The following is a 498,875-nucleotide window of genomic DNA, read 5'->3' as shown; positions in this document are numbered from 1 at the left end:
AGTGCAACGTCAAACATATCAATCAGCTTCACCCTAACCCTGCCCTAGCCACTAACCTTAAAGGAAAAGATTCCAGTTTTTCCATACTGAGATATGTTCTTACCTGAGCTTAGACGAGTTGATGCGTACCTGTCTGGTCTTTGCGCGTGTGCTCAGTCTCGCAAAACGACCACAGATCCATCCATCCATTTTCTTCCACTTTTCCATTTCTGGGTCGTGGGGGCAGCTGTCTGAGCGGCCCAAATCACATTGCACCAGCCCTTATGGCTCCTCCTGCAGGCGGTGGGTCCACAGAAGGACGGCCTCACGCCTCAGACCAGGCCTGTTGGTCTCTCATAAGGGGCTCCTGACCCGCTCTTTGTCTGACCCGTCACCTCGGACCTGTTTGCCCTGGGAGACCCTACAGAGGCACGAAGCCCCCGTCTACAGAGCTCCCAGGATCAACGACCAAAGCTGCACAGGCTCTATCTCAGGGATCTTGTGTCATCTTGTTATGGTTGACAATGCTAGATCTGAATATTTCCATCAACTGGTAAAGGAGGTCCGAGGCACAACCGCCTTCTGTTGTAAACATGACAAAATGTGCAAAAGTTCAAGGTGTATTAGTACTTTCGAGAGGCACTGTAAATTGAAAAATATACAAAAAGTAATGCTGATTCGGGATCACAGTGAACTGGGTGCGTGTGATGAACTCCGGTAAAGGATCATTTCCAAGTCAAACTCAGACCGTTTTTATAGCAGCATCTTTATATAAACACAGTCTGGACCAAGATCAAAACAGGACTGAGGGACTGAAGCAGAGTTCAGTGTCTAGACGACAAGACTGAGCGATCTAAGCCAGGTGAGTGTCATTATAAAACCACAAATGAACTTTATCTTCAGTTTCACGTTGGTTCTGTCCTGGTTCAGCGCTGGATCAGACCCGATTTATTATATATTTGCATTTACATGAAAGTGATGGGTTTTGTTTTTGTTGTAGTATCTAGTTCAGTCTGTTCTCGCTGAAAGGAACGACTGACTGAATCCGCTCTTTGAAGTGAACCTTTTGCATGAGAGATGACTTGCTCAGGCGGGTGTCGCCTCTTTTCGACTCCTGCAGGTGGACTGCTGTCGTGTCCTTGGGCCAGACACTTGACCCAACTGGCCTCCAGTGTCATCCACTGTGTGTGAGACGTTCCTTGATGCTGATGGAAAAGTGCTGTACGTGCAAATAGTGACCATTCACCAAAGGCACTGTGCTGGTTTAACCTCTTAACCCCCGCCTTAACTCCAGTTCAGCTTTACCCAAATCCACAGGGTCACAGCCTTTAGGCCAGAATAACATTTGAAAACCAAGAGCCACAAAACTCATCTAAATGGATCTTTTTCCATGCATTGTCGTCACTTTTCTGACATTTTTTCCCCCATCCCTTTTTGTCATTTTTTTGGTTTCATTTTTGTCACTTCTCTGGTGCTCTTTTTTTTGGCTCTTTTGTTGCGTTTTCCTCACACATGTCACTTTTTCCTCACTTTTTTGTCACGTTGTTGTCGTTCTTTTATTGAAAACAAGCATTTTCATCCTCGTTTTCATCGAGGATTTTCGAGCTTTTTTTTCAACTGGATATGTCGACTTTAAGGGTCACGTTTCAGGGTCTTGGTCACAATAACTCCCCAGGTAACCAGGTAATATTCCAGTACCAGTAAAAATATCAGGCACACATTGTAAAGGGTAGAATACATTTGTAGTCATTTAAATGAAAAGGTTGAACCTCTGAGTGTCACACAGGAACGTCTCGTTTCAAGTGATTTAAAGTGATAGTCTGTAAGTTTAATATTGAATGTAACCGATTGCATATGATTGTACTCATGGGCCTAATTTGACGTAAGGTTAATAATATCAAATCATTGTGTGGGTTTTGCTAAAGTCCCTCAGACACTAATCAGAATCCCTGTGGCCAGAACTTTGACCAATGAGATGAGGTTTCCTGTGTCAGGTCCAATCAGGAGGAGGGGGAGGGTGTGCTTGGTTATTTCCTTTTAAATCTCTCTCTCTCCTCGTTGTCTATGCAAAGCTGTGATAATGATATCACTCGTTTTGAATTTAATAATCAGAAACAACATTAAATTGGTGTTGGAACCTACCTGAAAGACCTACAGTGTAAACCTGTGATTGACCTTTTTTATGGTGGCACAGCGGTTAGCCCTCGTGCCTCACAGCTAGGAGGTCCAGGGTTCGATTCCCACATGCACTGGGCCTTCCTGTGTGGAGTTTGCATGTTCTCCCCGTGTCTGCGTTTCCTCCGGGTGCTACGGTTTCCCCTACCACTAAAAACATGTACAATAGGCCAGAATTAATGGGCTGTGGGAGTGGGCGGTTGGTGGTGGTCGGAGGGGCCGATGGCACAGACTGGTTGCCTCGCTTTCGTCAGTCTACCCCAGGGCAGCTATGGCTACATTAGTAGCTTACCACCACCGAGCATGGAGTGTATGAATAACGACTTTGAGAAACAGGCTTGTAAAGCGCAATACAAGTGTAAGGCATTACTATGTCACTTCCTGTCAGTGTTCAATAAGGAAGTGAAACCATAAACATCATAAATATAACATCTAAAATATAATTGTGTTAACTATGCTTTAGCAAAAATTCTGTCTTATAAAAGGCAACAATAATAATGTTTAATACCGTTGTGTTTTGGCCAACTGTACAGATTTTAAAGTTCTTTATATAGTTGTTGGTGGTATGGTATGGTTTTCTTCATTTGTGTAAAATCCCTGTTCAAATTGATATGACTAATATTTATCCATAAATGTGAAACTGTCTCTTCAGTTGGGTCAGTCTTTATGGCTGGGCTACATAGCAGAATTGCCAACACTATCAGTGCTATATAGTCTGCTATAGTGCGGGCGTATAGAGGGAATGAGAAGACATTCAGACACACCCTGACTTTAATCACTTTGAATAAACGGATCCCAAAGACTCCCATTGAAGAGCCATAAACCCCGTCCTGACTAAAGAGGGCAGATATTTTCCTGTTTACTGGTGTATCTGAGCTGTTGGTGTTTTAGTAAATCCTCTAAAAGTCTGATGAGGGCAGGGCAGATCAGCCTCAGGGGAATCCAGGATTTCTCAGTCAAATGTGCCATCGCTGAGTTTGAATCTTTATTTCCATATGACGTCAGGCCCGGGAGAGCAGGGGGGGTGACACACGCACACATGGCTAAGTTCAGGTCTGTGTTTCCAGGCGATGATGACGCTGCTCGTCCTGGTGGTGGCGCTGTGCTGTGGGGCACAGTCCTCCAGGTTCACGCGCAGCCTGTGGCACGAGACTCAGCCCAAAACCTGGGACGAGGCTCAGGACGAGTGCAGGAGGTAAAGACTCAACGATCATGTCAGTTTCAAACTTAGAAGTAATAAAAATGTAGTTTTCTGCCAATGAATATAAGGCTATTTACAGTATGTGTAAAAATGCCCCAGTGCACACATTGTACATGGAATTTGTTATGGAAAATATATGTAACCAGGTCTAAACAGTATAGTTTTATTTTGTGGCATCTTAGTTACAAAGATTTAGGGATTTGGGATCTGGTTTAGTTTTTGAATAAACTAGTAACTATGGAAAACATCTGTAAAAAAAAATCAAGGGTTGCCTTGTTTTTTTGGGGGGGTCTAAAATCCAAGTCAATCCCTCTCGAAAAACCTTCCAAATGTTGTTGAGTCCAAGCCTGGGAAGTTTGGAGGTAAGTTAATCAATCATTGTCTGTATTGGCAAATAATAATTCAATATATCTGCAAAGGCTGAAATAAAAAGATAATATCTTTAATCAACAGGTTGTTTTTGGGTTAACATTAATAACTTTTGCATTTCGTTAGACAAATAATTATAGGGCTTTATTTATTTACTTGGCAGTTTTAGTCCTCCATATTTGAGATGTACAGTGGGGAAAAAAAGTATTTGTCCAAAATCCAATAGAATGTCTATGTGAAACTGACCAAATACTTTTTTTCCCCACTGTAAACTGACGCCTAGACCACTACCAGTAAGAAAATAGTCCTCCATAATGAAAGTTATCCATACGATTCTTCTGGATAAACTCTCATTTCTGGGTTTCAAAAATAAGTCACTGCAGTGGCTAAAGCACATTTACCTAAAGCACAAACACAATTTAATGCCTGATTTGGCTCTAATTCTCAGCTGCACCGAGTCTTTCTGAGTCTGCCTAGTCGAAGGCAGTCGCACACAGTCGTGTCTCGGAGCGGGGGTGGACTGGCAGAAAATATCGGCCTGGGACTTTTGAGTCAAGATCGGCCCTCTAAAAAACACCATGCGCCGATTTACAGTGGGCTGCATGAGGATCGTGCACACCCAGAAGCCACATGGAGCCTTCTGGCAAACAGAAAACGCTTTCTTGTGGTTTTCTTTCAAAAATGCCACTCTTCCATAAAAGCCAGATTTATGCAGTATACGACTAATAAATGTTTTATGCAGTATACGACTAATAAATGTTTTATGCAGTATACGACTAATAAATGTAATGCAGCCGAGGGGTAAAATATTAGATTTAGCTAAAGTGGCTACAGGCGGGCGTAGATATTAAAACCCAATGCAGTGAGAGCAACTGACCCATTAAAGAAAAGTTTATATTAAAATATAAGGCAAGCACAGTAATGTTGAAACTGGGTGACCATAAAATACCGATACAAAATATTGTCCAATATGAGGGTACAAGGAAGTCCGGGCGCGGTGCGTCAAAGTCCTGGGCTCACCCACTTTCAGGGATTCCTCGGGACGTGATTACACTTACAGACAAGGCTGTAGTTCCACGTAGGGTACTATATCCGTCTCACTCCGCTTGTGCCTTTTGGAGGAGGCAGCGTTTCCTCTGCCCCGGCGTGCATTAGGCCTCGTGGTGTTCGCTCCGGTAACTCGCAGGGTCTGCTGCGTAGTCCTAGACACAATGAAAGCCACACCAGCTCCAGCCCGGAGAATCTATGCACAAGACCTGACCGTGCGGGATGGAAGCTGGGTTTCTGAAACACATGAACAGCCTGATGTGACATCACCAAAATGGTTGCAATGGAATGACAACACGTTAACCGGGCATTCGAGCGTCTCCCAGGGAGCACTGAGGACATGCTAAAAGTTTACAATAAACAATCAGTATGACAGAAACACTCACCGAATGAAGACAGACACATGTCGGATTTGGAGAAATAGCAGAAAGTGGCGTTCATTAAAAAGATGATAAAATTATTTAAAAAAGGCTAAAGAACTAAATATAGCAAAAAGCACGAGCTTAAAATAGAAGGTGCTGCCCCCAGAAAACCACCAAGACCAGTGTTGGTGCCATTTCACCATGTACTTGGTGCTGTGGACGTACCTATGGTGATCCACCATGCTGGCAGACTGTACAGGAGTGCAGAAGGAGATAACAGACAACAGAACTGTTCAAAAATGTGTAATCTCAAGAAATATGTTTGCATTGAATATTCCCTTTACATAGTATAATGAAGCTTGAGTCAATGCAAAACTAAAATGTTATGTTCATATTGGTCTGTGTACATACTGTAAATATACATTTTTTGTCATTGTAAACCTAATAAACTAAAATGTAGAACATGAAGATGATCACTCAATGCACTTCCTTTGTAGAGACACCCTGACATTTTGGGGAAAAAAGTTCTGAAATTAAAAAAAAAAATCCAATTTTTTTGGACAGCTTTTTAGAAAAGCAAAGAAAAAAGTATGGATGACTTGGTCAGTGATGAATAGTGTGTTCTTTCACCAACTGCTATTTTCCATTTAACATAATTTAGTAATTGAGTAATTAAAAGTGTTGTGTAATCTCTATCTGCTGTGATTAGTGTTGCTGTGGTTTGTACTTCCAAAATTCAAGAATTTAAGGGGTGTCAACAGTGTTTGGCACTTTTTGCCTCAGAAGGCCTTTCCTTGATTTCTCGAAAACATGGCATGATTCAAGCAGAGAACTTCTTCCCCATAGTTCTGAAGATATTGGAGATTAGAAAACCACAATGAACAAGTAGTTCCAAGGTGGTGGAACGAAATCACTTTTCTCGGCTGAATATCGGCTTCAGCCTGTGGCCTATCAGTAATGTTCAGCAAAAGTTTCAAATTGATACCTCTATATTATTTTGTCCCCTATTCACTTGCAGCATCTCGCCTTAATGAACAATACTAAACACAAATCTTAACATTGGCACCTGTTCAACTGAGTTTTGTTTGATTGAAGATCTGTGATTTCAGCTCATTACTGCGAGCAGAAATGAGGCACTGTTTGACGATGTTTCTCCCAAAGCCAAGGCGCTGAACTGGCCTCACTGCTGTCCCCGGCTGATCTGCAGCAGATGGAGCTGCAGGACTTCTACGCCTGGTTTGGACTGAAGAAAAAAGGAGCAACGTGGTACTGGATCGACGGAAAAAACACAGAATCCACGCACAGTGATCCGAACCAGGTCTTCATCCAGGGCCTGCCAGGGGGGGAGGAGAAGTGTGGCATGGTCCGCTTCAACCACAACAGGTGAGCTTCAGACTCTTCAGTGGAGTTCACAGATTTTAGGGGTCAGATACTGATGACCAAATGCTACGACCGGGCGGGACACAACGTATTTAGGAAGGACACGGACAAAATGATTCAACATTCATTATCATTCAGATAGTACTTCTTTTTGTTCTTCTTTGATTTTTTCATTCAAATATATAGACAGTAGGATGTCTGTGTAGGTTCTCAGTCGTACAGAAGTTGTCTAGCTTCAATGAAGGTTCTTGGGTCATCTTCTGTACTCTGTAGTGGAAATGTCGAACGTTTCACCTCTCATCCAAAAGGCTTCTTCAGCACACTAAGGTTCAAGAAGAGGAATGCAAAGAGCAAGTGTCACAGAAAAGGCATTATAAATCTAAAGTTACTCATTTAGCCATGTAAGGATAAGCACATACATCCCATAAGGCTCACAGATCCGTATACTGAAACAGCAGAGACAAATAACATTTCCATTTATTTACTTGTAATAATTTAAAGTCCAAACAGAAGCAAATTGTGTGGCTCAGGCTAAGCCCGTACAGCTGAAAAGTAGGGACACATGTCGGTTTTGGGGCATTTTGGGTCATTCACAGATCATCAAAGTGCAAGCTTTCCAGCGATGTGTAACACATGGAAATCTGATCATATTTGGACCATTTTGTAGACGCTTGAATTTAGGCCTTGAACGAAGGTTGACGTGAGGAAACGGCTTTCAGAGAATGAGCAGTTCTCACCTCTCTCTGTGTCGGATTTTCACAAAACAAGCAGCGTTTTTCAGCTTGTGATCCAATGTCTCCTAGTGTCTCTGAGTTTGCGTTACGCCTTTACAAACGCACACCACATCACAAGAGAAAAGAAGCAAGCCGAAAAATGAATAAAACTCCAATCCAAATCAAAAGAAAATTAAAAACAGGACAGCCAGGCCAAAATGGAACAAAGAGCTAAGGCTAACAAAAAGAGCACTTCACCTGAGACATCTTTGACTCACACGTGACTATGGAAAGTTTCTGCAATCATAATATTTCCCAGACCTGTTTTTATCCCGGTTCCCCTCTCCTCAGGGCGTCCGGCGAGCACTGCTCTGAGCGGCATTTCGTCTTCTGTGAGATCTACAATAATGGCATGAAACTCTACCCATTTTTCCCTGAGGCGAAGTCCTGGTCTGAGGGTCGGGACCTCTGCCTCAGTAAGGGCCTGACCTACATGGACTTTATTTACGATGGAGAGTTCGACCGGATGGACCTGCCCATCTACGAGGCGCAGGACTTCCCCCTGTGGATCGGACTGCGCCACGACAGTAAGAACACAAACACACACACACTCGCACAAACATCACCACAAGTTCTGGGTCTGAGCCCAATCCGTCAGGTGCTTGTCTCATGTAAAGTGCATGAGTTTGTTCTTATTTGGTCCGGACACCTACGGGCTTCGCTATGGGAAAAACTGAGGCGAAAGGCTGTAGGGAAAAATGTACTCCCAGCTGGAAAGGCTCACACAATTGGCGCGGGAAAAAAGAACAAAGCAGCGCGTACTCCAGGCAGAAGCCACAAGCCCCCACTCATGATGCTCAAACGACCACCACCGAGGCATTAGGAGCAGGTCCACACCCTGACCCACAGCAGACTGGGTCAGCCAGTATGAAAAGGAGGACTAAAAAGCCCTATTGTCCCCTGGTTTAGGCGATGGGACCCATGTCTCTGCCTAATACCGAGACGGCCACTGAGTCAGTGCACAAAGTGGATGCTGAGGACCAAGAGGCAGCCTGACAGATGTCACTCAAAGTGACTCCTCGACACAAAGCTACCGACGTGGAGATCCCACGCGTAGAGTGGGCCCAAACCACAGCAGGTGGAGGGCAGCCACGTGCCTCATATGCCACAACAATGTCGCCCTGAACCCAGTGGGCAAGCCGTTGGTTCCCGTGTCCTCTGGCCCCAAAACTGACACACAGCTGGTCCGTTTTGCAAAACCATGCCTTGCAGTCAATGTAGCAGTGCAAGGCCCTGACAGGGCACAGAAGTGGCTGCCGCACATCCTCCTCCAACGCATCTTAATCCGAATCACTCTGGAACGAAAATCCGAGGTAATCACTTTAGGATGGAAGGCTGGATTGGGCCAAAGATGAACCAGTCCCCCGTCCTGGCTGAACGACATACAGGAGGGGTGAACCGAAAGAGCGCAGAGGTCCCCCACACTCTTGGTGGAGGACATTGCCAAGAGGAGGGCAGTCCTATCTGTTTGTTCCATAGGCTCAAATGGAGGTCCCACCAGGCCATCCAGCACTGTCTGGAGATCGCATGGAGGAACCACCTACCGAGGGGGTGGACTGTCTGTGCACGCGCCCCGAAGGAAGCACTTAACCTGTGGGCGACTGCGTGCTGAGTAACGCCCAAAACCCTGGTGCCCTGTCGTAATGGCTGAAGCAAACACCCCCAGGGTGGACGCAGCCCGGCCACTAGGGATGCACCGATACCACTTTTTCTAAAACCGATACGAGTACGAGTACTTTGATTTAAGTACTCGCCGATACCGAATACCGATGCGAGTACAAGGCATTTTCTTCAACATTGTTACTTTTTTCACAGCAGACTGGTTTGTAATTAGTTAATTTACTCATGTACATTTCCTTAGGTAAAGTAGGCGACACATTTAAGAGCAGTTATATTAGAATTGTGCTGATGCCATTTATTTATTTATTTTATTTTCATTCAATATAATTTTTCATTTTTATTGCACTGTCAATAAAAATGTCCCAATGCCTGTGCTTTATTCATTTATGTATTTTTATTGAACAATAGTATTGAGATGTTACTTAAATGGTCTCTTTTCGTCTTTACTTCAGCTCCGTGTAGGTTTTCTCGTGTGTTTGTTGTAACTTAGCAAGAAGCTACAGCGTTTTCATTGTTCTGCTGCAGCTCATTTTCGCTCAATATAAACATGCTGTATGTCTTTAATTTGGATTTTCTGAGGACTTTTTAGTCGCTGGGTTCGTTTTTCTGCTGAATAAAACCCTGGGCATAAAACGGCGTCAGAATGGCCAAAACTGCTAGCCGCGAGTTAGCAATGTTAGCCTGTGTCTTGTAAACACTGCAGACACTGCACTAACAACATTAAGCTCTGGTTAAATCCAGCACAGACTCAGATTTAGAGAGTGCATTCTGTAATAAAGTCAGCTCTATGTGGATTATTGTATTTCCACTAAAGAATTCTCCAGTTTGATGCCATTTTCTCTCCTCAGCTGAGAGGTGCGCCTCGTAGGAGCGCTGGCCACACGTCAAATGGTATCGGTTTCTGGTATCAGGACCTCATGAATGAGTACGAGTATGAGTACAAGCATGTGGTGTCGGCCCAATACCCGATACTGATATCAGTATCGGTGCATCCCTACCGGCCACTATCCAAGATGTCCTTGCAGGAACTCGAGGACTCCACTGAATGAACAGGAGCCGGGGTCCAGTCTCTCTCTCGGCACCAAGCGGTGAAGAGCCACCAGCGGGACCGGTAAGCTTTCACCGTGGAAGGAACCCTGGCCTGCTGGATAGTGGAAACCACTGCCAGGGGAGTCCTAGCTCAGTCAGTTTCCTCCTCTCAGCATCCAGACCATGAGCCTCCTGCCCAGAATCGGGCTGGAGCACAGGGTGTGTGACGGTGCATCGGGGGGGCGTCGGGGAAGGGCCAAGGATCCCTGACCGCCATTTGCACCAAGTCCGGAAATGTGAAGGCCTTGCAACCTCACCCTGCGGAGGAGAGGGGAGAGGAGACGAAGTGGTGGGAAGGCATACAGGAGGCCTGTCGGCCATAGCCTGTGAGCCATGGCGTCTACCCTGACGACATAAGCGAGAACCAGAGTGGGCATTGTGTGTACTCTGCACTGGCGAAAAGGTCGGCCACGGGGTGACCGAACCTGTGCCAGATCTGGGGCACAATCTCGGGTGATAGGCTCCACTCGTGGGCTTCCTCGAGACATTCTGTCTGCTCCGACATTGAGAACCCAGGGCAAATGGCGTGCTCTCAGGTAGGCCAGGCGGGTGTCTGCCCACAGCAGAATCTCCGCCGCCTTCCGGTGCAGGGGAGGCGATCTGGACCCCCCCTGCCTGTTGTCTGACCTGACCAGCATATGTTTTCCCTTTTTTAGACCAGGAAGGAAGTGTAGCAATACATTCTGCACTGTTATCATCTCCATGAGGTTGCTGGCCAGGCCCCGGCCACAGTGGATTGGCCAAGAGTCCCGCCCCAACCGGCGAGCGAGGTTGGGGCGGTGCATGACACAGCCCATGCGCCCATGCGCACTCCCCGTTGGTGGAGTCGACTGAGGGCAAGCCAGAACTCGAGGTCGAAATGTGCTGAAGGACCATCAGCTGTGGGCTCCCTGGCCTCCTGCTGAGAGGACGTGAGCACTAACCAGTTGTCGTTGTGGGTCAGGATATGGAGACCCTGGCGACGGAGAGGCTCCAGAGCTACCTCTTCGCATTTGGAAAAGGTGCGTGAGGCGAGGGGGAACCGATAGGAGACGGTTGGTGGAATGGACCAAAATTCCTGCCAACTATTGTGAGAAGCTCGTGGGAGGAAATCCAAAACGTTTGATTAAAGTTATACAGTTTCAAGGCAATGCTACCAAATATTAATGAAGTGTATGTAAACCTTTGGTTTTGTAAAAAGTGTAGAAATTCAATCTCTCATTCTTCTGGAATTTGACAAATAGAAATATTTTTTTAAATTCTAGTTGACCTTCTGGTTTCATGTCAGACAGTGGGGAAAAAAATGCAAATGTGCCTTTCTATGAAGTGTATGTAAACATATGGTTCCCGCTGTACATGCTCAACGCTGCACCATTTAGCATGCTGCACCATCCTGCCGCCCTTCTTTTGTTATTTAAAGATATACTACTTTACAAACTTCTTTTTTTATCAACTAAGAGTAGAAATACTTCATTAGAATATTACTCAAGTAGAAGTAAAAAGCACCATATGTAAAACTACTCACTCAAGTACATGCACTGTTAAAAAGTAGCTACCTGTAGTGTTACCTGACTTGATCTTTATCTGGGCCTTAGGTTCAGGGCAGATATTTCATGAAATGTTTTTTTGGTGTGAAAAGAACCACTGAAGAATAGGTGAATCCTCCAGCCGGGTAATTCTGACCATCAGCCTGGCTCCACATCTGGAGATGAGCCCTCGGGTGCTGCACTGCAGTCGCCCGCTGCTCCTGACAGGTTGACACTGCAGCATTGAAGGATGGGTCAAACGCAGAGGGCAAACTTCCCTATGGGGAGCTTTATCTGAACCTCACTGACCCTGACATACATGAACTCATCCCCTTGGCCTCGGATTTGGAGGTTCTGATTTTCCCTTCACACTCAGCCAAAGCTCCCCAGTGCAGCTGAAGGTTCTGTCTGTGTTGCAGGTGTCTCCTGGAGCTGGAGTGATGGAAGTGTGTCTGCGTACAGGTCCTGGGCGTCAGGTGAGTGCAGCAGCCCCTCAGGACGGCCCGCTCCATCATCTCTGTGGCTCTGACCTGGTTCTGGGTGCAGGTTCCGACCCGGGTCTCGGTTCCGGCTCGTGTGTGGCCGTGTCCTCTCAGTCCAGGCTCATGTCGGTGCACAGCTGCTCCGACGCCTTCCCCTTTCTCTGCTCCAAACGAAACTACAGCCTGACTCTCCTGCTGGAGGAGCTGAGCTGGGAGCAGGCTGTGGAGCGCTGCAGGGCCCTCAGCTCCTCCAATAGGCTGCTGAGCGTAGAGGAGAGCGAACTCCTGTATGTCCTCACCTACACCACTGAAGCCACCACCAGCAAGGTACTCCCTCAGCCTCTCCCTTTGTCATCACATTTGGATAAGATTAACTTGAGATTTAGTTCAATTATTATTATTATCATCAGCTCATATCATGTGTGCTCAGGTGTGGGTGGGCCTGCGACTCCTGGCTGGTTCTTGGTTCTGGTCCGATGGTGCTCCTGTGTCTCTGTCTCTCCAGCCGTGCCCTGATGTTCGCTGTGGAGCTCTGGTCGTCAACACCAGCTCCATCGAACTCTCCGACTGCAGCGAAAAGCTGAATGCGCTCTGCTACACGGAGCTGTAGGACTTCAGTCTGAAACTCACACTGTGGTTAGAGCGGCCCCACTGTGGCCCCGGCCAATGGGGCAGCAGCAAAGTCACTGCTATTTTTTACATTGAGGTTAATTTTGAGATTTGGGTCTGTGTTTTTTCCATAGCATCTTTGTGTTAACGTCAGAATAAAATGAATTTACACCAAACAATGTTTAATTGATGACATTCTTTGACAAATGTCTCCACTTTAGTAGCTCCTACAGACTCCAAACTTTGCAGTCTTGGACTTAAAAAGATTGAGTTTTTTTCTCAGGTAGATCTTTCTCTTGAAACACCAAATAAATGAGACAAAAACTGTGAGCAGTATCACTTTTAGGGTTCATTTTGTCAGACACGAGGGATAGAGACGTTGAAAATCTTTTACATTTACATATTGCATGTTTACATGTTTCAGCCGCCAAATGCAGGCCGTCATCAGAAGTATCACCGGCGTGCGGTGACGTGTCACTTATCAGCTGTTCTTACTTCTGAGGCGTGACCAGTCTGACAGTCCCAACAGGTCCCACAGACTAGTCACGCCCCCTGCCGCCCTGTGGATTCATTGCGACAGGGGGCGTAATGGAGGAGGGTGTCCCAGGTGTGGGACAGGAGGAACGCTTCTTCGTCATGGCTGATGGTGTCGGTGCTCTGTTTCCTGATTTCTATAGCTTCTTTTATTCAGTGCTTGAATTTGTTTGGGTTCAGATCCACTGACCCAGGCCTCGTCCCAGTCCAAACCAAAAACACTTCTTCAAGGTACCTTTTGCCTATTGTTAACCATTTTAACCTTGACAGGAGCAATAGTATCCAAAACATTTAAGACCCTTGATGTGTAAGAATCCAACAGATTATCAACATTAGAACATCGGGCATTTTCAAATCTGATCATTTCCACAAGCTGTGTCCTTGTTGTATCATTTATGTGTCTTCTTTGAATAACTCCAGGCCCAACCACTGGTTTGGGTGTAACACACAGGTCAAAGAAGACACAAAAATGATCAGATAAAGCAACATCAACAACATTCACATTTAAGGCTGCAACGACGCGTCGACGTCGTCGACGTCGTCGATTACGTAAATACGTCGACGCCGTTTTTGTGCGTCGACGCGTCGCTTGTTTACATTTTACTTCCAGCGTGGCTGCGCGTAATGCAAACGCTGCGACCGAGGGGGGAAAAGCACGGCAAAAGTCGTCAAAAGTGTGGGAGTATTTCCAGAAACGGCCTAATAATGTTGTTGTATGCACACTGTGTCGAGCGGAAATGTCATATCACAGCAGCACAACTAACCTGGCTAACGCCAGACTGCTGTGTGCGCTCCAATCATTTCGAACTGCAATATCACTTGTGGTTTCAGTCTGGCGTTAGCCAGGCTACAGCACAACGGCTATGAACAAACATGTGAAACGAAAACACCCGCGGCTGCAAGGGCCCCTATCTCAGTCAAACTACGGTGTTGTTTCACTGATTAATCAACGCGTTGTTACGGGGACAGGCTCTTCCAGCGCGCACTCACTCTCCGCCTGCTTTGCCGCATATAAAACCAAAACGGAGCAGTCTGCAAGTGAATGAGCAGGAGAGACCGACCGCCCTCCCCGTCTCTCCCAACACGCGAGTAGGCTACTTCTCCGCTCGTGCCCCGCTCGGCTGTCTGTCTCCCGGTGCTCGCTTCGCCTCATGCTGCCCTCATGCGCGGCTGCATCATGTCACCCGTGTCCCGGGCGCTGTTCTCATGTTTTGTCTGCGCGGACTCGGGGCATCGGCCACACACTCATTTAAACTCTCTTGTTGTTGTGTCTAGCGGAGAATCAGGACAGTAGTTTGATGGATAGACGAGAGTGAAGCCGTGTCCGTGGCCTTTTTGTCTCAAAGAGGAGTTGAATCCACATGGTTCTCACGAGCACAGTAACTTACAGTAACTCTGGTTCTCTGAATGTGCGCAGTCTATAACGAATTGGGCGACTCACAGGCTAATTCTCAGTGGTCAGACAGAAATAACCGTCAGGTTCAGGTTTCAGTTAGTTTTAAATCAGTGATTCCCAAACTGTGGGTCAGGGTCAGAAGTGAGAGAATGGGCCCATTTGCCATTTACTATTTTAAAAAGTGGGGAAAATAGACTAGTAGTAAATAAATATATAAAAGCCATGCCATTTGGACACATCAATGTTTTTTTCTTCATTTTAAATGAAAAAATAATCGGTAACATGAAAAATAATCGATAGATTAATCGAAAAAATAATCGATAGATTAATCGATTAATCGAAAAAATAATCGATAGATTAATCGATAGAAAAATAATCGTTAGTTGCAGCCTTATTCACATTTGATATATTAACACCTTTTGTAACAAGTGTGTGGCCTTTATTGTGAGTCGCCTCACTCACGTGCCTGTCGATGGTCACATCCACATGCACATTAAAATCACCTGAAATTACTAAACAATCAAAATCAATACATATAAAAAAAAAAGGTTTATTGAACTTTTCTCAGACTCTCTGTTTCTTATCTCCACAGCACCAACATGTAGGACAAGTTTATTCATCCCAGGGTTATTTATGATTTCCTTTAGAACATCTATGATGGCCTTGACACTTGCCACAGTTTTTTGGTCCATCCTTGTTTTGACTTCTCTGTTTGTCTCTGATTTTCTCTGTTTGTTACACTCATCCTCTGAGAGAGGTGAAAATCTGTTTGTTAACTTTATTCCAGGTTCATTTTTACCAGCATGTTGTCTTTGCTTTGGCCTGGCACCAAGTTTTGGGAACGTTACACTATCATTTAGCTTTAGGTTGCAAGTATCAGTTTTTCCAGTCTTCTTACCGTGTTCCACAGGGAGCGTGTCATTAAGTCCTTTATCCATCTCAAAGGCGAGAATCCTGTCCCGTAGTAAGCAAATTTCTTGTTGATAAATCCGACAGCTTTCAAGAAGATGTTTGCATTTCTCCCTCAGCCATGTTGATAAGACTGTCGTCGCTGGTTCATCAGATGACTTGTAAAAAAAAAAAAAAAAAAGCATAAAATGATTAAAAAGTCTTGGCTCACTTAGAAGAAGAGGATAAAATGATTAAATAGCGAATAAAGAGGCAAGCAGTAGCAGCAAGCAGAGACAGGTCTGCACACGTGAAAAGCAGGAAGCACTCATCCTTATTATATCTATGGACCAAATCAAAGGAAGTGCACTGAGGAACTGTTTATATATATATATATATATATATATATATATATATATATATATATATATATATATATATATATATAGTGAAGTCCAGCGCCCCCAGTGGACAGGTGGAGAACTACTCTACTAAGACACCAACTGTCACACATAACATGTGAATGAGCCTTTACTGCATCTGGGAAACGAACCCAGCAACTAAAAAGTACTCAGATAATGCAAAGTACATGCTGTATTTTTGCATTTTCTGAATACTTTTTGCAAAATTGAGCTGCAGCAAAAATAAGTTAAATACTGCAGGCTGCTGACTAAGATGCTACTCGCAAACATACGGGAAAATCCACATTTACTTGTAGAAAGGTCAATGCAAAAAGAGGCCAATTAGTAGCAGTAATAAGTAACCATCTCAATATTAATATTACATTAAAAAAATGAACTTTCTGAAAATGAGTGAGACCCAAAAAACAAATCACATCATGAATTAGAAAAAATGATAATGGAATTATATGCAATAAAAAATAAAAATAATATTTAAAATATATATATAAAATAGCATAGTGTTCGATCCAGTCTGCAGCAAAAGTCGGTTGCCGTCTATATACTTAAGTATGTTGAAGAAAATGCCTTGTACTCATATCAGTATCTGGTATTTTTGTGGAATCAGTGCATAATGATCTAATTTATGCCCATAAGATATTTAAACTTATTTTAGGTGCAAAAATACTTGCTTTATTTGCTGATGATTGTACTACTATCCTCAAATTAAGGTGAAATATTATTTTTTCTAGAAAATGCTGCTTGTTTTAAATATTTGTTTGCAGTGAGAATACGTCTTAAGGATTTTAAAATGGACAAATGTGTACTTTTTACTATTGAGCCTTTATAGAAATGTAGTGAAGAACAAATGATATACTGTATTTATCTTTCAAATCCAGTGGCGTTAAAGTACAATTTACTTTGTTATTGACCACCTCTGTCTGTAAACCATTTTCTTATTTATTTATTTACTGTGCTTAAAGGAACAGGCCACCGTTTTTCCATACTGAGATATGTTCTTACCTGAGCTAAGACGAGTTGATACGTAGCTGTCTGATCTTTGTCCCTGGAAGAGCTTTGTCGCTTCTGACTTCCCCCCGTTTGGAGCTATAGGAACACATTGGGAGAGGCCAAATGCTAACAAGGTCACACACAAAGACCAGACAGGTACGCATCAATTTGCATCAATTCGTCAAGAACATATCTCAGTGTGAAAAAATGGTGGCCTGTTCCTTTAAACTTAGATTGTCGTGATGTGGAGACATCACAGGGCTCTTTCTGTTCCGGAAGAGCACACCTCTGATGTAAATAAAGGATTATCGTGCTAGTCAAATGTTGAGTTCTTTCCTGGAGCAGCTCTCTGAAGTGTGTCGCCCTGGGCACGCCAGACTGCTGGGCTCAGAGCGCTGCCATCTCTCCTGCTCTTCGTTTTGCTCTGGCCTCTGTTGATTCTTCATTGGTTCTTGCTGTTGGTTCTTTGTTGGCTTTCTGTTGGTTCGTTGTTGGATTGCTGTTGGTTCTTTGTTGGATTGCTGTTGGTTCTTTGTTGGCTTTCTGTTGGTTCGTTGTTGGATTGCTGTTGGTTCTTTGTTGGATTGCTGTTGGTTCTTTGTTGACTTTCTGTTGGTTCTTTGTTGGCTTGCTGTTGGTTCTTTGTTGGCTTTCTGTCGGTTCTTTGTTGGCTTTCTGTTGGTTCGTTGTTGGATTGCTGTTGGTTCTTTGTTGGCTTTCTGTTGGTTCTTTGTTGGCTTTCTGTTGGTTCGTTGTTGGATTGCTGTTGGTTCTTTGTTGGATTGCTGTTGGTTCTTTGTTGGATTTCTGTTGGTTATTTGTTGGCTTGCTGTTGGTTCTTTGTTGACTTTCTGTTGGTTCTTTGTTGGCTTGCTGTTGGTTCTTTGTTGGCTTTCTGTCGGTTCTTTGTTGGCTTTCTGTTGGTTCTTTGTTGGCTTTCTGTTGGTTCTTTGTTGACTTTCTGTTGGTTCTTTGTTGACTTTCTGTTGGTTCTTCGTTGGCTTTCTGTTGGTTCTTTGTTGGCTTTCTGTTGGTTCTTAGTCGGCTCTGTGTTTACTCTTGTTTTCTGTGATTTCGCTGTTTGCTCTTTGTCGGCTCGTTCTCTGCTCTTCGTTGGCTTCTTCGTCTGCTCTTCGTTGGGCCTGTGTCTGTCGGCAATGAAGACCCTGCTCCTCCTCCTCCTCTGCTGCTGTGGACTGGCACAGCTCTCTGTGATTCGGACTAAAACTTTCTACAATTCTTGGCCTTGGACCTGGAGCGACGCGAGGAAAATCTGCCAATGGTAGGTCCTCAACGGGCTCTATATATGGAGAAATCTAAATAACATAACAATAACATTTATTTATGCAGAAAAAAGATAATGCTGTGACTCTGGGGTTCCATTGGAGGAGGTGACTGCGTGTTTATTCTTCTCATCAGGAGCAGAGCTGATATGCTGATTGTTCAGAGTGCTGCAGATGTAAACGTCAACACACAGAGGTATCGGGGCTGGTGTGGCCTCCACAGACCCAGTCCCTTCGTCTACAACTCTGAATTTACGTCCCCGTACTGGCAGTGGGTAAACGGCGACCATGCCAGTGTTCCCGACTTTTATCATGAACCAAGCAATGACGCCACAAACTGTGCTACAGCATCGTCTGGAGAGAAGTGAGTACACACTGCTGTGTTCAGACTGTAGGGGGCGCTCTGTGGGTGACCATATTACGGGTCTGAGAATAAGTGACGGAACATATAAGCGTGCATGAGTGTTGATGCGCATGTCACGGATCGGCAAAATGTGCCAAACTTCATAGTTCTTTCACAACATTTCATTCTTTTGTAGCTCTCTCAGCCAACAGGCCATATCCACACTAAGGCAAAACGGATGGTGCTGTAATGCTACCACAGATAATACGGTAACACGCCGTGAAAATGAAACTGCTTCATGGATTGACGATCTCTCGAAGAGCCGAGGAAGGGAATTTGTTCTTCAGACTTGCGGGACTGAACCAGAAATACTGCCAGTGACGGTCCAAAAACACAGGCTGGATCGAGACTAGCTCCGCTGTGGTTTGTCCATCTCTGTGTCACCTGTGGCTTGTGGTGGAGAATAGAGGAGCGGATTAAAACTCATTCTAAAGGTCAGAGAAGATGATTTGAAGTCTACGTGGATCAAGGAATTCTTACTTTTAAGACAGACAGAAGTACGAGCGGACTTGGATTTTCTCTGCACAGATCATTCATCGTACTGTTTTTGGGATTAAGCTGTGCCAACAAACCAGGGGCCTCATTTATCAAGCTTGCTGCGCACAAAATGAGGCCAAAACTTTGCGTAGCTGCTCCTCTGCGCCAAAGTTGGTATTTATAGAAAACAAACTGAACGTGAAACATTGCGCTCCTCCACACAAACTAAAGAGCTCCCGTACGAGGTGCGCACTTTTCAGAAACACTGCCGAGAGACAGGAGAGCAGAGACAGGACTGGTTTAAGGAAGTCAGGTTTGGTTTGGTTTGGTTTGAAATGGTTTGAATTTACTTTCTTCAGCAATGACAAAGATTAGAATGAAATAAGCAACTTATCATGATGTTTGTGAATATTGGTGCGCACATACGTGCACGCTCGGGAAGCAGGAATGATCCTGCTGTCCTGTGCTTTGAGTCATCTCTGGACATAAGTCTGACCAACTGGGTTTAGGTCCAGAGCTCGGGTCACATGACCTTCAGACGAGGCCGTCTTTACGCAGTGCGCACCGGCACCGCGGCTCCACTGCCCATGCCCTCCTGAGACACCACCACTGACCTCTCCTCACTCACACCACCCGGACACTGACCTCTCCTCACTCACTCCACCCGGACACTGACCTCTCCTCACTCACTCCACCCGGACACTGACCTCTCCTCACTCACTCCACCCGGACACTGACCTCACCACACTCACTCATTCCACCCGGACACTGACCTCTCCTCACTTACTCCACCCGGACACTGACCTCTCCTCACTCACTCCACCCGGACACTGACCTCTCCTCACTCACACCACCCGGACACTGACCTCTCATCACTCACTCCTCCCGGACACTGACCTCTCCTCACTCACTCCACCCGGACACTGACCTCTCCTCACTCACTCCACCCGGACACTGACCTCTCCTCACTTACTCCACCTGGACACTGACCTCACCACACTCACACCACCCGGACACTGACCTCTCCTCACTCACTCCACCCGGACACTGACCTCTCCTCACTCACTCCACCCGGACACTGACCTCTCCTCACTTACTCCACCTGGACACTGACCTCACCACACTCACACCACCCGGACACTGACCTCTCCTCACTCACTCCACCCGGACCGAACCGCTGCTTCATCCTACACAGAACATGACCTAATGTACAGCCTGTGCAATCTGGAGTTTGACTGAAATGCCCCACAGTTTATCGTGTTTTTTAGGCAACTCCAAATCTTGCTATTGACAAATCTAGCCGACACTTAAAGGAACAGGCCACCGTTTTTCCATACTGAGATATGTTCTTACCTCAGCTTTGACGAGTTCTTTAGGACCTGTCTGATCTTCCCCTGTGCCTTCAGTCACGTAAACACAGCGCAGACGGCGTTAGCATTTAGCCTCTCCCTCTCTCTTCTATAGCTCCAAAACAGGTCAAGATAGAAGCTACCAAGCTCTTCCACGTTTTCCCTATTTAAATATGGTTACGTAAAGTGTTCCACTACAAAGTATAATACACAAAATTAAACAATGTGGATTTTCTAAGAGGATAAAAGGGGGAACTATAATGTTAGGCGTAATAATACCAGGAGTAGTTTGGCATCCGCACAGTAAAGTGAAGATTACTGCGCAGTAAAGTGAAGATTACTGCGCGGATTTCAAGTCACGCAGCTTCTATTGACGGAAGTGAGCGGGGGAAGTCTTTAGGAGTTACTGCGCGGACGTCACAATATAGTCCCCCTTTTTATCTGCTTATAAAATCGACATGTTACATTTCTGTGTAAACATACTTCGCATGAAAACACTTCACGTAACTTTATTTAAATAGGGAACACGTGGAAGAGCTTGGTAGCTTCTATCGTGAGCTTTTTTGGAGCTATATGACATGTGGGAGAGGCTGCGTATGTGCTCCGTTTGCCTGACAGAGCGCACGGACAAAGACCAGACGGGGATATATTAACTCGACTAAGGTTAGGTAAGGACATATCTTAGTATATAAAAACGGTGGCCTATTCCTTTAATGGTTTACAGCTTTTCCTGTCAGTCACAGTCTTTGTTCAGCAGAGGAGTCAGGTTTGAAGACAGGGCGGGGGGTTATCCAGCGCTCTCCCACACACAATGACACAAGCGTTCAGTGTGTCATTGCAGCAAAAGCTGCTGCTGATCTGATGTCAGAACTCCATCTGAGTACCATTTTGAAGACGGTTTGAGCTGGGTTTGGAATTCCAGACACTAGAATTGGCCTTTGTCAGGGAGAACCAGTAAAGTCAGTCTTACTGGGTCCTGTTTGTCTCCTCAGGGTGTCGGTCTACAAGTGCCACTTTCATCACTTCTCCTTCTGCCAGGACTCCACCGGAGCCTTCACCTTCGTCAACAAGAGTATGAGCTGGTGGAGAGCGCGAGACCACTGCGAATCCCTCGGCCAAACTCTGGCCACGTTCGACCCAAAGTCCAATGACTCCCCGGCTAAAGTCAGCAGGGACTACAACGTGTGGACCGGACTACGCCACAGCGGTGAGGACTCGTGTGTGGCTATCTCCTCCAAGTCCCGGCGCCTGTCACTGCAGAGCTGCTCCGAGGCCTTCCCTGTGCTGTGCGACAGGTCAGTGTTTAACTCTGAGCGACTCCCAAACAACAACATGAGACTAAAACTGTTTTCACACATGTTGGAGCGCCTTGTAGGTCGCCTCGAGACTGCCTTAGCTCCAACTGTATTTACTTCAAAGTTAGTTAATTCTGTGTTCACACGCACTCGCACAAAACATCGCAACATCAGCCACGTAACAATGATCAGCCACGTAACAACGATCAGCTGTTCAACAAACTTATTCCCATGACAACGGGCATCAACCTGTCAATGTGCCGACACCATAGAAATATATACATGGAAGAGGCATTCTGTCCCAGCTCCTATCTCTTTACATAGGGGTGCTCAGTGGCGCATGACTCCAGTTTCGTCCGCCATAACGGCCCAAAGTACCCGTATGACGCGTCATCTGTATCTCCGCTCCCTACGGCCCAAGTGGGTGAAAGCAGCGGGAGAGCGCACGGCTGCCGACAAAGCCTCAGAGCGCAGCGGACGCCATTACGCAAAAAGTCAAATCTCTTAATATCATTGTTCTTTAAATACAAAATGTTTTTTTAAGGCCATTTCAGGCGAATAAGCTACCATGCTACGATGACTTTGGGGGTTAGTTTGTCAGTGCGGGGCTTAAAAAGCTCGTTTAGCCGCTCTTGGAACAACCGGGCGCTTAGCGGCCCTTCAGACGTACGTAGCCGCGCACATGAACTTCCGCTCGGTCACTTTTCTGGGAAGTTTCGTAAGTGCTGGAAGTCTTGATATTGTGATAAAATTGATAAAAATCGAGTTGTTACTTCACTGTATTTGCTAGTATAACATCACAACTAGAATTGTTTGGCTGAAATACAAAGAATGAGCACTGCAAAAGTGTTTTATATTACATTTTCATTGGTAAAATGTGAGAAATTGTTTTTTATATAGCATTTATCTGTACTGTACTGTACTGTACTGGATCCAGGACAGATGCGGAAATCATGCATTTTTTTGTGTTTCATTCTACTTACACAAATAATGGTATAAGTACATAAGTACATTAAATGCTGCTAGTATTTTTTTAATTAATAAAACAGTTACAGGTTATTAGTGCCATTATTTAATTTTCAGAAATGAGTTTAATAACATGTAGGCTAGTTGTTTCTTTTTAACCATAATCCACTGCTATAAACACATGCTATATTCATCATACAAACGTATTTAGTTTTTGGCTAAAGACTTAGATCAACATAAACTTACTTGAGATGTTTGTTAGTTGTCGTTTATCCTTGTTTTTAGTCCAGTCCGTTCATTTGTTTTGCTCAGACTTCAGCCGCTAAATCACACGAGGGAGAATCTGCTCGTTCATGAGTCATCACGCACACGCTCGCGCACGTCTACGGCCCTGGTGACGTCACGTCATTAGAACACTTTTAAAAATGTATTTTTGATGCTTTACAATTTTTTTTACTAAGAAAAAAAGTCCATGTCCTAAAAATAGTAATTTTAAAGAAATATATTTGCCATAGTCTGAAACTCCAGATGCCCTGTGGACCATTTTACAGGCTGCTCCTTTTACATGAGTGTCTATGACAAAAAGGGCTTTTTGGGCTGCTGGCTGCAATACCACGGCCTGCCACTAGCACGGACTGGAGACGGGTGTAAAAGGGCTCCACTGGCCGACACCGACACGCGTGCACGTACAGGCACACGCCCCCGGTGTTTCGCGGTGGTCGCTCCTCCTCGTGGTTAAATACAGTGAGGGTGATATATACGTGGAGCGTGGAGAAATTAATCCGCACACAGAGAGGAAAGTTTCACCGCAGGAGGAAGGGAAAGATGGGAGAGAGAGGCGTCCCTGATGATTTAAAGTTGATCCATTTTGCCTCGTCAGAGCAGGAGGCTAGTCCTCAGGCAGAGCGTAGTCATTCTTTCTTCGTGCAAAAAAAACGCATCAAAGTGAGAATGGTTCACCAGACGTCGGCCACATTCACATCACACCCGCTCCGCCGCAGAGGACGGCTCCGAGACCACCTGTTTCAGCCGCAGTCGGAGTGGCTGTTTCCTAGTCTCAGATTCACACTGACCCTAAAGCGCAGCAATCGGGCCGAAAGTCCCTTAAAGTCGACCTAACTGCCGCCTGTGTGAAAACACCCAAACACTGGTACTGTGACTGAAACTGTGGCTAAGATCTGCAGATAGTTTGGTTGGATCCCAAAACGTAAATCAAAATGAAAGGGACTAAAAGCATGTGAACTTCAGCAACACAGTATAGAGCCTTTTATCATTGCTAAATCTACTGCCAAAGGAACTAGCATGAAGCACACAATATCATCAAATATGTTTGTATACAATCATAAGTTGTGTTTGTGTAACAAAAGTTAACTCACTTGTGTTTCCATAAAAGAGTTTTTGTGAATGAAGGCGGTGGTTTCCTGGTTGCAGCCATAGACTGTAACAAATAACGTCTTCTGCTCACTCCTTCCCTTTTACCATAATGACCACGGTCGAGGGGGAATTCATGGAGGATTTACAGACCCAGCTCTGACAAAGCATGTTCCTATAATATATATATAAAGGACATACAGGCGGGATCGTCACTGTAGGCTCAGCCCTTACGTGACGTGTAGCTCACGCTGCTCCAATGCTAATAGTCCGACCCTCATTAAGTACGAGATTTCAAAAATTCTTCTTACGAAAACCCAGCGTTATCACAGGAGGAATATCTAGCCTAGTCTAGTGTTGGAAAAATTTAAACCAGGCGTTAAAGTTGTTTTTAAGGTGTCCAAACTCCAATGCTTTTCAATGGGGGCCTAGTGGCGATATGGAGGTACTACAGCAATGGTGGAGCAATGGTGGCCCCCAGTGTCGTGGGCATAAAGCAGAGCAGCCAGCGCCCATTGGTTGCAGCTGTGGAATGGTGCAATTGCAGTACTTACCCAGCAGAGGGCGCACTGTGCGTTTTTGATTTCACTCGGGGAGTGAGCTTTTTCTGCTCTTGTTTTGTACATTCTTTTTGCCATCTTCCTTTGTAAAAATATATATTTGCTTTCTACTACTTTCTACTTGAGCGACGTAACTTACGCAACGCGTCTCAACAACAGGAGGTGGAGAGAAAGCAGCGTTTTCTCACTGGAAATGCTAAATAGTCACTATATGAGTTTGTATCAGAGAAAGATGACAATATTAAGGTTCGCTTTTAATTCTGTGCTAACAAAAAAAGTGTCATCGAGCTTCAAAGTCACTACATCACATTCAGAAACATTTACAGTTGCAGAATGGTGCACAGTCAGACTTACACAGAGTCCACCTGGTGATGGGAGCAGAAGCTGATGCAGGAGGAGGAGGTTATTGTCACCCCCGGCTCACATTCACTACGGTCCGGGTTCGGTCCTGATCCAGTCCGGGTTTGCCCCAAACTACCACTCACAGTGAGTCCGGCTGACACTGTGGCTCCGCCGGCTCCGACGCCAGACGCTGCACCAGGCACAGAAACGGCACTCCCAACAACAGAAGTGCACGGGTTGCCCGCTTGGTGCAAGTTTACGTGATGATTAGCCCTGTATATACGTAGTTTTTGTAAACAAAAGCTCTCCCCAGTGAAGTGGAGGCTTTGCAACACACTAGTGCCTAGTGCCCCCGTGTCACTGGTAATGGAGAAATGTTTACATTTATGACGTTACACGCGTGTATGTCGCAGTTTGAAACTCGTTCTGAGCCCGGGCCACACAACACAACACGAATGAAAGTTTTAGAAAGTTTATTCTCATAAAAGTCTTTTGGATAAAATTGTTCTGATGAAAATAATTGTTCAGATAAAATGTTCGTTAAAAACTCTAAGGTTAAAACGATTTCCGGGGAATGACAATCCGTGGTATGAGTCACCAGCCTGGGGCCGTCCCGGCAGACTAATCGGGTAGGCGCTGCGCCTCTGCTGCGTGGAGCTCCGCGGCGTAGGCTATCACCGTGGTTCAATCCCCTCGCAGGTCCGTGACACCCCTCCGTGCGACCAGGCGAAGCACAGCTGGAAACAGCGACACAGTAGCCGTCAGTGAAACCGCTCGTCAAAACCCGTCAACACACACACACGCCTACGGCGATAATCATGGGTTTGTCCCTTCACTTAGCTCTTGTAGGGCGTATCATATGCTGTCTGCTGCTGCTGCTGCTGGCCTTGGATCCACGGTCCTGCTGCGATAGGGCGGCGTCGAGTTGTCCCTCGGTCCCCACGTCCACCGGTGACTCTCTGCTCTTCCAGTCCCACTTCCTCGTTTAAAAACACTGTCCACTGATTACGCCGTTTGGGGGAACAGTCTGATTGGCTGGGCGGGAGGATCAATCCATTTCGGCAGGGGTGCGTTAAACTAAAAACACTTCAAATCCCGTAAGGAAAACAAAACATGCAGAAACAACGCATATACAAAATCAAAGTTAAAACTACCCCGCGCGATGTGTCCTCTCCTCCTGACATGTACAGGTGATAAACAAGACCAAATAAGTAGTGAGCAGACAGATTTTACTTTGAAATACACCGGATCTTCTTTCCTCATGAGACCTGACTTCCTGCTTGGCTGTGTTATTCAGACACGGCTGTAATCTTCCTGAAAATACATTGACTTAACCACAGCACGAGGTGAACAGCAGCGCACTGAAGTGAATCAGACTCCATCAATAGCAGTAATGTAGTGCCCTCTAGTGGTCACATATACAAACTACAGTAGAGTAATCTCACTATAGTAAACCATAAACTAATGTTGTGTTCGTGCTTGTAAGGATGGAGGAGGCTTGCAGTTACACAAGATGAGCATTTATTGTACAGCCGTGCGCAGTCAGTGTCAACATTAAACTGGCGTTCTCACTCTACTGAGAGCATTATATTGAACAGTGCTACATTTAACAACAGCGACGCCTGGTGGTAAACACTGGTCATAACAACTAACACTAAACAAAACACTAAACTAAACTCTACAAAGTAATGAGTAATCTAACTTAGTTACTTTACTGATTACTTTGTTTTGGCAGTAACTAAATTACTTTTTAGAGGAGTAATTAGTTGCAAGTAGTCAGATTACTTTTTATTAACGCTTATTATGAAGAATGAAAAAACACTCGAACCACCTTGCGCGGGCGGGTCGACTCTTTACATGAATGAAGCTTCTAAATTCCATCATTTGTTGGTCCATCACAGACATAACCTGGTGCTGCAGCAGGAGGAGCTGAGCTGGGACCAGGCTCTGGAACACTGCAGGAACCTCAGCTCCAAATCCTCTACCTTCAGGCTCCTCAGTGTGGACCCGGGCCACATGCAGTACGTCCTGAACCACGCCCTCAGAGCCAACACCAGCAAGGTACGCCCTCCCTCTGCTGCAGGGGGCGCTCTCACGTGCGTCCTCTGCTGTGGAGCATAAAGTTGAAAGAGTGTGAAGGGCGGGAGACCCAGTGGCGCTCCTGGCCCCTTTGGTGTCCCGGGAAAATAACTTTCGAAATACAAAAGGAGGATCATTTGGATGAGAATTAATTAACAGGTCAAATCTGGCATCATCATAAATCCACACATGTAGTTTTACATTTAATTCAGCATTTTTGTCTAAACTTTTTTTTCAGGGCTGTCAACTCTCACGCTTTCGCCGTGAGACACGTGCATTTGAGTGGCTTCATATCTCACGCTCAACAAAAAAATATTCCTGACTTTTAGCAGACGCTTTAATTTCATGTTTGTGTGTCTCAGGGGCGTAGCCAGGGGGGGGGCAAGGGGGTCCAGTTATATTACTGGAGTGGCACTTCAAAAAGACGATAAAAAGAATCCACTGCCGTCCACAGTAATATTGACCGACCAAAAAGTATTGGGAAGTATTGGTGTCTGAGAGTAAAACGCACACTTCGAACAGTCTATGCAGCGTCTTCCCCGCGGACTGCAGCTAGTTTTAGGAAAATACAGAGTCCTACCAGCCCACACCTGTCACTGCCTTTGCCCAAAGTCGCTCTTTGGCCTCTTGCAAAGGAACGGAGATATGGGCATCAGGGGGCCGACATCGTGCACTCTCAGAGCGGGGGGAGAGTAGGGAAAGTGGTGCTGACAGGATAGAGTAATTTTAACCATTTTGCATTTAAAAGACCTTATATTTGAGCAGCATCAGCTTCGTGGTTGTATGAGCTACGTGGCGGCGGAGTGATCTGCTAGAAAATAGTCCCTCAAAATGCGATTATTCAAATGATGCAGGTCAGTTATATTCCAAACATGACTCTATCGACACAGACATTTATATGGTTAGTGCACTGTGGAGCGGGTCACACTGTTTTTAATGCAAGCTAGCTGATACCATAGAAATGTGCTAGCCTAGCACAAGCCAAACGCCACGTAACTCTTCAAATATAAGAACTACATGAACTACAAAAAAAAATATCTCCTAAAATCAGCAACACTCTGGATAACTAGGAAATTAGGCCCTATGTCAAAAATCCTGAAATATCCCTTTAACTGGCTCTTCTAAACGCCTCATAACTGTGGACTATATGAAAATATATAGTTTATAACCAACGTTAATTTTACAAACCAGACATAAAACAACATCAAAATCTGATGATTTAATATTGTACACAATGATTTACTTTTTTGTGTTTCCTGTTGAGTCTGGCCAAAAGTCCTGACTCCTGTGTGTGCTCTTTATGCATATTGTACACAGTTTAGCATAGTTTTATTGCCTTTTTCTAGTTAACAATGCCCTTTTAGTTTATATATCTTTCTTTATGTGACTCTCATAGCCATTAAATGAATATTAATATTTAAAGTTTAATCATCAAACATGCTCTAAAATACTCCAGAAGACAGGAAATCACATTTTCAGATTCTAAACTGTATGCTGCTTGCTTTTTGTTGGTAGTAAGAATTAGAATGACTGACATTAGGCAGAGAAACAGGAGGGACATGACTGAAAACACTCGAATAGAAGCCTAATGCCTAACATGTGGTTTTAAAAAGTGATTCCAGGGCCAGTTTAAATGACATTTTTATGAACATAAAATTCATAAATTATCATAGCATGAAGCATGTTTCTGACCTGCCTGTCACTGACCGCCCTCTTTGCACAATGCTTTGTTTCATCGTACCTTTTGGCAGGGCCGTAATGTTGAAGGGGGCTAACTGGGCAATTGCTGAGAGGCCCCAAATTGAAGGGGCTCCAGTAACACCAGTAAACAGACCAGCTTGAAGTATTGTTTATGATATAAAATGCTCCAGGTTGCGGGAAATCACATCCGAATGAGAAAAAAAAAATCTTGGGGGAGGACCTCCAATCCCCCCTTTAAAGTGTGCTCCCAACCGAACCTTTAAACTGCTTCTGATGGACATGTGGGGTGGTGCCGTAGCCCCCTCTGACAGATCCATTCACATACTTTGTGGTGTAAGGCTTTTGTCTCTGCAGCTCCTGAGGTCTTCAGCCACCTAAAGCATAAACTTGATTTAGGTTTATGATTTCAAACAATTACGAGACAATATAGCCAAGCAAACGGCCCCCCAGCTCAGGACCGACCGATGTCTCACTCCAAAGTTTGGTAAAAATTAAAACATTTAAAACATTGGTAAAGGCTGTTGTAAAATTGATTATTAAATCAACAGGACTTAAAGCTCAAGTGTTGATTTCAGAGAAGCAGAACTCGCAGATTTCTCCAGATGAAACTGCCAACTTACAGTGAGGAAAAGGGAGTAAATTCCACCATGTGGAATTTCTTACGTTTCTGCCTAAATTGGTGATAAACTAATCTAAAACTTTGTGTTAATAAGTCCGCAGAATATTTTTTCCAGTAGTTCTGTGGAGCATCCAAGTGCTCTTTAGCAAACCAAAGTGGATTAGTTTGGGAGAAAAAATGGAACAGCCCCAACATTAAAACCCTCTCCTCACTGTATATGGAGCAGCAGCATCATGGTGTGGGCTGTTTTTTTTCTTTGTCTCAGGGCCTGGACAACGTGCTATCATTAATAGAAGAAGAAGATGAAGAAGATCTGTATTTATAGAGCGCCTTTCACAGACATACATTTAGGCAGAAATGTGAGAAATTCCAATGGGGATACCGCACTTACTTTTTCCTCCCACTGTATTTGACTAGAGTCTGGATCAAACAGTGGCGAGCTGTGCTCGGCTTAGTGCTGCTCTCTGTTGTCAAGGCGCAGAGGAGGGACAGCAGTGAACTGGTGTATGGGCTGATTTACTTATTCTTAATGGTTAAGTTAAACTGTTCCCGTAGGTAAATTTGACCCATCCTTCGAGGCCGCTGGGGCGACCTGTCAGGAGCCGTGGCTGAATCCAGGGCCACGCCCTGGGACACAACTCTTGATGTTGATGAGGGAAACCGGAGCACCCTAAGCGTACAGTCACTATTATGATTCGTTGATGTTGAGTACGGTCAACCTAAATTGTCAATATGCGACGAAAAGGGGTTTTGTCAGATTTTGACTGAAAAGATTTTCCATCAAAATACCTGTTAGTCAAAATCTGAGAAAAAGAAGGTATTGTGCCTCTTTTACTTTTAGTATTTGAGTAGTATTTGACCAGTAGTATCTGTACTTTTACTCAAGTAATGAAACAAAGTACTTTTCCTCCCTCTGACAGTAGCTCATATCTGTGTGCTCAGGTGTGGGTGGGCCTGCGCTTCCTGGCTGGGTCTTGGTTCTGGTCCGATGGGGCTCCTGTGTCCCTGTCTCTCCCGTCGTGTCCTGAGTTTCACTGTGGAGCTCTGGTCGTCAACACCAGCTCCATCCAACCCTCCGCCTGCAGCCAGAAGCTCAGCGCGCTCTGCTACAAAGAGCCCTAGGACTGTGGTCTGAAGCTCCTGACGAGGCCTCTGTTCCATCTTTCTTTTGTTTCTGAATCTGTGAATACCCGACCGTTTTTTACCTCAAAATTGTCATTGTTCTAATACAAATTCAGCATTATCCAGTTTCCTTCTGGTTTTAAAAACTGGGCTGAAAAAGGCCTTATTGTGCTGGGTCAAATGGTGGAGAGTGGACGTCTGATGTCCTTTCAGCATCTCCCACAAAAATATGATCTTACAAGATTTTTACAAATACCTACAATTGCGGGATTACTTGCAGAAAAATAATAATTTGATCTCCTTACAGGTCCCACCCTCCAAAATAGATTTTCTTTTTTTTTTTCATTATTGCCATTAATAGCAGATATGTATCTTATGCTCACACAACACTCCAACAGAAAGACACAGAGAACACCTTAGACATTAAAAGGGAAAATAGGAATCAGCAATGAACATAATTATCATGGATGAGGACTGGGAACAGACGTTGGGAGGGACATAAAAAAAGAATTAGTCGAGTCCTTCGAGAGTGCGAGTGGAAAACTAAACTTTGATTTTTTTAGAACTCTTTTTAAGTTTAGAGGAACTTCAATTTTTTCTTAAAACACATCTTTTTTTCACTTGCCTTTGAAAATGTTTGATTTTATTCATATTTGTTTTTGTATAACAATGTGTGTGTTTCTTTTGTTCAAGCACTTTGGCTAAGCTGTGAAGTTTTTTTTAAAGTGCTTCATTAATAAAGTTGGTATAGTTTGCAAAAACTGAACAGTTCGTCTCCAAACTCAGTAAGTGCTGCTAAACTCTGTTTGCGGTGGAAATTTAGCTTGAAAAGGTGGTTGAGGTGAACTTTTGGTGATATAAAGTGGTGCTGTTTCGTGTGGGGCTGTGGCCATGATATGAGTGTTGAGTTGCCGCTGTTTTAACAGAGAAATGAAAAGGGAGCATTCTGTGTGTCGCTTTGGGGACAAATCACCCATGTTTCTCCTGTGCGACCAAATCGGGCTTAAAAATCAAACATGTTTGATTTCCTACGACTGGAGTCTTGTCTGGAATCCTTCAGCTGCTCACACTACACCAGAGGTGCTCAAAGTGGCTCAAATTTGTCCCGCGGGCCCATGACTACGGCGTTGCGGCCGGTACACGAGGCCCTGCTCACCGCCCCGCCATGATGATCACGGTGTTGCAACGACCAAAACAGGAGGCCGGCCGCAGAATTCCGCCCTTGAAAACATCACCGGGCAGTTTCAGCAGTTGTGTATCACCGAAGCAGCATCGGCCGCGGAATTTCACTCGCGAAGGACTACACCGCCGCCGCTGTTTTTCGACCGCTGCAGATGACACGGACAGCCCGTGTCAATCATCCATATCGGAGGAATGTCACAGGCCACCATTGAAGACGCAAACATGTCAGTGCACCGGCGGCGAGACACATGCCACACGTTCGATCGTAGACCTGGACGCCAAATTGGATACCTATAACACCCAAGTTCCCTTGCACACCATGTGAAACAACCAAACACAAACCAACCTCGTTGTTCCTGGACATTTAGAATCATGTGGTGGTGTTGTCGGTGTCGTTGTGGTTGTTGTTGTAATAAGACATTTTATTCGTACAGTGCTTTTCTACACTGCCTCATTCCCCCCTCCCTCCTCTTCCTCCTCCTCCCCCCACCCCCAACCCTTGGGAGTCAAATAAAAATCATCCACATTTGACCAAAACAGTGATCCGACTCAAGCTCTGTACTCACGAGGCTCATGGAAACTGGTAGTTACAGGTGAATTACTGTACACTCTCACTGCATCTCTTGTTATCTACGGAAGGACTGTTTCTAATCATATTGCGTGTGCTCTGACAGATCCACAGGAGGGCGAGAGCTCTACTGCACCAGGACGAATTCGAACTCAAATCCAGCCGACGGAAACCACAAAGTACACCACCGATAACATGGCCGATTCTGTAGTCGCTACACCTTTCACAAAAAACCTAACCCTACATAGTCTAGCTGCACTCCAGAAGCTCATGGAACTGATGGCTCCAGGTAAAAGGAAAAAACAAACGATGTTCTCTGTCAGATCAAAAGCAACGGCATGTCGACAACTCTACTACACCGGGACAAGCTCAGTCTTACTACCGGCAACTCCTAACTCCGAGGTTCTCGCTCAATAACATGGACAAATCTGTGCTTGCTTCACCGTGGATACAAGACCCCGACAACTACAATCTATTTGTACTCAGTGGGCTCTTCTCATTAGGAGCGCTCTTGGTAATATCCATAATACTTCAAGTTGTGGTGATTCAAAAGGTATAAATGTTTGTGTTCACGTGCATTTACTGTAAAGACCATTAACCCATGTATGACAATGTACTGATGGTGTTCTGTTTCAAATATAGACGAAGCATTCATCTGCCAAGAGTGACACAAGGCGCTACACTGTTCTCCACAGACATCACGACATGCCCCTTTGGAGATGGGTAAAGGGGACACGATGACTGTGGAACATTTTTTAAGAAAGGAACAAGTGTATAAGGAGATGAAACCTCATCTTACTACCGCATTGTCATGTGTCATGAAATAAACAGCTTCAACTCCGATTTCTGTTGTCCTGTGTGATTATGTAGACCATTGATGCTATTTCACTGTCCCATTATGTCATAATATGTAATACAGTGTCATTATCTGTAGTAAGTAAGGGCACATTTGTACACTTACACACCGGTGTTTTACTATAAAGACTGTCTCTCTGTTAGAGTAGAATTCCTCTTAAACGCGGCCAACTGACCATCGGATCTTAAGAACAACGCTCGGGTCCATCATTGCCAGACATAATTTATCATTCCATCTTTATGCCGACGATGTCCAGATCTATTTACCAGCACTCCCTAACACTGCCTCTGCTCTTGACTCCCTCCATAGCTGCCTTTCGGACATTAAACAATGGCTCGCGCCTCCACCTCAATGAAACTAAATCTGAATTTATTATTTTTGGTTCCAAGGATGTTCCTCAGATTCAGTCCAGGGTCGTGGCTCCAGTCCGTGATGCCGTCAGGAACCTGGGAGTCGTCTTTGACCGAGAACTAAACTTCAAACAACAGATAAATGCTGTGGTCAAGGCTAGCTTTTTCCAGCTGCGCCCTTTGACCAAGGTGAAGCCTTTTCTCTCACGCCAAGACCTTGAGAAGGCGACCCACGCATTTATCAGTTCTCGGTTGGACTATTGCAACGCTCTCTACTCTGGCCTCCCACACTCGTCACTCCACCGGTTACAGTTAGTGCAGAAGCAGCAGCCTCTCATCGGTTCATCCAGACACAGCCACATCACTCCCGTCCTCTCCTCCTTGCACTGCCTCCCGGTCCGTTTTCGGGTTGATTTTAAAATGTTGACGCTTGTTTTTAAAGCCCTCCATGGTCTCTCTCCGTTTTATCTGACTGAGTTGTTGACCGTACATCGCCCCAGCAGAGCTCTCCGGTCTGCCGATCAGATGGTTCTGGACGTGCCCAGGTCCCGGTGCAAACAGTGGGGCGATCGTGGAACAGCTGCCCCTCAGTCTACGTGTTCTCACGGACCTGTCCCTTTTTAAATCCAGATGAAAGACTCATCTCTTCAAACTTGCTTTTAATACTTAGAGCACTGAATTGTGTCTAGGTTGTAATTATTTGGTGTTTTTAAATGTGTTTTATCTTTCTGTGAAGCACTTTGGTCCTCCTGGTGTTGCTGTAAAGTGCTATATAAATAAACTTTGATTGATTGATTGATTGAACAAGACATGAACCACTCGGCCATCCTAGCGCTGCTCTGGGCCCTTGCTGTCGGTTTGGTTGGGAAACACGCCCGGGCTCTGTGTTGGGTCCTGGCGACCCTGTTTACTGAGGATGACACAAAGGTTAAGCTGAGACCAAAGGCTGCAAGTATTTAGGCCACACCATGTGATTTAAAAACACCAACAAAAACCCGGTGTCCATTGAGTTCTGTTTTGTGTAAAGCTGCTAACCCTGTAGTTTGCAGCTTTACAAACATGTTTCCAAGACACGAGGCATGACTGGGCGACGCGTCTGCGGAGGCGAAGAAATCCTGCAGTTTCCTCTGAGTGTTGCCAACACCCCCCCACCTGTCACCACCACAACTTCACTGTCAAGGCAAGTTAGCTTTGGGCTAGTTCACTCTGTTAGCATGTGCCTTCACCTGGAAGCCAAGACATTTATGCAACAAACACGTACAATAGGGTCCTCTTTTGGGCCAGGACTCCTCTAAAAAGTCAGTCTCCAGAGGCAGGTCAACCTGGCTCTAAGGACACTGTTAAAGAAAGAGAAGAGAAAAGAAGAAAACAAAGATTGTGCGGCTTTTATTTCTACTTGTGTTAAGTTTTAAAAGTAAATCTTTTGGATGTGGGGTCAGTTCCATACTCACAAATACTGACTATGGAATATAGAAGTATAAAATAAAAGCATTGACTTACAGAATGAACTATATCAGGTTTATTTAGATTGTCTGTGTAGGCTCTCAGTCACACAGGAGGCGTCCATCTTCAATAAAGGTTCTTGAGTCATCATCTGCACTCTGTAGTTGAAGTGTCAAATGTTTCGCCTCTCATCCAAAAGCCTTCGTCAGTGCACTAAAGTATTTCATTTCAACAATATCAGCACCATGGACAGAGGAAGGCTTCTTCTTAGCCTGACACGCCAGACTACTCTCCTCTGTTTATTGCAAACAGTTTACTCTGAAGAGAAAGACGTGTATATGACTGGCCAGGCTACAAACGTCTAGTATGTACAGTGGCTTAGTTAATTTAATAAAGATATAAATTATAATATAATCATAGATACGGTGGCCTATTCCTTTAAATAGTGTCTCCACATTCATCTGTCGGCAATTTAAAAGTACTTTAACAAACACTTGTTTCATATTTTGCCAGGTTTGTGAAAACGTCTGTCGGCGCTGACCCTGGCCCCGCCCCCGGTCACCCTCCGCCTTCTTCGGGTTTTTCTCTTTCGGAGAACTATTTCTCCCATGCTTATGTCAACCCCTTACTCTGCCTTGTCTTTAGTTCACGAGGACATCATCCCCTTTCCTCTCCCCACCTTTTCTGAGTCCTCTCCGGACCTCATCCTGTCTTCTCTTTCGCCCCTTCTTCCTGTCTCTCCTCCTGCCTCTCCTCTTGCTTCCCCTCCCTCTTCTTCCCGGGAGGAGCTTCCAGACCTTTACTTCCATCAGAGGAGACGGCTCTTCCACCCCCAGCTGTTCCGAAGGTAGAGTCTCCTCCTCCCCCTGCCCCCACCACACCTCCAACCTGCTCCCCTTCTGACTTTGTCGGGTGAACAGGTTTCTAAGGTTTTTAGTTCAGTCTTTGACTTAATCAGGTTCCACATGTTCTGGTTTAGATGGAAATGTGGCGTTTGCAGAAGCTACTTTCAGTGTTTATGAACTGAAAAAGTATCTTCATCTTTTGAAACGCTTGTAGCCGAGTCCTATGTGGAAAAAATACAGCATTTCACAGATTCAGAGTTTCTTCTGGGTTTGAATCTTATATCTTGTTTAGATCATGGCTTGTTTATTCGGGGTAATGGTGGGTCCTGATCCCAGAACAGTTCAGAACCGTGTTATTTGGGATTTAGCTCAGGACACTTTCACAAAGCTAATTATTTCATCTAATAAAACCCAAAGGTTTTTACATTTAGACAGAAGTTTAACCAAACTGAACAAACTAATATAATACACGTGTGAAACTGTGATGGCCAGGTTATTTTTTTATTTTTATTTTTAACTAAAAGTCACTTTTTAATCGATGTAAATTAAGTTTACCTTATAGGTAATAAGTAAGGGATAATATATAGAACGCTGGTCATTATCGAGAAAATAAGTACAGACAGGGCGAACCGGACTTGTGTCGCCCTGAAGGAAATACCAGGGGCTCAGAGAAGAGCTGGAGAAAACCTGGTGGGTGAAGGCATCAGTGGTGCCCGTGGTCGTTGGGGCACTCGGGGCAGTGACCCCCAAACTGGAGGAGTGGCTCCAGCAGATCCCAGGAAATACATCAGACATCTCGGTCCAGAAAAGTGCAGTTCTAGGAACTGCAAAGATACTGCGCAGAACCCTCAAGCTCCCAGGCCGACGGAAGAGAACCCGAGCTTGGAGGAAAAAGAGAAAAAAAACTCTTCCTCACCCTCCGCGGGCGGTCTCTTTCTCCTCCTGCTCGGGCTCCGGTTTCCGGTCGGGTGTTTGGAGAGTGCGTGCGTACGGAGCGGTTTTTTAACTTTTTTTGGGTGGATATACGTGTTGTTTTTTCCGTTTCTGCGAGTGGACTTTTACCTGTCCAGGTGCGTGCTGGCCGGTGCGGGTGACTTTGAACAGCTGACACGCCGGCATGCTGTGAAGCTAATTCCACCGGCTAGCTGCGCCGTGGAGGAGGCCATGCTTGCCGTGGGCAAAGAAGTTGGTTACGTTAATGTGAAGTCTGCTTCCCGCATGAATGGATCAATCGTCATTTTTTTGTCCACCACGGAGAAAGTTGCTGAAGCGGTGGAGAAAGGGGCTGTGATCCAGGGCACGTACACAATTGTTCTTCCACTGGTGAGTCCTGCAAAGCGAATCACCATCTCCAATGCGCCGCCGTTTATCAGAAATGAAACTTTGCTTAAGGAACTGTCACGCTTTGGTCAGGTTGTGTCTCCGATTAAAATGATGTCGCTGGGAAGTAAATCTCCTCTACTGAAGCACGTCATCTGTCATCGCAGACAAGTGCTGATGGTACTAAGAGACAGTGAGTCGGATCTAAATGTCTCCTTCAGCTTTAAGATTGATGGCTTTAATTACATGGTTTTCGCTACATCGGAAACAATGAAATGTTTTGGATGTGGTGCTGAGGGACATTTAATCAGGGCTTGTCCAGGGCGAGTGGATGCCGCTGTACTAGCACTGCGTAATGACGCACAGACGGCTCCAGCGCCAGGCACCGTTAACACTGAGGCTGGTCCTGGGACGGATTTGGAGAGCGTCGCGTCACAGGCGCCGGCTAAGGCTTCGGCTCACATCGCGGAGCCCACCGCTGTCGCTGCAGACCCCCCGCTCCCGGCTCCCGCAATCGACATCCCCACTGTACAACCCCCCCGCCGACCCCCCTGCTCTTTCCCTGAGTATTCCTGATGAGGCGCAGCGCCCGGTGGAAGTTAATGTGGAAGGTGCTGTGCTTATGTCCAGTGAGGAGCAGGTGTGTGCTGACCCTGGCCCTGTGTCCCAGAGCCAGGGAGAGCTGAGAGACAGTGCAGATGAAAACAGTGAATGGCTGGATGAGGACATGTCTGAAGAGGATTTTTTGGGTGGTTCGCAGAAGAGGAGGAGTATTGACAATTCACAGGGCAGTGAAAAGTCAGCTAAAGTAGTGCGCGGTAAAAAAGCCTCACACTGCCCACCAACAGACACTTTTTTTTCTGCCTTAGGAGTTGAGCAGTACTCAGCTGCTGGTATTAAACAGTTTCTGCAGGACACGAAGGGAATGAGGTCTGTGAAGGTTGGAGAGTTTTTTCCGGACCTCAAACGGTTTGCAGAGGTGGCACGCCCCCTCACACGCAGCGCAGAGCAGGATGTTCTCACTGATCAGGAGGTGTACCGGTTGAAGAAACTGCTCCTTAAAGTTAGAGGTCAATGAAGAGGTATTTTGTGATAAAAGGGATATCCATGGTATGTTTTGTATTGTTTTTTTCTCAATATTTTTTACTATGTGTGATTTTAAGTGTGGTACTTTAAATCTCAATGGTGCTAGAGACAGGGGAAAGAGGGCGGCTCTATTCCAGTTGGTTCAGATGAAGAAGCTGGATATGGTGCTGTTACAAGAGACCCACAGCACTCCTGAGCTGGAGGTGGAGTGGAGTAGAGAGTGGAGTGGTCAGGTAGTTCTCAGTCATGGCTCCTCCTGTAGTGCAGGGGTGGTGAAGGTGCGTGCCGTTTTTGAAAACACTGCAGTAGTGTTCATATGTGTGTACATGCCAAACACAGGAGCACAGAGGCTAGCGGTCCTGGATACTGTGTGTCAAGCGATAAAAAGCTGCAGAGACACAGGGGATTTTCTTTTTGTGGCTGGAGACTGGAACTGTACCGCTGAACCACAGCTAGATAGGAATCACCGCGAGCCTCACCCTGCTTCCTCGGCCCGGCTGCAGAGGCTGCTAGAGGCTCACAGTTTGGTAGATGTGTGGAGGAATATACACCCTGTAGACAGACAGTTCACTTGGGCTCACTGTAAAGACAATGTGTTGTCCCTGGCACGTTTGGATCGGGTATATTGCCTGAGACACCAGCTCAGCGCCTATACATCCGCCCACATCAGCCCTGTGGGTTTTTCGGACCATAGTCTTGTCATGTGTAATGTTTTTATTTCTAATGTGAAAGTCACCAGTGCATACTGGCATTTTAACACCTCGTTGCTCCAAGATGAAGCATTTAAGTCTGCATTTACACTGTTGTGGTTGTCACACAAAAATTGTAAAGCACATTTCATTAGTTTGCAAAGATGGTGGGATTTTGGTAAAGCGCAGATCAAACAGCTGTGTCAGCAGTATACTCGTGGTGTCACAGGGGACAGGGCCCGGCGTGTTCGTGACCTGGAGATGCAAGTAGTAGAACTGCAATCTTTGGCAGAGTCTACTGGAGAACGAGGGTGTTTACAGTCCCTCAAATCAAAAAGGTCTGTCTTGACCAACCTGCTGGGCACCTCTGTACAGGGGGCTCTGGTCCGCTCCCTTGCCTCAAGTCGGTTCTGAGGAGAACCACAAATTAGCGGCTCCTCTGACGTTGGCTGAGCTGACAGCGGCTGTGGGGAGCCTACACACAGGCAGAGCTCCTGGTATTGATGGACTCCCGGCTGATTTCTACAAGGCTTTCTGGGACATTGTTGGAGAGGACTTATTAGAGGTCGTTAGAGACAGCCTCCAGACAGGACGTTTGCCGTTGAGTTGTCGGAGGGCCGTGCTTACCCTGCTGCCAAAGAAGGGCGACCTGCAGATGCTGAGGAACTGGAGACCGGTGTCACTGCTCTGTACGGACTATAAGATTCTGTCCAAGGTCCTGGCGTCTCGGCTCCGCCAAGTCATGCCATCAGTGATTCACATGGACCAGACCTACTGTGTGCCCGGCAGGCTTATCAGTGACAATGTCACTTTAATTCGTGAGGTTTTGGAAGTCTCCAGCTCATTGGGCATCAACCTGGGTCTGATTTCTATAGACCAGGAAAAGGCTTTTGACCGGGTTGAACACCAGTACCTCTGGCAGACGATGGTGCTTTTGGGTTCAGCCCTGGTTTCATAGCCCACATGCAGACCCTGTACTGTGACATCACGAGTTTACTGTAAATCAATGGGAAGCTCTGTGCTCCCATCAGTGTGGGGAGGGGCATCAGGCAGGGCTGCTCCTTGTCAGGGATGCTCTACTCTCTGGCGATAGAGCCGTTTTTGCAAAGGCTCAGGTCAGACCTGAGCGGGGTGCAGTTCCCTGAGTGTCCTGGGCTGAAGGTGTCTGCCTATGCGGATGATGTCATGGTGTTTGTGGACACCCAAAGGGATATCGACATTCTTGCCCATGTGGCCCAGCAGTTTGGGGAGGTGTCAAGTGCAAGGATCAACTGGGCAAAGAGCGAGGCCATCTTGGTAGGAGAGGAGCTATGCAGGCTCAGGTTGCCAGGGGGCCTCAGCTGGAGAAGGGGAAGTTTCAAATACCTGGGTGTTTTCCTGGGCTCTGACCACCTTAAAAAGAACTGGGACCAGACAGTAGAGCAGGTTAAAGGGCGCCTGAGTAAGTGGAGGTGGTTACTGCCCAAAATGTCCTACAGGGGGAGGGTATTAATCATTAACAATCTGGTCTCCTCTGCTCTGTGGCACAAACTACGGTGCGTGGACCCTCCTCCCTCTCTACTGTCCACAGTGCAGAGGATCTTGGTGGATTTCCTCTGGGACGGACTGCACTGGGTGCTGAAGGCGGTGCTGTTCCTTCCCAGGGAGCAAGGAGGACAGGGACTGATTCATCTGGCCAGTCGAGGGGCTGCATTCAGGCTGCAGTTCCTCCAACGGCTGGTGGCAGGTCCGGAGGAGCTGGTGTGGAGGCCATTTGCGGTTTCCATCCTGGAGCGAGCTGGGGGCAGGGGACTGTCTCTCTTCCTCACGAATCGAAAACTGGATGCTCTCCCGCTTTTCTACCATGGTCTGATGACAGTGTGGAGCAAAGTGAGGAAGCAGAGGGAGCCTTCCACCTCGCTGTACTGGCTGCTGAGGGAGCCCCTGCTGTCTGGCCGCCTGGACTGTCCTGCCTGGGCGGGGACGGCACTGGGAGATCGCTTCATGGGTGCGGGGGTCGACACACTGGAGCAGTTGTTGGAGCAGGCAGGACCTCAGCTGGATATGGCCCCAGCTCTGGCTGCTCACCTGGGCCTGAGGTCAGTGCGAACACTTGAACGTCTTCTAACCCATTGGAGACAGAGACTGACAGGACATGACTGGGCGCTTTTGAAGAGGTTCAGTTCCGGTGAGCTGTTCCCTGACTCTGCAGATCCCTTCCCCAGTATCATTCTTAGCCCTGACCTGGAAAGTTCCTCAGGCCCCTTCTTGTCCAGCCCTGTTTCCACCTCACTGGAGGGTTCCCCAGGAAAAACTTTTTACAGGCTGATGGTGCAGGCCCTGAACCACCAAAGACTCTCCGGCCGCACAAATACTGTGTGGAGGACTCATCTGGGCTTGAACACTGAGGACAGTCCGGCCTGGGGTCACCTGTACAAACCACCACAGACCATGAGGCAGGGAGATCTACAGTGGAGACTGCTCCATGGAGCTATAGCTGTCAATGCCTTTGTCTGCAGAGTAGACCGCACTGTGGGGGAGGGGTGTCCTTTCTGTGGGGTCAGGGAGTCAGTTTTTCACGGTTTCTGGGAGTGTGGGAGGCTGACACGGCTGTTTGATCTGCTCAGGGCACTGTTTAGGAGGTGCGGATATGATTTAGATGCTTTGACTTATGTTTGGGGGGTCTGGGCTAGTGGCAAAGCCAAGAGGAAGGTGCAGGGGCAGAGTCAGGTCAGTGCAGAGGTGCTGTTTGTAAAGATGGTGCAGGCTCGGCTCCTGCTGGAGTTTGGGGTCGCCCAAATGTCCATGAGGCTGGAGGAGTTCGGGGACAGTTGGGGGCTGGGGGGTGTTCTAGCCTCAGTCAGGGCAGGACAGCTTTGTTTTGGACCTTTTTTTAAATAACTTTGTGTGCACTCTGTATTTGTTGTAAATTTTTGTAATTAGCACGAGGTGGGAATGTGAACATGGAAGCTGTTAACAAAGGTTTGGTTAAAAATCAAAATCTCTTCTCTCTCTGTCGGTCTCTCTTTCTCTTTCTCTCTCTCTCTCTCTCCTCTCTCTGTTGGTCTCTCTTTGTCTTTCTCTCTCCCTCTTCTCTCTCTGTCGGTCTCTCTTTGTCTTTCTCTCTCTCTCTTCTCTCTCTGTTGGTCTCGCTTTGTCTTTCTCTCTCTCTCTTCTCTCTCTGTTGGTCTCTCTTTGTCTTTCTCTCTCTCTCTTCTCTCTCTGTCGGTCTCTCTTTGTCTTTCTCTCTCCCTCTTCTCTCTCTGTCGGTCTCTCTTTGTCTTTCTCTCTCCCTCTTCTCTCTCTGTCGGTCTCTCTTTGTCTTTCTCTCTCTCTCTTCTCTCTCTGTTGGTCTCTCTTTGTCTTTCTCTCTCTCTCTTCTCTCTCTGTCGGTCTCTCTTTGTCTTTCTCTCTCTCTCTTCTCTCTCTGTTGGTCTCTCTTTGTCTTTCTCTCTCTTTGTCTTTCTCTCTCTCTCTCTCTTCTTGCCCATTTCAGGTTATCACTTCTAATAAAGTGCAGCAAAAGCATTTGTGTGTCAATACAGGAATTACAAAAGTGCTCTATGCCCGCAATTACAATGTGTATGTATTTAATTTATTAACTTATTTATTCATTAATCTGTGTATGAATTCATTCATGCCATTGTCATTATTAGTAGCTATTTATCCAAATTTCCTAGCCTCATCGCACTAAGACGCCACTCAAAACAAAACGCATTCTCGTCCCAAACACTTACACTACCACCGTTACTGTTTACTTCCACAATTTTCACCGGATGTTTTGGTGAATGGTCGGCAACAGCTGATGCATCCAGGCCTCTAACTCGGTTTTATAAAATGATAGATCTGTTACAGCACAAGAGAAGCAATTCTCTGTTTATGGACATTGCTTTTGCCGATCAAAGGGTTTTAATAAAACCATTTTTAAAACATTTTTATCAAATATGAAAACGAAAAATACCTACCACGGCCAACGGTATTACCCACGCGAATTCAGAGACGGCACTTACGGCAGCGGCCATCTTTGTAGTTCCCAACCACACAAAAACGCAGAATAAAACAGACAGTCATGGTGGTTACTTCATAATGATGATGATGATGACTTCGATAGTCAGGGGTGGTAGCATAGAGGATTGTCTTATGGCCTAAACTATAACCCCTAAAAAAAAAAGAAATCCTGTGGCGGCCATCTTTGTAGTTCCGAATGTGGTAAAACGGGCTTTGGAGGTCTGTGTTTGGGTGCGCTCTTACCTGTCGCCTCGTCGCGCCGGCTTGGTGGACTATATAAGCGCTCCCATTCTCGTTTGCTCCTCTTTGCCCCACATGCTCTTCCGGGTTATCTGTGTTGGCCTTGTCCTCCAGCTCCAGGTAGATTCCAATTTTTGTCCAAATTCCTAAAATAACGCTTTAACGAAAAATCCGTTCATTAAGCAGCCGCTTTGTATTACTTTGTAGTGCCGCTGTTGGCCGTGACGCCTTGATAAAGGTAACTATCACCTCAGCCCATTCACTTGTCTGTGCGGACTTCCAACAGTCTTAAGAGTCACTACTAACCAGCGCTTTGGTTATAGCCACGCTGCAGGCCTGGCCGACGGATTGGCACTCTGCTCTCCACGTCAACCAGCCGTGGTCCGTGCGCACCCACGCATCTTCATCTTGTAGCTCCTGTTTTCACTTAGGTTTAATTTAGTTTAGTAATCCAAATTCATTTTTTGTAGGTGTCCTCAGTGGTCTGCAGTGGCACTGGCACGTTGCCTCCGCTGTTTTTGTTTTGTTTTGTTCTCTTTTTGCTTTGTTTTGATTGGTTCTGTTCTGTGTTGCGCTCGTTTGCGCTGGTGTCTTAAAAACGGACACGTCCTCTCTGGTGTGCCTGGGGATTGGCACCGCACTCCAGACCGCTAAAGTGCGTCCACGGCCTATGCCACGGCCTATGCCCTGGGTTCAGGCAGGCAGTAGGTTTTAAATACCTGAACCTTTTTATTTTAATAATGTGAGCTCCTTTTAAACAAAGGTTATTTTATTAATAAACAATTGTAAATACATTGAACACAACTGAAATTAAATGAAATGTTTTCTACTAATGCAAAATAACACGAAGGTTAAGGCTGTTCAATTGGACAAAACACATGGACAAATGTACACTTTTTACTATAGAGCCTTTATAGAAATGTAGTGGAATTAAAGCAGACAGTTTTCAACAAAACTACTACTACTCACATACAGTACAATTGACTTTGTCGTGACCACCTCTGCCTGTAAACCATTTACTTTCAGCTTATTTGCTTAAATATAGATTGTCGTCATGTGGAGACGTCACAGCACTCTTTCTGTTCCGAAAGAGCTTACCTCTGATGTAAATAAAGGATTATTAATGTTGAATTCTTTCCTGGAGCAGCTCTCTGAAGTGTGTCGCCCTGGGCACGCCAGACTGCTGGGCTCAGAGCGCTGCCATCTCTCCTGCTCTTCGTTTTGCTCCGGTCTCTGTTGATTCTTCATTGGCTCTTTGCTAGCTTTCTGTTGGTTCTTTGTTGAATTGCTGTTGGTTATTTGTTGACTTTCTGTTGGTTCTTTGTTGAATTGCTGTTGGTTATTTGTTGGCTTTCTGTTGGTTCTCTGTTGGTTATTTGTTGGCTTTCTGTTGGTTCTCTGTTGGTTCTTCGTCGGCTCTGCGTTTGCTCTTTGTTTCTGTGATTTCGCTGTTCGTTTGCTCTTGGTTGGCTCTTTATCTGCTCTTTGTCAGATCTTCGTCTGCACTTTGTCAGATCTTCGTCTGCTCTTTGTTGGCTTCTTCGTCTGCTCTTCGTTGGGCCTGTGTCTGAAGATGAAGACCCTGCTCCTCCTCCTCCTCTGCTGTTGTGGACTGGCACAGCTCTCTGTGATTCGGACTAAAACTTTCTACAATTCTTGGCCTTCGACCTGGAGCGGCGCGAGGAGTGTCTGCCAAGGGTAGGTCCTCAACGGGCTCTATATATGGAGAAAATTTATCGATTTATTAATGCAGAAAAAAAAGTTAATGCTGTAATTCTGCGTGACTCTTGGGTTCCATTGGAGGATGTGACTGCGTGTTTATTCTTCCCATCAGGCACCACAAAGCTGATCTGCTGATTGTTCAGAGCGCTGCTGATGTAAACGTCGACACAAACTGGTATCGGGCCTGGTATGGCCTCCACAGACCCAGTCCTGACACCCACAACTCTGAGTTTACGTCCCCGGACTGGCAGTGGGTGAACGGCGTCCGCACCATTCTTCCAGACTCTTACAATCAACCAAACAATTACGAGAACTGTGTGGCAGCATTTCCTGGAGAGAAGTGAGTACACACAGTTGTGTTCAGACTGTAGGGGGCGCTCTGTGAGTGACCATATGACGAGCTGAAATGTGTGACGGAACATATAAGCGTACATGAGTGTTGATGCGCATGTCACGGATCGGCACAGATGTTCAGTAATCAGGCAAAATGTGCCAAACTTCATAGTTCTTTAATTTTAGCATCACAATATTTCATTCTTTTGTAACTCTCTCAGCCAACAGGCCATATCCACACTAATGGCTGGTGTTCACTGTGCGATTTTTTGTCTCATAAGATTTTTAGATGTCTCACTGCACGACGTGGGGACGGTAAAATCGTGAGCTGCACTCGTCTCCACTGTGACTGTTCAAAGAGACAATTGTAGCTACGATCAAAGTTTTGTAGTTTCAGGCTTCAGGAGGCGTGTGTTTAGCTCAGGCGAGCGCAACATGCCTTCAGTGTTTATTTTCCACAGAAAAGTCCAGAGAAAGTCCTGTGAAATGCAGAGTCGGACCCGCTCAGGCCTGGCCTCTGTTGCCTGTGACTCTGGCAGTGTGCGCTGACAGAGATCCTCTCTGCAGCGAGAACATGGCTCACTCTACAACTAGTGTTCCAAAATATCAGACACTGCCTGATGTCGGTCGTAGCTCGTCTTTGGTCGTACGACGGTTCTATTTTAAATCTTTGTCCCTGTCTCACTGTACGACCTAAGACCTACAGTTTTCAGCTACGACCTACGATTTTTCTCATGATGATCAGGGACGTGCACAGATAGAGCCCAGGTGGTGCTCAAGCACCTGCCCCTCTGTCCTGTGCCCTTCTCAAGACCTGTTTTTTTTTTTTTTTAAGTATTATTTATTTTATTGTTCTTAGATATTTGCTTAAGCCAACATGTGCTGAAAATACAGTTTTAATGTTCAAAACTTCAAATCACGCTTCATTCCTCCTCTGCATCTGAGCCGCGGCGGCGCTGACGCTCCTGATCCCAGAAGGGTAGCTGTGCTGTCCCCGTGTTTCCCCCTGTGAGAGAAGATGGTACAGCCCAGCTCTGTGAGACGCGGGAGTAAAGTAAACTGTAAATTCGCTAACTTTATGAATGAGCCAGCGTGACATGACTGGATTATTAAGACTTTTTGGAGCTTTTAGCCATGTTGTTATGCTATTTCCTTATCAAAAACACCCCCAGAGTGGTTTGTGGCTTCATTCACGCAGCTCTCAGTAATCCTCCTGAATCCTGCTCTCTGAGCAGCTGCTCCGCCCTCTCCTGGTGAATGACTGAGTGTTCAGTTGTGTCGTCACCAGTGGGGGGGTCCGCCCCTTTACACCCGTCTCCAGTACGTGCTAGTGGCAGGCCGTGATATTGCAGCCAGCAGCCCAAAAAGCCCTTTTTGTCATAGACACTCATGTAAAAGGAGCAGCCTGTAAAATGGTCCTCAGGGCATCTGGAGTTTCAGACTGAGGCAAATATATTTCTTTAAAATGACTATTTTTAGGACATGGACTTTTTTTCTTAGTAAAAAAAATTGTAAAGCATCAAAAATACATTTTTAAAAGTTTTCTAATGACGTGACGTCACCAGGGCCGTAGACGTGCGCGAGCGTGTGCGTGATGACTCATGAACGAGCAGAGTTCTCCCTCGTGTGATTTAGGGGCTGAAGTCTGAGCAAAACAAATGAACGGACTGGACTAAAAACAAGGATAAACGACAACTAACAAACATCTCAAGTAAGTTTATGTTTCTCTAAGTCTTTAGCCAAAAACGAAATGCGAAATACGAAATGCATGATGAATATAGCATGTGTTTATCGCATTGGATTATGGTTAATAAGAAACAACTAGTCTACATGTTATTAAACTCATTTCTGAAAATTAAATAATGGCACTAATAACCTGTAACTGTTTTATTAATTTAAAAAATACTAGCAGCATTTAATGTACTTATGTACTTATACCATTATTTGTGTAAGTAGAATGAAACACAAAAAAATGCATGATTTCCGCATCTGTCCTGGATCCAGTACAGTACAGTACAGTACAGATAAATGCTATATAAAAAACAATATCTCACATTTTACCAATGAAAATGTAATATAAAACACTTTTGCAGTGCTCATTCTTTGTATTTCAGCCAAACAAATATAGTTGTGATGTTATACTAGCAAATACAGTGAAGTAACAACTCGATTTTTATCAATTCTATCACAATATCAAGACTTCCAGCACTTACGAAACTTCCCAGAAAAGTGACCGAGCGGAAGTTCATGAGCGCGGTTACGTACGTTCGAAGGGCCGCTAAGCGCCCGGTTGTTCCAAGAGCGGCTAAACTAGCTTTTTAAGCCCCGCACTGACAAACTAACCCCCAAAGTCATCGTAGCATGGTAGCTTATTCGCCTGAAATGGCCTTAAAAAGACATTTTGTATTTAAAGAACGATGATATTAAGAGATTTGACTTTTTGCGTAATGGCGTCCGCTCCGCTCTGAAGCTTCGTCGGCAACCGTGCGCGCTCACGCTGCTTTCACCCACTTGGGCCGTGGGAGCAGAGATACAGATGACGTGTCATACGGGCACTTTGGGCCGTTATGGCGGACGAAACTGGAGTCATGCGCCACTGAGCACCCCTATGTAAAGAGATAGGAGCTGGGACAGAATGCCTCTTCCATGTATATATTTCTATGGTCGTCACAGCGGAACGGAAGTGCTCGACGTCTGTAATGTAATGTCTTAATTCTATGCTTACGGCCTGATTTTAATTTGTAAAACAGCTTTTTCATTATTTCTGTCGTAAGAGAGAAACAAAGAGAAAAAAAAAATTAAACAGGATGTGCCCGAGGTGCTTCCAGGTCAGCTGTGGCCAAAACAAACACATCCCTGAGCGTCTGAACAGATCAGTCATGTTTGCGCTGCAGCTGAAGATGGAGCTCATTACCTACTCTGGACACACCTGTTCTTGATTTTTAACTAACGATAATGTCACGGAGAAAAAGAAGCGCGTTTGGCTACGGAGTTTGGTTACGGAGTTTATTCAACCTTTTTCAGGAAGAGGCCACTCAGCTGTTTTTTTCTCCGGGATTCGGCGACTATCAGCCAAAATATTGTTTTTCTGTGACTGTCTCTGATGGATGTTTGGGGAACCTTCGCCAGAATCAAAGTGGATTAACTTTTATAACCAACGCGAGTCCCATAATGTAAACAGCGATGGACCAGAGCGGTGAGTCAGTCCAAACGCGTGTTAGCTTGTGTGTTAGCATATTAGCTTGTGTGTTAGCCATTTATGAAGCTGTGTTGCAGATGTCAATTCCTTATAACTGCATCATGAAGCAATTTCACTTATTGCTGTTTATTTATATTACGGTAAAGTATGTGCGGAGAGAGGGGGCGGAGTTAACTGAATCGAAGCGTTGTGTCTTCCGGGTTTGAAAAATACCTCCAGAAAACACTTATATTTATCACAAAAATGAGTGCTCCATAATGGTAGAGGTACAATATATCATATACATGCCTATACTTAACTTTGGAATGGCTAAAATAGCATGATATAGGACCTTTAAAAGACTCAAAAGAAAATGTGGATGTGGCCCAAAGGGGTCCCCAATTCCTCACACTTGTAGAAATGTGTGTCATCAAGTGCACATTAAAAGTCATGTTTCCTTTTCCTTACAACTTTTCAAATCCTCTCACACATTTTTCTCAATGCACTTTCAGCCTGATTCATCTGAATATGATGAACCTTTTCTTGGAGAAGAGTTTAAATCCCAAACACAAGAAGAAAAAAATGATTCCAGTATTTCTTTGAGAGAAGACCACTGAGTACAGGTAAAGCATAAAACAACAAAAAAGACCTCCACTCGGACGCTTTCCAGAATGTTCTGTCTTTGACTGAGCGCGGAACCCTGACCAGTTCTGTGGGAGGCTTAATAGCAGGTAAGTTCTTGTCGATGATTTCTGTTTTGGTTCCGACGTACCACGGTTTTTCATGATTGGTAGAATCTAGCCACAAGGTCATTAACTGCCTAGTTACCCCAAGGCACACACTGTGCTGGTATTCAGGTACAAACCCATTAATCTGAAACTGGCTGAGCTTCATTAAAGGGGAAGCTCCTTTAACGCCCATGACAGGGTGAGAAGGAGAAGCAGCCATAGCATGTTGGTAATGTTCAGATTCAACTCTCAGCAGTGGCTCAGGATTGATGAAAGAGTAAGTTCCACCCCCTTTGTGGTAACAGGAATCACAGCCATATTCACCGTTAAACTGTTTTGTGTTTCGAATTTGTGGCCGTGCAATAGAGTCTGAGCTACAGATCAGGGCAAAGACTTTGGAGCAATGTGTCTGGTTCTGTGCATCAGTCCATTTTACGCCAGAGTTCTCCAAAACTTGAAGTTCTTCCACAAAAGGTGTCAAGAGAGTCATGATGTTTGGTTTCTTTTCACCAAACCAAATACAGGGTATGCAAATATTTTTTTATAGAGACCTGTGGGTTTTCAAGTACATCTTTTAACTGTGTTGACAAGATGACCCATTTTTTAAACCAGTATCTGTATCAAATGGTGTCTCACAAACTGAGCACTCAGTAAATCCATCACCCTTACCAATGTAATGTGTGCACTCTGAGCAGTAGAAATGTGTTGCATATTGTTCATACTTGCCATATGCTTTATGGAACAAGTAAGATGTTGCTGGCAGAGATCCTGGGAACAGTTCGTTAAACATTTTGAGGAGGTGTTCAAGTGCTGTCCCATCAGGCTGTGTCTCAAAATGTAGGCCATCAATAGAAGTAGACTTTGTCCTTTGGTAATTGGAGCACCTGGGTACAGCGTGTCATCTCCCATCTATACAGCAACAAAAAAGACAAAAAAAACAACAACCACATATTAATTATGCAAATTCTTATTCCTTATTCCAATTACGGCAACAAAAGTAATTATAATCACAACAAAATGTGCTGAATTAAGAATAAGAATACCTCGGATGGTTGTGCTGGGGTTGTTTCAGTCTGGTTATTGGGAGCGTCAACATATTGCTGTTTTTCACATACCTACACCATATACACACACATTATTTCATCAGCCATTATTTCATCAGCCATTATTTCATCAGCCAGTAACGATCTAAATCAGTGTCTCTCAAACATCACATCAAGTGCATATACTGTACATCCACAAGATCGTAACCAATATTTCTGGATCAATAAATAATGGAGTGTAAAAGACAAGAGATCTTTCTGTGTGGAGTTTGCATGTTCTCCCCGTGTCTGCGTAGGTTTCCTCCGGGTACTCCAGTTTCCCCTACCACTAAAAACATGTGCAATAGGTGAATCCTCCAGCCAGGTGATTCTGACCATCAGCCTGGCTCCACATCATGGAGATGGGTCCCCGGGCACGGCACTGCCGTCGACCACTGCTCCTTACGGGTCGCCCCAGCGGCATCGAAGGATGGGTTAAATGCAGAGGACAAATTTCCCTATGGGGACAATAAAGTATCAAACAAACAAACAAACATCTGCACAACTGATGTGCTCATAATATTATTTTTAATTGAAATGGTGAGCCCTTCAGTTATGTGGATCTCTTCTCTCTTTCACTGCTTGTAGAAACCTACCAAGTGAGAAGAAACTGGATCACCTACTCCATCATGATCATTGTGCTCTTCATCCATCAGAGTCTAAACAAACAATACTGACTGGTCAAAGGATATACACAAATATATACCGGGTTTATATTTGAACACATTTCACAATTGAAAAAAAATGTAGTAGGAATTAAGTTTTGACCAACAACTAGATAAATATCTATGTAGTTGCAGTATCTTACCTCTTCTGATGGAACTGCATCACTGGGTTCATCACTGTGTTCACCATTCATCAAAGTTTGGACAAAACATATTGGCTAGTTAAAAACACATAAAAGATATTTGCTATAAAATTGCAGTTATTTTTAACATGCTATGGTATTTCCCAATTTCTGTTTATACCTGTAAATTTGATGATTTTGTATAATTCTTGGGTTCACATGGCACAGTACTGGTCCCAAAGTAAAGGGGAGTAGGAAAAAAGTAGATTCCATTTGAAAGGCACCTGTTCTTCTGGAGTTGTTTCTCTTAATCTTTTCAATGGCTATTGGAATTTTGGGTTAGTATTTTCAACTTCATTTCTGCATTGGTCAACGGACTGCTGTGGACAAAATACCACGCTATCAAATATAGTTTACATTGAAATGTATTACATTAAACAAAGTTAATATGTATTTTATACCAGTATTCTTTTTCTGTAGCTACTTGTCTGGGGCACCTCTACGTGGCCTTCCACAAACTTTTTGTTGAATTTTCTAGTGGAATTCTGGAAAGACAAAGCAAAATAAACATATTTACACCAGTAAATAGTCTTTCTTAGAAAAATGAAAGAGTAAAACGTTTCAATTAATTATGCTTGCCTCCTTGTTTGAAGAATTTATGTTGTCATGTCGATGGATAGTACTTCTGGGAACCTCTTCACCTGAAGCCTCATGGTAGGTCTTGTATTTCTTCATTTGGTTCAATCATCTATGATTGAACTTATCATGCCTCTGTGTTTTAAATATTTCATTAAATATAATGTATTGCTGGCTTACAGGTGACATCACAGCATTCTAAAGGCCTATACTATTATATAGAAGTAACATTTTATGTAATATTTTGGTCTTGTAAAGACAGATCATGGATCCAGTGACTGATAGTAATGATCATTTTTGTAATTCAGAAATTTTCCTTTTACATACGACTAGTGAGATTGTAATGCAATTAATAGAAAAAAAGTGGCTCCAGCTCCCAAAGGGTCCTGTGACATCACCACATTCTAGGCCTGAAAACAACCAATTCTTTATTGTATCTGTCTAGATGTCTACCGTGACCTTGTGTTGAAGAAAGAGGCCTTCAAAAAAGGAGACTGGTCCCCTGGTCAAAGTTCTTCCAGCAAGGTATTTCATTCTAACATTTCTTTTTGCAACCATTTCCTACATTATTGTAGTTATTGTTATGTTCTGCTTTCAGATCAGTCAAGCTGCCCCCAAGAAAGCTGCTCCCAAAAAGGCAGCTGCTAAAAGAGCTGCAAATGTGATGACCGAAAATTTGAAGAGAAGTCTCCTGGCGAGGAAACAGCCAACAGCAGCCCCACATTTCAACACTGAAGATTCTGATGAAACTGATATTGATGCAGACATTGATTTATTCGATAATTCGCAGAGATGGCCCAGAAAAAGAAAAGTAAGCAATTATTAAAGAGGCGATTTTAGTAAAAAACTCACGTTAAGGGATCTTCGACACAAAAATGTGCTTGAACATTTAGAGAGCTATAACTCAATGAAGGAACAATATTTTTTAAATGTTTTTTTTCATTGTGGAGGCTGACCTCTCCTCTTGTCATACATATAAAAATAATCCAACTTTTAAAATATTAGAACCCTTTCATAGCCAACTTTCAATCGTAAAGTCACAAAAAATGTATTGCCATTGTCGCCCCATTCATTTGCATGGTCTATAGACTTACATTGTAATCACGATTTTTCAAAACGCTTCTAAAAAACAGATTAAAAATGTAATTTTAAACTTCTGCATATTTTCTGAACCTTGAGGCTTCAAACTAACACCCTGACATATTTTTTTCACCATGAGGTCATTTTTGCCTAGTGTGGCAAGAGGAAGAATATGCCTGTTATTTCCAATATTAGTACAGTCGTAAATGACAGACACACCTGCATTACTTCATTGTTACTGAAGTTTTCCCTGTATTTTGTGACTTTCTGCATCAGAGTTAGTCTGTGGAAGTGTTTAGGAAGAGGCAAGACAGAGTTAGAGGTTTTTGAACTGGTATTTGGACAAAAAATATTGGAATTCTACAGTCGTCTCCACCCCCCCCTGTAAACAGCTGGTCATCAAGTCTGACAGTCATTATTTGCCTCTGTAAATGTTCCTTGTTTTTGTACAAATACCAGTTCAAAAACCTCTAACTCTGTCTTGCCCCTTTCCTAAACACTTCCACAGACTCACTCAGATGCAGAAAGTCACAAAATAAAGGGAAAAATTCAGCAACAATGAAGAAATGCAGTTGTTAATGATATTTATGACCGTTTACTAAAATTGGAAATAACAGCCATTTTCTTTCTCCCTTCAAACTAGGTAAAAATGACCTCATGGTGAAAAAACTGTCAGGCCATAAGTTTGAAGCCTCAAGGTTCAGGCCTCAAGTTTGAAATTACATTTTTAATATGTTTTATAGAAGCGTTTTGAAAAAATTGTGATTATGATGTAAGTCTATGGGAGTCAAAGGGCTCACAATGGAAATCCATTTTAGTGACTTTGCGACAGAAAGTTGGCAGTGAAAGGGTTCTAATATTGTAAAAGTTTGATTATTTTTATATGTATGACAAGAGGAGAAGTCAACCTCCAAATTATAACCAAAAGTTTTAAAAAATATTGTTCCTTCATTTTTTTTATAGCTCTCTACAGTGAAAAGCACATTTTTGTGTGGAAGCTCCCACAACGCAACATGTTATACTAAAATTGCCGCTACATAAACAAATTTCAACTTAGAAACAAATCCTTCAGGTCATTTCACACAGACATCAGGCCACATCAGCCAGACCAGAAATTCCCCATTTTGGATTTGAAATTTTTTAAAAATATTTAATTTTTTGTGTTTTTGGAGCATGCACTGTAGCAACTTTGGGTCAGAAAGTTGGCAATGAAAGGGTTAAAACATTCTGAAAGTTATATTCTTTTTATGTGTATGGAAAGAGGAGAGTCAGACCTTCAAAATAAAAAAAAAGGAAAAAGAAATATTGGTCCTTCATGGAGTTATAGCTCTCTAAAGTTTCAAGCACATTTTTGTGTCGAAGCTCCCTTAACGTGAGTATTTTATTTATGAGTGTTTACAATGGGGTAAAAATCCAAATGACATCAAATTATTTTAGATCACAAAAAAATACACCACCTGGGGAAGTTTCACCCAACTGGCTTTAAAAATGTAGGAGTTATGCTAAAAACAAAAGTCCAAAAGCACAAAAATGTGCTTGGGTGTAAATAAAGGTTAATTTGCTTTGATTACAAGTTTACATGATGTAAAAATTGTTAACATATTATATTTTCTTTAAGTGCATCACTGCCTGTTGAGGTTAACGGCAAAATTGCATCTTCCTTTTGCCTGACAATGATGACTTTCGACCTCTTTTGTTTTGTTTTTTGTCAACAGATAGATCCACTGGGTGGATCAGATGTAAAAGTCTCAAAAAAGCTTTATTCCAGGCTCAATGCAACAAGAGTTTCCCTCTTTGTCCAAGACCTGGCTACTCTTGTCTGGGGGGAAAACTTTGGCAGGAAAGACTGGAAAAGACATGTTAGATCCACAAAAGGTGAATGCAGTCACAGGTAAGTGTTGAACAGTGTATTATTATTTTTTTAAGAAAATGAATAAATTCAAAACAAAAACAACAGTTTTATGTTTTCAGACACGTCCCAGGAACATCAGTCTCAGAGATCAGGAGTCTCCTCCGTCACAAGTGTAACAGCGAGAGTTTCTACTCCAAAAAACAAGTGAATAGAAAGTTTATTAGTTTTAAGGACTCCAGTTTTAGACTCATGTTTTGAGGCATTTCTGTTTAGCACAGCTTTTATTTCAGAAAAAATAAAGCTTCCTAATAACAATCTGTGTTTTTGTTCTACTATTAGTATGCTTCCTAATTTGTATTCACACTATGTCAAAGTGCTATTTAAGGTGTTTAAAAAGTGTATTAATAATAACTTTATTGTATATTTTTATTACATATTAAATAGAGCAAAAGCATACTGCTAATATGCCTTTATTATACTTTCAAATGTCATTGTAATACACTTTAAATATACAATAAAGTGCATTTTTTTTGCTAGGGCATCTTAAGTATACTAAAAATCTACTATAGTTGTTCCATATTAACACAACTTTAACACTATTCAATACATAAAAAGTATACAAAAGTTGATCTTGAGATCATATAAAATGCAACTTAATGTGTAATTAGTTGTTCCACAGTAATACATTTACAATATATTAAGTATGGTGCATATAAAGTATATTTAATACTACAAAAAAAGTACAACTTAAGAATATTTTTTTTCGACCTTGGGTCCCATACACCGTGAAAAACCTATGTTATACACAAGGCTTTATGGACAGGCCTGAGCTGGTCTACTTTCTTTTTGTGTAACCCGATTGAGTCAGGGGAGAGCACGGCGGAGCAAGACGTCTCTGCTCTGCCCCGAACCGGGAGTGCGCGGCCCGCGGTCTGTCCAAACGCCTTCCTGCACTGGTCATGACTCCTGCAGTGCAAACGTCCCCATGTTGCATATTGCGGGATTTTTGTGGGCAGGAGCGGGACAAAACAACGCAGATGCGGGCGGGAAAAAAAAAAAAATTGCAATCCTTTGTGGGAAGCGGGCGGGAGCGGTACTGCACCATGCGGGGGCGGGACTGAAAAATCTGTACCGCACAGACCTCTATGCATATGACAAAATGGATGGCGCTGGAACGACACCACAGATGATAGAACACGACTGTAGATGTTGCATGCGCAATAAACTTATTGGAAACTTATTGGAAAGTAACACACCGTGAAAATGAAACTGCTTCATGGATTTACGATCTCTCGAAGAGCTGAGGAGGGGAATTTATTCTTCAGATGGTACTAAAGCAGAAATACTGCCAGTGCCTGGACTTACACTGTCAGTCCAAAAACACAGACTGGATCAAGACTAACTCCGCCGTGTTTTGGCTCTGTGTCACCTGTGGCTTGTGGTGGAGTGTAGAGAAGCGGATTAAAACTCATTATTATACGGCTCTTCACAACGTAAGTAGAACGCTCCGTTGATTTGAATGGGATTTCCCAACGTTCTACCGGTCATTATTTTCTGATAAAGGACCTCTGAGAAAAATAATGACCGCTGCCAATGGCAACGGAGTTCGTGCTTTCATATCACTCCGCGCGTACGTAGTAGCGACACTATCTCTGTCCCCGTCACTGCGAGAGAAGTCGGGGAATCGCTCGTGAAGTTAGCGTGAGTCTGACTTTCAACTTACCCAGAGATTCACCACCATTTCTCCACTCCAACTGCGCCTTCAACTAAGTAGCTACGCTAGCTACTAGCCTTGCTGTTTCTAGCCTAGCAAAACGTTGCCTAGCAACGCGCAAACTTTTGGGAACTATTTGTCGCGGAAGTCATTAAATAAACCTTTCGACCTTCATAAAAGTGTACAAAGTTTATGTTGTGTGTTCAGTTGGCAAATGGCCGTATAATAAGCGGGATAATGTATAGAACGCTGGTCATTATCGGGAAAATAAGCACCTTCAGGGCGAAACAAGACCCCTCCGCTTCGCGTCGGGGTCCGGTTCGCCCTGTCGGTGCTTATTTTCCCGATAATGACCAGCGTTCTATACATTATCCCTTACTTCTAAGGTCAGAGAAGATGATTTCAAGTCGGATCAAAGAATTCTTGCTTTTAAGATAGACGGATGTCCCGGCTGTGAGCGGACTTGGAGTTTCTCTGTCACTGCGCAAATCATTATTTTATTTTTACTTGTTTGGTCAGGACAGTGCATGTTAACGAACATACATGGGACTCATGAATGTAAACACTCCACGCTGGACTGTTGCCTTGGGCTAATTTGTATTTGCACACATTCTCATTCATCCTGGCCTATTGTACATGTTTTTATTAGTAGAGGAAACCGGACGGAGAACACACAAACTCAACCCAGAAATGCACCGACCGGGGACCTTCTAACTGCTGTGCCGCCGAGCCACCCTCTGCCTTCATAGTTTACACGCCTCCTGTCTGTCACAGTTTGTGTTCTGCAGAGGAGTCTGTTTTCAGCTTCAGTCCAGGATAAAACCGGTTTGAAGACAGGGCGGGGGGTTATCCAGCGCTCTCCCATCCACCATGACACAGGCATTCAGCGTGCCAGTCTTTAATCAGACAAAAGCTGCTGCCGATCTGGTGTTAGAGCACCATCTGAGAACCATTTTGAAGACGGTTTGAGCTGGGTTTAGGATCGAAGACAAACGTCCTTTCCAGATGCTGGAATTGGCCTTTCAGTCAGGGAGAACCTGCAGAGTCCGTCTTACTAGGTCCTGTTTGTCTCCTCAGGGTGGCGGTCTACAAGTGCCACTATCATCTCTTCTCCTTCTGCCAGAACTCCACCGGAGCCTTCACCTTCGTCAACAAGAGTATGAGCTGGTGGAGAGCGCGAGACCACTGTGAATCCCTTGGCCAAACTCTGGCCACGTTCGACCCGAAGTCCAGTAACTCCCCGGCTAAAGTCAGGAGGGACTTCAACGTGTGGACCGGACTACGCCACAGCGGTGAGGACTCGTGTGTGGCTATCTCCTCCAAGTCCCGGCGCCTGTCACTGCAGAGCTGCTCCGAGGCCTTCCCTGTGCTGTGCGACAGGTCAGTGTTTAACTCTGAGCTACTCCCAAACAACAACATGAGACTAAAATTGGTGCTGAGACTGAAACTGTGACTAAGATCTGCAGATAGTTTGGTTGGATCCTAAAAACTAAATCAAAATGAAAGGGACTAAAAGCATGTGAACTTCAGTGACACAGTTTGAAAGAGCCTCATATCATTTAAAATTTAAATGTCAAATCTGCCAAAGGAACTAGCATGAAGCACACACAATATCATCAAATATGTTTCTATACACTCATAAGTTGTGTTTGTGTAACAAAAGTTAACTTACATGTGTTTCCATAAAAGAGTTTGTGTGAATGAAGGCGGTGGTTTCCTGGTTACAGCAGTGGAATGGTGCAATTCACCTCAACTTTGTGAGGATTTTATGGGGTTTTTCAATGAAAAAATTAATTCCATCAGGGCCGGTCTTGTTTCATCTGCCCTAAACAATCATGTCCCACAAACATGTCATGCTACATTTGACACTTTTGAGCCTGTGTCTTTATCCTTTTTAACAAAGACTGTTCACAAAGTGCGCTCATCATTTTGTCCCATGGACAACATTCCTCCAGGTCCCCTCAAGGAGGTTTATGAATCCATTAGTCCGTGCATAGTTGATTTGATCAATTCTTCCTTAAAATCTGGATGTGTCCCAGTTGATTTTAAGCATGCTGTGGTGCAGCCTCTTTTAAAAAAGCCTAATCTGGACCCCTCTACTTTGGCTAACTTCAGGCCTATATCTAAGCTGCCCTTCCTATCCAAAGTTCTGGAGAAGGCTGTTTATGAGCAGCTACAATCTTACATGGATCAAAACACCATTGCAGAAAAGTTCCAATCTGGTTTTAAACCCTGTCATAGCACAGAGACTGCCCTTTTAAGAGTTTTTAATGATTTGTTTTTAACTGCTCCGAATCCGTGATTCATACACTGCGTTCCAAATTATTATGCAAATTGCATTTTTGTGTCAAAAAGGTAAAAAAAAAAGCAATAATAATGAAACTCATGGATGGTATCGTGTCTCGGGGCTCTATGAATCACTGACATGAATCTCAGAGACCTGGGATGATCAGTTTTCAGGTTAAGCCCAGTTAAGGAAAAAACTACTGAAAAAGGATGTTCCACTTTATTATGCAGATCATCATTTTCAAGCAATATGCTAAAGAAAAAGGATCTCTCTGCTGATGAAAAGCGTGAAATAGTTGAATGCCTTGGTCTAGGTATGAAAACCTTCGATATTTCATGAAAGATTAAGTGTAATCATCGTACTGATAAGAGATTTGTGGATGATTCAGAGCACACTCGGTTTTGTGCCGATAAAGGCACAATATGGACGGTTTCTGCCAGACAAACACATCAGATTAGGAGAACAGATGCTACAAAGCAGCATACAGGTATTTGAAGATGCTGGTGCCTCTGGAGTCTCCCAAACATGAAGGTGTAGGACCCTCCAGAGGCTGCAGTTGTGCATAAACCTTCTATCCGGCCTCCCCTAAACTGTAAATTGAATGTTCATGAATAGAAACGGCTGCAGTGGCTCAGAAATACATGAAGACTCATTTTCAAACAGTCTTGTTCACTGATGAGGCCGTGTGACCCTGGATGGTCAAATCAATGGAGTAGTGGATAGTTGGTGAATGACCACAATGTCCCAACAAGGCTGTGACGTCAGTAAAGAGGTGGCGGTGTCAGGTTTTGGGCCAGAATCATGGTGAGAGAGCTGGTCGGCCCCTTTAGGCCCTTTTAGGCTCCCTGATGGTGTGAAAATGACCTTTGAAAAATATGTGGAGTTTCTGACTGACCACTGTCTTTTATGCTACAAAAAGAAGAGCCGTGTTTTCCCTAACAAAGTCCTCTTCATCATGACAACGCACCATGTCCTGCTGTAAAGAATACCTCTGCATCACTGGCTGCTATGGGCAAAAAAAGAGAGAAACTCATGATGTGTCCCCCTCCTCCCCTGACCTCAACCCTGTTGAGAACATTTGGAGCCTCAACAAAAAACACTTCTATGAGGGTGGGCAGTTTTCATCCAAACAGCAGCTCTGGGAGGCTATTCTAACATCCTGCAAAGAAATCCAAGCAAAAACTGTCCATAAAACTCACAAGTTTAATGGATTTAAGAATTTTGAAGCTGCTATCACACAAGGGCTCCTTTGGTAAAATCTAACTTGACCTGTTAATATTTTTTTGATTGAAATAGCTTTTGATTTCAGTAAATATGACCTCCTAATGCTGCAAATACAACAAATGACCATTTTCAGTTAATTACAAGCTTTAAAATGTATTGAAACGATGAGTTGCATAATAATTTGGAACAGTGGATTTTGAGGTTTTACTATATTTATTTTTGAAAAAAATACTGTTATCACTAGGATTTTTTTTCCACCACATTTAAATGATCCAGTTAAAGACTTGAAAATTATGCTGACTCTCATTTGAGTTGACAATTTAGAAAATCTTGTCAAAATGTCATTTGCATAATAATTTGGAACGCAGTGTATATATATATATTTTTTCTTCTGTACTGTAGACCTTTTGTGAAGCACTTTGGTCAACAACAGTTGTTTTAAATGTGCTATATAAATACATTTGATTTGAATTGCAGTACTTACCCAGCAGAGGGCGCACAGTGCGTTTTTGATTTCACTCAGGAGTGAGCTTTTTCTGCTCTTGTTTTGTACTTGTAGGAATTACTTGCTTGTTTTTACTTGTAACGCCATGAATAAAAGGTAATTTAAGCGACTTACACACTAAAGTAAGTATGTTTTTAACCACTCTAAAGTCTTGCAAGAACTATCCCAGAGTGTGTATTCTACGTTTTCTACGTTAAATCGGTCCATAGTTGCGATGCACTGTTGTTAGCATGAAGGCTAAGTAGAAAGTACAGAGACATCTGAGCTCCTCCTTTGCGGCCATCTGATGGTTTACTTTTCTTCTTCTCTTCTGTCCTCTCTAGTCAAAAGGTTGGCTCCGCCCACAGTCACGTAAGGAGTAATCTAACACATTACTATTTCCTAACCTGTAATCAGATTAAAGTTACTTTTCCAAGTCACAGTGCATTACTGTTTTGCCATCTTCCTTTGTAAAAATATATATTTGCTTTCTACTACTTTCTCCTTGAGCGACGTAACTTAAGCAACACGTCTCAACAACAGGAGGTGGAGAGAAAGCTGCGTATTCTCACTGGAAATGCTAAATAGTCACTATATGAGTTTGCATCAGAGAAAGATGACAATATTAAGGTTCGCTTTTAATTCTGTGCTGACAAAAAAAGTGTCAACGAGCTTCAAAGACACGACATCACATTCAGAAACATTTACAGTTGCAGAATGGTGCACAGTCAGACTTACAGAGAGTCCACCTGGTGATGGGAGCAGAAGCTGATGCAGGAGGAGGAGGTTATTGTCAGTGCCAGGATCTGAGGTCAGACACGGCTGTAATCTTCCAGAAAATACATGGATTTAACCACAGCACGAGGTGAACAGCAGAGCATTGAAGTGAATCAGACTCCATCAATAGCAGTAATGTAGTGCCCTCTAGTGGTCACATATACAAACTGCAGTAGAGTAATCTCACTATAGTAAACACTAAACTAAACTCTATAAAGTAACAAGTAATCTAACTTAGTTACTTTACTTTGTTTTGGCAGTAACTAAGTGACTTTTTAGAGGAGTAATTAGTTGCAAGTAGTCGATTACTTTTTATTAACGCTTATTATGAAGAATGAAAAACCACTCGAACCACTTTGCGCGGGCGGGTCGACTCTTTACGTGAATGAAGCTTCTAAATGCAAAATTGAGTGTTTCCATCATTTGTTGGTCCATCACAGACATAACCTGGTGCTGCAGCAGGAGGAGCTGAGCTGGGACCAGGCTCTGGAACACTGCAGGAACCTCAGCTCCAACTCCTCTACCTTCAGGCTCCTCAGTGTGGACCCGGGCCACATGCAGTACGTCCTGAACCACGCCCTCAGAGCCAACACCAGCAAGGTACGGCCTCCCTCTGCTGCAGGGGGCGCTCTCACGTGCGTCCTCTGCTGTGGAGTATAAAGTTAAAAGAGTGTGAAGTGCGGGAGACCCAGTGGCGCTCCTGGCCCCTTTGGTGTCCCGGGAAAAGAACTTTCGAAATACAAAAGGAGGATCATTTTGATGAGAATTAATTAAATTAATTAAATTGGCCTCTTTTTCTGAATCATTATATTTACAATCCCTGTCCGCACATAACCTACTTAACAGGTCAAATCTGGCATCATCATACATCCACGCATGTAGTTTTACATTTAATTTAGCATTTTTGTCCAAACGTTCTTTCAGAGCTGTCAACTCTCACGCTTTCGCCGTGAGACACGTGCATTTGAGTGGCTTCATATCTCACGCTCAACCAAAAAATATTCCTGACTTTTAGCAGACGCTTTAATTTCATGTTTGTGTGTCTGTCCGCCGCTCCCCTGCTCCTCGTCAGCATGTGTGTGTACACTGTGTTCCAAATGATTATGCAAATGACCTGTTTTGTATATTGTGTTTTGTTTCTTATTATTATATACAGTACAGTGCGTTCCAAATTATTATGCAAATGACCTTTTTCTAAGATTTTCTAAATTGTCAACTCAAATGAGAGTCAGCATAATTTTCAAGTCTTTAACTGGTAGAGGATCATTTAAATGTGGTTGGAAAAAAAATCGCCCAGTGAAAACAGTATTTTTTTCAAAAATAAATATCGTAAAAACCTCAAAATCCACTGTTCCAAATTATTATGCAACTCATCGTTTCAATACATTCTAAAGCTTGTAATTAATTGAAAATGGTAATTTGTTGAATTTGTAGCATTAGGAGGTCATACTTACTGAAATGAAAAGCTATTTCAACCAAAAAAAATCTTTACAGCTTCAAAATTCTTCAATCCATTAAACTTGTGAGTTTTTGGACAGTTTCTGCTTGGATTTCTTGGATGCTAGAATAGCCTCCCAGAGCTGCTGTTTGGATGAAAACTGCCTCCCACCCTCAAAGATTCTTTTCTTGTTGAGGCTCCAAAGGTTCTCAATAGGGTTGAGGTCAGGGGAGGAGGGGGTCCACATCATGAGTTTCTCTCCTTTTATGCCCATAGCAGCCAGTGATGCAGAGGTTTTCTTTACAGCAGGACATGGTGCGTTGTCATGATGAAGAGGATTTTGTTCGGGAAAACACAGCTCTTCTTTTTGTAGCATACAAACATATTTTTCAAAGGTCATTTTCACACCGTGAGGGAGCCTAAAAGGGCCTAAAGGGGCCGACCAGCTCTCTCACCATGATTCTGGCCCAAAACATGACTCCGCCCCCTCCTTACTGACGTCATAGCCTTGTTGGGACATTGTGGCCATTCACCAACCATCCACTACTCCATTGATTTGACCATCCAGGGTTACACGGCCTCATCAGTGAACAAGACAGTTTGAAAATGAGTCCTCATGTATATCTGAGCCACTGCAGCCGTTTCTGTTCTTCAGCTTCAATTAACCGTTTAGAGGAGGCCGGATAGAAGGTTTATGCACAACTGCAGCCTCTGGAGGGTCCGACACCTTCATGTTTGGGGGACTCCAGAGGCACCAGCAGCTTCAAATACCTGTATGCTGCTTTGTAGCATCTGTTCTCTTAATCTGATGTGTTTGTCTGGCTGAAACGTCCATATTGTGCCTTTATCTGCACAAACCCGAGTGTGCTCTGAATCATCCACAAATCTCTTATCTGTATGATGATTATGCTAAATCTTTCATGAAATATCAAAGGTTTTCATACCTAGACCAACTATTTCACGCTTTTCATCAGCAGAGAGATCCTTTTTCTTTCCCATATTGCTTGAAAATGATGATCTGCATAATAAAGTGGAACACCCTTTTTCAGTAGTTTTTCCCTTAACTGGGCTTAACCTGAAAACTAATCATCCCAGACTGAGATTATTGTCAGTGATTCATAGAGCCCCGAGACACGATACCATCCATGAGTTTCATTAAAATTTTTTTTTTTTTTTACCTTTTTGACACAAAAATACAATTTGCATAATCATTTGGAACGCAGTGTATGTGTGAGAGCTCCTCTTGCGCTATTGGTTGGCCCGTCTGTCGGTCTGGCGATCTCTCACCTCTGATTGGACATTGTACCACTGAGCCCTGTGTTCAGCTCGCGTGTGATTGGCTCTGCGTTCGGTCACTGAGTTTTGTACACATGGCAGACAACAAACAGCATGAGACATTCACTCCGAATTACAAAACTAAACTAGGATGAGCCGCTGTTGGATACAGGTACCGTGAGCTGTGCGGGTGGAGCGGACTGCAGACGCCTTCAAATAGGGATGTGGACATTTTTGCAGCAGATGTAAGTTCTGCTGAGTGTTGAGTTGGCTAGCTAACATGCTCCTAGCATTATCACAATGAAAAAGGGTGTGATGTTATCTGACAGGTGAGAAACATTGTAGAGAATCAACAAAAAGCAAAGCCCCGCCCCTTGTAGATGAGAAACAAGTAGCACTAGCCCCAGTCTTTAAAGGGATATTTCAAATGTCTGTGTCGATAGAGTAATTTTAACCATTTTGCATTTAAAAGACCTTATATTTGAGCAGCATCAGCTTAGTGGTTGTATAAGCTACGCAGCGGCGGAGTGATCTGCTAGAAAATAGTCTCTCAAAATGCGATCATTCATGTGATGCAGGTCAGTTATATTCCAAACATTACTCTATCGACACAGACATTTATATGGTTAGTCTGGTGTTATAAGTGATTTGCATCAGGTGCTCTGTGGAGCGGGTCAGACTTTTTTTACTGCAAGCTAGCTGGTACCATAGAAATGTGCTAGCCTAGCACAAGCCTAGCACCACGAAACTCTTCAAATATAAGAACTGCATGAATTACAAAAAAAAAAAATCTCCAGATATCAGCAACACTCTGGATAACGAGGAAATGATGTCACATGTCAAAATGTCCTATGTCAAAAATTCTGAAATATCCCTTTAACTGGCTCTTCTAAACGCCTCATAACTGTGGACTATATGAAAATGTATAGTTTATAACCAACGTTAATTTTACAAACCAGACATAAAACAACATCAAAATCTAATGATTTAATACTGTACACAATGATTTACTTTTTTGTGTTTCCTGTTGAATCTGGCCAAAAGTCCTGACTCCTGTGTGTGCTCTTTATGCATATTGTACACAGTTTAGCATAGTTTTATTGCCTTTTTCTAGTTTACAATGCCCTTTTAGTTTATATATATTTTTCTTTATGTGACTCTGATAGCCATTAAATGAATATTAATATTTAAAGATTAATCATCAAACATGCTCTAAAATACTCCAGAGGACAGGAAATCACATTTTCAGATTCTAAACTGTATGCTACTTGCTTTTTGTTGGTAGTAAGAATTAGAATGACTGACATTAGGCAGAGAAACAGGAGGGACATGACTGAAAACACTCGAATAGAAGCCTAATGCCTAACATGTGGTTTTCAAAAGTGATTCCAGGGCCAGTTTAAATGACATTTTTATGGACATAAAATTCATAAATTATCATAGCATGAAGCATGTCACTGTCTTTGCACAATGCTTTGTTTTATCGTACCTTTTGGCAGGGCCGTAATGTTGAAGGGGGCTAACTGGGCAATTGCTGAGAGGCCCCAAATTGAAGGGGGCCCCAGTAACACCAGTAAACAGACCAGCTTGACGTATTGTTTATGATAGAATATGTTTTCCAGTAGTGCTGTGGAGCATCCAAGTGCTCTTTAGCAAACCAAAGTGGATTAGTTTGGGAGAAAAAATGGAACAGCACCAACATTAAAACCCTCTCCTCACTGTATATGGAGCAGCAGCATCATGGTGTGGGCTGTTTTTTTTCTTTGTCTCAGGGCCTGGACAACGTGCTATCATTAATAGAAGAAGAAGATCTGTATTTATAGAGAGCCTTTCACAGACATAATCACAAAGCACTTTACATGAGAATTCTCCATACTCGGTGCTGTAAACTACGTTTGTAGCTTCAGTTTCCCTGGGGGAGACTCACAGAAGCGCTGTCGCGACTTATAGAAAAAATAATTCAAGAAAGTTCATCAAGATATTTTGCAGAAAAACCTGAGGCCTTCACAACCGTGTGGAATAAGTAAGTGAACCCTTGTATAAATATCTGCTGATCCTTGTTTTGCAGCAATGACTGGTTTTCTGTAGTTACAGATCAGACGCTCACAACGATCAGGATAAATCTTGGACCATTCCTCTTTAAAAAACTGATGCAGTTCAGTGAGATCCAGGGGGTGTACTCACTTATACCTCCCTCTCCTGTGAATGTTATGGCCAATAAAAATATGATCAAATGTAAATGTTTGGGTGGTATTAGTTTAAGCAGACACTGTTTAATCATTCTTGTGATTTTAATAAAGATCAGACCAATTTAGGCAGAAATGTGAGAAATTCCAATGGGGATACCGCACTTACTTTTTCCTCCCACTGTATTTGACTAGAGTCTGGATCAAACAGTGGCGAGCTGTGCTCGGCTTAGTGCTGTTCTCTGTTGTCAAGGCGCAGAGGAGGGACAGCAGTGAACTGGTGTATGGGCTGATTTACTTATGCTTAATGGTTAAGGCAAGTTAAACTGTCTCCGTAGGGAAATTTGACCCATCCTTCGAGGCCGCTGGGGCGACCCGTCAGGAGCAGTAGGCAAATGCAGGGCCACGCCCTGGGACACACCTCTAGATGTGGGGCCAGGCTGACGGTCAGAATCACCTGGCTGGAGGATTCGCCTGTTGTACATGTTTTTGGTTGATGAGGGAAACTGGAGCACCCTACGCGTACAGTCACTATTATGATTCGTTGATGTTGAGGACGGTCAACCTAAATTGTCAATATGCGACGAAAAGGGGTTTTGTCAGATTTTGACTGAAAAGATTTTCCATCAAAATACCTGTTAGTCAAAATCTGAGAAAAAGAAGGTATTGTGCCTCTTTTACTTTTATTGGAGTAGTGTTTGACCGGTAGTTTCTGTACTTTTACTAAAGTACTGGAACAAAGTACTTTTGCTCCCTCTGACAGTAGCTCATATCTGTGTGCTCAGGTGTGGGTGGGCCTGCGCTTCCTGGCTGGGTCTTGGTTCTGGTCCGATGGGGCTCCTGTGTCCCTGTCTCTCCCGTCGTGTCCTGAGTTTCACTGTGGAGCTCTGGTCGTCAACACCAGCTCCATCCAACCCTCCGCCTGCAGCCAGAAGCTCTGCGCGCTCTGCTACAAAGAGCCCTAGGACTGTGGTCTGAAGCTCCTGACGAGGCCTCTGTTCCATCTTTCTTTTGTCTCTGAATCTGTGAATACCCGACCGTTTTTTACCTCAAAATTGTCATTGTTCTAATACAAATTCAGCATAATCCAGAGTTTCCTTCTGGTTTTAAAAACTGGGCTGAAAAAGGCCTTATTGTGCTGGGTCAAATGGAGGAGAGTGGAAGTCTGATGTAGGGGTGTACTCAAAATATCGATTCTTAGATATATACCGATATAATTAAAAAAGATACAGTATCGATATTCTAGCCCTTAGTATCGATACTCCGCCCAGCCATTAGGGGGCGCAGCGGCGCCCGCGTCTAAAGACGCTAAGAGAAGAAGAAGAAAAAAATACTTGTGGAAAATGTCGAAGATTTTAGAAGCACCGTTGTCTTTGAAGGCAGACGTTTGGACACATTTTGGTTTTAAAGCAAAGGAAGGAAACCAAGGGATCGATAAAACAAATGCCATCTGCAAGCACTGCCAGGCTGCTATACGCTACACCGGTAATACAACTAACCTGCGCGCCCACCTGCAAAGACACCACGCTGACCAGCTAGCTTCGCCGCAGCCCAAAAAAACACGGGACCCCACGCAAACTACTCTGGACAACGCAACATCCAAGCTTCCATCTAACTCAGTCCGTGCACAGAAGATTACGGATTCTGTGGTGCATTATATTTGCAAAGGTTTATGTCCCTACAGTGTTGTCGAGAACACAGGCTTTCGCTTTATGATAAACACGTTAGATCCCCGTTATGTGATCCCTACCCGCAGCTACATGACCGACAAAGCAGTACCGAGGATGTATGACAAAGTCAAAGACAATGTTAAGTCGGCCCTGAGTTCTGCCTCACGAGTGGCGCTGACGTGTGACGGGTGGACATCGCGAGCCACGGAAGCGTTTGTTACAATAACTTGCCATTACGTTAACGAGGAGTGGGAACTGATGTCGCACGTTTTACAAACACGAGCCATGCACGAGAGCCATACGGGCTCAAACATTGCGGAGTTACTGAAAGCGGCGCTGGAGGAGTGGGACCTCGTATCCAAAGACCCGGCTATTGTCACTGACAACGCCGCAAATATGAGCGTTGCAGCGGAGCTTGCTGGTATGTTACATTTCAGATGCTTCGCTCACACTTTAAACTTGGCCTCGCAGCGTGCACTGAAGCTTCCTGCTGTCGCTCGTCTTTTGGGGCGTGTTAGACGCATATCCACCTTCTTCAAGCGCAGCACCACAGCCAGCCACGTACTTCGACAGAAGCAGAAGTTGCTCGAGCTACCTGAACATAAACTGATCAATGACGTTGTGACGCGCTGGAATAGTGCACATGATATGCTGGAGCGCTTTCTTGAGCAGCAACCTGCTGTCTCCGCTGCTCTTCTGTCCAACGAGCTGAGAAAAACCGAGAAAGAGGTTTGCACCCTATGCGAGTCGGACATTACATCTGCGGAGGAGATTGTGGATGCAATGAAGCCCATGAAGATTGCTACTCTTGTAATGTCAAAAGAAAGCTCTCCAACACTGTCTGTTGTGGCCCCTCTTCATGCTCAGCTCATCCAGGATTTCCAAGAGTGCAGAGCAGATAGTGAAATAGTGAGAGAAATCAAAGCAGCTATTTGCCAAGATTTGAGCAAGAGGTACATGGATCAGCAGAAAGAGACCATGTATGTATGTTCAGCACTGGATCCAAGATTCAAAGCTTTGCCCTTCCTACCTGATGATGAACGAGAGGAAATATACTTGAGAATTACTGCAGAAGCTAGAAGAATTCAAGAACTATTTCAGGTAAGCCCTTTCACTGTATAAATAACATTAGCATAATGTGTTAGCATTACTTGGTTAAAAAACATTTTTAAAAAAACATATAGGCCTATACACCAAATGTAATAAAATGAAATATTTTGTTCATAATTTCAAATTCATAATATGTTAGAGCTTAAAAAACCCAAAATGGTTTCTATAATATACTTCAAGTAAAGCACTATACTAGTAAAACAATATATTTATAAAGGTTTGTCAGTTCATTGCATTAAATAAAAGGCTAATTAATTTATGTTCTTGAATATGCTCATTATAGAATTAACTATGGGTTTATTGATAACAAATCTGTATTTTGCATTAAAGGAAGAGGCTGAAGGGATGCCAGGAGAGGAGCACAATCATGTGGAAGACAAGGATGACATTCCTGCCAGCCCACCACCCAAGAAGAAAAAGGACTTGTGCTGTTTGGCTGATCTGCTTGGTTCAACTTACAGTGCAGGCCCTGCTGTGAGACACAAAACCACACAGGCCCAGGCAGAAGAAGAGATGTCAAGGTACAAGGAGGCAGCACCCCTGTCTCTTGCTGAGGGAAGTCCACTCAGTTGGTGGAAAGAGCACCAGAATGAATATCCACTAATGTCACACCTTGCCAAAGTGTACCTGTGCATTCCAGGGACTAGTGTCTCCTCGGAGCGGGTTTTCTCTACGGCAGGCGATATTGTAACAGCACAGAGAAGTGTACTAAGCTCAAACCATGTTGACCAACTTCTGTTTCTGAACAAAAATCTCAGGTCATAGGATAAAGCTAGCATTACCAAGAGTATCCTCGAGTTATATATTTATTGTTGCAGTAGTTTGTGTTCAACCTGCCTTTTTGAGGACAAACCTGGTTTTAGCCTTTTGATTTTAAAATCCATTCCGTTATGAGGTGGATTTATTGTTGTGCCAAATGGTAAAGCAAGATGTCGCATTTTGAGTGATTTAATAGTGAATATTTTATGGCAGTACATTGTATCACAAAAAAGAATTGAATCACCAAGATTTTGTGATTGTTTGAGATCAGACTGTACCCTTGGAAAGTTAAATGTTGACTTGTGGTAATTTTCAGATTAATATTGATCTGTCTACAATGTCTACAATTAATCTGAGCACTCAAAGTTGCAAACATTTAAGCAAAATGCACTTTTTTGTAATGCACTTTTGTCTTCAATAAATTGAAGAAAAATGCAGAGTTCTGTTTGTTGAGTCAATGTGTTCAGAATTAACTAATTAGCTCTGGCCCATGTATTTTTACTGAATCGTATCGAATCGTATCACATTGTATCAAATCGTATCGAGACAGCTCCATATCGAGGTACATATCGAATCGTGACCTGTGTATCGAGGTATGTATCGTATCGCCAGGTTCTCCAAGGTATACAGCCCTAGTCTGATGTCCTTTCAGCTTCTCCAACAAAAATATGATCTTCCAAGATTTTTACAAATACCTACAATTGCGGGATTACTTGCAGAAAAATAATAATTTGATCTCCTTACAGGTCCCACCCTCCAACATAGAACTTTTTTTTTTTCATAAATGCAATTAATAGCAGATATGTATCTTATGCTCACACAATACTCCGACAGAAAGACACAGAGAACACCTTAGACATTAAAAGGGAAAATAGGAATTGGCAATGAACATAATTATCATGGATGAGAACAAGGAACAGATGTTGGAAGGGACATAAAATAAGAATTAGTCGAGTCCTTCGAGAGTGCGAGTGGAAAACTAAACTTAGATTTTTTTAGAACTCTTTTTAAGTTTAGAGGAACTTCAATTTTTTCTTAAAACACATCTTTTTTTCACTTGCCTTTGAAAATGTTTGATTTTACTCACTTTTGATTTTGTATAACAATATGTGTGTTTTTGTGTTCAAACACTTTGGCTAAGCTGTGAAGTTTTTTTTTAAGTGCTTCATTAATAAAGTTGGTATAGTTTGAACAGTTTGTCTCCAAACTCAGTAAGTGCTGCTAAACTCTTTTTGCGGTTGAAATTTAGCTTGAAAAGGTGGTTGTCGTAAACTTTTGGTGATATAAAGTTGTGCTGTTTCGTGTGGGGCTGTGGCCATGAAATGAGTGTTGAGTTGCCGCTGTTTTAAATGGAGATAAGTATTTATATTTATCGAGGTTCGAGAGCCGGACCACACCTCCTATACGCCTCCTCCGCCCGCCAGCCTATTTAAGCCCCCCGACTACTAACCTCGTCCTCTCGTTCGGAGTTTCCGGCCGTCTAGCTTCCGTCCCGTATCTGTTCCGTTTCCGGTTTGTGTCCCAGGTGCTGTCCTCTCCGCACGGTATGGATCAACTCTCCCTCAACCCGTCGGACGACGAATTCTTGCAGCCAGTCCCGGATACACAGTTTTCCCCCGTGGGGGGCGCCGCTCCGGACTCGGTCCCGCCAACACCGGTTACCGGCACGCGTCGGTCTGTCTGGAGGCTCCGGTCAGTCGTTTCTGTCCTTTCTCCGCCTCGGCGTGGCTCTTCTCGCCCCGCCACGCCGCTTTCCGTTCGTCCCAGGTCTCCCGCACTTTCCCCCCGAGGCACTCATCCAGGCCAGCATGACGGCTCCCCTCCTTCTAGCGCGAGCTCCAGGGCTAGCTCCAGGGCTAGCCGCCAGCCTAGCCGCCGCTCCCCGTCGACTCGGAGCTCTCCTCGCACTCGGTCAAAAGCGCCCAGGCGCCGAGACCACTCCCCCAGGATGTCGGAGTGGACGGTGGCAGGATTGCAGAGAGAACTGCGGACCGCCGGCATTCGTTTCCATCGTTCTGATCCGAAAATGGCGTTGTTTAGGTTGTTGTTTGGCTCCAGCGAACAGCCTCCTCATGCTCACCGCTCCCGTGCTTCTTCTTCCGGGTTGACCCCTCGGGACTCCGCTTCCAGGTCACGGCCGGCTCTCTCCGGGAGCAACGTCAACAGCGCCCCCGACGCTGCAGCTACTGGCCGCGTGTTGCCATCTATCTCTCCACCTATCCCTTTCACCACGGATATGCCTTAGGCTGCCCCGGGTTGCCAGATACCTTGGCTAATTTCCAGCCTGCTTTTCCGACAGGCCGCGGGACATCAACAAGGGCAGGAGCAACGCCCTGTCTATCATGCCGTTCTTGCGTCGCTTAGTTTGGCACTCCATATCTAATCAGTTTATCCTTAGAGCCAAGCACGTTCCGGGTCACCACAACAGCATAGCCGACTCCCTCTCTCGTTTTACATTTCAGACCTTCAGGATGCTGGCCCCCTATGCAGAGCCTCTTCCGACTCCAGTGCCACCATTCTCGGCTACGATCCTCGTCTTGTGAGACCAGCCCTAGCCGACCTTCTGAGGATTTCCCAGTCCGCCATCCTCGATAGTCTGGCACCCCGGACTCAGGCAGCTTATCGAACCGCCTGGGGTAAATTTCGCTCCTTCCACGAGCACTATGGGTTGCCGTTCCCCTCCTTAGACGTCCTCACTCTAACAAGTTTCGTCTCCCACGCTTTTTCATATCAATCACTCTCCATTGGCACGATTAAGGCAAACCTTAGTGGAATCTTTTTTTTCGCTAAAGCACTAACCGGTATGCCTCTTTCTGCACCTATCCTCTACCAGGTGAGTCAGGTCCTTAAAGGCTTACAGCGGCAAGCTCCACAAGCTACCCGCCGCCAACTCCCTCTCACGTCGGACCTGCTTGGGCGATGCTTGGCTTCTATCCGCTCTAACGTGCTGCCCCCGCACATATCACGCACGCTCGAGTCCATGTTCTTGCTGGCTTTCTTCGGCTTTCTTCGTTGTTCCGAGTTTGCCCCGCCTTCCCTCGTGCACAGCTCGGCTAGGCTTCCTCACGTGGGTGATCTCCAGGTTGTTTCCGACAATTGCTTGGTTTTCCACCTCAAACAAAGCAAGACCAACAGGAGCGGCATTTCCGTCCCTATTTTCCTTTTCAAGCTTAATTCTTACCTAAGCCCGTTCGAGCCCCTCGTGAACTACGTCCAATACCGGGTGCTGAGCGGCGCTTCTCCACAGGATCCACTTTTCATAACCGAATTAGGCCTTCCTGCAAATAGATCGTGGTTCATCCCCTTATTTAGGTTCATACTGCAAAAATCTAACATATGTCCTAAATTTTTCTCGGGGCACTCATTTCGAGTCGGAGCTGCAACGTCCGCTGCCAGCCGAGGCGTGCCCGACCGCCTAATCAAGATCTTAGGCCGTTGGTCATCCACAGCATACGAGGTCTACACACGCCACAACCTTCGCGATCTACAGGAAGCTCATTCCACGCTTCTCTCCTAGACTTCTTTGGGGACGAGAGCCCGTGAGCTTCCCCATCTGAAGCCCCAAAACGACTACGCTACGTTCTAAAATAAACATATTTTTCATCACATCATACCTGAGGTTGTGGTTCTTGTGAGCGAAATGGAGATAAGTATTTATATTTATCGAGGTTCGAGAGCCGGACCACACCTCCTATACGCCTCTTCCGCCCGCCGGCCTATTTAAGCCCCCCGACTACTAACCTCGTCCTCTCGTTCGGAGTTTCCGGCCCCACCCTCCCTCCCTTCTAATATTTTTCTGCTATTTCTACAGGTAGGGGACGAGAACCCGTGAGCTTCCCCATCTGAAGCCCCAAAACGACTACGCTACGTTCTAAAATAAACATATTTTTCATCACATCATACCTGAGGTTGTGGTTCTTGTGAGCGAACAGAGAAATGAAAAGGGAGCATTCTGTGTGTCGCTTTGGGGACAAGTCACCCACGTTTCTCCTGTGTGTCCAAAATTGGGCTTAAAAATCAAACATGTTTGATTTCCTACGACTGGAGTCTTGTCGCGTCTTTCTGCTGCCCACACTACACGATTCGAACGTGAGTCCAGTCGTGACCCCCCCACACTACGAGACAAGACTCTGTGTGACTGCCTTCGATTAGACATCGAAAAGTCGAAAAGACTCGGCGCTGACCTTAGTAGAACAGCAAACTTCCAGAACAAATGTCATTTTTCAGGTGTTACCAGAGTGTTAAGAACAGTTTAGTGTAACATCTTGACCATGACCCCTTTTCCTTCCATGTACACGTGGGGACGTTTGAATCGTGTCCACAGCCTTCAGCTTCAGGGCAAGTTGTGGTGAAATGCGGCACAAGAGGTTGACGACATCCTGCCTTATATTTTCACCTTCTCTTTCCCTGAGCCCGTTCATCTGGCGGTTTCACCGTCTTTTATATCTTTCCTTTGACTCTTTCACGCAGCTCGTTGTTTTCCCAGGTTAACTCTGCCATTGCACTTTTCACCTTGGCCATTTCTTTTTTGCACGCCTCTATCTCCATCATGTTGTGTTCTTTGATAGTAGTGGTCATGTCATCAAGCTTCTTGTCTTGTTTGTCAAAAGGCTCAATGAGAGTTTGCAGAGAGGCTTGGACAGCCATCAACAGAGTAGTATTTGAAAGTTCTGACTCAGAATTCATCTCACCAGTTTTCAATTTCTTTGTCTCGTTGAGTCGTTTGGCGATGGTTTCCTTTCCTGCGTTTTTCAATGATTATACCACCAATGAAAATAGTGTTTGTTGGTTGATGATGAAGGTTTGAGGGTATTTGTTTTTTCTGTAAACCCTGAAAATCCAATCATATTTGTGAAAGTTTGTGTCCACTAACTGTAGAGCGTCCACTCAGACCGCCATCTTGGTCCCTCTGCTACAGCACGACAGCGGACATTTGTAGTCAATTTGTAGTCCACAACTCCTTGCGTACGTTTCACCTGCTCTGCAGCGACATCACTGACCACGGGCCGGAGTGGAGCCATTTAATAGAAATTATGGAAGAGATCGTTTGCATCTAAAATGTTTTAAGCTATTGTTGCGGCTAGCTAAGCTAACTAATAACAGGTGTTAATGTCGTAATAAACAATAGCTTCCAAACGTCTGCGCATTGAGCTTTTCGACTGTAGGGTATGAGGGTTTATTAATCAATGAATTTGTTTATTAATGAATGAATAGGTTGTAGATTAAAATTAAAAATTTAAAGGGGCACCAGTTCGAAAAAGCAAACAAAATAAAATTAAGAATAGAAGGCTAAACTACAGATTTATCTGAAGGAAGTGAGATCTTTGAACGATATACATTGACCCTTAGTCTGAAATAATGAACACAGACATTACCAAAGCAAACTGGTTTATGGAGGTTTAATAATAATCAGAATCAATTAACAGTCGGCATTAAATGTTCAAGTGCAAACAGGATAACCTAGAAAAAAAATTGTATCTGAAAGTCAGTAAGGTGGTTTGTGTAGAAGTTATGTGAGTCTTATTGAGCCTGGTCTGTGAGATGCGCTTACGACCGTGAGAGAAAGGTTTTCCACGCCAACAAAGCGACAAAAGTCTCCCTGACTTAACTGAGTGTGGAGTTGGTCCAAAGGCTTTAAATTTAGTCTAGGAGGAGGAGATTGAGCGGCCATTAAGTTTCACACAGGACCTTTACATTTGACCTTTACAATGAATGGGGCTGAAATGGGACCCACTCATCCCTAATTATTATACCTATGGACCAAATCAAAGGAAGTGCAAGGGTAGAGGAAGTGCACTGAGAAACAGGTTTTTTTATATACATACAAGTCCAGCACCCCCAGTGAACGGGTGGAGAACTACTCTACTAATGTCGTGAACAAAGAGCTGGCAGACCCAAAATGCAGAAGTGAACGATCTTTTATTTGTGACAACACAAGTGGAAAGGGGGGGGGAATCCGGGACAGCGAGGAAGGTAAGTGGAAAGGGGGGAATCCGGGACGGCAAGGCAGGTAAGTGGAAGGGGGGATCCTGGGCGGCAGCGGAGGGGAAATAGGTGGTTGGTGAGGAATCCAGACAGGTGCAAAGACAGAGGACGGATGGCGATGGTGGTGAAACAGGACTGGCTCCAAAAACTAAACAGGACACGAAAAAATGGCAGGTTAGTCTCAAAAATCACAAAAAGGTACGATAACAGTCAAAATAGCCTGAGAGGTGATCACCGCATGAGTGACGGAACAATCTGGCAATGGAGTGGAGGTCTGGTGGCATTTTCTGTAGAGTTGATTGCATGATGAGACACAGGTGGGAAGCACAGCAGGTAACTGATGAAGGAACCGCCCAGGAACTGACAAACAAGGTAAACACACTAGGGGAGGGGGAGAAGGAAGGAAGGGAGGAGTGGCTGGACCACAACAACTAAGACACCAACTGTCACACATAGCACATTAATGAGCCTTTACTGCATCTGGGAAACTAAACCAGTGACTTGAATTAAAAATTAAATTAAAATGCAAAATTGAGCTGCAGCAACAATAAGTTAAATACTGTAGGCTACTGGCTAAGATGCTACACGCAAACACACGGGAAAATCCACATTGACTTGTGGAAAGGTCAATGCAAAAAGCGGCCAATTAGTAATAAGTAACCATGTCAATACTAATATTAATCGATATTAATATTAACTATAAAAAAATAATGAATACATTAAGTAGCTTTTGGGCATGGGCTGTTCTGTCTCTATTTAACACCTTTATAAATACACATAGTGAGACCCAAGAAACAAATGACATCATTAATCCTCGGAAAATAATGATAATGGAATTATATGCAATAAAATATGAAAGTGATTTAAAATTAAAAATAAATAAAATAAAACAGCATATGATCTATCCAATCTGCTGCAAAAGTCGGTTTAAAAGCAGTCTATACACTTTAGGTGTGTTGAAGAATATGCCTTGTATTCGTATCGGTATCTGTTATTGGCAAATACTCAATACTCAAAGTACTTGGTTTTTGAAAAAGTGGAATCAGTGCATAATGATCTAATTTATGCCCACAAGATATTTAAACGTATTCTAGGTGCAAAAATACTTGCTTTATTGGCTGATAATTGTACTACCATCTTCAAATTAAGGTCAAATATTATTTTGTCTAGAAAATGTCACTTGTTTTAAATTAATTTTTGCAGTGAGAATACGGATTAAGGCTGTTAAATTGGACAAAACACATGGACAAATGTACACTTTTACTGTTGAGCCTTTATAGAAATGTAGCAGAGTTAAAATAGACAGTTTTCTACTAAACTACTACTACTCACGCATGGTACAATTTACTTTGAAGTGACCACCTCTGCCTGTAAACTATTTCATTTTATTTATTTATTTCATTCAAAAGTGATGTTATGCAATCAAAATAAAACCGCCAAGCCAACACAATATGAATGAAACGGAGCAGAGGAGAAGAACAAGTCTTATAATATCCCCCCTTTTGTTACTTCACACTGTTGTCCTTTGGAAACTGGTATGTATTTATGTCTACATACATATATTTACAGTCTTATGTATATATATATATATATATATTTACAGTATTAACAGATGTTTTTGTATTCTATATTCAGTTTTTCAATATATAAAATACAGAACCTTCGTATTCTTGAATGTTTACAAATGGTCAAAAAGAAACAAACCGTCGTATTCATGTTTGTTCAAATATCCCACATTATTCATGTCCACGTACTTCATACTTTTTTAACATTGTAGCTTTTATGTGTATTTTAAACTCCAGGAGAGTTTCTGACTTTTTCACTTCTTTCTGGAGTTTGTTCCGTAAACTGATTCCTGTCACTGTAACAGTTCGTTCCATTGCTTTAGAATTGAACCTGGGTTTGTTAAAGATGTCTGTTCCTTTCAGATTATAGTGACTTTCTCTTTTCTCAAACATTTCTTAGATGTTCACTGGCAATACTTTTCTATTTGCTTTATACAAAACCTGGAGGACTTTCAACTTATTTGCTTAAACTTAGATTGTCGTGATGTGGAGACGTCACAGCGCTCTTTCTGTTCAGGAAGAGCTTACCTCTGATGTAAATAAAGAATAATTGTGCTAGTCAAATGTTGAGTTCTTTCCTGGAGCAGCTCTCTGAAGTGAGTCGCCCTGGGCACGCCAGACTGCTGGGCTCAGAGCGCTGCCATCTCTCCTGCTCTTTGTTTTGCTCCGGCCTCTGTTGATTCTTCATTGGCTCTTAGTTGACTTTCTGTTGTTTTTCTGTTGGATTGCTGTTGGTTCTTTGTTGGCTTTCTGCTTGTTCTTTGTTGGCTTTCTGTTGGTTCTTCGTCAGCTCTTTGTTTGCTCTTGGTTTCTGTGCTTTCGCTGTTCGTTTGCTCTTGGTTGGCTCTTTATCTGCTCTTTGTCAGATCTTCGTCTGCTCTTCGTTGGGCCTGTGTCTGAAGATGAAGACCCTGCTCCTCCTCCTCCTCTGCTGTTGTGGACTGGCACAGCTCTCTGTGATTCAGACTAAAACTTTCTACAATTCTTGGCCTCGGACCTGGAGCGGCGCGAGGAGATTCTGCCAACGGTAGGTCCTCAACTGGTTCTGTATATGGGAAAAATTTAACTCAATTTATTAATGCAGAAAAAAGGTTAATGCTGTAATTCTGCGTGACTCTGGGGTTCCATTGGAGGAGGTGACTGCGTGTTTATTCTTCAGGCACCACAAAGCTGATCTGCTGATTGTTCAGAGCGCTGCTGATGTAAACGTCGACACAAACTGGTATAAGGCCTGGTATGGCCTCCACAGACCCAGTCCTGACACCCACAACTCTGAGTTTACATCCCCGGACTGGCAGTGGGTGAACGGCGTCCATGCCAGTCTTCCAGACTCTTACAATCAACCAAACAAATCCGAGAACTGTGCGGCAACATTGCCTGGAGAGAAGTGAGTACACACAGTTGTGTTCAGACTGTAGGGGGCGCTCTGTGGATGATCATATGACGAGCTGAAATGTGTGACGGAACATATAAGCGTGAGTGCATGAGTGTTGATGGTAAATGGTCTCAACTTATATAGCGCTTTTACACCTAAATTAGGCACTCAAAGCGCTTTACAGAAAGGATCCACTCACCAATTGTTATACTCTCATTCATACACCAATGTACGCAGACACTGCACTGATGCGCATGTCTCGGTTCGGCACAGATGTTCAGTAATCAGGCATAATGTGCCAAACTTCATAGTTCTTTAATTTTAGCATCACAATATTTCATTCTTTTGTAACTCTCTCAGCCAACAGGCCATATCCACACTAATGGCTGGTGTTCACTGTGTGATTTTTTGTCTCATAAGATTTTTAGATGTCTCACTGCACGACGTGGGGACGGTAAAATCGTGAGCTGCACTCGTCTCCACTGTGACTGTTCAAAGAGACAATTTTAGCTACGAACAAAGTTTTGTAGTTTCAGGCTTCAGGAGGCGTGTGTTTAGCTCAGGCGAGCGCAACATGCCTTCAGTGTTTATTTTCCACAGAAAAGTCCAGAGAAAGTCTCACTCAGGCCTGGCCTCTGTTGCCTGTGACTCTGGCAGTGTGCGCTGACAGAGATCCTCTCTGCAGCGAGAGGATGGCTCACTCTACGACTAGTGTTCCAAAATATCAGACACTGCCTGATGTCGGTCGTAGCTCGTCTTTGGTCGTACAACGGTTCTATTTTAAATCTTTGTCCCTGTCTCACTGTACGACCTAAGACCTACAGTTTTCAGCTATGACCTACGATTTTTCTCATGATGAATGATCGTACGTCATAGATGGACAACATTGTGCAGTGCACACCCACCATATGACAAAATGGATGGCGCTGGAACGATACCACAGATGATAGAACACGACTGCAGATGTTGCGCAGTAAACTTATTGGAAACTTATTGGAAAGTAACACGCCATGAAAATGAAACTGCTTCATGGATTTACGATCTCTCGAAGAGCTGAGGAGGGGAATTTATTCTTCAGATGGTACTAAAGCAGAAATACTGCCAGTCCAAAAACACAGACTGGATCAAGACTAACTCTGCCGTGTTTTGGCTCTGTGTCACCTGTGGCTTGTGTCCAGAGAAGCGGATTAAAACTCATTCTAAGGTCAGAGAAGATGATTTCAAGTCGGATCAAAGAATTCTTGCTTTTAAGACAGACGAAAGTCCCGGCTATGAGCGGACTTGGAGTTTCTCTGCCACTGCGCAAATCATTATTTTATTTTTACTTGTTTGGTCAGGACAGTGCATGTTAACGAACATACATGGGACTCATGAATGTAAACACTCCATGCTGGACTGTTGCCTTGGGCTACTTGGTATTTGCACACATTCTCATTCATCATGTCCTATTGTACATGTTTTTAGTAGTAGAGGAAACCAGACGGAGAACACACAAACTCAACCCAGAAATGCACCGACCGGGGACCTTGTTGCTGTGGAGCACGAGTGCTAACTGCTGTGCCGCCGAGCCACCCTCTGCCTTCATAGTTTACAGCGCCTCCTGTCTGTCACAGTTTGTGTTCTGCAGAGGAGTCTGTTTTCAGCTTCAGTCCAGGATAAAACCGGTTTGAAGACAGGGCGGGGGGTTATCCAGAAGTCTCCCATCCACCATGACACCATGACACACCATGGCCGGTCTTTAATCAGGCAAAAGCTGCTGCCTCTCTGGTGTTAGAGCACCATCTGAGAACCATTTTGAAGACGGTTTGAGCTGGGTTTAGGATCAAAGACAAACGTCCTTTCCAGATGCTGGAATTGGCCTTTCAGTCAGGGAGAACCTGCAGAGTCAGTCTTACTAGGTCCTGTTTGTCTCCTCAGGGTGTGGTTCCACAGGTGCCACTATCGTCTCTTCTCCTTCTGCCAGGACTCCACCGGAGCCTTCACCTTCGTCAACAAGAGTATGAGCTGGTGGAGAGCGCGAGACCACTGTGAATCCCTCGGCCAAACTCTGGCCACGTTCGACCCGAAGTCCAGTAACTCCCCGGCTAAAGTCAGGAGGGACTTCAACGTGTGGACCGGACTACGCCACAGCGGTGAGGACTCGTGCGTGGCTATCTCCTCCAAGTCCCGGCGCCTGTCACTGCAGAGCTGCTCCGAGGCCTTCCCTGTGCTGTGCGACAGGTCAGTGTTTAACTCTGAGCTACTCCCAAACAACAACATGAGACTAAAACTGGTGCTGAGACTGAAACTGTGACTAAGATCTGCAGATAGTTTGGTTGGATCCTAAAAACTAAAGGGACTTAAAGCATGTGAACTTCAGTGACACAGTTTGAAAGAGCCTCATATAATTTAAAATTTAAATGTCAAATCTGCCAAAGGACCTAGCATGAAGCACACAATATCATCAAATGTGTTTCTATACCATCAAAAGTTATGTTTGTGTAACAAAAGTTAACTTACATGTGTTTCCATAAAAGAGTTTGTGTGAATGAAGGCGGTGGTTTCCTGGTTACAGCAGTGGAATGGTGCAATTGCAGTACTTACCCAGCGGAGGGCACACTGTGCGGAGGAGTGAGCTTTTTCTGCTCGTTTTGTACTTGTAGGAATTACTTGCTTGTTTTTACTTGTAACGCCATGAATAAAAGGTAATTTAAGCGACTTACACACTAAAGTAAGTACGTTTTTAACTACTCTAAAGTCTCGCAAAAACTATCCCAGAGTGTGTATTCTACGTTTTCTACATTAACTCCATAGTAGATGTCTGAGCTCCTCCTTTGCGGGCATTTGATGGTTTACTTTTCTTCTTCTCTTCTGTCCTCTCCAGTCAAAAGGTTGGCTCCGCCCACAGTCAAGTAAGGACTAATCTAGCACATTACTATTTCCTAACAAAAAATGCTAAATCGTCTTTTTCGAGCTTTACATCATGTTATTATGTCATTCCCTCATTAAAAACATGCCTGAAGTGTTGCCTTGGCACATTCACGTATTATTGAGTAATCTGTAAAAACTCTGATGGCAGCCATTTTAGGGATAGGTTTGCCTGAGTCCTCCTAGGAACGCCCCCACCTCCTGGAGACGCCTCCGAGCTTTCGTCACCAGCCGAGTAACCAACCACTGTTCCTCAGCAGAACCCCCTCCCCGCAGTGTCCAGCCCGAAGATTAGGGACGGGCGATACCACATTTTTTGGAAATGATATGATACCGATGCTTTTGGGATAATTTCTGTCGATACCAAGACTGGCCATTTCATATGGGTGAATGTATTTCAATCAATATACACATCTAAAACTGTCCATGTTATGTAATTAATTGGTGAACTAAAATTATCTTTCTTTAACTGGTTAATTAAACTATGCTAATGTGAAATTAAGCGTCCGGTGTGGAAGGTTCGTTGTTGTGATGATGCCACAGACGGCGTGTTGAGGGGGGGGCATGTTGGAAAGGGTCAGGGGGCGTCTTAAAGAGACAGAGGCCTATTTCAAGACATTCAGCACAGCCATTTTGAGGGAAACATTTACAGTTGCAGAATGGTGCACAGTCAGACTTACAGAGAGTCCACCTGGTGATGGGAGCAGAAGCTGATGCAGGAGGAGGAGGTTATTGTCAGTGTCAGGATCTGAGGTCAGACACGGCTGTAATCTTCCAGAAAATACATGGATTTAACCACAGCACGAGGTGAACAGCAGCGCATTGAAGTGAATCAGACTCCATCAATAGCAGTAATGTAGTGCCCTCTAGTGGTCACATACACAAACTGCAGTAGAGTAATCTCACTATAGTAAACACTAAACTAAACTCTATAAAGTAATGAGTAACCTAACTTAGTTACTTTACTGATTACTTTGTTTTGGCAGTAACTAAGTGACTTTTTAGAGGAGTAATTAGGTGCAAGAAGTCAGATTACTTTTTATCAACGTTTATTATGAAGAATGAAAAACCACTCGAACCACCTTGCGGGTCGACTCTTTACGTGAATGAAGCTTCTAAATGCAAAATTGAGTGTTTCCATCATTTGTTGGTCCATCACAGACATAACCTGGTGCTGCAGCAGGAGGCGCTGAGCTGGGACCAGGCTCTGGAACACTGCAGGAACCTCAGCTCCAACTCCTCTACCTTCAGGCTCCTCAGTGTGGACCCGGGCCACATGCAGTACGTCCTGAACCACGCCCTCAGAGCCAACACCGGCAAGGTACGCCCTCCCTCTGCTGCAGGGGGCGCTCTCACGTGCGTCCTCTGCTGTGGAGTATAAAGTTAAAAGAGTGTGAAGTGCGGGAGACCCAGTGGCGCTCCTGGCCCCTTTGGTGTCCCGGGAAAAGAACTTTCGAAATACAAAAGGAGAGTGAGGAGAATTAATTAAATTAATTAAATTGGCCTCTTTTTCCGAATATTTACAATCCCTGTCCGCACATAACCTACTTAACAGGTCAAATCTGGCATCATCATACATCCACGCATGTAGTTTTGCATTTAATTTAGCATTTTTGTCCAAACTTTCTTTCATTTAAAACATTGGTTAAGTCTGTTGCAAAATTTATTATTAAATCAACAGGATTTAAAATGTTGATTTCAGTGAAGCAGAAGACACAGTAATTTCTCCAAATGAAACAGCCAACTTACAGTGGAAGGAAAAACTTTGGGTTAATCAGTCCCTGAATTTGTTTTCCCTGTAGTGCTGTGGAGCATCCAAGTGCTCTTGAATAGTTTGGGCGGAACACCCAACGTCATGTGTTGAGGAAAAATGGAACAGCACCAACATCAAAACCCTGTCCTCACTGTGAAGTATGGTTCAGGGAAAATCATGGTGTGGGCCGTTTTTTTTTTGCCTCAGAGCCTGGACAACGTGCTATCATCCATAGAAAAATGAATTAAATAAAGTTTATCGAGATGTTTTGCAGAAAAACCTGTGACGTACACAACAGCGTAGGATAAGTAGGTGAACCCCTGTATTAAACAGGTGGCTGATCTTTCTTTAGGCAGAAATGGGAGAAATTACACTGGGTTTACTTACATTTTCTCCCACTGTGTCCCGCTGTGCTCGGCTCAGTGCTGTTCTCTGTTGTCAAGGCGCAGAGGAGGGACAGCAGTGAACTGGTGTATGGGCTGATTTACTTATTCTTAATGGTTAAGGCAAGTTAAACTGTCTCCGTAGGGAAATTTGACCCATCCTTCGAGGCCGCTGGGGCGACCTGTCAGGAGCAGTAGGCAAATGCAGGGCCACGCCCTGGGACACACCTCTAGATGTGGAGCCAGGCTGATGGTCAGAATCACCTGGCTGGAGGATTCGCCTGTTGTACATGTTTTTGGTTGATGAGGGAAACCGGGGCACCCTAAGCGTACAGTCACTATTATGATTCGTTGATGTTGAGTACGGTCAACCTAAATTGTCAATATGCGACGAAAAGGGGTTTTGTCAGATTTTGACTAAATAGATTTTCCATCAAAATACCTGTTAGTCAAAATCTGAGAAAAAGAAGGTATTGTGCCTCTTTTACTTTTATTGGAGTAGTGTTTGACCGGTAGTTTCTGTACTTTTACTAAAGTACTGGAACAAAGTACTTTTCCTCCCTCTGACAGTAGCTCATATCTGTGTGCTCAGGTGTGGGTGGGCCTGCGCTTCCTGGCTGGGTCTTGGTTCTGGTCCGATGGGGCTCCTGTGTCCCTGTCTCTCCCGTCGTGTCCTGAGTTTCACTGTGGAGCTCTGGTCGTCAACACCAGCTCCATCCAACCCTCCGCCTGCAGCCAGAAGCTCAGCGCGCTCTGCTACAAAGAGCCCTAGGACTGTGGTCTGAAGCTCCTGACGAGGCCTCTGTTCCATCTTTCTTTTGTTTCTGAATCTGTGAATACCCGACTGTTTTTTACCTCAAAATTGTCATTGTTGTAATACAAATTCAGCATAATCCAGAGTTTCCTTCTGGTTTTAAAAACTGGGCTGAAAAAGGCCTTATTGTGCTGGGTCAAATGGAGGAGAGTGGACGTCTGATGTCCTTTCAGCTTCTCCAACAAAAATGTGATCTTCCAAGATTTTTACAAATACCTACAATTGCGGGATTACTTGCAGAAAAATAATAATTTGATCTCCTTACAGGTCCCACCCTCCAAAATAGAACTTTTTTTTTTCATTTCAGTAATTAAAAGAGCCATTTATAGCAGATATGTATCTTATGCTCCCACAGTACTCCAGCAGAACGACACAGAGAACACCTTAGACATTAAAATGAGTCGAGTCCTTGGAGAGCGTGAGTGGACAAGTGACTTTCGTCTGAACACTGGGGGGGCTAAGATTTCATAATCATGTTATGTTTCTCTTTGACAGAATACCTGGGGGTTCTGGGAGGTTACCCCCCCCCCCCCAGGAAACTTCGAGCCAAATACAAGCAGTTTCCTGCATTCTGGAGAGTGATACTCTTTAATTAAAGAGACTGTTGGACAAAAACCTTAAATCAAGCCATTTTGGTCCCAAACAGTAAAAGAGCCGTAAATTACGCCTATGCGAGTGGAAAACTAAACTTACATTTTTTTAGAACTCCCTTTGTTTCAAATTTTTGCTTCAAGATTTTAAAAGAATTTTATTTACCCTTAAATGTTTAAACGTCTCTGACCGGATTAAGCCCTATGTTCCCTCTCGTGCCCTCAGGTCGGCAGATCAGCTGCAGCTTATTGTCCCTAAGACCCAGTGTGCCTTTTCCGCCTCAGTCTCTGCCTGTTTTTAAGTCACTTCGTAAAACACATCTTTTTTCACTTGTCTTTGAAAATGTTTGATTTTATTCATTTTTCTTTTTTGTATAACAAACTGTGTTTTTGTGTTCAAGCACCTTAGCTAAGCTGTGAAGTTTTTTTAAAGTGCTTTATTAATAAAGTTGGTATAGTGTGAAAACATATTATATGTTTATTTAAATAAGGCAGAGTTTCGCTCCTGAGACCTTCATCGGGGGCCAGTATGCAAAAGCAAATGTGGCATTATTAGTTTTATTTTATGTATTTTAAATATTGAAACAGTCAGCAGATGGCGCCAGCGCCCATTTAGTATGAAAGCCCAGCCTGGTTCCTCCTCCTTCATACTGGGGACTTCGGCCTGGCTGGGCTGTGCTCAGGGTGTGTGTGGTGTTCTACGGGTCCAGGTGGCATCTTACTCACTTTCCTCATTCTTATATGTTGGTTTAGCCGCTAACACATGTTTAATTTTAGTGACAGCCTCGACGTGCACCACACCATGGCGTCCATTGCTCTCTCTGTGTGTTGTGGTCCAGGGTCTGCTGGTCCTCGTGTGGTGTAACCGGGGTTTATCGAAGCACCGGGCCGGCCGAGGGTGGGCGTGCGATCGTAGGATTCATCTTGCCTCGTGGTTAAAGTAAAGTCTGTAGTAGCATAACTCTGAAACTAACCTCTTTATTTATATGGTTGCTGCTGTTTTGCTTTTCTGTTTTGATTACAGTGGTCCCTCGTTTATCGCGGGGGTTACTTCCTAAAAATAACCCGCAATAAATGAAATCCGCAAAGTAGTCAGCTTTATTTTAAACAATGATTATATATGTTTTAAGGCTGTAAAACCCCTCACCACACACTACACACTTTCGTCACTAGTTGACACGGGTTCTTCCTTATGCCTCGTGAACACTGTGCGTTTTTTTTGTCTGATAAGGTTTTTAGATTCACATTACAAACGTGGGAATGGTTAACATCATGAGCTGCTCTCGTCTCCACTGTGCGATTGTTCAAACTGAGAGACAATCGAAGCTACGACCAAAGTTTTATCGTAGCAGTTTCAGCTTCAGAAGGTGTTTAGCTGAGGCACCACATGCCAGCGGTGTCTGAAAAAGTTCAGAGAAAGTAACCGCGGAATCGGAGTCGGACCCACTCACGCCCGGCCTGTGATTAGCCAATCAGGACGCAGAACACAATGTATGGCGTTCATGCGCTGTAAAAAAGCATTGTACAAAAAATAAATCCGCAAAAGGTGAACTTTTTTTTACAACTGTTGAACTGTGTTCAAATTAAAAGCTAATGTGAACTAACTAATGTGCATGAACTGTGAGCCAACTGAAAGTTAAGTAAGGATTAAACATCTCGGAGCCGTGCATTAGACGGTCACAGAGTATTTGCACTGACATTAGATTATGTGATCATTCAGAAATCATCAGGCAACTTCTGAAGGCAATTGTTTGCACTAAAAGGAAAGGTACTTTAAAAATATGAAACTAGACACTCTATACACCTCATGTGTGATTTTGGTAGCTCTGTGATGAACAGAAGTGAAATACATGACGGTCAAGAAGTTGCGAAAGTGAAAATCTGGACATTTCATATATATTAATGCGTTTCTTTTCTTTTTTTTTAGTCCAAGAGGGCGTGGTGTTGCTCTTTGGAGCGTGTTTGACAAAGCAGAGCGGCTTCCCATGAAACGATCGAAACAGTTGAGATTTTAACTAGGAATGCACCGATACCGATACCAGTATCGGGCCGATACCACATGCTTGTAGTCATACTCATTCATGAGGTCCCGATACCAGAAACCGATACCATTTGACGTGCGGCCAGCGCACCTACGAGGCGCAGCTACGAGGCGCAGCTACGAGGCGCAGCTCTCAGCTGAGGAGAGAGTTTTAGTGTAAATGCAATAATCCACATAGAGCTGACTTTATTACAGACTGTGCTCTTTAAATCAGAGTCTGAGCTGGATTTAACCAGAGCTAAATGTTGTTAGTGCTGCAGCGTCTGCAGTGTTTACAAGATACAGGCTAATGTTGCTAACTCGCGGCTAACAGTTTTGGCCATTCTGACGCCGTTTTATGCCCAGGGGTTTATTCATCTGAAAGACTAACTCAGTGACTAAAAAGTCCTCAGAAAATCCCAAATAAAGACAAACAGCGAACACGGAGGCAAGGCAACTTTATTTGTAGAGCACAATTCATACACAAGGCAATTCAAAGTGCTTCACAGTTGCATAAATATAAGAAAACAAATACAATCAATAAAAACATCAACAATTAATCAATTACAGTAAGAGGCAAGAGTGTAGATAAAATACCTTCAGCTGCATTTTTAAGTCTTGTTTAGATTCGCTCTGTCTTGAGAACTATTTTAAGTCTTGTTTGGACTCGCTCTGTCTTGAGCACTATTTCGCTCTGAAGTAAAGGCGAAAAGAGACCATTTAAGTAACATCTCAATACTATTGTTAAATAAAAATACATAAATGAATAAAGCACAGGCATTGGGAGCTTTTCTGTCTATGATGGACAGAGCAAAAAAAATGAAAAATTAAATTGAATGAAAATAAAATAAATGGCATCAGCACATTTCTAATATAACTGCTCTTAAATGTGTCGCCTACTTTACTTAAGGAAATGTACATGAGTAAATTAACTAATCACAAACCAATCTGCGGTGAAAAAAGTAAGAATATTGAAGAAAATGCCTTGTACTCGTATCGGTATTCGGTGTCGGCGAGTACTTAAATCCAAGTACTCGTACTCGTATCGGTTTTGGAAAAAGCGGTATCGGTGCATCCCTAATTTTAACGTTTCTCTGAGTTTTTAAATGGTCAAAATCGGTCCAAGGACGACTGAGAAACATCCTGTTAAAGTCTTCAATCCGAGAACCAGGCTGTTTAAATGCAGAGGTTAGACACAGCACACATGCAGACACAGGGGTTAGACACACAGCACACATGCAGACACAGAGGTTAGACACAGCACACATGCAGACACAGGGGTTAGACACACAGCACACATGCAGACACAGAGGTTAGACACAGCACACATGCAGACACAGGGGTTAGACACACAGCACACATGCAGACACAGGGGTTAGACACACAGCACACATGCAGACACAGGGGTTAGACACACAGCACACATGCAGACACAGGGGTTAGACACACAGCACACATGCAGACACAGAGGTTAGACACACAGCACACATGCAGACACATGGGTTAGACACAGCACACATGCAGACACAGGGGTTAGACACAGCACACATGCAGACACAGGGGTTAGACACAGCACACATGCAGACACAGGGGTTAGACACAAAGCACACATGCAGACACAGGGGTTAGACACAGCACACATGCAGACACAGGGGTTAGACACAAAGCACACATGCAGACACAGGGGTTAGACACAGCACACATGCAGACACAGGGGTTAGACACAGCACACACATGCAGACACAGAGGTTAGACACAGCACACATGCAGACACAGGGGTTAGACACACAGCACACATGCAGACACAGGGGTTAGACACAGCACACATGCAGACACAGGGGTTAGACACACAGCACACATGCAGACACAGGGGTTAGACACAAAGCACACATGCAGACACAGGGGTTAGACACACAGCACACATGCAGACACAGGGGTTAGACACACAGCACACATGCAGACACAGGGGTTAGACACACAACACACATGCAGACACAGGGGTTAGACACAGCACACATGCAGACACAGGGGTTAGACACACAGCACACATGCAGACACAGGGGTTAGACACAGCACACATGCAGACACAGGGGTTAGACACAGCACACATGCAGACACAGGGGTTAGACACACAACACACATGCAGACACAGAGGTTAGACACAGCACACATGCAGACACAGGGGTTAGACACAGCACACATGCAGACACAGGGGTTAGACACAAAGCACACATGCAGACACAGGGGTTAGACACAAAGCACACATGCAGACACAGGGGTTAGACACACAGCACACATGCAGACACAGGGGTTAGACACAGCACACATGCAGACACAGGGGTTAGACACACAACACACATGCAGACACAGGGGTTAGACACAGCACACATGCAGACACAGGGGTTAGACACACAGCACACATGCCGTGTCTGTGAGATTAATGTCAGTGATTCATAGAGCCCCAAGACACGACACCATCCATGAGTTTCATTATTAGTATAATTTTTTTTTTTTTACCTTTTTGACAAAAATACAATTTGCATAATAATTTGGAACACAGTGCAGAATGAAGCGGCGTGCAGAGAACGCATCAAAGGTAGGTCTAAAGCAAGACACTGCTGATCACAAAAGAAGCAGGTTATGGTTTACAGATTCAGGGATTTCATCTGCACACTTCAACCTGTCATTTACTGGCTTTTAAATGCAATGTAGCCGATCATGACTTTACAAGGAGTATGTTGTGTATTGATGATTGCACTGGATGCATAATCACAATTGCATGTGCTACTGAAGTTTCCAGGCATATCACAGGTAATCTGAGTCAAATGCTTTGAGATCAAGTACATTTCTCATTATTACAAGGCAAAAAGAACAATAAACAAGGTGGATAAAGCGTTTAGACCTCAGTGCGATCAATTTCCCCTGAGGAAACTGACTCACAATTTCCTATATTAATCTGTTAGAGTAAAAAAATAAATTCTGGTGTTTGATTAGTGTTATTTAAATTATCCCGTTTTAGTTGTTAAGGGAGTTAGCCGGCTGAAGTACATGTTCCATCCATGCATCCATCTTCTTCCACCTTTCCGTTGCCGGGTTGTGGGGGCAGCTGTTGGAGGTGCCCAGATCACATTTCACCAGCCCCCATGGCTCCTCCTGCAGGTGGTGGGTCCACAGAAGGACGGCCTCATGATTCTAACCGGGCCTGTTGGTCTCTCATAAGGGGCATCTGAACCGCTCTTTGTCTGACCCGTCACTTATAGGACCTGTTTGATCTGGGAGACCCTACCAGGGGCACGAAGCCCCCGACAACAGAGCCCCCAGGATCATTGGGGTGCTCAAACCCCTCCACCACGTTAAGGTGGCGGTTCCAGGAAGGGGGTGAAGTACAGTTTTATGAGCCAATTAAATTAAGAGTCCAATGTCTCCATTTGAATGCAATGAACAGGGCCTTTAAAACCATTATTGTTTAAAAAAAAAAAAAAAGTTGTTGTTTGAATTGTTCTAAAAAAAAAGTTATGTTCACTTAGATGGAGAACTGTACTGGTGCAGAAGACGCAAACTCAAAAGCCATTTTGCAAAGGTGGTGAAATCCACTGACAAAATCAATGAAATATTCCGTGTGATCCACGCGTCTGCCATCGGGGGGTCATTATAATAATAATAATAACCCCATTTTACCGGCTTGGTTTGCAAATGGATATTAGAAAATGGGTGAGTAGCCATCTCTTAAATGCCTTATGAACAAACAAGATCCGAAGCACTCTAGCTGTAAAAATCCTTTAGCATGTCCCGTTCACAAAAAAGGAGCGCCTCGGATCTTGTTTGTTCTTTACACTCGTTGACCTCTGATCCTTGAAGAGCACTGGCTACTTTTTTGACCCTTGGATGCACTCACCTCCGTCTGCGCAGTCGTCTGCTCTACAGCCTGCGCCATGAACCACAAGAGCTGGCCCCTTGAATTATAACACCTTACAATATAGTTCCCCTTTTATCCGCTTAGAAAAAAAGTTTAATTAATAACCTTATTTAAAAAGTGAAAACATGGAAGAGCTCGGTAGCTTCTATCTTGACCTTGTTTGGAGCTATAGAGGAGAGAGGGAGAGGCTAAATGCTAACGCCGTCTGTGTTGTGTTTACCTGACTGAAGGAACGGGTAAAGACCAGACAGGTACAAATGAACTCGTCTAAGCTCAGGTAAGAACATATCTCAGTATGTAAAAACGGTGGCCTGTCCCTTTAATACTTGTTCTGCACTTTGTTTTTCACTTCCGGCTATTTCAAGTTATAAAACTTGATACACATGAAATAGTTTCAGAACGTTTTGTACAAAAGCCTGAACAAAGAATTAAAATGTCTTGTCATTCCTGCGTTGAGCTCTCAAAATGTATCTTTGGTTTAACAGTGTGTTCTCGGGAAAAAAACAGATTTCAAGAGAAAAATTAAAAGTCAAGGACACGAGCTTTTGATGTAAACTAATCTGGATCTGAGCAAAGACCAAAGCCTCCGTTTGGAAAAGTGTCAACGTGAATAAGCAAAACTGATTAGATTGTACTTTGCGCCAAACATTTCTGCGTAGGGCAGCAAAATGGCAGTGAGCAGCCCTGACCTGAGCACTGGACTCGTTGAAAAAGCCTGTTACAGTTGCTGGAGACAATCACATTTATTAGTCTCTAAGTTTGGTTTAGAGACTATACAGTAACTTTGACTTTATGTTTCTCAGGTGATAAAAGGTTGTTAAGAATGGCCTGTGGCACCTTCACACTGTCCTGGGACACCTTGAAATGACGGATCTATTTGATGCAGTAAAAGGGACTCTTTGTTCACCTTCTGTCAGTGGCACAAAGCTGGGGGTCATATGCACACAGTAGTTGTGGTAGGACTCACTGTTGCCGTGTATTAACTGTCCCAGAGGGAGCATGTATAGATTGGACAAGAGTCCCAGAATCGACCCCTGAGGGACTCCACAGGTCACGGCCATCTGGTCTGATACACAGTTACCACAAATCGTTCCCATTGAAACGTGGGAGGATGAGGCGTCTTATTAAAGGACACAGAGGACTGCTACTGCAAACTGGGTCTTCACAGACGGTGACAGTGCTGTTCTAGTTATTATAGTCTGTTGCTTAATGCTTTAATCTAGGTTAAATTCATAGAAAACAGCGGCCCTTGAGATCTTGAGTATCATTCTTAGTAGCGTTTGTGTGTCTTTGATCTGGGTCCAAAAGGCCACGCCCCCTGCCCCTGTCCTTTTGTATCAAAGTTTCACCACCGATAATCACAGTTGAACCTTCTGCAGTTCAATACGAGGTAAGACCTTCAGACCTTCTTCTGATTAAAATGTGATATTTTTTTTTACTGCACATTGAGCATCTGTAAGACAATTACTATAGGTTTTGTCAGGGGTGAAAATATATACTTTTTGCTTGCCGGTACTTCACACAAGTGTCATCTGGTAACAAATATCCAAAACAATTTTGTTAAACATTCTGAGCAGAGATAGGTGAGCATTTGCATCTACAGAATATGAATCAACTCAATCAAAGAATATGAATGAAAGCACAAACTATTTTTTTTTTTTCACTCATGGTCAGTAATGTTGTGAAGCCATTTATTGTTACCAAAATGACCTTGCTGAAAGGTTTACACGCCCTAGTTCCTAATGCTGTGTATGGCCTCATTGGCTCGGAGTCTTTTGTGGTAGTTGTTGAGAATGTTCTGTATACAATCTTATGGTAAAGCGTTCCAGTCTTCTTGGCAAAAAGCCTCCAGTTCTTGTAAATTCCTGGTCTGTTTTGCATGAACAGCGTGTTTGAGATCTCCCCACAGCTGTTTAATGACATCGAGGTCAGGAGACTGAGATGGCCACTCCAGAACCTTCACTTTATTCTGCTGGAGCCAGTGTCAGGTTGACTTGGCCTTGTGTTTTGGATCATTGTCTTGGAACATCCAAGTGCGACCCACATGCGCAGCTTTCGGGCTGATGTGCGCAAATACTCCACCAGTATTTTTCTGACAGGCTGCTGCATTCATCTTGCCATTCATTTTGACCAGGTTTCCAGTGCCTTGGTAACTCACACATCCCCAACACATCAGTGATCCACCTCCGCGTTTCACTGTAGGAATGGTGCACTTCTCATCATAGGCCATGTTGACTCCTCCACAAATGTCATGGTTGTGGCCAAACAGCCCCATTTAGATTTCATCACTCCAAATAGTTTTGTTTCAGAAATGTTGAGGCTTGTCTCTGTGCTGTTTTGGCATATTGTCAGCAAGATGCTTTTTGGCATTTGCGTAGTACTGGCTTTCTTCTGGCTTTTCTTCTGCCTTGTAGCCCATTTTCTCCTGTGCCTGCTTATTGTGCTTCTTTACATTTCAACCCGTTAACTGTGTTATTAAGTCTGTGCGGGGCATTTGATCAATATCTCTACTACCTAGATAGTGTCTTAAAGGAATAGGCCACCGTTTTTACATACTGAGATATGTTCTTACCTGAGCTTTGACGAGTTCTTTAGGACCTGTCTGATCTTCCCCCGTGCCTTCAGTCACGTAAACACAGCGCAGACGGCGTTAGCATTTAGCCTCTCCCTCTCTCCACTATAGCTCCAAAACAGGTCAAGATAGAAGCTACCAAGCTCTTCCACGTTTTCCCTATTTAAATATGGTTACTTGAAGTGTTACACTACAAAGTATAATTACACAAAATTAAACAATGTGGATTTTCTAAGCGGATAAAAGGGGGGACTATATTGTAAGGCGTAATAATACCAGGAGTAGTTAGAAATCTGCGCAGTAATCTTCACTTTACTGTGCGGATGCCAAAGAAAAAACACGTCTACAAGTAATAGACAGGAGCAAAAAGTAAGAAACAGGGGACGGAGCTGAAGTAGTTAGCAGCTCAGCCGGGGTTGGCGCAGAAGAAAAAAAAAAAACAGGTTTAATGGAAGAATCACTCCCGCTAATTATTATGTTTATTGGTTTATTTTTTCTTATTTATTAGTGAACAAGACTCGCTGGATTGTAGTCTTGGGCTCATTTACATTCATTGTCCCACACTCGCACTCTCAAACACACTCTCGTTCATCCTGGCCTATTGTACATGTTTTTAGTGGTAGGGGAATCCGGAGTACCCGGAGGAAACCTACGCAGACACGGGGAGAACATGCAAACTCCACACAGAAAGGCCCCGTCCAGGTGGGAATCGAACCCAGACCTTCTATCTGTGAGGCACGAGTGCTCACCCCTGCGCTACCGGGGATGGCCTGGTGGCTTTAACAAGGTTTGGTGGACCTTTGGAAGCAAAAAATAAAGAAAATAAAACATTTGTTTATTAGAAATCCATTGTTGGTCTTTAGCCACATCTAGTAGTTCTTAGTTCTAACAATTCTATTTTCATATTGTCCTTTGGGTCTGAAGAAGGCATAGAATAATAGTCTGTGTTAGATAACTGAGCCTCTGTTTTGTTCTTTTCTTTGCCCCATATGTCACAGGTGGGTTTGAGTTTTATGGAGGAGTTTGAATATGACGATGACCAAAGGAGGATCAGGTTATGGCAAAAATAACAAAGTTGCAGTGGGAGCTGTATGTGGTGTAACCAATAAGAAAGTGGCTGTTAAAAAGGTATTAAATTACATTTAATGAAGAAGGCCTATATTAAAACAAATAAACTAAAATTTGGTTAGGTAAAATCCAGGATGGACGCAAGCCATCTCCTGTGAGGCTCCACTACGTCCTGACACGAGGGCGTGCCAGCAGGTCCTCGACGCTGCGTCTCCGGGCCTCCAGGAGCGCTCACACGGTTGGTTCGTCCTCCAGTGCGCCTCAACCGATCCCCCATTGCGGGAGGCGTCCACCTCCGGGTACCTGGGCAGATGGACAGAAGACAGCAGAGTACACGCGCCACAAGACCCCATCGCCATAGGCCAACTTTAGAAGCACCACGAGCCTGATAAAAGTACAGAGTACCCACCGCGCAGGTGGAGCTCCTCACTCCTCTTTCCCGGGTCGTTCCTGCGCCTCCTCCTCCGCTGTGCTCCTGCCCTGCCGTTCACTCCCGTTACCAGCCGCCTGCTGGTCCAGCCTCGACCGCGGTGCGCAGCCCTGCATTTCCCTCCATTCCTCCGTCCGCCAGTCTGTCCGTCCGTCCGTCCTGACCGATTCCCAGGTCCCTTGGACACCTCTCCATACGTCTCCTTTCCACGCCGTGGGAGGTGGCCGCAACTAACCATATGGCCGTGTGGCTTCTCTTCCGACCCCCGACTCTCTGTACGCTCTCCTTTTATGTCACCCATGCCTCCCTGGCCACAGGTGTCCTGATTCCATCCCACTCAGGATCAGGTCAGGTCTTACAGCATGGTTGGGGTCTCGGGCAATTGTTTGTGTGTGTACATGACCTCAACAAAACATGTGCTTTTGTGACCCAAATCAGCGTAGCTTCCAGTGCAGTAATGTTGCAGCATCCAGCTTGTTGGTTGGTGTTAATGTCATGAATGTTGAATTTCACTGTGCTTCTGTCTGTCCGGTGACTCTCAGGATTGTCGGATTTGGTGCAGAAACATGCTCCGCTTACTGCTCCTTCTCTCCTCCCTCGGCGTCGTCACAGGTAAAGCCTTTTCAGTGTCTCTGTTTCTCTTTGTACAGTGTTCTCCTTTATTTAGAAAAACGTGTGCTTGAATTGCGATCAGCATACATTTATACAAATCTAAGTGATAAAATACTTTTAGCACTTATATAACCAAAACTATTTTTTAAAGTAAAAACTCAACACTTGTATTTCAGCTCTCAGTGTATGGAAGACATATGATGTAAGCGCCTGCCCCATGACCTTCTATGGAGTGACATCTGACGAAGTCCTAGTGAGTACCAAAAACCCAATGAGGCTGTCACTTGAATCCCCAATAAGCAAAAAAAAAAAAAAAAAAACGCATCTGTCCCTGTTGTAGTCCGGCTCGTTCGAGATGAGCCAGATGGGTTCGGTTCTGATGCACGGTGCATGATTGATGCCTTTGTGATTCACACCCTCTCAGTGTAAATGTGAATCATTCTCTTCAGAGTTACACTTCAGGTCCGACGCTAACATGACACTTAATATAATGCTCTCTTTGTTTTCAGTAATGAAGGCTACTGTGTTGTGTGTGGGTGACGATGGACAAGGGAATAAGACTTTGTATGTGCCTCTTCTGTGACTATGTTACAGGACTATGTTTCTCCAAAGACAAACTAAATCGATCATTGTCCTGTCCACCTCTGTCATGGTCCTCCATGACTCAGAGGAACTGGGACAATCATGACTTACACCAGATGTAGTTTATTATAAAAACAACTATAAAAAGATTAGCATTGCTTGAACTTGTTACTAAAAAAACAACAACATTTAATTTCCTTTCCTTTAATGTCTTTTATTCTTATATCCAGTAGAAGTCTGACGTTAGTTAAGCAGAATCTCCATGACTTCCTTCTTCACCTGTCGGTCTGTGACAGACTGAAGAGCAGTGAGGCCTCAGCCTTACTGCAAACAAAGAGCACAGTGTATAGTGTCATGTTACTGTCACTCATGTTGTCTGACCTAAAGTGTAACTCTGAAGAAAGTAATTCACATTTACACTGAGAAGGTGTGATTCATGTAGATGCTAAACAGTGTCAAATAAACACTGGAGCATTTTCTGTGTGGATCAGCCAGCGGATACATGGCCTCGTGCATGATGGGAAACGCTCAGGTGATTGGATATGAGTCTGCTGTGATCAGAAACGTGCTCCTTAATTCTCCTCCTCGTTCAACAGTGCTACACTTAACATCTGAACAAACAGGCTTCTTTAACAGACTGACACTAATCAGGTTGTCCATTTGACCTAAACAGACCTAATCATTGATGTTTTTTGGAACTAACTCAAGATTTAGAGGAAATATTTAATCTGACAAATTTGAAGAAGAGATTACAGCTACAACTTGAATTACAGCTATACCTTGGCTCCCAGTTCGCGGGGCCCAGAGCTCTCAGACAGTGACCGGCTAAAAGCCCACATAAAATAGTCCCTGCAGTTTGGCATGTTTAGGCCAGTATAGTAAATGAAAAAAACATTTGTTATAAAATGTTACTTTTGTGGGATCATGGTATAAGTGGATTAAACAACTCGGAGCAAACATAAGAAAAAAACGGAAATATGAGGAGAAGATAGCTATACATGAAATATTCTAAATAGCTTATTGTGCCAGTTTTACACAGTGTTTCATGAGGTGTTACAAACAGGAACATGGACGGATACTTGGAAAAATGCTATTATAACAGTTATAGCTGAAGAAGGGAAAGACCCAAAACAATATCCATCATATAGGCCAATCGTATACATGCCTTTCAGTCATGTGACCTTTGTTGTTATGGTGGCCATTTTGAATACCGAAGTAGCATTATCTAGTGCTACCACATGTAACAATATCTCTACTCTACTATGAAAATAAAACACAACTGATTGGCAGTGACATTTGTATGTACTTGTAGTCATTGCTCAAGAAGGCAACAGTAAAAACATGGCCCCAGAGACGCACGTTTATGTGAAGAAACCAGTGAGTCAGTATTTAAGATGTTAGCATTCTACCGGTTAGCATTTAGCTTCAACAGCTCAGTTCCAACCTCTCCAAGAGAAAGCTTTGAACCACACTCCAAACCTTTGCTACAGCTTGTGCCAGAGGTTAGAGCTGAGCTGTTCTCCAGTGTTCATAGATGTGAGCCACACGTGTGTTTATCTGTGGCACAGTGGCACAGTGGTTAGTGTGTGCTAAGGGGAGGATGGCGCCAGCAGTGTGCATGGCGAAGCGTCTCCCAGTAGCCCTAGGCCTGTTTTTTCTCATCCTGCAGTTTATTCTGAATGAAAATGTCTCAGCTCTGATTGTGTACGATCGACAGTCGCTTCTGAACTTTCGCAATCATTATGAATCGCTCTCGAAATTAACAATTGGTGAGGATCCGTCTTCTATTCCTCCCTTCCTCGCGGATGTGCCGGCTTACCTGCGGCGCGCACCAGTCCCTCCCCGAAGAAGGAGACGCCGGGGTAGACGTGGTGGTGTTGTCGTGAGAGTGCGGGCTAATCTGCGGTCCCTCCGTGGACAGCATTCGGGATCTAATCGCGTTCCTTCGAGCCCCACATGTACTACAGCAGCGCGGTGGATTCTCCCCATCGGCCCTGGTACTGCTTCGCTGGCCCAGCTGAGCGCGCCTGTTGAAGTCTACTTTCCTCACGCACCTCGAAATGCTGGGCGCGGTGTGGTCTTTGGGAATCTTCGTTCACTACCCTGGGCACAATCGCCACAGATGTCCCAGGATACTACACTACATTTGGCGCTGATAAATGCACGATCGGTGGGAAATAAGACTTTTGTGCTGAATGACTTTTTCACGGCCAAATATCTGGATTTTATGCTGCTGACTGAGACATGGATTCCACTCGGTGAGTCTTTAGCCTTTTCAGAGCTTGTTCCTCCAGCTTGCTCTTTCTACAGCACTCCGCGGAAATCAGGCAAGGGTGGAGGACTAGCGACTGTTTTTAAAACAAACTTTAAGTGCCGTATGGTTCCGACAAAAACTTATGAGAGCTTTGAATTACAACTTCTTGAAATCATACTGGATCCGCCCGTGCTCTGTGCGCTTGTATATCGTCCTCCCAAATTCAACAAGGACTTTATTCGTGATTTCTCGGAGTTTGTGGCTGAAATAACTGTGAAATGCGGCAACTTTCTAGTTGTTGGTGATTTTAATATACACGTGTGCTGTCCCTCGAAACCTTTGGTCCATGACTTCTTAAACATTCTGGATTCGTTTGGCCTTTCACAGCTGGTGAATATCCCTACCCATGAAAAGGGTCATATATTGGACCTTGTACTGTATTGTGGCTTGAACGTGAATCTTAAAGAGATCTGTGATGCAGGCATATCGGATCATTTCCCTGTGCTTTTTACTCTCTCGTTGTCCTGCTCCACAAACAAACCGCTTCTCCCAGCGCGTAAAATACGTGCTTTAAACGCATCCACACCGCCAATGTTTTCCACTGCTTTTGATGCGGCCAATATAAACGACAAAATCCTCTCGGCCGAAAATATGGATATTACTGGACTGGTTATCATGTTTGACACTTTGTGCACAGACATTCTTGATTCTGTTGCTCCACTTAGGCCCACAAACAGGCGCGGGAAACCTGCGGAGCGTTGGCTGAATGACACCACTCGTGCGCTTAGACGTGACTGTCGTAAAGCTGAGAGACAATATAAGAAAGACAATCTTCATGTCTCCCTTGGCATTCTGAGAGACTGCCTTTCTAAATATCAGAGTGCTGTGAAGACTGCAAAAGCTCAGCATCTGTCGAACATTGTGTCTAACAACAGTCACAAACCCCAGGTTCTTTTTAAAGTTTTGAATGGGATTATTAATCCTTTGGAACCCACTGGTGTTGTCCCATGTGCGACTTTGTGTGAAGATTTCTGTAAGTTTTTCACTGACAAAATTTTAAACCTTCGGTCAACTTTGTCTTCTCCAGCCACAGATCCTAGTGTTACAGCTCTGTGCTCTGCAGTCCTTTGTGATTTTGATTGTGTTCTTCTGTCCGATCTGTCTAAAATTGTTGACAGTTTAAAATCCTCAGTTTGTCCCCTAGATTGTATTCCAGCTGGACTTCTAAAAGCTACTTTTGATTCTGTTGGGACTTGTATTGCACATTTGATAAATGTCTCTCTGATGTCAGGCTGTGTGCCCGCTGCCTTTAAACAAGCTGTAGTACAACCACTTTTGAAAAATCGCAACTTAGATCCTTCTGTTTTATCTAATTACAGGCCTATCTCAAAGCTGCCATTTTTATCTAAAATCTTAGAAAAAGTGGTGTATGCTCAATTACAGTTGCACCTTCAATTGTTTGATATTGGTGAAAAATTCCAATCTGGTTTCAAATCGTTGCACAGCACTGAAACGGCTCTTTTAAAAGTTTTTAACGACCTTCTTTTAATAACAGACTCCGGCAGCTCAGCTGTTCTTGTGCTGTTAGATTTAACTGCAGCCTTCGACACTGTCGACCACAAGATTTTGATTTCCCGTCTTGAGTCTTGTGTGGGATTGCGAGGTACAGTGCTCAACTGGTTTAAATCATATTTGACAGATCGGTCTTTCATTGTAAATATTGATTCTTTTAGTTCTAAAAGGGCCCCCTTGTCTTGCGGTGTGCCTCAAGGCTCAATTCTAGGACCCATTCTTTTTGCATTGTATTTGCTGCCTTTGGGTTCCATATTTAAAAAATATGGCATTCAATTTCATTGCTTTGCAGATGACATACAAATGTATCTTCCCCTCAAGGTGAACTCACCAAACATTTTGCATCAATGTCTTCAAGAAGTGAAGGACTGGATGTCCCTTAATTTTCTAAATTTGAACGAGGACAAAACAGAGATTATTGTTTTTGGAGACCTTAATCTCTGCAAAAATGCTCTTGGCCCACTTGAGTCTCGTTCTCAGACCTGTGGCAAAGCTCTTGGTGTTTTTATTGATAGCTCTTTTAAGCTGGAAAAGCAGCTGAGCACAGTGGTTAGAGCGGGCTTTTTTCATCTTAGGCTTCTTGGGAAGGTGAAGCGCTACTTGCCCCCTAACCAATTCGAAACGGTAGTCCTTGCCCTTGTAACCAGTCGCCTGGACGACTGTAATTCACTTTATTTTGGCCTGAGCCAATCCTCGATCCAGCGCCTCCAGATGGTACAAAATGCAGCTGCACGACTGCTCTCAGGAGCATCACGATATGATCACATCACTCCTGTGCTTGCATCTCTTCATTGGCTCCCTGTTGGATTTAGAATAAATTTTAAAATCCTCTTGTTTGTTTTTAAATGTCTAAATGGTTTAGCTCCACCTTATTTGTCAGAGTTGATATCTTTGCATAGTCCTGTCCGAGCTCTGAGGTCCGCTGATCAATATCTTTTAGACCATCCCAGGTCTAAGCGGAAGAGCAGAGGGGACCGAGCCTTCGCTGTAGCCGGCCCTAAATTGTGGAATTCTCTCCCTTTACATATTAGAACTGTAACATCTTTGGAGAGTTTCAAGTGCTCGCTGAAGACTCACTTTTTTGCACTGGCCTTCGGCACGAGCTGAGCTGAGCATTTTTCTCATGTTGATTTTATTATTCTATTTGTATTAAATGTTGATGTTTTATTTTATGTATCTGTACAGCACTTTGGGGCAGTGGCTGCTGTTTGTAAATGTGCTCTATAAATTAATTTGACCTTGACCTTGACCTTTATCATGTTGAAGCCATTGGCCATTGATTGAATCAGCTGCCACTACCGGTAGCATGCCGTCTCTAGCAGCTTAAACACTGACTCAGACTGAGACTCTGTTGACATGACAAACGGTAAAAATCACAGAAAAAGGTTTTCTGTTTCCATTTGATGAGTTAGTTTAGCCTGCATAATGCTACTTTGGTACACTGTAATAAGTGTTTCCTTGAATAAAAGCAATAAAATTGAGTTAAAGGTCCTATATCATGCAATATCGACTTTTTGGAGATTTTTGCCATGTTGTTTTGCTATTTCCTTATCAAAAACACCCCCAGAGTGGTTTTTGGCTTCATTCACGCAGTTCTCAGCAATCCTCCTGAATCCTGCTCTCTGAGCAGCTGCTCCGCCCTCTGCTGGAAAACCACTGAGTTTTTTACAACATAGTGTCAAACCGGAAGAGCACAACTTCTGTAATGTAGTGCCTTACAGCCTGATTTTAATTTATAAAACAGCTTAAAAATAAATAAAATGGAAGCACTTCCAGGTCAGGGCTGAAATGTGGATTAACTTTTAGAACCAATGCGAGTCCCCAATGTGATGGAGAGGCCAGGACAGAGCGGTGGTGAGTCAAAACGCGCGTTAGCTTGTGTGTTAGCGTGTGTGTTAGCCATTTATGAAGCTCTGTTGCAGATGTCAACACCTTATAACTGTATTGTGAAGTAACTTCACTTATTGCTGTGATATTTATATTTATTTTACTGCTAATATTGCATGGGCAGATCCGCTCGGAGAAAGGGGTTAGTTAGTAGTTAGCAGTTAACTGAATCGAAGCGTCTTGTCTTCCGCGTTTGGAAAATACCCCCAGAAAATACTTATATTTCTCACAAAAAATAGTGCTCCATAGCGGAAGAGGTACAACATATCATATAAATGCCTATACTTTACTTTGGGATGGCTAAAATAGCATGATACAGATCCTTTAAGTGGTTGCATTTGCCTTTTTGTTTTCACACAACTTATTTTTCAACCTCTTCAGGGCACTAGTTTTGTCCGGGCATTTGGACGCAATTGGACACAAGGGGGCGCCCCTCCAACCTTCTCAGTGTAAATGTGAATTGACTTTCTTCAGAGCTAGACTTTAGGTCAGACACCATGAGTGACAGTAACATGACGCTAAATACAGTGAGCTCTTTGTTTGCGGTAAAAAGTCTGAGGCCTCATTGCTCTTCAGTCACAGACTGAGAAGTGAAGAAGGAAGTCATGGAGCCTCTGCTGGATATAAGAGTTACATCATATTCTGAAACTCAAATATGTAGTAAAATAAAATATACGGAAAATTATTATTACAACTACAAATAGTCAAATGTGAACATCCTGTATAATTAAAATATTAGATTGATTACTCTAATTCTAAAAAACAAACCCTAACCATTTGTATCTGCTGTAAAGTCATGTTTGTCCCGGTTCCTCTAAGTCGTGGTGGGTCATGGTGGACCACGACAGATATGGACAGGACTGTAGTAGATCTACTTTTACTTTGGAGAAAATAGTTACTATAGTAACTGTTGAAGAAATGAACCTCATGAGCTTCTTCTGTCCACATCTGTCCTGCTGCACCACGACTCAGAGGAACTGGGACAAACATGACTCTACAGCAGATACAAATGACAAGGGTTTGTTTTTATATTAAACTAATTTAATCACAAACAAGGTTTATCACACTTATTAAGAAGGAAAACTTAAATCTCTATCTTATTCTACATGCAGCAGAAGTCTGGAGTTCTGTCTAAAGCAGAAGCTCCATGACTTCCTTCTTCACGTCTCAGTCTGTGACTGAAGAGCAATGAGGCCTCAGACTTTTTACTGGAAACAAAGAGCTCACTGTATTTAGCGTTATGTTACTTTCACTCATGGTGTCTGACCTGAAGTCTCACTCTGAAGAAAGTCAATTCACATTTACACTGAGAAGGTTGGGGGGGCGCCCCCTTGTGTCCAATTGCGTCCAAATGCCCGGACCAAAACTAGTGCCCTGAAGAGGTTGAAAAATAAGTTGTGTGAAAGCTTCGCGTCGGGGTCCGGTTCGCCCTGTCGGTGCTTATTTTCCCGATAATGACCAGCGTTCTATACATCATCCCTTACTTATTATACGGCTCTTCACAACGTAAGTAGAAGCTCCGTTGATTTGAATGGGATTTCCCAACGTTCTACCGGTCATTATTTTCTTCTAAAGGACCTCTGGAAAAAATAATGACCGCTGCCAATGGCAACGGAGTTCGTGCTTTCATATCACTCTGTGCGTACATAGTAGCGACACTATCTCTGTCCCCGTCACTGCGAGAGAAGTTGGGGTAATCGCTCGTGAAATTAGCGTGAGTCTGACTTTCAACTTACCCAGAGATTCACCACTATTCCTCCAATTGCGCCTTCAACTAAGTAGCTAGGCTAGCTACTAGCCTTGCTGCTTCTAGCCTAGTCAAATGTTGCCAAGCAACGCGCAAACTTTTGGGAACTATTTGTCGCGGAAGTCATTAAGTTAACCTTTCGGCCTTCATAAAAGTGTACGAAGTTTATGTTGTGTGTGTTCAATTGGCAAATGGCCGTATAATAAGCGGTAAAATGTATAGAACGCTGGTCATTATCTGGTCATTAGACTTTTGCAGCCATGTTATTTATTTACTGAACTGTGTTTCACTGTATTTCAGTAGGCACTTTAAAGCATGTTTTGCAAATGTTGTTTTTTTGTAAAGTATGTAATTGTAGTCTTTTAAAGGACCCAGGAAGACTAGCTGCCATTAAACGGGCAGCTAATGGGGATCCTAATAAAACAATAAAACATGCTTTATGTCAAAGGACTCACTCTTCTGGTGGGTCATTAGCCCACGCCCATCGCCGCATCATTTACGTATTAAAATACAGCTTTGGGCACGAAAACTGGCATAAAGAGCTTTACATTTGACTTGCTGTGTGCACCGGCGTCAGTGAGGTGCAGCCCATGCACCTCAGGGGAGAGCCGCAGTCATAATGCACATGAACTGTCTGCATTTAAACGTTAACAGTGCTACGCTCACAGTGCTGTGTCATGCTCCTGCTCACGTGCTTTAAATTGGTGTTATGATTGGTTAAAGAATTGCACAGACACCGCGCCTGCAGGATCAATACGTTAGCATCCCGCCTGCTGTCTTGTACTCGTTCTCCCGGACAGTGGAAAAGCGAAACTTTGACGGTAAACTGCCGCTGTTTAATGGCAGGACGCATCAGGTCAGAGGAGCAAGAAGCAGGCACGCAACGAGCACGCTCCTCAAGACATGTGTATTGTGAAACAGCGCTGTGAATCAGATCAGTGACTGTCACTAAATTCACTATTCAATGCAAAATAACTCTTTGCAACTATCATTATTGCATAGTTTTGTTGAAAATCCAAAGATTGTGTCAGCCTGTCAGGCTCTTTCAGCTGCAGTTTTGGTGAAAGTTGTCCTAATTTTTGCTCAAAGATTGTTCTTTGTGCCCAATTTGCTTTTGGGAGAATCTTTCAAAAAGGAATTATGGACAGAATATTTGTGAGTGTGGTATTAAAATACAGCTTTGGGCACGAAAACTGGCATAAAGAGCTTTACATTTGACTTGCTGTTGCCTGCAGAAAACAATCTGTTTTTGACCTTGTTTTCTCACTCATATGTTCTCGTAATTGATTCTCTCTACCCCATGGCTATTTTAATCAACACGTGTCCTCTTTTAGCTTAAATAAGTTATTTATTTAACTAAGAGGTGTAAACGCAAACCACGCCAGTTGGAGAAAATGACACATCGTTGCAATTTTGGTCCTCAATCAAACCGAGTCTCAGGGTAAATGTAAAAAATAATAATTCTATTTATTTTACATAGTTCTAATAAAGTACAAATTGGACATTTAACATGTGACCAACATTGTAGCAACAACTAACACTTTGTGATGTGTTTTTAGGTTGATCTCAATTTCAATATGATCACTCTGACAAACTATCCCCACGGTGCTGTACCGTACGACCGCTTTCAATCAGAAGGACCAAATGAACACCTAGATGATGTGACTATTGAAATGAATGTGACTCTCCCGGACCACATGACGGAGAAGTTGACGGATCTCACTCAGTTCAACACAGTCCAGTGCACCTGGAAAGTGACCATATGGGCTCAAGGCAAAACAAATGTAAGTGCATTTTTTACTGAAAACAAAAAACACACTTAGGGCCAGATCTTGTGGTTCATGGCGCAGGCTGTAAAGCAGACGACTGCGCAGACGGGTGGCGCTCCTTACAATCTTCAGTGTCATACCTGGTGCAAAAAGTTGGCAGGTCAGGAGGGGGGACAGACTCGCATTGCGATGTTGTGGTGCCACCCCCTCCCCATGCTTTCCCCAGACCTGCGGAAGGCGGCGGGTTGCGAGGGGGGGTTCTCCTGTACACGCGTAACATGCATGATGCAGCGCGCAATGTTTAATAAAGATTAAATAAATAAAAGTGTTCCTCCGCTGCTGCAGATCCAAGGTGAGCGGGCGGGACAGAGAGGCAGCAGCCTCGCGCTGGACACCGTTCGAATGCGCAAAGTTACGAAATGTACAGGATTTAATCGATCAGAAACTGTCATATCGGCTGCGGAGGAGTTGCAGAGTTATGCAGCAGTTACAAGAAAACTGCATCGTATTGGAACATTTGCGCTACAGCTGCAGGATACTTGGAGTGGCTGAATTGGAAAAATAAATAAAAAGTTGCTCTGCCCCCTGTAAAATGCGCTTCTTACTTTTGGACTGAGCCACAAGAAGCATCATCAGGAGGTAAAGACTGACACAATGGAAATGTCTCCTAAAAACGCAGATTAGACCTGGTGTTGTCGCACTTGATGGCATGTGTGGTTTATTTGTGGAAAACTGTTGTTTTGGTGTTGGGGGTGAGCGCGTTGATCTACTGTATCAAAGTAAGCCCGTGCGTAACCAACGCTCAAACAGACTTTTCAAGGCAATTTCACTTTTGTTTTCAATTTGACGTCGACCTCTTTTTCTTAAAGGAATAGGCCACCGTTTTTACATACTGAGATATGTTCTTACCTTAGCTTTGACGAGTTCTTTAGGACCTGTCTGGTCTTCCCCCGTGCCTTCAGTCACGTAAACACAGCACAGACGGCGTTAGCATTTAGCCTCTCCCTCTCTCCACTATAGCTCCAAAACAGGTCAAGATAGAAGCTACCAAGCTCTTCCACGTTTTCCCTATTTAAATATTGTTACGTGAAGTGTTCCACTACAAAGTATAATGACACAAAATTAAAAAATGTGGATTTTCTAAGCGGATAAAAGGGGGAACTATATTGTAAGGCGTAATAATACCAGGAGTACTTTGAAATCCACGCAGTAATCTTCACTTTACTGTGCGGATGCCAAACTACTCCTGGTATTATTACGCCTTACAATATAGTTCCCCCTTTTATCCGCTTAGAAAATCCACATTTTTTAATTTTGTGTAATTATACTTTGTAGTGTAACACTTCACGTAACAATATTTAAATAGGGAAAACGTGGAAGAGCTTGGTAGCTTCTATCTTCACCTGTTTTGGAGCTATAGAGGAGAGAGGGAGAGGCTAAATGCTAACGCCGTCTGCGCTGTGTTTACGTGATTGAAGGCACGGGGGAAGACCAGACAGGTCCTAAAGAACTCGTCAAAGCTAAGGTAAGAACATATCTCAGTATGTAAAAACGGTGGCCTATTCCTTTAAATAACGCCCTCTCCCTCGTGGCGCAGCCTTTAGCGCAAAACCTGCGCCACATGCAAGATCGCGCGTTACCACGTTGCGTTTAGAGTTGCGCACGGACTGCGCCAGTTACAAGATCTGGCCCTTTGTGTCATGTGACTGAGTCTCATCTCAAGTTAATTCTGGAGAGAGTCACTTCACACGCTTTCTTCTTCACCCGTCTGTGACAGACTGAGGAGCAATGAGGCCTCCGCCTATTCACTGAAATGAAAGAGCACATTGTAGTTAGTGTCATGTTCTTGTCACTCCTGAAGTGTAACTCTCTAGAGAGTTAATTCACATTAGAGTGGACTCTGTTTAAACACACAGGGTGTTAAAATGTCCAGCTGTGCAACGTTGAAGAAGCTATGACTATTCAGACAGACTGAATTGAGGTGTCTCTCTCTTTACAGGCTGAATTATACTACGCAAACATTGGCAGTCACTCAGTCCTGTATGTAGATGGAAACTTTGGAAAACATCCTGCTGGTGTAAGTATGTAGTATAACAGTATACATGCTCAGTATACATCGTATCGTCTATACACCATTACAGAGATTGTAACTATACGCATATCCTATCGATATGATGATACGCAAATATACAGGTGAAAATTACAATATTGTTCAAATTCAAAATCTCAGGAGATTTATTTGTTTAACAATTTATTGAATTATTACAAGAATCTATTTTTTAATATATATTTTAAACAGAGAAATATGGGCCCTGTGACAACTATAATCATGCATACTGTATGTACTTTGGTTTGGGCCCCTTTTACTTGAATTACTGCATTGTTAATGCCTCTCATCTTTCTTTGGGCAATGCCCCACAGATTCACTATGGGGTTCAGGTCAGGTGAGTTTGCTGACCAAGCTCAGTAATCTGATGGTCATTAAGTTCTGGTACTTTAGGCAGTGTGTTCAGGTGCCAAGTCCTGCTGGAAAATGAAGTCAGCATCTCCATAAAGCTTATCTGCTGAAGGAAGCCTGAAGTACTCTAAAACCTCCTGTAGACGTTACGCTGACTCTGGACTTAATAAAGCGGAGTGGACCATCACCAGCAGAAGACATGGCTCCTCAAATCACCACAGACTGTGGAAGCTTCACACTGGACTTCAAGCATCTTGTGCGCTTCTCATTCTTCCTCAAGACTCTAGGACCTTAGTTTCCAAATGAGATGCAAAATTTGAATTGTGAACCACTGAGCAACAGACCAGTTCTTTCTTTCTTTAGCCCACATGCTTCTGACGTTGTCTGTAGTTCAGGAGAGGCTTCAACCAGAAGAATCTGACATCTGAAGCCCATGTCCAGGATCTGTGTGTGAGTGGAGGCTCTTGATGCTCTGACTCCAGCCTCAGTCACTCCTTGTGAAGGTCCAACACACTTTTGAATGGCCTTTTCCTGACAGTCCTCTCCACACTGTGCTCATCCCTGTGACTTATGCACATTTTTCTTCCACACTTTTCCTTCCACTGAACTTTCTCTGAATGTGCTTTGATCCAGCACTTTGTCAGCAGTTTTCCTCATGATGGTGAATTCTACTGAACCACTGAGACCATTTAAAGTCTCAGGAACCCTTTACAGGTGTTTTGGATTCATTATCTGAAGAAAGGAGACTCTTTGAGCTACAAAACAGTCCCTTTCACATTATTGTAATCTTCTGAGATTTTTCATTTGGGGTTTTTACAAGGTGAGCCATAACTATCAAAATGAGAACAAATAAAGGCTATACACATCTCACCGTGCATGTAATGAGTCTATCATTTATTAGTGTCACAGTTGAAGTTGAATAGCAGAAATGAATGCACTTTTGAACGATATTCTAATTTTCCAAATTTCTTTTGTATAGAGAGCGTGAATCCCACAAAAGCACACAAGAGCTGCACTGGACAGTAAACTCCAGGAGAGTTGTGAAAGTCTGTTTAAAACAGTGTGTTTCATGATGGGAACATTGCTCAGCGTACAGCCAGCTTCCGGGTGCCCCCAGACAAAAAGATAAATAAAACCAAATCAAATCGGGCTGAGATGCATCTGTGATTTCATCATGTAGAAAACTTAAAATTCAATCCATTTTGAATGATTTAGTTTAATTACTGTGTTGTTTTGCATTTTAATTTGAAAATCTATAAAACAATGTATACATGAACACTTTCATACTGAAACATGGAAACAAAAAAATGTATTACACTTCTCTTTTACAGTGGGTGGAAACTGTTTTCTTGATGAGGAAATTCAGGACAAAGTATTTTGAGGCCTCACTTCCACCTCCACATAGACATCTTTTTGATCTGACTGGCTGCAAACGAAGACCAAGTACAGTAACACTCACATGCTCGGAGCTTTGGTGGTGTGTGCCTTGATTCTTGGTGAATAATCTGAATACCTCCTTCAGATACAGCGTTTAATGCGGTGTCCCCTAAGGAATTGACAGATAACTGCAAGAAATTCAAGGGCTGTAAACCGGACAAGTCTTTTATCCTTGAGAACATGTGTGACGAATTAAGCCAGTGCGACAACCAAGGAAGGTTTGTATCCATGATCTGTATCCGGTAATTGTGATGGATTTGACACGCTTGAGCAATTAGATTAAAAAATCAAACAATATATAAGATGAACTTCATTGTCCCGCAAGGGGAAATTTGCTGCCGGCATGTGGTGTATAGGTGCTGCTGCATAACATCTGCATCAGAACATTAGAAAAACACAACAAAATAGTGCAAATGTCAAACATCTCAGAAGTTAATTTGATATATTGCATACACTGGATGATTGAGAGCTTGTAGGACATGGTGCCTACTGCCTACACCTAGTCCTTAAAGGAATAGGCCACCGTTTTTCCATACTGAGATGTTCTTACCTTCTTTTGTACCTGTCTGGTCTTTACGCCTGCCTTCAGTCACGTAAACTCAGCGGTGTACAGACTGTTATTATGGTATTATGATGGGTACAAAAGAACTCGTCTAAGCTAAGGTAAGAACATATGGAAAAACGGTGACCTATTCCTTTAACAGGACTTTTATGGGGATTTCAACAGGCACACTGTTAATCCTGGTGTTTCCTTCAGTTTACTTGTATATTTATTGTCTGCCATTAACAGCCACATTGATGTCCATATTTCTGGAGCGACATAATGTGTGCCCCGCCCACCAACAAGGCTTTGCTAATTGACTGATTGAAAAAGTCATCATTGTATCCCAATAATGATCAACATAGATGACTGGCTGGTGCCTGCATCCTCTCACACAGCCCAAGTGTTTTCGACCTACGAGACGGGTGCGGGTCAATTGTTAGCTACAGATTAAAAAAAAAACATGTAAATTGTTCTCGATGTAGAGTCATTTGTGAGTTCCTCTGAGTCATGGTTGGACTGGCGACAGATCAATGGGCGAGAAATGCGCTTCTCTTTGGTCCTCATGGCGGGGAGCTGACATTGCTGTAATACCACCCTCTGGTGGCCAGTGGCGACACTTGGTAAACAGGATTCTAATGGTGACTTTACACCCACCTAGCACTGCTTAAAAGCCTGGCCTTTTTCTAAAAAATGCTATGACCCATGTGACCATGCTGGGCTGGGTGACATCTTTTTAACCATGCTGGTTTTTGTACACCAGCTCTGAAAAGTGAGAGCCTAAATCTATGATTGACAGGCTCTGGAGCTCTGCCGGTCCGCCTGACCTTCCTTTTTGCCCTTTTAAGGAACAGGCTTCGTAGGAGGGGATTGAGCAGCCATGTTCATTTCACAGACTACTCGGAATCATTACTATGAATGGGGCTGAATAGTTAATCATCGATCTCTTGTATACTTTATCAATGAGACAGATCCATGTTACAGAAGCTCATGGTTCATTTCTTCAACACCAGTTTAACTATAGTAACTATAGTAACTATTTTCTTTTCTTTTTTCCACATTTATATATTTTAGATCTGTGTAATTCATTATTGTTTTCTTTGCCTGCAATACTTGATATAAATGAACACTTTCAGTGTCAGTATTTAATTCATCGAGCAGAAGTCTGTAGTTCGGTCTAATACAGACGATAGTGTGGTACAGCTAAAACATTCGGCAGATTGTTCTTGACACACATCACAGATTACAGGACACAACTATTCCTGGACAACATTTGTGGCCGTGCGTGATAATTCGTGCCACTAATCGTAACAGTTTGTTACGCAGCGTGAAGCGTCTGCCCCGAAACATCCAATTCCTTCCACATTCGTGATCCTCGGTCACAGATGTGGGTTTGTGGCTTGTCGATGTTCTGTGTAAACCTGTCATTACGGACAGGACTTGGTGCAGTATTTGACCAGAGCATTGAGCTGTAGCAGCAGAGGTGAACATGAATGAGTGATCAGTCTGTGTGTGTTATTATAATAATAATGCCTTACACTTGCATTGCGCTTTATAAGCCTGCATTACCAAGTTTCTCAAAGCGCTACACTGTCATCATTATTTATGCACGCCATACTTGGTCGTGGTAAGCCACAGCTGCCCTGGTGTAGACTGATGGAAATGAGGCAACCAGTCTGTGCCATCAGCCTCTCCGACCACTACTAACCACTCACTCACTGTTCACCCAGGCTTCCTGCTGGTCCCAAACGGTCTCCCATCCAAGTACCAGCCAGGCCCTTCCCTGCTTAGCTTCCGAAATCTGACGGGATCCGGCAGAGCAAAGGCTTGATGGCTTGAAAGAGTTGTTTAGGATATAGTGCATTAGCCTGATCTTAGCCATCTGTAAACTGCGGTCAATTATAATTTCCCTGCATGTACGTCGGGGCTTGATCTCAGTGGCCAAGTTACATCGGTTGACGTTCTACCTGCCATTCAGCGAGCGGGGGAGGCGGGGCTTATAGGTGACGTCAAGCATTTGCGCCGTTTTGCGGGTTGAATTTTGGCAATGGCGGCGGATACGAAAGAAGTGGAAGCTCCTCAAGCCGTTCTGGCTCGGCTCCCAAATATCCAGAAATTAAAACTGAAGCCTTGGAATGTGCAAGGAATGTCCCCAAGAGCTATGATAGAGCTATGATAGAGCTATGATAGTGTTATGATAGTGTTATGATAGTGTTATGATAGAGTTATGATAGAGTCATGATAGTGTTATGATAGTGTTATGATAGTGTTATGATAGAGTTATGATAGAGTCATGATAGAGTTATGATAGAGTTATGATAGAGTCATGATAGTGTTATGATAGTGTTATGATAGTGTTATGATAGAGTTATGATAGAGTCATGATAGTGTTATGATAGTGTTATGATAGTGTTATGATAGAGTTATGATAGAGTCATGATAGAGTTATGATAGAGTTATGATAGAGTCATGATAGTGTTATGATAGTGTTATGATAGTGTTATGATAGAGTTATGATAGAGTTATGATAGAGTCATGATAGAGTTATGATAGAGCTATGATAGAGCTATGATAGTGTTATGATAGTGTTATGATAGTGTTATGATAGTGTTATGATAGCTGCTTCACTCACTCGGGAGCATTACATACGTCACGACCAAATGCTAGCGAAAGTCAGATCCTATGGTATCAAAGGAGTTCACCCCCCACCTGATAACGGAGCTCAATTGAGAAGGTCCAGACCCTTGTACGAAACGAAGTAAGTACGAGGGTCTGGTAAAACCAGGCTAATAGTGCATATACTGTAATATAGTCCATTGTGTGGTTGATGTAGTTTTTATGTATCAGTTGGTGGCGATGTCACTTCCTGGTTGTTCTCTCCACTGAGTTAGAAGGTTCATATTGTCTTTATGTGCACAAGGAGCAGCTGAAGACAGGTGCGGGGAAAAAAGAAAGGTGATCAATGTACGTAATCAATCATCCAACCTTTGACGAATACAACTCCGAGGACATGTGGGTTGGTCTAAATCATGAATTCCTGAATTGCTTGTTGCAGTCAAAACCCTGGCTACGTAAGCACTGGCACACCGCTCACAAGACGCACTGTCTTCTGTGCTAACGCTGTTGTTGCGCCAGGCGAAAGATGGGGCCCATGGTGTCTGACCTGAAGTGTAACTCTGAAGAGAGTAAATTCACAGTGACTCAGAGTGAGTGGACTTACCCTGTGCACAAGTGTAGTCTATCACCGTCATCATTATCATGCTTCAGGTTCATTATCTAACCCTGTAGGTGGGCTCGCACTCACTCAGATAACTGTGTAATAATAATCATTTTGCAGCTGCGTGAGAAGACAGTCCTTGAGCTGCACTGCTGTCGCTTCATTGGTGATGGACACGACCAAAAATGTGCGACATCTTAGCGACCGCTGTTCGTACACGCTGCTGTCCAACAGAGAGCTCCACCTTTTGGGAAAGTTTAACTACCGTCGAAGCACTCATACCCCTTTCCTGGACAGCCTGCACCTCACTGTGGGGTCCAACACGTTCCAGCTGCTCCAGGGCGGGAGAGTCAAAGTAAGAACTTGAATATTTCACCAAGAGTCATTTTCTTTCTCATAAACTGAACACATCATACTAATGGAAAATAAAAAAAAACATCATTTTTGATGACTGAGCATTGATATTTTACGGTTTACAATATGAAATGATGTTTCTGTAAGAATTTAATTCTAATTCTAATTACCGGTACAATGTTGGATAACAGGCTTTAAAGGAATAGGCCACCGTTTTTACATACTGAGATATGCTCTTACCTCACTTTAGTCGAGTTAATATATCCCCGTCTGGTCTTTGTCCGTGCGCTCTGCCAGGCAAACGGAGCACATACGCAGCCTCTCCCACATGTCACATAGCTCCAAAAAAGCTCACGATAGAAGCTACCAAGCTCTTCCACGTGTTCCCTATTTAAATAAAGTTACGTGAAGTGTTTTCATGCGAAGTATATTTACACAGAAATGTAGCATGTCGATTTTTTAAGCAGATAAAAAGGGGGACTATATTGTGAGGCGTAATGATACGAGGAGCAAAACGTCCGCGCACGTGGAAGAGCTTGGTAGCTTCTATCGTGAGCTTTTTTGGAGCTATGTGACATGTGGGAGAGGCTGCGTATGTGCTCCGTGTGCGTGACAGAGCGCACGGACAAAGACCAGACGGGGATATATTAACTCGGCTAAAGTGAGGTAAGAGCATATCTCAGTATGTAAAAACGGTGGCCTATTCCTTTAACAAAAAAAAGCTATTTTAGGCAATAGTTTGTTAACATAGTTAAAAATCATTAAATAAAGTGCACTTATTTCATGTCGGTGAAGGTCCACTGAACACTCTGTGATTAGCTGAAGAAGCTATTCATGTTTTCGAGTAAAGGCCGTGTGTAAAACGTGAGCTGCCGGTGTTGTTGTGCATGTGCAGTGTGTTTGTGACGGGTTTTCTCTTGTTGCAGGTGAATGAGGCCAGTGTCAACCTGAAGAGTTCAGTGCAGCTCTTTAACAGTGCGGAGCTGTCCAAGGACGAGAACGGAGTCCATCTCACTCTGTCTCTCTCCGACGGCAACGTGTCCATCTCCTTTGACGGAACTGTGGCACACATCTCAGCTCCAGGTCAGGAAGTCATTTAAAGGGAGAATATTATGCATGATCGACATTACAGAGCCTATAACCATGTCCCAGTGCTTTTCCCTCATCCAAAACCTGCTCAGACGTGTGTTTTGAGACCGAGCTCAGACGTCCTGATGCATTAGGTCAAGTTATATTTTAACATTTCACCCTTCTTTGATCGCAGCTTCAACATTCTTAAACTGGGACAAACATGACCAGATACAAATGACCTGTTTTTTTTTTGAATTATAGTAAATAAATAAAAAAATTTTTTTTATTAGATTCATGATTTTCAAATATTTTTCTTTTGTAATTGTAATAATAATTTTCCGTATATTATTTTTTACTACATATTTGAGTTTCAGAATATGATATGACTCTTACATGCAGCAGAAGTCTGAAGTTCTTCCTTCTTCACTTCTCAGTCTGTGACTGAAGAGCAATGAGGTCTGAGCCTTTTTACTGGAAACAAAGAGCTCACTGTATTTAGCCTCATGTTACTGTCACTCATGGTGTCTGACCTAAAGTCTCACTCTGAAGAAAGTCAACTCACATTTACCAACACATTTACACTGAGAAGGTTGGAAGGGCGCCCCCTTGTGTCACCTTGCATTCAAATGCCCAGAACATGACAGTGGTCAAAATGACCCGCGAAGGCAACACAAGGGTTTGAGGAAGAATGTCCTTATGTGTGTGGTCTGTGCACTTTGTATGACGTGAAAAATAAGAAAAGATTTTTAAATCCTTTCATGTCCCAGACTTATAACATGAACATCCAGTGACACAGTTTGAAAGACCCTTGTATTATTTAAATTCACGGCTAAAGGACCAGGTCTATGCTCTGACCATGTGGGTAGAATCCCCATGAAGCCCAACATAAGAAAACAAATGTAAAGTTGACTTTTGGTGGGTTCAAGAAGGGAGGACACATTATTATTTTTAGATCAATATGGCATTTTCTAACCAGCAAGCTGTAATCTGTGATATTCATCCATCCATTTTTCCCGCTTTGTCCGGGGCTGGGTCACAGAGGCGTTGTTCTGTGCTGTTCTCGGGGGATCCTGAGGAGTTCCCAGTCAAGCACAGACATCTCTCCACCGTCTGCTGGGTCTTTGCACCTCCCAAGTGAGGCGACCAGGAGGCATCTGAATCAGATGCCCGAGCCACCTAGCCTGGCAAAAGCCGGACTGACTTTATTTATGTACAGTATTTATAAATACATGTAAAGACAGTCTGGAATTGTGGTAATAGGACGCAATTTCCAAATCGAACTGGAGGCGGGGCTAACGATGGTGGTTTGAATGAGAGCGAACCAATCAAACACAAAGTGACTTACGCTTTGCGTTCACGTCCTCCGCCATGATTGTTTGTATCCACACGTGCAGTCGAGTAAATGCTCCGGTGAAAGCCCTCAGAGCAGCTTCTTGCTGTGGCTTTAACGGCAAGTCCAGCTCATTTAAAACAGAAGAAAGGGCCCTGGTAAAAGATCGCTGTGTTGTGGCCGCCGCCATCTTCACTGTTTTGATTGCGGGAGGAGCGCAGGTGTTTATGGGAAATCGTGGCGCGGAAGATGACGCAACTCCCGCCTCCCGCGCTATGTTTGGCTCTGCCTGGTTTTGCCGGAGTCCGCGAGATTGAAATCACACAATTCCAGACTGTATCCCCATGTATCTCTTAACATGGAGGATCAGTCTGGCTCGTGCCAGGTTACAAGCCACCTCAGTTGGCTAATCTTAACATGTTTGAACTCCTCCCAGGGGACTGAGCACCTCAACTATCTCTGAGGGTGCGCCCAGCTACCCTACGAAGGAAACTCATTTGGACCATAATCTTGTCCTTTTGGCCATGATCTTATGGGATGGACGTGTGTTTGAAATTGTTACCAAATGCTAGAAAAATGCATAATAGTCCTTGACTTTGAAAGAGGCTCAGTACATGAGGCGGTGATGCTGTGTGTGTTCCGCAGAGGTAAATGTAAATGTGTTTGTCCAGGTGATTCAAAGAACAAGGGGCTGTGCCTCAAAAGTTCCAAAGTAAAGAAGAACCGCCGCATGGACCTGAGCGATGACAGGTCAGACCTACAGCCTCCAACACACACAGCCTAGTGGCAGAGGTTGGTACTGCAGCTCTGTCTGACTTCAGTCTGTCTGTCTCCCCGTAGCTGTCGGGAGGAATTCAATGATGAGAAACGCGTATCAACTGATTGTGCTGCAGTGAAAAAGCAGTAAGTTACACTTTTACAAACCTGCACGACTGCAAACCATTTACTGAGGCTATTAATATTGAGGCAGAGAACTGGTCAGTTTCTTTGTGCCTGCTAACCATGACAATGCAGATGTTTTGACCTGCTTTAGGTCTGTGGCCCTTCATGGCATATAAGGCGAGAAAAGTATAGTACTTTCAAGACGGTTTACATTGCATTATTCATTCACTCCACACTTGGTGATGGTAATTTACTATTGTAGCCACAGTTGCCCTGGTAGATAGATGGAAGCAAGGCTGCCAATCTACGCCATCTGACCATCACCGCTCACTCACACACTACATTCACACATGCTTCCTGGTGTTCCCCAGTGGTCTCCCATCCAAGTACCAGCCAGGCCCTTCCTGCTTAGCTATTACTAAAAAGCTATTACTAAAAAACGATTTAAACTTTAAAATGTGAAAGTTCCCACATAAAGATTTGTCTGCAGTGCCCCCTTTCATAAAATTATGTAAAAAATAAAGAGTATTTTTCCTCAATAACCTGTTTGTAGCGACTTCAATTTGATCTGTTGCTGATCGTTGTGAGAAAATGAAAGCATGTCCAAAGGTGTTTCAACACTTCTGCTCATAAATCCAGTAAAAACTGTCTTGAGACACTTCTCTGGGGATAAAGTATTTAACATTACCGCGTTTATTTCCATGTGCTCTCTCCCGCCTCGGTGCTCGATAAGGAGGGAGGAAGGAGGAGGCTCGCGGTGATCCATGTGCTCAAAGCCAAATGGATTGTGGGAAATATAGCTGGCGGAGGCACAGGTCTCCTCTGATGCATCCTCAGTAAAACGAGCGAAGCAAGTTCTCATTCGGGGATTTCCAGTGGACTTGCTGGGAAGTGGACTGTGAATTGGAACTTGGGCCACGTGTGATGATGTTCCACGAGTCTATAGGTCACAAGTCCTCACAAGTACACAGATTGAGAAACGGGCTTGGCCTGAATCAGGACTAAAGTTCACAATGTTGTAATGATGTTCCTGTGGTAATTCTTTAGCTGTACATCCATGTTCGCCAACGACTCAACCGGAATCTTCACCAAAGCATGCAAAGACCTCCTTTGTGACTACGGGGACATGGACGGTCTGTCCTGCCACCTCCAGGCCGCCTACACTCTCATGACTGGGATCAGCCTCAACGACCAGAGCTGTGGTATGTCTCCTCTGAAGTTTCTCGACTGATAAGACTTATGGACGTGTCAGCTGTGTATTCATTCACTTCAGTTGTATCACATTTGAACTAGAAATAGTCTTTAAGATGGAGACGTTCAGACACTCATTCTCTTTGTCTTTTGCTGTTGTTTAAACCACTGTGAGCCTTCCGTACTGTTCTTATTCATCATGTGTCTGGATGATGTTCTTCCTGTCTCCTCAGAGGGTTCTCCCTGTTTGAACCACCACTGTGCTTCTCATGAGTTCTGTTGTCAGGAGAATGACGAAGCCAAGTGTGTCTGCCGTGAAAGTTTCATTTATCCATTAAGAAAGAGCGGCAAATACGGTGAGTCAATGCTGACCAGGGAAAAGGTCTGTTTAGGGCTGTAGGGGTGTGTAAACAAAACACTTTTTGAGCCCGATCTTCCACCTGGCGCAAGGACACCCTTGGTCAAGGCAAGGCTGCGATTCTGCGCACATACACGGGTGTGCTAGTGCTTTAGCCAGTAGCCTGAGGGCATCACTGAGGCAAAAAAAGTGGGTGGGCAGAGGTATTTACAACAAGCAGCACTAACTTCAATGAGCGCTTGCTGCATTCCCTTTGCTCAGTCTCCTCTAGGGTGACTTTCACTTGGACGAGCTCTTTGGTACAGACTGCAAGTTCCAAGCTATGTCCGAATATCAGCGATGTTGTAGATGGCAGGAGCATGGACTTTATGCAGTTCAAAAATTAAAGCGCAAGGAGGACGCCTGGGTCGCCTATGCCCATGGCTGGTGCTGGCACAGACCGCCACCCAAATGCACAAACTAAAGTCTACAGTCTGCATTTTTAAACACAAGATTGGGCCCTGTTTGGTCTGCCAAAGCTCCTCAGCTCACAACAACAGCCTCGAAGGGGACAGAGATCTGCACAGACACGCTCCCAGTCGATCGCAAAATGTCAATAAATTATACTCACACAGTGACATGTGCTGCTGAGGAGGAGCTATTGGCTAATCAAGTTCATGTTTGATGGCTGCAGCCTCATCATGCAGAGATTAATGCCTATTCATACTCCACAAGACGCGAGAACTTTGTTCTTGTTCTTGGGGCAAAAAGAACGAGAACAATATTCGTCTGGGCTCTGACATTTTATACTCCACAAGACATGTTGCTGCCGAACTGCCACGCCCCCTTTTCCCGCAGCCAAAACAAACAAGGAATGACCGAAATAAACAAGCTATTTGACTTCAAACTATTACCGAACAGGAGCTGCGAGAACAAAATGACATCATTTTGTTCTCGCAGCTCTGGGTGAACAAAGTTCTCGCATCTTGTGGAGTATGAATAGGCCTTTAGTCTGGGCCTGATTCAAACATACTCAGTTTATTCACCTTTATTAAACCTAACAAATTAATAAAGTTCTTATCTATCCATACCTTTCATTATAAATGTATTTTCATTTATAAAACAGCATAAATACACCCAACACTATGAGAGGATTGACTTGATGCTGGTGATCGCTTCGATAAATGGCTCCTCTTTGTCAGGAAGTGGATTTTGGGTTTGGCTCTTGTTGAAGGGCCAAGTAAAACTGCCACAAATCTGACCAAAGCTCTGTGTCATTGTCCAGGGGAGAAGACCATGTGTACGGTGGACACAGCCTCAGTGGAGCTGCCCATTTGTCTGGTGGAAGACAAAGGTTTTGATGTGTCAGAGCTCCACCTGCTGGACACAAACTGCAAAGGTCACGTCAATGATGAGGAGCGCATGATCACCTTCAAGTTCACCCACAGCAAAGTCTGCGGCGCCACAATCACGGTAACTTTCACCAAACTAGTGATGGCAAGATGAAGCCCCATGAAGCATTGAACATGGTTCGAAGCATCAAGGTGCTTTATTTGCTCTTATTACAAGAAATGTATTACATGCTGAGTGCTTACAATAAATGGTTGGGGCTGAAAGACTAAATTTGAGAATTTAGAGAGTTGTGATGTACAATGTGCTTGTGTTACTTTGTTTATGTCTAAACCAAATACACAAAATGTGAAAATCATTTCCTGCATCAGTCACGTGGTACGACCACTTCCCGAGGTCGCTTCGAACGTCACCACACACGTGATCAACACACGCATCGATACGCGCTTCAATAAACACTCCTCTAGATTACTCGGCACATCACTACACCAAACGATTTATGAAATGTTCATTTAAGTGATGGTCACCTTCAGCTCAGTGTTTGAAATGTTACTTAAAAGAAGACACTGCAGGTGAATTGTTTTGTCCATCAGAGGTCTGACGTTCTGTCTGAAGCTGAATCTCCATGACTTCCTTCTTCACCTGTCCATCTGTGACAGACTGCAGTGCAAAAAGGCCTCAGCCTTTTAACTAAAAACAGAGAGTACATTGGATTTAGCGTCATGTTACTGTCACTCATGGTGTCTGACCTGAACTGTAATTCAGAAGAAAGTTGATTCACATTTAGGTGTGATTTATATAGACACCAAACAGTGTCAAATTAACAGGAACATTTTCTGTGCACGATTGAAGCTATTTCATTTATTTAAAATATACAAGCAGTATAAATGTCACCAGGTGCAAGACTACAGTGAAGAGTGAAAAACCAGAGACTAGTTCAATAAAACATGAGAGTCTGGATCAGAGAAGCCATCGAGATCAGGAAACGTGCACCAACATCTATGAACCGGGACGAGGGAGCGTACACCTTATCACACACTTGGGACGCCGTCCTGGAGAAGGCGCCAGTCAGTAGGGGGCGTAAGCTCTCCCTACTGACTGGAAAATCCATGTAAGCTGCCTACGACACGACACCTCCACCACCAGGTGTCGCTTCTGAGGAAGATCACAGGAAGTGATCGAAACTAGTCAAGCAGGTAAACTAAACCTTTCTGTCTTACTATAAGAAACAAAACTACAATAGCCTTAACCTAAGAAGACAGTATGAACCTTCTACAAAGAAACATGAGAGTCGTCAAAATGGATTCTGGATTTCAATCCAAAATGGCCGACTTCCTGTGTGTTGGGGCGTGGCGCTCCCATTCAGTTTTTGGTTTGTCTTGATGTCCCCTGTCACTGTACTGAACGTTTTGGCCGACACAGAAAAACGTTAAATAAAACACACCCAAAAACAGTCACTTTTCATTAATTACAACTCATACATAGAGACACGTTAAAGAAAGTGCTTGATGCCAAAATCTTGATTAAGGCTACAAAAGTAAAGTATAAGTCAGGATGCTCTCTACAGTCCCTCTGTAGAAGAACCTCACAGTGATGGAGCTGGTCAGGATGCTCTCTACAGTCCTGAGAGCATCTGTCAGATGATCACTGACGGCTCATGGCAGAGTCAGTGCATCATTTATTGGACATATTTGATCAATAGAAATCCTCTGTGTGTGTGATTTCAGGCCAACCAGAGCCACATCATTTACAAAAACACCGTCTTGATCTTCAACCCGGAGGACGACACAATCACGAGTGATAACATGATCTACCTGAACTTCTCCTGCAGCTACGAGCAGCCAGAGTCCAGCCCCATTACCATCAAAGTCGTGGACGGGTGCGGCACACACAGACTTCCCCCTGACACTTTGGTCTAGATCTGTGCGATTAATCAAAACGTATTTACGATGTTGATCATTACATTACACAATTACAGGAATAACATAATCAAGGAAAGACAATTATAAGGACGCCGTCCCGCTTGTCCAATAGGCGTGGACAGTAATTGAGCAGCACTATATCAGCCTGTGTGAGGGCGTCCCAAAGGCTAGCTGAGAGTCACTTTTCAATGGAAATCTGCTTAGTGGTTAGGTCAGATTCACATATTACTGACCAATAGGCCGCTGCACTCACACTGATGCTCAGCTTTAAAGGGTCTGGACATCTTTGGTGCTAATGGCCTCCAACAACAAACTTACACTATTCCTTCCAGCTAGACTAGTATTTCCAAAGTGGGTCACTGCCACTCAAACAGATTCTGCCACTTGTTCAGAATGTCATGACATCATGTGCATACCCGCTATAGCTTATTTAGGATGAACTTTAAATTCAGTGCACCATGATGCTGACATAAAACGAGTCTTCAAAAGATTGGTCTTAGTCACTGCAAAGACACTAAAACATGGTTTCGAAGTCCATTGATTCCAAATCAAAACCACTCTATTCACTGGCTATTACTCACTGTTTTATAGTGGATCTTTGTAGATAATTAGTGGATTCTGAAGCTCCACAAGTATCGACCCACAGAGCTCCAGGATATTTACTTACACCCGTTCAGCGGAGATAAAAGATCCTACGACACAGTCAGACCTGTGTGTTGTGTCCACTTTGTGCTCAGTAATGTAAGCGTGTGTCTGTCAGCTCTGTGATCCAGGTCTTCATGATGGGTCTGTATAAGTACTCCATGGTATACAAAGCGTGCAGTGACCACATGTGCGACAAGGTGCTGAAGCCGGGAGACGAACTGAGACTGGGACAGACCATATGGATTCACATGGACATGGAGAAGCTGGACACCAGGGTGGCTCTGATCATCGACTCCTGTTGGGGGAGTGTCCAGGCGAGCGGTGAAGGCGAGCTCTGGCACAAACTCATCACCGATGGGTCAGTCCTGAGTCACAACAAATGAAATATACCGTGAATAACACAAGTCATTAAGACGCATGTTCCATTTTTCAGATGTGCAGATCGTCGCGACCACACGGTGAAGGTAACAGAGAACGGAGACGGAGACCACTGCTCCTTCTCCTTCAAAGTCTTCAGGTTCATCAAAGACCCCGGAGTGGTGCACATGCACTGCACAGTGGGCCTGTGCCTGAAGGGCGGGAACAACCGCTGCCGCCCGGTAAGACAGCAACGTCATATACACCCATCTGCAATAACAGAGGGTAACAAATGCCCTAGTTTACCCGGGACAGTACCAGTTTACCCAGGACAGTCCCAGTTTACCCGGGACAGCCCAAGTTTACCAGGGAGGGTCTCAGTTTACCCGGGACAGTCCCAGTTTACCCGGGACAGTACCAGTTTACCCAGGACAGCCCCAGTTTACCCGGGACAGCCCAAGTTTACCAGGGAGGGTCTCAGTCTACCCGGGACAGTCCTAGTTTTTACCTGAGACAGCCCGAGTACTGAGCCCTTTGTTTTGTGTCCTGTAGATATCTCGTTTTTCTTTTTGCTGGGAATCCTAAACCTCCTCCCAGACTGCAGTAGCTCGTGGCTTTGATTTTACAGTGTGGACTGCTCAAAAATGTTACTGCATGGGGGTCGGTGTGGACATTTGTTGCCCAGTTTAGCCTTGGCTCTCTGTGCTCATTTAGTTTACTAGGGGTTAACTTCAGTACGAGGATGTCAGTGTGAAGCAAAAAAAAACGTAGAGCTGAAATCTTTAAATATGAGTCTAGCATATGCACATTGTTCTTCTAAATGTTTTTCAAATGTGCCACTGTGGATTTTGCTATTTAGTTTTGTAGATTCCTCTTTCATTGTTTGACAAAAATAAAGAAGACATTTGACCGTATTTTCCAGACTATAAGTCGCACTTTTTTTCATAGTTTGGCATCCAAGATGTGATTTTTTTAAATTCAAATATATACTTTTCCCACTAGAGGGCACTGCAGGCTAATCGAGCAGCAGAAAGAAAGTTAGGAGTGAGCGAGAAGTGGAGGTTAGGGATGGGCGACACTACACTTTTTGGAATCGATACGATACCGATGCTTTTGGGGTCTTTTTTGTCGATACCGATACCGATACTGGTCATTTCATATGAGTGAATGTATTTCAATCAATATACATTTCTAAAACTGGTTGTTTTATATAATTAATTGGTCAATTAAAATTATATTACTTAAACTGGTTAATTAAACAATACTAATGTGAAATTAAATACATAAACAACATTTAAAATTAATATTTAAATGACAAACAGAACCTAAACCACAATGATAGGACTGGCTCTGTTCAATCCTTTGCTGTTGTGAACTGTTTTGGCTCAGAACAAAGAAATTAGTATCAATGCTTTTTGCCCAATATCGATACTTAAAATGTAGCCGTTTGGTATCGATGTATCGATACTTTGGTATCGATCCGCCCATCCCTAGCGGAGGTTGCTTTTAGAAGAAAACAAAGCAAAGCTGATCACGGGCTAAAAGCTAGATAGCAGCTGGAGGAACGACTTTGCAAATGAGAGATTGAAAAACATGCTGGTGTAAGAGGTTTGTCACCGGTGCAGTGGTTTGTTCCTTATGCTTTGGTGTTTATGTGACGTTAATATAACAGACACCTATTTAGTTTGTCGTGTGATGTGTCACGTTAGCAAACCGTACGCCTATTCAGCCTGTAGCTTTTCTCTCATTAGGCATTTATGGCTAGTGCGTCTTATACTCTGGAGCGACTTATCGTCCGGAAAATATGGTACATTATTCTAACTACATTTTGATCAAAATATTTTTTTGATTTTGCTAAAAGGCTGTTGCAACAACTATGTTTGAATCAATAGGATTTTATGCTTGATTATTTATTTCAGAGGAGCAGGAGACACAGAGTTAGCTGAATAAAACGCTCCAAAGGCAGGATTAAATACTATGAGTTGCATAATAATTTGGAACAGTACATTTTAAGTTGTTTATTATATTTATTTATCTTTCGTACCCATTTGGCTTTTCAGTAGTCAACCGTGTACCCCCTACCTCAAGGGCGTTACAGTTTATTTAGAAAGTGATTACTTAAAAGTGGTATTTGTAAGAAAAAGGACAATGTTGCAGTCAAAATAAACCAAAAACTCTCCCAAAGCAACACATTTTACTGAAAAATATCCCGGTCCCGGTCCCCGTACCCCTGGTTGGGAAACACTGCTCTAACAGTTACAGACAATTATGCTGACTGTCATTTGAGTTGACAATTTAGAAAATGTTTTCATAATCACTCTGTGGGTGGGAGAGGTCATTTGTAACGGTCACTAATTACATTTTGAAAGTAAAATTACCAACACTGGCAGGCGCCCAGGGACCCACCTCAAGAAGTGGAGCCAGGCTAATGCTCAGAAACACCTGGTTTGAGGATTGATCTATTGTACATGTTTTTAGTGGAAGGGGAGGGCTGCACAGACACAAGGAGAACATGCAAACTACACAGAAAGGCCCGGTCCGGGTATCGAAACCCCGGACCTTCTCGCTGTGAGGCATGAGCGCTAACTGCTGCACAATAAATGTGAAATAAAGACTTTTCTGCTGTGCAGCACTGGAAAAAACTGTGTTTGTGGGAGTCTTTCATTGGGCAAGAGTTTTAATGTTGCATCTGATCAATGTAAAACACTTAGAGCTGAAGTGAAACCTGTGGCACTGTTCTGTTTCTCAGCAATGCAAGGGGGAAGAGGTCCTTCCATTGCGTCTCTCTCGCCGCTCTGTGGCCCGTTTGGGGACTGCAACCTTCACTTCTCTGAGCTGGATCGATCAGGTGACACGCCCTTTCAAAATAGAACACAGTTTGTGAAAATAAAACACAGCAGTATTGAAATGTTATTCCTGACACTGTCCACAGGGGGTCCAGTGAAGGACGACTGAAGGAGCTGTCGCTCTGAAACTATAGCCTCTGACTGTGACCCGGTCCAGAGGAGGCACAGCCTCACTGATTTAAAATCATGAATCTGTTGTGAATTCGATGGATCTGTATCTGTCTGTGATTGATAAACTCAGCATCAACAACTCCGGTCTGCTGTCCTGCTTTTAAAATCTGAAAAAGAAGAAGAAAATATGTGACAGAAACCAATCTTTACACAGTGTCTATATGAATCACACCGTCTCAGTGTAAATGTGAATGACTCTCTTCAGAGTTACACTTTAGGTCAGACAACATGAGTGACAGTAACATGACACTATACACTGTGCTCTTTGTTTGCAGTAAAAAGGCTGAGGCCTCACTGCTCTTCAGTCTGTCACAGACCGACAGGTGAAGAAGGAAGTCATGGAGATTCTGCTTTAGACAGAACTTCAGTCTTCTACTCAGGGTATCCGCGGGTCTTAAAAAGTCTTAAAGTCTAAAATTCAAGAATCCAAATTTAAGGCCTTAAAAAGTCTAAAATTCTTAAATGGTAAACTGGTCTTAAAAACTAGCGTTCAACGACCCAATTATTTGCACACAATTTAGCTTAAAGGTATACAGGAGGATTTTCCCAAATTGTAGGAAAGAACCGCCCTCTCCACTTTTTAAAAAAAGCTCTACCTGCCTCCGAGGAGGAAGAATCTCCCAAAAACACTCTGGTCTTGTTTCTCTCTTCTGAAGCCTTTCTCTTCTTCTCATTTTCTCTTGCGACCCTCTGCCATTTTCAAATGACTCGGTGCGTTCTGCGAGCAGCAATGAGTGGCTAACAGCGTAACTCACATAGGCTTGAAAGTGACGCATGCGCAGAAATTAACAAGGGGCGAGTGTGCATGACGGCCTTACGTAAGCATATCACCAGAATGATTGACAATTAGGAGGACCAATCGTCTTGATGATCCACCCGGAAATAGAACCTCCTCCGCTATACCTTTAAAAAGTAGACAAATAAATGCGCAGAAGCACCGATGAGGAGCCGCCGGTGCCGCTTATGGTCCGAGAGGGCGAAGCGACACCTCCTTTTTTCACACTGACACACTGGCCGCTGCCACAAACAACGCGTAAACTCACCGATAGTCGAGCGAGGCAGAAGGACTCTCCTTCGCAGCTTTATCCGCCCAAAAAAACGATTGAAGTCAGCAGTGTTTAGGAATCCAAAACATGACCACGGTGTTGTTGTCGCTGATGGATCCTTGGTGCTGCTGTCGGTGGAAAGTTGCAGCAAAATGCGCTGATACGTCCAATATGAAACAATCCTTCGCTGTAAATATCCAACTCAAGGTAATGAACGGCATCATTCCCAATAAAGTTTGTCCAAATGTTGGGAAACACAAAGCGAACGCTGCTCTGCTCAGGGACAGAAGGAAAGAGAAAGTCCTGTTACTTTAGAAACACGTTTCTCACTTTGTTCATCAAAACATCTGACAAACAAGTTTAGAAAACATCAAACCTAGACTAGATTCTGGCCTAATAATAAAATCATTAAAATAATTATGATAATTAATGAGTCGTAAAGTTGACAGTGTTTTGTTTAATGCAAACGAGTGGAAAAGCTGCTTTTATTTTTAGAAACAGTGAATGTTTACCAGCTCAAGTATTACAAAGCATTTTTAATACAAAACTAAATATCTGTTGTTTTCTTTCATTCAGTCGATAATTGTGAGTAATTATTCAATCTCAATATTCTTATGGGATAAGGTTGTTAAAACTTGAATGGTTGTTAAAATGCCTAATGTGAAAAGTTCTTACATTTGTACATCCCACTGTGAAATCAGAAACAACAGTTTGACTCTTGGATTTTTGTGACAGTGATTTTCTTTACAGTCCATTTATAGATTGCGCGTTCAAAAACAGGTCTTATTTTTGAGATTTTGTGGTCTTAAAAAGGTCTTAAAAAGTCTTAAATTTGACTTGTCCAACTCTGCAGACACCCTGTCTACTGGATATAAGCATTTAAGAGACTAGATGCAAGTTGGTCATTTTATGCTCACTGCTGCCACCTCAGGTCTAATGCGTAACTGCAGTTCTATATTAAGCTTGTGCTTGACGGCACTTCGGACCCGAAGTAACAACTTTTTGAGTGACAGCTTGCTTTGACTGATATTTTTTGTGTGAGCATAGGAATGAATGAATATTTGATTTGTTCAGTTTGTTCATTGCATTTATCTATGCAGATAAAAGGATGAGGAGTCTGACCTGTTTCATTTCAGACCTACACAGTCAAATATTCTAGAAGCAGCAAAGGTCTATTCATATTTAGTAGTATTTTTTGTCCTGTTTTTGTCATTTTTTGTTGCTTTTGTCATCACTTTTTCTCCTTGCTTTTTGTCGCTTCTTAGTTGTATTTAGTCATTTTTTATTTGTTATTGTTGCTTTTCTGGCACATTTTTGTTGCTTCATGAGAGCAACCAATAAATGTTATTGCTTTTAGTATTTCCATTTTCGTTTCAGTCGCTGTTTTGACACTTATTTTAAGAAGCTTTTAGATTTGGGCAATGCCAAACTGGAGAAAGTGCGCTCGGTTCAGGTGGGAGTTAAGAGATCATCTCCCTTTTCGTTATTTTATACTGTGAAGCACGTTGTGTACAAATGACACTCTATAAATAAACCTGTGTGGGTTTAGTTCGGGTTCAGTCAGAGGTTTGTCCCTGTCAGGGCCTCAGTCCAAAGTCTTTCACAGTAAACAGAGTTCAGCTGCTGAGAAATAGTTTCACTTTTGTTTGGAGCGGTGCCAACAGCAGTGAGAGCCTCCTCTCTGCCCCGTCAGGCTGTGTCAGAGTCCACAGCAGTGAGAGCCTCCTCTCTGCCCCGTCAGGCTGTATCTGAGTCCACAGCAGTGAGAGCCTCCTCTCTGCCCCGTCAGGCTGTGTCAGAGTCCACAGCAGTGAGAGCCTCCTCTCTGCCCCGTCAGGCTGTATCTGAGTCCACAGCAGTGAGAGCCTCCTCTCTGCCCCGTCAGGCTGTATCTGAGTCCACAGCAGTGAGAGCCTCCTCTCTGCCCCGTCAGGCTGTGTCAGAGTCCACAGCAGTGAGAGCCTCCTCTCTGCCCCGTCAGGCTGTGTCAGAGTCCACAGCAGTGAGAGCCTCCTCTCTTCCCCGTCAGGCTGTGTCTGAGTCCACAGCAGTGAGAGCCTCCTCTCTGCCCCGTCAGGCTGTGTCAGAGTCCACAGCAGTGAGAGCCTCCTCTCTGCCCCGTCAGGCTGTGTCAGAGTCCACAGCAGTGAGAGCCTCCTCTCTGCCCCGTCAGGCTGTATCTGAGTCCACAGCAGTGAGAGCCTCCTCTCTGCCCCGTCAGGCTGTGTCAGAGTCCACAGCAGTGAGAGCCTCCTCTCTGCCCCGTCAGGCTGTGTCAGAGTCCACAGACGGCAGCGGCCACAGCGACAGCAGCTCTGCCTCAACGCGTAAGGAAAGACTTTTCAATACTTTTACTTCCGTAGAAGGACATGCAGTAGTTCGAGTTGTAGTTTTGCACTAGTTAAGTCCTGTAGCTGAACTTTAGTGCTTGGTTTTATGGGATTTTGTTCAGCACTGTCTTCATGTTTTTTTCTGTTTAGTCTCTGTTTTGTTCTTATCCGTCTGCACTGGCCCGCATTTGGCCCACGAGAACCACAGGCCTGGCATAATTTTAACTTAAGTAGATCGTATGTGGCTTCGTTTTGCATTAGACAGAATTTCAGCAAACACAATTTAAATGGTAATGATTTAAGGTCTGTTAAGTAACGGGGGAACCGATGCTACAGTGAAAGTAGTCCGAAGCATGGATGACTTGGACACATATGTATAAGATCAGCACCGCCCAGGTAAACGCAAAACGCGCTCGAACCATAATGCAGATGATCACTCAGGATATAGACCGTACGATTGATAACATGTTTGTCCATATGCAAAAATGTCACATTGTCAGAAAAATTAAATTAAGTTTAAGGATCTTGAAAAGAAAACATGGAACAGGAAGACAAAATATATGACATTGATACAGGAGTAGATGAAAATACATTTAATGTAACACAAGACTGTGACTACTATAATGAAGAAACATTCAATAATGAGGGAAACGTTGAAGATACTCTATCCATTATCCACTTAAATAGTCGAAGCATGTACAATAAATTTCCAAAAATAAAAGACTATCTACATGAATTCAGAAAGAAATTCAGTATTATTGCTATTACAGAAACATGGCTAAAAGATGACTTAATGAGTGAATTTCAAATGGAAGGATATGACCTATATTCATTAAACAGAAAGCACAAGAGAGGAGGTGGAGTCGCCTTGTACATAAATTCAAATCTGAAATGTAAAATGATTAATGAGATGACTGTGATAGAAAATAATGTAATTGAAATAATAACTGTGGAAATAATAGCAACAACAACAAAAAATATATTGGTTAGTTGTATTTATAAACCACCGGAGTCTTGTGTGGAATTTTTCACTGAAAGACTAACCGAAATATTCGAGAAGGCAAATGATAAGAAGCAAATAATATGTGGAGATTTGAATGTCAATTTAGAAACTGTAAATGAACAGAAAACAACTGAATTCTTAAACTCAATGAACAGCATGGGCTTATTCCATTTAATAACAAAACCAACCAGAATCACATCTCAAAGTGCCACTGTGATAGACAATATATTCACGAATATGAACGACGAAATTGTTATGAGAGGGATATTGATGACAGACATTAGTGATCATCTACCCATTTTCTCAGTATTTAGATACAATCAAAAAATAAAGCAAAATATTACTACAAAAGCAAGTAGAAATAGATCATTAAAAGCCCTACAGGCACTAAATGATGACCTACAAAAGCAGAAGTGGGATACAGTTTATGGAAATGATGTCAACAAAGCATATAATTCTTTCACAGAAATTGTAATAAAGTTGTATAACAAAAATTGTAAAATCATATATTACAACAAAAAAAAGGAAGATAAACCATGGATCACAAGAGGGATTAAAAATGCTTGTAAAAAGAAGGACCATCTCTATCGCTGTTTTCTAAAAGCTCGAACAAAAGAAGCAGAAAACCGATACAAGAAGTACAAAAATAAATTACTGTGGATCATCAGGAAAAGGAAAAAGGAATACTACAGTGAAAAACTAAATGAGAACAAAAATAACATAAAGGCTACATGGGGTATAATTAACAGTGTTGTAGGAAACAAAATCAAAAGTGCATACCCAAATTACTTTGTTAAAGAAAATATTGAAATATCCGAGGAGAAAAAAATTACAAACGAGTTCTGTAAATATTTTGCAAATGTAGGATCTACAATTGCAGAAAAAATACCCCAAATAATACACCAAACAGAAAATACAATCATAGATAATGTAAACAGTATATTTATTGACCATGTGGAAATAGATGAAATAAGAAAAGTTGTAAAAAACTGTGGAAACAAGAAATCAACTGACTGTGAAGGTTTAGACATGATGATCATAAAAAACATATTGAATCTATTATTGAGCCATTCACTTATATCTGTAATCTGTCTTTAACGACAGGAACTTTTCCTGAGAAAATGAAAAAAGCCAAAATTGTACCTATATACAAAAGCGGAGACAAGCATGACTTTTCAAACTACAGACCAGTGTCTTTATTGCCACAATTTTCAAAAATTTTAGAAAAAGTGTTTGCAGCAAGAATGCACAAATTCATAAAAACAGAGAATATTCTAATCAATGGTCAGTATGGATTCAGGAAAAATCACTCCACAGCAATGGCTATAATGGAATTAACTGAGAAAATAGCAAGAGAAATAAACAGCAAAAACTATTGTGTAGGTATTTTCATTGACTTACAAAAGGCATTCGATGTAATTAATCACTCAAGACTACTTTGGAAACTAGAAAAATATGGAATCAGAGGTATCGCTCATAAATGGATCACAAGTTACTTAGAAAATAGAAAGCAATATGTACAGATAAATGATACAGCATCAGACCTGCGTGACATCAACTGCGGGGTTCCCCAAGGCTCGATACTTGGGCCATTACTGTTCATATTATACATGAATGACTTTGTAAAAGCATCGGACAAACTGCAGAGTATTTTATTTGCCGATGATACAACATTATTTTACTCAGGGAAAGATATACAGGAGATAGCAGAAGTAGTCAATGAAGAACTCAAAAAAATAAAATATTGGTTTGATCTAAATAAAGTGTCTCTCAATGTTAAAAAAACAAACTTCATAATATTCAATGACAAAAGAAAGACAGTTGATGTATCAATAGAAATTGAAGGTATGGAAATTCAAAGGCTTCAAGAAACAAAATTTTTAGGAGTCATCATTGATGAAGACCTCAAGTGGAAGTCACATATAAACTACACAAGAGGAAAAATAGCCAAATCCATTGCGGTGTTACATAAAGTCAAATACTCTCTAAATCAATCCGCTTTACTCACTTTATACAACACAATGATAATACCATACTTAACTTACTGTGTGGAAATTTGGGGCTCAACCTGTAAAACGTATATACAGCCGCTGTTCATTCTACAAAAACGGGCTCTGAAAACAATACATAATGTTAGATATAGAGATCCATCGAATCCACTTTTTATTAAATGTAATTTTCTAAAATTTGAGGATATAGTAGACTTTAATATCCTCCAGGTTTTGTATAAAGCAAATAGAAAAATATTGCCAGTGAACATCCAAGAAATGTTTGAGAAAAGAGAAAGTCAGTATAATCTGAAAGGAACAGATATCTTTAACAAGCCCAGGTTCAACTCTAAAGCAATGGAACGAACTGTTACAGTGACAGGAATCAGTTTATGGAATAAACTCCAGAAAGAAGTGAAAAAGTCAGAAACTCTCCTGGAGTTTAAAAAACACATAAAAGCCACAATGTTAAAAAAGTATGAAGTACTTGGACATGAATAATGTGGGATATTTGATTTGAACAAACATGAATATGACGGTTTGTTTCTTTTTGACCATTTGTAAACATTCAAGAATACGAAGGTTCTGTATTTTATATATTGAAAAACTGAATATAGAATATAAAACATCTGTTAATACTGTGAATATACATATGTATATACATAAGACTGTAAATATATGTATGTAGACATACCACAACAATGTGAAGTGTAAAGTGTGAAGTAACAAAAGGGGCAGATATTATAAGACTTGTTCTTCTCCTCTGCTCCGTTTCATTCATACTGTGTTGGCTTGGCGGTTTTATTGTGATTGTGAACATCACTTTTGAATGAAATAAATAAATAAAATGAAAAAAATGAAATGAAGTATTTATTTCAAATACATACACTGAAATTGGAGTGTTAAAGGCATCTGTAGATTTATTTTGCTCAAATAATAACATTTAAGACCTGATCCTCTGACCAGGCAAAGCTCTGGAAAACACATGACTCTCCATCATATAGTTATTATGTTATTATTAGTATATAGGTTTTTATTCCTTTTCTTAAATCTAAAAGTGATTCATACTTACTTGAATTTCAGTATTTCATTTGTACTTCATGCTGAAGGCCTAATAAGTAGGTTTGTCTCATGACATTAACGTTCCTCTTCACCTGTCGGTCTGTGACAGATTTTATTGGAAATAAAGAACACATCATGTTACTGTTGCTCATGGTGTCTGATTGTCTTAAGTTTCACTCTGAAGAGAGTAAACTCACAGTAACTCTGTAAAGATTAGGACCATATACAATCTGAACAGAGTCAAATGTACATTTATCTCATCCAAAACTTCTTCGTCAGCGACATTAGAGTTTCCAGCACAGCTCAGGCTAAATAAAGACCACTGTGCTCCCCTCCATTAAAGGCTGCTCACCTGTGCTCAGACTCCCATTTCTGTTCATGGAAGGATTTTGTTTCTTTGGCCCCTCTTTCTTTTTTTTTGTTGCTTTTTCACTTTATTTTTCTGTTGCTTTTTTTGACACTTTTTTGTTACGTGTACGTCAGTTTTTCATTGCATTTTTGTCAAGTTTTTGTCGCTCTTTTGTTGCTTTTTCATTGCCCTTTAGTCGTGTTTTTGACGCTGCTTTTAATTGTCATATTGTTGTGTCTTTTTGTTGCTTTTGAGGCACCTTTTGTCGCTCTTTTGTCACTTTTATCATCCTTGTTTCTGTTGCTTTTTTGACGCTTATTTCAAGAAGCTTTTAGATTTGGGTAAAGCCAAACAGGAGAAAATGTCCTGGGTTCAGGTGGGCTTTAAGAGGTTAACAAGAATAAAAGAACGTTCTCAATACAACTATTGCTCACGTAAAGGACAGATCCTGAAAACCTCCATTTACTGTACGTGTCGTACAGTGTTGTAATACATTCACTTCAGACCAAAGCAGTTTCTGCTTAAAGGGGTTGTTGAGTCCTTGGTCAAGGTTTTTTAGCATTAAATAGCCGACATCGTAAAATACCCAAATGTCGGTCCGATATACACTGCTCACAAAAACTTAGGGCACACTCAAAAAACACATCCTAGATGTTAATCAAATCGATTTTTCAGATGAAAATCTTTATTCATAGTGTAGGGCAATGTGTTGAGAACAAAATAACATAAGAATGATAAATGGAAATCAAACTCTCAGCCCCTGGAGGTCTGGATCCAAAATTAAAATCAAAGCGACAAATCAGGTCACTGGTTGATCCAAATTCTGTAGAAATTTCTCCAAATGAGTCTGTATCATCCTCAGTCGTGTGTGTGGCCTCCACGTGCCTGAATGCACTCCCTACAACGCCTGGGCATGATCCTGATGAGACCACGGATGTCCTCCTGAGGGATCTCCTCCCAGACCTGGATTAGAGCATCAGTCAGCTCCTGGACAGTCTGTGGTGCGACGTGGCGTTGATGGATGGACCGAGACATGATGTCCCAGATGTGCTCTATTGGATTTAAGTCTGAGGAACGGGCAGGCCAGTCCAGAACATCAATACCTTCATCATGCAGGACCTGCTGACACACTCTTGCCACATGTGGCCTGGCATTATCAGGCATCAGAAGGAACCCAGGGCCCACAGCACCAGCATATGGTCTTACAATAGGTCTGAGGATCTCATCCCGGTCCCCAATGCCAGTCAGGGAACCTCTGGCTCGCACATGGAGAGCTGTGCGGCCCTCCAATGAAATGCCTCCCCAGACCATCACTGACCCACCACCAAACCGGTCATGCTGGATGATGTTGCAGCAGCAGAACGTTCTCCAGGGCGTCTCCAGACTCTGTCACGTCTGTCACATGTGCTCAGGGTGAACCTGCTCTCATCCGTGAAGAGCACAGGGCACCATTGGCCAATCTGCCAATCGCTGTGTTCTCAGGCAAATGCCAATCGGGCTGCACGGTGTTGGGCAGTAAGCACCGGCCCAACGCCCTCATACCACCCTCATGGAGTCGGTTTCTGACCGTTTGAGGACCAACATGCACATTTGTGGCCCTCTGGAGGTCATTTTGTAGGGCTCGGGCAGTGCTTCTCCTGTTTCTCCGTGCACAAATGAGCAGATAGCGGTCCTGCTGCTGGGTTGTTGACCTCGGTCGCCCCCCCCCCAGGTCTCCTGGTGGACTGGCCTGTCTCCTGGTATCTCCTCCAAGCTCTGGACACTGCGCTGGGAGACACAGCAAACCTTCTTGCCACAGCACGAATGGACGTGCCATTTTGGATGAGCATCACTCCCTGAGCAGCTTCTGTGGGTTGTAGATGCTCCTCATGATGCCTCTAGTGGTGAGAACACTGGACAAATGCAAAAGTGTTAAAAAAATACGGTCCAAAGGATGAAGACAGGGAAATGGTCTGTGGTCACCACCTGCAAAACCATTCCTCTTTTGGAGTGATCTTGCTAATTGCCGCTCATTTCCACCTGTGTCTGTTTAATTTCCACAACACCAAGTGAAATTGATTCACAATAAGCGTGGCTTCTTAACTGGACAGTCTGATATCCCAGAAATTTGACTGACTTGGAGTTACATTGTGTTTTATGAGTGTGTCCTAAGTTTTTGTGAGCAGTGTAGTACAAGTAGGGATGCACCGATACCGCATGGTTGTACTCATACTCGTACTCATTCATGAGGTCCCGATACCAGAAACCAATACCATTTGACGTGTGGCCAGCGCACCTACGAGGCGCAGCTCTCAGCTGAGGAGAGAAAATAGCAACAAACTGGAGAATTGTTCAGTGTAAATCCAATAATCCACATAGAGCTGACTTTATTACAGACTGCGCTCTCTAAATCAGAGTCTGTGCTGGATTTAACCAGAGCTAAACGTTGCTAACTAGCGGCTAGCAGTTTTGGCCATTCTGACGCCGTTTTATGCCCAAGGACTTATTCTTCTGAAAAAAACTAACCCAACGACTAAAAAGTCCTCAGAAAATCCAAATTAAAGAGATACAGCATGTTTATATTGAGGGAAGATGAGCTGCAGCAGAACCATCAAAATGCTGAAGCTACTGGATAAGTTGCTACAAACACATGAGAAAATCTACACAGAGCTGAAGCAAAGGAAAAAAGAGACCATTTAAGTAACATCTCAATACTATTGTTGAATAAAAATAGATTTAAGAATAATTACCTTGTACTCATATCGACATTCGGTATTGGCAAGTACTTAAAGGATTTTTGACATAGGGCCTCATTTCCTAGTTATCCACAGTGTTGCTGATTTCTGGTGATATTTTTTTTTTTGCTAGGCTAATGCTAGGCTAGCGCATTTCTACGATATCAGCTAGCCCATTAAAAACAGTGTGACCCGCTCCACAGAGCACCCGAGGCAAATCACTTATAACACCAGACTAACCATATAAATGTCTGTGTTGATAGAATAATTTTAACCATTTTGCATTTAAAATACCTTATATTTGAGCAGCATCAGCTTCGTGGTTGTATAAGCTATGCAGCGGCGGAGTGATCTGCTAGAAAATAGTCCCTCAAAATGCGATCATTCATGTGATGCAAGGTCAGTTATATTCCAGTCTGGTGCCTCAGGTGCTCTGTGGAGCGGGTCAGACTGTTTTTAGTGCAGTGTAGCTGATACCATAGAAATGCGCTAGCCTAGCACAAGCCTAGCGCCACGAAACTCTTCAAATATAAGAACTGCATGAATTACAGAAAAAAATATCTCCAGAAATCACCAACAATCTGGATAACTAGGAAATTAGGCCCTATGTCAAAAATCATGAAATATCCCTTTAAATGCAAGTACTCGTACTTGTATCGGTTTTAGAAAAAGTGGTATCGGTGCATCAACCTGTCTCTGCACAGGCCACATATCCTTCATCATAGTGTACATTACATAGTACATTTACTCCAGTTCGCTCTTGGGCTTGTAGTTTTATTCAGAGTTAGTATCACCAAAACTAGTCGCAGAAAATACACAAACTAACCTATCATCTGGTGTCCTGCTGCGCCTTTAAACAATCTGCTAGAGAGCGCCGGCTTCTTGCATCACACCACAGGCCTTTCCTGGCTGTCTCCCATGGATTTGCATATACACACCAAGCTCTGTCCTGCTGTGTTGTCTTTACCTATATAGCTTTGGTGAGGGGCTGGCTGGTTAGAACTTACCATGGACTGGCGCTGTGTGTAACCTCTCCGCAATGCACTCGTAATAAACCTCACATTCTGACAACATATCTCAAGCTTTATTAAGTAAGAAAATCCACCACAGGTCCCAGTGCATTTGTTGACCTGTTTTATATGTGCGTTTCTTTTGCTGCTTTGTTGAATCTCAAGCGGCCAGGAAGCTGCACCGCACTGCACGCTGACATTAATCTGGTGTGGTTTTCCAAGTGCAGCAGTGAGTATTTAAAGAGGTTCTGTCAGCGCTGCATGAGTCACGGTTCCATCCAGGGTCAGGCCTCTCACTCTGCCGGACTCAAGTGGCTGCTGCGCCGTCACGTGGCCCGTTCCTCCCCTGCTTAACTTCTGCTGCTGCTGATGAAATAAAATGATTCAAAACATGTCAGACTTTCCACCGTGCACCATATTCTTTCCGCACTGATAGGGTTAAAGGGCGTTTCACTTCTACTGAAAACTGCAGAGATAGCATGTGTATTCCACATCTTTTAGAAGAGTTTTAAGAGTTTGTGTCTGACTCTGTAGTCCAGGAAAAGATGGATTTGTGTTGCCATCTGCTGGTGGATGCCGGTTGCACTGTTTCTTCGTGAAGGCCATATACAATTTCTCCTTGATTAAAACAAAACATTGTGAGCGCCCAGTGCAGTGTGAATTTGGTCCATACAAAGAAAATGGTATGCAGTGTTCAGGGAAACATGTGCTTAACACTGTGTCCCAAATTATTATGCAAATTGTATTTCAGTGTCATAAAGGTAAAACAAAAACAAAAAGTTTTCAATGAAACTCATGGATGGTATATTGTCTCATATTCTGCAAATTCAACAAATGACCATTTTCAGGTCTGTAATCTGAGAAAAATATCATTTGCATGTTGACTGCGAAGTGTGCCAGGAACAGAAACAATGTAATTAACTGAGAAAAAAACTTGAATATAGGAGCCATTTTGGCACGGCCTCATTGATTTTTCTTCCGTCCACTATAGGTCTGACTTGAGCTAATACTGGCACATTACATTTAATGGTGTTGGTCCATTACAGTTCTTCAGTCAAACTATTACTGCAGAGAGACAACATAGAATAAGCAAAAATACCACTGAAATGTTCTATGGCCGCTGGGTCGACCTTTAATGATGCTTTCACACCTGTCAGTCCAGTAGAGTGGTTCAATTGGGCCCAAAAGTTGTTACAATGTTGCAATTCTCCTCTCGTTCGGTTCACATTCACACCAGTGTTTTTGCAAACGAACCAACCACTCCGCTCCAGACCAAATAGTGTGGGAGTGAAAGCACAACAAGTGTGATTCTGGTTTTGTCTTCCGGTTGTAGGATGGACAGTGTGTGTTTTCTCTTTTGCAGGTCCAGATTGGAGCGACGATGAGAAGGGCCGCAGACCGCTTGCTGAAGCTCATGTATGAGTGGGTGGAGGAGGCGGAGGAGTGCAGTTCTAACCTGAGGGGCCTGGCTCGGGAGCTGGAGTCTCTGAGGGAGGACTGTAACACCTGGGAGACCATAGGGAACACTGCAGCAGTGGTTGGGTCAGTGTTGTCCATCTGTGCGGCGCCCTTCACCGGAGGAGCGTCTGTGGCGGCGGCCGGAGCCGTGGCTGCAGGCATTGGAACAGGAGTCAGCCTGATCACCAAGATCACTGAGCATTTTAAGTCCAGCAGCAAACTGGAGCGAGTCAAGGAGATAGACGAGAGATGCAACGAGATCGCAGACGAAATACAAGAGCTGTTTGAAGAACTGAGAGACCAGTGTCCATCCAGAAGCACAGAGGAGCGGGACAAACATGTCGTAAATGAGTTTCTGAAGGCCATGACACGACGGGGCGGACTGGACAGTGACACTGACATCAAAGATCTGGATGATTTAATCAAAAAACTGATGGACAACACCCTGGTGAAAACCATCACCAAACGCCTGGCCTCCTCCCTCATCACTGAGGTCATCGGCGTCCTGACTGTGTTCTCCCTGGAGCTGGAGGGGAAACTGGTTTCTGCTGCCGTCGCAGCAGGAGGGAAGCAGATTGGAAAAGCTGCGGCCATTAAAGGAGCGTCCCGGGTCACTATTTTTTTGTTTTCTTCCATTACAGTCGTCTATTTTCCAGTGTTTCGTTTCTCTCTAAGTTACGCTCTTTTTGAATATAGTTTTTAGGTGGAGTGGTGGGACTGGCCTTTTCTCTTCCTGAAGCCATTGACAACTGGACAAAGGCCATAAAAGATGAACATGAGACAGAAGCAAGCAAATCCCTGAGAGACACTGCCAAGAAGATCGATGAGGCCATGGAGAATCTGACTGAAAAACTTTCACTGATCGAGTAAGTCCGGCTTAGTTTGCTGCTTTTACCAAACACCTCACATTCGGTAAACTCTGTCTGGACACAGCCTTAAAGGGTGAGAACCCTTAGTCATGGGGCTCAGAGTAGAGACCTCCAGGAGAGCTGCAGGTACAGTCACAAATTATTACACTTTTTTATTGTCAATAACATCTCAACGCTCACGTGTGGGCCAAATCGAACGGGTTGAAAGGCTACATTTTGGGCATCCTTGATATAAGCTTTCAAATATATAACATACTAACATATAAAATGTCCAGATTTGATGTTGTTGGCCAGATTGGAAAACTGTTTGCCAATATCGTCCGATTCACACTCTTAACACCGTTCTTTGTCTCTGTAGGAAATTGGTAAAGGAAGCTGTAGACAAGTCCAGATCACGGCCCTCACCTGATCCTTCGAGTGATGACGAAAGCAGCAGTGACTCGAGCAGCAGCAGTGACTCGAGCAGCAGCAGTGACTCGAGCAGCAGCAATGACTTGAGCAGCAGTGAGAGCAGTGATGAAGAGGAGCGGGAGCTGAAGATGGCGCTGATCAACGCTCGCTCGGTTAATAAATTAATCCGCGAAAACGACAGGGCACTTATAGACCTGATTCTGAACAACGAATTGGACGTGCTCCTCATCACAGAGACCTGGCTGGACGTGGATTACTTAAACAATGGCGTTTTCAGAAGGATCCTGCCTCCCAACTACAACTTCCTCAACTTTCCACGCTTCGGTCGAGGAGGCGGCGTAGCTATAGTCTTCAACGAGGCTCTCATTGTGAGTCATGTCCCTTATCACTGTGACACGGGCTTCGAATATGTGGCTGCTTCTTTGCAACGCCAAAAAACGGACGAGCCTGTTCTCATCTTGAACATCTACCGCCCAAAAGCATATAAAGGGTTTTTTGACGAGCTGCGTGCGCTTTTGTCCTGGGCTTTTTCCACCTTCAGACTGGTCATAATCGGGGGAGACTTTAATATTCATGTGGACAACCCAGGTTCTAAAGAGGCGCGTGATTTCCAGGCGCTCCTGGATGACTTTGGCCTGGTTCAGCGCGTGTCCGGGCCGACCCACAGAGGAGGCCACACCTTAGACCTGGTCATCGCTCGCCCCGAGGTTACGGTCAGTGATCTGTCTGTGGAAAGAAACAACTTTTCTGACCATAGAACCGTCTTGTTCACAGCCAACGTATCGGTCAGACGCCTCGACCCAATGGACATAATCAAAGGCATTTGCAACTTGGTGTCTTTTGTGATAAAGAAAAGGAAAAAGAAAAGCAAAGGAAGGAAAAAGAGGAAGACAAGATCAAAATTGAAAAAGTAGTGATGTGACGGTCATGACCGAGTGGCTCTTTTGAACGGCTCTTTCAGGTGGACAGATGGAACTGGATATAAATTGTGAAAAGAGCCAGATATTTCTATTTCAGTCGATATAACCCAGAACTCCACCGAACGAACACAAGAATCAGCCCAACAACGGGACAGGCCACACAAGTGAAAGCTTTTTGCACTAAAGTCAAAGCTAATTGCACTAAAAATGACAGCTGCAGACTCTTTTTATAAGTTGCGGTGCAAGATTGGATTCACAAACACGTTCTTCAAAGCATATAAAGCAGTCCCTTTGTAATCTAAGATTATTTAAAACAAGAAAACTTGCCTTTCCTCGATCTTGTCTTAGATAGTGTTTAGTTATTAAAAATCTATATTAATACGAGTCAGTCTTTCCAACGGAACGGATCCCAAAGACTCGCCCCTCAGTAAAGAGCCGTGAAAACCATTGAAAAAGCAAAAGGCTCTTACTTCAAGAAAGGCAACAATGGAACGAAAGGAAGGAGAACTTAAAGCCTGGAGATGTTGTTGTGATAATGGACCCTACTGCCCCACAGTGTTCCTGGCTATTAGGACGAGTGTTGGAGGTCTTCTCTGATAGAAATTGATTGGTTCGTTCCGTCCGACTACAGACCAAAACAAGTGAAGGTCAATTACAAAGATTTGCCTGCTAATTGAAGCTGATTAGTGCATGGCTCCCTTAAGATAGTGAAGAAAACTGTTCTGCAAAGGTATGAACAATTATGGGGAGGGCGTGTATAGGAGCCAGTAGTCTCCAAGTAAATGTCCGCTTGGGGTCACTGCGGGACAAGGGCGCACAGGATATAGGCGGTGACCTTTGCCACCTGTATAGAGTTGCTAGACGGACGGGCTCATACGTTTCCTGTTGAATATGAATCTAATTGCATTGCATGGACTGATTTTAGACTATGTGTTGTAATAAAGGAATGCTTTTAACGATAATCAAGCCTCGGAGACGTCTTTAATACGCGAAGAATGAATGAAGCAGTGAGCTAGCGTGTCAGCTAACATGTTCGTCACCAACAGAAGCGGCTCAGGTTAGTACCGGCTGCTACAATGCTATTTTGTTGCCGCTTAGCGATAGCCCATGTTTCCTTAAAGTAACTTCAAGTTAGCAGTTGTCCATCTTCTAAAAACAGCGCGACTCATCTCTGTATCCTCAACCTGAGCTTCACTATGGAGGACCGTGGCTGCCAAAACAATTAATATATCTATAAATAAATCTATAAATAAATAAATAAAATAAAGATCAAATTTGCAAAGAAATGCATGCATTTATTATAATAAGTGCATGTATTTATTTATTTCTGTATTTATTTCTGTATTTATTTCTGTATTTCTCTTAGTGTATGCAAATCAGGGGGTGGGTCTTGAGGCCGCCGCTGTAAGCTCATTGGTTAATCTTTCTTCATGCACACAGACTGATTTCAGACGCCTTGTCCAGCACAGACACTGCCAAACATGAGCTCTGCTTCAGTCTGACAGTAGCACAGATAGTAGAGCGGGTCTTGTGACCGGAGGTTCGAATCCTGCTGGGGCACACTGTCGTTGTGTCCTTGGGCAAGACACTTCACCTGCCTTGCCCCCAGTGTCTGTGTACATTGGTGTATGAATGAGTGTGTGAATGGGTGAGCGGATCCTTGCTGGAAAGATCTTTGAGTGCCTAGTGAAGGTGGAAAAAAAGCTAAATCAGAGTTCATGCTTGGCAGTGTCTGTGCTCGAGTCTGTGCTCGACCTTCTGATCATGAGACTTCCCGCTCGACCCACTGCACCACTGACGCCTTTGTTCACTCAAAGAACTTACGACTAACGACGGGATTCGACCCGCCGATCCTCCGGTCACAAGACCCGCTCTACTATCTGTGCCACTGTCAGACTGAAGCAGAGCTCATGTTTGGCAGTGTCTGTGCTGGACAAGGCGTCTGAAATCAGTCTGTGTGCATGAAGAAAGATTAACCAATGAGCTTACAGCAGCGGCCTCAAGACCCACCCCCTGATTTGCATACATTAAGAGAAATACAGAAATAAATACAGAAGAAAAAAAAAATGAATACAGAAATAAATAAAGGAATACAAAATTTTAAAAAAAAATACAGAAAAAATCAATATAAAAATCAATAAATATATAAATACAGAAATATATATATTTATATAAATATAGCTCCTCCCGGGTAACTGAGCTCCTCATCCGATCTCCAGCCACCCTGCGAAGGAAACTCATTTCAGCCGCTTGTATTCGCGATCTTGTCCTTGCGGCCCATGTATGTAAGAAAAAACAAATCTTTATGCATTTCATTGGTCCACAATATAGTTCAGGCCAATTTAGCGAATGAGGAGTTAGGGACTAGAGAGGACATTCAGACACAGCCTGACTTTAAATCACTTTGAATAAACGGATCCCAAACACTCCCATTAAAGAGCCATAAATCCTGAGTAAAGTGGGCAGATATTTTCCTGTTTCCTGGTGTATCTGAGCTGTTTTAGACGAGGACAGGGCGGGTCCGCCTCAGGTGAATCCAAGCCTGACTGATGGAAGTGACAGTCAAATGTGCCAGCGCTATGTTTGAATCTTTGTTTGAATCTTTGTTTGAATCTTTGTTTGAATCTTTGTTTGAATCTTTGTTTGAATCTTTGTTTGAATCTTTGTGTGAATCTTTGTTTGACTCTTTGTGTGAATCTTTGTTTGAATCTTTGTTTGAATCTTTGTTTTAATCTTTGTGTGAATCTTTGTTTGACTCTTTGTGTGAATCTTTGTTTGAATCTTTGTTTGAATCTTTGTTTGAATCTTTGTGTGAAAATGGCCAAAACTGATATGTTCCTCGACAAAAACTAAATAATGGATGCAGCCAGGTTTAAATGTGTGGTATTACAAAGTAAACTATAGGCATTTATATGATATATTGTACCTCTACCACTATGGAGTACTCATTTTTCTGGAGGTATTTTTCCAACCTGGAAGACAAGACGCTTGGATTCAGTTAACTCCACCCCCTCTCTCAGATGCTGATGCCGCACATGCATCATTAGCAGAAGTAGAAATATAAATATCAGCAATAAGTGAAGTTACTGCACATTGCAGTTACAAGGAGTTGACATCTGCAGCACAGCTTCATGAATGGCTAACACACATGTTAACACACACATGCGTGTTAGCCGCTCTGTCACCGCTCTGGTTGCTTCATCAGGTGTTTCTCTTGTGGGAATCGCGCTGGTTATAAGAGTTAATCCACTTGGCCGAGGATTGTCAAGCCTCCATCAGTGAAGTGACAAACACATTCTGGCTGGTGATTCGCTGATCCCGAAGACAAATTCCAAACTCCTGGCGAGTAGACTTCTCTTTAGTAAGGGTGAATAAACTGAACCAACTTCTTCAGAACTTTTGCACAAAAACAACTTTATTTGGATGCTCAGGGGGTGTGTTTGTTTACTCTGCGAGGACTCGTCAGGCTCTTCCGTTTTTTCAACAGAAATAATGAAAAAGCTGTTTTGCAACTTAAAATCAGGCCGTCGGGCACACATGCTTATGTTCTGCATTACAGACGTTGGGCATTTCCTGGATGGGGGACGTTTTAAACAAAAAGAGGCTGCAGTGTAAGACAGGATTTTAGAGGCAGTTGTGGTGAACAGGTCTGAGCTCATTCTACATTAGGACATGGCTGGAACATGTCATTTTAACATTTTTAAACTCCTTATAGTCCCTTTAAAGACATACAGAAGTCCTAACTATTAGCGGATTTGGAATTTCTCTGCCGCTGTGTGGATCATGTGTCTGCCTTCACAGTTTATAGCGCCCCCTGTCAGTCACAGTCTGTGTTCTGCAGATGAGTCAGGAGCTGTTTTCAGCCAAAGCTGCATCCAAATAATACAGGTTTGAACACAGGGGCTGCCAGTGCTCCTCTACTCAGACCCCGCTCTAAATCAGGGCTGGGGATCGGTTAGGATTTCCCAAATCGATTTGATTCACTTCAGGGCCCAATTCGAATCACGATTCAATTTGATTGATTTTTGATTCAGTTAAAGGGATATTTCAAGATTTTTGACATAGGGCCTCATTTCCTAGTTATCCAGAGTGTTGCTAATTTTGGAGATATTTTTTTTGTAATTCATGCAGTTCTTATATTTGAAGAGTTTTGTGGCACTAGGCTAGTGCAAGGCTAGTGCATTTCTATGGTATCAGCTAGCCTGTATTAAAAACAGTCTGACCCGCTCCACAGAGCACCTGAGGCAAATCACTTATAACACCAGACTAACCATATAAATGTCTGTGTCCATAGAATAATTTTAACCATTTTGCATTTAAAATAACTTATATTTTAGCAGCATCAGTTTCGTGGTTGTATAAGCTACACAGCGGCGGAGTGATCTGCTAGAAAATAGTCCCTCCAAATGCGATCATTTTCAGTTATATTCCAAAAATTACTCTATGGACACAGACATTTATATGGTTAGTCTGGTGTTATAAGTGATTTGCCTCAGGTGCTCTGTGGAGCGGGTCAGACTGTTTTTAATGCAGGCTAGCTGATACCATAGAAATGTGCTAGCCTTGCATTAGCCTAGCGCCACGAAACTCTTCAAATATAAGAACTGCATGAATTACAAAATCTTAAAATTAAAAAAAATATCTCCAGAAATCAGCAACACCCATAACTAGGAAATGAGGCCCTATGTCAAAAATCCTGAAATATCCCTTTAAGGATGTCATGCAGCACCAATTTGACTTGGATATGGAAGACAATCTCAGAAGAACTAATGCTGCAAATAGTAGAAACTCACTCTAACTTTGTAAATGAGTAAAAATATGAATATTTACAATAAGAATTGAAAACCATTTTTTTTGCCATGTGCATAATGATGCATTGACACAGCCTATAAGACTGGCTATTGGCTATTCTTAATTTCAGTGGGACCATGCTGTACTTTTGCTCCCTGGAGGGACAACTTAGCACTCAATGGAACGCGCCGGACGCAGTACAAAAAGAAGTATATGTTTCTAGTTGCAGAGATATTGACGAGCTGGGTTTAGAATCTACGTCTTCTCCAGACGCTGGAAATCGCTTTTCAGTCAGGGAGAACCTGCAGAGTCAGTCCTGTTTGTCTCCTCAGGGTGTGGCTCTACAAGTGCCACTATCATCTCTTCTCCTTCTGCCAGGACTCCACCGGAGCCTTCACCTTCGTCAACAAGACTCTGAGCTGGTGGGGAGCGCGAGACCACTGTGAATCCCTCGGCCAAACTCTGGCCATGTTTGACCCGAAGTCCAGTAACTCCCCGGCTAAAGTCAGGAGGGACAACAACCTGTGGACCGGACTACGCCACAGCGGTGAGGACTCGTGTGTGGCTATCTCCTCCAAGTCCCGGCGCCTGTCGCTGCAGAGCTGCTCCGAGGCCTTCCCTGTGCTGTGCGACAGGTCAGTGTTTAACTCTGAGCTGGACTAAGCTGGACTTAGGGCGCGCGTAAAAGCGACCAAGCTCTTCCACGTAGGGGGTACTATTTTGTAAGGTGTAATAATACCTTCGGCGCTCCTAAGGTGTTATTACGTAGAAGCTTGGTCGCTTTTAACTTCACCCCCATTTGGCCCCATAGAGGAGAGGAGGAGAGGTCAAATGCTAACAACATCTTTGGTCTTTTTGCGTGACGGAGGGCACGCACATAGACCAGACAGTTACGCATCAACTCGTCTAAGCTAAAGTAAGAACATGTCAGTATGGAAAAACAGTGGTCTGTTCCTTTAACTGAAAAATCACAGATATTAATTCAAAATAATAATGAAGAAATCACTTTCCAGGATTTGTTAAAGGCTAAAAAAGAATACAGTATTTATTTTTCTGGTCTGATGAGACCAAGTTAAGAGCCTCTGTCTGGGAAATAGTCACTTTAAAATGTAACTTTATACTGTGGGTTATTTTGGATTATAGGTCATTGGTGTTTGTATAATTACTCTGGAAAATAAAACAGGTTCACAGGTCAAACTATACAGCCTCACTGTGATACACTGCCTTCCTTTAGAAATGACGTAGGAGATATTCAGGAAACAAGAACAATCATTGAACTTCATGATCGGTGTTACAGCCCCACGGTAAATGAATGGAGGCGTCTGATGCAAAGTTTTTTTTTTATTACCAAAACACTGTCAGAAACAAAAACCAGACTTCAAATCCAGGCTGAAAACAGTTTGTACGACACTCACCATGTTTTAACTCTTTGTTTTTAGTTTCATTTTGTGCTGATTCTCATTTAAACCTTTTGTTTCTTTCATTGTAAGTCTTTCCTGCTTAAAAACAACGTTTGTCCTTGTCTTGTTTGACCTCTCGAGGGGACGTCTAGTCTGATGTAAATGTCATGTAAATCTCTTAGTCAAATGTCTTCAGATATTGAAAGGAAAAAAGTTTTGAATATTCTATAATCCATAAGTCTGCACCTGAAGCTGCTCATCGGGGCATTGGTTTCTTCAGCAGTGATGGAGCTGAAGGTTCTCCTCCTGTTCCTCTGGTCCTGCTCCGGTCCAGTTCAGGCGTCTGTGATCAGGAGGTACTTCTGGTACCGTCCCCAGCCCAGAACATGGCAGAGCGCTCAGCAGATCTGCAGAAGGTACAGACTCTCCCTAAATGTGTTTCTCTGTTCATGTGGAGGTTCTTGCAGTTATTTTTATGGAGTGCTTTTTCTGTTTTGGACTATTCCCACTGGAGAATCTCACTGAAGGCGTTCATTTATGAATGAACTCAGATGGAATTATGTTTTAAACAAAAAAAGGTGAAATCAATTCTCTTCTAATGGTACTTTGGGCTTCACAATGTAGTCACCAAAAATGGTTTACACTTCACAGACTGTTAAAAATAACCTAATGACGCTCATTGAGGAAATGCCAAGAATACATTTACAGAGTTTTATGAAACATATTGAGTGATAAAAAATCAGGAAAGGTGAGTGTATCAAAGAGCGAGCTGTGGACACACGGGCGTGTCCATTTGTTCATAAAGAGCACTTTTAACTGTAAGTCAGAGGGATTCAGATCCTCTTTTCCCTGAGTTATTTCATCCTCTTGTGTTTCTATAATGTAAAGAGTGTTGAAAAAAAGAGAAAAGTGAATCCATAAAAAACGGTGCTGTATAAACATGAAGACTCTGAATGAATGAGCCCAGGTTAGTAAGTGAGTGTGGAGGAGTTACACGATGTCGACTGAACTGTTAGCCCCCCGTGTCTGCGTAGGTTTCCTCCGGTTTCCCCGCCTACTAAAAACATGTACAATAGGCCACGATGAATGAGAGTGTGTTTGAGAGTGCGAGTGTGGGACAATGGAAGCAAATGAGCCACAATCGGGTGAACCATCAAAACACACTTCTCGTCGCTGCGCATGTGCAGAACTATCCAGTCATTCTACGTTCAGCCGTCCACTTCTGCTTTTTCGGCAAATAACATGATTTCATTTAACTCTCCAATTAGGCTGTCTATTCTACATGTAGTTAGCACATGACGTTGCTGCTAAAACAATTTACCTTTAAATATCTGTCTGTTGAAAACATAGGTTGTAAAAACTAAAACAAGTACAAGTTTTGTCAATAATAATCATAAAGAAAGAGCGTTTAAATATCATAAAAGTTACTGACGAAAGATTCTTCTGCTCTTTAGTTACGTAATATTATGCAAGACAAGGTTTCCCAGCTCATTTTTAATGAGAAACACTGACGTGTGCACATGCACAGACACTGTCAGTGCAGCTGGACGTTACACCGGTGTGGTGTGTTCATTAACATGCACTGTGGAAACTGAAGCTACAAACGTAGTTTAAACCACCCAGTGTGGAGTCAATGTACAAATGTCTGTAAAGCTCTTTGTGACTATGTCTGTGAAAGGCACTATATAAATAAAGAACTTCTTCTTCTGTCCCTATACACTAATAAATAAGTATAAATCATATGATATCCCTATGATCACCATCATCATCAGAAAAATCACTTGTTTTAATGCAGTGTATTGTATTCATTTATTTGGTTTGAAGAGGACTGGTGAGGCCTCCTCCTCCACCGCACGTCACTGGTCATTCTAGAATGTCGTCAACGCAACCTTTTCAGTAAAATTAACTCATCAAGGGATGATTTAAAAATCCAAATGATTTCCCATGACTGTTTTGTACCAATGTTCTTGATTCTCAGTCTGGAAAGGCCCTTGGTGCAGTTCAGAGCATGAATGATGATGATAAACTCCTCAGTTTGTCCCCCTGATGAAGGCCTTTTAGGCTGAAGCAGGTTCTGTTTGTCCATGTAGACAAGCCATGATAATAAACGCATTTTAACTTCACTGGAGAGTGCATTAGTTTCTCTATTTTTTGCATATTTTTAACATTTATAAAAGCATCAACATTACGTATATGAGAAGGGATAATGTTTGAAAATTCAGATTACAACATTATCCCAGTTCCGCAGTTAATATTTATCCAATTAACAGTGGTGATGACGAAAAAGGTTTTGTCTTACAGCCCTGAGACCAGCTGGTGGCACAGTACGACAGATGTGACAATATACACTAATAGTACTGAAGAAGGATTTAGCAGCGTGTGTATTCAAACTCTGATATACTTGAAATGTGCAATCTTTAGTTTAACCGGCTTTCCTTACATGCTTTTAAAAGTAAATTGTCAATCTATAATTATTCCCAGGTATTTAGTCTCAGTTGCAACACTGATCTTCTCTCCTACAATAAACATTTAAATACATTTATCGGAAACAAAAGAATGATCAGGGTCTGACAGCAGTTGTATTTACAGTATATGTACTGTTTTAGGTGTGAAATCGTCTTGGAAAATGGCATCCATATTGATGACTTTTAGTATCGAACATGCATCCACAGCTCCACTGTCCTGGGTCTGGGTCAGACGACACAAGTTGTTTTTGGTCTTCGTTTCAGGAGCTACGGAGGAGACCTGGCCACAGTGGTCACCGACGCTGACCTGAAGGACATGGATCTGAACAGGTTCCACGCCTGGTTTGGGCTGAAGAAGGAGAGTGGCCTCTGGCTGTGGAAGACCACAACTGCTGTCATCACCAGCAACATGGCTGTGTTTGCTTCTGGTGAACCAGACGACGGAGAGGCCTGTGGAAAAGTGAAATCCTGGGCTTCTAAGTATGCACCTCATCATAATCCTCCTCTATTTGCCATTTTCCACCAACTGGTTCTGGTTCTAGAGCAGTTCCAATTTCTGAACTGGTTGTTTCATTTTTCACTGAAAGAATGCTGGCTCTTAGTTTCAAAAACTGAGGAAAACCCAGTGCTCTGTGGAGGAAACTAAGGGTCAGTGCGCTGAGCTCTTTACCCGAGATAAGGCGAAAAAAATGTTTTGTCTCGGCCTCACTCGTGCTCCTTCAGCTCTGATCTCTGCCTGTAAATGCCTGACCTGGATTTTATCTGATTGGTACAAAAAAACATGATTGTGTGGATGCTCTGATGTCCTTGCGCTCCACAGCGTTGTTATGGCAACACATAGGGACAAACTTCATCAAACATGCTTCAATCTTTTTCTTCATTTTTTTTACACATTTTACTTATATTTTAACATGAATCTATCCTAATGTTCACGAAAACAAGTTTTTAAAGTGTAAAATCTTGACCAAACAGAGAAAACACAAAGTACATTTGACACTTTCTGTGGTAGGTTAATTGTGAGGATTGTAGGACCCACGGTGAAGCGCTGCCATGGCTCATGAGCCGTAGCGGAAAATAAAATATGTTTTCCTCTATATAATAGTATAGGCCTTTAGAATGCTGTGATGTCACCTGCAACCCAGCAATATATGCCCGCACTGTAGCAGTGTATAGTCACTGATTCTGTTGGTCAGCGTAAAAAAACAATAATAATAAATAAATCTATTATAGAAAACGCTATTTCAATGGCCGCCGCCTGGGCGCCGCCATGTTTATTTCCCATACCGACTCTGAAGCTAAGCAGGGAAGGGCCTGGTTAGGACTGGGATGGGAGACCGTTTGGGAACAGTGAGTGTGTGCGTGGTTGGTGGTGGGGGCTGATGTGCGCAGTGGACTGAATGAATATTGCAACACATTGTACACCGACGAGCGTCTGGAAAAGCGCTATATAAGACTTGCCATGTACATTTCCCAAAAATCCGCGGCCGGCCCTCACGTGACCGTCCCACCGGCCGCGGGCATTGACCACGGGTCCATATGGACCGCGGTGCTGCTGTCCGAGGACAACCCGCCGTCACAACAACGCGAGTGCACGAGATCTATCTGCCGTGCGTGTGTGCGCTTCCAAACAGGGCGATGTGTCATCATCACTCACCGCTACACTGGAGCTGTAGACGCTCCGCACAGGTACAGGTACATCCTCCAAAACACATCTGCGCGTCTTTGTTTAAGTTTCTCCTGCAGTGACCGAGGCTGTGGTTCATTACAGATCCAGTGCTGTCATGTCAGAAGCTCAGACACATGCGTAAGACCCAATCCTGGTCATATTCCGTCTCCAAAGTTTTGTCTCCGAAAAAAAGTACACGCAGAAACACGAGCTTCAAATGAAACGCGCTGCTCCGAGAGCTTCAGCCTCCGTGTGCGGAAAGCGAAAGTGAAACTGCCACTTCACGAGCGCATGGCCTGCACTGTAGCTTTTTTTTTTAATTTCTGTATTTTTTACCTTTGCTGCTGTACCATTTCTTTTCTATTTCTTCTTTACATTCTATAAAGCGGCTTTGAAAGCGTTGCCAATTGTATTCTAAGGATATAAATACTGTCTAATAAAAAACAACTTATTCTTTTTTAGATTGCACTTACACCGTGATGCACCAAACCACGGGTCCTGCACCGTGAACCGAACCGTGAGAGCTGAACCCCTAATATTTATCCATAGGCCTACATGTTCCACTGTCTCTTGAATTCTACTCCCTGAGTTTATCGAACATATTGTGGTTGTAGTATATACGAAAGGAGTACGGGTGCATCAAACACTCCAATTGCAGTTTGTTTGAAATTATTTTTAGTATTCATTATTTTACACATTTGTAGTTGCCATAGTTTTAGGAATGGGTTGGGAACCACTGGTCTACTTACTGCAGGTCTACAGCTATAGCGAGTGACGGGTTATAGGGACTATACTGGACATTTCTTTGTAATAACTCATAATCTCTGAATATCAAATGTGGAGACTAGCGAGGGCCGGCCGAAGGCCGGGTCTCAGCTAGTAAATAAATAAATAGAGAGAGCCCGGTGTCCAGAATGCTGCAGAATGAGTTCACCACAGCTACTGTAAGTTTGCTTAACTCTGGGAATAATATATTTCTGCGGTAAAGACTGACCAAATACAAGAGACAGTGGAATATTTACGGATAAATATGAGTCAGAAACGTTTTATTTCACATTTACATGACCTTTTTGCTATCAGTCATGTAACAGCTCGAGCCAACGTTAGCCACTTTTCACCGTAACCATTTATATTCAAGTCGTTTATTCATGAAAAATACCCGACACGTGAATAAAACAGCTGTTTTCACTCATTGGGTTGTGCTAAGTTCAAAGACCTGGCGCTGTCAGTGCATTGTGGTCTATAAATATTGACCCGTCTAGACTACTTTTCAGAATGCATTGTGGGAAATGTTGAGTGCACTGCTTTTTTCTAAGATAACACAGGCTGATTAAAAGAACCCAGAAAATAAATATGAAAATAAACATAAAATCGAAATATTTTCCCTCAAAAACAATCGTGATTCCAAAATGTAAAATCACGACGTCCCTCGTAGTGACACAACCTCCTCTGACCTCAGCCTCCTCTCTCTCCTCAGAGCGCATGCCGATAAGTGTGAGAAGAAACATTTCATTTTCTGTGAAGGATTCCAAGGATCAGATTACCACTTCATCCCGGAGACGATGAGCTGGACTGAGGGGCTGCAGCGCTGTTTACAGAAGAACCTGCGGTACATGGATCTGGATTCGTGGCCTTTAAATGAACCCAGAGACTTCCCTGTGTGGATCGGCCTGCAGGACGACGGTAAGCTCACTTTAGTCACACCAATGGGGCCCACTCACTCTGACCTGCTGTGCTTCAGGAGACGACTGGAGCTGGAGCGACGGGACACACTCTGACTACAGGAACTGGACCTCAGGTGAGGAAGGGCTGCCTGGGGTGAGGGAGGCTGGTGGACCTAAAGTGTGGCTGTTTCAGGTCCTGGTTCTGGTTCTGGATCTTGTGTGGCCGTCTCCTCTCAGTCCAAAGCTATGTTTAACCAGTCGTGCTCCAAGGCCTTTCCGTTCCTCTGTTACCGACACAACGTGGTGCTGGTGCAGGAAGAGCTGAGCTGGGAGGATGCCATGGGGACCTGCGGGAACCTGAGGAACTACTACAACCACACGTAGGTCCACATCTTCTACATCCACACGTAGGTCCACAACTTCTACAACCACACATATGCGTCCACACCTTCTACATCCACACATACATCCACATCTTCTACATCCACACGTAGGTCCACACCTTCTACATCCACACATACGTCCACACCTTCTACAACCACACATACATCCACATCTTCTACATCCACACGTAGGTCCACACCTTCTACAACCACACGTACGTCCACACCTTCTACATCCACATGTACATCCACACCTTCTACATCCACACGTAGGTCCACACCTTCTACAACCACACATACGTCCACACCTTCTACAACCACACATACATCCACATCTTCTACATCCACACGTAGGTCCACACCTTCTACAACCACACGTACGTCCACACCTTCTACATCCACACGTACATCCACACCTTCTACATCCACACGTACATCCACACCTTCTACAACCACACATACATCCACATCTACTACATCCACACGTAGGTCCACACCTGCTACAACCACACATACGTCCACACCCTCTACAACCACACATACATCCACATCTTCTACATCCACACGTAGGTCCACACCTTCTACATCCACATGTACGTCCACATCTTCTACAACCACACGTACATCCACACCTTCTAAAACCACACGTACGTCCACATCCTCTACAACCACACGTACATCCACACCTTCTACAACCACACGTAGGTCCACCTCTTCTACAACCACACATATGTCCACATCTTCTACAACCACACGTAGGTCCACACCTCTACAACCACACATACGTCCACACCTCTACATCCACACGTACGTCCACATCAGCTACATCCACATGTACGTCCACACCTGCTACATCCACACGTACGTCCACATCTTCTACATCCACACGTACGTCCACATCTTCTACATCCACACGTACGTCCACACCTCTACATCCACACGAACGTCCACATCTTCTACATCCACATGTACGTCCACACCTGCTACATCCACACGTACGTCCACATCTTCTACATCCACACGTACGTCCACATCTTCTACATCCACACGTACGTCCACACCTTCTACATCCACACGTAGGTCCACACCTTCTACAACCACACGTACGTCCACACCTTCTGCAACCACACGTACGTCCACATCTTCTAAATCCACACGTAGGTCCACACCTTCTACAACCACACGTACGTCCACACCTTCTGCAACCACACGTACGTCCACACCTTCTACAACCACACGTAGGTCCACACCTTCTACAACCACACATACGTCCACACCTTCTGCAACCACACGTACGTCCACACCTTCTACAACCACACGTAGGTTCACACCTTCTACATCCACACGAACGTCCACATCTCCTACATCCACACGTACGTCCACACCTGTTACATCCACACGTAGGTCCACACCTTCTACATCCACACGTACGTCCACACCTTCTACATCCACATGTACGTCCACATCTACTACAACCACACGTACATCCACACCTTCTACAACCACACGTACGTCCACACCTTCTACAACCACACGTACGTCCACACCTTCTACAACCACACGTACGTCCACATCTTCTACAACCACACGTACATCCACACCTTCTACAACCACACGTAGGTCCACATCTTCTACAACCACACATATGTCCACATCTTCTACAACCACACATACGTCCACATCTTCTACATCCACACGTACGTCCACACCTTCTACAACCAGACGTAGGTCCACATCTTCTACAACCACACGTACGTTCACACCTTCTACAACCACACGTACGTCCACATCTTCTACATCCACATGTACGTCCACATCTTCTACATCCACACGAACGTCCACATCCTCTACATCCACACGTACGTCCACACCTTCTACAACCACACGTACGTCCACATCTTCTACATCCACATGTACGTCCACACCTGCTACATCCACACGTACGTCCACATCTTCTACATCCACACGTACGTCCACATCTTCTACATCCACACGTACGTCCACACCTTCTACATCCACATGTACGTCCACATCTTCTACATCCACACGTACGTCCACATCTTCTACATCCACACGTACGTCCACATCTTCTACATCCACACGAACGTCCACACCTTCTACATCCACACGTAGGTCCACACCTTCTACAACCACACGTACGTCCACACCTTCTGCAACCACACGTAGGTCCACATCTTCTAAAACCACACGTAGGTCCACACCTTCTACAACCACACGTACGTCCACACCTTCTGCAACCACACGTACGTCCACACCTTCTACAACCACACGTAGGTCCACACCTTCTACAACCACACATACGTCCACACCTTCTGCAACCACACGTACGTCCACACCTTCTACAACTACACGTAGGTTCACACCTTCTACATCCACACGAACGTCCACATCTCCTACATCCACACGTACGTCCACACCTGTTACATCCACACGTTGGTCCACACCTTCTACAACCACACGTACGTCCACACCTTCTGCAACCACACGTACGTCCACATCTTCTACAACCACACGTAGGTCCACACCTTCTACATCCACACGTACGTCCACACCTTCTACAACCACACGTAGGTCCACACCTTCTACAACCACACATACGTCCACACCTTCTGCAACCACACGTACGTCCACACCTTCTACAACCACACGTAGGTCCACACCTTCTACATCCACACGTACGTCCACACCTTCTACAACCACACGTAGGTCCACATCTGCTACAACCACACATACGTCCACATCTTCTACAACCACACGTACGTCCACATCTTCTACATCCACACGTACGTCCACACCTCTACATCCACACGAACGTCCACACCTTCTACATCCACACGTAGGTCCACACCTTCTACAACCACACGTACGTCCACACCTTCTGCAACCACACGTACGTCCACATCTTCTAAAACCACACGTAGGTCCACACCTTCTACAACCACACGTACGTCCACACCTTCTGCAACCACACGTACGTCCACACCTTCTACAACCACACGTAGGTCCACACCTTCTACAACCACACATACGTCCACACCTTCTGCAACCACACGTACGTCCACACCTTCTACAACCACACGTAGGTTCACACCTTCTACATCCACACGAACGTCCACATCTCCTACATCCACACGTACCTCCACACCTGTTACATCCACACGTAGGTCCACACCTTCTACAACCACACGTACGTCCACATCTTCTACAACCACACGTAGGTCCACACCTTCTACATCCACACGTACGTCCACACCTTCTACAACCACACGTAGGTCCACACCTTCTACAACCACACATACGTCCACACCTTCTGCAACCACACGTACGTCCACACCTTCTACAACCACACGTAGGTCCACACCTTCTACATCCACACGTACGTCCACACCTTCTACAACCACACGTACGTCCACATCTTCTACAACCACACGTAGGTCCACATCTGCTACAACCACACATACATCCACATCTTCTACATCCACACGTACGTCCACATCTTCTACAACCACACGTACGTCCACATCTCCTACAACCACACGTAGGTCCACACCTTCTGCAACCACACGTACGTCCACACTTTCTACAACCACACGTAGGTCCACACCTTCTACAACCACACATACGTCCACACCTTCTACAACCACACATACATCCACATCTTCTACAACCACACGTACGTCCACATCTTCTACAACCACACATACGTCCACACCTTCTACATCCACACGTACATCCACACCTTCTACAACCACACGTACGTCCACACCTTCTACATCCACACGTAGGTCCACACCTTCTACAACCACACGTACGTCCACACCTTCTGCAACCACACGTACGCCCACACCTTCTACATCCACACGCAGGTCCACACCTTCTACAACCAAATGTACTGTATGTGACAGAGCAACTTTCACTTGTATTAGAGTAATATTTGACGATAAGCGTCTCTACCTTTACTGAAGTATTGGAATCAAGTGCTTTGACCAACATTGTTGACAAATGAATCATATGATCACACAGATAGACACAGTGCCAAGTGCACTAGTGGAAAACTGCTGATTTAACAAAGTTTTTCACCTGCAGCTCCTTCAGTCTGCTCAGTGTGGAGGAGAGTGAGCTGGAGTACGCCCTGAGCCACGCCAAAGGAGCCAACACCAGCAAGGTACTGCCGATCTTCTCCTACAGGGGGCGCTCCCAGGTGTGTCCTCAGGTGGATTGTAGGTCATATTCCAAAAAAATACAACATTGGATAAAAGTGTTTTCTGTCCGAAACTCACTTCAAAAAGTGAAACACATGTGTTCGTGGTTTAAATACACTGAGTGAAGCAGTCAAGCTTGAAAATGATGCTGTATGTGTGTGCTCAGGTGTGGGTGGGCCTGCGGTTCCTGGCTGGATCTTGGTTCTGGTCCGACGGTACTCCTGTGTCTCTGTCTCTCCTGCCGTGTCCTAAAGCTTACTGTGGAGCTCTGGTCTTCAACACCAGCTCCATAGAACCAACCGACTGCAGCCAGAAGCTCAACCTTCTCTGCTCTGGCTCTGAGCCTCAGTGGAGCTGAGCTGTTGCTTTGTTTCACAATATCAAGTGGGTCAAGACTAAAAAAGGGCTTTTACCAAGAATTGCTGTCAATAATCTCATTTTTCTTCTATGTTGGCAACATGTTGTACATCAACACAACTATAAGGGGAATTTTATTTTAATAATATAAATAACAAACAGCAGAATGTGTGCAAATAGTTACTCAAATAGAAGTGATATTAAGAGTACAACTTGTGTTTTAAGTTATAGTATGCCGTTATTTCTGCAGCTGTTTATTTATTTTCTGATGTGGGTTGTGGGTGAATTTCTTCTAAATGTTGCCTTTCCTAAACTGTGGTTTGGAGTGTGCAACAAATGCAGGTTACACAAATGTGACTCCATTTTTTTAATTTTTAATTTATTTGGTTGGGACAGTGCATGTTAATGAACACATATGAGCACTACTATCATTTCCCCTAGTCTCAAATACACTGTCATTCATCCTGGCCAAGTGCACATGTTACCAGTGGTAGGGGAAATTAGAAGAAACCTCCACGGCACGGGGAAGAACATGCAAACTGTATCTCACCAGCAGTGGGCGACTGAGGAGGGAGGATGGACCGCTGTGCAGAAGGCCTAGACTTAATGTATGCGCCCTTATATATAAATTTTCAAGTTTTTCCAAGTTTATTATTTATTGAAGTTATATGTTTTATGTTTCATATTTGCACTACTGAATAAAAAAAACAACATGGCAATGGCAATAAAAAACAATTCTGATTCTTTTCATTAGTGGAAAACGGAAAACGCAGAATTCAGTTTAAACTTTCTTTAATGATCAATCATAAAACATCAGGCCACATCATTCAGCTTTTTCATAGAAAAAAATAATCTATAGCTCAAAACCATCTGCTTCATCTCAAATATTCCAATCATAAACTGACTAGTGACCTAAACGCCTGAACTTTAGACCACACATAATGAACCAGGGCCAAATGCTGCGCTAAACGTCCTTACTGATAGATACAGACGGCACTTGTCATGTGGGGGGTGGGGGAGTCTGTTGTGGAAATCTCTACTTTTTCACTGTTTTTAGTTTTAGTTTAGCTTTCTGGCGGACTATAAGCATATTTGGCACACACAGGTAAGGTCGAGTCAAAATCGTGTCCATATGAATGTTTTGACACCGCAGATCGTCCACTAGAAGTGAAAAACCTGCACTCAAAGCTAGCTGTTAGCATATAGAATAAAGATAGCGTTAGCATTCCCTGCTATGCGTCTACATTTGGGCCGTTGAACCACTTTGCTCCTCTCGGTTTCTGTTGGTAGAAAATACATCTTAATTTGGCTTGTCTTAAACATGTGGAGCAGTGGATGAAATAGTTTGAAGATGCCGTCTGTATCTATGCTTTTTCTCCAACTGTTTTACACTTTCTTCACTGAACAGATTTTCTGCCTCTTTTTACGAGTCAACATGTTGTTTCGTCTCTTCATCTGAATCCATTTTTACAGTCAGGACTTGGATCAAGGAAGAAGAATCAACTTCGGAGACGCTTCATTTTCAATCTCCACAATGGTCGAGTTTTCAAGTGTTTGGACTCTCTTGTTTCACTTTCTTCAGAACCTTCAAAACCCAAGTCCGGTTTCCTCTTCTGCTTCTCACAGACAACCGACACAGCAAGGTTTCTTTCATATTTATCAGACTTTTCTTCTTCTTTTTTCTCTTTATCATGGCTTCAATTTTTCATTATTGGTGAACAGTTTCAGATAAAAGTACAGTGAACAGTTTTCAAAAATGCTGAAATAAAAGTAGCCTATCAGATGAAAAGTAAATAAAAGAATGCAGATTCATTTTTACCAACAGGGAAAAGGTAAAAGTATTTCACAAAATGTTATCAGGGAGTGTTTAAACTGGATTATCCGCTGGGGTTTTGTGATGTTTCTGATGAGACTTTACTGCAGATTTAGATTCAGCTTCTGCAGGTCCAGGAGAAAACCCAAAAAGAACAAATAGTTTTCAACCAAAACTGGAAATACTTTTACTTTTAATCTGTTAAAATGTAGTGGAGTAGGAAGTGCAGATACTACAATTGACTACAATTGACTTCCAAAATTGAAGTTTTTGAAGTTTTCAGACCTTAGGCAGTTTCAATTGAGGACACATGGTCTACAGAAACAATGCAATGCCGATTAATTTTGTCAAACTTTTATTGGATACAGTTACTGCTGCTGGTGGTGATTTAATGATGTTCTCATTATTTGTCGACATGTTGCTCATATTAGGACCATTATGTGTTGCCCTGACGCTACATCACTGCCCTTTAACTTATAGACACCATATTCATAAAAAACTACTCCTCAGCGAGTACTGAGTATCAGTGTTAGCACTAAAAGAGGGGTTCACAAAGTGGGGGTCACAATGGGATTTCAAGACAATATATAAATACATTTTTATTTAAAACTAAGTTTGATGTGTTTTAATGGAAACTATATTTTAGTGAAGTTAGACCAAATATAGAATATAAACAAACATTGATATGCAAGATGTTTTGAGCCTGAAACTATTATAAAAGCTCATTAAATTTAAACAGTTGGGGGCCCCAAATTGTTGATTTTGGGGATTGAGACCCAAAAAACATTGGGAACCCTAACTAAGATATTATATTTGCTGTCAGGTCAGGCTCATGGAACCAGCAACACGTGAGACACTCTTCATGAGGCTCAGCCAGGAGTCAGAGGTGCGCCTTTCTACCTTCCAACCCAGTTACACCATGATCCAGCCCCCCACATTGTTCTAACCCTACCAGATCCCTTTTCATAACTCTCACCTTGACCATAACCCTGTCCCTACCTGTTTAAAGTCTGGACTTTAAACTTAATCCTAACTTTAACCCTTAACCCTAATATGAATTTAACAAAGCTGCGTTTGGCGTGTCATCCACTAAGAATTTGTGGCGCGTGGCTTATGGCTGAACTTTATTGGAAATCGAAATAAGGCATCAGAGGCTGGTTCAGTCCTACTCTGAGTTTAGTCCATATTTTTAGTGCTAGATCTAAACCTGGTCTTTGCCCTAATTTAAACACACTTTTTCAGGTTTGAGTCCCGGTCTGATCCTGCCTACAGCCTGAAGCCCTGGGGCCTCCGGTTGAAGTCCTTCTTGGGGTCCTCGGGGGCCTTGCGTCGGATCAGCGCTCGTCCAAAGGCGGTGGACAGTTTACTGATGGGTTTCTCTGCCGCCTCCTTCAGTTTGCGGGCATCAAAGCGTGGACTGTAGAGCAGCAGTGGCAGGCGGCTTGCAAATGACGGTTCCTGGTCTGGGTCTTTCTGGGACCTGATCAGAGACTTTTCCTGGGACTTGGTCTGATCTTCCTTCTGGCTCTGGTTGATCTCCAGTTGCTTCATGATGCGTTCTTTTGTGGAGAACATATGGAAGAGCAGAGCATCCCACATCTTAAGAGCTTTGGGCGCAGGCTCTGCCTTGGTTTGAGCCAGGTCAAGATCTGAGCACAGATCCAGATCAGGTCCGGATTCTGGAATAGACTGAGGACTCGGTCTGGACTCTCGCTCAGGGTCTGTTTCAGGGAACTGCGGCTCCTCTGAGTCCACAACCATGTGCTTCTTCAAACGAGTCCAGCCGCTGACTTTGGACCCTAGACCCTTGGACTTGAGCTTTAGGGAGTTCTTGGACTTCTTCTCGGGATCTGGACTGGACTGGTCTTGGCTTGGACCTGGTTTGGACTTGCTCTCAGATGGATTCAGAGACTCGTCCTGGTCTTCACTTTTGGACTTTTTGAACAAACCCAACAAAGAATTTTTATTTTTGTCTGAACCAGATTTGGATCGTGGTGTAAACTTCCCAGGGTCTTTGCCTGGACTTACTATGGATTCTGGATCTTTTTCATGTACTTGGCTTGGACTGGGTTTTGGTGTTTCTTTGTCTTCAGCTGAATCTAATACAATGTCTACTTCTTGATAGGTAGACTGGTGCAGGTCTTGTGCAGGACGTAGTTTGGACCCAGGGCCTTCTCCTGGACCTATTCTGAGCTCAGCGACATTGTCCTGGACTGGGCTTGAACTTGGTTGTGGTATTACTTTGTCCTCAGCTGAATCTAAAATTATGTCTTGCTCTTGACCCAGACTGGTAGTCCTGTTCTGCTCTTGTGGACCTAGTCTGGACTCTGGGTCTCGGTCTGGACTTTGGCTTTCCTCTTGGACCTGGGGCTGGTCAAAGTTTTGATTTAGACCTGATTGACGCATTTCTTTAAGAGGATCTAAACTTGATCCCCACATTTCAGTTGCATCTTCGTCTGGATCTTTGGAAGGTTCTGGTCTGGACTCAGGATCTTTGGAAAGTTCTGGTATGGACTTTGGATCTTTGGAAGGTTTAGGTATGGACTTTGGATCTTTGGAAAGTTCTGGTTTGGACTCTGGTTCTGAACCTAGTCTGGTGTCCAGATCTTGGCCCATTCTCCCAATCTTTATCTCGGCCTTGTCTGCAGCTAAACTTCTCTTTGTGAACTGCTCCTGTGTTTTGTTTTTTGTGGCTCTGGTCTGTCGGTTGAAGTTCTCTGGTTCTACAGTCCTCCGGACCCGGTCTGTATCTGCTAAGATCTGATCCGGTTCTAGGATCTTTCTGGTGGATTTTGTCCTGATTCTCGTCTCCAGACTCTCGCACTCGGCCCTGGCCTTTTCCAGTAAAAGCATCAGCTTCTCCGTCTTCTTTCCTCTGCGTTTCGGAACCTTTCCTTCGGTTGAAACTTGGACTTTAGCCTGGTCTAGGACAGGTTCTGGTTTTGGTTCCGAGCTGGTCATGGTCTGGTTTTCAGCTGACCCAGAGTTCTGTGCTTCTTCCGAGTCTACAGTTTGTACAGATTCATCTGCTGAATCTTCAGCTGAAGATGCAGGTGATATCACTGACTTCCCAGAGAACTGGGGCGTCCTGGTCTGGACCTGGGTCTGGACTTGGGTCTGGATCAGGGTCAGGGCTTGGGCCTGGACTATGTTCGGGACTTCGGTCTGAGTTTGTAACGTGTCTTCCAGGTCCATGATGTCCCAGTTTTCCATTACCTGTGATGAAAGCACTTTTGTCATCTTCAGGTCCTGTAAACCCTGGTCTGAATCCTGAACAGTTCCATCTGGTGCTGGTCTTTTGATCTTTGTCCCGGTGTGACTCTTGGTCGTCTGTGGTTTTAAAGTTTCTTCCAATTCCTTCAAGTCCATTGATTTTAGTGAATGTGAATTTATGACTTTCAGGTCCTGTGTGTCTTGGGTTTGTAAATGATTTTCCATGTCCATCTTGTTCTGATCTTCCATTGACTCTGGTGAAACAGAGCTTGATTGTGTGATTTTCTGGTCCTGGTTTAACTTCCAAAGAGTCAAATCTAGTGCTGTTCCAGTCGGGGTCTCGCTCTGAATTTTGGTCCAAGGATCGAACATCCAAGGATCTTCCAAGGCCTTCATGTCCCAGTTTTCCACTAACTCTGATGAAACTACATTTACTTGTGTGTCCATCTGTAAGTCCTTGTTCAAGTCCTGAATAGTTCTGTCTGGCCCTGGTCTGTTCTCTGTCTTTGTTCTGGTCTGGACTATGATTTGGGTTTGTAGATCTTCCTCCAAGTTCCTCATGTCCCAATTTTCCATCAACTCTGAACTTTGACTCGGGAGTACATTTGTCTCTATCTTGTCCTGTAAGTTCTGATCTGAATTCTGGAGAGTCCAGTCCAGTTCTGGTCTGGTGTGAGTCTTGGTCTGGACTTTGTTCTGGGTTTGTAAAGTCTCTTCCAGGTCCTTCATGTCCCAGTTTTCCATGGACTCTGATGAACGCACTTTTGTCACCTTCAGGTCCTGTAAATCTTGATTTGAATTCTGAATCATTTGAAGTTCTGAAGTCTCCAAGTCCTGAGTTATCATTGATTTTAGTGGTAGTGAATTTATGACTTTCAGGTACTTTAAGTCCTGGTCTGCATCCTGAAAAGTTCTGCCTTGGTCTGGTCCTGGACTGGTCCAAGTCCTTGTCTGAGTCTTGGTCTGTCCTGGACCTGTCTGGATCTCGGTCTGAATCATTTGAAGTTCTAAAGTCTCCAAGTCCTTCAAGTCCTGATTTATCATTGCTTTCAGTGAATGTGAATTTAAGACTTTTGGGTGCTTTAAGTCCTGGTCTGGATCCTGAAAAGTTCTGTCTGGTTCTGGTCCTGGACTGGTCCACGTCCTTGTCTGAGTCTTGGTCTGTCCTGGACCTGTCTGGATCTCGGTCTGAATCATTTGAAGTTCTAAAGTCTCCAAGTCCTTCAAGTCCTGATTTATCATTGATTTCAGTGAATGTGAATTTATGACTTTCGGGTACTTTAAGTCCTGGTCTGGATCCTGAAAAGTTCTGTCTGGTTCTGGTCCTGGTCTGGTCCAAGTCCTTGTCTGAGTCTTGGTCTGTCCTGGACCTGTCTGGATCTCGGTCTGAATCATTTGAAGTTCTAAAGTCTCCAAGTCCTTCAAGTCCTGATTTATCATTGATTTCAGTGAATGTGAATTTATGGCTTTCGGGTACTTTAAGTCCTGGTCTGGATCCTGAAAAGTTCTGTCTGGTTCTGGTCCTTGTCTGGTCCAAGTCCTGGTCTGAGTCTTGGTCTGGGCATCGGTCAAGACTTGGGTCTGAATTTGTAAATGATATTCCAGGTCCTTTTTGTCCTGATCTTCTGAATCCGGAAGAGTCCAGTCTTGTTCTGGTCTGGTGAGAGTCTCGGTCTGGATTTTGGTCTTGGTTTGTAATGTCTCTTTCAGGTCCTTCATGTCCCAGTATTCCATTGACTCCAATGAAACTATATTTACTCGAGTGTCCTTGCTCAAGTCCTGAATAGTGCCGTACGCTTCCAGTCCTGGTCCAGTTTGGATCTTGGTCTGAATCATTTGAAGTTCCAAAGTCTCCGAGTCCTTCAAGTGATCCATCATTGATTTTAGCGAAAGTGAATTTAACCCTTTTGGGTACTTTAAGTCCTGGTCTGGATCCTGAAAGGCTCTGTCTAGTTCCAGTCCTGGTCTGGTCAAAGTCCTGGTCTGGTTGTTGGTCTGGTCTTGGGTCTGAATTTGTAAATGATATTCCAGGTCCTTTTTGTCCTGATCTTCGGTTAATTCTGGTGAAACTGGACTGGATTGTGTGATGTCCTGGTCTTGGTTTAACTCCCACAGAGTCAAATCTAGTACTGGTCCAGTCGTTATCTCGCTCTGTGTTTTTGTCCAATGATCTTCCAAGTCCTTCTTGTCCATGTTTTCCATTGACGCTGATGAAACTACATTTACTGGCGAGTTGATCTGTGAGTCCATGTTCAAGTCCTGAATAGTTCCCTCTGGTCCTGGCCCAGTCTGTGTCTCGGTCTGTGTTCTGGAATTCTGGAGAGTCCAGTCTGGTTTGGGTCTGGTTTGAGTCTTGGTTTGAGTTTTGGACTGGACTTCGGTCTGAGTATGTAAAGTGTCCAGGTCCCTCAAATCCCAGTTCTCCACTGACTCTGGTAACTCTACATTCACTTGTGTGTCCATCTGTAAATCCTTTTTCAAGTCCCAAATAGTTCTGTCTGGTCCTGGTACAGTCTCTGTCTTTTTCCTGGTCTGCTTTTTTGTCACAGCCTGGTTTGTGATCAGGTTCTGTAAAACCTCTTCCAGGTCCTTCATGTCCCAGTTTTCCATTGATTCTGATGAAACTACATTTGTCACCATCTTGTCCTGTGGGTTCTGAACTGAATCCAGAAGAGTCCAGTCTGGTTCTGGTCTGGTCTGAGTCTTGGTCTGAGTCTCGGTCTGGGCTTTGTTCTGGGTTTGTACAGTCTCTTTCAGGTCCTTCATGTCCCAGTTTTCCATTGACTCCAATGAAACTACATTCACTAGAGTGTTGTTCAGTAAGTCCTTGCTCAAGCCCTGAATAGCTCCGTACAGTTCTCGTCCTGGTCCAGTCTGGATCTCGGTCTGGTTGCAGGTCTGGACTTTGCCAGTCTGTAATTCTGTGACGCTGTCCTTCATTTCCTGATCGTCCATTGATTTGAAAACAACGTCGTCCATCAAGTCTAGGTTGAAGTCCTGGTCGAAGTGTGTTTGAGATCCATCTGGTCCTGGTCCGGTCTGAGTCCCAATCTGAACTTGAGTCTGGGGGTCCAGACTCTGTGGTGGCTCTGGTTCTTCCAAAGCCCTCTTTGTTTTCATTATCTTCTGGTTCTGAGAGTTGAATGCAGAGTCCGGTCGATAGCCAGATTTCTCCCTGGAGTTGGTCTGGGTCCAGTCCCGATTCAAGTATGGTCCTGAGTTGGTCTTTGTGGTGTCTTTCAGTGTTGTCCCAGTCCGGTAGCACGCCAGTTTCGGTGACATTTGTGTGTGAGATTTGTTGGTTCCATTCGTCGTTTCTGTCCATAGTGAGTCCCGAGGTCCAGACCAGGTCCCTGTCCGGGTCTCGGTTGAGTCCACAGTCCGGGTTTTCCTCTTGAATCGTTTCTTGTCCAGGATCTGGTCCAGTTTGTCCATGGTCTCCCTCAGAGTCTCCTTTAGCCTCAGCCGGGTGTTCATAGACCTGGTCCGGGCTTTGGCCTGGTCTTGGTCGAAGTTGTCTAGGACTAGAGCAGGACCTTCCATCAAGGTCTCCGTCGAGGTCTTCGGAGGGATCTGGGTTGGGTTTTGGGGAGGGTCTAGTCCAGTTTGTGATGATCGTGACGTTTCTGGCTCCTGAGGCAGAGAACCAGAGTCAATCACTGAACCAGGTCCCAGTCCGGTCTTTGGTCCAGTCTCAGTCCCGAGTCCCTCTGGCTCCGGTTCTGGACCAGTTTCAGAAGTCTCAAGTCCTGGGTCAGAGTCCGGTCCAGTCCAAAGTCCTGAACAATTCTCTACAGATGCCGTGTCTAAAGCCCAGACTAGTACAGACACAGACTCTGCTGTTTCAGACTCTGCTACATCGTCCCGTGGCCTAAGTCTGGAATCGAGTCCTAAATCAAGTCCTGTGTCCATTCCAGGTCCTAAACTAAGTTCAGGTCTGGTCTTTGAAGTCTCTGGTCCTGGTCCGGTGTCTAGTCCAGGTCCTAAACTAAGTTCAGGCCCGGTCTCTGAAGTCTCTGGTCCTGGTCCGGTCTCCAGTCCAGGTCCTAAACTAAGTTCAGGCCCGGTCTCTGAAGTCTCTGGTCCTGGTCCGGTCTCCAGTCCAGGTCCTAAACTAAGTTCAGGCCCGGTCTCTGAAGTCTCTGGTCCTGGTCCAGTCTCTAAAGCCCCTGTCACCTCATGGTCCTGGTCTGGAGATAGTCGAATTTTTAGTCCCAGTTCCGAAGCAGTATCTGAATAAAGGCCGGTCACTGAGGGTCCAGAGTCCAAATCTACCAAATCCAGAACAAGTCCTGGACCAGAGTCGAGACCCGACTCAAAGTCCAGAGTTTGTTCTGGGTTGATGGAACTGTGGAACTCTTTGGTTTGTTCATATTTTTTGGTTTGTTCTGGTTCACTAAAGTCTGTTTTGGAGTTGTTTTGAAACTCAACAAAGTCTGTTTTATGTTCAGTCTGGGGGTTGAAGTCCAGACCACTTTCCAGACTTTGTAAGTTGTTAACCTGAGTCGAGTTGTGTTCCAAAGAGTCCTCAGTCCTGCCCCGAGTCCAGTCCAGACCTAGTCCAGTCTGAGGATGTCGGTCAAACAAGTCCAGACCTAGTTCCAGACCGTCACAGACCTGAGTCTGAGTCCAGTCCTGGTTTGGACTTGGTCTCTCACCTGTAGGTCTGGTTCTGGGTTCTGACTGTGTCTCAGTGCGGTCTTCATTAAGTCCTAGTCCTGAGTCCAGACCAGGTCCAGGTCCATTTCTGGTCTGGATCCCCCTGAAGGCCTGGTATTGGATCGGGGTGAGTCCATAGTAAGATTTGGGTCTGGTCTGGGTCTTCATCTGGGACTCCAGGATCCAGGACAGGGACTTTCGGGCCTCCAACACTGAGTCTGGACCTAAGACTGGGCCCGGACTGAGAGTGGGAGCACTCAGAGTCCGCAGCTCTGGTCTGGACCTGGTCTGGGCCTCGCTTTTCTGGTTTAGAATCGGAGACTTTATAAATTGATTCTGTTTTTTATCTGCAGCAGGTTCCCCAGATCCAAGAGTTCGCGTCAGGTCAAAGTTCATCTGAACTGGCCTCATACCTGGTTCTAGCGGGACCTGAATGGTCCGGTTCATGGACTGGTTCCTCGGTGGAGAGCTGGACTTGGTTCTGAGTGTAATTTCAGCTGGACTTTGGAGGGACATCAGCGGCTCTTCCAGGTCCTCGGTCTCTGCTCCGTTTGACATTAAACCTTTCATTGAATCTTTGTTAGGATGGATCTTCTGGGCAGGCTGGGTCTTGTACTCGGTCCTAGACTCTACGTTGGACCTGAAGTGAAACTCCTGAAGCTGGACTGGACTGGTCTCTACCAGCTGAGGTCTGAGGACAGTGAGGTTCCTATTAAAGTCCAGACCAGGCGCTGGTCTCTCCGGACTGTGGACCAGGACCGGGGACTTCTGAAGACCTGGACTATGGAGGACTTTGAGGTCTGGTTTAGGCCCAGACTTGTTGCTTGTCTTCGTCAAGCTTGGACTTGTCCAGACCAGAGTTTCTCTAGAAGTCTCAGCTGTAAATGCTGACACTCCAGGTTTTTTGGGGCCAGGTCTTGGATCTTGAACTTGGGTTTCAGCCTTGGACTTCCCTGGATCTGGACCAGATCTTGGGTCCTGGTTTAGTCCAGATTTGCTCTTGGTTAGGTCCTGAAGCGAAACTGAAAATGTGGCTTTGGAGGTAAAGGTCCTGGACTCTGTCTGGACTGGGTCTTGAACTTTGTTGGGGCCGTTGTGACTGGGACCAGAAAGTCCAGAGTCTAGACTTGGTCTGGGACCAGTCTGAGTTTGGAGCACAGGAAGTCCTGGGTTCAGGGCTGAAAGTCGGTTCACTTCCCGAGGTCTTTCCAGGGCCGTGTCTCGAGTCTGGATTTGAATGGAGAACCTGGCTCGGTCCAGTCCTGGTCCTTGGGGAATCTCAGAGTCTGGGCCAGGTCTGGTCTGGTTCAGAATGGGACAAGAGTTCGGACCTGGAGGAAAGATCTGGAAACCTTCTGGGATTCTGGTCTGGACTTGAGTCTGGACTGTGGTCTGGCTTGGAGCAGGACTTGCCGGTGCACAGACCAGGTTCTTGGGATAGACCTGGTTCTGGGGATAGACCTGGCTCTGGTTCTCGGGGTAGACCTGATTCTGGGGGTAGACCTGGTTCTGGGGGTAGACTTGGTTCTGGGGGTAGAACTGGTTCTGGGGATAGTGCTGGATCTCAGGGTAGACCTGGTTCTGGGGATAGACCTGGTTTTGTTGGTAGTTCTGGTTCTCGGGGTAGACCTGGTTTTGGGGGTAGGTCATGTTGTTGGGGTAGACCTGGTTTTGGGTGTAGGTCTGGTTCTGGGCATAAACCTGGCTCTGGTTCTGGGAATAGACTTGGGATGGGGGGTAGACTTGGTTCTGGCTCTGGGAGTAGACCTGGCTCTGGTTCTGGGGGTAGTATATTTGGTTCTGGGTCAGGTCTTCGTCGAACATAAACCCAGAGCATTCAAACAGTGGCGCCACCTTCTGTTCAGACCTGATCAAGGCCGGGTTTAGACCTGGTCCTGACCCGGGGCTAAAGTGCGTCTGATATCCAGTGTCCGTGTTAAACCAGGGCTCGGGCCCCGGGTAAGTCTGTAATACTCTGTGTGGCGTGTGAAGCACTGACTGGTTCAGTGTCTGGTTCCTCCTGAAGCTTGAGTCTGCATTCAGTTCGTGACCAGAATCAGACACTGTCCAGACCTGATTCAGACCAGGTCCAGAGTGGTTTGTTAATTCAGGTCTGAAGTCCTGGTCCCAGATAAGTCTTGAATCCGGGTTTTGCAGGCTGGACTGGTTCTCCCTCTGGTGCGGTCTATGGTCTGGTCTGGGGGGGCTGGGACTTCTTGGGTCCAGGTCCAGTTCTAGGTCGGTCTGGACTTCATTGACTGGAGACAAACAGGACCTGAGCCACAAGAGACAGCAGTGTCAGGGGTTTATCCTCTATTAAAGCACATAAGCATAAATAATCACATAAGTAAATATGAGTAAGATGACTACACTGCCTGACCAAAAACTTGTTAAATATTGAATTGGACGCCTTTAATAAGCTTCTGCAATGTCAAAAGATCCAGTGTTGGAGGGCAGTGGCCAATACAATTATATGAGAGTGAAACTTTTTAAAAACTTTGAAAAAGAAATGTCCAAACAAATGTTTACATTGATAATTATTTGGAAGTGATTGGATTCCGAAGTTCAAGGTCAAGTTTCTTTCTATAGCACATACAGTGGTATGCATAAGTATCAGCCCCCCTTTAACTTTGACATTTTGCCATACTATGGACCATAAACATACAGTGCCTCTCGAAAGTATTCATACACCTTGAACTTTTGCACATTTTGTCATGTTTACAACCCTAAACATAAAGATTTTATTTTGATTTTTTTATTGAACGTTCACACACAAGTAACAGACAACTGTGAAGTGAAAGCAAAATGATGCATGATTCTGTTAATTTTCAAAAAATAGAAAAGTGAAAAGTGGGGCGTGCATAAGTATTCATACAGCATGAATGAATACTTTGTGGCACCCCCTTTTACTGCAGTAACAGCACAAGTCTTCTGGGGTTTGACTCTACAAGATTTGCACATGTAGAGACTGACATTTTAGCCCATTCCTCTTGACAAAACAACTCAAGCTCTGTCAGATTATATCTAACACTGGCGATGGAGCACTCAGGACGATTAGCAGTGTTAGGTTTGCTCCAAACGCAACGTTTTGCATTTGGGCCAAAAAGTTCAATTTTTGTCTCATCTGACCAAAGCTCCTTCTTCCACATGGAGCTGTGTCCTCCATATGACTTCTAGCAAACTTCAAACGGGATTTCTTATGGCCTCCTTTCAATAATGGCTTTCTTCTTCCACTCGTCCATGAAGGCCAGATTTGTGTAGATACGACTTATAGTTGTCCCATGTACAGTTTCCCCCAGCTCAGCGGCAGGACTTCACAGCTCCTCCAGAGTTATCTTGGGACACTTGGTTGCATTTCTCACCAGTGCTCTCCTTGTTCAGTTTGTTAGTTTACGTGAACAGCCGTGTCTCGGTAAGTGGTGCTTTACTCTTTCCATTTCTGAATGATGGATTGAACAGTTGCTGCGGGAGATGTTTAAATCTTGGGGAAATCTTTGTATAACTTAATGCTGCTTTAAACTTCTCCACAGCTTGACCTCTCTGGTGCTCCTTGACCTTCATGATGTTGTTTGGTGACCAATACACTCCGACCACAGCTCTGAGGGCCTAAAAGAACAGCTGAAATTATACTGAGAGTAGATTACACACAGGTGGCCTCTATTTAACCGTTAGGCCAAGGTGTGAACATTCTGGAGTCATTAGGAATGTTTTAAAGGCAATTTAATGCACTCAGAAAATGCTGTATGAATACTTATGCACGCCCCACTTTTCACTTTTCTATTTTTTGAAAAATAACGGAGTCATGTATCATTTTGCTTTCACTTCACAGTTGTCTCTTACTTGTGTGTGAACGTTCAGTAAAAAAATCAAATTAAAATCTTTATGTTTAGGGTTGTAAACATGACAAAATGTGCAAAAGTTCAAGGTGTATAAATACTTACGAGAGGCACTGTAAATATATTTAATTAAACCTTTATGTGAAAGAGCATCATGAAGTCCTAGTACACACCAGACAGGTCCGGGATAAAAAGTTATTGAGAAGTATAAAGCTGGGTTTGGTCATAAAAAGATTTCCAAAGCTTTGAATATATCTCAAAATACAGTTAAATACACCATCCAGAAATGGAAAGAGTATAGCATCACTGCAAACCTACCAAGACCCGGCCATTCTCCTAAACCTACAGACTGAACAAGGACAGCAGTTGCACTCTGCACAAATATGGCCCTTATGGCAGAGTGACATTTTAGTCCCGTTTGCTGTTACTTCTTATGGCTTTCTTTAAAAAATGGCTTGTTCTAGACACTCTGCCATAAAGGCCATATTTGTGCAGTATATCACTAAGAGTTGTTCTGTGGACAGTTTCCCCCACCTGAGCCATCCGCTGTTTCATGTGGATTGCCTCAGCAATTACAGCAATATTAGCCCACAACTAAGACAACAAATTCTAGCCTGCAAAACAAAATTATAGGCTGTTAAGAATGTTGTGATGTCATGTGATAGCAACCTATTGATTATGGGAGAGTGTGACCACTGCACATCATGCTCCCTGAACCTGCACAGCAGATGCTCCAGTGTTAATTTAACACTGTTTGGTATCTTCATGATTCACTCCTTTCAGTGTAAATGAAGTGAATTACTCTCGTTAACTTCAGGTCAGACACTATGAGTGACAGCAACATGACACTAAATACAATATGCTCTTCATTTTCAATTAAAAAAAAGGCTGCTCTTCCGAACCGACAGGTGAAGCCTGGTGAAGGCGACAGGTCAGCCTTTTTACTGAAAAGAAAGAGCACATTGTATTTAGTGTCATGTCACACACATTTACACTGAGAAGGTGCAAACCATACACACACCAAACAAATGAACACTGGGACATTTGCTGTGTGACATTATTGTCATAATGGAATGTGCCTGTGCCATTAGCATGGAGGGTCACAGATCGGTGGACAATGTGCCATTCCACACCTTTATTTAGGCCTAGTTACTTAAACTTCTGATTGTGCCTCTGACACTGGATATAAATGGGAGATTATTGTTTTCATTGCTTGGTAATTTAGTTTGTTGACGATCGTGCTTCCTCCTTGGAGTATACACAGTATTTCCAGTCAATATTCCTGACCTGATTGATCATATAAGCTATAATCTTATTTATCTATAATCCATATTCCTGACCTGAAGGGCACCGGTGTCTGGCTCAGGCCCGGTTTCTTCTTGTTGCGTTTCTTCTTGAGTTTCTGGAGCCTGGCGTTGTCTTTGGACGGTTTAGGAAGGACCGGGGGCGGAGCCAGGTCCGAGTCCAGGTCCACAGAGTCCAGAAGGTCCAAGTCCATCCTGTCCTGCAACAGACCACAGACAAGGGATATTATTACAAACACTCCCTGCAGTCATGCCATGTGCCGCTGCAGTTTGCCTACAGAGCCAACAGGTCTGTGGACGATGCAGTCAATCTGGCCCTCCAATTCATCCTCGGGCATCTGGACTCCTCAGGAACCTGTTTGTGGACTTAAGCTCTGCCTTCAACACCATCCTCCCTGGACTGCTACGAGACCAATGGCCGCTGGCTGCCCTGCTTTTTGACCACAAACGTGGGGGCCGCCATTGCTCCGCCGTTGCTGCAGTACCTCCATATCGCCGCTAGGCCCCCATTGAAAAGCATTGGAGTTTAGACACGTTAAAAACTACTTTAAAGCCTGGTTTCAATTGTTTCAACGCTAGACTAGGCCAGATCTTCCTCCTGAGATAACGCTGGGTTAATAACAATATATGAAACCAGGCTGGTTTTCATAATATGAATTTTTGAAATCTCGTACTTAATGAGAGTCGGACTGTTAGCATTGGAGCAGCGCGAGCTACACGTCACGCAAGGGCCGAGTCTACGGTGAAAATCCCGCCCGTATGTCCTTTTTAGGAACATGCTTCGTCAGAGCTGGGGAGGGGGAGCCTGTAAATCCGCCATGAATTGCCCCACGGCCGTGGTCAATCTGGTAAACGGGGAGGAGTGAGCATAAGACGTCCATTTTTTTTTACAGTCTATGTACGAGACAAGCTCTACCAGCTCAGCGCGCCCGACTCCCTCTGCAGGTGGATCACTGACTTCCTGACAGACCGGAGACAGCACGTGCGGCTGGGGAAGATTGTCTCGGACACTCGGACTACTCTGGAGGCGTGTGGGTCAGATCACAGCTGACCCTTCTCACCCTGGACACGGACTATTCACCCCTCTCCCCTCAGGCAGGAGGCTACGGTCTATCCAGACCCATAGATCGCGCCACTTGAACAGTTTTTTCCCCTCTGCCATCAGACTCATGAACAAAAACAAGACCCAATAGCTTAGTTACAGACTCATGGATGTAATCAGCTCTGTTGCTCTGTGTGGTGTGTCCACACTTAGATCTGCTGCTATCACTTTATCGCTTTATATACAAATCCTAATCCTGCGGTTGTTCTACGTCAATAGTTGTCATTTTACCATATTTTACTTTTTTTTTTTTTTATTCTTCATGCATGCCCCTATGCATACTTAAAGTTTTATAGCTTATTTTAATCCCTCTCAACTGGCCTGCTCTACACCTGGCTTTTTAAAGCACCACTCGACGTAGAGGTTACATCATACACTGTACATAATAAAATATATATGAATAATTATAAAACATTGGGCATCTCTGCTGAGACTGCTGCCCCCGCGACCCGGCCCCGGATAAAGCGGAAGAAAATGGATGGATGGATGGATGGATAATTATAATACAATAAAAATGCACATAGATTAACATTGTGTTGAGCCTGGTAATGACAATTGGAGCAAAAAGAGCACGGAGTATAATATGTGTATTAATGTGCCCTTATGTCATAAAAACAAGAGAGGATGGGTGATATTTGGCATTGGTTAACATGTGAAAGAAATATATGAATGGTCGCTTTTTTTACTTGCTTTGTAGGGATCTTACAGGAAACAGGACCGTTCTTGTAATAGTGTTGTTTTTTTGTTAATATGTGAACAGTTCAAACAGTGGTTGTGAGTTTGGTTTGCGTCAGTAAGCAGTAAGCTGAAAGGTAACAAGTTCTTCATCTTTTTTGCTTGTTCCTTGTTGTAGTTTTGTTTACATTGATTGTACTGTGTGAAATGAAATGTTTTATCATTTTGAGTTGGGGGCAGGCGCTCATAAGCTTCTTTCTTCAGCCTACTCCTTTTGAGCAAAATGTATGCTCAAATAAATAAATAAATCTAAATATCTGCTATATGTTTTATGTTGTACGTCAGCACCGAGAAAAAATCCTAGTTTGTGAACCCGTTCTCAAACAATGACAATAAAAACTACTCTGATTCTTAAAATTACTCATATTTAGTCCTTATACTTTATAATATTGACCCAACTGTTCTAAGATTGTGTTCAGCATGTTCACAACAAACGGAAAATTAAAATGTATCTCATATTTGAGTCATCAAGCATATGTAGAGATGTAGAAAGTGTTTATGTGTGTATGTATATATATATATATATATATATATATATATATATATATATATATATATATATATATATATATGTATATATATATATATATATATATTTTACATCAACTCTATACGTACTCCATAGCTACGTACAGTAGCCTTAGTTTCCCCTGAGGGAGACTGACAGAAGTACGACTGCACACAGTCATTCACACAGACCCACAGACACACACACACACACACACACAATCTTGTACTGCTATCTTAGTGAGAACACTTATAGACATAATGTATTACCCAGACCCTACCCCTGAACCCTAAGCCCCTAACTCTAACCTTAATCTGAACCCGATTCTAACCCTAACCCTAAAACCACACCTCTGACCCCCAAACAGTCCTTCAAATAAGTGAGGACCACCCAAAATGTCCTCACTTTACAAAAATGTCCTCACTCTGTTGGTTAAAAACTCAAACTGGTCCTCACAAGGTCATAATTACAAGAACACACACATACACACACACTTCATCATTCATCCTGACCTAATGAACATGTTTTTTGTGGTAGAGGAAACTGGTGTACCTGGAGGAAAAATATACAGACACGGGGAGAACATGCAGACTCCACACAGAAAGGCCCCGTCCAGGTGGGAATTGAACCATTGCTATTTTTTTTATTATTCTAATTTTTTTCCCATATTATGAAGCTGGCTGCAAAAAGTCTGTCAAACTGCAGCGTGAACAAGCTTTAGCTGTGCTGAACGTTTTCGGGGAAGCTATTATCGTTATTCTATATACGGCTGAAACGAGGGTCAGTTTTAGCGAGAAGCAATCTCAAAAAAGCAACTTCAACGAATGACATCAGCGGATTCATGACAGCCTTGGGAATCTGCTGTTGTGCATCTGCTGTCGTGAATCTGCTGTTGTGAATCTGTTGGCGTGAATCTGCTGTTGTGAATCTGCTGTTGTGAATCTGTTGGCGTGAATCTGCTGTTGTGAATCTGTTGGCGTGAATCTGCTGTCGTAAATCTGTTGGCGTGAATCTGCTGTCATGAATCTGCTGTTGTGAATCTGCTGTCGTGAATCTGCTGTCGTGAATCTGTTGCCGTGAATCTGCTGTCATGAATCTGCTGTTGTGAATCTGCTGTCGTGAATCTGTTGCCGTGAATCTGCTGTCATGAATCTGTTGGCGTGAATCTGTTGGCGTGAATCTGCCGTCGTGAATCTGCAGTTGTGAATCTGTTGGAGTGAATCTGTTGACGTGAATCTGCTGTTGTGAATCTGCTGTCGTGAATCTGTTGCCGTGAATCTGCTGTCGTGAATCTGTTGCCGTGAATCTGCTGTCGTAAATCTGCTGTCGTGAATCTGTTGCCGTGAATCTGCTGTCGTGAATCTGCTGTCGTGAATCTGCTGTCGTGAATCTGTTGGCGTGAATCTGCTGGCGTGAAACTGCTGTTGTGAATCTGCTGGCGTGAATCTGCTGTTGTGAATCTGCTGTTGTGAATCTGCTGTCGTGAATCTGCTGTTGTGAATCTGCTGTCCTGAATCTGCTGTCGTGAATCTGCTGTTGTGAATCTGCTGTCGTGAATCTGCCGTCGTGAATCTGCTGTCGTGAATCTGCTGTCGTGAATCTGCTGTCGTGAATCTGCTGTCGTGAATCTGTTGGCGTGAATCTGCTACCGTCAATGTGCAGCGGCTCCTCTGGTCTGCAGAGATCGTGAATCTCGAGCTGAGCTTTCCAGGGGCCGAGGTCCAGACAGAAGGGGCTTCCCAAAGTGCCTGAGCAGCTCTAAGTTTAGGCCGAAACATGATCCAAATCTGGGCCATCTGCTGCGCTCGGTCCACTTCTGTCCACGCCTCCCCCGAGCGCTACAGGGACTGACCTGAGACTGAGCTGAAAGCGTAGCCGTCCTTGAGGATCTGTACCTCACTTAAGTAGTGTTTTCGTTGAGAATGTATTACTTTCTACTCCAGCACATTTCTATAAAAGGCTCCAAAGTAAAAAGTAAAAGTAGCAGTAGGTGGCGCTGTGCAGATGTTTCTGTCAATGTCATGATTCAAAACAAAGAAGAAGGTTTGTCCCCATCCTGTTGCCGTACAGAGGTTAATTCAGGTCGTTTTTAAAGCAGCAAAGTCACTCTTCACAACACTTAAGACTTTCTACACCACAGTTGTCTCGGGTTCGAGTCCCGGACCAGACGGGGGGGCCTTTCTGTGTGAAGTTTGCATGTTCTCCCCGTGTCTGCATAGGTTTCCTTCATGCATGCCGTTTTTTTTTTCCAATTTTCCCAATTTGTTAGACTTTCTTTTTCTTATTTTTGCCCCCATTTGTTCTAATTTGACCAATTTTCCTCCTCATTTCCTCTCATTTTTTATTCACCATTTCATTGTCTTTCCTATTTTTGTCCCATTTGTTTTTCTCAAAATAATAATAATAATAACTAGAAATGCAATGGCTGCGCCATTGCGATTGACTGCGGAATTGCGGGAAGCGAATGCAGAAATTGCATAAACTGTTCAAATTGCATAAATTGCTTAATGTGCATAATCTAATTTGCATAAAATGGTAAAATGCATCAAATGTCATGTTGCATGAACTGTATAAACTGCATAAAGTGGTAAAATGCATGAATAGGTTTAATTTGCATAAATTATGTAAATTGCATAAACTCTTTAAAATGCATAAATCCTAAATGGCATAAACTCTTAAGTTGCATAAACGCTTTAAAATGCTTTAAAATGCATTAACTGGTCCCATAAAATCCCATAAAATGGTTAATTTGCATAAATTATTAATGTTGCATAAACTTTTATATTCCATAAACTGGTCAAACTGTTGAAAGTGCTTGATTGGCAGAAGCTGCACAAATGGCTGAAAGGCCTGGAGTCTCCCCATTGGCTGGATTCCCCCATACACACCAATGCAAAAATTTCAAACTCTCGTATAAAAAAACTGGAAAACTGCAGAAGGCCAATTTTTTCTCAAAACCCACAAGTTGCAGAAGCTGAACATGCACAAAGTGCAGAAATTGCATAAAATGCAGAAAAAAGTGCAGAAAAGCATGGATTTGCGGCAGCCCCATTATAAGTCAATGGGAAAAATCTCCGACATTTTGGCCGATTGCGGAAAAAACGTAAGTTGCAGAAGTCCCAAAAGTAATAGCACCCTTCTCCTCAACATGCGGAATGTTTTGATGCATAACTTGCATAAATTGCACAAAGCATGAAGGTGCTGAAAGCTCTAGAAAATCGGGAAAAAGATGGAAGAGGAATAATAACTAGAAATGCAATGGCTGCGCCATTGCGATTGACTGCGGAAATGCGGGAAGCGAATGCAGAAATTGCATAAACTCTTCAAATTGCATAATAAAATTTGCATAAACTGGTAAAATGCATAAAATGTCATGTTGCATAAACTGTATAAACTGCATAAAGTGGTAAAATACATAAATGGGTTAATTTGCATAAATTATGTAAATTGCATAAGCTCTTTAAAATGCATAAATCCTAAATGGCATAAACTCTTAAGTTGCATAAACGCTTTAAAATACATTAACTGGTTAAATCCCATAAAGTCGTTACTTTGAAATTGTTAATATTGCATAAACTTTTTAAAGTCCATAAACTGGTCAAACTGTTGAAATGGCCTCAGTGCTTGATTGGCAGAAGCTGCACAAATGGCTGAAAGGCGGAGTCTCCCGATTGGCTGGATTCCCCCATACACACTAATGACAAAATTTCAAACTCTCGTATAAAAAAACTGGAAAACTGCAGAAGGCCAATTTTTTCTCAAAACCCACAAGTTGCAGAAGCTGAACATGCACAAAGTGCAGAAATTGCATAAAATGCAGAAAAAAGTGCAGAAAAGCATGGATTTGCGGCAGCCCCATTATAAGTCAATGGGAAAAATCTCCGACATTTTGGCCGATTGCGGAAAAAACGTAAGTTGCAGAAGTCCCAAAAGTAATAGCACCCTTCTCCTCAACATGCGGAATGTTTTGATGCATAACTTGCATAAATTGCACAAAGCATGAAGGTGCTGAAAGCTCTAGAAAATCGGGAAAAAGATGGAAGAGGAATAATAATAAAGAACATGAAAACCAATAATTGACTGCGGAAGAATTCCGCAGTCAATCAATAATAATGCGTTGGTTTTATGCTTTTCTGGACATTCAAAGACACGTTACATGACACTATTCATTCACTCCATACTTGGTGATAGTAAGCTACTATTGTAGCCACAGCTGCCCTGGGGTAGACTGACGGTAGCGAGGCAACCAGTCTGCGCCATCAGCCCCTCCGACCACCACCAACCACTCACTCACTCACTCCGCACACTAGGCTTCCTGGTGTTCCCAAACGGTCACCCATCCAAGACCAGGTCCTTCCTGCTTAGCTTCCAAGGTCTGACGGGATTGGGCCTGGCAAAGGCGGTATGTTTTTTATTTTTTTACACAATTTGTCCTTATTTTCCCACCATTTTCTCCTAAATTATTCCCCATTTTTCACATGTTTCTTCAACCCAGTGTTGTAAATGTGCAGATCTTCCACACACTATTGTTCTGCTTTCTACCACTACCGCACACACCGCTGAACATCCAGGGGGAGGACATTGAGGAGGTGGACAGTTTCAAGTACCTGGGTGTTCACCTCAACAATAAACTGGACTGGTCCCACAACACCAACAAGAAGGGCCAAAGTCGCCTTCACCTTCTGAGGAGACTGAGGTCGTTCGGAGTGAGCAGGCCTCTGCTCAGGACTTTTTATGACTCTGTGGTCGCCTCTGCTCTCCACTACGCTGCCATGTGCAGGGCCCCAGGCAGCACAGAGCGGGACAAGAACAGACTGAACAAGCTGGTCAGGAGGGCCAGCTCCGTCCTGGGCTGCCCCCTGGACTCTGTGGAGGAGGTGAGGGACAGGAGGGTGTTAGCCAAGCTCACCTCCATCATGGACAACACCTCCCACCCACTGCACGGGACTGTAGAGGAGCTGAGCAACTCTTTCAGTGGCAGACTGAGACACCCTCAGTGCAGGACGGAGCGCTACCGCAAAGCCTTCATCCCCACTGCTGTCAGACTGTACAATAAGACTGTGAAGTAACGCCGACTGTAACAAGTGAATTTCTCCTTTGTGAGATCAATAAAGGTTTATCTTATCTTATCTTCTGGTTCTAGACGACAAATACTTAGTAAGTAGTGTAAGTATCGGAGAGAGCATCGTTCAGGTATTGGTATCTTGAATCAAGTATTGTTAAAATACTGGTATTGTTGCCCAACCCTACTCATATATCAGTACTTTCACTCAAAGGTGCTTTATGGAACATTTTATGAGCAAAAATAAACTTGATATTTGTGGCCCAATGGCTGAATGCGTGGCTTGAATGGCACCTTTTCTTTTCATCACAGTGCCCTCGATAACGCTCCAGTGGGGAGCGCTGGAATTGATAGGACGTCATAGAGGCCGCTGGGAGGGAAAGTAAAGGCCCCATGCTGACCACTGGGTCACTAAAACATCAAATATGCGCAGATAAAACTTTTTTTGAGAAACCTTTAATGGAGTAATATTCAGAGGCCAGTAGGTTGCTCTAACATACTGCAGAAGACTAAAAATTGGAATTGTAAAGTAATAATTGTAATGACTGACGCAGAGAACCAGGAGAGACATGACTAAAAACACTCAAATAGAAGCCAAACAACATGAATGTTTTTTAAAAGTGATGCCAGGGTAGGTTTGAATATATATTTTTTTGATGGCCTAATGTAAAATGAATACATTTTGCTAACAGGAGTCAAACTTTATAACTGACTTCATTGCAGGGGGAAGTTTTAAATGTGTTTTTGAGCTGCATTGCTTTGTGTCATTGTACCTTTTGGCAGGGCCGTAACAATGAAGGGGGCTTACTGGGCATTTGCTCAGAGGCCCCAATTTCAAAGGGGCCCCAGAAAATTAATTCTTTAACACCAGTCAATAGACCAGCTAAAAGTATTATTTATGATCTAAAATGCACTAGATCGCAGGAAAGCATATCTGAATTATAAAAATGATTCTTGGAGTTCTGGTTCTGATGGTCATGTGGGGTGGTGCCAAACCTCCTCTGACGGATCCATTATCCAACTCCTGATGTGCTCAGTCATGTAAGTCATCCTTTTTTTTGGCTTATAATTTAATACGATTACAAGACACTATCACCATGAAGAAGGCCCCCCAGCTCAGGGCCGACCGGTCTCACTCCAGAGTTTGGTGAAAAGTTGGCAGCCCTGGAGAAGCTGAAATATTTAATAGTAAGTTTACAGGGTTTACACAGACAGAAGTGAAATTTAGTGCTATTTAATGCCATTTTAATACCCAAATACTATATTGTATTGCCACGAACGCAGAATATAATTACTACATATTTAATTTCTTAATATTTGCAAACAGAGGAATTAGACAAAACAGAAATCTTTTGAATTTATTGCTTTTTAATGACATTTAAGGCCTTGGTTTTTGGCACAATTCATTTAATGACTTGTAATGCTTTCTAGGGCCCAGCGTGAAACCCTGCTTTGCTTTTAAATCATTTTACTCAATTTGAAGTAAAAACTCGTGACCAGAATATTTCATCGACTGAAGAAGTACCTGGGGAAATGCAACTGAGCGTGACATTAATGATGAGAAACAAAAAAATGAAATTATGTTTTAGTTAAATCCTCGTATTTCCAAAAGAAACCGCAGAAAAATACGCAAATTTTTTCTGAAGAATTAAATCCATGAAACACAAACTACATCTTAAATATTTACTCTCTGTGGAACGAGTTTTCTTTTACTCCAGTAAGAGTACAGTTACTTCATGAGAATATTACTCAAGTAGAAGTAAAAAGTACCACATGGCAAAACTACAGTTACTTCAAAAAGGTGGTCAAGTACATGAACTAGGTTACCTACGGCTACTCTGGTTTCCCCTACCACTAAAAACATGTACAATAGGCCGGGATGAATGGTGTTCTAAAAGTAACTGAAATCTACGTTTATCTTAGAGCAGACTGGACCTGACGGCCTTCGGTTGAGCTCACTGCTGATTGGATGATTGTTCCCTTTGCCCCGCCTCTCTCTCTCCTCAGTCACCTGACGCTGGGCGGCCATGTTTGTAGTCCGTTTAGGTTTTTGTTCTCTCCGGGGTCAGCCCCTCAACACCAGCAGACTCACCTTCAGTAGCTCCAGCAGGCCAGGCTCAGACCGGGTTTAATCCAGGCTCGGACCGGGTTTAGACCTAGTTCAGACCTTGCTTAATCCAGGTGTAGGCCAGTCTTCAGGTCTTCTTCTCTAGAGCCAGGTTCAGACCTTGCTTAGTCCGGGTTCAGACCAGGTTAGGTCCTGTCTTAGAGCACCGTGTGGACGTGCTAATCCCTCCAGAGACCAGAGCAGGACTAAGGCTGGTCTAGACCTGGTCTAAGTCCGGACCGTGTCGCAGTCCCAGTCTAAAATAAGTGATAACCTGACACCGCTCGGACTGAGCATGTGCAGAGCTCCGTGCTCAGCGTGAAATATAGTTTGTTTGGGTTCACGAGGAGAATGTTCCGTGTCAAAATGCATGCCGATCATAAAGAACTGCAGTGGTCCAGGAATAGGTAGGAGGCGCTATAGAGTGGAGTCCTACAGCTGGTTATGTAATTAGGGCCACACAGGGAACATGTGGGACGACTATGAATCAGATCAGTCCGACTTTATACGTGCATTTGGTGGGAAATAAAGCGCCCAGAAAACACCAGAGGGCTAAACCACGACGCTGGATTAGAGGGTTTACCGCGGTCACCTGGTTTTTACTGTACTACAAAGATGGATCACTTTGTAGCAGGGTAGATCTCTAGTGTTTGTCTGTGTCGAATTTAGTACAGTGTTCATGTTCAGTGTCTACCTGTAGATGTGTGTCTTCACTCTTAAAGGAATAGGCCACCGTTTTTACATACTGAGATATGTTCTTACCTTAGCTTTGATGAGTTCTTTAGGACCTGTCTGATCTTCCCCCGTGCCTTCAGTCACGTAAACACAGCACAGACGGCGTTAGCATTTAGCCTCTCCCTCTCTCCTCTATAGCTCCAAAACAGGTCAAGATAGAAGCTACCAAGCTCTTCCACGTTTTCCCTATTTCAATATGGTTACGTGAAGTGTTCCACTACAAAGTATAATTACACAAAATTAAACAATGTGCCAAATTACTCCTGGTATTATTACGCCTTACAATATAGTCCCCCCTTTTATCCGCTTAGAAAATCCACATTGTAATTATACTTTGTAGTGGAACACTCTTTTCATTTTCCTTTTTTCTTTTTTAACAGTGTGGAGGAAACAAAAGTGAGACTCCACGTCTTTAACCCCTTAACCTCGCCTTAACAAAGTGTATTTTCTCCAGTTTATTTTTACCCAAAATTCACAGTTGTAGCACCGCGTTGTAGTCACTTTTTTTGACATTTCTTTTCGTTGCATTTTTGTCACATTTTTGTCACTACTGCTATTCTTTGGTAGCCTATTTGTTGCGTTTTTGTCACATTTTTGTCGATCTTTTGTTGCATTTTCATCCTCGTTTTCGTCTCATTTTTTGCTTAGAATTTTAGAATTGTTTAGAATTTAAATTTGAGGTGAGGGTTAAGAGGTTAAACGAACATAAGAGTCAGAATGGGCTGAGTCGAATTTAGGAACGAACTGGCGCCATCTCCTGGGCAGGTTTGCAAATTGCACTTCCAAAACTCAGGACAATATTATTTGGATTGAAAAGATGACGACGATTCAATTGATATCCGTTGGCCAGAGGAATAAATGGCGGACAAAATATAATCGCAAATAACGCGTAGAAAGAAGTATTTTTGCAGATCCGGGGGCTCTCTTTATTATTGTTGTAGTCTTGGTTCTGTCCAGTCGGTGGCGCTGCTGCTGCGTCCGTGATTCTGAAGAAGAAGTGACGCATGCGCAGTGGGCCTTGTTGACATTAGCTTTTCCGCAGTTAAAATTGTAACAATTTCCTGCGAATTTCACCTTCAAAATCACCAAAACAGCGGCCCAGACACGTACGTATATTTATCAAACATTAATAGGTGCAATTCTATTTACATTTACGACAGTTTGAAGGCTTTATTCGCTCGGTTTCGTCGGTTTAGCGAGAGTTAGCCGCTGCTTTTGTTGGCCGCACATGAGGTTTCCCTGCGTTACTTCCTACGATCTTCTCAACACCAGGATGGACATATTTGAATCAGATCTATTACTGCAGCGGTGGTGTGAATCATTTGGTCGCTACTGTGATTTTTAAGCGTATATTTACTTTGAGGTGGAAGATATTTTAGATGTATTTCTATCACTGGCTTTTATTTGAACGTATCCTCCCAGATTAATTACGGATACAAACTCTTTTGCCGTCTCCTCGCGATAATGCGAAAAAAGACGTCCAGTGACCAAGGGTTCACACCACTTTTGTTTTGTCTGAAACAGCTACATTTTATGCTCTTCGTATTGGTTTGAGAGATACAATAAATGGTCAGTTATCAGACAAAATTGATTTAACATTGCCACGTACCTAATCTAAATAATTTTCCTAATCTTAAAGGGATATTTCAGGATTTCTGACATAGGGCCTCATTTGAGTTAGGGCTGCTCGATTATTTAAAATAATAATAATCACGATTGTTTTTGTCGTAATTGAAATCACGATTATTCAAACTATTATTTGCCGCCTTAAAAAAAAAAGTATCTTTATTTTATTTATTTATTAATCAAAACACTATGATGATATTTTATGTTTTCTGGACAGTCTTAAAAGTACAAATGATTTCAAGTACGCCTTGATTAAAGAGAGGTCCCTGTTTCACACCTGCCCCCTGCTGGCCAGCCCTCACACCTGCGCAAGTAAACTGAGCAGCGCGGCCTGATGACATCACAGCGCTATTTGTTTTTATGTCAGACAAAAGCATGAGCCACGGCACGTGAAAAGGGAAGGGAAAATAATCCCAGCGGCCTGAAATAACGCAAGTCGGCTTTGCAAAAAAAAAAAAATGGGAAAAAAAAAATACAAAAAAATGGAGAGAAAATAAATAAATTATAATCGATTTTTTTGAGATTATGCAAATTTTGTAATCGTTTACTGTTGTAATCGAAATCGTAATCGAATTTCGATTAATTGCACAGCCCTAATTTGAGTGTTGTTGATTTCTGGAGATGTATATTTTTTTTCAATTCATGCAGTCGTTATATTTGAAGAGTTTAGTGGTGCTAGGCTAGTGCTATAGGCTAGTGCATGCCTATGGTAACTAGTAGCCTGCATTAAAAACAGTCTGTCCCAAGCACAGAGCACCTGAGGCAAATCACTTATAACACAAGACTGCTGATGTAAATGTCTGTGTTGACATAATTTTTGAAATATAACCATTTTGCATTTGAAAGAATATATAGATATAGATATTTGAGCAGCATCAGCTTCCTGGTTGTAGCTACGCAGCGGCGGAGTGATCTGCTAAGTTACCGGATCTACAGTAGTTTGTTTACCTGCGGCCGCATTACTACACGTGGAATTCACAAAGGAGTTACCATAGACATGCACTAGCCTAGCACTAGCCAAGCACCACTAAACATTTCAAATACTGCATGAATTAAAAAACATAAATATCTCCAGAAATCAACAACACAATTGACGCTCTATGTCAAAAATCCTGAAACATCCCTTTAACCTCTTAACTCCCATGTAGACTGTGCCCATTTGACCCAAATCTAAAAGACAAAAACGCAGCTAGCAAAACAACAAAAATTAGATGAACGAAAAAGTGACAAAAAAGTGACACAAAAACGTGGAGAAAACACAGCAAAAGCAACAAAAAAGAGACAGAAACACGGCAAAAAACGCTTAAACGCAGCGACGTGACAAAAAGTTACAATCACTTTTGTAGGTCTTAGCTTTCAAATGAGGTGTTTTGCTCTCCAGTCGAGAAGCCGTTAGATTTGGGGGAACGGGAAAAAATGTGCCCGGTTCAGGCGGGGGTAAGAGGTCAACCTTAATTGTTTTCCTGTTTCTAAACGTAGGTGTTTTCCAACCCATTTCAAACATATGTGACGGCAGAATAACCGAGAACCGTCTGACGGCATCGGAGACACTTCGCAAAATTATTCTTATGGAAAGGCTGAATTAAAATAACTTCATTTGTTTAAGCTCTAGGGCTGTCAAAATAATTACTATATCGACTTATCATCCAATAAATGAAAGATAAACTCAACTTTTTTGGCTTAAATGTTTGTCGTTTATTTTACATTTTTTAACCCTATTTTTATAGTATTTGAACAATTTCACTGTAGTACATTGCGCTTCATTGAGTTTGAATGTTCTCGTCGTGTGTTGTTAAAGGTACTGTATGTTAATTTAAAAACAACTTTTAGAACAAGAGAACACTTTTTTTTCCCAGTTTGTCTCAGTGTCATCGAGTGGTGCTCAATAATATCGTTTATTATGATATTTTTCTACCTCAATATTTTGAACTTCAAATGTTCTAATGGTGACAGGCCAAAGCTCTGGTGAATTATATTTACTTGGTGTTTTCCTAGCCTGTGTCCCCGGATTTGAGGTAAATAAACTTGGTCAAATCAAGTATTAAACAGGAAGTAGTGGTCATGTATTAGTTTTACTTATAGCAACTGCGATTTTAGTTTAATTCACATTTTAAATCTGCAAAGGTGTTTACATTTTGTATGTTTTTGAGAACCCCTTGGTTCTTTTGCACCGCTACCCATTGTCACACTTTAAGGCAGGGGTGTCCAAACTTTTTTCCCCGGGGGCCATATACTAACATGTATAAGGCATGGAGGGCCACAGATTCAGGTCAATGCATTCAAACGTTCAACTGGGTATATTTAAGAGAGGTTTAAACCATTCCACACACTTAGAACCATAATGCCAGCTCAGTCCCACAATAAATGTTCATTTTTTAAGTTTTAATTGCATGGAATTATTCAAATTGGAGTAAAATGACCATCTCTGACAATGTGTGGCAATAAAACAAGAAGGCTGTGGGCCACCAAAAATTGGTATGAGGGCCGCAGTTGGCCCTCGGGCCGCACTTTGGACACCCCTGCTTTAAGGCAACTCGGCTTTTCAGTATGATTTTTGTGCCATTTATAACTGAGTGCATTCTTTGTATATTATGAAATATTACTATTATAATAAACGTATAAAAACCGCCCTCCTTCTGGACAACAATAAAACAAAACTTTTTCAGCATTTTGTTGACACGGGGTGGGAACCTTTTGGATACCTCACGCTTCGATTCGCTTTGCAGGGGGTACTTGAAACTATTTCAGATTGAAAAAGAAGGTGAAACTGAACGTTTGTTTGAAAGGACAGTCAGGAGCATTTTAGGTTTATTGTTGTAAATAGTGCTTTTAAGTGATTGCTTTGTCCTCGTCCTCAGATGGACGTCATGGAGCAGTGGACCGTCTCCTCCCTGATGTCTCTTCTGCCGAGAGGCCTGGCTGTAGGACCCTCCCTGTCCTGCGGGGGCGCTCTTGGCCTGTGGTGGGTGGGGCTTCCCCTGGAGGCGGGGTCTGAGCTGCCAGGAGGTCGGGGGACGCACCAGGACTCCACCAATCACACGGTGAGACTTTAGTTTGTGGTTTGACTTGACCGACATAAAGTAAGTATTTAACTGCTAGACCTTTCTTTTGCCGGACACTTTGGCCGACTGGGTCGTAAAATGTCGCACATTCACAAGAATTACCGGGCCTTGAAAAATATATAATGAATGTGTTATTATGTATATTAATATCCATCACAATGCACCTATGTATTTATAGACAGAACACTACATGAGTGCTTTAGTAGGGCCAAAACATGACTAAAGAAAGAATGATGTCAGGAAATGCAGCTCAAATCGCGGCAAGCGTCATGCAGATATACTCATCTGCACTTTAACTCCGACAGAAGGTAAACCCAAACGCTGTCCTTATCCAGATCTGACCGCATCAGCTGCACAGCAAGGGTTGGGCTGTAAGATGCCCTTCCACGCTTGGCTTCAGGTGTAAAATGAACCATTAAGTCTTTCACCGCTGAAATATTATGGAGGAGCAAATCGGCAGTGCCAAAGTCATCAACGGTCAGGCACGAGCGATTCACCACGGACCCCGCTTCTTCCACATTTTTACTGTTGGCCTACTTGGTCGATGGAAATTATTTTTACCTTTGGTAAGTCACCTGCTTTTCTAACTGGCTACAGCCGGCGAACGGAAACTATGCTCTTATTATCCAAATCTAAAAGCTTATTCAAAAAAGCATCAATAGCCACACAAAACAAGACTAAAAAGCCACAAAAAATTTGAAAAGAAAGCGATGTAAAAAGTGTCAAAAATACAACACAAAAAGCCACAAAAGAGCAACAAAAAAGTGATAAAAAAATAAATAAAAATGTGGCGGCAACAACGCAAGGAAAAATATCTGTTTAGATCAATTTTGTTGGTCATAGCTTTCAAATGAGATGTTACACTGGCCTATAGCTCTTCAGTTAAGAAACCTCTAGATTTGGGTAAAGCCAAACATCATCGACAAGTGGTCGTCTGGTGGATTTAGGATTATCTTCTAACACGATGACCCCCATTATTAAAAAAACGTGCCGATAAATTAATTGTTGCAATTTTTAATTGTGATTAACAAAATTATTGTTTGTTGTCCCATCTCTAGATTTGAATTGAAACATTTAGAATATCCATTTTCCTGTGAGGTCATCAGTCCGATCTCTGGTATGTTGTTTTGCAGAAGGGAAAAGCCAAAGAGAAATCTACAACTCCACCTCCTCTGTTCCTTCGGTAAGTTTCCAGCTTCTCCACAGACACTTGCAGCTCAATGTCCAATCCCACAGATGTTTTCCTGATCATTTATATCCACGACAGGCTGCATTATCAGCTCTACGTGTCTTTCCATGTTGATGTTTATGCGTCTTCATGTCTGTGCCCTCAGTTTTGCCTGTCAGGCTCAGCGCAGCTCCCGGCACAACCTCTCAGTCCAAACTCAGGGTCAAAGAGTCCGAGCCACGAGGACCATTCAGACCGGGGCAGAACTCCTGCTGGGACCCGCCACAAAACCAGGTACTGCCCATGTTAGGACGAGACGCTGCAGGTGAAAACATGGATCCTCTAAAGGGGCGGTGGTGAGGCCCCTGTTGAAGAAGAGCAATTTGGACTGTAGTGATTTAAAAAAAATTCAGACCAGCATCCATTTTTAAGCAAAATCTTAACAGAAACTTGTCTTTATCCATCTTAATGATTTTAATAGACCGCCCTCTTAAAGATTATGAATGACTTTAGATTAAATTGTGACTCACAGAAGGTCACAGTGTTGGTTCTCCTGGATCTGAGCGCTGCCTTTGATACAGTCGACCACACTATTCTTTTAACTCGTCTGAAACACATCGGCCTCTCTGGTGCTGTACACAAATGGTTTACTTCCTACCTCACAGACAGGATGTTCATGGTAAGTGTGGATACTTCTTCTCCTCTAAGGTCCATGAAATTACATTACGTGGTGTGCCCCAGGCTTCAATTTTAGGCCCAGTGCTTTTTAACCTGCATATGCTCCCTCTTCGTCATCAAGAAACATGGAGTCAACTTTCACAGTTATGCTGATGATACACAGTTATACATCTCCATGTCTCCTGATGACACCAGACCAATCATGGATGGAAACAGAAAACTTTCTCCAGCTTAACCAGGACAAAACTGAAATGAGGCCCAGAGAGAGAAACGTTTACCCAAACTACAGTCATGTCTTTAATCCATCCTCACAGGTGAAAAACCTGGGTGTGATCTTTGACTCTGAGCTGGCATTTATTCCACACATTAAGAATATCACAAAGATAGGTTTTTACCATCTAAAGAACATAGCCAGAGTCCGCCCCATTCTCTCTCGGGCCAACACGGAGACGCTCATGCATGCTTTTATCACCAGTCGTATCCACTACTGTAATGCCCTGCTTTCTGGTCTTCCCAAAAAGAGGATCTGAGGTCTACAACTTTTACAAAATTCAGCAGCTCGTGTCCTGACGAAGACCAGGAGGCGGGACCACATTACACCGGTTTTAGAATCGCTGCATTGGCCCCGTTTGTTTCAGGATAAACTTTAAAGTTCTTTTAATGTTTTAATGGTCTTGGTCCTTCTTATCTTTCAGAACTGCTTTTACCTTACAGACCTTCACGGCCCCTTCGCTCCTCCGGCAGGGGTCTCATAGTTATTCCTAAAGTCAACAAAAAGACTCACGGCGAGGCGTCTTTCCAATATTATGGCCCTCGCCTCTGGAACCACCTGAGGAGGAGCTCAGGGCTGCAGAGAACGTTCATGTTTTAAAGAGCAGGCTCAAGACCCACCTTTTTAGCTTAGCTTATAACTGACATGATATGTAAAGTGTAAAGATTTGAATGTGAAAGTAAAAAATAGAGCAAACTCTCTTAATGTTTATTGTAGGATATGGGATTTTGTCTAAAATAACTCCGAAATGGCTCTGCCGTCTTTCCCTCGCGTGTCCATTCACAAATACTGACATGTTTGATGTCCATGCGACACACAAAATCCCCCCAACAGCACTCTGTCAGATTCTGTGTGAACCGAGAGCATTACCCAAATCTAAAAGCTTCTTATAAAAAGAGTCAAAATAGCAGTATAAACGAGTATGAAAAAGCAACAAAAACACAACAAAAATGTGAAAAACGTGACAAAAGAGTTACAAAAACACAACAGAAAAGGCTACAAAACATGACAAAAATGTGACTAAAACGTGACAAAGAAAGCATTGAAAAAGCGACAAAAAGTACCTGTACTTACATGTGTAATTACTTTCTTGTTACCTGTACCTAACCATGGATCTTGCGGGCTGAATCTGAAGTGTTACCGAAATGTCTTTCTCACAGATCCAGTCACACTCGGACACTCTGAGAGAGAACATGAGGCTGAAACATTATCACCTCCTGTGGAGAAACTGTACGAACAAACCCCAGAGGCAGACGACAGAGACAAGATGGCCGCTGGAGCACAGCTGGAACACAGTTTGTCTGCAGCAGTCACGCCTCCTCTCCGTAAACCGACTGCGAGCGTGAGAAAGCGAGTTAGACGAGACCCGAGGAGGGGCGTTACCGCGGAGATGGCGGGGGGCCGACAAGTTAAGGTGAGTCCACAGACAAACCGCATTTTAGTGATTTGGAGTTATTACTTCACATTAATGCAGAATCTATTCGAAAGGTTTTTAGTCCATTTTAATGCCAGCGCCTTTACTAAACTAGCTCATTTTCTACTTTTAGATTTTCTATAAATAATTCAAGCTTGAATTATGCAAAATTCATGCTTTTTTTTTTTATTCTCAATGTTTTTGTGTCATCGGGAAAAGTGTTTTATTTACCAAGATTGTGTAGCCTGGCTAACACCAGACTAAAATCACAAGTGATATTTAGTCTGGGGACCACCAATTCATTTTCTCGTAGGAGAGGTGTGGTTTACGATCGTCCATACTCGTTTATTGGGCGATACGAAAAAAAAAAAAAAAAGTCTCATGCGTCTGCACGTAGCCATGGCCAATCATATCATCGTATGAGATGACGTATGACGTACCCGCTGTAAACTTTTGAGCTAAATTATTTAGAACAAGGTCTAAAGCTTGATCAAAAAATACCATCGTGTCTGCTGCTGTCATGTTGGATCCGTAAATAAACTTTTTTTTAAATTATCCGTAAATAAACTACAAGCTTCCATATATCGAATAGCGCGTCATCGTCTTGCCGTCCCTCCTCGCTCTGTGATTGGTTCCCAAATCCACCGGAGATTTGGCCATGGTCCCCAGGCTGTTGTGCAGTTCGAAATAATTCGAGCCCACACAGCAGCCTGGTGTTAGCCAGGTTAAAGATTGTGAGTATTTGCTTAATGAAATCTAGCAAATGCTTTTTGAGTGTTTTATGTGAGACACATTACAATTATTAGAGAAAAATGATGAGAATTTCACAAGTGTGATTAATCACAGTTTAAAAAAATTAGCGATTGGCAGCACTGCTTAAAAGCAAATTAGACACACTTTTGAGTCAATGATTGTGTGCTGTTTCAACCAAAACCTTAGCTGAATGAGTTTTGAACCAGAATTGTATTTTTGACGAACTAATGCTGTAAAAACTGTCAAGTAATGTCATTATTTTAGATGTAATAGCAATTTAAAGTTTGACAGCTTAATTGTGCTTAATTGACACCTTAATTCATTCAATTGTGCTGTTAAGCACAATTGAATGAATTAAGGTGTAATGCTTTTCCATTCCCCACAGAAACCCTATGTCCATTAAGACATTTGAAAACAAGCTTCAAGATCTTAGTCAGTCCCTGAGCTCCATGTTCCTGTCAGTGAGCGCGCAGCAGCATTCTGGACTTGTTGTAGGCGGTTAAGTGAGGATTTGTCCAGCCCACAATAGAGCGTATTACAATAATCAATGTGTGACGATATAAACATATGAATAACTCATTCAAAATCGCTGTGTGGAAGATAAGCTTTCTAAGTTGAAAGAAGCTGGCTTTTATGGCAGAATTTATATTTTTGTTGAACCTGAAGGTGCTATCAAAAACTACCCCAAGGTTTGTGGCAGAGGCTCGAAGGTGAGGAGCCAAGAGCTAAGAACATCATGCGGGTCATCCACATTTTTGTTGTTGTTCTTCTGTCTTTTTCTCATTAAGACTGCAACGTTTTTACTTTTTGCAGACACTTTGAGAGGGATTCAATGTTGTTTTTACTGGAAACAATATCAGAAAAACAATGAAAAGAGAAGTGGGCAGGGCCCAGAACGGAGCCTTTAGGAACTCCACGCTCGACTTGTGAGAGCTGTCCCTTTGAGGCCCGCATACTTTTTTCAAGAAAGTATTGGTATTAGCAATTAGACGTGCCTCGTGCTGGAGGCAGTTTGAGTGTTGAAATGAGCAGCCCGAGTCCAGTGGAGCTGTCTGCGCTTCAAAGAGCAGTGTCACCTCACAATATCAGCAGTTGGAGTGTTTTGAGAAGGAGATGAACTGATTTTAACGCAGGTGGAAAGATCGACCAAGTCATGCTCTGTGCTCTGTAATCCTGCTCAGGCGGTTACCGTGGAGACGAAAGGTGGGCGGGAGCGGCGGCACACCTGTGAAACGTGCGGGAAGAAGTTTCTCCAGAAAAGTCACTTGGACACACACAAATTCACCCACCTCAGCAAGAAACCCTTCACGTGCGACCAGTGTGGGAAGGGCTACTCGTCCAAAGAGAGCTTCCGGGCGCACCAGGTACTGACCCTGACCTGAACTCTGACCAGAACCAGGATGGTCATTTTGTCACAACTTAAAGGTGTGTTATGCAACTTTCATTTCAAAAGAAAAAGTTGATATTACTGCGTATTTGAGCTTTCAGTGACCCAGTGGCTGTAGTGGTTAATATAGTGCCTTTACTTACCATCCTGCTGTAGAACGCTCCAGGACCAATTATTTTTTAGGGTCTCCGGTAGGTTTGTGGAAGAAAAACATGAATAAATGGAGGTTTATTTGGTTATATGCACATGAAGCAACTAATACAGTGAGAGAAAAAATATGTGAATGCTTTGGAAAACACCACGATACTCCTTGCACCATTCTTCACAGTGCGGATAGGGTTTTGATGTTGGTGCTGTTCCATTTTCCATTCGCACATGACGTTATGTGTTCCTCCCAAAACTATTCATCTTCTGTTTGTGAAAGAGCACTTGGATGCTCTACAGCACTACTGGAAACATTTTCAGTGGCTTGTTGGACCCAAAGTCGAATAGTTTGGGAGGAACACACAACATCATGTGTGGAGGAAAAATGGAACAGCACCAACATCAAAACCCTATCCTCATTGTGAAGTATGGAGGTGTATTCCTCCCTCTCCTGTCAATGTTTACATGTTGTGGCCAATAAAAATATGATCAAATGTAAATGTTTGGGTGGTATTAGTATAAGCAGACACTGTTTAATCATTCTTGTGATTTTGATGAAGATCAGACCACATTTTATGACCAATTTAGGCCTAAATGTGAGAAATTCCAAAGTGTTCACATACTTTTTCCTCTCACAGTGTATACAGTATAATCAATACAATCAAAGAGGGTAAGGTGTATGCTGAAGCCGCAGCTTATTATGCCTATCCTTACAGCACAGCATTTACCCATCAAAATGAAAGGAAATTTCCATGAAAATAAACTTAGAGCTACATTTTACTGTGTTGATGTTGATACAAATATGTTTTTAAGGATTGAAATGTTTAACTTTTATTTTTTCTTAAATGATAAATGAAACATATGTAAAATAAATAGACTCCTCTTGAGATAATCAGCAAGACATTCCACAAGTTCACCCCTTTTAACAGAAATAGTATACAAATAACATTTGTGTTTAACAATATTCTAGAATTACATGACTATAACTGGACTAATACTGAATTACATATTCCTTAAAGGATTACCCTAAGCTAAATTATAATATGTTGTCAAAATAAACACTGCCCAAGACGTTTCCGATAATACTTAGGAACTGATTGTTCAGTTATTGGCACTTGAATGCACATGTGCATTTCTGTGACATTGACACTGAAGAAAGCGGGTGCTTCGTACATCAAATTCATACCAGGTGCGTAGGAGAAGTCGTGCGTGAAGCTCGTAACATGTGAACAAATGTAACTCTCGCACACTGGGAAACTTGCAAAAAGTGGGTTTTATTGCAACGGTTTTCAGCTCTAGGCCTTCTTCAGGCAAATGGCTAGAGAGTGGTAAAGAGTCACCTTAAAAGGGGGGTGGCCGATGACGCAAAAAATGACCGCGCTCTCCGATTCTGTGGGATTTAATGTGTCCCCCCGCCTCCGAGAGGGGGCGATCACGATAAACTCTTAAAACAACGCGAGGCCTACTGGATTTTTACCCTTCAGACTTTGGCTCCGAAGGGTCTGAATGATGAATTCAACCTGAATGTTTATCTATGATAAATAATGCATGGTGATGTTTTAGCCACTGATACAGTTGTTCTGTCTGAGGTGAACATAGTGATATGAATATACACAGTCAGTTTTTCCCTCTTCAGACTAACTGTGATATTTGTTTCCCATATGTGTACTACATCTGATTTAGATTAAGTATATAGTGTGTGTATATAGTGGAATATGTATATATTGTATGTGCACTGATATGGTTTGGGTGTCTATGTTATATGGCCTGTGTACCTTTTTATTTTGGACGCGGTCATTTTTTGCGTCATCGGCCACCCCCCTTTTAAGGTGGCTCTTTACCGCTCTATAGCCATTTGCCTGAAGAAGGCCTAGAGCCGAAACGTTGCAATAAAACCCACCTTTTGCAAGTTTCCCTGTGTGCGAGAGTTACATTTGTTCACATGTGACATTGACACTGAAAGGTGACCCTGCAAGTTATGAAATGTGCCTTTAAACTCGTCCTTGTGAAGAATGGAGATGCTACAATATGTTAGTTGTGTCCAAACTTATGTCTAACTTTCCTAACATTTTAACTTGGTGGCCTCCGCTTTCATTGTTTGTAATAAATTTATTGCCCAGTTGACGTCCCAGAGTTGATTCGAGGTGTCGGGGGCAGTGTTCATGGACTGTAAATTTGACAATCATTTACATGAATTAATATCTTTCCCTGTCTTTAAAAAATGTAAGGTGGCACAAAGCAAAGAGTGATGACAGAAATGGCTCTTTACTGGGAGCCGGGTCTTTGGGATTTGTTCATTTCACGAGAGCCATTCAAAAGACAGCCATCTTAAAAGTCTAAATTCACTCATTTTTAATATATTCAAATATCACTGCAATATGTACTTTTGTTTTTTTCTTGAACCTTTAGGCAGACAAAAAAATAAAATAATGATAGGTCTTTATCGGTTTTAACTCAAAAATTACAAAAATGAAAAAATCTGTATATAGTTTTTTTTACCTCCGCGTACATTGATAATTATCTGTCACTATGGACATTTATTTTATTTATTTATTTGAAGTCCTTTGGAGCTCCATAAAATCTGTATAAAATTTCATAAAAAAGGATCAGTCATGAACGTCACATCACTACAAAGAGGACGGGTCCAAGGATCGATCCCTGGGGGACACCACAGTGACGTGTGTTTTGTTTCTAACCTCACAGTTGTTCCACCAAGGGAAGCGGCCGTTCCAGTGCCCCCAGTGCCCGAAGGCCTACGGTCTGAAGAGGGACCTGAAGGACCACCTCGTCCTGCACTCGGGACTGAGACCCTTCATGTGCCTGGACTGTGGGCGGGGCTTCACACGGCGACCGTCTCTGAGAGTGCACCAGCTACTCCACTGTGAGAAACGGGACACCACTGCAAAACTGAGCCCCACGGTACATGACTGGCACTGACGCAGGGTTCTGTTCAAATGCCCACACTGTTTTCTGTAGTGCAAAATTTCATGATCACGCCATTTGGGCTGATGCCCCAATGTCCAGAGAAACAAGTAGTAGAAGTAGTAGGTCTAAATTTCCCACAATATAGTAGCATTGATGGTTATTAGACAATATAGACCAGCAGTTCTCAAATGGTGGGCTGGGACTCGGGACCCTAAAGGGGTTGTGGAGAAAGTAATGAGCTAAATTGTGAGAGCACTTCTTTTTTCTCTCTGAGCATCCAGACATCTTTTGTGACCACGAGACATTGCACTACGGATAGGAAAGAGTACGCCCTGGACTCAAACTCTCTGTGATCAGGGGCAGGTGCCGGTGCCGGTGCAGTGCTCGGTCTGCAGCATGTTCCTGGCGAACTCTGGATCTCTGAAGAACCACATGAAGGTCCACACGGGAGAAAAGCCTCACGTCTGTCAGCACTGTGGCAAGGGATTCAGCCAGAAAGGTACTAGCCCAGGACTAAACTGGGGCCATATTTTACGAAGCTGATTTCAAAGTAACCTGGGCGTTGACTGTGTTTTAGTGGTTCTATGAAGCTACATAATTTCCTTATTAGAGTAGATCCCTATGCCATGCAGTGAGCACTAGGGCCGCACAGTATTGAAAACGCTTGCGTTATGGGTGTGCAATATTGGGATAACAAACCGCTTCAACCCGGTCTGTGCCATTCAATTCTAACACAAGTCGTAAGTAAGGTTTTCCCTGTCCATAAATTGAGTACTTGCTTTTTCTTTAGAACAGTGGTAAAGTAATTAAGTAAATCAACAAGGTCAAAAATTTGGTGAATTAGGAAAATTAAGGGCCTGTCTCACCAGACACGTCCAGTCGCTGCAACATGACAGCTAAAGGACTGTTCATACTTCATAAAAGACTGTTCATACTTCATTAAGGCCTATTCAAAGTATTCATACTTCATGAAGGACTATTCATACTTCATGAAGGACTATTCATACCTCATTAAGGCCTATTCATACTTCATTGAGGCCTATACATACTTCAGAAAGGACTATTCATACTTCATTAAGGCCTATACATACTTCATAAAGGACTATTCATACTTCATAAAGGACTATTCATACTTCAGTAAGGCCTATTCATACTTCATTGAGGCCTATACATACTTCAGAAAGGACTATTCATACTTCATTAAGGCCTATTCATACTTCATTAAGGCCTATTCATACTTCATTGAGGACTATACATACTTCAGAAAAGACTATTCATACTTCATTAAGGCCTATTCATACTTCATTGAGGACTATACATACTTCAGAAAGGACTATTCATACTTCATTAAGGCCTATTCATACTTCATTGAGGCCTATACATACTTCAGAAAGGACTATTCATACTTCATAAAGGACTATTCATACTTCATTAAGGCCTATTCATACTTCATTGAGGCCTATACATACTTCAGAAAGGACTATTCATACTTCATAAAGGACTATTCATACTTCATAAAGGACTATTCATACTTCATTAAGGCCTATTCATACTTCATTAAGGCCTATACATACTTCATAAAGGACTATTCATACTTCATAAAGGACTATACATACTTCATTAAGGCCTATTCATACTTCATAAAGGCCTATACATACTTCAGAAAGGACTATTCATACTTCATAAAGGACTATTCATACCTCATTAAGGCCTATTCATACTTCAGCAAGGCCTATTCATACTTCATAAAGGACTATTCATACTTCAGTAGGGCCTATTCATACTTCATAAAGGACTATTCATACCTCATTAAGGCCTATTCATACTTCATTGAGGCCTATACATACTTCATAAAGGACTATTCATACTTCATAAAGGACTATTCATGCTTCATCCATCCATCCATCCATCCATTTTCTTCCGCTTTATCCGGGGCCGGGTCGCGGGGGCAGCAGTCTCAGCAGAGATGCCCAAACTTCCCGATCCACACACACCTCCTCCAGCTGTTCTGGGGGGACCCCGAGGCGACACCAGGCCAGCTCGGAGACATAGTCCCACCACCGTGTCCTGGGTCTTCCACGAGGCCTTGTCCCACTAGGACAGGCCTGGAACACCTCCCGCGGGAGGCGACCAGGAGGCATCCGAAACAGATGCCTCAGCTGGCTCCTTTCGACGTGAAGGAGCAGCGACTCTACTCCGAGCTCCTCCCGGGTAACTGAGCTCCTCACCCGATCTCGGAGGGTGCGCCCAGCCACCCTGCGAAGGAAACTCATTTCGGCCGCTTGTATTCGCGATCTTGTCCTTTCGGTCATTACCCAAATCTCATGACCATAGGTGAGGGTGGGAACGTAGATCGATCGGTAAATCGAGAGCTTTGCCCTCCGACTCAGCTCCCTCTTCACCACGACAGACCGATACAGCGACCGCATCACTGCTGACGCCGCACCGATCCGTCTGTCGATCTCACGCTCCATCCGTCCCTCACTCGTGAACAAGACCCCGAGATACTTGAACTCCTCCACTTGAGGTAAGGACTCCCCACCGACCTGGAGAGGGGAAACCACCTTTTTCCGGTGGAGAACCATGGCCTCGGATTTGGAGGTGCTGATCCTCATCCCGGCCGCTACACACTCGGCTGCAAACCGCCCCAGTGCGTGCTGAAGGTCCTGGTTTGTTGAAGCCAACAGAACAACATCATCTGCAAACAGCAGAGATGAGACTCTGAGGCTCCCAAACCGGACACCCTCCGGCCCCTGGCTGCGCCGAGAAATTCTGTCCATAAAAGTAATGAACAGAACCGGTGACAAAGGGCAGCCCTGGCGGAGACCAACACGCACCGGGAACAGGTCTGACTTACTGCCGGCAATGCGAACCAAGCTCCTGCTGCGGTCATACAGGGAACGGACAGCCCTTAGCAGAGGGCCCCGGACCCCATACTCCCGGAGCACCCCCCACAGGGCACCACGAGGGACGCGGTCGAACGCTTTCTCCAAGTCCACAAAACACATGTGGACTGGTTGGGCGAACTCCCACGAACCCTCGAGCACCCGACGGAGGGTATAGAGCTGGTCCAGTGTGCCACGACCAGGACGAAAACCGCATTGTTCCTCCTGAATCTGAGGTTCAACTATCGGCCGGATCCTCCTCTCCAGCACCCTGGAGTAGACCTTACCGGGGAGGCTAAGGAGGGTGATTCCTCTGTAATTGGAACACACCCTCCGATCCCCCTTCTTAAAGAGAGGGACCACCACCCCGGTCTGCCAATCCAGGGGCACTGTCCCCGACCGCCACGCGATGTTGCAGAGACGTGTCAGCCAAGACAGTCCTACAACATCCAGAGACTTAAGGTACTCAGGGCGAATCTCATCCACCCCCGGAGCCTTGCCACCGAGGAGCTTTCTCACCACCTCGGTGACTTCAGCCCCGGTGATGGGCGAGCCCATCTCCAAGTCCCCAGCCTCTGCTTCCTCATCGGAAGACGTGACGGCGGGATTGAGGAGGTCCTCGAAGTACTCCTTCCACCGTCCGACGACATCCCCAGTTGAGGTCAGCAGCCCCCCACCCGCACTGTAAACAGTGTTGGTGAAGCACTGCTTCCCCCTCCTGAGGCGCCGGATGGTTTGCCAGAATTTCTTCGAGGCCGACCGATAGTCTTCCTCCATGGCCTCCCCGAACTCCTCCCAGACACGAGTTTTTGCCTCTGCGACCGCACGAGCTGCAGCACGCTTGGCCTGCCGGTACCTCTCAGCTGCCTCAGGAGTCCTACAAGCCAACAAGGCCAGATAGGACTCCTTCTTCAGCTTGACGGCATCCCTTACTTCCGGGCGCCACCACCGGGTTCGGGGATTGCCGCCGCGACAGGCAACAGAGACCTTACGGCCACAACTACGAGCAGCCGCATCAACAATGGAGGAGGAGAACAGAGTCCACTCAGACTCCATGTCCCCCCCCTCCCCCGGAATCTGGGTGAAGCTCTTCCGGAGGTGAGAGTTGAAGACCCCACTGACAGAGGGATCCGCCAGTCGTTCCCAGCAGACCCTCACAACACGCTTGGGCCTGCCAGGTCTGACCGGCTTCCTCCCCTGCCAGCGGATCCAGCTCACCACCAGGTGGTGATCGGTTGACAGCTCCGCCCCTCTCTTCACCCGAGTGTCCGAGACACGCGGCCGGAGGTCAGATGACACAACTACAAAGTCGATCATCGACCTCCTGCCTAGGGTGTCCTGGTGCCACGTGCACTTATGGACACCCTTGTGCTCGAACATGGTGTTCGTTATGGACAAACCGTGACTAGCACAGAAGTCCAATAACAGAACACCACTCGGGTTCAGATCGGGGATGCCGTTCCTCCCAATCACTCCCTCCCAGGTCTCACTGTCGTTACCCACGTGGGCGTTGAAGTCCCCCAGTAGAACAATGGAGTCCCCAGTCGGAGCACTATCTAGTACCCCTCCCAGGGACTCCAAGAAGGCCGGGTACTCTGCACCGATGTTGGGCCCGTAGGCCGAGACAACGGTGAGAGACCTGTCCCCGACCCGAAGGCGTAGGGACGCGACCCTCTCGTCCACCGGGGTGAACTCCAACACGTGACGGCTGAGCTGGGGGGATATGAGCAAACCCACCCCAGCCCGCCGCCTCTCCCCGCGGGCAACTCCAGAAAAATGGAGAGTCCAGCCTCTCTCCAGGAGTTGGGATCCGGAACCCAAGCTGTGCGTGGAGGTGAGCCCGACTATATCTAGTCGGTATCTCTCAACCTCCCGCACAAGCTCAGGCTCCTTCCCCCCCAGCGAGGTGACGTTCCATGTCCCGAACGCCAGAAGCTGTGCATGTGGACCAGGTCGTCGAGGCACCCGGCCTCGACTGCCACCCAGTCCTCTTAGCACCCGACCCCTACGGATCCCTCTGCGGGTGGTGAGTCCACAGGAGGGCGGGCCCACGTCGTCCCTTCGGGCTGTGCCCGGCCGGGCCCCGTGGGCAGAGGCCCGGCCACCAGATGCTCGCGTTCGGGCCCCAACCCCAGGTCTGGCTCCAGGGTGGGGCCCCGGCTGCGCCATGCCGGGCGACGTCTCGGTCCTTGATTGGTGTACGTCCATAGAAGTCTTGTGAGCTGCTCTTCGTCTGACCCGTCACCTCGGACCTGTTTGCCATGGGAGACCCTACCAGGGGCATAAAGCCCCGGACAACATAGCTCCTCGGATCATTCGGGTACTCAAACAACCCCACCACGTTAAGGTGGCAGCTCATGGGGGTTGCTTCATAAAGGACTATTCATACTTCATAAAGGACTATTCATACTTCATAAAGGACTATTCATGCTTCATAAAGGACTATTCATACTTCATAAAGGACTATTCATACTTCATTAAGGCCTATTCATACTTCATAAAGGACTATTCATGCTTCATAAAGGACTATTCATACTTCATAAAGGACTATTCATACTTCAGTAGGGACTATTCATACTTCATAAAGGACTATTCATACCTCATTAAGGCCTATTCATACTTCATTGAGGCCTATACATACTTCATAAAGGACTATTCATACTTCATTAAGGCCTATTCATACTTCATAAAGGACTATTCATGCTTCATAAAGGCCTATTTATACTTCATAAAGGACTATTCATACTTCATTAAGGCCTATTCATGCTTCATTAAGGCCTATACATACTTCATTAAGGCCTATACATACTTCATAAGATGCAAGAACTTTGTTCTTGCACCCAGAGGTGCAAAATGATGTCATTTTGTTCTTGCTGCTCCTGTTCTGCATTTCTTGCAGGTTGTTCTTCACAGCTGAGCAGATCTTTTGAGCAGGACTGCCAGAACATTTCCAAAAGCTGTGTTGACTGTCCACACATGCCTCCTATTGTGTCTAACTAAAATCGTATCATGTCATATCCTGGGCTTTACCGTACATGGAGGGAGCCAATCCATCGCCAACCCACTCACATGCTCCCCACCACACATGAACCATACATAAAGATACAGTACATTATCCAGCTCTTTCAGGAGTGATTCCCTTGGAGGGTCCTTGTACCACTAAGCACTTAAAGGGCCCGATCTTGTGCATCAAAACGGAGACGCTAGCGTGACATTTTGCGCTCAGTAGGAGCACTTTGTGATCTTGCCACTCCAGACTTAGCGCATTTAAGTGGGTGGAGACACACATTTTCCTCCAACCAGATCGACTCCGCGTCCAGGAGAGTGGTTGTGTGGGAGTGGGGGTGAACATGTGCTTTTGTTTTGCTTCGCGTTCACGCCAAGCGCGGGCCGATCCGCGCCACAGCGGACGCTGTAGCTCTTTTTCTCTCGAGATGTGAACATCGTTTAGCTCACGATGGGGTAAATAAAGTTTTTAGTTTGACCTGTGAGAGCCTAAGGCTTAAGAAAGAACGCAAGACAGTGCAATGTAAACAAGGAAGTGAATGTCAGCCGTGTTTCCATCAGTGCAGTCACCTCCTCTTGTGACGCCCCCTCACAGGTGGCGGAGGCGAATGGCACATATAGCGCCGCCACTCGGAAAATAATTCGCCAAGAGCCTGCGCCGCCACAAGAACTGGCCCAAAAAGTTTTGCAAAAGGACACTGATTATCATTGGTTTTTTTTAAAGTTGAAATGCTACTTTCTAATAAAATGTCTAGATCTGGACAGAACATATTGATCATTCTCTCTTGATCAGTCTTTCTCTGATCTGTTTTGGCAGGAAACCTCGTGGCCCACATCCGCATTCACAGCGGGGAGCGGCCCTTCACCTGCGCCGTTTGTGAACAGAGCTTCTGCCAGTGGCATGAGCTGCAGCGCCACCAGCAGGAGCACGGTGGTTCTGCTTTCCTCTGCAGCACCTGTGGGAAAGTCTTCAAAGACACCCGCTCGCTAAGGGAGCATGAGGCTCTGCACTCACCGACCCGCGCCTACCCCTGCCCCCACTGTCCCAAAAGTGAGTATCACAACCTACCCCTAGCCCCACTGTCCCAAAAGTGAGTATCACAACCTACCCCTGCCCCCACTGTCCCAAAAGTGAGTATCACAACCTACTCCTGTCCCCACTGTTCCAAAAGTGAATATCAGAACCTACCCCTGTCCCCACTGTCCCAAAAGTGAGTATCAGAACCTACCCCTGCCCCCACTGTCCCAAAAGTGAGTATCACAACCTACTCCTGCCCCCACTGTCCCAAAAGTGAGTATCAGAACCTACCCCTGCCCCCACTGTCCAAAAGTGAGCATCAGAACCTACCCCTTTCCCCACTGTCCCAAAAGTGAGTATCAGAACCTACCCCTGCCCCCACTGTCCAAAAGTGAGCATCAGAACCTACCCCTGCCCCCACTGTCCCAAAAGTGAGTATCAGAACCTACCCCTGTCCCCACTGTCCCAAAAGTGAGTATCAGAACCTACTCCTGTCCCCACTGTCCCAAAAGTGAGTATCAGAACCTACCCCTGCCCCCACTGTCCCAAAAGTGAGTATCAGAACCTACCCCTGTCCCCACTGTCCCAAAAGTGAGTATCAGAACCTACCCCCAAAAGTGAGTATCAGAACCTACCCCTGCCCCCACTGTTCCATAAGTGAGTATCAGAACCTACCACTGCCCCCACTGTCCCAAAAGTGAGTATCAGAACCTACCCCTGCCCCCACTGTCCCAAAAGTGAGTATCACAACCTACTCCTGTCCCCACTGTCCCAAAAGTGAGTATCACAACCTACCCCTGCCCCCACTGTCCCAAAAGAGAGTATCAGAACCTACCCCTGTCCCCACTGTCCCAAAAGTGAGTATCAGAACCTACCCCTGTCCCCAATGTCCCAAAAGTGAGTATCAGAACCTACCCCTGCCCCCACTGTCCCAAAAGTGAGTATCAGAACCTACCCCTGTCCCCACTGTCCCAAAAGTGAGTATCAGAACCTACCCCTGCCCCCACTGTCCCAAAAGTGAGTATCACAACCTACTCCTGTCCCCACTGTCCCAAAAGTGAGTATCACAACCTACCCCTGCCCCCACTGTCCCAAAAGTGAGTATCAGAACCTACCCCTGTCCCCACTGTCCCAAAAGTGAGTATCAGAACCTACCCCTGCCCCCACTGTCCCAAAAGTGAGTATCACAACCTACTCCTGTCCCCACTGTCCCAAAAGTGAGTATCACAACCTACCCCTGCCCCCACTGTCCCAAAAGAGAGTATCAGAACCTACCCCTGCCCCCACTGTCCCAAAAGTGAGTATCAGAACCTACCCCTGTCCCCACTGTCCCAAAAGTGAGTATCAGAACCTTGAGCTGATTCTTGAGTTTGCTCCTGATAAATTCGTGTCATATTCGCCTTAAAGGGCCATCACTTTCGAAGCTGCTCGTCCTCTCTCGCGGCCGGGACTGACCCGTGGGCTGTGTGTCGTGTGTTGCAGGCTACGTCAAGAGTTCAAAGCTGCAGTGTCACCTGCTCAGCGCTCACTCCACAGAGAAGCCCTTCACCTGCCACTGCGGCGCCACCTACCGCATGCGCCAGAGTCTGACCAGGCACCAGGCTCTGCAGCACTGTGTCCAGACCACGGGAGGGGCGGGGCTTCAACGCCACAGGCCACAGGAGGAAGGAGTGGACCCAGAGGGACATAAGGAGGAAGGAGTGGAACCAGAGGGACATAAGGAGGAAGGAGTGGACCCAGAGGGACATAAGGAGGAAGGAGTGGAACCAGAGGGACATAAGGAGGAAGGAGTGGAACCAGAGGGACATAAGGAGGAAGGAGTGGACCCAGAGGGACATAAGGAGGAAGGAGTGGAACCAGAGGGACATAAGGAGGAGGGAGTGGACCTAGAGGAGGAAGGAGTGGACCCAGAGGGACATAAGGAGGAAGGAGTGGAACCAGAGGGACATAAGGAGGAAGGAGTGGAACCAGAGGGACATAAGGAGGAAGGAGTGGAACCAGAGGGACATAAGGAGGAAGGAGTGGACCCAGAGGGACATATGGAGGAAGGCACAGACCCAGAGAAAACCGAGCCGCAGATCGTCCAGGAGGTGGCTGAGATAAACATTGTCTTAGTTTGACCTATTTATTGTTTTCATATATATATGGAATATTTAGTAGATTTTCTGTTTTGAGATTTCCTCCCAAAACTGATTGTAATTCAGGCGTTCTGCTCTCCCAAAATTTCATCCGATGGGCGGGGGAATTATGGGTAGCAATATTCTTCGCAAGTTCCGTTTCTGCCGGAGCGTTTTCGCTCGCTCTGCTTGCTTCATCTTCTGCTGAGAGAGGAAGGAGGAGGACCAAGTCTGCACAGTGTATCAAACGCCCGGTATGGACAAAATTCAAGTAAGCAAACGGACAATTTTGTGTAATTATACCATTATTACTTACGAATGGGTTGCACTCGTACCTCCCGCCTCTCCTCTTGCCTTGAGCGGACACTTTTAGCCACGCACTGCCCCGCTGTACGGCCTCCCGCCCGGCCCGGAGCCTCGAAGGCCGGGCAGGATAGCTAAGCGTTGCCCCTGGGGTAGGGTGCTTCTAAAAAATGAAAGTTTCAGGGCAGTGTTCTCCAACCCTCCATTACATGATGCTTGTCATAGATAAGCTATACAAAAAGTTTTGGCTGAAAATATTGATATTTAGGACTTGCTCAACTCTATTGAACTTTTTACCTCTCGAAAGTCACATAGCGCCAATCCAAGGTTCAGAGATTTTTATTACTTTCAATTAAATCCAAACAAGCTCAACTTTATATCGTCTAGGCCAACTTTAAGAATCTGTTAACAGAAGTTTTCTACTTAATGTGTGTGCAAAGTTACAGACTAATACAGTGCTAATACTGTATCACTTCCCATTTTATCAGTTAACCACTAATAATAGCGTCAATACAGCTGTAACTATATAAATCGGGCCGACAGTGGCGCAGATGGTAGAGTGGGTCGTCTCATGATCGGAAGGTTGGGGGTTCGAATCCCACCTCCAGAAGGTGGGCAAGACACTTCACCCACATTGCCCCCAGTGTCTGCGTACATTGGTGTATGAATGAGAGTATGAATGGGTGACTGGATCCTTACTGTAAAAGCGCTTTGAGTGCCTAGAGTAGGTGGAAAAGCGCTATATAAGTTGAGACCATTTACCATTTACCATAAAGCAGCCTTTGAGATGATCACACACTGAGCCGGGCTTGATGCATTTGTGGTTTATTGTGGACTTTTCATCAACAATGAGCTGTAGGCGATTGTAGCAAGCTAACGGGGCTAACCTGGAATAATCATTTTCCACTGGCACAAATAATAGTCCTTTATTCGGACGTATGGGCTGGATATGTGCTTAAATACTAGAGAGATCCTTGCATAGATCGTGTGTATAGCTATAGTTGAAGATCCATAGGACTTGGCAGTAACAAAGAGGGACTAGTTAGAACCAAAACAGCAGTTCTTTTTTAGTCAAGAGCTCCTTCCTACGCTTAAGAACACATTCAAAATCACTCGCCCCTGACGTCTAAATCAATCAGTGGTTTTGTAAAGCCCAATATCACAACAGGAGTCGCCTCACAGGGCTGCGCAAACCATTAAGGCAACAAAACAGAACAAAATCAACCGGGAGTGAGATCAACGAACGGAGTGTTTCTTCATCGCTCCCCCCGACCATTGGATGACATTTTGGCAGAGCAGAACGCCCAAATTTGACCGTCATTAAATCCTTGACCACAAACGAGTCCTTTTCTGTGAATCAGAAATCCATTACTCCTCTGACGATCACTGTACCTGTTTTCAAACCTCCAGATTTCAATGACCGATGACGGTGAAATGACCTTTGTAGCTAATGAATGCGAGCTCCACATCAGTGAGGTAAAAAAAATACCATAATGCGTTTAATTGCGGTCGTATGTGCAATCTTTTTATTGAATATGAAGCATTTGAAAAATGAGACTGACAAATATATGTTGGATATGTTGCTTTAATAAACATTGTTGTGTAATACACATGATTAAGTGTTTTTCTACTTTTAAATACTCTTCATCAGCTTCACACAGGTCAAAGGTTCATGTCCAGATTTGGTCCAGGCTTTATATCGACGACATGTTTGCGGTGATTTTACTTTTCAGATGCAGTGGATGATTTTTCTGTCAAGCTCAATCTTAAAATTATGTAAAATGTCAGAGCAATAATTTTGACTGAACAATATCCTTCTTTGCAAGTACATCAGCTTCAGTCGATGAAAAACATGATCCAGTACAAGTCTTTTTTCTTTAATTGACTGGACAAAAACATTCATACAACACATAGGCAGAGGAGGAACACATGAGGTTACAAATAAAAGGTAGAAGGAATAGGATGTACAAACCGTTGTGTGTTTTGTGTGTGAAATATTGGGGTGTGTGGAGTGAATGTGTACGTGGTGCATTATGATACAAAGTCATAAGATAGTGGAGAAAGAAAAGAGAAGAAAATAATAACGATATTAAAAAGAAATAGTAATGATCATGGTAGTCATGAAAAACCCTATGACCGTAAAAATACAAAGATACACGATATAACCATAATAAAGATAACTTTCAGAGCAAAGAGAAAACAAGGAGACAAACAAAAATGGAGACATGATCATCCCAATAAACCAACATTCATGTAATAATAAGAATAATAGAAAATGGATGGAAATAGTTTTGATGGAAACAAACAAGCAATCATAAATTAAGGACCTACGTTATATACGCTATATATATTTATACAATGCTCACAAAAACTTAGGGCACAAAAAACACAATGTAACTCCAAGTCAGTCAAATTTCTGGGATATCAGACTGTCCAGTTAGGAAGCCACGCTTATCAGTTTCACTTGGTGTTGTGGAAATTAAACAGACAACAGGTGGAAATGAGAGGCATTTAGCAAGATCACTCCAAAAGAGGAATGGTTTTGCAGGTGGTGACCACAGACCATTTCCCTGTCTTCATCCTTTGTACCGTATTTTTGGAACACTTTTGCATTTGTCCAGTGTTCTCACCACTAGAGGTATCATGAGGAGCATCTACAACCCACAGAAGCTGCTCAGGGAGTGATGCTCATCCAAAATGGCACGTCCATTCGTGCTGTGGTAAGAAGGTTTGCTGTGTCTCCCAGCGCAGTGTCCAGAGCATGGAGGAGATACCAGGAGACAGGCCAGTACACCAGGAGACCTGGGGGGGGCCGACCGAGGTCAACAACCCAGCAGCAGGACCGCTATCTGCTCATTTGTGCACAGAGAAACAGGAGAAGCACTGCCCGAGCCCTACAAAATGACCTCCAGAGGGCCACAAATGTGCATGTTGGTCCTCAAACGGTCAGAAACCGACTCCATGAGGGTGGTATGAGGGGGGTATGAGGGGGGTATGAGGGGCGTATGAGGGGGGTATGAGGGGGGTATGAGGGGGGTATGAGGGCGTTGGGCCGGTGCTTACTGCCCAACACGTGCAGCCCGATTGGCATTTGCCCGAGAACACAGCGATTGGCAGATTGGCCAATGGTGCCCTGTGCTCTTCACGGATGAGAGCAGGTTCACCCTGAGCACATGTGACAGACGTGACAGAATCTGGAGACGCCCTGGAGAACGTTCTGCTGCTGCAACATCAGCCAGCATGACCGGTTTGGTGGTGGGTCAGTGATGGTCTGGGGAGGCATTTCATTGGAGGGCCGCACAGCCTCCATGTGCGAGCCAGAGGTTCCCTGACTGGCCTTGGGTACCGGGATGAGATCCTCAGACCTATTGTAAGACCATATGCTGGTGCTGTGGGCCCTGGGTTCCTTCTGATGCCTGATAATGCCAGGCCACATGTGGCACGAGTGTGTCAGCAGGTCCTGCATGATGAAGGTATTGATGTTCTGGACTGGCCTGCCCGTTCCCCAGACTTAAATCCAATAGAGCACATCTGGGACATCATGTCTCAGTCCATCCATCAGCGCCACGTCGCACCACAGACTGTCCAGGAGCTGACTGATGCTCTGATCCAGGTCTGGGAGGAGATCCCTCAGGAGGACATCCGTGGTCTCATCAGGAGCATGCCCAGGCGTTGTAGGGAGTGCATTCAGGCACGTGGAGGCCACACACACGACTGAGGATGATACAGACTCGTTTGGAGGAATTTCTACAGAATTTGGATCAACCAGTGACCTGATTTGTCACTTTGATTTTGACTATAATTTTGGATCCAGACCTCCAGGGGCTGAGAATTTGATTTCCATTTATCATTCTTATGTTATTTTGTTCTCAACACATTGCCCTACACTATGAATAAAGATTTTCATCTGAAAAATCAAATTGATTGACTTTTAGGATGTGTTTTTTGAGTGTGCCCTAAGTTTTTGTGAGCAGTGTATATATGATATATAATATCATCCTGGCTCAGGCTGTACAGTGGTACTATCCCTGTGGGAGCCCAGACTGCCGTCCACTCTCAGCCTCTGAATGGTCAGCTTGCATTTGAAAGCTAAGACCTACAAAAGTGATCATGACTCGATTATTTTTACAGTTTTTTCTTTGCTTTCTTGTCATGTTTCCTCCTCCTTCTTTGTTGTTTTTTGTGGCTTTTTTTGTGGTGTTTTTACTGTGTTGTTGTCGTTTTCATCCTGGTTTTTGTTGCTCTTTTGAGGCTTTTTTCAAGAAGCTTTTACATTTGGGTAAAGCTGAAGTGTTGAACATGTGCTGGGTTGAAATGATAAAGTCCTCACATGTTCTAAAAGTGCTCTCTACATGTCAGCTTTGTGCACTTTTCCCCATGAGCTTCACTTAGTGTGGACATCACGTGGTCAGAGGTGGTCGAGCGGACACAATATTTACTCAAGGAAGAGGAACGTTACTGTAAAGTCATTTTACTCAAGTACAATCCAGTCCACTTTATTTGTATCGCACATTTAACCAACAATAAAAGACACGGGGACCACACAACTCACACGGCGTTAAAAGCCTGAGAATAAAAATGGGTCTTAAGACGAGATTTAAAACACTCCATGTGGGGGCCGTTTGAACGTGGGGGGGCAGAGCGTTCCACAGAGCTTGACTAGTTTAAAATCGCCGTCTATGGTGACGCCGAGGCTGGTGACTTTGGGACGCACATAATGCTCTGGGGGTCCCGAGTCAGTGAGGGCATTTCCAAGCAGAACAATTTCTGTCTTTCCCTCATTTCATTTTAAGAAGTTTTGGGATAACCAAGCCTTGACGTCACCTGGACAGTCGAGCAGGGGTGTCAGGGGGCAGTGGCTGTTTTTAGTGATTGGCAAATGAATTTGACAGTCGTCCACATAGAAATGATAGGACATGCCACGTTTATTAAAAATCTCCCTGAGTGGGAGGAGGTACAGGGCAAAAAGAATTGGCCCAAGGATTGAACCCTGGGGGACTCCACAGTGCAGGGAAGCAGAGGACAAGGCCAGGGGCGGACTGGGACTGAAAAACAGCCCTGGACTCTGACCAGCCTGGCCCAAAATTAGCGTGAATGTGACACTTACCACCCGCCTTAACGCAGCGCATTTTCTCCAGCTCGGCTTTACCCAAATCTAAAAGCTTCTCGACTGGAGAGCAACACTGTAACGCCTCATTTGAAAGCCAGTCAAGTCGCCGCATTTTTGGTCATAGTTGTGTTGTTTCTTCATTACTTTTTGTGGCTTTTGTTGTGTTTTTTGTCACATTTTTTCTAGCATTTTTTTGTTATGGTTTTGTCACGTTTTTGTGGCCTTTTCGCTGCTTTGTTGTCGTGTTTTTGTTGACTTTTCATCACATTTTTGGTCACTTTTTTGTTGCTTTTCCGGCACATTTTTATTTTGTTTTCATCCTCTTTTTTGTCGCTATTTTGATGCTTTTCTTTTTAGCTTTTAGATTTGGGTAAAGCTCGGTTAAGGCGGGACCGGTGGCCCTCGAGCCAGTGGCCCTTCTGTGCTCTTCCAGAATGGACATAAGGCCAGTCCGCCCCTGGACAAGGCGGAGTCTCCCAGCCTGACCGAGAAGGACCTCCCACTCAGGTCAGACTGAACCCACTCGAGGGCAGTCCCCCTGACACCCACACAGTTTTCTGGACGAGATAAAAGAGCTGCGTGGTCAACAGTGTCAAAAGCAGCCGTCAGATCTAAAAGCACTAAAATGGCGGAGCTCCAGAATCGGTTGTTAAAAACAGGTCATTAAAAACCTTTAAAAGTACAAGTACAATAAAAACATATACAAAGAAATGATTCTGAAGACTCAAGGAACAAAACATCAAATACTCGTCTTTTTCAACAAATGCACCAGTGGAGATGAAAGAAAGGAGCCATGTGACTTTATGTTCACGTCTTTATTGAGTCTCTCACACATTTGTGTTCTTCAAACATCAGGGTTTATTCAGGCAGAAGCAACTCACATTTCAGGCTTTTTAATGCCCACATACTAGATTTGAATGACACAAAGGCAGAAAACAATCTGTGCAGATTTCAATGAACATTTACAAACATTTCATCAAAGAAAAAGAATTGGACAAAACAGGGGAAACTGTTTTAGATTCAGACCATAACTTTGGTCTTTTTCATGAACTTATACGGTATATATTGTATGTATGTATGTCATGGTTTTCCAGTAGATTTAGATTTAATGTCAGCTTGAGTCCAATTCATGCTTTTTAATGACATTTAAGGCCTTGATTTTGGCTAAATTCATTGACAGACTTTTAAACCCTGGTTCAGGCAGAGAAACTAAAGAAACACATTGATCCAAAATGTTGTGATTGGAACAACAGTGTTGATGACGATAAGAGAATAGAAGTAATAAATGTATGTTTTGGTGGAATTAGAAGCATTTACAGCACCTTTAGGAGCATTGGAACAGAATCATCCTAATGTTTATTTGACACATTATCTCTTTAGATGCAAAAGCTGTTGACATGACTATAATACTGCAAAGAAATGATGTTTAATCACCAAAACAATCCAGGCTAAAGAGTTGAAACTGATCAATGTTACACTGGACCTGATCAGTCATGGTTTCCTTGGCTCTTTTACCGTCATTTCCTCAGCGTCGTATTTACTCACAGCAAACTCATGAGGAACTAAAACCCACAATATCCCAATGTGTGATCAGCAGCAAAGATCAATGATTTGATACTTTTGAAAAGTTCTTCAGCCGCTTCACACACGTGGGGAACATTTATCCACCACATGTTTGACTCTAAATAATCCTCATTCTGATGATGCCGTAGACGACATCCTTCATCTTTGAGAGTGCACCGGCTTCAGTTCATGTCAAATATGATCCAGTACGATTCTATTGACCAGCAGCATTTAACTCTGCATTTAAACTCTGAGATATGGAAGAAAATACAGGAGAAGATCAGACTTTATGAACCCACAGTCAGAGAGAGACATTCAAATCATTCATTAAGAATAAAACCAAAGCAGAATGAGTCAGTCCTCCAGGGGGCGCCGTGTCCTTCCTGTTTACACATTCACCAGAGACACAGACACCCCAAACCCTGGCTGTCTAAACCCTGTCAGTCCAAACCCTGTCAGTCCAAACCTCAGTCCAAACCCTGGGAACAGAGGCTCAGTGAAGGAGCTGATGAAGGTGTGGAGGTGGGACAGTTTTCCATCAGAGCTGACGCCATAGAAGGACAGAGCTCCAGCCTCAGAGTCCAGGAACACACCAACATGACCCACTCGACCGGATGGAAAGAGCAGGTGTGCAGCGTTTTCAGCTGCAGTCCGAAGGAAGGAGGAGGATTTAAAGGAAGTCCTCAATGAGGAAACATCTAACTGTGTTTTCTTATTGTGTAAGAAATAATTCTGTCCCCTCTCGATCCTCATCGTCCAGGACTGATCATTTTCTCCAAACCGACTGTCGTCTCCTCTCCGTCTGATTCCTCTGTAACTCACTGAGATATCAACCTCCTCTCCTCTGCGCTGCACCTCCCAGTAACAGCGCCCCCTCAGGCCAGAGGAGCTCAGGACCTGAGGCCAGTCTGTGAATCTGTCCTCATGATCCGGAGGCTCAGGTTTGTCCTCTGGTTTCACAGTCCGTTTGTCCTCTGACAGTCCGAGTCCTCTGTGAGCTGTGTTTGGGTCCAGAGTGAGTTCACAGTAATCTGAGAAACACAAACACAATAATGACTAAAGTGGAATATAAATGTCATCATCATCGTTAGATATGAACCATCTGAAGCCAAAATGAGGCACAAAATCAGTCGAACAATAATCATCATAACCAGAAGAATAAACAAGAGCACAGCTGCAGGGACTAAGCACTGATGGTCACCTATGTAGCCACAGCTGCCCTGGGGCGGACATCAGTGCAGTAAAGTCATGTGCTGAGGTGAAGACACAGGCCGTTTCTGGTTCTTGTGCTCGTGTACTCGAGTACTCGTGAAACGTCACCAGAGCCGGCCCGAGAACTGTTCCAGGTCAAAGTTCACATCAGACTGAGAACAGTTCAATCCCCGGATGTTGTTCTGGCCCCGCCCCCTTTACCCAGTCTGAAGTTCAAGTTTAATGTTGCCTGTTTTATTGTTATTGTCTATTGTCTATTTTCTGAATAATAAACATTGTAGAGCTGGGGCTTTGATGGTGTTTAGAGCCTTGGACGTGTCAAAGTTTGGACTAATATTGATTTAACTGCATTTGTAGTTTTTCTGTAGTGACGATTCTTTCTGTCTAAATGTTCTTGGCTCCATTGACTTCCATTATAAAGACATTCAGGACTTGCACTTTTCTTTGCTCTCCTGTCTCCATATAAAAGTCATACATTAATAATGTCAGCATTTCATTTTGAAGAACAAGAGTCAGATTTGACATTTTTTGTGTATTTTTTCAGTTTGGACCTTGTTCCTGTTGTCGGCAGATGAATGAAATCCTGTTATTTTCCCATTAGGATATAATGGAGCCATGGCAGAACCTGGACTTTTCTCACATAAAACTTCACATTTTAAATCTCACTGTAATAATTGAAAAAAGTCACATATCTGTGATGTCAGCGTTTCATTTGGAAGAAAAGGAGCTGAATTTGACATTTTCTCTGCATTTCAGAATTTTCCACTTTTCTAACATTGGACACAGATGCTGTATCTTCAGTCGGCTGATACTGAAGCTGTGGCCCAGGGGAAACTACAGGATTTGTTTGTCTTTGTGTTTTCTATAAAATATATGAATATTTTTAAAATGAACAAGTGACTTATCGACAATAATGTTTAGTGTGAAGATTTTTACAGTTTAAAATCTTCAACACCAAAACAGCTGAGTGGGAGCGTCACAATCAGTGGTTAGTTTTGAAGCAGAAAAGTCTCGGTTTTGAAAACGAGGCCCAGGTTTGTGAACCTGAGGAAACACGAGAATAAATCCAGACTGCAGCTCTTTGTCCAGGTTATTTTAACTAAAAAAAACTAAAAATGAGGCTCCGCCCCCGCGCTCTGGTTAGCACATAAACACAGAGTTTACAAACTGTAGAATATGAAACAACACTGGCATTTGACACTGTCAAAAAAGTTGAAATTTATAAAAAACAGTAAAAATGTCAAATGTCACTCATTTTCTTCCAAATGAAACCCTGATGTCACAGATTAAGTGATTTTATGCCGTATTTCAGTGAGATTTATTATTATATATGACTTATTTCCATTATATTCAATAGGAGAAAATACAGTGATTTTATTCATGTGCAACAATGGGAATGAGCTCCAATCTGATGAAACTCAGTAAAAATGTTCAAATTCACTCCTTTTCTTCCAAATGAAACGCTGACATTGTAAAAAGTTTTAAACGGCTCTGGAAGAGCAAAGAAAAACATGTACAATGGAAGTCAATGGGGCTGTTTCAGCCGCTGCCATTTTCACATAAAGAATTGTCCAACACAGAAAAACTATAAAAGCATCAAATCCATTTCACTTCATCTGTGACACAAACACGGCTCTGGAAACAGACAAAGCCTCAGCTCCACATGTGATTATTACAAATATAATCACACTCAAGTGTTTTTTTTTAGTTTTAAGTTTTGAAACTGGGATTTTAAGGATTAAAATCCAGAACATCGTTACATGTTTGGTAGTTTTGGAAAAGGTTCAAGTAGTTCATGTGATTTAAACAAAAAGAAGTGGAAACTAATCTGTAAAAATGTCGATTTTCTGGCTGTTTTTAGGCGTGTACATTTGTGTACACTAGGGGGCGACGTGTGGAAAGTTGTAAATCTGTCACTACAGAAAAACTACAAAAGCTTCAAATAGATTTTTGTCTCATCTTTGACACGTCCAAGGCCCTAAAATCCACCAAAGTCCAGCTCTGACCTGTTCATTATTATAAAGATAATGAGGTTTTTATGTTGTTTTCAAACTGACTAACAAAGGGTTAAAATCCCCAAATAAAAACATGTTTGGGAGTTTTGAGAAGGTGAGAAGTGATTCTTCAGATTTATGAAAAACTGAAAAAAGATGAAAGTATGTGTTTTTTATAGCAGTTTGAAAAGCGTGTACATTTTTGAGCACTAGGGGGCGACGTATGGAAAATGCAGATCTCCGAAATAAAAGACTTGAGAGAAAAACAAACACTGGATTCAGAAAATTTGTCTCAAAAGAACATTTTGTGCAGAAATCCACGTCTCAAGCTGCAGCACAGACAAAATGGTCGTCAAATGAAAAGAAAATGTTGCAAAATGTACAAAAATGTCCATAGGACGACACAAGGGTTAAAGTTGTGAAAACTTGAGACCAACAGTTTGTTCGTGACTGTTGTTACTGTGTATTTATATGACTGTAATAGTTTGGCTAATATATGAAGTCAGGTCGTTTCATTACAAATGAGTAAATACTGGAGCGATCTTTGTCATTATATCTTATCATATCAAACATTTAGTGAATAGATAATCACTATCCTTCAATAACAAGTGTCAGATGTGTTACTTCAGAACTGAAAAGGTCCTTTGGTTATTTGAATGATTTATTTGACAGAAACATTATTTATTTAGACTCATACTTGGCTTTCAAAACTAAATGTTGACATTTGAAAGTTAATGATTCCAACAGTCATGATAAAGATGGTTTTGTTGAAGTCAGGGAGAAGTGCTGTACATGTTGATGTACAATAACATTAGAAAAGTCAAATCCATGCCTTTTGTTACACATGTATTATTATTCTGTATTATTCGGCTCTTCACAATATAAGTAGAAGCTCCATTGATTTGAATGGGATTTTCCAACGTTCTACCGGTCATTATTTCCTGATATAGGACCTCTGAAAAAAATACTGACCGCTGCCAATGGCAACGGAGTTGGTGCTTGTAATACAGGTCTTTCATATCACTCCGCATGTACGCAGTAGCGGACACTGTCTCTGTCCCCGTCACTGTGAGAGAAGTTGGGGGAATCACTCGTGAAGTTAACGTGAGTCCGACTTTCAACTTACCCAGAGATACTCAGTGAAGGTATTCAGGTCGTCTTCTGTACTCAGTGGTTGAGTCTCGAACGTTTCGCCTCTTCATCCAAAAGGCTTCGTCAGCGAACTAAGGTTCCGTTCAGCTCGCAGCCCAGATAAAGACCAAAGGGAGGAGTTGGGGTAGGCCCGGCTCCTCCCCAGAAACTACCGTTACTCTCACCTGTGAGGAAACACCTCTGAAGCAGAGCGTCTCTAACCACCTGCTCACTCCAGAGTATCGATGTGTCCTGAACTCTTCAAAGCTGATCACTGTAGATTATTGTTCTGTTGTTGCTGATGTGCCGTCTCATTGTTTTTTTGATCCACGTGTCGTCCACATATCTGAGCCAGTGAGTGGGTTTGATTCCTGGGTTTGATATTTGATGTTTGACTCAAACCATCCACTCCAGCACAAACTAGGGCTCAGACATAGGGCTACAGAGGTGCCCACCAGTGCAGAGGGCAAGACCAAAGAGGAGGGGCTGCGGGCTGAGCTGAAACTTTAGTGTCGCTGACGAAGCCTTTTGGATGAAGAGGCGAAACGTTCGACACTTAAAACTACAGAGTCCAGACGACGACTCAAGAACCTTCATTGAACAAGGATTAACATTTTAGTGTGAAATTGCCTACGTCTGAGTTTGATATTATTACTTTCACATGACTCCATGAAGCAAATGGAATCACTTTCTTAACTCTTCCCTGGTCGGCCCATGTCCAAAGATTGCAGTGTTAATCGTGCACACATTTCATTTTGATGGTGGGATTGTTGTAGTGACTGATGACCATGAATAAAGCTGCCACAGGCTGAGAGGGAACCAGCAGCAGCGGGAGGACAAACCCCACAACCAAGCTACAGATTTACTGTGGAGCTCATTCACAATCATGTTAGCGCTAATGGAAGATTTGTGCTTCTATTAGAAACAAGTTAGCATGAATGTTTCAAGTCTCTGAAAAATGAGGTTGAACATAAAAATAAATAGACACAAAGGTCTTGAAGTAATCACTGCATATACCACTAAATATTTTTCTTTCCCTTGTCATTGTGACAAAGTGTGTTTGTCGCATTATTTATTTTGGTCATTTTTCTTCGCTCTTCGTTCCATATACAAACCATTTTTGTATATGGTTTTCATTTGTATATGAAACAATATACAAATGAAACCATGTATATGTTCATGAGTGTTGAGAACCGGCCACACTTGTATCTGAGGCTGAACACTCGGAGGTGAGTGTTTCTCATGTTGTGAATGAATCAGACTCACATTTTCTTAGACCTGGAACCATCCACCGTTCTCCAGCAGGATCCAGCCTGAAACACACAAGTCCAGTTTACTGTCGACCAGGACCAGGACCAGGACCAGGACCAGGACCAGGACCAGGACCAGGACCAGGCCTCACCTCAGTGTCTGCAGGGGCCCGTGTGGGGCCTGTAGAGCCGTCAGCAGCTCGGTGGAGGCTCCTGGATGGTTGTAGCTCAGGTCTAACTCTCTTAGATGGGGGGAGGCGGAGCTTAGAGCTGTGGCCAGAGAAGCCCCGCCCCTCTCTGTGACCAAACATCCAGACAGACTAAAGACACACAGCATTAGCCTCTGATGTGGACACAGACAGAGTCCTTCATGAGAGCGTCTCACCTGAGAGTCTCCAGTCTGCAGGGGGCGCTCTTCAGTCCCTCACACAGCAGCTCCACTCCTGAGTCCTGGAGGTCATTGTTACTGAGGTCAAGGTGAGTCAGACTGGAGGAGCTGAGGACTGAGGCCAGAGGAGCACAGACGCTCTGGGACAGACCACAGAGGCTCAGACTGAGGACAGAGAGGACCATCAGAGACCAGAGCCACGATGTAGAGGCAAAACAAATATTTGTAAATATTATACAGACGCAGAATTTAATAGTAATATAGAAACGTCTGGTTCATTTTCTCTTCTTCATATGAATTGTAGAAGCCTGTGTTCAAATACATGATTATTTGAACACATTACAACATAAATGTGCTGTTATAGCTCTGTCTGAGACTTGGTTAACGGAGCGTCAAGAAGCTTTTCACCGAGGATTAGCTTCATTGTGAAGCGGAGCTACAGCAGCTCTGGGACTTTTACAAAGACACACATCAGTGTTTCTTTATCTAAACAACCAGGATTAAAAGACGAGAAACGAGAAAACTTATATCAATGTCTGAATCTGAGCTGGAATGTGTTTGGGCCTCGAGGATGCCTGTTGTAAAGCTCTACGAACACACGCTGATGTGCGGCCAGAGCGTCGCTGACATTTGTGACAAGCGTCTGACTTCAGGTAAGCACAAACCTATAACTACGGGTTTTAGGCTCGTTTTTGACGCCTGAAAAGCGTGTGGTCTGTACGCAGCTTTACTCAGTGGGGCATCACGGAAAATGCTAACATGATGTTTCATGTTAACATCACGCTAACGTTCATGCTAGCTATGACTGCCGTTTTTTTCCGCTTCTACTGAACAATCTGCTGTGAATAAACATCCACATGGACTGAAGACTTTCTTATGTATATATCTTTAAAATAGTATAAACTGTTCTTTTAGCTGTACGTGTGAGAGCAACTGCCTGGTTTACAATGTCATAGAATTAGGTATGTGACCTTCTTGATGACCTGAGTTGGCCTTCTGCTAACCTGAGTGACAAAGGTCATTGATAATCAGGAAAATGCAGTTGTAAGCTTACATATTAGTATTTAGTGCTGGATGTCCGTGCAGTGTCCTTCAGGTTCAAATGTTTTGTTGTAGGACAATAAAACTGTCCCCTGTGCAATGTAAGGTTGACTGACTCAAACTGGCAGAGTCTCGAGTCTCTACGACTGTCATCACGCTGTCCTCTTGTGTTAATAAAGGCTCTAAGAACTACTTTACTCTTTAGTCATTTTGTTATAGCTATAACATCCACAGGACCCGATTTAGACTTGACTTTATTTGTATGTCCTGAGTAAGTTTATATTTCTCCAGAAAATGGCTAAAAAGAGTGAAAAAAGATTCTGTTTTCCCCCTCGGTGAGGCCACGCCCCCTTCTATGACGCGATGCTGTCTGTATCTATGCCTGGGAAGAACATCTGATAAGAGACACATCATGCAAGTTTGAGACGTCTCTGACGGAAGTAATTCCAGTCCGTCGAAACGCATAAGGTATTTGAACAAAAACATTTTGTTAAACCTCGTGTCTTTCAATAAGAACCTTCTAAACCTGTTATTAACCTCTTTTAAATCAACACTAGGTGGCGTTGTTGACCATTTTCTACTGGTGACAATAACTGCGTTTCCATCAAACAAAATGCGAATCTTTTCAAAATGCGCTAAAGCAAAGCGTATAACAGATGCGAATTTTACGTGTTTCCATCAAGCTGTTCTAGCGAATAACGGCACTGTTGTAACTATGGCAAACCAGAGCCAAAGATGGAGACTGGGCCACAATCTCATCCTCTGTCCACACAAACCTGTCCTTCTTATGCTGGGTTTACACATAACGGCGACAAGTCACGAATGTGAGGATTACGAATGTGGCTGATTTGGGGGTAGAGGTTTCACGCGCCGCCACGAACTGTTGCGACCTGTTACTGCGTGTTACGATTAGCCTAATGGCACGAATTATTGCGCACGGTCACGAATATGCGTCCCGCACTGTTACGTGCTGCTGCGTATTATTGGGAATTGTCGCGTTCTGTCAAAAATCTGTCAAGAATTGGGCGAATGTGGACAAGATCGCTGCTGCGCACACCGGGGTGGAGGCGGAGCAGGGACGTCTCGCTCCGCCGTGCGCCCCTGACTCGTTGGGCTCAATAGCTCCACGACTTGGGCTGACTTTACTCCACAGAATAAGCATAAAAACACTACACTCACTGTGCACTCGATCTTCTGAGGATCCGTCGGAGAACTTGCTGCTCTTAAACCTCTTTATCCATGATTCTCACTCGTCTGGTCAGTCCTCAGCTCCAGTTGGAAAAACTTCATAATCCACAAACACAGGCCTGTCTTCACCTGCCCCGCGCCCATCACCGCTTGTTTTACATGTCTAAGGTTGTAAATAAGCCTTAACTTCTCCATGGTGTAGCTGCTGCAACCACGCGCTGTTGTTTTGGTCAGTGGAGGCAGCGTGGGAGATGCATTCAGGGACCGCGAGAAAGGCGCACTTCTTACTGTCCCTTTTTCCCCACAAACGCGGGGAAAATCGTGACAAATATATAACAGTGGGGTTCTCCAGCGGGGGGGCAACAGGGGTGGCAGGAACTGGCTCCCAAACATCAGGAGGAACGACCGCAGGAGGAGGAAAAGCACCTGAGGAGCGGCGGCGGCAGGTGCTGTCCCGGGCCTGGAGCGCGGACTGGCCGAGTGTGTGTGACTTTCCTTTTGCTGCTGCAGGTCCAAAAAAGTACTTTTCGGCGTAGCGTGTGTTTCCATCAATTTTGTGCGTGAAAAACAGTGATTCTGCTCAACGAATGCTGTACGAATGCTCTACGAATGCCCTCACGCTGAATTACGAAGCGCCACTCCTCATCACGAAAGGACACGCTCCGCTGCGAACTCCACGAACAGAGGGTGAATCGTGTCATGTCACGAACTGATGCGTTTTGTTAAGAATCCCATTAAGGCGCGTTAAACCCAGCATAAGCAGCCATGTTACCATGGAAACGACGCTAGCACCAGCGTCTGTTTATTCGCTTCATGACATTTATTCGACAAACTGCGTTTCCATCTCGCAAAATACGCATCAACAGTTATGCGCACATATCAAAAACCACCTCAAGCGAGCGGATAAACTTTTTATGCGAATTAAGAGTTTAAATGCGAAATTTGGTGTTTCCATCACTCGTAAATTATGCGCAACTTAAAAATGCGCATTTTAGTCCAGTGATGGAAACGCAGTTAATGACACAAGTGTTAAACACAGTCTGACTCACATGGCTTTGGTGGAGGCTTTGACGACCGGCAGAAGGTTCCGGAGAGCCCTCTCTGTGGCACAGTATTTCCTGAGGTCAAACTGCTCCAGGGCTGAGTCTGAGGACAGTAGGAGGAAGGACAGAGCAGACCACAGAGCAGGAGACATGTCTCTGCCAGAGAGACGTCCTGATCTCATGAACTTCTGTATGTCCTCCATCAGGCTGTGGTCGTTCAGTTCGTTCAGACAGTGGAACAGGTTCAGGCTCCTCTCTGCAGACAGACCCTCTTCATTCAGCTTATCTTTGATGTACTTTACTGTCGCCTGATTGGTCTGGTCACTTCCTGTCCCCGTCAGCAGACCAGGTAGCAGGCTCTGATTGGTCGGCTGAGACAGCCCCAGGAGGAAGCGCAGGAACAGGTCCAGGTGTCCGTTTGGACTCTGCAAGGCCAGGTCCACAGCAGAGCTGTAGAAGGCCTCAGGGCTCTCAGAGGAGTGTGGTGGTGACAGCAGGTTGACCCCAGAGCTGTAGAAGGTCTGATGGACGTGAAGCGCAGCCAGAAACTCCTGCACACTCAGATGGATGAAGCAGAAGACCTTGTCCTGGTACAGACCTTGTTCTTCTCTAAAGACCTCTGTGAAGACTCCAGAGTAACGAGCGATCTCTGCAGCGTCCAGCCCACACTCACTCAGGTCACTCTTATAGAAGATCAGGTTTCCTTTCAGCAGCTGCTCAAAGGCCAGTTTTCCCAGAGACCGCACCATCTTTATAGTCTCTTCGGTCCAGTGAAGGTCTGCTCCTGATCCCTCATGATACTTGATGTTCTTGACTTTGGCCTGGACCACCAGGAAGTGGACGTACATCTCAGTCAGAGTCTTGGGCAGCTCTGGTTTCTCTGTTTGCTTCAGGAGCTTCTGTAAAACAGTGGAGAGGATCCAGCAGAAGACTGGGATGTAGCACATGATGTACAGGCTGCGGATGCTCTTGATGTGGGAGATGACGGCTGTGGCCTCGTCTGTGAACCTCTTCATGAAGTACTGCTCCTTCTGTGGGTCAGTGAACCCTCGCACCTCTGTCACCATAGAGACGCACTCAGCAGGGATCTGATTGGCCGCCGCTGGGCGTGTGGTTATCCAGAGGCGAGCGGAGGGAAGCAGGTCCCCCCTGATGAGGTTCACCAGCAGCTCCTCCACTGAGGCGCTCTCTGTGGGCTCCGTCAGGACCCGGGTCCGGCTGAAGTCCAGAGGAAGTCTGCACTCGTCCAGACCGTCAAAGATGAAGAGCAGCTGGACGAACTTAAAGCTGCTGAGATCTTTGGTTTGACTGAAGAAGTGATGGATCAGCTCCACCAGGCTGAACTCTGAGCCTTGGAGCACATTGAGCTCTCTGAAAGTGAAGGGGAACAGCAGCTGGACGTCCTGGTGGGCTCTGCCTTCAGCCCAGTCCAGACTGAACTTCTGAGTCAGCACTGTTTTCCCCACACCAGCCACGCCCTTCGTCAGCAGTGTCCTGATTGGCTCTTCAGACTCAGGTCGTTGTTTAAACATGTCTTCACAGGTGATGCTGGTCTCATCAGCAGCTGGTCTGGAGGCGGTCTCCATGTGTCTGACCTCGTGTTCCTGGTTGACGTCTGAGGCCCCTCCCTCTGTGATGTACAGCTCTGTGTAGATCTGCTTCAGGGGGGCGTGGTCTCCTGCTTTAGCCACGCCTTCACACAGATGACTGAACTTCTGCTGCAGACGACTCTTCAATTTATTCTGAACTGGAGAAATGTGACCTGTAAGAAAACACATCAGACCAAAGATCAGCAGATCGACTGTGACGAGAACCAGTGACTGAACGACGCGTTATACTGAGAACTGCAGTTATGTTGGATCTTTAGACACTTAAACAAATGCTGTGTTGGTGTGAGGTGAACTTCTGCAACAAATGGAAATTATCCAGCCTTCCATTTTCATCTGCTTTATTCGGGTCTAGGTAACAGTCTGAGCAGACATGCCCAGATACTTCCTCCAGCTGTTCTGGAGGATCCTGAGGCGACACCAGGCCACAGAGACATCATCCTTCCAGTAAGTCCTGGGTCTTTCCACGGGCCTCCTCCCAACAGGACAAACCCTGAACACCTCCTGAAGGAGGCGACCAGGAAGCATCCGAAACAGATGCATGAACCACCTCAGCTGTTCCTTTCAGTGTGAAGGAGCAGCGGCTCTACTACGAGCTCCTCCCGGGTGACTGAGCTCCTCACCCTATCTCTGAGGGCGCACCCACCCCCCTGTGAAGGAAACTCACTTTGGCCGCACGTATCCGCAGTCTTGCCCTTTCGGTCATTACCAAAAGATCTCATGACCACAGGCGAGAGTAGGAACGTAGATCGATCAGTAAATCGAGAGCTTTGTCCAGACTCAGCTCCCTCTTCACCACAACAGTCCGATACAGCGACTGCAACACTGCTCACGCTTTACCGATCACCTAAGACACTGTTCTCTTCAAACCCTTGAGGTCGATTATGCCAGTGATGGCTTCTGAGAGACTTTCCATCTTCTATGACAGATGTTTAAGTGTATGACTATTCAGTCAGATTTGTTTGCTCCAGTTTATATCTGTCCGTGTTGAAGAAGCCTTCAGTTGTGTTAATTCCCTGTTTATTCCCATGAATGATTAACTTCCGCCTAAATTTTCTGGGTCGTACTGTACCTCCAACCTTCTGTGTCGTGAACAGAAGGTTGAAGGTGCCCACTGTCGTTGTGTCCTTGGGCCAGACACTTCACCCACCTTGCCTCCAGTGTCTGCGTACATTGGTGTATGAATGGGTTACTGCTTCCTTGCTGTGAAGCGATTTAGGCCTGATGACCATTTGCCAAACATCATTTTCCAATTCCGGCATATTTCTGTGAATTCCCATTAATTCCCATTGAACACTTTAGAATTTTGTAACCCCAGTTGTTAGAAGGTAATTGCAAAACACCCTGACACGACTCACAGAGACGCACAGTGAAGCTAAAATTCAGCCTGATTTAAAAAAATGTGACCAAAAATTGTGTCAAAATATTTCCAATAATCGCAGAGAGTGAAATCTGTTTAAATCTTCAGACAGAGTTCTTACAGTTCTGCAGATGCTGGGCCAGATGCTCCTTCTTCATCCTCCTCAGGAAGTCCAGGGTGATGTTCAGCACAGCCTCTCTGCAGCTCAGCTCCTCCTTACTCTCTGAGCTCCTCTCTGATCTCCTCTCTGGGCTCCTCTCTGATCTCCTCTCTGATCTCCTCTCTGATCCCCTCTCTGGGCTCCTCTCTGTGCTCCTCTCTGATCTCCTCTCTGAGCTCCTCTCTGAGCTCCTCTCTGACCTCCTCTCTGACCTCCTCTCTGAGCTCCTCACTGAGCTCCTCTCTGGGCACCTCTCTGGGCTCCTCTCTGAGCTCCTCTCTGGGCTCCTCTCTGGGCTCCTCTCTGGGCTCCTCTCTGATCTCCTCTCTGAGCTCCTCTCTGAGCTCCTCTCTGATCTCCTCTCTGATATCCTCTCTGATCTCCTCTCTGGGCTCCTCTCTGATCTCCTCTCTGGGCTCCTCTCTGATCTTCTCTCTGATCTCCTCTCTGATCTCCTCTCTGATCTTCTCTCTGATCTTCTCTCTGATCTCCTCTCTGATCTCCTCTCTGATCTCCTCTCTGGGCTCCTCTCTGATCTCCTCTCTGAGCTCCTCTCTGATCTCCTCTCTGATCTCCCCTCTGGGCTCCTCTCTGATCTCCTCTCTGAGCTCCTCTCTGATCTCCTCTCTGATCTCCTCTCTGGGCTCCTCTCTGACCTCTCTGGATGCTCTGAGGCCAGCAGCCTGTGGAATCTCCTCAGTTCCTCTTTGACAAAGGTCAGAACATCCTCCTCCAGTCGCTGTAACAGAAATAGAGCAAAGAACCATCACGTCACACTGTGCCTGTACATCAGTGATCGTCTGAATGTTCAGTAAAAGGCGACAGATGAGTTTGAGACACATGAGGTCTGGACAGACAGAGGCCTGAGGAGAAGGAGGTTCTGGTACAGACCCTGAAAACAGCGTCCAGGTCACACTCCGCACTGAGACCTTCGAGGCGCTCATCTCTGTGGGATAAATATTAAAACTATGTCACACTCAACATCTGTCACTTCACTGGAGGAAAAACAGATTATATAAAACAGAATATATTTATCATAAACTGTATTGTGTGTTGGCTCTTAATCACATTTCTAATCTTCATTCTCTACTGTTTTTTATTATAAACATGCTGCACGTTTCTAGTGTTTTTCTCTTGTTAAAAAGACAAACCTTTATGTTTCCCATTAACTCTGTGAATATTTGTTTCATATTTCAGCATTAGATAGAACTTATTGATTTATGTAATGTTCTTTGTTGCTGTGTTTCAGGTGAGATCAGTTCATACTAATACATTTGTCTCTAAATACAGAGAAACTGAAGGTCTTACCCTGAGTCAGGTCCTGGCTCCTCAAAGTCTGGAGGTTCACATTTTGAGTGGTCACTTTTCAAAGACAGACCACTGCCTCCTGACCTGGAAAACAGCAGCACAGTCACAGCTTCACACAGAACCAAACAGGAACTCTGTGTATGATTGTCCAGAGGAAACAGGTCCAAACAAATGTGGACCAGAGCCTTAAAGACACATGTGGTTTGTATCCGTCCAAACGGCCTCTTGGTTCGGCCTCTTAACGGGTCCTCAAAGGATCACTCTTTTATCATATTTATCATGATTCTGTTCAATTGTTACAAATGGCATTATTATAATCATTATTGTTCATGTCACAAGACTCACATGTAACACATACACTGAAGATGGATAGATAGATAGATAGATAGATAGATAGATAGATAGATAGATAGATAGATAGATAGATAGATAGATAGATAGATAGATAGATAGATAGATAGATAGATAGATAGATAGATAGATAGATAGATAGATACCATAGATACCATAGATACCATAGATACCATAGATACCATAGATAGATAGATAGATAGATAGATAGATAGAGTCTTACTGTGAGCCTGTTCTTAGTCGTTTCCTGAAGTATATAATTTGTTCTTTTGACCAGTTGCTCTTCATGGACACAGACCTGGAGAACAGGTTTAAAAACATTATCAAACAGAAACAAAGTGAAAAGTTCTTTATATAAAAACACTCACGGTGGATCAGTGCTGCCCCCTGGAGGCCGCTGCTGCTTACTTTGACTCATCCTGGATCAGGAGTGACCGGGGCTTTGCAGAACCAAATTAGGACAAAAACAAACGTTCTCTTTAGTTTTTGGACAAATATCATTCAAATAAACAGAAGTCTTTGTCTCCTGTGTCTGGTTTGAAGGATGTGGTCGTATATGTGTTGATGTGATGTCAGTCTGTCCATCTATAGTCTCCTGCTGACCTGACCACATGTTAAAGTGTGTTTGTTTAACTTCCTCAGGTCTGTCCCTCCACGTCCCACAAACACCAAAACTCCTCCCACTTTTGATCCTGTTTGAGGAGCTCGCCCTTTGACCTCACCAACTGTGTTCAAATATCTTTACAGACGGAGTTCACAGAGTTTCATGCCTCACCTTTACCGTCCAAACATCCTCTTTCAAACATGTTGTCACTCCTGATTTGAAAATGATTTCATTGTGTTGATGCTTTTTTATGAACAATTGTGCTGTTGTTCTCAAACCTGGACTAAAGTTCTGGGGCCTCATTTATCAAACTGTGCGTGAGACTCTGACTTTGAAAGTGCGTAGGAAAGTAACGCAAAATTCTGTACGCAAAGTTTGTTTCCGATCTATAAAACCCTGCGTATGCGCCGGTACGCTGGAGCAGGAAGCTGCGGACCTCACGGCACGCCCTCTGCCCGCCTCCATTTGACCATAAAAGGCAATGCAAAGTGACTTATGAATGAGATTTCCCTAAACATGAGGCGATAATGAGTGGGTTTTACCGAAGGCGAGGTGCAGAGAGGGAGGTGTAGAGAGGGAGGTGTAGAGAGGGAGGTGTAGAGAGGGAGGTGTAGAGAGGGAGGTGCAGAGAGGGAGGGGCTGAGAGGGAGGAGCAGAGAGGGAGGAGCTGAGAGGGAGGAGCTGAGAGGGAGGGGCTGAGAGGGAGGAGCTGAGAGGGAGGTGCAGAGAGGGAGGAGCTGATGCTGCCGCAGCTCGAGCGGAGAGGAGATTTAATGAAGAGTGAACTCTGCTTCTCTGATCACACGTATTGGCATCTTTCTACATATTCCATCAATAAAACTTTTCAAAACACACGTTTAGAACGTTAAGAAGAGCCTTAAGTGTCGGATAGATTTGCCAATAGCAAGATTTGGATTTGCCAATAAAACACGATAAACTGTGGAGCATTTCAGTCAAACTCCAAACTCCAAACTGCACACGCTGTACATTAGGTCATGTTCTGTGTAGGATGAAGCAGCAGGTCTGTCCGGGTGGAGTGAGTGAGGAGAGGTCAGTGTCCGGGTGGAGTGAGTGAGGAGAGGTCAGTGTCCGGGTGGAGTGAGTGAGGACAGGTCAGTGTCCGGGTGGAGTGAGTGAGGTGAGGTCAGTGTCCGGGTGGAGTGAGTGTGGAGAGGTCAGTGTCCGGGTGGAGTGAGTGAGGAGAGGTCAGTGTCCGGGTGGAGTGAGTGAGGAGAGGTCAGTGTCCGGGTGGAGTGAGTGAGTGAGGAGAGGTCAGTGTCCGGGTGGAGTGAGTGAGGAGAGGTCAGTGTCCGGGTGGAGTGAGTGTGGTGAGGTCAGTGTCTGGGTGGAGTGAGTGTGGAGAGGTCAGTGTCCGGGTGGAGTGAGTGAGGAGAGGTCAGTGTCCGGGTGGAGTGAGTGAGGAGAGGTCAGTGTCCGGGTGGAGTGAGTGTGGTGAAGTCAGTGTCCGGGTGGAGTGAGTGAGGAGAGGTCAGTGTCCGGGTGGAGTGAGTGAGGAGATGTCAGTGTCCGGGTGGAGTGAGTGTGGTGAAGTCAGTGTCCGGGTGGAGTGAGTGTGGTGAGGTCAGTGTCCGGGTGGTGTGAGTGAGGACAGGTCAGTGTCCGGGTGGAGTGAGTGTGGAGAGGTCACTGTCCGGGTGGAGTGAGTGCGGAGAGGTCACTGTCCGGGTGGAGTGAGTGAGGAGAGGTCAGTGTCCGGGTGGAGTGAGTGCGGAGAGGTCACTGTCCGGGTGGAGTGAGTGAGGAGAGGTCAGTGTCCGGGTGGAGTGAGTGAGGAGAGGTCAGTGTCCGGGTGGAGTGAGTGAGGTGAGGTCAGTGTCCGGGTGGTGTGAGTGAGGACAGGTCAGTGTCCGGGTGGAGTGAGTGAGGAGAGGTCACTGTCCGGGTGGAGTGAGTGCGGAGAGGTCAGTGTCCGGGTGGAGTGAGTGAGGTGAGGTCAGTGTCCGGGTGGAGTGAGTGTGGAGAGGTCAGTGTCCGGGTGGAGTGAGTGTGGAGAGGTCAGTGTCCGGGTGGAGTGAGTGAGGAGAGGTCAGTGTCCGGGTGGAGTGAGTGAGGAGAGGTCAGTGTCCGGGTGGAGTGAGTGCGGAGAGGTCAGTGTCCGGGTGGAGTGAGTGTGGAGAGGTCAGTGTCCGGGTGGAGTGAGTGTGGAGAGGTCAGTGTCCGGGTGGAGTGAGTGAGGAGAGGTCAGTGTCCGGGTGGTGTGAGTGAGGAGAGGTCACTGTCCGGGTGGAGTGAGTGCGGAGAGGTCACTGTCCGGGTGGAGTGAGTGAGGAGAGGTCAGTGTCCGGGTGGTGTGAGTGAGGAGAGGTCAGTGGTGGTGTCTCAGGAGGGCGTGGGCAGTGGAGCCGTGGTGCCGGTTCACACTGCGTAAAGACGGCCTCGTCTGAAGGTCATGTGACCAGAGCTCTGGACCTAAACCCAGTTGGTCAGACTTATGTCCAGAGATGACTCAAAGCACAGGACAGCGGGATAATTTCTGCTTCCCGTTTAAAAGACTTTAGTACCAGTGCGCATACGTGCACGGGTACGAGCGTGCACGGGTACAAGCGTGCACGTATGTGCGCACCAATATTCACAAACATCATGATAAGTTGCTTATTTCATTCTAATCTTTGTCATTGCTGAAGAAAGTAAATTCAAACCATTTCAAACCAAACCAAACTTGACTTCCTCAAACCAGTCCTGTCTCTGCTCTCCCGTCTCTCAGCAATGTTTTGAAAAGTGCGGACCTCGTACGGCAGCTCTTTAGTTTGTGTGGAGCAGCGCAATGTTTCACGTTCAGTTTGTTTTCTATAAATACCAACTTTGGCGCAGAGGAGCGGCTACGCAAAGTTTTGGCCTCATTTTGTTATGATATATATACTATTATATATATAAAGATTATGCAAAGATGTGTGGAGGTTCTATTAAATGTTGTTATTTTATTAGCTATTCACATCTGGGACATGATTTGGTCGATAATTTTATAATGGCCCAATACGTCATGCGTATCTGCGCACGCGTAACTCGCCGCATAAGCAGCGCGGGCGTCACTTTCAGCCTCTGTAATGAGAGGGGCGTGTATCCGCTGTTGTGGATCTGCAGCCGCTCCGCTTTGCAGCTTTAATCACCGTGGTTTGAAGAGGCTGCAGCGGCGCGCGGTGATTCTGCTGGAGGAAATGCCCCAGATCAAAAACCTGGACCAGGTCAAACGCCAAAGACCAGCCCTAAATGTTTATGGCTTTATTATTCATAAACTTCACTGCGGCTTTAGAGTCACTGCTGTGAACCACGGACATAAATACTTTAACTTTAAGACATGTAACTGTGACTGCTTCTTTTAGGAGAGGCTGGTCATCAGCGCTGCATTAGGGCCTAGTGTAGAAAACATTTCCCAACACAAAGACTTACCGCTTATTTACTTAATACTCTCTTAAAGTTTCTCCATTTACTTTCACTTTCACTGCCACGCAGTTCTAAAACAAACCAGGACTAAACCCGTCAACACTTGATTGAAAATGGAGCCAAATGGAGCCAGAAGTGGTGAAGCATGTTCACAAACGGAGTGTAAAGAGTTTCAGGCCTCACCTCTGGATCCGAGCGCGTTATTCTGCTTTTCTGCTCTTCAGATCCTCCCGAACTGTGACAACACCGCCGCCCGCAAACCGGACATGAACCAGCTGCTCCTCCAGAGACCACCGCCAGAGGGAGCTGTTCCCCAGCTAAACAGCCAGACTCTAATATACAGACATGACTGAGTGAATAAAACAGCCAGACTCTAATATACAGACATGACTGAGTGAATAAAACAGCCAGACTCTAATATACAGACATGACTGAGTGAATAAAACAGCCAGACTATAATATACAGACATGACTCAGTGAATAAAACAGCCAGACTCTAATATACAGACATGACTGAGTGAATAAAACAGCCAGACTATAATATACAGACATGACTGAGTGAAGAAAACAGCCAGACTCTAATATACAGACATGACTGAGTGAATAAAACAGCCAGACTATAATATACAGACATGACTCTGTGAATAAAACAGCCAGACTCTAATATACAGACATGACTGAGTGAATAAAACAGCCAGACTATAATATACAGACATGACTGAGTGAAGAAAACAGCCAGACTCTAATATACAGACATGAGTGAGTGAAGAAAACAGCCAGACTATAATATACAGACATGACTGAGTGAATAAAACAGCCAGACTATAATATACAGACATGACTGAGTGAAGAAAACAGCCAGACTATAATATACAGACATGACTGAGTGAAGAAAACAGCCAGACTATAATATACAGACATGACTGAGTGAATAAAACAGCCAGACTCTAATATACAGACATGACTGAGTGAATAAAACAGCCAGACTATAATATACAGACATGACTCAGTGAATAAAACAGCCAGACTCTAATATACAGACATGACTGAGTGAATAAAACAGCCAGACTATAATATACAGACATGAGTGAGTGAAGAAAACAGCCAGACTCTAATATACAGACATGACTCAGTGAATAAAACAGCCAGACTATAATATACGTGGATATCCAGCTGTCTTTAAATGGAAGACATATTGAAAGAGTATCTGAACTGAAGTTTTTGGGTGTGACACTGGATGAAAAATTAAATTGGAAATCTCATGTCCACAGTATTAGAAATAAATTATGTAGAAACATTGCTGTTCTTCACAAAGTAAAATATTTTTTAAATCATGAATCTATAAGGGTCTTATACTGCACTTTAATACTTCCTCACTTACTTTATTGCTCAGACGTTTGGGGAAACACATAAACTACAATTCAACCGCTGATAAAAATACAAAAAAAAGCTGTAAGAATAATAAATAAAACGCATAGTAGAGAACATACAAATCCACTGTTATAAAATCAAAACTATTAAAATTACAAGATCTCATTAAATTACAGATTTTTTCGATTGCCTCAATCTGTACAATTGATGTTTGTATTCAACGCCGATGCATCCAGTGGTAGAAAACTTCACTTTACTCTCCCTTTTGCCAGAACAACCCAGAAGCGGAGTCAAACTGTGGAACGCCCTGCCCTTGAATTTAAAGAACTCCTCCACAGTGCACCGATTTAAAAAACAGCTCAAATCAACAAATATCAACTCTTACACACTGCTGTGAATATTAGATTTTAACTTTAAAAACAGTAGTACCTGTGTTGTTTATTCTAGCTTATGGCTTAAAGTATAATACCTGCGAATCAGACCGTTTATGTTTTGTTTGTTTTTTTCTACCTTTTGTATCTGAAGAAAGGGGCACTTAGCATAAGTGTCTTCATCGTGCTCCTTTTCAATCATGTATATAAAAAAAAATATTAAAAAAATCATGTGTAGTTGTTGAAATGTGAAAACATGTAACTAACATGACTGAAATAAATAAATAAATAAATATACAGATATGACTCTGTGAAAAAAACACGAGATCATTTATAACAGCCAGTCTGTACTCGCGGTCGAACGCGTCTGAGCGGGAGAGAAACAGCGTCACAAACAACAGAGAATAAGTCACACTTTTGGTTCTATCTGGCAACATAGAAACTTTCACCTGGAAACAAAACAACAACATGTTTAATCATTGTGCTGATTCTCTACAGAACTATTTGGGAAATTCACCGGCAGCGTCTCACCTTCAATGGAGACCAATGTATTAGCAGTTCATCAGGATTTAGCTGCGTTATTTGTTACAGCCCAATCTTTGAAATACATCTCTCTGCACCTGCAATACTCGTACTTGTACTTATGAGCAACTAAACATGATATTTTTACTACGAAGTAATGTCACAAACATCGACTGAGAAGGAAGACAAAAGTAGGATGTTTAACATGTCCAAAGATTGGGTGTAATGCCGTTGAAACACTGGGTCGACGGTGTTCAGGTGTGGACTGACCGATGTCGATGTTCTCTCGGCCCAGAGCCACGAGACACAGGAACAGGAACAGCTCATTTTAGGGGCTGGATCATCATCAGCTACATCTAAAACCAGTTGACCTCTTGACCCCCGGCTCTGGTCCCAGTGCGCTCCTACCTCTGGCGGTGGACGCCCAGTGTGAGTCCCAGCAGGTGCAGCAGTCGGTTGAGCGGCCGGTTGAGGTGGTTCCTCGGGACGTTTCGGATGATTCCCCTCAGGACGTCTTCACTGAACGACCTCTGCTGCTCAGGGACCGGCCGCGGGCTCGGGTACCCCACGTCTGACAGACAAACAGGACTTTAACTTGGACCAGACTAAATTGTCTCCATCTAGTGGAGAATTAAAGCAGTACTAAGTAACTCGTCCCCCTAGAGGCCATAAGCGCAACTGCAGGTGTAGTAGCAAGTTACCATTTTTATTGTCTTGGAGAGTAAATACTTCGCTGACAGGAAAGGCGAAGGGACAGAGGGTTACTGTGCATCCAATTATACAATGGAAATATTTTTTTTCACTCAAACTTGGCTGTAAATACTGTTTAAAGTGACGTTAGCCCGCAGTTAGCTTTGCCCGTTAGCATGTTAGCTTCTCCTTCGTGATTCCATTAGTGTGTATTGCTTTCTCCAATCATCCCATAAACACTTGTATTTCCCCCACAGGGACTACGGGAAGGATTTATTAAGGTAAACACGTTACTTAGTACGGCTTTAAAGGAATAGGCCACCGTTTTTACATACTAAGATATGTTCTTACCTCACTTTAGACGTGTTAATATATCCCCGTCTGGTCTTTGTCCGTGCGCTCTGTCAGGCAAACGGAGCACATACGCAGCCTCTCCCACATGTCACATAGCTCCGAAAAAGCTCACGATAGAAGCTACCAAGCTCTTCCACGTGTTCCCTATTTAAATAAAGTTACGTGAAGTGTTTTCATGCGAAGTATATTTACACAGAAATGTAGCATGTCGATTTTATAAGCAAATAAAAAGGGGGACTATATTGTGAGGCGTAATGATACGAGGAGCAAAACGTCCGCGCAGTAACTCCTAAAGACTTCCCCCGCTCACTTCCGTCAATAACCTTTAGGAGTTACTGCGCAGACGTTTTACTCCTCGTATCATTACGCCTCACAATATAGTCCCCTTTTTATCTGCTTATAAAATCGACACGTTACATTTCTGTGTAAATATACTTCGCATGAAAACACTTCACGTAACTTTATTTAAATAGGGAACACGTGGAAGAGCTTGGTAGCTTCTATCGTGAGCTTTTTTGGAGCTATGTGACATGTGGGAGAGGTTGCGTATGTGCTCCGTTTGCCTGGCAGAGCGCACGGACAAAGACCAGACGGGGATATATTAACTCGACTAAAGTGAGGTAAGAACATATTTTAGTATGTAAAAACGGTGGCCTATTCCTTTAAGGGAAGTGCGAATGTTGCGTTTCCATTTTACGCATTATTTCCTACCGTCAACCTCTCGACTCCCACATTTTCTCCAGCTTGGCTTTACTCAAATCTAAAAGCTTCTTGGAAAACACTGTCTAATAGGAATGAAAACGAGGATGAAAAGCCAACAAAAATGTGACAAAAGAGCAACAAAACACTTCAAAAATGCGACAAAAATATGGCGACAAAAAGAGTTGGGATCAGTTTAGTAGATCTTAGCTTTCAAATGAGGCGAGAAGCTTTTCGATTTGGGTAAAGCCGGAGAAAATCCACGGTGGGTAAGAGGTGAATCTCGATAACTGCCTGAGCCGGGTTTACGTTGGTGTCTGCGTGGTTGGAGGTCTTACTGTAGGAGTTCCACAGCAGATACAGCGGCTGCAGCGGGTCCTGGTGCAGTTTGAGATCGTCCCACAGAATCTGGACCAGGATGTGTTTGCTGTCATCAGACGTCAGCTCCTGAGACACCTGCAGAAAGAGACAGCGGGGTCACCACCTGCTTTGACTTGTGCATGTTAATGACAGGGTTCATACATACAATTTAATGCAATCGTTAACGCCCCAATACGATAGTTCAATGCCACAACATCCTGGTCCACAGTGTGTCCCCCCTGGAGCCTCCCTGTTGCAGTGCTGGGAGCTCAGCAGCAGCGCGGGGCAGGTGCGACGGCAGCTGCAGCCTCCTGAAGCACCACAGAAGGTTCCAGAAGAGGATGGGGTGAAGGTCGACCAGCGCGGGCTCACACAGACACAGGACGCCCCCTCGTTCTCCAGCAGAGACTCCAGCTCCTTCCACAGAACCAGAGGGCTGAGGTACGGCACCGTCACGGGCTCCGGGCGCTGGGACGACCAGTCTGCGCCCAGCGGCTCCTGACAGAGACCAGAGCACAAAACCATCCTTTCTTTACTAAATGCAGTGGTCAAGGTTCAGATCTGGGTCCACTTTTGTCCTTAACAGTTTAGTTTTAACGTCAAAGTAAAAAGCTCACGCACGGAATCCCCCCGACAACACTGTAATCCAAACATGATCTTTTCCTCTGTGGAAGACGTTTCAGTAGCTCCTACAGACTCCACACTTTCCAGGCTTGGAAGGTTTTGGGAAAGTCCGGTAATGCGTCTGAGTGTGGACATAAATAACCAGAGTTTTAGGCTGTTTTAAAGCAAGTAACTCTTCCCCCTAGAGGCCATAAGCGCAACTGCAGGTGTCGTAGCAAGTTACGATTTTTTAACGTATTAATTGTCTTGGAGAGTAAATACGACGCTGACAGGAAAGGCGAAGGGAGAGAGGGTTACTGTGCATCCAATTATACAATGAAAAAAAGATTTTCACTCAAACTTGGCTGTAAATACTGTTTAAAGTGACGTTAGCCCGCAGTTAGCTTTGCCCGTTAGCATGTTAGCTTCTTCTTCGTGATTCCATTAGTGTGTATTGCTTTCTCCGGACCGGTGGCAGTCAAGTTGCAAACATGGTTTTCTGTCCAGAGACACCAGGGGGCGATGAAAGACCCTCCAATCATCCCATAAACACTTGTATTTCCCCCACAGGGACTACGGGAAGGATTTATTAAGGTAAACACGTTACTTAGTGCTGCTTTAAGTGGCTGAAGGTCACCTCTGCCACTAAATCTGTCTTTGCATTTAGAAAAACTGTGTTGTTTTATCGATTGTTCAGGCGGAGAACATTTTCCCTCGTTCTCCGCTTAATGAACGGACTTCGCGCTCTGACAGAAGAGTCAATACAATGGAAGTGCTGATTTAGATTTGGGTAAAGGACACTCTTGAAAAAGACATTTTTAATCTCAATGACTTTTATCCTGGATAAATAAAAGGACAAAAAAAACCTGTAGAAAATGCACTGGGTTAAGGCGGGGCTTATGAGGTTAAAGCAGGGCTGTGTGGACTTAAGTTTTCTTTCTAGACGCAGGGTGGATTTATAAACACCCTGCTGTGTGTAGACAAGGCCTGATGTGTCTCTAAATAAAACCATACATTTAAACCTGGCTCAATCCACCATCTTAATTTGGTCGTTGAAAATGCAGTGCAATTTGGACAATTATACATGTTTAACTTGCAACAAAATGTTCCTCATACAGTATTTCTGTCAGAAATGCCGTATTTTCCGGACTATAAGTCGCACTTTTTTTCATAGTTTGGCAGGGGGTGTGTCTTATTCTCCGGAGCGACTAAGATGTGGATTTTTTATTTATTCAAATATATAATTTTGCCACTAGAGGGCACTGCAGGCTAATGGAGCAGCAGAAAGAAAGTTAGGAGTGAGCGAGAAGCAGAGGTTACTTTTAGAAGAAAACAAAACAAAGCTGATCACGGGCTAAAAGCTGGAGCCACATTTAGAGGAACGACTTTGCAAATGAGAGATTGAAGAACATGCTGGTGTGAGAGGTTTGTCAACGGTGCTGAGGTTTGTTCCTTCGGCGCAAGATCCGCGGATGCAGCCATTTTTCTGTCTCTTTGGTCTGCACCGCAAAGAATTATGGGCAATATGCTTCGGCGCGAAGGGGGCGGGGCCAAAGACCCCTCTGGAGGATTGGGACACCCTACGCACTCGCACCCACCATCGGGAACGCGCATATGAGGGGCGCGAGGGTGGAAGTGCGAGTGTTGGGACAGGGCCTTATACTCCGGAGCCACTTATAGGTGCCTTCTGCATGACGTCACGCCAACTCAGTTCCTCCATCTGGACGGGACACACGCTAATGACCTCCAGATGAACTCACACCCACGTTTCATTTAAATCTACATTTCAAAACCGCTGAAATGCCTGAAACTTGTTGCACAGTTGGATGCAAATCAGAATTTCTCATGTCTTTCCTCTTTTAATGGGGTCCCGTTGTACTTTTCAATCGGATATCTCATCAAATTATTGAAAACTGCTGTAGCATAGAAGGATTTACTGTCAGTGTGAGATTTACTGTTCGTTAATCTGTGAAAGAGCGATCTATACAACAAGCTGGTGTTCAATTCAGTGTGTTTTACAGAGCAGTATTGTTTTACAGTTATTGTAAGTCTACTTCACAGTTATTGTAAGTCTACTTCACAGTTATTGTAAGTCTACTTCACAGTTATTGTAAGTCTACTTCACAGTTATTGTAAGTCTACTTCACAGTTATTGTAAGTCTACTTCACAGTTATTGTAAGTCGACTTCACAAAAATGAAAGTCAGCATGGCCCAGTTGTTGAGGATTTTGTCAAATGGTGAGATGAGTCTTATCTTCTCTTGAACGTTGCAAAAACAAAAGATATGATCATCGACTTTAGGAAGAGCGCTCTCCCACATGTTGTAACATATATAAAGGGACAACCAGTGGAGTGTGTGGAGTCCTACAGGTGTCTTAGAACAATTATTGATTGCAAACTGAATTTGAATGAAAACTGTGCTGCTGTTTGTAAAAAGGACCAACGACTGTATTGTCTTCGGAAACTGTCCTTCTTTCATGTAGATCAAACTGTGATGACACTTTTCTATCGGGCATTCATCGAAGCGACCCGAGCTTTCTGCCTGGTCGCCTGGTACGGGAGCTCTTCTGTTAGAAACAAAAACGCCTTGAATCAGCTGGTCAAGTGGTCAAGCAAAGTCCTCGGCCTCAGACCAGTTTGGACTTTCTGCAGGATAGACAGTTAGAGAGGACGGCACGAAGCATCGTAAAGACTCAGAGCATCCTTTGCATTCAGAGTTTCGACGCTTCCGTCTGGGCGTCGGTTTTTGATGCCAATGAGCCACACAAACCGTTTTAAGAAAAGCTTTGTTCCCGCTGCCCTTTCCTTTATGAACAAGTCGGGATCAAATCGCCCCTGACACGGGTTTTTTATCTTTGTTACTGTCAAGTGTCTTAAAGGAATAGGCCACCGTTTATACATACTGAGATATGTTCTTACCTAACCTTAGACGAGTTAATATATCCCCGTCTGGTCTTTGTCCGTGCGCTCTGTCACGCAAACGGAGCCTCTCCCACATGTCACATAGCTCCAAAAAAGCTCACGATAGAAGCTACCAAGCTCTTCCACGTGTTCTCTATTTAAATAAAGTTACGTGAAGTGTTTTCAAGCGAAGTATATTTACACAGAAATGTAACGTGTCGATTTTATAAGCAGATAAAAAGGGTACTATATTGTAATGATACGAGGAGCACAACGTCCACGCAGTAACTCCTAAAGACTTCCCCCGCTCACTTCCGTCAATAACCTTTTGGAGAGGCTGCGTATGTGCTCCGTTTGCGTGACAGAGCGCACGGACAAAGACCAGACGGGGATATATTAACTCGTCTCAGGTTAGGTAAGAACATATCTCAGTATGTAAAAACGGTGGCCTATTCCTTTAAACTTCACTTGTTTCTGTACCAAAGGCACATCCTGTTAGTATCTGGAGCACTTACAAGTTTTATATTTAAATATGTGTGATGTTTTATCTTTGTATAATGTGTCAACTAGTTCTCAGAATTGCAAAACGAATTTACCCACGTGTACAAATAAATTAACCTAACCTAACCTATTAGCCTGCTGGTTTAGCGAAGTGTCAGTAACTTACCTCACTCCTGACAATGAGAATATCCTTTCTTCTTGGTCGCCATACAGATGTATTCGATACCCATCCTGACTCAAAACATCTGTTTGCAGAAAGGCTTTTTTATGCTTTTAATGATTTTCCTGTGTATGAAGACAGAAACTATGTACTATGTAAATATGGGCAAACTCGAGTGAAGGGATGTTGTTCAGTAAATAACTCGGCCGAAGCGTGTCTGGGTCTGTAATATCCAACCATGACAGTTTGTTTGCAGATCCAAGTGCTGCATTTCCTTGTAAGTGAGTCGTGACAGATGTAGGTGAAAAAACGCTGCATAATTGTGTGGAATCGCGATCGTTTTCTGTTGCATTGGCCATTTTTGCTTCCCTTCAAAATGTCGCGCGCTTGCATTTCTAGTCACGTGACTGGGAGGCGCCTATAGAACCAATCCAGATGTTTCAGGATCTGTCATTCAAACTAGAAGCAAAAATAGACTTATAATAATCACATGACAAAATGAAACTCTACCATTTGGACAGCAGTGTCTGTTGTTTTTATCTTTAGACATTGGCCTGTTTAAAGCAGAAATGTTCAAATCAGACTTTGGCCGGTGTTCATGATGACATTTTCATTTAGTCTTAGTTATTTTACAACATCATTTTCTTTTACTCCACATCTTAATGCTAGTCTAGACTAAAATGTCACGTCAATTCAATCTCAATCTAAAACTGGCTCAGTCAACCTTGCATATATATATATTTTCTTGAATCACAGGGACAAAGACCTGGAGCTGTTCCTTTGGCAGAACATTTCAACATGAGGCTCGTACAAACTTCATCACAGGAAGTTCACATGTTTTTAGTCCCGGGTCATTTGAATGGATTTTATCCCTCGACAAAAACGTGATGTGAGTCGTAGTTTTGGATGAGCTTTGTCTGACTGAAGTCTGAAAGGACGACACAAACGTGAGTCCAAAGAAGTGACGGTGGAGCAGAGTGAGCTCAGCATTGTGGAGGAGCTTCAGAGTCACATCCAGAGTCGGGCTTTATGAAACACTGAAGCCGCTGAAGCCATTTGTGCTTCGAATCACAGCTTGAAACAGTCTCTCCACAGTGACGTCTAGTGGCAGAGGGTCATTACAACAGCGCTCAGTGGTTCAGGCTTTAACTGATCCGTCTGTGGTGGAAATCAAAGCAGACTTTAAAATACAGACTTTTTCTGGATGTGTTATTGTTCTGACTGTGGTACGAGGAAAACCAATCGTTTCCTTCATCTTTCCTCCCACTAAATGCTTCTTTTTGCTCATCTTTTTCTAAAACCCATGTTAGCATGATCATATAAAGCAGCAGAAGGCAGGGTCAGGAGTAACTCGCTGGAGGATTACCCCTACTGTACATGTTTTAGGCTGCTTCAAATGGACACGAGTACATATTTATTATTACATATTAAAGACAGCAACATTCTCTCCAAAACACATTCCACACTTGAGCAGCTTCAGATTGTGAAACATTGAGCAAAAGTGGGCGTGGTCATTATGATGTCGCTCACGGTCATGGATGAGGTCTGGCTTTTGCTGCTTCATAATAACCAGAGTTTACTTTCTTTACATGGAATTATTAAACATGTTTTTCCATCAAGCACAGCGTTATTTCCCAGCAGACTCTAGAGCTGCTGTAGTGACAAAGGACAGCAGAGGTACTCCTGGTGTTTACAGTCACTCTTATGAATCATGTGTCCTCTTTAAACAAACAGAAGAATCCATGTCCTCAGTCCTCTTTCTAATGAGCGCCAGGACCATGACAGCATCGTCAGCTCCCCGCCATGAGGACCAAAGAGAAGCATGTTCCTCGCTCATTGGCTGGGACGACTTTGTGATTGGTTAGATTCGCCTGTCTCTCACTCAGACCCTGACAGACGCTGACCAATAGGAGCAGTGGGCGGGGCCTGTGTCCTAAACGATGGAGCACATCTGAGCTGGTCTGGGTGAGTGCCCGTGTGTTTGCTTTATCAATCCAATATTCCACAAACCCACGTTGGCATTTTCACATCAGTCGCTTGATGAATGAAGTGTTCAGTAGTAAATGTGACCTCCTCCGAACAGAAGAAACCACGAATGATCAAGATGAAGGATTTTATAGTGCCACGGCAGAGCCATGAACAAGTGACTTTCTAATGGAAGTCAATGTATATAAATATTTGGATATTTTAGTGGTTTTGTGCAGAACTGAAGTGGATTAACATCATTATGTGGAAAAGAGTTTGAAAAATATGAATGTCCAGTATTGTTACAGCAGCTGTGTCACCATGTGTCACCACTAGGAGGTGCTGTGGTGGTGCTCTATAAAGGGGGAGCCGCTCCTGAGTCCCACAGGTCGTCGGCCGCTTCACTGTGTGTGATTTCAGCCTTTTTATGGAACTACTGAACTGGACTTTATAAATCAATGGACATTGATATGAATTTGAACTTCATAAAGGCACCTTTTGGATCAAGGCGGACACATCACGGCCCCGAGAACCGAGAGGAGCCTCAGATCACGCAGCGTCTCGCGTTTGTTAGAAAGAGTTTGTGAAGAAAAGTATTTGAAACGTTTGTGAACGCATTTCAGCTTCTCCCACAGACCAGACAGACGCCTCACCGTCAGAGCAAAGAACAGACCCTGACCCGAACAACACAGCTGTAAAAGATCACATGTATAATACGGTGGTGGATCCGCCTGTACCAGCAGAGGGCGCCCTATCACGGTGACTCCGCCTCAGCGTGGTAGATCTGCCTCGGCTCCGGGCCTGCAGTGAACTCTGATTGGAGAGTTTGACCCTGATTTTATTGAGTAAAACCTGGATGTTTTATCGGGGAAGTCGCTGCTCCTCCTTCAGTCGGTGACATCGGTGTCTCGCTGTAAAAAGAAGATATTTCACACATTTCCTTTTCTGTAAATAATCCCATCCAAACATATACGAGGAAGACAAAGTGAGCACACGTAATGCAGCTCATGTTCTAAAAGTGCTCTCTACATGTCAGCTTTGTGCACTTTCCCCATGAGCTTAGTGTGGACATCACGTGGTCAGAGGTGGTCGAGCGGACAGAATATTTACTCAAGGAAAAGGAACGTTACTCGAGTAGCCTACAAGTCAAAAGTACTGGCCCCAATAATGACTCAAGTAAGAGCAAAAAGTCTTTGAGGAACTGAGCGTAAAAGCTTGATTCAAGTTGTGACATAAATGATGAGAAACAAAACATGAAATAATGTGAAAATTGTAATATTTGTAAAGAAAATACCATAAAAGTCCAGTTACTTGAGTACATGTACTTGATGTAACTGAGTACTCCCTCCTCCTGCGCCTGAACTTGTGGACAGTCACAGGAGGACATGTCCCTGAAGACGCTCCAGGACACTGACTGTAAAGAAAACACTCACACATGTGACATGTGAGTCTGGAGGAAAGAGTCTGAGGAAAAGAGTCACGACTGTGGAGAATCTGAAGAGCCACATCAACAAATGCACCAGTGGAGATGAAAGAAAGGAGCCATGTGACTTTATGTTCACGTCTTTATTGAGTCTCTCACACATTTGTGTTCTTCAAACATCAGGGTTTATTCAGGCAGAAGCAACTCACATTTCAGGCTTTTTAATGCCCAAATACTAGATTTGAATGACACAAAGGCAGAAAACAATCTGTGCAGATTTCAATGAACATTTACAAACATTTCATCAAAGAAAAAGAATTGGACAAAACAGGGGAAACTGTTTTAGATTCAGACATAACTTTGGTCTTTTTCATGAACTTATACGGTATATATTGTAGAGCAATGTCATGGTTTTCCAGTAGATTTAGATTTAATGCCAGCTTGAGTCCAATTCATGCTTTTTAATGACATTTAAGGCCTTGATTTTGGCTAAATTCATTGACAGATTTTTAAACCCTGGTTCAGGCAGAGAAACTAAAGAAACACATTGATCCAAAATGTTGTGATTGGAACAACAGTGTTGATGACGATAAGAGAATAGAAGTAATAAATGTATGTTTTGGTGGAAGTAAAAGCATTTACAGCACCTTTAGGAGCATTGGAACAGAATCATCCTAATGTTTATTTGACATATTATCTCTTTAGATGCAAAAGCTGTTGACATGACTATAATACTGCAAAGAAATGATGTTTAATCACCAAAACAATCCCGGCTAAAGAGTTGAAACTGATCAATGTTACTCTGGACCTGATCAGTCATGGTTTCCTTGGCTCTTTTACCGTCATTTCCTCAGCGTCGTATTTACTCACAGCAAACTCATGAGGAACTAAAACCCACAACATCCCAATGTGTGATCAGCAGCAAAGATCAATGATTTGATACTTTTGAAAAGTCCTTCAGCCGCTTCACAAACGTGGGGAACATTTATCCACCACATGTTTGACTCTAAATAATCCTCATTCTGATGATGCCGTAGACGACATCCTTCATCTTTGAGAGTGCACCGGCTTCAGTTCATGTCAAATATGATCCAGTACGATTCTATTGACCAGCAGCATTTAACTCTGCATTTAAACTCTGAGATATGGAAGAAAATACAGGAGAAGATCAGACTTTATGAACCCACAGTCAGAGAGAGACATTCAAATCAATCATTAAGAACAAAACCAAAGCAGAATGAGTCAGTCCTCCAGGGGGCGCCGTGTCCTTCCTGTTTTCACATTCACCAGAGACACAGACGGCCTAAACTTCCGTCCAAACCCTGTCAGTCCAAACCCTGGGAACAGAGGCTCAGTGAAGGAGCTGATGAAGGTGTGGAGGTGGGACAGTTTTCCATCAGAGCTGACGTCATAGAAGGACAGAGCTCCAGCCTCAGAGTCCAGGAACACACCAACATGACCCACTCGAGCGGAGGATTTAAAGAAAGTCCTCCATGGGGAAACATCTGACTGTTTTTTCTTATTGTGTAAGAAATAATACTCTTCCCCCTCGATCCTCATCGTCCAGGACTGATCATTTTCTCCAAACCGACTGTCGCCTCCTCTCCGTCTGATTCCTCTGTAACTCACTGAGATATCACCCTCAAACCCACTCCACTGCACCTCCCAGTAACAGCGCCCCCTCAGGCCGGAGGAGCTCAGGACCTGAGGACAGTCTGTGAATCTGTCCTCATGATCCGGAGGCTCAGGTGTGTACTCTTGTTCCACAGTCCGTTTGTCAAATTGTCTCACAGTCCGTTTGTCCTCTGACAGTCCGAGTGCTCTGTAAACTGTGTTTGGGTCCAGAGTGAGTTCACAGTAATCTGAGAAACACAAACACAATAATGACTAAAGTGGAATATAAATGTCATCATCATCGTTAGATATGAACCATCTGAAGCCAAAATGAGGCACAAAATCAGTCGAACAATAATCATCATAACCAGAAGAATAAACAAGAGCACAGCTGCAGGGACTAAGCACTGATGGTCACCTATGTAGCCACAGCTGCCCTGGGGCGGACATCAGTGCAGTAAAGTCATGTGCTGAGGTGAAGACACAGGCCGTTTCTGGTTCTTGTGCTCGTGTACTCGAGTACTCGTGAAACGTCATCAGAGCCGGCCCGAGAACTGTTCCAGGTCAAAGTTCACATCAGACTGAGAACAGTTCAATCCCCGGATGTTGTTCTGGCCCCGCCCCCTTTACCCAGTCTGAAGTTCAAGTTTAATGTTGCCTGTTTTATTGTTCCTCTAAAATTCACCTTGAAGGCGATTTGAGTTGAGAAATGTCCATTTGTAAAGTAAAGCCAATGGTCAGTTCAATCCCAAGTGAAAGTAGGATCCGGCCGCTCGGGCCACTTCGCCGCCCACGCAGTGAGTTGTAGCTGAGCGGGCGAGCTCTGTCTGGGCTCAAAGTTCCTGAAGCTCCGCTGGTTTTCAAAGGCTCCATTGTCGTTAAACTTGTGTCAAAGTTTCTGACTTTCACCGACACACGCCTAAAAACAGCCACAACATCACCACAGACACATTTGTTTCTACTGTTTTTACATAAATCCCTTGAACTACTCGACGTCTTTCCAAAACTACCAAACATATAATTATTTAATGGATTTTAACCTTTAAATGCCAGTTTTATTTTGTAAACTTTACAAAATGTCTGAGTAAAAACATATAAAGTTGAATATTTTCTGAATAATAAACATTGTAGAGCTGGGGCTTTGATGGTGTTTAGAGCCTTGGACGTGTCAAAGTTTGGACTAATATTGATTTAACTGCATTTGTAGTTTTTCTGTAGTGACGATTCTTTCTGTCTAAATGTTCTTGGCTCCATTGACTTCCATTATAAAGACATTCAGGACTTGCACTTTTCTTTGCTCTCCTGTCTCCATATAAAAGTCATACATTTATAATGTCAGCATTTCATTTTGAAGAACAAGAGTCAGATTTGACATTTTTCGTGTATTTTTTCAGTTTGGACCTTGTTCCTGTTGTCGGCAGATGAATGAAATCCTGTTATTTTCCCATTAGGATATAATGGAGCCATGGCAGAACCTGGACTTTTCTCACATAAAACTTCACATTTTAAATCTCACTGTAATACAGGAAAACAGTCACATATCTGTGATGTCAGCGTTTCATTTGGAAGAAAAGGAGCTGAATTTGACATTTTCTCTACATTTCAGAATTTCCACTTTTCTAACATTGTAACAGATGCTGTATCTTCAGTCGGCTGATACTGAAGCTGTGGCCCAGGGGAAACTACAGGATTTGTTTGTCTTTGTGTTTTCTATAAAATATATGAATATTTTTTAAAATGAACAAGTGATTTATCGACAATAATGTTTAGTGTGAAGATTTTTACAGTTTAAAATCTTCAACACCAAAACAGCTGAGTGGGAGCGTCACAATCAGTGGTTAGTTTTGAAGCAGAAAAGTCTCTGTTTTAAAAACGAGGCCCAGGTTTGTGAACCTGAGGAAACACGAGAATAAATCCAGACTGCAGCTCTTTGTCCAGGTTATTTTAGCTAAAAAAAACTAAAAATGAGGCTCCGCCCCCGCGCTCTGGTTATCACATAAACACAGAGTTTACAAACTGTAGAATATGAAACAACACTGGCATTTGACACTGTCAAAAAAGTTGAATTTGATGAAAAACAGTAAAAATGTCAAATGTCACTCATTTTCTTCCAAATGAAACCCTGATGTCACAGATGAAGTGATTTTATGCCGTATTTCAGTGAGATTTATTATTATAAATGACTTATTTCCATTATATTGAATAGGAGAAAATACAGTGATTTTATTCATGTGCAACAATGGGAATGAGCTCCAATCTGATGAAACTCAGTAAAAATGTTCAAATTCACTCCTTTTCTTCCAAATGAAACGCTGACATTGTAAAAAGTTTTAAACGGCTCTGGAAGAGCAAAGAAAAACATGTACAATGGAAGTCAATGGGGCTGTTTCAGCCGCTGCCATTTTCACATAAAGAATCGTCCAACACAGAAAAACTATAAAAGCATCAAATCCATTTCACTTCATCTGTGACACAAACACGGCTCTGGAAACAGACAAAGCCTCAGCTCCACATGTGATTATTACAAATATAATCACACTCAAGTGCTTTTTTTTTAGTTTTAAGTTTTGAAACTGGGATTTTAAGGATTAAAATCCAGAACATTGTTACATGTTTGGTAGTTTTGGAAAAGGTTCAAGTAGTTCATGTGATTTAAACACAAAGAAGTGGAAACAAATCTGTAAAAATGTCGATTTTCTGGCTGTTTTTAGGCGTGTACATTTGTGTACACTAGGGGGCGACGTGTGGAAAGTTGTAAATCTGTCACTGCAGAAAAACTACAAAAGCTTCAAATAGATTTTTGTCTCATCTTTGACACGTCCAAGGCCCTAAAATCCACCAAAGTCCAGCTCTGACCTGTTCATTATTATAAAGATAATGAGGTTTTTATGTTGTTTTCAAACTGACAAACAAAGGGTTAAAATCCCCAAATAAAAACATGTTTGGGAGTTTTGAGAAGGTGAGAAGTGATTCTTCAGACTTATGAAAAAAACTGAAAAAAAAGATGAAAGTATGTGTTTTTTATAGCAGTTTGAAAAGCGTGTACATTTTTGTCCACTAGGGGGCGACGTATGGAAAATGCAGATCTCCAAAATAAAAGACCTGAGAGAAAAACAAACACTGGATTCAGAAAATGTGTCTCAAAAGAACATTTGGTGCAGAAATCCACGTCTCAAGCTGCAGCACAGACAAAATGGTCGTCAAATTAAAAGAAAATGTTGCAAAATGTACAAAAATGTCCATAGGACGACACAAGGGTTAAAGTTGTGAAAACTTGAGACCAACAGTTTGTTCGTGACTGTTGTTACTGTGTATTTATATGACTGTAATAGTTTGGCTAATATATGAAGTCAGGTCGTTTCATTACAAATGAGTAAATACTGGAGCGATCTTTGTCATTATATCTTATCATATCAAACATTTAGTGAATAGATAATCACTGTCCTTCAATAACAAGTGTCAGATGTGTTACTTCAGAACTGAAAAGGTCCTTTGGTTATTTGAATGATTTATTTGACAGAAACATTATTTATTTCGACTCATACTTGGCTTTCAAAACTAAATGTTGACATTTGAAAGTGGATGATTCCAACAGTCATGATAAAGATGGTTTTGTTGAAGTCAGGGAGAAGTGCTGTACATGTTGATGTACAATAACATTAGAAAAGTCAAATCCATGCCTTTTGTTACACATGTATTATTATTCTGTATTATTCGGCTCTTCACAATATAAGTAGAAGCTCCATTGATTTGAATGGGATTTTCCAACGTTCTACCGGTCATTATTTCCTGATATAGGACCTCTGAAAAAAATACTGACCGCTGCCAATGGCAACGGAGTTGATGCTTGTAATACAGGTCTTTCATATCACTCCGCATGTACGCAGTAGCGGACACTGTCTCTGTCCCCGTCACTGTGAGAGAAGTTGGGGGAATCACTCGTGAAGTTAACGTGAGTCCGACTTTCAACTTACCCAGAGATACTTCAGTGAAGGTATTCAGGTCGTCTTCTGTACTCAGTGGTTGAGTCTCGAACGTTTCGCCTCTTCATCCAAAAGGCTTCGTCAGCGAACTAAGGTTCCGTTCAGCTCGCAGCCCAGATAAAGACCAAAGGGAGGAGTTGGGGTAGGCCCGGCTCCTCCCCAGAAACTACCGTTACTCTCACCTGTGAGGAAACACCTCTGAAGCAGAGCGTCTCTAACCACCTGCTCACTCCAGAGTATCGATGTGTCCTGAACTCTTCAAAGCTGATCACTGTAGATTATTGTTCTGTTGTTGCTGATGTGCCGTCTCATTGTTTTTTGATCCACGTGTCGTCCACATATCTGAGCCAGTGAGTGGGTTTGATTCCTGGGTTTGATATTTGATGTTTGACTCAAACCATCCACTCCAGCACAAACTAGGGCTCAGACATAGGGCTACAGAGGTGCCCACCAGTGCAGAGGGCAAGACCAAAGAGGAGGGGCTGCAGGCTGAGCTGAAACTTTAGTGTCGCTGACGAAGCCTTTTGGATGAAGAGGCGAAACGTTCGACACTTAAACTACAGAGTCCAGACGACGACTCAAGAACCTTCATTGAACAAGGATTAAAAGTTTAGTGTGAAATTGCACACGTCTGAGTTTGATATTATGACTTTCACATGACTCCATGAAGCAAATGGAATCACTTTTTTAACTCTTCCCTGGTCGGCCCATGTCCAAAGATTGCAGTGTTAATCGTGCACACATTTCATTTTGATGGTGGGATTGTTGTAGTGACTGATGACCATGAATAAAGCTGCCACAGGCTGAGAGGGAACCAGCAGCAGCGGGAGGACAAACCCCACAACCAAGCTACAGATTTACTGTGGAGCTCATTCACAATCATGTTAGCGCTAATGGAAGATTTGTGCTTCTATTAGAAACAAGTTAGCATGAATGTTTCAAGTCTCTGAAAAATGAGGTTGAACATAAAAATAAACAGACACAAAGGTCTTGAAGTAATCACTGCATATACCGCTAAGTATTTTTCTTTCCCTTGTCTTTCTCCCGAGAAGTTAAAGGTACACAGGTGAAGGTGAGCTCAGCTGTGCACTGACAGCCCTGAGTAAGAGAACACTGTTCCAATTCCTCGTTTAACCGTTCTGCGTGTTCCCGTTCTCCCCAAGTCCATACTTCAACATACATGTGTTCATGAGTGTTGAGAACCGGCCACAGACTTGTATCTGAGGCTGAACACTCGGAGGTGAGTGTTTCTCATGTTGTGAATTAATCAGACTCACATTTCCTCAGACCTGGAACCATCCACCGTTCTCCAGCAGGATCCAGCCTGAAACACAAATGTCCAGATTACTGTCGACCAGGACCAGAACCAGGACCAGGACCAGGACCAGGACCAGGACCAGGACCAGGACCAGGACCAGGACCAGGCCTCACCTCAGTGTCTGCAGGGGCCCGTGTGGGGCCTGTAGAGCCGTCAGCAGCTCGGTGGAGGCTCCTGGATGGTTGTAGCTCAGGTCTAACTCTCTTAGATGGGAGGAGGCGGAGCTTAGAGCTGTGGCCAGAGAAGCCCCGCCCCTCTCTGTGACCAAACATCCAGACAGACTAAAGACACACAGCATTAGCCTCTGATGTGGACACAGACAGAGTCCTTCATGAGAGCGTCTCACCTGAGAGTCTCCAGTCTGCAGGGGGCGCTCTTCAGTCCCTCACACAGCAGCTCCACTCCTGAGTCCTGGAGGTCATTGTTGCTGAGGTCCAGGTGAGTCAGACTGGAGGAGCTGAGGACTGAGGCCAGAGGAGCACAGACGCTCTGGGACAGACCACAGAGGCTCAGACTGAGGACAGAGAGGACCATCAGAGACCAGAGCCACGATGTAGAGGCAAAACAAATATTTGTAAATATTACACAGACGCAGAATTTAATAGTAATATAGAAACGTCTGGTTCATTTTCTCTTCTTCATGTGAATTGTAGAAGCCTGTGTTCAAATACATGATTATTTGAACACATTACAACATAAATGTGCTGTTATAGCTCTGTCTGAGACTTGGTTAACGGATGAGGAAGGTGTGGAGTTTCATTTTGAGGTTTATGAATTGTTTTATGTGAATCGGATCAAGAAGAGAGGAGGGGGGGTTGCTCTTTATGTTAGTGAGCTGAAATGTAAAACAATAGAGTGTATGACGACTGCAACAGAAGATTTAATGGAATGTTTCACTGCTGAGATCCAAATGAACAAACAGAGGAATATTGTCGTCACATGCACATATAGAACTCCAGGGTCGAGCATTACAGCATTTAATAACAAGCTGGAGCAATTATTAGTTGGAATGAATGAAAATAAACTGTCTATAATTTGCTTGAATGTGTCTAATCATAGTTCAGATTTCCTAGATCTAATGTATAGCAGAGGCCTTTCTCCAACATGACCAGGCCGAGCCCAATAACCTCCAGTTGTGCCACATTCAGTGACAACATTTTTGTTCATTTACTTTAAAAAACTGTGAAAGTCTTCTTTTGATAAATGATACAACTGATCATTTACCAATATTTGTAACTCACTTCTGTGAAGTAAAAACAAACAAAGAAAAGTGCAGTAAAGTTATTGGGTTAAGAACTGAGGAAAGACTGAACACATTTAGGGATGATCTTATGAAAGAACACTGGGAAAATGTTTATAGTACAAATAATGTGAATAAAGCTTATAAATCATTTTTTTTAAAGTATCTATGGTTTTATAATAAAAGATACCCAACAAAAATACTGAATGATATAGCAAAAAATAATAATAACCTGGATAACAAAAGGTATATTAAAATGTTGAGAATGAGCTTTATAAAAAATATTAATAAAAATAATGTGACTCCTGTGATGAAAGATTATTATACAAACTTGTTAATGGAAAACAAAAGTAATATCAAAGGAATGTGGGAAGTTCTAAGGGAGGTTATGGGCAGTAAAATGAATTGTAGTCAGACATTATACTGAATGAATCAACAGAATATGGAGGGAAGAGGTGAAAAAATGTCTGATGAATTGAATTCATTTTTCGTCAGTGTTGCCCAAATCTTTCAAATCTAAACTGCACAGGTGAAAGTCGTGCAATCCCGATTTCTTGGTGAAGTTAGTGAGAGTGAAATGATTTCCACGGTCTCTAAAATCGCTCATGGACTCATCAGGAAACGAGGAGCAGAAACTATCATGAGGCTTTACTTCTGCCACGTCATGGACGACTCTTTCTGTCAAACTAAACGGAGTTTGGACTAAAGTGGAGCAGCTTTACCTGACGCTACGAGAAGTTGCTCTCCTCAGGTTAGTCAGATGCTGTATCTTTGTTATTTTAGTTTGACCTTCCTTCTTGCTGATGCATTATTTTCATCACGTGTGTGTCGTATGTGCTTGGGCACTGCTGTTGTGCCGCATTTGTAGCAGTGATTAAAGTCATACAGAAGCCATAGGCCAGGTGTCGTAGCAAAACATGCTAATAATACATTTACCTCATAAAACTAAACATTCAACAAAACACAGACGACTTTGTGGCATTTATGGATAAGAATATACTGTTTGTTGTAAGCCAACAATGTAAGGACAAAAAAAAAAAACAGTCTGACAGATGCAAATGGTTAATGGTTCTTAAGGTGCATCCACACCAAACGCTGCCAAGCGTCAGGTTTACATTGAAAACACATGGAGGACGCGCCTCAGGGAGCGTCAACAAGCGAGTCACACGCCTCCTGTGCGGAGCGTCAAGAAGCTTTTCACCGAGGATTAGCTTCATTGTGAAGCGGAGCTACAGCAGCTCTGGGACTTTTACAAAGACACACATCAGTGTTTCTTTATCTAAACAACCAGGATTAAAAGACGAGAAACGAGAAAACTTATATCAATGTCTGAATCTGAGCTGGGAATGTGTTTGGGCCTCGAGGATGCCTGTTGTAAGCTCTACGAACACACGCTGATGTGCGGCCAGAGCGTCGGTGACATTTGTGACAAGCGTCTGACTTCAGGTAAGCACAAACCTATAACTACGGGTTTTAGGCTCGTTTTTGACGGCTGAAAAGCGTGTGGTCTGTACGCAGCTTTACTCAGTGAGGCATTACGGAAAATGCTAACATGATGTTTCATGTTAGCATCACGCTAACGTTCATGCTAGCTATGACTGCCGTTTTTTTCCGCTTCTACTGAACAATCTGCTGTGAATAAACATCCACATGGACTGAAGACTTTCTTATGTATATATCTTTAAAATAGTATAAACTGTTCTTTTAGCTGTACGTGTGAGAGCAACTGCCTGGTTTACAATGTCATAGAATTAGGTATGTGACCTTCTTGATGACCTGAGTTGGCCTTCTGCTAACCTGAGTGACAAAGGTCATTGATAATCAGGAAAATGCAGTTGTAAGCTTACATATTAGTATTTAGTGCTGGATGTCCGTGCAGTGTCCTTCAGGTTCAAATGTTTTGTTGTAGGACAATAAAACTGTCCCCTGTGCAATGTAAGGTTGACTGACTCAAACTGGCAGAGTCTCCTACGACTGTCATCACGCTGTCCTCTTGTGTTAATAAAGGCTCTAAGAACTACTTTACTCTTTAGTCATTTTGTTATAGCTATAACATCCACAGGACCCGATTTAGACTTGACTTTATTTGTATGTCCTGAGTAAGTTTATATTTCGCCAGAAAATGGCTAAAAAGAGTGAAAAAAGATTCTGTTTTCCCCCTCGGTGAGGCCACGCCCCCTTCTATGACGCGATGCTGTCTGTATCTATGCCTGGGAAGAACATCTGATAAGAGACACATCATGCAAGTTTGAGACGTCTCTGACGGAAGTAATTCCAGTCCGTCGAAACGCATAAGGTATTTGAACAAAATAATTTTGTTAAACCTAGTGTCTTTCAATAAGAACCTTCTAAACCTGTTATTAACCTCTTTTAAATCAACACTAGGTGGCGCTGTTGACCATTTTCTACTTGGTGACAATGACACAAGTGTTAAACACAGTCTGGACTCACATGGCTTTGGTGGAGGCTTTGACGACCGGCAGAAGGTTCCGGAGAGCCCTCTCTGTGGGACAGTATTTCCTGAGGTCAAACTGCTCCAGGGCTGAGTCTGAGGACAGTAGGAGGAAGGACAGAGCAGACCACAGAGCAGGAGACATGTCTCTGTCAGAGAGACGTCCTGATTTCATGAACTTCTGTATCTCCTCCATCAGGCTGTGGTCGTTCAGTTCGTTCAGACAGTGGAACAGGTTCAGGCTCCTCTCTGCAGACAGACCCTCTTCATTCAGCTTCTCTTTGATATATTCTACTGTCGCCTGATTGGTCCAGTCGCTTCTTGTCTTAGTCAGCAGACCACTCAACAGGCTCTGATTGGTTGGCTGAGACAGCCCCAGGAGGAAGCGCAGGAACAGGTCCAGGTGTCCGTTTGGACTCTGCAAGGCCAGGTCCACAGCAGAGCTGTAGAAGGCCTCAGGGCTCTCAGAGGAGTGTGGTGGTGACAGCAGGTTGACCCCAGAGCTGTAGAAGGTCTGATGGACGTGAAGTGCAGCCAGAAACTCCTGCACACTCAGATGGATGAAGCAGAAGACCTTGTCCTGGTACAGACCTGGTTCTTCTCTAAAGACCTCTGTGAAGACTCCAGAGTAACGAGCGATCTCTGCAGCGTCCAGCCCACACTCACTCAGGTCACTCTTATAGAAGATCAGGTTTCCTTTCAGCAGCTGCTCAAAGGCCAGTTTTCCCAGAGACTTGAACATCTTTATAGTCTCTTCAGTCCAGTGAAGGTCTGCTCCTGTTCCCTCATGATACTTGATGTTCTTGACTTTGGCCTGGACCACCAGGAAGTGGACGTACATCTCAGTCAGAGTCTTGGGCAGCTCTGGTTTCTCTGTTTGCTTCAGGAGCTTCTGTAAAACAGTGGAGATGATCCAGCAGAAGACTGGGATGTAGCACATGATGTACAGGCTGCGGATGCTCTTGATGTGGGAGATGACAGCTGTGGCCTCGTCTGTGAACCTCTTCATGAAGTACTGCTCCTTCTGTGGGTCAGTGAACCCTCGCACCTCTGTCACCATAGAGACGCACTCAGCAGGGATCTGATTGGCCGCCGCTGGGCGTGTGGTTATCCAGAGGCGAGCGGAGGGAAGCAGGTCCCCCCTGATGAGGTTCACCAGCAGCTCCTCCACTGAGGCGCTCTCTGTGGGCTCCGTCAGGACCCGAGTCCGGCTGAAGTCCAGAGGAAGTCTGCACTCGTCCAGACCGTCCAAGATGAAGAGCAGCTGGACGAACTTAAAGCTGCTGAGATCTTTGGTTTGACTGAAGAAGTGATGGATCAGCTCCACCAGGCTGAACTCTGAGCCTCGGAGAACATTGAGCTCTCTGAAAGTGAAGGGGAACAGCAGCTGGACGTCCTGGTGGGCTCTGCCTTCAGCCCAGTCCAGACTGAACTTCTGAGTCAGCACTGTTTTCCCCACACCGGCCACGCCCTTCGTCAGCAGTGTCCTGATTGGCTCTTCAGACTCGGGTCGTTGTTTAAACATGTCTTCACAGGTGATGCTGGTCTCATCAGCAGCTGGTCTGGAGGCGGTCTCCATGTGTCTGACCTCGTGTTCCTGGTTGACCTCTGAGGCCCCGCCCTTTGTGATGTACAGCTCTGTGTAGATCTGCTTCAGGGGGGCGTGGTCTCCTGCTTTAGCCACGCTTTCAAACAGATGACTGAACTTCTGCTGCAGACGACTCTTCAGTTTATTCTGAACTGGAGAAATGTGACCTGTAAGAAAACACATCAGACCAAAGATCAGCAGATCGACTGTGACGAGAACCAGTGACTGAACGACGCGTTATACTGAGAACTGCAGTTATGTTGGATCTTTAGACACTTTAACAATTGCTGTGTTGGTGTGAGGTGAACTTCTGCAACAAATGGAAATTATCCAGCCTTCCATTTTCATCTGCTTTATTCGGGTCTAGGTAACAGTCTGAGCAGACATGCCCAGATACTTCCTCCAGCTGTTCTGGAGGGATCCTGAGGCGACACCAGGCCACAGACTTTATATGTTTATTTGATAGGGACAGAACAAGAAGCATTGTTAAAATAAACAATGCCATGCTCATTGGCCGTATAGCAAAAAGCTAGTTCGCAGACCTGGTCCCTAATGCTCCGTCCACACCAAACTCGATTTGGGCGTCAAAAACACGCGTCACGCCCGTTGTTGGACGCCTGTGCTTATTGAAGTCAGACGCTCGTCACAAATGTCACCGAGCGTCAGACGCTCTGGCCGCGCGTCAGCTCAGAGTGCGTTCGTAGCATCTTGGAAGTAGCTGTTGCCTGAAAAATACACCTGCTACATCTCATTGTTGATTAAAAGTCTGCAATAAACCACAAATGCGTGAAGGCCGGCTCAGTGTGTGATCGTCATAAAGCCTGCTCTTTGTCATTGCGGCTTCATTGACGTTATTAATGCTTGTTGTCATGGGAGAAAACCGGAGCTCAATGCGAGCTAACTGAGCTAACTTGTGACTTGTGACTTGTTTACATCTGTGGGGCCGGCATAGGATCTGCCCCGGTGGCTCAGCTACAACGTACGTCACTATGGCAGGAAGCTTCTGATTGGTCGACGCTCGCGAATTTCTCGAAAAAGTTCAACATTTCCCAACTCGAGCGTCGGCCGCGCTCGACGCCCTGGAGGCGCGTCCTCCATGTATTTTAAATGTAAACCTGACGCTTTGGAGGCCCCAAATCGAGTTTGGTGTGGACGGAGCATTAGACATAAAATAGTAACATTTACATAAATCATTCCAAATAATACAATTTAGAAAAAGTTTGCAATAAAATATTATAAACTTCTGTTGTGTCCACAAGTTTTATTCAGTTTGAGCCACTGTTTAACTTTACTTTTAAACTCGCTCAGGTATGTTAAAGTTTTCAGATCAGCAGGTAAAGTGTTCCAGATCTGTGGCCCTTGTACCTTCCAGTAAGTCCTGGGTCTTTCCACGGGCCTCCTCCCAATAGGACATGCCCTGAACACCTCCTGAAGGAGGCGACCAGGAAGCATCCGAAACAGATGCATGAACCACCTCAGCTGTTCCTTTCAGTGTGAAGGAGCAGCGGCTCTACTCCGAGCTCCTCCCGGGTGACTGAGCTCCTCACCCTATCTCTGAGGGCGCACCCACCCCCCTGTGAAGGAAACTCACTTTGGCCGCACGTATCCGCAGTCTTGCCCTTTCGGTCATTACCAAAAGATCTCATGACCACAGGCGAGAGTAGGAACGTAGATCGATCAGTAAATCGAGAGCTTTGTCCAGACTCAGCTCCCTCTTCACCACAACAGTCCGATACAGCGACTGCAACACTGCTCACGCTTTACCCATCACCTAAGACACTGTTCTCTTCAAACCCTTGAGGTCGATTATGCCAGTGATGGCTTCTGAGAGACTTTCCATCTTCTATGACAGATGTTTAAGTGTATGACTATTCAGTCAGATTTGTTTGCTCCAGTTTATATCTGTCCGTGTTGAAGAAGCCTTCAGTTGTGTTAATTCCCTGTTTATTCCCATGAATGATTAACTTCAGCCTACATTTTCTGGGTCGTACTGTACCTCCAACCTTCTGTGTCGTGAACAGAAGGTTGAAGGTTCCCACTGTCGTTGTGTCCTTGGGCCAGACACTTCACCCACCTTGCCTCCAGTGTCTGCATACATTGGTGTATGAATGGGTTACTGCTTCCTTGCTGTGAAGCGATTTAGGCCTGATGACCATTTGCCAAACATCATTTTCCAATTCCGGCATATTTATGTGAATTCCCACTAATTCCCATTGAAAATGTCCGACTATGAACAGTTTAGAATTTTGTAACCCAGTTGTTAGAAGGTAATTGCACAACACCCTGACACGACTCACAGAGACGCACAGTGAAGCTAAAATTCAGCCTGATTTAAAAAAAAATGTGACCAAAAATTGTGTCAAAATATTTCCAATAATCGCAGAGAGTAAAATCTGTTTAAAGCTTCAGACAGAGTTCTTACAGTTCTGCAGATGCTGGGCCAGATGCTCCTTCTTCATCCTCCTCAGGAAGTCCAGGGTGATGTTCAGCACAGCCTCTCTGCAGCTCAGCTCCTCCTCACTCTCTGAGCTCCTCTCTGGGCTCCTCTCTGGGCTCCTCTCTGGGCTCCTCTCTGATCTCCTCTCTGAGCTCCTCTCTGGTCTCCTCTCTGATCTCCTCTCTGGGCTCCTCTCTGAGCTCCTCTCTGTAAACCAGGAGAGAAACCAAGAGAGAACATCAGAGAGGAGCTCAAAGAGTGAGCTCCTCTTTGAGCTCCTATTCAAGCTCCTCTCTGATCTCCTCTCTGGGCTCCTCTCTGATCTCCTCTCTGGGCTCCTCTCTGATCTCCTCTCTTGGCTCCTCTCTGAGCTCCTCTCTGATCTCCTCTCTGTGCTCCTCTCTTGGCTCCTCTCTGATCTTCTCTCTGATCTCCTCTCTGGATGCTCTGAGGCCAGGAGCCTGTGGAACCTCCTCAGTTCCTCTTTGACAAAGGTCAGAACATCCTCCTCCAGTCGCTGTAACAGAAATAGAGCAAAGAACCATCACGTCACACTGTGCCTGTACATCAGTGATCGTCTGAATGTTCAGTAAAAGGCGACAGATGAGTTTGAGACACATGAGGTCAGGACAGACAGAGGCCTGAGGAGAAGGAGGTTCTGGTACAGACCCTGAAAACAGCGTCCAGGTCACACTCCGCACTGAGATCCTCGAGGCGCTCATCTCTGTGGGATAAATATTAAAACTATGTCACACTCAACATCTGACATCGAGGCTGAAGATCAGTCACTTCACTGGAGGAAAAACAGATTATATAAAACAGAATATATTTATCATAAACTGTATTGTGTGTTGGCTCTTAATCACATTTCTAATCTTAATTCTCTACTGTTTTTATTATAAACATACTGCACGTTTCTAGTGTTTTTCTCTGGTTAAAAAGACAAACCTTTGTGTTTCCCATTAACTCTGTGAATATTTGTTTCATATTTCAGCATTAGATAGAACTTATTGATTTACGTAATGTTCTTTGTTGCTGTGTTTCAGGTGAGATCAGTTCATACTAATACATTTGTCTCTAAATACAGAGAAACTGAAGGTCTTACCCTGAGTCTGGTCCTGGCTCCTCAAAGTCTGGAGGTTCATCTTTTGAGTTGTCACTTTTCAAAGACAGACCACTGCCTCCTGACCTGGAAAACAGCAGCACAGTCACAGCTTCACACAGAACCAAACAGGAACTCTGTGTATGATTGTCCAGAGGAAACAGGTCCAAACAAATGTGGACCAGAGCCTTAAAGACACATGTGGTTTGTATCCGTCCAAACGGCCTCTTGGTTCGGCCTCTTAACGGGTCCTCAAAGGATCACTCTTTTATCATATTTATCATGATTCTGTTCAATTGTTACAAACGGCATTATTATAATCATTATTGTTCATGTCACAAGACTCACATGTAACACATGCTCTGAAGATAGATAGATAGATAGATAGATAGATAGATAGATAGATAGATAGATAGATAGATAGATAGATAGATAGATAGATAGATAGATAGATAGATAGATAGATAGATAGATAGAGTCTTACTGTGAGCCTGTTTTCAGTCGTTTCCTGAAGTTTAAAGGTTGATCTTTTGACCAGTTGCTCTTCATGGACACAGACCTGGAGAACAGGTTTAAAAACATTATCAAACAGAAACAAAGTGAAAAGTTCTTTATATAAAAACACTCACGGTGGATCAGTGCTGCCCCCTGGAGGCCGCTGCTGCTTACTTTGACTCATCCTGGATCAGGAGTGAACGAAATTAGGACAAAAACAAGAAATGAACATTCTCCCTAATTCTTAGTTTTTGGAATTTACATAGAAGTCAGTGACCTCTGACCCGTCCCTCCTATTTAGACAATGACTCACTTTTTCATTGGTAGAAAAGACACATTTGCATAAAAGGCAGTAGAATAAAAAGGTCTTCGTCTCCTTTGTCTGGTTTGACTTTGACCGTTTTGGGTTTGTCAAAGAAAAATGAGAAAAGAGTGACGGCAAAGCGTCAGTAACGTGAGCTCAAATCTCTGATGAGTCGTGTCGGTCTGAGACTGGCCTATACTGTAAGCTCCAGTCCAGAAGCTTTTAGATTTGGGTAAAACAGAACTGGAAAACATGTGGTCGATTCAGGTGGGGGTTCAGAGGTTCATTTACTTTTATACCAAACAAAATGACCAATATCAGAAAAAAGGACCTACAGTTGCATAAGTTTGGGCCCCTTTAACTTTTCAACATTTTTGCCACAATATGGACAATAAACATAAATATATTTCACTGAAATGTTATGTGAAAGACACACACTAAGTGACACACAATCGTGAAGTGAAATGAACTTTTTACATGATTTTGAATTTTTTTTATGAATAAAATGACAGATGTGGCATTTTTAAAAGAGAACCATAAGACGTCCTGTTTTCTGTTGGCCAGAAGCCACATGTGACTTCTTATGGTTTTCTTTTAAAAATGCCACTCTGTCATAAAGGCCAGATTTGTACAGTGTACGACTAATAGTTGTTCTGTGGACAGTTTCCCCCACCTGAGCTGTGTCTCTCTGCAGTTCATCCAGGGTCATCATGGGCTTCTCTGTAACAGCTGTGGTCAGTGCTGTCCTTGTTTGGTCAGTAAGTTTAGGAGGACGGCCAGGTCTTGGTGGGTTTGCAGTGATGCCAGACTCTTTCCATTCCTGGATGGTGTATTTAACTGTGCTTTGGAAATGTTTTTATAACCTAACCCAGCTTTATACTTCTCAATAACTTGATCCTGGACCTGTCTGGTGTGTTCTTGGACTTCATGATGCTTCTGCTCCACAATAGTCTCTAACAGACCTGAGACCATCACAGAGCAGCTGTATCTGAACTGACATTAGAAACACACAGACTCTAACATGTGATCATTCAGAAATCAGGAAACTTCTGAAGGAAAATGGTTTCACTAAAAGTAAAGGGGGGCCTGTACTTTAGCACATCACACTTTTCAGTTTTTTATTTGTAAAAAAAAATGTAAATCATGTAAAAATTTCATTTCACTTCACGATTGTGTGTCACTTAGTGTGTGTCTTTCATCTAAAAATTCAATGAAATATATTTATGTTTATGGTCCATAGCGTGGCAAAATGTCGAAAAGTTATAAAACTGTAATTCCTTTTTTCTGATATTTTGTTTGTTTGGTATAAAAGTAAATTAAGCTCCACATTTGATGTTCTGAGATGATGAGTTTTTACCAAAAAATGTGGGTCCCTATAAACTGTCACTCACTGGAGCTATAGACCTGCACTAAGTAGAACAGTGGTTCCCAACACTTGAAGCCCTCCTGCATGTGCTGTAGTCGTGGAAAATAAAAATGCCGGCGACCTAGAGGCCTTAAGCCCCGCCCACCCCGCGATTTATTATAAAGATTGTGCTGCTGTTCTCAAACCTGGACTAAGACCCGCCCTAAATGTTTATTGTTTTATTATTCTGCTTTGTTTAATCATAAACTTCACTGCGGCTTTAGAGTCACTGCTGTGAACCACGCAAACAAATACCTTTAAACTTTAACCTCTTAACCCTCACCTGAACCGGCTTTACCCAAATCTAAAAAAACAAGGACGAAAACGCAACAACGATGTGACAAAAGAGCGACAAAAGTACGGCACAAAGTGTGTGTCTGTGTTGATCTGATGTGAGTCTGCATTAAAGTCATTCAAGTGTGTCCATCTGTCGTCTCCTGCTGACCTGAGCCACATGTTCAAGTGTTTATTCTGTCACTTCCTCAGGTCTGTCCCTCCATGTCCCACAAACACCAAAAGTCCTTTTCGATCCCGTTTGAGGAGCTCGCCCTTTGACCTCACCACCTGTGTTCAAATCTCTTTACAGACGGAGTTGACAGAGTTTCACGCCTCACCTTCACCGTCCGAGCGTGTTTTTCTGCTCTTCAAAACGTGGCCGAACGGGACGGGACCATCCTGGACGTGATCCGGAGCATGTCTGGGAACAACCTTCGCTCCGACGCTTTGGACTCTGATCGTTTCAGGGCGAGGTTTAGCCAACGCGCTGACGAGAACTAAACACTGACAGCGTTAAACTGGGCTGAAGCAGGAAACACAAAGGGCTGAACTGCGAGTCATTGTACAAACACTGGAGACAAAGAAAATGAAGGAAAGCAAAAAGGCAAAGGGGAGAGTGGGGGGAGATCAGACACTTTTAGTTTGGTGGTTATTGCGTCAAAACAACACTGGACTATTTAGAGACATATTGGGATGTTTTTTTGTTTTATTTTTTATCAGGGACAACATTAGTCTAAGAGAGAAGAGATGTCGTGTGCCAGGTTAGAGCAAAAATGCACATTTCCACCCGCAGTCCCTGGACAGGCTGATGTTACAAAAGTTCATAAAATATACACAGAATAATCCATTGAAGCTCACATGATAAAAGCAGCTTCTACTTGAGGAAAACACTCACTCACAGTTCATAGCGTTCACATCACAGTCATTCAGTGCGTGCAGGTTTGCTTTGATAATAACCCCTGTTTGGTCAGGCGTGTAAATGTCCTATAGTTTGTGTTCATGAGATAATGTGGTTTAGAAGAGTGTTCCAAAGGCTCGCTCCTGTAGAAGAGAATGATTGTTGACCATATGCGGGTTTGCGTCTTGGAACGCTGCGTCTCCTCTGACTGTGCACCGTGTGGTTCTAGAGATTGTCTCCAAATTGAGAGTGAAAAATGTTCTCAAAGGGGGAGCAGCGATGTCGTGGATCATTTTAAACAGAAATTTGATTATACACTGCTCACAAAAACACATCCAAGATGTCAAATAATTCGATTTTTCGAATGAAAATCTTTATTCATAGTGTAGGGTAATGTGTTGAGAACAAAATAACATAAGAATGATAAATGGAAATCAAATTCTCAGCCCCTGGAGGTCTGGATCCAAAATTATAGTCAAAATCAAAGTGACAAATCAGGTCACTGGTTGATCCAAATTCTGTAGAAATTCCTCCAAACGAGTCTGTATCATCCTCAGTCGTGTGTGTGGCCTCCATGTGCCTGAATGCACTCCCTACAACGCCTGGGCATGCTCCTGATGAGACCACGGATGTCCTCCTGAGGGATCTCCTCCCAGACCTGGATTAGAGCATCAGTCAGCTCCTGGACAGTCTGTGGTGCCACGTGGCGTTGATGGATGGACCGAGACATGATGTCCCAGATGTATCTATTGGATTTAAGTCTGGGGAACGGGCAGGCCAGTCCAGAACATCAATACCTTCATCATGCAGGACCTGCTGACACACTCTTGCCACATGTGGCCTGGCATTATCAGGCATCAGAAGGAACCCAGGGCCCACAGCACCAGCATATGTTCTTACAATAGGTCTGAGGATCTCATCCCGGTCCCCAATGCCAGTCAGGGAACCTCTGGCTCGCACATGGAGGGCTGTGCGGCCCTCCAATGAAATGCCTCCCCAGACCATCACTGACCCACCACCAAACCGGTCATGCTGATGATGTTGCAGCAGCAGAACGTTCTCCAGGGCGTCTCCAGACTCTGTCACGTCTGTCACATGTGCTCAGGATGAACCTGCTCTCATCTGTGAAGAGCACAGGGCACCATCGGCCAATCTGCCAATCGCTGTGTTCTCGGGCAAATGCCAATCAGGCTGCACGGTGTTGGGCAGTAAGCACCGGCACAACTTGTGGACGTCGGGCCCTCATACCACCCTCATGGAGTCGGTTTCTGACCGTTTGAGGACCAACATGCACATTTGTTGCCCTCTGGAGGTCATTTTGTAGGGCTCGGGCAGTGCTTCTCCTGTTTCTCCGTGCACAAATGAGCAGATAGCGGTCCTGCTGCTGGGTTGTTGACCTCGGTCGGGCCCCCCCCAGGTCTCCTGGTGGACTGGCCTGTCTCCTGGTATCTCCTCCATGCTCTGGACACTGCGCTGGGAGACACAGCAAACCTTCTTGCCACAGCACGAATGGACGTGCCATTTTGGATGAGCATCACGCCCTGAGCAGCTTCTGTGGGTTGTAGATGCTCCTCATGATACCTCTAGTGGTGAGAACACTGGACAAATGCAAAAGTGTTCCAAAAATACGGCACAAAGGATTAAGACAGAGAAATTGTCTGTGGTCACCACCTGCAAAACCATTCCTCTTTTGGAGTGATCTTGCTAATCATTTCCACCTGTGTCTGTTTAATTTCCACAACACCAAGTGAAATTGATTCACAATGAGCGTGACTTCCTAACTGGACAGTCTGATATCCCAGAAATTTGACTGACTTGGAGTTACATTGTGTTTTTTGAGTGTGCCCTAAGTTTTTGTGAGCAGTGTATTTAATAAGATTTTGGAAACTCAGAATGTTCTATTTACTTTGTACTTGACAGTGATGGTGCTGACGAGGCTTTTTATCATGAATGTTTATGGCCCTTTTATATAATGATTCAAGTGGTTTTAACGATGTTTTCCACGTGGCCTGAGACACACTAGACATGCAATACAGAAGATGAGGAACAGTCATAGTGTTGAGCAGGGGCGGACGGGGACTGAAAAACAGCCCTGGACTCTGACCAGCCTGGCCCAAATCAGTCATTGTGACACTTCTACAAATACATATTTTAACCTCTTACCCTTTTTCTCGCTATTTTGGTGCTTTTCTTTTTAGCTTTTAGATTTGGGTACAGCTCGGTTGAGGCGGGACTGGTGGCCCTCGAGCCAGTGGCCCTTCTGTGCTCTTCCAGAATGGACATATGACCAGTCCGCCCCTGGTGTTGAGCTAAGTCTTTGAGGCCTCTGTAGTTAATGACTTTCTAATATGTTTATAGTTCATCAAGTTACATTTCAATTTGTTACCAAGTTTTTTTATGTGACTTTTAAAACCAAGGTTCGAATCAAGTTTTAGACCTAAATACTTTGTTTTTCGTTTACATTTTACATTTTTTGTCCATTTACTACGTCTGCAACTTTTTTCATGTCTTTTGATCATTCGTCAGCGACCTCCAGCTGGTTCTTCCCAAAAGTGAAGATCACCGTATCATCAGCGTACATGATCACGTCAGCGTCAGAGCACACTGTAGGGAGGTCATTCATGTAGATGCTAAAAAGCAAGGATCCCAAAACAGACCCTTGCGGCACTCCCATAGACTGCCTGAGCGACGTCCAGTCTTGGCTAAATTCAAACTTCCTGTCTCTGAACAAAACCAAAACAGAGATAGCGGTATTCGGAAGTTGCAACCCCTTGTCAAACCTAAAGACCGACAGTGTTATTGGGCCTCTTGTTTCCTTCATCCGCCCCACTGTTAAAAATCTTGGCGTGACTTTTGATACTTGCTTCAAATTTGAAAAACACATTGGATCAGTTGTAAAAGCTACTTCCAACTAAGACTTCTTGCGAAAATGAAGGCCTACTTGCCAAAAAAAGACTTAGAGAAGGCGATCCACGCCTTCATCACTTCAAGGTTGGATTATTGTAACTCCCTTTACACAGGGCTGGACCTGAAACCCCTCCAGCGCCTGCAGGGAGTCCAAAATGCCGCAGTCCGCCTGCTGACCGGCACAAGAAAATGGGAGCACATCACTCCCATTCTGTCCTCTTTACATTGGCTACCAGTTCCCTTTCGCATCAAGTTTAAAATTCTGCTGATTGTTTTTAAATGCCTAAATTTGCTGGCACCTCAGTATCTGTCAGAACTGCTGCAGCTCGACTGTCCTTCCAGAGCTCTGAAGTCTGCAGACCAGCTCCTTTTGTCTGTTCCTAAATCCAAGCGTGTGTCCAGAGGTGACCGAGCCTCCTCAGTGGCCCCTAAACTTTGGACCAGCCTCCTCTACATGTGCGCTCGGCTCAGTCTGTAGAGGAGTTTAAAACCAAATTAAAAACTCATCTTTTTGCTTTGGCCTTCGGTTCCATGTGGACCAGACACAGTTTGTGCCTTTATATATTACTTTTATTGTGTTTATTGTACATATTGTTACTGTTCTTGTACAGCACTTTGGTCGACTATGGTTGTGTTTAAATGTGCTTTATAAATAAAATTGACATTGACATTGACATAGAGGTGCTCTGAACGCAGTGTGGATGTTATTTACTCGAACCCACTGATGTCGGTCGCTCAAGTAAGATCTTATCCAGGGATGTTTTCTGAAAGTTGATCCCACAGATTTAAAGGTGAAATTGACTAAACATCATCAAATGTATCATTTACGTTTTAGTATGGCATTTGCAGATTATGACACTTTGTCTCTTAAAAATAATAATAATAATTTGAAATAATATTATCTCATTTTAATCTGCTCGTCTCGACTAAACCCAGAACCACCAACAAACAGAATGCCCCGCCCTCTCCTCTCTGACCTCACAGCTGCTGCGGGGTCAGCTTGGTCAGCGGCTGGTCTGGGCTCGTCTGGTTGTGTCACGTAGGCTTTAAGGACAACAACTTTGTCTGTAACTTCCACGCCTCCATGGTAAACACGTCCTTCACCGTTTCATTCAGGTGCATTTTCTAAGTTCCTCCTGTTCAGACAGCGCTGGTGCTGGTCCCAGTGGTGCCGCACAGCTGGACGTGGTCCAAGGTCCGGGGTCAGCGGGCTGGTAGGGTGTCACGCTTCTGTCACTGCCCAGTAGGATCTTTGTTTAGTTTGTTTTGTGCCTGTAATGTATTGTTGTACTTACTTGTACTCGTGTTAAAATGTATTTGCAGAGTCACCATCATGCCAAACCTCCAAAGGAAACTCAAACAAACTTTTAAGAAACCAAACTTCACTTCAATCCTTTGCCTCTGCCCGGTCCTTTCAAGTACCTGTGCCTCAGACTTGTTGTAAAAGGTATTTTCACAGTTACACTGGAAACAACATTTATTTTAACAAACTATTTAACATCCACTCTGCTGTAGTTGTGTTTTATCTAATCTCTTAAAGGGACGAGATGCAAGTTGGACATTTTATACTCACTACTGCCACCTCTGGTCTTACACGTAACTGCAGTCTCTATATACTGTATGATATGGTTACAGGTGACCATATACCCCTGTCATTCTCAATTAAAGTTGACCAGTTGCCTGTGGTGTCTATAAGCAACAATACTACGTTCCAAGGAAAGCTGGACTGGTCTGCCCTCACTAAGGAAGACCGTATGTCCTATTTCATTCAAACTGATACTACTGAGCAGAATTAATTTACCTTACGATGCAATCAGATGTTCAGATCCAAACTGTGTTGATGTGAATCACAGGAGGGACATTTGTGCATTCTATAATGGAATAGTAAGTGCTCTTGTTGAAAGTGGTAAACCCTACTGTAAACGGATGAAAAACAATAATGTGAAACGGCCTGGGTGGAATAGGTACGTAGCTGGGTACCATGAACTGGCCCGTGAAGCTACAAGGGAGTGGGCACAGGCTGGAAAACCTCGACAAGGTCCTGTGTTTGAAAACAAAAAGCTCACTAATGCTAGATACAAGTACACCATTAGGTTTATCACAAAGAATGAGCAAAACATAAGATCAGATTCATTGGCTGGGAAGCTCTTGACAAACAATGTTATGGAGTTCTGGAAAGAAGTATGCTCCCTTAACTGCAACAAGACAACTTTGCCCTGTACTGGATGGCATTTCTGGTCCAGACAACATAGTTGAGCATTGGAAACAGCATTACGCTGCTCTCTTCAACTGTATACACACTGAACAATTTAATGTAGAGGCTATCGATATGGTCGAATGTATGAGTGTCACGGCTCATGGTGTGTATCAAGCCATAAAAAAGCTGACAGACAATAAAACCTGTGGTGCTGATGCTATTTTTGCTGAACATCTGAAAAATGCCAGCAAAAGACTATCTCCCCTTCTGGCAATTTGCTTCACCAGCTGTATGACCCATGGGATTCTGCCTGATGCACTCCTTTCTATCACCCTGGTCCCAGTCATAAAGGACAAAGCGGGTAGAATGGGAAGCTCGGACAACTACAGGCCCATTGCCCTTGCCAGCATTATATCAAAGGTCCTTGAGAAAGTACTGTTGTGTAGATTACAAGATGTGATATACTCTGCAGATAACGAATTTGGTTTCAAGGCAAAGCATGGCACAGACTTATGCATATTTGCTTTAAAGGAAATTATCAGAAAGTATAAGAGCAAAAACTCATCTATGCTCATATGCTTCATTGATGCATCCAAGGCATTTGACCGTGTGAACCATGTAAAGTTATTTATCAAGCTGCGTCAGCGAGGAGTACCTAAGTATATATTGAGAATCTTAGCCTACTGGTACGCCCACCAGGTGATGCAGGTGAGATGGGGCAGTAGTGTGTCGGCTCCATTTGGTGTTACCAATGGAGTGAGACAAGGTGGAATCCTCTCTCCTGTACTGTTTAGTTTGTATATGGATGAATTGTCACAACTGTTAAATGTGTGCAGGACCGGCTGTATGATCGGGTCTACCCTTGTAAATCATCTCATGTACGCCGATGATGTTGTTGTTTTTAGTCCAAGCAGTGCTGGGATGCAGGAACTTTTAAACGTGTGTTCCAAATATGGTGTGGACTATGACATCAAATATAATGCAAACAAGAGTGTCATAATGATTTGCAGAACAAGAGACGATAAGGTTTTGAACTTTCCTTCATTTAATTTGTGCGGGAACAATCTGACCTTGTGCAGCAAATACAAATATTTGGGACATTTTATCTCTGATGATTTGGCAGACGATGATGACGTGCTCCGACAGTGCCGCATGATGTATGTGCAGGCTAACATTCTTGTGCGCAGGTTTGGTGTGTGTACAAATGCAGTGAAAAGGACACTGTTTAATGCCTATTGTACCCACTTTATACAGCACACCTGTGGTCAAACTGTAAACGTTTGAGCATACGAAAACTTAACGTGGCATATAACGACTGTCTAAGAATTTTGCTGAAAAGACCTCGATGGGAGAGTGCCAGCCACTTATTTGTTTCTGCTGGCATCAGAACTTTTCATGCTGTTTTGAGAAATTTAATGTACAGATTTATATGTCGGCTCAACAACTGTGCCAATATGATTATTATGAGCTTGACAAACATCAAAGTCAGTGCCACGCGCTGCCAGTCTGAACTGTGGCGACACTGGTACAGTCGTCTGCTCTAAATGTTGTTGTGTGTTTGTTTTTGTTTCGTTTTTAACTGGACCACGAGTCTGCAATAAAGGTTGATGATATATGAAGCTCGTGCATGACGGCACTTCAGACCTGAAGTAACAACTTTCTGAGTGACAGTGCAGGATTTTAGAGGCAGTTGTGGTGAACAGGTCTGAGCTCGTTCTACTTTCGGACATGGCTGGAACATGTAGGGGGAGGAAAATACGTCATTTTAAAGGGACTATACGGAGTTTAAAAATCTTAAAATGATGTATTTCCGTATACTCCCCATATCGTCCCTTTTACCCCCACTTTAACCAAGCGCAATTTCTCCAGTTTGGCTTTACCCAAATCTAAAAGCTTCTCGACTGGAACATACAGCCTGTAGGCCAGTGTAACGCCTCATTTTAAAGCTCTACAAAAAGACCTACAAAACTGAACTGAGATTCTTCCTTGTGTTGTTGCCACGTTGTCGTCACTGTTTTTGTAAATATCTCTATTTCCTCATCATGTTATGTTTTGTTTCACACGATCAACGGCGTCATTGAAATAAATCAGCTACTCACAGTACTCGAGTAACATTTCCTCCAAGTACTTTTTCACTGGTACTTATGTCACAGGTGTGTTTGAGAGGTGGATGTAACCAATTAAAACCAGAGACAAAACTTATGAATAGGATATTTATTAAATAGTTAGCATAAAACAATGGGCCCATGTAAGAGGAATAAAAAAAACAACCTGAAAACCAACTAAAAACAGTCAGTCCAGCGGTCCGTCCATGTTCTTGGTCTCTGATTGGTGACCTCCATATCTCCGTCCTCTCGCCTCGACCACGCGCCTCCTCTACGGGTCGAGGGACGGGGTGTCTCCGTCGACTCCGCTGTCTCCTCTGCTGCAGCCGCCGTGCGCTTCCTCCATTAGAGTGAACCTGGCCCCCCATCATACTCAAATTTAAATGAAAAATATGTCAATCGTTTGTGCTACGTTTGTGCTGTAAAAATCTTCGTTTGTGCTGTTACGCTTTTTGAGATATTAATGATTGTTTTGTTTCACAAAGCAGCACAAACGATTGACATATTTTTCATTTAAATTTGAGTATGATGGGGGGCCAGGTTCACTCTAATGCTTCCTCGCCATAGCGGCAGGGACCGGGCCGGGCCCTACTGCCCAGGGCGCCCTCGAGCTCCATCGGTTCTGCCGGCCGCCGCAGCCCGAACCCCCGGGTCGTGGGTCTCTCTCTTTCTCTCGCTGGTAGCCATTCATTGCTGCTCGCAGAACGCACCGAGTCGTTTGAAAATGGCAGAAAAAGTGTCTTTGAAGTGAATGAGAAGAAGAGAAAGGCTTCAAAAGAGAGAAACAAGACCAGAGTGTTTTTGGGAGATTCTTCCTCCTCGGAGGCAGGTAGAGCGTTGCGCATGCACATTTTTTTTAAAAAGTGGAGAGGGCGGTTCTTTCCTAAAATTCGGGAAAATCCTCCTGTAGACCTTTAAGGACAAAGATCCGTTTAGATCAGCTTTGTAGGTCTTAGCTTTCAAATGAGGCGTCACATGGGCTCTTTTACATTTGGGTAAAGTGGAGCTGGTCAGTGAAGTGCTCTCATGTGTTCTCGGGGCTGCATGGCCACACTCTTATTCAAACTCTCTTCTTGTCTCTAGAGCAGAATCAGGACAGTCGTTTGGTGAATAGACCAGAGGAAAAAGCCGTTCTCCGTGGCCTTTTTGTCTCAAAGAGGAGTTCACACGGTGAAGGTGAACAGTCTAAAGCGAGTTGGGCGACTCACAGGCTAATTCTCAGTGGTCAGACAGAAATAACCGTCAGGAACCATGAGGGGAGAGAATATGACCGTTTGCCATTTACCATTTTAAAAAGTGGGGGAAACAGACTATAGTCGTCCTAAATCCCAGTCTCACAGTGGCTTAGTGGTTGGTGGTTCTCACACAGGGGGCCTGACCTGAGGTCATTATGTTCCCCCTCTGCCCTGCACGACTGCACAGTGGAACTGTTTTTGACCGTAAATGGGTTTGCTCTTCGTCGAATAACCATGGGACGTGTACTGTATACAGTACCCTATAGGGCCCCCGGGTGGATTTTTGCTCAGGGCCCCAGAAGGGCCAGCACCGGCTCTGTACATGTAAACATTAAACATTAAAAGGCAAACAGCCTAACCAGGACTAACCAGTATCAATAAAGAAAAGCACTTTCTCCTTCACTTCAAAAAGTCAACATCAAGCATTGGCTTCACTTAACACCTGAACCGAGCACATTTCCTCCAGTTCGGCTTTACCCAAATCTAAAAGCCTCTGTTAGAGGATCAAATGAATGATATGATATATAATATCATCCTGGCTCAGGCTGTACAGTGGTACTATCCCTGTGGGAGCCCAGACTGCCGTCCACTCTCAGCCTCTGAATGGTCAGCTTGCATTTGAAAGCTAAGAACTACAAAAGTGATCATGACTCGATTATTTTTACAGTTTTCTCTTTGCTTTCTTGTCATGTTTTCTCCTCATTTGTGTCACTTTTTTGTTGTGTTATTGTGTTTTTTTCTGGCATGTTTTTTTTTACTTGTGTTGCTTCTTTGTTGTTTTTTGTGGCTTTTTTGTGGCGTTTTTACTTTGTTGTTGTCGTTTTCATCCTGGTTTTTGTTGCTCTTTTGAGGCTTTTGTCAAGAAGCTTTTACATTTAGGTAAAGCTGAAGTGTTGAACATGTGCTGGGTTGAAATGATAAAGTCCTCACATGTTCTAAAAGTGCTCTCTACATGTCAGCTTTGTGCACTTTTCCCCATGAGCTTCACTTAGTGTGGACATCACGTGGTCAGAGGTGGTCGAGCGGACACAATATTTACTCAAGGAAGAGGAACGTTACTGTAAAGTCATTTTACTCAAGTACAATCCAGTCCACTTTATTTGTATCGCACATTTAACCAACAATAAAAGACACGGGGACCACACAACTCACACGGCGTTAAAAGCCTGAGAATAAAAATGGGTCTTAAGACGAGATTTAAAACACTCCATGTGGGGGCCGTTTGAACGTGGGGGGGCAGAGCGTTCCACAGAGCTTGACTAGTTTAAAATCGCCGTCTACGGTGATGCCAAGGCTGGTGACTTTGGGACTCACATAATGCTCTGGGGGTCCCTGGTCAGTGAGGGCATTTCCAAACAGAGCAATTTCTGTCTTTCCCTCATTTCATTTTAAGAAGTTTGGGGATAACCAAGCCTTGACGTCACCCAGACAGTCGAGCAGGGGTGTCAGGGGGCAGTGGCTGTTTTTAGTGATTGGCAAATAAATTTGACAGTCGTCCACATAGAAATGATAGGACATGCCATGTTGATTAAAAATCTCCCTGAGTGGGAGGAGGTACAGGGCAAAAAGAATTGGCCCAAGGATTTAACCCTGGGGGACTCCACAGTACAAGGCGGAGTCTCCCAGCCTGACCGAGAAGGAGCTCCCACTCAGGTCAGACTGAACCCACTCGAGGGCAGTCCCCCTGACACCCACACAGTTTTCTGGACGAGATAAAAGAGCTGCGTGGTCAACCGTGTCAAAAGCAGCCGTCAGATCTAAAAGCACTAAAATGGCGGAGCTCCAGAATCGGTTGTTAAAAACAGGTCATTAAAAACCTTAAGAAGTACAAGTACAATAAAAACATATACAAAGAAATGATTCTGAAGATTCAAAACATCAAATACTCGTCTTTTTCAACAAATGCACCAGTGGAGATGAAAGAAAGGAGCCATGTGACTTTATGTTCACGTCTTTATTGAGTCTCTCACACATTTGTGTTCTTCAAACATCAGGGTTTATTCAGGCAGAAGCAACTCACATTTCAGGCTTTTTAATGCCCAAATACTAGATTTGAATGACACAAAGGCAGAAAACAATCTGTGCAGATTCCAGTGAACATTTACAAACATTTCATCAAAGAAAAAGAATTGGATAAAACAGGGGAAACTGTTTTAGATTCAGACATAACTTTGGTCTTTTTCATGAACTTATACGGTATATATTGTAGAGCAATGTCATGGTTTTCCAGTAGATTTAGATTTAATGCCAGTTTGAGTCCAATTCATGCTTTTTAATGACATTTAAGGCCTTGATTTTGGCTAAATTCATTGACAGACTTTTAAACCCTGGTTCAGGCAGACAAACTAAAGAAACACATTGATCCAATATCCTTCATCTTTGAGAGTGCACCGGCTTCAGTTCATGTCAAATATGATCCAGTACGATTCTATTGACCAGCAGCATTTAACTCTGCATTTAAACTCTGAGATATGGAAGAAAATACAGGAGAAGATCAGACTTTATGAACCCACAGTCAGAGAGAGACATTCAAATCATTCATTAAGAATAAAACCAAAGCAGAATGAGTCAGTCCTCCAGGGGGCGCCGTGTCCTTCCTGTTTACACATTCACCAGAGACACAGACCCAAACCCTGGCAGTCCAAACCCTGGGAACAGAGGCTCAGTGAAGGAGGTGATGAAGGTGTGGAGGTGGGACAGTTTTCCATCAGAGCTGACGTCATAGAAGGACAGAGCTCCAGCCTCAGAGTCCAGGAACACACCCACTCGACGGGATGGAAAGAATGGATGTAAAGCTTTTACCTTAGTCCTCCATGAGGGAACATCTGACTGTTTTTTCTCATTGTGTAAGAAATAATTCTGTCTCCCCTCGATCCTCATCGTCCAGGACTGATCATTTCCTCCAAACCGACTGTCGCCTCCTCTCCGTCTGATTCCTCTGTAACTCACTGAGATATCAACCTCAAACCCTCTACACTGCACCTCCCAGTAACAGCGCCCCCTCAGGCCGGAGGAGCTCAGGACCTGAGACCAGTCTGTGAATCTGTCCTCATGATCCGGAGGCTCAGGTGTGTCCCCTCGTCTCACAGTCCGTTTGCCCCCTCGTCTCACAGTCCGTTTGTCCTCTGACAGTCTGAGTTCTCTGTTCGCTGTGTTTGGGTCCAGAGTGAGTTTACAGTAATCTGAGAAACACAAACACAATAATGACTAAAGTGGAATATAAATGTCATCATCATCGTTAGATATGAACCATCTGAAGCCAAAATGAGGCACAAAATCAGTCGAACAATAATCATCATAACCAGAAGAATAAACAAGAGCACAGCTGCAGGGACTAAGCTCTGATGGTCACCTATGTAGCCACAGCTGCCCTGGGGCGGACATCAGTGCAGTAAAGTCATGTGCTGAGGTGAAGACACAGGCCGTTTCTGGTTCTTGTGCTCGTGTACTCGAGTACTCGTGAAACGTCATCAGAGCCGGCCCGAGAACTGTTCCAGGTCAAAGTTCACATCAGACTGAGAACAGTTCAATCCCCAGGATGTTGTTCTGGCCCCGCCCCCTTTACCCAGTCTGAAGTTCAAGTTTAATGTTGCCTGTTTTATTGTTCCTCTAAAATTCACGTTGAAGGCGATTTGAGGCGAGAAATGTCCATTTGTAAAGTCAACCCAATGGTCAGTTCAATCCCAAGTGAAAGTAGGATCCGGCCGCTCGGGCCACTTCGCCGCCCACGCAGTGAGTTGTAGCTGAGCGGGCGAGCTCTGTCTGGGCTCAAAGTTCCTGAAGCTCCGCTGGTTTTCAAAGGCTCCATTGTCGTTAAACTTGTGTCAAAGTTTCTGACTTTCACCGACACACGCCTAAAAACAGCCAGAACATCACCACAGACACATTTGTTTCTACTGTTTTTACATAAATCCCTTGAACTACTCGATGTCTTTCCAAAACTACCAAACATATAATTATTTAATGGATTTGAATCCTTTAAATGCCAGTTTTATTTTGTAAACTTTACAAAATGTCTAAGTAAAAACATATAAAGTTGAATATTTTCTGAATAATAAACATTGTAGAGCTGGGGCTTTGATGGTGTTTAGAGCCTTGGACGTGTCAAAGTTTGGACTAATATTGATTTAACTGCATTTGTAGTTTTTCTGTAGTGACGATTCTTTCTGTCTAAATGTTCTTGGCTCCATTGACTTCCATTATAAAGACATTCAGGACTTGCACTTTTCTTTGCTCTCCTGTCTCCATATAAAAGTCATACATTTATAATGTCAGCATTTCATTTTGAAGAACAAGAGTCAGATTTGACATTTTTCGTGTATTTCTTCAGTTTGGACCTTGTTCCTGTTGTCGGCAGATGAATGAAATCCTGTTATTTTCCCATTAGGATATAATGGAGCCATGGCAGAACCTGGACTTTTCTCACATAAAACTTCACATTTTAAATCTCACTGTAATACAGGAAAACGGTCACATATCTGTGATGTCAGCGTTTCATTTGGAAGAAAAGGAGCTGAATTTGACATTTTCACTGCATTTCAGAATTTTCCACTTTTCTAACATTGTAACAGATGCTGTATCTTCAGTCGGCTGATACTGAAGCTGTGGCCCAGGGGAAACTACAGGATTTGTTTGTCTTTGTGTTTTCTATAAAATATATGAATATTTTTAAAATGAACAAGTGATTTATCGACAATAATGTTTAGTGTGAAGATTTTTACAGTTTAAAATCTTCAACACCAAAACAGCTGAGTGGGAGCGTCACAATCAGTGGTTAGTTTTGAAGCAGAAAAGTCTCGGTTTTGAAAACGAGCCCCAGGTTTGTGAACCTGAGGAAACACGAGAATAAATCCAGACTGCAGCTCTTTGTCCAGGTTATTTTAGCTAAAAAAAACTAAAAATGAGGCTCCGCCCCCGCGCTCTGGTTATCACATAAACACAGAGTTTACAAACTGTAGAATATGAAACAACACTGGCATTTGACACTGTCAAAAAAGTTTAAATTCATAAAAAACAGTAAAAATGTCAAATGTCACTCATTTTCTTCCAAATGAAACCCTGATGTCACAGATGAAGTGATTTTATGCCGTATTTCAGTGAGATTTATTATTATAAATGACTTATTTCCATTATATTCAATAGGAGAAAATACAGTGATTTTATTCATGTGCAACAATGGGAATGAGCTCCAATCTGATGAAACTCAGTAAAAATGTTCAAATTCACTCCTTTTCTTCCAAATGAAACTCTGACATTGTAAAAAGTTTTAAACGGCTCTGGAAGAGCAAAGAAAAACATGTACAATGGAAGTCAATGGGGCTGTTTCAGCCGCTGCCATTTTCACATAAAGAATCGTCCACTACAGAAAAACTATAAAAGCATCAAATCCATTTCACTTCATCTGTGACACAAACACGGCTCTGGAAACAGACAAAGCCTCAGCTCCACATGTGATTATTACAAATATAATCACACTCAAGTGCTTTTTTTTAGTTTTAAGTTTTGAAACTGGGATTTTAAGGATTAAAATCCAGAACATTGTTACATGTTTGGTAGTTTTGGAAAAGGTTCAAGTAGTTCATGTGATTTAAACAAAAAGAAGTGGAAACAAATCTGTAAAAATGTCGATTTTCTGGCTGTTTTTAGGCGTGTACATTTGTGTACACTAGGGGGCGACGTGTGGAAAGGTGTAAATCTGTCACTACAGAAAAACTACAAAAGCTTCAAATAGATTTTTGTCTCATCTTTGATACGTCCAAGGCCCTAAAATCCACCAAAGTCCAGCTCTGACCTGTTCATTATTATAAAGATAATGAGGTTTTTATGTTGTTTTCAAACTGACAAACAAAGGGTTAAAATCCCCAAATAAAAACATGTTTGGGAGTTTTGAGAAAGTGAGAAGTGATTCTTCAGATTTATGAAAAACTGAAAAAAGATGAAAGTATGTGTTTTTTATAGCAGTTTGAAAAGCGTGTACATTTTTGTCCACTAGGGGGCGACGTATGGAAAATGCAGATCTCCAAAATAAAAGACCTGAGAGAAAAACAAACACTGGATTCAGAAAATTTGTCTCAAAAGAACATTTGGTGCAGAAATCCACGTCTCAAGCTGCAGCACAGACAAAATGGTCAAATGAAAAGAAAATGTTGCAAAATGTACAAAAATGTCCATAGGACGACACAAGGGTTAAAGTTGTGAAAACTTGAGACCAACAGTTTGTTCGTGACTGTTGTTACTGTGTATTTATATGACTGTAATAGTTTGGCTAATATATGAAGTCAGGTCGTTTCATTACAAATGAGTAAATACTGGAGCGATCTTTGTCATTATATCTTATCATATCAAACATTTAGTGAATAGATAATCACTGTCCTTCAATAACAAGTGTCAGATGTGTTACTTCAGAACTGAAAAGGTCCTTTGGTTATTTGAATGATTTATTTGACAGAAACATTATTTATTTCGATTCATACTTGGCTTTCAAAACTAAATGTTGACATTTGAAAGTGGATGATTCCAACAGTCATGATAAAGATGGTTTTGTTGAAGTCAGGGAGAAGTGCTGTACATGTTGATGTACAATAACATTAGAAAAGTCAAATCCATGCCTTTTGTTACACATGTATTATTATTCTGTATTATTCGGCTCTTCACAATATAAGTAGAAGCTCCATTGATTTGAATGGGATTTTCCAACGTTCTACCGGTCATTATTTCCTGATATAGGACCTCTGGAAAAAATACTGACCGCTGCCAATGGCAACGGAGTTGGTGCTTGTAATACAGGTCTTTCATATCACTCCGCATGTACGCAGTAGCGGACACTGTCTCTGTCCCCGTCACTGTGAGAGAAGTTGGGGGAATCACTCGTGAAGTTAACGTGAGTCCGACTTTCAACTTACCCAGAGATACTTCAGTGAAGGTATTCAGGTCGTCTTCTGTACTCAGTGGTTGAGTCTCGAACGTTTCGCCTCTTCATCCAAAAGGCTTCGTCAGCGAACTAAGGTTCCGTTCAGCTCGCAGCCCAGATAAAGACCAAAGGGAGGAGTTGGGGTAGGCCCGGCTCCTCCCCAGAAACTACCGTTACTCTCACCTGTGAGGAAACACCTCTGAAGCAGAGCGTCTCTAACCACCTGCTCACTCCAGAGTATCGATGTGTCCTGAACTCTTCAAAGCTGATCACTGTAGATTATTGTTCTGTTGTTGCTGATGTGCCGTCTCATTGTTTTTTTGATCCACGTGTCGTCCACATATCTGAGCCAGTGAGTGGGTTTGATTCCTGGGTTTGATATTTGATGTTTGACTCAAACCATCCACTCCAGCACAAACTAGGGCTCAGACATAGGGCTACAGAGGTGCCCACCAGTGCAGAGGGCAAGACCAAAGAGGAGGGGCTGCGGGCTGAGCTGAAACTTTAGTGTCGCTGACGAAGCCTTTTGGATGAAGAGGCGAAACGTTCAACACTTAAACTACAGAGTCCAGACGACGACTCAAGAACCTTCATTGAACAAGGGTTAACAGTTTAGCGTGAAATTGCATACGTCTGAGTTTGATATTATTACTTTTACATGACTCCATGAAGCAAATGGAATCACTTTTTTAACTCTTCCCTGGTCGGCCCATGTCCAAAGATTGCAGTGTTAATGGTGCACACATTTCATTTTGATGGTGGGATTGTTGTAGTGACTGATGACCATGAATAAAGCTGCCACAGGCTGAGAGGGAACCAGCAGCAGCGGGAGGACAAACCCCACAACCAAGCTACAGATTTACTGTGGAGCTCATTCACAATCATGTTAGCGCTAATGGAAGATTTGTGCTTCTATTAGAAACAAGTTAGCATGAATGCTTCAAGTCTCTGAAAAATGTAGTTGAACATAATAATAAGGGTATTACCAAATTTGCAAACTTGTTTTCAAAAAATATCATGAAATCCTTTGATCAAATGAGGAATGAATTCAATATTCCAGCAAGAGATTTCTATAAGTATCTCCAAATTCGAAATTACATAAACTCTTTGCTAAAGGAAGAAAAGCTTAGACTTTGTCTGTCCAAGTTGGAATACGCGTTGATCTCAGCTAGATCGTTAAAGGGAAAGATGTCTGAGTTCTATGCCCTTTTGTCACAACAAAGTTCTAATGATTTTGACCCACTAAAACAGTCTTGGGAACATGATTTGGGAACAACCTTTAGTTCAAAAGAATGGTCCGAAATTTGTAAGAAAACATTTCCAAAATGCACCTCGCTATCAATTCAAGAACAAAATTTTAAACTTATTCATAAATTTTATTATACACCTGTACGTCTCCAGAAAATGTATCCCGATTATTCTGACCTTTGCTATAAATGTAAAAAACAAAAAGGCACTTTATTGCATCTGTTCTGGGAATGCGAAGATATCAACCGATTTTGGAAAGATGTACACCATGTAATCCAGGAAATCACAAGAATCTCATTTGCCATGTCACCATCACTATATTTAAATTTGAACACAGATCATCTCTTTGATAAGGCTACCAAATCTCTGTTAATAATGATCTTGTCACTGGCAAGAAAATGTGTTCTTCTAAATTGGTCATCATCTCAAATACCTACAATGGACATGTGGTTGGCTCAGATATCCTCGATTATCCCTTTAGAAAAGTTAACTTTTGAGTTGAATGAGAAACAAGATATGTTTTGGCAAATATGGACACCGATACAATCCTATTTACAAAGGTGATGTTTTGAAATAATAATAATTATTAATTTTATTTTTTTCTGTTTTTGGTTAGGTTAGGTTAGGTTTTCTTTTTTTTTTTGTGTTGTTCTTCTTGTTTCCCTTGACCTCTTGGCCCCCACCTTGGGCTAGTTACCCCCCCCCCCCTTTATTTTTACTTTTTGACATTTTTTGTATTGTCTATTTTTTTTCATCTTTTTCATCAAGAGAAAAGAAAAACAAACAAAAAACAAAAAACAAAAAAACAAAAACAACAACAACAACAAAAAGGAAAAAAACAAATAATAATAATTATTTATTTTTATTTATTTTTTGTCACACATTCTTTTTGACACGTGCTGTCGTTTTGTGGGGAGGGGGGAGGTTTGTTTTGTTTTTGTGTTCTGCACTTCAATCTGTGACTGTACAAGTCACAGACTTATGTGACGCCTTGATTGAATTTTGACCTCACGGTCATATTGGTATAAAGAAAAAATCAATAAAAATATAAATCACAAAAGAACATAAAAATAAATAGACACAAAGGTCTTGAAGTAATCACTGCATATACCACTAAATATTTTTCTTTCCCTTGTCTTTCTCCCGAGAAGTTAAAGGTACACAGGTGAAGGTGAGCTCAGCTGTGCGCTGACAGCCCTGAGTAAGAGAACACTGTTCCAATTCCTCGTTTAACCGCTCTGCGTGTTCCCGTTCTCCCCAAGTCCATACTTCAACATACATGTGGGGAAAAAAAATATTTGGTCAGTTTCACATAGGCATTCTATTGGATTTTGGCCAAATACTTTTTCCCCCACTGTACGTGTGTTCATGAGTGATGAGAAACGGCCACAGACTTGTATCTGAGGCTGAACACTCGGAGGTGAGTGTTTCTCATGTTGTGAATGAATCAGACTCACATTTTCTTGGACCTGGAACCATCCACCGTTCTCCAGCAGGATCCAGCCTGAAACACACAAGTCCAGTTTACTGTCGACCAGGACCAGGACCAGGACCAGGACCAGGACCAGGACCAGGACCAGGACCAGGACCAGGACCAGGACCAGGACCAGGACCAGGACTCACCTCAGTGTCTGCAGGGGCCCGTGTGGGGCCTGTAGAGCCGTCAGCAGCTCGGTGGAAGCTCCTGGATGGTTGTAGCTCAGGTCTAACTCTCTTAGATGGGAGGAGGCGGAGCTTAGAGCTGTGGCCAGAGAAGCCCCGCCCCTCTCTGTGACCAAACATCCAGACAGACTAAAGACACACAGCATTAGCCTCTGATGTGGACACAGACAGAGTCCTTCATGAGAGCGTCTCACCTGAGAGTCTCCAGTCTGCAGGGGGCGCTCTTCAGTCCCTCACACAGCAGCTCCACTCCTGAGTCCTGGAGGCCATTGTTGCTGAGGTCCAGGTGAGTCAGACTGGAGGAGCTGAGGACTGAGGCCAGAGGAGCACAGACGCTCTGTGACAGACCACAGCCGCTCAGACTGAGGACAGAGAGGACCATCAGAGACCAGAGCCACGATGTAGAGGCAAAACAAATATTTGTAAATATTACACAGACGCAGAATTTAATAGTAATATAGAAACGTCTGGTTCATTTTCTCTTCTTCATTTGAATTGTAGAAGCCTGTGTTCAAATACATGATTATTTGAACACATTACAACATAAATGTGCTGTTATAGCTCTGTCTGAGACTTGGTTAACGGATGAGGAAGGTGTGGAGTTTCATTTTGAAGGTTATGAATTGTTTTGTGTGAATCGGATCAAGAAGAGAGGAGGGGGGGTTGCTCTTTATGTTAGTGAGCTGAAATGTAAAACAATAGAGTGTATGACGACTGCAACAGAAGATTTAATGGAATGTTTCACTGCTGAGATCCAAATGAACAAACAGAGGAATATTGTCGTCACATGCACATATAGAACTCCAGGGTCGAGCATTACAGCATTTAATAACAAGCTGGAGCAATTATTAGTTGGAATGAATGAAAAGAAACTGTCTATAATTTGCTTGAATGTGTCTAATCATAGTTCAGATTTCCTAGATCTAATGTATAGCAGAGGCCTTTCTCCAACATGACCAGGCCGAGCCCAATAACCTCCAGTTGTGCCACATTCAGTGACAACATTTTTGTTCATTTACTTTAAAAAACTGTGAAAGTCTTCTTTTGATAAATGATGCAACTGATCATTTACAAATATTTGTAACTCACTTCTGTGAAGTAAAAACAAACAAAGAAAAGTGCAGTAAAGTTATTGGGTTAAGAACTGAGGAAAGACTGAACACATTTAGGGATGATCTTATGAAAGAACTCTGGGTTCGCTCACAAGAACCACAACCTCAGGTATGATGTATGAAAAGATGTTTATTTTAGAACGTTGGCGTTGTCGTTTTGGGGCTTCAGATAGGGAAGCTCACGGGCTCTCGTCCCCAAAGAAGTCTAAGAGAGAAGCGTGGAATGAGCTTCCTGTAGATCGCCAAGGTTGTGGCGTGTGTAGACCTCGTATGCTGTGGATGACCAACGGACTAAGATCTTGATTAGGCGGTCGGGCACGCCTCGGCTGGCACCCACGTGAGGAAGCCTAGCCGAGCACTGCACGAGGGAAGGCGGGGCAAACTCGGAGCAACGAAGAAAGCCGAAGAAGCCAGCAAGAACATGGACTCGAGCGTGCGCGATATGTGCGGGGGCAGCACGTTAGAGCGGATAGAAGCTAAGCATCGCCCAAGCAGGTCCGACGTGAGAGGGAGTTGGCGGCGGGTAGCTTGTGGAGCTTGTCGCTGTAAGCCTTTAAGGACCTGACTCACCTGGTAGAGGATAGATGCCGAAAGAGGCATGCCGGTTAGTGCTTTAGCGAAGAAGCCGATTCCACTAAGGTATGCCTTAATCGTGCCAATGGAGAGTGATTGATGAGCAAAAGCGTGGGAGACGAAACTTGTTAGAGTGAGGACGTCTAGGAGGGGAACGGCAACCCATAGTGCTCGTGGAAGGAGCGAAATTTAACCCCGGCGGTTCGATAAGCTGCCTGAGTCCGGGGTGCCAGACTATCGAGGATGGCGGACTGGGAAATCCGCAGAAGGTCGGCTAGGGCTGGTCACAAGACGAGGATCGTAGCTAAGAATCGTGGCAAGGAATCGGAAGAGGCTCTGCATAGGGGGCCAGCATCCTGAAGGTCGGAAATGCAAAACGAGAGAGGGAGTCAGCTATGCTGTTGTGGTGACCCGGAACGTGCTTGGCTCTAAGGATAAACTGGTTAGATATGGAGTGCCAAACTAAGTGACGCAAGAACGGCATGATTCGCTAGGCCATGGAGCTGCGAACCATCTGCCCCGGTAGAAACCCCCAAAACCGGCTGAAGGGGCAGCGTCGGTATACAACCGGGACGTCGGCGGGACGGATATCATGTCCTGTGGAGTGAGGGAGACGACGCGGCAAGGACCAGGAGATACGAAGAAGAAGGCGAAGAAGGCAACATCTGGGACAACTGAGGTGAGGGAGGCAGCGTCTGGGAACCCGGCATACCCCGGGGGCGGGGCAGCCGCGGCATAGGACGTGGAAGGAAAGGACTGGTAACTGGACGAACCGGAGAGAGCCGGTATCCCGTAGCCTCCGAGGAAAGAGGGGCCAGCGAGCGCGGTGTAGGGGAACCCTGGCAAAACGGGAGAGGGCCCTAAGAGACCCACGCCGCGTCCTGGAGGCGGAGCCGGCATCCAGGTGCCGGCAGGCCAAGCCTGCGCAGTGTGAAAAAGGGGGCGGGGCCTGCAACCCAGAGCCGAGGGGCAGGGCCTACGCTGTGGCGAGAAGGGACGGTAGCAGCGCGGTGGCAGCTGCAGTTCAGATGTCCGGCTGGACCGCTGGAACCGCGGCCGAAACCTGAGGCGGAGCCATAACGGCTGGGGGGGCTTCCGCTAAGACGGGCGGGCCCCAAGCGACTAGAGGCGGGGCCGACGAGGCCAGAGGCGGGGCTGACGAGGGCGGAGGCGGGGCCGACGAGGGCGGAGGCGGGGCCGACGACGAGGGCGGAGGCGGGGCCGACGAGGCTTCCGCTGAAACGGCGGAGCCCTGCGACTGGAGGCGGGGCCGATGAGGGCGGAGACGGGGCCGATGAGGCTGACGAGGCGGGGCCACGGCCAAAACTGCAGTGGGGGGGCTTCCGCTAAAATGAGCGGAGCCCAAGTAACAGGAGGCGTGGCCGACGAGGCCGGGGGCGGAGCCCAAGTAACAGGAGGCGTGGCCGACGAGGCCGGGGGCGGGGCCGACGAGGCCCGGGGCCGACGAGGTGATTGGAGGCGTGGCCGGAGGCGGGGCCGACGAGGCCGGGGGCGGGGCCGACGAGGCCCGGGCGGAGCCCAAGTGACTGGAGGCGTGGCCGACGAGGCCGGGGGCGGGGCCGACGAGGCCGGGGCGACGAGGCCGGGGGCGGGGCCGACGAGGCCCGGGGCCGACGAGGTGATTGGAGGCGTGGCCGGAGGCGGGGCCGACGAGGCCGGGGGCGGGGCCGACGAGGCCCGGGCGGAGCCCAAGTGACTGGAGGCGTGGCCGACGAGGCCGGGGGCGGGGCCGACGAAGCCCGGGCGGAGCCCAAGTGACTGGAGGCGTGGCCGACGAGGCCGGGGGCGGGGCCGACGAGGCCCGGGGCCGACGAGGTGATTGGAGGCGTGGCCGGAGGCGGGGCCGACGAGGCCGGGGGCGGGGCCGACGAGGCCCGGGCGGAGCCCAAGTGACTGGAGGCGTGGCCGACGAGGCCGGGGGCGGGGCCGACGAGGCCCGGGGCGGAGCCCAAGTGACTGGAGGCGTGGCCGACGAGGCCGGGGGCGGGGCCGACGAGGCCGGGGCGACGAGGCCCGGGGCGGAGCCCAAGTGACTGGAGGCGAGGCCGGGGGCGGAGCCCAAATGACTGGAGGCGGGGCCGAGGAGGCCGGGGGCGGGGCCGAGGAGGCCGGGGCCGACGAGGCCGGGGGCGGAGCCCAAGTGACTGGAGGCGGGGCCGGAGCCCAAGTGACTGGAGGCGGGGCCGGAGCCCAAGTGACTGGAGGCGGGGCCGAGGAGGCCGGGGGCGGGGCCCAAGTAACTGGAGGCGGAGCCGACGAGGCCGGCGGCAGGGCCGACGAGGCTTCCACTGAAATGGCGGAGACCAAGTGATTGGAGGCGGGGCCGACGAGGCCGGGGGCAGAGTCCAAGTGACTGGAGGCGGGGCAGACGAGGCCGGGGGCAGAGTCCAAGTGACTGGAGGCGGGGCCGACGAGGCCAGGGGCGGAGCCCAAGTGATTGGAGGCGGGGCCGACGAGGCCGGGGGCGGAGTCCAAGTGACAGGAGGCGGAGGCAACGAGGCCAGGACTGTTGAGTACGAAGTCAAGTCCAGAGAAGCGGTTCCAACCGGTAGCCAGCTTGGAGAACCACTGGATGAACCGGCGGGGGCAGCATGAGCCTTAGATGCAACGGACTGACCTGGCAACCCGGTGCCGAGAAAGGAAACTGAAGGCTTGAGGCCTGTCGGAAAAGCGGGCTGGAAATAAGCTGAGGTATCTGGCAAACCCGGGGCAGGCTAGGGCCCGCGCCGCGCCCGCCAGAATGGCCTAAAAGTGCAGAAGGTGGACCCAGCAGAGCCCAACCTCGAGAATAGAAAGAAGAGGGCAACCCGGTGCCTGAGGGAGATGCAAGAGGAATAGAGCCCGACGCAGTGCCAGGTGACGAGGCACGAGGGCCGAAATGAAAACAAGCTGTGAAACCATAGACAATTCCGTGGTGAAAGAGATAGGTGGAGAGATATCTGGCAACACGCGGCCTGTAGTTGCAGCGCCGGGGGCGCTGTTGACGTGGCTCCCGGAGGGCGCCGGCTGCGACCTGGAGAGAGGTCAACCCGGAAGTGGAAGCACGGGAGCGGTGATCGCGAGGAGGCTGCTTGCAGGAGCAAAACAACAACCTAAACAGCGCGAGGCGGTCCGCAGCGCTCTCTGCAATCCCGCCACCGTGGTCTAGGCGCATGACGCTTTTGACAGAGTACGAGGAGAGCTCCGAGTCGGCGGAGAGCGGCGGCTAGGCTGGCGGCTAGCCCCGGAGCTAACCCTGGAGCTTGCGCTAGAAGGAGGGGAGCCGTCATGCTGGCCTGGATGAGTGCAGCGGGGAGAACGTGCGGGAGACCTGGAACGGATTGCGACGCGGCGGGGCGACGAGCCACGCCGAGGAGGAGAAGGACAGAAACGACTCCTCCGGGCAGGCCGACGCCTGCCGGTAACCGGTGTCGGCGGGACCGAGTCCGGAGCGGCACTCCCCACGGGGGAAAACTGGGTATCCGGGACTGGCTGTAAGAATTCATCGTCCGACGGGTTGAGGGAGAGTTGATCCATACCGTGCGGAGGGGACAGCACCTGGGACACAAACCGGAAACGGAACAGAGACGGGACGGAAGCTAGACGGCCGGAAACTCCGAACGAGAGGACGAGGTTAGTAGTCGGGGGGCTTAAATAGGCTGGCGGGCGGAAGAGGCGTATAGGAGGTGTGGTCCGGCTCTCGAACCTTGATAAATATACATACTTATCTCCATAAAATGTTTATAGTACAAATAATGTGAATAAAGCTTATAAATCTTTTTTTTTTAAAGTATCTATGGTTTTATAATTAAAAATACCCAACAAAAATACTGAATGATATAGCAAAAAATAATAATAAACCTGGATAACAAAAGGTATATTAAAATGTTGTAAAAAGAAGAATAAGCTTTATAAAAATAATTTATAAAAATAATCTGACTCCTGTGATGAAAGATTATTATACAAACTTGTTAATGGAAAACAAAAGTAATATCAAAGGAATGTGGGAAGTTCTAAGGGAGGTTATGGGCAGTAAAATGAATTGTAGTCAGACATTATACTGAATGAATCAACAGAATATGGAGGGAAGAGGTGAAAAAATGTCTGATGAATTGAATTCATTTTTCGTCAGTGTTGCCCAAATCTTTCAAATCTAAACCACTACATAACGAAAATAAAAGCTGCACAGGTGAAAGTCGTGCAATCCCGATTTCTTGGTGAAGTTAGTGAGAGTGAAATGATTTCCACGGTCTCTAAAATCGCTCATGGACTCATCAGGAAACGAGGAGCAGAAACTATCATGAGGCTTTACTTCTGCCACGTCATGGACGACTCTTTCTGTCAAACTAAACGGAGTTTGGACTAAAGTGGAGCAGCTTTACCTGACGCTACGAGAAGTTGCTCTCCTCAGGTTAGTCAGATGCTGTATCTTTGTTATTTTAGTTTGACCTTACTTCTTGCTGATGCATTATTTTCATCACGTGTGTGTCGTATGTGCTTGGGCACTGCTGTTGTGCCGCATTTGTAGCAGTGATTAAAGTCATACAGAAGCCATAGGCCAGGTGTCGTAGCAAAACATGCTAATGATACATTTACCTCATTAAACTAAACATTCAACAAAACACAGACGACTTTGTGGCATTTATGGATAAGAATATACAGTTTGTGTTTCTGTTGACACAGACAGAGTCCTTCATGAGAGCGTCTCACCTGAGAGTCTCCAGTCTGCAGGGGGCGCTCTTCAGTCCCTCACACAGCAGCTCCACTCCTGAGTCCTGGAGGTCATTGTTGCTGAGGTCCAGGTGAGTCAGACTGGAGGAGCTGAGGACTGAGGCCAGAGGAGCACAGACGCTCTGGGACAGACCACAGAGGCTCAGACTGAGGACAGAGAGGACCATCAGAGACCAGAGCCACGATGTAGAGGCAAAACAAATATTTGTAAATATTACACAGACGCAGAGTTTAATAGTAATATAGAAACGTCTGGTTCATTTTCTCTTCTTCATTTGAATTGTAGAAGCCTGTGTTCAAATACATGATTATTTGAACACATTCAAATACATGATTATTTGAACACATTACAACATAAATGTGCTGTTATAGCTCTGTCTGAGACTTGGTTAACGGATGAGGAAGGTGTGGAGTTTCATTTTGAAGGTTATGAATTGTTTTATGTGAATCGGATCAAGAAGAGAGGAGGGGGGGTTGCTCTTTATGTTAGTGAGCTGAAATGTAAAACAATAGAGTGTATGACGACTGCAACAGAAGATTTAATGGAATGTTTCACTGCTGAGATCCAAATGAACAAACAGAGGAATATTGTCGTCACATGCACATATAGAACTCCAGGGTCGAGCATTACAGCATTTAATAACAAGCTGGAGCAATTATTAGTTGGAATGAATGAAAAGAAACTGTCTATAATTTGCTTGAATGTGTCTAATCCTAGTTCAGATTTCCTAGATCTAATGTATAGCAGAGGCCTTTCTCCAACATGACCAGGCCGAGCCCAATAACCTCCAGTTGTGCCACATTCAGTGACAACATTTTTGTTCATTTACTTTAAAAAACTGTGAAAGTCTTCTTTTGATAAATGATACAACTGATTATTTACCAATATTTGTAACTCACTTCTGTGAAGTAAAAACAAACAAAGAAAAGTGCAGTAAAGTTATTGGGTTAAGAACTGAGGAAAGACTGAACACATTTAGGGATGATCTTATGAAAGAACACTGGGAAAATGTTTATAGTACAAATAATGTGAATAAAGCTTATAAATCTTTTTTAAAAAGCATCTATGGTTTTATAATAAAAATGACCCAACAAAATACTGAATGATATAGCAAAAAATAATAATAACCTGGATAACAAAAGGTATATTAAAATAATATAAAGAGAAGTTTAGCTTTATAAAAATAATTTATAAAAAATAATCTGAGTCCTGTGATGAAAGATTATTATACAAACTTGTTAATGGAAAACAAAAGTAATATCAAAGGAATGTGGGAAGTTCTAAGGGAGGTTATGGGCAGTAAAATGAATTGTAGTCAGACATTATACTGAATGAATCAACAGAATATGGAGGGAAGAGGTGAAAAAATGTCTGATGAATTTAATTCATTTTTCCAAATCTTTCAAATCTAAACCACTACATAACGAAAATAAAAGCTGCACAGGTGAAAGTCGTGCAATCCCGATTTCTTGGTGAAGTTAGTGAGAGTGAAATGATTTCCACGGTCTCTAAAATCGCTCATGGACTCATCAGGAAACGAGGAGCAGAAACTATCATGAGGCTTTACTTCTGCCACGTCATGGACGACTCTTTCTGTCAAACTAAACGGAGTTTGGACTAAAGTGGAGCAGCTTTACCTGACGCTACGAGAAGTTGCTCTCCTCAGGTTAGTCAGATGCTGTATCTTTGTTATTTTAGTTTGACCTTCCTTCTTGCTGATGCATTATTTTCATCACGTGTGTGTCGTATGTGTTTGGGCACTGCTGTTGTGCCGCATTTGTAGCAGTGATTAAAGTCATACAGAAGCCATAGGCCAGGTGTCGTAGCAAAACATGCTAATGATACATTTACCTCATAAAACTAAACATTCAACAAAACACAGACGACTTTGTGGCATTTATGGATAAGAATATACTGTTTGTGTTTCTGTTGACACAGACAGAGTCCTTCATGAGAGCGTCTCACCTGAGAGTCTCCAGTCTGCAGGGGGCGCTCTTCAGTCCCTCACACAGCAGCTCCACTCCTGAGTCCTGGAGGTCATTGTTGCTGAGGTCCAGGTGAGTCAGACTGGAGGAGCTGAGGACTGAGGCCAGAGGAGCACAGACGCTCTGGGACAGACCACAGAGGCTCAGACTGAGGACAGAGAGGACCATCAGAGACCAGAGCCACGATGTAGAGGCAAAACAAATATTTGTAAATATTACACAGACGCAGAATTTAATAGTAATATGGAAACGTCTGGTTCATTTTCTCTTCTTCATGTGAATTGTAGAAGCTTTTCACCGAGGATTAGCTTCATTGTGAAGCGGAGCTACAGCAGCTCTGGGACTTTTACAAAGACACACATCAGTGTTTCTTTATCTAAACAACCAGGATTAAAAGACGAGAAACGAGAAAACTTATATCAATGTCTGAATCTGAGCTGGGAATGTGTTTGGGCCTCGAGGATGCCTGTTGTAAGCTCTAAGAACACACACTGATGTGCGGCCAGAGCGTCGCTGACATTTGTGACAAGCGTCTGACTTCAGGTAAGCACAAACCTATAACTACGGGTTTTAGGCTTGTTTTTGACGCCTGAAAAGCGTGTGGTCTGTACGCAGCTTTACTCAGTGAGGCATTACGGAAAATGCTAACAAGATGTTTCATGTTAACATCACGCTAACGTTCATGCTAGCTATGACTGCCGTTTTTTTCCGCTTCTACTGAACAATCTGCTGTGAATAAACATCCACATGGACTGAAGACTTTCTTATGTATATATCTTTAAAATAGTATAAACTGTTCTTTTAGCTGTACGTGTGAGAGCAACTGCCTGGTTTACAATCTATTATAGAAAACGCTATCTCAATGGCCGCCGGCTGGGCGCCGCCATGTTTATTTCCCATACCGACTTTGAAGCTAAGCAGGGACGGGCCTGGTTAGGACTGGGATGGGAGACCGTTTGGGAACACCAGGAAGCCTGGCGACAGTACTGAGTGTGTGCATGGTTGGTACTGCCGTGCGTGTGCGTGCATCCAAACAGGGCGGTGTGTGTGTATGTGTGTGTGTGCGCGCGCGTGTGTGAGTGTGCGTGTGTGTGTGTGCGTGTGTGCGCGCGCGTGTGTGAGTGTGTGTGTGTGTGCGCGCGTGTATGTGTGTGCGCGCATCCAAACAGGGCGATGTGTGTCATTGTCACTCACCGCTAACCTGCAGACGCTCCGCACAGGTACAGTTACATCCTCCAAAACACATCTGCGTGTCTTTGTTTAAGTCTCTCCTGCAGTGACCGAGGCTGTGGTTCATTTTACATCCAGGGCTGCGTAATGTTAGAGACGCAGACAAATGCGTAACATCCAATCCTGCCCATATACATCTCCAAACTTTGTCTCCGAAAAAACAGTACACGCTAAACATTGCCCAAAACCTGCTCAAACACGAGCCTCTAATCACACGCGCTGCTCCGACTGATTTATCCTCCGTGTGAGTAAAAGCGAAAATGAAACTACTACTTAACGAGCGCATGGCCTGCACTGCGTAGTTTTTTTTCTTTTTTTTTACTTTGCTGCTGTACCATTTGTTTTCTATTTTGCTTTCACGTATTGTGAGCCCAGAGGTACATTTTATTCTAAAGCAGCTTTGAAAGCATTGCCAATTTTATTGTAAGGTTATAAATACTGTCTAATAACGATCATTAGGCTATTTCAGTTCAAAACCTACTCATTATTTTTTTTATTGTACACTACCGTGATGCACCAAACCACGGGTCCTGCACCGTGAACCAAACCGTTAGAGCTGAACCCCTAATATTTATCCATAATTATTCCACTGTCTCTTGAATCCTCTTCCCCGAGTTTAGCAAAAATATTGTCGATGTAGTTTATAAGAAAGGAGCACGGGTGCATCAAACACTCCAATTGCAGTTTGTTTGACATTATTTTTAGCATTCATTATTTTACACATTTGTAGTGGCCACAGTTTTTGGAATGGGTTGGGAACCACTGGTCTACAGCTGAACTGTGTGACGGGTTGGACATTTCTTTGTAATCACTCATAATCTCAGAATATCAAATGTGGAGACTAGCGAGGCCCGGCCGAAGGCCGGGTCTCAGCTAGTGTCATAGAATTAGGTATGTGACCTTCTTGATGACCTGAGTTGACCTTCTGCTAACCTGAGTGACAAAGGTCATTGATAATCAGGAAAATGCAGTTGTAAGCTTACATATCAGTATTTAGTGCTGGATGTCCGTGCAGTGTCCTTCAGGTTCAAATGTTTTGTTGTAGGGCAATAAAACTGTCCTCTGTGCAATGTAAGGTTGACTGACTCAAACTGGCAGAGTCTCCTACGACTGTCATCAACATCCACAGGACCCGATTTAGACTTGACTTTATTTGTATGTCCTGAGTAAGTTTATATTTTGCCAGAAAATGGCTAAAAAGAGTGAAAAATTGTGTTTCCCAAAAGATTCTGTTTTCCCCCTCGGTGAGGCCACGCCCCCTTCTATGACGCGATGCTGTCTGTATCTATGCCTGGGAAGAACATCTGATAAGAGACACATCATGCAAGTTTGAGACGTCTCTGACGGAAGTAATTCCAGTCCGTCGAAACTCATAAGGTATTTGAACAAAACATTTTGTTAAACCTAGTGTCTTTCAATAAGAACCTTCTAAACCTGTTATTAACCTCTTTTAAATCAACACTAGGTGGCGTTGTTGACCATTTTCTACTTGGTGACAATGACACAAGTGTTAAACACAGTCTGGACTCACATGGCTTTGGTGGAGGCTTTGATGACCGGCAGAAGGTTCCGGAGAGCCCTCTCTGTGGGACAGTATTTCCTGAGGTCAAACTGCTCCAGGGCTGAGTCTGAGGACAGTAGGAGGAAGGACAGAGCAGACCACTGAGCAGGAGACATGTCTCTGTCAGAGAGACGTCCTTTTCTCATGAACTTCTGTATGTCCTCCATCAGGCTGTGGTCGTTCAGTTCGTTCAGACAGTGGAACAGGTTCAGGCTCCTCTCTGCAGACAGACCCTCTTCATTCAGCTTCTGTTTGATGTACTTTACTGTCGCCTGATTGGTCTGGTCACTTCCTGTCCCCGTCAGCAGACCAGGTAGCAGGCTCTGATTGGTCGGCTGAGACAGCCCCAGGAGGAAACGCAGGAACAGGTCCAGGTGTCCGTTTGGACTTTTCAAGGCTTGGTCCACAGCAGAGCAGTGTAGAGACATCAGATCACGCTTAAACAATTTTGTAAAGAGAGAAGATTTCTGAACCTCCAGCAGGTTGACCCCAGACTCCATGAAGGTCTGATGGACGTGAAGCGCAGCCAGAAACTCCTGCACACTCAGATGGATGAAGCAGAAGACCTTGTCCTGGTACAGACCTTGTTCTTCTCTAAAGACCTCTGTGAAGACTCCAGAGTAACGAGCGATCTCTGCAGCGTCCAGCCCACACTCACTCAGGTCACTCTTATAGAAGATCAGGTTTCCTTTCAGCAGCTGCTCAAAGGCCAGTTTTCCCAGAGACCGCACCATCTTTATAGTCTCTTCAGTCCAGTGAAGGTCTGCTCCTGTTCCCTTATGATACTTGATGTTCTTGACTTTGGCCTGGACCACCAGGAAGTGGACGTACATCTCAGTCAGAGTCCTGGGCAGCTCTGGTTTCTCTGTTTGCTTCAGGAGCTTCTGTAAAACAGTGGAGAGGATCCAGCAGAAGACTGGGATGTAGCACATGATGTACAGGCTGCGGATGCTCTTGATGTGTGAGATGACGGCTGTGGCCTCGTCTGTGAACCTCTTCATGAAGTACTGCTCCTTCTGTGGGTCAGTGAACCCTCGCACTTCTGTCACCATAGAGACGCACTCAGCAGGGATCTGATTGGCCGCCGCTGGGCGTGTGGTTATCCAGAGGCGAGCGGAGGGAAGCAGGTCCCCCCTGATGAGGTTCACCAGCAGCTCCTCCACTGAGGCGCTCTCTGTGGGCTCCGTCAGGACCCGGGTCCGGCTGAAGTCCAGAGGAAGTCTGCACTCGTCCAGACCGTCAAAGATGAAGAGCAGCTGGAGGCACTTAAAGCTGCTGAGATCTTTGGTTTGACTGAAGAAGTGATGGATCAGCCTCACCAGGCTGAACTGTGAGCCTCGGAGCACATTGAGCTCTCTGAAAGTGAAGGGGAACAGCAGCTGGACGTCCTGGTGGGCTCTGCCTTCAGCCCAGTCCAGACTGAACTTCTGAGTCAGCACTGTTTTCCCCACACCGGCCACGCCCTTCGTCAGCACCGTCCTGATTGGCTCTTCAGACTCGGGTCGTTGTTTAAACATGTCTTCACAGGTGATGCTGGTCTCATCAGCAGCTGGTCTGGAGGCGGTCTCCATGTGTCTGACCTCGTGTTCCTGGTTGACCTCTGAGGCCCCGCCCTCTGTGATGTACAGCTCTGTGTAGATCTGCTTCAGGGGGGCGTGGTCTCCTGCTTTAGCCACGCCTTCAAACAGATGACTGAACTTCTTCTGCAGACGACTCTTCAGTTTATTCTGAACTGGAGAAATGTGACCTGTAAGAAAACACATCAGACCAAAGATCAGCAGATCGACTGTGACGAGAACCAGTGACTGAACGACGCGTTATACTGAGAACTGCAGTTATGTTGGATCTTTAGACACTTAAACAATTGCTGTGTTGGTGTGAGGTGAACTTCTGCAACATATGGAAATTATCCATCCTTCCATTTTCATCTGCTTTATTCGGGTCTAGGTAACAGTCTGAGCAGACATGCCCAGATACTTCCTCCAGCTGTTCTGGAGGATCCTGAGGCGACACCAGGCCACAGAGACATCATCCTTCCAGTAAGTCCTGGGTCTTTCCACGGGTCTCCTCCCAACAGGACAAACCCTGAACACCTCCTGAAGGAGGCGACCAGGAAGCATCCGAAACAGATGCATGAACCACCTCAGCTGTTCCTTTCAGTGTGAAGGAGCAGCGGCTCTACTACGAGCTCCTCCCGGGTGACTGAGCTCCTCACCCTATCTCTGAGGGCGCACCCACCCCCCTGTGAAGGAAACTCACTTTGGCCGCACGTATCCGCAGTCTTGCCCTTTCGGTCATTACCAAAAGATCTCATGACCACAGGCGAGAGTAGGAACGTAGATCGATCAGTAAATCGAGAGCTTTGTCCAGACTCAGCTCCCTCTTCACCACAACAGTCCGATACAGCGACTGCAACACTGCTCACGCTTTACCCATCACCTAAGACACTGTTCTCTTCAAACCCTTGAGGTCGATTATGCCAGTGATGGCTTCTGAGAGACTTGCCATCTTCTATGACAGATGTTTAAGTGTATGACTATTCAGTCAGATTTGTTCTCCAGTTTATATCTGTCCGTGTTGAAGAAACCTTCAGTTGTGTTAATTCTCTGTTTATTCCCATGAATGATTAACTTCAGCCTAAATTTTCTGGGTCGTACTGTAGCTCCAACCTTCTGTGTCGTGAACAGAAGGTTGTCGTTGTGTCCTTGGGCCAGACACTTCACCCACCTTGCCTCCAGTGTCTGCGTACATTGGTGTATGAATGGGTCACTGCTTCCTTGCTGTGAAGCGATTTAGGCCTGATGACCATTTGCCAAACATCATTTTCCAATTCCGGCATATTTCTGTGAATTCCCATTCATTCCCATTGAACACTTTCAGAATTTTGTAACCCAGTTGTTAGAAGGTAATTGCACAACACCCTGACACGACTCACAGAGACGCACAGTGAAGCTAAAATTCAGCCTGATTTTAAAAAAATGTGACCAAAAATTGTGTCAAAATATTTCCAATAATCGCAGAGAGTGAAATCTGTTTAAAGCTTCAGACAGAGTTCTTACAGTTTTGCAGATGCCGGGCCAGATGCTCCTTCTTCATCCTCCACAGGAAGTCCAGGGTTATGTTCAGCACAGCCTCTCTGCAGCTCAACTCCTCCTCACTCTCTGATCTCCTCTCTGATCTCCTCTCTGAGCTCCTCTTTGATCTCCTCTCTGAGCTCCTCTCTGATCTCCTCTCTGATCTCATCTCTGGGCTCCTCTCTGATCTCCTCTCTGAGCTCCTCTCTGATCTCCTCTCTGATCTCCTCTCTGATATCCTCTCTGATCTCCTCTCTGATATCCTCTCTGATCTCCTCTCTGTGCTCCTCTCTGAGCTCCTCTCTGATCTCCTCTCTGATCTCCTCTCTGATCTCCTCTCTGATATCCTCTCTGATCTCCTCTCTGATCTCCTCTCTGATCTCCTCTCTGGGCTCCTCTCTGATCTCCTCTCTGATTTCCTCTCTGAGCTCCTCTCTGGGCTCCTCTCTGATCTCCACTCTGATCTCCTCTCTGATCTCTTCTCTGGATGCTCTGAGGCCAGCAGCCTGTGGAACCTCCTCAGTTCCTCTTTGACAAAGGTCAGAACATCCTCCTCCAGTCGCTGTAACAGAAATAGAGCAAAGAACCATCACGTCACACTGTGCCTGTACATCAGTGATCGTCTGAATGTTCAGTAAAAGGCGACAGATGAGTTTGAGACACATGAGGTCAGGACAGACAGAGGCCTGAGGAGAAGGAGGTTCTGGTACAGACCCTGAAAACAGCGTCCAGGTCACACTCCGCACTGAGACCCTCGAGGCGCTCATCTCTGTGGGATAAATATTAAAACTATGTCACACTCAACATCTGACATCGAGGCTGAAGATCAGTCACTTCACTGGAGGAAAAACAGATTATATAAAACAGAATATATTTATCATAAACTGTCGCTGCACCTCCCTCACCTCGCTGCACCTCCCTCACCTCGCTGCACCTCCCTCACCCGCCACTCACCATGTGTGGCAATGCGAGGGTTCACTTAGTTGCTAAAACATAAAATATGCCAATCAACGTCAGCTGGAGATGGCCAGCAGCAGAAAGTAAAGTAAAGTGAAGCACGTAGGAGCCATGCTAATACTGGCTCGGGGCTTTGACAGCGAGGTCCGAGTCAACACAGCCGATCCACTCAACTAGCACTGCCGGGAGAACGCGGGCCCCGACAGACTAAACATTAACCAAGACTAGGGGTGTAACGGTTCACGGGGATGTATTGAACCGTTCGGTTCGGCCTGTTCGGTTCGGTCCACTTGCGTACCGTTTCGGTGTATTATTTTCATTAAATAATGTACATTTATTATTAGCGTCATATTAAGTGCCGCGGAACAAAGTTCCTACGCGAGTTTCCGCACGGACGCTATTGAGTGACGTACATTGAAGCTGCATGAGTAGCCGAGAGAAACTACAGGCGCTGGCTTTAAGTATTTGATTAAAAGTCTTGAGCCTCGCTACAATATCCCGTCACGTCCGCACTTCAGCCAAAAAGTTACACCAGCGCTCAGAGCCAGTTCTTCCTATACGCAAACTACGCAGTGTTGTTTCACTGATTAATCAACGCGTTGTTGTTACGGGGACAGGCTCTTCCAGCGCGCACTCACTCTCCGCCTACTTCGCCACATATAACTCCAAAACGGAGTAGTCTGCTGAAGTGAATGAGCAGGAGAGACCGACCGCCTTCCCCCTGTCTCAGCCAAAGCCCGAGTGCTTCTCCGCTCGTGTCCCCGCTCGGCCGTCTGTCTCCCGGTACTCGTTTCGCCTCATGCGCGGCTCCTCCGCGGTTGCATCATGTCACCTGTGTCCCGGGCGCAGCTCTCATGTTTTCTCTGCGCAGACTCTGGGCCTCACTCTCATTTAAACCCTCTTCTTACTGTGTCTGGTGAGTCTAGAGTATCAGGACAGTAGTTTGGCGAGTAGACGAGAGTAAAAAGCCGTTCACTGTGGCCTTTTTGTTGAGTTGAATCCACATGGTTCTCATGAGTTACAGTAACTCTCATTATAAGAGTGCAATTTATTTAAAATATCACCCAAATGGGTCACTTTTATTTATTTTATGCAAGAATTCTATTGTGTATTGGCAGCTTTTCAAAAGAAAAATTTTGTTAGTTCTTATTTATTTGTACCGAAAATTAACCGAACCGAGCCCTCCAAAACCGTGAACCGAATACAATTTTAGCGTACCGTTACACCCCTAACCAAGACTATACTCACTACCAACTTTTGTTATTTAATTTAGCCACAATATGGATACTACCTGAAATGGGGCGACGAGGAGCAACAACCACAACATGGGAGACTGGGCGTACAGGAGGTCAGAGGTCAAATAATAAAATGGAAGCACTATTTATCAGGTGACGGCCAGCGCACACAGCCATCACCGTCCAAACTACAAGGTGCAGTGCCCGCCTGCAGGCACACTGCCACACATGCAAACACAAACACCTGCAGAAATGACAAAATGTTCGAAGCAGCAGAAGCCGCGACAGTTAGCGGCTAACACAGGCAGAGTTTAGCAATGTGACCGAAGTCTAGAAAAAAATCCTAAACTGACAAACATCTGACCAAGCTGCTCTGATGCAGCTGAAATCCTCATGAAATGATATTTTGTTTAATAATTCAACATCTACAAGCCTGGCTAACACCAGACTGCTGTGTGCGCTCGAATCATTTTGAACTTCACAGTCTGGGGACCACGGTCCAAATCTTCGCATGGATTTGGGACCAATCACAGAACGAGGAGGGACGGCAAGACGATGACGAGCTATTCGATATACGGAAGCTTGTAGTTTGTTTAGGGATAAAAAAACATTAAAGTTTATTTGATCCAACATGACAGCAGCAGACGTGACGCCATCTTTCGATCAAGCTTCAGGCCGTGTTCTAAATAGTTTAGCTCCAAAGTTTACAGCGGGAACGTCATACGTGATCTGATATGATGATACGATTGGCTGTGGCGACTGCAGACACATATGATAAACATTCAGCCCAATAAACGGTTATGGAACGATCGTAAACCACACCTCTCTACCAGAAAATGCATTGGTCCCCAGACTAAATATTGTTGAATTACTAAAGCGAACATGTTTTTGACCCTGATGGCTTACCGTAGTCCTTGCGGGAGTGGCTATGCATGCGGGGGATTGTTTGGTGATTTGAGTCGAATACAGAACGACATGGGGACATTGAGTTAACCTGGCTAACGCCATGCTGCTGTGTGCGCTCGAATCATTTCGAACTGCACAACAGCCTGGGGACCATGGCCGAAATTTTCGCATGGATTTGGGAACCAATCACAGAGCGAGGAGGGACAGCAAGACGATGACACGCTATTCGATATACGGAAGCTTGTAGTTTATTTACGGATTAAAAAAAACAACGGTTATTTACGGATCCAACACGACAGGAGCAGACGCGATGGTATTTTTCGATCAAGCTTTAGACCTTGTTCTAAATAGTTTAGCTCAAATGTTTACAGCAGGTACGTCATATGTCATCTCACACGATGATACGATTGGCTGTGGCCTCGTACAGACGCATGATAGACTTTTTTTTTTTTTTTTCGTATCGCTCAATAAACGACTATGGACGATCGTAAACCACACCTCTCCTACGAGAAAATGAATTGGTGGTCCCCAGACCATCACTTGTGATTTTAGTCTGGTGTTAGCCAGGCTAACATCTATAATAGAAAACGCTATCTCAATGGCCGACGCCTGGGCGCCGCCATGTTTATTTCCCATACCGACTTTGAAGCTAAGCAGGGACGGGCCTGGTTAGAACTGGGATGGGAGACCGTTTGGGAACACCAGGAAGCCTGGCGACAGTAGTGACTGTGTGCGTGGTTGGTGGTGGGGGCTGAGGTGCGCAGTGGACTGAATGAATACTGCAACCAATTGTACACCGACGAGCGTCTGACAAAGCGCTATATAAGACTTCCCATGTTCATTTCCCAAAAATCCGCGGCCGGCCCCCACGTGGCGGTCCCTCCGCTCGCGGGCAGTGGCCAGAGGCCACCACGTGACCGTCCCACCGGCCGCGGGCATTGGACACGGGTCCATATGGACCGCGGTGCTGCTGGCCGAGGACAACCCGCCGTCACAACAACGCGAGTGCACGAGATCTGACTGCCGTGCGTGTGTGCGCGCATCCAAACACGGCGATGTGTGTCATCGTCACTCACCGCTAAACTGCAGCTGTAGACGCTCCGCGCAGGTACAGTTACCTCCTCCAAAACACATCTGCGTCTCTTTGTTTACGTCTCTCCTGCAGTGACCGAGGCTGTGGTTCATTATAGACCCAGTGCTGCGTCATGTCAGAGCGCACACAAATGCGTAAGATCCAATCCTGGCCATATTCGGTCTCCAAAGTTATGTCTCCGAAAAAAAGTACACGCAGAAACACGAGCTTCAAATGAAACGCGCTGCTCCGAGAGCTTCAGCCTCCGTGTGCAGAAAGCGAAAGTGAAACTACCACTTAACGAGCGCATGGCCTGCACTGTAGCGTTTTTTTTTTTTTTTTTTTCACTTTGCTGCTGTACCATTTCATTTCTATTTTTCCTTCCCTCCTTTACATTCTATAAAGCGGCTTTGAAAGCATTGCCTATTGTATTCTAAGGATATAAATACTGCCTAATAAAAAACAACGTATTCTTTTTTAGATTGCACTTACACCGTGATGCACCAAACCACGTCTCCTGCACCGTCAACCGAACCGTAACAGCTGCACCCCTAATATTAATCCATAGGCCTACATATTCCACTGTGTCTTCAATTCTATTCCCTGAGTTTATGGAACATATTGTCGTTGTAGTATATACGAAAGGAGTACAGGTGCATCAAACACTCCAATTGCAGTTTGTTTGAAATTATTTTTAGCATTCATTATTTTACACATTTGTAGTGGCCATAGTTTTAGGCATGGGTTGGGAACCACTGGTCTACTTACTGCGGGTCTACAGCTATTCTGACTGACGGGTTATAGGGACTATACTGGACATTTCTGTGTAATAACTCTTAATCTCTGAATATCACATGTGGAGACTAGCGAGGCCCGGCCGAAGGCCGGGTCTCAGCTAGTTGAGTTATAAACAATAACAACAACAATAAACAGGTAACATAAAGAACTCTACAAGGTTGTCATTATTTATGCAACAAGGAATATTACATGGTGTCAGAGACTCGTCGGACCGTACGCTTCTAAAAAGAGCTGAAGATGGACCCATCGGAAGTGCCTACACCGCTCGGTGAACCTCCCCGATGCATGGCGGCGTTTCGTGCAGCATGTAAAGCTCATGTTTTCTGGACCACTCGGGGGAAAGGCAGAAGCGATCCAATGCAGCTATTTGCTTCTGTGGGTAGGAGAAAGAGGCCAAGATATTTTTAACACTTGGACGCTGACAGCCGATGCAGCTAAAAAGCTGGACACGTACTATGGCAAGTTTGAGGAGTATCTCTGAGATACCTTGCAAATATCGTGTTTGACTTGGGCATGAGATACTATCTCATGCCATGTGAGAGAGAAGTTGCTAAATCAAGGCTCAGACCTTACATTGGATAAAGCAATTGACATTGTACGCTCATATGAAATCGCGCAAGACCAGCTAAAGACGATGGTGGCCCCACGTCCAAGTTCCCAAGCACCTATGGCAGCACACGCGGTTTTCTCGAAGCGGAGGCACACGGTACAGAAAGGCACAAAGGCAGGCAGCTGCAACTACCCGAGGAAAACATGCGGGAGATGTGCGCTGCAGCACGGCGACGAAGAAGAGTGTCCTGCTAAAGGGCATAAGTGCAAAAAGTGCCAGAAAATGAACCACTTTGCCAAAGTTTGTCAGTCGTCACAATACAAGTCTAACAAAGTGTACACAGTCGAACAAGACAATTCAAGTGGCACAGATGAACTGTTTATTGACTCTATCACTAAAACAAATGAGGGAGAAAACAAGGTAAGATGTGCAGGTAAGACCACAGTCGCACAGTATCCACTTTAAAGTTGACACTTTAACACTTTAAAAGTGTCAACTTCCTGTTCGGCTCTTCAACAGACTTTTCAAACATGTCAAACTGAGACCAGCCACACGCTCTCTGTCAGGCTATGGTGGAGAGAGACTAGACATTAAAGGTACGTGTGAGCTTAAATGCAGCAGAAAAGGCAGTCACCATATGTTCACATTAGACATTGTGAACACGGCAGCCCCTCCAATTTTAGGGCTAAGAGCATGCCTTGACCTTAACCTAGTCAAATTGGTAATGTCAGTAGAGCCCACAAGCGTCAGGGACAGCATCATGGAGGAATTTGCGGATGTTTTCAAGGGGATAGGAAGGTTCCCAGATGAATGTAGCCTACATGTAGAACCCTCAGCGGTGCCAGTCTTGTGCCCCCCACGGAGAATACCGTTCATGCTAAAGGACCGTCTAAAACAGGAGCTTGACGACATGGAAAGAAATGGCATCATCATCAAAGTAAACGAGCCCACAGAATGGGTCAATGGACTTGTTGTGGCTGAGAAACGCCATAATGGGAGGCTCAGGGTTTGTCTTGACCCTCGTGATCTAAACAAAGCAATCAAAAGACCACACTACCCTCTTCCTACGTTGGATGACGTTACCCCAAAGCTGGCTGGAGCGCAATACTTCAGCGTGATGGACGCACGTTCAGGCTACTGGAACATCAAACTAACACATGAGTCATCCCTGCTCACAACATTCAACACCATTTTCGGCAGATACCGCTTTCTCCATCTGCCCTTTGGTATTGTATCAAGACATTTTCCAGGGAAAAATAGACAAGACATACAGTGGTCTAAATGGTGTTGCAGCTATTGTTGATGACATCATGGCAGGTTGATGGTTGATGACATGGCAGGACCAGAGAGGAGCACGACGCCAACCTCCGAGCTATGCTGGAACGCACAAGGGAGCGCGGTGTGCGTCTGAACCCAGAGAAAAGTGCCGTATGCGCAACAGACGTGAGCTACTTTAGACACAAACTGACACGTGACGGCATCCAGCCTGATCCAAAGAAAGTGCAGGCAATCAAAGACATGCCGCCACCTGAAAACAAAAACGAGCTTGAAACTGTCCTAGGCATGGCAAACTACCTGTCCAGGTTTGCTCCAGGCCTGTCCGAAGTCAATGCCCCACTGCGCCAACTACTGAAACAGGACATTGAATTTGTTTGGGACCAAAACCACGACAAGGCGTTCCAACAAATGAAAGAACTCATTACCAGGGAACCAGGTCCAGTACTGAGTTACTTCGACACTACAAAGGAAGTGTGCTTACAGGTGGACGCCTCAAAACACGGTCTGGGAGCTGTGGAGGAAGGCCGACCGATAGCATATGCCTCCAAGTCACTCACCCCGACTGAGGTTAATTATGCACAGATCGAAAAGGAGCTCTTTGCAGTGCTTTTTGGGTGCAAGAGGTTTCACACCTACGTTTATGGCAGAAATATTGTTGTTGAGTCTGACCATAAGCCCCTCGAGTCAATACTGAAGAAACCCATCTCTTGTGCACCTGCTCGCCTTCAGCGCATGCTTCTGCAGCTACAAAGATATGACATCGACATCCTGCACCGTCCCGGCAAAGACATTCCTGTGGCCGACACGCTGTCCCGTAAGCCACTACAAGACTATGATCACACACTCAGTGAAGGCATGGACGAACAGGTCCACTCAGTGATAAAAAGCCTGCCTGTCAGTGACAAAAAACTCTTTGAAATACGTGCAGCTACTGAAAATGACTCACAGCTCGAAGTGCTGAAACAAACCGTATGGTCAGGCTGGCCTGAGGACTGAAGCAAATGTCCAGCAATACTTCTTGACTTTTGGAACTTCAGAGATGAGATCTCACACTATAAGGGAATCCTGTTCAAGAGTGATAAAATTATCGTACCTTCAGCCCTCATACAAAACATGTTGGAAAAGATCCATTCTGGACACATGGGAATTGAGAGGAGCAAACAAAGAGCCAGGGACGCCCTCTTCTGGCCAGGAATGGGAAAAGACATCGCCACCACAGTCGAAAAGTGCTCCATATGCCAGGAAAGGCGTTCTTCAAACACCAAGGAACCTCTCATATCTCATCAGATTCCAGAAAGGCCCTGGCCAATTGTCGCCTCAGACCTTTTCACTTGGAAAGGAGAAGAGTACAGGCTCCATCATCAATAAAATGAAAGCTGTGTTTGCTCAGCATGGTGTTCCTGAAAAGCATATCTCTGATAATGGCCAACAGTACAGCTCACGAGACTTTAAAGCATTCGCTGCTTCATGGGACCTTGAGCATGTCACATCAAGCCCCCATTATCCGCAGAGTAACGGACTCGCAGAGAGAACTGTCAGAACGGCCAAGACAATACTGGACAAAGCTCGTGCTCAGAAAATTGATCCATGCTTGTCCATCTCAGAGCACCGGAACACACCTGTCGACGGATTCAAGTCACCAGCGCAGCTTCTCATGAGCCGACGTCTACGCTCTGTACTCCCAGTCACAACTCAACAATTAAGACCCTGTGTTACTGGCTGGAAAGCAAAAACTGTACTATGACCGCAGTGCCAAGCCACTATCTACACTACAACAAGGAGACCATATCAGGTATCAACAAGAGACCGGCATGTGGAAACCAGCTGTCATCCTCCAACCAGCCGATACGGAACGCTCATACCTCATCCGCACTGGTGAAGGACAGACACTCCGCCGCAATCGCAGAAACTTGTCAAACAACCAGATTCAACCACCAGTTGCTGAACCAGTATGTGATCAACCTACAACTTCACAACAGTTCCAATCGGAGCCAACTGGAAAAGAGACTAACACACCACACACCAACAAGAACTTTCTGACTGCTACTACTATCAGGTCGCGTCATAAAACCCAGAAGTATTCTTGATCTGTGATTTGTAAAGGGTGCAGACGGATCGCTGCCATCAGGTTGCCCATTGTTCTAAAAAAAAAAAAAGGAAGATGTTGAATTACTAAAGCGAACATGTTTTTGACCCTGATGGCTTACCGTAGTCCTGGGTGTGGCTATGCATGCGGGGGATTGTTTTGTGATTTCAGTCGAATACAGAACGACATGGGGACGTTGAGTTACAATAAACAGGCAGCATAAAGAACTCTACAAGGTTGTCATTATTTATGCAACAAGGAATATTACAAATATAACTTGTGATTTTAGTCTGGCGTTAGCCAGGCTAATATCTACAGGGAGCCGGCAGGTCTTTTTTTCCTCCTTATGAAAAGAAAGCAAAGCTGTCACCGGAGGTGAGGTGTTCAAGGGTTGCGGGGGAAAAAAGCTCTGCACTGTAAACTTGGTTCTAAATGGAAGTATTATGTTCTAAATGCAAAAAAAAATAAAAAGAATAATTATAATTCCATATAAACGCAGCTGCGTGCCTGCTCACAGGACCAAACGCCATGAACACATCAGCCCTGTCTTCCCTTCACTGGTTACCAGTTGCTTTTAGAATTGACTTCAAAATGTTAAAGCTTGTTTTTAAATCCATCCATGGACTGGCGCCACATAATTTATCTGAACTGTTGTCTTTGCACGCCCTGTCAGAGCGCTGCGATCCTCGGACAGTGTTTAAAAAGTAAAGGAGCTTTTGCAGTAGCACAAACTGTGGAACTCCCTCCCTCTGAACATTAGACGCTACTTCAGTTGAGAGTTTCAAAACTCTCTCAAAACAAAGATGCTTCTCTTTGCACAGGATTTTAACACAAGATGAGCTGAGCATTTTTTCATTTTTTTCACAGTTTATTTTTTGCACTTTTCTTATCATGTTTTACTATTGTTGTTTATTCAGGTTTTCTTTATTTTTGTACTTTGCACTCTGCACCTGTACAGCACTTTGGGGCAGTGATGACTGTTTTGTAACTGTGCTTAATAAATACATTTGACCATGAAAGGTGCAGTAGAAAATAAAAACAAGTCTCACAAATTCTTATCTTATGAATTTGTGTTTCACCCAATATTAATGATTTCCGTATTTCATTGAATGCAATCAAAGCAGTGTGCGGTCTATGGTGTGGAGGGGAGAGAGGGGCGTGGAGGGGGGGCCGCAGAGCAGGGCTCACTACTGACACCTACTGACAAAAAAATTCAAAAAGGTTTTCTAAAACAATCTACTTCTCCACTGTTGTACTTGAAACGCAGTATTTTTCTATTGCATTTGTTAATAAACAGGACTTGGGGCCAGATCTTGTGTTTCATGGCGCAGGCTGTAGAGCAGACGACTGCGCAGACTTACAATCTTCAGTGTCATACCTGGCGCAAAAAGTGGGAAGGACAGGGGGGGGGGGGGGGCAGACTGGCATTGCGATGTTGTGGCGCCGCCCCCTCCCCATGCTTTCCCCAGACCACTACTGCTGAAGGCGGTGGGTTGTGAGGGGGGGTTGTCATGTAAACGCTTAATAACATATGCAGTGCACACTGTTTAATACAGATGAAAGAAATAAAAGTGTCCCTCCACTGCTGCAGATCCAAGCTGAGCGGGCGGGACAGAGAGGCACAGCCTCGCGTTAGACACTGTTCGAATGCACAAAGTTACGAAATGTACAGGATTTAATTGATCAGGCACTGTTGTTTCGGCTGTGGAGGAGTTGCAGAGTTATGCAGCAGTTACAAGAAAACTGTAGCGTATTGGAACATTTGAGCTACAGCTGCAGGATTCTTGGAGCGGCTGAATTGGGGGGGAAAAAAAAGTTTGTGAAATGCACTTTCTGAGCTGTAGTCGATAAGGAGCAACAATGTACAAAGGAAACATGAGGCTTATTACAACGGCCACTGATGCTGATGGAAACAGTGTGAGGAAAAAGGAAACAACAGTTCTGAACTGTCTCTATTTATAGTTTATTTTTCTAACTGTGGATTTATGAAAATTTATGACTTTTAGAGATGGTTCTGTAACCTTTTCCACCTTCATACAAATCAATCATTCTCTTCTGAGCGAGGCATGGTGCACATCACACAAAGCTTCTCAACAAGAGACAATTCTTAACTAGTGAGTGTTTTCAGTGATAAGGGCGGCGTTAAGCCACACCTCAGTGACTGGACCTCAGGTTGGCTCAAACCTGACTCTAAACGTCTGCACTAACTTGTAGCTTTTAGATCATCCTTAGCCAGGGGGTGTACTCACTTATTCCTCCCTGTCCTGTGAATGTTTACATGTCATGGCCAAAAAAAAACATGATCAAATGTAAATGTTTGGGTGATGTTAGTTTAAGCAGACACTGTTTAATCATTCTTGTGATTTTAGTGAAGATCAAACCACATTTTATGAGCAATTTAGGCAAAAAATGTGAGAAATTCCAAACAGTGTACTCACTTTTTCCTCCCACTGTATTTCAGCATTAGAACTTATTGATTTATGTAATGTTCTTTGTTGCTTGTTTCAGGTGAGATCAGTTCATACTAATACATTTGTCTCTAAATACAGAGAAACTGAAGGTCTTACCCTGAGTCTGGTCCTGGCTCCTCAAAGTCTGGAGGTTCATGTTTTGAGTGGTCACTTTTCAAAGACAGACCACTGCCTCCTGACCTGGAAAACAGCAGCACAGTCACAGCTTCACACAGAACCAAACAGGAACTCTGTGTATGATTGTCCAGAGGAAACAGGTCCAAACAAATGTGGACCAGAGCCTTAAAGACACATGTGGTTTGTATCCGTCCAAACGGCCTCTTGGTTCGGCCTCTTAACGGGTCCTCAAAGGATCACTCTTTTATCATATTTATCATGATTCTGTTCAATAGATAGATAGATAGATAGATAGATAGATAGATAGATAGATAGATAGATAGATAGATAGATAGATAGATAGATAGATAGATAGATAGATAGATAGATAGAGTCTTACTGTGAGCCTGTTCTTAGTTGTTTCCTGAAGTATAAAGGTGGATCTTTTGACCGGTTGCTCTTCATGGACACAGACCTGGAGAACAGGTTTAAAAACATTATCAAACAGAAACAAAGTGAAAAGTTCTTTATATAAAAACACTCACGGTGGATCAGTGCTGCCCCCTGGAGGCCGCTGCTGCTTACGTTGACTCATCCTGGATCAGGAGTGACCGGGGCTTTGCAGAACCAATTTAGGACAAAAACAAACGTTCTCTTTAGTTTTTGGACAAATATCATTCAAATAAACAGAAGTCTTTGTCTCCTGTGTCTGGTTTGAAGGATGTGGTCGTATATGTGTTGATCTGATGTCAGTCTGTCCATCTATAGTCTCCTGCTGACCTGACCTCATGTTAAAGTGTGTTTGTTTAACTTCCTCAGGTCTGTCCCTCCACGTCCCACAAACACCAAAACTCCTCCCACTTTTGATCCTGTTTGAGGAGCTCTTTTCCCTTTGACCTCACCAACTGTGTTCAAATATCTTTACAGACGGAGTTCACAGAGTTTCATGCCTCACCTTCACCGTCCAAACATCCTCTTTCAAACATATTGTCACTCCTGATTTGAAAATGATTGAGTTCATTGTGTTGATGCTTTTTTATTAACAATTGTGCTGTTGTTCTCAAACCTGGACTAAAGTTCTGGGGCCTCATTTATCAAACTGTGCGTGAGACTCTGACTTTGAAAGTGCGTAGGAAAGTAACGCAAAATTCTGTACGCAAAGTTTGTTTCCGATCTATAAAACTCTGCATATGCGCCGGTACGCTGGAGCAGGAAGCTGCGGACCTCACGGCACGCCCTCTGCCCGCCTCCATTTGACCATAAAAGGCAATGCAAAGTGACTAATGAAGGAGATTTCCCTAAACATGAGGCGATAATGAGTGGGTTTTACCGAAGGCAAGTTGTAGAGAGGGAGGTATGGAGGACCGTGGCTGCCAAAACTATAAATATATACATAAATAAATAAATAAATAAATAAATTTAAACACATTTCTGATTGTGGAAAATGACCGGACCCCCCCCCCCCCCCACACTCCCCCCACACTCCCCCCCACACTCCCCCCCACACTCCCCCCACACTCGCCCCACCGTTTTTGGACCATCGGTCAGTGCTGTGGCCGCGTCCACTTTTCAGTCTCTCTCAGCCTTCACTGTCTACTTTGCCTCTCACGAGCCGGGACGGGGAAATGAGCATAAAGAGGCGACATCGTGGACTCTCAGAGCGGAGGATGATCGTTAATGCTCCTCTATCATATCAGCTATGTTTTATTTTGTGCCCAGACAACACGGGAAGAGGCTTAGAGGGAACCGTGCCAGAGAAAGAGAGGGAGGGATGAAATGCCCCGGTCCCCTCTCTCGGTGTCAGGGGAGGAAATAGTTACTTGTTGTGGAGTTTGGGCTGGTCTAATCGGGCAGAAAATGCAAAAGTAACACTGCGCTAATGAGTGATACGTCGCCTGTCTTTGCCCAGTTTGTAGTGGCTTCTCGTGGTTATACGACGTATACCTGCGTATCACGTAGGCTACACCACATCTGTGTCTGGGGGCACAAGCATCTTGGGGGACGGGCACGGCCCCCTATGTCCCGCCCATAGCGACGGGGTGCGCATACGTGCACGGGTACGAGCGTGTGCGCACCAATATTCACAAACATCATGATAAGTTGCTTATTTCATTCTAATCTTTGTCATTGCTGAAGAAAGTAAATTCAAACCATTTCAAACCAAACCAAACCAAACCTGACTTCCTCAAACCAGTCCTGTCTCTGCTCTCCCGTCTCTCAGCAGTGTTTTGAAAAGTGCGGACCTCGTACGGCAGCTCTTTAGTTTGTGTGGAGGAGCGCAATGTTTCACGTTCAGTTTGTTTTCTATAAATACCAACTTTGGTGCAGAGGAGCGGCTACGCAAAGTTTTGGCCTCATTTTGTTATGATATATATATTATTATTATATATATAGAGATTATGCAAAGATGTGTGGAGGTTCTATTAAGTTTTGTTATATAATGAGCTATTCACATCTGGGACATGATTTGGCCCAATGCGTCATGCGTATCTGCGCATGCGTAACTCGCCGCATAAGCAGCGCGGGCGTAACTTTGAGCCTCTGTAATGAGAGGGGCGTGTATCCGCTGTTGTGGATCTGCAGCCGCTCCGCTTTGCAGCTTTAATCACCGTGGTTTGAAGAGGCTGCAGCGGCGCGCGGTGATTCTGCTGGAGGAAATGCCGCCCCAGATCAGAAACCTGGACTAAACCAGGTCAAACGCCAAAGACCAGCCCTAAATGTTTATGGCTTTATTATTCATAAACTTCACTGCGGCTTTAGAGTCACTGCTGTGAACCACGGACATAAATACTTTAACTTTAAGACATGTAACTGTTACTGCTTCTTTTAGGAGAGGCTGGTCATCAGCGCTGCATTAGGGCCTAGTGTAGAAAACATTTCCCAACACAAAGACTTACCGCTTATTTACTTAATACTCTCTTAAAGTTTCTCCATTTACTTTCACTTTCACTGCCACGCAGTTCTAAAACAAACCAGGACTAAACCCGTCAACACTTGATTGAAAATGGAGCCAAATGGAGCCAGAAGTGGTGAAGCATGTTCACAAACGGAGTGTAAAGAGTTTCAGGCCTCACCTCTGGATCCGAGCGCGTTATTCTGCTTTTCTGCTCTTCAGATCCTCCCGAACTGTGACAACACCGCCGCCCGCAAACCGGACATGAACCAGCTGCTCCTCCAGAGACCACCGCCAGAGGGAGCTGTTCCTCAGCTAAACAGCCAGACTCTAATATACAGACATGACTGAGTGAATAAAACAGCCAGACTCTAATATACAGACATGACTGAGTGAATAAAACAGCCAGACTATAATATACAGACATGACTGAGTGAATAAAACAGCCAGACTATAATATACAGACATGACTGAGTGAATAAAACAGCCAGACTCTAATATACAGACATGACTGAGTGAATAAAACAGCCAGACTATAATATACAGACATGACTGAGTGAATAAAACAGCCAGACTCTAATATACAGACATGACTGAGTGAATAAAACAGCCAGACTATAATATACAGACATGACTGAGTGAATAAAACAGCCAGACTCTAATATACAGACATGACTGAGTGAATAAAACAGTCAGACTCTAATATACAGACATGACTGAGTGAATAAAACAGCCAGACTCTAATATACAGACATGACTGAGTGAATAAAACAGCCAGACTCTAATATACAGACATGACTGAGTGAATAAAACAGCCAGACTATAATATACAGACATGACTGAGTGAATAAAACAGCCAGACTCTAATATACAGACATGACTGAGTGAATAAAACAGCCAGACTATAATATACAGACATGACTGAGTGAATAAAACAGCCAGACTATAATATACAGACATGACTGAGTGAATAAAACAGCCAGACTATAATATACAGACATGACTGAGTGAATAAAACAGCCAGACTCTAATATACAGACATGACTGAGTGAATAAAACAGCCAGACTATAATATACAGACATGACTCTGTGAATAAAACAGCCAGACTATAATATACAGACATGACTGAGTGAATAAAACAGCCAGACTATAATATACAGACATGACTCTGTGAATAAAACAGCCAGACTCTAATATACAGACATGACTGAGTGAATAAAACAGCCAGACTCTAATATACAGACATGACTGAGTGAATAAAACAGCCAGACTATAATATACAGACATGACTGAGTGAATAAAACAGCCAGACTATAATATACAGACATGACTCTGTGAATAAAACAGCCAGACTCTAATATACAGACATGACTGAGTGAATAAAACAGCCAGACTCTAATATACAGACATGACTGAGTGAATAAAACAGCCAGACTATAATATACAGACATGACTGAGTGAATAAAACAGCCAGACTCTAATATACAGACATGACTGAGTGAATAAAACAGCCAGACTATAATATACGTGGATATCCAGCTGTCTTTAAATGGAAGAAATATTGAAAGAGTATCTGAACTTGTTTTTGGGTGTGACACTGGATGAAAAATTAAATTGGAAATCTCATGTCCACAGTATTAGAAATAAATTATGTAGAAACATTGCTGTTCTTCACAAAGTCAAATATTTTTTAAATCATGAATCTTTAAGGGTCTTATACTGCACTTTAATACTTCCTCACTTACTTTATTGCTCAGAAGTTTGGGGAAACACATAAACTACAATTCAACCGCTGATAAATATACAAAAAAAAGCTGTAAGAATAATAAATAAAACTCATAGTAGAGAACATACAAATCAACTGTTTATAAAATCAAAACTATTAAAATTACAAGATCTCATTAAATTACAGATTTTTTCGATTGCCTCAATCTGTACAATTGATGTTTGTATTCAACGCCGATGCATCCAGTGGTAGAAAACTTCACTTTACTCTCCCTTTTGCCAGAACAACCCAGAAGCGGAGTCAAACTGTGGAACGCCCTGCCCTTGAATTGAAAGAACTCCTCCACAGTGCACCGATTTAAAAAACAGCTCAAATCAACAAATATCAACTCTTACACACTGCTGTGAATATTAGATTTTAACTTTAAAAACAGTAGTACCTGTGTTGTTTATTCTAGCTTATGGCTTAAAGTATAATACCTGCGAATCAGACCATTTATGTTCTGTTTGTTTTTGTCTACCTTTTGTATCTGAAGAAAGGGGCACTTAGCATAAGCGTTGTCTTCATCGTGCTCCTTTTCAATCATGTATATAAAAATATATATATTAAAAAAATCATGTATAGTTGTTGAAATGTGAAAACATGTAACTAACATGACTGAAATAAATAAATAAATAAATATACAGATATGACTGAGTGAATAAAACACGAGATCATTAATAACAGCCAGTCTGTACTCGCGGTCGAACGCGTCTGAGCGGGAGAGAAACAGCGTCACAAACAACAGAGAATAAGTCACACTTTTGGTTCTATCTGGCAACACAGAAACTTTCACCTGGAAACAAAACAACAACATGTTTAATCATTGTGCTGATTCTCTACAGAACTATTTGGGAAATTCACCGGCAGCGTCTCACCTTCAATGGAGACCAATGTATTAGCAGTTCATCAGGATTTAGCAGCGTTATTTGTTACAGCCCAATCTTTGAAATACATCTCTCTGCACCTGCAATACTCGTACTTGTACTTATGAGCAACTAAACATGATATTTTTACTACGAAGTAATGTCACAAACATCGACTGAGAAGGAAGACAAAAGTAGGATGTTTAACATGTCCAAAGATTGGTTGTAATGCCGTTGAAACACTGGGTCGACGGTGTTCAGGCGTGGACTGACCGATGTCGATGTTCTCTCGGCCCAGAGCCACGAGACACAGGAACAGGAGGTCTCTGTATCTGCTCCTGAAACATCGAAACATAAAAGCAACTGAGGCTGAGGACACACTACATGTGATCAGAGCAGAGTCAGATCAGAGGGCATTGGATTAGCACAAAGTAGCTGCTCATGCTAAACCCTGCTTCAGGAACTAACTGTCAGGCTGCCCAACGCAGAAACAACCACACATCATCAAAAAGCAGTTGTGTTACTTCTACTGGACTAGTGCGCACTGCTACTCCTACACGGAGGTCAGGACAGCTCATTTTAGAGGCTGGATCATCATCAGCTACTTCTAAAACCAGTTGACCTCTTGACCCCCGGCTCTGGTCCCAGTGCGCTCCTACCTCTGGCGGTGGACGCCCAGTGTGAGTCCCAGCAGGTGCAGCAGTTGGTTGAGCGGCCGGTTGAGGTCGTTCCTCGGGACGTTTCGGATGATTCCCCTCAGGACGTCTTCACTGAACGACCTCTGCTGCTCAGGGACCGGCCGCGGGCTCGGGTACCCCACGTCTGACAGACAAACAGGGCTTTAACTTGGACCAGACTAAATTGTCTCCATCTAGTGGAGAATTAAAGCAGTACTAAGTAACTCTTCCCCCTAGAGGCCATAAGCGCAACTGCAGGTGTAGTAGCAAGTTACCATTTTTATTGTGTTGGAGAGTAAATACTTCGCTGACAGGAAAGGCGAAGGGAGAGAGGGTTACTGTGCATCCAATTATACAATGGAAATATTTTTTTCACTCAAACTTGGCTGTAAATACTGTTTAAAGTGACGTTAGCCCGCAGTTAGCTTTGCCCGTTAGCATGTTAGCTTCTTCCTCGTGATTCCATTAGTGTGTATTGCTTTCTCCGGACCGGTGGCAGCCAAGTTGCAAACATGGTTTTCTGTCCAGAGACACCAGGGGGCGATGAAAGACCCTCCAATCATCCCATAAACACTTGTATTTCCCCCACAGGGACTACGGGAAGGATTTATTAAGGTAAACACGTTACTTAGTGCTGCTTTAAGGGAAGTGCGAATGTTGCGTTTCCATTTTACGCATTATTTCCTACCGTCAACCTCTCGACTCCCACATTTTCTCCAGCTTGGCTTTACTCAAATCTAAAAGCTTCTTGGAAAACACTGTCTAATAGGAATGAAAACGAGGATGAAAAGCCAACAAAAATGTGACAAAAGAGCAACAAAAATGCGACAAAAATATGGTCACAAAAAAAGTTGGGATCAGTTTTGTAGGTCTTAGCTTTCAAATGAGGCGTCATACTGTCGAGAAGCTTTTTGATTTGGGTAAAGTCGGAGGAAATCCACTGGGTTAAGGCGGTGGGTAAGAGGTGAATCTCGATAACAGCCTGAGCCGGGTTTACGTTCGTGTCTGCGTGGTTGGAGGTCTTACTGTAGGAGTTCCACAGCAGATACAGCGGCTGCAGCGGGTCCTGGTGCAGTTTGAGATCGTCCCACAGAATCTGGACCAGGATGTGTTTGCTGTCGTCAGACGTCAGCTCCTGAGACACCTGCAGAGAGAGACGGCGGGGTCACCACCTGCTTTGACTTGTGCATGTTAATGACAGGGTTCATACATACAATTTAATGCAATTGTTAACGCCCCAATACGACAGTTCAATGCCACAAACAGAAAAAAAGTGAAATCGTTTGTTCTTCGGGTTTGCAAACATTTCATCAAACAAATAAAGAGATTAGTCAGAGCGTCATCCTGGTCCACAGTGTGTCTCACCGGAGCGTCCCTGTTGCAGTGCTGGGAGCTCAGCAGCAGCGCGGGGCAGGTGCCACGGCAGCTGCAGCCTCCTGAAGCACCACAGAAGGTTCCAGAAGAGGATGGGGTGAAGGTCGACCAGCGCGGGCTCACACAGACACAGGACGCCCCCTCGTTCTCCAGCAGAGACTCCAGCTCCTTCCACAGAACCAGAGGGCTGAGGTACGGCACCGTCACGGGCTCCGGGCGCTGGGACGACCAGTCTGCGCCCAGCGGCTCCTGACAGAGACCAGAGCACAAAACCATCCTTTCTTTACTAAATGCAGTGGTCAAGGTTCAGATCTGGGTCCACTTTTGTCCTTAACGGTTTAGTTTTAACGTCAAAGTAAAAAGCTCACGCACGGAATCCCCCCGACAACACTGTAATCCTTAATATGATCTTTTCCTCTGTGGAAGACGTTTCAGTAGCTCCTACAGACTCCACACTTTCCAGTCTTGGAAGGTTTTGGGAAAGTCCGGTAATGCGTCTGAGTGTGGACATAAATAACCAGAGTTTTAGGCTGTTTTAAAGCAAGTAACTCTTCCCCCTAGAGGCCATAAGCGCAACTGCAGGTGTCGTAGCAAGTTACCATTTTTTAACTTATTAATTGTCTTGGAGAGTAAATACTACGCTGACAGGAAAGGCGAAGGGAGAGAGGGTTACTGTGCATCCAATTATACAATGGAAATATTTTTTTTCACTCTCTCACAAACTTGGCTGTAAATACTGTTTAAAGTGACGTTAGCCCGCAGTTAGCTTTGCCCGTTAGCATGTTAGCTTCTTCTTCGTGATTCCATTAGCGTGTATTGCTTTCTCCGGACCGGTGGCAGTGAAGTTGCAAACATGGTTTTCTGTCCAGAGACACCAGGGGGCGATGAAAGACCCTCCAATCATCCCATAAACACTTTTTCCCCCACAGGGACTACGGAAAGGATTTATTAAGGTAAACACGTTACTTAGTACTGCTTTAAGTGGCTGAAGGTCACCTCTGCCACTAAATCTGTCTTTGCATTTAGAAAAACTGTGTTGTTTTATCGATTGTTCAGGCGGAGAACATTTTCCCTCGTTCTCCGCTTAATGAACGGACTTCGCGCTCTGACAGAAGAGACAATACAATGGAAGTGCTGATTTAGATTTGGTTAAAGGACACTCTTGAAAAAGACATTTTTAATCTCAATGAGTTTTATCCTGGATAAATAAAGGACAAAAAAACCTGTAGAAAATGCACTGGGTTAAGGCGGGGCTTATGAGGTTAAAGCAGGGCTGTGTGGACTTAAGTTTTCTTTCTAGACGCAGGGTGGATTTATAAACACCCTGCTGTGTGTAGACAAGGCCTGATGTGTCACTAAATAAAACCATACATTTAAACCTGGCTCAATCCACCATCTTAATTTGGTCGTTGAAAATGCAGTGCAATTTGGACAATTATACATGTTTAACTTGCAACAAAATGTTCCTCATGCAGTATTTCTGTCAGAAATACCGTATTTTCCGGACTATAAGTCGCACTTTTTTTCATAGTTTGGCAGGGGCTGCGTCTTATTCTCCGGAGCGACTAATATGTGGATTTTTTTTTATTCAAATATATAATTTTGCCACTAGAGGGCACTGCAGCTTAATGGAGCAGCAGAAAGAAAGTTAGGAGTGAGCGAGAAGCAGAGGTTACTTTTAGAAGAAAACAAAACAAAGCTGATCACGGGCTAAAAGCTGGAGCCACATTTAGAGGAACGACTTTGCAAATGAGAGATTGAAGAACATGCTGGTGTGAGAGGTTTGTCAACGGTGCTGAGGTTTGTTCCTTCGGCGCAAGATCCGCGGATGCAGCCATTTTTCTGTCTCTTTGGTCTGCACCGCACAGAATTATGGCCTGTACTTTGGTCTGTACCGCAAAGACCCCTCTGGAGGATTGGGACACCCTACGCACTCGCACCCACCATCGGGAACGCGCATGTGAGGGGCGCGAGGGTGGAAGTGCGAGTGTTGGGACAGGGCCTTATACTCCGGAGCCACTTATAGGTGCCTTCTGCATGACGTCACGCCAACTCAGTTCCTCCATCTGGACGGGACACACGCTAATGACCTCCAGATGAACTCACACCCACGTTTCATTTAAATCTACATTTCAAAACCGCTGAAATGCCTGAAACTTGTTGCACAGTTGGATGCAAATCAGAATTTCTCATGTCTTTCCTCTTTTAATGGGGTCCCGTTGTACTTTTCAATCGGATATCTCATCAAATTATTGAAAACTGCTGTAGCATAGAAGGATTTACTGTCAGCGTGAGATTTACTGTTCGTTAATCTGTGAAAGAGCGATCTATACAACAAGCTGGTGTTCAATTCAGTGTGTTTTACAGCATTATTAGCCTGCTGGTTTAGCGAAGTGTCAGTAACTTACCTTACTCCTGACAATGAGAATATCCTTTCTTCTTGGTCGCCATACAGATGTATTCGATACCCATCCTGACTCAAAACATCTGTTTGCAGAGAGGCTTTTTTATGCTTTTAATGATTTTCCTGTGTATGAAGACGGAAAGTCAATCAAGAAACTATGTTCTATGTAAATATGGGCAAACTCGAGTGAAGGGATGTTGTTCAGTAAATAACTGGGCTGAAGCGTGTCTGGGTCTGTAATATCCAACCATGACAGTTTGTTTGCAGATCCAAGTGCTGCATTTCCTTGTAAGTGAGTCGTGACAGATGTAGGTGAAAAAACGCTGCATAATTGTGTGGAATCGCGATCGTTTTCTGTTGCATTGGCCATTTTTGCTTCCCTTCAAATTGTCGCGCGCTTGCATTTCTAGTCACGTGACTGGGAGACGCCTATAGAACCGATCCAGATGTTTCAGGATCTGTCATTCAAACTAGTGGCAAAAATAGACTTATAATAATCACATGACAAAATGAAACTCTACCATTTGGACAGCAGCGTCTGTTGTTTTTATCTTTAGACATTGGCCTGTTTGAAGCAGAAATGTTCAAATCAGACTTTGGCCGGTGTTCATGATGACATTTTCATTTAGTCTTAGTTATTTAACAACATCATTTTCTTTTACTCCACATCTTAATGCTGGTCTAGACTAAAATGTCACGTCAATTCAATCTCAATCTAAAACTGGCTCAGTCAACCTTGCATATATATATATTTTCTTGAATCACAGGGACAAAGACCTGGAGCTGTTCCTTTGGCAGAACATTTCAACATGAGGCTCGTACAAACTTCATCACAGGAAGTTCACATGTTTTTAGTCCCGGGTCATTTGAATGGATTTTATCCCTCGACAAAAACGTGATGTGAGTCGTAGTTTTCGATGAGCTTTGTCTGACTGAAGTCTGAAAGGACGACACAAACGTGAGTCCAAAGAAGTGACGGTGGAGCAGAGTGAGCTCAGCATTGTGGAGGAGCTTCAGAGTCACATCCAGAGTCGGGCTTTATGAAACACTGAAGCCGCTGAAGCCATTTGTGCTTCGAATCACAGTTTGAAACAGTCTCTCCACAGTGACATCTAGTGGCAGAGGGTCATTACAACAGCGCTCAGTGGTTCAGGCTTTAACTGATCCGTCTGTGGTGGAAATCAAAGCAGACTTTAAAATACAGACTTTTTCTGGATGTGTTATTGTTCTGACTGTGGTTCGAGGAAAACCAATCGTTTCCTTCATCTTTCCTCCCACTAAATGCTTCTTTTTGCTCATCTTTTTCTAAAACCCATGTTAGCATGATCATATAAAGCAGCAGAAGGCAGGGTCAGGAGTAACTCGCTGGAGGATTACCCCTACTGTACATGTTTTAGGCTGCTTCAAATGGACACGAGTACATATTTATTATTACATATTAAAGACAGCAACATTCTCTCCAAAACACATTCCACACTTGAGCAGCTTCAGATTGTGAAACGTTGAGCAAAAGTGGGCGTGGTCATTATGATGTCGCTCACGGTCATGGATGAGGTCTGGCTTTTGCTGCTTCATAATAACCAGACTTTACTTTCTTTATTATTCTTAATTATTATACATGTTTTTCCATCAAGCACAGCGTTATTTCCCAGCAGACTCTAGAGCTGCTGTAGTGACAAAGGACAGCAGAGGTACTCCTGGTGTTTACAGTCACTCTTATGAATCATGTGTCCTCTTTAAACAAACAGAAGAATCCATGTCCTCAGTCCTCTTTCTAATGAGCGCCAGGACCATGACAGCATCGTCAGCTCCCCGCCATGAGGACCAAAGAGAAGCATGTTCCTCGCTCGTTGGCCGGGACGACTTTGTGATTGGTTAGATTCACCTGTCTCTCACTCAGACCCTGACAGACGCTGACCAATAGGAGCAGTGGGCGGGGCCTGTGTCCTAAACGATGGAGCACATCTGAGCTGGTCTGGGTGAGTGCCCGTGTGTTTGCTTTATCAATCCAATATTCCCCAAACCCACGTTGGCATTTTCACATCAGTCGCTTGATGAATGAAGTGTTCAGTAGTAAATGTGACCTCCTCCGAACAGAAGAAACCACGAATGATCAAGATGAAGGATTTTATAGTGCGACGGCAGAGCCATGAACAAGTGACTTTCTAATGGAAGTCAATATACACTGCTCACAAAAACCTAGGGCACACTCAAAAAACACAATGTAACTCCAAGTCAGTCAGATCTCTGGGATATCAGACTGTCCAGTTAAGAAGCCACGCTTATTGTGAATCAATTTCACTTGGTGTTGTTGAAATTAAACAGACAACAGGTGGAAATGAGAGGCAATTAGCAAGATCACTCCAAAAGAGGAATGGTTTTGCAGGTGGGGACCACACCATTTCCCTGTCTTCATCCTTTGTACCGTATTTTTGGAACACTTTTGCATTTGTCCAGTGTTCTCACCACTACACTGCGTTTCAAATTATTATGCAAATAATAATTTTCTAAATTGTCAACTCAAATGAGAGTCAGCATAATTTTTAAGTCTTTAACTGGTAGAGGATCATTTAAATGTGGTGGAAAAAATTTCCTCGTGATAACAGTATTTTTTTCAAAAATAAATATAGTAAAAACCTCAAAATCCACTGTTCCAAGTTATTATGCAACTCATTGTTTCAATACATTTTAAAGCTTGTAATTAACTGTCATTTGTTGTATTTGTAGCATTAGGAGGTCATATTTACTAAAATCAAAAGCTATTTCAATCAAAAAAATATTAACAGGCCAAGTTATATTTTACCATAGGAGCCCTTGTGTGAAGCAGCTTCAAAATTCTTAAATCCATTAAAATTTTAAGTTTTTGGACAGTTTCTGCTTTGATTTGTTTGCAGGATGTCAGAATAACCTCCCAGAGCTGCTGTTTGGATGAAAACTGCCTCCCACCCTCATAGAAGTTTTTTTTGTTGAGGCTCCAAAGGTTCTCAATAGGGTTGAGGTCAGGGGAGGAGGGGGTCCACATCATGAGTTTCTCTCCTTTTATGCCCATAGCAGCCAGTGATGCAGAGGTTTTCTTTACAGCGGGACATGGGGCGTTGTCATGCATGAAGAGGATTTTGTTCGGGAAAGCAAGGCTCTTCTTTTTGTAGCATAGAAGACAGTGGTCAGTCAGAAACTCCGCATATTTTTCAAAGGTCATTTTCACACCATCAGGGAGCCTAAAAGGGCCTAAAGGGGCCGACCAGCTCTCTCACCATGATTCTGGCCCAAAACATGACTCCGCCCCCTCTTTACTGACGTCACAGCCTTGTTGGGACATTGTGGTCATTCACCAACCATCCACCACTCCATTGAGTTAACCATCCAGGGCTACACGGCCTCATCAGGGAACAAGACTGTTCGAAAATGAGTCCTCATGTATTTCTGAGCCACTGCAGCCGTTTCTGTTCATCAGCTTCAATTAACCGTTTAGGGGAGGCCCGGATAGAAGGTTTATGCACAACTGCAGCCTCTGGAGGGTCCTACACCTTGATGTTCGGGAGACTCCAGAGGCACTAGCAGCTTCAAATACCTGTTTGCTGCTTTGTAGCATCTGTTCTCATAATCTGATGTGTTTGTCTGGCAGAAACCGTCCATATTGTGCCTTTATCTGCACAAACCGGAGTGTGTCTGAATCATCCACAAATCTCATACAGTACGATGATTACGCTTAATCTTGAAATCATGAAATCATGAAATATCGAAGGTTTTCATACCTAGACCAAGGCATTCAACTATTTCACGCTTTTCATCAACAGAAGTCCCTTTTTCTTTACCATATTGCTTGAAAATGATGATCTGCATAATAAAGTGGAACACCCTTTTTCAGTAGTTTTTCCCTTAACTGGGCTTAACCTGACAACCACTCATCCCAGGTCTCTGAGATTAATGTCAGTGATTCATAGAGCCCCAAGACACGATCCATGAGTTTCATTATTATTGCTCTAATGGAAGTCAATATATATAAATATTTGGATATTTTAGTGGTTTTGTGCAGAACTGAAGTGGATTAACATCATTATGTGGAAAAGAGTTTGAAAAATATGAATGTCCAGTATTGTTACAGCAGCTGTGTCACCATGTGTCACCACTAGGAGGTGCTGTGGTGGTGCTCTATAAAGGGGGAGCCTCTCCCGAGTCCCACAGGTCGTCGGCCGCTTCACTGTGTGTGATTTCAGCCTTTTTATGGAACTACTGAACTGGACTTTATGAATCAATGGACATTGATATGAATTTGAACTTCATAAAGGCACCTTTTGGATCAAGGCGGGCACATCACGGCCCCGAGAACCGAGAGGAGCCTCAGATCACGCAGCGTCTCGCGTTTGTTAGAAAGAGTTTGTGAAGAAAAGTATTTGAAACGTTTGTGAACGCATTTCAGCTTCTCCCACAGAGCAGACAGACGCCTCACCGTCAGAGCAAAGAACAGACCCTGACCCGAACAACACAGCTGTAAAAGATCACATGTATAATACGGTGGTGGATCCGCCTGTACCAGCAGAGGGCGCCCTATCCCGGTGACTCCGCCTCAGCGTGGTAGATCTGCCTCGGCTCCGGGCCTGCAGTGAACTCTGATTGGAGAGTTTGACCCTGATTTTATTGAGTAAAACCTGGATGTTTTATTGGGGAAGTCGCTGCTCCTCCTTCAGTCGGTGACATCGGTGTCTCGCTGTAAAAAGAAGATATTTCACACATTTCCTTTTCTGTAAATAATCCCATCCAAACATATACGAGGAGGACAAAGTGAGCACACGTAATGCAGCTCATGTTCTAAAAGTGCTCTCTACATGTCAGCTTTGTGCACTTTCCCCATGAGCTTAGTGTGGACATCACGTGGTCAGAGGTGGTCGAGCGGACAGAATATTTACTCAAGGAAAAGGAACGTTACTCAAGTAGCCTACAAGTCAAAAGTACTGGCCCCAATAATGACTCAAGTAAGAGCAAAAAGAAATGAAATAATGTGAAAATTGTAATATTTGTACAGAAAATGCCATAAAAGTCCAGTTACTTGAGTGCATGTACTTGATGTAACTGAGTACTCCCTCCTCCTGCGCCTGAACTTGTGGACAGTCACAGGAGGACATGTCCCTGAAGACGCTCCAGGACACTGACTGTAAAGAAAACACTCACACATGTGACATGTGAGTCTGGAGGAAAGAGTCTGAGGAAAAGAGTCACGACTGTGGAGAATCTGAAGAGCCACATCAACAAATGCACCAGTGGAGATGAAAGAAAGGAGCCATGTGACTTTATGTTCACGTCTTTATTGAGTCTCTCACACATTTGTGTTCTTCAAACATCAGGGTTTATTCAGGCAGAAGCAACTCACATTTCAGGCTTTTTAATGCCCAAATACTAGATTTGAATGACACAAAGGCAGAAAACAATCTGTGCAGATTTCAATGAACATTTACAAACATTTCATCAAAGAAAAAGAATTGGACAAAACCGGGGAAACTGTTTTAGATTCAGACCATAACTTTGCTCTTTTTCATGAACTTATACGGTATATATTGTAGAGCAATGTCATGGTTTTCCAGTAGATTTAGATTTAATGCCAGCTTGAGCCCAATTCATGCTTTTTAATGACATTTAAGGCCTTGATTTTGGCTAAATTCATTGACAGACTTTTAAACCCTGGTTCAGGCAGAGAAACTAAAGAAACACATTGATCCAATATCCTTCATCTTTGAGAGTGCACCGGCTTCAGTTCATGTCAAATATGATCCAGTACGATTCTATTGACCAGCAGCATTTAACTCTGCATTTAAACTCTGAGATATGGAAGAAAATACAGGAGAAGATCAGACTTTATGAACCCACAGTAAGAGATAGACAGTCAAATTATTCATTAATAATAAAACCAAAGCAGAATGGGTCAGTCCTCCAGGGGGCGCCGTGTCCTTCCTGTTTACACATTCACCAGAGACACAGAAGGCCTAAACTTCAGTCCAAACTCTGTCAGTCCTAACCCTGGCAGTCCAAACCCTGGGAACAGAGGCTCAGTGAAGGAGCTGATGAAGGTGTGGAGGTGGGACAGTTTTCCATCAGAGCTGACGTCATAGAAGGACAGAGCTCCAGCCTCAGAGTCCAGGAACACACCCACTCGACCGGAGGGTATCAAGGAAGTTTTCCATGAGGAAACATCTGACTGTTTTTTCTCATTGTGTAAGAAATATTTCTGTCCCCCCTCGATCCTCATCGTCCAGGACTGATCATTTTCTCCAAACCGACTGTCGCCTCCTCTCCGTCTGATTCCTCTGTAACTCACTGAGATATCAACCTCCACTCCACTCCACTGCACCTCCCAGTAACAGCGCCCCCTCAGGCCGGAGGAGCTCAGGACCTGAGGACAGTCTGTGAATCTGTCCTCATTATCCGGAGGCTTAGAAGAGAACAAGCTTATAACCCCAAACCCAAATGAGTCCTCTAGTCCCACAGTCCGTTTGTCCTTTGACAGTCCGAGTCGTCTGTTCGCTGTGTTTGGGTCCAGAGTGAGTTCACAGTAATCTGAGAAACACAAACACAATAATGACTAAAGTGGAATATAAATGTCATCATCATCGTTAGATATGAACCATCTGAAGCCAAAATGAGGCACAAAATCAGTCGAACAATAATCATCATAACCAGAAGAATAAACAAGAGCACAGCTGCAGGGACTAAGCACTGATGGTCACCTGTGTAGCCACAGCTGCCCTGGGGCGGACATCAGTGCAGTAAAGTCATGTGCTGAGGTGAAGACACAGGCCGTTTCTGGTTCTTGTGCTCGTGTACTCGAGTACTCGTGAAACGTCATCAGAGCCGGCCCGAGAACTGTTCCAGGTCAAAGTTCACATCAGACTGAGAACAGTTCAATCCCCGGATGTTGTTCTGGCCCCGCCCCCTTTACCCAGTCTGAAGTTCAAGTTTAATGTTGCCTGTTTTATTGTTCCTCTAAAATTCACGTTGAAGGCGATTTGAGGCGAGAAATGTCCATTTGTAAAGTCAACCCAATGGTCAGTTCAATCCCAAGTGAAAGTAGGATCCGGCCGCTCGGGCCACTTCGCCGCCCACGCAGTGAGTTGTAGCTGAGCGGGCGAGCTCTGTCTGGGCTCAAAGTTCCTGAAGCTCCGCTGGTTTTCAAAGGCTCCATTGTCGTTAAACTTGTGTCAAAGTTTCTGACTTTCACCGACACACGCCTAAAAACAGCCAGAACATCACCACAGACACATTTGTTTCTACTGTTTTTACATAAATCCCTTGAACTACTCGATGTCTTTCCAAAACTACCAAACATATAATTATTTAATGGATTTTAACCCTTTAAATGCCAGTTTTATTTTGTAAACTTTACAAAATGTCTGAGTAAAAACATAAAAACTTGAATATTTTCTGAATAATAAACATTGTAGAGCTGGGGCTTTGATGGTGTTTAGAGCCTTGGACGTGTCAAAGTTTGGACTAATATTGATTTAACTGCATTTGTAGTTTTTCTGTAGTGACGATTCTTTCTGTCTAAATGTTCTTGGCTCCATTGACTTCCATTATAAAGACATTCAGGACTTGCACTTTTCTTTGCTCTCCTGTCTCCATATAAAAGTCATACATTTATAATGTCAGCATTTCATTTTGAAGAACAAGAGTCAGATTTGACATTTTTCGTGTATTTTTTCAGTTTGGACCTTGTTCCTGTTGTCGGCAGATGAATGAAATCCTGCTATTTTCCCATTAGGATATAATGGAGCCATGGCAGAACCTGGACTTTTCTCACATAAAACTTCACATTTTAAATCTCACTGTAATACAGGAAAACAGTCACATATCTGTGATGTCAGCGTTTCATTTGGAAGAAAAGGAGCTGAATTTGACATTTTCTCTACATTTCAGAATTTTCCACTTTTCTAACATTGTAACAGATGCTGTATCTTCAGTCGGCTGATACTGAAGCTGTGGCCCAGGGGAAACTACAGGATTTGTTTGTCTTTGTGTTTTCTATAAAATATATGAATATTTTTAAAATGAACAAGTGATTTATCGACAATAATGTTTAGTGTGACGATTTTTACAGTTTAAAATCTTCAACACCAAAACAGCTGAGTGGGAGCGTCACAATCAGTGGTTAGTTTTGAAGCAGAAAAGTCTCGGTTTGAAAACGAGGCCCAGGTTTGTGAACCTGAGGAAACACGAGAATAAATCCAGACTGCAGCTCTTTGTCCAGGTTATTTTAGATAAAAAAAACTAAAAATGAGGCTCCGCCCCCCGCGCTCTGGTTATCACATAAACACAGAGTTTACAAACTGTAGAATATGAAACAACACTGGCATTTGACACTGTCAAAAAAGTTTAAATGTCAAATGTCACTCATTTTCTTCCAAATGAAACCCTGACATTGAAAAAGTTACAGTCACAGATTAAGTGATTTTATGCCGTATTTCAGTGAGATTTCTTATTATATATGACTTATTTCCATTATATTCAATAGGAGAAAATACAGTGATTTTATTCATGTGCAACAATGGGAATGAGCTCCAATCTGATGAAACTCAGTAAAAATGTTCAAATTCACTCCTTTTCTTCCAAATGAAACGCTGACATTGTAAAAAGTTTTATACGGCTCTGGAAGAGCAAAGAAAAACATGTAAAATGGAAGTCAATGGGGCTGTTTCAGCCGCTGCCATTTTCACATAAAGAATCGTCCACTACAGAAAAACTATAAAAGCATCAAATCCATTTCACTTCATCTGTGACACAAACACGGCTCTGGAAACAGACAAAGCCTCAGCTCCACATGTGATTATTACAAATATAATCACACTCAAGTGCTTTTTTTTTTGTTTTAAGTTTTGAAACTGGGATTTTAAGGATTAAAATCCAGAACATCGTTACATGTTTGGTAGTTTTGGAAAAGGTTCAAGTAGTTCATGTGATTTAAACAAAAAGAAGTGGAAACTAATCTGTAAAAATGTCGATTTTCTGGCTGTTTTTAGGCGTGTACATTTGTGTACACTAGGGGGCGACGTGTGGAAAGTTGTAAATCTGTCACTACAGAAAAAGTACAAAAGCTTCAAATAGATTTTTGTCTCATCTTTGACACGTCCAAGGCCCTAAAATCCACCAAAGTCCAGCTCTGACCTGTTCATTATTATAAAGATAATGAGGTTTTTATGTTGTTTTCAAACTGACAAACAAAGGGTTAAAATCCCCAAATAAAAACATGTTTGGGAGTTTTGAGAAGGTGAGAAGTGATTCTTCAGATTTATGAAAAAAACTGAAAAAAGATGAAAGTATGTGTTTTTTGTAGCAGTTTGAAAAGCATGTACATTTTTGTCCACTAGGGGGCGACGTATGGAAAATGCAGATCTCCAAAATAAAAGACCTGTGAGAAAAACAAACACTGGATTCAGAAAATTTGTCTCAAAAGAACATTTGGTGCAGAAATCCACGTCTCAAGCTGCAGCACAGACAAAATGGTCAAATGGAAAAAAAATGTTGCAAAATGTACAAAAATGTCCATAGGACGACACAAGGGTTAAAGTTGTGAAAACTTGAGACCAACAGTTTGTTCGTGACTGTTGTTACTGTGTATTTATATGACTGTAATAGTTTGGCTAATATATGAAGTCAGGTCGTTTCATTACAAATGAGTAAATACTGGAGCGATCTTTGTCATTATATCTTATCATATCAAACATTTAGTGAATAGATAATCACTGTCCTTCAATAACAAGTGTCAGATGTGTTACTTCAGAACTGAAAAGGTCCTTTGGTTATTTGAATGATTTATTTGACAGAAACATTATTTATTTCGACTCATACTTGGCTTTCAAAACTAAATGTTGACATTTGAAAGTGGATGATTCCAACAGTCATGATAAAGATGGTTTTGTTGAAGTCAGGGAGAAGTGCTGTACATGTTGATGTACAATAACATTAGAAAAGTCAAATCCATGCCTTTTGTTACACATGTATTATTATTCTGTATTATTCGGCTCTTCACAATATAAGTAGAAGCTCCATTGATTTGAATGGGATTTTCCAACGTTCTACCGGTCATTATTTCCTGATATAGGACCTCTGAAAAAAATACTGACCGCTGCCAATGGCAACGGAGTTGGTGCTTGTAATACAGGTCTTTCATATCACTCCGCATGTACGCAGTAGCGGACACTGTCTCTGTCCCCGTCACTGTGAGAGAAGTTGGGGGAATCACTGTGAAGTTAACGTGAGTCCGACTTTCAACTTACCCAGAGATACTTCAGTGAAGGTATTCAGGTCGTCTTCTGTACTCAGTGGTTGAGTCTCGAACGTTTCGCCTCTTCATCCAAAAGGCTTCGTCAGCGAACTAAGGTTCCGTTCAGCTTTAACAGTTTAGTGTGAAATTGCCTACGTCTGAGTTTGATATTATTACTTTCACATGACTCCATGAAGCAAATGGAATCACTTTTTTAACTCTTCCCTGGTCGGCCCATGTCCAAATATTGCAGTGTTAATCGTGCACACATTTCATTTTGATGGTGGGATTGTTGTAGTGACTGATGACCATGAATAAAGCTGCCACAGGCTGAGAGGGAACCAGCAGCAGCGGGAGGACAAACCCCACAACCAAGCTACAGATTTACTGTGGAGCTCATTCACAATCATGTTAGCGCTAATGGAAGATTTGTGCTTCTATTAGAAACAAGTTAGCAAGAATGTTTCAAGTCTCTGAAAAATGTAGTTGAACATAAAAATAAATAGACACAAAGGTCTTGAAGTAATCACTGCATATACCGCTAAATATTTTTCTTTCCCGTGTCTTTGTGACAAAGTGTGTTTGTCGCATTATTTATTTTGGTCATTTTTCTTTGTTCTTCGTTCCATATACAAACCATTTTTGTATATGGTTTTCATTTGTATATGAAACAATATACAAATGAAACCATGTATATGTTCATGAGTGTTGAGAACCGGCCACAGACTTGTATCTGAGGCTGAACACTCGGAGGTGAGTGTTTCTCATGTTGTGAATGAATCAGACTCACATTTTCTCGGACCTGGAACCATCCACCGTTCTCCAGCAGGATCCAGCCTGAAACACACAAGTCCAGTTTACTGTCGACCAGGACCAGGACCAGGACCAGGACCAGGACCAGGAACAGGACCAGGACCAGGACCAGGACCAGGACCAGGACCAGGACCAGGACCAGGACCAGGACCAGGACTCACCTCAGTGTCTGCAGGGGCCCGTGTGGGGCCTGTAGAGCCGTCAGCAGCTCGGTGGAAGCTCCTGGATGGTTGTAGCTCAGGTCTAACTCTCTTAGATGGGAGGAGGCGGAGCTTAGAGCTGTGGCCAGAGAAGCCCCGCCCCTCTCTGTGACCAAACATCCAGACAGACTAAAGACACACAGCATTAGCCTCTGATGTGGACACAGACAGAGTCCTTCATGAGAGCGTCTCACCTGAGAGTCTCCAGTCTGCAGGGGGCGCTCTTCAGTCCCTCACACAGCAGCTCCACTCCTGAGTCCTGGAGGTCATTGTTGCTGAGGTCCAGGTGAGTCAGACTGGAGGAGCTGAGGACTGAGGCCAGAGGAGCACAGACGCTCTGGGACAGACCACAGCCGCTCAGACTGAGGACAGAGAGGACCATCAGAGACCAGAGCCACGATGTAGAGGCAAAACAAATATTTGTAAATATTACACAGACACAGAGTTTAATAGTAATATAGAAACGTCTGGTTCATTTTCTCTTCTTCATGTGAATTGTAGAAGCCTGTGTTCAAATACATGATTATTTGAACACATTACAACATAAATGTGCTGTTATAGCTCTGTCTGAGACTTGGTTAACGGATGAGGAAGGTGTGGAATTTCATTTTGAAGGTTATGAATTGTTTTATGTGAATCGGATCAAGAAGAGAGGAGGGGGGGTTGCTCTTTATGTTAGTGAGCTGAAATGTAAAACAATAGAGTGTATGACGACTGCAACAGAAGATTCAATGGAATGTTTCACTGCTGAGAGATTTTTCCGCTTCTACTGAACAATCTGTTGTGAATAAACATCCATATGGACTGAAGACTTTCTTATGTATATATCTTTAAAATAGTATAAACTGTTCTTTTAGCTGTACGTGTGAGAGCAACTGCCTGGTTTACAATGTCATAGAATTAGGTATGTGACCTTCTTGATGACCTGAGTTGGCCTTCTGCTAACCTGAGTGACAAAGGTCATTGATAATCAGGAAAATGCAGTTGTAAGCTTACATATTAGTATTTAGTGCTGGATGTCCGTGCAGTGTCCTTCAGGTTCAAATGTTTTGTTGTAGGGCAATAAAACTGTCCCCTGTGCAATGTAAGGTTGACTGACTCAAACTGGCAGAGTCTCCTACGACTGTCATCACGCTGTCCTCTTGTGTTAATAAAGGCTCTAAGAACTACTTTACTCTTTAGTCATTTTGTTATAGCTATAACATCCACAGGACCCGATTTAGACTTGACTTTATTTGTATGTCCTGAGTAAGTTTATATTTCGCCAGAAAATGGCTAAAAAGAGTGAAAAATGGTGTTTCCCAAAAGATTCTGTTTTCCCCCTCGGTGAGGCCACGCCCCCTTCTATGACGCGATGCTGTCTGTATCTATGCCTGGGAAGAACATCTGATAAGAGACACATCATGCAAGTTTGAGACGTCTCTGACGGAAGTAATTCCAGTCCGTCGAAACTCATAAGGTATTTGAACAAAAACATTTTGTTAAACCTAGTGTCTTTCAATAAGAACCTTCTAAACCTGTTATTAACCTCTTTTAAATCAACACTAGGTGGCGCTGTTGACCATTTTCTACTTGGTGACAATGACACAAGTGTTAAACACAGTCTGGACTCACGTGGCTTTGGTGGAGGCTTTGACGACCGGCAGAAGGTTCCGGAGAGCCCTCTCTGTGGGACAGTATTTCCTGAGGTCAAACTGCTCCAGGGCTGAGTCTGAGGACAGTAGGAGGAAGGACAGAGCAGACCACAGAGCAGGAGACATGTCTCTGTCAGAGAGACGTCCTTTTCTCATGAACATCTGTATCTCCTCCATCAGGCTGTGGTCGTTCAGTTCGTTCAGACAGTGGAACAGGTTCAGGCTCCTCTCTGCAGACAGACCCTCTTCATTCAGCTTCTGTTTGATATATTCTACAGTCACCTGATTGGTCCAGTCACTTCCTGTCTTAGTCAGCAGACCACTCAACAGGCTTTGATTGGTCGGCAGAGACAGCCCCAGGAGGAAACGCAGGAACAGGTCCAGGTGTCCGTTTGGACTATTCAAGGCTTGGTCCACAGCAGAGCAGTGTAGAGACATCAGATCACGCTTAAACAATCTTGTAAAGAGAGAAGATTTCTGAACCTCCAGCAGGTTGAACCCAGACTCCATGAAGGTCTGATGGACGTGAAGCGCAGCCAGAAACTCCTGCACACTCAGATGGATGAAGCAGTAGACCTTGTCCTGGTACAGACCTGGTTCTTCTCTAAAGACCTCTGTGAAGACTCCAGAGTAACGAGCGATCTCTGCAGCGTCCAGCCCACACTCACTCAGGTCACTCTTATAGAAGATCAGGTTTCCTTTCTGCAGCTGCTCAAAGGCCAGTTTTCCCAGAGAACGCACCATCTTTATAGTCTCTTCAGTCCAGTGAAGGTCTGATCCTGATCCCTTATGATACTTGATGTTCTTGACTTTGGCCTGGACCACCAGGAAGTGGACGTACATCTCAGTCAGAGTCTTGGGCAGCTCTGGTTTCTCTGTTTGCTTCAGGAGCTTCTGTAAAACAGTGGAGAGGATCCAGCAGAAGACTGGGATGTAGCACATGATGTACAGGCTGCGGATGCTCTTGATGTGGGAGATGACGGCTGTGGCCTCGTCTGTGAACCTCTTCATGAAGTACTGCTCCTTCTGTGGGTCAGTGAACCCTCGCACCTCTGTCACCATAGAGACGCACTCAGCAGGGATCTGATTGGCCGCCGCTGGGCGTGTGGTTATCCAGAGGTGAGCGGAGGGAAGCAGGTCCCCCCTGATGAGGTTCACCAGCAGCTCCTTCACTGAGGCGCTCTCTGTGGGCTCCGTCAGGACCCGGGTCCGGCTGAAGTCCAGAGGAAGTCTGCACTCGTCCAGACCGTCAAAGATGAAGAGCAGCTGGACGAACTTAAAGCTGCTGAGATCTTTGGTTAGACTGAAGAAGTGATGGATCAGCTCCACCAGGCTGAACTCTGAGCCTCGGAGCACATTGAGCTCTCTGAAAGTGAAGGGGAACAGCAGCTGGACGTCCTGGTGGGCTCTGCCTTCAGCCCAGTCCAGACTGAACTTCTGAGTCAGCACTGTTTTCCCCACACCAGCCACGCCCTTCGTCAGCACCGTCCTGATTGGCTCTTCAGACTCGGGTCGTTGTTTAAACATGTCTTCACAGGTGATGCTGGTCTCATCAGCAGCTGGTCTGGAGGCGGTCTCCATGTGTCTGACTTCGTGTTCCTGGTTGACCTCTGAGGCCCCGCCCTCTGTGATGTACAGCTCTGTGTAGATCTGCTTCAGGGGGGCGTGGTCTCCTGCTTTAGCCACGCCTTCACACAGATGACTGAACTTCTGCTGCAGACGACTCTTCAGTTTATTCTGAACCGGAGAAATGTGACCTGTAAGAAAACACATCAGACCAAAGATCAGCAGATCGACTGTGACGAGAACCAGTGACTGAACGACGCGTTATACTGAGAACTGCAGTTATGTTGGATCTTTAGACACTTAAACAAATGCTGTGTTGGTGTGAAGTGAACTTCTGCAACAAATGGAAATTATCCATCCTTCCATTTTCATCTGCTTTATTCGGGTCTTGGTAACAGTCTGAGCAGACATGCCCAGATACTTCCTCCAGCTGTTCTGGAGGGATCCTGAGGCGACACCAGGCCACAGAGACATCATCCTTCCAGTAAGTCCTGGGTCTTTCCACGGGCCTCCTCCCAATAGGACAAACCCTGAACACCTCCTGAAGGAGGCGACCAGGAAGCATCCGAAACAGATGCATGAACCACCTCAGCTGTTCCTTTCAAGCTCCTCCCAGGTGACTGAGCTCCTCACCCTATCTCTGAGGGCGCACCCACCCCCCTGTGAAGGAAACTCACTTTGGCCACACGTATCCGCAGTCTTGCCCTTTCGGTCATTACCAAAAGATCTCATGACCACAGGCGAGAGTAGGAACGTAGATCGATCAGTAAATCGAGAGCTTTGTCCAGACTCAGCTCCCTCTTCACCACAACAGTCCGATACAGCGACTGCAACACTGCTCACACTTTACCCATCACCTAAGACACTGTTCTCTTCAAACCCTTGAGGTCGATTATGCCAGTGATGGCTTCTGAGAGACTTTCCATCTTCTATGACAGATATTTAAGTGTATGACTATTCAGTCAGATTTGTTTGCTCCAGTTTATATCTGTCCGTGTTGAAGAAGCCTTCAGTTGTGTTAATTCCCTGTTTATTCCCATGAATGATTAACTTCAGCCTAAATTTTCTGGGTCGTACTGTACCTCCAACCTTCTGTGTCGTGAACAGAAGGTTGAAGGTGCCCACTGTCGTTGTGTCCTTGGGCCAGACACTTCACCCACCTTGCCTCCAGTGTCTGCGTACATTGGTGTATGAATGGGTTACTGCTTCCTTGCTGTGAAGCGATTTAGGCCTGATGACCATTTGCCCAACATCATTTTCCAATTCCAGAATATTTCTGTGAATTCCCATTAATTCCAATTGAACACTATCAGAATTTTGTAACCCAGTTGTTAGAAGGTAATTGCATAACATCCTGACACGACTCACAGAGACGCACAGTGAAGCTAAAATTCAGCCTGATTTAAAAAATAAAATGACCAAAAATGGTGTCAAAATATTTCCAATAATCGCAGAGAGTAAAATCTGTTTAAAGCTTCAGACAGAGTTCTTACAGTTCTGCAGATGCTGGGCCAGATGCTCCTTCTTCATCCTCCTCAGGAAGTCCAGGGTGATGTTCAGCACAGCCTCTCTGCAGCTCAGCTCCTCCTCACTCTCTGGGCTCCTCTCTGATCTCCTCTCTGAGCTCCTCTCTGGGCTCCTCTCTGAGCTCCTCTCTGATCTCCTCTCTGAGCTCCTCTCTGGGCTCCTCTCTGAGCTCCTCTCTGATCTCCTCCCTGATCTCCTCTCTGAGCTCCTCTCTGATCTCCTCTCTGAGCTCCTCTCTGATCTCCTCTCTGGATGCTCTGATGCCAGCAGCCTGTGGAACCTCCTCAGTTCCTCTTTGACAAAGGTCAGAACATCCTCCTCCAGTCGCTGTAACAGAAATAGAGCAAAGAACCATCACGTCACACTGTGCCTGTACATCAGTGATCGTCTGAATGTTCAGTAAAAGGCGACAGATGAGTTTGAGACACATGAGGTCAGGACAGACAGAGGCCTGAGGAGAAGGAGGTTCTGGTACAGACCCTGAAAACAGCGTCCAGGTCACACTCCGCACTGAGACCCTCGAGGCGCTCATCTCTGTGGGATAAATATTAAAACTATGTCACACTCAACATCTGACATCGAGGCTGAAGATCAGTCACTTCACTGGAGGAAAAACAGATTATATAAAACAGAATATATTTATCATAAACTGTCGCTGCACCTCCCTCACCCGCCACTCACCATGTGTGGCAATGCGAGGGTTGACTTAGTTGCTAAAACATAAAATATGATCAACGTCAGCTGGAGATGGCCAGCAGCAGAAAGTAAAGTAAAGTAAAGCACGTAGGAGCCATGCTAATACTGGCTCGGGGCTTTGACAGCGAGGTCCGAGTCCACACAGCCGATCCACTCAACTAGCACGGCCGGGAGAACGCGGGCCCCGACAGACTAAACATTAACCGAGACTATACTCACTACCAACTTTTGTTATTTAATTTAGCCACAATATGGATACTACCTGAAATGGGGCGACGAAGAGCAGCAACCACAACACGGGAGACTGGGCGTACAGGAGGTCAGAGGTCAAATAATAAAATGGAAGCACTATTTATCAGGTGACGGCCGGCGCACACAGCCATCACCGTCCAAACTACAAGGTGCAGTGCCCGCCTGCAGGCACACTGCCACACAAGTAAACACAAACACCTGCAGAAATGACAAAATGTTCGAAGCAGCAGAAGCCGCGACAGTTAGCGGCTAACACAGGCAGAGTTTAGCAATGTGACAGAAGTCTAGAAAAAAATCCTAAACTGACAAACATCTGACCAACCTGCTCTGATGCAGCTCCTCATGAAATGATCATTTGTTTAATAATTCAACATCTACAAGCCTGGCTAACACCAGACTGCTGTGTGCGCTCGAATCATTTTGAACTTCACAGTCTGGGGACCACGGCCCAAATCTTCGCATGGATTTGGGACCAATCACAGAACGAGGAGGGACGGCAAGACGATGACGAGCTATTCGATATGCGGAAGCTTGTAGTTTGTTTAGGGGTAAAAAAACATTAAAGTTTATTTGATCCAACATGACAGCAGCAGACGTGACGCCATCTTTCGATCAAGCTTCAGGCCGTGTTCTAAACAGTTTAGCTCCAAAGTTTACAGCGGGAACGTCATACGTGATCTGATACGATGATACGATTGGCTGTGGCGAATGCAGACACATATGATAAACATTCAGCCCAATAAACGGTTATGGACGATCGTAAACCACACCTCTCTACCAGAAAATGCATTGGTCCCCAGACTAAATATAACTTGTGATTTTAGTCTGGTGAAGCAAAGCAGTCACCGGAGGCGAGGTGTTCAAGGGTTGCGGGAAAAAAAAGCTCTGCACTGTAAACTTGGTTCTAAATGGAAGTATTATGTTCTAAATGCAAACAAAAAATAAAAAGAATAATTATAATTCCATGAAAACGCAGGTGCGCGCCTGCTCACAGGACCAAACGCCATGAACACATCAGCCCTGTCTTCCCTTCACTGGTTACCAGTTGCTTTTAGAATTGACTTCAAAATGTTAAAGCTTGTTTTTAAATCCATCCATGGACTGGCGCCACATAATTTATCTGAACTGTTGTCTTTGCACGCCCCTGTCAGAGCGCTGCGATCCTCGGACAGTGTTTAAAAAGTAAAGGAGCTTTTGCAGTTGCAGAAACTGTGGAACTCCCTCCCTCTAAACATTAGACGCTACTTCAGTTGAGAGTTTCAAAACTCTGTTAAACATCGCCCCAGCAGAGCTCTCCGGTCTGCCAATCAAATGGTTCTGGACGTGCCCAGGTCCCGGTACAAACAGTGGGGCGATCGTTCTTTCAGGGTTGTAGCGCCAAAACTGTGGAACAGCTGCCCCTCAGTCTGCGTGTTCTCACAGAGCTGTCCCTCTTTAAGTCTAGATTGAAGACACATCTCTTCAAACTAGCTTTTAAGACTTAGACCGCACTTATTTGATTGATTGATTTTTTAATATTGTTTTATCTGTCTGTGAAGCACTTTGGTCTTCCTTGTGTTGTTGTAAGGTGCTATACAAATAAACTTTGATTGATTGATTGATTGCTTCTCTTTGCACAGGATTTTAACACAAGATGAGCAGAGCATTTTTTCATTTTTTTACAGTTTATTTTTTGCACTTTTCTTATCATGTTTTCTTATTGTTGTTTATTCAGGTTTTCTTTTTTTTGTACTTTGCACTCTGTACCTGTACAGCACTTTGGGGCAGTGATGACTGTTTTGTAACTGTGCTTTATAAATAAATTTGACTCGCATTGCGATGTTGTGGCGCCGCCCCCTCCCCATGCTTTCCCCAGACCACTACTGCTGAAGGCGGTGGGTTGTGAGGGGGGTTGTCCTGTAAAGGCTTAATAACATATGCAGTGCACACTGTTTAATACAGATGAAAGAAATAAAAGTGTCCCTCCACTGCAGCAGATCCAAGCTGAGCGGGCGGGACAGAGAGGCACAGCCTCGCGTTAGACACTGTTCGAATGCACAAAGTTACCAAATGTGCAGGATTTAATTGATCAGAAACTGTCACATCGGCTGCGGAGGAGTTGCAGAGTTATGCAGCAGTTACAAGAAAACTGTAGCGTGTTGGAACATTTGAGCTACAGCTGCAGGATTCTTGGAGCGGCTGAATTGGGGAAAAAAAAAAAAAGTTTGTGAAATGCACTTTCTGAGCTGTTGTCGATAAGAAGCAACAATGTACAAAGGAAACATGAGGCTTATTACAACGACCACTGATGCTGATGGAAACGTCTCCTTAAAACTTGAGGCATGTGTGGTTTATTTATGGAAAACTGTTGTAGTTTTGGTGTTAGGGGTGAGCGTGTTGATCTACTGTATCAAAGTCAGCCCGTGCGTAACCTACGCTCAAACAGACTTTTCAAGGTCATTTCGCTTTTGTTTTCAATTTGACGTGGATTCTAAGAAAGCCGACAAGGCAGCGCGATGTAAACCTACGCCAACTGTAAGATCACGCGTGTACCACGGACTGCGCCCGCCACAACATCTGGTTCTCATTAACTCTGTGAATATTTGTTTCATACAGTGTGAGGAAAAAGGAAACAACAGTTCTGAACTGTGTCTATTTATAGTTTATTTTTCTAACTGTGGATTTATGAACATTTATGACTTTTAGAGATGGTTCTGAAACCTTTTCCACCTTCATACAAATCAATCATTCTCTTCTGAGCGAGGCATGGTGCACATCACACAAAGCTTCTCAACAAGAGACAATTCTTAACTAGTGAGTGTTTTCAGTGATAAGGGCGGCTTGAAGCCACACCTCAGTGACTGGACCTCAGGTTGGCTCAAACCTGACTCTAAAAGTCTGCACTAACTTGTCTAATTAGCTTTTAGATCATCCTTAGCCAGGGGGTGTACTCACTTATTCCTCCCTGTCCTGTGAATGTTTACATGTCATGGCCAAAAAAAAACATGATAAAATGTAAATGTTTGGGTGATGTTAGTTTAAGCAGACACTGTTTAATCATTCTTGTGATTTTAGTGAAGATCAAACCACATTTTATGAGCAATTTAGGCAAAAATGTGAGAAATTCCAAACAGTGTACTCACTTTTTATTCCCACTATATTTCAGCATTAGAACTTATTGATTTATGTAATGTTCTTTATTGCTGTGTTTCAGGTGAGATCAGTTCATACTAATACATTTGTCTCTAAATACAGAGAGACTGAAGGTCTTACCCTGAGTCTGGTCCTGGCTCCTCAAAGTTCAGAGGTTCATGTTTTGACCAATCACTTTTCAAAGACAGACCACTGCCTCCTGACCTGGAAAACAGCAGCACAGTCACAGCTTCACACAGAACCAAACAGGAACTCTGTGTATGACTGTCCAGAGGAAACAGGTCCAAACAAATGTGGACCAGAGCCTTAAAGACACATGTGGTTTGTATCCGTCCAAACGGCCTCTTGGTTCGGCCTCTTAACGGGTCCTCAAAGGATCACTCTTTTATCATATTTATCATGATTCTGTTCAATTGTTACAAATGGCATTATTGATTGAGTCAATTATTGGTTTTCATGTTCTTTATTGATTGACTGCGGAATTCTTCCGCAGTCAATTATTGGTTTTCATGTTCTTTATTATTGATTGACTGCGGAATTCTTCCGCAGTCAATTATTGGTTTTCATGTTCTTTATTGATTGACTGCGGAATTCTTCCGCAGTCAATTATTGGTTTTCATGTTCTTTATTATTATTCCTCTTCCATCTTTTTCCCGATTTTCTAGAGCTTTCAGCACCTTCATGCTTTGTGCAATTTATGCAAGTTATGCATCAAAACGTTCCGCATGTTGAGGAGAAGGGTGCTATTACTTTTGGGACTTCTGCAACTTACGGTTTTTCCGCAATCGGCCAAAATGTCGGAGATTTTTCCCATTGACTTATAATGGGGCTGCCGCAAATCCATGCTTTTCTGCACTTTTTTCTGCATTTTCTGCAATTTCTGCACTTTATGCATGTTCAGCTTATGCAACTTGTGGGTTTTGAGAAAAAATTGGCCTTCTGCAGTTTTCCAGTTTTTTTATCCAAGAGTTTGAAATTTTTGCATTGGTGTGTATGGGGGGAATCCAGCCAATGGGGAAACTCCAGGCCTTTCAGCCATTTGTGCAGCTTCTGCCAATCAAGCACTGAGGTCATTTCAACAGTTTGACCAGTTTATGGAATATAAAAGTTTATGCAACATTAATAATTTATGCAAATTAACCACTTTATGGGATTTAACCAGTTTATGCATTTTAAAGCGTTTATGCAACTTAAGAGTTTATGCCATTTAGGATTTATGCATTTTAAAGAGTTTATTCAATTTACATAATTTATGCAAATTAACCCATTCATGCATTTTACCACTTTATGCAGTTTATACAGTTCATGCAACATGACATTTATGCATTTTACCAGTTTATGCAAATTAAGCAATTTATGCAATTTGATCAGTTTATGCAATTTCTGCATTCGCTTCCCGCAATTCCGCAGTCAATCGCAATGGCGCAGCCATTGCATTTCTAGTTATTATTCCTCTTCCATCTTTTTCCCGATTTTCTCCAGCTTTCAGCACCTTCATGCTTTGTGCAATTTATGCAAGTTATGCATCAAAATGTTCCGCATGTTGAGGAGAAGGGTGCTATTACTTTTGGGACTTCTGCAACTTACGTTTTTTCCGCAATCGGCCAAAATGTCGGAGATTTTTCCCATTGACTTATAATGGGGCTGCCGCAAATCCATGCTTTTCTGCACCTTTTTCTGCATTTTATGCAATTTCTGCACTTTGTGCATGTTCAGCTTCTGCAACTTGTGAGTTTTGAGAAAAAATTGGCCTTCTGCAGTTTTCCAGTTTTTTTATACGAGAGTTTGAAATTTTTGCATTGGTGTGTATGGGGAAATCAGCCAATGGGGAAACTCCAGGACTTTCAGCCATTTGTGCAGCTTCTGCCAATCAAGCACTGAGGCCATTTCAACAGTTTGACCAGTTTATGGAATCTAAAAAGTTTATGCAATATTAACAATTTATGCAAATTAATCACTTTATGCATTTTAAACCGTTTATGCAACTTAAGAGTTTATGCCATTTAGGATTTATGAATTTTAAAGACTTTATGCAATTTACATAATTTATGCAAATGCACCCATTCATGCATTTTACCACTTTATACAGTTTATGCAACATGACATTTTATGCATTTTACCAGTTTATGCAAATTAGATTATGCAAATTAAGCAATTTATGCAATTTGAACAGTTTATGCAATTTCTGCATTCGCTTCCCGCATTTCCGCAGTCAATCGCAATGGCGCAGCCATTGCATTTCTAGTTATTCCTCTTCCATCTTTTTCCCGATTTTCTAGAGCTTTCAGCACCTTCATGCTTTGTGCAATTTATGCAAGTTATGCATCAAAACGTTCCGCATGTTGAGGAGAAGGGTGCTATTACTTTTGGGACTTCTGCAATTTACGTTTTTTCCGCAATCGGCCAAAATGTCGGAGATTTTTCCCATTGACTTATAATGGGGCTGCCGCAAATCCATGCTTTTCTGCACTTTTTTCTGCATTTTATGCAATTTCTGCACTTTATGCATGTTCAGCTTCTGCAACTTGTGGGTTTTGAGAAAAAATTGGCCTTCTGCAGATTTCCAGTTTTTTTATACGAGAGTTTGAAATTTTTGCATTGGTGTGTATGGGGGAATCCAGCCAATGGGGAGACTCCAGGCCTTTCAGCCATTTGTGCAGCTTCTGCCAATCAAGCACTTTCAACAGTTTGACCAGTTTATGGAATATAAAAGTTTATGCAATATTAACAATTTATGCAAATTAACCACTTTAAGCATTTTATACCGTTTATGCAACTTAAGAGTTTATGCCATTTAGGACTTATGAATTTTAAAGAGTTTATGCAATTTACATAATTTATGCAAATTAACCCATTCATGCATTTTACCACTTTATGCAGTTTATACAGTTTATGCAACATGACATTTTATGCATTTTACCAGTTTATGCAAATTAGATTTAGCAAATTAAGCAATTTGAACAGTTTATGCAATTTCTGCATTCGCTTTCCGCAATTCCGCAGTCAATCACAATGGCGCAGCCATTGCATTTCTAGTTGATTGACTGCGGAATTCTTCCGCAGTCAATTATTGGTTTTCATGTTCTTTATTATTATTCCTCTTCCATCTTTTTCCCGATTTTCTAGAGCTTTCAGCACCTTCACGCTTTGTGCAATTTATGCAAGTTACGCATCAAAACGTTCCGCATGTTGAGGAGAAGGGTGCTATTACTTTTGGGACTTCTGCAACTTACGGTTTTTCCGCAATCGGCCAAAATGTCGGAGATTTTTCCCATTGACTTATAATGGGGCTGCCGCAAATCCATGCTTTTCTGCACTTTTTTCTGCATTTTCTGCAATTTCTGCACTTTATGCATGTTCAGCTTATGCAACTTGTGGGTTTTGAGAAAAAATTGTCCTTCTGCAGTTTTCCAGTTTTTTTATACTAGAGTTTAACATTTTTGCATTGGTGTGTATGTGGGGAATCCAGCCAATGGGGAAACTCCAGGACTTTCAGCCATTTGTTCAGCTTCTGCCAATCAAGCACTGAGGCCATTTCAACAGTTTGACCAGTTTATGGAATTTAAAAGTTTATGCAATATTAACAATTTATGCAAATTAACCCATTCATGCATTTTACCACTTTATACAGTTTATGCAACATGACATTTTATGCATTTTACCAGTTTATGCAAAATAGATTATGCAAATTAAGCAATTTATGCAATTTGAACAGTTTATGCAATTTCTGCATTCGCTTCCCGCAATTCCGCAGTCAATCGCAATGGCGCAGCCATTGCATTTCTAGTTATAATCATTATTGTTTATGTCACAAGACTCACATGTAACACATGCACTGAAGATAGATAGATAGATAGATAGATAGATAGATAGATAGATAGATAGATAGATAGATAGATAGATAGATAGATAGATAGATAGATAGATAGATAGATAGATAGATAGATAGATAGATAGATAGATAGAGTCTTACTGTGAGCCTGTTCTTAGTCGTTTCCTGAAGTCTAAAGGTTGATCTTTTGACCAGTTGCTCTTCATGGACACAGACCTGGAGAACAGGTTTAAAAACATTATCAAACAGAAACAAAGTGAAAAGTTCTTTATATAAAAACACTCACGGTGGATCAGTGCTGCCCCCTGGAGGCCGCTGCTGCTTACTTTGACTCATCCTGGATCAGGAGTGACCGGGGCTTTGCAGAACCAAATTAGGACAAAAACAAACGATCTCTTTAGTTTTTGGACAAATATCATTCAAATAAACAGAAGTCTTTGTCTCCTATGTCTGGTTTGAAGGATGTGGTCGTATATGTGTTGATCTGATGTCAGTCTGTCCATCTATAGTCTCCTGCTGACCTGACCACATGTTAAAGTGTGTTTGTTTAACTTCCTCAGGTCTGTCCCTCCACGTCCCACAAACACCAAAACTCCTCCCACTTTTGATCCTGTTTGAGGAGCTCTTTGCCCTTTGACCTCACCAACCGTGTTCAAATATCTTTACAGACGGAGTTCACAGAGTTTCATGCCTCACCTTTACCGTCCAAACATCCTCTTTCAAACATATTGTCACTCCTGATTTGAAAATGATTGAGTTCATTGTGTTGATGCTTTTTTATGAACAATTGTGCTGTTGTTCTCAAACCTGGACTAAAGTTCTGGCCTGTTTGGCGTCCTGGGCGAGCAGTATTTGCACCGCCCCTCACTCAAAATGCAAAAGTACAAGTTTGATGAGAGGTGATTTGACTCCACTCTTTTTCATTTGTCATATTTACTTCCCTGTCCACACAAAGGCTACTTAAGGCACTATATTGTTTTTTTCCTAGTAATGGACCCAAATTTGTTCTATCCTCCTTTAGTTTATTTCAAAGTAACTGCAAACTATATGCAAACTTATGCATATATTTCAATTTCATGAACGCCATGCGTATCGGCGCATGTGCAGGGGCGGACTGGGACTGAAATTAGCGTAATTGTGACACTTCCACAAATACATATTTTAACCTCTTACCCCCCGCCTTAACAATAACGAGTACATTTTCCCCAGTTCGGCTTTTTATTATTATTTTTTTTGATCGGTATCATCAGCAAAAAGAACGGGAAAGGTGGTCGTAGAAACAGAAGCAAAATCATTAATATAAATAATAAATAATAATGGCCCCAAAATTTAACCTTGTGGTGCACCATACTCCAAGGAATTCCTTTTAGATTCATGTTTTTTTATACTGGGCTTTACCCAAATCTAAAAGCTTCTCGACTGGAGATCAACAATGCAACGCCTCATTTGAAAGCTAAGACCTACAATAATCGCCGCATTTTTGTTGTTTATTAATCATTTTTTCCATCATTTTTTGTTGTGTTTTTCTCACATCTTTATAGTTTTTCCCCCGTGTTTTCCCTCATGTTTTTGTTGACTTTTCATCCTCTTTTTCTCGCTATTTTGATGCTTTTCTTTTTAGCTTTTAGATTTGGGTAAAGCTCGGTTGAGGCGGGACCTGTGGCCCTCGAGCCAGTGGCCCTTCTGTGCTCTTCCAGAATGGACATATGGCCAGTCCGCCCTTGCGCATACGTAACTCGCCGCATAAGCAGCGCGGGCCGTCACTTTCAGCCTCTGTAATGAGAGGGGCGTGTATCCGCTGTTGTGGATCTGCAGCCGCTCCGCTTTGCAGCTTTAATCACCGTGGTTTGAAGAGGCTGCAGCGGCGCGCGGTGATTCTGCTGGAGGAAATGCCCCAGATCAAAAACCTGGACTAAACCAGGTCAAACGCCAAAGACCAGCCCTTAATGTTTATGGCTTTATTATTCATAAACTTCACTGCGGCTTTAGAGTCACTGCTGTGAACCACGGACATAAATACTTTAACTTTAAGACATGTAACTGTTACTGCTTCTTTTAGGAGAGGCTGGTCATCAGCGCTGCATTAGGGCCTAGTGTAGAAAACATTTCCCAACACAAAGACTTACCGCTTATTTACTTAATACTCTCTTAAAGTTTCTCCATTTACTTTCACTTTCACTGCCACGCAGTTCTAAAACAAACCAGGACTAAACCCGTCAACACTTGATTGAAAATGGAGCCAAATGGAGCCAGAAGTGGTGAAGCATGTTCACAAACGGAGTGTAAAGAGTTTCAGGCCTCACCTCTGGATCCGAGCGCGTTATTCTGCTTTTCTGCTCTTCAGATCCTCCCGAACTGTGACAACACCGCCGCCCGCAAACCGGACATGAACCAGCTGCTCCTCCAGAGACCACCGCCAGAGGGAGCTGTTCCCCAGCTAAACAGCCAGACTCTAATATACAGACATGACTGAGTGAATAAAACAGCCAGACTCTAATATACAGACATGACTGAGTGAATAAAACAGCCAGACTATAATATACAGACATGACTGAGTGAATAAAACAGCCAGACTCTAATATACAGACATGACTGAGTGAATAAAACAGCCAGACTATAATATACAGACATGACTGAGTGAATAAAACAGCCTAACTCTAATATACAGACATGACTCAGTGAATAAAACAGCCAGACTATAATATACAGACATGAGTCAGTGAATAAAACAGCCAGACTCTAATATACAGACATGACTGAGTGAATAAAACAGCCTGACTCTAATATACAGACATGAGTCAGTGAATAAAACAGCCAGACTCTAATATACAGACATGACTGAGTGAATAAAACAGCCAGACTATAATATACAGACATGACTGAGTGAATAAAACAGCCAGACTATAATATACAGACATGACTGAGTGAATAAAACAGCCAGACTATAATATACAGACATGACTGAGTGAATAAAACAGCCAGACTATAATATACGTGAATATCCATCTGTCTTTAAATGGAAGAAATATTGAAAGAGTATCTGAACTTAAGTTTTTGGGTGTGACACTGGATGAAAAATTTAATTGGAAATCTCATGTCCACAGTATTAGAAATAAATTATGTAGAAACATTGCTGTTCTTCACAAAGTCAAATATTTTTTAAATCATGAATCTTTAAGGGTCTTATACTGCACTTTAATACTTCCTCACTTACTTTATTGCTCAGACGTTTGGGGAAACACATAAACTACAATTCAACCGCTGATAAAAATACAAAAAAAAGCTGTAAGAATAATAAATAAAACGCATAGTAGAGAACATACAAATCAACTGTTTATGAAATCAAAACTATTAAAATTACAAGATCTCATTAAATTACAGATTTTTTCGATTGCCTCAATCTGTACAATTGATGTTTGTATTCAACGCCGATGCATCCAGTGGTAGAAAACTTCACTTTACTCTCCCTTTTGCCAGAACAACCCAGAAGCGGAGTCAAACTGTGGAACGCCCTGCCCTTGAATTTAAAGAACTCCTCCACAGTGCACCGATTTAAAAAACAGCTCAAATCAACAAATATCAACTCTTACACACTGCTGTGAATATTAGATTTTAACTTTAAAAACAGTAGTACCTGTGTTGTTTATTCTAGCTTATGGCTTAAAGTATAATACCTGCGAATCAGACCATTTATGTTTTTTTTTTTTTTTGTCTACCTTTTGTATCTGAAGAAAGGGGCATTAGCATAAGCGTTGTCTTCATCGTGCTCCTTTTCAATCATGTATATAAAAAAAAATATAAAAAAAATCATGTATAGTTGTTGAAATGTGAAAACATGTAACTAACATGACTGAAATAAATAAATAAATAAATATACAGACATGACTGAGTGAATAAAACACGAGATCATTTATAACAGCCAGTCTGTACTCACAGTCGAACGCGTCTGAGCGGGAGAGAAACAGCGTCACAAACAACAGAGAATAAGTCACACTTTTGGTTCTATCTGGCAACACAGAAACTTTCACCTGGAAACAAAATAACAACATGTTTAATCATTGTGCTGATTCTCTACAGAACTATTTGGGAAATTCACCGGCAGCGTCTCACCTTCAATGGAGACCAATGTATTAGCAGTTCATCAGGATTTAGCTGCGTTATTTGTTACAGCCCAATCTTTGAAATACATCTCTCTGCACCTGCAATACTCGTACTTGTACTTATGAGCAACTAAACATGATATTTTTACTACAAAGTAATGTCACAAACATCGACTGAGAAGGAAGACAAAAGTAGGATGTTTAACATGTCCAAAGATTGGTTGTAATGCCGTTGAAACACTGGGTCGACGGTGTTCAGGTGTGGACTGACCGATGTCGATGTTCTCTCGGCCCAGAGCCACGAGACACAGGAACAGGAGGTCTCTGTATATGCTCCTGAAACATCGAAACATAAAAGCAACTGAGGCTGAGGACACACTACATGTGATCAGAGCAGAGTCAGATCAGAGGGCATTGGATTAGCACAAAGTAGCTGCTCATGCTAAACCCTGCTTCAGGAACTAACTGTCAGGCTGCCCAACGCAGAAACAACCACACATGATCAAAAAGCAGTTGTGTTACTTCTACTGGACTAGTGCGCACTGCTACTCCTACACGGAGGTCAGGACAGCTCATTTTAGAGGCTGGATCATCATCAGCTACATCTAAAACCAGTTGACCTCTTGACCCCCGGCTCTGGTCCCAGTGCGCTCCTACCTCTGGCGGTGGACGCCCAGTGTGAGTCCCAGCAGGTGCAGCAGTTGGTTGAGCGGCCGGTTGAGGTCGTTCCTCGGGACGTTTCGGATGATTCCCCTCAGGACGTCTTCACTGAACGACCTCTGCTGCTCAGGGACCGGCCGCGGGCTCGGGTACCCCACGTCTGACAGACAAACAGGGCTTTAACTTGGACCAGACTAAATTGTCTCCATCTAGTGGAGAATTAAAGAAGTACTAAGTAACTCTTCCCCCTAGAGGCCATAAGCGCAACTGCAGGTGTAGTAGCAAGTTACCATTTTTATTATTTTGGAGAGTAAATACTACGCTGACAGGAAAGGCGAAGGGAGAGAGGGTTACTGTGCATCCAATTATACAATGGAAATATTTTTTTTCACTCAAACTTGGCTGTAAATACTGTTTAAAGTGACGTTAGCCCGCAGTTAGCTTTGCCCGTTAGCCTGTTAGCTTCTTCCTCGTGATTCCATTAGTGTGTATTGCTTTCTCCGGACCGGTGGCAGTCAAGTTGCAGACATGGTTTTCTGTCCAGAGACACCAGGGGGCGATGAAAGACCCTCCAGTCATCCCATAAACAGGGTAAACACGTTACTTAGTGCTGTTTTACGTGGCTGAAGGTCACCTCTGCCACTAAATCTGTCTTTGCATTTAGAAAAACTGTGTTGGTTTTATCGATTGTTCAGGCGGAGAACATTTTCCCTCGTTCTCCGCTTAATGAACGGAGTTCGTGCTCTGACAGAGGAGTCAATACAATGGAAGTGCTGATTTAGATTTGGGTAAAGGACACTCTTGAAAAAGACATTTTTAATCACAATGAGTTTTATCCTGGATAAATAAATGACAAAAAAACCTGTAGAAAATGCACTGGGTTAAGGCGGGGCTTATGAGGTTAAAGCAGGGCTGTGTGGACTTAAGTTTTCTTTCTAGACGCAGGGTGGATTTATAAACACCCTGCTGTGTGTAGACAAGGCCTGATGTGTCACTAAATAAAACCATACATTTAAACCTGGCTCAATCCACCATCTTAATTTGGTCGTTGAAAATGCAGTGCAATTTGGACAATTATACATGTTTAACTTGCAACAAAATGTTCCTCATACAGTATTTCTGTCAGAAATACCGTATTTTCCGGACTATAAGTCGCACTTTTTTTCATAGTTTATTCTCCGGAGCGACTAATATGTGGATTTTTTTTTTAAATTCAAATATATAATTTTGCCACTAGAGGGCACTGCAGGCTAATGGAGCAGCAGAAAGAAAGTTAGGAGTGAGCGAGAAGCAGAGGTTACTTTTAGAAAACTAAACAAAGCTGATCCCGGGCTAAAAGCTGGAGCCACATTTAGAGGAACGACTTTGCAAATGAGAGATTGAAGAACATGCTGGTGTGAGAGGTTTGTCAACGGTGCTGAGGTTTGTTCCTTCGGCGCAATTCTTCTGTCTCTTTGGTCTGCACCGCAAAGAATTATGGGCAATATGCTTCGGCGCGAAGGGGGCGGGCCCAAAGACCCCTCTGGAGGACTGGGACACCCTACGCACTCGCACCCACCATCGGGAACGCGCATATGAGGGGCGCGAGGGTGGAAGTGCGAGTGTTGGGACAGGGCCTTATACTCCGGAGCCACTTATAGGTGCCTTCTGCATGACGTCACGCCAACTCAGTTCCTCCATCTGGACGGGACACACGCTAATGACCTCCAGATGAACTCACACCCACGTTTCATTTAAATCTACATTTCAAAACCGCTGAAATGCCTGAAACTTGTTGCACAGTTGGATGCAAATCAGAATTTCTCATGTCTTTCCTCTTTTAATGGGGTCCCGTTGTACTTTTCAATCGGATATCTCATCAAATTATTGAAAACTGCTGTAGCATCGAAGGATTTACTGTCAGTGTGAGATTTACTGTTCGTTAATCTGTGAAAGAGCGATCTATACAACAAGCTGGTGTTCAATTCAGTGTGTTTTACAGCATTATTAGCCTGCTGGTTTAGCGAAGTGTCAGTAACTTACCTTACCCCTGACAATATCCTCTTCTTGGTCGCCATACAGATGTTTTCGATACCCATCCTGACTCAAAACATCTGTCTGCAGAAAGGCTTTTTTATGCTTTTAATGATTTTCCTGTGTATGAAGACGGAAAATCAATCAAGAAACTATGTACTATGTAAATATGGGCAAACTCGAGTGAAGGGATGTTGTTCAGTAAATAACTGGGCTGAAGCGTGTCTGGGTCTGTAATATCCAACCATGACAGTTTGTTTGCAGATCCAAGTGCTGCATTTCCTTGTAAGTGAGTCGTAACAGATGGAGGTGAAAAAACGCTGCATAATTGTGTGGAATCGCGATCGTTTTCTGTTGCATTGGCCATTTTTGCTTCCCTTCAAAATGTCGCGCGCTTGCATTTCTAGTCACGTGACTGGGAGACGCCTATAGAACCAATCCAGATGTTTCAGGATCTGTCATTCAAACTAGAAGCAAAAATAGACTTATAATAATCACATGACAAAATGAAAGTCTACCATTTGGACAGCAGTGTCTGTTGTTTTTATCTTTAGACATTGGCCTGTTTAAAGCAGAAATGTTCAAATCAGACTTTGGCCGGTGTTCATGATGACATTTTCATTTAGTCTTAGTTATTTAACAACATCATTTTCTTTTACTCCACATCTTAATGCTAGTCTAGACTAAAATGTCACGTCAATTCAATCTCAATCTAAAACTGGCTCAGTCAACCTTGCATATATATATATTTTCTTGAATCACAGGGACAAAGACCTGGAGCTGTTCCTTTGGCAGAACATTTCAACATGAGGCTCGTACAAACTTCATCACAGGAAGTTCACATGTTTTTAGTCCCGGGTCATTTGAATGGATTTTATCCCTCGACAAAAACGTGATGTGAGTCGTAGTTTTGGATGAGCTTTGTCTGACTGAAGTCTGAAAGGACGACACAAACGTGAGTCCAAAGAAGTGACGGTGGAGCAGAGTGAGCTCAGCATTGTGGAGGAGCTTCAGAGTCACATCCAGAGTCGGGCTTTATGAAACACTGAAGCAGCTGAAGCCATTTGTGCTTCGAATCACAGCTTGAAACAGTCTCTCCACAGTGACATCTAGTGGCAGAGGGTCATTACAACAGCGCTCAGTGGTTCAGGCTTTAACTGATCCGTCTGTGGTGGAAATCAAAGCAGACTTTAAAATACAGACTTTTTCTGGATGTGTTATTGTTCTGACTGTGGTACGAGGAAAACCACTCGTTTCCTTCATCTTTCCTCCCACTAAATGCTTCTTTTTGCTCATCTTTTTCTAAAACCCATGTTAGCATGATCATATAAAGCAGCAGAAGGCAGGGTCAGGAGTAACTCGCTGGAGGATTACCCCTACTGTACATGTTTTAGGCTGCTTCAAATGGACACGAGTACATATTTATTATTACATATTAAAGACAGCAACATTCTCTCCAAAACACATTCCACACTTGAGCAGCTTCAGATTGTGAAACATTGAGCAAAAGTGGGCGTGGTCATTATGATGTCGCTCACGGTCATGGATGAGGTCTGGCTTTTGCTGCTTCATCATAACCAGAGTTTACTTTCTTTACATGGAATTATTATACATGTTTTTCCATCAAGCACAGCGTTATTTCCCAGCAGACTCTAGAGCTGCTGTAGTGACAAAGGACAGCAGAGGTACTCCTGGTGTTTACAGTCACTCTTATGAATCATGTGTCCTCTTTAAACAAACAGAAGAATCCATGTCCTCAGTCCTCTTTCTAATGAGCGCCAGGACCATGACAGCATCGTCAGCTCCCCGCCATGAGGACCAAAGAGAAGCATGTTCCTCGCTCATTGGCTGGGACGACTTTGTGATTGGTTAGATTCACCTGTCTCTCACTCAGACCCTGACAGACGCTGACCAATAGGAGCAGTGGGCGGGGCCTGTGTCCTAAACGATGGAGCACATCTGAGCTGGTCTGGGTGAGTGCCCGTGTGTTTGCTTCATCAATCCAGTATTCCCCAAACCCACGTTGGCATTTTCACATCAGTCGCTTGATGAATGAAGTGTTCAGTAGTAAATGTGACCTCCTCCGAACAGAAGAAACCACGAATGATCAAGATGAAGGATTTTATAGTGCGACGGCAGAGCCATGAACAAGTGACTTTCTAATGGAAGTCAATGTATATAAATATTTGGATATTTTAGTGGTTTTGTGCAGAACTGAAGTGGATTAACATCATTATGTTGAAAAGAGTTGTTGAATGTCCAGTATTGTTACAGCAGCTGTGTCACCATGTGTCACCACTAGGAGGTGCTGTGGTGGTGCTCTATAAAGGGGGAGCCGCTCCTGAGTCCCACAGGTCGTCGGCCGCTTCACTGTGTGTGATTTCAGCCTTTTTATGGAACTACTGAACTGGACTTAATGAATCAATGGACACTGATATGAATTTGAACTTCATAAAGGCACCGTTTGGATCAAGGCGGACACATCACGGCCCCGAGAACCGAGGGGAGCCTCAGATCACGCAGCGTCTCGCGTTTGTTAGAAAGTATTTGAAACGTTTGTGAACGCATTTCAGCTTCTCCCACAGACCAGACAGACGCCTCACCGTCAGAGCAAAGAACAGACCCTGACCCGAACAACACAGCTGTAAAAGATCACATGTATAATACGGTGGTGGATCCGCCTGTACCAGCAGAGGGCGCCCTATCCCGGTGACTCCGCCTCAGCGTGGTAGATCTGCCTCGGCTCCGGGCCTGCAGTGAACTCTGATTGGAGAGTTTGACCCTGATGTTATTGAGTAAAACCTGGATGTTTTATTGGGGAAGTCGCTGCTCCTCCTTCAGTCGGTGACATCGGTGTCTCGCTGTAAAAAGAAGATATTTCACACATTTCCTTTTCTGTAAATAATCCCATCCAAACATATACGAGGAAGACAAAGTGAGCACACGTAATGCAGCTCATGTTCTAAAAGTGCTCTCTACATGTCAGCTTTGTGCACTTTCCCCATGAGCTTAGTGTGGACATCACGTGGTCAGAGGTGGTCGAGCGGACACAATATTTACTCAAGGAAAAGGAACGTTACTCGAGTAGCCTACAAGTCAAAAGTACTGGCCCCAATAATGACTCAAGTAAGAGCAAAAAGTCTTTGAGTAACTGAGCGTAAAAGCTTGATTCAAGTTGTGACATAAATGATGAGAAACAAAACATGAAATAATGTGAAAATTGTAATATTTGTAAAGAAAATACCATAAAAGTCCAGTTACTTGAGTACATGTACTTGATGTAACTGAGTACTCCCTCCTCCTGCGCCTGAACTTGTGGACAGTCACAGGAGGACATGTCCCTGAAGACGCTCCAGGACACTGACTGTAAAGAAAACACTCACACATGTGACATGTGAGTCTGGAGGAAAGAGTCTGAGGAAAAGAGTCACGACTGTGGAGAATCTGAAGAGCCACATCAACAAATGCACCAGTGGAGATGAAAGAAAGGAGCCGTGTGACTTTATGTTCACGTCTTTATTGAGTCTGTCACACATTTGTGTTCTTCAAACATCAGGGTTTATTCAGGCAGAAGCAACTCACATTTCAGGCTTTTTAATGCCCAAATACTAGATTTGAATGACACAAAGGCAGAAAACAATCTGTGCAGATTTCAATGAACATTTACAAACATTTCATCAAAGAAAAAGACTTGGACAAAACCGGGGAAACTGTTTTAGATTCAGACATAACTTTGGTCTTTTTCATGAACTTATACGGTATATATTGTAGAGCAATGTCATGGTTTTCCAGTAGATTTAGATTTAATGCCAGCTTGAGTCCAATTCATGCTTTTTAATGACATTTAAGGCCTTGATTTTGGCTAAATTCATTGACAGACTTTTAAACCCTGGTTCAGGCAGAGAAACTAAAGAAACACATTGATCCAAAATGTTGTGATTGGAACAACAGTGTTGATGACGATAAGAGAATAGAAGTAATAAATGTATGTTTTGGTGGAATTAGAAGCATTTACAGCACCTTTAGGAGCATTGGAACAGAATCATCCTAATGTTTATTTGACATATTATCTCTTTAGATGCAAAAGCTGTTGACATGACTATAATACTGCAAAGAAATGATGTTTAATCACCAAAACAATCCAGGCTAAAGAGTTGAAACTGATCAATGTTACTCTGGACCTGATCAGTCATGGTTTCCTTGGCTCTTTTACCGTCATTTCCTCAGCGTCGTATTTACTCACAGCAAACTCATGAGGAACTAAAACCACAACATCCCAATGTGTGATCAGCAGCAAAGATCAATGATTTGATACTTTTGAAAAGTTCTTCACACACGTGGGGAACATTTATCCACCACATGTTTGACTCTAAATAATCCTCATTTTGATGATGCCGTAGACGACATCCTTCATCTTTGAGAGTGCACCGGCTTCAGTTCACGTCAAATATGATCCAGTACGATTCTATTGAGCAGCAGCATTTAACTCTGCATTTAAACTCTGAGATATGGAAGAAAATACAGGAGAAGATCAGACTTTATGAACCCACAGCCAGAGAGAGACATTCAAATCATTCATTAATAATAAAACCAAAGCAGAATGAGTCAGTCCTCCAGGGGGCGCCGTGTCCTTCCTGTTTTCACATTCACCAGAGACACAGAGGACGCCCCAAACCCTGTCAGTCCAAACCCTGTCAGTCCAAACCCTGTCAGTCCAAACCCTGTCAGTCCAAACCCTGGGAACAGAGGCTCAGTGAAGGAGCTGATGAAGGTGTGGAGGTGGGACAGTTTTCCATCAGAGCTGACGTTATAGAAGGACAGAGCTCCAGCCTCAGAGTCCAGGAACACACCCACTCGACCGGAGGGGGATGTAAAGAATGGATTTGCAGCTTTTACCGAAGTCATAAATGAGGGAAAATATGGCTGTTCTTTCTCATTGTGTAAGAAATAATTCTTTCCCTCCCCGATCCTCATCGTCCAGGACTGATAATTTCCTCCAAACTGACTGTCGTCTCCTCTCCGTCTGATTCCTCTGTAACTCACTGAGATATCAACCTCCTCTCCTCTCCACTGCACCTCCCAGTAACAGCGCCCCCTCAGGCCGGAGGAGCTCAGGACCTGAGGCCAGTCTGTGAATCTGTCCTCATGATCCGGAGGCTCAGGTGTGTTCTCTTGTCTCACAGTCCGTTTGTCCTCTGACAGTCCGAGTCGTCTGTGAGCTGTGTTTGGGTCCAGAGTGAGTTCACAGTAATCTGAGAAACACAAACACAATAATGACTAAAGTGGAATATAAATGTCATCATCATCGTTAGATATGAACCATCTGAAGCCAAAATGAGGCACAAAATCAGTCGAACAATAATCATCATAACCAGAAGAATAAACAAGAGCACAGCTGCCGGGACTAAGCACTGATGGTCACCTATGTAGCCACAGCTGCCCTGGGGCGGACATCAGTGCAGTAAAGTCATGTGCTAAGGTGAAGACACAGGCCGTTTCTGGTTCTTGTGCTCGTGTACTCGAGTACTCGTGAAACGTCATCAGAGCCGGCCCGAGAACTGTTCCAGGTCAAAGTTCACATCAGACTGAGAACAGTTCAATCCCCGGATGTTGTTCTGGCCCCGCCCCCTTTACCCAGTCTGAAGTTCAAGTTTAATGTTGCCTGTTTTATTGTTCCTCTAAAATTCACATTGAAGGCGATTTGAGGCGAGAAATGTCCATTTGTAAAGTAAAGCCAATGGTCAGTTCAATCCCAAGTGAAAGTCGGATCCGGCCGCTCGGGCCACTTCGCCGCCCACGCAGTGAGTTGTAGCTGAGCGGGCGAGCTCTGTCTGGGCTCAAAGTTCCTGAAGCTCCGCTGGTTTTCAAAGGCTCCATTGTCGTTAAACTTGTGTCAAAGTTTCTGACTTTCACCGACACACGCCTAAAAACAGCCAGAACATCACCACAGACACATTTGTTTCTACTGTTTTTACATAAATCCCTTGAACTACTCGATGTCTTTCCAAAACTACCAAACATATAATTATTTAATGGATTTTAACCTTTAAATGCCAGTTTTATTTTGTAAACTTTACAAAATGTCTAAGTCAAAACATATAAAGTTGAATATTTTCTGAATAATAAACATTGTAGAGCTGGGGCTTTGATGGTGTTTAGAGCCTTGGACGTGTCAAAGTTTGGACTAATATTGATTTAACTGCATTTGTAGTTTTTCTGTAGTGACGATTCTTTCTGTCTAAATGTTCTTGGCTCCATTGACTTCCATTATAAAGACATTCAGGACTTGCACTTTTCTTTGCTCTCCTGTCTCCATATAAAAGTCATATATTTATAATGTCAGCATTTCATTTTGAAGAACAAGAGTCAGATTTGACATTTTTCGTGTATTTTTTCAGTTTGGACCTTGTTCCTGTTGTCGGCAGATGAATGAAATCCTGTTATTTTCCCATTAGGATATAATGGAGCCATGGCAGAACCTGGACTTTTCTCACATAAAACTTCACATTTTAAATCTCACTGTAATACAGGAAAAAGTCACATATCTGTAGCGGACACTGTCTCTGTCCCCGTCACTGTGAGAGAAGTTGGGGGAATCACTCGTGAAGTTAACGTGAGTCCGACTTTCAACTTACCCAGAGATACTTCAGTGAAGGTATTCAGGTCGTCTTCTGTACTCAGTGGTTGGAGTCTCGAACGTTTCGCCTCTTCATCCAAAAGGCTTCGTCAGCGAACTAAGGTTCCATTCAGCTCGCAGCCCAGATAAAGACCAAAGGGAGGAGTTGGGGTAGGCCCGGCTCCTCCCCAGAAACTACCGTTACTCTCACCTGTGAGGAAACACCTCTGAAGCAGAGCGTCTCTAACCACCTGCTCACTCCAGAGTATCGATGTGTCCTGAACTCTTCAAAGCTGATCACTGTAGATTATTGTTCTGTTGTTGCTGATGTGCCGTCTCATTGTTTTTTGATCCACGTGTCGTCCACATATCTGAGCCAGTGAGTGGGTTTGATTCCTGGGTTTGATATTTGATGTTTGACTCAAACCATCCACTCCAGCACAAACTAGGGCTCAGACATAGGGCTACAGAGGTGCCCACCAGTGCAGAGGGCAAGACCAAAGAGGAGGGGCTGCAGGCTGAGCTGAAACTTTAGTGTCGCTGACGAAGCCTTTTGGATGAAGAGGAGAAACGTTCGACACTTAAACTACAGAGTCCAGACGACGACTCAAGAACCTTCATTGAACAAGGGTTAACAGTTTAGTGAGAAATTGCACAGGTCTGAGTTTGATATTATGACTTTCACATGACTCCATGAAGCAAATGGAATCACTTTTTAACTCTTCCCTGGTCGGCCCATGTCCAAAGATTGCAGTGTTAATCGTGCACACATTTCATTTTGATGGTGGGATTGTTGTAGTGACTGATGACCATGAATAAAGCTGCCACAGGCTGAGAGGGAACCAGCAGCAGCGGGAGGACAAACCCCACAACCAAGCTACAGATTTACTGTGGAGCTCATTCACAATCATGTTAGCGCTAATGGAAGATTTGTGCTTCTATTAGAAACAAGTTAGCATGAATGTTTCAAGTCTCTGAAAAATGTAGTTGAACATAAAAATAAACAGACACAAAGGTCTTGAAGTAATCACTGCATATACCACTAAATATTTTTCTTTCCCTTGTCATTGTGACAAAGTGTGTTTGTCGCATTATTTCTTTTGGTCATTTTTCTTCGTTCCATATACAAACCATTTTTGTATATGGTTTTCATTTGTATATGAAACAATATACAAATGAAACCATGTATATGTTCATGAGTGTTGAGAACCGGCCACAGACTTGTATCTGAGGCTGAACACTCGGAGGTGAGTGTTTCTCATGTTGTGAATGAATCAGACTCACATTTCCTCAGACCTGGAACCATCCACCGTTCTCCAGCAGGATCCAGCCTGAAACACACAAGTCCAGTTTACTGTCGACCAGGACCAGGACCAGGACTAGGACCAGGACCAGGACCAGGACCAGGACCAGGCCTCACCTCAGTGTCTGCAGGGGCCCGTATGGGGCCTGTAGAGCCGTCGGTGGAGGCTCCTGGATGGTTGTAGCTCAGGTCTAACTCTCTTAGATGGGAGGAGGCGGAGCTTAGAGCTGTGGCCAGAGAAGCCCCGCCCCTCTCTGTGACCAAACATCCAGACAGACTAAAGACACACAGCATTAGCCTCTGATGTGGACACAGACAGAGTCCTTCATGAGAGCGTCTCACCTGAGAGTCTCCAGTCTGCAGGGGGCGCTCTTCAGTCCCTCACACAGCAGCTCCACTCCTGAGTCCTGGAGGTCATTGTTGCTGAGGTCCAGGTGAGTCAGACTGGAGGAGCTGAGGACTGAGGCCAGAGGAGCACAGACGCTCTGGGACAGACCACAGAGGCTCAGACTGAGGACAGAGAGGACCATCAGAGACCAGAGCCACGATGTAGAGGCAAAACAAATATCTGTAAATATTACACAGACGCAGAACTTAATAGTAATATAAAAACGTCTGGTTCATTTTCTCTTCTTCATGTGAATTGTAGAAGCCTGTGTTCAAATACATGATTATTTGAACACATTACAACATAAATGTGCTGTTATAGCTCTGTCTGAGACTTGGTTAACGGATGAGGAAGGTGTGGAGTTTCATTTTGAAGGTTATGAATTGTTTTATGTGAATCGGATCAAGAAGAGAGGAGGGGGGGTTGCTCTTTATGTTAGTGAGCTGAAATGTAAAACAATAGAGTGTATGACGACTGCAACAGAAGATTTAATGGAATGTTTCACTGCTGAGATCCAAATGAACAAACAGAGGAATATTGTCGTCACATGCACATATAGAACTCCAGGGTCGAGCATTACAGCATTTAATAACAAGCTGGAGCAATTATTAGTTGGAATGAATGAAAATAAACTGTCTATAATTTGCTTGAATGTGTCTAATCATAGTTCAGATTTCCTAGATCTAATGTATAGCAGAGGCCTTTCTCCAACATGACCAGGCCGAGCCCAATAACCTCCAGTTGTGCCACATTCAGTGACAACATTTTTGTTCATTTACTTTAAAACACTGTGAAAGTCTTCTTTTGATAAATGATACAACTGATCATTTACCAATATTTGTAACTCACTTCTGTGAAGTAAAAACAAACAAAGAAAAGTGCAGTAAAGTTATTGGGTTAAGAACTGAGGAAAGACTGAACACATTTAGGGATGATCTTATGAAAGAACACTGGGAAAATGTTTATAGTACAAATAATGTGAATAAAGCTGATAAATCATTTTTTTAAAGTATCTATGGTTTTATAATAAAAATGACCCAACAAAAATACTGAATGATATAGCAAAACAAAAGGTATATTAAAATGTTGTAAAAAGAAGAATAAGCTTCATAAAAAATGAAAATAATCTGACTCCTGTGATGAAAGATTATTATACAAACTCGTTAATGGAAAACAAAAGTAATATCAAAGGAATGTGGGAAGTTCTAAGGGAGGTTATGGGCAGTAAAATGAATTGTAGTCAGACATTATACTGAATGAATCAACAGAATATGGAGGGAAGAGGTGAAAAAATGTCTGATGAATTGAATTCATTTTTCGTCAGTGTTGCCCAAATCTTTCAAATCTAAACCACTACATAACAAAAATAAAAGCTGCACAGGTGAAAGTCATGCAATCCCGATTTCTTGGTGAAGTTAGTGAGAGTGAAATGATTTCCACGGTCTCTAAAATCGCTCATGGACTCATCAGGAAACGAGGAGCAGAAACTATCATGAAGCTTTACTTCTGCCACGTCATGGACGACTCTTTCTGTCAAACTAAACGGAGTTTGGACTAAAGTGGAGCAGCTTTACCTGACGCTACGAGAAGTTGCTCTCCTCAGGTTAGTCAGATGCTGTATCTTTGTTATTTTAGTTTGACCTTACTTCTTGCTGATGCATTATTTTCATCACGTGTGTCGTATGTGCTTGGGCACTGCTGTTGTGCCGCATTTGTAGCAGTGATTAAAGTCATACAGAAGCCATACGCCAGGTGTCGTAGCAAAACATGCTAATGATACATTTACCTCATAAAACTAAACATTCAACAAAACACGGACGACTTTGTGGCATTTATGGATAAGAATATACTGTTTGTTGTAAGCCAACAATGTAAGGACAAAAAAAACAGTCTGACTGGGGCAAATGGTTAATGGTTCTTAAGGTGCATCCACACCAAACGCTGCCAAGCGTCAGGTTTACATTGAAAACACATGGAGGACGCGCCTCAGGGAGCGTCAACAAGCGAGTCACACGCCTCCTGTGCGGAGCGTCAAGAAGCTTTTCACCGAGGATTAGCTTCATTGTGAAGCGGAGCTACAGCAGCTCTGGGACTTTTACAAAGACACACATCAGTGTTTCTTTATCTAAACAACCAGGATTAAAAGACGAGAAACGAGAAAACTTATATCATTGTCTGAATCTGAGCTGGAATGTGTTTGGGCCTCGAGGATGCCTGTTGTAAGCTCTACGAACACACGCTGATGTGCGGCCAGAGCGTCGCTGACATTTGTGACAAGCGTCTGACTTCAGGTAAGCACAAACCTATAACTACGGGTTTTAGGCTCGTTTTTGACGCCTGAAAAGCGTGTGGTCTGTACGCAGCTTTACTCAGTGGGGCATTACGGAAAATGCTAACATGATGTTTCATGTTAACATCACGCTAACGTTCATGCTAGCTATGACTGCCGTTTTTTTCCGCTTCTACGGAACAATCTGCTGTGAATAAACATCCACATGGACTGAAGACTTTCTTATGTATATATCTTTAAAATAGTATAAACTGTTCTTTTAGCTGCACGTGTGAGAGCAACTGCCTGGTTTACAATGTCATAGAATTAGGTATGTGACCTTCTTGATGACCTGAGTTGGCCTTCTGCTAACCTGAGTGACAAAGGTCATTGATAATCAGGAAATTGCAGTTGTAAGCTTACATATTAGTATTTAGTGCTGGATGTCCGTGCAGTGTCCTTCAGGTTCAAATGTTTTGTTGTAGGACAATAAAACTGTCCTCTGTGCAATGTAAGGTTGACTGACTCAAACTGGCAGAGTCTCCTACGACTGTCATCACGCTGTCCTCTTGTGTTAATAAAGGCTCTAAGAACTACTTTACTCTTTAGTCATTTTGTTATTTGTCATTTTGCTATTGGACAGACCGCAACATGTGTTTTTTAATGGTTTTAAATCAAGCACACTAGTTTTAAAAACAGGACTTCCGCAGGGCTGTGTCCTGTCTCCCATCCTGTTCTCCATCTACACCAACGGCATCAGCTGTAGCAGGAGTGGGATGACACTGCTGAAGTACGCAGATGACATGGCCCTGGTCGCGCATGTGGTGGATGCTGAAGCTCTGTCCCAGTATCAGCAGGAGGTGAGCACCTTAGTCCAGGTGTTCGCTGAAAGCTCACTGGAGCTGAACATCTCAAAAACTAAAGAGCTGTGCTGTGGGCCCAGAGGAAAGCTTCCACCTGTCCTCAACCAACCACTCTGCGTACAAGGTCAGCCGGTGGATCAGGTGCAGTCCTTCAAATACCTGGGAACTGAAATAGATGTTGGCCTGTCCTTTAAACACCACGCAGATTCTGTGTTCAAAAAAGCACAGCAGCGCCTCCATCTGCTCAGAAAACTCAGGTCATTTTATGTAAAAAAAGACATTCTAACACTGGTCTATAAATCACTCATAGAATCCATAATGACCTTCAGCATCACATCATGGTTCAACTTTTTGACAGTTAAATCCAAATCCAAACTCTCCCGCATCATCACTCAGGCCTCAAAAATCACCGGTACAGCTCAAACCCCTCTGCCTGAACTTTACAGTCGCTCAGTGCTGAGGAAGGCCACCCAGATTACTGAAGACCCCTCCCATCCACTCTACAGCTCCTTCACGTTGCTCCCATCAGGCAGGCGTTTTAAAGTCCCACTGGCCCACAAAGACATCTATAAAAAGTCATTTGTTCCAAGGGCAATCTCCACTTTGAATGATCACAAATCATAGTCCTGCTGTTCATTATTGTTATGTTGATTTTAAATGTGCCTGTGTTTTTATGGAAGTGTGTGTGCATGTTTTTTGAGCCTGTCAAAGACGAATTTCTGTCGCCTTTGGGGACAGACAATAAAGTTCTTCTTATCTTATCTTATCTTATAGCTATAACATCCACAGGACCCGATTTAGACTTGACTTTATTTGCATGTCCTGAGTAAGTTTATATTTCGCCAGAAAATGGCTAAAAAGAGTGAAAATGGTGTTTCCCAAAAGATTCTGTTTTCCCCCTCGGTGAGGCCACGCCCCCTTCTATGACGCGATGCTGTCTGTATCGATGCCTGGGAAGAACATCTGATAAGAGACACATCATGCAAGTTTGAGACGTCTCTGACGGAAGTAATTCCAGTCCGTCGAAACGCATAAGGTATTTGAACAAAAAACATTTTGTTAAACCTAGTGTCTTTCAATAAGAACCTTCTAAACCTGTTCTTAACCTCTTTTAAATCAACACTAGGTGGCGTTGTTGACCATTTTCTACTTGGTGACAATGACACAAGTGTTAAACACAGTCTGGACTCACATGGCTTTGGTGGAGGCTTTGACGACCGGCAGAAGGTTCCGGAGAGCCCTCTCTGTGGGACAGTATTTCCTGAGGTCAAACTGCTCCAGGGCTGAGTCTGAGGACAGTAGGAGGAAGGACAGAGCAGACCACAGAGCAGGAGACATGTCTCTGTCAGAGAGACGTCCTGATTTCATGAACTTCTGTATCTCCTCCATCAGGCTGTGGTCGTTCAGTTCGTTCAGACAGTGGAACAGGTTCAGGCTCCTCTCTGCAGACAGACCCTCTTCATTCAGCTTCTGTTTGATGTACTTCACTGTCGCCTGATTGGTCTGGTCACTTCCTGTCTTAGTCAGCAGACCAGGTAGCAGCCTCTGATTGGTCGGCAGAGACAGCCCCAGGAGGAAACGCAGGAACAGGTCCAGGTGTCCGTTTGGACTTTTCAAGGCCAGGTCCACAGCAGAGCTGTAGAAGGCCTCAGGGCTCTCAGAGGAGTGTGGTGGTGGCAGCAGGTTGACCCCAGAGCTGTAGAAGGTCTGATGGACGTGAAGCGCAGCCAGAAACTCCTGCACACTCAGATGGATGAAGCAGTAGACCTTGTCCTGGTACAGACCTTGTTCTTCTCTAAAGACCTCTGTGAAGACTCCAGAGTAACGAGCGATCTCTGCAGCGTCCAGCCCACACTCACTCAGGTCACTCTTATAGAAGATCAGGTTTCCTTTCAGCAGCTGCTCAAAGGCCAGTTTTCCCAGAGACCGCACCATCTTTATAGTCTCTTCAGTCCAGGGAAGGTCTGCTCCTGATCGACCATGATACTTGATGTTCTTGACTTTGGCCTGGACCACCAGGAAGTGGACATACATCTCAGTCAGAGTCTTGGGCAGCTCTGGTTTCTCTGTTTGCTTCAGGAGCTTCTGTAAAACAGTGGAGAGGATCCAGCAGAAGACTGGGATGTAGCACATGATGTACAGGCTGCGGATGCTCTTGATGTGGGAGATGACGGCTGTGGCCTCGTCTGTGAACCTCTTCATGAAGTACTGCTCCTTCTGTGGGTCAGTGAACCCTCGCACCTCTGTCACCATAGAGACGCACTCAGCAGGGATCTGATTGGCCGCCGCTGGGCGTGTGGTTATCCAGAGGCGAGCGGAGGGAAGCAGGTCCCCCCTGATGAGGTTCACCAGCAGCTCCTCCACTGAGGCGCTCTCTGTGGGCTCCGTCAGGACCCGGGTCCGGCTGAAGTCCAGAGGAAGTCTGCACTCGTCCAGACCGTCCAAGATGAAGAGCAGCTGGACGAACTTAAAGCTGCTGAGATCTTTGGTTTGACTGAAGAAGTGATGGATCAGCTCCACCAGGCTGAACTCTGAGCCTCGGAGAACATTGAGCTTTCTGAAAGTGAAGGGGAACAGCAGCTGGACGTCCTGGTGGGCTCTGCCTTCAGCCCAGTCCAGACTGAACTTCTGAGTCAGCACTGTTTTCCCCACACCAGCCACGCCCTTCGTCAGCACCGTCCTGATTGGCTCTTCAGACTCGGGTCGTTGTTTAAACATGTCTTCACAGGTGATGCTGGTCTCATCAGCAGCTGGTCTGGAGGCGGTCTCCATGTGTCTGACCTCGTGTTCCTGGTTGACCTCTGAGGCCCCGCCCTCTGTGATGTACAGCTCTGTGTAGATCTGCTTCAGGGGGGTGTGGTCTCCTGCTTTAGCCACGCCTTCAAACAGATGACTGAACTTCTGCTGCAGACGACTCTTCAGTTTATTCTGAACCAGAGAAATGTGACCTGTAAGAAAACACATCAGACCAAAGATCAGCAGATCGACTGTGACGAGAACCAGTGACTGAACGACGCGTTATACTGAGAACTGCAGTTATGTTGGATCTTTAGACACTTAAACAGTTGCTGTGTTGGTGTGAGGTGAACTTCTGCAACAAATGGAAATTATCCAGCCTTCCATTTTCATCTGCTTTATTCGGGTCTAGGTAACAGTCTGAGCAGACATGCCCAGATACTTCCTCCAGCTGTTCTGGAGGATCCTGAGGCGACACCAGGCCACAGAGACATCATCCTTCCAGTAAGTCCTGGGTCTTTCCACGGGCCTCCTCCCAATAGGACAAACCCTGAACACCTCCTGAAGGAGGCGACCAGGAAGCATCCGAAACAGATGCATGAACCACCTCAGCTGTTCCTTTCAGTGTGAAGGAGCAGCGGCTCTACTCCGAGCTCCTCCCGGGTGACTGAGCTCCTCACCCTATCTCTGAGGGCGCACCCACCCCCCTGTGAAGGAAACTCACTTTGGCCGCACGTATCCGCAGCCTTGCCCTTTCGGTCATTACCAAAAGATCTCATGACCACAGGCGAGAGTAGGAACGTAGATCGATCAGTAAATCGAGAGCTTTGTCCAGACTCAGCTCCCTCTTCACCACAACAGTCCGATACAGCGACTGCAACACTGCTCACGCTTTACCCATCACCTAAGACACTGTTCTCTTCAAACCCTTGAGGTCGATTATGCCAGTGATGGCTTCTGAGAGACTTTCCATCGTCTATGACAGATGTTTAAGTGTATGACTATTCAGTCAGATTTGTTTGCTCCAGTTTATATCTGTCCATGTTGAAGAAGCCTTCAGTTGTGTTAATTTCCTGTTTATTCCCATGAATGATTAACTTCAGCCTAAATTTTCTGGGTCGTACTGTACCTCCAACCTTCTGTGTCGTGAACAGAAGGCTGAAGGTGCCCACTGTCGTTGTGTCCTTGGGCCAGACACTTCACCCACCTTGCCTCCAGTGTCTGCGTACATTGGTGTATGAATGGGTTACTGCTTCCTTGCTGTGAAGCGATTTAGGCCTGATGACCATTTGCCAAACATCATTTTCCAATTCCGGCATATTTCTGTGAATTCCCATTAATTCCCATTGAAAATGTCCGACTATGAACACTTTAGAATTTTGTAACCCTAGTTGTTAGAAGGTAATTGCATAACACCCTGACACGACTCACAGAGACGCACAGTGAAGCTAAAATTCAGCCTGATTTAAAAACATATTTCCAATACTCGCAGAGAGTAAAATCTGTTTAAAGCTTCAGACAGAGTTCTTACAGTTCTGCAGATGCTGGGCCAGATGCTCCTTCTTCATCCTCCTCAGGAAGTCCAGGGTGATGTTCAGCACAGCCTCTCTGCAGCTCCGCTCCTCCTCACTCTCTGAGCTCCTCTCTGGGCTCCTCTCTGAGCTCCTCTCTGGGCTCCTCTCTGATCTCCTCTCTGAGCTCCTCTCTGAGCTCCTCTCTAGGCTCCTCTCTGATCTCCTCTCTGGGCTCCTCTCTGGGCTCCTCTCTGATCTCCTCTCTGATCTCCTCTCTGATCTCCTCTCTGATCTCCTCTCTGGGCTCCTCTCTGGGCTCCTCTCTGGGCTCCTCTCTGATCTCCTCTCTTTGCTCCTCTCTGTGCTCCTCTCTGTAAACCAGGAGAGGAACCAAGAGAGGACATCAGAGAGGAGCTCAAAGAGTGAGCTCCTCTTTGAGCTCCTATTCAAGCTCCTCTCTGATCTCCTCTCTGGGCTCCTCTCTGGGCTCCTCTCTGATCTCCTCTCTGATCTCCTCTCTGATCTCCTCTCTGGGCTCCTCTCTGATCTCCTCTCTGATCTCCTCTCTGATCTCCTCTCTGGGCTCCTCTCTGGGCTCCTCTCTGATCTCCTCTCTGATCTCCTCTCTGATCTCCTCTCTGTTCTCCTCTCTGGGCTCCTCTCTGATCTCCTCTCTGATCTCCTCTCTGATCTCCTCTCTGATCTCCTCTCTGATCTCCTCTCTGATCTCCTCTCTGATCTCCTCTCTGATCTCCTCTCTGAGCTCCTCTCTGGATGCTCTGTGGCCAGCAGCCTGTGGAACCTCCTCAGTTCCTCTTTGACAAAGGTCAGAACATCCTCCTCCAGTCGCTGTAACAGAAATAGAGCAAAGAACCATCACGTCACACTGTGCCTGTACATCAGTGATCGTCTGAATGTTCAGTAAAAGGCGACAGATGAGTTTGAGACACATGAGGTCAGGACAGACAGAGGCCTGAGGAGAAGGAGGTTCTGGTACAGACCCTGAAAACAGCGTCCAGGTCACACTCCGCACTGAGACCCTCGAGGCGCTCATCTCTGTGGGATAAATATTAAAACTATGTCACACTCAACATCTGACATCGAGGCTGAAGATCAGTCACTTCACTGGAGGAAGAACAGATCATATAAAACAGAATATATTTATCATAAACTGTCGCTGCACCTCCCTCACCCCCCCCTAATTTAGCCACAATATGGATACTACCTGAAATGGGGCGACGAGGAGCAACAACCACAACATGGGAGACTGGGCGTACAGGAGGTCAGAGGTCAAATAATAAAATGGAAGCACTATTTATCAGGTGACGGCCGGCGCACACAGCCATCACTGTCCAAACTACAAGGTGCAGTGCCCGCCTGCAGGCACACTGCCACACATGCAAACACAAACACCTGCAGAAATGACAAAATGTTCGAAGCAGCAGAAGCCGCGACAGTTAGCGGCTAACACAGGCAGAGTTTAGCAATGTGACAGAAGTCTAGAAAAAAATCCTAAACTGACAAACATCTGACCAACCTGCTCATGAAATGATATTTTGTTTAATAATTCAACATCTACAAGCCTGGCTAACACCAGACTGCTGTGTGCGCTCGAATCATTTTGAACTTCACAGTCTGGGGACCACGGTCCAAATCTTCGCATGGATTTGGGACCAATCACAGAACGAGGAGGGACGGCAAGACGATGACGAGCTATTCGATATACGGAAGCTTGTAGTTTGTTTAGGGGTAAAAAAACATTAAAGTTTATTTGATCCAACATGAAAGCAGCAGACGTGACGCCATCTTTCGATCAAGCTTCAGGCCGTGTTCTAAACAGTTTAGCTCCAAAGTTTACAGCGGGAACGTCATACGTGATCTGATACGATGATACGATTGGCTGTGGCGACTGCAGACACATATGATAAACATTCAGCCCAATAAAAGGTTATGGACGATCGTAAACCACACCTCTCTACCAGAAAATGCATTGGTCCCCAGACTAAATATAACTTGTGATATTAGTCCGGTGAAGCAAAGCAGTCACCGGAGGTGAGGTGTTCAAGGGTTGCGGGAAAAAAAGCTCTGCACTGTAAACTTGGTTCTAAATGGAAGTATTATGTTCTAAATGCAAACAAAAAATAAAAAGAATAATTATAATTACATGAAAACGCAGCTGCGCGCCTGCTCACAGGACCAAACGCCATGAACACATCAGCCCTGTCTTCCCTTCACTGGTTACCAGTTGCTTTTAGAATTGACTTCAAAATGTTAAAGCTTGTTTTTAAATCCATCCATGGACTGGCGCCACATAATTTATCTGAACTGTTGTCTTTGCACGCCCCTGTCAGAGCGCTGCGATCCTCGGACAGTGTTTAAAAAGTAAAGGAGCTTTTGCAGTTGCAGAAACTGTGGAACTCCCTCCCTCTAAACATTAGACGCTACTTCAGTTGAGAGTTTCAAAACTCTGTTAAACATCGCCCCAGCAGAGCTCTCCGGTCTGCCAATCAAATGGTTCTGGACGTGCCCAGGTCCCGGTACAAACAGTGGGGCGATCGTTCTTTCAGGGTTGTAGCGCCAAAACTGTGGAACAGCTGCCCCTCAGTCTGCGTGTTCTCACAGAGCTGTCCCTCTTTAAGTCTAGATTGAAGACACATCTCTTCAAACTAGCTTTTAAGACTTAGATCGCACTTGTTTTATTGATTGATTTTTTAATATTGTTTTATCTGTCTATGAAGCACTTTGGTCTTCCTTGTGTTGTTGTAAGGTGCTATACAAATAAACTTTGATTGATTGATTGATTGATTGATTGCTTCTCTTTGCACAGGATTTTAACACAAGATGAGCAGAGCATTTTTTCATTTTTTTACAGTTTATTTTTTTGCACTTTTCTTATCATGTTTTCTTATTGTTGTTTATTCAGGTTTTCTTTTTTTTGTACTTTGCACTCTGCACCTGTGCAGCACTTTGGGGCAGTGATGACTGTTTTGTAACTGTGCTTTATAAATAAATTTGACTGGCATTGCGATGTTGTGGCGCCGCCCCCTCCCCATGCTTTCCCCAGACCACTACTGCTGAAGGCGGTGGTTTGTGAGGGGGGGTTGTCCTGTAAACGCTTAATAACATATGCAGTAATGATGCGCGGGTTGCAGGTTCCACCGCGGTCTGACCGCGGTTCGGGTCGGGTCGTGAAATTCTCCTTTGATCGCGGGGCGGGTTGGGGCGGTCGCGGGCACTCTATGCCTCCGTACGCGCATTCATTGAATTCACAACTTATTCCGTCGTCTTTACAGCAGGTTTTTGGCGTAAATATACGTCGGATTTTCATAAAACAAGCAGCGTTTTGCAGCTTGTGATCCAGAGAACGCTTTTGTGGAGCTCATGTCTCCTATTTTCCACCGTATGTGCGACTGTGTGTGACTTTGCGTTAGGCCGACCTCTGCTCTCTTCCTCTCTCCCTCTTGCCCAGCGCTCTTCGGAGAGAGAGAGAGAGAGAGAGAGCGATGACACGCCGGTGCTGTTCATACGGATCATATTTGTAAAGCGTAATATTTAATGGTTGCGGGTGCAGGTGCGGGGCGGGGCGGGTTGTAAAAATAGCACAACGTTGCGGGGCGGGCCAGGTCGGGTTAGAACCGGCTCCAAATGCGGGACCCGTGGGTTGAAAAAAACCCTGACCCGCGCATCACTAATATGCAGTGCACACTGTTTAATACAGATGAAAGAAATAAAAGTGTCCCTCCACTGCTGCAGATCCAAGCTGAGCGGGCGGGACAGAGAGGCACAGCCTCGCGTTAGACACTGTTCGAATGCACAAAGTTACGAAATGTACAGGAAACTGTCGTTTCGGCTGCGGAGGAGTTGCAGAGTGACGCAGTAGTTACAAGAAAACTGTAGCGTGTTGGAACATTTGAGCTACAGCTGCAGGATTCTTGGAGCGGCTGAATTGGGAAAAAAAAAATGTTTGTGAAATGCACTTTCTGAGCTGTAGTCGATAAGGAGCAACAATGTACAAAGGAAACATGAGGCTTATTACAACGGCCCCTGATGCTGATGGAAACGTCTCCTTAAAACTTGAGGCATGTGTGGTTTATTTATGGAAAACTGTTGTAGTTTTGGTGTTAGGGGTGAGCGTGTTGATCTACTGTATCAAAGTCAGCCCGTGCGTAACCTACGCTCAAAAAGACTTTTCAAGGTCATTTCGCTTTTGTTTTAAATTTGACGTGGATTCTAAGAAAGCAAACAAGGCAGCGCGACGTAAACCTACGCCATCTGTAAGATCACGCGTGTACCACGGACTACGCCCGCCACAACATCTGGTTCTCATTAACTCTGTGAATATTTGTTTCATACAGTGTGAGGAAAAAGGAAACAACAGTTCTGAACTGTCTCTATTTATAGTTTATTTTTCTAACTGTGGATTTATGAACATTTATGACTTTTAGAGATGGTTCTGAAACGTTTTCCACCTTCATACAAATCAATCATTCTCTTTTGAGCGAGGCATGGTGCACATCACACAAAGCTTCTCAACAAGAGACAATTCTTAACTAGTGAGTGTTTTCAGTGATAAGGTCGGCGTTAAGCCACACCTCAGTGACTGGACCTCAGGTTGGCTCAAACCTGACTCTAAACGTCTGCACTAACTTGTAGCTTTTAGATCATCCTGAGCCAGGGGGTGTACTCACTTATTCCTCCCTGTCCTGTGAATGTTTACATGTCATGGCCAAAAAAAACATGATCAAATGTAAATGTTTGGGTGATGTTAGTTTAAGCAGACACTGTTTAATCATTTTTGTGATTTTAATGAAGATCAAACCACATTTTATGAGCAATTTAGGCAAAAATGTGAGAAATTCCAAACAGTGTACTCACTTTTTCCTCCCACTGTATTTCAGCATTAGAACACATTGATTTATGTAATGTTCTTTATTGCTGTGTTTCAGGTGAGATCAGTTCATACTAATACATTTGTCTCTAAATACAGAGAAACTGAAGGTCTTACCCTGAGTCTGGTCCTGGCTCCTCAAAGTTTGGAGGTTCAGATTTTGACCCATCACTTTTCAAAGACAGACCACTGCCTCCTGACCTGGAAAACAGCAGCACAGTCACAGCTTCACACAGAACCAAACAGGAACTCTGTGTATGATTGTCCAGAGGAAACAGGTCCAAACAAATGTGGACCAGAGCCTTAAAGACACATGTGGTTTGTATCCGTCCAAACGGCCTCTTGGTTCGGCCTCTTAACGGGTCCTCAAAGGATCACTCTTTTATCATATTTATCATGATTCTGTTCAATTGTTACACATGGCATTATTATAATAATTATGAAGATAGATAGATAGATAGATAGATAGATAGATAGATAGATAGATAGATAGATAGATAGATAGATAGATAGATAGATAGATAGATAGATAGATAGATAGATAGATAGATAGATAGATAGATAGATAGATAGATAGATAGATAGATAGATAGATAGATAGATAGATAGATAGATAGATAGATAGATAGATAGAGTCTTACTGTGAGCCTGTTCTTAGTCGTTTCCTGAAGTATAAAGGTTGATCTTTTGACCGGTTGCTCTTCATGGACACAGACCTGGAGAACAGGTTTAAAAACATTATCAAACAGAAACAAAGTGAAAAGTTCTTTATCTAAAAACACTCACGGTGGATCAGTGCTGCCCCCTGGAGGCCGCTGCTGCTTACTTTGACTCATCCTGGATCAGGAGAGACCGGGGCTTTGCAGAACCAAATTAGGACAAAAACAAACATTCTCTTTAGTTTTTGGACAAATATCATTAAAATAAACAGAAGTCTTTGTCTCCTGTGTCTGGTTTGAAGGATGTGGTCGTATATGTGTTGATCTGATGTCAGTCTGTCCATCTATAGTCTCCTGCTGACCTGACCTCATGTTAAAGTGTGTTTGTTTAACTTCCTCAGGTCTGTCCCTCCACGTCCCACAAACACCAAAACTCCTCCCACTGTTTGAGGAGCTCGCCCTTTGACCTCACCAACCGTGCTCAAATATCTTTACAGACGGAGTTCACAGAGTTTCATGCCTCACCTTTACCATCCAAACATCCTCTTTCAAACATATTGTCACTCCTGATTTGAAAATGATTGAGTTCATTGTGTTGATGCTTTTTTATTAACAATTGTGCTGTTGTTCTCAAATCTGGACTAAAGTTCTGGGGCCTCATTTATCAAACTGTGCGTGAGACTCTGACTTTGAAAGTGCGTAGGAAAGTAACGCAAAATTCTGTACGCAAAGTTTGTTTCCGATCTATAAAACCCTGCATATGCGCCGGTACGCTGGAGCAGGAAGCTGCGGACCTCACGCCACGCCCTCTGCCCGCCTCCATTTGACCATAAAAGGCAATGCAAAGTGACTTATGAATGAGATTTCCCTAAACATGAGGCGATAATGAGTGGGTTTAACCGAAGGCGAGGTGTAGAGAGGGAGGTGCAGAGAGGGAGGTGCAGAGAGGGAGGTGTAGAGAGGGAGGTGTAGAGAGGGAGGTGCAGAGAGGGAGGTGCAGAGAGGGAGGTGTAGAGAGGGAGGTGCAGAGAGGGAGGAGCTGAGAGGGAGGGGCTGAGAGGGAGGTGCAGAGAGGGAGGTGTAGAGAGGGAGGTGTAGAGAGGGAGGTGCAGAGAGGGAGGTGCAGAGAGGGAGGTGCAGAGAGGGAGGTGTAGAGAGGGAGGTGCAGAGAGGGAGGAGCTGAGAGGGAGGGGCTGATGCTGCCGCAGCTCGAGCGGAGAGGAGATTTAATGAAGAGTGAACTCTGCTTCTCTGATCACACGTATTGGCATCTTTCTACATATTCCATCAATAAAACTTTTCAAAACACACGTTTAGAACGTTAAGAAGAGCCTTAAGAGGTCAGTGTCCGGGTGGAGTGAGTGAGGAGAGGTCAGTGTCTGGGTGGAGTGAGTGAGGAGAGGTCAGTGTCTGGGTGGAGTGAGTGAGGAGAGGTCAGTGTCCGGGTGGAGTGAGTGAGTGAGGAGAGGACAGTGTCCGGGTGGAGTGAGTGAGGAGAGGACAGTGTCCGGGTGGAGTGAGTGAGGAGAGGTCAGTGTCCGGGTGGAGTGAGTGAGGAGAGGTCAGTGTCCGGGTGGTGTGAGTGAGGAGAGGTCAGTGTCCGGGTGGAGTGAGTGAGGAGAGGTCAGAGTCCGGGTGGAGTGAGTGAGGAGAGGTCAGTGTCCGGGTGGAGTGAGTGTGGTGAGGTCAGTGTCCGGGTGGAGTGAGTGTGGTGAGGTCAGTGTCCGGGTGGAGTGAGTGAGGAGAGGTCAGTGTCTGGGTGGAGTGAGTGAGGAGAGGTCAGTGTCCGGGTGGAGTGAGTGAGGAGAGGTCAGTGTCCGGGTGGAGTGAGTGAGTGAGGAGAGGACAGTGTCCGGGTGGAGTGAGTGAGGAGAGGACAGTGTCCGGGTGGAGTGAGTGAGGAGAGGTCAGTGTCCGGGTGGAGTGAGTGAGGAGAGGTCAGTGTCCGGGTGGTGTGAGTGAGGAGAGGTCAGTGTCCGGGTGGAGTGAGTGAGGAGAAGTCAGTGTCCGGGTGGAGTGAGTGATGAGAGGTCAGTGTCCGGGTGGAGTGAGTGAGGAGAGGTCAGTGTCCGGGTGGAGTGAGTGAAGACAGGTCAGTGTCCGGGTGGAGTGAGTGAGGAGAGGTCAGTGTCCGGGTGGAGTGAGTGAGGAGAGGTCAGTGTCCGGGTGGAGTGAGTGAGGACAGGTCAGTGTCCGGGTGGAGTGAGTGAGGAGAGGTCAGTGTCCGGGTGGAGTGAGTGAGGAGAGGTCAGTGTCCGGGTGGAGTGAGTGAGGTGAGGTCAGTGTCCAGGTGGTGTGAGTGAGGAGAGGTCAGTGTCCGGGTGGAGTGAGTGAGTGAGGAGAGGTCAGTGTCCGGGTGGAGTGAGTGAGGAGAGGTCAGTGTCCGGGTGGTGTGAGTGTGGTGAGGTCAGAATCCGGGTGGAGTGAGTGAGGAGAGGTCAGTGTCCGGGTGGAGTGAGTGTGGAGAGGTCAGAGTCCGGGTGGAGTGAGTGAGGAGAGGTCAGTGTCCGGGTGGAGTAAGTGTGGAGAGGTCAGAATCCGGGTGGAGTGAGTGAGGAGAGGTCAGAGTCCGGGTGGAGTGAGTGAGGAGAGGTCAGTGTCCGGGTGGAGTAAGTGTGGAGAGGTCAGAGTCCGGGTGGTGTGAGTGTGGAGAGGTCAGAGTCCGGGTGGTGTGAGTGAGGAGAGGTCAGTGTCCGGGTGGTGTGAGTGAGGAGAGGTCAGTGTCCGGGTGGTGTGAGTGAGGAGAGGTCAGTGTCCGGGTGGTGTGAGTGTGGAGAGGTCAGAGTCCGGGTGGAGTGAGTGAGGTGAGGTCAGTGTCCGGGTGGTGTGAGTGAGGACAGGTCAGTGTCCGGGTGGTGTGAGTGAGGACAGGTCAGTGTCCGGGTGGTGTGAGTGAGGAGAGGTCAGTGTCCGGGTGGTGTGAGTGAGGAGAGGTCAGTGTCCGGGTGGAGTGAGTGAGGAGAGGTCAGTGTCCGGGTGGAGTGAGTGAGGTGAGGTCAGTGTCCGGGTGGAGTGAGTGAGGAGAGGTCAGTGTCCGGGTGGAGTGAGTGAGGAGAGGTCAGTGGTGGTGTCTCAGGAGGGCGTGGGCAGTGGAGCCGCAGTGCCAGTGTGCACTGCGTAAAGACGGCCTGGTCTGAAGGTCATGTGACCCGAGCTCTGGACCTAAACCCAGTTGGTCAGACTTATGTCCAGAGATGACTCAAAGCACAGGACAGAAGGATCATTCCTGCTTCCCGTTTAAAAGGCTTTAGCGCCAGTGCGCATACGTGCATGTGTACGAGCGTGCACGGGTACGAGCGTGCACGTATGTGCGCACCAATATTCACAAACATCGTGATAAGTTGCTTATTTCATTCTAATCTTTGTCATTGCTGAAGAAAGTAAATTCAAACCATTTCAAACCAAACCAAACCTGACTTCCTCAAACCAGTCCTGTCTCTGCTCTCCCGTCTCTCAGCAGTGTTTTGAAAAGTGCGGACCTCGTACGGCAGCTCTTTAGTTTGCGTGGAGGAGCGCAATGTTTCACGTTCAGTTTGTTTTCTATAAATACCAACTTTGGCGCAGAGGAGCGGCTACGCAAAGTTTTGGCCTCATTTTGTTATGATATATATTATTATTATTATTATATATAGATAGATTATGCAAAGATGTGTGGAGGTTCTATTAAGTTTTGTTATATAATGAGCTATACACATCTGGGACATGATTTGGCCGATAATTTGATAATGGCCCAATACGTCATGCGTATCTGCGCATGCGTAACTCGCCGCATAAGCAGCGCGGGCCGTAACTTTGAGCCTCTGTAATGAGAGGGGCGTGTATCCGCTGTTGTGGATCTGCAGCCGCTCCGCTTTGCAGCTTTAATCACCGTGGTTTGAAGAGGCTGCAGCGGCGCGCGGTGATTCTGCTGGAGGAAATGCCGCCCCAGATCAAAAACCTGGACTAAACCAGGTCAAACGCCAAAGACCAGCCCTAAATGTTTATGGCTTTATTATTCATAAACTTCACTGCGGCTTTAGAGTCACTGCTGTGAACCACGGACATAAATACTTTCACTTTAAGACATGTAACTGTTACTGCTTCTTTTAGGAGAGGCTGGTCATCAGCGCTGCATTAGGGCCTAGTGTAGAAAACATTTCCCAACACAAAGACTTACCGCTTATTTACTTAATACTCTCTTAAAGTTTCTCCATTTACTTTCACTTTCACTGCCACGCAGTTCTAAAACAAACCAGGACTAAACCCGTCAACACTTGATTGAAAATGGAGCCAAATGGAGACAGAAGTGGTGAAGCATGTTCACAAACGGAGTGTAAAGAGTTTCAGGCCTCACCTCTGGATCCGAGCGCGTTATTCTGCTTTTCTGCTCTTCAGATCCTCCCGAACTGTGACAACACCGCCGCCCGCAAACCGGACATGAACCAGCTGCTCCTCCAGAGACCACCGCCAGAGGGAGCTGTTCCCCAGCTAAACAGCCAGACTCTAATATACAGACATGACTGAGTGAAGAAAACAGCCAGACTCTAATATACAGACATGACTGAGTGAAGAAAACAGCCAGACTCTAATATACAGACATGACTGAGTGAATAAAACAGCCAGACTCTAATATACAGACATGACTGAGTGAATAAAACAGCCAGACTCTAATATACAGACATGACTGAGTGAATAAAACAGCCAGACTATAATATACAGACATGACTGAGTGAATAAAACAGCCAGACTCTAATATACAGACATGACTGAGTGAATAAAACAGCCAGACTATAATATACAGACATGACTGAGTGAATAAAACAGCCAGACTCTAATATACAGACATGACTGAGTGAATAAAACAGCCAGACTATATTATACAGACATGACTCAGTGAATAAAACAGCCAGACTATAATATAAGTGGATATCCAGCTGTCTTTAAATGGAAGACATATTGAAAGAGTATCTGAACTTAAGTTTTTGGGTGTGACACTGGATGAAAAATTAAATTGGAAATCTCATGTCCACAGTATTAGAAATAAATTATGTAGAAACATTGCTGTTCTTCACAAAGTCAAATATTTTTTAAATCATGAATCTTTAAGGGTCTTATACTGCACTTTAATACTTCCTCACTTACTTTATTGCTCAGACGTTTGGGGAAACACATGAACTACAATTCAACCGCTGATAAAAATACAAAAAAAAGCTGTAAGAATAATAAATAAAATGCATAGTAGAGAACATACAAATCAACTGTTTATGAAATCAAAACTATTAAAATTACAAGATCTCATTAAATTACAGATTTTTTCGATTGCCTCAATCTGTACAATTGATGTTTGTATTCAACGCCGATGCATCCAGTCGTAGAAAACTTCACTTTACTCTCCCTTTTGCCAGAACAACCCAGAAGCGGAGTCAAACTGTGGAACGCCCTGCCCTTGAATTTAAAGAACTCCTCCACAGTGCACCGATTTAAAAAACAGCTCAAATCAACAAATATCAACTCTTACACACTGCTGTGAATATTAGATTTTAACTTTAAAAACAGTAGTACCTGTGTTGTTTATTCTAACTTATGGCTTAAAGTATAATACCTGCGAATCAGACCATTTATGTTTTGTTTTTTTTGTCTACCTTTTGTATCTGAAGAAAGGGGCACTTAGCATAAGCGTTGTCTTCATCGTGCTCCTTTTCAATCATGTATATAAAAAAATATATTAAAAAAATCATGTATAGTTGTTGAAATGTGAAAACATGTAACTAACATGACTGAAATAAATAAATAAATAAATATACAGATATGACTGAGTGAATAAAACACGAGATCATTTATAACAGCCAGTCTGTACTCGCGGTCGAACGCGTCTGAGCGGGAGAGAAACAGCGTCACAAACAACAGAGAATAAGTCACACTTTTGGTTCTATCTGGCAACACAGAAACTTTCACCTGGAAACAAAATAACAACATGTTTAATCATTGTGCTGATTCTCTACAGAACTATTTGGGAAATTCACCGGCAGCGTCTCACCTTCAATGGAGACCAATGTATTAGCAGTTCATCAGGATTTAGCAGCGTTATTTGTTACAGCCCAATCTTTGAAATACATCTCTCTGCACCTGCAATACTCGTACTTGTACTTATGAGCAACTAAACATGATATTTTTACCACGAAGTAATGTCACAAACATCGACTGAGAGGGAAGACAAAAGTAGGATGTTTAACATGTCCAGAGATTGGTTGTAATGCCGTTGAAACACTGGGTCGACGGTGTTCAGGTGTGGACTGACCGATGTGGATGTTCTCTCGGCCCAGAGCCACGAGACACAGGAACAGGAACAGCTCATTTTAGAGGCTGGATCATCTTCAGCTACTTCTAAAACCAGTTGACCTCTTGACCCCCGGCTCTGGTCCCAGTGCGCTCCTACCTCTGGCGGTGGACGCCCAGTGTGAGTCCCAGCAGGTGCAGCAGTTGGTTGAGCGGCTGGTTGAGGTCGTTCCTCGGGACGTTTCGGATGATTCCCCTCAGGACGTCTTCACTGAACGACCTCTGCTGCTCAGGGACCGGCCGCGGGCTCGGGTACCCCACGTCTGACAGACAAACAGGGCTTTAACTTGGACCAGACTAAATTGTCTCCATCTAGTGGAGAATTAAAGCAGTACTAAGTAACTCTTCCCCCTAGAGGCCATAAGCGCAACTGCAGGTGTAGTAGCAAGTTACGATTTTTATTGTGTTGGAGAGTAAATACTACGCTGACAGGAAAGGCGAAGGCAGAGAGGGTTACTGTGCACCCAATTATACAATGGAAATATTTTTTTTCACTCAAACTTGGCTGTAAATACTGTTTAAAGTGACGTTAGCCCGCAGTTAGCTTTGCCTGTTAGCATATTAGCTTCTTCTTCGTGATTCCATTAGTGTGTATTGCTTTCTCCGGACCGGTGGCAGTCAAGTTGCAAACATGGTTTTCTGTCCAGAGACACCAGGGGGCGATGAAAGACCCTCCAATCATCCCATAAACACTTGTATTTCCCCCACAGGGACTACGAAGAGGATTTATTAAGGTAAACACGTTACTTAGTGCTGCTTTAAGTGGCTGAAGGTCACCTCTGCCACTAAATCTGTCTTTGCATTTAGAAAAACTGTGTTGGTTTTATCGATTGTTCAGGCGGAGAACATTTTCCCTCGTTCTCCGCTTAATGAACGGACTTCGCGCTCTGACAGAAGAGTCAATACAATGGAAGTGCTGATTTAGATTTGGGTAAAGGACACTCTTGAAAAAGACATTTTTAATCTCAATGAGTTTTATCCTGGATAAATAAAAGGACAAAAAAAACCTGTAGAAAATGCACTGGGTTAAGGCGGGGCTTATGAGGTTAAAGCAGGGCTGTGTGGACTTAAGTTTTCTTTCTAGACGCAGGGTGGATTTATAAACACCCTGCTGTGTGTAGACAAGGCCTGATGTGTCACTAAATAAAACCATACATTTAAACCTGGCTCAATCCACCATCGAAATTTGGTCGTTGAAAATGCAGTGCAATTTGGACAATTATACATGTTTAACTTGCAACAAAATGTTCCTCATACAGTGTTTCTGTCAGAAATACCGTATTTTCCGGACTATAAGTCGCACTTTTTTTCATAGTTTGGCAGGGGGTGTGTCTTATTCTCCGGAGCGACTAATATGTGGATTTTTTTTTTAATTCAAATATATAATTTTGCCACTAGAGGGCACTGCAGGCTAATGGAGCAGCAGAAAGAAAGTTAGGAGTGAGCGAGAAGCAGAGGTTACTTTTAGAAGAAAACAAAACAAAGCTGATCCCGGGCTAAAAGCTGGAGCCACATTTAGAGGAACGACTTTGCAAATGAGAGATTGAAGAACATGCTGGTGTGAGAGGTTTGTCAACGGTGCTGAGGTTTGTTCCTTCGGCGCAAGATCCGCGGATGCAGCCATTTTTCTGTCTCTTTGGTCTGCACCGCAAAGAATTATGGGCAATATGCTTCGGCGTGAAGGGGGCGGGGCCAAAGACCCCTCTGGAGGATTGGGACACCCCACGCACTCGCACCCACCATCGGGAACGCGCATATGAGGGGCGCGAGGGTGGAAGTGCGAGTGTTGGGACAGGGCCTTATACTCCGGAGCCACTTATAGGTGCCTTCTGCATGACGTCACGCCAACTCAGTTCCTCCATCTGGACGGGACACACGCTAATGACCTCCAGATGAACTCACACCCACGTTTCATTTAAATCTACATTTCAAAACCGCTGAAATGCCTGAAACTTGCTGCACAGTTGGATGCAAATCAGAATTTCTCACGTCTTTCCTCTTTTAATGGGGTCCCGTTGTACTTTTCAATCGGATATCTCATCAAATTATTGAAAACTGCTGTAGCATAGAAGGATTTACTGTCAGTGTGAGATTTACTGTTCGTTAATCTGTGAAAGAGCGATCTATACAACAAGCTGGTGTTCAATTCAGTGTGTTTTACAGTATTATTAGCCGCTGGTTTAGCGAAGTGTCAGTAACTTACCTTACTCCTGACAATGAGAATATCCTCTTCTTGGTCGCCATACAGATGTATTCGATACCCATCCTGAATCAAAACATCTGTCTGCAGAAAGGCTTTTTTATGCTTGTAATGATTTTCCTGTGTATGAAGACGGAAAGTCTATCAAGAAACTATGTACTATGTAAATATGGGCAAACTCGAGTGAAGGGATGTTGTTCAGTAAATAACTCGGCTGAAGCGTGTCTGGGTCTGTAATATCCAACCATGACAGTTTGTTTGCAGATCCAAGCGCTGCATTTCCTTGTAAGTGAGTCGTAACTGTCATGGTTTGAGGTGGAACGAAGAAAATAAAAACCCAAAATGCAGGACTGCAACAAAACTGGTGATGTTTAATGGATGAAAACCAAAATAACAAAATCCAGACATAACCAAAAACCGGGGCTGACAAACACAATGACACGACAAAGGACAAGGGAAACACAGGGGTATAAATACAAGAGGAAACAGGGCACAGGTGAAACACATCAAGGCGGGGCAGGCAATAACGAGAGGAGTAAAGCAAAATCACAAGGACAGAACACATGTCAAAATAAAACACAGGACAAGACCAAACACAAGAAAACATATGAACAAAAGACGAATCATGACAGTAACAGATGTAGGTGAAACGCTGCATAATTGTGTGGAATCGCGATCGTTTTCTGTTGCATTGGCCATTTTTGCTTCCCTTCAAAATGTCGCGCGCTTGCATTTCTAGTCACGTGACTGGGAGACGCCTATAGAACCGATCCAGATGTTTCAGGATCTGTCATTCAAACTAGAAGCAAAAATAGACTTATAATAATCACATGACAAAATGAAACTCTACCATTTGGACAGCAGTGTCTGTTGTTTTTATCTTTAGACATTGGCCTGTTTAAAGCAGAAATGTTCAAATCAGACTTTGGCCGGTGTTCATGATGACATTTTCATTTAGTCTTAGTTATTTAACAATATCATTTTCTTTTACTCCACATCTTAATGCTAGTCTAAACTAAAATGTCACGTCAATTCAATCTCAATCTAAAACTGGCTCAGTCAACCTTGCATATATATATATTTTCTTGAATCACAGGGACAAAGACCTGGAGCTGTTCCTTTGGCAGAACATTTCAACATGAGGCTCGTACAAACTTCATCACAGGAAGTTCACATGTTTTTAGTCCCTGGTCATTTGAATGGATTTTATTCCTCGACAAAAACGTGATGTGAGTGGTAGTTTTCGATGAGCTTTGTCTGACTGAAGTCTGAAAGGACGACACAAACGTGAGTCCAAAGAAGTGACGGTGGAGCAGAGTGAGCTCAGCATTGTGGAGGAGCTTCAGAGTCACATCCAGAGTCGGGCTTTATGAAACACTGAAGCAGCTGAAGCCATTTGTGCTTCGAATCACAGCTTGAAACAGTCTCTCCACAGTGACATCTAGTGGCAGAGGGTCATTACAACAGCGCTCAGTGGTTCAGGCTTTAACTGATCCGTCTGTGGTGGAAATCAAAGCAGACTTTAAAATACAGACTTTTTCTGGATGTGTTATTGTTCTGACTGTGGTACGAGGAAAACCAATCGTTTTCTTCATCTTTCCTCCCACTAAATGCTTCTTTTTGCTCATCTTTTTCTAAAACCCATGTTAGCATCTATTATAGAAAACGCTATCTCAATGGCCGCAGCCTGGGCGCCGCCATGTTTATTTCCCATACCAGCTTTGAAGCTAAGCAGGGAAGTGCCTGGTTAGAACTGGGATGGGAGACCGTTTGGGAACACCAGGAAGCCTGGCGACAGTACTGAGTGTGTGCGTGGTTGGTGGTGCTGCTGTCCGAGGACAACCCGCTGTCACAAAAACGCGAGTGCACGAGATCTGACTGCCGGGCGTGTGCGCGCATCCAAATAGGGCGATGTGTGTGTGCGCGCGTGTGTGTGTGCGCGCGCGTGTGTGTGTATGTGTGCGCGCGCATCCAAACAGGGCGATGTGTGCGTGTGTGGGCGTGTGTGTATGTGTGTGCGCGCGCGTGTGTGTGTATGTGTGCGCGCGCATCCAAACAGGGCGATGTGTGCGTGTGTGGGCGTGTGTGGGCGTGTGTGTATGTGTGTGCGTGTGTGCCTAAAACCTGCTCAAACACGAGCCTCTAATCAAACGCGCTGCTCCGACTGATTTATCCTCCGTGTGAGTAAAAGCGAAAATGAAACTACAACTTAACGAGCGCATGGCCTGCACTGCGTAGTTTTTTTTCCTGTTTTTTTCCCCTTTGCTGCTGGACCATTTGTTTTCTATTTTGCTTTCACGTATTGTGAGCCTAGAGGTACATTTTATTTTAAAGCAGCTTTGAACGCTTTGCCAATTTTATTGTAAGGTTATAAATACTGTCTAATAACGATCATTAGGCTATTTCAGTTCAAAACCTACTTATTACTTTTTATAGTTTAGTTAGTTAGTTAGTTTAGTTTATAAGAAAGGAGTACGGGTGCATCAAACACTCCAATTGCAGTTTGTTTGACATTTTTCTTAGCCTTCATTCTTTTACTCATTTGTAGTGGCCATAGTTTTTGGAATGGGTTGGGAACCACTGCTCTACAGCTGAACTGTGTGACGGGTTGGACATTTCTTTGTAATCACTCACAATCTCAGAATATCAAATGTGGAGACTAGCGAGGCCCGGCCAAAGGCCGGGTCTCAGCTAGTGATCATATAAAGCAGCGGAAGGCAGAGTCAGGAGTAACTCGCTGGAGGATTACCCCTACTGTACATGTTTTAGGCTGCTTCAAATGGACACGAGTACATATTTATTATTACATATTAAAGACAGCAACATTCTCTCCAAAACACATTCCACACTTGAGCAGCTTCAGATTGTGAAACATTGAGCAAAAGTGGGCGTGGTCATTATGATGTCGCTCACGGTCATGGATGAGGTCTGGCTTTTGCTGCTTCATAATAACCAGAGTTTACTTTCTTTACATTGAATTATTACACATGTTTTTCCATCAAGCACAGCGTTATTTCCCAGCAGACTCTAGAGCTGCTGTAGTGACAAAGGACAGCAGAGGTACTCCTGGTGTTTACAGTCACTCTTATGAATCATGTGTCCTCTTTAAACAAACAGAAGAATCCATGTCCTCAGTCCTCTTTCTAATGAGCGCCAGGACCATGACAGCATCGTCAGCTCCCCGCCATGAGGACCAAAGAGAAGCATGTTCCTCGCTCGTTGGCTGGGACGACTTTGTGATTGGTTAGATTCGCCTGTCTCTCACTCAGACCCTGACAGACGCTGACCAATAGGAGCAGTGGGCGGGGCCTGTGTCCTAAACGATGGAGCACATCTGAGCTGGTCTGGGTGAGTGCCCGTGTGTTTGCTTTATCAATCCAATATTCCCCAAACCCACGTTGGCATTTTCACATCAGTCGCTTGATGAATGAAGTGTTCAGTAGTAAATGTGACCTCCTCCGAACAGAAGAAACCACGAATGATCAAGATGAAGGATTTTATAGTGCGACGGCAGAGCCATGAACAAGTGACTTTCTAATGGAAGTCAATGTATATAAATATTTGGATATTTTAGTGGTTTTGTGCAGAACTGAAGTGGATTAACATCATTATGTGGAAAAGAGTTTGAAAAATATGAATGTCCAGTATTGTTACAGCTGCTGTGTCACCATGTGTCACCACTAGGAGGTGCTGTGGTGGTGCTCTATAAAGGGGGAGCCACTCCTGAGTCCCACAGGTCGTCGGCCGCTTCACTGTGTGTGATTTCAGCCTTTTTATGGAACTACTGAACTGGACTTTATGAATCAATGGACACTGATATGAATTTGAACTTCATAAAGGCACCTTTTGGATCAAGGCGGACACATCACGGCCCCGAGAACCGAGAGGAGCCTCAGATCACGCAGCGTCTCGCGTTTGTTAGAAAGAGTTTGTGAAGAAAAGTATTTGAAACGTTTGTGAACGCATTTCAGCTTCTCCCACAGACCAGACAGACGCCTCACCGTCAGAGCAAAGAACAGACCCTGACCCGAACAACACAGCTGTAAAAGATCACATGTATAATACGGTGGTGGATCCGCCTGTACCAGCAGAGGGCGCCCTATCCCGGTGACTCCGCCTCAGCGTGGTAGATCTGCCTCGGCTCCGGGCCTGCAGTGAACTCTGATTGGAGAGTTTGACCCTGATTTTATTGAGTAAAACCTGGATGTTTTATTGGGGAAGTCGCTGCTCCTCCTTCAGTCGGTGACATCGGTGTCTCGCTGTAAAAAGAAGATATTTCACACATTTCCTTTTCTGTAAATAATCCCATCCAAACATATACGAGGAAGACAAAGTGAGCACACGTAATGCAGCTCATGTTCTAAAAGTGCTCTCTACATGTCAGCTTTGTGCACTTTCCCCATGAGCTTAGTGTGGACATCACGTGGTCAGAGGTGGTCGAGCGGACAGAATATTTACTCAAGGAAAAGGAACGGTACTCGAGTAGCCTACAAGTCAAAAGTACTGGCCCCAATAATGACTCAAGTAAGAGCAAAAAGTCTTTCTTGAGTAACTGAGCGTAAAAGCTTGACTCAAGTTGTGACATAAATGATGAGAAACAAAACATGAAATAATGTGAAAATTGTAATATTTGTAAAGAAAATACCATAAAAGTCCAGTTACTTGAGTACATGTACTTGATGTAACTGAGTACTCCCTCCTCCTGCGCCTGAACTTGTGGACAGTCACAGGAGGACATGTCCCTGAAGACGCTCCAGGACACTGACTGTAAAGAAAACACTCACACATGTGACATGTGAGTCTGGAGGAAAGAGTCTGAGGAGCCACATCAACAAATGCACCAGTGGAGATGAAAGAAAGGAGCCATGTGACTTTATTTTCACGTCTTTATTGAGTCTCTCACACATTTGTGTTCTTCAAACATCAGGGTTTATTCAGGCTGAAGCAACTCACATTTCAGGCTTTTTAATGCCCAAATACTAGATTTGAATGACACAAAGGCAGAAAACAATCTGCAGATTTCAATGAACATTTACAAACATTTCATCTAAGAAAAAGAATTGGACAAAACCGGGGAAACTGTTTTAGATTCAGACATGACTTTGGTCTTTTTCATGAACTTATACGGTATATATTGTAGAGCAATGTCATGGTTTTCCAGTAGATTTAGATTTAATGCCAGTTTGAGTCCAATTCATGCTTTTTAATGACATTTAAGGCCTTGATTTTGGCTAAATTCATTGACAGACTTTTAAACCCTGGTTCAGGCAGAGAAACTAAAGAAACACATTGATCCAAAATGTTGTGATTGGAACAACAGTGTTGATGACGATAAGAGAATAGAAGTAATAAATGTATGTTTTGGTGGAATTAGAAGCATTTACAGCACCTTTAGGAGCATTGGAACAGAATCATCCTAATGTTTATTTGACATATTATCTCTTTAGATGCAAAAGCTGTTGACATGACTATAAAACTGCAAAGAAATGATGTTTAATCACCAAAACAATCCAGGCTAAAGAGTTGAAACTGATCAATGTTACACTGGACCTGATCAGTCATGGTTTCCTTGGCTCTTTTACCGTCATTTCCTCAGCGTCGTATTTACTCACAGCAAACTCATGAGGAACTAAAACCCACAACATCCCAATGTGTGATCAGCAGCAAAGATCAATGATTTGATACTTTTGAAAAGTTCTTCAGCCGCTTCACACACGTGGGGAACATTTATCCACCACATGTTTGACTCTAAATAATCCTCATTCTGATGATGCCGTAGACGACATCCTTCATCTTTGAGAGTGCACCGGCTTCAGTTCATGTCAAATATGATCCAGTACGATTCTATTGACCAACAGCATTTAACTCTGCATTTAAACTCTGAGATATGGAAGAAAATACAGGAGAAGATCAGACTTTATGAACCCACAGTCAGAGAGAGACATTCAAATCATTCATTAAGAATAAAACCAAAGCAGAATGAGTCAGTCCTCCAGGGGGCGCCGTGTCCTTCCTGTTTACACATTCACCAGAGACACAGAGGACCCCCCAAACCACAGTCCTAACTCTGTCAGTCCAAACCCTGGGAACAGAGGCTCAGTGAAGGAGCTGATGAAGGTGTGGAGGTGGGACAGTTTTCCATCAGAGCTGACGTCATAGAAGGACAGAGCTCCAGCCTCAGAGTCCAGGAACACACCAACATGACCGGAGGATATAAAGGAAGTCCTCCATGGGGAAACATCTGACTGTTTTTTTTCATTGTGTAAGAAATATTTCTGTCTCCCCTCGATCCTCATCGTCCAGGACTGATAATTTCCTCCAAACCGACTGTCGTCTCCTCTCCGTCTGATTCCTCTGTAACTCACTGAGATATCAACCTCCACTCCTCTCCACTGCACCTCCCAGTAACAGCGCCCCCTCAGGCCAGAGGAGCTCAGGACCTGAGGCCTGTCTGTGAATCTGTCCTCATGATCCGGAGGCTCAGGTGTGTTCTCTCGTTCCACAGTCCGTTTGTCCTCTGACATTCCGAGTCGTCTGTGAGCTGTGTTTGGGTCCAGAGTGAGTTCACAGTAATCTGAGAAACACAAACACAATAATGACTAAAGTGGAACATAAATGTCATCATCATCGTTAGATATGAACCATCTGAAGCCAAAATGAGGCACAAAATCAGTCGAACAATAATCATCATAACCAGAAGAATAAACAAGAGCACAGCTGCAGTGACTAAGCTCTGATGGTCACCTATGTAGCCACAGCTGCCCTGGGGCGGACATCAGTGCAGTAAAGTCATGTGCTGAGGTGAAGACACAGGCCGTTTCTGGTTCTTGTGCTCGTGTACTCGAGTACTCGTGAAACGTCATCAGAGCCGGCCCGAGAACTGTTCCAGGTCAAAGTTCACATCAGACTGAGAACAGTTCAATCCCCGGATGTTGTTCTGGCCCCCCCCCCTTTACCCAGTCTGAAGTTCAAGTTTAATGTTGCCTGTTTTATTGTTCCTCTAAAATTCACGTTGAAGGCGATTTGAGGCGAGAAATGTCCATTTGTAAAGTAAAGCCAATGGTCAGTTCAATCCCAAGTGAAAGTAGGATCCGGCCGCTCGGGCCACTTCGCCGCCCACGCAGTGAGTTGTAGCTGAGCGGGCGAGCTCTGTCTGGGCTCAAAGTTCCTGAAGCTCCGCTGGTTTTCAAAGGCTCCATTGTCGTTAAACTTGTGTCAAAGTTTCTGACTTTCACCGACACACGCCTAAAAACAGCCAGAACATCACCACAGACACATTTGTTTCTACTGTTTTTACATAAATCCCTTGAACTACTCGACGTCTTTCCAAAACTACCAAACATATAATTATTTAATGGATTTTTACCTTTAAATGCCAGTTTTATTTTGTAAACTTTACAAAATGTCTGAGTAAAAACATATAAAGTTGAATATTTTCTGAATAATAAACATTGTAGAGCTGGGGCTTTGATGGTGTTTAGAGCCTTGGACGTGTCAAAGTTTGGACTAATATTGATTTAACTGCATTTGTAGTTTTTCTGTAGTGACGATTCTTTCTGTCTAAATGTTCTTGGCTCCATTGACTTCCATTATAAAGACATTCAGGACTTGCACTTTTCTCTGCTCTCCTGTCTCCATATAAAAGTCATACATTTATAATGTCAGCATTTCATTTTGAAGAACAAGAGTCAGATTTGACATTTTTCGTGTATTTCTTCAGTTTGGACCTTGTTCCTGTTGTCGGCAGATGAATGAAATCCTGTTATTTTCCATTAGGATATAATGGAGCCATGGCAGAACCTGGACTTTTCTCACATAAAACTTCACATTTTAAATCTCACTGTAATACAGGAAAACAGTCACATATCTGTGATGTCAGCGTTTCATTTGGAAGAAAAGGAGCTGAATTTGACATTTTCACTACATTTCAGAATTTTCCACTTTTCTAACATTGTAACAGATGCTGTATCTTCAGTCGGCTGATACTGAAGCTGTGGCCCAGGGGAAACTACAGGATTTGTTTGTCTTTGTGTTTTCTATAAAATATATGAACATTTTTAAAGTGATTTATTGACAATAATGTTTAGTGTGAAGATTTTTACAGTTTTAAACCTTCAACACCAAAACAGCTGAGTGGGAGCGTCACAATCAGTGGTTAGTTTTGAAGCAGAAAAGTCTCGGTTTTGAAAACGAGGCCCAGGTTTGTGAACCTGAGGAAACACGAGAATAAATCCAGACTGCAGCTCTTTGTCCAGGTTATTTTAGCTAAAAAAAAACTAAAAATGAGGCTCCGCCCCCGCGCTCTGGTTATCACATAAACACAGAGTTTACAAACTGTAGAATATGAAACAACACTGGCATTTGACACTGTCAAAAAAGTTTAAATTTATAAAAAACAGTAAAAATGTCAAATGTCACTCATTTTCTTCCAAATGAAACCCTGATGTCACAGATTAAGTGATTTTATGCCGTATTTCAGTGAGATTTATTATTATATATGACTTATTTCCATTATATTCAATAGGAGAAAATACAGTGATTTTATTCATGTGCAACAATGGGAATGAGCTCTAATCTGATGCGTTCAGCTCCCAGCCCAGATAAAGACCAAAGGGAGGAGTTGGGGTAGGCCCGGCTCCTCCCCAGAAACTACCGTTACTCTCACCTGTGAGGAAACACCTCTGAAGCAGAGCGTCTCTAACCACCTGCTCACTCCAGAGTATCGATGTGTCCTGAACTCTTCAAAGCTGATCACTGTAGATTATTGTTCTGTTGTTGCTGATGTGCCGTCTCATTGTTTTTTTGATCCACGTGTCGTCCACATATCTGAGCCAGTGAGTGGGTTTGATTCCTGGGTTTGATATTTGATGTTTGACTCAAACCATCCACTCCAGCACAAACTAGGGCTCAGACATAGGGCTACAGAGGTGCCCACCAGTGCAGAGGGCAAGACCAAAGAGGAGGGGCTGCGGGCTGAGCTGAAACTTTAGTGTCGCTGACGAAGCCTTTTGGATGAAGAGGAGAAACGTTCGACACTTAAACTACAGAGTCCAGACGACGACTCAAGAACCTTCATTGAACAAGGATTAACAGTTTAGTGTGAAATTGCACACGTCTGAGTTTGATATTATGACTTTCACATGACTCCATGAAGCAAATGGAATCACTTTTTTAACTCTTCCCTGGTCGGCCCATGTCCAAAGATTGCAGTGTTAATGGTGCACACATTTCATTTTGATGGTGGGATTGTTGTAGTGACTGATGACCATGAATAAAGCTGCCACAGGCTGAGAGGGAACCAGCAGCAGCGGGAGGACAAACCCCACAACCAAACTACAGATTTACTGTGGAGCTCATTCACAATCATGTTAGCGCTAATGGAAGATCTGTGCTTCTATTAGAAACAAGTTAGCATGAATGTTTCAAGTCTCTGAAAAATGTAGTTGAACATAAAAATAATAGACACAAAGGTCTTGAAGTAATCACTGCATATACCACTAAATATTTTTCTTTCCCTTGTCATTGTGACAAAGTGTGTTTGTCGCATTATTTATTTTGGTCATTTTTCTTCGTTCTTCGTTCCATATACAAACCATTTTTGTATATGGTTTTCATTTGTATATGAAGCAATATACAAATGAAACCATGTATATGTTCATGAGTGTTGAGAACCGGCCACAGACTTGTATCTGAGGCTGAACACTCGGAGGTGAGTGTTTCTCATGTTGTGAATGAATCAGACTCACATTTCCTCAGACCTGGAACCATCCACCGTTCTCCAGCAGGATCCAGCCTGAAACACACAAGTCCAGTTTACTGTCGACCAGGACCAGGACCAGGACCAGGACCAGGACCAGGACCAGGACCAGGACCAGGACCAGGACCAGGACCAGGACCAGGCCTCACCTCAGTGTCTGCAGGGGCCCGTGTGGGGCCTGTAGAGCTGTCAGCAGCTCGGTGGAGGCTCCTGGATGGTTGTAGCTCAGGTCTAACTCTCTTAGATGGGAGGAGGCGGAGCTTAGAGCTTTGGCCAGAGAAGCCCCGCCCCTCTCTGTGACCAAACATCCAGACAGACTAAAGACACACAGCATTAGCCTCTGATGTGGACACAGACAGAGTCCTTCATGAGAGCGTCTCACCTGAGAGTCTCCAGTCTGCAGGGGGCGCTCTTCAGTCCCTCACACAGCAGCTCCACTCCTGAGTCCTGGAGGTCATTGTTGCTGAGGTCCAGGTGAGTCAGACTGGAGGAGCTGAGGACTGAGGCCAGAGGAGCACAGACGCTCTGGGACAGACCACAGAGGCTCAGACTGAGGACAGAGGACCATCAGAGACCAGAGCCACGATGTAGAGGCAAAACAAATATTTGTAAATATTACACAGACGCAGAATTTAATAGTAATATAGAAACGTCTGGTTCATTTTCTCTTCTTCATGTGAATTGTAGAAGCCTGTGTTCAAATACATGATTATTTGAACACATTACAACATAAATGTGCTGTTATAGCTCTGTCTGAGACTTGGTTAACGGATGAGGAAGGTGTGGAATTTCATTTTGAGGTTTATGAATTGTTTTATGTGAATCGGATCAAGAAGAGAGGAGGGGGGGTTGCTCTTTATGTTAGTGAGCTGAAATGTAAAACAATAGAGTGTATGACGACTGCAGCAGAAGATTTAATGGAATGTTTCACTGCTGAGATCCAAATGAACAAACAGAGGAATATTGTCGTCACATGCACATATAGAACTCCAGGGTCGAGTTTTACAGCATTTAATAACAAGCTGGAGCAATTATTAGTTGGAATGAATGAAAAGAAACTGTCTATAATTTGCTTGAATGTGTCTAATCATAGTTCAGATTTCCTAGATCTAATGTATAGCAGAGGCCTTTCTCCAACATGACCAGGCCGAGCCCAATAACCTCCAGTAAATGAACATTTTTGTTCATTTACTTTAAAAAACTGTGAAAGTCTTCTTTTGATAAATGATACAACTGATCATTTACCAATATTTGTAACTCACTTCTGTGAAGTAAAAACAAACAAAGAAAAGTGCAGTAAAGTTATTGGGTTAAGAACTGGGGAAAGACTGAACACATTTAGGGATGATCTTATGAAAGAACTCTGGGAAATGTTTATAGTACAAATAATGTGAATAAAGCTTATAAATCTTTTTTTTTAAAGTATCTATGGTTTTATCATAAAAAAGTACCCAACAAAAATACTGAATGATATAGCAAAAAATAATAACCTGGATAACAAAAGATATATTAAAATGTTGAGAATAAGCTTTATAAAAATATTCATAAAAATAATCTGACTCCTGTGATGAAAGATTATTATACAAACTTGTTAATGGAAAACAAAAGTAATATCAAAGGAATGTGGGAAGTTCTAAGGGAGGTTATGGGCAGTAAAATGAATTGTAGTCAGACATTATACTGAATGAATCAACAGAATATGGAGGGAAGAGGTGAAAAAATGTCTGATGAATTGAATTCATTTTTCGTCAGTGTTGCCCAAATCTTTCAAATCTAAACCACTACATAACGAAAATAAAAGCTGCACAGGTGAAAGTCGTGCAATCCCGATTTCTTGGTGAAGTTAGTGAGAGTGAAATGATTTCCACGGTCTCTAAAATCGCTCATGGACTCATCAGGAAACGAGGAGCAGAAACTATCATGAGGCTTTACTTCTGCCACGTCATGGACGACTCTTTCTGTCAAACTAAACGGAGTTTGGACTAAAGTGGAGCAGCTTTACCTGACGCTACGAGAAGTTGCTCTCCTCAGGTTAGTCAGATGCTGTATCTTTGTTATTTTAGTTTGACCTTACTTCTTGCTGATGCATTATTTTCATCACATGTGTGGGCGGCACGGTAGCGCAGCGGTTAGTGCTCTCGCTTCACAGCTAGAAGGTCCGGGTTCGATTCCCACCTGGACGGGCCTTTCTGTGTGGAGTTTGCATGTTCTCCCCGTGTCTGCGTAGGTTTCCTCCGGGCACTCCGGTTTCCCCTACCACTAAAAACATGCACAATAGGCCAGGATGAATGATGTGTGTGAGTGAATGTATGATGGTGGTCAGAGGGTCCGTTGGCGCAGATGTGTGTAGTCGCGAAAGCGCCTCTGACAGTCTCCCCCAGGGGAAACTGAAGCTACAAACGTAGCTTTCCACCACCGAGTATGGAGTGAATGTACAACTGTCTCATGTAAAGCGCTTTGTGACTATATGTCTGTGAAAGGCGCTATATAAATAAAGATCTTCTTCTTCTTCTTCTGTGTGTCGTATGTGCTTGGGCACTGCTGTTGTGCCGCATTTGTAGCAGTGATTAAAGTCATACAGAAGCCATAGGCCAGGTGTCGTAGCAAAACATGCTAATGATACATTTACCTCATAAAACTAAACATTCAACAAAACACAGACGACTTTGTGGCATTTATGGATAAGAATATACTGTTTGTTGTTCTGTTGACACAGACAGAGTCCTTCATGAGAGCGTCTCACCTGAGAGTCTCCAGTCTGCAGGGGGCGCTCTTCAGTCCCTCACACAGCAGCTCCACTCCTGAGTCCTGGAGGTCATTGTTGCTGAGGTCCAGGTGAGTCAGACTGGAGGAGCTGAGGACTGAGGCCAGAGGAGCACAGACGCTCTGGGACAGACCACAGAGGCTCAGACTGAGGACAGAGAGGACCATCAGAGACCAGAGCCACGATGTAGAGGCAAAACAAATATTTGTAAATATTACACAGACGCAGAGTTTAATAGTAATATAGAAACGTCTGGTTCATTTTCTCTTCTTCATGTGAATTGTAGAAGCCCGTGTTCAAATACATGATTATTTGAACACATTACAACATAAATGTGCTGTTATAGCTCTGTCTGAGACTTGGTTAACGGATGAGGAAGGTGTGGAGTTTCATTTTGAGGGTTATGAATTGTTTTATGTGAATCGGATCAAGAAGAGAGGAGGGGGGGTTGCTCTTTATGTTAGTGAGCTGAAATGTAAAACAATAGAGTGTATGACGACTGCAACAGAAGATTTAATGGAATGTTTCACTGCTGAGATCCAAATGAACAAACAGAGGAATATTGTCGTCACATGCACATATAGAACTCCAGGGTCGAGCATTACAGCATTTAATAACAAGCTGGAGCAATTATTAGTTGGAATGAATGAAAATAAAGTGTCTATAATTTGCTTGAATGTGTCTAATCATAGTTCAGATTTCCTAGATCTAATGTATAGCAGAGGCCTTTCTCCAACATGACCAGGCCGAGCCCAATAACCTCCAGTTGTGCCACATTCAGTGACAACATTTTTGTTCATTTACTTTAAAAAACTGTGAAAGTCTTCTTTTGATAAATGATACAACTGATCATTTACCAATATTTGTAACTCACTTCTGTGAAGTAAAAACAAACAAAGAAAAGTGCAGTAAAGTTATTGGGTTAAGAACTGAGGAAAGACTGAACACATTTAGGGATGATCTTATGAAAGAACTCTGGGAACATGTTTATCGTAGTTCACTTTGCGAATAGATAACGCAAAGATGAACTACTACGGCAGGCGCGCAGGCTAAAGGGAAGCGGCGTGTACATTAACGTACACCTTACCAAAAAGAATGCAAATATTGCGAGGCAAGCGAGGAGTTTGTGGAAACAAAAGAAAATACAGGCGACATGGACCAGAAGTGGCCGTGTTCTTGTGCGAACAAATGGGACGCCAGAAGAATCAAAGGTGATCACGGTAAGGGAAACACAAGATTTGGAACACTTCAAGTAACTCTAATTACAGACTGTATGAGATACTATTCCATACCGTCGATCAGACCAATTACTGCGACATGACTTTTCATGATAAGAACATCAGTATTCTCTCTGCAAAAATCGTCTATGAACTTCATGAAGATATATTTTCTTTTATGGGCATGAGGCCTATCGTTTGGACTTGTAGAGCATTTAGTTTATTATACGTGCCCTACTTTTTCTTTTGTCACATAAGTCTATACTCCAAAAATGGCAGTATATGAAGATAATACAATACTGCATCTTGGTGACGAGATAGGTGATGCAAATTATAGCAAGTATGACATTGAAAGAGATATAGATCCAGACAAATATTTGTGTAGTCAGCCTAACTGTCACTATTATACAGAAGAACAGTTTAAGAGTGGAGTGAATATGAAACATGCTTTTTCTGTAGTGCATCTAAATAGTAGAAGTCTGGAGTAATTTTTCAAAAATTCAAGATTTTTTGAACTCACTTCCAAAATTTAGTGTTGTAGCTGTTTCGGAAACATGGTTGGACGAAGACAAATTAGCAAATGTAGAACTAATGGGATATCAAATGTTTGCAATGAATAGAAAAGATAGGAGAGGAGGTGGAGTCGCTCTTTACGTGGACTCTGGTTTGCAATGCAATATAATAGCAAGTATGTCAACAACTATTGAAAATATATTAGAGTGTGTCACTGTTGAGATCCACATGGAAAAACAAAAGAATATAACCGTTTGCTGTATATATAGAACACCTGGATCATCATTGGATATTTTTAATGAGTTTGTAAGAAATACGTTAGATTCTAATGGAAATAAGACAAACATTGTCTGTGGTGACTTTAATGTTGACCTGCTTAATCCAGGTGGACATAAGAAGACCACAGACTGTATTAATACCTTTTATAATAGTACATTATTCCCAGTGATAGTAAAGCCAACAAGAATAACAACCACGTCAGCAACATTAATTGATAATATATTTACAAATGAAATAGGTAGAATTGACGGAGGTATTTTAATGACAGATATTAGTGACCACCTGCCTGTTTTTGCATGTTTTCAACATGTGTTTAAACCACCATCAGGTCCAACTACCTACTCAAGAACAGTGAGACATAGAACACCTGATGCAATTGAAACACTGCAAATGGAATTAAACAAGTGCAACTGGGATGAGATTTATGGCTATGAAAATCCAAATGAAGCTTATGGTATTTTTTTTAGAAAGATAACTAGAAATCTACAACAAATGCTGCCCATTGAAAACGATCACATTCAAATGCAATAGGCAGAAACCATGGTTTACTAAAGGAATTATAAAGTCTTGCAAGAAAAAAAAATTGCTATACAGGAAATTTCTACAGTCCAGAACACGAGATGCTGAAAGTAAATACAAAATATACAAGAATAAACTAGTCAATGTAATCAGAAATAGTAAGAAAGATTACTACACACAATTGTTGATACGACATAGACAAAACATTCAGGGAACATGGAAAGTGTTATATGATTTAATACACAAAAAACAAAGCAATAATGATATTGTTAATTACTTTAATAAAGACAACCACACAATACGTCGCACGGAGGAAATAGTTAAAGAGTTTAATGATTATTTCGTAAATATAGGCTATAATTTAGCAAAGAAAATTGTACCCATTCCAAATAATGGAATTGAAATTGGGGTTACATATGAAAGATCAAATTCATTCTTTCTAAATCCAACTAATAAAGATGAAATATTGAAAATTGTGAAAGACTGCAAAAATAAGAAGTCAGTGGATAATGATGGGTTTGATATGTTTATAGTTAAAAATATTATTGGAAATGTAATTCACCCATTTACATATATTTGTAATCAATCCTTTAAAACTGGTATTTTTCCAAATCAAATGAAAATATCAAAAGTTCTCCCGTTGTACAAAGGTGGTGACAAACATTTGTTTTGTAACTATCGACCTATTTCCTTGTTGTCACAATTTTCAAAAATATTGGAGAAATTATTTGTTAAAAGATTAGATAGTTATGTTGAAGTTAACAATATAATGAATGATTATCAGTTTGGTTTCAGAGCTCAAAGGTCGACAACAATGGCAGTTGTTAAAATGGTTGAAAACATATCACAATCTTTAGATGAAAAATTACATACATTAGGAGTATTTTTAGATTTACAGAAAGCTTTTGATACCATCGATCACAGAATATTATTACATAAATTGGAAAAATATGGATTCAGGGGAAATGCACTTTCGTGGTTAGAACATTATTATTGGATCGTTTCCAATACGTTAATTTAAGTGGAGTTGTGTCCCGCTTACAGAGAATTAATTGTGGGGTTCCGCAAGGGTCGGTTTTGGGCCCCAAGCTATTTCTGTTATATATAAATGATGTTTGTAAAGTATCGGATGTTCTTAATTTTATTCTCTTCGCGGACGACACAACGATATATTGCTCTGGCCCAAATCTTAAGGAGCTTGTGTTGGTGGTAGAAAGAGAATTATATAAACTAAAAAATTGGTTTGACGTGAATAAATTGTCACTTAATTTAGATAAAACAAAATTTATGGTATTTAGTAACAAGGAGATAAATGATGAGATCAAGATCAATATCAATGAAAATGAGATAGAAAGAGTAAATCATCTAAAATTTCTTGGAGTGATTATTGATTGTAAAATGACATGGAAACCACATATTTTAAACACGCAAAAGAAAGTATCCAAAACTGTTGCAATTTTGTATAAATTGCAATATATTTTGAACAAAAAAGCATTACATTTACTCTATGATTCTCTTGTCACACCGTACCTAACGTATGGCATAGAGATTTGGGGAAATACTTATAAAACTGGAACCAATCCAATTTTCCTATTACAAAAGAAGATCATCAGATTAATCAATTATGCACCTTACAGTTCACCAAGTCATTCACTGTTTATCCAATCAAAAATCCTGAAGTTCTATGACTTAGTCGATTTGTACACGGCAAAGTTCATTTACCAAGTTAAGCAAAATAAAATCCCTAAATGCTTGCAAATATTGTTTACCCAGCGAGAAAGTAACTATAATCTCAGAGGAACATATATATTTAATCAACCGCAAGTACATTCTACATTAAGAAAACACTGCCTATCAAGCAAAGGAGTTAAATTATGGAACAGCTGCTGCAATGAATTAAAACAAGCTACGTCTCTGTTTCAGTTCAAAAATACTTACAAGACAATAATAATGGAAAAATATTTGGCAGAATGAAAATTAAATATGCTTCTGGAGCGCACAATGGTCCACCTGTGTTAATTCAGTGAACGTATGGTTATTACCATTAACGTGCTGCATTTATGATTTAAAAGTGAAGGGCCGGCACAATAAGCTTTAGCTTCTGCCTGCGCCTGGTCATTTGTTGTGTTCATTGTTTGACTTGTATGTTTTGAATGTTTTGAATCATTTGTAAATGACCAAACCGAAATAAACCGAAATAAACCGAAATAGTACAAATAATGTGAATAAAGCTTATAAATCATTTTTTTTAAACGTACCTATGGTTTTATAATAAAAGATACCCAACAAAATACTGAATGATATAGCAAAAAATAATGATAACCTGGATAACAAAAGGTATATTAAAATGTTGTAAAAAGAAGAATAAGCTTTATAAAAAATATTTATAAAAATAATCTGACTCCTGTGATGAAAGATTATTATACAAACTTGTTAATAGAAAACAAAAGTAATATCAAAGGAATGTGGGAAGTTCTAAGGGAGGTTATGGGCAGTAAAATGAATTGTAGTCAGACATTATACTGAATGAATCAACAGAATATGGAGGGAAGAGGTGAAAAAATGTCTGATGAATTTAATTCATTTTTCGTCAGTGTTGCCCAAATCTTTCAAATCTAAACCACTACATAACGAAAATAAAAGCTGCACAGGTGAAAGTCGTGCAATCCCGATTTCTTGGTGAAGTTAGTGAGAGTGAAATGATTTCCACGGTCTCTAAAATCGCTCATGGACTCATCAGGAAACGAGGAGCAGAAACTATCATGAGGCTTTACTTCTGCCACGTCATGGACGACTCTTTCTGTCAAACTAAACGGAGTTTGGACTAAAGTGGAGCAGCTTTACCTGACGCTACGAGAAGTTGCTCTCCTCAGGTTAGTCAGATGCTGTATCTTTGTTATTTCAGTTTGACCTTACTTCTTGCTGATGCATTATTTTCATCACGTGTGTGTCGTATGTGCTTGGGCACTGCTGTTGTGCCGCATTTGTAGCAGTGATTAAAGTCATACAGAAGCCATAGGCCAGGTGTCGTAGCAAAACATGCTAATGATACATTTACCTCATAAAACTAAACATTCAACAAAACACAGACGACCTTGTGGCATTTATGGATAAGAATATACTGTTTGTGTTTCTGTTGACACAGACAGAGTCCTTCATGAGAGCGTCTCACCTGAGAGTCTCCAGTCTGCAGGGGGCGCTCTTCAGTCCCTCACACAGCAGCTCCACTCCTGAGTCCTGGAGGTCATTGTTGCTGAGGTCCAGGTGAGTCAGACTGGAGGAGCTGAGGACTGAGGCCAGAGGAGCACAGACGCTCTGGGACAGACCACAGCCGCTCAGACTGAGGACAGAGAGGACCATCAGAGACCAGAGCCACGATGTAGAGGCAAAACAAATATTTGTAAATATTACACAGACGCAGAGTTTAATAGTAATATAGAAACGTCTGGTTCATTTTCTCTTCTTCATGCGAATTGTAGAAGCCTGTGTTCAAATACATGATTATTTGAACACATTACAACATAAATGTGCTGTTATAGCTCTGTCTGAGACTTGGTTAACGGAGCGTCAAGAAGCTTTTCACCGAGGATTAGCTTCATTGTGAAGCGGAGCTACAGCAGCTCTGGGACTTTTACAAAGACACACATCAGTGTTTCTTTATCTAAACAACCAGGATTAAAAGACGAGAAACGAGAAAACTTATATCATTGTCTGAATCTGAGCTGGAATGTGTTTGGGCCTCGAGGATGCCTGTTGTAAGCTCTACGAACACACGCTGATGTGCGGCCAGAGCGTCGGGGACATTTGTGACAAGCGTCTGACTTCAGGTAAGCACAAACCTATAACTACGGGTTTTAGGCTCGTTTTTGACGCCTGAAAAGCGTGTGGTCTGTACGCAGCTTTACTCAGTGGGGCATTACGGAAAATGCTAACATGATGTTTCATGTTAACATCACGCTAACGTTCATGCTAGCTATGACTGCCGTTTTTTTCCGCTTCTACTGAACAATCTGCTGTGAATAAACATCCATATGGACTGAAGACTTTCTTATGTATATATCTTTAAAATAGTATAAACTGTTGTTTTAGCTGTACGTGTGAGAGCAACTGCCTGGTTTACAATGTCATAGAATTAGGTATGTGACCTTCTTGATGACCTGAGTTGGCCTTCTGCTCACCTGAGTGACAAAGGTCATTGATAATCAGGAAATTGCAGTTGTAAGCTTACATATTAGTATTTAGTGCTGGATGTCCGTGCAGTGTCCTTCAGGTTCAAATGTTTTGTTGTAGGGCAATAAAACTGTCCTCTGTGCAATGTAAGGTTGACTGACTCAAACTGGCAGAGTCTCCTACGACTGTCATCACGCTGTCCTCTTGTGTTAATAAAGGCTCTAAGAACTACTTTACTCTTTAGTCATTTTGTTATAGCTATAACATCCACAGGACCCGATTTAGACTTGACTTTATTTGTATGTCCTGAGTAAGTTTATATTTCGCCAGAAAATGGCTAAAAAGAGTGAAAAATGGTGTTTCCCAAAAGATTCTGTTTTCCCCCTCGGTGAGGCCACGCCCCCTTCTATGACGCGATGCCGTCTGTATCTATGCCTGGGAAGAACATCTGATAAGAGACACATCATGCAAGTTTGAGACGTCTCTGACGGAAGTAATTCCAGTCCGTCGAAACTCATAAGGTATTTGAACAAAAACATTTTGTTAAACGTAGTGTCGTTCAATAAGAACCTTCTAAACCTGTTATTAACCTCTTTTAAATCAACACTAGGTGGCGTTGTTGACCATTTTCTACTTGGTGACAATGACACAAGTGTTAAACACAGTCTGGACTCACGTGGCTTTGGTGGAGGCTTTGACGACCGGCAGAAGGTTCCGGAGAGCCCTCTCTGTGGGACAGTATTTCCTGAGGTCAAACTGCTCCAGGGCTGAGTCTGAGGACAGTAGGAGGAAGGACAGAGCAGACCACAGAGCAGGAGACATGTCTCTGTCAGAGAGACGTCCTGATTTCATGAACTTCTGTATCTCCTCCATCAGGCTGTGGTCGTTCAGTTCGTTCAGACAGTGGAACAGGTTCAGGCTCCTCTCTGCAGACAGACCCTCTTCATTCAGCTTCTCTTTGATATATTCTACAGTCACCTGATTGGTCCAGTCGCTTCTTGTCTTAGTCAGCAGACCACTCAACAGGCTTTGATTGGTCGGCTGAGACAGCCCCAGGAGGAAACGCAGGAACAGGTCCAGGTGTCCGTTTGGACTCTGCAAGGCCAGGTCCACAGCAGAGCTGTAGAAGGCCTCAGGGCTCTCAGAGGAGTGTGGTGGTGACAGCAGGTTGACCCCAGAGCTGTAGAAGGTCTGATGGACGTGAAGTGCAGCCAGAAACTCCTGCACACTCAGATGGATGAAGCAGAAGACCTTGTCCTGGTACAGACCTTGTTCTTCTCTAAAGACCTCTGTGAAGACTCCAGAGTAACGAGCGATCTCTGCAGCGTCCAGCCCACACTCACTCAGGTCACTCTTATAGAAGATCAGGTTTCCTTTCTGCAGCTGCTCAAAGGCCAGTTTTCCCAGAGACTTGAACATCTTTATAGTCTCTTCAGTCCAGTGAAGGTCTGGTCCTTTTCCCTCATGATACTTGATGTTCTTGACTTTGGCCTGGACCACCAGGAAGTGGACGTACATCTCAGTCAGAGTCTTGGGCAGCTCTGGTTTCTCTGTTTGCTTCAGGAGCTTCTGTAAAACAGTGGAGAGGATCCAGCAGAAGACTGGGATGTAGCACATGATGTACAGGCTGCGGATGCTCTTGATGTGTGAGATGACGGCTGTGGCCTTGTCTGTGAACCTCTTCATGAAGTACTGCTCCTTCTGTGGGTCAGTGAACCCTCGCACCTCTGTCACCATAGAGACGCACTCAGCAGGGATCTGATTGGCCGCCGCTGGGCGTGTGGTTATCCAGAGGCGAGCGGAGGGAAGCAGGTCCCCCCTGATGAGGTTCACCAGCAGCTCCTCCACTGAGGCGCTCTCTGTGGGCTCCGTCAGGACCCGGGTCCGGCTGAAGTCCAGAGGAAGTCTGCACTCGTCCAGACCGTCAAAGATGAAGAGCAGCTGGACGAACTTAAAGCTGCTGAGATCTTTGGTTTGACTGAAGAAGTGATGGATCAGCTCCACCAGGCTGAACTCTGAGCCTTGGAGCACATTGAGCTCTCTGAAAGTGAAGGGGAACAGCAGCTGGACGTCCTGGTGGGCTCTGCCTTCAGCCCAGTCCAGACTGAACTTCTGAGTCAGCACTGTTTTCCCCACACCGGCCACGCCCTTCGTCAGCAGTGTCCTGATTGGCTCTTCAGACTCGGGTCGTTGTTTAAACATGTCTTCACAGGTGATGCTGGTCTCATCAGCAGCTGGTCTGGAGGCGGTCTCCATGTGTCTGACCTCGTGTTCCTGGTTGACCTCTGAGGCCCCGCCCTCTGTGATGTACAGCTCTGTGTAGATCTGCTTCAGGGGGGCGTGGTCTCCTGCTTTAGCCACGCCTTCAAACAGATGACTGAACTTCTGCTGCAGACGACTCTTCAGTTTATTCTGAACTGGAGAAATGTGACCTGTAAGAAAACACATCAGACCAAAGATCAGCAGATCGACTGTGACGAGAACCACTGACTGAACGACGCGTTATACTGAGAACTGCAGTTATGTTGGATCTTTAGACACTTAAACAAATGCTGTGTTGGTGTGAGGTGAACTTCTGCAACAAATGGAAATTATCCATTTTCAACTGCTTTATTCGGGTCTAGGTAACAGTCTGAGCAGACATGCCCAGATACTTCCTCCAGCTGTTCTGGAGGGATCCTGAGGCGACACCAGGCCACAGAGACTTTATATGTTTATTTGATAGGGACAGAACAAGAAGCATTGTTACAATAACCGATGCCATGCTCATAGGCCGTATAGCTAAAAGCTAGTTTGCAGACCTGGTCCCTAATGCTCCGTCCACACCAAACTCGATTTGGGTGTCAAAAACACGCGTCACGCCCGTTGTTGGACGCCTGTGCTTATTGAAGTCAGACGCTCGTCACAAATATCACCGAGCGTCAGACGCTCTGGCCGCGCGTCAGCTCAGAGTGCGTTCGTAGCATCTTGGAAGTAGCTGTTGCCTGAAAAATACACCTGCTACATCTCATTGTTGATTAAAAGTCTGCAATAAACCACAAATGCGTGAAGGCTCAGTGTGTGATCGTCATAAAGCCTGCTCTTTGTCATTGCGGCTTCATTGACGTTATTAATGCTTGTTGTCATGGGAGAAAACCGGAGCTCAATGCGAGCTAACTGAGCTAACTTGTGACTTGTGACTTGTTTACATCTGTGGGGCTGGCGTAGAATCTGCCCCGGTGGCTCAGCTACAACGTACATCACTATGGCAGGAAGCTTCTGATTGGTCGACGCTCGCGAATTTCTCGAAAAAGTTCAACATTTCCCAACTCGAGCGTCGGCCGCGCTCGACGCCCTGGAGGCGCGTCAAAAGCTCACCAAGCGCGAAAAACCTCAAAACGCGCCGCACAGGAGGCGCGTGACGCGCTGCGGGACATCTTGACGCCCTCCGGAGGCGCGTCCTTCATGTATTTTAAATGTAAACCTGACGCTTTGGAGGCCCCAAATCGAGTTTGGTGTGGACGGAGCATTAGACATAAAATAGTAACATTTACATAAATCATTCCAAATAATACAATTTAGAAAAAGTTTGCAATAAAATATTATAAACTTCTGTTGTGTCCACAAGTTTTATTCAGTTTGAGCCACTGTTTAACTTTACTTTTAAACTCGCTCAGGTATGTTAAAGTTTTCAGATCAGCAGGTAAAGTGTTCCAGATCTGTGGCCCTTGTACCTTCCAGTAAGTCCTGGGTCTTTCCACGGGCCTCCTCCCAATAGGACATGCCCTGAACACCTCCTGAAGGAGGCGACCAGGAAGCATCCGAAACAGATGCATGAACCATCTCAGCTGTTCCTTTCAGTGTGAAGGAGCAGCGGCTCTACTTCGAGCTCCTCCCGGGTGACTGAACTCCTCACCCTATCTCTGAGGGCGCACCCACCCCCCTGTGAAGGAAACTCACTTTGGCCGCACGTATCCGCAGTCTTGCCCTTTCGGTCATTACCAAAAGATCTCATGACCACAGGCGAGAGTAGGAACGTAGATCGATCAGTAAATCGAGAGCTTTGTCCAGACTCAGCTCCCTCTTCACCACAACAGTCCGATACAGCGACTGCAACACTGCTCACGCTTTACCCATCACCTAAGACACTGTTCTCTTCAAACCCTTGAGGTCGATTATGCCAGTGATGGCTTCTGAGAGACTTTCCATCTTCTATGACAGATATTTCATAGAAGAAATATCTGTCATAGATATTTCTATGACAGATTTGTTTGAATAGTCAAACAAATCTGACTATTCAGTCAGATTTGTTTGCTCCAGTTTATATCTGTCCGTGTTGAAGAAGCCTTCAGTTGTGTTAATTCCCTGTTTATTCCCATGAATGATTAACTTCAGCCTAAATTTTCTGGGTCGTACTGTACCTCCAACCTTCTGTGTCGTGAACAGAAGGTTGAAGGTGCCCACTGTCGTTGTGTCCTTGGGCCAGACACTTCACCCACCTTGCCTCCAGTGTCTGCGTACATTGGTGTATGAATGGGTCACTGCTTCCTTGCTGTGAAGCGATTTAGGCCTGATGACCATTTGCCAAACATCATTTTCCAATTCCGGCATATTTATGTGAATTCCCATTAATTCCCATTGAAAATGTCCGACACTTTAGAATTGTGTAACCCTAGTTGTTAGAAGGTAATTGCAAAACACCCTGACACGACTCACAGAGACGCACAGTGAAGCTAAAATTCAGCCTGATTTTAAAAATATTTCCAATACTCGCAGAGAGTAAAATCTGTTTAAAGCTTCAGACAGAGTTCTTACAGTTCTGCAGATGCTGGGCCAGATGCTCCTTCTTCATCCTCCTCAGGAAGTCCAGGGTGATGTTCAGCACAGCCTCTCTCCAGCTCAGCTCCTCCTTACTCTCTGATCTCCTCTCTGGGCTCCTCTCTGAGCTCCTCTCTGATCTCCTCTCTGAGCTCCTCTCTGGGCTCCTCTCTGATCTCCTCTCTGATCTCCTCTCTGAGCTCCTCTCTGATCTCCTCTCTGATCTCCTCTCTGAGCTCCTCTCTGATCTCCTCTCTGAGCTCCTCTCTGTAAACCAGGAGAGGAACCAAGAGAGGACATCAGAGAGGAGCTCAAAGAGTGAGCTCCTCTTTGAGCTCCTATTCAAGATCATCTCTGGGCTCCTCTCTGATCTCCTCTCTGGGCTCCTCTCTGATCTCCTCTCTGATCTCCTCTCTGGGCTCCTCTCTGATCTCCTCTCTGATCTCCTCTCTGAGCTCCTCTCTGATCTCCTCTCTGGATGCTCTGAGGCCAGGAGCCTGTGGAACCTCCTCAGTTCCTCTTTGACAAAGGTCAGAACATCCTCCTCCAGTCGCTGTAACAGAAATAGAGCAAAGAACCATCACGTCACACTGTGCCTGTACATCAGTGATCGTCTGAATGTTCAGTAAAAGGCGACAGATGAGTTTGAGACACATGAGGTCAGGACAGACAGAGGCCTGAGGAGAAGGAGGTTCTGGTACAGACCCTGAAAACAGCGTCCAGGTCACACTCCGCACTGAGACCCTCGAGGCGCTCATCTCTGTGGGATAAATATTAAAACTATGTCACACTCAACATCTGACATCGAGGCTGAAGATCAGTCACTTCACTGGAGGAAAAACAGATTATATAAAACAGAATATATTTATCATAAACTGTATTGTGTGTTGACTCTTAATCACATTTCTAATCAAACTTCTCTACTGTTTTTATTATAAACATGCTGCACGTTTCTAGTGTTTTTCTCTGGTTAAAAAGACAAACCGTTTAAAACCATTAACTCTGTGAATATTTGTTTCATATATCAGCATTAGATAGAACTTATTGATTGACTGCGGAATTCTTCCGCAGTCAATTATTGGTTTTCATGTTCTTTATTATTATTCCTCTTCCATCTTTTTCCCGATTTTCTCCAGCTTTCAGCACCTTCATGCTTTGTGCAATTTATGCAAGTTATGCATCAAAACGTTCCGCATGTTGAGGAGAAGGGTGCTATTACTTTTGGGACTTCTGCAACTTACGGTTTTTCCGCAATCGGCCGAAATGTCGGAGATTTTTCCCATTGACTTATAATGGGGCTGCCGCAAATCCATGCTTTTCTGCACTTTTTTCTGCATTTTCTGCAATTTCTGCACTTTGTGCATGTTCAGCTTCTGCAACTTGTGGGTTTTGAGAAAAAATTGGCCTTCTGCAGTTTTCCAGTTTTTTTATACGAGAGTTTGAAATTTTTGCATTGGTGTGTATGGGGGAATCCAGCCAATGGGGAGACTCCAGGCCTTTCAGCCATTTGTGCAGCTTCTGCCAATCAAGCACTGAGGCCATTTCAACAGTTTGACCAGTTTATGGAATTTAAAAGTTTATGCAACATTAATAATTTATGCAAAGTAACCACTTTATGGGATTTAACCAGTTAATGCATTTTAAAGCGTTTATGCAACTTAAGAGTTTATGCCATTTAGGGCTTTTGAATTTTAAAGAGTTTATGCAATTTACATAATTTATGCAAATTAACCCATTCATGCATTTTACCACTTTATGCAGTTTATACAGTTTATGCAACATGACATTTTATGCATTTTACCAGTTTATGCAAATTTGATTATGCAATTTGAAGAGTTTATGCAATTTCTACATTTGCTTCCTGCATTTCCGCAGTCAATCGCAATGGCACAGCCATTGCATTTCTAGTTGATTTATGTAATGTTCTTTGTTGCTGTGTTTCAGGTGAGATCAGTTCATACTAATACATTTGTCTCTAAATACAGAGAAACTGAAGGTCTTACCCTGAGTCTGGTCCTGGCTCCTCAAAGTCTGGAGGGTCAGATTTTGACCAATCACTTTTCAAAGACAGACCACTGCCTCCTGACCTGGAAAACAGCAGCACAGTCACAGCTTCACACAGAACCAAACAGGAACTCTGTGTATGATTGTCCAGAGGAAACAGGTCCAAACAAATGTGGACCAGAGCCTTAAAGACACATGTGGTTTGTATCCGTCCAAACGGCCTCTTGGTTCGGCCTCTTAACGGGTCCTCAAAGGATCACTCTTTTATCATATTTATCATGATTCTGTTCAATAGATAGATAGATAGATAGATAGATAGATAGATAGATAGATAGATAGATAGATAGATAGATAGATAGAGTCTTACTGTGAGCCTGTTCTTAGTCGTTTCCTGAAGTGTATAATTTGATCTTTTGACCGGTTGCTCTTCATGGACACCGACCTGGAGAACAGGTTTAAAAACATTATCAAACAGAAACAAAGTGAAAAGTTCTTTATATAAAAACACTCACGGTGGATCAGTGCTGCCCCCTGGAGGCCGCTGCTGCTTACTTTGACTCATCCTGGATCAGGAGTGACCGGGGCTTTGCAGAACCAAATTAGGACAAAAACAAACGTTCTCTTTAGTTTTTGGATAAATATCATTCAAATAAACAGAAGTCTTTGTCTCCTGTGTCTGGTTTGAAGGATGTGGTCGTATATGTGTTGATCTGATGTCAGTCTGTCCATCTATAGTCTCCTGCTGACCTGACCACATGTTAAAGTGTGTTTGTTTAACTTCCTCAGGTCTGTCCGTCCACGTCCCACAAACACCAAAACTCCTCCCACTTTTGATCCTGTTTTAGGAGCTCGCCCTTTGACCTCACCAACTGTGTTCAAATATCTTTACAGACGGAGTTCACAGAGTTTCATGCCTCACCTTTACCTTCCAAACATCCTCTTTCAAACATATTGTCACTCCTGATTTGAAAATGATTGAGTTCATTGTGTTGATGCTTTTTTATTAACAATTGTGCTGTTGTTCTCAAACCTGGACTACAGTTCTGGGGCCTCATTTATCAAACTGTGCGTGAGACTCTGACTTTGAAAGTGCGTAGGAAAGTAACGCAGAATTCTGTACGCAAAGTTTGTTTCCGATCTATAAAACCCTGCATATGCGCCGGTACGCTGGAGCAGGAAGTTGCGGACCTCACGGCACGCCCTCTTGCCGCGGAGAACATATTCCACAATAATACAACAACTTCTTCCAATCTCTCTCCAGATGAGAAACGTGCCATCTTGTGGCTCAGGAACCGAGAGGACATTGTGGTGAGGCAAGCTGACAAAGGTGGAGCAACAGTCATCTGGGGTAAGAGCCAGTACATAGAGGAAGCACTGAGGCAACTCAATGACAAAGAATACTATGTTTCCCTCAAATCCAACCCTATAGACGAAATCAAAAGTGATTTGTTAACTATGTTAAATAGAGCACTGGTTGAGAAATGGATTAACAACCCAAAACTTGCAACGTTCCATTTACTCCCAAAAATACACAAAAATCTTCATTCGCCCCCAGGCAGACCCATAATCAATGGGATAGACACGATTACAGAACCGGCTTCCAAATTCATTGATCACGTCATCAAGCCACTCACCATGTCGTTGGAAGCTTACCTACAAGACACCACACATGTACTTAACCATCTCCAAAATCTAGGCAATGCTCACAATGCACTCCTTGTCACTATGGACATCACTTCCCTCTATACAAATATTGAACACAGTGAAGGCCTGGATGCGCTTGAACATTTCTTACAGAAGAGGGAGGACCTGTCACTACCTACTGAATTTGTCCTAAATCTCACGAAATGGACTCTCACTAATAATATATTCCTTTTCCAGGACCAACTATACAAACAAATCAAAGGCACTGCCATGGGAGCCGCATATGCCCCGAACTATGCCGGGCTATTCCTAGGCCTCTGGGAAAACCGGTATGTATTCAGCACAGAAAATCCATTCAAACCCTTCATCAAGTACTGCGGGCGTTATATTGATGACCTTTTTTTCATATTTACAGGATCGGAGGAACAGCTACTACGCTTCCACAATTTTTTAAACAACACCAACCCCAACATTAAACTTAGCCTCGAGTACAGTGCCAGCAAAATAAACTTCTTGGATCTCAACATAGTTCTTGATGAACACGGACTAATTCACACGTCGATTTTCAGAAAAACCACAGACAGAAACACAATTCTGAGGGCGGACAGCTTCCACACCCACAGAATCTAATCAAAAACATCCCATACGGACAATTTCAAAGACTCAAACGAATTTGCAACTCTGATGCCGAGTTCGAAAATCAAGCTGTGGAGATGTACGATAGATTCGCCTCCAGGGGCTATAACAGACCAACACTCAACACGGCCTTATCCAAAGCAAGAGACCTTGACCGCCCCAGCCTTCTCAACAGAACACATCGGCCTCAACTACGGAAAAACAGGATTTTCTGTCCTATACAATATAGTACCATGGCCCACACAATCAAAAGGATAATCCATAAAAACTGGAGCATCCTTTAATGCGATCACACTCTGGGCCCAGCCTTTGCCAATCCTCCATTGTTCTCCTTCAAACGACCTCCAACTTTAAGGGACAAACTAGTACGGAACTACACACCTGCCAACAAGCCCACAACCTTTCTAAAAAAGCCTATAGGTACCTTCAGGTGTGGCTCTTGCACTCATTGTTCACACATCAACAGAACTACCACCTTCACTAACTCTGACCTCTCTAAAACATACCACTGTCGCTCATTCGCCAACTGCAACTCCACTTCTGTCGTCTACAGACTCGACTGTATGTGTGGAAGCTTCTATGTTGGACGAACCAAACGCAAACTAAAACAGAGATTCGCCGAACACAAATATGCCATCAGAACACAAAATTTAGACTATCCGATGGCAATACACTTTAAAAACAGTGGCCATTTAAGTCTCAACAATCTCAAAGTAATGGTCCTGGAGGAGATCCCCTATGACCGGAGGGGGGGTGATAGACTCAAAAGGCTCCTACAGAGAGAAACTTTCTGGATCGAGGCTCTGCAAGCCACCAGCCCCCCGGGCCTCAATGAGGAGATAGATTTCTCCCCCTTCCTATGACATTTCTCTCCACAGCAAAAACTCCTGGTTTCGCAAGTGTGACTTTTTCGATCTGTCTCTCGTTGTCTCCGTCTCCTGTTCCATTATGGTGTCCTATGTAAGCATTAACACACTCATTGTCGTCCCCTTACTAGTGCTCTTGTGAGTACCTATATGAACAGTTTTTCTAAACTCCGTCATTATTGAACTGTTCACATATGTTGTTTTCTCTCGCATGTAAATGCCTTTTAATATGTCCTGTCTACATATGCAATAAGCTCTTTGGCTTGTTCCATGTTTTCAATGATCTCATGTTGTATTGTTTTGTTACATTGGGTCACGTGATACCTCACGTGAGCCCTCTCGGGTATTTAACACACCTGTAAGCAATTTCATTCACAAAGATCGCCCTGATGAAGACAAAGCTGTCGAAACGCGTTGGTGTTTTTTAATCTATTTTGTCCATGCACCAATAAAGGATTTTTAATTAATTTCTGCCACTCCGGAGTGCCTCCTACCCTTTTTTGACTGCCTTTGACACGCACAGCCAGTCTCTCTTCTGTCCTCATGCACTATCGGCTCCTTGGAAGAGCACCCGTGAGTCTACCACCACTTATTACACCTATGGGACCTTAGCAGCGCTCATTTTCTATTTTTCATTGACTTATGAATGAGATTTCCCTAAACATGAGGCGATAATGAGTGGGTTTAACCGAAGGCAAGTTGTAGAGAGGGAGGTGCAGAGAGGGAGGTGCAGAGAGGGAGGAGCAGGGAGGGAGGTGCAGAGAGGGAGGAGCTGAGAGGGAGGTGCAGAGAGGGAGGTGTAGAGAGGGAGGTGTAGAGAGGGAGGTGTAGAGAGGGAGGTGCAGAGAGGGAGGAGCTGAGAGGGAGGAGCTGATGCTGCCGCAGCTCGAGCGGAGAGGAGATTTAATGAAGAGTGAACTCTGCTTCTCTGATCACACGTATTGGCATCTTTCTACATATTCCATCAATAAAACTTTTCAAAACACACGTTTAGAACTCAAAGAAGAGCCTCAAGTGTCGGATAGATTTGCCAATAGAAAGATTTGGATTTGCCAATAAAACACGATAAACTGTGGAGCATTTCAGTCAAACTCCAAACTCCAAACTAGGTCATGTTCTGTGTAGGATGAAGCAGCAGGTCTGTCCGGGTGGAGTGAGTGAGGAGAGGTCAGTGTCCGGGTGGAGTGAGTGAGGAGAGGTCAGTGTCCGGGTGGAGTGAGTGAGGAGAGGTCAGTGTCCGGGTGGAGTGAGTGAGGAGAGGTCAGTGTCCGGGTGGAGTGAGTGAGGAGAGGTCAGTGTCCGGGTGGAGTGAGTGAGGAGAGGTCAGTGTCCGGGTGGAGTGAGTGAGGAGAGGTCAGTGTCCGGGTGGTGTGAGTGAGGAGAGGTCAGTGTCCGGTTGGAGTGAGTGTGGAGAGGTCAGTGTCCGGGTGGAGTGAGTGAGGAGAGGTCAGTGTCCGGGTGGTGTGAGTGAGGAGAGGTCAGTGTCCGGGTGGAGTGAGTGAGGTGAGGTCAGTGTCCGGGTGGAGTGAGTGATGAGAGGTCAGTGTCCGGGTGGAGTGAGTGAGGAGAGGTCAGTGTCCGGGTGGTGTGAGTGAGGTGAGGTCAGTGTCCGGGTGGAGTGAGTGAGGAGAGGTCAGTGTCCGGGTGGAGTGAGTGATGAGAGGTCAGTGTCCGGGTGGAGTGAGTGAGGAGAGGTCAGTGTCCGGTTGGAGTGAGTGTGGAGAGGTCAGTGTCCGGGTGGTGTGAGTGTGGACAGGTCAGTGTCCGGGTGGTGTGAGTGTGGACAGGTCAGTGTCCGGGTGGTGTGAGTGATGAGAGGTCAGTGTCCGGGTGGAGTGAGTGAGGAGAGGTCAGTGTCCGGGTGGTGTGAGTGTGGACAGGTCAGTGTCCGGGTGGTGTGAGTGATGAGAGGTCAGTGTCCGGGTGGAGTGAGTGAGGAGAGGTCAGTGTCCGGGTGGTGTGAGTGAGGAGAGGTCATTGTCCGGGTGGAGTGATTGAGGAGAGGTCAGTGTCCGGGTGGTGTGAGTGAGGAGAGGTCAGTGTCCGGGTGGTGTGAGTGAGGACAGGTCAGTGTCCGGGTGGTGTGAGTGAGGAGAGGTCAGTGTCCGGGTGGAGTGAGTGAGGAGAGGTCAGTGTCCGGGTGGTGTGAGTGAGGAGAGGTCAGTGTCCGGGTGGTGTGAGTGAGGACAGGTCAGTGTCCGGGTGGTGTGAGTGAGGAGAGGTCAGTGTCCGGGTGGTGTGAGTGTGGACAGGTCAGTGTCCGGGTGGTGTGAGTGATGAGAGGTCAGTGTCCGGGTGGAGTGAGTGAGGAGAGGTCAGTGTCCGGGTGGTGTGAGTGAGGAGAGGTCAGTGTCCGGGTGGTGTGAGTGAGGACAGGTCAGTGTCCGGGTGGAGTGAGTGAGGAGAGGTCAGTGTCCAGGTGGAGTGAGTGAGGAGAGGTCAGTGTCCAGGTGGAGTGAGTGAGGAGAGGTCAGTGTCCAGGTGGAGTGAGTGAGGAGAGGTCAGTGTCCGGGTGGAGTGAGTGTGGAGAGGTCAGTGTCCGGGTGGTGTGAGTGAGGAGAGGTCAGTGTCCGGGTGGTGTGAGTGAGGAGAGGTCAGTGTCCGGGTGGAGTGAGTGAGGAGAGGTCAGTGTCCGGGTGGTGTGAGTGATGAGAGGTCAGTGTCCGGGTGGTGTGAGTGAGGAGAGGTCAGTGTCCGGGTGGTGTGAGTGAGGTGAGGTCAGTGTCCGGGTGGAGTGAGTGAGGAGAGGTCAGTGTCTGGGTGGAGTGAGTGAGGAGAGGTCAGTGTCCGGGTGGAGTGAGTGAGGAGAGGTCAGTGTCCGGGTGGAGTGAGTGAGGAGAGGTCAGTGTCCGGGTGGAGTGAGTGAGGAGAGGTCAGTGTCCGGGTGGTGTGAGTGAGGAGAGGTCAGTGTCCGGGTGGAGTGAGTGAGGAGAGGTCAGTGTCCGGGTGGTGTGAGTGAGGAGAGGTCAGTGTCCGGGTGGTGTGAGTGAGGAGAGGTCAGTGTCTGGGTGGTGTGAGTGAGGAGAGGTCAGTGGTGGTGTCTCAGGAGGGCGTGGGCAGTGGAGCCGCGGTGCCGGTTCACACTACGTAAAGACGGCCTCGTCTGAAGGTCATGTGACCAGAGCTCTGGACCTAAACCCAGTTGGTCAGACTTATGTCCAGAGATGACTCAAAGCACAGGACAGTTGGGTCACTCCTGCTTCCCGTTTAAAAGGCTTTAGCGCCAGTGCGCACAGTCCCGTCACCAGACGTCAGTCTTAAGGGGGGCATATGAAATCCACGGGGGCACATTTACTATTAAATACATATTTATCATGTGGTATTCACGTAGTCCTGGCTCACACTGATCATTACATTAAACATAATCAACAGCAAATATGACCAGACCAACTACAGCTGTAACATGAGTCCTCGTGGCGGAAACGTCAGCACAGTTGCAGGTGTTGTTTCTCCGAGCTGAACCTCCTCATCAACACATCCTTCTACTCAAACTTGAATTTATGAGAGTGAGGTCCTTTTCAAAAGCAGCTGAATGAGCTGGGCCTTGCGTCTGTGCAGAATATTGCGCCGATGGAACGAAAACACATTTCTGATTGTGGAAAATGACCGGACTCTGGGGCTGTAGAACGAGCACCTCCCCCCCCCCACACTCCCCCCGCACTCGCGCCACCGTTTTTGGACCATGAATATGGCTCGGTCAGTGCTGTGGCCGCGTCCACTTTTCAATCTCTCTCAACCTTCACTGTCTACTTTGAGGCGACATCGTGGACTCTCAGAGCAGAGGATGATCGTTAATGCTCCTCTATCATATCAGCTATGTTTTATTTTGTGCCCAGACAACACGGGAGCCGAGCGCAGCTTAGAGGGAACCGTGCCAGAGAAAGAGAGAGAGGGGTGAAATGCCCCGGTCCCCTCTCTCAGTGTCAGGGGAGGAAATAGTTACTTGTTGTGGAGTTTGGGCTGGTCTAATCGGGCAGAAAGTGCAAAAGTAACACGGTGCAAATGAGTGATACGTCGCCTGTCTTTGCCCAGTTTGTAGAGGCTTCTCGTGGTTATTCGGCGTATACCTGTGTATCACGTAGACGACACCACATCTGTGTCTGGGGGCACAAGCATCTTGGGGGACGGGCACAGCCCCCTATGTCCCGCCCATAGCGACAGGTATGAGTGCGCATACGTGCACGGGTACGAGCGTGTGCGCACCAATATTCACAAACATCGTGATAAGTTGCTTATTTCATTCTAATCTTTGTCATTGCTGAAGAAAGTAAATTCAAACCATTTCAAACCAAACCAAACCTGACTTCCTCAAACCAGTCCTGTCTCTGCTCTCCCGTCTCTCAGCAGTGTTTTGAAAAGTGCGGACCTCGTACGGCAGCTCTTTAGTTTGTGTGGAGCAGCGCAATGTTTCACGTTCAGTTTGTTTTCTATAAATACCAACTTTGGCGCAGAGGAGCGGCTACGCAAAGTTTTGGCCTCATTTTGTTATGATATATATATTATTATATATATAGATTATGCAAAGATGTGTGGAGGTTCTATTAAGTTTTGTTATTTTATGAGCTATTCACATCTGGGACATGATTTGGCCGATAATTTGATAATGGCCCAATACGTCATGCGTATCTGCGCATGCGTAACTCGCCGCATAAGCAGCGCGGGCCGTAACTTTGAGCCTCTGTAATGAGAGGGGCGTGTATCCGCTGTTGTGGATCTGCAGCCGCTCCGCTTTGCAGCTTTAATCACCGTGGTTTGAAGAGGCTGCAGCGGCGCGCGGTGATTCTGCTGGAGGAAATGCCGCCCCAGATCAGAAACCTGGACTAAACCAGGTCAAACGCCAAAGACCAGCCCTAAATGTTTATGGCTTTATTATTCATGAACTTCACTGCGGCTTTAGAGTCACTGCTGTGAACCACGGACATAAATACTTTAACTTTAAGACATGTAACTGTTACTGCTTCTTTTAGGAGAGGCTGGTCATCAGCGCTGCATTAGGGCCTAGTGTAGAAAACATTTCCCAACACAAAGACTTACCGCTTATTTACTTAATACTCTCTTAAAGTTTCTCCATTTACTTTCACTTTCACTGCCACGCAGTTCTAAAACAAACCAGGACTAAACCCGTCAACACTTGATTGAAAATGGAGCCAAATGGAGCCAGAAGTGGTGAAGCATGTTCACAAACGGAGTGTAAAGAGTTTCAGGCCTCACCTCTGGATCCGAGCGCGTTATTCTGCTTTTCTGCTCTTCAGATCCTCCCGAACTGTGACAACACCGCCGCCCGCAAACCGGACATGAACCAGCTGCTCCTCCAGAGACCACCGCCAGAGGGAGCTGTTCCTCAGCTAAACAGCCAGACTCTAATATACAGACATGACTGAGTGAAGAAAACAGCCAGACTCTAATATACAGACATGACTGAGTGAATAAAACAGCCAGACTCTAATATACAGACATGACTGAGTGAATAAAACAGCCAGACTATAATATACAGACATGACTGAGTGAATAAAACAGCCAGACTATAATATACAGACATGACTGAGTGAATAAAACAGCCAGACTCTAATATACAGACATGACTGAGTGAATAAAACAGCCAGACTATAATATACAGACATGACTGAGTGAATAAAACAGCCTGACTATAATATACAGACATGACTGAGTGAATAAAACAGCCAGACTCTAATATACAGACATGACTGAGTGAATAAAACAGCCAGACTATAATATACAGACATGACTGAGTGAATAAAACAGCCAGACTATAATATACAGACATGACTGAGTGAATAAAACAGCCAGACTATAATATACAGACATGACTGAGTGAATAAAACAGCCAGACTCTAATATACAGACATGACTCAGTGAAGAAAACAGCCAGACTATAATATACAGACATGACTCAGTGAATAAAACAGCCAGACTATAATATACAGACATGACTGAGTGAATAAAACAGCCAGACTCTAATATACAGACATGACTCAGTGAATAAAACAGCCAGACTATAATATACAGACGTGACTGAGTGAATAAAACAGCCAGACTATAATATACGTGGATATCCAGCTGTCTTTAAATGGAAGAAATATTGAAAGAGTATCTGAACTTAAGTTTTTGGGTGTGACACTGGATGAAAAATTTAATTGGAAATCTCATGTCCACAGTATTAGAAATAAATTATGTAGAAACATTGCTGTTCTTCACAAAGTTAAATATTTTTTAAATCATGAATCTTAAAGGGTCTTATACTGCACTTTAATACTTCCTCACTTACTTTATTGCTCAGAAGTTTGGGGAAACACATAAACTACAATTGAACCGCTGATAAAAATACAAAAAAAAGCTATAAGAATAATAAATAAAACTCATAGTAGAGAACATACAAATCAACTGTTTATGAAATCAAAACTATTAAAATTACAAGATCTCATAAAATTACAGATTTTTTCGATTGCCTCAATCTGTACAATTGATGTTTGTATTCAACGCCGATGCATCCAGTCGTAGAAAACTTCACTTTACTCTCCCTTTTGCCAGAACAACCCAGAAGCGGAGTCAAACAGTGGAACGCCCTGCCCTTGAATTTAAAGAACTCCTCCACAGTGCACCGATTTAAAAAACAGCTCAAATCAACAAATATCAACTCTTACACACTGCTGTGAATATTAGATTTTAACTTTAAAAACAGTAGTACCTGTGCTGTTTATTCTAGCTTATGGCTTAAAGTATAATACCTGCGAATCAGACCGTTTATGTTTTTGTTTTTTTTTTCTACCTTTTGTATCTGAAGAAAGGGGCACTTAGCATAAGCGTTGTCTTCATCGTGCTCCTTTTCAATCATGTATATTAAAAAAAATATTAAAAAAATCATGTATAGTTGTTGAAATGTGAAAACATGTAACTAACATGACTGAAATAAATAAATAAATAAATAAATATACAGACATGACTCAGTGAATAGATCATTTATAACAGCCAGTCTGTACTCGCGGTCGAACGCGTCTGAGCGGGAGAGAAACAGCGTCACAAACAACAGAGAATAAGTCACACTTTTGGTTCTATCTGGCAACACAGAAACTTTCACCTGGAAACAAAACAACAACATGTTTAATCATTGTGCTGATTCTCTACAGAACTATTTGGGAAATTCACCGGCAGCGTCTCACCTTCAATGGAGACCAATGTATTAGCAGTTCATCAGGATTTAGCAGCGTTATTTGTTACAGCCCAATCTTTGAAATACATCTCTCTGCACCTGCAATACTCGTACTTGTACTTATGAGCAACTAAACATGATATTTTTACTACGAAGTAATGTCACAAACGTCGACTGAGAAGGAAGACAAAAGTAGGATGTTTAACATGTCCAAAGATTGGTTGTAATGCCGTTGAAACACTGGGTCGACGGTTTTCAGGTGTGGACTGACCGATGTCGATGTTCTCTCGGCCCAGAGCCACGAGACACAGGAACAGGAGGTCTCTGTATATGCTCCTGAAACATCGAAACATAAAAGCAACTGAGGCTGAGGACACACTACATGTGATCAGAGCAGAGTCAGATCAGAGGGCATTGGATTAGCACAAAGTAGCTGCTCATGCTAAACCCTGCTTCAGGAACTAACTGTCAGGCTGCCCAACGCAGAAACAACCACACATGATCAAAAAGCAGTTGTGTTACTTCTACTGGACTAGTGCGCACTGCTACTCCTACACGGAGGTCAGGACAGCTCATTTTAGAGGCTGGATCATCATCAGCTACATCTAAAACCAGTTGACCTCTTGACCCCCGGCTCTGGTCCCAGTGCGCTCCTACCTCTGGCGGTGGACGCCCGGTGTGAGTCCCAGCAGGTGCAGCAGTCGGTTGAGCGGCCGGTTGAGGTGGTTCCTCGGGACGTTTCGGATGATTCCCCTCAGGACGTCTTCACTGAACGACCTCTGCTGCTCAGGGACCGGCCGCGGGCTCGGGTACCCCACGTCTGACAGACAAACAGGGCTTTAACTCGGACCAGACTAAATTGTCTCCATCTAGTGGAGAATTAAAGCAGTACTAAGTAACTCTTCCCCCTAGAGGCCATAAGCGCAACTGCAGGTGTAGTAGCAAGTTACGATTTTTATTGTCTTGGAGAGTAAATACTACGCTGACAGGAAAGGCGAAGGGAGAGAGGGTTACTGTGCATCCAATTATACAATGGAAATATTATTTTTCACTCAAACTTGGCTGTAAATACTGTTTAAAGTGACGTTAGCCCAAAGTTAGCTTTGGCCGTTAGCATGTTAGCTTCTTCTTCGTGATTCCATTAGTGTGTATTGCTTTCTCCGGACCGGTGGCAGTCAAGTTGCAAACATGGTTTTCTGTCCAGAGACACCAGGGGGCGATGAAAGACCCTCCAATCATCCCATAAACACTTGTATTTCCCCCACAGGGACGACGGAAAGGATTTATTAAGGTAAACACGTTACTTAGTACTGCTTTAAGTGGCTGAAGGTCACCTCTGCCACTAAATCTGTCTTTGCATTTAGAAAAACTGTGTTGGTTTTATCGATTGTTCAGGCGGAGAACATTTTCCCTCGTTCTCCGCTTAATGAACGGACTTCGCGCTCTGACAGAAGAGTCAATACAATGGAAGTGCTGATTTAGATTTGGGTAAAGGACACTCTTGAAAAAGACATTTTTAATCTCAATGAGTTTTATCCTGGATAAATAAAGGACACAAAAAATACCCTGTAGAAAAAGCACTGGGTTAAGGCGGGGCTTATGAGGTTAAAGCAGGGCTGTGTGGACTTAAGTTTTCTTTCTAGACGCAGGGTGGCTTTATAAACACCCTGCTGTGTGTAGACAAGGCCTGATGTGTCACTAAATAAAACCATACATTTAAACATGGCTCAATCCACCATCTTAATTTGGTCGTTGAAAATGCAGTGCTATTTGGACAATTATACATGTTTAACTTGCAACAAAATGTTCCTCATACAGTATTTCTGTCAGAAATACCGTATTTTCCGGACTATAAGTCGCACTTTTTTTCATAGTTTGGCAGGGGGTGCGTCTTATTCTCCGGAGCGACTAATATGTGGATTTTTTTTATTCAAATATATAATTTTGCCACTAGAGGGCACTGCAGGCTAATGGAGCAGCAGAAAGAAAGTTAGGAGTGAGCGAGAAGCAGAGGTTACTTTTAGAAGAAAACAAAACAAAGCTGATCCCGGGCTAAAAGCTGGAGCCACATTTAGAGGAACGACTTTGCAAATGAGAGATTGAAGAACATGCTGGTGTGAGAGGTTTGTCAACGGTGCTGAGGTTTGTTCCTTCGGCTTCGGCGCGAAGGGGGCGGGGCCAAAGACCCCTCTGGAGGATTGGGACACCCTACGCACTCGCCCCCACCATCGGGAACGCGCATATGAGGGGCGCGAGGGTGGAAGTGCGAGTGTTGGGACAGGGCCTTATACTCCGGAGCCACTTATAGGTGCCTTCTGCATGACGTCACGCCAACTCAGTTCCTCCATCTGGACGGGACACACGCTAATGACCTCCAGATGAACTCACACCCACGTTTCATTTAAATCTACATTTCAAAACCGCTGAAATGCCTGAAACTTGTTGCACAGTTGGATGCAAATCAGAATTTCTCATGTCTTTCCTCTTTTAATGGGGTCCCGTTGTACTTTTCAATCGGATATCTCATCAAATTATTGAAAACTGCTGTAGCATAGAAGGATTTACTGTCAGTGTGAGATTTACTGTTCGTTAATCTGTGAAAGAGCGATCTATACAACAAGCTGGTGTTCAATTCAGTGTGTTTTACAGAACAGTATTGTTTTACAGTTATTGTGAGTCTACTTCACAGTTATTGTAAGTCTACTTCACAGTTATTGTAAGTCTACTTCACAGTTATTGTAAATCTACTTCACAGTTATTGTGCGTCTACTTCACAAAAATGAAAGTCAGCATGGCCCAGTTGTTGAGGATTTTGTCAAATGGTGAGATGAGTCTTATCTTCTCTTGAATGTTGCAAAAACAAAAGATATGATCATCGACTTTAGGAAGAGCGCTCTCCCACATGTTGTAACATATATAAAGGGACAACCAGTGGAGTGTGTGGAGTCCTACAGGTGTCTTAGAACAATTATTGATTACAATTATTGATTACAATTATTGAAGACTGTATTGTCTTCGGAAACTGTCCTTCTTTCATGTAGATCAAACTGTGATGACACTTTTCTATCGGGCATTCATCGAAGCGACCCGAGCTTTCTGCCTGGTCGCCTGGTACGGGAGCTCTTCTGTTAGAAACAAAAACGCCTTGAATCAGCTGGTCAAGTGGTCAAGTAAAGTCCTCGGCCTCAGACCAGTTTGGACTTTCTGCAGGATAGACAGTTAGAGAGGACGGCACGAAGCATCGTAAAGACACAGAGCATCCTTTGCATTCAGAGTTTCGATGCTTCCGTCTGGGCGTCGGTTTTTGATGCCAATGAGCCACACGAACCGTTTTAAGAAAAGCTTTGTTCCCGCTGCCCTTTCCTTTATGAACAAGTCGGGATCAAATCGCCCCTGACACGGCTTTTTTATCTTTGTTACTGTCAAGTGTCTTAAAGGAATAGGCCACCGTTTTTACATACTGAGATATGTTCTTACCTAACCTTAGACGAGTTAATATATCCCCGTCTGGTCTTTGTCCGTGCGCTCTGTCACGCAAACGGAGCCTCTCCCACATGTCACATAGCTCCAAAAAAGCTCACGATAGAAGCTCCCAAGCTCTTCCACGTGTTCCCTATTTAAATAAAGTTACGTGAAGTGTTTTCAAGCGAAGTATATTTACACAGAAATGTAGCATGACGATTTTATAAGCAAATAAAAAGGGGGACTATATTGTGAGGCGTAATGATACGAGGAGTAAAACGTCCGCGCAGTAACTCCTAAAGACTTCCCCCGCTCACTTCCGTCAAAAACCTTTTGGAGTTATTGTGTGGACGTTGTGCTCCTCATATCATTACGCCTCACAATATAGTCCCCCTTTTTATCTGATTATAAAATCGACATGCTACATTTCTGTGTAAATATACTTCGCATGAAAACACTTCACGTAACTTTATTTAAATAGGGAACACGTGGAAGAGCTTGGTAGCTTCTTTCGTGAGCTTTTTTGGAGCTATGTGACATGTGGGAGAGGCTCCGTTTGCGTGACAGAGCGCACGGACAAAGACCAGACGGGGATATATTAACTCGTCTCAGGTTAGGTAAGAACATATCTCAGTATGTAAAAACGGTGGCCTATTCCTTTAAACTTCAGTTGTTTCTGTACCAAAGGCACATCCTGTTAGTATCTGGAGCACTTACAAGTTTTATATTTAAACATGTGTGATGTTTTATCTTTGTATAATGTGTCGACTAGTCAGAATTGCAAAACGAATTTACCCACGGGTACAAATAAATTAACCTAACCTATTAGCCTGCTGGTTTAGCGAAGTGTCAGTAACTTACCTTACTCCTGACAATGAGAATATCCTTTCTTCTTGGTCGCCATACAGATGTATTCGATACCCATCCTGACTCAAAACATCTGTATGCAGAAAGGCTTTTTTATGCTTTTAATGATTTTCCTGTGTATGAAGACGGAAAATCAATCAAGAAACTATGTACTATGTAAATATGGGCAAACTCGAGTGAAGGGATGTTGTTCAGTAAATAACTCGGCTGAAGCGTGTCTGGGTCTGTAATATCCAACCATGACAGTTTGTTTGCAGATCCAAGTGCTGCATTTCCTTGTAAGTGAGTCGTAACAGATGTAGGTGAAAAAACGCTGCATAATTGTGTGGAATCGCCATCGTTTTCTGTTGCATTGGCCATTTTTGCTTCCCTTCAAAATGTCGCGCGCTTGCATTTCTGGTCACGTGACTGGGAGACGCCTATAGAACCAATCCAGATGTTTCAGGATCTGTCATTCAAACTAGAAGCAAAAATAGACTTATAATAATCACATGACAAAATGAAACTCTACCATTTGGACAGCAGTGTCTGTTGTTTTTATCTTTAGACATTGGCCTGTTTAAAGCAGAAATGTTCAAATCAGACTTTGGCCGGTGTTCATGATGACCTTTTCATTTAGTCTTAGTTATTTAACAATATCATTTTCTTTTACTCCACATCTTAATGCTCGTCTAGACTAAAATGTCACGTCAATTCAATCTCAATCTAAAACTGGCTCAGTCAACCTTGCATATATATATATTTTCTTGAATCACAGGGACAAAGACCTGGAGCTGTTCCTTTGGCAGAACATTTCAACATGAGGCTCGTACAAACTTCATCACAGGAAGTTCACATGTTTTTAGTCCCGGGTCATTTGAATGGATTTTATCCCTCGACAAAAACGTGATGTGAGTCGTAGTTTTGGATGAGCTTTGTCTGACTGAAGTCTGAAAGGACGACACAAACGTGAGTCCAAAGAAGTGACGGTGGAGCAGAGTGAGCTCAGCATTGTGGAGGAGCTTCAGAGTCACATCCAGAGTCGGGCTTTATGAAACACTGAAGCCGCTGAAGCCATTTGTGCTTCGAATCACAGCTTGAAACAGTCTCTCCACAGTGACATCTAGTGGCAGAGTGTCATTACAACAGCGCTCAGTGGTTCAGGCTTTAACTGATCCGTCTGTGGTGGAAATCAAAGCAGACTTTAAAATACAGACTTTTTCTGGCTGTGTTATTGTTCTGACTGTGGTACGAGGAAAACCAATCGTTTCCTTCATCTTTCCTCCCACTAAATGCTTCTTTTTGCTCATCTTTTTCTAAAACCCATGTTAGCATGATCATATAAAGCAGCAGAAGGCAGGGTCAGGAGTAACTCGCTGGAGGATTACCCCTACTGTACATGTTTTAGGCTGCTTCAAATGGACACGAGTACATATTTATTATTACATATTAAAGACAGCAACATTCTCTCCAAAACACACTCCACACTTGAGCAGCTTCAGATTGTGGAACATTGAGCAAAAGTGGGCGTGGTCATTATGATGTCGCTCACGGTCATGGATGAGGTCTGGCTTTTGCTGCTTCATAATAACCAGAGTTTACTTTCTTTACATGGAATTATTATACATGTTTTTCCATCAAGCACAGCGTTATTTCCCAGCAGACTCTAGAGCTGCTGTAGTGACAAAGGACAGCAGAGGTACTCCTGGTGTTTACAGTCACTCTTATGAATCATGTGTCCTCTTTAAACAAACAGAAGAATCCATGTCCTCAGTCCTCTTTCTAATGAGCGCCAGGACCATGACAGCATCGTCAGCTCCCCGCCATGAGGACCAAAGAGAAGCATGTTCCTCGCTCATTGGCTCATTGTGATTGGTTAGTTGGTTGGTGACTGGTTATTCGCCTGTCTCTCACTCAGACCCTGACAGACGCTGACCAATAGGAGCAGTGGGCGGGGCCTGTGTCCTAAACGATGGAGCACATCTGAGCTGGTCTGGGTGAGTGCCCGTGTGTTTGCTTTATCAATCCAATATTCCCCAAACCCACGTTGGCATTTTCACATCAGTCGCTTGATGAATGAAGTGTTCAGTAGTAAATGTGACCTCCTCCGAACAGAAGAAACCACGAATGATCAAGATGAAGGATTTTATAGTGCGACGGCAGAGCCATGAACAAGTGACTTTCTAATGGAAGTCAATGTATATAAATATTTGGATATTTTAGTGGTTTTGTGCAGAACTGAAGTGGATTAACATCATTATGTGGAAAAGAGTTTGAAAAAATATGAATGTCCAGTCTTGTTACAGCAGCTGTGTCACCATGTGTCACCACTAGGAGGTGCTGTGGTGGTGCTCTATAAAGGGGGAGCCGCTCCTGAGTCCCACAGGTCGTCGGCCGCTTCACTGTGTGTGATTTCAGCCTTATTTATATGAACTTGAACTTCATAAAGGCACCTTTTGGATCAAGGCGGACACATCACGGCCCCGAGAACCGAGAGGAGCCTCAGATCACGCAGCGTCTCGCGTTTGTTAGAAAGAGTTTGTGAAGAAAAGTATTTGAAACGTTTGTGAACGCATTTCAGCTTCTCCCACAGACCAGACAGACGCCTCACCGTCAGAGCAAAGAACAGACCCTGACCCGAACAACACAGCTGTAAAAGATCACATGTATAATACGGTGGTGGATCCGCCTGTACCAGCAGAGGGCGCCCTATCCCGGTGACTCCGCCTCAGCGTGGTAGATCTGCCTCGGCTCCGGGCCTGCAGTGAACTCTGATTGGAGAGTTTGACCCTGATGTTATTGAGTAAAACCTGGATGTTTTATTGGGGAAGTCGCTGCTCCTCCTGCAGTCGGTGACATCGGTGTCTCGCTGTAAAAAGAAGATATTTCACACATTTCCTTTTCTGTAAATAATCCCATCCAAACATATACGAGGAAGACAAAGTGAGCACACGTAATGCAGCTCATGTTCTAAAAGTGCTCTCTACATGTCAGCTTTGTGCACTTTCCCCATGAGCTTAGTGTGGACATCACGTGGTCAGAGGTGGTCGAGCGGACAGAATATTTACTCAAGGAAAAGGAACGTTACTCAAGTAGCCTACAAGTCAAAAGTACTGGCCCCAATAATTACTCAAGTAAGAGCAAAAAGTCTTTCTTGAGTAACTGAGCGTAAAAGCTTGATTCAAGTTGTGACATAAATGATGAGAAACAAAACATGAAATAATGTGAAAATTGTAATATTTGTAAAGAAAATACCATAAAAGTCCAGTTACTTGAGTACATGTACTTGATGTAACTGAGTACTCCCTCCTCCTGCGCCTGAACTTGTGGACAGTCACAGGAGGACATGTCCCTGAAGACGCTCCAGGACACTGACTGTAAAGAAAACACTCACACATGTGACATGTGAGTCTGGAGGAAAGAGTCTGAGGAAAAGAGTCACGACTGTGGAGAATCTGAAGAGCCACATCAACAAATGCACCAGTGGAGATGAAAGAAAGGAGCCATGTGACTTTATGTTCACGTCTTTATTGAGTCTCTCACACATTTGTGTTCTTCAAACATCAGGGTTTATTCAGGCAGAAGCAACTCACATTTCAGGCTTTTTAATGCCCACATACTAGATTTGAATGACACAAAGGCAGAAAACAATCTGTGCAGATTTCAATGAACATTTACAAACATTTCATCAAAGAAAAAGAATTGGACAAAACAGGGGAAACTGTTGTAGATTCAGACATAACTTTGTTCTTTTTCATGAACTTATCCGGTATATATTGTAGAGCAATGTCATGGTTTTCCAGTAGATTTAGATTTAATGCCAGCTTGAGTCCAATTCATGCTTTTTAATGACATTTAAGGCCTTGATTTTGGCTAAATTCATTGACAGACTTTTAAACCCTGGTTCAGGCAGAGAAACTAAAGAAACACATTGATCCAAAATGTTGTGATTGGAACAACAGTGTTGATGACGATAAGAGAATAGAAGTAATAAATGTATGTTTTGGTAGAATTAGAAGCATTTACAGCACCTTTAGGAGCATTGGAACAGAATCATCCTAATGTTTATTTGACATATTATCTCTTTAGCAAAAGCTGTTGACATGACTATAATACTGCAAAGAAATGATGTTTAATCACCAAAACAATCCAGGCTAAAGAGTTGAAACTGATCAATGTTACTCTGGACCTGATCAGTCATGGTTTCCTTGGCTCTTTTACCGTCATTTCCTCAGCGTCGTATTTACTCACAGCAAACTCATGAGGAACTAAAACCCACAACATCCCAATGTGTGATCAGCAGCAAAGATCAATGATTTGATACTTTTGAAAAGTTCTTCAGCCGCTTCACACACGTGGGGAACATTTATCCACCACATGTTTGACTCTAAATAATCCTCATTTTGATGATGCCGTAGACGACATCCTTCATCTTTGAGAGTGCACCGGCTTCAGTTCATGTCAAATATGATCCAGTACGATTCTATTGACCAGCAGCATTTAACTCTGCATTTAAACTCTGAGATATGGAAGAAAATACAGGAGAAGATCAGACTTTATGAACCCACAGTCAGAGAGAGACATTCAAATCATTCATTAAGAATAAAACCAAAGCAGAATGAGTCAGTCCACCAGGGGGCGCCGTGTCCTTCCTGTTTACACATTCACCAGAGACACAGACGCCCCAAACCCTGTCAGTCCAAACCCTGGGAACAGAGGCTCAGTGAAGGAGCTGATGAAGGTGTGGAGGTGGGACAGTTTTCCATCAGAGCTGACGTCATAGAAGGACAGAGCTCCAGCCTCAGAGTCCAGGAACACACCCACTCGACCGGATGGGGATTTAAAGTATTTCATAAATGAGGAAACATCTGACTGTTTTTTCTTATTGTGTAAGAAATAATTCCGTCCCCTCTCGATCCTCATCGTCCAGGACTGATCATTTTCTCCAAACCGACTGTCGTCTTCTCTCCGTCTGATTCCTCTGTAACTCACTGAGATATCAACCTCCTCTCCTTCCCACTGCACCTCCCAGTAACAGCGCCCCCTCAGGCCGGAGGAGCTCAGGACCTGAGGCCAGTCTGTGAATCTGTCCTCATGATCCGGAGGCTTAGGTGTGTTCTCTCGTCCCACAGTCCGTTTGTCCTCTGACAGTTCGAGTCCTCTGTAAACTGTGTTTGGGTCCAGAGTGAGTTCACAGTAATCTGAGAAACACAAACACAATAATGACTAAAGTGGAATATAAATGTCATCATCATCGTTAGATATGAACCATCTGAAGCCAAAATGAGGCACAAAATCAGTCGAACAATAATCATCATAACCAGAAGAATAAACAAGAGCACAGCTGCCGGGACTAAACACTGATGGTCACCTATGTAGCCACAGCTGCCCTGGGGCGGACATCAGTGCAGTAAAGTCATGTGCTGAGGTGAAGACACAGGCCGTTTCTGGTTCTTGTGCTCGTGTACTCGAGTACTCGTGAAACGTCATCAGAGCCGGCCCGAGAACTGTTCCAGGTCAAAGTTCACATCAGACTGAGAACAGTTCAATCCCCGGATGTTGTTCTGGCCCCGCCCCCTTTACCCAGTCTGAAGTTCAAGTTTAATGTTGCCTGTTTTATTGTTCCTCTAAAATTCACGTTGAAGGCGATTTGAGGCGAGAAATGTCCATTTGTAAAGTAAAGCCAATGGTCAGTTCAATCCCAAGTGAAAGTAGGATCCGGCCGCTTGGGCCACTTCGCCGCCCACGCAGTGAGTTGTAGCTGAGCGGGCGAGCTCTGTCTGGGCTCAAAGTTCCTGAAGCTCCGCTGGTTTTCAAAGGCTCCATTGTCGTTAAACTTGTGTCAAAGTTTCTGACTTTCACCGACACACGCCTAAAAACAGCCAGAACATCACCACAGACACATTTGTTTCTACTGTTTTTACATAAATCCCTTGAACTACTCGATGTCTTTCCAAAACTACCAAACATATAATTATTTAATGGATTTTAACCTTTAAATGCCAGTTTTATTTTGTAAACTTTACAAAATGTCTGAGTAAAAACATATAAAGTTGAATATTTTCTGAATAATAAACACTGTAGAGCTGGGGCTTTGATGGTGTTTAGAGCCTTGGACGTGTCAAAGTTTGGACTAATATTGATTTAACTGCATTTGTAGTTTTTCTGTAGTGACGATTCTTTCTGTCTAAATGTTCTTGGCTCCATTGACTTCCATTATAAAGACATTCAGGACTTGCACTTTTCTTTGCTCTCCTGTCTCCATATAAAAGTCATACATTTATAATGTCAGCATTTCATTTTGAAGAACAAGAGTCAGATTTGACATTTTTCGTGTATTTCTTCAGTTTGGACCTTGTTCCTGTTGTCGGCAGATGAATGAAATCCTGTTATTTTCCCATTAGGATATAATGGAGCCATGGCAGAACCTGGACTTTTCTCACATAAAACTTCACATTTTAAATCTCACTGTAATACAGGAAAACAGTCACATATCTGTGATGTCAGCGTTTCATTTGGAAGAAAAGGAGCTGAATTTGACATTTTCTCTACATTTCAGAATTTTCCACTTTTCTAACATTGTAACAGATGCTGTATCTTCAGTCGGCTGATACTGAAGCTGTGGCCCAGGGGAGACTACAGGATTTGTTTGTCTTTGTGTTTTCTATAAAATATATGAACATTTTTAAAATGAACAAGTGATTTATCGACAATAATGTTTAGTGTGAAGATTTTTACAGTTTAAAATCTTCAACACCAAAACAGCTGAGTGGGAGCGTCACAATCAGTGGTTAGTTTTGAAGCAGAAAAGTCTCGGTTTTAAAAACGAGGCCCAGGTTTGTGAACCTGAGGAAACACGAGAATAAATCCAGACTGCAGCTCTTTGTCCAGGTTATTTTAGCTAAAAAAAACTAAAAATGAGGCTCCGCCCCCGCGCTCTGGTTATCACATAAACACAGAGTTTACAAACTGTAGAATATGAAACAACACTGGCATTTGACACTGTCAAAAAAGTTGAAATTCATGAAAAACAGTAAAAATGTCAAATGTCACTAATTTTCTTCCAAATGAAACCCTGATGTCACAGATGAAGTGATTTTATGCCGTATTTCAGTGAGATTTATTATTATATATGACTTATTTCCATTATATTCAATAGGAGAAAATACAGTGATTTTATTCATGTGCAACAATGGGAATGAGCTCCAATCTGATGAAACTCAGTAAAAATGTTCAAATTCACTCCTTTTCTTCCAAATGAAACGCTGACATTGTAAAAAGTTTTAAACGGCTCTGGAAGAGCAAAGAAAAACATGTACAATGGAAGTCAATGGGGCTGTTTCAGCCGCTGCCATTTTCACATAAAGAATCGTCCACTACAGAAAAACTATAAAAGCATCAAATCCATTTCACTTCATCTGTGACACAAACACGGCTCTGGAAACAGACAAAGCCTCAGCTCCACATGTGATTATTACAAATATAATCACACTCAAGTGCTTTTTTTTAGTTTTATGTTTTGAAACTGTGATTTTAAGGATAAAAATACAGAACTTTGTTACATGTTTGGTAGTTTTGGAAAAGGTTCAAGTAGTTCATGTGATTTAAACAAAAAGAAGTGGAAACAAATCTGTAAAAATGTCGATTTTCTGGCTGTTTTTAGGCGTGTACATTTGTGTACACTAGGGGGCGACGTGTGGAAAGTTGTAAATCTGTCACTACAGAAAAACTACAAAAGCTTCAAATAGATTTTTGTCTCATCTTTGACACGTCCAAGGCCCTAAAATCCACCAAAGTCCAGCTCTGACCTGTTCATTATTATAAAGATAATGAGGTTTTTATGTTGTTTTCAAACTGACAAACAAAGGGTTAAAATCCCCAAATAAAAACATGTTTGGGAGTTTTGTGAACGTGAGAAGTGATTCTTCAGATTTATGAAAAACTGAAAAAAGATGAAAGTATGTGTTTTTTATAGCAGTTTGAAAAGCGTGTACATTTTTGTCCACTAGGGGGCGACGTATGGAAAATGCAGATCTCCAAAATAAAAGACCTGAGAGAAAAACAAACACTGGATTCAGAAAATTTGTCTCAAAAGAACATTTGGTGCAGAAATCCACGTCTCAAGCTGCAGCACAGACAAAATGGTCAAATGAAAAGAAAATGTTGCAAAATGTACAAAAATGTCCATAGGACGACACAAGGGTTAAAGTTGTGAAAACTTGAGACCAACAGTTTGTTCGTGACTGTTGTTACTGTGTATTTATATGACTGTAATAGTTTGGCTAATATATGAAGTCAGGTCGTTTCATTACAAATGAGTAAATACTGGAGCGATCTTTGTCATTATATCTTATCATATCAAACATTTAGTGAATAGATAATCACTGTCCTTCAATAACAAGTGTCAGATGTGTTACTTCAGAACTGAAAAGGTCCTTTGGTTATTTGAATGATTTATTTGACGGAAACATTATTTATTTCGACTCATACTTGGCTTTCAAAACTAAATGTTGACATTTGAAAGTGGATGATTCCAACAGTCATGATAAAGATGGTTTTGTTGAAGTCAGGGAGAAGTGCTGTACATGTTGATGTACAATAACATTAGAAAAGTCAAATCCAAGCCTTTTGTTACACATGTATTATTATTCTGTATTATTCGGCTCTTCACAATATAAGTAGAAGCTCCATTGATTTGAATGGGATTTTCCAACGTTCTACCGGTCATTATTTCCTGATATAGTACCTCTGAAAAAAATACTGACCGCTGCCAATGGCAACGGAGTTGGTGCTTGTAATACAGGTCTTTCATATCACTCCGCATGTACGCAGTAGCGGACACTGTCTCTGTCCCCGTCACTGTGAGAGAAGTTGGGGGAATCACTTGTGAAGTTAACGTGAGTCCGACTTTCAACTTACCCAGAGATACTTCAGTGAAGGTATTCAGGTCGTCTTCTGTACTCAGTGGTTGAGTCTCGAACGTTTCGCCTCTTCATCCAAAAGGCTTCGTCAGCGAACTAAGGTTCTGTTCAGCTCGCAGCCCAGATAAAGACCAAAGGGAGGAGTTGGGGTAGGCCCGGCTCCTCCCCAGAAACTACCGTTACTCTCACCTGTGAGGAAACACCTCTGAAGCAGAGCGTCTCTAACCACCTGCTCACTCCAGAGTATCGATGTGTCCTGAACTCTTCAAAGCTGATCACTGTAGATTATTGTTCTGTTGTTGCTGATGTGCCGTCTCATTGTTTTTTTGATCCACGTGTCGTCCACATATCTGAGCCAGTGAGTGGGTTTGATTCCTGGGTTTGATATTTGATGTTTGACTCAAACCATCCACTCCAGCACAAACTAGGGCTCAGACATAGGGCTACAGAGGTGCCCACCAGTGCAGAGGGCAAGACCAAAGAGGAGGGGCTGCGGGCTGAGCTGAAACTTTAGTGTCGCTGACGAAGCCTTTTGGATGAAGAGGCGAAACGTTCGACACTTAAACTACAGAGTCCAGACGACGACTTAAGAACCTTCATTGAACAAGGATTAACATTTTATGACTTTCACATGACTCCATGAAGCAAATGGAATCACTTTTTTAACTCTTCCCTGGTCGGCCCATGTCCAAAGATTGCAGTGTTAATCGTGCACACATTTCATTTTGATGGTGGGATTGTTGTAGTGACTGATGACCATGAATAAAGCTGCCACAGGCTGAGAGGGAACCAGCAGCAGCGGGAGGACAAACCCCACAACCAAGCTACAGATTTACTGTGGAGCTCATTCACAATCATGTTAGCGCTAATGGAAGATTTGTGCTTCTATTAGAAACAAGTTAGCATGAATGTTTCAAGTCTCTGAAAAATGTAGTTGAACATAAAAATAAACAGACACAAAGGTCTTGAAGTAATCACTGCATATACCACTAAATATTTTTCTTTCCCTTGTCTTTCTCCCGAGAAGTTAAAGGTACACAGGTGAAGGTGAGCTCAGCTGTGCGCTGACAGCCCTGAGTAAGAGAACACTGTTCCAATTCCTCGTTTAACCGTTCTGCGTGTTCCCGTTCTCCCCAAGTCCATACTTCAACATACATATGTTCATGAGTGTTGAGAACCGGCCACAGACTTGTATCTGAGGCTGAACACTCGGAGGTGAGTGTTTCTCATGTTGTGAATGAATCAGACTCACATTTCCTCAGACCTGGAACCATCCACTGTTCTCCAGCAGGATCCAGCCTGAAACACACAAGTCCAGTTTACTGTCGACCAGGACCAGAACCAGGACTAGGACCAGGACCAGGACCAGGACCAGGACCAGGACCAGGACCAGGACCAGGACTAGGACCAGGCCTCACCTCAGTGTCTGCAGGGGCCCGTGTGGGGCCTGTAGAGCCGTCAGCAGCTCGGTGGAGGCTCCTGGATGGTTGTAGCTCAGGTCTAACTCTCTTAGATGGGAGGAGGCGGAGCTTAGAGCTGTGGCCAGAGAAGCCCCGCCCCTCTCTGTGACCAAACATCCAGACAGACTAAAGACACACAGCATTAGCCTCTGATGTGGACACAGACAGAGTCCTTCATGAGAGCGTCTCACCTGAGAGTCTCCAGTCTGCAGGGGGCGCTCTTCAGTCCCTCACACAGCAGCTCCACTCCTGAGTCCTGGAGGTCATTGTTGCTGAGGTCCAGGTGAGTCAGACTGGAGGAGCTGAGGACTGAGGCCAGAGGAGCACAGACGCTCTGGGACAGACCACAGAGGCTCAGACTGAGGACAGAGAGGACCATCAGAGACCAGAGCCACGATGTAGAGGCAAAACAAATATTTGTAAATATTATACAGACGCAGAATTTAATAGTAATATAGAAACGTCTGGTTCATTTTCTCTTCTTCATGTGAATTGTAGAAGCCTGTGTTCAAATACATGATTATTTGAACACATTACAACATAAATGTGCTGTTATAGCTCTGTCTGAGACTTGGTTAACGGATGAGGAAGGTGTGGAGTTTCATTTTGAAGGTTATGAATTGTTTTATGTGAATCGGATCAAGAAGAGAGGAGGGGGGGCAGCTCTTTATGTTAGTGAGCTGAAATGTAAAACAATAGAGTGTATGACGACTGCAGCAGAAGATTTAATGGAATGTTTCACTGCTGAGATCCAAATGAACAAACAGAGGAATATTGTCGTCACATGCACATATAGAACTTCAGGGTCGAGCATTACAGCATTTAATAACAAGCTGGAGCAATTATTAGTTGGAATGAATGAAAATAAAGTGTCTATAATTTGCTTGAATGTGTCTAATCATAGTTCAGATTTCCTAGATCAAATGTATAGCAGAGGCCTTTCTCCAACATGACCAGGCCGAGCCCAATAACCTCCAGTTGTGCCACATTCAGTGACAACATTTTTGTTCATTTACTTTAAAAAACTGTGAAAGTCTTCTTTTGATAAATGATACAACTGATCATTTACCAATATTTGTAACTCACTTCTGTGAAGTAAAAAAAAAAAAAAGAAAAGTGCAGTAAAGTTATTGGGTTAAGAACTGAGGAAAGACTAAACACCTTTAGGGATGATCTTATGAAAGAACTCTGGGAACATGTTTATAGTACAAATAATGTGAATTAAGCTTATAAATATTTTTTTTTAAAGTATCTATGGTTTTATAATTAAAAATACCCAACAAAAATACTGAATGATATAGCAAAATATAATAATAACCTGGATAACAAAAGGTATATTAAAATAATATAAAGAGAAGTTTAGCTTTATAAAAAATATTTATAAAAATAATCTGACTCCTGTGATGAAAGATTATTATACAAACTTGTTAATGGAAAACAAAAGTAATATCAAAGGAATGTGGGAAGTTCTAAGGGAGTTTATGGGCAGTAAAATGAATTGTAGTCAGACATTATACTGAATGAATCAACAGAATATGGAGGGAAGAGGTGAAAAAATGTCTGATGAATTGAATTCATTTTTCGTCAGTGTTGCCCAAATCTTTCAAATCTAAACCACTACATAACGAAAATAAAAGCTGCACAGGTGAAAGTCATGCAATGCAGATTTCTTGGTGAAGTTAGTGAGAGTGAAATGATTTCCACGGTCTCTAAAATCGCTCATGGACTCATCAGGAAACGAGGAGCAGAAACTATCATGAGGCTTTACTTCTGCCACGTCATGGACGACTCTTTCTGTCAAACTAAACGGAGTTTGGACTAAAGTGGAGCAGCTTTACCTGACGCTACGAGAAGTTGCTCTGCTCAGGTTAGTCAGATGCTGTATCTTTGTTATTTTAGTTTGACCTTCCTTCTTGCTGATGCATTATTTTCATCACGTGTGTGTCGTATGTGCTTGGGCACTGCTGTTGTGCCGCATTTGTAGCAGTGATTAAAGTCATACAGAAGCCATAGGCCAGGTGTCGTAGCAAAACATGCTAATGATACATTTACCTCATAAAACTAAACATTCAACAAAACACAGACGACTTTGTGGCATTTATGGATAAGAATATACAGTTTTTTGTAAGCCAACAATGTAAGGACAAAAAAAACAGTCTGACTGTGGCAAATGGTTAATGGTTTTTAAGGTGCTTCCACACCAAACGCTGCCAAGCGTCAGGTTTACATTGAAAACACATGGAGGACGAGCCTCAGGGAGCATCAACAAGCGAGTCACACGCCTCCTGTGCGGAGCGTCAAGAAGCTTTTCACCGAGGATTAGCTTCATTGTGAAGCGGAGCTACAGCAGCTCTGGGACTTTTACAAACACATCAGTGTTTCTTTATCTAAACAACCAGGATTAAAAGACGAGAAACGAGAAAACTTATATCATTGTCTGAATCTGAGCTGGGAATGTGTTTGGGCCTCGAGGATGCCTGTTGTAAGCTCTACGAACACACGCTGATGTGCGGCCAGAGCGTCGCTGACATTTGTGACAAGCGTCTGACTTCAGGTAAGCACAAACCTATAACTACGGGTTTTAGGCTCGTTTTTGACGCCTGAAAAGCGTGTGGTCTGTACGCAGCTTTACTCAGTGGGGCATTACGGAAAATGCTAACATGATGTTTCATGTTAACATCACGCTAACGTTCATGCTAGCTATGACTGCCGTTTTTTTCCGCTTCTACTGAAATATCTGCTGTGAATAAACATCCATATGGACTGAAGACTTTCTTATGTATATATCTTTAAAATAGTATAAACTGTTGTTTTAGCTTATCAGCTAAACCCATTTGAGATCTACAAACATCTTCTTCTAAGACACTGAACAGTGAAGAGGCACCAAGAGCCCCCACACCTGCAGCACGGAGGAGGCGTCACAAGAGGAGCTACAGGAAACAACAAAAGGGACCAACGAGGAGATGGTGATAGACTGTGGAGGGAGCTGTGCAGGAGGAAGAGGAAGGACGAGGTGGAGCTGACCAGTGCAGGACACTACGCTCTGAGACGGGGACAAGCCCAGGAGGCGGTGCACCGTTTCAGATGATCAGAGGAGACAGAGGGCAGCTACAGTTTCTCCTTCCTCCAAGGTCATGCGGGTGGAGTGGCTGAAGGACAACGAGATCATCGACCCGGCCGAGGACAGGAACTTCTACATCACCATGGACCATCCTGATCATCAAGCAGGCGCGTCTGTCCGACACGGCCAACTACACCTGTGTGGCCAAGAACATCGTGGCCAAGCGCAAGAGCTCCACCGCCGTGGTCATCGTCTACGGATTTCCCATCAACCAGTGCTCCTCCTGTGACCAAAACAGTGAAGATGGCGGCCGCGACACAACCATTTTTCACCAAAGAAAAAAAAAAGAGTGGTGCCACTGAATGGGTGCTGCTGCCGGATGCTCTCTCATCGAATGCAATTTCTCCATCTGTGAGATCAATAAAGTACCACCTTACCTTACCTTACGTGTGAGAGCAACTGCCTGGTTTACAATGTCATAGAATTGGGTATGTGACCTTCTTGATGACCTGAGTTGGCCTTCTGCTAACCTGAGTGACAAAGGTCATTGATAATCAGGAAATTGCAGTTGTAAGCTTACATATTAGTATTTAGTGCTGGATGTCCGTGCAGTGTCCTTCAGGTTCAAATGTTTTGTTGTAGGGCAATAAAACTGTCCTCTGTGCAATGTAAGGTTGACTGACTCAAACTGGCAGAGTCTCCTACGACTGTCATCACGCTGTCCTCTTGTGTTAATAAAGGCTCTAAGAACTACTTTACTCTTTAGTCATTTTGTTATAGCTATAACATCCACAGGACCCGATTTAGACTTGACTTTATTTGTATGTCCTGAGTAAGTTTATATTTCGCAAGAAAATGGCTAAAAAGAGTGAAAATGGTGTTTCCCAAAAGATTCTGTTTTCCCCCTTGGTGAGGCCACGCCCCCTTCTATGACGCGATGCTGTCTGTATCTATGCCTGGGAAGAACATCTGATAAGAGACACATCATGCAAGTTTGAGACGTCTCTGACGAAAGTAATTCCAGTCCGTCGAAACGCATAAGGTATTTGAACAAAAACATTTTGTTAAACCTAGTGTTTTTCAATAAGAACCTTCTAAACCTGTTATTAACCTCTTTTAAATCAACACTAGGTGGCGTTGTTGACCATTTTCTACTTGGTGACAATGACACAAGTGTTAAACACAGTCTGGACTCACATGGCTTTGGTGGAGGCTTTGACGACCGGCAGAAGGTTCCGGAGAGCCCTCTCTGTGGCACAGTATTTCCTGAGGTCAAACTGCTCCAGGGCTGAGTCTGAGGACAGTAGGAGGAAGGACAGAGCAGACCACAGAGCAGGAGACATGTTTCTGTCAGAGAGACGTCCTTTTCTCATGAACTTCTGTATCTCCTCCATCAGGCTGTGGTCGTTCAGTTCGTTCAGACAGTGGAACAGGTTCAGGCTCCTCTCTGCAGACAGACCCTTTTTATTCAGCTTATCTTTGATGTAACAGACTGTCTCCTGATTGGTCCAGTCACTTCCTGTCTCAGTCAGCAGACCACTCAACAGGCTTTGATTGGTCGGCTGAGACAGCCCCAGGAGGAAACGCAGGAACAGGTCCAGGTGTCCGTTTGGACTCTGCAAGGCCAGGTCCACAGCAGAGCGGTAGAAGGCCTCAGGTCTCTCAGAGGAGTGTGGTGGTGACAGCAGGTTGACCCCAGACTCCATGAAGGTCTGATGGACGTGAAGCGCAGCCAGAAACTCCTGCACACTCAGATGGATGAAGCAGAAGACCTTGTCCTCGTACAGACCTTGTTCTTCTCTAAAGACCTCTGTGAAGACTCCAGAGTAACGAGCGATCTCTGCAGCGTCCAGCCCACACTCACTCAGGTCACTCTTATAGAAGATCAGGTTTCCTTTCAGCAGCTGCTCAAAGGCCAGTTTTCCCAGAGACCGCACCATCTTTATAGTCTCTTCAGTCCAGTGAAGGTCTGCTCCTGATCCCTTATGATACTTGATGTTCTTGACTTTGGCCTGGACCACCAGGAAGTGGACGTACATCTCAGTCAGAGTCTTGGGCAGCTCTGGTTTCTCTGTTTGCTTCAGGAGCTTCTGTAAAACAGTGGAGAGGATCCAGCAGAAGACTGGGATGTAGCACATGATGTACAGGCTGCGGATGCTCTTGATGTGGGAGATGACGGCTGTGGCCTCGTCTGTGAACCTCTTCATGAAGTACTGCTCCTTCTGTGGGTCAGTGAACCCTCGCACCTCTGTCACCATAGCGACGCACTCAGCAGGGATCTGATTGGCCGCCGCTGGGCGTGTGGTTATCCAGAGGCGAGCGGAGGGAAGCAGGTCCCCCCTGATGAGGTTCACCAGCAGCTCCTCCACTGAGGCGCTCTCTGTGGGCTCCGTCAGGACCCGGGTCCGGCTGAAGTCCAGAGGAAGTCTGCACTCGTCCAGACCGTCAAAGATGAAGAGCAGCTGGATGAACTTAAAGCTGCTGAGATCTTTGGTTTGACTGAAGAAGTGATGGATCAGCTCCACCAGGCTGAACTCTGAGCCTCGGAGCACATTGAGCTCTCTGAAAGTGAAGGGGAACAGCAGCTGGACGTCCTGGTGGGCTCTGCCTTCAGCCCAGTCCAGACTGAACTTCTGAGTCAGCACTGTTTTCCCCACACCAGCCACGCCCTTCGTCAGCACCGTCCTGATTGGCTCTTCAGACTCGGGTCGTTTAAACATGTCTTCACAGGTGATGCTGGTCTCATCAGCAGCTGGTCTGGAGGCGGTCTCCATGTGTCTGACCTCGTGTTCCTGGTTGACCTCTGAGGCCCCGCCCTCTGTGATGTACAGCTCTGTGTAGATCTGCTTCAGGGGGGCGTGGTCTCCTGCTTTAGCCACGCCTTCACACAGATGACTGAACTTCTGCTGCAGACGACTCTTCAGTTTATTTTGAACTGGAGAAATGTGACCTGTAAGAAAACACATCAGACCAAAGATCAGCAGATCGACTGTGACGAGAACCAGTGACTGAACGACGCGTTAAGGTGCGTACACACCAAAAGCGTCCACGCCTCCAACTTCCATGTTAACCCTATGTAGAGGTGCTTCAACGCGCTCCGAAATGCAAGCAAAGCTGTCCGCGCGTATTAAGCGTAGCAAACGCGAGCGGATGAGGAAAAACGCGTGTCAAAGCCAGGGAGAACAGCGCGGTGAGCGAACAGGGAGGCCGCGCCCACTGCTTCATGCACTCAAGTAATCCAATCTACACGTGCGTTCATTTATGCCTTGTTAACCAATCAGGGATGCTGACTGGGCTCAGGCGTCACCTGTTACCTGCAACATGGAGGACAAGTTGATCGTCGTGAGGTAATATCTTGTTCTACCAAAGCATTTTTTGTGTGTCAATTTTAATGAACCTGCCCTGTGAAACCATGTGTAACCATCAATACCACTTCATTTGCATTGCATGTTGGAAACATACAGTAACTGTAATATTAGTCAACACATTGTAAAAAATATATAGATTTTTTCAGCGGAGGTGTGCAAAAATAAGTGGAAGAGTTTGAGGGACACCTCCTCCTTCTTTCAAGAAGGGGCCAACATGAGCCAGGAGCGCCTGTGTCCCAATGCGTGACAGCAGGTCATCGAACAGGGCCCGGGACTTTAAGGGCGCACTCACACTTGTCCATCCGAACCGCGCCCAACGCTGGAAGCCCCTTCTGCGCGGTTCGTTTGTGTAGTGTGAGTACAATCAAACCATGCCCGAGTCGGACTCGGTTCCGGACTTTGGCCGCTTAGAGGAGGGGGGCCAGAGCGCGGCTTGGTTGCTTGTGTTTGCGCACACGCACGGATACAAGCGGCTGTTGTATGGGCGGGTGCATTTGTCACGTAAAACAGTGAGAAAAGGCTATTTATCAAACAGAGCAGCGGCTGCCTCGCTCTCGTCTTCCCGGCCCCGACCGATTCGCTCCCGGGCGGCTCCCCGGACCCCCGGCCACATACCGCTCGTCTCCCCGACTGCTCACTCCCGACGCCCTGGCCGCTTCACGCATGTCTCGGGCTGACTTTACGGGAGCGGCTGCGCTTCTCCAGCCCTGTGTCCGAGCTTCTCTGCTGCTGCACCTGGTTTGGCCGCAGGCTTTAGTCGGACAGATAAAACCTGCAGGTGCTTTTATCACTTGTGATTTTGATGCGCGTTCGTGTTAAGTGCTTTGTTGTAACGTAAAGCGTAGACTTCCAGGAGTTCACCAACATAAAGCTGTTTAACCAGTGGCCGAAGCAGCCATGAATGACATAAACTGAGTGTCAGATCTTCTGTTCTCGTAGCCTTGTTTTGAAGGCTGTATTTGACTCCAAAGAAAGGCTCAGAGCGGCAGGTGCTGCTCCACCCCCCGCCTCAGCTGAGCGGGACAGAGGGACCTGCACTTCTCTATTTCTCTGCTTTATTAAAATCGACTATTATATTCACCATAGCCCTTTTTGTTAAACTGTAGTAAATGCAAAGAAAAGTGTAGTGAAGAGATTTGACAGGGCTCATAGACATTATTTCACGCAGCTGTTTAGGTTTTTTTTTTCTTCCGCATTATGTTGCGCTGCTGCTGCTCACGTACTCGGCCACGGCTCGGTTCGTTTGTGTAAGTGTGAGCGCGGGCCGTTTGGGGCATCCAGGCCTTTCCTCAAACGAGCTAGAGAGTGGCAGGTTCAGATGTCAAGTGTGAGTGCGCCCTGAGTCAACAACCGGTGGCCAGACACGCCTCCTATGTATGACGCTTGCAAAACTTCACGCGCCAGCAAACAGGCGTTTGTCGCGAGTGTGAAGTATGTGAAGCGGCGTTGTTTGGCGTCCAACGAGAGGCAGATGGGGCGTGGACGCACGTTTGGTGTGTACGCACCTTTATACTGAGAACTGCAGTTATGTTGGATCTTTAGACACTTAAACAATTGCTAAACAGTTGGAGTGAGGAGAACTTCTGCAACAAATGCCGTGAGGTTTCAGTTCATTCAGTAGGAGCCTGGATTCACTCACTCAAATGCATATAAACGTATATAAACGTTGCCAATAGAATGGTGTATGGCTTTTTTATGTGGCATTTGTTCGCCAAAGGCTGTATCAACAACGCAAACCAAAGCAGCAATGCCTCTGCCCCCAAACAAAAGCAAAAACCTTTGGGAACGCTTGTGCTACTAGTATATGGAAACACGTGACACATAACAGGCGGAGACGAGCGCATTATAACGTGGAAACAGAGCGAGACATCCAGAGGGAAGCCTTTTTAGTGCTCGTAGTCTCGTACCTGTTCCCTGCCTGAGTCCCAGCACAGCTGACGCGGAAAAACTCTTCTCTTGTCCGAGGAGCCAAGTATCTATGTCCCGCTGTCGTTCTCACTGCTTTTCTATTGAAGCTCTTCATGATGAAATGGCGCCAAATATCCGCAATTAATTAGTGTCCTGGGCCTCCTCTCAATAGGACATGCCTGGAACACCTCAGAGGGAGGCGACCAGGAGGCATCCGGAACAGATGTCCTAGCCACCTCAGCTGCGTCCTAACACAGCATGCATGTGGCTCGGGTTAACACTGTGTACTTTTAAAAGCGTGTTTATAGTGATGCTCCATGTGTTTGGGGGCACCCCTGTCAGTCGAGGCCATGGCAGTGCCAGAACACTCCTCCATGGCTCCCTTTCTTTTCGGGTTCTGTTTACGTCTCTACACCAGGACAATCTGGACGCATTCGTTCGTCGCCTCAAGTAGCTCAGGTATGAACTGTGGGGGTCACATCAAGGCTAATGTCAGGACACAAACTTTGGGAACTTGAGTCTAGAGACTTACAGACGTTTGCTGCTGCTGGTACATGTGCGGACTGTAACTTTATTTATTATGATTTAGGTTCTGTGGCTTGTAGCCCGCATATTTCAAATGATCAACTAAATCATGTATTAATAAATTATCCATCTATTTTTATAATTCATTCTAAATTAAATCTTCAGACAGAGTTCTTACAGTTCTGCAGATGCTGGGCCAGATGCTCCTGCTTCATCCTCCTCAGGAAGTCCAGAGTGATGTTCAGCACAGCCTCTCTGCAGCTCAGCTCCTCCTCACTCTCTGAGCTCCTCTCTGGGCTCCTCTCTGAGCTCCTCTCTGAGCTCCTCTCTGGGCTCCTCTCTGAGCTCCTCTCTGGGCTCCTCTCTGAGCTCCTCTCTGAGCTCCTCTCTGATCTCCTCTCTGATCTCCTCTCTGATCTCCTCTCTGAGCTCCTCTCTGAGCTCCTCTCTGAGCTCCTCTCTGGGCTCCTCTCTGATCTCCTCTCTGGGCTCCTCTCTGAGCTCCTCTCTGGGCTCCTCTCTGATCTCCTCTCTGAGCTCCTCTCTGATCTCTTCTCTGGATGCTCTGTGGCCAGCAGCCTGTGGAACCTCCTCAGTTCCTCTTTGACAAAGGTCAGAACATCCTCCTCCAGTCGCTGTAACAGAAATAGAGCAAAGAACCATCACGTCACACTGTGCCTGTACATCAGTGATGGTCTGAATGTTCAGTAAAAGGCGACAGATGAGTTTGAGACACATGAGGTCAGGACAGACAGAGGCCTGAGGAGAAGGAGGTTCTGGTACAGACCCTGAAAACAGCGTCCAGGTCACACTCCGCACTGAGACCCTCGAGGCGCTCATCTCTGTGGGATAAATATTAAAACTATGTCACACTCAACATCTGACATCGAGGCTGAAGATCAGTCACTTCACTGGAGGAAAAACAGATCAACTTATCATGAACTGTATTGTGTGTTGGCTCTTAATCACATTTCTAAACCGATCAAAATTCTCTACTGTTTTTATTATAAACATACTGCACGTTTCTAGTGTTTTTCTCTTGTTAAAAAGACAAACCTTTATGTTTCCCATTAACTCTGTGAATATTTGTTTCATATTTCAGCATTAGATAGAACTTATTGATTTATGTAATGTTCTTTGTTGCTGTGTTTCAGGTGAGATCAGTTCATACTAATACATTTGTCTCTAAATACAGAGAAACTGAAGGTCTTACCCTGAGTCTGGTCCTGGATCCTCAAAGTCTGGAGGTTTATATTTTGAGTGGTCACTTTTCAAAGACAGACCACTGCCTCCTGACCTGGAAAACAGCAGCACAGTCACAGCTTCACACAGAACCAAACAGGAACTCTGTGTATGATTGTCCAGAGGAAACAGGTCCAAACAAATGTGGACCAGAGCCTTAAAGACACATGTGGTTTGTATCCGTCCAAACGGCCTCTTGGTTCGGCCTCTTAACGGGTTCTCAAAGGATCACTCTTTTATCATATTTATCATGATTCTGTTCAATTGTTACAAATGGCATTATTATAATCATTATTGTTCATGTCACAAGACTCACATGTAACACATGCTCTGAAGGTGTGGAGTGTCCTGCCCAAAGACACAACAACAGGATGTGCTGGGGCTGGATTTGAACCGCAGACTTTAGATTACAGGACAAAAGCTTTAACCACTGAGCCACTGTCACAGCAACAGGTCAGTCTTTGATTTGAATCACGTCATAATAATAATGATGATCAGAACGGCTTACACTTGTATTGCACTTTAAAAGCCCGTGTTGACAAGTTCCTCAAGGTGCCACACTGGACTCATTATTGTTTCACGCTGTACTCAGTGATGGTTGTTACTGTGAAACACCAGAGCTAACTGCTGAGCCACTGTGCCGCCCAAATGTATTTTAGAAACATGACTCAGTAAGAAAAGAACAGGTTTATGTTTTCTACTGGTGAAACACACATGTATCATTATTTATTGTGAGGTTCATGTGTGACATTTAAACTACAAGAGCAGGGGTCTCAAACTCATTTGGAGCGGGGCCAAAACTGTGAGCATAGTGTTGGTCAGGGGCCAAAACACATGAAAGTCTTTAGAGAGACTAAACATTGATTTGACTTCTTTAGTATTTGATGTGCCTTTTTTCATGCGGCTGTAAACTTTCCCCACACATGATCAGCTGAACAAAGAAAGTTTCCCTCCTCATCTTCGGTCTCTCTCTCTCTCCAGTTTCAGAAGTGTCTGCGCTCTCTCGTTCCCTCTGTCCATATCTTTGTTAAATGAAAGTTTTCCCGTAGAAAGAAAAAAGGTCTGTAAAAAACAATCTGTAAAGACAACAATAGGTTGCGTTCACGCGACATCACAACATTCTGTAGATCTTGTAAATCAAATCGACTGGTGCACTGCAGATTTTCTGTCCTTTTTGAGTCTCAATCATCACAGGGATGACCCACACGAGTCAGAAAGTGTCCCACAGTCCAGTGTCCTGTCCGTCAGCACATACAGACCAATGTCCAAGTAGTTTCTCTGAAAGGCGTCCAGAAGTGGAGACAACACCCAAAAACATGAATCTGAAAATGCCCAGTAGAAAGTCTTCTACGACAGAGTACAGACGATGACTCAATAACCTTCATTGAAGTGTTGAACGTTTCGCCTCTTATCCAAAAGGCTTCGTCAGTGAAGTTTCAGCTCAGCCCGCAGCCCAGATAAAGACCACAAGGAGGAGTTGAGCTTGGCCTGTGGGTAAACACCTTTGAGCGACCTGCTCCCCCAGAGCATGGATCTGACCTGCCCTGTTCTCAGCTGATCACTGCTAAAACCTGCCTGTTGTTCTGCTGTCGCTGAGGGGCCGAGCAGGGCTCACTACTGACACCTACTGACAAAACATCCAAAAAGGCATCGCTGACTGTAGCTTTAAGCTTTTCATCGCCTTTCTAAACCAATCTTACTTCTCTACTGTTGTTCTTGTAAACATCCTGCACGTTTGTACTTTTTTCTCTTACATTTGTTCATAAACAGGACTTTTGTTTCATACAGGAGGAGGAAAAGTGAGTGCACGGCCAGTCCTTGGAAGTGAAACAACAGTGCTGAACTTTCTCCATTTATAGATGATTTTTCTAACTGTGAATTTATGAACATTTATGACTTTTAGAGATGGTTCTGAAACCTTTTCCACCTTCATACAAATCAATAATTCTCTATGGGAGGTCTTCAGACGCTCTTTTGAGCGAGGCATGGTGCACATCAGACAAAGCTTCTCAACAAGAGTGAACTAGTGTGTGTTTTTCAGTGATGAGGGCGGCTTTAAGCCACACCTCAAGGTTGGCTCAAACCTGACTCTAAATGTCTGCATAAATGTGTCTAGTTAGCCAGGGGGTGTACTCACTTATTCCTCCCTGTCCTGTGAATGTTTATATGTCATGGCCAATAAAAATGTGAAAACATGTAAATATATGATATTAGTTTAAACAGACACTGTTTACTCATTTTTATGATTTTAATGAAGATCAAACCACATTTTATGAACAATTTGGGCAGAAATGTGAGAAATTCCAAACAGTGTACTGACTTTTTTCCTCCCACTGTATTTCAGCATTAGATAGAACTTATTGATTTATGTAATGTTCTTTGTTGCTGTGTTTCAGGTGAGATCAGTTCATACTAATACATTTGTCTCTAAATACAGAGAAACTGAAGGTCTTACCCTGAGTCTGGTCCTGGCTCCTCAAAGTCTGGAGGTTCATATTTTGAGTGGTCACTTTTCAAAGACAGACCACTGCCTCCTGACCTGGAAAACAGCAGCACAGTCACAGCTTCACACAGAACCAAACAGGAACTCTGTGTATGATTGTCCAGAGGAAACAGGTCCAAACAAATGTCTGCCCCCCCCCTTAGAGCATCGATCTGACCTGCCCTATTCTCAGCTGATCACTGCTAACCTGCCTGACAGCGCCCCCTGTCGGCTGGCTGTGAATGAGATTAGCATAAAGTGGAGACAGATGAAATCTGAGCCCACCATTACGGTTCATGGAAGGATTCTCTTTCTTCCTCGTTCGAACCAACGAGACTTCTACTACAGATACAGAAGATGACTCAAGTCCCTTCATTGAAGATGGACAACTCCTGTACGACTGAGAGCTTGCACAGACGACCAGTAGAAAGGATTTTCAGTAATAGAAACAATATGGCCGGTCCGTGAATCCAGTCACTTCCGAACACTAACGAGGAAAAACATTTGGCAATCTTCACCTTGGAGGTTTCTGACAAAAACTGCAACTCTCCCTTAGAGCCGCATTAGCTCCTGCCCTCCACCCGACACCACAACATTCTAGATCGTGAACACAAGCCATTATTAACACCTTAGTTCTTCTTATGTGTTGCTTTGTTGTTGGCTAGGTCTTTTATTGAGTCCATGTAGTTCTTTATTTCGATTTAAAGTACTAAAATTGGTTTTGACTTTTTTTTTGGTTTGTGTGGTTGAAATAAATAATATTTTTTGGTTCAAAAATGATTGTGGTGGATCATTGTTGTGATAAGTAAGCAGAAACTTGTTTCCAAAATGCATTGGTTCTAGAACATAACCAATAAAGAGCATAAAGATAAAGCATGAAGAAGAGGCAAAAACTGCATTTGGAATCAATATCTGTATTAGGAGATGAGTAAGTTACTCAATATCTGTATTAGGAGGTGAGTAAGTTACTCAATATCTGTATTAGGAGGTGAGTAAGTTACTCAATATCTGTATTAGGAGATGAGTAAGTTACTCAATATCTGTATTAGGAGGTGAGTAAGTTACTCAATATCTGTATTAGGAGATGAGTAAGTTACTCAATATCTGTATTAGGAGATGAGTAAGTTACTCAATATCTGTATTAGGAGTCAATATCTGTATTAGGAGATGAGTAAGTTACTCAATATCTGTATTAGGAGGTGAGTAAGTTACTCAATATCTGTATTAGGAGATGAGTAAGTTACTCAATATCTGTATTAGGAGGTGAGTAAGTTACTCAATATCTGTATCAGGAGATGAGTAAGTTACTCAATATCTGTATTAGGAGGTGAGTAAGTTACTCAATATCTGTATTAGGAGGTGAGTAAGTTACTCAATATCTGTATTAGGAGATGAGTAAGTTACTCAATATCTGTATTAGGAGGTGAGTAAGTTACTCAATATCTGCATTAGGAGGTGAGTAAGTTACTCAATATCTGTATTAGGAGGTGAGTAAGTTACTCAATATCTGTATTAGGAGGTGAGTAAGTTACTCAATATCTGCATTAGGAGGTGAGTAAGTTACTCAATATCTGTATTAGGAGGTGAGTAAGTTACTCGGATAATATGTTTGACATGTATAAGAGTGAGTCTTACTGTGAGCCTGTTCTTAGTCGATTCCTGAAGTATAAAGGTTCATCTTTTGACCGGTTGCTCTTCATGGACACAGACCTGGAGAACAGGTTTAAAAACATCATCAAACAGAAACAAAGTGAAAAGTTCTTTATATAAAAACACTCACGGTGGATCAGTGCTGCCCCCTGGAGGCCGCTGCTGCTTACTTTGACTCATCCTGGATCAGGAGTGACTTTGCAGAACCAAATTAGGACAAAAACAAGAAATAAACATTCTCATTAGATTTGGACAAATATCATTCAATTAAACAGAAGTCAGTGACCTCTGACCCGTCCCTCCTATTTAGACAATGACACACTTTTTCATTGGTAGAAAAGAAACATTTGTATAAAAGGCAGTAGAAAAAAATGGCTTGAATGATGTGGTCGTATATGTGTTGATCTGATGTCAGTCTGTCCATCTATAGTCTCCTGCTGACCTGACCACATGTTAAAGTGTGTTTGTTTATTCTGTCACTTTCTCAGGTCTGTCCCTCCATGTCCCACAAATACCAAAACTACTCCCACTTTCGATACTGTTTTAGGAGCTCGCCCTTTTCAGGAGGAAGCTACTACCACACACACTGCAGAGATCACCTTTTAGAAAAATCTATTTGCATCATTTTATCTGGTGTTATTTGCACTATTGGGGCAATTAGATTTCGACATCTATTCAACTCCTAATTAATGTTATTTGCATGACATTGATTCCATGTCAGAAAAAATCAACGTCATTTTTCTTGATCTATTCAATCACAGATCATAACACTATTTCAATGTTGAAACAATGTCCTTTTGCTATCTGGGTTTGCTTCGTCATAATCTTCACTGCGGCTAAAATCTAAGACATTTAACTATTAATCATGGCCATCTTTTAGGCGATGGATTATCACCAGCGCTGCATTAGGGCCTATTCAGTGTAGAAAACATGACAGTTTTTCTTTCATTGCCACGCAGTTCTAAAACAAACCAGGACTAAACCCGTCAACACTTGATTGAAAATGGAGCCAAATGGAGCCAGAAGTGGTGAAGCATGTTCACAAACGGAGTGTAAAGAGTTTCAGGCCTCACCTCTGGATCCGAGCGCGTTATTCTGCTTTTCTGCTCTTCAGATCCTCCCGAACTGTGACAACACCGCCGCCCGCAAACCGGACATGAACCAGCTGCTCCTCTAGAGACCACCGCCAGAGGGAGCTGTTCCTCAGCTAAACAGCCAGACTCTAATATACAGACATGACTCAGTGAAAAAAAACACGTGATCATTTATAACAGCACCACTTCAACCACCAGTGACCAGATAAATGTAACATGATCCTATCAGTGTGTAGCCCCTCTCTCCCTGAGCACACACAGAACACTTCAGTCTGCAAAAACACGTAGACTATATTAAAACACAGCTCCTCAAAGTGTGGTGCATTTTCTTGTTTCTATTTTCATGCTAGTGCTAATACAATTACTTAAACAAAATAAACAGGGGCGGGATCGGTAAACACATTACTTTACTAACCATTTTAAAACACATCCAATGCCTAATGTTAGTCGTGGAGAACCGAGAGTGCAGAAAAGAATGATCGATGGTAAATGGTCTCAACTTATATAGTGTTTTCCCGAAAGCACTTTACATGAAGGAACCACTCACCCATTCACTCTCTCATTCATTCACCAATGTACACATCCCTTCTTAAATCTGCCCTTTGTTCACATCAAGACACAAAACAGACAGAGACACATCATGTTATGAATGTATGTGTTACAACAGTTTTGAGACTATTCTAAGGCGTCTCTGTTTATGCTGATTTTGCAGATGCTGTTACAGCTGACCCTGTGTGTGTTACAACTGACCCTGTGTGTGTTACAACTAACCCTGTGTGTGTTACAATTGACCCTGTGTGTGTGTTACAACTGACCCTGTGTGTGTTACAACTGACCCTGTGTGTGTGTTACAACTGACCCTGTGTGTGTTACAATTGACCCTGTGTGTGTTACAACTGTCCCTGTGTGTGTTACAATTGACCCTGTGTGTGTGTTACAACTGACCCTGTGTGTGTTACAACTGTCCCTGTGTGTGTTACAATTGACCCTGTGTTTGTGACAACTGACAATGTGTGTTACAACTGACCCTGTGTGTGTTACAACTGACAATGTGTGTTACAACTGACCCTGTGTGTGTTACAACTGACAATGTGTGTTACAACTGACCCTGTGTTACAATTGACCCTGTGTGTGTTACAGCTGACCCTGTGTGTGTTACAACTGACCCTGTGTATGTTACAACTGTCCATGTGTGTGTTACAACTGACAATGTGTGTTACAACTGACCCTGTGTGTTACAGCTGACAATATGTGTTACAATTGACCCTGTGTGTGTTACAACTGACCCTGTATATGTTACAACTGTCCCTGTGTGTGTTACAACTGACAATGTGTGTTACAACTGACCCTGTGTGTTACAACTGACCCTGTGTGTGTTAGAGCTGACAATATGTGTTACAATTGACCCTGTGTGTGTTACAGCTGACCCTGTGTGTGTTACAGCTGACCCTGTGTGTGTTACAGCTGACCCTGTGTGTGTTACAGCTGACAATGTGTGCTACAACTGACCCTGTATGTGTTACAACTGACAATGTGTGTTACAATTGACCCTGTGTGTGTTACAGCTGACCCTGTGTGTGTTACAACTGACCCTGTGTGTTGCAGCTGACCCTGTGTGTTGCAGCTGACCCTGTGTGTGTTACAACTGTCCCTGTGTGTGTGTTGCAGCTGACCCTGTGTGTGTTACAACTGTCCCTGTGTGTGTTACAACTTACAATGTGTGTTACAACTGACCCTGTGTGTTGCAGCTGACCCTGTGTGTGTTACAACTGTCCCTGTGTGTGTTGCAGCTGACCCTGTGTGTGTTACAACTGTCCCTGTGTGTGTTACAACTGACAATGTGTGTTACAACTGACCCTGTGTTACAATTGACCCTGTGTGTGTTACAACTGACCCTGTGTGTGTTACAGCTGACCCTGTGTGTGTTACAACTGACCCTGTGTGTGTTACAACTGACCCTGTGTGTGTTACAACTGTCCCTGTGTGTGCTACAGCTGACCCTGTGTGTGTTACAGCTGACCCTGTGTGTGTTACAACTGACCCTGCGTGTGTTACAACTGACCCTGTGTGTGTTACAGCTGACCCTGTGTGTGTTACAGCTGACAATGTGTGTGCTACAACTGACAATGTGTGTTACAACTGACCCTGTGTTACAATTGACCCTGTGTGTGTTACAACTGACCCTGTGTGTGTTACAGCTGACCCTGTGTGTGTTACAACTGACCCTGCGTGTGTTACAACTGACCCTGTGTGTGTTGCAGCTGACCCTGTGTGTGTTACAACTGACCCTGTGTTTGTTACAACTGACCCTGTGTGTGTTACAATTGACCCTGTGTGTGTTACAACTGACCCTGTGTGTGTGTTGCAGCTGACCCTGTGTGTGCTACAACTGACCCTGTGTGTGTTGCAGCTGACCCTGTGTGTGTTACAGCTGACCCTGTGTGTGTTACAACTGACCCTGTGTGTGTTACAACTGACAATGTGTGTTACAATTGACCCTGTGTGTGTTACAACTGACCCTGTGTGTGTTACAACTGACAATGTGTGTTACAACTGACCCTGTGTGTGTTACAACTGACCCTGTGTGTGTTACAACTGAACCTGTGTGTGTTACAACTGACCCTGTGTGTGTTACAACAGACAATGTGTGTTACAACTGACCCTGTGTGTGTGTGTGTTGCAGCTGACCCTGTGTGTGTTACAACTGACCCTGTGTGTGTTACAACTGACCCTGTGTGTGTTACAACTGACAATGTGTGTTACAACTGACCCTGTGTGTGTGTGTTGCAGCTGACCCTGTGTGTGTTACAACTGACCCTGTGTGTGTTACAACTGACCCTGTGTTTGTTACAACTGACAATGTGTGTTACAACTGACCCTGTGTGTGTTACAACTGACAATGTGTGTGTTACAATTGACCCTGTGTGTGTTACAACTGTCCCTGTGTGTGTTACAATTGACCCTGTGTGTGTGTGTTACAACTGACCCTGTGTGTGTTACAACTGTCCCTGTGTGTGTTACAATTGACCCTGTGTTTGTGACAACTGACAATGTGTGTTACAACTGACCCTGTGTGTGTTACAACTGACAATGTGTGTTACAACTGACCCTGTGTGTGTTACAACTGACAATGTGTGTTACAACTGACCCTGTGTTACAACTGACCCTGTGTGTGTTACAACTGACCCTGTGTGTGTTACAACTGACCCTGTGTGTGTTACAACTGACAATGTGTGTTACAACTGACCCTGTGTGTGTGTGTTGCAGCTGACCCTGTGTGTGTTACAACTGACCCTGTGTGTGTTACAACTGACCCTGTGTTTGTTACAACTGACAATGTGTGTTACAACTGACCCTGTGTGTGTTACAACTGACAATGTGTGTGCTACAATTGACCCTGTGTGTGTTACAACTGTCCCTGTGTGTGTTACAATTGACCCTGTGTGTGTGTTACAACTGACCCTGTGTGTGTTACAACTGTCCCTGTGTGTGTTACAATTGACCCTGTGTTTGTGACAACTGACAATGTGTGTTACAACTGACCCTGTGTGTGTTACAACTGACAATGTGTGTTACAACTGACCCTGTGTGTGTTACAACTGACAATGTGTGTTACAACTGACCCTGTGTGTGTTACAACTGACCCTGTGTGTGTTACAGCTGACCCTGTGTGTGTTACAACTGACCCTGTGTATGTTACAACTGTCCATGTGTGTGTTACAACTGACAATGTGTGTTACAACTGACCCTGTGTGTTACAGCTGACAATATGTGTTACAATTGACCCTGTGTGTGTTACAACTGACCCTGTATATGTTACAACTGTCCCTGTGTGTGTTACAACTGACAATGTGTGTTACAACTGACCCTGTGTGTGTTACAACTGACAATGTGTGTATTACAATTGACCCTGTGTGTGTTACAACTGACCCTGTGTGTTACAACTGACCCTGTGTGTGTTAGAGCTGACAATATGTGTTACAATTGACCCTGTGTGTGTTACAGCTGACCCTGTGTGTGTTACAGCTGACCCTGTGTGTGTTACAGCTGACCCTGTGTGTGTTACAGCTGACAATGTGTGCTACAACTGACCCTGTATGTGTTACAACTGACAATGTGTGTTACAATTGACCCTGTGTGTGTTACAGCTGACCCTGTGTGTGTTACAACTGACCCTGTGTGTTGCAGCTGACCCTGTGTGTTGCAGCTGACCCTGTGTGTGTTACAACTGTCCCTGTGTGTGTGTTGCAGCTGACCCTGTGTGTGTTACAACTGTCCCTGTGTGTGTTACAACTTACAATGTGTGTTACAACTGACCCTGTGTGTTGCAGCTGACCCTGTGTGTGTTACAACTGTCCCTGTGTGTGTTGCAGCTGACCCTGTGTGTGTTACAACTGTCCCTGTGTGTGTTACAACTGACAATGTGTGTTACAACTGACCCTGTGTTACAATTGACCCTGTGTGTGTTACAACTGACCCTGTGTGTGTTACAGCTGACCCTGTGTGTGTTACAACTGACCCTGTGTGTGTTACAACTGACCCTGTGTGTGTTACAACTGTCCCTGTGTGTGCTACAGCTGACCCTGTGTGTGTTACAGCTGACCCTGTGTGTGTTACAACTGACCCTGCGTGTGTTACAACTGACCCTGTGTGTGTTACAGCTGACCCTGTGTGTGTTACAGCTGACAATGTGTGTGCTACAACTGACAATGTGTGTTACAACTGACCCTGTGTTACAATTGACCCTGTGTGTGTTACAACTGACCCTGTGTGTGTTACAGCTGACCCTGTGTGTGTTACAACTGACCCTGCGTGTGTTACAACTGACCCTGTGTGTGTTGCAGCTGACCCTGTGTGTGTTACAACTGACCCTGTGTTTGTTACAACTGACCCTGTGTGTGTTACAATTGACCCTGTGTGTGTTACAACTGACCCTGTGTGTGTGTTGCAGCTGACCCTGTGTGTGCTACAACTGACCCTGTGTGTGTTGCAGCTGACCCTGTGTGTGTTACAGCTGACCCTGTGTGTGTTACAACTGACCCTGTGTGTGTTACAACTGACAATGTGTGTTACAATTGACCCTGTGTGTGTTACAACTGACCCTGTGTGTGTTACAACTGACAATGTGTGTTACAACTGACCCTGTGTGTGTTACAACTGACCCTGTGTGTGTTACAACTGACCCTGTGTGTGTTACAACTGACCCTGTGTGTGTTACAACTGACCCTGTGTGTGTTACAACAGACAATGTGTGTTACAACTGACCCTGTGTGTGTGTGTGTTGCAGCTGACCCTGTGTGTGTTACAATTGACCCTGTGTTTGTTACAACTGACCCTGTGTTTGTTACAACTGACCCTGTGTGTGTTACAACTGACCCTGTGTGTGTGCTACAACTAACCCTGTGTTACAACTGACCCTGTGTGTGTTACAACTGACCCTGTGTGTGTTACAACTGACCCTGTGTTTGTTACAACTGACCCTGTGAGTGTTACAACTGACTCTGTGTGTTACAACTGACCCTGCGTGTGACTAAATCTGTCAGGGACCAGTTTGAAATAAGAATTCAAACAGAACAATGCAAGTTTAGACACAAACCAGAAAATATGATTCAGTTGTTTTTATTTACAGAAATTGTCAGAATTTCCAAAACGTTTTCCAAAATAACACTCCTCATTAATCCGTGTACCTTTCGATCATTAGTTATTCCGTTGCAAAATCAAATCAGAAAAACAACATTTCCATTTGTTTTTTGTTTTTTTCCCTTTCTAAACTTGAATTAGAAAAAGAAATATTGTATACATCAATGTCAATGTGTTTGTTTTGGCTCCAGTTTTAAATGTTTTAAATCTGTTTTAAATTCCCCCCAAAATTATGACGTTACTATTATTTCGTTTTATTATTGTTTTCGACACTGGAAGTGAGGAGAGACCTCAGCTCAGGGCCGCTCCTACACTTGTTTGGAAAGTTTTATGCACATAGCCTACTTTTTAAAAATGGAGCAACGCATGAGCGACACTGTGCGTCTCTGTCGTGCAGTGGACAGGGGGCTACGAGCCACGAAGAGCTGCTCACGACGAACGTACGAGTGAAAATCGCACGGTCGCAAGGTTTTCAAACATGTTTGGTATTTTTTGCGAGTCGTGCGGTCCTGGCCCTGTGGCAGCGACACTGAAGCCGGCGGAAAGCAGCGCCAACACGGGGAAATGCAGCTGCAGGCGCCGGGAGGAGAGGACACACGCGTTATCAGTCCCGTCGCCAGACGTCAGTCTTAAGGGGGGCAAATGAAATCCACGGGGGGCACATTTACTATTAAATACATATTTTTCACATGGTATTCACGTAGCCCTGGCTCACACTGATCATTACATTAAACATAATCAACAGCAAATATGACCAGACCAACTACAGCTGCAACATGAGTCCTCGTGGCGGAAACGTCAGTACAGTTGCAGGTGGCGTTTTTCCGAGTTGAACCTCCTCATCAACACATCCTTCTACTCAAACTTGAATTCATGAGAGTGAGGTCCTTTTCAAAAGCAGCTGAATGAGCTGGGCCTTGCGTCTGTGCAGAATACTGCACAGATGCAACGAAACACGTTTCTGAGTGTGGAAAACGACCGGACTGGGGCTGTAGAACGAGCACCTGTACCCCCACACCTCCACCCCACAGTTTTTGGACCATGAATATGGCTCGGTCAGTGCTGTGGCCGCGTCCACTTTTCAGTCTCTCTCAGCCTTCACTAAAGCTCCAGCGTCTGAGTGTAAAACGCACACTTCGAACGCGGGGTCTTTTCGGTTCAACTTCAGCGCTTTGTAGTAAAACACACACGAGCTCCTGTCACTGCCTTTGCCTCTCACGAGCCGGGACGGGGAAATGAGCATAAAGAGGCGACATCGTGGACTCTCAGAGCGGAGGATGATCGTTAATACTCCTCTATCATATCAGCTATATTTTATTTTGTGCCCAGACAACACGGGAGCCGTGCGCAATTACGCACGAGCGCAGCTTAGAGGGAACCGTGCCAGAGAAAGAGAGAGAGGGATGAACTGCCCTCTCTCGGTGTCAGGGGAGGAAATAGTTACTTGTTGTGGAGTTTGGGCTGGTCTCTACTCGGGCAGAAAGCGCAAAAGTAACAGTGATACGTGGCCGATCTTTGCCCAATTTGTAGTGGCTTCTCGTGGTAATACGGCGTATACCTGCGTATCACGTAGACTACAACACATCTGCAGGGCTGCCAACTTTTCACCAAACTTTGGAGTGAGACTTTGGTCGGTCCCGAGCTGGGGGGCCTCTTTCATGGCGATAGTGTCTCGTAATTGTATTAAGTTCTAACCCAAAAACAAGTCTACGTTTTACATGACTGAGCACGTCAGGAGCTGCATAATGGATCAGAGGGGGTTTGATTGGTTCTGATGGGTGACCATCATTTATAATTCAGATATGATTTCCTGCAATCTGGTGCATTTTAGATCATAAATAATATTTTTAGCTGGTCTATTTACTGGTGTTAAAGAATTATATTTCTGGGCCCCTTTCAAATTGGGGCCTCTCAGCAAAATGCCCAGAGGCCCCTTCATCGTTACAGCCCTGCCAAAAGGGACAATGACACAATGTCTCTGTTTCTCTGCATCAGTCATTCCAATTATTACCAACAAAAATCAAGTAGCACAAGCTTTAGAAAATATGAACATTTGATCCCTCTATTTTGCAGTATGTTAGAGCATGTTTGATGATTAAACTTTGAATATGATTATTCAATGTAATAACTAGTTTTCCTCTGCCTCTCTCTCCCTCGCGCAAGAGGGGAAAAAGAAACTTAATTAAAAGAGGTCTAGGTTCAACGTGATCTCCGCTGTGACCGTTGTTTATTATTTCATTAGGACTTTTATTTCTCAAACTCGTTGCCTTATGCTGCTCACTTTAAGCTCCTCGTGGGGCAGCAGCAGCGGCGGAGGTGACCGGGGCGGAGGAGGCAGTAGGCGCGGTGATGTCGCTTCGGAGGCGGCCAGGAGTGGAACGAAACCACGGCCCGGGAGAGCTGGCGCTGGGAGTAGTTCGGGCGCCCTCTCGCTGTTTCCCCGGAGCCGCGCTCTACAACCCTTTCTCCGCAGGCCGCGCTCACGTCCCGCGCGTCGTGCATTGTACTGTACACTGTGCACTGTACAAAAAATGAGCTGTTCTCCGCGAACCCGTTCATGTCACATCACTAGAGCCGCCGACAGACACACAAACACACGCCAGAGGAGCCGTGCACAGGCACACAGACACAATAAAGCGTCTGCAGCCGCTCACTGCAAAAAGTCAGGGATGATTTTTTGGTTGAGCGTGTGATATGAGGAGTGTGGCGTGAGAGCGTGTGAAGGCACTCAAATGCGTGTGTCTCACGGTGAAACCGTGAGAGTTGGCAGCCCTGCATCTGTGTCTGGGGGGGCACAAGCATTTTGGGGGACGGGCACGGCCCCCTATGGCCCGCCCATAGCGACGGGTATGCGCGTTATTATATATTTTTTTATTCCTCTTCGTCACTTTAGTTGTGCATGATTACTTTGCAAAACAAAAGTCACTGCTGAAGTGGGGTGGACGGAGAGAGGAGAGGCAGAGGGACAGTTTGGGAATGCACGACGGGAAACAGAGAGAGAGCTCCCGAACGCTCCCGGCACCAGCTCTCCCGGGCCATGGGAGAGAAAAAGGCGTGTGGAGTCCTTGAGTGAGGCGGATACGGGAGCCCCGACACTCACATCTTCCACCTGTTCGCTCAGCTCCGCTCTCGGCCGCCTCCGAAGCGACATCACCGCCCACTGCCTCCTCCTCCTCCCCGGTCACCTCGGCTGCTGCTGCTGCAGCTCCACGAGGAGCTCAAAGTGAGCAGCAACGAGTTTGAGAAATAAAAGTCCTAATGACATAATAAACAACGGTTACAGAGGAGATCGCGTTGAAGCTCGACCTCTTTTGCTTAAGTTTGTTTTTGTTTCCCTCTTGCGCGAGGCAGAGAGAGGCAGAGAAAAAGTTACTCATCATTTCCAGTAGCAAATCAAACCGAAGCAGTAGTGAACAAAATAACGGAAGCTGTTTTAGCAGTGTTTGTTTCCACTGCAGAGCAAAGAAATGGGTCAATATTTTATTTAGAATTTTTTGCCCTTTCAATTTAATTAAGAAAATGGAAATACAATAAAACAACCACATAATTAGTTTTTCTGATTTTATTTTGAAACGGAATAACTAATGATCGAAAGGTACACGGATTCTCATTTCACTAAAACCGGACTCAACTCTGAATCTGAATTTTCCAGTTTGAATAAACGTGTTTAAAGTTATTACACACAAACAAACAAAATGGCGGCCGTTCATTGGACCCTGAAGAGAAGAGTCTTCCTTCCTCCACCAACCACTTCAGTCCCCCAGAGTAACAGGATCATGTCAAAATGTCTAAATCAGAATATCAAAGTAGATTTGAAGAAGTGATGAGTTAAGTCGTTAATTTCAATGTATTTCTGGTTGTTTTCAAGAGATCGTTTCATTCTCTCAGAATGAAGAGGCAAATACAGCGGTTCACCTTCAGGAATCACTTTAAACCCATAAACACAAGTCGTAGGTTCAGCTTATAAACATTTTACACTTTGAGAAATGTATTATTATGTTCAGCAAATTGGACACACAAACTTTGGACCATTGCTATCGTTCCAACCAGAGAACTCCGCTCTCAAAACTCAGGGACTAGTGATTCCTGGAGTCTCCAAATCACTGTCGAAGGGATAGACTTCAGCTCCAAAGTCCAGTTTTATGGAATCTTTCAATGAACTTCTGCAATAATAATAATTGAGGAATTACATTATTTCCCCCTGATTTGATGCCAGTTTGAGTTTAGTTTAATGCTTTGTAAAGACTTCAAAGGCTTAAACGTTGGCACAATTCACCGAATGACTATTCAACGCCCTACAGAAAGAAACCCTGTGCCCACATGACTAAAATGTAGCGATTCTCCATTGTTTCCCAGTTTTCTGCCTCATCAAAGGAATTGTGCCTGAAAAGCATCACAGCTGTTTGTGTTGAATCTACATCCCTTGATCTTTTATGCCATAAATGACTGAGAAACAAAAACATAAGTACTTTCCGCCGTATGTTTTGATTGTATTTGTATTGTCGGTATTAATTTGGTTTAATTTGTCAAAAGCAGGAAACAGGACTAAAATAAAGCATTACCCAGAACAAAGAGAAGCCAGTGAAATATTAAAAACAACAACATTGTAACATTATGTCTTTAAAGCTCATAAAAACCTGTCCAAAAAAACACACTCATGAACTTGTTTGCCGTTTAAAGCTCATTCCCGTTTGTAGCACGAGCATGAAGGGCGTCTGTATGAGTGCCGTTAAATAAATAAATAACGGTTCTTTCGCTAGTGTACAGTTGTGGACCTTGAGTAGAAAATGTGCGGAGTCCGAGGCTGCCAGTGTTGAAAGCGTTCCTGTGGTTCATTAAAAAGCTGGTTGTTTTCCACAGGAGGCCTGGTGAGAGTCCGCTGGGTTAAAGGTAGGGCTCTCCGAAGCGCCGCCTGCACTCCCCCGCTCCAGCAGAGGGCGGTGTGTCACAGCTCTGGGTCAGTTTGACGGAGCTGGAGCTGAGGCGGTCGAAGGCCAGTCTGTACTCACGGTCGAACGCGTCTGAGCGGGAGAGAAACAGCGTCACAAACAACAGAGAATAAGTCACACTTTTGGTTCTATCTGGCAACACAGAAACTTTCACCTGGAAACAAAATAACATGTTTAATCATTGTGCTGATTCTCTACAGAACTATTTGGGAAATTCACCGGCAGCGTCTCACCTTCAATGGAGACCAATGTATTAGCAGTTCATCAGGATTTAGCAGCGTTATTTCTTACAGCCCAATCTTTGAAATACATCTCTCTGCACCTGCAAGATTCGTTATATTGCCGTTGAAACACTGGGTCGACGGTGTTCAGGTGTGGACTGACCGATGTCGATGTTCTCTCGGCCCAGAGCCACGAGACACAGGAACAGGAGGTCTCTGTATATGCTCCTGAAACATCGAAACATAAAAGCAACTGAGGCTGAGGACACACTACATGTGATCAGAGCAGAGTCAGATCAGAGGGCATTGGATTAGCACAAAGTAGCTGCTCATGCTAAACCCTGCTTCAGGAACTAACTGTCAGGCTGCCCAACGCAGAAACAACCACACATGATCAAAAAGCAGTTGTGTTACTTCTACTGGACTAGTGCGCACTGCTACTCCTACACGGAGGTCAGGACAGCTCATTTTAGAGGCTGGATCATCATCAGCTACATCTAAAACCAGTTGACCTCTTGACCCCCGGCTCTGGTCCCAGTGCGCTCCTACCTCTGGCGGTGGATGCCCAGTGTGAGTCCCAGCAGGTGCAGCAGTTGGTTGAGCGGCCGGTTGAGGTCGTTCCTCGGGACGTTTCGGATGATTCCCCTCAGGACGTCTTCACTGAACGACCTCTGCTGCTCAGGGACCGGCCGCGGGCTCGGGTACCCCACGTCTGACAGACAAACAGGGCTTTAACTTGGACCAGACGAAATTGTCTCCATCTAGTGGAGAATTAAAGCAGTACTAAGTAACTCTTCCCCCTAGAGGCCATAAGCGCAACTGCAGGTGTAGTAGCAAGTTACCATTTTTATTGTGTTGGAGAGTAAATACTACGCTGACAGGAAAGGCGAAGGGAGAGAGGGTTACTGTGCATCCAATTATACAATGGAAATATTATTTTTCACTCAAACTTTGCTGTAAATACTGTTTAAAGTGACGTTAGGCCGCAGTTAGCTTTGCCCGTTAGCATGTTAGCTTCTTCTTCGTGATTCCATTAGTGTGTATTGGTGACTCCGGACCGGTGGCAGTCAAGTTGCAAACATGGTTTTCTGTCCAGAGACACCAGGGGGCGATGAAAGACCCTCCAGTCATCCCATAAACACTTGTATTTCCCCCACAGGGACTACGGGAAGGATTTATTAAGGTAAACACGTTGCTTAGTACGGCTTTAAGGGAAGTGCGAATGTTGCGTGTCCATTGTACACATTATTTCCTACCGTCAACCTCTCGACTCCCACATTTTCTCCAGCTTGGCTTTACCCAAATCTAAAAGCTTCTTGGAAAACACTGTCTAATAGGAATGAAAACGAGGATGAAAAGCCAACAAAAATGTGACCAAAGAGCAATAAAACACTTCAAAATTGTGACAAAAATGTGGCGACAAAAAAAGTTGGGATCAGTTTTGTAGGTCTTAGCTTTCAAATGAGGCGAGAAGCTTTTCGATTAGGGTAAAGCCGGGGAAAATCCACGGTGGGTAAGAGGTGAATCTCGATAACAGCCTGAGCCGGGTTTACGTTCGTGTCTGCGTGGTTGGAGGTCTTACTGTAGGAGTTCCACAGCAGATACAGCGGCTGCAGCGGGTCCTGGTGCAGTTTGAGATCGTCCCACAGAATCTGGACCAGGATGTGTTTGCTGTCGTCAGACGTCAGCTCCTGAGACACCTGCAGAAAGAGACAGCGGGGTCACCACCTGCTTTGACTTGTGCATGTTAATGACAGGGTTCATACATACAATTTAGTGCAATCGTTAACGCCCCAATACGATAGTTCAATGCCACAAACATAGAAAAAAAGTGAAATTGTTTGTTCTTCGGGTTTGCAAACATTTCATCAAACAAATAAAGAGATTAGTCAGAGCGTCATCCTGGTCCACAGTGTGTCTCACCGGAGCGTCCCTGTTGCAGTGCTGGGAGCTCAGCAGCAGCGCGGGGCAGGTGCCACGGCAGCTGCAGCCTCCTGAAGCACCACAGAAGGTTCCAGAAGAGGATGGGGTGAAGGTCGACCAGCGCGGGCTCACACAGTCACAGGACGCCCCCTCGTTCTCCAGCAGAGACTCCCGCTCCTTCCACAGAACCAGAGGGCTGAGGTACGGCACCGTCACGGGCTCCGGGCGCTGGGACGACCAGTCTGCGCCCAGCGGCTCCTGACAGAGACCAGAGCACAAAACCATCCTTTCTTTACTAAATGCAGTGGTCAAGGTTCAGATCTGGGTCCACTTTTGTCCTTAACGGTTTAGTTTTAACGTCAAAGTAAAAAGCTCACGCACGGAATCCCCCTGACAACACTGGAATCCAAACATGATCTTTTCCTCTGTGGAAGACGTTTCAGTAGCTCCTACAGACTCCACACTTTCCAGTCTTGGAAGGTTTTGGGAAAGTCCGGTAATGCGTCTGAGTGTGGACATGAATAACCAGAGTTTTAGGCTGTTTTAAAGCAAGTAACTCTTCCCCCTAGAGGCCATAAGCGCAACTGCAGGTGTAGTAGCAAGTTACAATTTTTTAACTTTTTAATTGTCTTGGAGAGTAAATACTTCGCTGACAGGAAAGGCGAAGGGAGAGAGGGTTACTGTGCATCCAAATATACAATGGAAATATTTTTTTTCACTCAAACTTGGCTGTAAATACTGTTTAAAGTGACGTTAGCCCGCAGTTAGCTTTGCCCGTTAGCATGTTAGCTTCTTCTTCGTGATTCCATTAGTGTGTATTGCTTTCTCCGGACCGGTGGCAGTCAAGTTGCAAACATGGTTTTCTGTCCAGAGACACCAGGGGGCGATGAAAGACCCTCCAATCATCCCATAAACACTTGTATTTCCCCCACAGGGACTACGGGAAGGATTTATAAAGGTAAACACGTTGCTTAGTACTTCTTTAAATGGCTGAAGGTCACCTCTGCCACTAAATCTGTCTTTGCATTGAGAAAAACTGTGTTGTTTTATCGATTGTTCAGGCGGAGAACATTTTCCCTCGTTCTCCGCTTAATGAACGGACTTCGCGCTCTGACAGAAGAGTCAATACAATGGAAGTGCTGATTTAGATTTGGGTAAAGGACACTCTTGAAAAAGACATTTTTAATCTCAATGAGTTTTATCCTGGATAAATAAAGGACACAAAAAAAAACCTGTAGAAAATGCACTGGGTTAAGGCGGGGCTTATGAGGTTAAAGCAGGGCTGTGTGGACTTAAGTTTTCTTTCTAGACGCAGGGTGGATTTATAAACACCCTGCTGTGTGTAGACAAGGCCTGATGTGTCACTAAATAAAACCATACATTTAAACCTGGCTCAATCCACCATCGAAATTTGGTCGTTGAAAATGCAGTGCAATTTGGACAATTATACATGTTTAACTTGCAACAAAATGTTCCTCATACAGTATTTCTGTCAGAAATACCGTATTTTCCGGACTATAAGTCGCCCTTTTTTTCATAGTTTGGCAGGGGCTGCGTCTTATTCTCCGGAGCGACTAAGATGTAGATTTTTTTTTTAAATTCAAATATATAATTTTGCCACTAGAGGGCACTGCAGGCTAATGGAGCAGCAGAAAGAAAGTTAGGAGTGAGCGAGAAGCAGAGGTTACTTTTAGAAGAAAACAAAACAAAGCTGATCACGGGCTAAAAGCTGGAGCCACATTTAGAGGAACGACTTTGCAAATGAGAGATTGAAGAACATGCTGGTGTGAGAGGTTTGTCAACGGTGCTGAGGTTTGTTCCTTCGGCGCAAGATCCGCGGATGCAGCCATTTTTCTGTCTCTTTAATCTGCACCGCAAAGAATTATGGGCAATATGCTTCGGCGCGAAGGGGGCGGGGCCAAAGACCCCTCTGGAGGATTGGGACACCCTACGCACTCGCACCCACCATCGGGAACGCGCATATGAGGGGCGCGAGGGTGGAAGTGCGAGTGTTGGGACAGGGCCTTATACTCCGGAGCCACTTATAGGTGCCTCCTGCATGACGTCACGCCAACTCAGTTCCTCCATCTGGACGGGACACACGCTAATGACCTCCAGATGAACTCACACCCACGTTTCATTTAAATCTACATTTCAAAACCGCTGAAATGCCTGAAACTTGTTGCACAGTTGGATGCAAATCAGAATTTCTCATGTCTTTCCTCTTTTAATGGGGTCCCGTTGTACTTTTCAATCGGATATCTCATCAAATTATTGAAAACTGCTGTAGCATAGAAGGATTTACTGTCAGTGTGAGATTTACTGTTCGTTAATCTGTGAAAGAGCGATCTATACAACAAGCTGGTGTTCAATTCAGTGTGTTTTACAGAACAGTATTGTTTTACAGTTATTGTAAGTCTACTTCACAGTTATTGTAAGTCTACTTCACAGTTATTGTAAGTCTACTTCACAGTTATTGTAAGTCTACTTCACAGTTATTGTAAGTCTACTTCACAGTTATTGTAAGTCTACTTCACAGTTATTGTAAGTCTACTTCACAGTTATTTTAAGTCTACTTCACAGTTATTGTAAGTCTACTTCACAGTTATTGTAAGTCTACTTCACAGTTATTGTAAGTCTACTTCACAGTTATTGTAAGTCTACTTCACAGTTATTGTAAGTCTACTTCACAGTTATTGTAAGTCTACTTCACAGTTATTGTGAGTCTACTTCACAAAAATGAAAGTCAGCATGGCCCAGTTGTTGAGGATTTTGTCAAATGGTGTGATGAGTCTTATCTTCTCTTGAACGTTGCAAAAACAAAAGATATGATCATCGACTTTAGGAAGAGCGCTCTCCCACATGTTGTAACATATATAAAGGGACAGCCAGTGGAGTGTGTGGAGTCCTACAGGTGTCTTAGAACAATTATTGATTGCAAACTGAATTTGAATGAAAACTGTGCTGCTGTTTGTAAAAAGGGCCACCAACGACTGTATTGTCTTCGGAAACTGTCCTTCTTTCATGTAGATCAAACTGTGATGACACTTTTCTATCGGGCATTCATCGAAGCGACCCGAGCTTTCTGCCTGGTCGCCTGGTACGGGAGCTCTTCTGTTAGAAACAAAAACGCCTTGAATCAGCTGGTCAAGTGGTCAAGTAAAGTCCTCGGCCTCAGACCAGTTTGGACTTTCTGCAGGATAGACAGTTAGAGAGGACGGCACGAAGCATCGTAAAGACACAGAGCACCTTTGCATTCAGAGTTTCGATGCTTCCGTCTGGGCGTCGGTTTTTGATGCCAATGAGCCACACGAACCGTTTTAAGAAAAGCTTTGTTCCCGCTGCCCTTTCCTTTATGAACAAGTCGGGATCAAATCACCCCTGACACGGCTTTTTTATCTTTGTTACTGTCAAGTGGCTTAAAGGAATAGGCCACCGTTTATACATACTGAGATATGTTCTTACCTAACCTTAGACGAGTTAATATATCCCCGTCTGGTCTTTGTCCGTGCGCTCTGTCACGCAAACGGAGCACATACGCAGCCACATACGCCTCACAATATAGTCCCCCTTTTTATCTGCTTATAAAATCGACATGCTACATTTCTGTGTAAATATACTTCGCTTGAAAACACTTCACGTAACTTTATTTAAATAGGGAACACGTGGAAGAGCTTGGTAGCTTCTATCGTGAGCTTTTTTGGAGCTATATGACATTTGGGAGAGGCTCCGTTTGCCTGGCAGAGCGCACGGACAAAGACCAGACGGGGATATATTAACTCGTCTAAGGTTAGGTAAGAACATATCTCAGTATGTAAAAACGGTGGCCTATTCCTTTAAACTTCAGTTGTTTCTGTACCAAAGGCACATCCTGTTAGTATCTGGAGCACTTACAAGTTTTATATTTAAACATGTGTGATGTTTTATCTTTGTATAATGTGTCTAGTTCTCAGAATTGCAAAAAGAATTTACCCACGGGTACAAATAAATTAACCTAACCTATTAGCCTGCTGGTTTAGCGAAGTGTCAGTAACTTACCTTACTCCTGATAATGAGAATATCCTCTTCTTGGTCGCCATACAGATGTATTCGATGCCCATCCTGACTCAAAACATCTGTTTGCAGAAAGGCTTTTTTATGCTTTTAATGATTTTCCTGTGTATGAAGACGGAAAATCTATCAAGAAACTATGTACTATGTAAATATGGGCAAACTCGAGTGAAGGGATGTTGTTCAGTAAATAACTGGGCTGAAGCGTGTCTGGGTCTGTAATATCCAACCATGACAGTTTGTTTGCAGATCCAAGTGCTGCATTTCCTTGTAAGTGAGTCGTGACAGATGTAGGTGAAAAAACGCTGCATAATTGTGTGGAATCGCGATCGTTTTCTGTTGCATTGGCCATTTTTGCTTCCCTTCAAAATGTCGCGCGCTTGCATTTCTGGTCACGTGACTGGGAGACGCCTATAGAACCAATCCAGATGTTTCAGGATCTGGAAGCAAAAATAGACTTATAATAATCACATGAGAAAATGAAACTCTACCATTTGGACAGCAGTGTCTGTTGTTTTTATCTTTAGACATTGGCCTGTTTAAAGCAGAAATGTTCAAATCAGACTTTGGCCGGTGTTCATGATGACATTTTCATTTAGTCTTAGTTATTTAACAACATCATTTTCTTTTACTCCACATCTTAATGCTAGTCTAGACTAAAATGTCACGTCAATTCAATCTCAATCTAAAACTGGCTCAGTCAACCTTGCATATATATATATTTTCTTGAATCACAGGGACAAAGACCTGGAGCTGTTCCTTTGGCAGAACATTTCAACATGAGGCTCGTACAAACTTCATCACAGGAAGTTCACATGTTTTTAGTGCCGGGTCATTTGAATGGATCTTATCCCTCCACAAAAACGTGATGTGAGTCGTAGTTTTGGATGAGCTTTGTCTGACTGAAGTCTGAAAGGACGACACAAACGTGAGTCCAAAGAAGTGACGGTGGAGCAGAGTGAGCTCAGCATTGTGGAGGAGCTTCAGAGTCACATCCAGAGTCGGGCTTTATGAAACACTGAAGCAGCTGAAGCCATTTGTGCTTCGAATCACAGCTTGAAACAGTCTCTCCACAGTGACATCTAGTGGCAGAGTGTCACTACAACAGCGCTCAGTGGTTCAGGCTTTAACTGATCCGTCTGTGGTGGAAATCAAAGCAGACTTTAAAATACAGACTTTTTCTGGATGTGTTATTGTTCTGACTGTGGTACGAGGAAAACCAATCGTTTCCTTCATCTTTCCTCCCACTAAATGCGTCTTTTTGCTCATCTTTTTCTAAAACCCATGTTAGCATGATCATATAAAGCAGCAGAAGGCAGGGTCAGGAGTAACTCGCTGGAGGATTACCCCTACTGTACATGTTTTAGGCTGCTTCAAATGGACACGAGTACATATTTATTATTACATATTAAAGACAGCAACATACTCTCCAAAACACATTCCACACTTGAGCAGCTTCAGATTGTGAAACATTGAGCAAAAGTGGGCGTGGTCATTATGATGTCGCTCACGGTCATGGATGAGGTCTGGCTTTTGCTGCTTCATAATAACCAGAGTTTACTTTCTTTACATGGAATTATTACACATGTTTTTCTATCAAGCACAGCGTTGTTTCCCAGCAGACTCTAGAGCTGCTGTAGTGACAAAGGACAGCAGAGGTACTCCTGGTGTTTACAGTCACTCTTATGAATCATGTGTCCTCTTTAAACAAACAGAAGAATCCATGTCCTCAGTCCTCTTTCTAATGAGCGCCAGGACCATGACAGCATCGTCAGCTCCCCGCCATGAGGACCAAAGAGAAGCATGTTCCTCGCTCGTTGGCTGGGACGACTTTGTGATTGGTTAGATTCGCCTGTCTCTCACTCAGACCCTGACAGACGCTGACCAATAGGAGCAGTGGGCGGGGCCTGTGTCCTAAACGATGGAGCACATCTGAGCTGGTCTGGGTGAGTGCCCGTGTGTTTGCTTCATCAATCCAATATTCCCCAAACCCACGTTGGCATTTTCACATCAGTCGCTTGATGAATGAAGTGTTCAGTAGTAAATGTGACCTCCTCCGAACAGAAGAAACCACGAATGATCAAGATGAAGGATTTTATAGTGCGACGGCAGAGCCATGAACAAGTGACTTTCTAATGGAAGTCAATATATATAAATATTTGGATATTTTAGTTGTTTTGTGCAGAACTGAAGTGGATTAACATCATTATGTGGAAAAGAGTTTGAAAAAATATGAAAGTCCAGTATTGTTACAGCAGCTGTGTCACCATGTGTCACCACTAGGAGGTGCTGTGGTGGTGCTCTATAAAGGGGGAGCCGCTCCTGAGTCCCACAGGTCGTCGGCCGCTTCACTGTGTGTGATTTCAGCCTTTTTACGGAACTACTGAACCGGACTTTATGAATCAATGGGCATTTATATGAATTTGAACTTCATAAAGGCACCTTTTGGATCAAGGCGGACACATCACGGCCCCGAGAACCGAGAGGAGCCTCAGATCACGCAGCGTCTCGCGTTTGTTAGAAAGAGTTTGTGAAGAAAAGTATTTGAAACGTTTGTGAACGCATTTCAGCTTCTCCCACAGACCAGACAGACGCCTCACCGTCAGAGCAAAGAACAGACCCTGACCCGAACAACACAGCTGTAAAAGATCACATGTATAATACGGTGGTGGATCCGCCTGTACCAGCAGAGGGCGCCCTATCCCGGTGACTCCGCCTCAGCGTGGTAGATCTGCCTCGGCTCCGGGCCTGCAGTGAACTCTGATTGGAGAGTTTGACCCTGATTTTATTGAGTAAAACCTGGATGTTTTATTGGGGAAGTCGCTGCTCCTCCTTCAGTCGGTGACATCGGTGTCTCGCTGTAAAAAGAAGATATTTCACACATTTCCTTTTCTGTAAATAATCCCATCCAAACATATACGAGGAGGACAAAGTGAGCACACGTAATGCAGCTCATGTTCTAAAAGTGCTCTCTACATGTCAGCTTTGTGCACTTTCCCCATGAGCTTAGTGTGGACATCACGTGGTCAGAGGTGGTCGAGCGGACAGAATATTTACTCAAGGAAAAGGAACGGTACTCGAGTAGCCTACAAGTCAAAAGTACTGGCCCCAATAATGACTCAAGTAAGAGCAAAAAGTCTTTCTTGAGTAACTGAGCGTAAAAGCTTGATTCAAGTTGTGACATAAATGATGAGAAACAAAACATGAAATAATGTGAAAATTGTAATATTTGTAAAGAAAATACCATAAAAGTCCAGTTACTTGAGTACATGTACTTGATGTAACTGAGTACTCCCTCCTCCAGCGCCTGAACTTGTGGACAGTCACAGGAGGACATGTCCCTGAAGACGCTCCAGGACACTGACTGTAAAGAAAACACTCACACATGTGACATGTGAGTCTGGAGGAAAGAGTCTGAGGAAAAGAGTCACGACTGTGGAGAATCTGAAGAGCCACATCAACAAATGCACCAGTGGAGATGAAAGAAAGGAGCCATGTGACTTTATGTTCACGTCTTTATTGAGTCTCTCACACATTTGTGTTCTTCAAACATCAGGGTTTATTCAGGCAGAAGCAACTCACATTTCAGGCTTTTTAATGCCCAAATACTAGATTGGAATGACACAAAGGCAGAAAACAATCTGTGCAGATTTCAATGAACATTTACAAACATTTCATCAAAGAAAAAGAATTGGACAAAACTGGGGAAACTGTTTTAGATTCAGACATAACTTTGGTCTTTTTCATGAACTTATACGGTATATATTGTAGAGCAATGTCATGGTTTTCCAGTAGATTTAGATTTAATGCCAGTTTGAGTCCAATTCATGCTTTTGAATGACATTTAAGGCCTTGATTTTGGCTAAATTCATTGACAGACTTTTAAACCCTGGTTCAGGCAGAGAAACTAAAGAAACACATTGATCCAAAATGTTGTGATTGGAACAACAGTGTTGATGACGATAAGAGAATAGAAGTAATAAATGTATGTTTTGGTGGAATTAGAAGCATTTACAGCACCTTTAGGAGCATTGGAACAGAATCATCCTAATGTTTATTTGACATATTATCTCTTTAGATGCAAAAGCTGTTGACATGACTATAATACTGCAAAGAAATGATGTTTAATCACCAAAACAATCCAGGCTAAAGAGTTGAAACTGATCAATGTTACAATGGACCTGATCAGTCATGGTTTCCTTGGCTCTTTTACCGTCATTTCCTCAGCGTCGTATTTACTCACAGCAAACTCATGAGGAACTAAAACCCACAACATCCCAATGTGTGATCAGCAGCAAAGATCAACGATTTGATACTTTTGAAAAGTTCTTCAGCCGCTTCACACACGTGGGGAACATTTATCCACCACATGTTTGACTCTAAATAATCCTCATTTTGATGATGTCGTAGACGACATCCTTCATCTTTGAGAGTGCACCGGCTTCAGTTCATGTCAAATATGATCCAGTACGATTCTATTGACCAGCAGCATTTAACTCTGCATTTAAACTCTGAGATATGGAAGAAAATACAGGAGAAGATCAGACTTTATGAACCCACAGTCAGAGAGAGACATTCAAATCATTCATTAATAATAAAACCAAAGCAGAATGAGTCAGTCCTCCAGGGGGCGCCGTGTCCTTCCTGTTTACACATTCACCAGAGACACAGAGGCCAAAAACCATGGCAGTCCAAACCCTGGGAACAGAGGCTCAGTGAAGGAGCTGATGAAGGTGTGGAGGTGGGACAGTTTTCCATCAGAGCTGACGTCATAGAAGGACAGAGCTCCAGCCTCAGAGTCCAGGAACACACCAACATGACCCACTCGATCGGAGTAGATTTTAATGTAAATCACCAATGAGGAAATCTCTGGCTGTTTTTTCTCATTGTGTAAGAAATAATTCTGTCCCTCCTTGATCCTCATCGTCCAGGACTGATCATTTTCTCCAAACCGACTCTCGTCTCCTCTCCGTCTGATTCCTCTGTAACTCACTGAGATATCACCCTCATACCCTTCCCACTGCACCTCCCAGTAACAGCGCCCCCTCAGGCCGGAGGAGCTCAGGACCTGAGGACAGTCTGTGAATCTGTCCTCATGATCCGGAGGCTCAGGTGTGTTCTCTCGTCTCACAGTCCGTTTGTCCTCTGACAGCTCGAGATCTCTGTTCGCTGTGTTTGGGTCCAGAGTGAGTTTACAGTAATCTGAGAAACACAAACACAATAATGACTAAAGTGGAATATAAATGTCATCATCATCGTTAGATATGAACCATCTGAAGCCAAAATGAGGCACAAAATCAGTCGAACAATAATCATCATAACCAGAAGAATAAACAAGAGCACAGCTGCAGGGACTAAGCACTGATGGTCACCTATGTAGCCACAGCTGCCCTGGGGCGGACAGCAGTGCAGTAAAGTCATGTGCTGAGGTGAAGACACAGGCCGTTTCTGGTTCTTGTGCTCGTGTACTCGAGTACTCGTGAAACGTCATCAGAGCCGGCCCGAGAACTGTTCCAGGTCAAAGTTCACATCAGACTGAGAACAGTTCAATCCCCGGATGTTGTTCTGGCCCCGCCCCCTTTACCCAGTCTGAAGTTCAAGTTTAATGTTGCCTGTTTTATTGTTCCTCTAAAATTCACGTTGAAGGCGATTTGAGGCGAGAAATGTCCATTTGTAAAGTAAAGCCAATGGTCAGTTCAATCCCAAGTGAAAGTAGGATCCGGCCGCTCGGGCCACTTCGCCGCCCACGCAGTGAGTTGTAGCTGAGCGGGCGAGCTCTGTCTGGGCTCAAAGTTCCTGAAGCTCCGCTGGTTTTCAAAGGCTCCATTGTCGTTAAACTTGTGTCAAAGTTTCTGACTTTCACCGACACACGCCTAAAAACAGCCAGAACATCACCACAGACACATTTGTTTCTACTGTTTTTACATAAATCCCATAAAATAAAATTGAACTACTCGATGTCTTTCCAAAACTACCAAACATATAATTATTTAATGGATTTTAACCTTTAAATGCCAGTTTTATTTTGTAAACTTTACAAAATGTCTGAGTAAAAACATATAAAGTTGAATATTTTCTGAATAATAAACATTGTAGAGCTGGGGCTTTGATGGTGTTTAGAGCCTTGGACGTGTCAAAGTTTGACCTAATATTGATTTAACTGCATTTGTAGTTTTTCTGTAGTGACGATTCTTTCTGTCTAAATGTTCTTGGCTCCATTGACTTCCATTATAAAGACATTCAGGACTTGCACTTTTCTTTGCTCTCCTGTCTCCATATAAAAGTCATACATTTATAATGTCAGCATTTCATTTTGAAGAACAAGAGTCAGATTCAGATGAATGAAATCCTGTTATTTTCCCATTAGGATATAATGGAGCCATGGCAGAACCTGGACTTTTCTCACATAAAACTTCACATTTTAAATCTCACTGTAATACAGGAAAACAGTCACATATCTGTGATGTCAGCGTTTCATTTGGAAGAAAAGGAGCTGAATTTGACATTTTCTCTAGATTTCAAAATTTTCCACTTTTCTAACATTGTAACAGATGCTGTATCTTCAGTCGGCTGATACTGAAGCTGTGGCCCAGGGGAAACTACAGGATTTGTTTGTCTTTGTGTTTTCTATAAAATATATGAATATTTTTCAAATGAACAAGTGATTTATCGACAGTAATGTTTAGTGTGAAGATTTTTACAGTTTAAAATCTTCAACACCAAAACAGCTGAGTGGGAGCGTCACAATCAGTGGTTAGTTTTGAAGCAGAAAAGTCTCGGTTTTGAAAACGAGGCCCAGGTTTGTGAACCTGAGGAAACACGAGAATAAATCCAGACTGCAGCTCTTTGTCCAGGTTATTTTAGCCAAAAAAAAAAAAAATGAGGCTCCGCCCCCCGCGCTCTGGTTATCACATAAACACAGAGTTTATAAACTGTAGAATATGAAACAACACTGGCATTTGACACTGTCAAAAAAGTTTAAATTCATCAAAAACAGTAAAAATGTCAAATGTCACTCATTTTCTTCCAAATGAAACCCTGATGTCACAGATTAAGTGATTTTATGCCGTATTTCAGTGAGATTTATTATTATATATGACTTATTTCCATTATATTCAATAGGAGAAAACACAGTGATTTTATTCATGTGCAACAATGGGAATGAGCTCTAATCTGATGTGTTCAGCTCGCAGCCCAGATAAAGACCAAAGGGAGGAGTTGGGGTAGGCCCGGCTCCTCCCCAGAAACTACCGTTACTCTCACCTGTGAGGAAACACCTCTGAAGCAGAGCGTCTCTAACCACCTGCTCACTCCAGAGTATCGATGTGTCCTGAACTCTTCAAAGCTGATCACTGTAGATTATTGTTCTGTTGTTGCTGATGTGCCGTCTCATTGTTTTTTTGATCCACGTGTCGTCCACATATCTGAGCCAGTGAGTGGGTTTGATTCCTGGGTTTGATATTTGATGTTTGACTCAAACCATCCACTCCAGCACAAACTAGGGCTCAGACATAGGGCTACAGAGGTGCCCACCAGTGCAGAGGGCAAGACCAAAGAGGAGGGGCTGCGGGCTGAGCTGAAACTTTAGTGTCGCTGACGAAGCCTTTTGGATGAAGAGGCGAAACGTTCAACACTTAAACTACAGAGTCCAGACGACGACTCAAGAACCTTCATTGAACAAGGATTAACAGTTTAGTGTGAAATTGCACACGTCTGAGTTTGATATTATGACTTTCACATGACTCCATGAAGCAAATGGAATCACTTTTTTAACTCTTCCCTGGTCGGCCCATGTCCAAAGATTGCAGTGTTAATGGTGCACACATTTCATTTTGATGGTGGGATTGTTGTAGTGACTGATGACCATGAATAAAGCTGCCACAGGCTGAGAGGGAACCAGCAGCAGCGGGAGGACAAACCCCACAACCAAGCTACAGATTTACTGTGGAGCTCATTCACAATCATGTTAGCGCTAATGGAAGATTTGTGCTTCTATTAGAAACAAGTTAGCATGAATGTTTCAAGTCTCTGAAAAATGTAGTTGAACATGAAAATAAACAGACACAAAGGTCTTGAAGTAATCACTGCATATACCGCTAAGTATTTTTCTTTCCCTTGTCATTGTGACAAAGTGTGTTTGTCGCATTATTTATTTTGGTCATTTTTCTTCGTTTCATTTGTATATGAAACAAATGTTGTGAATGAATCAGACTCACATTTTCTTGGACCTGGGACCATCCACCGTTCTCCAGCAGGATCCAGCCTGAAACACACAAGTCCAGTTTACTGTCGACCAGGACCAGAACCAGGACCAGGACCAGGACCAGGACCAGGACCAGGACCAGGACCAGAACCAGAACCAGAACCAGGACCAGGACCAGGCCTCACCTCAGTGTCTGCAGGGGCCCGTGTGGGGCCTGTAGAGCCGTCAGCAGCTCGGTGGAGGCTCCTGGATGGTTGTAGCTCAGGTCTAACTCTCTTAGATGGGAGGAGGCGGAGCTTAGAGTAGTGGCCAGAGAAGCCCCGCCCCTCTCTGTGACCAAACATCCAGACAGACTAAAGACACACAGCATTAGCCTCTGATGTGGACACAGACAGAGTCCTTCATGAGAGCGTCTCACCTGAGAGTCTCCAGTCTGCAGGGGGCGCTCTTCAGTCCCTCACACAGCAGCTCCACTCCTGAGTCCTGGAGGTCATTGTTGCTGAGGTCCAGGTGAGTCAGACTGGAGGAGCTGAGGACTGAGGCCAGAGGAGCACAGACGCTCTGGGACAGACCACAGAGGCTCAGACTGAGGACAGAGAGGACCATCAGAGACCAGAGCCACGATGAAGAGGCAAAAAAATATTTGTAAATATTACACAGACGCAGAATTTAATAGTAATATAGAAACGTCTGGTTCATTTTCTCTTCTTCATTTGAATTGTAGAAGCCTGTGTTCAAATACATGATTATTTGAACACATTACAACATAAATGTGCTGTTATAGCTCTGTCTGAGACTTGGTTAACGGAGCGTCAAGAAGCTTTTCACCGAGGATTAGCTTCATTGTGAAGCGGAGCTACAGCAGCTCTGGGACTTTTACAAAGACACACATCAGTGTTTCTTTATCTAAACAACCAGGATTAAAAGACAAGAAACGAGAAAACTTGTATCAATGTCTGAATCTGAGCTGGAATGTGTTTGGGCCTCGAGGATGCCTGTTGTAAGCTCTACGAACACACGCTGATGTGCGGCCAGAGCGTCGCTGACATTTGTGACAAGCGTCTGACTTCAGGTAAGCACAAACCTATAACTACGGGTTTTAGGCTCGTTTTTGACGCCTGAAAAGCGTGTGGTCTGTACGCAGCTTTACTCAGTGGGGCATTACGGAAAATGCTAACATGATGTTTCATGTTAACATCACGCTAACGTTCATGCTAGCTATGACTGCCGTTTTTTCCGCTTCTACTGAACAATCTGCTGTGAATAAACATCCACATGGACTGAAGACTTTCTCATGTATATATCTTTAAAATAGTATAAACTGTTGTTTTAGCTGTACGTGTGAGAGCAACTGCCTGGTTTACAATGTCATAGAATTAGGTATGTGACCTTCTTGATGACCTGAGTTGACCTTCTGCTAACCTGAGTGACAAAGGTCATTGATAATCAGGAAATTGCAGTTGTAAGCTTACATATTAGTATTTAGTGCTGGATGTCCGTGCAGTGTCCTTCAGGTTCAAATGTTTTGTTGTAGGACAATAAAACTGTCCTCTGTGCAATGTAAGGTTGACTGACTCAAACTGGCAGAGTCTCCTACGACTGTCATCACGCTGTCCTCTTCTGTTAATAAAGGCTCTAAGAACTACTTTACTCTTTAGTCATTTTGTTATAGCTATAACATCCACAGGACCCGATTTAGACTTGACTTTATTTGTATGTCCTGAGTAAGTTTATATTTCGCCAGAAAATGGCTAAAAAGAGTGAAAAATGGTGTTTCCCAAAATATTCAGTTTTCCCCCTCGGTGAGGCCACGCCCCCTTCTATGACGCGATGCTGTCTGTATCTATGCCTGGGAAGAACATCTGATAAGAGACACATCATGCAAGTTTGAGACGTCTCTGACGGAAGTAATTCCAGTCCGTCGAAACGTAACATAAGGTATTTGAACAAAAACATTTTGTTAAACCTAGTGTCTTTCAATAAGAACCTTCTAAACCTGTTATTAACCTCTTTTAAATCAACCCTAGGTGGCGCTGTTGACCATTTTCTACTTGGTGACAATGACACAAGTGTTAAACACAGTCTGGACTCACATGGCTTTGGTGGAGGCCTTGATGACCGGCAGCAGACCCAGGAGAGCCCTCTCTGTGGGACAGTATTTCCTGAGGTCAAACTGCTCCAGGGCTGAGTCTGAGGACAGTAGGAGGAAGGACAGAGCAGACCACTGAGCAGGAGACATGTCTCTGTCAGAGAGACGTCCTTTTCTCATGAACTTCTGTATCTCCTCCATCAGGCTGTGGTCGTTCAGTTCGTTCAGACAGTGGAACAGGTTCAGGCTCCTCTCTGCAGACAGACCCTCTTCATTCAGCTTCTGTTTGATATATTCTACAGTCTCCTGATTGGTCCAGTTGCTTCCTGTCTTAGTCAGCAGACCACTCAACAGGCTTTGATTGGTCGGCTGAGACAGCCCCAGGAGGAAACGCAGGAACAGGTCCAGGTGTCCGTTTGGACTTTTCAAGGCTTGGTCCACAGCAGAGCAGTGTAGAGACATCAGATCACGCTTAAACAATCTTGTAAAGAGAGAAGTTTTCTGAACCTCCAGCAGGTTGAACCCAGACTCCATGAAGGTCTGATGGACGTGAAGCGCAGCCAGAAACTCCTGCACACTCAGATGGATGAAGCAGAAGACCTTGTCCTGGTACAGACCTTGTTCTTCTCTAAAGACCTCTGTGAAGACTCCAGAGTAACGAGCGATCTCTGCAGCGTCCAGCCCACACTCGCTCAGGTCACTCTTATAGAAGATCAGGTTTCCTTTCTGCAGCTGCTCAAAGGCCAGTTTTCCCAGAGACCGCACCATCTTTATAGTCTCTTCAGTCCAGTGAAGGTCGGCTCCTGATCCCTCATTATACTTGATGTTCTTGACTTTGGCCTGGACCACCAGGAAGTGGACGTACATCTCAGTCAGAGTCTTGGGCAGCTCTGGTTTCTCTGTTTGCTTCAGGAGCTTCTGTAAAACAGTGGAGAGGATCCAGCAGAAGACTGGGATGTAGCACATGATGTACAGGCTGCGGATGCTCTTGATGTGGGAGATGACGGCATTGGCCTCGTCTGTGAACCTCTTCATGAAGTACTGCTCCTTCTGTGGGTCAGTGAACCCTCGCACCTCTGTCACCATAGAGACGCACTCAGGAGGGATCTGATTGGCCGCCGCTGGGCGTGTGGTTATCCAGAGGCGAGCGGAGGGAAGCAGGTCCCCCCTGATGAGGTTCACCAGCAGCTTCTCCACTGAGGCGCTCTCTGTGGGCTCCGTCAGGACCCGGGTCCGGCTGAAGTCCAGAGGAAGTCTGCACTCGTCCAGACCGTCAAAGATGAAGAGCAGCTGGACGAACTTAAAGCTGCTGAGATCTTTGGTTTGACTGAAGAAGTGATGGATCAGCTCCACCAGGCTGAACTCTGAGCCTCGGAGCACATTGAGCTCTCTGAAAGTGAAGGGGAACAGCAGCTGGACGTCCTGGTGGGCTCTGCCTTCAGCCCAGTCCAGACTGAACTTCTGAGTCAGCACTGTTTTCCCCACACCAGCCACGCCCTTCGTCAGCACCGTCCTGATTGGCTCTTCAGACTCGGGTCGTTGTTTAAACATGTCTTCACAGGTGATGCTGGTCTCATCAGCAGCTGGTCTGGAGGCGGTCTCCATGTGTCTGACCTCGTGTTCCTGGTTGACCTCTGAGGCCCCGCCCTCTGTGATGTACAGCTCTGTGTAGATCTGCTTCAGGGGGGCGTGGTCTCCTGCTTTAGCCACGCCTTCACACAAATGACTGAACTTCTGCTGCAGACGACTCTTCAGTTTATTCTGAACCGGAGAAATGTGACCTGTAAGAAAACACATCAGACCAAAGATCAGCAGATCGACTGTGACGAGAACCAGTGACTGAACGACGCGTTATACTGAGAACTGCAGTTATGTTGGATCTTTAGACACTTAAACAAATGCTGTGTTGGTGTGAGGTGAACTTCTGCAACAAATGGAAATTATCCAGCCTTCCATTTTCATCTGCTTTATTCGGGTCTAGGTAACAGTCTGAGCAGACATGCCTAGATACTTCCTCCAGCTGTTCTGGAGGATCCTGAGGCGACACCAGGCCACAGAGACATCATCCTTCCAGTAAGTCCTGGGTCTTTCCACGGGCCTCCTCCCAATAGGACATGCCCTGAACACCTCCTGAAGGAGGCGACCAGGAAGCATCCGAAACAGATGCATGAACCACCTCAGCTGTTCCTTTCAGTGTGAAGGAGCAGCGGCTCTACTCCGAGCTCCTCCCGGGTGTCTGAGCTCCTCACCCTATCTCTGAGGGCGCACCCACCCCCCTGTGAAGGAAACTCACTTTGGCCGCACGTATCCGCAGTCTTGCCCTTTCGGTCATTACCAAAAGATCTCATGACCACAGGCGAGAGTAGGAACGTAGATCGATCAGTAAATCGAGAGCTTTGTCCAGACTCAGCTCCCTCTTCACCACAACAGTCCGATACAGCGACTGCAACACTGCTCACGCTTTACCCATCACCTAAGACACTGTTCTCTTCAAACCCTTGAGGTCAATTACGCCAGTGATGGCTTCTGAGAGACTTTCCATCTTCTATGACAGATATTTAAGTGTATGACTATTCAGTCAGATTTGTTTGCTCCAGTTTATATCTGTCCGTGTTGAAGAAACCTTCAGTTGTGTTAATTCCCTGTTTATTCCCATGAATGATTAACTTCAGCCTAAATGTTCTGGGTCGTACTGTACCTCCAACCTTCTGTGTCGTGAACAGAAGGTTGAAGGTGCCCACTGTCGTTGTGTCCTTGGGCCAGACACTTCACCCACCTTGCCTCCAGTGCCTCCGTACATTGGTGTATGAATGGGTTACTGCTTCCTTGCTGTGAAGCGATTTAGGCCTGATGACCATTTGCCAAACATCATTTTCCAATTCCAGCATATTTCTGTGAATTCCCACTAATTCCCATTGAACACTTTCAGAATTTTGTAACCCAGTTGTTAGAAGGTAATTGCACAACACCCTGACACGACTCACAGAGACGCACAGTGAAGCTAAAATTCAGCCTGATTTAAAAAAAATATGACCAAAAATGGTGTCAAAATATTTCCAATAATCGCAGAGAGTAAAATCTGTTTAAAGCTTCAGACAGAGTTCTTACAGTTCTGCAGATGCTGGGCCAGATGCTCCTTCTTCATCCTCCTCAGGAAGTCCAGAGTGATGTTCAGCACAGCCTCTCTGCAGCTCAACTCCTCCTTACTCTCTGATCTCCTCTCTGATCTCCTCTCTGGGCTCCTCTCTGACCTCCTCTCTGATCTCCTCTCTGATCTCCTCTCTGATCTCCTCTCTGGGCTCCTCTCTGATCTCCTCTCTGGGCTCCTCTCTGAGCTCCTCTCTGGGCTCCTCTCTGATCTCCTCTCTGATCTCCTCTCTGAGCTCCTCTCTGGGCTCCTCTCTGATCTCCTCTCTGATCTCCTCTCTGACCTCCTCTCTGGATGCTCTGATGCCAGCAGCCTGTGGAACCTCCTCAGTTCCTCTTTGACAAAGGTCAGAACATCCTCCTCCAGTCGCTGTAACAGAAATAGAGCAAAGAACCATCACGTCACACTGTGCCTGTACATCAGTGATCGTCTGAATGTTCAGTAAAAGGCGACAGATGAGTTTGAGACACATGAGGTCAGGACAGACAGAGGCCTGAGGAGAAGGAGGTTCTGGTACAGACCCTGAAAACAGCGTCCAGGTCACACTCCGCACTGAGACCCTCGAGGCGCTCATCTCTGTGGGATAAATATTAAAACTATGTCACACTCAACATCTGACATCGAGGCTGAAGATCAGTCACTTCACTGGAGGAAAAACAGATTATATAAAACAGAATATATTTATCATAAACTGTATTGTGTGTTGGCTCTTAATCACATTTCTAATCTTACTTCTCTACTGTTTTTATTATAAACATGCTGCACGTTTCTAGTGTTTTTCTCTGGTTAAAAAGACAAACCTTTGTGTTTCCCATTAACTCTGTGAATATTTGTTTCATATTTCAGCATTAGATAGAACTTATTGATTTATGTAATGTTCTTTGTTGCTGTGTTTCAGGTGAGATCAGTTCATACTAATACATTTGTCTCTAAATACAGAGAAACTGCAGGTCTCACCCTGAGTCTGGTCCTGGCTCCTCAAAGTCTGGAGGTTCACATTTTGAGTCATCACTTTTCAAAGACAGACCACTGCCTCCTGACCTGGAAAACAGCAGCACAGTCACAGCTTCACACAGAACCAAACAGGAACTCTGTGTATGATTGTCCAGAGGAAACAGGTCCAAACAAATGTGGACCAGAGCCTTAAAGACACATGTGGTTTGTATCCGTCCAAACGGCCTCTTGGTTCGGCCTCTTAACGGATCCTCAAAGGATCACTCTTTGATCATATTTATCATGATTCTGTTCAATAGATAGATAGATAGATAGATAGATAGATAGATAGATAGATAGATAGATAGATAGATAGATAGATAGATAGATAGATAGATAGATAGATAGATAGATAGATAGATAGATAGATAGATAGATAGATAGATAGATAGAGTCTTACTGTGAGCCTGTTCTTAGTTGTTTCCTGAAGTATAAAGGTTCATCTTTTGACCAGTTGCTCTTCATGGACACAGACCTGGAGAACAGGTTTAAAAACATTATCAAACAGAAACAAAGTGAAAAGTTCTTTATATGAAAACACTCACGGTGGATCAGTGCTGCCCCCTGGAGGCCGCTGCTGCTTACTTTGACTCATCCTGGATCAGGAGTGACCGGGGCTTTGCAGAACCAAATTAGGACAAAAACAAACGTTCTCTTTAGTTTTTGGACAAATATCATTCAAATAAACATAAGTCTTTGTCTCCTGTGTCTGGTTTGAAGGATGTGGTCGTATATGTGTTGATCTGATGTCAGTCTGTCCATCTATAGTCTCCTGCTGACCTGACCACATGTTAAAGTGTGTTTGTTTAACTTCCTCAGGTCTGTCCCTCCACGTCCCACAAACACCAAAACTCCTCCCACTTTTGATCCTGTTTTAGGAGCTCTTTGCCCTTTGACCTCACCAACCGTGTTCAAATATCTTTACAGACGGAGTTCACAGAGTTTCATGCCTCACCTTTACCGTCCAAACATCCTCTTTCACACATATTGTCACTCCTGATTTGAAAATGATTGAGTTCATTGTGTTGATGCTTTTTTATTAACAGTTGTGCTGTTGTTCTCAAACCTGGACTAAAGTTCTGGGGCCTCATTTATCAAACTGTGCGTGAGACTCTTACTTTGAAAGTGCGTAGGAAAGTAACGCAAAATTCTGTACGCAAAGTTTGTTTCCGATCTATAAAACTCTGCATATGCGCCGGTACGCTGGAGCAGGAAGCTGCGGACCTCACGGCACGCCCTCTGCCCGCCTCCATTTGACCATAAAAGGCAATGCAAAGTGACTAATGAATGAGATTTCCCTAAACATGAGGCGATAATGACTGGGTTTTACCGAAGGCAAGTTGTAGAGAGGGAGGTATGGAGGACCGTGGCTGCCAAAACTATAAATCTATAATAGAAAACGCTATCTCAATGGCTGACGCCTGGGCGCCGCCATGTTTATTTCCCATACCGGCTTTGAAGCTAAGCAGGGACGGGCCTGGTTAGAACTGGGATGGGAGACCGTTTGGGAACACCAGGAAGCCTGGCGACAGTAGTGACTGTGTGCGTGGTTGGTGGTGGGGGCTGAGGTGCGCAGTGGACTGAATGAATACTGCAATACATTGTACACCGACGAGCGTCTGGAAAAGCGCTATATAAGACTTGCCATGTACATTTCCCAAACATCCGCGCCCGGCCCTCACGTGGCGGTCCCTCCGCTCGCGGCCATTGGCCAGAGGCCACCACGTGCCCGTCCCACCGGCCGCGGGCGTTGGACACGGGTCCATATGGACCGCGGTGCTGCTGGCCGAGGACAACCCGCCGTCACAACAACGCGAGTGCACGAGATCTGACTTCCGTGCGTGTGCGCGCATCCAAACAGGGCGATGTGTGTCATCGTCACTCACCGCTAAACTGCAGCTGTAGACGCTCCGCACAGGTACAGTTACCTCCTCCAAAACACATCTGCGTCTCTTTGTTTAAGTCTCTCCTGCAGTGACCGAGGCTGTGGTTCATTATGGATCCAGTGCTGCGTCATGTCAGAGCGCACACAAATGCGTAAGATCCAATCCTGGCCGTATTCGGTCTCCAAAGTTATGTCTCCGAAAAAAAGTACACGCAGAAACACTAGCTTCAAATGAAACGCGCTGCTCCGAGAGCTTCAGCCTCCGTGTGCGGAAAGCGAAAGTGAAACCACTTAACGAGCGCATGGCCTGCACTGTAGCGTTTTTTTTTTTTTTTTTTTCCTTTGCTGCTGTACCATTTCTTTTCTATTTTTCCTTCCCTCTTTTACATTCTATAAAGCGGCTTTGAAAGCATTGCCTATTGTATTCTAAAGATATAAATACTGTCTAATAAAAAACAACGTATTCTTTTTTAGATTGCACTTACACCGTGATGCACCAAACCACGTCTCCTGCACCGTCAACCGAACCGTAACAGCTGAACCCCTACTATTAATCCATAGGCCTACATGTTCCACTGTCTCTTGAATTCTATTCCCTGAGTTTATGGAACATATTGTCGTTGTAGTATATACGAAAGGAGTACAGGTGCATCAAACACTCCAATTGCAGTTTGTTTGAAATTATTTTTAGCATTCATTATTTTACACATTTGTTGTGGCCATAGTTTTAGGACTGGGTTGGGAACCACTGGTCTACTTACTGCGGGTCTACAGCTATACCGAGTGACGGGTTATAGGGACTATACTGGACATTTCTGTGTAATAACTCTTAATCTCTGAATATCAAATGTGGAGACTAGCGAGGCCCGGCCAAAGGCCGGGTCTCAGCTAGTAAATAAATAAATAAATAAATAAATAAATAAATAAATAAATAAATAAATAAATAAATAAATAAATAAATTAAAAAAGATAAAATTTGCAAAGAAATGCGTGCAATTATGAGAATAAGTGCATTTATTTCTGTATTTATTTATTTATATATTTATTTATTTATTTTTAGATTTATTTATGTATCTATTTATTCATTTCTCTATTTATTTATTTATTTCTGCATTTATTTATTCATTTATTTATTTATCCATTTATTTATTTATTTCTGTATTTATTTATTTATTTCTGTATTTATTTCTGTATTTATTTCTGTGTTTCTCTTAATGAGATGCAAATCATGGGGTGGGTCGGGATGCCTCTGCTGTAAGCTCATTGGTCAATCTTTTTCCTTGCTCCAGAGCTTGTCCAGCATAGACGGCCATGTTGAGATCACTGTGTTCTCGCTATAGCCATGTCAGAACGAAAAAAAAAAAAAAAAGCATTCTTCCATATGCAGCAATTGCATTGTGTGTGTGTTTTTTAAACAAATAAGTAAATTATCCTTTGCTCTGTGTCGCTGAACAGCCTCCATTTTGGAGTGGTGAACGGTTGCATGTTGGACCTCAAGCATATCTAGTTGGGGACTGCTGTGCTATGTTACTACCCCTTACAACAACTAGTAGCCAAACAAGTCGGAGACTCGAGATAGAAATGGATTCGCTTTGGAGTGAAATTTCTAATGAGCTGAGAAGACTGGCGGACAGGCATACGAGAATCTGTAGTGTTGACTATATTATTTTCCGTTTGGATCAGTTACGTAAAGTCCCGTCACCAGACGTCAGTCTTCAGGGGGGCATATGAAATCCACGCAGGGGCACATTTAGTATTACTATAAAGTACATATTTTTCGGTATTCGCGTAGCCCTGGCTCACACTGATCATTACATTAAACATAATCAACAGCAAATATGACCAGACCAACTACAGCTGTAACATCTCTCCTCGTGGCGGAAACGTCAGTAGGCCTACATGTGTTTCTCCGAGCTGAGCCTCCTCATCAACACATCCTTCTACTCAGACTTGAACTTATGAGTGAGGTCCTTTTCAAAAGCAGCTGAATGAGCTGGGCCTCGCGTCTGTACAGAATACTGCGCCGATGCAACGAAAACACGTTTCTGAGCGTGGAAAACGACCGGACTCTGGGGCTGTAGAACGAGCGCCTGCACCCCCACACTCCCCCCACACTCCCCCCACACTCCCCCCACACTCCCCCCATACTCCCCCCCACACTCCCCCCACACTCGCGCCACCGTTTGTACCATGAATATGGCTCGGTCAGTGCTGTGGCCGCGTCCACTTTTCAGTCTCTCTCAGCCTTCACTGAAAGCTCCAGTGTCTGAGTGTAAAACTTGGAACGCGGGGACTTTCAGCGCTTTGTAGTAAAACACATAGGAGCACCTGTCACTGCCTTTGCCTCTCACGAGCATCGTGGACTCTCAGGGCGGAGGATGATCGTTGATGCCCCTCTATCATATCAGCTGTATTTTATTTTGTGCCCAGACAACACGGGAGCCGTGCGCAATTGCGCACGAGCGCAGCTTAGAGGGAACCGTGCCAGAGAAAGAGAGAGAGGGATGAAATGCTGCCGGTCCCCTCAGTGTCAGGGGAGGAAATAGTTACTTGTTGTGGAGTTTGGGCTGGTCTCTAATCGGGCAGAAAGTGCAAAAGTAACACTGTGCAAATGAGTGATCTTTTCCCAATTTGTAGTGGTTTGTAGTGGGCACACGCATCTTGACCGCATGGCGCTTCTCAGCGCACGCCTGTAATGTACATGTACGCACTTTGCGCGAGAGAGCTCGTCGCGTGCGGTGTATTAAACCGATTGAAAGCGCAAAGTAACACTTCGCACATGAGTGATACGTATCTTGGCCCGGTTTGTCGTGGTTATCCGGCAATCCTGCATGTTTTCTAGTGGTTATACCCGTCGCTATGGGCTGGCCATACGGGGCCATGCCCGCCCCCCCGACACAGATGTGGTGTAGTAGACTACGTGATACGCAGACATACACCGTATAACCACGAGAAGGCCTGCAGAACTGCTGTATAACCACTACAAAGTGGGAAAAGATCACTCATTTGCACAGTGTTTAGTCATTCTTTCGAATGACTAAACTTTCTGTCCGATTAGACCAGCCCAAACTCCACAACAAGTAACCTAACTATTTCCTCCTTTAGCACGGAGAGAGTGGACCGGCGGCATTTCATCCCTCTCTCTCTTTCTCTGGCACGGTTCCCTCCACGGGAATTGCGCACGGCTCCCGTGTTGTCTGGGCGCAAAATAAAATATAGCTGATATGATAGAGGGGTATCAACGATCATCCTCCGCCCTGAGAGTCCACGATGCTCGTGAGAGACTTATGGCTAAGGCAGTGACAGGTGCTCCTGTGTATTTTACTACAAAGCGCTGAAGTCCGCCTCACTCATAAGTTCAAGTCTGAGTAGAAGGATGTGTTGATGAGGAGGCTCAGCTCGGAGAAACGCATGTAGGCCTACTGACGTTTCCGCCACGAGGACTGATGTTACAGCTGTAGTTGGTCTGGTCATATTTGCTGTTGATTATGTTTAATGTAATGATCAGTGTGCGCCAGGGCTACGCGAATACCGAAAAATATGTTCTTTATAGTAATACTAATGCCGCCTTAAGACTGACGTCTGGCGACGGGACTTTACGTAACTGATCCAAACGGAAAATAATATAGTCAACACTACAGTTTCTCCTGTCCGCCAGTCTTCTCAGCTCATTAGAACATAGCACAGCAGTCCCCAACTAGATATGCTTGAGGTCCAACATGCAACCGTTCACCACTCCAAAATGGAGGCTGTTCAGCGACACAGAGCAAAGGATAATTTACTTATTTGTTTAAAAAACACACACACAATGCAATTGCTGCATATGGAAGAATGCTTTTTTTTTTTTTTTACGTTCTGACATGGCTATAGCGAGAACACAGTGATCTCAACATGGCCGTCTATGCTGGACAAGCTCTGGAGCAAGGAAAAAGATTGACCAATGAGCTTACAGCAGAGGCATCCCGACCCACCCCATGATTTGCATCTCATTAAGAGAAACACAGAAATAAATACAGAGATACAGAAATAAATAAATACATGCAAAAATAAATAAAGAAATAGAGAAATGAATAAATAAATAGAGAAATAAATAAATATATAAATAAATAAATACAAAAATAATTTCAGAAATAGAGAAATAAATACAGAAATACAGAAATAAATGTATAAATAAATGTATAAATAAATACAAAAATAAATAAATATATAAATAAATACAGAAATAAATGCACTTATTCTCATAATTGCACGCATTTCTTTGCAAATTTTATCTTTTTTAAATGTATTTATTTATTTATTTATTTATTTATTTATGTATATATTTATAGTTTTGGCAGCCACGGTCCTCCATAGGGAGGTGCAGAGAGGGAGGTGCAGAGAGGGAGGAGCTGAGAGGGAGGAGCTGAGAGGGAGGAGCTGAGAGGGAGGAGCTGAGAGGGAGGAACTGATGCTGCCGCAGCTCGAGCGGAGAGGAGATTTAATGAAGAGTGAACTCTGCTTCTCTGATCACACGTATTGGCATCTTTATACATATTCCATCAATAAAACTTTTCGTTTAGAACGCTAAGAAGAGCCTTAAGTGTCGGCTAGATTTGCCAATAGCAAGATTTGGATTTGCCAATAAAACACGATAAACTGTGAGGCAAACTGCACACGCTGTACATTAGGTCATGTTCTGTGTAGGATGAAGCAGCAGTTCTGTCCGGGTGGTGTGAGTGTGGACAGGTCAGTGTCCGGGTGGAGTGAGTGAGGAGAGGTCAGTGTCCGGGTGGAGTGAGTGAGGAGAGGTCAGTGTCCGGGTGGAGTGAGTGAGGAGAGGTCAGTGTCCGGGTGGTGTGAGTGAGGAGAGGTCAGTGTCCGGGTGGAGTGAGTGAGGAGAGGTCAGTGTCCGGGTGGAGTGAGTGAGGAGAGGTCAGTGTCCGGGTGGAGTGAGTGAGGAGAGGTCAGTGTCCGGGTGGAGTGAGTGAGGAGAGGTCAGTGTCCGGGTGGAGTGAGTGAGGAGAGGTCAGTGCAGTGGTGTAGTCTACGTGATACACAGGTATACGCCGTATAACCACTAGAAGGCCTGCAGAATTCCCGTATAACCACTACAAAGTGGGAAAAGATACGTATCACTCATTTGCGCAGTGTTATTTTTGCGTTTTCTGTCCGTTTGGAGACCAGCACAAACTCCACCACAAACTATTTCCTCCACTGAAAACGAGAGATCACAGACTCATCCCTCTCTCTCTCTTTTTCTCTGTCCCTCCGACAGACCGACTGTTCCCTCTCAGCTGTACATGAGCACAAAAGAATAGCTCATAATGATAGAGGCTGGAGGAGTCGCGTACGTCTCATAGACACTTTCCCTGTTCATCCCCGCTCTGGGAGTCCACAATGCCAGACGCTTCTCTCCCCCCCCTGCAGCAGCGTGAGAGCGGGTTTGGGCAAAGGCAGTGACAGGTGCAGGCGGGAAAACAATCTGTATTACAGAGCGCTGAAGTCCACGGGAAAGACCGCGTAGACTGTTCCAAGTGTGCGTTTTACTCTCAGACACTGAAGCTGTCGCTTGACAGAGACTGAAAAGTGGATGTGCCCCGCCCACAGCGCTGACCGAGCCACGCGCGCCCACAGCGCTGACCGAGCCACGCCCACCCACAGCGCTGACCGAGCCACGCCCGCCCACAGCGCTGACCGAGCCACGCCCGCCTACAGCGCTGACCGAGCCACGCCCGCCCACAGCGCTGACCGAGCCACGCCCGCCCACAGCGCTGACCGAGCCACGCCCGCCCACAGCGCTGACCGAGCCACGCCCGCCCACAGCGCTGACCGAGCCACGCCCACAGCGCTGACCGAGCCACGCCCGCCCACAGCGCTGACCGAGCCACGCCCGCCCACAGCGCTGACCGAGCCACGCCCACAGCGCTGACCGAGCCACGCCCGCCCACAGCGCTGACCGAGCCAAGCGCGCTCCTGCTCATAAAAAAAATGTCCTAAAAGAGTCGTTCTCCAGAAGCAGCGCATGGTTCTGTGTGTGGGGGAGTTTGCAGGTGCGAGAGCCCGGTGTTTGACTGGTGGAGGGGTTGGTGAAAGCAGACTGGGATTTATTCATTGAAGTTTTCATTTTGGCTTCAGTCCCACAGCCTTATAGCCTATAGCTACAGCCTTTGAATTTCTAGAACATTCCTATAGGTCTATTGCTTGTTATTTCAATGACTTTTATATTCACAGTTTGGTTTATAATCTATTTAATTCTCTGATACATTTAATATTAGTAACAGTATGTGACGGGCTATTTTATTCAGCGCATATAATTGGCCATCCCCCACGCCTGCTAAAAAATACAGTATACCCACTAGAAAATTGAAGACTACACCACTGGTGAGGAGAGGTCAGTGTCCGGGTGGAGTGAGTGAGGAGAGGTCAGTGTCCGGGTGGAGTGAGTGAGGAGAGGTCAGTGTCCGGGTGGTGTGAGTGTGGTGAGGTCAGTGTCCGGGTGGAGTGAGTGAGGAGAGGTCAGTGTCCGGGTGGTGTGAGTGAGGAGAGGTCAGTGTCTGGGTGGAGTGAGTGTGGTGAGGTCAGTGTCCGGGTGGTGTGAGTGAGGAGAGGTCAGTGTCCGGGTGGAGTGAGTGTGGTGAGGTCAGTGTCCGGGTGGAGTGAGTGATGAGAGGTCAGTGTCCGGGTGGAGTGAGTGAGGAGAGGTCAGTGTCCGGGTGGAGTGAGTGAGGAGAGGTCAGTGGTGGTGTCCCAGGAGGGCGTGGGCAGTGGAGCCGCGGTGCTGGTTCACACTACGTAAAGACGGCCTCGTCTGAAGGTCATGTGACCAGAGCTCTGGACCTAAACCCAGTTGGTCAGACTTATGTCCAGAGATGACTCAAAGCACAGGACAGCGGGGTCATTCCTGCTTCCCGTTTAAAAGGCTTTAGCGCCAGTGCGCACAGTCCCGTCGCCAGACGTCAGTCTTAAGGGGGGCATATGAAATCCACGGGGGCACATTTACTATTAAATACATATTTATCATATGGTATTCACGTAGCCCTGGCTCACACTGATCATTACATTAAACATAATCAACAGCAAATATGACCAGACCAACTACAGCTGCAACATCAGTCCTCGTGGCGGAAACGTCAGTACAGTTGCAGGTGTTGTTTCTCCGAGCTGAATCTCCTCATCAACACATCCTTCTACTCAAACTTGCATTCATGAGAGTGAGGTCCTTTTCAAAAGCAGCTGAATGAGCTGGGCCTTGTGTCTGTACAGAATATTGCGCCGATGCAACAAAAACACATTTCTGATTGTGGAAAATGACCGGACTCTGGGGCTGTAGGATGAGCGCCTGCACCCCCCCCCCCCACTCCTCCCCACACTCCCCCCCACACTCCCCCCACACTCGCGCCACAGTTTTTGGACCATGAATATGGCTCGGTCAGTGCTGTGGCCGAGTCCACTTTTCAATCTCTCTCAGCCTTCACTGTTTACTTTGCCTCTCACGAGCCGGGACGGGGAAATGAGCATAAAGAGGCGACATCGTGGACTCTCAGGGCGGAGGATGATCGTTAATGCTCCTCTATCATATCAGCTGTATTTTATTTTGTGCCCAGACAACACGGGAGCCGTGCGCAATTGCGCACGAGCGCAGCTTAGAGGGAACCGTGCCAGAGAAAGAGAGAGAGGGATGAAATGCCCCGGTCCCCTCTCTCGGTGTCAGGGGAGGAAATAGTTACCCCCAGATTCCACATTCTCCGTGCTCGCCCCGCTCCGCTCCGTTCCACTCCGCCCCGACCTCCGCAGCAAATGCGTTGCCACGTTGAACGTTCAGAAACATTCCACATCGTCCACTCCGCTCCGAGGGGCCTACGTCGCCTCTCCGCCTCGCCACGATAAAAATACGGATCAACCCTATTTTCAGGTCCGTCTGCGCCGCGTCAGCTCCGGCCGGATCAAGCTCCACAGTTCAGACCGCACCAAACGGGAAAGAGAACGACAACAATATCCGTATTTTCAAAGTAAATACCCTCCGAGCGGACTTTATTTTAACGAAAATGTCACTATTTCACACAAAGTGACCTCGATAATTCCCTCTGGGGAATTTGTTATCACAAAAACAATCACACGACCCGATTAAGCTTCTGTTGCTTTCGTTCACGTAACTTTTTTTTCTGCCTCTCTCTCCCTCGCGCATGAGGGGGCACAGGCTTCATGCTTCAACGCGGTATAGCTCGCATGCTCATAAATAGTTGTTTATTATTTTATTGGGAGTTTTATTTCTCAAAGTCGTTGCTTTGTGCGCGTGCTCCTCGTGGAGCTGGAGCACTGACGGAGAGGACCGGGGCGGACTGAAGTGGAGACAGTGGGCGTTGATGTCGCAGCAGTTCGGAGTCGGGGCGGAGCGGAGTGGAGCGGAGCGCACAGGCGGATGATGTGGAATCCCGGGGTTACTTGTTGTGGAGTTTGGGCTGGTCTAATCGGGCAGAAAGTGCAAAAGTAACACTGCGCTAATGAGTGATACGTCGCCTGTCTTTGCCCAGTTTGTAGTGGCTTCTCGTGATTATACGGCGTATACCTGCGTATCACGTAGACGACACCACATCTGTGTCTGGGGGGGCACAAGCATCTTGGGGGACGGGCACGGCCCCCTATGTCCCGCCCATAGCGACGGGTATGAGTGCGCATACGTGCACGGGTACGAGCGTGTGCGCACCAATATTCACAAACATCATGATAAGTTGCTTATTTCATTCTAATCTTTGTCATTGCTGAAGAAAGTAAATTCAAACCATTTCAAACCAAACCAAACCTGACTTCCTCAAACCAGTCCTGTCTCTGCTCTCCCGTCTCTCAGCAGTGTTTTGAAAAGTGCGGACCTCGTACGGCAGCTCTTTAGTTTGCGTGGAGGAGCGCAATGTTTCACGTTCAGTTTGTTTTCTATAAATACCAACTTTGGCGCAGAGGAGCGGCTACGCAAAGTTTTGGCCTCATTTTGTGCGCAGCAAGCTTGATAAATGAGGCCCCTGGCCCTGGCCTGGGCGAGCAGTATTTGCACCGCCCCTCACTCAAAATGCAAAAGTACAAGTTTGATGAGAGGTGATTTGACTCCACTCTTTTTCATTTGTCATATTTACTTCCCTGTCCACACAAAGGCTACTTAAAGGCACTATAATGTTTTTTTTCCTAGTAATGGACCCACATTTGTTTTATCCTCCTTTAGTTTATTCCAAAGTTGCAAACTTATGCATCTATATCAACTTCATGAACGCCATGCGTATCTGCGCATGCGTAACTCGCCGCATAAGCAGCGCTGGCGTCACTTTGAGCCTCTGTAATGAGAGGGGCGTGTATCCGCTGTTGTGGATCTGCAGCCGCTCCGCTTTGCAGCTTTAATCACCGTGGTTTGAAGAGGCTGCAGCGGCGCGCGGTGATTCTGCTGGAGGAAATGCCGCCCCAGATCAAAAACCTGGACTAAACCAGGTCAAACGCCAAAGACCAGCCCTAAATGTTTATGGCTTTATTATTCATAAACTTCACTGCGGCTTTAGAGTCACTGCTGTGAACCACGGAAATAAATACTTTAACTTTAAGACATGTAACTGTTACTGCTTCTTTTAGGAGAGGCTGGTCATCAGCGCTGCATTAGGGCCTAGTGTAGAAAACATTTCCCAACACAAAGACTTACCGCTTATTTACTTAATACTCTCTTAAAGTTTCTCCATTTACTTTCACTTTCACTGCCACGCAGTTCTAAAACAAACCAGGACTAAACCCGTCAACACTTGATTGAAAATGGAGCCAAATGGAGCCAGAAGTGGTGAAGCATGTTCACAAACGGAGTGTAAAGAGTTTCAGGCCTCACCTCTGGATCCGAGCGCGTTATTCTGCTTTTCTGCTCTTCAGATCCTCCCGAACTGTGACAACACCGCCGCCCGCAAACCGGACATGAACCAGCTGCTCCTCCAGAGACCACCGCCAGAGGGAGCTGTTCCCCAGCTAAACAGCCAGACTCTAATATACAGACATGACTGAGTGAAGAAAACAGCCAGACTATAATATACAGACATGACTGAGTGAATAAAACAGCCAGACTATAATATACAGACATGACTGAGTGAATAAAACAGCCAGACTCTAATATACAGACATGACTGAGTGAATAAAACACGTGTAGAGAGGGAGGAGCTGATGCTGCCGCAGCTCGAGCGGAGAGGAGATTTAATGAAGAGTGAACTCTGCTTCTCTGATCACACGTATTGGCATCTTTCTACATATTCCATCAATAAAACTTTTCAAAACACACGTTTAGAACGTTAAGAAGAGCCTTAAGTGTCGGCTAGATTTGCCAATAGCAAGATTTGGATTTGCCAATAAAACACGATAAACTGTGAGGCAAACTGCACACGCTGTACATTAGGTCATGTTCTGTGTAGGATGAAGCAGCAGTTCTGTCCGGGTGGTGTGAGTGTGGACAGGTCAGTGTCCGGGTGGAGTGAGTGAGGAGAGGTCAGTGTCCGGGTGGAGTGAGTGAGGAGAGGTCAGTGTCCGGGTGGAGTGAGTGAGGAGAGGTCAGTGTCCGGGTGGAGTGAGTGTGGAGAGGTCAGAGTCCGGGTGGAGTGAGTGAGGAGAGGTCAGTGTCCGGGTGGAGTGAGTGAGGAGAGGTCAGTGTCCGGGTGGAGTGAGTGAGGAGAGGTCAGTGTCCGGGTGGAGTGAGTGTGGAGAGGTCAGAGTCCGGGTGGAGTGAGTGAGGAGAGGTCAGTGTCCGGGTGGAGTGAGTGAGGAGAGGTCAGTGTCCGGGTGGAGTGAGTGAGGAGAGGTCAGTGTCCGGGTAGAGTGAGTGAGGTGAGGTCAGTGGTGGTGTCTCAGGAGGGCGTGGGCAGTGGAGCCGTGGTGCCAGTGTGCACTGCGTAAAGACGGCCTCGTCTGAAGGTCATGTGACCCGAGCTCTGGACCTAAACCCAGTCGGTCAGACTTATGTCCAGAGATGACTCAAAGCACAGGACAGCGGGGTCATTTCTGCTTCCCGTTTAAAATGCTTTAACGCCAGTGCGCATACGTGCACGGGTACGAGCGTGCACGTATGCGCACATCAATATTCACAAACATCGTGATAAGTTGCTTATTTCATTCTAATCTTTGTCATTGCTGAAGAAAGTAAATTCAAACAATTTCAAACCAAACCAAACCAAACCTGACTTCCTCAAACCAGTCCTGTCTCTGCTCTCCCGTCTCTAAACAGTGTTTTGAAAAGTGCGGACCTCGTACGGCAGCTCTTTAGTTTGTGTGGAGGAGCGCAATGTTTCACGTTCAGTTTGTTTTCTATAAATACCAACTTTGGCGCAGAGGAGCGGCTACGCAAAGTTTTGGCCTCATTTTGTTATGATATATATATTATTATTATTATATATAGATAGATTATGCAAATATGTGTGGAGGTTCTATTAAGTTTTGTTATATAATGAGCTATACACATCTGGGACATGATTTGGTCGATAATTTGATAATGGCCCAATGCGTCATGCGTATCTGCGCATGCGTAACTCGCCGCATAAGCAGCGCAGACCATCACTTTGAGCCTCTGTAATGAGAGGGGCGTGTATCCGCTGTTGTGGATCTGCAGCCGCTCCGCTTTGCAGCTTTAATCACCGTGGTTTGAAGAGGCTGCAGCGGCGCGCGGTGATTCTGCTGGAGGAAATGCCGCCCCAGATCAGAAACCTGGACTAAACCAGGTCAAACGCCAAAGACCAGCCCTAAATGTTTATGGCTTTATTATTCATGAACTTCACTGCGGCTTTAGAGTCACTGCTGTGAACCACGGACATAAATACTTTCACTTTAAGACATGTAACTGTTACTGCTTCTTTTAGGAGAGGCTGGTCATCAGCGCTGCATTAGGGCCTAGTGTAGAAAACATTTCCCAACACAAAGACTTACCGCTTATTTACTTAATATTCTCTTAAAGTTTCTCCATTTACTTTCACTTTCACTGCCACGCAGTTCTAAAACAAACCAGGACTAAACCCGTCAACACTTGATTGAAAATGGAGCCAAATGGAGACAGAAGTGGTGAAGCATGTTCACAAACGGAGTGTAAAGAGTTTCAGGCCTCACCTCTGGATCCGAGCGCGTTATTCTGCTTTTCTGCTCTTCAGATCCTCCCGAACTGTGACAACACCGCCGCCCGCAAACCGGACATGAACCAGCTGCTCCTCCAGAGACCACCGCCAGAGGGAGCTTTTCCTCAGCTAAACAGCCAGACTCTAATATACAGACATGACTGAGTGAATAAAACAGCCAGACTCTAATATACAGACATGACTGAGTGAATAAAACAGCCAGACTATAATATACAGACATGTCTCAGTGAATAAAACAGCCAGACTATAATATACAGACATGACTGAGTGAATAAAACAGCCAGACTATAATATACAGACATGACTGAGTGAAGAAAACAGCCAGACTATAATATACAGACATGACTGAGTGAAGAAAACAGCCAGACTATAATATACAGACATGACTGAGTGAAGAAAACAGCCAGACTATAATATACAGACATGACTCAGTGAAGAAAACAGGCAGACTATAATATACAGAAATTAATGAGTGAAAAATCGTAGGTACTTTGATTTCCCGGTCCACCAACTGATCACCACTATTCTAAAACTCAGATTGTTTGTGCACTCAACAAATTACGTCTAGATGTCTCCACAACAACATGGCAGCTAATGAACTTTTCATTAAGGCCTATTCAAAGTATTCATACTTCATTAAAGGAATAGGCCACCGTTTTTACATACTGTGATATGTTCTTACCTTAGCTTTGACGAGTTCTTTAGGACCTGTCTGATCTTCACCCGTGCCTTCAGTCACGTAAACACAGCGCAGACGGCGTTAGCATTTAGCCTCTCCCTCTCTCCTCTATAGCTACAAAACTGGTCAAGATAGAAGCTACCAAGCTCTTAATACCAGGAGTAGTTCGAAATCCGCGCAGTAATGTTTACTTTACTGTGCGGATGCCAAATTTCTCCTGGTATTATTACGCCTGACAATATAGTCCCCCCTTTTATCCGCTTAGAAAATCCACATTGTTTAATTTTGTGTAATTATACTTTGTAGTATCTGTTCACCTAAAAGATCCGTTCACCATAAAGAGTCGTTCACCTTAAAGAGTCGTTCACCATAAAGAGCCGTTCACCATAAAGAGCCGTTCACCATAAAGATCCGTTCACCTAAAAGATCCGTTCACCATAAAGAGTCGTTCACCTTAAAGAGTCGTTCACCATAAAGAGCCGTTCAGCATAAAGAGCCGTTCACCTAAAAGATCCGTTCACTTTAAAGGAATAGGCCACCGTGTTTACATACTGAGATATGCTCTTACCTCACTTTAGCCGAGTTAATATATCCCCGTCTGGTCTTTGTCCGTGCGCTCTGTCAGGCAAACGGAGCACATACGCAGCCTCTCCCACATGTCACATAGCTCCAAAAAAGCTCACGATAGAAGCTACCAAGCTCTTCCACGTGTTCCCTATTTAAATAAAGTTACGTGAAGTGTTTTCATGCGAAGTATATTTACACAGAAATGTAACATGTCGATTTTATAAGCAGAGTTACTGCGTGGACGTTGTGCTCGTATCATTACGCCTCACAATATAAATATACCAGTAAAAACGGTGGCCTATTCCTTTAAAGATCCGTTCACCTTAAAGAGTCGTTCACCTTAAAGAGCCGTTCACCATAAAGAGCCGTTTGCCGTAGTTCCAAGTGCATTTCTCTTTCTCGTAAACACTAAAGCCTCTATACTGTGGGTTTCTTGTATATTTAAATAGTCGCTGCTTTTCTCCCCCGTAATTTATGTAACATTAATCCCGTCAGTTTCCAAGTTTTCAAAGCAGAAACTTTTCTCCTGTGCATCTTTTTAGAGGCTCAGTAAAACCCGACTCTGTGGTTAAAAGACACACACGCACACACACACACACACACACACACACACACACACGCACACGCACACGCACACGCACACGCACACACACACACACAGGAGGTCGTGCTGTGCTGAGACGAGGCGCAGAAAGTCAACATTTTCCTTGTGATTTTATATTTTCAAAGGCAGTATCAGAACCTCGCCGCTTCCAGCCGCCCTTTTACTTTACAGATTTTTAACAAACTAGTTTTCGTCATGGCAGTGGAAGTTCAGGGGTACGAGCTCCGGCTCCTCACTCACCCTAAACCAGGGGGGCCCAAACTCTCTGAGGGCCAAAATGAAAAAGTGCCCGTGAGTTGCGGGCCAAACACATAAACACATACAGTAACTGCAAATTACAAAGCTACTTTATTTTATTTACTTTATATTTTTTCAATAGCCTACATTTGCATTTGATTCTATCTATGCAAATAACATGCTATATTAACCTCTTAACTCCCGCCTGAACCGAGAGGATCTTTTTTAGTCCATTTTTTATCACATTTTTGTAATTTTTTTGTCACATTTTTGTCTTTTTTTGTCACATTTTGTCACATTTTTGTCATTTTTTGGGGGTTGATTTTTTGTCACATTTTTGTGATTTTTTCATCCATTTTTTTTATCACATTATTGTCATTTTTTATCACATTTTTGTATTTTTTTTGTCACATTTTTGTCATTTTTTGTCACATTTTTGTCATTTTTTGGTCATTTTTTGTCACATTTTTGTTATTTTTTTCATCCATTTTTTAAAATCAAATCTTTGTCATTTTTTTTGGTCACATTTTTGTAATTTTTTGTCAAATTTTAGTAATTTCTTTCGGCAATTTTTTGTCAATTTCTTGTGACATTTTTGCTACTTTTTCATCAATCTTTTGCAACTTTTTTGTCAATGTTTTCTCACTTTTTTGTCACATTTCCATCATTGTTTTCGTCTCAGTTTTGTTGCTATTTTCACAGCTTTTTTCCAGAAGCTTTTGGATTGGGGTAAAGCCAAACTGGAGAAAATGTGCTCGGTTCAGGTGGGAGTTAAGGGGTTAAAACGAACTGTAACAATTTAGTGCAAAAAAAAAAAATCACCTGTATCTACAGCACCTACAGTAACTTTACCTCATTCAAAACTGTGAAAGTTGATGTTACAACGCTCTGTAATTAATAAATACCAAGACACCACAACAGTGTTTCCTTAACTTTGCGAAAGGGGTGAAACAGCGCCCCCAATTTAACGCTCGTGGTCAAAAAGTGTACTGCATCCATATTTACCTTTGAGAATGATTGAAAGAGAGTTTTAGTATTAACCACACGCAGCGCAAAAGTAGATAACTCTCTGGCGGGCCAACAAAATTGTGTCGGCGGGCCAAATCTGGCCCGCGGGCCCCACTTTGGGCACCCCTGCCCTAAATGGTGTCTGAAGTATTTCCCACGCCAGAGTCTAACTATAGCCCTGACATAAGGCACAGGTTTGATATGAAACTTATGGCAGGGAGAAGATAAGACTTTATTGATCTCACAATGGAGAAATTCACTATGGGAGAACGAGACCGTAATTTAAACTTTCAGTTCATAGTCACTTGTTTCCCTCTGACAGAAAGAGGATTTTCCCCGCTCTGCAGTTGGACAACAGTTCATCTCTTCTGTTTGTCAATACACTTGTATTTCCAATTGCTGGGTTGCAGGTTCTAGAATATGATGATGTCATCGGACCCAACGGGGGGCAGGAGCCAGTTTTTCCTATTAACAGCATTACACTTTCACAAGTCATAGCTAAAAAGAAAATGTATGAATTAGAAAAATGATCATTAATATCAGTCACTGGGTCCATGATCTCTCTGTACAAGACCAAAAATGTCCTCAAAAACAAAATTATTTTTCCTCTATATAATAGTATAGGCCTTTAGAATGCTGTGATGTCACCTGCAACCCAGCAATACACCGTTATTGGAGAAATATTCGATTTTCAAACAGAATTTTCATTTTGTCAAATTGTTCAGTAGCCTAGCACGGTAGCACAGTGGTTAAAGCAGTACTGAGTAACTCTTGCCCCTAGAGGCCATGAGCACCACTACAGGTGTTGAAGCAAGTTAAGATTTTTTAGCTTATTAATTGTCCATGAGAGTCAATCCTACGCTGACAGAAAAGACAAAGGGACAGAGGGACATTGTTCATCCAATTACACAATGGAGATCATTGTTTTCACTCAAACTTGACTGTAAATACTGTTTAAGTGACGCTAGCCCGCAGTAGCTTTGCCCGTTAGCCTGTTAGCTTCTTCTTCTTCGTGATTCCATTAGTGTGTATTGGTGACTCTGACCCGGTGCAGAAAAGCTGCAATTGTGTTTTTCTGGCCAGAGACACCAGGGGGCGATGAAAGACCCTCCAGTCATCCCATAAACACTTGTATTACCCCCACAGGGACCACGGGAAGGATTTATTAAGGTAAACAAGTTACTTAGTTCTGCTAGAAGGTCCCGGGTTCAATCCCACCTGGGCCTTTCTGTGTAGAGTTTGCATGTTCTCCCCGTGTCTGTGTGGGTTTCCTCCAGGTACTCAGGTTTCCCCTACCACTAAAAACATGTACAATAGGCCAGGATTGAATACATGATTGTCAGAGGGACCGTTGGCGCAGGGGTCCTTTTGTAGTGCACAGGGCAGACGGGGAGCTACGGAGCCCCAAGCAGCACCTGGAGGACAAGGCCAAGTTATTCATGAATCCATGAGTAGAATCCAAATATGCTAGACCGGCACATCCAGAATGACCCCCCTCTGTATTCCTTAAACAGAGGGGGGTCATTCTGGGCAGGACGCCTTTGTTGCTGGTGAACTCTTAACGCTCTGGAAATGTAGTTGATGCAGACTCTGACCAGACAATAGAGCTCCACAGTCCCGCCCCTTGCAGTCCTGTTGCTCCGGTCCGGAAGCCAAAAACCCCTCACTACACGACCGTCGATTTTCCAAAACTTCAAATATTAAGAGTTTAACGTCACCGCAAAAGCTAATCAGCTATGTAGCAATTCATGACCATAAAATGTTTTATTTCAATCCAAAAAGAAGACATAATGTTGAAGAAAAGGCAAAGGTACAAGGCTGTGACATACCGTAAATGCTCTAATATAGGCCCAGGCCTTTATTTACTCAAGGGCATCTAGGACCAGGCCTTTATTGGAACCAGGCCACAATTAGAGACAGGCCTTTATTTCTATTTCAGCAAAACGGACGACCAGGAAAATGAAGAAAAACGGCATTTGTGTCCATTTGTACCTAAAATATTAGGTTCATTTATTAATGAACATTTCAAACCCTCTCCCAGCAGCTGGAACATTGACGCCTTTTATTTTGTCGGGACAACAGGAAGTGTTTCGTTGCTGTTAGCGGAGCTTTGACATCAGTGTCACTGCAGGTTTCTGTTTCGTTTTTACCGCGGACCGGATTATTTGTTGTTATCTTGTGTAAAAGGCGAGTTTAGACGGAGCGTTTGTGTTTGTGATCGATCATGAGACTGACCCGAGAGAAGACGAGACGCTCGCGCTGATGGGAGGAGTTATTTGGAGGCGTGGGACTGACCTGCACACGGAGCAGCTGGACGTGCTTTGAAGACGCGATGGAGACTTTATTAAAACCCTGGAGGGTCACACAACATTTGTTGCCCTGTTTCCACAAATAGTCACAGGAGGTTTGAAAAGTGGCTAAATCTGTGTCAAAGTTACGCTGGGATCAGCTCCTCCACAGCGTCCCCATCGGCCCGGGTTCCCGTTTGTTACTTCCTGCACGTGAGTTTTCATTTACACCAGTATGAGACAAATTCCTAACATGGGGAATATTTCTACAGCTATAGTTTCTTATAAAAGCCCTGCCTGTTTTAGAGACCGGCTTTAATTTGCCTCCGCCAGCCGCGAACCCGCCCTCTGTCAGAGACCCGGCCCCTGTCAGAGACCGGCCCCTGTCAGAGACCGGCCCCTGTCAGAGACCCGGCCTCTGTCAGAGACCGGCCCCTGTCAGAGACCCGGCCTCTGTCAGAGACCCGGCCGCTAATGGAATACAGGCCAGTATTAGAGCATTTACGGTAATTCACTTCCTGACTCTAGAAACTCCGTATCCCAAGAACCATTGCGACATCGCGCCCGCTGGTCAAGGCAACCAGGTTTTCAGCAAACACGGCCAGTTTCTTTTACTTTGCAGACAAAAGTTCTATATTATTTCACTATTAAACCATTTGAATCCTGCTAATGGGAATAAAAATGATCGGTGTTCGTTTAATTGGATCGTTGGGAACATTTTTTTGATCCATCTGACGTTTTTCTTACTATCAGTGTTAGATATGGATAAAACGTCCACTCTCTGCCTGCATTATTTTGAATACATTGTTTATAATATGTCGTCTACATTACAATAAATAAACACAAAACTCTCTCCCGACTGGAAAGGGGGTGCTCAGGGACTTATCTTAAAGGGTTAGGCACAGGTATGTTTAGGTGCTTGGACCATCGTTTAGCTCGTACCATTGGCAGCTCTACAAGCTTCAACAGTTCGAGTCCAAAAGGTGAAAACAGTGACGAGTCCAGTACATTTTCCGCTCTTTTCCGGTCACTTGGTCTTTACGCCTTGCGGTTTGAGAGAGACCCCTCCCTTTTCAGAGGGCGCCCTCTCGGCTCATCAGTCACTAAGTGCAGAGGCGCACGGAGCCTTTTCATAAAGAAATCCAGCACTTTGACCATTACGGCTCAGCTGGAAGCTCCTGCCGCAGACAAAAGCTGTCGTTGGGAATCCACCTCCAGACATTAGCATGGTTTAAAAAATGCATGTGTGTAAAGTGAGTCTGCTGCACTCAGGTACAGTAAAAACGCCTCTTATGGAAGATCAGGCTGTAATGGAAGAGTTCTCCTGCTCACAAATTATTCATGACACCACGGGAGCTGAGTCAAGCTCCAACAACGAAGCACAATGGAGACATTTTGTTTGCCATCACACTGTTAATGTTCAAGCGTGAAGCTCGGATGTGATTATGTGGGAAATAATGGACTTACAGTACAGGAGTGTCCTGCACAATTCCAGCCTGTGGTGCAGGACGCAGACACGGCTTTAGACATTCAGAACCTTGTGCTTTTTGGAGACAGACGCTTGTCTCTGAATGTGCGTCGGCTCAGAGTGTGTTCTGAAGCGTAGCCGCATCTTGTTAGCAGCTCTTGCCTGAAAAATCACTGCTGGGTTTTGTGCTAACTAATCCCTCTTTGCTCCTGCCATGTCCTGTGGATCTCCCCAGTATTTAAGGAAAATGGTTAGTCTGTTAGCATGTTATGTTCATTGTTGATGAAAAGGCTGCAATAAACCTCACCTGCGTCAAGCCCAGCTCAGTGTGTGATCAGGGTTAAACAGTTGCTTTATGTGAGGATCAACTTTAACGTTCTTTGAATGTTTTTTAAATGTCTTCTTATCTTTCAGAACTGCCTTTACCTTATGAACCTTCACGGCCCCTTCGCTCCTCCGGCAGGGATCCTAGTTATTCCTTAAGTCAACAAAAAGACTCAGTATTACGGCCCTCGCCTCTGGAACCACCTGAGGAGGAGCTCAGGGCTGAGGAGGAGCTTAGGCTGAGGAGGAGCTCAGGGCTGCAGAGAACCACAATGTTTTTAAGACCCGCCTTTTTAGCTTAGCTTTTAAAGGGGGGGTGTTATGCAAAATCGACTTTTTTGAGCTTTCCATCATGTTATTATGTCACTCCCTCATTAAAAACATGGCTGAAGTGTTGCCTTGGCACATTCACGTATTTTTGAGTAATCTGTAAAAACTCTGATGGCGGCCATTCTAGGGATAGGTTTGCCTGAGTCCTCCTAGGAACGCCCCCACCTCCTGGAGACGCCTCCGAGCTTTCGTCACCAGCCGAGTAACCAACCACTGCTCCTCAGCAGAACCCCCTCCCCACTGATGCCACAGACAGCGTGTGGAGGGGGCGTGTCTAAAGGCTCAGAGGTTCTTAAAGAGACAGAGGCCTATTTCAAGACATTCACTACAGCCATTTTGAGAGAGACATTTTATACAAGGCAGTTATTCTAATTTACTGCGTTTACAGACCAACAGAAGGTTTGTCATCATTGTAGTGTGATATAGACTGGTGCTATGTGATTGAAAAAAGCAGAATACCCCCTCTTTAACTGACATCTACTTATTTAGTCCTAATATATAATATATATGGGAGGTTGTGCAGGCGTATTGCTTTAAATGTCATAATCTGTAAATCTGTCTCATAAGCGTATCCACCATATATTTTCCATGTAAACCAAATGCTTTGGACGCACTCGGTGGGAATGTGACATTACTCTGTGCTTGTGATGGTAAATGGTCTCAACCTACTGTACGTAGCGGTTTTTTACCTTCATCAAGGCCATAGCGCTTCACAGCAAAGAACCACTCACCCATTCACACTCTCATTCACACACCAGTGTACACAGACACTGGAGGCAAGGAGGGTGAAGTGTCTTGCCCAAGGACACAACGACATTGTGCATCTGTGGGAGCTGGGATCCAAACCCCCAGTTTGATAAAGTTGGGCTCCATTAGTTCCATTCTGCATTCTTCACTCCTCCCACTGTTTCATCTCTGGTTTCCTAAATGTTTAAATGTGAGCTCTCATGAATTTACTTAACATCAACCAGTGAAACTCTTTTGGATAAACATGGAAGTGCCTCCGTGTCATTAGAATTCCAAAGCTGTTCCGCTCTTAAATAAACTTCTTATAAATTCAGCAAACGTAATTCCCAGATTACAGCTCGGTGCTGTGAAGATGAGCTGTTGCGTCATGAAAGTGCGGCACAGGCTGCGTTTGCCTGTGGATGGCGTCAGCCTCGCCGTCTCATCTTCAACATTTGCTTATTCAACAGAGGAGCAGAGCTGTGAGCTGCTTTTTCAGAGGACTGGAAAAAATAAGGTAGTTGGTAAAGTGTTGCATGGATTTTGATGAAATTATTGTTTTGTGAACAGAATGCCGATCTCACCGGAGAGAGTTGCGGAGGCGTTGCAGACTGTGGCAGGCTATACAACTTCTCCTTAATTTGGGCGTTCTGCTCTCCCAAAATTTCATCCACTGAGCGGCGCTGTGATCAAAAAATAACTCAGTTTGCTGCATACTGCATTCAGACCGCACGCAATGGAGACTTTTCTGTTCTTTTTTATTGCCTTAATGGTTTGTGCAGCCCTGTGAGGCGACTCCTGTGTGAAGTTGGGCTAAACAAAACCATTGATCGAGACGTCAGGGGCGAGTGACTTTAAATGTGTTCTGAAGAGTCAGGAAGGAGCTCTCGTTTAAGTTCTAACTAGTCCCTCTTTGTTACTGCCATGTCCTCTGGATCTTTAACTATAGCAGGGGCGGACTGGGACTGGAAAACAGCCCTGGACTCTGGCCAGCCTGGTCCAAATGAGTGTAAATGCGACACTTCCACAAAGACACATGTTGACCTCTTACCATCCGCCATCACCGAGAGCATTTTCTCCAGTTCGGCTTTACCCAAATCAAAAGGCTTCTTGACTGGAGAGCAACACTGTAACGCCTCATTTGAAAGCAAAAATCTAGAAAAGTGACGGTAACTTTTTGTCATGTTTTAGTTGCTTTTTGCTGCTTTTTCATTACTTTTTTGTGGCTTTTTGGTGTGTTTTCGTCACTTTTTCGTTGTGTTTTCGTCTCTTGCTTTTCGTTGTTTTTTTGTCATGTTTTTGTTGTTTTTTCATTGCTTTTTTCATTGCTTTGTCGTCACATTTTGTTGTGTTTTTGTTGCTTTTCCAGCACATTTTTGTTTTTGGATGCTATTCTTTTATGCTTTTAGATTTGGGAAAAGCTCGGTTACGCCCGGGATAAGGGTAAGGTAAAGTGAGAGGCCAGGCCGGTGGCCCTAGAGCCAGTGGCCCTTCTGTGCTCTTCCAGAATGTGGCCAGTCCGCCCCTGACTATAGCTATACCCATGGTCTATGGGAGTATTTAAGCACATATCCAGCCCAGGCGTCCAAATACAGGACGATTATTTATTGTTTATTACAATGGTTATTCCAGGTTAGCCCCGTTAGCTTGTTACAATCGCCTACAGCTTATTGTTGATGAAAAGTCCACAATAAACCACAAATGCATCAAGCCCGGCTCAGTGTGTGATCATCTCAAAGGCTGATTTATATAGCTACTGCTTTATTGACGTTATTGTTGCATAATACTTGTTTTCACCGGATCTATGCGCTACCAAGCAGTTAGTTAGCTCCGAGCGAGCGGTTAGCAGCTCGGCTACGGACTTATTTAGCTTGGCTGATGTTCTCACGTTGAAAACACAGACAGATAAAGTTGTTTTGGGCAGAGAGATAATCAGAGGCTGTCAGTGCTTTTTACTATAGTCTCGCAGGCACGGCTCACAGACACCGGGGGCAGCGGTGAGCTGTTCCGCCCAGCCTTCCAGGCTGCGAGCCGGGCCGGAGACTGTACAGCGGGGCAGAGTGAAGGCAGGAGGGGAGGCGGGAGGTACGAGCCCCACATGTAGGCACATGTAGGTCGGAAGAGTCTGCATCATAAAATATCATCTACAGAATTGTATTCCTCTTTTAGAAGAAGATGAAGCAGAGCGAATAAATACGCTACGGCAGACAGAACCGGAAGTTGCAAAGTGAAATGTTACCCATAATGCAACACAAAATTCAGTCGCTCCCCCGCCCATCGGAGGAAATTTTGGGAAAGCAGAGCGCCCGAATTGCGCGAATAGAAAGGGCATTTCTCACCGGCCTGAAGCAGTTGTGTCACAAACACTATTTGTCCAACGTCTCTGAGAGAGGTCCCGAAGAGACTCCATTTGACTCTTGGATATGGTGTTGACATTCAACAGGTCTCGGAGACATTGCAGGGACGTCACAGAAACGTCTCACAGTTTGAGGAAACCCGTCTTATCTCCAGGCGACGTCTCGGAGACATCTCTGTGACCAGCGGCAACTCAAGTCTTCAACCAGTCTCCAGCCCGGTGAGATGGGCCAAATAAGGTTCACCTGGAAAAACAAGACACGGTCTGATCACGTGGCGGCTGGTGGTGTGTCAGACACGCTCATGTATCTTCTATTCATTATCATGGACCTGCATAATTATGTACCAGTATTGTACCCTGTCTTTTGGGCACATACACAATTATTTTACACTGTGTTTTGTTGGATTGTGTGTTTTGTGTCCATGAGTTAGACAGAGCTGTTTAGCTGGATAAATGTATGGGATTTACCTCCGGAGCCAGGCATGTGACTGGAAGAGGGCGGGACTCTTGAGCTCACCATCTTTGTTGACATTTCATCAACAATTTAAATTGTTACACACAGATGGGGTTGGCTTATCTACCACTGCAGGAATTAATTTGTCCCATTGTTTTGACTCAGGGTCGTATTGGGGTTTGCGGAGGATCTGTCTGTTTGGAGGTTTGATTTCTGCATGTTTCGTTCCGACTCGAGAGAACATCAGATACAGCGAACACATGACACTTTAATCGATTTTCCATCTTTTCTTTGCCTGTTTCCACTGTCAGTGTTTAAAACGTGGCGAGAGCTGCTGACAAGTTAATGAAACACCCTCTGATGTAAACTGAACTGACGTCCAGGCCTCAGGGAGACGCAGTGATGGAGCCCAGTTACAGAAGAGGACACAACTGTCTCTGATCAGAACTCTTCTCTTCTGTTAGACAATTAGAAAATAAGAATTTAAATTAGGGATGCACGTTTTCTAATGTTTCTTTCACCGATAGTCGGAGCCCTTAACAGTTAATTATCGCTTAACCGCTTTACCCCTGCACTAAAATGTAACTCTTTGTGCTGTCACCCAAGTGGTTTGTTTACCTTCTTTGTGGCACGTTTTGAAGCTTTTCACACGTGTTAAAGAGGGGGTATTATGCTTTTTCAGTCACATAGCACCAGTCTTTATCACACTACAATGATGACAAACCTTCTGTTGGTCTGTAAATGCAGTAAATTAGAATAACTGCCTTGTATAAAATGTCTCTCTCAAAATGGCTGTAGTGAATGTCTTGAAATAGGCCTCTGTCTCTTTAAGAACCTCTGAGCCTTTAGACACGCCCCCTCCACACGCTGTCTGTGGCATCAGTGGGGAGGGGGTTCTGCTGAGGAGCAGTGGTTGGTTACTCGGCTGGTGACGAAAGCTCAGAGGCGTCTCCGGGAGGTGGGGGCGTTCTGTTGTGGATTTTCTTGCTTAATAAAGCTTAAGAGAAGTTTGTCTAGT

The 498,875-nt window shown here is 44.1% G+C and overlaps 10 protein-coding genes and 1 pseudogene across 11 annotated transcripts; 1 reads left to right on the top strand and 10 right to left on the bottom strand.

The window, feature by feature from the left end:
* Positions 1–183,392: 183,392 nt before the first annotated feature.
* Positions 183,393–204,834, top strand: LOC306961761 (uncharacterized protein). Its single transcript, XM_079554636.1, has 10 exons — positions 183,393–183,472; positions 186,851–187,033; positions 188,188–188,237; positions 188,389–188,516; positions 190,332–190,585; positions 192,520–192,702; positions 195,573–195,788; positions 196,152–196,293; positions 202,503–202,736; positions 204,186–204,834. The coding sequence occupies exons 2-10, from the start codon at positions 186,851–186,853 to the stop codon at positions 204,821–204,823; spliced, it is 2,028 nt and encodes a 675-aa protein (XP_079410762.1). The 5' UTR covers positions 183,393–183,472; the 3' UTR covers positions 204,824–204,834.
* A 7,349-nt stretch (positions 204,835–212,183) lies between these two features.
* On the bottom strand, positions 212,184–371,124 carry LOC306962383 (NACHT, LRR and PYD domains-containing protein 3-like; the record flags this gene model as incomplete). The annotated part of the gene is made up of 16 exons (XM_079555503.1): positions 371,074–371,124; positions 366,868–366,939; positions 366,723–366,797; positions 338,873–338,947; positions 305,248–305,322; positions 257,974–258,048; positions 257,493–257,576; positions 225,479–225,562; positions 225,062–225,116; positions 224,827–224,909; positions 224,132–224,253; positions 221,050–222,805; positions 217,769–217,936; positions 217,536–217,703; positions 217,400–217,446; positions 212,184–212,827 (listed from the first exon to the last, which is right to left on the bottom strand). Exons 2-16 carry the CDS (start codon positions 366,915–366,917, stop codon positions 212,184–212,186), a joined length of 3,561 nt encoding a protein of 1,186 aa, XP_079411629.1. The 5' UTR covers positions 366,918–366,939; positions 371,074–371,124.
* On the bottom strand, positions 232,023–253,961 carry LOC306962318 (protein NLRC3-like; the record flags this gene model as incomplete). Its single annotated transcript, XM_079555438.1, has 9 exons — positions 252,362–253,961; positions 249,017–249,184; positions 248,784–248,951; positions 248,630–248,676; positions 243,385–243,617; positions 234,449–234,700; positions 234,181–234,298; positions 232,508–232,670; positions 232,023–232,026 (listed from the first exon to the last, which is right to left on the bottom strand). The coding sequence occupies exons 1-9, from the start codon at positions 253,939–253,941 to the stop codon at positions 232,023–232,025; spliced, it is 2,733 nt and encodes a 910-aa protein (XP_079411564.1). The 5' UTR covers positions 253,942–253,961.
* Positions 271,693–296,524, bottom strand: LOC306962317 (NACHT, LRR and PYD domains-containing protein 3-like; the record flags this gene model as incomplete). Its single annotated transcript, XM_079555437.1, has 8 exons — positions 271,693–272,493; positions 278,927–278,973; positions 279,093–279,260; positions 279,326–279,493; positions 285,527–285,694; positions 287,514–287,681; positions 290,295–292,071; positions 296,497–296,524. 8 exons carry the CDS (start codon positions 296,522–296,524, stop codon positions 271,913–271,915), a joined length of 3,105 nt encoding a protein of 1,034 aa, XP_079411563.1. The 3' UTR covers positions 271,693–271,912.
* On the bottom strand, positions 307,939–312,699 carry LOC306962316 (C-myc promoter-binding protein-like; the record flags this gene model as incomplete). The annotated part of the gene is made up of 6 exons (XM_079555436.1): positions 307,939–308,055; positions 310,192–310,220; positions 310,646–310,710; positions 311,032–311,194; positions 312,076–312,193; positions 312,415–312,699. 6 exons carry the CDS (start codon positions 312,697–312,699, stop codon positions 307,939–307,941), a joined length of 777 nt encoding a protein of 258 aa, XP_079411562.1.
* Positions 320,778–331,503, bottom strand: LOC306962315 (protein NLRC3-like; the record flags this gene model as incomplete). The annotated part of the gene is made up of 8 exons (XM_079555435.1): positions 320,778–321,376; positions 325,870–325,916; positions 326,054–326,221; positions 326,287–326,454; positions 327,707–329,483; positions 330,786–331,146; positions 331,299–331,353; positions 331,490–331,503. The coding sequence occupies 8 exons, from the start codon at positions 331,501–331,503 to the stop codon at positions 320,778–320,780; spliced, it is 3,189 nt and encodes a 1,062-aa protein (XP_079411561.1).
* LOC306962314 (NLR family CARD domain-containing protein 3-like) lies at positions 349,874–361,333 on the bottom strand (annotated as a pseudogene). The gene is made up of 7 exons (XR_013794274.1): positions 361,211–361,333; positions 358,136–359,891; positions 353,766–353,933; positions 353,541–353,700; positions 353,405–353,451; positions 350,155–350,756; positions 349,874–349,918 (listed from the first exon to the last, which is right to left on the bottom strand). The product of XR_013794274.1 is annotated as an NLR family CARD domain-containing protein 3-like (transcript).
* A 1,546-nt stretch (positions 371,125–372,670) lies between the features above and the next one.
* On the bottom strand, positions 372,671–484,643 carry LOC306962382 (NACHT, LRR and PYD domains-containing protein 3-like; the record flags this gene model as incomplete). Its single annotated transcript, XM_079555502.1, has 17 exons — positions 484,542–484,643; positions 473,370–473,441; positions 473,225–473,299; positions 472,789–472,872; positions 472,353–472,407; positions 472,115–472,200; positions 471,792–471,910; positions 468,688–470,464; positions 393,477–393,644; positions 387,756–387,923; positions 385,395–385,562; positions 385,162–385,329; positions 385,002–385,048; positions 381,285–381,829; positions 379,918–380,020; positions 373,156–373,318; positions 372,671–372,674 (listed from the first exon to the last, which is right to left on the bottom strand). Exons 2-17 carry the CDS (start codon positions 473,417–473,419, stop codon positions 372,671–372,673), a joined length of 3,780 nt encoding a protein of 1,259 aa, XP_079411628.1. The 5' UTR covers positions 473,420–473,441; positions 484,542–484,643.
* On the bottom strand, positions 419,980–435,432 carry LOC306962063 (protein NLRC3-like). Its single transcript, XM_079555100.1, has 6 exons — positions 435,319–435,432; positions 430,537–432,289; positions 426,470–426,637; positions 426,237–426,404; positions 426,071–426,117; positions 419,980–421,098 (listed from the first exon to the last, which is right to left on the bottom strand). The coding sequence occupies exons 1-6, from the start codon at positions 435,353–435,355 to the stop codon at positions 420,554–420,556; spliced, it is 2,718 nt and encodes a 905-aa protein (XP_079411226.1). The 5' UTR covers positions 435,356–435,432; the 3' UTR covers positions 419,980–420,553.
* LOC306962313 (C-myc promoter-binding protein-like) lies at positions 451,938–454,626 on the bottom strand (the record flags this gene model as incomplete). The annotated part of the gene is made up of 5 exons (XM_079555434.1): positions 451,938–452,269; positions 452,582–452,646; positions 452,968–453,130; positions 454,001–454,118; positions 454,342–454,626. 5 exons carry the CDS (start codon positions 454,624–454,626, stop codon positions 452,133–452,135), a joined length of 768 nt encoding a protein of 255 aa, XP_079411560.1. The 3' UTR covers positions 451,938–452,132.
* On the bottom strand, positions 463,048–467,201 carry LOC306962312 (neoverrucotoxin subunit beta-like; the record flags this gene model as incomplete). The annotated part of the gene is made up of 5 exons (XM_079555433.1): positions 467,013–467,201; positions 466,780–466,947; positions 466,608–466,654; positions 463,160–463,593; positions 463,048–463,089 (listed from the first exon to the last, which is right to left on the bottom strand). Exons 1-5 carry the CDS (start codon positions 467,198–467,200, stop codon positions 463,048–463,050), a joined length of 879 nt encoding a protein of 292 aa, XP_079411559.1. The 5' UTR covers position 467,201.
* Positions 484,644–498,875: the final 14,232 nt, after the last annotated feature.

This window comes from Gobius niger (assembly GCF_951799975.1).
Source record: "Gobius niger genome assembly, chromosome: 4".
NCBI classification, from domain to species: domain Eukaryota; kingdom Metazoa; phylum Chordata; class Actinopteri; order Gobiiformes; family Gobiidae; genus Gobius; species Gobius niger.
This window is presented reverse-complemented; position numbering and strand designations above follow the sequence as displayed.

What these genes read in the sequence shown, in the direction of transcription:
- LOC306961761 (XM_079554636.1), top strand. Translation starts at nt 186,851, where the DNA reads ATGGACGTCATGGAGCAGTGGACCGTCTCCTCCCTGATGTCTCTTCTG. An exon ending in AGGACTCCACCAATCACACG is followed by an intron (nt 187,034 to 188,187) that starts GTGAGACTTTAG and finishes GTTGTTTTGCAG; the next exon opens with AAGGGAAAAGCCAAAGAGAA. An exon ending in CCACCTCCTCTGTTCCTTCG is followed by an intron (nt 188,238 to 188,388) that starts GTAAGTTTCCAG and finishes CTGTGCCCTCAG; the next exon opens with TTTTGCCTGTCAGGCTCAGC.
- LOC306962063 (XM_079555100.1), bottom strand. Translation starts at nt 435,355, where the DNA reads ATGAAGCAGGAGCATCTGGCCCAGCATCTGCAGAACT. An exon ending in GGCCCAGCATCTGCAGAACT is followed by an intron (nt 432,290 to 435,318) that starts GTAAGAACTCTG and finishes GTTTTCTTACAG; the next exon opens with GTCACATTTCTCCAGTTCAA. An exon ending in TGCAGACTGGAGACTCTCAG is followed by an intron (nt 426,405 to 426,469) that starts GTGAGACGCTCT and finishes GTGTGTCTTTAG; the next exon opens with TCTGTCTGGATGTTTGGTCA.